Consider the following 486,691-nt stretch of genomic DNA (forward strand, 5'->3'; position numbering starts at 1 on the left):
TATCCAGCTCGCGTCACATTGTCTCTTGTATCTCGATATACTTCCATCGGTGTTTCGTCCCCCTTCTCCCTCTCCCTCCCCCGTTCTCCATCTCCTTCCTCCACCCCGGCGTCGTTCCGTGAACCCGCAGTGAAGACAGCGTAAAAGTGAAGAGAGGGTAGCGAGATACCGGTTATTGGCGGGGACTGGCATATTTCACCGGGTGTCCGGCAATCAGGCCTTTGTGTACGGCTCACTGCACACCGTTGCATACCCATGCGCGTGCTACGAGAAAGGTGGAGAACCGCGGAGGTGGGGGCGAAGGAAAGATGAGGACGTAGGGGGTCGAGGGAGGTGGGGACGGAGGGGAAGGCGGCAGGGAAGAAGTGAGAGCGACCGAGAAACGGAACGTTTATTCAACGGCGTGGAACTAGTCATAGGTGCATTCGGCCGGAGGGGGTGGGAGGGTGGAGAATATACCCGAAAGTGTCTAGATGACGCGTATCTAACCGCGCGTATCCGCGCAATCGATATTTTCCGGCCACCGCAAGCTGCTTAAAAAAAAAAAAAATAAAAAAAAACCATACCTATCAACTTTCGAGGGATCCTGGAGTCTCTCTTGTTAGAAATTTTTCCAGACGCTGTCCTTTGCGCTTTCTAGATTTTGGAAAAAAAAACATTCCTGGTAAAAATTACCAGGAATGATTCTGGCAGGATAAAGAATTTTAATATTACAAGTACATTTGTAATTAATAAAGTTGTACTCAAGTCCATTTGAATCTGAATGAAGAATAAGACGTGAAGTTGGTTGCGGATAGCGCGAGAATCTTGACGGGGATTATTAAAAGCTTCTTGATTCTAAATTCTGTAAATCTTGTAAGCTGGGATAGGCACTAAGTTCATCTCGGTTCGCGGATAAACGTTGGATGCTTTCAAGTAAATACGAAAAGTTTACGTTTCGAGAAAGTATCTGTGTCCGGCGTAACCGGATATTCTGTTTTGCGAGTAGTAGTCCATTTTCCATCCGAGTGCTCTAGTGCTGCATCTTTAATGACTCTTCGCCATGGCAGCGTGGGGCTGTCATTCGATTTATATTGCCTGCGGTTGCCTGTGGATAATGCTGGAATCATTAGATGGCCTAGGCTGACACGCGATTTACATGTATATGCGTATTCGCCATTAAGTGGCCTCTCCTCTCGCTCTCTCCTCCCGCTACACTCCCTCTTCTCCCCTTCTTATGCCATCATCCATGCTGTGAACACAGGAACGGATTCGAACATCCGTATACCCCCAGGATGAGACTTGACTTAACGTTTGCTTCATTCGATTTCTTAAAAAAAATCACTATATTTTATATTTATTTTTTCTATAAAAGTTCTACTCTATATTTTTTGAATGAAATCTCACTCTAAAGAGTGAAAATTGAACCGGTCTTGAAAAAAGTGGCTCAATTTTTAAGATTTCATTCTTTAGAATGAGATTCACTCTAAAAGGTTTAGAGAGTAATGATGCTATTCGATTGAAAAGAATCGGAATACAGAATGTCTTAGACAGTAACGTTTCGATGTTTAATAACAGATTTACTCTCCATTTTCATCCGTAAGCGTATTTGCGTCGCAAGATTTTTGTTGACTCTTAGAAGTATCTCGATTTAAGAGTTTAAAAACTTCGGAACTGACGGTGGGTCTAATAAATAGACTCAAGCTCATTTATAAATTATTTTATCAAAAAAATTTAATTTTCTTTATGTGCATCTGCAAATTTAGATTATTTTTAATAAAGTATATTTAGTATTCAACTCTTTTTATAAAAGATACGTCATTTTGATTCTTTCAAATTAATTAGCGTCTTTTAATTAATGAATGGATCTTACAGATCTGGTATCAGTAACGGTTTTAGAAATTTTAATTAAACTCCGGAGAATTAAGTGAGAATTAAGAATTAGTTACAGACAGATCTTATATCTATGATCGATTGGAGTTTGATCTTAGGTGTGATCTTAAGACTCCATCCAGCCAATATATGAAACGATCATACAGCGTCTCGCGATCGTACTCGAGACAACCTTAAATGTAAGATCGTATTACGAATGCCTTCCTAAGTGATTCGCGATGATGAGATAAGTTGGCTGTATCAAGTCCGGTCCTGCATCCGTGACGTTTGCGCGGCAGTCAAGCTCAGGCTGGCTAACACGGCGACGGAATGCGCGCCGCGGAGTCGCGCACGCGCGCGAGAGCAACATCGTTTTCCTGTAACGTCGACCGTCGGGAGAGCAGACCCCGAAGGGGTCAGCGGAAGCGTCATGCGCGATCCGTTCGTTGTAAACGGCAGCGGCTTGTAAACGACGGGCGAGCGAGTAATGCGAGCAATTGATAGCGCCGCGGGGATCTGTGAAGTTAGCACACGACATTGTATTGACAGAGAAAAATATTTTAAATAACGATAAATCCAGCAGTATTTTTCATAGCTCTATAGGTCCTTATAAAAATAAAAAAAGGTTCCATATTTTTTATGTTACAAAATTGAAAACATGGGATTGTTAATTTTGGTTTTTTGATATGAAAGATGCTATACTTTTTTATTTTTATAAGGAACTGTAGAACTATGAAAAATGTTATTGGAACTGTCATTATTTATTTATTTATTTATTTTTTTTTTATATATTAATAGAATGGCGTTCGTAACCTAAATTTATGTGGATCTGTAAACAGATTGGTACAACAGTCTATTAATATAAAGAAAAACGATGACAGTTCTAGTAGCACTTTTCATAGTTTCATAGTTTTTTTTTATGAAAATAAAAAATTTGTGCATTATTTAGAAAAAAAAAATCGAAATTGGAAATGTGACGTGCTAATTTTAATTTTTTAGTATAAAAACGTAAAATTTTTTTTATTTTGATAAGAAACTATAGAACTATGACAATTGCTGGAAACTATTACTGGAACTGTCATTATTTTTTTTTATATTAAAATAGAATGCGCTAACTTTACAGATTTCGCCTCGAGCACGTATAAGCACGTATAAATGCGATCCATTTAAGTTCTCAAGACGACCTCGACCGAACTCCGATTAACTTTAATCGGCGGAATTACTCGCAACGAAACTTTTACATGATTCGTCATTCTTATGTCTATTTCCAACAATGTACATCAACATGAATCTTGGTTCAATTAGTTCTGCATCTTTTTCTAATTTTAAGAATTAGAGAAAAAGACGAAGAATAAATTAAATCGAGATTATAAAGTTAATCTATATTGGTAGAAATATCCATCAATCACGAAGTGGCTATCTCGTAATTATCGATGAAAATCAAAATGCATTGCAACGATTATCACTATACGATTCTAGTTCATCATTTTCATATATTTGATGTAACATAATTGCGTTATGTCAACAAAATTTTAATCGATTGTCGATCTCTGTAATCCAGGAATTTTTTCACAGTTTCTTTTTCGATGAAATCGAGGTTTACAATCTTCTCATCACTTAATGAAAACATTAAAATTATTTTTTTTTTATTACGAGATCGAAAGGAGGATAGTTTTATGTCTCTTTAAGTGCACATCGGTGTAATACTTAAATCTACATGTATATTGTACAGTAACTCGGAAACAAAGAAGTTTTCCACGCGTGATCGTAAATAATTCATAGTAACGCTCGACACGATGAGGTCATTGTTTCCAACAGATAAATGCGTAATAGGCGCTCCTTCGCGCTGTCATTTGCCGCGCCTAAAGAAATTTACGTTGCAGAAATACAGTACTTACAGTGCCTCACTAAGATATCGACGCATTCGCAAAAGAGTTCAATTTTTCCTATCGATATTCACGAAGTTCGCATACAGAAAATGCGATTCTATTGTTAAGAACAGTAATTAATTTTCTTCATTTTAAAGTAATGGTATTTTTAACAAAGAATATTTTCTTGATAATATTCTTGAAACATATTTATTACAAATTTAAAAAAGACATTATTATGTATTCAAGAATTTATTTTTTTTTTAATTTTAGTTGAATCTTAATTGAAATATATATATTAAACTTATCAGATTCAAAATATTTGTAAATAAAGAATGACCCTAAAAAAGGAGTTTTTTTGGGCCCTCAATTTTTGGACTGAACTGTGTGCCAAATTTTATCTTATATTAAAACATTAATTACATAGAAGTTTGAAGTTGTTTGACAATTTTTATTAGAGCTGAATGTAAAAGAAAATGGATTTTCGTATAGACATGATATAATATGTACCCCCCCTTCCTCCAGCTATGATAACAATTGTCACACTTCAATCTGAAATTTCTTTGTAATTAATATCTTTGTTTAATATCTTGTAATATCTTTGTATCATTTGGCACAATAATCAATCAATTCCAAAATCAAAGACCTAAACAACGGACGATTTTTGAAGTCACTCTTTGATACTTGTAATGAATTTATGACAGATTTGTGAATATATGAAATACAATATATATTTTTCTGTGTGTGTAACGTCCATCAATGGTCAATCCGTTTTGATCTTTCGTATTCTGGAGATAACATTTCGCACAATTTGAATAGAAATTGCAGATTAGAAGACAATCTAATTTAATCTAAGATAAAATAGGGAATTGATTTTTCTTCGAAAATTCTTTAGCGAGAAGGAAGTCTATATTGTCAAGATGTTAATTTCCACCACAGTCTAATTTAAAAATACCTCCGTTTTCTATTTCGGAAACGCGCTCGAGGAGAGGCATCCACCGGCAGGGGTTGGTGGTTGAACAATAATCGGTCGGAAATAATTTTGGTTCGAATCGATGCGCGAGGGGGTCGAGGTACGCCAAGTAGGTCGCCGCGGATCCCATTGCTGCCAACAACGAGACGAGACGAGACGCCACCGTTGCCGCTGTGAAGTGCAGCGACGCGCTACACTTGGCTGCACTTCGCCACTCGTTAATTCCGCGCGCGCGACAACGCCGTTGAGTGGAGCACTTGAAGTTAACTACAAGGATCGATTCCTCCTTGCGTGGTGTCTTGAAAGATTAGCCACTAAAGTCTGAGGGCGCGATCGAAACTTTCGAAGCTCGATATTAATTCTCGCACTCTTAAAAGTGCAACAATGTTAAAAGTGTCATTATTGATGCAATTTTTTTTTTTAATAGCTTCAGTATTCAATTTTTAAAAGTTGATTATTTTATTATCGCTTCTTCTGTAAAATTATGTTAAAATTATTCTTCTGTTCAAATTATGTTCCATTACTATTAAATTACGTTACACAGCATTTCGTAAAAATTTAATGCGATTTTTAAAATAATTAGTTCTTTAAATGGAATACCGAAGTTAATATTAAGGAATTTTTGCAATACCGTATATCCAGAATACACGGTATTGCAAAAACTCTATTTTCGAAGGTTCATTACGAAATTTTGAAAAAAGATATAATTATCTGTAACTACTAGGTATAATTAATACATTTCATTTATATATTTATTGATGTTTTCTGCTATATTATATAAAGTAATTAATATTCCAAGGATACAGATATAGTAGATATTAAAGTCTACATTAAACTATTAGAGAGTAAGGAGGACTGTGAATTGAAGATTAGAATTTGACTAATCAAATTATTTTAATTTTAATCTATTTTGTTCTAGTTGATTCTAATCTCTAATTTACAATTTTCACAAAAAGAATTTCCCGATTTAATGCTATTAAGTGCTTATCGATTTATCGTAAAGTAGAATCGACATAGAAATAATCGTACTTACTCGTTAATAAAGAAATATTTTATTTTTTAAATGAAAATTCTTAAGTCTAGAATAAAATAATCTTGGACGTCGAGTTTGTGTAAAATATTATAGCGTGAGTTATAAACATCGGGTAAACATTATTAAATTCATAATATCAAATTATATCCAATTGTAGTTATTTAGTTAGTTTAGTTAATTTTAATCATTTCTGTAAGTCGCCACTGTTCTATTTAATATACCATTGAAGACAATGTACCATTGGAAACAATGTAATTCTAGAAAATATATTTAATTTATCTCAAATTTAGTTTATAATTTACAATATTTAGTTTTTATTTAAATGTGTACGAATATAAATGATGTACACATTGAAACTAATCTTATTTAATTCGAGAAAGGAGAATAGGAATTATCGATTTAATCTTAATGTTGTTTTTTTTATATTGCATAAGAATGCGATAAGATAGTATCAAGTAATTGTTTATCTTGTTATCTTGTTATTCTTTGTGAGGATAATCTCCAATGCTAGCTTTAATAGCTTTTTTATGCTAGTAATTTTTATCCGCACGTTGCTGTCCTTGCAAGAAATGCTCGCAGCCAGATACTTGGATCAATGTTTTATTTTAAATACAGTCCGATACTTTCCCTCGCTATCGCGAGCGCGCGATTTTGAGGCATTACGATTGTTGTTCGCCGCGGAACGGCGGCTCTCTCTTGCTCATGACGAGAACGAACAATACGTCCAAAGTCGGTCACGAGAAAGAGAAAAGGTTCGCCGTTCTCGCAAAATCGGGGCTCTTTAAGGTCCACCCAGATGCAATCTCTCACGCGTTCGCCCGCAAGATACGCTGAAAATCGCGAGACTTTCTAATTCCCTCCTCGCGTGTCTTCTTCGGAATATCGACGGCAGATTTATGCGAGTCTGCATTTACTGTTAGATATATCAAAGGAGCAATGGCAATTCAATCCTTTGAATAGCATTTTGTTATTTTTAACTTTCATAGATGTTAAAATGTAAATTAATCCATTTCTGTAATTAGTTTCAAAATAAACATTGCTTTATCCATATTAACGTATGCATTTAGTAAATAATAAATTAAATTTGAGTCAAATTCAATACCTTTTCTTAAATTAAATTGATCAACTCCATTGTTTTAATTAAATTAGCGATCGAGCAGTGGCGACCTGTAGATATGGTTAAAAATAATTCAAATTAATAACATTATGAATTTAACAGTATACTCGTTGCGAACTTCTCGATTCTATCGCAGTGATCTATGGCTATCGATCGTTGGCATCACTGTCGATAATAGCCGACGTTCACATTTCAATTTTTTAACCTTTCACGATGACTGACGAATCAACATTTTCTGCTTCGTGACTGAAACGTTAAAAGACTCGCCATCGAATTCATATAACAAGCGGAAACGTCGCGGTTTAATATCTAACGCATCGAGAACCAGAGATTGTCGACGAACACTACGATTGAGTTTTGGGAAGAAAAGGCGAGTCTCGTATGCGTCGCGAAACCAACAAGATTTGGAAGGACCACCGGCATGGCTCCGGAATATTCTACGTGCCATGAATATAACTGACAAGTACAAATGCTTAGGATTAACGCCGCGCAGTCCAGACATTATATTTAGTCGGATATTACTTATATTGCGCAGGCCGCTGTCTCCTTCCATGATGTAAGAATATCAACTGTAACTGGATGCAGCAGTCGTTCAAAGTAATGATGATGTTTGGCCAACCAGAAATCGGACCCCAAATTTTAAGCTAATATAAATTCGTTATTAAGAATTTACCATTAATTATAAATTGGACCCAAATTACACTGAGAGAAATGTTTCTTATGATATGTATAATAACAAAAATTTTCTTACTTTTTAATTTAAATTTTTTGTTGTTCCAATTAAAATTTGATTAGAATAACAAGAATTTTAAATTAAAAAGAAAAAAGTTTTTGTAATTCACATTGAGAAAAAAATTATATCCTAAATTTCAATAAATATTTATTAAATATAAAAATATCTTCATTTTTTTTTTTACAAAAAACATTAATTTGATTTAACAATCACTTCTTATTAAATATTTATTTATTGTAAGTAAATGTTTAGTTGGCAGTATTCAAATAAATATTTATTTAAATTTAGGCTATTTTTTTCTCAGTGCACATATACAAAACATTTCTCTCAGTTATTCTATATTCTAGTTGTCACGTACAATATTATACTGATACCTGATACTTTACATTAAAGGTGTCTTCCATTTGGCGCTCACAATGCTTGCGAGTATTATTCGTCCTTGTTTAACATTTGATAAACAACAAGGATAAAATGATTTCCTGAGCATCGCGAGCGTCAAGTGGAACGCATCCTATGTCTCTTCCCGTCGTCACGGGTCGCAGTTGCGGAATTGCGACGAGATGTCCGCGCGATTTCGCGGCCATTTGGAATAATACCGTGGTGATTCATTTCGCGGATGCCGTTTAAAATTAAACGCCGCCTCGCCGCATCGCACAACCTCGGTTAACTGACGCTCGCTTGGTCGCTTCGATTCCAGCAAGGAATTATTATCGTTGAAGGCCATGTAGATGCTTCGTAGGCTTTCGCCATCGGACTGCTTGAGAATTGTGTTTTGTACACCGCGAGTTTGTACATCCGAATGTGGAGAATCGTCAATGGGCGAATGTAGCGTTCGATTCTGAATATAAATGAATTTTTTCCAATAGTCTCATTCATGACTTCTCGTTTGACTCGCCTGATTCAATATTTGATGTTACACAGTCGTGGCAATGAAGAATAGATCGTGTCTCCCGCTGGAGGCGATCGCAAACGGCAGACGAGTGTCACATAGTCGTGTCAAACATAAACGTGCATGATAATTAACTGAGTAAATAGTACGCTCCGCTAAATTCGTTGTAATCCGTTATCTTTGGCGATAGCACGCACGTGTCGCTCGTCTTCATTCTTTTGCATAAGGCCGCGAATATACTCACGATGTTCTAACAATGTATTATCGCAGAAAATTCCGACAACTTCGATTTCGAATGGGATGTTAGCGATAATTATATTTGCAATATCTTCCTAAATTTACGATGAAACGATTGAACTCGGAAAAGAAGAGAGAGAGAGAAAGACATAATCTTGAACTTTTTGCAATTTTATGTCGGGCTGGATTTTATGTATTGAAAACAAAAAACTATCAATTTTATTAAATTAGTTTTTATTTCTCTTTTAGTTTAATTTGTTCTATTTCTTTGTATTATATTTGACTTAATGCGTTCTCCAACAAAAGAAATAAGACAAACTAATTTAGTCAGGTTAACAAGTTTTTTCCCCAATGTAATATTTTGCGATAACTTATCGCAAGATTAACTAAGCACTATTGTCGCCGGCAAACAATATTTTCGGAATTTTTATAAACTTCATCAAATAATAAAAATTTATTGTTAGAAATATTATTAAGCAGGATTGGTAAATTAATGTATTTTTTAAATTAAATTAAGTTAATAGCTTATAAAATTAATAAAATTTAATTAAAAGTTCAAATTTAGTTGAAGGAATAAAATATTAACTTAATAAAAGATTAAAATTGAATTATAGCTTAAGTTTAAAAAAAAGGTTAATTTTGAAAAAAATTATTTTTGAGAGAAGAATGTCCCAATTTTTCTTAAAATGATATTATTTTAAATGACACTTACAATATAGATTATTAGTTAATTTTAAGTTTAATTTTTTTATTCATGTGTAAGTTACTTATATACAATATAATAAGAGTCACACCATAAGACCATTTTTTATCAAAATTTTGCGAGAGAGAAAGGTATATATTATTTGCATTATCTCTCTTTTTTTAAATCTTTAACTTCCGAAACAACGCATGCTTACGACTACATCTAGATATTTATTACAAAAAATATACGTAAAAATTTAGAAAATGGGTGGATGTGCAGCACTGCTTTTACAACAATTCTTCATCTAAGGTTCATTTTATATTTATATATTGCTGAAATATAATATTTATGACACCTAAAATTAATGTGATTCAAATATAAGCGAAAATTGATAAAACCTAGCGAGTCAATAAAAACTGGCTACTGTATAGTGACTCTTATTATAAAGTCTCTAATCATAAAATCATTGTATTGCATTTTTTTTTAATTAATCCTCTAATGTTTAAGATTTTATAGAAAAAAAATATTAGCATTAAGAGATAGAAATATTTTTAATTTAAAAAAAGTTAATAAATAAAGTTTAGGACTAACTAAATTAAGTTAAAAATTAATGCATTTAAAATTAATTAAGTTGAGTTAAAAGTTATTAACTTTTTTTTTAACTTTTAACGTTTTAACTAATTAATACCCAATCCTATTATTAAGCATCAAGATTCAATCTCATTTTGGCGTCTTTACTTCTTTAAAAAATTCTCTGATTTATAAATGTGCAAATTAAATAAAATACTTGATCTTTGCTCATTTACGAGAAATAATGTGGATCGCAAAGATTCTCGTTCGTTGCCATTCCAGTAGTTCAGTGCTCATAAAAATTCTCACGTTTCTTTATCGAATTAAGTAAAACAGCCTTGCATTTCTATCGCGCGCGTGCTAATATGGATAGATAGGAGTAACGTAGATACGCGCGCGAATAGTGATCAATGACCGAACAGCCAACGTCGCGTACTTGTCGAGAAAGTTGTCCGGAATCTGCGCTCCGCAGAAATCTCTCGCAAGCGCACTTCCGTCTTTCTCGGTGCTCTCGTATCGACTTCGAGACAACTCCCACATTACCCGTCGAATGTTCTTGAAACTGGCTATTCCTTGTTTGACCATCGGTTTTCCAACTGAGAAACTTCCGGGGGAAAGGGGAGAGAAAGGACTTCGATGCCTTATCATGATCGCGTTAGATCTCGTTAAAGCTAAAGAATTCTTAGCAATACGTCACAAATTGTAATTTGCGTTTCAGTTTTCAATTAATCTTAAGTATGCACGAATCATTCGATAAATTAAAATCATTTGTTTAAATTGCCTTTTATTGACAAAGAAATGTTCCTTGTAAATGCATTTTGGATTATAGAAATTAGCGGATCGATAGGCTCCTTTACTTAAATGAAATATATCTGCGTTGTAATCTAATTTAACAGAGTTTAATTCCTCTGATATTAGTTTTGCAATGACACAAGCGAGATACAGAAAAATAAAATTACATTGTTATTTGATAAAACATCTCATGTCGACTTTTGTAATAATAATTTTGATTTTTTTCCTCTTGCAGCCTATGGTCCACAGTCCTCAAATAGCCAAATCGAGAACTAGACTTGGTGAAGCCGGGCGAGGACGATAGCCAACAGTCCTTGGACCGGTCGCTAAACTCGCTTGCGAGTTTCCACTTGACGTGCTCTCATAAGGCTACCAAAACGTCGACCCCATCGGTAATCAAGTTATCGGGGGGTGGAACAGCTGGCAGTGGGGAGCAATTATCCCCAGGGCCTGGCCCACCTCCCCCAGCATCTTCGTTGATCGGCGGTGACGGTCGCATCAATGAGAACACACCAGCCACAGATAACAATGATGACGAAGCGGAGCAAACTGTCGTTTCGACTGGAACGACGAAGTCTACGTCTGCGAAAATGGAGAAGGAATATGGTCAAGCTAATGAAACCACCATGAGTTTTGTTCTAAAACTAGATGTAGAGGCTGCAGCTGCGCCGGTGGTGGAGAACACGACAAAGGACAACGACAGGAGTGAAGAACAACCGCCACCGACGTTACTGTTCGCTCAGGAGATATGGCGATCCCAGGAGCCCGTTGCAGTCGCCACCGGCACAGCAACGACTATCACCACGACAGGGAACGCCATGGTGATCACGAGCGGCGATGACGCCATTGCGGCTGCTAATAGTGGCAAGTCGCAGCTGTTGCAGTCTTTGGAGGCGACAAGCAACCATGAGCAACAGATTGCGACGGCTACTACTGCGTCTACTCTCGCAAGTGTCAAGCCTGTGGTGACTTATCCAGTCGCTAAAGGCGCCAGGGAACAGGTGCAAAAAATTATTACCGGTTCACAAACCAACACCACGGAGATATTGACATCGCGCGTCATCTCGCAGAAATTATCGCCATCGTCCACTGATCAGGCGCAGCTTGTCCCGGTGACGGTCAACATTTCTTCTCAAACATCGACTAACTCGACGTCCTCGCCATCCCCCAATAGTGGCGGCGTTCTCTGTCCTTGGCAAACAACTATGATCACGGTACAAAGCAGTCAGCCAATATATCAATCGAAGAATCAAGTTACGACCGCTGACCTTATCCATTGTAAGCAACAAGTAACGGTGGCAAGTAATGTACAGACTACATTACATCACAAATGTCAACCAGTATACTCCACGGGTACTTCTACTACAGCGGTGAAGGATCTACAAAGATTTTACACGAAATCATTGCCAAGCAGTATCATCTCAGCTAGTCAATCGGCGCAAAAAATCAAGACCGTGACAAATGTGATCACTAACCCATCTACTATAGTTGCACAACGTAATAATTCCTTATCTAGATCACAAGGTGCGCAAAAAACACGAATGTTACCTGGTCAGTTTATAAACAATCAAGCAACAGCGAACAACGCAAATCCGCAGAAAATTCAGCTAGGCAATCCGACACAGAAGACGACGCAGCCTGTCGGCGCAACGAATATTCAAAAAACAACTCTCCAACCTGTCTGCAACAATCAAAAAGTTCCATTGTTGAGTGGCAATCATCTTCCAAATCTCAAAACGCAACAGCAAAAGTTGCAGATGCCTCATAAGATATCTCTAACCGTAGGCAGGCAGCAATTACAATCAAGCACACAACAAATAAATAATGTCTCGAAATCTAGTAACCTTGTAACCGGTATACAAAAATATCCACCACCTGGGCAACATTTTATGGCATGCCAACAAGCAGTCAGATCTCAATCAACGGTAACTGGGCTGCAAAAATCTCAGACAATGGCCACAGTACAAACCGCCAAACTACAAACTACGATGAGTAATGTCTGCAAGAGCAACAGTGTGCCAAACGTCTCCAAATCATCGCAAAATTCGAATGTGCTTAAACAGCAAATACAGTTGCAAACTACGTCGGCGCAATTGTTACAAGGTAGTTCGCAACAAGTAATCCAAAAGTCTCAACAGCAGCAATCGGCGAATAATCTACAGGTTCAACGAAGTATTACTAATGTGCATTCGAAGGTGATAGCACCTGTACCGAACAATCAAAGAACTCCGGTTATGATGAATTCGAAAGTTCAACAGCAGCAGCAACAGCAACAACAAACAATGATGAGGGTAGGAATATCAAAGGGTCAGACGCAAGCTGTTCAAACTGTAGCAAATCTGAAGACTATCTCGCAAAAATCCGTAGTGAATCCCGCTAAGACGACTGCAAATTCCCAAAATAATGTCATTCAACAGCCTATTATAGTGCAAAGAAATAACAATCCTCCTCAACCCGTGAAAATCATTCAACAACAGCAGCAACAGAATATAATTGGTCCACAAAATGCTCCGCAAAAACAATCTGGATGCATTAAGACTATTCCACCGCAGAAACCTGTACAAAGAAATCACGCTCAGAAAATTGGCAACAACCCTGGCGTTAAACCCTTGTTGAGTTCAAACGTAACGGGATTTACGAAAACCCAAGGTCCGACCGCGACGCAAGTGGCGCAAAAAACGTGTATTAAGACCTTGCTGCCGCAGCAAACGGTAGTTACATCATCCAATGTGATAACTCCGCACAAAAACTCGCCAATCAAAATTCAGCAACAAGCGATACAGCAGAAACAATTGGTCATGACGCCGCAATACACTCAGCAGATCCGACAGCAAGCCGGACAAATAAAAACCTTGCTTCCGATAACCTCGGCTACGATTGAACCTCGTAAAGACGTCACTGAGAATAAGTAAGTTTAAGCTTAAGTGACTTTGTAATAAATTAATTTACTTAATTTTATTCTTTTTTAAATGATCTGATATTATAAGAAAATAAAACAATAATATTTGTAGAATGGATAATGAGTCACGAATGTCTAAAGAAGAAGAGCAAAGTACCTCTAAATCGCCAGTAAGAAGAATGCCACTTCCTTACGAGGTACAAATCTATACGTTATAAAGTATATGTTTTAGCTTATAAGATGTGTATGTTTTATGTGTATCTCGAAATTATTAATTGATTTTCAATTTAAAACAAATTCTTTTTTAACCATAGTGTCTTCAATTCGTTCTCCAAGACCATAATTACGGAGCGCCACCGCCACGGACACCACCGCCTCCATCGCCACCTCCTCATCCGAAGCAGCAACCCATTAACGGAGCCGGTAGTTCCACAGCTACCTCCCAACATCCTTACATTTTTGGACCTGGTAATGTCAATATTATTGTCAATATTATTGTCAGTCATGAATTTATTATCTTTTATTATCTTTTTTTTTTTCAAGAATCTTTTTTTGAAACTTTTTACAAACTAAGAAACCATCGTGTATCTTCTAATATAGAATCTAATGAAAGTTAGGAGTAACAAATATTTTTTATAATTGAAGTTGCAACCAACACCAATGTGGAAGATGATGCTGCCAGTGTGATAAGTAGTGATGCGGGACGAGAGGCGGAACCGGAAGGTGAAGAAACTGAAACAGCACCCGAAGGCGAAGGTGATGACGAGGACAGTGTTACTAGATGTATCTGGTAAGTGAATAACAATTTTATAGGTAGAGGTATAATATTATATATCATGGCTAATGGTAATATATATAATATATTGTGTTTCATATATTATTTTTAGTGACTTTGAACATGATGACGGATATATGATATGTTGTGACCGTTGCTTGTAAGTATCACCAATATTTTCACATTACTAATATAGAATATAGATTGAGAAATATTTATACAGTCTTTTTAGTCTGTATTTATATTATAAAATAATTATACTAAAAAATTATGCATCCCATTTGATGAAAACAGTACTTATTGAGAACTGATTATGCGATCGTAGAGTATGGCAGCACGTCGATTGTATGGGCATTGATCGTTCGAACATTCCTGATGAATACCTCTGCGAGAGATGCCGACCACGACGAGTGGACAGACAGCGAGCACGCGCCTTACAAATGCGTAAACGCGAAGAGCTTCTTAATTCGGACATGTCTTCCGATGCGTCGTCCACCAGTTCAGCAGACACAGACGTCGGTTCGGTGAACAACGCCACGGCCCAAAAGAAACGTCCGCTTTCGCAACAACAATCGCAAATTCCGAGGCGCAACAAATCTGATACGTCTGCTCAATCGTCACAGGTGCGAAGGTTAAATAATAACAACAATAACAATAACAATAACGTTGGAAAGAGGCAAAGAAGAGATTCGCAAGCCCGACAATCAAGCACCGTTCGAAAGAAGGAAAACAATACTGCTCCGAAGCGAGGACCTGGGAAACGTAAGGCTAAGAGGAGAACGAGTCTGGAAGATAAAGAGGACGATGTGCAAGATGCCTGGGGTACCAATATGGCCCCCCTTAGACAATGGATCGAAAGATACGAAGAAGCCGTTACGAATCATTACAGTCCCGAATTGCGAGCCAGGATATCAAATATCAAAGTCAACGGCACGCATAGTGACCTAAGGCAAAGTAACATGAACGTCGTTGCCACCGGTAAATGCCGGCTTAACGTGCACAGCAATAATCTTAGAGTAAGTAAAACGCTATCTCAAATCTGTATGAAAAAAAATACATAAAGAAATGTTATTATGAAAACTGTTAAATTCTTCGTTTTCTTTTTAAATTACTTCATACTATTTAGAGTAGAGTGGAGCTTTTTTGTTCACTTCTCGTGATAATGTTTTGTCTCTGAAATCAGCCATATACTGAACATTTAAAGCTATACTTAAGCTCTCAAGCAATCATGATTATATAAGTTGTAAGCACGTCATTGCAAAGAGATAGATATATTACTGTCCTAATTTTATCTTACTTCAAGATTGAAATTGATGGAATAATTTCGCCCTACCCTATATTTGATTTATTGAAATAGATACTAATCTTTTGCCGATATTCTCAATATTATTCATTAATGTTCATCACTATCGCGATTACTTACTGAATTCTACACTAAAATAACTATTTAAATTTTTATTTCCTCTATAAAAAAATATATATTGAAGTTAATATGAAAAAAATCTTTTTGTTACAGTTTTTAGTGGCGACAATGTATCTCCCGCCAAACACTCCTATTGTGGAATTACGTGGCAAATATATGCTTAGCACACAACATCGACTGCAGTATACGCAAAGTGGTAGGCAACACGTCCAACGACCAGGACCGTTCGTGTTTTTCTATCGTCTGCCACGCGATGGCACCGAAGTGTGCGTAGACACGCGGACATACGGAAATGACGCGAGGTTTGTGCGGCGTAGTTGCAAGCCGAACGCCGAGGTGAAGCATTGCATCGAGAAAGGCACGCTACATCTCTATATTGTGACGACATGTGCAATCGAGAAAAACGCCGAGATAACAATCAAACATGAGCAGCATGATCTACTACTGTCACCCAATCCCAGTTCTCCAGCGATGCCTGTTGTGTGCGCATGTAATAATCCACGGGAATGTCAAATTACAAACGCGGCAAGCCAGCTGAACAGAAGAGGTAGCAATGGCGCTCTCGTCGAAAATGCTGAGTAAGTTCTCACATAAAGATACAAATAACAAAATATACATATAATAACAGGATATTTTATATATTTTTGTAACGTATTCGCATTATCTTTATCTGTGTGTTACTCAGTGGCAGAGAACGAAGGCGACGGGGTAGAAGAAATACAGTCTGCGAGGAAACCGATTCCATACCACCGGCAGTTCCTCCGGTGACGAGTGTCACGCAAGCCGCTACGACTACAACATCATCTGCATCATCGACGGTGACTCCTGCAACGCCAAGGAGAACCATCACAACTACGGTTACAACTACAACGACTCGTCAAGTTGCAAAGGAAGAGATCCCCGCTACGGTAACGAATACGCAGCCTCAAACGTCACCTAGTTTGAATCAATCGGTGACGATGACATCGGAATCGAAAAAGGATAAAAAGAAGATGACACGAGAAGAGAGGAAGATGGAGGCGATTATAAAGGCTTTCGAAAGATTAGAGAAGGCGGAGCAGAGAAAACAGGAGGTACAAGCAAGAAATGCGCAACGAAAAGAATCTGGTGGCACGCACAGCGATAACGAGGATAGTCATTCGATGACGGGACAATCCAAGAGTAGTAAACAAACAAATTCAGAGAGACCGCTACGACGTAGAAGGAGGAAAGGTCGAGCAAGGACGACAAGTTCATCTCAGTCGCAGGGCAGTAGTCGAAGGACAAGATTGAACTCCGCCGAGTCGGACGTATCCTCCGGAGACGAGAGCAATTCTATGCAGTCGCCGCCTCTGTTGAGTCAGAATCGTGCATCTAGCCAGGACGTTCCCTATTCATCGCACTTACACACTCCGTCTAAGAACACGACGGGTGATATTAGCAATACCGGCTCATCATCTAGTGGAATTCCCACTGCGGCTGGTTTATTGCTGGCTTTAGCGAACTCTAATGCTCCCGGTCCTCCAAGTTCTCCACCGTTACAACAACCCACTCCTGTCAAAAGTCCTACTTGTGATAGCGGAGCCAGTAGCAGTTCACAGAGTTCCACGCCACCGACACCGTTGTCCTCTGCCTGTTTGTTGGTGGCCGCCGCGGTCGGCCCCTTGGCTCCGGGTTTCAAGTTTCCGAAGACGAAGAAGGTATTGATGAACGAATGGCTAAAGGAATCGCCCGATCCGCCACAAGTTAATATACCTCAAGTGTCACCTTTACCAGTTTTACCACCTGCCGCTCCACCAGCCTTACAAAATTCCATGAATCCGCTGTGCAGCAGGCATTTCTCACCGGTACCGACAGATGCTTCAGTGGAATTCCTATCTCAGAGTTACGCAGCGAAAAGTCTAGCCACTCTCGTGCAAGCTGCCAATTCGGTTAGCGGCATATGCGATTCACCGCCGCAACGTAGACAGCAACAGCAAGTGATTTCCAGTAATAACAATAATGGCAATGGCAGTCCCGCTGTCTCTACAGGCTCGGCAAAGAAGCGATGGTTGCGCCAGGCGATTTCGGAAGAGTGTGATTCACCCAATAGCCGGCCTGAGAGTCCTCCTTCGCTTAGCGAAACGGTAGCACCCCCCAAGAAGCGGAGAATAGCTCGAGAAAGTTTATCGTCGGATAATTACACCCCGCCGACGACACCGACCATGCTACTTCCGACTGAAGCAGCGCCTAACAACAGATCACTGTGTTCTGCTGATGTAAGTTTCGCAGTTTAAATATTTTTGTTAAAACTAATTACTTAAAAAAATAATATCAAAACTCTTTCTCACAATAGAATTAAAAGTAATATAAATGAACCAAATCAGTTATAAGTGCTTAAAATATATTAAAATCTAATGTCATATGGTAAGATGTATAATAATATTTTAAAATCATATAATAAAATTCGTATAATAAATCGTATAATAAAATTGTCGCAAACATTTCAGTTTATAAATTAATAATTAGATTTTAATAAATTACTAAACTTATAATTGGCTTTATTAGGCTGTTTATATTTATCTTTGTATTATTTTAATATTTAATTTGTAATATGTATAACATTGCCAATATTTTCCAGGATGACTATACAGAACATGTGCAATCGCCTATCGTGGAACAGACCGATGACAGACATTACGATTCGGAATCTATAAAAGAAGATATTAAAGTGGATGATAGATCTATGGATTCTGATAAACCAATCATTCGAGAAAAACTCTCAATTGATATTTTTCCTCAATCAGAATTTTATGTAAAAAATGAAGGAAAAACAGAATGCTCTGATATTATTAAAACGGAAGAGTCTTCTGAAATGGATGTAGACAATGTTATGACAAAAAAAGAAAAAGTTTCTCCGAAGTGGGAGGGAGATGATATAAAGTCCGAATGTAGTTATGATCAATTAGATCAGAAAATAATTGAAAAGATTCGAGAGGCTGTCGAAAGTAGAGTATCATTCAGCAATTTTGATATCAAGAAAGAGTCTTTCGCTAAGGAGGAAATTGTCACTAAAGGCACAGTTGAGATAATTGATCAAAATGAACCCGATACCGAGATGGAAGGATTTAGTTCTCCCATCGCTACTATAGAACCTGACGCGATTTTAAAACAGCGAGTGGTGGAGATGCAGCTGGAATTTGGGGGTGGCATTGCCGAAATCGTAAACATTGCCAATAGCGAAAACGAAAAGTCGAACGACGAGAAGAAATCATCCGAAGTCATTGCAAAGTGTGAAGAGATTGCTGAGAAATCTGACGACAACGCATCTATCGACGAGTTTGACGTCGAAGCGCAGATGAAGAAGATCACGGGCGACGACGGTAACGACTATCAGGAAAAGATTGACACGAGTTCGGAGAAGGATAAGAGCATGGATGGAATAGAGGGACTAATGGATAGCTCGAAAGAAGATTCGGACTCCGAGGATAAGGACGTGGACGATGACAAGTACTGCGAATCTTCCTTTAAGTTATTTGATATCAGTCATGAAGAAACATCTTTCAAAGAATCGGATACTAAGCCCGATACTAAACCGGAACAGATTATCGTTACAGAAGATGACACGAAAGAGACGGATAAGGGTACGAATGACGAGCCCGCAAAGGAAGTCTCCACGGTGGAAGAGCCATCTGCCTTTGCCGCCCTGTCGGAGGAGTCTATCTTCGATTCGACTTCTGCGAACATGGATACGGAGTCCATCGCGGACTCTCCCAAGATCTTTCACTCGATTCCACCTTTGAGCGAGCGCATTCGCAAGAAGACCGATTCGTCTGCCACGCCGAAAACGCCTAAGATGGACTTTGAAGCGGCTATCATAGAATCTACGATAAGTATGGACGCTGTGGACGGATCTAAGAATGGGGAGCAAAAGTCGATGTTGTCAACCGCGCTACGTGAACTTTTGGAGGCAAAACTGGACGACGAGCCGACGGCCGAAGTAATGAAAAATGACGTTGATAATGAGATTAACACGCCATCACAAGTAATTCAACCAAAATTAGACTCCTCTGAACATAGTTTAGACACAATACAAGATTCGGCTTCGATTCAGGAAACGCCGAAGTTAGAAGAGACTCCCACCAAGGAGGAAGAGACCAAACCCAAAGAGATAAAACGGTTGAAAGATCCGAGGACCGTCGTACCGAATAGTATGCCAGCACCAGCTTTTAAACCGGACTCTCTTCCTCCTGTCAAGCGCAAGGTTAGAAGGGTAGGACTGTAGTAATGTTTTTTGTTGCTGAAAATGACATTTCGTTATTTTATCATTGTTCATTACCATTATCCTCATCAATATAATCCTACTATATATATATAGCACTATATAAATAGCACTATAGTACTATATAAAATCAAAATGATTCCTACATTTCCACTTCCCTTTTATTTTCATAAAACTTTCATTTTCATAAAATTATTTAGTTTTTATTTCTATAAAATTATTTCTATTCTGTTATACAGGGTGTTCCAATAACTATTATCACCTGAAATATCTTCTAATCTATAAGGTGTAGAGAAAAATTTATATAATCAAAATTACACGATGTAAAGGGAGCTATCATATGATGATAATAATTTTTGTCCAGATGGAGGCGCTTCGGAAATTTCAAGGTCAACTTCGTTTTTTTTAATGCAATTTTATGAATTTTTTTACACAATATGATTCCTCTAATTATTCTGCATAAAAAAATATCAAGCTCATGGTATCAAAAATCGATAGTACAAGTAGTTTACAAGATATCAAGTTTGAAATTACTTTATATCTGGATTTTGACATTTTTCATAAATGGTGATCAATTTGTTATTTTCTTATAACGGATACATTCTGCTTCAATGAAAACAAACATTCTTTGAACTACGTCTTAAGTTCACGAAATGAAATTTAACATGAAAAGTTTAATCGATACATCAGTTAATCGTGCAAGATATATTTATTTGAAAAACAAGTTGATATGATCCTCATTTATGAAGAATGTCAAAACAAGTGCGAGTGAAAAATTTATACGTTGAACGATATCCTAATCGCACTCAGCTTTCGAACATTTAAAAATATTTGCGATAAACTTAGACAAACTGGTAATTTAAATACTCGTAAAAGTGAATGTGATAAGCGAATAACTCATGAAGGGAATGAAATTCAGATTCCCGCAAAGGTCTCTCAAAATCCTCACATTAGTTTGTGACAAATTGAACGAGAAACTAATATTAAAAAAAATAGTGTAGTCCGTATTTTGCATTGTCACAAATACCATCCATACCATCTCAGTATTCACCAAGCATTGCATGGAACGGACTTTGTGAATCGTATTAGATTTTTTTCAATAGGCACAACATCAGATTCAAAATAATAATAATAATAATAATTTATTTTTTGATACCGTGCTATTTACTGATGAGGCAACATTTACTTATCACGGGAATGTTAATTTATATAACATGCATTTCTGATCGGTGGAAAATTCTTATTGCGGTAGGTCGAATATCAGAGACAGTAGTCTTTGAATGCATGATGTAGTATCACAAGTTACAAATTACGCGCTGTTCTTCTATTTACAATGTAGTGCAAAAAATTGCTTTTAGCCAATCTTTTCATTTATTATAGGTAACAAAATTATTGGTTCTTATTTTATCGACATCTAAATGGCAATAAGTACGCTAATTTTCTTGAGCATACATTGGGTACTTCGTTAGAAGACTTGCCTTTAATCACATAACGAATGTGATACCAGAACGAATGGATGCCCGGCTCATTTTTCATTGGTTGTGAGAAATAAACTCAATGAAAAATTTCCAAATCGCTGGATTGGACACAAGGGTTCTGTAACATGGCCAGTTCGTTCATCAGACTTGACATCACTGGATTATTTTTTATGGGGAACTTTAAAGGACATGGTGTACAAAGAACAACCTACTACATCTCACGACATGCAACAACGGATTATTTGCGTACGTTAATATCTTCCGACGTTATTAGAACAGCAAGCCAATCAATGATCAGAAGAATCCAATGTTGCATTGATAGTAATGGTTATCATTTCAAACATCTTTAAATTTACATAATTAAATAAAATGTTATTAATTAAAAGAATGTTTTCATTGGAACACGATGTTCCGTTTTATTTGACGTAAAAAGTTATATCAGAATGAGATTTAAAATAAACTATTGATTTTTCGGTACCATAATCTTAATACTTTTTTATGCAGAATAATTAGAAGAATCATATGTGTAAAAAAATTTATATAATTCCATTTAAAAAAACAAAGTTGATCTTGAAATTTCTGAAGCGCCTGCACCTGGACAAAATTTATCACCATATGATAGTCTCCTTTACATCGTGTAATTTTGGTTATATTTTGGTTGTATTTGGTTAAATTTTTCTCTTCTTTATAGAAGATATTTCAGATGGTAATAATTATTGGGACACCCTGTACATAAATTTTTTTTATAATAAAAGGCGGATCTTATATGGAAATATTAATACATTTTTTTAGTTATCCATATCGGAATATCGCAAACGCAAACAACAGTCATCCGGAGGAACTGGAACCGAACCGGAATCGTCGAATGACGCTTCTATTACGGACAAAAATGGAGCGCGAGGTAGATCGGATAGCGCCAGTAGTGGTACTTCTTCGCTCAGTTCCGATGAAGAAGGTTCAAAAACATCGCTTTCTCTCGAGTTGACAGGAATAAACTCGTTGACACTATTCCCTAACGCGGCTAATGAGAACGATGAAAAAAAAGGTAACAATTACTCTTCAAATATTTGTATTTGATATAAATTTTGCTAAATACATCGTAATTTTTTTAAGTACTTAAAGTCATTAGTTTTATGCAATGTGATAATTAATGATTTAATATTTAAATCAGGAGAAGAGGGTGCAATTGGTTGGTCTGCAGCGCCAACTTTGGTAGAACGTCAACGAGAAAATCTTACTGAACGATTGAAACGCGAATTTGGATTGTTCCTCAGCGATGACGAAGAAGAGAGAGCTCGCAAGCATGGTATATATATTTTAAATAAATCTATATGTATGTGGAAAAAAGAGAATACAGCAGTTTTAGAGAAGAAATCAATTATGGTTACAGAAAAGGAAGAATTCAAAGAAATAGTAGCATAAACTATAGAAATCAAAGCCTTAAACGGTTTAGTTGGATTTTCAATGTTTGTATGATTCTTCCCCAGAACCGCGCGAAATGATTTTTCAGTCTTGAGAAAACGCTATTAAATTACCGCAGTAATATCATGATAAAAATTTGTTAAATTGGTTAGCAATTTAACAAATTTTTTATGCTTATTCGCATCTTCGAAACAATATTAATAATGTTGAATAACATATTAAAATCTGTAAATAATTAATTCTTATTGCGAAAAATATGGGACTACACATGTAGTATATAAATTCACGCAAGAATCATACGAGCATTGAAAATCCAGCTAGACCGTTTAAAGCTTTGATTTCTATAATTTATGCTACTATAAGTAAATACTGCTTATACGTCATCCTTATTCTTCTGCTTACAGGTTTGACGACGGAGGCAATACTGAAGGCGCATAAATCTCCGCCTCAAAACTTAGTAATCAGCACCCCGCCGGCATACTCAGGATTGCCCCCGCAGTTACCCCCGCAGCCATATATACCGCCACCTGGCTCGGCGTCCATTCATTATCCCCAGTTCCAGAGCAAACCTGGCACGGTGCAATATCCGAACTTTGCGATACCACCGCCGACCACATCCCAACAACCAATGTACAGCACCGCCGCGTCATCGCAGGCGACTGCGGTCAATAAGCAGACGCAGCCAACGCCATTCTTGGTACCTCAAGCATCCCAAGCGCCACCGGGTTCCAACCCGTATCCGCCACAATTCGTTCCGCCACCACCGCTGCCGCCGCCAACCGCGGGAACGACGGTGCCGATCACTAAGTTCCCAGCGGCGACGCCGCCACCGCCACCGCCTCCGGGCACCCAGGTGTCGTATCCTCCGGCGTCGTCGGGACAACCTCAGAAGCCGTTTTTTAACCATCCGGCGCCGAGGTCGTAACCGGCAGAAAAGGGTAGGATTGTTAAAAGTTCTTAAGTTTTAAACTGATATCATTTTACATTCTCTACAACGAGCGACATTGAACCGCCTCGATTATCTTGCCCACTCTTCTGTCGACGAGATGAAGTTTTAGACTCGGTTCTTTGGAAAAAAAAGCAAAGAACGAATTCAAACTGAATATTCTTGACGGAAGCATTCTTATATTCTTTTATAGAATACTAAAATATTATTTCGTACGGAAGCTTGCGTGAGATACAAATGGCAAGAAGTCGCGTATAGAATTCCAATAATTTTCTAGATAATTAAAGAAATACAATTTTTAGTTCGCGCTGTCAATCGCTTGTAGGATTTTCACATAAATTTTTGAAATTTACCGTGCATATATTCGATGATTTTTCTCTCAAAGTATTTTGACGGAATTTGTGTGGCCTAAGGTGATAGCTGAATATTTTGAGGATATAGCGATGTGCATTTTTAGGTAGGATATATCGAGAGAGTTGTATCGGTACCTTTTTCGCGAGCAACGGCCAAAAGTGTATTTCAAATGGCGTACACTTTTTATACCGGTGAAATGGTGCCCTAAAATGTTTATATATAGCATTAGTCCAATTTTTTAATAAGGTGTTAATAAAGTTGGAAGCGCGCTCTCACTCAGCTGACGAAATCAGCTGATCTCGCGATATCCCCTTTAAAAGCAGTTATCATTATATATACAATATGCACTCTGCATAATACAACTTATCTGTACATACTATTTGCATATACGCATAATGTTAACAATATAGCTATATTTAATAATGCTATATATTTAGATTAGTTCGTAGATGGTAACCGTAACAAAACCTATGACACACGTAGACACGTAAACGAGTACTGTGTTGTGTTGTTTTTCTGACATATAAAAAGGCAGAAAGAGGCGCGGAATTCTCTATATTTTATATTTCATTGTAAAAGGGCAAATTATTTATAATAAAGGGTAAATGTTGAAATTTGAAGACTTGAGTTTTATTTTGGGGATTCGTGAAAATATATTACTACTCGATTTTTCTTATACGGCGACGCATTCGATATATGCGACAAATGTTTTAACGCCGATTTTATTTAAAAAAACATTTATTTATGAACAAGTTTATTTATGAATTTGTACAAGAATCGAGATACTCTAAGAAGGCAGGACAGACCAGTTACAATAAAAATGGTACAATGTGACCATACGTTTTATTCTCTTTGATGCTTTAAGCAGTAATGCAATACATTTTTAATTATACGGAAAAGCGCGAAAGATCACGGTGTGTGACAATACGTTTTAATTACGGATTTATCCTTTTTAGGTTGAGATCTCCAAAAATTTCATTCGCTCAGAACATTCATTCAAGTACAAAACCTACTATATTATAAAAAGTAATTAAAAGTAGAAGTAAATTATGGTAAATTAATACAGCGAAAGAATCGTAATCTATTTTGTAACTGAGAGCTGCTTCACGGTATCTTATCGTTTAGTACGCGAAAAACACGATTGTTCTATCGTTTCAAAGGATATGCGTTTCTTTTTCTCTACTCCGAGCGATAGATTTACAAATTTAAATTTACAAATGAGCTGCGCGTTAGTGACATCCTTCGTGCAGATATTAATAATTCGGTGTTTTAATCTCGTGATTAAAAATAATCGTAATGATTACGTTTTGTCTGTATAATTTAAAAGTCGTCTAGTTCCAGCATCAATAGGTACATGTGCGCGCATGTAAAATTATGTACATTGTATTTTATATGTAATTGAAATTTTATATATATATATATATATGTGTGTGTGTGTGTGTGTGTGCGTGCGTGTGGCGTGCGTGCGTGTGTGTGTGTGTGTGTGTGTGTGTGTGTGTGTGTGTGTGTGTGTGTGTGTGTGTGTGTGTGTGTGTGTGTGTGTGTGTGTGTGTGTATGTGTGTGTGTGTGTATATATATAAATTTTCAGATTTCAATGGTGCGATTATTAGGTGTACATAAGTATGTTATTTGTTATGAGAAGCCAAGTTCGAATTTTTTTGTAAGTTAATTGCCTTTTGTTTGTAATATAACGTATATTGTTTATCTATTTTCGGTCGTAGACTTTCCAAATCGCGAGGAGCGAATGATGGATACTAAGAAGAACAACGAAGTTACTTCGTTAATGCTGTTTATTTAAGACAGCACATAGAATCATAATTATTCACTTGCCGCGGTATGATAGAGTCCGACCGTGTCGCTCGAATTAATTATAGTACAATTAGATGATAACGTTCATTAGAAATTTGTAGCGTTTATATCTACGTTACATATTGAAGTGATGTTACAAGTGACAATTAAAATCATTTTCGAAGGGTAAAAATGTATTATAAACTCATTTAAATGAAGCCGTGACTAGAGATTGAATTGAAATTTAATCAATCAAAGCAAAGTTCACTAAGCTTGAGATTGGTTTTCTTTCTTCTGATTTGTTAAATTCCAACCCAATCTCAATCTCTAGTTTGACCATGCATGGCTTTATTTTAAGTTTTATTGGTGTAAAAGCAAATATATATCTTAATTTATTATACAAAATGCGAAAAGCGTTATTTTCATAATGGATTAAGACTCTCTTAGCTTGGACTTATATAGTTTTCTGATTACAAATTATGTAATTGGATGCGGTCCACCATAAGTAGGTACTCCGAATTGTTTATAACTATTGAACATTTATAACATCAATAATATTAAGCTCGTGGTAATAGCCGGCGATAAGCTATTCTATTTTATCTTGCGACATTATGTCATTAATTAACGCGCATTAACGCATTGTGGCATTAACGCGCTACAGATTTTCGCTCTGTGAAAACTGAATTTAGAAAGTAAAAAACCACTTAGAAGAATTTTGATTATAAATTTTACAGAAATATTATTGGCTGCTTGTGAAAATCTTTTTTCGTGAAAATCGAAAGAAAAGGACGAAAAAGTTAGACGATACCGCATCATTCTCAGCGGAATTAAAATCTATAGATAAAGGACAGGGCGAAAACATCTGGAGCACTCGGGAGTACGAAGTGTACCGCATCCGTTGATTATATAATAGGATTCTACCTGAACGAAGATGCAAAATATGCAGTGTGAGGTTCTTAACATGTGTGCGCATAGAATGAAGAAAAGCGAGCAATTTTGACAGTATACTGTCGGTTTTTAAGCAAATATCAAAGTTTAGAAATCTGTGATTAGGAAACCTGGTAAAAAAAAAACAAATTAAATTATAAAATTATGCATTCTCTACGGAAGCAGGGGAGGGGGTGTCCTAACAAAATTCCTGAGTACATATGTGTACGGATCTCCTATAAACAAAAGGGAAACGTTTTTTTTTTATATTGTGTTCGGCTGCGATTTCAAAGTATAAACAGACGTATTTTTGGCATTTGATATTTACTTTGTACTTTAGCTGATATTTTGTAATAAGAGAAGAGAGACATATGTGTACACAACACTAATGTAAGTTAACAAATTGTCGCGGGTGGCGTAACATCAGAGAGATAAAAAAGTGTACAGCTTGTGTTTCGCCACCTCCATACACACAATGAGAACATGTAAATATTTTTGTAAGATAAATTTAATTTAAGTGTATATATATATATATATATATATATATATATATATATGTATATGTATATACACACACACATATATATACATTAATCTCTCTCTATCCTTTGAATTTTCGTGAAATTCTATTGGAAATCCGAAGATCACAAGCTACGATTGCTTTGCAGCTAAATCCATATGTTTATTGTCCGTTGTACAATTCTCCGCTCTAGTTGGTATTGTATACATTTATATATATATATATATACATATATATACATATACATATATATATATATATATATATATATATATATATATATATATCTGTATGATATTCTGACATAAAGAAGCAGGAACAACACGCGATCTTGTTATTAAAGCATCTGATAGTATAAAATAACTCGTTAGGATAATCGTTTCAATGTTGTAAATAAAAGCAGAGCGCATAGTGGTTATTATATTATATTATATTATATTATATTAATATTATATTATATTCGCATATATATATTCAATCTTTATATAATAGGCTGAGAATACACGATAATTTTTTTATTTGCAATTCACTGTTACATGTATGTGCCTAGTTATAGCCATGTTACAATTATTACCTATTACATTGTATGATAATTTAATCCATATTATCGATTATAATAAATGTAACAAGTTCTTCGATATCAAACTCTACACACGATATATTATTATGGCGTAACGTGTAAAGAGTTCATATTTAGGCATACGTGAAAAAAATTTAATAAATCGGAATACATTTTACTAGTCGAGTTGACTGATGGCCCTTATCGCCTTCTTATCTTTATTGTACGGTAAAATGATAAATTCATGATGTTTTCCAAGATCGGGGCGACTATCGCTCCCACTCTAATACCCCTGAATAAATAAAATCGTTTATTATTAAAAGTGAAAATTAGCATAGTCACCGACACGATATTGATATCATTTGTTTACTGTCGCAGATAAAAGCTCTGTTTATTTCTTCAACAATAAACAGTAATCTACGTTATACATTACCATATGCTATCTCTGAGGATGATTGCTGCAATGTACGCAATTTCTAGCACTATCTTTTGTTGAAAATTACATGCTTTTTTTACATTATCATACATTTTATATTAAATTCGCTAATTGCAATGTTGCGTAAATATATTTTTCTTTCAAAAAACTTTTACAGAATGTTTAATAATTATGGTTACGAAACGATTATTTATTTATTCTCTTCGATAGACATGCAGAATTAATAGAGAATATAATTTGTAGTATTATCTCTTGCTCAAAATTATGGCCGTATAAAGTATTTTGATATTTTTATTATCATAATTTATAATTATGCAGCAGTGTACAAACATGCATTTTTCTTTTGAAGGACTCTTTTGGGAGTATTCAACAATCCCAATTGACTAACTAAAAGTGACATAATATCTATGTTATAATTTCGCAATATAATTGGTGTTATTTAACACCATGCGTTATATTACATTTATATTGTAGATTTAATGCTTTTAGTTAGTCGACTAAAATGATTTTAAGAACTGATCTAAGTTGATTCTTGCTAAAGCCAATTTCTATCAATGTAAATGAATTTTAATCTCGGATTAATTTATCTTTTTCCAATTCATATCCGTTTCCACAAATGTAGATTAAATTTAATCTCGATTTAACTTGCTCTTCATTTATTTTAATTCTTAGAACTAGAAAAAGATAAAAAATTATGATGAATTCGGGCAATCGCACTACTCTGGATAAAAGCACATTAAAGGCTCCTTTATAGTATCTAAATACAGTGACATAATCAACTTTGACAATAAATGTGTATATTCTGCTAAATAATGTGACAATTATTCTTAGGTATTTATTCATTTAAAATATATTTATATGTTTTTACATTTAATGTTGCTAATGTCATATATAGTAACTTTTAGTGTACACTAATGTAATGCAAGTGGCCAAATTCGTTAACAGTTAAGGCGCCTGAATAATCATCACAGCCATATTAAATCATGACATCAGAAGCGAGAAATGATATGTTAATTTTTATTACGTGCCATTTATAAATGAAGACAATTTAGAAACAAAATGATGAGATTGCTTTAAAGCATTTGTAAAAATGGACGAAAATTATACTTATCCCCCCCCCCCCTCTGTCAGGAATTAGAAGAAGATAAAAAAGTAATATTATCGCTAAATTCTTTGAAGTGGAATTTCGTTTTAAAAAGTGAAAATTGAGCTTGTGTTGAAAAAGAGTGACTCAATTTTTAGTCTTTAAGAGTGAGATTTTTTCCTTTAGAGTGAGAATCTCTCTTAAAAATTTTAGAAAGAAGATAAGAGTTATTTACATTCCTAAAAATAGATATATCGGAATGTTTTTGACATTATAGATGCAAGAAGGACAAATAGCAATATTCAACAATCATCATTAACTAGCGATAAAGTTTTTTCTAGAATTATTTCTTTACTATTGCTTAATATGAGTTAACAATAGCGAGAATCGTCAATAAGACTTTAGAGAAAAAGCTAATTTCTAGTAAATAAAAAAACATAAATCGGAAATATTGCGTCAGATATTATCGCAAATTTTTCGTAAATGCGTCCTTGTTCGCATGTTTTTGATTTTTTCAAAAAATTTTCAGAAATTGCATTTGAAATGGGGAAGAAAGAACGCAAAATTTATTGTCTCTGCGTTTCTACTTCGATGACGGCAGCGAGGAAAATAAAGGATGATATCTTTAATCTTTAATGCAATGTGCACAACATGGTAAAGTTACAAAATTAAATAATAAGAAGAGAAGATACCAGTGCATATAAGTGATGATATCAACGAAACTGCTGCTACAAAACCAGAAGATTACGTGAAGAAAAATGGTTGAGTAATTTTTACAAGATTAATAAAAATATTCTAGCTTTTTGCCGAACTTATGACAAACTTTACTTGCCTGAAAGTATATTATAATTGTAATAAATCCATTCAAATGATTATTACTTTACAGTAAAATAAATCTATTCTCGAAACTATGTAAGCACAAACAGCTCTCAAAACTTTATATATTTATATCTTTTATTAAAATAAAGTAAATTTTGTCAGTAATAAGATAAAAAATACTCATCGATGAAGTAAATTCTATTGAGATGCTTTTTAATTGAAATTTTTTAATTAAAGCAATTCTATATAAATATATGGGCATTTGTCTTTATTCTCTAAATTCTTTGGAATAGAATTTTACTCTAAAAAGTGAAATTGAGTCAGTCTTGAAAAAGAGTGGTTCAATTTTCAATCTTTAAAAATAAAGATTACACTCTTCAGAGTGAGATTCATTCTCTGAGGCTGTGATCGAAAACATTATTCGAGTACTTTCGAGTATTCTTGTTGTTCATTGAATGTTAAACAAGGATAAAATAATAATACTCAGGTAGTATTTTCGAACATAGTCTAACAATTTTAGAGAATATAATGGATGTCAATTCCATAAAATTTACACTCTAAATTTTTGGGAATAAAATTCACTCCAAGAAAAGTGATAGTTGCGTCAGTCCGGCAACGAGTGAACTTTACTTCTTCAGGAGAGAATTTCGTGACCTAAAAAGATTAATTTTAATGATTATTTAATATCTCGCTTCGCGATACAGAGCAGTGCTTTTTTCTACCATAATATTCATTCGTTTTATATAAAAACACGTTGCATGAGCCTAATCATTTTTAGATTAGATATAGAGAGGCTAAATTTAACATTTAGAATGAAATTTCAATCTCTCCTTTCGAAGAGTGAAATTATTCACATAAATTAAAAATTGATTCCCATTTGGAGTAATCTTCATTCCAAGAGTGAAAATTTCACTCCTGTAGAACCGGACGCAATTATTTCACTCCCAAAAATTTAGAGTGAAATTCTAGTGCGTACTTAACATTTTTCTCCAGAATCGGATGAAAGGGAAGTGGTAGAAGAAGCGAGCGGAGCGATATCATCTCGCCGCGCCACGTGGTGTCACGTGATGTCGCGTCTCCATGCGTCGTGATTTCAAATGCCGGACCGGCGCGGCGCGACGCTTCTCCGACGTGCTCCGACGTGGCGGACGCGATGTCGTGCCGAGCGCATGGGAGCCTGTTACTAACCGCGCTATTCGATTCGAGCGCGTCGCTGTGACGTCAACGCCGGTAACCGGCGGCAATTGGGCGAGCCGTGGTCGCGGTGTGGTCGCGCGCGACGGCGGCATTCCGGCGGCGACGCGACGGTACGCCGGAGACTTTGCTTCGAGCTTCGAACTTCGACGCCGCTGTCTGCTTGTGACAGTCGATCGCTGACGGGATAGGCATCTGGACGCTAGGTGCGTAGCTTATCGGCGTACGGACGGACGATCAGGCATTAAGAAGCGTATCACTGAATCGCAAGGGTAAGAACAAGAACCACAAGCGGTGATAAGGCAACAGGAACGGACCATCTCGAAACGATGTCGCAGACCGAACTGGACGAAACAGCTGTGGAGAATTTCCGCGAATACCTGCGGATACCGTCGGTGCAGCCGGACGTCAACTATGGTGAGTGATCGCGGGGGAGCATGTGTGATTTCAGATTCCATAAGATTTTCGAAAAATGGGTGAAATGCGGCGAACGAGAGCGAGGGGGAGGAGAGAGATCTGCGACGCGCGCGTCTAAAAGCGTCCAGCAGCGAAAGCGGATTAGTTCGCATCGCGTCCAGCGTCTAAGTTGGTCTAAGTCGAGATTGTAATTTCGGAAGAAAGCGTATAGATGAGAGAGAAAGCGCGAGACTTGTGCGTGTCCTGTGTAAAAAAAAAAGTAGGAAAAAGCGGGACCCACGCCGACCGGCCACGTTTGCGAACGAGATCGCGAAGCACGTCGCTCAACGACGCGTTTCCTCGTTAGGTAAATTGCGCGATTCACCGACGACGAGGGGGAGTTCCTCGTGATCGGCGTCGCTTGTCCACCCGTGGGAATCGGTCGACGCGCTCCCGCGACGCCGGCGACAGGCGAGGACGTTCGCGAGGTGACGAATTGGGGGGATAGCGTCGGTGACGCTATCCAGCCATTGCGTTGCCCCACCCTACGCGTGCGATGTTATTTCTATTTTTATTCCCCTACGTCCGGTCGCAGCGTCTTGCCGACCTCGCCGAGCTGTTCCGCGATGTTCCCGAAACCGGTCACGGGCGTCTGTCGATGACGACAGCGACGTCGTGGCGATTCAATGGGCGCCGCGACATGACCCAGATTGAGCACACGGCCCGGCACTTTGCGTTCCCGTCGTGATTCCCGAAACGATCTTGCCGGTTCGATGGAAGAAGTTGTTCCGAATCGCGAATTGACGACCGGTAAAAATGTGGAAGCTAGTTATGTAACCCGGTCGACGAGATTTCGCGTTCCTTGAATCTGTACGATATAACGGCCTGACTTACGGATGTGTCGCGACATCGCGACGACTCGTTATATTTCTTAATACGCACATAGTTGAGAAATAATAGATCCTGTGACCTCTTGATGGAATAGATAAGAGACTGCAATTGATAATAGAGCCAATTACCATCCCTCTGCAAGTGCCTCGTCTCTTATTACGATTATCACACGATTGTCTGATATTTCCAAAGGAATTAATTTCCGCGATCATTATTATTGTTATGTAACATTGTCATGTCGTTTTACTTTATTATTTAATAACAAGAAAAATTACTTTAGAAAATATTGAACTTGAACAAAAAAAAACATTTAAATTATGTTATGTTAGCTCAATATTTTAGATGTTCTCTTATCTATAAATAGACTGAATTAGAATCTAAATTAAGTAAACTTGATACATCGATTAGCTTTCAAATTTTAGACATAATATTTTATTTAATTTACAGTAAAAAAAAATAAAATTTAAATCCTGTTTTCTCAATACGTTTTAGATTTCTTATTTACAAATATACTGAATTAGAGCATAAATTATATGGAATTGCTACGTCAATTACTGCCGAAATTAATTTGCAAGTTTTGAACGTAGTAAAAAATTATTTAATTTAACTTAAAATTAATTTTTACAAAAGCTCTTTAAATCCTGATAACTAAATGAATTAGAGATAAAAGTATAGAATAAAATTTTATTACACTTCAGTATACACAGTCAAGAAGGGGACTTGGTTTACATATAGAGCTTTAATCCATTCACTTATCCATATCTCATGATACTCCCTTTTTTTGCTACTTCTTGCTACCCAAAGCTATCTATATCATAATTTTACTCTATATATCTTTTACATTCTTTCCTTCATAGCTTTTTAGTTTCTTATTCTATATTTAATTCTACTATACTATAAATTAAATTTAATATCTAGACCATAGCCCTAACCACAACCTATAATCATCACCTGCTTATTATACTCACACATTTTTATTTCCTTTGAACCCTACTCTACTATTATTATCTCTTTCCGCTTATCGTACCTCTCTTATGATTGATTTTTTCATTATTTTTACCTTTCCTTTCTAGATATTATCTCCCTTCTCTTCTTTCTTCATGAATTAGATAAAAGTTTCCATATAAAATCTCATGCTTAATACAATCTAATTTATTGTGTTTTTCATTTCAGATAAATGCGTGGAATTCATAACTAGACAAGCACAGTCTCTCGACTTACCAGTTAAAATTTATCACGTACATCCTAAAAAACCGATTGTGGTTTTAACATGGGTGGGAACGGATCCTACGAAGCAATCGATTCTCTTGAACAGTCATATGGATGTTGTTCCTGTTTTCGAAGTAAGTAATTTATAAGTATTTTGATTTACGGTAAAGATGTTGCAGATGTATATTATTGCATTAAGAAAAATATCTGCTTGAAAATGGATGAATTAGATAGAAGATTCTGAATTTGATAGAATGAGATTCAGAATTTAATGAATTAGATAGAAGATTCTGATTATATCAATCACAGTTCCAGTTATCTCAACTAGACTTCTAGTAGATTTAGATTTTAGATGAACCAGAAAATTCTGATTCGTCTATTCTCAATCAGAATTTCAGTTAATCTAATTAGACATTTTTCTCAAGGCTATGTTCAGATTCTCACCTGAGTACCAGGTATTACTCCATTCTTGTTGTTTACCGAAGATTTGTTTTTTATTGCTGCACTCTGAACCAATGCAATAAGTTGAAACAAATGTATTATGTATACCAGTTCAAAAAGTGCAGCAATAAAAAGCAGATCATATGTTAAACAAGGATGATATAACATCCGGCTTACACAGCACGCTTTATTCGAGGGACGTTTTGACATCCCAAAGAACATCCTTAGGATGTAGAGATATCCTTTGAATGTTCTTTGGGACGCCCCTTTAGAAATCTATATGGGGGGAGTACCTGGGAATCCGAACACGCCCTAGTATGTAATCATTGTTCACACAATAATTGATCAACTTTGTTGATTCTCAATACTAATTCTATAACTGATCTAGGACAAATGGACCTATCCGCCATTCAGCGCACACATGGACGAAAAAGGCGACATCTATGCTCGCGGCAGCCAGGACATGAAATGCGTGGCAATACAATATTTGGAGGCGATCCGTAGACTGAAACTGAACGGACAACGTTTCCAACGCACTATCCACATTTCTTTCGTCCCAGACGAGGAGATCGGCGGTGTTCTCGGAATGAAAGCCTTTGTACACACTGCAGACTTCAAAGCTCTGAACGTCGGTTTCGCGCTAGATGAAGGTGTGGCTGGCCCATGTGAGAACTTTTATATGTTTTACGGAGAAAGATCGATTTGGCATGTCGAAATAAAGTGTGCGGGCAATCCCGGTCACGGATCCATCATGTTGGACAACACGGCTGGAGAAAAATTAAGAGTTATAATAGATCGTTTCACAGACTTCAGAGCTTCCGAAAAAGCAAAATTAAATCCAGATCTTAGAAAAATAGCGGGTACTCTTGGCGAAGTGACATCTGTAAATCTTACGAAAATTTGGGTAAGTATCAAGCAAAAATACTATTTTCGTTAAAAAAAACCCATTTAAAAGATATATATAATTTATAAGAGCATTTATATTTAAAAATCATTGAGTTATTGTAATTATATAATTTTTAATATTTTTAAATTATGTAATAATATATAATTTTTCATTTAGATGAATTTATAAATAAGAATATAAAATATTAAATAAGTTTCTATGTTAAATTAAACAGTTTTTAAAAGCTCAATAAAATACAAATTTAAAAATAAAGTATCTATATAAGGGCAATGAGCACTATAACAGTGCAACAAACTGTTTTTTAATTTATAATATAGATTATATTTATTCCAAATGTTTTAATTCTCACAAATTATTCTCTATTCTCAGGACATAACTTACTAATACATATTGATAATCAATCTTGTCTTCATTCAGCAGTTAAAATGCTATTTAATTATTGTGACTGATTATATAACTCAAAGTGGTAATCCATAGATATGAATGCTAACAAATTTCTTTATATTATAGAAACATGAATTTGAAATTGTGTGTGACATTCTATTTGGAGATCGACAGAAACATTAAAACATTTCCAAATAGAATGTTTCTACATAAAAAAACTTGTTGACACTTATGATTAGTATTACAATGTCCATAGATTACCATTCTGAGTTACATAATCAGAATAGAAATCGCAATAATTGAGCAGCGTTTTAATTGACGAATGAAGATAAGATCGGTTATTAATATATATTAGTAAAATAAATTATATGTCCACTGAATGGTTCTGTAAGAACCGAAACGTTTGGAATGATACATGTAATTTAAATTGTAAATTAAAAAACAGTTTGTTGCATTATTAATGTGCTCATTGCCCTTGTATAAACACTATTCTATACTGAATTCAATGAATGCTAATAAATATTTAAAAGAAAATTTCAAAAGAAAATCTCAAAGAAAGCAAATGAATTAATTAGTTTTAATTTTCAAGTCGTTACATGATACTTGTTTATTTTATATGTCTGTTCATTGGGATTTTTATATTCCACAGTAAGTATTCTAATGTTCTAATAAGTCTTGCAATTAACATCAATCATAATATACAACTTTTTACTTTATGAACCCTTGCCTTATTATTGTGTTAAGATTTTATTTTACCATTTTAGGTTTTCAAACTCCTTATCTATCTATTTGATATTTTACGATTTTAGTCTATTAAATGTTTTTATTTACAGGGTGGCGTACAAACTAATGTTATACCTACCGAGTTCGGCGCTATGTTCGACATTCGTATAACGCCTTCTGTTAATCACGACGAATTCGAAGCTACTATCAAACAGTGGTGCGAAGAAGCTGGTCCAGATGTAACTTATTCCTTCGAAGAGAAAAATCCCAAAATTGAGAATACCAAACTAGATGAATCTAATCCATACTGGATCGCTTTCAAAAATACCTGCGATGAAATTGGTGTTAATTTGGAAACCGCTATCTTCGCGGGAGGTACAGACGGCCGTTTTGTGCGAGGGGTGAGCATCAGACTGGTCTTTATATGAAAATTTAACATTTAAGTACACAGAAGAAGAAATATGTATTATTGTTATTTATTTTATTATAATTATTTCAAAGTATGCGAAATTTCTTTGTAAAACATACAGCATCATGCTTTATTTTATACATTTGTTCTAGAAACTTTAGTTCATTTAGACTCAAAATTTACAAAATAAAAATTATAGATATTTTATTGAATTGAATATTTTTATAATTTATATATATAAATTTTGGCTAAAAATAGTATTTATTATCAGCAGTTTCACATTAGAATATAAGAAATGTGATTTTCATTAAAACTAAAAACATTGTGTTGATAAGTTAAGCATCGCATTTAAATAATAACCTTTATGTTAATTATAAAAAATCTAGATTGTTATACGTTATAATTTTTAATATACTATATTGTATATTATTATACATTTCATATATTAGGTGTTGGAATTAATTCGTAGCGTTTTACAAGTGATGGGAAGTACTTTCATTAATGTATTTTTTAATGCTCATGTGAAATAAATAACATTCTTTCATTAAAAACGCTACGAATTAATTCCAACACCTAATATAAAATATATAATAACTTTGGTATTTACTTTTCAGGTGGGCATTCCTGTTTTTTGCTTCTCACCGATGAACAACACAAAAGTACGTCTTCACGATCACGATGAATATCTAAACAAAGATATTTTCCTGAAAGGAATAGAGATATTTACTAAAATAATACCATCTGTTGCAAATGCTTAAACGAATATGGTATACATTATTATGCATCAGATTTTAAAAGTGCCATAGTCGAATGTTTAGAACTACTGATAGCTGAATTCGATCATCCTACCAGTGATAAGTGTATTAATCAGAATCTTTTGAGTTTAAGAAATCGCAATTAATGTGCAATGACATCCTAAGTCAATATATATTTCTATATTATATATTTCTATATATTATTCTATATATTGTATATATATATATATAGAATATTATTCTATATTATTCTATATATTGTTATACTTTTAAATTTTTATTATTGTTGGATGAAGTTGAAAGATATACATATTCAAATGAGAAACAGTGTAATACAAGAAAAGAAGAACAAAGTGAATATCTTTGAAGAAAGGATGAGTGACAACTCAATTTAAAAATGAATGGAATGTAACGTGGATTACTATATCAAGGAAACGATATAGAATTTAGTAAATTGTGAACACTAAGAAATCGAATGCAAGATTTGTATATCTGAAGAATACAAGGAAACAATGGTGTCAATGGCTATAAATGGGACCAAAGCAGTCTGCTCAAATTAGAGAAACTTCTAAATATTATTTCTACGTGAAGTATTTGCAGTAAATACAATATTCACATAAAGTATACATACAAATGTTTTATATCGAAGAAAAAATATTTTTGTAAGGCATCCAGAAGCGTGCATTTTGGTAATGGAGAGTCATCGAGACATCGAGGGAAACAAAATAATCAAAATATTTTGTAATGCATATATTTTAAAGAAGTAAGTCAGAGCGATGTATTAACGTGATCAATGTTACGAATAAAGTAAAGGAGAGAAATGTATGTACAGAGAAATAATTCGCATAAGAGACCATCTATTGATTTTGGAGGTAAAATACCTAGGACGTTATCGAAGGAATAGTGGCGAGAGAGAGAAAGAGAGAGAGAGAAAGAAAGAGAGAAAGAGAGAGTATGTGTGTGTGAGTGAAAGAGGAGAAAAAAAAAACGATGAGATTTTTCGCGCGAAATTCGGAGCGAAGAGGAGAGAACGAGACGAAAGGAAGAGCGGTGAGGAAAAGTGCGCGGTGTGCATTCGGCCGAGTCGATAAACATCCATGTGCCGCGTGCGCGCGTGTGTATACCTTCCCGCCATTATCGGCGCTGCGTAGTGTTTCATTCTTAACCGGGCAGCTGCCCGACTCCCCTCCGTAGTGGCCGCAATGGACTCGCCCGTCGTTTTCAATCTCGTTCACGGCACGGCGATTATTCGCCGCGCTCGCGAGACAGAACTCGCGAACGAGCACGGCGTTGGCGCGCGTTGCGTAGTGAACGGTGGAAAAATCGCGTGGTGTCGCACGGACGGCTGAGAAATACGTCGCGGGAACATCGTGCCATCATCGCGAGTCAGTGTCTTTCCGCGCGCGCGGTGTTGTTTTGGGTTCGGCCATTTTTCGAGTGAGGAAGGTTAGGGAGAGACCGGAGTGCGCGCTGAAGCCACGTTCACTTCATCGCCGCGTCATCGTGTGTGTTCCGATCAACGGAAATCCGTCGAGAATTCTTAATTCATCAGTGACAAAACGATAATCAGGGGCGCGATCGCGCGATCCTGTGTCTGCTCGACTCCCCCGCGGGAAGTCTCGTCTTTGTCAGCCATGTGCATTGCGGCGCATCGTTCAAAACGTCCTCGCACCCCCGTGGCAGTCGGCCAATAAGAGGCCGAGCGCCCGAGCCACGTGACCGTGGCTGGCCAATCGGCGCGGCGGGATTTGAAATCTTTTGGTCTTTGTTCACGGGCTAGCTCGTGTCAACCAACGTTGCCTCAGTTCCGTCAAGGGGGACCCGTGTCGGTGTACGGTTTATACATGGTCGCTGCGCCGAAAATTTTCGACTGCGACTCGCCGCCGTAAATATATGTGTGAAAGTGCTGCCGGACGCGGACAAGACAGTGTGATTCGGAAAACGTTGGACGCGCAGTATCGATATACGGTAGGTCTGGCGCCATTATATCGCGCGCCGCGTAAATATTGCTCCGTGAAAAAGTGTTGTTGCCTATGTGTCTCGCCTTGTCTCGTCCCGTTCCATCCATCCATCCATTCCGTCTCGTCCCGTCTCTCGCAGGCTCTCGATCGCGCGCGCGCGCTCCTCCTCTTCCTCCTCTTCGCTCTTCTGTTCTGTCAGAAGAAATGAGATATATCGGAATGAGTCGGACACGACGAGCGAGATCGACAATGTTGTTTTTTTCTCCTTTTCTCGCTCACCCGTTTGCGTCTCTCTCTCTCTCTCTCTCTCTCTCTCTCTCTCTCTCTCGATCTGTGCGCGACTCTGTTTTGGGTGAATGTTCTCCTCGCGCGCGAGATCGGAGGAAAAATAATCGCCTTCGCTTCTCTCGCGTTTGTCGCCGATACTCCAGCTTGGTCGATTCACGGTTATTTTCGCGACGACGCTGAATTTTCGCGGCCGTCGCGATCGTAATCGCGTCTCGCGTCGTCGCGACGGGCGATACGCCGGTACGACTGCCGTCGGCTAGAAACATAAACAAATCGGCATAAACACTCGTCCTTCTTGTGTCAAAATCCCTCACGGCGTGAATGAACGATTCATGGGCGCGGGAATACGGCGCCGTAAAGTTTCGGCGGGAAGAGCGAGTGCGTGATATGGGAGAGAAAGAGAGAGAGAGAGAGAGAGAATCGCTATTATGTGTTCCAGGATTGCATTCTCTAGAACTAAAAGCCAAGCATATTCCTATGTGAAACTGTTACCGGAATGATTTTAAGATAAAAGGAAAAAAGATATGAAACTAACAGAAAAATAAAATTAGATATTAAGAAAAATAAGAGAATAGAAAAAGAGAGAAAGAGAGGAGTTGCATTTGCTTTGGCGCTCGGCGCTTGTAAACATTATTTTCCTTGTTTTTTAATATTTGAGGAACATCAAGGATGAAATAATGATTAGAAGTTAAAATGCAAAAGCGAACGCATCCAGAAAGAAAGATAGAGAGAGAAGAGTAGGAAGGAGAGAGGGAGAGAGAAAGTTATTAAGGATCGTCTACAATAAATCTATTTTTTTTAGCTGAACTTTTTGCACGTTTCTTCTTTTCTATCCACTTTGAAGAAGAAAAAGATAAAAGATGAACGGTACAAAAAAGTTTAACTGAAAAGAACAGACCTTATGGGAGTAATAATGTACAGTAATTTGTAAGGCGTAAAAAATCAAACGATCAATCACTCTATGAGAAGAGTAAATCTATGATCAATTTCTTACAGCTTACATTGATATTACTCCGATTATAGGTGGCCCAGCCACCTTTATATTAGCCACGAGAATGCCCGAAAAACAACAGTATGTCACAAAAACAGAATACACGCGATTAGATCTGTTCGCGTTGCTTGCACTTTTTGTAGTTAGAATTTCCTCTTTTTTTTCCGCTTGAATATACATTTATATCGTTTAAAATGCAAAAATTTTGGGAGATATCAAGCAACGCGAACGAACCAATTTGACGGATGTACGGAGAATGCATACGCAACAAAAACGACATGAGATATGTACGTGATGCGTGAATGTGTGCGTCCGCATGTGTGTGAGAATGCATTGAAGGTGTGTGGTTAAAAGAGAGGGGCTGCGGAGGGAAGGGAGAAAGAAAGCGTTATGCACTCCGTGACATAGAGTCCCTTGGCGGCCAATGGAGATGGGTAAACGGATACACGCGTAGGTCCAGTAAGTTACAGACAATGAGAAGTAAGTGCGCGTAATCGTGAGAGAGAGAGGTAATATGCAAATATTCCAAGGGGAAAGGAAGAGTGATGCATGCGCGGATGAGAAAGGGAATCAACGATCGCCTTCCTTAAAATTACGAGCGACATCCTCCCGTCCGTTTTGTCGAAAGTTTCTCGAAATTTTCAGAACTTCCTGTCTCGTAAAGCGAATGCTCGAAATTTCCAAAATGTCGAGCATTCGCTTATGAGCAATGCATTTTTGTTGACAAAAATGTTTCAAATAAAAGTTGTAGAACTTGAAAAGGGTTATCAGATAAGCTATTTTTTTTTATAGATTATGAATCTGCATTAAAACAAGTTTTTCCATCCGAAAAAAATTAATCTGAATTTTATTGAGCTCAAAATGGACTCTCAAAATCTATGTAGTTTATCTGATAATCCTCTCCAAATTTTACAATTTTTATTTGAAACTTTTTTTGAAATTAATTTGATATCTAAGTTAAAATAGTCTAATATTCCGACTCAAGTCGGAATCTACAAGAATCCCAAGTGACTATCTATGGAGTATTTTAAATGTGATTCTTCGATTAGTAACATTAGTTTTTTAGTATCATTTTTTCAATATAGCTCGTTTCCTTGTGAAGATTGTGCATTTGAGATTGGAATTTGACCAATCAGATAATTTATTTTAATCTTGTGCTTTACTTGGGAGTTATCTCAGATTATATCTGCGCACAATTTCGGAAATTAATGCGCAGATCTCTAACGGTAACAAATTAGAAATAATTTTAATTTTGAAGATCCTAACATTTTCAGGTTTGTCTTTCATTTTTTTCTATAAAAATATACACTGAAAAAAATTTCTGGTTGAAAATGGACGAATCAAAAATTTCTAGTTAAATTTATTAGAATTCTAGTTGAGATAACCTGGAATTCTGGTTAATACAATATTTCTGGTAAAATCTACTAGAATTTTTATTTTTACTGGAATAATTATATTCCGGTCTGAAAATTCTGATTCGTCCATTTTCCATCAGAATTATTATTTAATTCAATCAGACCATTTTTTCTCAATGTTATATTAATATGACTGTAATTACATTAATCCCGAAACACAATCAATGTAATAATTTTAAAAAATTAGTTTTAAAAATGGATTAATCACGGTCGAATATGAGTAGAATAATCGATTATGAAATAAAAGTTAGAGTAAAAACTTATTACACGTATTGTGTTTCGGGACTAAAAAAATATTACAATTGCAAATATTTTTTGTCGCGTGCATTCTATTTCTTTTTCACTGCTCGATGTCAAATCGATTGGGAGGAGAAGAGGTTTTAGAAACAAAAGGTTTGTTTTTTATGTGTTCGATATCTGATAAAACTCTGCGGTTTCCGATTTTGCGGAAAAATTTTCTTCCGTGAGACTTTCAGGTTTGTTTTTTATTGCTGCACTAAAACTTTTTTTTATGTTATTTTCGTCAAAATGATGACGAATAACGTCAGCTTGTTTGCTGAGAAACGAGATGGGAAATTTTAGTGCAGTTCAGGAAAATTAAGAAACAAGCCCAAAGATTTCGTGGAAGAAATTTTGTTTCCACAAAATCGGAAACTGCGGATTCGTCGAGGAACATTCGTCGACTCAACACGCGTGAGTCGTCAACACACGGTTTCCAATTTCCGTTTACTTTACGGCTCTCTTTATAACTTCTTGCTATGAACGCAGTATCGTGACGTTTCCCGCGTAATTATTATCTGAAGCTGGCGACAGCGGCGTTGGTCAATCCTTGTCGCCGAAACCGCCAACGGCAGTATCGATTTCCATTGATAGCCACGAATAGTAATTTCGCGAGGATCGCGAACGTTAATTGGCTGCCGGAATAACGTCGCCGAATTTAAATTTGGCTCTTCCTCTTTCCCTCTTACCGTTCGTCTTTTGTTATTCATTTTTTCCAAAGATACTCATGGAGTCAAAGTCTCCATGGAGTAAGTTTTCCATTTACAGTATTTGTTTGAGAAAAGTTAGACAAATGGAAAATTATTTCGATTTCCGAAATGTCGGAGAACAAAAGGGAAGCAACAAAATACCAAATACAAATATAGCCTGCGGGCAAGGACGGAAAAGGACGAAGGGCTGTGGCGGGGAACGAGGGAGGGAAAGGCAGCCCCTCCGAGCGCTTTTCAGCCGCATGCCACCGGGAAAGCTATTGACCGTGAGAACCTTCCGGGAAACCCCCGTCACCCCCGAATCCCTTCTGGCCTCTTCTCTTCTCGCCATATGCCCACCGCAGGAAGCGACCACGGTTCTGCAGGTATAGCCGAAATTCTCATTCTTCCCTCTATACCTTTTCTCGTCATGTCCCATTCGTGTTCTCGAATGATTATTTCTGTGAGTCTCTTCGGAAGAAATAAAGAAACGAAGGCGAAAAAAGGAGTTCAGAACACGGACAAATATAACGGAATATCTCTCTCTCTCTCTCTCTTTCTCTGTCTCTGTCTCATTTTATTTTCTACTCTCAATTTTTATTTTTATCTTTTTAGTTTTTTATTGTATGCCACTCTTTTCTTTTTATAGTCAATTATTTTGTACTCACGATCAAAGCCTGCGTTCAGCGGACTCAACAGTTGAGTGAGCGCTCGCTGTTATTGGCGTATTCTTTTAGATTATTCAATCAGCATTTTAGATCTGGAAGAATACATCAATAGCAGCGAGCTCACTCAATTATTGAGTCTGCTGAACGCAGCCATTATTATTTTGTATCCCTATGTTCATTACTATCTTGTATTTTTTTTTTATATTCTTAGAGGGCCTGCCCTAGAACCATAAAATAAATGCTTTTATCTATCTATCTTATTTTATTTTTGATAAAATTCATTGTTTTTTTTTTCTAACTAATTTTGTTTAGTTTTTGTAAATTTTCTCTGTATCATCTTTGCTTTAATTTATTTTGTCTTAGAGGGCACAGCTTTAGAACGTAAAAACTATTTATCTTCTCTTTCTCTTTCTTTCTTTCCTCTGGATGAATTTTTTTTCTTCATTTACCGTTCGCAAGATGCGCTCGCGGTAAAAAAGATGGCCGGTGAAGAGGAAATTATTATCTGCGGGCACATGGGAGTAATACGCTTCCTCTGACTTCCTCCGATATCGGTTCAAGGGATTTGTAATGTGAGCCGTTACAAGTTTTTTTTAATACGCTCGCTAAGAAACTTGCCGAAGTCACAATAAATTTTGTCATAATACATTATCACACCCACAACGATTTATTAGGTTTCTTTTTTTTTCTTAATAACCTTCTGTATGGTGCTGTGACCTTTCTTTGCAGGTCGAAAATCCATTCAAAGAAATAAAGAGAACCTTTTGTAGTCTTCTGTCCAGTCCAAGTTTTTTATTGTTTTAGTAAAAAAAACTTTGACAAAAAATTACAAACTTGCTTACTTTAAAAAAAAAATTCATGATTCTTTTCATCTCTATTATATTATTAAATAGATTTTTTTAACTCACACCTAAACCTTTAAAACCTTTAATAATAAAAACTGACATTTGAGCAGAAATGAGGATTCGAAATGAGGAAGTGAAATTTTTCTTGTACCTAGAAAGATTACAGATTGTAACGGATAAAAGTAAACATTCTTGTATTTAAAGTAAACTAAGTATATGATACTTGTTAAAAACAAGGAGGCAAATTCTAATGCACAGTCCAGCATAGCCATAAAAAGCAAACCTATTATATAATTAAACAGCCTAGTAATACAATGAAGTGCAGCAGTAGTGTTTAAGATAACACGGTAATTTTGGACATTTTTACGAAAATTACATGCCGATCAGTCACGCAGTTCCCGGTCTGTATAATCGAAAAAAGAACAGCACTTCGTCGCGGAGTATATAATTTTAGTGATTTTACTGCGTAAAATCGCATAGCTTTCCATTTGCTTCTGCGTCACCGAAAGATCAATCCTGACGAATCGCAGTTGCTTGCATCGTTATAATTACAATTTACCGAGAATTGTTTTCAGAAAAGTGCCGCTCTCCAAGAAGCAAATTCTCCTTTTTCATAATATTAGCATACTTGAAAGATTCTTGAAAGTTGCATGTGACGAATTCGAAAATTTGATGAGATTCTAACTTGAATCCCGACTGGTCTCATCCACCTTTTAAGTTTAAGTAGTCTCTAAATAAATAGCTACATGTAAATACGCCGATGTAATTATTGGTTTTGCTACACAAATATCTATTCGCGGTGAGCGTTATAAATGATTTATGGAATAGAAAGTCATCGCGCGCGGCGAGAGAGAAGGCGATCGTTGATAAAGCGCAGCGGAAGAAGCGCATTTCGATTCGGAGGCATCCTCGGCCGACAGAGGTAGAGCCCCTCGGCTCCCTTTCATTCGCGAAACGTATTTGCGAAACAATCGGCAATTCTCGCGTCGTTAGCCGTAGCCTCGCTCGCGTAACGGCACAGCGCAGCTCGGGGTTAACGCGCCATTGTGCTTTCGTGCTTTCGCTGTTGTATTACGAACCTTTTATTTTAGCGATGACGCGAGCGAGAACGCGGAATGGAAACGCTCGCCGCGGCCACTTTCGCAGTGCGAGCCTCAGAAAATCTAACGCCCAATTCTCTATTTACAGCCGTGTTTCCCGAGATAGAAATATACGGAAGTCGTGATGACATAAGATAATCATTATAATTTTATTTGTCACTTATTATTTAAAACAATTTAATTGGCTGCATTCAGCATGATTCGGATTCTATGATTGACTTATACATTTAGATCCGGTGAGAAACTGAGACGAATCGTATTAAAGAATTTTACAATAAACCTGCTTTCTCTACTGAATTCAGAATTGATATCATAGACGTCATCGTGATTACATTTGTTATTTGTAACAATTATAATGCTGCATTCAACAGAAAAAACAACTGTCAACAATAACTGTCGCAAGGTACTTTAATATGATTGGTTTATATTTAGATCTAATGAGTAATTGAAAGTAAGACCAAATTAATTTATCACTTACAAATAAAGTTTGATCGAAATTTTTACCGAAACTGAAAACGCATTACTGAAACTCATTACGTGTCAGTTTCAACTGAAATCATACAGCTCTTCATAAATATTTATTTCGATATGTGTAATTATTGTTTCAATAAATTATGATATTTATGAAGAAAAAATATATTATATTTGGGCATGTCTATACATATGATCTTTATAGGATTTCTATTTTTTAATTTTGGTTTCATTCTCGGTAGAAATTGACGATGTAGCCGAGTGTTTGGTTCACTTTCGGTAAAAGTTTCAATCGGATTCTATTTATAAATGATAAATGAAGTCATGATGACATTCTACGATATCATAACTCTGTTCCTTGGCTTCTTGCATCGAATACGTGCCTGCAATTTGCGGTACAATTAGCAGCACGTTTTTATTTGTGTGAAAACATTAAGCAACCTATTCTCGTGGGAAAGAATGCTAATCTTAGAATAATGCAACGTTTTCCATGAAACTCATTGCACACTCTTAAAATTTCACAATTTTATCGATAGAAATTATTCATGATACAATCGACTGATCTTATTCCGTCGAGCTGCTCATTTTAAGACGCGCCAGAAATATATTGTAATTTCTGTGGGGCACATTGAGGGTACATTGAGAAACGTGTTTCATTGTAAAAGGCGTGTATATGTTTGGTTTCATGGCTACGTGCGAAATTTTGCAAGATCTCGAAAGGAACCCCGGCGATTGGCTCATCCTCCAGTGAAAGCAAAAAGTTCTCTAAGCCTAGTATCTATCGAATTAGTAGAAGACGGGATTAGTAAACACACCGTGGAGATCGACGTTAAACCGAAGAGAGAGACATCCGTTTCAGGTGCGCGATTACACGGACTTTCATAATCGAGTTGGGAAAGTATCATTAATGCATAAATCTCCCTTTAATCTCAATACTCCCGTTTACGTTTAAGAGGCCGAGAGACCGCCAATGTCTGCCGGCTTATATCTCACGGATATGCTTAGTGCATAGGAAAATGAAATCGAAGTAATCGCGTGTACAGTTCGAGGCGCGCTGCGATAATCTCGTTTAGCTGCGGTAAGTATGTTGTTGGAGTCGATGCTGATCTAGAAAGGGATAGCTCGTCGCTCCTTTCTAAATCGTACAACTCGAGCTTATGAGCGCGAACAGCCGAAAAGTATCTCGTGGACACGATAAGCTGTGTCAGTATTTGAACACGGCTTTAATGAAACGTCCCAATGTTGTTTGTCACTCCTGATAATATACGTGATGAGCAAATTGCAGGAAGAATGATTTTGCTTGTATCTAAAAATTTAGCTAGATACAGATCTGAATAGTCTTGTTGGACCATCAAAATGAAATTATGTAAGAATTTCAAGTGTAATAAGTAAAGCTAATATTTCATTTCATCCTACGATAAATTTTTTAAGTATTAATTAGCTACAAAATAGAGAAATTCTCTACCTTGTAGCTCTAATTAACATTACTTGAAAAATTGTTATATAAAAAATAAAATATTACTCTCTAAATTTTTTGGAGCGGAATTTTCACTTTAAGGAGTGAAAATTGAACCAGTCTTGAAAAAGAGTGGCTCATTTTCTATCTTAAAAGTCCGTATTCATATTCGTAGATTGATTCACAATTGATCCTCATTTCAGGCGAGCTAGGTTTGAATCTAAGTTTGAACCAACTCAGTTTATTAAATCGTGGCTTGAGAAGAGTTTTTCAAATGAAAGACTGATTCACAAACCTAGCTTAAATCGGATCTCAGGTTGTCACGACTATGAATACGACCCTAAGAGTGAGATTTTATTCTTCAGAGTAATAATTTACTCTAAGCTAATCTGATGTTTCATTCGATGAGCTTCATCCATGACATCATCATGAATGCCTGTAGATAAAGCATCAAGTTAAGTCCAACCATAAATTAATCAGAAAATGAAAACTCGAATTTAAAGATTTTAGAGAATAGTCTAATGTTACAAAAAATTTTAAACAATCAACTTGTGAGCATTCTACATAATTATTTTTAATTGCTTGACAATTTATAATATTTATACATAATATTTAGCTTCAATTTACTATGTTGCAAATAATCGCACAGTTTGCTTAAATTGGAAATTGTAAAATTCATACAAAAATATTAAGATTCACTTTGACCAAATATAGTCTCCTTCGCTTATTTGTATCAAACATTTCTTGATCGATTTTTACTCAATGCAATTATTTTAAAAGTCCAATAGAATTATTTTTAAATCTGTATCTACCCAGATAACATTTATGTTGCATAAAATACGTCTAAAAGATATCTTTTAAATATCCTACGTTTAAAAGATGACTAAAAAGATGACGTTTTAGATATCTCATACAACATGCATGTTATCTGAGTAGTTAAATTTTTAGACATTTCAGCGAAACCATTCTTTTCTTATGAGAGAATGAAAGAAAAGAGAGAGCAAGGAAAGAAGCGGGGCATGCGGAGCAAGTTTTTGCAGCGTGCACGTTTTTCGTTAAAAACGTGCGAATAGCACGTCTCGAAAAATACTGCGCGTCTAAAGAACGTTTTTTTTTTTTTGAACATTACCGATGCCGTGAGTCACCGTACGTGAGACTCTCCGTGAACTATGTGCGTTCGTCGCCTCGACGCGACGTCAACAACAAGAGTTTTTCGCGCCAATTCCGCGCGGCCACGTGCGTACGATGCCACGCGTTGTACGTCGATGCGACGTGCGCACAGACACGTCATTGTGCATGCCAGTCGCTCTGTCCCATTTCAATGATACATATATCAGTATTAATCCATCGAGAACGGTGTCGTGACCGATGGAAATAAATGATTTCAGTAGCGTGCCGCCTTCGAATTAGCTATGAAATTAAAAGCTTCATCGTGCATATCAAAACGTTTTCAAATTAACACTTTTAGCAGAACAAAAAACTTCCGTTACAGATTAAAAAAAGATGAAATTATTTATTAAATCGCAAACATATTCTTCATTGGATAAAATTTTCAGTTATGATTTCTATGAGTTTTTCTTATTAATTAAAACTATTTATATTTGTATTTAACGTTTCCCACTGAATTATCGATAATGAGAGTAATTATTAAAAGATTCTTTCGTGGAAGCACAGGAGTCGTATACAAATTTGCTAAAAATGACGGGTAATACAAAATCCAATATCTGCTTTCCTATTTACAAAGATAGAAGCATTAATTCGCCCCTAGCGAGCGGTATTAAGGGGTAACGAGCAGCCTGCGCCGGGGAAACTAAGGGATGAAGGAATGGAGGGAGATCGGGAGCAAGACAGAAAGAGAGAGGGGTAAATTTTCAAACGGGGTAACGGGGATAGGGGAGTGTTTAGGGTGCCACCCTGACGAACCTGGGCGCGGCATTGGTGCATGGTATGTGCGGGGTGCGCACTCTTGCAGCTCGCAAATACTGGGCCGGCGGTCCGGGGAGAGGAAGAAGGACGACGAGGGTGGATGTCAGGGGGACAGGGTGAAGATACCGGGGAATGGAAGGGGACAGGAGGGATGGACGTATCAGATCGATACTCGGCGAAAAGCGCGGGCCGAACGGAGACGGCGCGGTTGTGTGTATCTACGGTTGGTCCATCGTGAAATCCGGATGTTGCGACTACGCACAATCTACGCGGTGGAATATTCGAATCAATGTCGACTGGATACTCGTCTCTATTCGTACGTGAATGAGAAAAAGAATCTGTTCGTTCCAGATGTGTTGTATTGCGCTCGAAATGAGATATAAATACATAGGCGTGTGACTTGGAGGACTTTACGTGACAAATCTTATTATAATTTACGCACAAAGTTTCTCTGAACGAACGATTTTGTGCGTAAATTTTAATAAGATTTGTCACGTGATTTCTCTTCTAATTGGAATCCCTTTTGTATTCGCTCATTTCAGCGGCGTTCCCACTGTCAGAGCTCGTCGATTGTTCGTTATTAGTTTTTAATGTGAGATAATCATGGAAAGGCACATGGAGGATGGAAGGAAAAAAAAAAGAATTGCGGGGACGAGCGTAGAGGAAGGTGGCTCTACTACGAAGCATATAGTAAGCCGTGCATATAGTAAGCCAACTGTAGTACTATGGACTTAGTCACACCCACAAGCCGGTTGTGGGTTCAAGATCCTCGTACGCTCTTTCTCTCTCCTCTACCTACGTATATATGTATATATATATATACACACACTTATGCAGCAGCCTGCGTGTAATTGTAATTGTACGCGAGGCATACGCGAGGTTCTCGTACATAGGGAATCTATCGTCTTTACCTAGCGTAGTGAGACACTAAGCCACCGATTCTAGGTACTCGCTATATTTGCAACTTACGACGTTGATAAAGACGTGAGATAACGTGGGAATTTTTTAAGCGTACAGTCAGACGTAATTGTTGAGATTCTTGTACAATCAGAGATGAATATTTTACACAGCCAGCTTCTTATAAATTGATAATACATTCTATTTATAATACATTCTTGTATTTTTTTTTATTAAAACACAAAGAGGCCGTCGAGAATGATTTATGAATTGAGAGATACAAAGGTTGATCCTTGAATCACCTCGATCGACGGATAAGCACGGTATTTCGAAGAACAGACCTGCTTTCGTTCGACAAACTCTCTCAGGAACTCTCACGTGCTCGCGTGAGCTATTATTCCTCAACAGAGCGATTCGTAGTGCCGTAGACATTGATCTTAGATGCCTTTAATGGAGAAGCATTCTGTGAAAAAATGATCGATCTATATGAGAAGAATGTTGTTCCGAAATATGTCGCGGTATCGCTAAAAAAATCACGCACGTTCATTGAGATATATATATATATAGAAGTTCCATGATGGCCGGAAGAAAATGATGGAAAATTTTCAGATATGCAATCGCTGTAGCATAAAATTGCGTAGATGACTGCCTACAAACACATAATATATATAGTCTCCGACATAGTCTCGGAGAGATGATGTAACAAAATATAATCAGATATAAATGGATACAATAAAATTCAACGTATATATAAAAATTCTGTGAGACAATATCGTTTTACAACTCTCTCTATACATATATATAATATAGCTAGACTCTTTATGGAGCTATAAAAGTACAATTTCGCTTTCACGATAGACAAACTTCATATTTCGGGGTTTCATTATATCGCTTTTACGAAAATAAAACTCTGGGCGAATAATTCGCGACGAGTTGCAATTTAGTTATACATTATTTGGCAAGTTTCTAAGGACAGTCTTCTAAAAATGTTATTATTCGTCTTCTTGCAGTCGAGTGAATGGAATTGGATACCGTAAATGCGTACAGCACCGTCGGGATGGAGCAGGGATTGTCTGGGGATCCATGGGACTGTCTGTTTAGTGACAGCATCTCGGACGCCTTCCAGGGTCGTCCAGAGATGTTACATATGGGTATTCGGCGTTGCGATAATACGAGCCAAATCGGCTGGTTTGGTCCAGGCCTTGGCTTCGATTTCGACGACGTCTTGACGGAACCCGATGAAGATCCGCTTGCCATGAATGACAAAAGCCGCAGTTCGAACAGGTAAAACGAATCCTTCGAATTTTCTATTTATAATAACCATGAAATAGAAATATTATTAGTACCAGTAAACGTTGCTTAAAGGTAAAAAAGAGGAAAGAATGTGTTAATTCAGGATTTCGAAATATTTTTGACTGAGACTTGGAAATTTAAATTGAATCGAAAGTTAAATTGAATTAAGAAAATCTTATTTAATTTTAATTAATTTTATAAAAAGTTTAAAGAGCACATGACAAACAAAATGTCGATATAATATGATTATTGTATTATTTATGGAAAGCAATAACAATTGTATCGTGCGCGATTACATACATTTGCCAACTTTCCGAATAAACGACATAGTAATCGACCAATACATTGGGTGGCTTCTGTAATGTCGTTTTATCTTGGTACTCATTGAATGTCAAGAAAGATAGACTGATGTTTGTGTCATTGAATGAACGGAAAGTACCCTTTGTCTATCGTGTGCTCTTACTCTAACATTATGTCTGTGTTTGATAGCAACCTGGAAGAATTGAATCTGGACAGTGACAGCGAACTGGCTTTGACGTTGGATCCAAATTTGATACTACCGTGTAACATGCCTATCCGCAGCCCCGCGACAAATAGCGACGCAGCGATGCTGGAAACAGCGAGCGTGGAGGAGAACGCTGTTGAAAACGAGGGAGATGAGACGGAGAACGAAAGTGAGGTCGAACGAACTGAAAACGATGAAGAGAATGAAAGCGAGGAGGAAGAAGAGATCGAAGTTGAGGATAACGAGCATAATGAGACGGAGTACGAGACGGAAGAAGAAGAAACGGAAGAGGAAGAGGTAGAGGAAGACGAGGAGACGGATGATGAGGAACAGGACATGACTCAAAAGTCGCTTACACCCTTGAATGTGGAGGTGCCGATATCATCATCATCGGGCAACGTCGGCGCCAGGACGTTAACCGGTGCCAATATGGCCATCTCGTCGCCGACGATACAACTGACGAGGTTGCATCCTAAAATAAGCACCATATCAAACACAGCCAAGGACATCAAGATGCTGCAAACTAATCCAGGTGCCCAGGCGTTGCAGATTCGCAAACATATGTCCTACAACAATAATGTGCACGACGTCAGTACAGGTGCGACGACGACGGTCATGATACAGGCGGCAAAGCGTGAGAAGGAGTTAATGTCAGGGAACCGTGACAACTCTTATCCGAAACCTGCGTACTCGTACTCATGTCTCATCGCGATGGCACTGAAGAACAGCCAAACAGGATCGTTGCCAGTTTCAGAAATCTACAATTTCATGTGGTGAGTGCTCTTAAATTTATTAATACAGAAAAATACATTAGATATTTAATCAACTCTTGTATAAATTGCTAGATAATTAAATATTTAATTAATATTTAAATAATTTTTAGACAAAAATTTCAAGAGACAAAAATTTTGTTTAAATTTAATCATTTTTCAAATGTGCGCCCCAAGTTAATATTTTGCCTATTGCTTGAAAATTTGTATTGCTGCAAATAACTACTTTTATGATTTTATAAGATCTAATTATGTGACTTTCTTAAAAATATCGGAAAGGAATTCATTTAGTTTAGCTTTGAATAAAATAATTTCGATCGAATACCTTCTTTAATAAATTTTTTTTCGAATTTTTTTTCTCGCGCTTTTGAAAATTGAAACTGAAACATTTACTCTGAATTTGTTTGTTAATATATTATTCATTATAATTGACAATGAACGTGAGTCGTAAGAAATAATGTTTTCGAGATGAACGACAAGGAACTTTTTATGAATAACGTGTCGTCCGTTTGGCTTATTTTCGGCCATTTGGCCGGAAGGATAAAGGGACTGGCGAGGTCCCCTACTCTACGCTTAGGTATACGAGGGGCAAAAGTATTGTCTTTTCCCTCTTTATTCTCGGGTCAGAAAGGGAGCTAAGCGAGAAGCTGCCATTTTGTACGGGGCCCTTGGAACAACCAGGGGCACGCCGGGGTACAGTCCCCCCTAGAAATCGACGGCAGGCTTCGCTCTCTTCGTTTACCACCTGCCTTCATTTCTTGTCGTTGCAACTCCATGCTTGTAAAATCGACCATGCTTATAAAATAACTGTCGTTCCTTGCAGTCATGTTTCGTTTGAATTTTTTCATTTCAAACAAATGTTAAAATACAGCTAATTTACAGATTGTCTCGTTTTTCAAAATAACGAAAAAAAGCCATATTTCTTGAGAAAATGAAATTTGTTAGAATTTTATCCGAATATTATTAATCAATTTTATATAAATTTAATTGTCAATAATTTAAGTGTCAATTACCAAATAATTCTCTGATACCTAATATATGATTTTTTTTTGTTAATGAAAATTTCGATTCGCGCAAATTTCATTTCCCATTTTCCCGTTTCGTTTATGCAGCCGGCACTTCCCCTACTTCACGACTGCGCCAACTGGTTGGAAGAACTCCGTGAGGCACAATCTGTCGCTGAATAAGTGTTTCGAGAAGATTGAGAAGCCACCCGGCAATGGTAGTCAACGAAAGGGTTGTCTCTGGGCCATCCATCCGTCGAAAGTGACTAAGATGGACGAGGAGGTGCGGAAATGGTCGAGAAAGGATCCGAGCGCGATCAAGCGAGCCATGGTGAATCCGGAACAGCTGGAGTTCCTCGAACGGGGTGAGATGAAGTACGAAGGAGACAAACACGATGAGGCATACGATGACGCAGAGAGCTACGCGGATTCCGAGACTGGTGGGTCCGTGGTAGACGAGACAATTAACGACGATGAGAACGTTACGTATGATGAAACCAAGCAGATCGATATCGTCGACGACGATATCGTTGTGGAGCAGCTCTACGAGGATCTTGATCTCATGAATGCCACCAAGTTACTCGACACGCGACTAAACAATTTTTCTAGGCAAGAACAGCCATTGGTGTATGAATTTGTCTCGTGCTCGAAGCGCCAGAAAATGTTGACGGGCAACGATTTTATTTGTCAACCTGTCCAACGACAGGACGCGGCGTCGCCCCGGAAAAAAGCACACCTCGTGGCGTTACGGCCCGGAGGCACCGCTCCTCCGGATGCCGAATCGCTTCTCGAAGCGGATTAAATTCCTGGGACATTTATATGATCTCCTATTTAAATAATATACACGCGGCCAAGTACACACCTCCTTTTTTTATTGCTAGACCATTGTAAATAATTGCGTCCTGTAACTTTTTTTACAGTCTGAGATTTTGTAAATACTTGTGTTTTATACGATGATGTACCTTTTTTATACAATGCGCTTGTACATAACTGTAATTTTTAAGTGTACAAATATCTGTACATATACAATGTACAAAGGCTATTTTTTTTTAGAACCATAATGTGGGACCATCCTATAGGCATGCGCATAGAAAAGTTTTTCAAATACAAATGGTTATTTAATATTACTCTACGCATGTCCGCATATTTACAAGAAAATAGCCATAACAAGCAAGAAAAATTCCGATTAAATCCGACGATAGAAGGTGCTTATCCGGGGACGACTATTGTGTATTACTAAATTAGCGCTCGCCTAACATGTCTAACGGCGCCACAACAATTTTATAATAAACATTTTTTAATGATCCATTAATCTCTCGATCTTTTTATTTGCAACTCTCGAAAAATACAGAACACAAATAATATGCGCCAGCTTCCACGTACCGTCCGCGATAGGAACTAAATTAACACGAAGCTCACGAATCGTCACTGCCAAGAATGGTCAAAGATAAAATAAGAACGTAGCGGATTAACATGTAGATTACGTAAGGATAAGACACGCGATCTCATAGCGATCTTTCGAGGACTGTAACTCATTCAGTGCTACTCCTTTATGCGTAATTATTATGTAAAGTTTTTTGAGAATCTTTTTTTTTATGAAATCGTATTTAGCTCGTGTAATTTTTTGTGTATTATATAATATATATATCGACTGATATTGCTAATTAACAATAGGAAATCCCTAATTTATTCTAATTTTAATTGGTATCAATTTTTTACGTTGACAATTTTAGGATTCCAAATTTACATAAGAGAATGTTCGAATGTTTATAGAATATGGATGAAGTTTCGATGATGATATTTTGTTTTCCATTATATATTTTTGGATTTCAATAAATTGTTAATAGGCAAATCTATCGTAGATTCCGAAAATTTTATCTCCTATTACAACATGAAGTTTCAACGATGATCTTCTTTTTGATATCAAAATTTCATTATTGAGTTTTATGTTTATAAAAATATGAATAAGTCAATAATAAATACTTTTTTTTTAATATTAAAAATTCTTGATAACTTCAAATAAATTTGTCGTAATTCATCAATTTAAAAAATTTCATTGTGAGTTTCATCTTTATTAAAATTTGGACGAAATTTTATCAATAAATTTTTTTCTTCTGATGTTAAAAAGTTTCGATAAAATTAAATAGACGTATTTGTCGTAAGACGTAACTTTCGAAAATTTAATTATGAAGTTTCATCTTTATGAAAACATGAACGAAGTTTCAACGATAAATTTTTTTTCTTTCCGATGTTAAAAGTTTTCAATAAGTTCTACGTCAAATAGATGAATTTGATGTAGATTTAAAAAATTTTATCTTCATGTGAACATGGATGTGGTTTCAATAATAAATTCTTTTTCTTTTATAATATTTTTTATATAAAAAATGTTTGATAAATTTGAATTAGATTTGTCGTACACCACACATTTTAAGAATTTCATCGTCGAGGTTTCATCCGATTACGATATGGTGTAATTGTACATTATATGTATATGTATATCGTTCGCTGCGTTCGAACGTAATTTCATTCCACGCGAGCAAGACCAAGCTCTAACGCTTACATGGCATTTAGATAAACAAATAGGTGGTTGTGATTGAAAGAGAAAGAGAAAACGAGCGAGAGTGGTAGTATAAGATAGCAGTTAAATTAAAGTAGCGTAGTTTTTGTACCTGTTTGTAATATTTCTATATATAGTGTTAATGAGTGTGTAACTTTCGTGTAAAAAAATACACGAAATTAATGCGTAAAAATTGTATAATGTGCAATGACTGCAACTTTATAATAAAAACATTGATAAGCGTACTTCGCATCTCGAGTTCGTTGTCGCGTTCGTTATATTGATTCCAATTAATCGTGGTAATCATCGATAAGATCCTCTTTCAATTTTTTATGTGTATATATACAGGTAATTAATTTATGCGATTTAATTGCATTAAATATTCCAAGTATATTTTTCTTGCTAAATATTGTATTTAGCTTCACGAGTGCGCACGGGTCCCCGGAACATTCATCCCGCTTACGTAATCTGGCGTGAAGAGAAAAAAAAGAGGAAAAGGACGGAGAGAAACAGAGAGAGAGAGAGAGAGAGAGAGAGAGAGAGAGAGAGAGAGAGAGAGAGAGAGAGACGAGGGTTGACACACCGTTCTTGCATCTGCGTGCATGCGTTTATCGATACGCAACCGCCGCGGACGCGTGTCGTCCGCATGTCGATTACATACGATCAGCGATAACCAGTTTACGCGCGTACACGCCGCGTCGACGGGGCCCTCGTCTATTGAAACGGGCCGATTCATATTCGGTTCGCCTGGCGGAACGAGAGAAACGAAGAGAGAGGGGGGGGGGGGGCCTTCCGCCAATGGAACCGGTTTCTCAGTCGAGCTCTGATCACAAAGAACTCGGCCGCATTCACGTGAGTTCGCCACCGCATCGGGGCCCTCGGTTGCAGCTCCGACTTCGGGTCTCGTCGCCTCGACAATTTTCACTGATGCTCAACATTTCTATCATTGTAAATTAGTTTTAATTTTGGTTCAAGTTACTTTTTACCTTTCTAAGAATTTCAATTAAAAAATTATATTTTTCTAATTCTAATAAAAGAAAATTGTATACTTTTTAATCTTAAAAATTAGAAATTTGTGAATTAAAGAATTGTTATATAAATTTGAAATTTTGCAATTTTTCTAGTTCTGAGAATTAGAAAAAGAATTAGGGCAAATCAAACCGAGATTAAAGTTAATTTTTTAGTAAATTAATTTTAACAAATCGATGTTCATTTTTATCAATGTAGATTTTTATTTACTCTCTAAATTTTTTGAAGAGGAATCTTACTTTAAAAAATACAAATTGAGCGAGTCTTGAAAAAGAGCGGCTCAATTTTTAATCTTTATGAGTGAGATTTCACTCTATAGAGTAAGATACAATTAAAACTTACAGTTTTAAAGAATACTTTTTACGCTTTTCTAATTATTAGACATAGAAAAAGTAAGTAGGTAAAATCAAGAAAGTTAATCTACATTGGTAGAAACAGGCATAATTCTGTTTGTAAAAATGAACACGAGACAATTTTCCTTCAACGTTCCCGATCGTCTCGTACTGGTGAACTCTCGATGACGGAGACTCGCCCGCATTTCCCGTGCTAAATCGTAGATTGGAAAACGAATAAAGAGGAAGGATTAAGATGCACCTTCCACAGAACTAGCTGACCCGTTCCGTTCGGTCGTCCGCACAAAGGCGATCTTTCGTACGTTCGCGCGGGAATTCGCGTATACATTCTGATATTATACATTCCGAGTGTACGTCCTGCCCCTCCCATCACTTCTGTATTTATCAGTTGCATCGTGCATCGCAGTGCATCGCCGCGGACGTTTCGTCAGGTGTTTCGAGCACTCAACCGAGACGCGCGATCAGGATCGGTTTATGGTCGCGAGGAACCCTGGGATAAAAGGAATCCCTTAAATAAAAAATTGAAACATCGTATTCGTTTCGATAACTTTTGTCATATTTTTTAGGATTTATTTAAGATAGAAGGAGATACATAGATATCATTTTATTTCAAGCAAGTCCTGAAAAATATGACGAGCCAAAATTATGGTATCCAATCTCTTGAGGAAGAGAGAAACGAAATTTCTGATGATTTATTTCCTAAGATTTATAAGAATGACGAGTGTTTCGATTAATAAAGAGACATTCGACGACAGTCGCAATTTCATCGAGTTCCAAAACTCCCATTGAAAAGAAAAGACAAAAAAAAAAAAAGAAAATCCACAGTGCAGAAAGCAAGTTCGCTAACTTTGTTAGCTCCCATCGCTATCGATGCTACGGTCCTGATCGATACGGCCGATTCCCGCCGATTATCCGGGCGCGACGCTTCGAAAACTCCCACGCTCATACTCTGGTTCTTATCGCTGCTGCGTTACAAGCGCAATGAGTGCGGGATTAGAGCGCTGTAAGACAAGGCCGGATAGATACGATACGATACGCGTGACCTCGTGCCGATGCGTGGCGCAGTCGCATGCGTGCGTGCGTGCGTGCGTGCGTGCGTACGAGAAGAGATGCGAGAGAGAGAGAGAAAAAATCTTGAACCCACAACCGGCTCGTGGGTGTGACTGACTCATAGTACTATTACTATACTACAGTCGATACTCGCGTCGTAGTATTCTCCCTCCTCCCCTCTCCTCCTTCCTTTCTACTTTCCTTTGGAGCTTCTTTCCCCCTCCCCTTCTTCTCTTCTCTCTCACTCATCCTTTCTCGTTTTCTCTTCCCCTCTTTTTCTCTTGTTTTCTCTATCCTTCTCTCTCATTCTTCATCCTTTCTCTCTCTCTCTCTCTCTCTCTCTCTCTCTCTTTTCTCATTTTCTTTCTCTTTCTTTCTGCTTTTTCTCCGTTTAATCCTTTCTCTTTATCGCGCAATTTCCAGTCGGGAAACGAGACGGCCGTACAGTTAAAAGGTTACACGAATATGCGCACGTCTTTCCACGCCGTAAATTTTGTAAAATCTAATTTTCTATCACTACTGGAACGTGAAATGGATTTCCGCGAATTCATAAAAAATAAATAATCTAATACGGCTTCCCATAACGTTCAATTCTCGTCCCGTCTCTTGATTCTCCCGTCCAGCTGCGTGTCGCTTTTACGACACGCCATGTGTACGTCCCGACACGATGCCTATATTACGTACGTATGATGACTTATCAGCTGTATCATAAGGGAAGGAAGAGCGAGTAACTTGAACCTGCACTCTTTCACGATGCAATCATGCAAGCCAAGTTGCGCTGCTATATTAATGATTTTCCCAGCAACGTTAAAAGTAAGAATAATCAAGCATAAAGCGAATCGCGAAAATAATTGTTTATATATATAATCTAGCTAATGTTTTTTTTCCCATTTTTTAATATTTTTTTTCCCACTATCGTACGACTCGTATATCATGTAATATTTATTTCTATCTCGTATATAGGTTTATATCATATATCTAACATTTATTTAAGAAATGAAACTTCACTTTCGATTCAAACGGTGATACGAATGGAAAACGCGCATCCTCGTGTTTGTTTTTCTTCCTAGTTTTATTATCTATCAATTATTTATAGAACTCCGCTCCACACGTGGAATCTATGTTGAGCGCGATTCTCTCAAAGGCGGCCACCCCAGTGCAATCGGGAGATAAGTTAATCTCACTGAATAGGAATTCTTGCGGAGTGAAGAGAAAAGGAAGGAGAAGTAGAAGCGGCCTGGAGAAGTCGGGTCGTCTCTAACCGGCAAGGCGGAAAAGAGAGGAAACGCATACTGGCGCATTATGCTCGGCAGACATCGTAGGCGCGATTCCTTTCTCCCCAACTCCCTCAGTCTTGTCTTCAAGTTTCCATCGCGCGAATACGAGAGAGAGAGAGAGAGAGAGAGAGAGAGAGAGAGAGAGAGAGAGAGAGAGAGAGAGAGAGAGAGAGAGGGACAATCGAGAATGCATCTTAGACGCAGAGCCCGACTTGAAAACTGACGAAAATAAAGCGGGATCCCCCTCAAAGTTTTATTCGTCGAACTTTACCGGGTGAAAGACCAGAGCTTCAGTGCCTGAGGAAAAATACAAAAGTCAACAAAATATCAGAATAATTTTATTTTTCCTCTTAACGTCAATAAACAGTTAAATTTTGTAATAAAAAATATCATCATTTTGACTTTCGTGAAGTTAAAATAAAATCATTTTGATTTTCTCTTGACTTAGTGTGTTTCTTGAATGGGATCAGACGATCACACACATTTATGCGTCTTTTTAATACCGCTCTTAATTATTCGCCCTATCATCCCGTCCGTTTCTTTCTACAGGGTGTCGCAAATGAAGTACGCGAAGGTTTTTATCCTTTGTCAAATTTCGGAGGGAATTTTTCAAGTGAAAGTAGCTCACAATAGTAATGAAATCGGAATTCTTCATTTCGATGTTGATCTTCGTCAGATACCTCGTAAGGTTTTTCTTTCTTTTGAGGTCACTGTGGTAAGAGCACAGCCCTGGCCGATTCGACGGATAGTCTACACGGCGAAAACTTGACCGAGGAGCATGACAAAGGAACAGCCTTGAAGAAGAATGACCGCTTACTTCTATTAAATCGCACGTATCGGATGGTCGTTGTACTTGAGCGGCATTTCCCACACAAAATTTGTAATTTTCAATAAACACGCATCGCTTAAAGTTATTCCAGGAAAATTGGTTTTATAAATATATAACGACTTAAATTGTTAAAAATATTAAACATAAAGTTACACTAGACACAGAGTTGTGAGCGTACTGTGTGTACGTATTATATAATAAATAATTGTTAAAAATTTATGCCTTATTGTGTATTGCGTTTGCATATTGAATATGTGAGTGTGTGTGTTTTGTTGGAATATATTATTATAGTTGCAATTTTGCTTCTACTAATGTAAATTATAGCGACAAAAAAAATATAATATAAAACTTGAAATTGCAATATTTGGAATTTTAACTTTTGAAATTCTTCTAAAATTTTTCATCTAATTATCTTTTAATTGATTATATTTTCTCTATATTTTACTGATTTTTTAAACAATTTAAATTAATTAATTTTGTTGATAATTGACATGATAATATAAAAAATAATTAATCAATGATTGGTACAGCCGCCATGAATTTTATTGACTGTTGATAAAGTCATCGCGAACCTTATTAATGATCGATTAATTATTCAAATCGTTCCTTCCTTTCATCATTTAGGGGTTTATAACTTTTCGCATATAGCAAGAAGCAGAGCAAGCTTTCGTTTTGAATAAAAATGCATTGATTGATATAATCTAATATCGGAGGTGAAATAACGATTCTAAATAAATACAGACAAAAATACGTATATATAGCGCTGCATTAAGTCGGTGTAATAGATTTCCCAACCATAATGTCGTCAACTTTAAAGCTTATAAGCCATGACATTTTACTGTCAGATTCTTCATGCAAAAATGCAACAAATGAGCATAATTTTATTAAAATTGAAAGTGAGGGGCGTCTTCTAAATAATTATCCGAGAATTTATGAGTAATAAAAATATAATGATAAATACAATATATATACATATATACATATACACACACACACACACACACATATATATATATATATATACATTCTATTATTATCGAAAATGGTTGCTGTGTTGAAAATTGCAAAAACCGTAGCGAAAGAGACTGAAGTTTTGAATAATCGCGCGTCATGGAGGCAAAATGGCAGCAGTTCGCCATACACTTAATCTAATGACTTTACTTCGCAGGTAAAATAAACGAACGACATCTGCGGCAGTAACTGCATAAACGAACGCATCCCATATACAATATAATTCGGTTCTATAGTAGTTGCAAGCCGATCGCAAGTTGCCAATCTGAAACTTGGATTTTGAAATCAACGCTTCATATTGGCTGTCGCAACAAAATTGCGATCGGCTTGCAATTAAGAATCGGCTTTATAAGATAAGCATAAAGGCAGTTACACAATCGCGCCCCAGACTTTTCTCTGGTCTAGGGATTAGGGAAAGATTGATTTTATACGGCTTACAGCCCTGACATATTTTCTAGTGATTTCTAAAAATACATTTGCGACTTGTATTTCGTGGTTCGGTCTTTTTGCCGCGTGATTTTATAAGATAAAATCCGTTTTCAACATTTCGCCGGCTGCAATAACCTAAATTTGCAAAACTGTTAGGTTAGGAGTATGGGCGATATCGGTCACGCGGATATGTTGCCCGCCGATACCACCCGACTGGCCGCTGATTCCGGCTTCAGCGAATTGTTGAGATCGGCAGAGCAATTGTCCGCAACCGTTGAGGGAAATGAGGATCTGCCGCAGGTCGAAAGAAATTTACGACAAATATTAGAGGCGTCCAATGAGCTATGGTCTCGGGTTACGCAAACAAGCACACAGGATAACGAGGCACAAGCGTAAGTTTATCCCAGCGGTTTATTCTTGGATACATATGATAAGTTTTTTGTAGACTTCATGTTAAACATACTTTTGAACAAGAGACATACAGTGTAACACAATGAATCACTACATTCTCGTTATTTATCAATTTTAAACAAAGATGAAATGATTGAGCAAGGTAGGTACTCAGATGACAGGACGTTTTTAGCAAGAGACACAAATGGCATTGTAACATAGTGGATCACTTCGTTCTTATATTGGCAAACAACAAGAATGTAATGGTTTACTGAGTGATTCACTATTACATTATGTCTCTTGTTAGAAAGCATCAATAATGTGAATCATTATATTTTATTATTTGTCAGTGCAAGAGGTTGTGATCAAAGTCTTACTATGAATGCTTTGAAATATTTGATCAGTCAATTAAAAGAAAAAATTTTATAAATTGATCAAAAAATGCTTTACAGCATTTGTATTGGTAGCGTTCAACAGAAAAAACTAATCGGTTAGAGTACTTAGTGATTCTTTAATATAATTGATTCTTGCCTTTAGCTCTTTGCTAGATTCATAGTTGATTCTTATATTTGAGAGTACAGTTTTAAGTACAGTCTTAAGATATCATAAGATCAATCAGAGAACTGCGTTAGCATTAGATATTATTTAAGATGGTCTTAAAATAAGAATGGACTATGAATCTCACTCTAAGTATAAGAATCATATTAAAGAATCACTAAGTGCTGATTAATTTTCTTTCTTGCCAAACATAGCCATTGTGTTAATATATTCAGAATGAAGTGATGTATTGTACTTCCAGCAAGAGATACAGGCTGTGTTCCAAAATTTACTGCCAATATTGAAAATCTATAGTATACGTGACATAAACTATAGATTAGTCTTAGCAGTAAATTTTGATGAATACAGCCATAGTTGATACTGCATAATAGTGAATCATTATATCTTTGTTGTTTGCTAATATTAAACACTTTAGTATTACACTATTAGTATTACACTGTGTCATGTATATCCTTCTAAAACATTCATAGTGCTTTCACGCAGCAAGAAACACAATTGATGCAGTGTAAGACAGTCAATTATTATATCTTTGTTTGCTAATGTAAGAATGAAATGATTCATTGTGTTATGCAGCATCATTTGTAGCTCTTGTAAAATGCTTTATATTATCCGATTACCTTAACTGAAAAACAACATTTATATAAAGATAAATGTTTCAGTCATGTTTTATTAGGCTCCCGAGGAGTAGATTTATCTCAGATTTCGCAGAAATTAAATTCTCTCAGTGCGAGACGCACATTTGAGCCATTAGATCCTATTGCAGATACCGACATTGTTAGTTATCTCAGGAATGAAAAAGAAAATGCGATTCTTTCCATCATTGAACAGGTCCATAAGGACGTATGTAAAATAATAATTAAATATCTATATGTCTAGATTAAATATCTATATATCTGTATATCATGGAGAGATTAATATTGGTTATATTCTTTTAGACATTTGAACTTACAAGAGCTCAGCAAATGGAACATATGCTGGGTGAATGGAAGCAAATGCGTTTTGAGATAATAAACGCCATGACTGCGCCATCCGGTGAACTGGTGGATTTGCGTGGTGCTCCGCAGCGTACAAAATTAGCCGGTTCGATGATTAGTGGTCTCTCCAGCATAGAAGTTGCTTATGTAAAGGAATTGCAGATTTATAACGATCATGTGCTCAAAGGTGTTACGCGGCCCAGTTTGTTTAACACGTTCCACAAAGCTTCCGAGTCTTTTAACGACAAGAAAATTGTGGATCTGTGGCAAATGGTAAAGTGTATGGTCGATATCCCGCCAACACCTAGAGGAGATCAAATTAAATCCAGAAGCAGCTCCGCAATCGAACAGAGAATTGTCTCACAAGCCAGAAAGTATTTGGAAAATCGATATAGAGATTTCATGAACTCCATAATTAACGAAAATTTGGTGCAGGCGAAACGAGGGGGTCTTCCGGGCACTATACCTTTGGTTAAGAGCTTCGTGGGTGTCAAAGTACAAAATCTGAGAGATTTGGAGGATACTAAGATGGAAGACAAACCATTGTGGTCGTTAGTATATTACTGTATGCGATCTGGAGATTACAAAGCCGCGCTGCAATGCCTAAATCAATGCGGCACGGAATTCCCGGAATTTAAAGCGGCTCTCGAGGAAGCTTGCGATGATCAGCAACATCGTCCAAGTAGTCGGGCCGAGTCCATCCTAAAATTGCACTATAGGAAACAAGTACGATCCGTCACTGATCCTTACAAGAGAGCAGCGTATTGCGCGTTGGTTCCTTGCGAGTTGGATGATTTCCACTCCGAAGTGATATCCACAGCTGACGATTACTTGTGGTTAAAGTTATGCCAAGTGAGAGATCAGGCAGACGTTGAGAATAAACTTACGTTGGATTATCTGCAGACTACAATTTCAGAAATATATGGTAATACTAATTTTTTTTTAGATAACCGATAATGTTTTTTAGATTTTTAGAAGTCTTAATCAATGCCATTTTTAGGAGAAACTTATTATCACGCACACGAACAGCCGTTTTTGTACTTCTCAATGCTGTTTTTGACCGGACAGTTTGAAGCAGCGATAGAATTCTTAGCGACGGGTGCTGGAGCAAGGCATTTACCGCATGCTGTCCATCTGGCAGCTGCTATGCACGAACATAATTTGTTGGCTGTCAGTCAAAGCGTTTTAGCACCTTTGATAAGCGTAGATCCTGCCGATAAGCCGCCAGCGAAAAGACTAAATTTCGCTAGATTGATATTATTATATGTTAAAAGATTTGAATCATCAGACCCAAAAGAGAGCCTTCATTATCTATTTTTATTGAGGTATGATTCTTAATTTCTTATTTGTATAAATCAATCGTTAAATTATAAATATGATAATCACATTGACGTCTTGCTTTTAGATGTATGAAGGATCCATACGACCGTAATATGTTCGCCGCGTCTGCCGCAGAAATGGTAGTAGATGCTTCTCCTGCAAACCGTGTTTTGTTAGTCGGAAAACTTGACAAAGATCGCAGACTTCCAGGGATCTTGGATCAATTCCAAATCAATACGGATGACGTGATAAACATATGTGCCGAAACATTGTATAGGAAAGGTCTGCTGGAAGATGCAGTTATGATGTACGATTTAGCTAGGAATCATGAGAAGGTCCTCAGTTTGATGTGTACACTTTTGACACAAGTTGTTAGTCAAAGAGGACCGCCTGGATCTCTCAGAGGACGATTACAAACCACAGCGATGGATATCAGTACAAGGTATAATTTATACGATTAAAGAAATTTGCATCGATCATGCAAATTTTTTAAAATTTATAAAAAGCTTGATATTTATGATTATCACAAATCTTTTCAGATACAAGGACATTGCAATTCAAGCGCCTTCAGAAGTAGTATCTTCATTTTATACTTTGAGGGACCTTATGATTTTCTTCGATCAATTCCACAATGAGCAGTATCAGAGCGCGCTCAGAGTAAGTACATTTTTAATTAACTAAATAGATAAGAATATGTTTAGAAAAGATCACTAGTCAGCTTAAGAGAGAAGGTTTAAATAATACTATACTTCCTTCAGACAATTGCGGATTCGAAGATGTTACCTCTTCAAGTAAAGGAAGTTGATGAAAGAGTGAATGCCTTACGTAGAGTATCACCCGAAGTGGCTGGCACATTAGCTGATGTTCTTCTGGCCACTATGACGATATTGTATCGTCAATATCAGAAATTACGATCGGTAGAACCAGGTGATAAAATCGCGAGGGAGCAGCAATTGCACGATCTCCGAGAGCAAGCCCGAGCGTTAACGAGTTTCGCGGGAACATTACCATATCGCATGCCAAACGAGACGAACAGTAAACTCGTACAAATGGAAATTCTCATGCATTAAAATCGAAAATTTATATACAGCAAACATGTAATAATTATATAATGTCATGGTTAAAGTTATGTAACAATTATATGATTATAAATTTAAATATTATATTGTATTTGCTGGGTATTTTAGACTATTTAAGTATAGTCTATATATTTGCTAGTTAATTTTATTTAAAAAGTTTGTTCTTTTTATTATAGATAAGTATTCACAAATTTTATTTCTAATTTAAAGTATAACGAGTTTGCACTTATTCCATCAGAGCAGCAATTGATAAAAAACAAAAACTTTCAAAGATTCAACATTTCGGTTTAAATCTAAATATTGTATTATATAGATCATATAGAATGTTGCAAGAGACTCTGTAAATTGCAAGAAAGACTCCGTATGATACTCGAATTATTTTTGTATTTCTATTTATAAATGTACGTGATATACTGAATATAGATTTTTGCAAATACATTATCCATTAATTTAATAAGTAGTGAACACAATGATTAATATTTCCAATTTATATCACATTTTATGCCATCTTTACTCATATTCAATCTAGCTTTCATCTTTATGCTAAAATTATTTGTATTATCTTGGATCTTTGCAGTCTTCGGTATTATAGGATTTCAAAGATGTTATAGATATCCCACAACTGAGATCTGCAACCTTACCTTCTTTCATCTGTAAAGAATTTTTTGTAATATACACATAGACTATATGAAAAAAAATTAGAATGATCTTACATACCGCTCTGTAATCCAAGAACATTTCCTTAAAAGCCAAGAAATCTGTTATCGTTGACAGTACCTCAAAAACTTCACCTTCCAGCTCCGTTTGCTTCTGCTTCTCACTGAGTTTTATCATATTGTGCAAGCATGCGAGAATGGGAAAATTATTAGATAAAAGTCCGAAATTGTTCCTATTATTGACTATATTTTAATTATAATCACTTTAATTGATGTAAAAGAGTGTTTACTGTGAACTGCGGCATGACTTTCTTTAAATAATCCACGATGTATGCCTCCACATCTTTATTCTGAAATATGTAAAGCGCGTCTCAGAAAATCGGTAGCAAGAACTTAAAGAACTTCGAGGTTTTTAATGAAAATAAAAAATCTCACATATTCGTTGAATATATCGGTGTAAATTAATTTGTTATCTTCTACTGGTTCGAAAACATTCCAATACTTTTCTAAAAATTTATTCTGAAGGGCTTGAAAATCTTCCTCTGAAAGATCGATTTATTAAATCGTAAAGCTATCAATTAAGAGCTTAGATTAATTGATCCTACACTATCAGTGTTTTTTTTTAATATAATTAAGTGAGATGTTTCTAATATTCTAACATTATATATTGTAATTTTCATTCTTCTTAATGATTTACAATTAAATAAACCTTGATAATGTTCTATACATTCTTTACAAATAAAGGCTAAAAAACTTTTTTAAGTTACAAAATAATTTTGTTAAATATAATGTGTATAAATAGTATCTATACTTGTACATTTAGCGAATTTATGAAACGGAGGTGTCCTGGAAATCTCATGTGAGTAATAAAGAATTAAGAATTCTAGTAATAAAGAATTAAGAATTTTAATCCTGTCGATTGTATTATCTTGATGGATCTTTCAAATTAATTATATAATCATATAGTTTGAGTCAAAGATTGATCAGAAAACTAAAAAATAAAAAAAACAGAAAAAAGATCTTACATTAAAATAAAATTATAAAATAAGAAAATTTTTTTAATAAAATAGTAAGAAAATATAAATTACATTTTTTAAGTCAAATATATCCAAAAAAGTAATAAAATTCTATCGATTAAAAATTGATTTCTTCGGAATAATTAAGTTATACCCAACAATAAATCCTCAATATGTCCAATCACTTCGTCGAACGAACGGTCTTCTTCGCTCCTCGAAATTCGCTTTGTATCTTCCGGATTCGACAAACTCGGTTCATCTATTTGAAACATTTATTTTGATAAAAAAAAAATTATTGTATAAATATTTTTTGCGTTATTGAATAACGAGTGAATGTGAACATCACCCTCACGAAATCAAGTAAATATAATTTTTAGTTCACACGAACCCATGTTTTTTTTCTTTTTGCAGTTAGACGCGTAAAAATAAGGCACTTGCTTAAACTACAAGATAAAACTGCTTTGATCGTCAGCTAACAGTTTCCCGTCGATTACAGACCAAATTAATTGTTGCTGTGTGCAACGGCAGAGGCGATCGTTTTATTGATCAGAATTTTTGCGAGGTTAGATTCAGTTAATATAAAAAATAAAACAACATTGATGCATTTGGGGAAGAATATAAGTTTTATTTTACATATATCGCGATATATTAATTGTGAAATAAATTTTAATTGTATGTATTGGATATTTATAAATAAATATATGTCCTATATCTGTGCAACTGAAAAAGTTTCATGACATAGTACCAGAGGAAATCAATAGATGGCAACAATCTTCCGTTTCCAGCTGCAATAGAATATTCGTGCAATAGATAGCGATACCGTTTAGTTTTTCTATTTGCAAAGAGAGCGATATAATTTACCAAATGGGTATTTTAATGCATCTTACGAGAACTAGGTGCCTTGATTTCAATTCGCAAATTTTGCTACTTTTTAAATTTCAAATCTTATGGTTTTCTCTAGTAAATTAAATTTTTGTTAATTATTTTTCTAGTCTTAAACAAAATAACAGATCATGATATAATGTCAAAATGACGTTAAAATAAATCGAAAAATGATTTTTAATAACATTTTAAAGACTGTTTGTTGTGTTTGAACTTACTTTAATTCTTACTTTCATTCGCGTACTTTAGTCCATTTTTCAAATTGAGTTTATCACGTCGATTATATTACCTTGCGATTGATATAGTTTATAAATTTTAGAAAGAAATTATATAGTTAAATTGCGAACAATAAAAAATTCATAAATTCAAATAATTTCAAAATACAATGTAATATTTCAACAACAAAAAAATAAAAAAAAAACCCAGGGCGAATGAGAGTCAGCATGGATAATTAGTACGCAATCTTAAATCTTTATTCCAAAAAATAGTACATTTCACCTTGAAATCATTCTCAGCATACAATTTCAAAATATCCCTTCATGTCCAAAAAAAGTCACTATCAGATTAATAGATTTGATGTAATCTATTCGAAACATTAACACAATTTATAAATATTTCGAAACCATTCTATCCAACAAGTTACAAATTAACATTAAAAAACTGGTGATTGAGAAAATGTCTTCTCAAGACATAGAAGGAATTTATCTCAACATTAGATCAAAAACAATTAAAATTTATTATCACTAAAGAGTATCAAGTTAAAAACGCATGTTGATTGGAGCTCGAACGAAAAATGACTAATATATTTAATATAATAAGTAAGACATAAGTCAGATCAACAAGAAAAATAAAAAAAAAGAAAGAACAAAATCAATACATAAACCATAATTTGTATAAACCAACAAAATGTAACTATTTAATGTCTTTTAATAATTGTATATCAGTTTGATGTACATCCTCTGTATCTGAACGTAAATTGAGACTATTTTGTTGCATGAGTATATGAAGGCACTCAGATATTAAACGCAATATTTCATTTTAGCAAACCTGCCAAAATTTGTATCGCAATATGTATGCATCCAGGTTGAAATTTTGCGAATAATAATTAATGAAATAGCAACATATATACATGTATTATATTGCACATTTCTGTTCTGTACGTATTAATAAAATAAAATTTATTATATATATATAAAAATTATCATCCTGATATATATTTTTTGTATCACGATCGCTTCTGAACAATTAATCATAATATCTCTCTGATCAAATCTTTACTACTCGATAAGAAAAGAGCCGTTACTGCAATGCTATTGCAACGGGGAGAGAAAATTCTTCTGCCCACTTACTACATAACTTATATAATGCGAGCAACAATTTCATACCCCATGGAGCAACTTCATAAATTGGAATCTTTATCGTCGTCCGTGCTTGGCGCCAATATTTATGGAATTCGTACAAACTCGAGAGAGGCCGCTTACGTGCGTCACGGCGAAATGCTGTGACGCAAATAGAATCATAGAGCACGTCGAATTAAATTTCGATGTGAATGTCGTTGTTGACGTATCGGGTCGGGGCGAAACGATTTCCAATTACTCGTGATATACGTGAAAAATCGTCACGATGTCGGAAAATAATATCGTTTTGTTTTTTAATTCGATAACTTTAATTATTAAAAGTGGTATACATATTTTATAATTCGTCCCTTCCTCGAAGCTAATTATTTTTAAATAAGCGGCGATAATGCGAAGAATATTCTTTTTTTTTGAAACGATAACATACGCCTGTCTTTAAATAAATAATGAAATGTGTGTGTGTGTGTGTGTGTGTATGTGTGTGTGTGTGTGTGTGTGTGAAAAGCTCTGAAAATAAATCAATAAAAAGAAGCAAGATAGTCAATAAGAGTCCATGTGCAATATAAACAGTTATTGATATCCGAAGAACATCAAGTAAAAAGAAAGTCAAAATAATTTTATTTGAAGGTAAAAAATGATGATTTTTGATTACAAAATTTAACTATTTATTAATGTTAAAAATCGAAATAAAATTATTTTGATTTTTTGTTGACTTTTGTCCCTTGGGTAAAATGGATATTTATTGGTAAGATTGTTATATATACAACCTATAATTATATTTAAAAACGTCAACATTTCACAGTAAGGTTTTGGCCTTTCTTATCTCTTTGATCTGATGAGAACAGGTTTGCGTTATCTGAATCCACGTATTTTACATGGAATATGTGAACAAAATTTTGTTGACATGATATCTACATGAATTTAATATCGTAATTTTATTGCTAAATCAAAATAAATTTTCTTCAAAATTTTAACATGCATTTTATGCACACTTTCATATAGATTTTAATACACATAGAATTACTAATAAAATTAAAGGGGGATAAAACAAGAAAATAGTAATATAGAATTTACGTGAATAAATTCACATCGATTTTTACTCTGTGCAATCCACGTGGAAATTTTGATGACGCGTCATTCATAACACGTTACATTCACGTAGATATCAATGAATTTGTCTGCGTAAAATGCGTGGATTCAACGTAGACACCGCAAACCTGTTCTTATCGACCAATGCAAACAAAACCGCAAAATATTGATAACTGATCGGGAAAACGATACTAAGCAACGCATTTAATAAAATGTTTGCGGAAAGATATAAATTAATCTAGCCACTGAAGTAAAATATTCAATACACATAAATTACGATCATTGAGATAATTCAGTACGTACGAATTCAGTCAAAGTAGTGATTATCGCTACTCAATGTAAGTTCAAATAATAAATAAAATAATAAATGATGGACACGGTAAAAGAAACTGTTGTAAATGGCCGATAGTTACAGTGATATAATAAATTGATAATATTAAAAAGTCTATAAAGAGTCGACACAGATATTAGTATGTAAATAGAAAAAATTATTAAAATGTTAACATAAAAGAAATAGTAAGAATGTTAACAAAAAAAATTAGTAATATTTTGACCTTAAATTTTTTTATCCTCCGTACGTTTTAATGATGGTTTTAACTTTTAATGACAAATTAAATAAAGTAAGATAAAAGTCACAAATCGAATGCTTTAAATGCATTTAACAATTTGTATATAAATGTAATAAATACATTGACTAGAGTATATCGGTGGTAATTCGAAATTGATTCTTCAAAATGATCTCAAAACTTGATACAGATATATGGCAATTACAAAGTTCTTGAAATATATATATATATATACACAATATATATATATATATATATATATATATATATATATATATATATAGAGTGTGATAGAGACTCTGAATCTGAATAGTTACATGTAGAACAAAAGTTTGGTCTGTGAGTTTGAGCGAGTATATTGAAACCCAATAACATATATCAACCAAAAATCAAAATGACTTTATTTTGATCTTAACGTCAATAAATAGTGAAATTTTTGTAACAAAAATCCGGGGAAAAAAATGCTTTATATATAATTATAAATAATTATATAAAATTAAATATAATTATATAAAATATGTCCATGTATACATAAAACATTTTTTTCCCGAGAAATAATTATTTTTTTTACTTTCATAACATCAAAATAAAGTTTGACTTTTTCTTCACTTGGTGTGTTTCTGGAGAAGCAGAAATGAGTGTGATGTCAATCCTATGTAAGTCTAACGTTAGTAATGAGTAATATATGGTAATGAACGAGAAATTAAAGTAGGCAATAAATGATTAACGATAAGAGATAGCAATGAGAATGCGATCAGAATCGGTCAACCGACAAGACAACATGAAATATGAGATATGAAATATGAAATATGAAATATCATTATTCATTTAAGTTGATGATAATATATCTGTCTTTAATAATTAATGTTAAATTAATATTTACTTGCATTAATCTTTTTGTATTATATTCAGCGGACAGATAATAAGCCTCGTCACTGTCCTGTAACTACGTTAAAGCGCGTCTTCGTTAACGCTTGGTAATTTCTTGGAATGGAAGTAGGATGGGTAACCCTCTGGCAATTCCCCGAATTCTTCAACTTCGGGGGGACACTGGACGTACTGAATCCCGCTCGTTTGGAGACTTTGGACGAGCTCCGATCAACTTAATCGGCAATTAGTCCGAGCGGTAGAATTGCTCGCGGCAAAGTTTTCGACCGTATAATTCTGTCCTATCCTGATCCTTGAATTTTTTTTCTTTTGTAACAAACAGCAAAGGAATTAATTATTAATCCTACCAATTAATTAATATCTATGTCAACAAAATAATATAGGTATTTGCATTTAACATGTTAATTGAGTTAATCGGAATAATTTAATCAGAGTTCGGTCGAATGCATTCTTGGCTTATTTAGCTAGTCTTTTTTAAATCTAAATAATAATAGCGTTTGTACATTGAGAAAATAATTATTGCAATTATCATAATTTAATTCTAATTTATAATTATTTTCGATACTGACTATATATTTTTACGGTACCAATTATAAATATTATAACTATTATAACTATATACTAACATTACAGCAGTAATATTATAAAACTGGAGCTCCTAATCATATTTATTTTACCTTGCTTTATAATTATAGTCATAAATACTAATTATAGTCACAAATAATACCAAACATTCAGTGTACATATATATGCCAACATACGTTGCATGATACATAAATTATTTCAATGTATCCGGACGAAAGATATATTAACGGTTATTTAATAAAATATATAGAGACGTATTAAAATCATAATTTTCCTCTGCAGAGGAAAGATAGTCGTTTCGTAGTTCAAATAATTTTAATTGAGAAATAAATCTTAATTATCTGTATTCTTTCATTTTTACTTTTATTGTTGACGTCTTAATGTTATCTTTCTTACTCTGCTTATTTATATACGTATCATTTATTAAACTTGTATTTTAATTTTTAACTTTGTACTATCAATGTTGGGTTTAGATTTTTAGGTAGTATTTTGCTGATGCCTCGTCTACTGATTGCGTGTTTTGTTTTATATTAAATTTTTCTGCTGTATGTTCTATATATATATATATATATATATATATATATATATATATATAAAGTTATTATTATTATTATGATTCTCAAGTCGTTAATGTGACAAAAACATTCTTGCGTATTGTAAATATCAAGAAATGACGTAATGATATTGTATCAAATTTCGATACGAATTTATGTCTCTAATTAGTTATAATATATAAGATACGATAAAATTGATGACCGAGAGGTATATTTTGATATACGGATATGTTAAATTAGGTTATATTTACTGACACGTTACGGGCGCAATATATTACGTAAACAATGTAGTGATAAACAATGGCATGGTGAAAGAAACATTCTTACAATGGTCTTCTACTGTACCAACAATAGTTGATCGATACTTTAATCATCTAAAATAGTGCTGAGGTAACAGGACTTGACGTTATGACATGTTCAGTATTCATGCATGTTGCCTTCCTTTTTCTTAACATTTAGAGGGTGAGGATCTATTTTTAAAATTTTACAATTTTTTGAGTAAGCAATCTATCGTTGCAATTTATTATTTTTCATTATATTGTTTCAATTATTGCGTCTTTCCCGTCTAAGGATCGATTGTGTATTCATTGACCAGTGAAATTATAAATACTCTAGTAAATTCTTACTTTGTAATTTTTACCTCATTTCAAATACAACTGTTTTCAATTATTTATAAACTATAAAAAATTAAAATAAATTAACAGAGGTGGAAAAAGGAAGACAATAGATAATAAATGCTGATATTACACATTAAAAGTCAGTGTCCAGAATTATACAAATCTTCGACAGCACAGATCTAAAATATCATCTTTGGTATCATCTGACGCGATTGATATATGCCAATTATCAGAATTGTATATTAAATCCATCGATTCGCGCCGTTGGCATAATCACGCGAGCGGTTAATTGCGTTCGATAATTCAAGACACCGACAAATCTTGTTAACGGAATTCCGCGGCAGTTGCGGTATCTTGTGCATCGTGTCAGCCTGACACTTGTTGGTACGCTAATTAACTAAAAGCATCGTATCGTGATAACGGCGGCGATACTAGTCGAGCATCTCCGATTTCGCCCTTTATGGGAAATTCTACGAAACTATATAAAATCCGTCAATTCGTCGATGACGTTATCGTAGACTTGACGCTATTCGATAATTCAGGATAGAAATCTCGTTAACGTACACTACGGAATAACCGTAGCGGAAATCGTCATTCCCAACACGCGCTATATTCCCTTGGTCTTGTGCTTCTTGGATTGGATATAACGATCCTGAGACGGACAGAGGTAAAAATATAGAATATTGGAAAATATAAATTAAAAATATCAATAATTATTTGTACGTCAATTAGAATTCTAATGTCGTCATCTTTCTCATTGTAACAAACCCTTCTTGGATTTTTGTTAAGGAGATTTAGCGATAAATATATAATGATAGTTGAGAGATTGAGACAGGCAAATGCGTTGAAAATAGAAATTAAAAGTATGCTTGCGTTATAAATCGATTTTTTCACTACTCTTTAAATTTTTTGAAGTGGAATCTCAGTCTAAAGAATGAAAATTGAGCCTTGAAAAAGAGTGGCTCAATTTTCAATCTTTAAAGGTGAGATTTCACTCTTCAGAGAGTGACAATATATTCTAAAAGTTTTAGAGAGTATGCATACAGGATGAAATAATAATTTATCTATCGTGTCTCCATTACGATTTTAATATATACAGAGTAAAGAAACATTTATTTTATACGGGGATAATATTCTGCGAAACTATATCGATATTTATGTTTATATTTATAACTTTTATATAAGCGGAGTTAAGAAGTTCTGTTTCTAGCTTTTTCTCGTGAATATTTGCAGCGAGAGGCGACTTTTTTTTAGCTTTCCAGGCCTTATTATTAGCTTCACTCTTTCGATGAACTCGAACCGATATTTTCTTTGAAGTATGTATCTTATCGAAAGTGATCGAATAACCGATTTGAATCGACATTCAGATTACACGGAAATAAATTTATAAATATATGTTACACGCTTGTAAAGTCGCAATTTGCACGAATACGCAAATTCATATTTGATAGTAACAATTTAAATAGTGTTGCTTTGACAAATTAAAACAGGCTGAAATAATATATATATAATATATATATATATATATATATATATATATATATATATATATATAAATTATAATTTTATTTTCAAGAACCCTTATTTTCTCATTTTTTTCTATTATTTTTATGATATTTATAAGGAATAAAATCGCACGTTTGTACGCCTTTATCTTAATGCAAGTTTGAAAGTTAAAATATTGTTTCAAGTAAAATTTTCAATTCCCTCTTTTAAAATTATTATCTCAATTAATAATTCCAATTATAGCATTTAAAAGAAATATTTCTTTTGCGAAAGGAGTACATTTTCATTGAATTTCTTTCTTTTTCTCTTTTATTTCTTTGTTATATGTAATTTATAATTTCTTTTTTTTAAATATTTTTATTTATATCATTTTCGTTATTTGTGTATATTTGTTCTCCTACTTTTCTTTTTATTATCTTACTTTCATATTCTTAAAGAGCTTGTCCTAAAATAGTGGTGTTTATTACATTGTTATTTCTCTCTTTTTCTTTCTCTCTTCTTCCTTTGCTTTACATAATTTACAATTTTTTAAATTTGCATATATATCATTCGTATTATTTATGCATTACTTTCGTTATTTATATATTTTTCTTCTTTTACATTTCTTTTTACTTACTTTTATATTTTAAAAACATAAAAGTAAGTAAAAAGAAATGTAAAAGAAGGGAAGTGTTCTATGATCTGCCTTAGAATAATAATAAACATCTTTCTCTCTTATTCTTACAGAGGGGGGGGGGAAGGAGAGGTGCATTTTTGAGTGTCGTTTTATTTAAAGGCAACTATTAAAGTGTCTATTTACAATAGTTTGCATTAAAAAAATGTGTGTCGACCGTGCTGGTCTCGGCGGCAGTCGGCGGTTACCGGCGCGGCGCGGTGCGTCGCTCGGCCGTCCTCGGCTCTCGTCGGCCGTTTCCGTCGATCTCTGCGGGGGCAGAGGCCTCCTACCCTCGCGCGCAGTCTCGCGCAGTCTCGCGCAGTCTTCACACTTTCGCGTAGGTGAACGGCGGCGCACGCAACGCGACGTCTCTCGGTCCGTCGTCCCTTCGTCCCGCGAGTGGTTGGTTCTCTTCTCTACTCCTTTATCGGTGTGTCGATAATAAACCCCGGTCGCGTAATCTTTCTCGCGTGCTCGCGATCGCCGTCGTGGAACCATCGCCGTTGTCTCGTGCCGTTGTCGAATCCGCGATAATCGGATACGCGCCACCTGCTGTGCGCGATCCGCTCGCTACCCTCGCACCACCCAACCCCGGTTGTCGTCGTTGTCGCCACCCTCTCCTCCGCCACCCCGCTTCGCTAGCCCCTCGATTGGAACGAATGTCCGTGGGCTCGCGTCGCGACGGATATCCCGCGAGGAGCGGAGGATCGTCCTCGCGAGGGAAACCGGCGAGGGAGTCGACCGTCGTCGATCCGTGATTCTGCAGTTCTGCAATCGCGATCCCACCGAGCGGCTTCGAATTTTGGCGCGAGTGTACCACTGCCGGCAACTTCACGTCGATCGTATTTGATAGATCGAACCGGAGTGCGACACGTGACTATATTCGCGCCGTGAATTGTCAACGGTCATCGGCGGATCTCTCCGCTCGCGCTGTGTACAACGTCCGAAATTCGCGGCTACGTTTCGTAACCGCCGGTACTTCGATCGTCGGCACCGCCGCGGCCGCCGTCGCGACGCTTTTCCGGACCCCCGGAAGAACGCGGCTGGGATTCCGTCCCGGGATATCGTGTTCTCGCGTGTGGAGTTTTCGAACGAGTCTAACGTGCTCCCGATGTGACGTCACGGGGGTGGCGCCATTAGATATTAGCCGAATAAGCGATTACTAGCATCCTTGGACCCAGTTCTCGCTCTATTTAAGGAGTTCGAGGAAAAGAATAAGCGGGCGTAGAGAGAAGAAGCTTTGCTCGAAGCTTTTGAAGTAAAAACAACGGAGCGGAACCAAAGGATCATCGGACTTTTGTCGACCGGAGTGTGTTTTCGGAAGGTGGAAAGCGCGCGATCGGAAGATTCGCATGCAAGTTCACGCGGTACTTCCTTCGTAAGACTTGACTCCGCAATTTTCGCCGAACGTCCGACGAGACCGCTGGATGATTAGAAGAAGACATCTCTCGATTGTTGTTGCCTGTGGATTTAAAAAGTACTCGGCATCTTTAGAAGCCAGAGAAGAAGAAGAAGATCCTATTGGGTGATTAGAAAAAGACCCGGAGTACCTGACTGTTGTCTCTGGATTCAAAAAATCTCGTTCTTGAAGTCTTCAGGATCAAAGAAGAAGATACTGAGTGATTGGAAGAAGATTCGAGAAATCGTGTTACTTGAAGCCTTCAGGGTCAGAGATATCCAATCGGAAGAGAAGAAGAGAAGAAGAAGAAGAAGAGAAGAAGAAGAAGAAGATACTGCCAGGAGTTCTTACTTATCACACAGCGGCGAAAAGAATCGCGAATGTTGGCGTTCACGTGAAACCGAGCGAAGCGCGTTATCGAGGTTCTAACAACCGACGACTTCGACGTTGTCCAAAGTTATGTTTCTCTCAGGACGCCCGTCGACGATCGAGAGAGGAGAAGAAGCGGAGCGAAGCGGAGCCGAGACGATCTGTTGACAGCGAAGAGCGAGATTGTGACCGCGTAACCGGTGCGTTGATTTTTTTTTTCTTAAAAGGAATTATTACGTTTTCGATCGAGATCACCGTCACGCGTGTGTGTGTCGCGAGTCATCGTTCACGTACGATATGTGAGAGAAAAGTGTAACAAGGATAAGTCGTGGTAAAAAAAAAAAAGAAAGATTTTCCTTCTCCAGCGGAGTGGACAGCGCGAGTTCGTCAACTCTTTCACGCCACTTAATCCGGTCCGAGACTCTGCGGTTGTGTTAAGTGTGTCTGTGTGCTTTTGTGCCGTCGTAAGCGAACCTCCACAAGCCATGGAAGCATCCGGAGTGATTGCGGAGAGGCTCCTGGGGATGAGGCTCGTCGGGATGAGATTCCTGGTGCTCGTCGCCGCCTGCTTGATTCCGACCGTAAAAGGTATTGTTAATTAATTAATTTTTACCCCGCCGAAACGAAGCTCGTTCAGCGACGTGCTTCTCCGAAGGAAAAAAAATGTATCTTTGCGTTTCGGGGATGTTCTTTGCCGAGGATCGAATTGCCGCCGTAATTTCGACGATCCTTAATTCAAGATAAGCGAGGATCTTTAAGTTAAGTGGTTACGTGCGATAGAGGAGACGATCTGATTTATAATTAAAGGATTTTTCGCGATTGTACGGCTTTATCGGATAGTTGTACGTGAAATGTTTGCCACGTAGCGGCGATTTTCTGGTAAATTGTGAGGAAATAGGTTTTGTTTGCGTATTGAGAGAACTATTTAGTATTCGTGACGATTTGGGTGATAAAATAATTATATAATGATTACTTAATGCTAATCGATATTCGCTTCGAAATTTTCTTGATTAGTATTCTCAAGTCCAATGTGCTTTAAATTAATATTTTTGCTTAAAGTTAACATAATTGAATAATTTTTTTTATTTTGAAGATCAAAATTCGAGGACTAAAATTATGCAACTTAAAATTATGTAAGATTGTAAAAGACATTTGTTGGAAATAATTTGGATCTGCAATTAGAATTAATTATTCACATGAATTATAGTCATTTTAGGTGTCAGTTATATTTTTTTAGTACCGAATATTATAAATATAATCATTATTACTAATTTAGCAATAATAACAACAAAAATCGAGCTCCTAATGATAATTAGTTTATCATGTAATCATTACAGTTACAAAACTATAATTACATTGATAAATAATCATATAAATGATTATTTGATATTCATATAAATTTTAGTCATTTTCGATGCAATTATATATTATATTTTTTTAGGCATATAGGAGCACAAATATTATATAATAATTATTATTATTAATATTAGCAATAACAATAATAAAAGTGGAATTTCTAATTATAATTATTTTATCATGCAATAATAGTCACAAATTCAAAATTATCCTACATTGATAAAATAATCGTATAAATGATTATTTAATATTTATATAAATTATTGTTGAATGATTACATATTTAATATTCGAATTATAGACATTTTCACCAACTATATATTTTGTGAGATATATATGTAGAACTGTAAATATAATTGTTATTACTAACGTTATGGGCGTAATAACAATAAAAATGGAGGTTCTAATCATAATTCTTTTACCAATTATAGTAATAAAAAATACCAAGACTTTTCTCTCAGTGCGTAATAGAAAAAGGAGGGAATGTAAACAAAAAATTGAGCCACAAGGCGCATTTTTCATGTCGCTTCGTTTCACGCGCCTCGCTTGAAGCTCGGTTCAAAAAAAATTACCTATTTCCTGGAAGTCAGCTTTGGCAATTCCAGTGAAATCGTCGGTTCCGAAACGATACGAGGCAGAGTTGTTTACTGGGGCTCCAAATTCAAGGAACCGTGCACAAGTTTTTTTCCATATTTTTTCCACATTTTCGGAATCGGAAGGTCCTTACAGTCTCATTTCGATCGAAGCTTAAATATACCTGCATAGAGAAATATGGAATATATTTTTAGCTTCTTCTCCTATTTCGTACATTAATATCCAATTTTTAACGTTAACAATGAACTATTTTCCCACTGTTCCTACGCGCTAACTAATCAAACTAACGAACTGTTAACAACGAACTACCGTATTCTACTTTAATATCATGGAATAATGTTGTACGACGTGGAATAATTCTCCCTGCAATTTTCTACGCTTTCGTAAATTTTTATTCGTAATTTGAAAAATCGTGAGTCTCGCGAAATGTGACGTGTGCTTTTGCAGAAGAATTTAACGCGATATGCAATACTAAATTATTAAAAAGGCAGTACCTTACGATTCTCTGTAAAGCTGAACTTTTTCCAGCGTAACATTTCGTATGCAATGACCCGGGAGATAAACTGAAGGAGAAAAAAAAAGATACAGGGTTCCTCTATACCTGCCGTCTCTATCATAAAAAAAATAGAAAACAAGATAAAAAGTACATACGGCGCTACATTATGCAGCTGCATCCAATCTGGAGTCGATGTTCCTTCAATGCAAAGGCGGGCAAACGTTACTTCTGTCCTCGTTGTCTTTTCTTTTTTTTTTTTTACGAGTCTTCAATACTCGATATTAGATATTCCGATAATTAAGCGCTAGATTAAAATCCGATTTAAGTTAAAAGGCGGTCGGAATTAATTAAAGGAATATTGTTATGAGATTTTGTTATTTATTACAGAGTAATTTAGCGCCCGCGAAGGAGCCCGACGTTTTTAATCGTGTACAACTTTAGCAAGCTATTAACACTTCGACGTTCTAGTTGCGGAAAACTCGGCTCCAAGTTTAACTTAAAAAAAAAAAAAAAAAAAAAATTTTCCTGTTAAGAGCAAGGCTAAGAATTTCTTGCTTCCGTCAAACTGTACGCGCAAGTTCTGCTTGGAGATGAGTAACCATAATGTACATTAAGTGCACTTACGCTACGTTATTTCTCACAAGTAATTTTAGAATGGATTAAATGCTAGACCTGCGACAGTGCGGAAAATGACGAGAATTTCTAGGAAGGGTTGAATTTTTAGGACAATGCGTATTTATAATTCTTTCTAAAAGAAAACTAAATAAATTAGTAATGTACGTGAATTTAATAATTAATTTAATATTTAACTTTTATTAAATAATTAAAGAATTTACTTAAAGAATTTACTTAAAATATATTTAATTAAATTTATTTGCAATATTAAATAATTTATTAATAAATCAGATAGAAACAAATAGTAAAGTATATAAATTCAGTGATGAATCCAACAATTTGTTGAATTTTTAATTTTTTTTGTGGTTTATTTGTGACACAAGGATAAATGTAGTAGCGTATTACCTTTTCATAAACTTAAGAATTATTATAAAATTATTGCAAGCGATAGCCATCTTTTTAAAAATAGATATAGAAAACAATTGAAAAGTGAAATGGTTTTCAGATAAACTTTCAGATAAATCTTTGAATACGTTATTGTATTTATCCAAATGTTTCACGATTTATCTCAACCGATTCTGCGTACGATGTGTCGCATTTTGAATTTACGATACAGTATCATACCAACTTTTCGATCTTTAATTTATCGTCAACGCACATTTTCATGTTGCTGCCTCAGCTTTATTTCCGGGAGCAGCTCTTTAGCAGCTGATGAATATACGTGTTCATTTATCGATTTATTTTTTCATTTATGAATCTCTTTATTTATTAACGCCGTCTATATTATTGGAAACGAAAAAGGATGCTACTGGAAAACGTGTTTCCCTACGGCAATAACAGTTCTGCTTGCATAATGTAGCCGCGTTAAAAATATGGTAGCATCATTCGGCAGGCATGAAACGCGGGTACGTAAATGGAGAAAAAAAAAAGAGGGGGAGGAAGACGCGCGCGAGATATTTCATTATAAAATATGATTTAATTTTAAAGTGCCGTTACGAGACGGCCCAGTTTTCGCGTGGCAATCCGGTCTCGCGGTTGTTCCCCGCCGAAAAGGAATAAACGCGAAAATAACAACGAGGCTACGCGCGCGCGCGCGCGCACGTGGGATCGATATTGTAATGTGTTTGTCTATTAAACTACGCGAACTGAAACTTTGCAAAAAAGAACCGTCTACGGAACGTTGCGCGCCGGCGATATTCTATTATCCTATTCCGCGCACTGATTTAATTGTGAATGGAAACCAATTTCGTGATGCTGGACGTATTGCGAAAAAATTCTCAATATTACGCCCCGTTTTTTGCACTGCTCCCTAGCGCACTGTGTACTATTTGTGTCATTATACTTTTATCGGTTCGTAAAAAGCTCAGCGATATTCCATCTTCTCGTTCGTGCGCCGATTTACGTAGGTATACGTTCCATTTAATTATTTCTATATCCCTCGTTTATTGCATAATGATATAATTTTTCAGTAATTGACTGCCGCTACAACGGTACCAGCTTGAATTGGGTCGAAGAAAATTTTATCGCGGCATGCAATTCGTATCTTCCTAATTGGTTCGATTGCTTTTTAATGGACATTACGCGATTAACGCATTCGTTCGAAACTTTGTCAAATTCTCATTAACGAATGTTGTATAATGTTTGTAACATCCTTCAATTTATTAATGTACATTTCTCATTAACAAGGAACCACCATTAATGTACGTTTCTCATTAACAAGGAATCGCCATTAATTAACTTACCAGTTCAGATTCTACTACATTTAATATACCAATATTGCTCGAGGAAGATTCCCGGCAAATTCAATTTTACCGATGCAGAATCAAAAATACAAACATGTAAAAAAAAAAAAAAGAAAAATAAATAAATAACAGGTGCACTTTATTTTCGTTTTTCCTTTAATACATCGTCGTATTTACTCAGTTCTTTTTCGTTAATGGAACTTGTTAAAAATAATTATGCGTTTTTCTTGCTAAAAATGTGATATATTCTGGAGGGAAAAAAATGGCCTTTGAAAGCTGGAGTCGAATTCGACCCAGTTTCGGTAGCCTATTCATGTTAACGCACACGCATACATGGATACATCGTTCGTACACGTAAGCTTCTGCGTTTTTAATTTGTGAAAAAAACGTTTCAATTCCGAAAATCAAACAGTTCGATAATTGAATAGTAGATTAAAATATCGTTGGTGCAGAACGAATGTGTTACTTAAAGAGAAGGAGCGGTTTTATTATTGATATATTCGGTCTTTCCCGCGCGTGTTTACGCGTCACGATAACGCGATACGTCGTGCAGAACTCGTGGCACCGTAATATATCGTTCCATTTGCATCCTATATATCCTCGTAATCTTGTATTACTTTTCTTCGAGCACTTAGGTGCCGTTGTTGCCTCGCCATTTGTTTTATTAAACTAGTGCAACGACCGCGGGTGGATATAAGCCAGCAGAACTATATTATACTCGTGTGATTCGTGTCTTTTCCTCGGCACGAAGGTATGAGCTTTATGGATTAAAGCCTCGGATTGTACATGTTGAAAATTATGTGTCATTCGTAACGCAAATCACGACTTGGGAATCGCTTTATCAAAATATCTGTACATCAATTAATAATTGCGCGGTCACGTAAATGGAAGCCCGACGTTAAGCGGTGTGTTTGCCATAAACAAGATGAAGCTAAAAATATCGATGAACACGCGATTCATTGTGGACACGTATATTCTTGAATAAACCCAAAATCGGTTCTTTGATCAACGAACGCTTAATCACAAGTCTATATTCGCTTATTTAACCTCGCCTTCCTCTGACGTTCAATATTCCGGCGATTAACCCTCAGTATTTCAGAGCGCAGAGGACGTAATCGGGCCTCTGTAATAAGGTTTCCACGTGCGATGTTATCAGCATATAGGTATTCGACACAAATACTTGCGCTCACGTAGAAATTGTCGACAAGAGTTAGCGAATCCTCAAAACATCGGACTCGGAGAACTCTCTTGAATCGTGGCCTGAATCGATTGTAATGCAGCCGCGATGCGAGATTATACGCAAAGGATACACGAAGTTTTGTCGAGGTATCTACAAGATTTAACGGTTTTGCTGAAGTATTTAAAAATGCTGTTAGATATAGATCTGAAAATAATTCTATTGGCCCATCAAAATAATTAAAAGATCTTAAATTTGAATTTCAATAAAGAATTTAATTTTACATGATTATCTAGTGTTGGTTCTGATGAATGATATTTTTATTTGTATGATAAAATAATTAGAATGAATGCTCAAATGGATCGCTACACTGTTGAATTCATAACGTCAAATTATACGTAATTTGAGTTATTTTTCGTTTCTACAGATCGCCACTTTTAGTCAATATGTCGTTAATTTAACTAAAACAGTAGAGTTAAACAATTTAACCAAAGAAACTGTATTATGTTTGTCTTAAACTTAGTTTATTATTTACTAAGAGCACACGTTGCATCTCGCACTTAGTACGAACGTTGTTTACTTTGAAACTAACTACAGAAATGGATTGATTTACGTTTTGATACATGTAAGATTAAATATAACAATATTGTTTAACTCAGAGGATTGAGGTTATCATTGTTGCTTTGATATTTAATAGTGTAGAAACCTTTTGCAGTATTATTATATCACGCTTGAACGTCCCCATGTAATTATTTTGATGGTCCAACATAATTCTTTTTAGATCTATATCTAGCTAAATTGTTAGATACTTCAGCAAAATCTTCTCTTTCCATGTAGAGATAAAGGATAGGACAGATGTAATTATGGACAGTAATGAGAAGATTGACACGTCAAAAAAAAATGAAGCAAAAAAGAGGAAAGTGGAGGAAGTTTCGAATCTTGTCATATACTGATCGTGAGTATCCTTCTGGGAATTCTCTTTCTCTTTCTTTCTTTCTCTAGAATAATTGAACTATGAACTTATCCGTGATCTTCGACGGAACGTGTTTCCCCTTCATCCTCTGATCTGGGATATCGCGTAATTACGAACTTGAACTTTCGAGTAGCTGACGAGGGGCCGATCGATGAGCTTTTCTTATTCGGCCCTTCCTTTCGGCTGAAGAAACTTCGATCGGTAGCTGCAAAACTCCGACCTGTAATTGCGGTCGTTTAGCTGTATTTCTTAATAAACTGATAATGCATGGGGAGAATATTAGTGGTGTGCCGGCGATTTAGAAGCTGATCACATCAGTTGCACTGACAGCAAATTAACGTTGACCGCGCGTTGCTCGTTAAGCTCTGCTGGCAAAGCTTGCAGAAATATAACATCGAGATTGGTGGCAAAGATCGATCGCGAGGTATAGTATCTACAATACTATTTTGTAACTACTATATTTTCTGCGAAAGAATGATTTTTCTCAAGTATCTAAAAATTTAGCTATTCTGTAAAACTTTTAGAGTGAATCTCAGTTTGAAAAGTGAAGTATCTCACTCTTAAAGATTCAAAATTCAGCCATTCTTTTTCAAGACTGACTCAATTTTTGCTCTTTAGAATCAGAATCACTCCAAAGAATTTAAAGAATACATACAGATTTGAAATTAATTTTGTTAAATCATTAAAATAATTATATGGGACACTTAATCATAGAATGCTATCTCTGTTGAGTGATACAGTATTAATTGCTATACGTAAATTTCAAGTGCAAGCAATTAAATTATTTTTATTCAGTGTGTAGCATAAGTTTTTCATATTCTCTAAAACTTTTGGAGTGAATTTCACTTTGAAGAGTGAAATCTCACTCTTGAAGATTAAAAATTGAACCAGCCATTCTTTTTCAAGACTACAATTTTTATTCTTTAAAATGTGAGATTTCACTCAAAAGAATTTACACTTTTAATGACAAGCGTTTAACCAAATGAAACCAAAGGAAAATCAAGGAATATCTGAAATGTTAATGTTGATTTGCTAAACGATAAACTTGAGTCTTTCATAATTGAAAAATTGCATGCAGCTATCTCGTCTTCGTTAAGGAAGGATCGACTTTAAATCGCTCGTGGAATAACTCAAATTAATATCAGGCTTTTTAAAATACTTGCCAACGAGCGACTGTCAAACGCTGCCATTCTTTTTCCTTACTTTTCCACTGAACTAAGCGATATATAATAACTTTGACTTTATTTCTTGTCGTGTACTCTTCGCAAGACTACTATGTATGTATCGGAACGTTCCAAGTACGTATATTTGCCCCTTCGTGGTGGATATCGTCCTCGACTATATCCATTTCGCTCGTTCGCGCTCGTTTTTCATGGACTCGTCGCCGGTTGCTGGCGGCGCCGGCGAGCGTCGTCCTCGTCCTCGTCCTCGTCCTCATCCTCGTCGGCGCCTTTGCGAGTTTCCTCGCTTTCTTCACGGTTTCCATCCTCATTCCTCTCTCACTTCACGCGGCAGACTGTGCTACACGGTCTTCTTATTCCGTTCCTCGGGCTTCTCGAGATCATGCGGATATAGCTAGGCCAAATGGAACCGCAGCATCGCCGTGTGCTATCGCACGCCAAATGTCTTTGTTCCTTCATAATACGCAGGAAACTGAGGAGAGAGAGAGAGAGAGAGAGAAGGGGGGGAGGGACAAGTGGACAGATTGCAGGCGATACCACGTAAACCGCTATGCTTCCATTCTGCTCGCTCGGCTCGGTTACGACGAACGTAGACACGCGTGTCACTGCGTGCGTGTGTATGTGTGTGTATATTGGTGTGCGAAAAGGATTCACACGCCAGCTGCTCGAGCTTGGATTGCGATTAAGGGATCGCAACCGGTGTCATTTCATCGAGTTGAGATTTCAACGCGTTTTAGACACGGAAGAATGATACACGTTACGATATGTTTGTGACAGCGGGAAGTTTCGATGTGCCGGTGACGTAAAATTTTTCTTCGTATTTATTTAAACTGAAAATGGAACGTTCGTTAATCTAATAATGTACTCTCATTTAAAATATATTACAATCTTGCATTTTATATATATAATTCGATATTATATTAAAATATTAAATTCTCGGCTTCAACGTTAGCTGTTTATTACTGCGCCGTTATATGTATAAAAGCTTAAAGCTCTTACATTAAAAAAATAAATATTATTGATCGACTTTTCCATATAATACGATACAATGTATTTAAATCGAGAATATTTAATATATAAACACATTGAAATTGGACAAAATTTCCTTATTTTTGTTCTATTAGGTTTTTAAAAATTATTAAAATTTAGGTAAACTCATACGTAATAAAATAAATATAGCTTTTTTTCGTAAGTTGGCAAGTCAATTTACCGAAAAGTCTGTATGCGCGGTATGATTTAAAACAAAAATTAAACAGTTTATGTTGTACGTAGAGTGCGGTATGAAAAATAAATAAAAAAAAAAAAGACAAAAGAACAACAATCTGCGGATGAAACGATGGCGGCTTTTGAATGTTCCCTGTTGTTTTCCAAAAGAGTTAAAATTGTATCGTCAAATTTGGACAGCTCGTGAACGAAAAATCGTTGAAGCCGACGATGCGGAGCGCCTTCTGTGTATTCCTGTTAAGTGCAACAAACTTTTCATGAAGTTACAATAAACTCGTTAATGCGTACACGCGTATTGTGAATCTCCCGTGAACGCAAATCGCGGGATATTTTAGGGAATTACTACTCGTACTGTCGGAAACGTTGCCCAGCGAGCGGACTGACAGGCCGGAAATTTTTCAATATATATGTATGTATACGTATATATGTTTCTTTTATTATACATGTGCAGTGGGTAGTTTGGAGTTTACCGTTCACCACTTCTAAATTCTGAATGCGTAACGAATAAACGATTTCTGTTTCCTCGGGCTATCACATCGAAAAACCCATCGCCAATTCCGTTTTACATTGTTATTATTAATATTTTGTCGCAATCAGTTATTTATATTCAAACATTGTAAGAATAATAAATTGGAATACTCTGTACGCGTCATTGAAATAACATAGCTTTTCTCTATGGCTCATAGTGGACGTTTACAAATTACAAGTGTGGTAAACCACTTGGCCTATATTCATTCGAATATACATTTAATCAGTAATTAAATTAAATTGTTAATTGATCGCTATACTTGACATATCATCTCGTAGATTTGTCTCGATTTTTCTCGAATTTAGTATCAGGATGTTTACTATCTGGAAAAACTTGGGAAAACTTGGAATTTTTAGAGGATTTCTTGTTTACCTTTGATAAAATTTTCAAAGACTTTTTTTATGGAATTTAATTGAGGAAATTTTTAGAATTTTTCTTATTCTAAACTCTTTCTGAAAATATTTATTCTTTGATCTTTTTTTTTGATAATACAAATTGTTGATAGTTGATTAACAGTAAGTATATACTCATATTCGCGTATAAGTATATTAGTATATTTTCGCGTGTCTTATCAATTTTTATAAAGTAAAATCAGGATGACAGTGGAAGATAATACTCAGCAGAAGAGAACAATTCACTGATGCTATATTGTAGTGAATTTTTCCTATACTATCCTACATGGTTTTGCGGCTCCAATTAGAATCATGTAGAAAATGATATAGATATAGTTTCGGAAATTTCTACCTTTCACAATATATTTTTTAGTTTGCGTTATTTGCACTCCAATTTATTTCAAAGTAGCATTAAAAAAATATAACTAATCTTTTCTAATCTTATTATCGTCTAATCTTATCTGGAATTTTGAACAAAAATACCCGAAGACTCTCGGAATTGTCAGAAAGTTTTTTTACAAGATTTCATTAAACTCCCTTTCAAAGAAAAATTTTGTTATCCAAAGTTCGCACTTGAAACATCATGCTGGGATTAATTTAATAACCATTTTAGAATTGAAACTACGCACTCTCGTAAAATCAACGGCATTTTGTCAAATCGCGCGTGTTTAAAAGCGTGTACCGGGTGTCGGGGAATATCGCGGATTGCTTCCCCGGGATATAGTGGCGATGAAATACAGTAAATGTTCCTATATCGCCAGTCGCGGTTACCGTCTTTGCATATTTATGGAAATGGAACGATGCGTATAGAAAGTACGTTTTATCGTATCTCTATACTATGCACCGTGGCGAACAGCGCCGATCGTTCGGTTCTCATCGATTCTGTTCTGCTCTTTTCTCCGGCCCTCTAAAATCACTCTCTTCCCTACCTTTTGCGAAAAATCCACGTAGCCCGTAGTGAGCGAGCACCCACAATTGTCGTCTCACAAAGAAAGAGACTTGGAAAGAGGAATAATTCCAAGTTTTCTTTTACATAAATTCTATTAAAATGGAAACAATTAAATTATACATTTATTGTCAATAAAAAAAATCTGCAATAATTACTAATAACAACATACACAGTTGGAAAATGTTAAATTTGTGTCAAATTTAATATGTTTCACATGTCCTGAATAATCTCGACTCAAATTTTTGTGTTAAATTAATAAAAAATGAATATGTTAGAAAGTAATATAATAACATGTAAAAAATTCATATAAAAATCGTAATACACAATTTGTAAGCAATTATATTTCTTTATTATAATAAAACATTTATAATACGTTGAATTAACACATTTTGTTTATTTATCTTATAATTTTCGTTTTAAAAAATATTATTTTTACGTTATTTATTTACTTATTCATACATTATGTTATTTTAGTTATTATTTAATAACGATTTAATACAAAAAATATTCAAATAACACAATCATATTATAAATTTTAACTAGGACTTGAGTGGATCATTTAGGATCGTTTCTATCGCAAATACAAAATATTTTTTACTGCGTAGAATTCAACAATGTAAGGCGAAGTACACTTGTGTAATATGCTTTAACCGCGTTCTTATTTGTGTTTGTATGTCGAGCTTGAATAGCGAACTACTTTTTAACTAGGTTTCATGAAACTTGTGACATACTTTTGCTTGTTACAAGTTACCGTATACGTTTTCAACACACACTTTTATAACATTAAATATCTTAATAATTACAGTAATAAGTCTTGAATTAAATCTTTATCGAGGTAAAGCCCAGTTTAAAGTAACCACTATGGTAGAAGAATTAATTCGGCACAAATCCTTTGATCTCCTAACGGTTGAATAAATTTTATCACCACACACATCCCTCTCTTAAAACGACTACCAATTTTTTTCAGTGTATTCTGTAGTACCCTTACTGTAGTAATGATTTTGAGACACCGTATACGTATCGATTTAAAACGTTCTTCCAGCCGTGACGCAGTCATGCGACAAAAAAATCTTCGAGAATTACGAGCTTTAATGGGTTAGCGGTGCTTGCGTATCTCTCGCTGGGGAAGAAGGGAAGACACTCGGGAACGGCGAAAAAAGATGTGATTAGTAGAATGATTAAACGTTTCGACAAGGATCCTGGGAGAGAATGAGGAACCGAGCAGGATCGTGGGAGCCAGTACGATCTATATGCTAGTGAGAGGTGGAAGGGTGAAGGGATGAGACGTCGGGAGATTCGATTAAAAACGCGGTTACTGTCCGGGGCGGTTTTGAAATTAGCGAGATGGTTGGCGGTGGCTGCGGGATTGAAGTCGGCAGCCGATGGAACGGGGAATTTTCCAAGCAAAGCTTTCGGACGCTCTTCCTTTCCACATCCGCTGGAATATTGCCAGGGGCAATCCCGCAGGACGTTAGACAACACCGTCGTCGGAGGCTGCTAATTAACGCTGGCTCGTCGATGCGTAACAATCGCTAATTGATATTTGCGCGACTGCGTTCGCTTTTCGGACGGTATTAGAGAGACTTGCAAGTTACAGCGTCTTCCGCTTCGATCGGGTGCCGTGTTCCTTCCTTCCTTCGTGCATGTTGAAGTGCCGCGAAGTGTTCGAGGTTCGTGGTAAATGTTCGGTTGCTCAATGTACAAAATTGTCATAAATCAGGGAAATTGAAAATGATCAGAAGAAAAATTGGAAAGAAATTAGAGAATTTTGCAAAATTTTCTGAAAAATTAAAATACTTGGTTTTAAAGAAGTTCAATATGTGTACACACGGCCTATGCAGTTTTGGAATACCAACTTAACAATTAAATGCAAGCAATGTCAGCAATGTTAGTCATTTTTTTGCTATGTTAAATCCCTCAATAAAGTATTTGATAGTTTCCAAGTCAGGATAAAAATGCAAAAAGTTTCAAAATATTGAAAGCATGAGGGATGAAATTTTGTCTAGAAATCGTAAAATTTTATGATGAAGAATTTTATGACAATCCTGAATATAAGCCATAGTAGAATTAATGTACACAAATCTTTTGAAGCGATGATTATTTAATGTTATAATAAGTTGACCGTTTATTTAACTGAGGTGTTAGTAACTATATACGACGATAATTTGATTATCGTTAATAAAACGTTATCTTTTTTAAATCACTGAAACGTGCGATTTCAATAGAAATTTAATTGAAGCTTTAATCGGTGAAGTATTTAATGCGGAAATTAAATTTTAGCGAGAAAAAAATTGACTTTTAGAGAGAAAATTTTAATGAGGAAAAGATTGACGAATCGACACGTAAAAAGTACGTTATTATCAGATTTATTTAATTTATTAAAAGAGAAACATCACATTTAAGTCAATGCGATTTGAATATAAGAATCAATTTTTCCCGAGATTTTTCCGCTCTCTTAAATAATATTATAAAAAGGAGCTTTTTTTGATATATTATATTTTTTGTTTTTTAATAAATAGATGTGTAAATCTTCGCGAATCAAATATTAAATAGTTTATATTAGAATATGAAGTGAAAATCGATTGAGAAATGTTCAAACAATTAAGCGAAGAAAACTATATTCACTGAAAAGAGCAATATTCTTGATAATACTTTTTCTTTAATAATACTTTTTGTATGAACTTTGCCTGAACTGGAAATTGTATAAAATTCACATAGAAATATTATTAGCCAAGACTCGTTTTGATTAAATGTAGCCATCTTTACTTAACTGAGTTTCATAGTTGGATTTGTGTTAAATTTATATATTTCACATCCCCGATCCCAAACGGTTCACTCAAATTTTTAATTTAATATGAGATGAACATATTAGAAAATATTATATAAAAATATTATATAAAACACAAATATTATATAAAACATTAATACAAAAAATATAACACTGACACAATTTGTAAGCAATCATATATCAAGCAATCTTTATTAAGATCAACATTTATAATACATTAAATTAATGTTTCAATAAATTTAATATTTATAATATTCATAAATTAACACATTTTATTCATTTGTTTTAGAATTTGCATTTTAAAATATTATTTCTATATTATTTGTTTATTTACTCACATAAACATGTTAATTTAATACAAATGTTAATATTACAAATGTTAATTTTATGAAGATATATGATTGCTTATAAATCATGTTAGTTGAACTCAAGAAATATTGAATATCAATTTAACACAGTAACACAGTAAAATATTCAAATAACAATTACATTATGTTAAATTAACAGATATACTAAACAGATATATTAAAAATTTGACTAAATATTAAAAAGGATTTGAGTGAGCTGTTTCTAACACAAATACACAATTTTTTTCACCGTGATTTGATCTTCGATTTTTTAAATTTACTCTGCCATTCTTTACGTTTATAATTTAAAAGAGTCGAAATCGGCACGAAAATTGATGAAATGTCGTTCGACACTCGGTATTATATGAATTTCACAATTGTAGATGGATACAGTGTCGCGTGCCGTTAAAGAGCCAACTAAAACTAATTTGTTATCATTGCGTCGGCGCATGTCGCTTGTCATTGAAGATATCTCCGAAACTAATTAGCTCCGCGGGTGAAACGGACATTGCAAACACATCCCCCCCTCAAGTCCCTTTCTCCGCTCTCGTAATAATGCATATCTGCCAATTGCTGTAATTTCACCATGAATCGATCGCGCCAACCCCTATTTTCTTATCTTCAACGCGCGACTCGCTCGCCGTCCTCGGCGATCGCGTCGTCGCCCTATATTATAGTCCCTCTCATACTTCCTTCCCCTTTCAACAACCATTTCGATTCTCTTCCGGCAGTTTATCAATTTTCCCTCGGTCTTTCATTGACTCACGTATACGATATTCCTTTCTCTATCCACTACAAATTAGATAAGCGCGTAAATTTTTTATGTTGTGAATTTTATTTTTTTAAATATTCTCTAAATTTTGTTCAACTAAATATCCGTTCGAATTAAAGCGAGAAATTCGATTTTTTATCGCATTATTCGATCACCACGCCCAGTCCGTAAAAAGCTCTTTATTTTCGATCGCTCGCAATGTAACTCTCCGTCTGCAATCTCCGGGTCTTTTTTTCGGCACATAACCGAAATTTTACTCTCAAATATCTCCGAAATAAAAAAAGGCTAAGTTCGATTCCCTATTCTAATAATTTGGTAATGTAACAGAGGTATTGAAAAATGTAATAGAGATGTTTAACCTTGAATGTTTCCACATTTTTTGAATTTTTCCACACTCTAAAATATCGGTGTGGATTTAACTCCATGCGACGACCATATAATTCTCATAATGTTGGTATTAATATTAACACCAACACGGTGAGAATTATGTAGACACCGCACGCACTGAAAAAAATACTAAATTTCCATAAATATTTCTTTGAACAGTTCAAACAATAAGTAAATATATGATAAGTAAATATATATTTCATTTATTTATTTGATACAAAAACCATTAATTCGATTTTATTATAATTTTTTTTATCGAGGTAATATTTATTTACTGTAATAAACGTTTACTTAGTATATTATTGAAAAAAATGTATTAATTTTAGAGAGTAAATTTTTTTTCCGTGTGGCGTTGAATTAACACCAACATTTTTTAGAGTGCCCATTTTCTAGAACAGTAAAAAAATTGGGTTAGATAAAAAAGACCCGGATTGTAGACGAAGTATTAAAGATTATTGACGCTTTTTTTTTTTCATATTTTTATTGAGATAAAAATATCAAAGCGTCTAGTCGATCGAAGGATCTCGTTGGAACGCGTGAGCGCGAATTGATGGTACCACCCTGTAACACAGCAATCTATCAGCCCTTGTTTCGCGTCTGTCTTCCCGTCTCATCTAGCAGCTCGTAGTAGCTCGTGCGCGACTACGACTTTTTAATTTCATCTCGCTTCGCGCGCTGCCTCGTATTTAATTATCTTCGTCATTTGCAGCGACATTTAATTCTCTGAATTAATGACGCGTCCCACCATCCGCGTGTTTCACTGGTGTGCGTGTACACGCGCGTGTACGTGAGCGCATACACGTTCGCCTCGTTACCCTTCCGGAAGTAACAAATCACCACCGATCTCTGATGACCGATGTTACAGGGCGCATACGGTGGGCAGGTGGAATGAATTACGCGTTCGTGCGTAGCGTGTGTGTGTGCGTGTGCGTGTGCGCGCGTTGGAAGTTCATTTACTTATCGGAAGATCCGAAACGCAAGGTTATTTCTCGCTGTTCTCTCCCTGCAGTTTCGTCTCGCGGGACGCGGCGGGAAGCCGAGAGCAGGAAATATCGGACCAGGGATAATGATATTTGCCAAGGGAGATACGAAGTCGAAAATGTATGCAGATATTTCTGATGGTTATTCCTATCGGATATTAGGCACGGCCGCGTGAAATAAAACTCTATTTTTTGCGAGATGTGTAACGAGGAGAACTGCTCGGAAAATGTTCGTGATACTGTATCGCGATTTCAGATTTCGCAACGAGCACGAATTTCACTTGCAATTAGACACGATTATTTGGTTAACAGTGAATATACGGAGAAGACGTTTTATTATTTCAATAATATTAAAATAATCAATAAAACGTGTCACGCTTTGTCGCGTATAATTATTACAAATTTCAACACGCGTGAATTACAAACGAATTAATATTCTTCAGCAAATTAATAATTACGACACAATGTATTACAGTCATTCGATTATATTCCATGGAATTTAAAGGCGAAAAAAACTAGAGGGAACGATCGTCCAAGTTCGCGTCTATTGTTCCTCGCACATTTTTCACGAGACTTGGCGAAATGCCATTTTAATACACAGGTAACGCAGGGCAGAGGTGAAGTAAGTGGGCAAACTCGGTTGACACTTCGAAACTCGGTAGAAAACGTGTGCGGTTCGTTCAGATACATCGGACACGTAATGTTGCGCGCAAGTTGCGGTCACGAGTCCGTTGAGCACGGTCAGTGGGACGTGAACCGAATTAACATTCCGTTCTACCGGTGCACAAAATTATTTCCGGTACCACCCTCATTGGTAAGAGCGAAAGAGAGAGAAGGGAATCCATGCGACATTACAAGTTCATGCAATTTTGCCGCAGAGACTCTGGCACTACTCGCAATAGAATGAATGACTCTTTATTTTACTCTGGAACCATAAAAATTTTTTAAATTCAATTCATGCGCACTTTTTAATGAATAATTCATACTAAACAATTAATTTTTTTAATATTTTTCCAATATTATATTCCAATATTGTTACGTAAATCAGATCTCAGATGATGTCGGCAGAATTAAATAATTTCATTGTCTTCAAATTTGATTTTATTTGTATGTTACAATATACGTAGGGTTTGAAAGACTTAGAGAGAGAGAAGGGGGAGAGAGAAAGACAGAAAAATATTATTCTATTGCTAAAAAAAAAAAATGATTATTTAATTTACTTTCTTCCTTTTAAGTAACGGTTATCTGTAACAAATAATATGTTCTTGATAATAATCTTAAAATATATTTATTCCAAATTTTATAAACACTCGTTATTATATATTGAAAATAAGAATTTATTTTCTTTCGAAGAATATTATAAAATAATCGAATAAACGACTTTATGTAATAAGAATAAATTTGATGCTTGTAGACCGAACTGATAGATTTGCGGATATATGAACTTTTAAAATATTTGTAAGAAACTAATTATTACTTGCGCACAGTATATTTTTCTGTGTGGAGAGAGGGGGAGAAAGAGAAGGGAGAGGGAGAGAGGAGTTTAGAGGATGACTCTACAGTGGTTACGTGCGGCATTGTTCACGACACTTATCACGATAAGACGGGAAAGTTAGCGATCTCCCGGGGAAACTTCTTGCGGACGGGAATTGCCGCGACAGAGTAATGAGAACGAACGAGGTTTCGCGTGTCACGCCTAATCTCACGCGGCGCAAATCAAGATCGTGAGTCGGCTGGAAAAGCGAGACAACCTCGTCTCCTCGCACCTGAAGTCTGAATAAGTGTCGAATATTACACTGATTGCTTTCAGCGTCGTATCCCGGAGGATAAATTTCATGTATTAGTATCTCTTTTTCTCTCTTCTGTCTGTCTCTCTCTTTCTTGCAATCTTTTTCCTTTTTTTTTGTTGTTAAACTGAGACGACTCTCTGTCGTCTCTTATGTGCGGAATTTACGTTAACGTACCGTTTCCGCAGTGTCATATCCGACTTTAAAAAGATAGAATGATACAAATTTTCTACTTTTCCGCGAGTTTACTACGACTTGAAAAATGATGAATATTTTGCAAAAACCGAAGCATACTTTCGTAAAGGAATTATATCATTTTAACTTTATACTGAATATTAGAAGAGATATTATTAAGAGCGTTCTCCATGAAACAGCTTCTTGTAATGCTGTTTTATGAAACGGTTCGATATCTCGAAGGATACTCGATTGTCACTCGTGAGAACGGGGCTCTCTCTCGTTCTTCCGAGTTCGCGAGTGGAGTGCTCGTAGTGGAGTGACGTCTATCGCGGTTTAAAACTATGAGTGCTGCGGCGCAGCGCGGCGGGGAAGACAAGAGGGATAAAAGAGCGTCGGAGAATAATCCGTCAGAAAAAAGATTTATTCTCGTGAAAACTGTATTACCGGCCGTCACTCCGGGGAGCTTGGCAGGCGGTTGCATGTGCCTTTTTTCGCGAATTTATCCGCGCGAGGAGAGCAGTTTCGGTTGCAGTGGAGGACGTGGAAAATTGGATGTTCAGCGCCACCGGGATGCATCCCGAAATCTCCCTCGTACGTTCCGTTCCACGTGAAGCGCACGAAAACGTTCAGCACGGAATATATCCGCTGCAGACTCGAGTGACTGCATTTTCAAAACGCATAACCGTCGGCCAGACGAACACGTTCTGACGTCTTACTCCATCGAAGGATAAGCACTCCTCCTCTTCGAAGTGAATCGTATATTTTCGGTGTTATTAATAATAGTCCTAGTTTTTCGTGAGAAACATTCGGAGATATAGTAGTGTAACTCTTCTGTGGGAACTTTGGTTCGCTAAGAGATTTACTTTATGGTTCGCAGCATAAAACGCGTGTAACGTTGACGTTTTTTTTAAAAAAACTTATTTATGGAGCTTGTCTTACACTTTTTCATGTTAGTTCTGTTAATGGGCCATAAAATATACGTTTATATAACACTCGGAGAGACTCTTTACATCTTCATTTTTGGTTTTATTTCTTTGACTTTTTATTTATTTAATCTATAATGATGAAGTGCGCGTATCATCTTTGAGTTAATTCTCTCAAAGTTTTGAGAGAAGATGACTATTAAATTCTTACGAAAATGTCAGAAATTGGAAATAAGTTGTCTCGAATTACTTTTTACGAAATCTAAATTATTTAAATTGATTATGGACGTAATAACGCAAAGACAACTGATATTTAGGATTGTATTTTCGATGATAAAATTATGACGGGTTTCGATATAATTATCTCTAGTCCCCTCGGTTCTTCTCCTCGAATCAACTTGAGATATATGTACTAGACTTCGGTGTCTCGAGCTCTTGAGATTCCTTCAAGATAACTCTATTCCCGAGACTTTCATCTCGACGTTCACGGCGCGTAAAAGAGGGTCAGCTCGAGGGGAATACTGACGCCAGCTGTCAGAATTGGTGACATCCCGGTCCGAGGTGGATACGATAGGTATAGATGTACCCAGTAACCAGTTATAGAAAATTCTTAGAGACTTCAATGTCTTCGCTAAGTGAAGGTACATCGTCTTCGTATACTGAAAGATGACATTTGCTCTTCACATTTCCGTTCCAGAAAAAATTAGCAGAAAAAATAAGAATTATATATCACTTATGTATACTATATTGTATTATAACGATATAATTATAAAATTATCGTTTGAAGTTGTTTATAGAAAAATAACAGGATATTAAAAAAAAAGGAAAAAAAACATACTTTTTTATTCCTCTACAAAATTACATTTCAAAATTAACATCAACGAAATCTTAATTATTTAGAACATTTAAACTAATTACTTTCTGAAAAACTTAATTTTTTAATCGTGTCATTATTGTAACAAATGAGCGACATATAAGAAGTATTCGTATACCGATTTTGATATAAATAATAAATCGTCTAATAAATCGTCAATCAATTATTGTGAAAATTGCTATATTACCAGCTTGGTTAAATTATTTATTTTTTAACCACATAATGGTATATGTATATAACCATGTAATATGGGTACAATTAATAACCTCCAGGTCGCGTATTCACATCTCTTTACCGGCACATAATTACATTAGTTCGTATAGTCGCAGTATGAAGACTCAGTGGTCATTCACTGGTGAGTGGTCGTTCGCTGGTGCTACCCTACCTATCAGTTCTACGTGCTACCTGACTCTTCCGCGCCCATCAGGGGATGTGGTACAGCGTGGCGCTTGGGTCGGTGTCACGAGAGTGGGTCGGCCATGACGTCACGCGCGACTATGGGGAGAGATCGATCCCAGGATCCGCGGTCTGTGCCCCAGGGCGTAGCGGTGCTCTCTCTCTCTCTCCCTCCCTTTCTCTCTCTCTCTCTCTCCCTCTCTCTCTCTCTCTCTCTCTCTCTCTCTCTCTCTTTCTCGCATACACATTCGAGATTTCTCTGAGGTCCTTCTCCTTCTCGCCTGAATTTTGTCCCGGGCTTTACGAAGGGGTTCGGCCTTTGAAGGGATAAGTAAAGGTAATTTTCCAACGTCATTGGCCCCAATACGCAAGTTGCTTAAGAATGAAGGAGCGATTCCAACAAAGAAATTTTAATAAGCAATTCGAAAATTTGTATTCGTATGATCTTGCGAAATTATTACTCGACGAAGAATTGTTAACTTTATTGACGACTTCTCTCGATAGAGAAATCGAATTTCCCTATCAATAATAGGGAGGGAAGGAATTTGAGATAGCTATTGTGTTTTTGACCCCAACAGGCTGCAAAATAGGTATAATTCGCGATGCTAATGGCCTATAAATGAGATTTATTGACTGTGTTCTTAATAGTATCCATTAATACGTTTGCTGTTCATTTATCACTAACGTACATGTATATATAAGAGGATATAACAAAAGAATTACGGATATTGAATAAAATAATTAAAAGTTTTTACGGATGTACTATTGTACACAATTGTATACAAATGAATATTTTTATAATATTGATAAATATTTGATAAATGTTTGGTAAATTAAAAAATTGCTCAATTATTTCGATTTGCGTAGTTTAAAGTGTAAACTATTGTTTTAAATATGATTTTATTTATGAACTTTGTTTACAAATGAAATTATATTTACTTATAATCTCATTTATTTTTGAATAATGTAATGTTATTACAAAACTATTGAAATAATTATTCTGTAAAATTAAATTATAAATATTGTTGCAACATCTCTATTACGTTACAACTAATATAATAGCACATAAAATGTATTATCGTTATAAACGAATTATTATAAATTAAGTACTGTACTTGTAAAAAAAAAAAAATACGTAATCATTATGTAATCATTATGTATAACTTAAAACATAGACGATATAAAGATATAAAATAAAATTGTCAAATAATTAATTGATTGCCGCTTTTTAAAGAAATGAGATTTATTCAAAGCATATTTTCTTTCTATTCAATTGATTACTTCATTGTAACATACAATTTGTTTAGCTCGTAACGCCAAATCAAGAACTTGGCACGTCTAGTTAGTTCGCAAACATATTCGAACTTCTGAATACATCGAGTTTCATCGCGTAGATCTATAGAAGACTTTAAGACGTTTATCAAAATAATTGATCTTAATACATTATAATACATACAGTAATACGTTGAGCATTCGGTGAATAACGGACGGAAATGATTGCTATGATTTAATACACACAGTACATTAGAACTTCTGTTGCGTGTTGATCGCTTTAATTTAATATCATAAATTACTGCGAAACGTTGTAGATTTAAACGAAGTAGAGAAAGGTATTCTGCGTCGCATTACTGGCGGGTTAATGTGGGGTGGAAACGAGATGGTCGATTTTGCGAATAAATATTATGCAGACGCGGATGCCAGTCGCAGTCGCCACCGCACGTCTCGTCTCGCCTCGGTACCGTCTCGTCTCGTCTCGTCTCGTCTCGTCTCGTCTCTCGTCGCTTCTCGAGAAGCAACTTGCCCGACACCGCACCGTAGCGAAAGCTGGACGAGGACAGTTGTAAACGCAATTAAGTCCGGGCGCGGTGCACGTGCGCCGGTTACCGCAAAGTACCGGCGACGGCGGACTTGCCGCTATACCCCGTCAAGTGAAACATAATTAAATAGGGCGAGTGCAAAGGGCGTACGCGACGTTTCCGTCGTAAGCTGCAATCTAACCTGCTGCCGCCGCCCTCGAACACCTACTTTTCATATGCGCACCTTAACGCGATTTTACCTCTCGGATTTGTCGTTTATTTCTTCCTCCGTTTATTTATGCCTGAAAATTATTTAACTATAAAGCTATGTGTACATCGTCAACACGATATACATATACGTTACTTACTGGCAATGTGATACGATCATTTTGTTAGCTTCTCTTGCGATAAGCTTGCGATATTTTAATTAGATTCTAAGTAAAACAAAATCCAATTATTCTTTGAAGAAGAGGAATAAGTAAATTATTTTCGAAATGTTACAATTTTCTACTCTTTAATATATATCGAGAATTATGTATACATTAAATATACATGTATTATGAATGTGAAGTTGCAGTTTGTAAAAATAATAGTACTTATTTTTTATTTACATCGAATCATATGTTAATTATTATATTATACGTTTCATTGTTTTTTTTTTATTATACTTACACATGTACTTTTTTATATAACTCATGAAACGGGTGTTCTTCTTTTCCACTTTACACGAAGAGAATAATTTTGCTGAAGTATCTATTATAAAAATTTAACTTAATTTAAATATATAATAGATCTGAAAATAATTTTGTTAATTTTGTTGAACTCAAAATTATTATATAGGGGCATAATAAGCTCAAGCATAATGAGCAATATTGTAAAGAATTCTGACATATTTTAGCAACCAGCTTAAGCGTCCTACACAATTTTGATGATCTAACGAAATTATTTTCAAATCTGTATCTAAATTTTTAGATACATATACTTTAGCAAAACCTCTTCTTTCCGTGTAATTAGTTTTTGCAGTTTTAATAGAGCAACCGAGAAAAGATGATGTTTAAAAAAATAACATCTGTATCATTTGCACTTTATGTTTTTACGGAAAAAATGTGATAGCTTTGTATCAGCGATGCTGATACTCTAAATCCGATACTTAAATCGTTATTTACGAATCGTGAACAAACGTGTACATTCGCAGTTCTACGGTCAATAAGTCTTGATTTCGCGACGATTGATAACACGATGCGCTACGCGGGCATTTATTTCGTGATTTTACGAGAAAGAATCCGTGCCGTTTGGGTGATTTAAGTCTCACGGATATCGCGCGATCGACACTCTACGCGGGATTTAGCGATGTCGATCGACACGTAGCTACAACCACGTATGAAATGGTGTCCGTCTCTCTCTCTCTCTCTCTCTCTCTCTCTCTCTCTCTCTCTCTCGCTTTCTCGTTCTCTGCAGAAGCATAAAAAGCGGTTACAAAGGTTAAAGCGCGGTCACCGTCGCGATAGCAGCAGGTGGACCTAATAAATATGCATCAGTCGTTACGCTCGGCCTCGCGTAGTTTTTCCGCGAGCTACGCGAATCGAGCTCTCGGCTGGGTGTTGTGTATAGAAACGAGGTCCAATATGCACTCACGAATACGAGTCAATTTTTGATATCGAAGTATCATTTCGCCGGAATATCTTTGAAAATTGCTATTTTATTTGACCTGAGAGATTCAATGGAATAATCGGGGCAAGTAAAATAAGAATAAGTGCACTGAGAAAAATTTCTGGTTGAAAATGAACGAACCAGTAGATTCTGATCATATTAATCAGAATTCCAATCATCATAATTGGGTATCTGGCTACCTCGAGTAGAATTATAATATAATAGATTTAATCATAAAATTTTGATTTGTTCATTTTCCACTAGAATTTCGATTAATGTAACCAGACTTTTTTTTCACTGGTGGTAAAATAATTTTATAAAATGCTGTCTATAATTAGAAAAGTTATATGAATAAATACTATAATTTGCTTGTTATATTTTGGCCTTATTCATTACTGTATCGATACAATTAACTTTATTGATTCTGTCAGGTACATTTGCAATAGATAAGCTAAATATTGTATATCTAACATTTCGAATTATATTTTTAAATACATGCTCCCGTTTCTCAATTTATTTCATTTAGCTCGGCATTAATTGCAATTATATCAGTAAATTTTTAATTAAATAATTCATTAAGCTTTCAATCTACTTATAAAAAAGGAATCATTGATTTAAAAAAAGGACGTTTTAATTAAAAATTTATATTTTATTGAATTAATACAATTTTTTTTTGTGTTACGTATTCTATTAATTATTTTATTATTATCGCTGTGAGATGACTAGCACACATATAGTCACAATAAATCTTTGGACAAAAGATTTCATTAAAAATATTTTATTCTGAAGTAATTAATTCAAATAATAGTATTTTTGGAATATATCACACAAAAGATCAAAATATATTCAATCGGCTTTTCGCTTATATATGTGATACTATCCGTAGTGCATCGAGGCAATGCGTAACAAGCCGTTACGTCGTTCGTCAACGTTTACGTTGTATGAATATTTTTCGTGTGTATACGTATCGATCGCATGCGGATTTCATCCTTTGACACGAAATTGTTGTGTGACTATATATGTTTAATACACGATTTAACCCTTTAAGTGGAGGCAGCGGGTGTGGCTGCTTTTACCAATTTGCGCGTTAAACGATAACGATAAGAGGAGCTAGGGCAAACAGCTATGGAACCGACAAAATGCCGACAATAATGCGTTTACATCGTGTAACAATTGTGATAAAACCAACGAGGCGGATGCGTGTATTGTTCATTAATGTTATATACACAATATACACGTTGTATTTTTACAAGTTTAACTTTTAAAATATTTGAAATACTTTCAGAGCTATATTTTTTCATAATAACGAAAATATTTCGTATCTACGTGTATATAGAAGTTATATTAACAAAAATATAGCTACGTATCTTTTTTTAATAATTTCTGATTTTCTAAATTGGAGTTAAAATTAATGTAACGTTGTTTCGTTCATGTTTCAAAAACGGATTTTTATAGGAGAAAACGTTTTCGAAGAAATAGCGCGAATATTGTTTCTTCGTTTCATGCATTCTTTACACGATACTGTCTAAAGTAGCTTCATTTATTATTTTCCACGATCTTTGCGTTTGTTATTTCTGTGTCGCTAAACTTTTTGTCTTCTTATCGATTTTATGATGCGACTGTTTTGTATCTACTCCTCTTCTATTTTTATAACCTTGTAAAAATAAGCTTCGTATATTTATTCACGTATTCTTACGTATTTATATTTAATGGTAAAAAATACAATTAATTATAACAGTATACTTTCTTATATTTTTCTAAATTTAAATTGAAATCTCGTGTTTTAATCTCGCGTTATATCTCACTTATATAATTATCATCTATCATTACGACTATTTTATTAAAAAAGAACTAATTTAATTATACAATTAAACAATTTGTTTCAGACATTAATAATTTAAGAATGCATTACATCTTAATGTAATAATATTTGTATGACAATCTCATCAATTTTAATACACTATAATTTCTGGCAAATCGATCTTTTTCTAAAAAATATGAGACAAATAGAAAAGAACAGAATTTGTTTTTGCACGCATATTTATATGAACATTTCTCTCTTTAACCTTCTGTCATAATTATCATATTACTTTATATTTTAACTCTTCTATTATAGTTTCAACCCCTCTATGTATAATTTAAAAAAAGGAAAAGTGAAAGCAAGGTCTTTTTTTTTGTCACTGAAAGGATGAGGATTTTGAGATATTATAACGAAATTTATTTAAAAATACAAAAATGTTTACTGTTAAAAATTCGATATGAGTATCCAAGTACATATGCATTAACGAAAGAGTTGATACAGTAGGTACAGTTGATTATATAAAAAAAAAAAGATGAGTTTGCCAAATATCCTGTAGAAACAATGAATCATTGTACAATCTCTTTGTTCAGTGATGGACGGATTATGCGGTATTTACCGCTGATTCTGCCACGCTGCGAGCTTGATTAGTGCACGGTTTATTCGGGACGGAATAATACCGCGCGACAACCATTAACTCATAACTTTCCGGTGTCATCCCGGTGGCGGCGAGTATAGGGTCGGTTAGGGTGAAAGCAAGAGTAGTTATCGGGTTGCCGGAAGGGTTATGTGAACAGACGCGTGTACGACAGACGACGAATCCCGTAATAGCGTCACGAGCCACGAGCCACGGCCGGCAAACTTCGTCCGTGTTTACTAACGAGGCCGGTGTCTTGCAACCCGCGGAGAGATTGGAAGACGCGTCTTCTACCTCCCCCCCCCCCTTGTCGTATTATCTATAGAAGCGAACTGCCGTTCCCACGATGTGCCTAAAGTCTCCCCGGGATGTTGAGTTACGTTTTACGTGTTCGGTAATCGATAGCACGATGCGAAAATAAGTGCTTACCTCGGAGAGGCAAAGAGACGAGAACAACTGTTCCCTGTAAATTTCATTTTAAAAAACTTGCGCCCGATATTTTATGTAACGATACACCATTTATATGAAATACTTACTTTACTTTTATATCCATTTCGTTTAGCAATAAATAATTCTCCCGCGAGAAAACAAGATAAACGTAATTGAGAAAAATTTAGCAATTTGTTTTTTTTTTATTTTTCTAGAAGTGAGAAGCTATTTTCGTGCAGCTTATTTTAATCACATGTTGTAAGTTTAGAGATGGAAACGGTGCAAAATAAGAAAATATATGTTTGCAGTTCTCGAGTATTATATTCCACGAATTAATATGTATAATGTCAGATTTTTTGCTTCGATTTTTCTAACAATAAAGAGGAATATTAGACAAATTTTCGAATTTTCTGTAAATTTACATTTAATTAGAAAAATCGCAAGATTTCTTTTGACTCATATATTTCTTGCGACTAAATGTTTTCCAGTTTTAATAGAAGTATACATTTTTAATGAATATTTCGTCTTTTTTTTTTCTAATTTGTGAGTTGCTCGAAAAAGCTCGGGAAAACGTAAGTAAATCGAGATATGACTGGTCCGGAGTATATTACATTTATATTTGCTTCGCGTAACCAGATATTTGCCATCGTATGTTAAACTTTCGTATTCACTCTCAAACAAACCCGAATTTCAATCTGAAAAGTAATTTCAGAGAAGAAGCTTTTTTTGCGTCATATACAAGCTTACAATCAATTGGATTTTCCTGTACTCGTCGTTCTCGGCGTGCGGAATTTGTATCTTCATTTAACCGGTCGAAAAAAACACACCGTGCATTTCTACATAAGCAATACGTACTTGCTGTATATACATTTGCTGGGTGTACACATAACAAACGGCCCTTGGCTCAATTGCCTCTACTGCTAATTAGGCGCTTTGAGGCGGCCCGATGATTTACGGTTACCAGAATAGAGTGAGATCGATGGTGGTGCAGCATTCGAATGGTATTAGATACATAAATTCTGACTTTTTGCAAGGAATATTTTAATAGTAACTGGTATATATTCTCTCTATGAAAATTAACACGTTTCGCGAATATTGCCTGATCTAATTATTTATACGTACTCTCGCGTATTTGATTGTTTCGTTTATAATGGATATTCTAGAAATAAATTTTTTCTCAATTTCTGAAAAACTTCACAAAGCGGTATTTCCAATTTTTTCAGCTAGACAAATAGCAAGATTTCCTTTGACTCATATTTTCTTTCGAATATATATCTTTTAACATTAATAAGAGTATAAATTTTTAATGAGCGTTTTATAATTTTTTTTTAATTTGTGAGTACCGTTGCTCAAAAAAGATTGAGGAAACGTAAATAAATTGAGATATGATAAAGTAGTAGGATATTTTAATTAAATAGAAAGGTGATCGCAGCACTTCATGTATAGATGTCTTAAAAATCTTGATGATGTCCCTGGTAGAAATGTATGCAGTTTTCCTAGACATCCATTCAGTTATTGTTTAGTATTACTGTATTCTCATAGTTGTAATAATATTAACAATTAGTAGGAAATGGAGAAGAACTTGATAGAGTTTTATTCAATGGCTGAAAAACAGTTTTCCTGATAAAAATATGTGCAATTTATATAGACACTTGCCCAGTTACCGTCTATATTATTATTGATTAAAATACTGTATTCATTTATTATCCCGTTTTTATTTAGTAAGTCGATTCAGATTTACTAAATAATTTTGCGCATCTCTTGTGCGTATTCAAATGCATGAAATTTCTATAAAGATATATTTTGGAAAATAAAAAATATTACCCAGAACAGGGTAGATTCTAAAATTTTCACTTCATTTTATATCTTAAGGACATACATAATTAACGTAAATTGAACTCTGTATGTACTGTTAAAAATATAACTATAAAAATAAAAGTTTTGTGGAATGTTCTGAATGTCTGACTTATCTTAAAGATTAAAGTTTAACGACTCGTAGCATAAAAGTTGGACATTTATCAATTCTCCGTAATTTACGAAATCGTTCATTACAGAAAATGTACAGAAAGCGACTTTAGGTAGCCTCATTCGCGTAGTGAAGCTAACGAGGGCGATTATGTCGGACTCTTAACGCAATCCGACATTAACGGATGGTGACTTTGGCCGGCAGGTTGGTCATTCGAGTTAACCGTATTCCGTATTCCGTTCTCCAGAACGCAGCTCGGGCTACGTAAGTTAACGGGGCACGGCATCGGGCTAAGTTCATTACCCGGTTAGTACGTTAATACCTGGGCTAAAGGCCCGGCTTCCGACCGCACAACCACCGGGGCCAAGTTTCCGGGCTCCTCTCCCCTTTCAGGCATACAAGCAAGCAGCAACCGTCGTCACCGTAGCCGAGAGACCGGGCTCAAATGTCGCTATTCGCGCGCTAACCATGTATTCTCACAATTTGACGTTCCGTCCCGGTCCGAGCTCGAACCCGTCCGTTACCGGTATCGTCCGTTTCCGTCCGGCGCATGTACACGCACAGGCTATTCTATTCTATTCTATTCCGGCAAGCGGGGCTTGCGGTAAATCCGCGAAGGGTCGTGCGGCGGTTAAGGCGGTTTCGGATTAAGGCCGTCGGCATCCCTTTGGCAGGTATCGAATTCCGAGGGCGCGGGCGCGCGCACCACGACGCCCGATATAACGCCCAACTATCCTCCCAAGAAGGAACTATGGCAAGTAGTTATCTCGCTCTTGTCGATATATCTGACGTGGTCCTCCGAAACTCGGGTCGCGTTAGCAATCGATTAACGCGGATTTGCTCGACTGGAGATTTGGAACGAGATGGAATATACGAGAGGTGAGGCGGGAGTGGGATTATTTAAATTACCTTTTATTGTAATATCGTGTTTAATTTGTTAGCAGTATTAGTCAATAATAATTCCCAAAGGTTTCGAATCACATTATAATTTAATTATTACTAAATGACTTCTATATTAATTAACATTATGACCTTTATTCGTTCGATTTGTCGATGCATTGATATTATTTTACAAATGAAAAAAGAACTTGATTGATTGATTGAATTATTTACTGTTGCGTCATCCTGCAAAGAATACGATACGATCGTACAAAGCGATACGTGGGTAAGGAATCTCTAATTAAGACTGCACTTACGTTGCCTCGTGTGCGTGTAAAATTTGAGGTGGTGGCTCGGTTGATGACGTGCCATACACGCTTGAAGCGATGGCAGAGCAACGTGACACGTTATCCTTCGTCAGGATGCTAACCACACTCGGTGGCGTGTTATCGACCGTTCGACGATGTGACCAGATCATCCTCTCGTTGATCAAAGCAGATGAAACTTTTCGAAATTAATTGGTTCAAGATAGAGGAATTTCAGTAATTTGGAACAAATAATCTACTTAGACGACTAATTGAAAGAAGAATTTCAAATAAGATCACGGAAAAATTTGAAGTTATAGAATTAAAAAGTTTAAAAATTGATAAAAATGTCGCTTGTAATTTTCTTTGCTCCTCATTGCTATTCTTGATTTCGTCGATATTAAAATTTAATATTTTTATTTAATTTTTAATACATTCTTTTATCTTGCTGGAACATAAATTTTTATTTGAGACATAATTATGATGACGTGTGGCATTTTAAATTCGGAAGTTGTGACATGTATGTAATTTCGTAAAATTGCAAGATTTAAGAGAGAGAGAGAGAGAGAGAGAGAACCGACACCTGTCCAGGATAATCATTTGTTCTAAGAACAAATGACGCGAATTAGTTTTTGCCAGATTTACTTTCGCGCCAAGCGATTTGAGGCAAACAATAAATCAAGTAGCTCGCGTAGGAGGACGTTAAATACTTTTTCGTATCGACGTGTCATAGAAAGACGAATAAATCACGGTAGCGCTGCAGGCGCGTGAAGGCTTTAGCAAAACGTCCTTTTAACAGGGCAGCTTCTTATTGGTGAACCGCGACGTCGCAATTAAAAGCGACATTGAATAATGGTTAGCGGCGTGGCGGCGGCGTAACCCGCAGCTGTAACTTGCGTCTTCGTGTTCAATAAACGGCTTGATTGTTTTACGATCGTCGCGCATGCATTTTCGCGCTGCTAAGCGAACGTACACGGGAGAACAAGAACATCGGGGACGCGGGAGGAGAAGTTTCGCCTCCGGAACGCGGATAACGTCAGTTTACAAATAGACTACCAGGACGATCTAAAAGGAGAAAAGAGTTTTGCGGGGAGGAAAGGATAGCGAATCTGGGCGTAGTCGGACGAACGATATAAATTACGGCCAATCCCTCGGATTAAAGTATCCAAAGAGTAGTCGCATTTGTTCGCGGAAAACGGAGCGACGTACGTCCCAGGACCTCGGACGTACAAAGTGCCTTTGTTTAAACAAGGGATTTCCTCTCCACCTCATTCTCTCTCGGTCCTGCTGTAGAACCGGCAAAACTTTGCCGCTGCAGTTACCTCTATGTCTCTTCCCGTCGCGCAAATTTTATCTATTGTACGCCATCATAGTGATGAATATCTCAGGCGATTATCGTATTCGAACGAGGACTTTAAGAGCATCTTAGATGTCCGTACATTTTTCGTCAATCTTACCGTTAGATCGTTGATAAAAGATAACGTAGAAGCTAATAAAAGTAGAAAAGGCAATGAAGGCGGGCTATTTGTGTGTGTTGTGATAGTAGTTTTATTATTGTATTTATATCTCGATTTGACTGATTTATAGTTGACGTTTTTACACGAAAGATCAATTTTGCTGAAAGATTTAAAATTTTATTGGATACAAATCTGAAAATAATTTTGTTGGATCGTCACAATAATTTTGTTGAAAGTTCAAACTGATTATTAAAACATCCAAAGCATTTTCATCAGTTTTTAGTTTCCAGCATATACTCTAAAAAATGCCAATGTAGATTTAATGTCCCTGTGGATTTAATGTCCCCTGGTGTGGATTTAACATCCGTGTGATGTTTATATAATACTTACTGTGTTGTTAATTAACATTAACATGTAGATTTTAAATCCTTGATGTTTATATCAACCCCATCATGGTGTGGATTTAAAACCCATGGTGTTAAATTCATATTGATGTTAATATTAACACATTTAATATTTAACTATGTGTTAATATTTAACGCATAGTGAGAATTATATAAGCATGTTATTAAATTCACTATTTTTTAGAATGTAGTTATTTTAATGATCCAACAAATTATTTTTAGATCCTTTAGCAAAATCTTTTTTTTTTCGTGTGTGTGTATGCAACATAAAGCGATGAAAATGGTGACAATTATTTATTGAAAGTGAAACTCCCAGTGAAAGGATAATCTCATAATTTCCGTCGATGCGATGGAAGTATTGACATGTGTCTTTCTATCATTAAATTTTTGACGGAAAGAGAAACCTGTTTAAAATTTTCCGCTTTGGACTTGAAAATATGTAGATCCGATACCATTCTTAAAGAGCGCACGCTCTGTAAAGTGACGAGAAGTGAAAACGGAAGGATAACCTATTCTCTTCTGATTTCCAGTTTTTAATCCCGAGCGTGCTCGCTGCGCTGGATCGAATGAGCCGAAGAAGATTTGCATCGGGTTAAAAGTGGAATACGGAATAATGTGAATTTCTCTCGCAGTCGCGACGAGTATTGTCATGTATATTTCGCATTGAAGCGGACGGTTTTCGTTAACATATTTTCAATATTTGCATTCGTTCCGATCGTGCAACGTGATGCTATCGACGCGGTAACTTCTCCGCGAAGGTTAAATCCATTGATCACTACTTTTTGGCAGGTTCGAGTAACGCTCGGTTATGGGAATTCTACAGGATAGCTATATTGATTCAAGGAACAAACTTCTGTTTTATATACTTGAAGTAACGTGTATGATAAGAGAGGGAGAGAGAGAGAGAGAGAGAGAGAGTTTCCGATACATCATGCGATAGTAAAGAGAGACAATGGTCTCTCATGATTTTTTTAAATTACCGTACATGAATTCATTATCATTTTGATGATTCAGTGCGAGCAGCGGAAACTTAAAATTTTAAGACAAAATCTAGTAAATAAACGAGGACTAAAAAGGCAAAAAATTATTTTTAGAATTTTATGTTGAAAAAATGATCGTGAGACACATATTGATCATCTGATAAAATTAACGTAATAAAATCTTGCACTGATCATATGGAAAATTGGGTCTCGTTGAAATAAATTATACACTGTTAAAAATGAAATGTTAATTAAATGTAATTTGAACATTTTTGCATATCTCAGGAAGTTCACTGTACGTCTTTAAGTTAATAAGTTTAATATTACAACATTTTATTTTTACAACAGTGCAATTTCCTCATATACAGGACGTTCAAACTAATTGCTAAAATATCAAAACTTTTTGCAGCATTGCTCATCGTGCTCGAAATTTCTACATAATTATTTTAGTGATACACCAAAATTATTTTCAAGTCTGTATATAGCTAAATTTTCATTTCAGCAAAATCGTTCTTTCCATGAAGTTTTTCATCCTGGTGGGTTTTTCATACCTAATCCAAAAACGATCCATTATTGAGTAAAAACTATCTATTATCTCTGCGACATTTTTTGTTCACCACATTATAAGTTATATCATGTGAAAACTCATTTTACCGAGATTCAATTTTTCATATAATTAGCCCTTTTGACGGTTGGACAGCGATAAATGATTACGTAATGGAAAAACTGCAATATTCCGTATAGTACATTCCACCCACGTATCTGAACCCTCCATATTCAGATTATCTCACGATTTCTAGTGCACCCGGTATTACTCGGAGCATCAGCTTTATGAATGGCCGGTCTCTTTCTTCGGACGTATTAATACATTTTTAAAGGGCGAGCAAGAAGCGAGCATGATCTTGCACTTTGGCTTTCGCACCTGACAATTTAATCGCCAACGGGCGATTTAATAATGTGCAATTTATACGTCCGTAGCGAGTGAAGAAAATGTCAGGTAGCGGAAACCACTCATACCTCTCGCAATTCCCTTTCTCTTCTCCCTTTTTTTCTCCCCCCTTCTTTTTACGCTCCTCCGTGATTGCGATTTATACGAGGTGTATGCGAGGTGCTTACGACTTTTATGTCCGTAGCTCATTCGCAATCAACACCTACAGATAATTAAGTACTTTGCGGTTGCAATCGCGCGACTCGCGCCGTTCCACGAATCGCGCTCGGCGTTTCCACGCTGATTTTGCGTCGAAATTGCACCGCGCGTGAGAATGGTCTTCTCTCTAGCGAAGGCACCCCGAAGGATGTACCGGATGTGTGTTACGAAGGGAGGAAGGTGTCATTGTCCGCTTTCTTTCATCGCGGGTCCCACAAGTCTTTTCCCGTCATTTACTTGAAGGAAAAAGGCTGTTAGCTTCTCGCTAGGCTTGCTACACTTCTTTTGTCAATTTTGCTTTTTCGTTTTCCAACTTTGTTTCCAATTCTTTGATTTTAACTTTAGTGTGTAACGTATATTTTTGTTTCCCCCTTCGTATAGAAATTGTTAATAAAGCCCTGTACAGGAAATTCGTATAATAAGACTTGCAAATTCATCATATTTTATATATTGTAATTCTTGTAATAATATATTTTTTTTACGAATACATAATATACGTATACGTTTGTAATAATGAGTGACTTTTTACGATTTTATATAATTTTAAACGTAATTGTAATTTCTGTTGAGCAAATATTTTCATTTTGCGTATTATTGTACATAATATCGAAGAGAATTGACTCCGGATAATGCTCGCTTTTATAATAGTATCGATAATACATCTCTTAATCATTATTTGTCGTATCGCTGCCCTGCGTTATATTTTATGCATTGAGTATCTTCCACTTATATTTGATTGCACAAAAACGTTTATTAAAGCGCATAATGAATATTTTCTTTCTTCCTTTTTCCACTCTTCTCTCACTTAATTGTCTTTCAGTGAAATTGTTTACAACATTTCTTCTCATCTTCCGATAAAAACATTGCATCGTTTTTGTTGTTCTATATCTACTTAATTACTCCTGCAATATCTGCTTTTTCATCGTTAATTTTGTTATAACTCAGTTTATCTTATTTAATTAATCTATTCAATTAATATGTTCAGTACATATTCTCCTTCCCTTTACCCGAAGAGTTTCTTTATACCTTAAAATTTTGTGCAATTGAAGAATTCAACCTAAAGTCTATTCCCCCCCAATCTATTCTTTAAAAAAATTATGGTAATGCGTTTAACTGTTTTAACTTTATAAGAATAATTTCTCCTCCGAGTTCTTAAAAAAGTAGGTCAGACCGTCGAGTTGCCCCTCCATTCTACCGGCTTAACTCCGATATATAATAAATATTTCCTTTCTCCCCTTCGTCGTGCCCTTCCACCTGATGTGGTTGTTCCTAAACAGGGAAGTGTCGAAAAGGAGGGACGCGTATAATCGTCTCTACGAGCTTTCGAGTTATCGATTTTCTTCGGCGTCACGTAGCGAACGTGCCTCTTCGACGAAGTGTATCGCACAGCACGTTAGGTTCGGTTATGGAAATTTCGGCGTCGTTGTACTCCACGGACTCTGATTACTGTGATTACACGCGCGGCGGTGGTGATCGCGTATCGTGGCGCGGTTGCGTCCCACGGTTGCGACGCCGTGAGAAAGAAGCGTTTCCGCAAACCCAACGCGCGCTTCCACTCTCTATGCACGCGCGCGTCTCTCCGATAATTAGAACTATGGCTGGAGCACAGCGACCGTAACCGCATGGTATAGTCTATAGAAGAAGAGAGTCGCTGGCTGCCATCATTGAGCTTCGCGCTCCCTAAGGTGACGGCATATCGCAAGCCTAGTGTATGCATTGTTGTCGATGCGCCGCTGAGCTGCCGTTTAGACGCATTATCTGCATTCATCGACACGTCGCCGCCATCGTCGTCCTCGTCATCTCGACGCGCAAGCACGAACTCCCCCGCGGGAAACCGAGTATTATCGTACCCCGTCGAATCCCGCCGATTTCCCCACAGAAGACGCCCGTTGAATCGATTCGACCGATAAACCCAGATCCGTGACAGCTCGCGATGCATTACTCGCGCGTCGATGCATCGCGATAATGCGCCGCGATGGATTGTTAGACTAGAATCTGAATTTTAGACCAAATCTTGGGAATTTAGAAAGGTGGAAACTGGGCAAATCTTCTTAAGGAGGTACGATCGATATTTCAGAATAATGAAAAAAATTTTGAAAAAGATTAGTTTTATTTAAAGTAATATACAAAATTTAGCGACGATTTATCATCTGGATCAAAAATTGTTTCAACTAGAAGAGTAATATTTTTTTTTATCTGTGTTCTCATAGAAATATGTACGGAAATGTATTATAAAATAATGACAAAAATAATAATTTTTTGCATAAATACTTTAAGCACTCAAGATTATTTATTGCGATGCAGAAATTAAGTTGTTCTGTAAATAAACAAATTTATTTGTTCTAAATTGAACTTTTGTAACTAATCGGTGAATCGCAATGAAATCATTTTGAATACTTAAAGTAAATTTTTATAAAAACATTTACAGATTTTTGTTATTATTTTTCAAATTTTAGTTCATAACAATAATAACGAATAAATAAAAATGTTTTTTAATAAAAATAGAATGTCATAGACACATTTTTTATACAGTTTGTTTAAAGTATTAATATATGTTACAGATATTATATACATTTATCGTGTTCTTAAGCAACTGTCAATTTTATATAACAACTTTACGTAATTGAATCGACAAATAGCGGATAAAAAAAATTGATACTTAATTTAATTAAATTATGAGATGTAGCGAATCAAAGATGCTTAGCGATTTTCTTTTATGTTTAGGTACATCTAACTGCATTTCCAATTAAAATGGAAGTCTATGAAATGCGAGTTTAATTGGGTTTAATCACTCCCGCAGCCAATTACCCTAGTCAAACCTAGTCGCTATCAGCGATTTCTCAGTGTGATCGCTTTTCGGTTACCATTATGTACTGACGCTATGTTATGCGAAAATGAGATTGAACTCGACAAACTTGTGAACGCAATTAACGGCATTGGAGGGATGACGAAGAGGCGGTTACATTGCACGCATCCGTTATAATCGCTGTATCGTTTTAATGGTGCATTCGTCGGTCTTGTGTTCCCATGTCCTACGATTGACCGAGTTCGTCTTAAAAGACTGTCGATCCGTTGAAACTTGTTTTCCTCGACCGGATGAGCCGGCTAATCCAGGAAGGACGGACTGTTGGAGTAATTTGTGCGCCAACTGGGAATTTCTCCTTCTCACTGTCATCGGCTCGTCTGTACGCTTCGCGATCGCTAAATTGCAGTGTAGACACGTTTTTACGCTACATGTGACACGGTTTTTCTCCATTTCCCGTTCACATTCCACACACTGTTGCACTCTTCGCTCTCGTAGAACTGCTTTTCCCGTCGAGGATACTCGCTCTCCCGTTACACACGACTTCGCCATCATATTGTCACTTTGCGAAATACATGCAAAGTGACTTTTACCTGTACACGGGAACCAACCTTCTTCCAACTAAAAGTTGTGTGCGAGCCGTTGAATCAGGTTGCACGTGTGAAAATAGTATCTACATTTCATTTATCTTTTATCTGTCTATTCTCGCAAAAAAATCTTAACAAAAGCATAACTTATATCTAAATTCTAAGCAAAATCATAACGCTCGTAACATATTCTCGTAAGACTTGTGAGAACTTACAAGTGCTTATAACTTTATTCAATATCTTTATAGATAGCTTCTTGCTAGCCGTAAGATTTACGAGAAATCGTTAGATATTTACGAATGATCGTACATCTTATGGTATATCTACCCATAAAATTAGAATATGCGGTCATAAGTTCTTATAGTCGTAAGTCTTACGAGAACAAATTACGATCCATTAGATTAAGTTTCTTATTTTTTGTATTGACATTTAAAATAAAATATAACGTTGATCAAAATTTAACGAAAGACAATAAAATATGAATATAAATCGGGGTCTAATTTTAAAGCATAATAAATACTTTAATTTTTTAATGACTTCAGAAGAAGATGACAACGTTAGTTAATTCTTTAAGTAATTAAATTAATTTTCTAAGTAATAAATTCAAATTCCGATGATTCTGCTGCGATTATTCAATATGCTGATCGTAAGGAGCGTAAGGAATGAAATAGAAAATTTCGTTGTATTAATCTATTTAGCGTGCGTGATGAAGTTCATACGACTATCGTGCGCCGGAAGGTATAATTTCATCTGGTCAGTTCGTGCGCACTAATCACAAGACAGAAATTTCGTCGTCCTTTCTCGTCTACGCAACGCAGATATTAATTCAGCTTGGACACCGCCTCTCGTAATCAATGACACTCATGTCTATAGTTATCTTCTGTGGATCTGGAAAAAGGACTTACTGTTTGTCATAATTTGCGTAAATTATACGTTCACAACATCGATAAATTCCTTTTTAAAACGATACCTGCCTGTTGAATCTTTACTAATAGTTATGCAGATTTTTATCCTGCAGGAAATAAAAACATTCGATAATATTCCTCTTGTAAAAACCGCCGAATTTTTTTATTATCAATAAATGATGGTTATCCGAAAATAAACTGTTAACTGTGAATTTACATAAAAAAATAATATACATATATTTAATATTTTTTATACAATAAAAATATTATTGTTGTACACACAGAATATTCCATGGGAAGTTGCTGAAATTAATCAGCTGTCACTTTTAAACATATGTAGGGAACACACAGGAAGAATAAAATATTTTATAGATGACATTTGGCAATTATTTTTACAATAAAAAGTAAGTAAAACGATTGGAAATATGTTTTAATAAATGCTAAAAGTAATATTAAATAAAGTTTATTTTAAATTTTCGAAATATATATATATTAATAATTCAATATTTCCAAAATATATATTACTAAGATTTTTTGCGATCTTTGGTATTTTTATAAACATTTATTAAATGATATAAGTATTTCTGATATATTTGCTTTATATATAAATAAAATGCCAAAAATGTCCCTTATTAAAATATATTTTATTTTTTCTATTCTCCATGTGCGTTTAAAAATGTTATGTAAAAGCGGATTAGTTTCAACTTCCCATGGGACAACATGTAAGAAATATCTTTTTATATATAAAAAAATATTTTATTAAAGTTATACACAGATTGAAATTTACTAAAATCAATGTCTGGGAGTAGTTTCTTCTTTACACGTTATTATTAATCGATATATACGTGTTAGTTAGTATCGTATTTAATGCATATAAGTATTTTTATCGAAAATTTAGTCTCACATTATTTGCCAATGCAGAGATCGTAATAAGTTCGTCAAGATTTCACCAGACTGTTGATATATCATAAAAAGGTCTTTGATTAGCCATACCGAAGTTTGCGAGGAGCCAATGCAACATTGAATAAGTTATATGCGGCTCTTTACATTTAAGAAGCTATCGGCTTTGATATTGGAACTAAAGTAAAAGCGCACTCAAACCGTCGCGCGCAGAAGCCACGTTCAGAGTTTCGTCGACTTCTGACTTCTGTATCCTTAATAGTCCGAGCCGCCGTTTACCACTACTATTGCTTCGTGTCGGAAGTGGAATAACTACGTTGTAGTATCCGGCATCTAAAGAGCTCGGGTAGGTAACGGGGGCTTCGCGTATCGAGGGAAGAAGATCCGATTATGGCTTAACCGCATTACACGCGGAAAGTTTACTTTCGGTAATTCCGAGCCAGAGCCGAGATGGGGACTGAAGGAAAGAGAGAGAGACAGACAGAGGGAAACGAGGGTGCCGTCGATGCGATGGTTACACCTGTAACAGCAGCACCTGCATGTCCATTTCCGTTCCATTCCGTTTCGGTGGAACTCCTTTGAAATACCCCGATGTCTGTTCGCAGATAGAAGAGTTTTATTATGTCGCAATTGCTTTTGCATAGACTATAGTACGATTTGCAAAAGCCCAATTACTAATAAACTATTATATTATTAAACAATTTAATAGCGTGACAAACGTTAAACAGATTTTTCACAAAAATCGTCTATTTTATTTTGAATACTAAATCCTGCATAATTTTAAATTTTAATGATAATATTATAAATAAATTTTTGCCGAAAATATTAATTATTTTATTTTGAAAGTGGTCAATTCTGTGTAATAATTTTCAATTTTAAGGTTATTAGTAAAGAAAAAAATTGAAAATATAAAATATCTTTTAGCATTCCTTTTAGTGGCGAGATAAAAAAAAAGTTCACAACAGAGTAAAACTTTAGAAAGAGAATTTAATTTGATTTTTTGGCTATAAAAATTAACGATATTCTACAATTTTTTGATATCTCATCATATTTGTAGGGGATTTATTATTATTTATTTTGGAATATATCATTATTATTAAAAATGAGATGTTAAAATAATTACTTAAAAATAATTTTGAACGATGCTAGCGATATATATATATATATATATGTATATACAGCTAGATTAGAGGTGGATCACATTGCGATAAAGTTTTAGTCGCCATTACGTTTTCCCGCTTTGAGACTTGCTGGTGCATCGAGGTGTGCATAATACACTCTCGCAGGTCGGCAAGGCGGGCTTACGCGTCGAAGCAAGAAGAGTGCGATTCACACGTGGAAACGCACACACGTACGAGCGCGTCCGTACGTGTATCAGGTCGCGCTGTTTGCTGTCGCACATGTAAACCAGGATAACGTATAATACCCATAATGACAGCCGTCGCGCGTATTACGTTGTTCATGAACCGTGCCTGGCGTATCCCCTCTGTGGACTCCGCGGATACGGAGGGAGGTCATCGGACGCTCGTTAACCCCTTCGAGCATCGAGTTCTTATCGATTGCGTGCGGTCGCGGTAATAATTTATCGCGTTCGATGGATTCATTAGGCGAACAAACCGCATGCTACCACCTCACTATCGTCCGAGACTCAACCTCGCGCGGAAACAATGGGCGATCATTGATAAATCCAAGAGAGAGAATGTGTATAAAAATATGTGTATGAAAAGCTTGGAAATCTTTTTTTGAATACCTGCGAAGATAGAAAATTCTGGACTTTCGAAGAAAGTAGTAACATGGATAACAATTTGGTAAGATTATATATATTGTAGGTATTGAAGACAATATTAAATTTTAATAAATTATTTGAATAGTCCTAAGTAAATATTTACTCTCTCTAAATGTAAACATAAATTTATTTGAGGTGAAAACTATTAATTTGGTTTAATTATCATTTTTTTTATTGAGTGAATATTTATTTACTGTAAATAAATGTTCACATACAATAGTACTATTTTCAAGAAATATATTTAAAATTTTAGCAAATTTTTTCAGTGTGGAATATTAATTCATAACGATATTAATTAACAATATAACAGCATAATTATACAGACTTTTCACGTAGAACACTTACAAATAAAGTTATTGGCGATTCCTATGAATTTGATGTTACATTGTAACGAGAAGATAAAACGAGAGCACTTAAATGTATTTCGATCGTCGGTGGGGAAAATGAGTCGAAGATCTCAATGATTTAATCTCTAATATTTTAGATTCGAAAAACCGCCAATAATTATTTCATTATTACAGAGAATTCCGATTTCGTTATAATTGCTCCTACAAATTCGCTCGCATTCATTAAAGAGATTATCTTCTACATTAAATTCGCGATAGAATCGCATTCAACTATTGGACGCGTAACTCTTCGTCTCGTTAGACGATCACGATTCGTTCGTAACGGTAATATATATGAAATTTAATATAATATACAATTGATTTGATTCGCGAACTGGCGCAATTGAATTACAAGTATGATCTGAATTATCTGTCTGTATTGTGCCAGATGCATCAACGAACCGAGCTATGTTCTCGCCTTCCTCAGGACAAGAGACGGCAAACATCCTCATCTTCCATAGATAGCGATCCTTCTTTGCTAGTAAATATGCCTCGTCAGTCAGCGACTGTCTCCTCTGCTCAGGATCTTCTCCTCTCTCCTCTGTATAATCAGAAGACTATTTCTCTCGACTTCTCTCGAATCTTTCTGAATTCTGATATACTTTCTCCATATCTGACGTTCCCGTTCGTATTTGGCATTAATTTGGTCTTAACTCTCTTTTTTTACTGTGTCATTGGTTGTTATAATATCTACAATATACATGTTACTCTACGACATTGACATTACTCGCTGATTATTTTTTCCGTCGCAGCCGCTCGCGTGTCTGACGATTTGATTTAATTATGTACAAAACTAAGAAAAAGGTAACGACGGCTGAGCCGGCTCCATCGATTCTCTTTCGAAGAAGATTCGCGCACGCGTCAAATGAGGGGAGAAATCTTAGTAGCAGCTTGTAAGCAGGTGGATCCGCCACCTGGCAAACACCTGGCACCGCTTGTATCTTCCCAAACAGAGTCCCTTAAGGATCACTCACTGGCACGTGCGAAGCTACGTAACCTTAGAGACTGGATTACCATTCGGTGCAGGTTGTCCACTTTAAAAGCATTTGGTGAATATAGAGGTTCCATTGTTGAAAATTAAAATGTAAATATGTGATGCCTTTTGCTTCTGTAAATGCTTTTAAAGAACTTCTCAGAGGAAGCATATATCTCATTTTGCAGAATATATCTCATTATTTACGATTATATAATGCAAAGCCTGACACGTTGAAAATTTTTCCCGAAAAATAGCAAGCTTCTGAAATTTATTTCTCGTGAAAAATAAATCAAATAATATTTTAATGTTTTCCTCTGAGTTTCTAAAATTCGCCAAAATATTAAAAAGTATCATAATATACGTTTTCTTTGTAATTAAAATAAGCTATAGCTTATCTTTTTCTTTTGCTAGTCTGAAGTAGTCACGAAAAAATTTCTCTGTCTTCAATTATCTGTTCGCGTTTTATCTCCGCTCGCGTAATCTAATTCAACCGGGTAATTACGTGAATATTAGCCAGCTAGTGCTGAGTTTAAATTAGTCAGGTAATGTTAGTCAGGATATTACGATTCCTCGGGTATTAGCTTCTTTTAGTGATTTCGATTACCATTTGTATACCTCACAGTTGTCTTAAAGATCAGGTAAATAGTCTCTACAAAAAGTGACTGAAATTGAAAATTTATATCTTACTTTTCATAGACAAAACGAATATTTTATACATACAAAAATTTAACAAGGACAATATTTATATTTAACAATACAATTTTAATAATACAATGAAAATTTTTTCATTTTATCTTAATTATTTTTTAGAACATATCCATTTCTTATTGAAATAACTTTTTATCCAAGTTCTTTTTATTTTGTAAAAAATTGGGTCTATTAATACATCTTTAAGTTTCCATTGATAATTGAATATATTCAAATATTCAAATTAAATATACTCAATATATACGTTTTTTGGCTTGAAATTTTCTGGCTGGTTACAATTGTATCTAATTGTAAGTATCTCGAAGCGTCCAATTTTTTTGTAGCAAATCCCCGAGTGTTGGCAATGCTAATGTTATTGCAGAAACAATAAGACATGAGATTTAAAGTAAAATATGTTCTTTGGATTAAAACAATTTAGTTCTTTTAAACTTTTGAAGAGAATTCAAAACATTTGATACACTTTTTTTTTGTTTCCTGCATTTTTGCCGTTTCTTTTAACTATTATAACGATAATATCAAGTCTTATTAGTTTTTTATTTTATTCTTGCGAGTCTGCATGAAAAAGCTCTCTTTCTTTATTAAAACAACAAATGCTAAAAAGCACCGTGTAGCGTAGGAACGCGTGCGAAATGCGAAGGCTTGTTATCCATATAAGGACCAGGATTTGCGGACAAAACATAATTAACTCGTTGCGTGTATTCTTGTTTTGCAGGTGAGTGCAGTAAAGTCGGAGAATAACTGGTCATCTAATTTTTGCGAGCCTATGGTTATGCGCGTGCCACAAATGGCGCAGAGAGAACCGAGCGAGCGTGACAAGGAGAGAGAAAGAGACAGAGAGAGAGGAAAAGCTGCCGAGACGGTAAGCTGCGTACAAACGCGTGTCACGCGTAAGTTGGACAACTTTGCTTGCAAATAGTTCTCACTTTTTGACCGTAATTACTATTGTCGGCACGGAAGTTTTTGTGATAACCAGTTTTTCCGGCTGTTGAAAGCAAAAGTAGTTATTTCTTTTATTTCAATCGTACAATTTCATTGTAAAATAATGTTTTTTTTTCTAAGAAACGATTTTACATTGTATATTGTCATAACATATTTCGTAACATATTTCTTGTGCCGAAAATATCAAATTGTAGTATTTTGTACAAGTTCTACGATTAGTATGAGATTGAAAATTAATTCAATATACACTTTTAATTTCGTCAAAATGATAAACATTTATGTTACAGATTATATAAATATAAGATCTGATTCGTTAATTTTATTTATTAGTATTCGCTTTTTCGTTTAAAAGAGAATTATATATAATTTATATACACTATTAAAAATGTCATGAAATTTAATGTACTTTTCAAAATTTTATGAAGTTTAGTACATTTTTCATAAACTTAAATTTGATGTAGATTTGCATGTAAGCGTTAAATTTAAGTTACTTATTACTTCATTTTCATTGACAACATTAAATATTTTTGATGTACATGTTACATGTAACGAAAGCAAATTTTTATTTTTTTAACAACGTACATAATACTTATAATACTTATTTTCTACACGTAAAGAACGATTTTGTTAAAGTTCTAAAACTTTATAGCTAGCTACAGATCTGAAAATAATTTTGTTAGATCATCAAAATAATTACGTAACAATCTGAAGCATGATAAGCAATGCTGTCACTAATTTTGACGTTCTCGCAATCAATTTGAGCGTCCTATATAATTATTTTAATGGTTCAACAAAATTATTTTCAGATTTGTATCTGTCCACATTTTTCGACATTTTAGAAAATCTTTTTTTCGCGATTATAAATAAAGATTTATAAATATTTTTCTAGATATGCTGATATAATAGAAACTGTATTACAGGCAAAGAAAGGCGTGTATATCGATATTCCCGTTATTATTATTTTAACGGATACCTATCTTAATTAAATTGTACCGTTACAAGCTGTCTATAATTTTCTCTGTTAATGAGTTGCATGATTTGCATCGAAATATGCGAGCGCAGTTCTGAGGAAAGCCGGTGACAATACCGTTAGGACGTGTAAACAGTAAACGGAAACGGGTCATCTTTGCGCGAAATGGCTTTAATCGACGCGCCGCATATCGGCACGCTTAATGAAAGGCGGGAGTGCGCCGTTCCATGATGCGATGCTCCCACATTAGATGCTTGATATCGATCGTTAGTCGAGGATATACCGTCGAGATTAATTGAGTCTAATTAAAGGCGGGCCGAATGTAGCAATTAGTACGAAATCAATTAACGAGCCGGTCGTCAACGATGGCGATGTTGTGCATTCCGCGCGCTGCGTCCTGCGTGATCGAATCATCAGGACCGATCGATTGATATGCCCTCATGGTACGACAGATCGATACCGATGACAACTATCATCTTGACCTTAAAGGCAAACGGGATCAAAGGGTCCTCTGGCAATCGGTGATCGATCTTTGCTGATGCCTTCGTGTGCGGTGTAGCTTTACTTTGACGAGAAGTTATATTCGTGATTTCTCTCTCTCTCTCTCTCTCTCTCTCTCTCTCTCTCTCTCTCAGTCTTTCTCTTTTGCAATAAACGCCAATTTACGACTGGTACGACAAATATTCAAGGCAGAATAACTGAAAAATTTGGAAAATTGTTATATTTAGAACAATCGAGTGCCAAATTAAAAAATTATAAATGTCATTCTTTTAATTTTTCAAGAGAAAAGAGGTAAATTAATTTTCTTAAAAATTTATTTAAAAATTTTAGAAAACATTATCGCGTAATAACTAAAGATATGAACAATCGAAATTTTCTCCAAGAATTTTTAATTCTAGTTTAAAAAATTTTAAATTAAATTATTTAAAATTTTAAAATGTTACAAATTCCAAGTAAAAATGCAAATCAAAACGTAAATTCAAGTAAAAGTATCAATTCAGACCAATTGCATACAATGGACTTACAAGATTTTGAGTTACATTACTTATTTTTCTTTGCTTGCCGCAACAATTTTTATGCCAAATATTAGTAATATAATAAAAGGATAGAATACAGTACTTACAACAAAATGTATTTTTACAATTTAGGTACTTCCAACATTTTGCACACGTCTATTGATATTTAACATTTTGATTGGTAAAATATTTATTTCGCCAATCATATTAATATCGCTTCTTTTTCCTTTTAATTAAATAAAGCACGATTAAAAAATATATGACTATAAACTCGCGGTTTTCCAATGTTAGAAGAATCGTATTTGATTTTTAAATAATTTTTAAATAGATTATAACGTAAGCTTTTCTATCAAATAAATAAAATTGTCAACTTATAAATTCGCGATTTCGCCCAGTCACGTTTTGCGAAATTGAAACGTGAACATTTTCGAAAACTCTTGATCCTAATCCTTGCTCTTTTCGCGTTTATCCAAGAATAAAGTTTTGCCGATGGAATTCCGCTTGACGCGAGCACGATAGATTTAGGTCGTCCGCGTCGAATATCGCGATTCACCTTCGCTTCCTTCCCGTCTGCTTTGGCGGGAATCCGGCGTGGCGTATTGAAATATTCGGCGCGCTCGCGGCGATAGGAAGCGGAATCGCGGTTGAGGGTTCGCAGCATTTTCGAGTTGGAATCAAATTTCTACCTCTTCCTCCCTCTCTCTTGCCGATCCCCGTCTCCTTCAACCCTTAACTTCACGTAAGTACGAACTTGCGCCTTGAATCACCGAAGTTTCGCCGATGGAGGTGAGCTCTCTCTCTCTCTCTCTCTCTCTCTCTCTCTCTCTCTCTCTCTCTCTCTGTTCTCGCGGACTTGGGCTTGACAGCAGTCGCGTTTTGCCGTATATCGGCATGAGAGAGTCCGCGAGTCTTCCCGCAGGACACAACTCCGCGGGGCTGCTATAAAATTGAAAAAGTTCATCCTCAAGCGCGTATCCCCCGTTGCGTTGCCGTGCGCACCGCATATCGTTGCAGTTACGAGAAACTATGACCAGACAGCCGTAAGTAAAGAGTAAAAAATGGAGTAAAAAAGAACGTAAGCGATTAAACTTCAGTAGTAAAGAAATCGTCCGATCGCAATCCAGGATTGTCAAACAAATTTCTAAAATTTCGTAACTTCTTGATTTTCATACAAAATTTCATGACTTTCAGTATTTTGAAATTTTTTTGTCCTGAAAACCGTCAAATATTTTGTTGAGGGAGTAATTTAATTTAGCAATGTAAATTACTATTAATCGCATTTAATTGTTAAGATGATAATATTCCAAAATTGCGTAGATACGATGTACGTATATTAAACTTCTTTAAAGAATTTTAATTTTTCAGAAAGTATTGTAAAATTCTCAGACTTTTCCCTGATTTTTCTTTCCGCTTTCAATTTCCCTGACATTTTTCTGATTTCTCTAATTTCCAGTTTTGTGGAAACCCTGCAGTGTCGAGCATTCTCGAGAATTACATTAGGTATGGGGAAGATGAAGTGAACGAAAATATCGAGAGCGAAATGAAATATCGACACGTATGGGGATAAGGAATCGAGAACTCTCTTTTTCGTGCTGTTCATAAATGCGTCATCGCGTCATACGATATGCTTGTCTGGAATATAACACTGATACGATTATCAGTAATGGGATGTGCGATCGGTATTCGAGTAACTTGCTATCCACAAGTCCACCGTTTCCCAAAAGGGATAACTATATCGTACGGATTGTCCCGAGAAAAATCTGCCAGACTTTGAGAATGTATTATTCAAGTGATTTTCTAAACTGAGAATCGTATCGATATGGGTTGAATCTGAAATTTTTATTAAGTTCCGACCGTTTGCTGAATTATTTTAAGTCGCGACAGAGAAATATCAATAACACTTGATGTGAGACTGCGTCCACTCAATTTCTCGGATTTTGTAAATAATCTTACTTGTAAGATAAATGGAAAAAAGATAGGGTCGATAAATAACCTTTGTTTAAAATGTCTGGCTCCGATCGATCCTACTTTTGTTTGTATCGCTGCGTGTTAATTGCATTCCGGATAGAAAGATTAATTGGCACCGCCGGAATTCGAAAATTACTTTACGAGAGAGATAAAGAAAGAATGGCAGGCCGAATAAAATATTTCTCTTATAACAGCACTATAAATTTAGAAATTACGTGTATTGAACATTTAAGAAAGAGAGATCCCGCCAAGAGGGAAAACCGTCTGTCTAATCCGTAGACGTAATAAGTATAGACTGCGTTTTCTGATCTCAACATCTGTACTTCGAAAGAAAGAATTGAACGTATCAGCATCTCTCTTCAACTTTATAAGCTCCTTTCTTTAACTCGACACTTTAGAGAGACAGAATGATATATTTCGGGCTGCTTTACTTTTTCTAAACCGATGACAACTTCATAGGAATATGTAATCTATTCTTGTTATATTATTCTTCTTACATAATAGAGTGTGTTCCACTTGTAATGTAATGTTTAATGTTACGTTACATATGACCGTTCTTGTGTGTTGTGTATTGTGTGTGTTATATATTGTTACTTTACAGGTTTCAGTTTATACGATCATGGTTTTCAGTTATCGATCACGTAACTCAGGCTTGTCCAATTTGAGCCCCGCAAAACGCAAAGCCATCCAATGTGAATAAGATTTCATGGACTGTAAACGCGTCTGAGGGACGCTTATCAACACTTTACAGTCTCCGAAATTTTACCTCTTATTGATTTTTTTGTGTCAATGGCTTTGGAGTTCAAATTGGGCAGGTCTGAAGTAATTTTTTTCTCTAGAATGGAAACGTGAAAAGTTTTAGGTATGTATGTACACATATATTCACACATACAAAAAATTTTTACTTTTCACGTTTTCGTCTTAAGGAAAAAATTATCCAGTATTTAACATAATATATTTAGATGTTCTTGTGCGAAGAGCCTAATAAGTTATGTAAGTTGTGAATTTGTTAATACATGCATTGCATCTTATTTTATTACCGTTCTTAAAATTTAACGTAAAGTGACGTCTGAGATGAGATTTTAAGGCGTAAAATTTGAGCCTTTAGCCTCAAAGCTATAAGAAATTGATCGATCATAGTCGAACATTCGATTGTGATCGGTGAATTTTTTGCAACTGAAGGCTTAAAGGCTTAAGTTATGCTGCCTTAAAATCTCTTTGTAGACGCTGCTTCGGGCAGAATTTTTTCCATCCATTTGCAATAGATTTAAAGTAGTCATAGTGGTCAGTTTCGGTATTCGAGGGAGATTAAAAATAGAACCGAGTAATTTTAGAGAGATGCCTGGCTCGGATATCCGGATATCAGAGGAACCGCCTCTCTTTCGCTTACGCCCCTTTCGCGTTCGTCCACGTTCTGACTCTGCCACTCGCGAGTGGCAATATCTCGTGAGTATACGCGATATAGACACAACACACCCGCATACATTGGATTCCCATGCACATTCTCGTAACCTCGATATTACCGAGTCTCTCTTCTAGCTTTTTTCCGGCACGGGAAGCGACCACAATGGTTTCTAACTCACCGATGCTTCGTACCATATTTTCGTCGATAGCAAATCTTGCGGTCGCCAACAATCTTCCATCGGCGGGAATTCCGCCGCGCAATTGTTGTGCGAGTATTATATGCCATTCGTTCATATGCCATTCGTTACGATAACCGCGTTCCTTCAATCGACGAATCGACGAATCGAGAATTGCCGAGTCGTAGTCGTGCGCCGTATCTCTCCGAAGACCGATACAATACAGATCATATTTCTCTGGTACGTTCGCTTTAATTTGCGATCGTAAACGTATTGACAAGATTGAGAACGATGTGAATCAGAATCATAGCGCGCAGAGAAACTGCCGACTTGAGAGATACGACAAAATTTATTTTGTACAAATGTAGCATTTGATTTTAGATAATTCGAATCCGCAATCAATTTTTCTTGTAAAATGATAATTGATGAGAATTTGAAACGAGGGATTAGTCCACCCTGAAACTTTGAAAAAAATTGAAAATTTTTTTTGCTTAAATCGATAGTTTAGGGTCTTAAGAATATACAATTTTTTATCCGAAAGTGAAATTCCCAATATTAACGAAGATACAGTTGATTATGTCGAGCGATGACAATAATCGGTGCTTCTACGCCGTTAAATTGTTCCGTTCATGAATAGTTCCGTCCATTATTTGATGTTATAATTGCATATTTGTACTATAGATAACGTTGACACACACAATTTTAATATAGATTATACCGGTTTTGATTAGAAATCAGTGTGTCCATGTGTTTAAAATACGAAAAGGGATTGTTATTGAAACTTTAATCGCATTTTTCTCAGAATGGTGTTTTCAAAAACGGTGGACACCAGAACTATCACAAAATTAATCCAAATGCTTTGAAATGGTTTGATATGGCTCAGTTATTATCAATTGAATAAAGAAATACCAGTGATTTTTGCGATAACTTATATATTTTTTTTGTTATCTATATTTTTATGTCGAATTTTTACGCGAAAATTGAACTTTTTTTTTTATGTATACACCATTTTCACCATTTTTCAATATTTTTTAAATTCTGCCGGGTATTTCTGTAGCAATTTTAATGCAGATTAAAAATAATTTTTTAATTTTTGACTGCAGCATACCTTGGACCCGTTCTGTTGTCCACCGCGGAGGCCTTCATCACATGCAGGCCTCTAAAAAACATGCTGTCGCCATTTTGTTTTTTAGAATTATAATTTTTATACAGTTTGTATATCAAAATACAAGTAACAAATAGGTATAAAAAGATTTTTTTGTATCATATATAGTTTTTTAATAATCACATCTCAAAGTAAGATATGATTTTGAAGCCTCTAGGATAGGCTAACCTTTTGAAATTGTCTGCATTTTTTAATATCTAATATTGAAGAAAAATAAAAAAATTATTAATTGTTAGGATTCGCCAAGATAGCTTCGAGCTTATATTATATGTATATATTTGTAGAATAAATTTTTTTAATTAAAAAGATATTTTTTCAAAATTATTATTACTTCTAGGAAATAATATAATTACTGAGAATTATTTCTTATAATGATTTTATTTTCAATAATATTGAAACGAATGTTGAACGAGGAAACAGAATGAATCGAAACGTATTTTGTCAATAGAATTTATTGCCAACGGAAAAATGGACGAGTGGCTAGTTTAATTAGAGAAATACGATTCTTTTCGGTGTTTCGCGAAAAAGCAGTTTTATATGACACTCTACTATTTCATATCGCCATCGATTCGAACAAAAATTGAAAAGCAAGGGTTTGTAACGATACAATGTTTCGAATGTATTTGCTTGTATCCGATTGGCATTTATTCAATCTAGCTCAACGAAGCGTCAGTTTGCAACACAAATGATCTGGTTAATAATCTCGTCGTTTCGTGTAGAGCACCGTCTTTGATATCAATCATCCTATCAAATCATTGATCAATAAATACCGTTCGTGTCGAATCGACAGCAAGCGTTTCTGATTGATGCAAAACCAACTGGTGACTTGTGCATGTATGCGAGTTAACAAATTGACTGATATTGTCGGTAAAACAATGTCGTAGATTATGAATTTAATAACGATGGAAACTCATATTATACCTACTATAATAAGATCCTTTCTCGCTATTGCTGCAGCGTAGCATAGAGATTGAGGGAAACTATGTGGAGAGATATGGAGAAAGAGAGAGGGAGAGAGAGAGAGAGAGAGACAGAGAAATTCGTGCTATCGATCGTGTTGGATAATCGGTGCTGCGTGAGCTTACAGAATATCGGAGAGAGCTCGATAATACCGGTTGAAATTGATATTTTCGCCCGCGCACGCTATCCAACAACGTTATTGGAGCTTCGAATCCCGATTACCATAATATTCACAACAGCAACAAATGGCGAAAATGGCGTTGTCGGGGATTTGCGGATTATCCTGCGGCTGTATTAAGCCGCATACACGCCACGCGGGGGCTCGCCAGAATTGTCGGCCAACTCCCATTCCTGGTTTGCATCGGGAAAAAGCAAAGGCGTCATTTCGTAACGTAATGGCAGCCAAATTGAGAATGCAACGTGAAAGATATTGCGCGCTACGCAACATACGTTAACATACGTTGGGTTTGCTAGTTTACGCGAGCGATTTAGAATCGATTTGGTTCACTAATATCCGCCGCGGAGTAAACGTTTGTGGATTTATGCGCATGAGTCGGGGGAGAAAAGTTTTTCTTGCTTTGCTACGAGAAGAAAAGTCTTTCCGAGTCTTTTCCGAACAATAGGAGTCTCTTAAAGTCTTTGCTAAACGCCACGGAAGTTTTCCATAGTCTTGGCTAACTGTGGCCGCGTTCTTAATTCTTTAATACGCTCGAGAGCTTTTCTGGAACATCTTGCCCCAACGGAGTATTAATAAGTATTACTGTTTGTACTGTTAATAATACGTTCTAGTATAATTTGTAAAATTTTACTAGATTTTAATATTTAAACATATATTTTTTGTCGATATATTTTATATTACGGAGTTCGATGGAGTAAAAACGATCGTATTTAAATACGTACACATATCATCATTGCAACGTATAGTTATACTTTTGTATATTTATTTCATTTATTAATTCGATTTTATTCATTAACACATTGTCTTTTTCCAACTAAATATGCTCGGATTATCGCTCTTATATAATTTGTTTTATAATAGATATTGATTACATTTACTGTATTAATCATCGTTTTATGGATCTCTCATTAAACATTTTCTCTTTAGAAAATAACCACATAATGCGCCATTCGAATATAGTTACGGAAAAATCAGATTTTCTCTACAAAGTTAGTACCTCGTTTTCAGAATTTCGATACAATTAATACAGTTCCGGTTCTTCCCTAAGGATAGCGAGTTCTACAAGTTTCTGATAAGTTTCAGAAAGAGTTTTCGCGATTAACACTCGAAACGATAAAAGTAAAAATGGAAAAGTTTTGATGATTTTGTAGCCTCGGGTGAAAATTTTATAAGTTTCCATGTGGATGAAAAATTTTTCGCTGAAATCCGACGATTTCTTCTGAAGTTTCACACAAAGCCTCTCGAGACGCTTCTAACAATTATTTTTGACAATCAAAGTGATAACACCGAAAATGGAAGCGTTCCGATCTGCTTTTTGTATGAAAATTTTCTAAATTTCCATAAATATTTTTTTTTGGAGGGAGGGAAGGGAGGAAATATGATTTTCTAAAATTTTCTTAAGATTGCGCAAATATCTCTTAAAAGTTTTATAAAACTGTTAGAACAAATTGATCTTTACTGAAATGAAAAAGTCAAAATCAATTTATTATATGATGAAAAAAAAAGTACGTAGAATCAACCTCTTCTATTCAGAGCTACGTTTTTTTTTTCCATCGCTAGCGTTTATTCTGGAAGCGTATCTGGCGGGTTTCAGAGTTCTATCAATCATATCGAAATTCTGAAGATGAGGCGCTAACTCCGCGGAAGTTGATTTCCGGCGATTTCTGATTTACTCGATCGTCGATCGCGAGAATTTAACGAGAAACGCGTTGTAATGATAGCGATGTGTGTGCAGAGATCGCGGAGAGGGAACAAGTTCGCCAAGTGCGATGAACCACTCTCTCGGGCCGGGTGCGCAGAATAAAAAGGCGCACATACACGGCACACTTGCCCTCCTACCTACGAGTAGGTAGGTTCTCTCTCATCCTTCCTCCCTTCTTCCTTGCCACGCTCGCCGGAACAACCTGTTCCGCAGGATCTGCTCGTAAAATTTACCCCACGTGAACGCCTGCACCGGGCACACGCAAGGCGCGCGCGCACACGCACTCCCACGTGCGTGCATCGGCCGTGTTTTTTCCCCAGCGGAATAAGGACATGCGATAGTGTGCAAATTACGTTACTTAGTTGCGATAGTTAGCCGGCGAGGGTGGGAAGGGGGAGCGCAGCAGTGGTTTATTCTGTGAATATTCCGCGGGTTCTCGGCCACTGCCTGTGGTCGGTTCTCGGTCTGATATGTTTCAATTTTCTGTAAATCTGCTCTTAAAATCTTGATTGCGTTGCATTTTGCACTTTTCCATCGTTGGCATAATACGCTGATTTATATCAGATAATGAGAGCTACGCGGTTATATATATATATGTATATACTTAATAATGAAAACAAAAATGATAAAATTATATGCGATAAAATGATAAAATGATAATATTTAAAAATATATAATTTGAAGAATATTTAATTTTTGATGATTTTTTTTTTAAATTATAATGGTGACGCCTGCGTGTTGGATTGGACACGTTGCGTGCCAATATTTGGATACGATCGTTTTATCGAACTCTGTAATATAAAATATCTGCAAAATATTCATATTAAAATTCCTGAAATTTCTGTTTATTACTCATTATCGTAATATTACAATTTATCTACAGCAGCAGTGGAGTTACGTCGTTTGATTATTTTTATCATTACTTTGATATTGTTGTAAGTACGCATATTATTTTAATTATATGTTAATTTTAATTAATTATCTGACCATCAATCTTTTTTTTGTTGGAATATTTAAAATGTTATCAATACCACTCATGTATCGAAATATTTGACATACAATGAGAAACTTTTGACATGCAATTATTTTATACTGTAATAAAAAATGGTAAAAATAATTTGGATATGTCAGGTTGAAGGGACAGTGAATAGGAAAGTTGTAAATATGTCGTTAGAAAATTTATGCTATGATTATTTTGCTAGATATATTTTATTATATATTGGCTAAAAACGGCAATCGAATTAGTTAGCTTTATGTTTACAGCTTTATGTTTATGTTTATGTGAATTAGTAAGCGCCATGTTTACATGTTGAAATTTTGACGCAAATTATACGTAATTACGCTTTAAAATGCTTATAACTATTTCGTTTAATGATCGAAATTCATAGCTTGATTGATATTATGAAGAACATATTGAATATACCTACATAATTTAGTTTTTTGGTCAATTTTTATGTGAGATAAACACCAATAAATCTAGAAATTCATGTATCTTTACTATTTGTAATTAGACTTGTCATGATGAACTAATATTAATAAAACAAGAAAGTTTTCAATAAATCTTCAATTTGTAAATTCATACGTATTTTTAAGAAATTTTGAAATGAAGTAAATAGGACTTTTTCTTCAATTTTTCTTCTCAATTAATCGTATAAGCAATAATATAGTATTTATAATATATTAGGTGTTGGAATTAATTCGTAGCGTTTTACAAGTGATGGGAAGTACTTTCATTAATGTATTTTTTAATGCTCATGTGAAATAAATAACATTCTTTCATTAAAAAACGCTACGAATTAATTCCAACACCTAATAGTATTTGCTCAATTATCATTAATCAATTTATTTTTATTTAACCTTAATTTTAAAGTTTTATTTTTTATTATTTTCTACCTTAATGTAAATTCTGTTTTTTAACTGTAACGCTTATGTTGTTAGATATTTAAAAAAATTAACTATTCTTTAGCGTCTAATTAAATAGAAAGAAAAATATCAGCATGAAATATAGGACAGTGAAGGCACTTTGCACAAAATTTCTTTGGTGGTATCCTCGTCATAATCGAATAACGCATACATGCCTAGAAGAGCCTAATGAAATTTATCACATTCTTACACGTGCGCGTCATATCAAATAGATACGAAGCACAAGGCGCGTTAATCGATTCCCATTATCAGAGCTAGGACGACCGACAGGCAGTCAATTATAGTAATAGGCAATTACAGGATCGTTTATGTGCCTGGTTTTGAAGTCATAAAAAATTGTGAGAGAGAGAGAAAGAGAGAGAGAGAGAGAGAGAGAGAGAGAGAGAGAGAGAGAGAAGCATAGAGGGTAACATACCTATTAATCACAGCTCTCTGCTTCCGTTCAACGTGTTTCCGAATAAATATACAATTCAACTTCCGACTTCGTTCGTTCGACGCGCCGCTCGCGACACATCAAGTGGAAGTTTATAGATTCTTGCCTCGTTTCTGCCTCGAATCTAAGAACCATCGGAGCATAACGAGAAACGTAGTAAAGTCCGTCTTACGTCATGCGAGAATTACATCTCCCATAACAAGTTGCATAACGAGCAGCTTTTCCGAGAAAAGCGCACGCGCAACTTTTACGCGAAGCTTTACTGCGCGCGACAAACGAATGCAATGTATGTCGTAACTTTTAATATTTCCGTCGACCGCATTGGCAATGTAAATATGTTAAACTCGTAATATAATTTAATTTGATGTCGAATTTAATATTTCGGTCAGCAGAATTTACCTCAAATTTAGTAATTAGCCTCTTCGTAGTCGTTATCGCGTTTCGATAAATGCCTGGGCACGTAACATACAAAATACGGCATTCTATTTGGATGGTAATATTTCGGCCAACCTTGAGAATCATCAAGCAGCCGAACGTTACCTGTATAATTCGTTACGCAAATTAGAGCAAATTCCATTTCGCGCGCGATCGATTGCTGCGCGAACTCGTCGTGCAACCGCAGACTCGTGGCAATTTCTGGACAGTCATTGGTGGGGATCCAGAAATTTGTCAAGGGAAAACAATTGGTTTTGTGCGTGCCGCAAGTGAAATTTCTTTTTAAGGTCAAATGTAAAAAAATAGAATATTAAATTACTGTTTAAATTATTACATTGAAAAAGCATTATTTAAATGTATAAAATATTTCATTTTATCGTAAAATTATATTAACACAAAAGAAGAATAATATCTATATTTTTTTATATCTAAAAATCTCTGAAATGAAAAAAATATTTTTGCAGTATCGAAACATTCTAATTGTAAAGCATTTTCAAAATATTAAAAATATATATATAACATTTTGTTACAAATATTTAAAAAATGGGAGTCATAGCCTCCATAGCCCTTCAATGGACGGAATCACCTGCGCGTGCAAGAATGGAGCGGTGGAAACGAGTTTAACTAGGACTGACGGGGAAACGAGTACGTTCTTGAGAAAAGGAAAGAAACCGAAAATGAATGTCGCATCTTAGGGATCTTTTTTCTCGACGTCGTCAGACACGGGAAATAGCCGAAGGGAGAACGTCTGATGGAGAAAGCGCTTAATCGGAAATACTTACTGCGAACGTTGGGGCCACGAAGGAAGGAGGAAAGGCGCGAAAGAAAAGGTAGAACGGGAGAATTCGAGGTTCGATGCGGAGACGCGTAATTAAGTATTGATCAGGGCGGTGGCTTTGCCGGACGCTCTCCACCTGTTGCCCATTTCTACACGCTCGAAGGCGCCGCAATTCGATAGAATTGACCTTTATCTCGTGGCATCGAGATACTCAGAGTATTATGCTTCACCGGATAGTTGGTCTACGCGGTTATCCTGATCAATTGGAAGCGAACTAACATTGTGAAACGTCTTAAGATGAATTACGCCTCGGTCCTCCAGTCTCGATAAAAATGACGGGACACAATTAATTTAATTTTAATTTAAACAGAGAAACACTTGCACAATTCTAAAAATATATAGTATAAAATGTACATGGGTTAATTTAAATATTTTGTATGTATAATATTTAATTTAAATTTTGATTTTTAATTTAAATAAATTATTGAATATAATTTAATTTAAATTATGATTTTTAATTTAAATAAATAATGTAATTTAATTTATAATATATAATGTATAATATTTAAATATTATATTTAAAATATTATATATACGCATATTTTGCTTAGAAATAATATGATTTTTGCTTAGAAAATATGATTGATTCACTCCCTCTCTCTCTCTCTCTCTCTCTCTCTCTCTCTCTCTCTATCTTTCTCTTTTGCTCTATATGATTTGTGTTATTTTGTATGTTACTAATATGTTCAAAATTGCGGTTTCTGATGTATGATTGAGAATATATTGGATTATATTACAGTATCAAAAGCGGAATAGAGTAAATATTTTCTACCGTAACATAGAACAGAACAAACAACTCTTGCGTTTGTCATCACACGTGTTTGTGATAAAGTAGCTTTGAATTATTGATAAAATAAATAGTTGTAAATTTTAATTTCCTTTGCAAAGAGGTCACATCCGCTAGATAGTAATTAAATTAAATTTATTAATAAACCGAATTTTGTGTTGAAATATAATTTCCATTTCATTTTGAATGTGAATTAATATCCTATTACAACATGAATAAATATTGTTATTAATATTAGAATAAAAATATCATAATCTATATTTTATTATATGAACATATTGAGTTGAAACAAGCTACTTCATGTATAGATACATGTTTTTTAAAAAAATTTAACAATTATACTATTTGATAGAGTTTTAGCTTTAAAAATCTGTTTTTTTTTATTTATAAATTGTGATATGATTTTAAACAGAATTATTTACAATCAAAATACTCCTTTTATTTAATCTGCTACAACTCAGCAACAAAAAATCTTAAGAACATTTTTTAAAAATAATTTTATAGGGAAAACTTTTAAGTTTTAACATTAGAAAGTCGATTATTTTTGTAAGTTTTTTTTTAGCACACGACGTTCACTCAAATGAGAAAAAATTTCCCATTTTATCCAGTTCATCGTTTCCTACAAAAAAATTATTAAACTTGCAGAAATTCAAAAGACATAGTCATCATTCGGAAATAGAGATTTTAAGTTTTAAAATCTTTTTTTTTTTAATTTAAATTTTATTTATTTTAATGAAGTTACAGCTGCTTGAATTTTGAAGTTCGTAATAGCGCTACGATCTTTTGTTCCGATCCAATATAAACACACTTCAACACAAATAATAATTAACACATCCATGTTAATAGCTATATAAGAAACACAAAATTATTTAATTTCCTATATACATACGTATGTATTGCGTAAAATTAAAAAAATAGAGAAAGATACGATCTAATCGAATCTTTGCTTACATATTTCCTGATCGACTACGATTCACGACGTTAATTCACGCCTCGTAAATGACGAAGTATCCGTTTGACTTAAAAGTTGATCTTTTCGCATCTTATTGCACAAATGAATTCCCACGCACGCCGTACCGCAATTTATTATTATTTTATCAATATTATCTATGTGTCGATGATGCAATTCACTAGACCGCGTAAATTTATTCATGTGCAGTTAAATTACGAGAGAGAGAGAATGACATTTATTTGTTTAATTTGTGCAATTTATACAATTATATAAATATTTTCTGCTACTACAAAAGTTCACATATACAGAATGTTTGATAAGTAATGATAAAATTCTCACAAGGAGTAGAGCGGACTAAATTGATTGTGAGTCGAAAAGTTCACTACCATTTTGCAATTTTCGCAATAATTAACAAAATATCAATTATTAAATATCACCAAATATTGATTTTCAATAATTTTTTATTCAAGTACTATCAACTTTACAGAAAAACAGCAAGAGATAAAAATTGTTTATTTTCTTCTTATGGAGCTCTAAGAATTTTTTTAGAATTTTTTCTCGATTTTTATTGCATTTTCTTTTTTATTGGCAATTTTTACAACACGAGAAAATGCGGTACTAAAAAGTTTTGAAAAAATTCTCAGAACTCTATGAGAAGAAAATAAACAATTTTTGTCACTTACTGTTTTTCTGTAAAGTTGATTGAGTAAAAAATTATTGAAAACCGATATTCGACGATTTTTAGTAATTAATATCTTGTTAGCTATTGAAAATTGTAAAATGGTAAAGGACTTTTCTCAATTCAGTTTAGTCTATTCTATTTCTATGCGAGAGTTTTATCGTTATTTATCAAATATCCTATATAATATTAGTTTCAAATAATTGTTAAGAAATTGACTAATTAAATATTTTTGTAGGATGATTTCTCTGCACTCTTGCCTAATTTCTTGAAAATGGAATGACTTGTTCGTCTCAACAAATGCTTTTAGAAGCGTCAAAGGAACAAGCCAATTAATTATGTCACTTCCGTATTAAAATATACTTGTCTCTTATCTTAAGTTGTTCTATAATTATGTAATTGTCTCCGCAGTTTGACAATTCGAAACGTTTCCTCGTTAGCACGTTGTTCTCGTCAATCTCTATCTCACCATTCGTAAATGATGCGATTATTGTGTAAATAACGTTCATTTCATCGCGATAACGACGTCGAAATTTAATAGAGACGGTCCGTTAGAGAGTCAGCACGATCAATGTTACGATTGCATTATCGATCTGATTCTAACCTGAACTGTAAACATTTCTGGTGTACGAAGGCTAAATCGTGCGTTATATACAAATAAAGGTAACAGGCGTACACAGATTTTTTGTCGTGGAAAAGCGCATTCGCTAAACTGTAGAGGTATTAGAGGATCCAAACCTATTAACGTTTTCGATAGGTTGAATAGTGAAAATTTTTGGTCGTCATTCTATTTGTTCGAAATATTTTGCCATGTTGCATGATTAGAATTCATGACTGCCAATAAATAGTGATGTAAATAATTCGAAAATTATTTTTTTTAGAGAGAATGTGTAATTAAATGGAAGTTTGTAATATATGCGAATTTTATATCTTGATTTTGACTAACCTGAGGAGATGTAAAGGAAAATAAGTAACTCAGAGAATTAAATTTTTTTTGAAACTATCAAATTATTAAATAGCTATTTAAAGCAAAATGAACTCATTACATGAAGCGAAACTGCGGGAAAGCAGTAATTGATTACGACACTTATATCTCGTATAGCTATCGTAACCATCTCAAGAACTAAACTGATGTCTTCGATGAAGGCAGTGTGCCTCATCTCGGCGTCTTTCAAGCCGAGTCCAGACTAAGCAAAGATCACTAACGAGCACTTTGCAGTGAACTTGGTTGTTAGAGATAAGTGTGGTATCGCGAGTATCGGCAAGTCTAAATGTACAATTACATTTTGTCTCTTATCGGCACATCAAAGGAAAGAAGCGCTCGTTCGTGTCCAGGGCAAATGTTCGTTTGCGATAGTTTGTTCTTGCTAGTTTTGATCTGGACTCAGCTTGAAACGGCATCCGGAGTACCTCCAGGACGTGACGTCAAGCGACATTACAAATCGAAACTGGACTGTTGTCCAGCGCGCAAGCTTAGCAAAGCACTCCCAGCAATTACCGTGGTCGGTCGCGCGATTCGCGATGGGGAGACGAGAGGTAGAGAGAGCAGCAGCTCACTCCCGAGATGCCCTGGGACACCGGTAGCTTCGGAGAGGTCCCGGCCGACCGGTTTGACCAGTCCTCGTCCCGGCTGTGAAAGAGCAGCGAAAGGAGAGATGCTAACGTCCGTGTGACGAGGAGATGGTGCGGGGTGGCAGAAGTAAGGGTGTGGCGGCGGCGGCGGCGGCGGCGGCGGCGGCGGCGGCGGTGATGGCAGTTAGGATGAAGAGAATGAAGAGGGCATCAGGATGAAGGATGGTGGTAAAGGAGGAGGAGGAGAAAGAGAAAGAAGATGAGGCAAGGCCAGTGGCGGATTGCTCGCTGGGCGCAACAGGCGTGTTTGTAGCCTAGCGTGAAAGAGAACTTTTACACTTGAGCTGTATAATTAGTACGCTAATATTTTGGATAATTAACTTTCCAACGAGATAAAAATGCGACTACGCAGCGAAAATGCGGTTTCACACACACACACACACACACACACACCATGGTCGAGTCATTTTCTACTCCTAATTCAGAAATTATTTACTTTGTAAATGTATAAAGTTTGTTTACATATATACAATGTTAATATATAAGAAAAGTATTACAGGGATAGAACGGGAGATCTTCCCTTTTGTTCGATTTACTCCGTTTTAGATCTGTTCTTTTTCGAAAAATGTTCTGAATTGGTATACACAGATGCAGTAAGTGGAGTGAAACAAATATAATTTGTTTGCATCAGCAAACAGTTCAGAATATTCTTCGAAAAGATCCAGACCCTTTGTTACCTTTGATGTTCCATCTCATAAATAGCGTCTGTAATTATAACTCATAACTCTAATTCTCAAGATATTTGCTTTTTTTTTATTAGCTTTATATATATTTATGTAATAATATAATAATATTCTTTTCAAGAGTATTATGTGAAATATATTATATACGTTTACGAGGCTTCGACGTTACGCCGCGCTCAAGGTCTCGGATCGTCTTAATCCGCCGTTGGGCAACGGGGGGCTTGGGAAAGCCGGTTATTCGTGATGCCGTGAAGAAGGTGGCGAGGAGAGACGCAGAGCGGCAGAAGGGAGCACGCCGAGGCCCCGGCCTGGCCCGACGCACGTTTCCGGTGAATGGCGAGCGCCGGCCACGAGCCAGCATCCAATCAGGACGGGAAACGACGCTGGGACCACGCGTCGTGCACTACTCGCTCCGTTGCCCTTCGTTCTTCCCTCTTCTCTCTTCTCTCTTCTCTCTTCCCTCTTCTCTCTTCTCTCTACTGAGTCCGCCCGAGTTCGCCATTCTCTCTTGACCGCACTAAGCTGATGCTCTCATCCTTCTTCATCATACTCCGATCCTCCCTTTTATGATCTTTTATTTTGTCATTGTTATTGCCTTCATTATTATTATATGTTGGTTATTACAGGCTTCAGAATTTGATGATGTATCGTCTCTCTTTCAGGTTATAGATAATACTCTACTCCCCATATAAATCTTCTTCCAATCTTCCATTGATAAAAATACTGAAAAATCTGATATAGTGTTTTATATTATTTTTTGATTTTTAAATTTGTATTATATAGCGTCTCTCTTGTGTCTCAGATTATGAGATAATTTTGGACAGATAGAAATTATTGAACTTTATATATTTTTATTAACTTTTTTTTTTAATTTAATGTTGCATGTTTTTAGACTTTTTAATTTTATACATTTATGATAATTCTTAGGTCATTCAATTTTAGATTCTTACTATTATATATATATATATAATATAATTTTGAAACTCCGCATATGTATAATGAGGAAAAAACTTGGTAAAATATAGCAAAGTGGAAATATAAGGCAAGCATAAAACTTCGAGTAAGAGCACATTAAAATAATACCAGAATCTATCACCTGTCCGATGTGATTTGCCGTTCATTAATCCGGCGAAATATCTTTATATGAATTATCCACTTTTTCATTTATCCGACACGACGCAAATCTCCCATTTTTAATATAAATTTCTGCACTTTGAAGTGCTGGCTTCGAAGTGCGGAAATTTATTATTTATAGCAGACGTACTCCAGGATGAATTATGATGACGTGTACGATGTCGAGGCTCGCAAAAAGGTTCAAACAAGTTTGCGTTTCCGTGTTAGGAAAGAGAGAGAGAGAGAAAGACGTTTCCTTTTTACTTTATTTCTTCTTGATCGAAGAGATTGGGATGATTATCTTCCGCAGTATCTTCGTTCTATCATAGTCAGACGCTTTTTCTCTTCCTCATAATCCTTATAATCTTCGATCGGATCACTTTTTCATCCCTCAATATCGCGACGAGTTTTACCATGGTTATTTCGAAATCTTGATGTGCATTCGAGAAGCGTTCAAACCGGTTTTATTTCGGCGAGTTCGATTTTTTATGCTGTGCGTAACATAAGGAACGATTTTACTAAAGTACCTAAAAATTTGGGTAAATACAGGTCTGGTAAATAATTTTGGGACAGTAAAAATAATTATGTAGAAAATTCAATCATGATGAACAATTCTGCAAAAAATTTTGGCATTCTAGCAATTAGTTTAAGTATACTAAATTATTTTAAGTGTACATAATTATTTTAACAGTGCAACAAAAATTTATTTTCAAATCTGTATTTATATACAGCTAAAATTTTTAATACTTTAGCAAAGTTGTTCTCTCCGTGCAATCCTAATTCTAAAGGCAGTAAATGATAAAGGTTATACTGTTGTGAATAATATTATATAACAGTAGAGAACATGACCAAAATATATTCTATATGTTAATAGGATGCCACGTAAAAAAAAGAGTTAAATTACAATTTCCAATCTTCAAAATATAGAAAAATTTGAAAGTAATGTTTTGGTTTTATGTTACTATGGTATATTGCTATGTGTGTGTATGTGTTGAGTGTGTTTTTTAATTACAGGCAGGTCTGTTAACAGGATTATTGGCTTTGGAAGCTAAACCCCTTGGGGATATTTTATTGGGGCCGTCCTTTAAATTCGCAGTTTCTATTGCCGTAAATAAATACGGTTATTATTTGTGCATCGAAATTTGAACTCACGAGATTATACGGGTTCCGATTTTTGATCTCAAATCACATCAGTTTCTGCTAATTTTAATGTTAAATTAAAAAGGAAGCGGAAAAGAAGGGAATACAAAGGTCATATGTCGAAATCATCGTTGTTGTCTTCTTTTTAAAAATTGTTCACTGACTGAATATCACTGATTGCCATATCGATATATATATATATATAATTTATTTGTATTAACAATGTAATTGATATTTGTATATTATTGATACCCGATTGTTTAAGATTTTAGCGATTACAAATTAACTATTCTAAAAGGTAATGATTATAATTATAATGTATGTAGAAAGTAGAATTTATTTTATGGGGAGAACAATTTTGATAAAATATCTAAAGTTTAAGTAGATACAGATGTGAAAATCATTTTGTTGGACCATCAAAATAATTATGTAGGAAACTCAAGCATGATGAGCAAAATACTGCAAAAAGTTTTAACATTTCAGTAATCAGTTTGAGTATCCTACGTAACTATTTTATTTCATCAAAATTATTTCAGATCTGAATCTAGTTAAATTTTTAGATACTTGAAGCGTTTTTTCCATATAGATTGTACTTTTACCTTAATTAATATACTTACCTTAAAGTAATTATACTAACCTTAAACAACATTTTTAAAAAGAGAAAAAATAAATGCCAAGTGCATAAAAAAAGGTATAGAATATTACATCCTTCCTAATAAAAAAACAGATATGAAATAAATGCAATTAGCCAAGTATTTAATTATTCAGAAAAGAGCTATACTATAAACTAGAAACGCTGAAGATGCTTTTAGGAAGCTGCGGAAATTATCGATTAACAAATACGATAATAATTCTCCAATTTCATCTACCTCTCAATTTTAATGAGAAACTCGTTTCGTGTACATCCGCGTCTCGATATATCCTTGGGGGATCATTTTATCAATAGTCGTGTGGGAAGAACAATACGGCGAGATATAAGTACGTCCTGCGAAAATATTTACTCCGTTATCGTTCAAGACTTGAGGTCGATTTTTTTTTCCTCTTGATCAGCGCTTCGTCGCCGCCGACGGCTATTTCAACGTCGTTGTCGTCGGCGAACTTTAACGATGCGATAGGATGAACTAAACGAACACACGCACACAATTTCGCGCTCCCTTATCCGTCGCGCAATTTCTCTCTCCGCTTGGACTGTCCGTGACTGCTCCGACGGTTTTTCTCCTGACGTGAAAATGTCACGCTGCCCATGACACGGCGCTCGTAAGAAGATGGATGACCCGACTGGGCTTCAAGACCTCTCACCACGATTGGCGTGTCGCATTTAGGCTCGTTATTTAGCGAACGCATTATATTTGGCCGGCTTGTTTTTCGATATTCTGCTCGAGACACTGCCTTTAATCTCCGCACCGATAAAGCGGGCTTAAGGTAAGATTGATCTCGGTCATTATACCTAGTTGACTTCCGCCGCTTATACTGGGAGTGGATCGCTTATATTGAGGGTGACTATATAGATGATCTCTGATCTCAGATTATCCGAGAGAGAAAATGAAGAAAAATAACGGTTTTTAAAGAACGAGGCAGTTGTTTAATATTATAAGAACATCTGATAAATAAAAGTAAACCAAAATTTGTTCTCAATTTTGGATATTTTGTTAAAAAATTTATGACTCGATGAGAATGTTTGGATGATAATGAAATGTTTGCGACAATATTAATAATCTATTTCCTTGAAGAAATTGAACAAAAAAATTTTATGTATGTCATACATATTATTATAACTATTTTGCGTTTTGAATAAGTAGCGAATATTGGAAGAACAATTTAATGGGTGTATAAATTAATATATTAATGAAGTTTTGAAAGGTAATTTATACCAATCTCAAAATAATTGGATAATATAATATATTTCTTGTGTGAATGTAACGCCATATGATGCCGTATTGGAAGTAGTCCAATTTAATGCGTAATTAGTTAACCGTAGCAATATTCTTGCGTTGACATTACACGCGAATTACGGGATATTATAATTTTGGACTACAATAATTATTTAGACGCGGTTCATCATGTATAGCATAGATAATTTATTTTGTTGAAAGTTTAATTCTTTTATAATATATTATTGATAGACTCTGTGCTATTTTTCCTTAAATGGGAATTTAATTAAATTTACATTAAAATACAGTACAATTGAATTGATTCGTTCTTATTAGTTGGTATTAAAAATTAACTTACAGTTTCTTTTTTTCAGAAAAATATTTGTTTAATTATAAAAACATTGTACCTTCATCGTCGTTATAAAGCGGTGAAAGGCGTCCCTTTAAAATATATGTGTCAATTAAGCGTGCAAACGCCACCACGACAAAAAATAAAAGTGTCGCCGAGTAGAACGTAAAAAAGGCGTCTTTGAGTCGCGCTGATCGTTAAAGGCATGATACCTGCGCGCGATGATGAAACGATTGTACTTGTCGCTTGATCCACACTATCCACCCTATGAGTCTCTTTATAGTCGCTTTGGTTAAGTGTAGTAACATGAGTCCACCGCTCTCCTTTAACTCGATGCTTCTTTAGCTGGCCGCTTGCATGCTGCCTGCCATTCGCATGACAGCCGTAGGTACTTTTAAAAGCCATCTTTTCCCTCAGCCATCGTCCCTTTTTCGCTCGACGGTCGTGGCAGTTTCTTTTACACGCCCTTCGGTATTACGTACTCATTCTTTTGTCCTCTTGCAGCGAGAAGAGCGGTCGACGCGAACTGCACGAATAAGTAGACAAACGTGTTGTTACATATATTTTCTCAGGAGAAAAGCGCCCGCTCAATCTGTCACGAGGAGCGTGCTTGCCCGCTTTTTCGCGACAATTGTGTGACTACATGACACACGAGATGACTAGGGAAAGTCTATAGTCGCGTGTAATTCTGTAATCAATTTTGCCCTGATTTCTTCTTCTCAGCGATTTCGTAATTCGCCATATATTTTATATATTTGCAATGTTAGAAATAGGACCGTTACTTTACGAATAAATCAACTAAATACGAAGAAGCAAGTTACGATCAAAGTTGGATGTTAAACTAATACATATATATATATATGTATCTTAAATAAATTTATCTGAGAAATAACTGCGAGATTACTTTCAGTCCTTCAACACAATCAATTTGAAATATTAATCACCCGAAATTTAATTATTTTCAATTATTTGATGCTACTAGTATCTTAAAACCTATAAGAAGTTATTGCGAAAAATATATATTTGCATATATTTATAGTCGTCATATATTTCATCTTACAATTAGACGTCTAACATTTCGACAACTTAACTTTTCTTCTCTCTCTCTCTCTCCCTCTCTCAGTTGACGAGATTTCTGTCATATCTGTACCTTTGAAGGTTTAATTCTCCGAGAGAGGTTCGCAAATTTTTGGCGACTTAGAAGTTAGAGCGCTTGTCGAAAGTGTCAAAATTCAGTACACTTCACTGAACTTTATCCGTCACAGCTCCGTACTACAGTTGTAAGTACTTAGAGCTTGAATAAGTAACAGTACAACAGTCGTCGTCGCAGCATGAGTCGTTACAAGCGCGCTCGTGTCAGCTTTATCGTCGGAGGCGTTGCTGGGAAACGAAGGGCCCCACGAAGCTGCGATTATTCTGAAACCGGCCACACGCTGCGCGTAGAGCCGTTCTACTGGGTCAGCTCTAAGAAACTTCTCCCGGTTTTCTACATGATTACCTCGGTGATCATGTACTGCGGCGCCACCCATTACGTTGATCGATGCATACGTCTATGATTTATTACAAATTGACCATCTATTTGCGACTTAGTTCTAACGGAATACTTGAGTCAATGATTTTTTTTTTCTTCTACGCACATTCGCACGTGTCGCACATTCAATCACGCATCTTTATGCTTTTCTCTGAAACGAGGCAATTGTAGCTTATCACGGAGATAATAATCTACATGTCGCGTACGTCAGAAATCTAGAATCTACAATCGATCTAGGAAATTGTTATTATGGGCATCTTATTTTCTGTACTTTTTTTGAGATAATATTATTAAATATTGAATTAGAGAAATTTTATTTAAGATATGAAGATGTTAATAAATATGAAGCTGTATTGACATCTAAAATTTAAGAAATTTTTATAAAGATTAAACATAATAACGATGTATTTGATATTGAAAAATTGCGAAGAAATTTGAAAAATTATATGCAATAATTTAATATTGAAAAGATTAAGAAGTTGTGATAGATATTAGAGAAAAATAGATTTAGAGAAGACTTATGTTAAAATTGAAGAAACCGTTTCGTTTGTTGATTTTTTAAGTTGAAGTGAAAATACCTTTGAAGGAAATACAAATTTACTTGATTTTAAGAAATGACGTTCAAATCAAAGAAACTTTTCTTTAATCGTATAGCAATGCACAAATGTTCCTTTTGATTCACACATAAATAAATTTGTTTTTAACCGAAGAAACTTTTCTCGGACTGTATTCTATCTTCCGTCTTTAATTTCAATTGTGTAGAAGAAATATTTTGTGGGCACGTAATTTTAGAGAATATACGTAGACTATTGTATCTACATATTGTTGGAATTATTTTATGATTCAATAAAGGCTTGCAGAATACTCTACATAATCAAATATAGGATACCGTGTATGTAGATTGCCGTGTATTCTTCATTCTATATATCTTCGTAAGGGACAGCGTCGTAAGCGAGCGTAAAATACAGGATTCGCGCAAACACACGACTACGGATGATCGCAATACACGTACCGGTATTCTGCTTCTGTGCACGTTAATAGATATTTGTTCGCATCAAAGATATTAAAGGGCGGAACATGCCTTAATAAATACTGCCAGCTAACAGCAGAAGGCGGAAACAAACGCGTTGAATAATTACGGCGTAAATTTGCCGAGGAGGTAAGAAGGCCCCCAGACATTGCATGGGCGTAGGTACATGTACACGCACGTGCTACATTATATGTAGGTATACATGTAACCTGCGACACCTTCTTGGTTCTGAACTTCTTGGTTCCTCCACTCGAGTCGGCGGCCGTCGAGGAGGAGTTAAACGGTGATTGACACGTGGCAATTGGGGTTAATTCCACGTGTCAATTGGTACTCGGATTTGATGTGAATAAAATTCGTCCGGCGACATGCGTCTTCGTTTGTATGCGAAGTCGATGGCCTGCCGACGGATCGGTCTGTCATAATTCATTTCTCATTTTTCTAACCGATAGCGCATTGGTGACAACGTCAGGCGCGGAATCCCAAAGTATCATTTTAGTATAGCTCTTCATACAGTTTTGATAACGTACAGTTCGATAAATTCTGCCCTTTAATTTTCCATCGTTAATACATCTTCCGCTGTAAGCTTTTTTTATGTATATGTTGTCAAAAAGTGAATGTACTATTACCAAAAAATAGTAAATATTTACTCATGATTACATTAGTTATAAATGTAGCACTGAAGTTATTGATTCACTTTTAGAGAGTGTGAATAAATAATACTTATCTTTGGGATATATTTAAAGTCATATTTCACACATACGCGAGAAAATAATATTTATATGTAAAATTATTCAAGTGATAAATGCCTTATCAGTTAGTCGCCAGTCAATTATATTAGTAACTATACGTTGTTTTGACATTTAAATTTTTGTAACATTATATGAAGAAAATTATAAGCTTACTAGTTAAGAGTAGGTAACTAAAAAAATATTTTATTGTTAAATAGATTGGTATGTCCGACGTTAGTAAAAATGAAAGAAGCCACCGTCGAGAAAAAGACTTAGCAATTCTAATCACATTATTGACATGGACGATATTTCCTTACGAGTTTCGGTGGAATGTATGAAAGATACCAGGGCAGCGGAGGGAATAACCGTTCCGAGAATGGGAACATACAAGAATCGTAGGGCCGATAGATAATTGGATCGTGCCAATTCGATTCTGCTGGTTCAATTAAACGCAATTGACCCGCTGACGTGCGAGGCGCGTCTTTGTTCGTAGGCATGTCTGATAACTCTTCGTCGTGATTGACAGGTCGTGCGGGATCATTGGTATTCATCGGGGATACGTCTATCATGCGCGAATTCTATTTTTTTCATCTCTCTTTTTCCCCTTTTCCGATTTCTCTTCCCTTTCTCTCGTTTCCTCGATCGTTCAATTCTTCCTTTCCAACACCGGTTTTCTCGTTAAATGAGTTTTCAAGAATTTGTTGTCATGCCCCAAACTCGGCATTTCCTGTTCCTTCCAGAACAGCCTTGTACATCCTCATGTTCGATCACGCTGCCATGTTTGAAACTTCGTTAAACTTTCCCCCGAACTATTTTATAATTCCTGATACGACGATAATTGTTCATTTTCGTTGTCGTCGCGCGTAGCGTTCGATGTTTTTATTAAATTTCATCGAACCTGTAGTCCCAGCTCGATACGATGGTCCCAGCTAAGACACCTTCTGAGAGATTGAATGCCACGTCAATCGAACGTGAAGGAAAACATCGATCGTTCTCTGTTTTGCAATATTCGTCAACATTGACAGTATCCAATGAGTGAGGACGTGATATATCCACGAAGTAACATGGATTTGATAGCAAATGAGAAAATGGATGCGTCAATATTAATATAATATTCCATAAAGTATGTATTAGTACACTTTGATATACACGTGTTCCTAACTGAGTAGTTCATTTTTTGATATCATTTCTTGTACGACAACAAGAATAAAATGATATTTGAGTGGGATTTTCAATATAGACTTAGATTTGCAGTCATTCGTTTTCACAAAAGGAAGGAAATGTCAGGGAAATTTTGCAAAATGGAAAATTAAAATTCTTTAAGGAAGTTTAATATGCATATATTACATCTAAGTTTTGAAATATTATTAATTTAACAATTAAATGCAAGCAGTGTCAGCGAACATCAATTTACATTGCTATAGTAAATTGCTCTCCTAACAAAATATTTGTTGGTTTCCAAATCAAGACGAAAATAAAAAAAATTTCAAAATGTTGTTGAAAGCATTAAGAAAAATCAAATTTTGTCTGAGAAAAGATAAGGAATTTAGAGATAAAGAATTTGCAACAATCCCGACAATTTTGACAGTTGAGGAATGATTAAAATATGTTGGCACATCACAATAAGAAATATATTGATATGTGCATTTATGTCTATTGTCAAATAGATTTATTACGTTATTTCTCGAGGGATATTTCGAGGCTGTTGGTTTATGCATCTTCTCAATTTTATAATTTCCAACAGTCAATCTCTCTCTGAATGGTAACCGAGTTTCGAATTTAGATTTCCCGTGCAGGTAAATCTCCCTTGGGATTAGCTGAAGGATAGATTTAACGGCCGGCGTCGGGCAACGCGACGCGACGGTGCGTCCGGGAGAAAATATGTGGTTATTTTTCATGAGATTTCGAAGTGTTAAAAAACGGACCCTCGACGCCTCGGAAAGCCGCAGCAGAATGGCAAAAGAATACACAAGAGAATGCCGCAAAGAAAGCGAGAGAGATGTAACCATCTGGTTTTCGAAGTGTCCAACTTGTCCCGATATAAGCGCCGGATAATCTATGATCTTTGCTGTATAAGCGATTCGTCGCGGCGGTTTTATAACGATCCGACTTCTTATGCAGCCGGATTTTCCAACTGTGGATACCGTCGCGGTCGCACGGGTGCACTTTATGCTCGAGGGAAAAAGGCTCGCGAAAGCCGCATAGTTTATCGATCGATTTCCATCGATGCTTTAAAGAAGGGTCGCGCCCGTTTATGGAACTTTCGTCCTCGGTCATGAAAGAGGAACTGTTTGTTCCTATCGTGCGATTTTCCCTTGCAATAACTTGAGTTTCCAACCAGTGCGGATAACGGTGGACCAGCGATAAAATTCTTACTAGAATAGATTTTTTTTGAAAAATTTTCATCGGCGAATTTTCTACACATATTTGGTTTTAAGAGCATAAGCCGGGTAATGCCCGTTTATATAAAAAAGTAATTGTTTTCTTATCGAAGCGGTAAAGTGGTTTTAGTAAAAAGTAAATTTCCAATTTTATGTAGAATATTATGATGATTTTATGATAAAATTTTTTATTATGTAATTTTACGATAAAATATTGTATGTTTCGATTTGACGAGTCAAAACCGACGGTAAAAATGAGGGGAAGCATTAAGTCTCCAATTTCTAGGAATAAATGTTCGCGCAAAATTTTCGATATTTTCTCTTCCGATCCGATCCTCCAATTTTCAAATATAGGAATAGCGAGGGGGGGGGGGGGAAAAGAGGCAATGAATCGATTTGCAGTTAAAAGAGATTGGAAATCAGCTCTCCCTTGTTGAAAAGAAATGAAATCCGTTTCTTCTTCCGAAACAAGGGGGAGGAATTTATTTTCGATGTTGGAATAAAATTCCCGATATTTTCTCGAAAAATATCGTCCGTCCCGACGGGAACCCTTCGTTCCTTCGTTCGTCATACAACGGACGCTCGATAGATTCGTTCTGTAGGAACGTAGGACGGAATGTCACCGTGCGATGCACAGATGTTGCATCTTTGCGGGAGAATAGTCTCCTCGACTACGACATGCAGAGAAAATGAGCGAGAAGTGGAGGGTAGAGCGGGAAAGGGGGAGGAAGTACGGGAGGCTGCATACACGAAGACACGAAGACACGAAGGCTGATACAAACCTCCGAGGGCGCGGACACACACTGCGACCACATGTTCTTTATGAAGAAGAAGAAGAAGAATATCGCGAGAGATGCACCATGTGCATCCCCATTCGCATCTTCCGAGAGAGACATCGGTCCGTTATGTCGCACCCGAGGATTGGCCTGGCGAGATCTTACGCGCACTTTTTTTTCTTACGGATGCACGCTGCATTTGCATTAAGCCGCTCTCGCCTCGCGTCTGCAAGCTTCTTAAAAACTCGTCGCGAGAAATCGAATGATCGAATTTGTTTTCTCTGCAGCTCGATTTTTCTTCATCTAATTGAAGTTTCTTTTTGAATCGACCTCAATTTTCTGCATCCCGCCGTTAAATATTGCTGGCGGCTAAGTCTCGGATTGAATTTTTACTTAACAAGTATTAGAACGATGACTCAAAGAATATGGTTCCGTTTTTCCTTCACGGATATGTGCTGTTCGCATTAAGTTGCTCGCATTGCGGAGTTCTCAAAAACTCGTCGTGAGAAATTGAATGATCAAGCTTTTTCTCGCGCAGGTCGACTTTTCTTCGCTCTTAATTGAAGTTTTTTTTTGTTTTTTAACCGATCTCAATTTTCTGCATCCCATCGTTAAATATTGTGGCAGCTAAGTCTCGAATTGAATTTTTACTCAAGTACTAAAACGGTGATCTAAAAGTTTCGTTTTATCAAGGGATTTAATTTGTCAAACCATTTTAACTTTAAATAACGGACGTTAAACGAAGTTGTCTTATTTATTTTAGCTTTTATCGAAACTATATATATATATATATATATATATATATGGAGAGAGAGAGAGAGAGAGAGAGAGAGAGAGAGAGAGAGAGAGAGAGAGAGAAAGATCAAAACTTTTTTTCTGTTAAATTATTCCTAAAAAATCAAATCCGTTACCCCCGGCTCTCGATACCTATATTTTGTAATATCGTTAGAACTGTCAACGCGCTAACCTTGCAAAATTTACAACATCAACAAACACCGGGTACACCAAAAAGCACTTAAAAGTAAGTAGCAACAAATCACTCGCGGCGCACCGCATACATTTTTAAAACGACCGTTCGTGGCAGTCGCCACGTGGAAGTGTAAGCAATTTATATAAGGGGTGTCCAGAGTAGCCAAAAGGCAACTTCCACCGTCGGCACACATGTGTGCACAACCGGAGAGAAAGACAGACGACGAGATAGAGTGCCGGAGAGAGACTTGGTCCAGGATCGCAGGATGACGGTGGCGTATGCTTGCTTTTTCACGACACTCGGTCTTTGATCGGCTTTATGAAAATCCGATAATAACACCGCCTGGGTTATGAGCGGCGCTTATTTTGTCATTGACTCTCGTGTGTCCGGGTCTTACCGGATTGCCAATAGTTTCGCCGTAGAGATCTGCCATGAGTGCACGACTCAAAAGTTGTACCGAGGGAAGAGAGAGAGAGAGAGAGCGAGAGACAGAACGATCGAACGTAGGTGATTGCCGCGCGTTAGGCGACCCCGCATATTCTCTATGTATATGTGTGTGTACGTGTGTATGTATGTGCAAACAAACGAGCAATTTCTAAGTGCCTGCGCGCGATAATATTTCCGTCACGTTCGAACGCCAGCGCGGAATCACGAGAGCGTATTCCGACCTCATAAAATCGGCGAGATAACACACGCGAAGGGCGGCGTTCAGTTCACCGTTCCTGAACGACTTTACGTCGGCTAATTTTATCGCCGTCTTTCTTACCCCGCTATCGGCGAAAAAGGCCGTAGCCGATGGGATTTGACAGGAAGCGGGGGAATACGGAACGTTCAAGGCTTTGAGGGCGATACTTTAACGACCTGGAGTGAGATCTGATGTAATGAAAGTTGCTAAACTAGATTAGGGACCGTGTACATAATATTATATAATTGTTATTAACTAAATTGATATTACTTTCCGTCGCGTCACGCTTTTTAACATCAGTTCTTCTTACAAACAGATCCAGAGAAGGGATTAAAAAAAAAAACAATATGTACGCTTATTACTTAACTTTCTCTTTATTTTTATCAATCGATTAATTATAATTAATGGATGTTTCTTGTCTGCATGCAATAATTCAGGGTTAATCATTGAACCTCAACCTTTTAGTAGACCTTGACTAGTTTTGCTGCGTTGTCATTTCCTTCTAACGATGTTCCCACGAAGAAGTTCTGGAACTAACCGTCCACTTCCTTTCCTTCCTTCACGCCTTCGGATTCCGGGCTATCTCTTTTTCTAAGCAAAGCAGGCGCGGGCAAAAACTCGATTTCCAACCTTTCGCGTCATGTCGCGACAGATTCTATGATGAACCGTGATTGAGACCGACATTACAATGCGGTACGAATCCGGGAAAACATATCGTCGTCTCTGGATGTCAGGACGTCTGGCGGCGAACCTAAGTATTGTATCCTAGGGGGAACTATGTGTAACCGACCAAGTTTTGGTGATAACGCCTAACCGAGAACTGATGCTTCACGATGGAATGCGACGCGATGCGACTCGAATGTGTTTCCGCATGGGTGCTGTTTATAAATTAATCACGTTGCTTAGTTTATCAACGACAAAGTTAAACAAGCTGTGTAAACGCGCACGCAGACGTGCATCCAGCGTTCGTAATTCTCGCGCCAATGCCAGTCCATTAAGTTCCCTTCGAACTTGACCCAGTCCCGATCCGAATCTCGCGAGTATTGCAAACTGAACCGAACCAATCCGGCAACTGCATTCTTATCGAAGCATTTGCATTCAAAGACGGTAAATCTACTTTTTATTCTCGCGTTTCTCTCGTTGCATTCGGTACTACAACCTGTTACTTCTAGATGCGAATGGCTTTCTCTTAGGATTCTAACATTCTCTTTATTCATATCGACGCGTTTTTGTAATTCGATTAGAGTAAGAACGGTAGGATTATACACGTAGCTTTATTCGTATCAACGCTTTTATGGTAAACGGTTAAGGCAGTGCACACAATTGATTCTTCAAAAATATCTCAATTAGATGGAAAAAGAGAGATATCGGATGACTTCTATTTTAAGGTTTCTTCAGTTTAAGGTTAATTCTTTTGAATCAAAATTGAAACAAAAGATTTATATTTAGGTATGAACCGTGTACTTTCTAATTTGAAGGTATAAAAAGGGAAAGACAATTCTAATTTAAAAATAAGAATTATTTATGACTGAAAAACGATATAATTCTTTATGACCGACTGTTATAGTCCGTTTTTATTTCAAGATCGTCTTAAGTAATGTCTTAAGATGCTAATCGGCCCTCTGATTGGCTTATGACATCTTAAGACTGTACTTAAGACAATCTGAAATATACTTGTAAGAATCGACTATGAACCGATCTAAGTTTGGTTTATTCTCTTGAATATCACATATATACTTTTTAATTGAAAGGGAACGTTTTAACTTAAAAATAAAAAGTATCTATAATTGAAAGATAAAATTACATTATCCATCATTTTACTGAATGGAGGCATTGTCGTCGCATTCGAGACTCGTGTTTATTAATTATTAATCTCATTGATTATGGAAGAAGGGAAACGGTCTTTGGTATAAAGCGCCAAGATATTCATCCATATACATCATTCACATATAGCTGGTGCTCGTTGCTCTATTTGCCTATTGCATAATTTCCTACCTCGAGATTGTTAATCCGTAGATTACGCTATGAAGCGGATATAAAATAAGCACGAATCGCGAGGCATTAGACCGTGGTGTTCGATCAGAATCGGACGAACGCAGAGTATCGAGGCAAATCGGGTATCGGTATCGTCGTCAATTAAAAGGGTTCCGGGAGCGCAAACGCACTTTGATGCGAAATACATACGTTGTACGCGATTGTGAGCAATCCGATTGACTCCCATTCTCTTTCTGTACATCTCCATTTATCTTTGTTCTCTATCTCTCTCTCTATCTATCTATCTGTCTATCTATTTATCTATTTGTCTATCTAGATATCTATCTATCTATTTATCTATTTGTCTATCTAGATATCTATCTATCTATCTATCTATCTGTCTGCCTGTCTGTCTGTCTATCTATTTGTCTATCCATCTATCTATATCTATCTATATATCTATCTATCTATCTATTTATTTATTTATTTATTTATCCATCTGTCTATCTCTATCTCTATTTTTCACTGACATATAAGCGTCGCTTATATATCACCTGACCTCACTCTCGGATTGCTGTACTGTGAGAAAGGAAATCCGGAGCTCTGAAAACTCGATCCGTCTCTGTACGCGTCACTCGATCGACGGCAGTCGATAGTTATAGGAGTAGAAAATATGCGCGTCCGTCTCTCAGTGTCCTCCTGTTCCTCCTCCCGATCGTCCTTTCCATTTCTCTGCATTTTCGATTGTCCGCCCGGTCCATCTCGTGCGCTGGATTTATTATGCCAGTCGAATTACCTCTTTGCAAAATTTTCGAATGCATTGCTCGCGCGGGCGCATAGCGGAAATGATTTTTGCTCAATGGATTAAATAATTCTCGCGATTAACCTATCATTAATTTATTACGTTTTCTCTCCTTAATTTTCAAGTACTTTTTGTCAAAAGTAATAGAAAAAAATTTTATATTGAATGTGTATTTAAAATTTTTAAGAGTATATTTTTTTTTCGGTGTTTCAAGACTTTACGCGTTCTTTTTATCCCTTATATTTCCTTTTGAAAATCTTCGACGGTTCGTCGTTTTTAAAAGATCATATAAAAAAATTTACAATTCTACGATAGTTTTGGCTTTACGGACGTCCGTTAACTCTAATTGCTCGAAATTTCTCGTGAAACAATATTGTCTTGATCTTACACCACCAGAAACGATATATCTTTCTACGGAATGTTCGTGGCGACATTTCCGACGAGTTTCAGGACGTTGGAATCAAGCGCGATTGCAACGATTGCTTTCTGCGCGCCGTGACGAACGAGAAACCCCAATTGGCAATTGCAGTTTAAAATGAACTTTAAAAATATTTGGTTCTTCAAACGTGTCTTGTGTACACAAATCAAAATGCAATCGTAACTCGGAGAGTTTTACTTTTAATTTTTTTTTATGACGAATTACGTATTAACAACAATATAATCCAAAAATTAATAGTATTATTCATCTAATAAAATTAAGTTTTACTTATTATGTTTAAAGGATTTATAATTTTTTTTTATTTATTCAAAAATTATTGAGGTATATTTTGTACTTACAAAATTGATTTTTAAATATGCCTGATTTAAAAATAAAAATATAAATCACTTTAACTATCTTTATATTTTAAGTAGAGAAGGATACTCGACTCGGCTTAAAGAGGAAAAACTAACTATTGTAAATCTGCTCATCGATCTGTGCATTAAAGTGATTGCGCATTAAGGATTAATCTTACATAAAGACTTCCGGCAGCTTAAAAATTACCGTTACGGTATATCTCAGCACCGGTTTCATTTGTCCGTCCGCAGTTTCTTTATTCGGGCTCGTGCTCGTTTTTATATAACGGATGGATAATTTCTATATAACGGACGATAATATATAATATCATTTGACTTTAAGTTCTCACGAGTGCGAGCGGATTTTTGCGACGGGAAAGGCGTATCTCGCAACTCGCGCCTCGTTTTTCCAAGACCGAGTTAATGCCGGTTTCTTCGCATACTTTCGCTGCAGTTTCTTTTCTGCGCGGCCATTACCCTCTTTACGAAGGCGAGCGCTTCGTTTAAATGATAAACCTTAGTCCGAGCGCGAATCAACGAACTACTTGCTCTTTAATTCTCTCCCGTCAAGCAATTTAGTTACTGTTCTACGCTTTTCTGCTAATTCTATTTGTACATAAAGGATGTCTTACCGTTGCCTTTATTTTCATTCAATGAATTACACTGAAGGTTAAACTAAGAAAAACAATGTCTCATTGTTGCGAATTTAATTGTTCGTAACTGAAAATTGGAAGAATTTTCCGACAGGTTTAATAAATTAAGATTTATCATAAATGACTAATAAAAAGTTTCATTTATATTATTTACTGGAAAAAATATTGGATCGGAACAAAAGTTCGTAGCACTTCATTTGTAACATGGCCACATATTTGTGGCAATTCTGCAGATCAAAGTTTTAGTTTAAAGAATGTGCTTTTTGAATGGCGGTATTAATGGAATTTTAATGGAGTTATGAACAATTAAAGATAAATGCTGTATTTATTTAATCCGTAATTACTTAGTAACAAAATGTCTTAAGAGCATTTTTAAAAAAGACGATTTTATATTTTAAACTTTTACATTAGAAAGTCGAAAATTTTTGTAAGCTTTTTTTACACCCACAAAATATTGAGAAGAAAATTTTGTTTTTTATATGTAAAAAAAAAGTGTCATATTTGCAAAAATTCAAAAGATACAGTAACCTTTCGAAAGAAAAGATTTTAAGATTTTTTTCAATTAAAATTTTATTCATTTTTAACGAAGTTACTTGAATTTTGAAGTTTATTGTGCTACAGACGAACTTTTATTTCAACCCAATATTATTTCAGAATTAAAATAAAAGTACATTACAATTAATACAATCGTAGTAATAACATAAATAATAATAATAATAGCAACAGTGTAAAGCATAAGAAAATGTTCATATTCTATGATAATCTTGACTTGCTGTAATATGCAGAGTAACGTAAAAAGTCTTAATGAGACATCCTCTCGCAAAGTCATTTAGAATTTACGTGTCATTGAACTAAAAATCGTAATTAAAAATCGAAGTAGAAAATGCGATGAGCGTAGCGATGTTCGATACGATGAAGATAACGGAGTGAAGAAACTACCATCTCGATGGAACTAGTGAGGTCGGGTTGAACGGTAGAAAAGCCGCTGCCGCCGACGTGGTTTTGCTAACGTTTGGCTAACCGGCGCGTGAAGAAGAGAGAAAAGACATGACGAGACGAGACGAGACGAGACGAGATGAGAGGAGGGAAGCGGGGACGACCGGACGTAGTCCCGGCGGAGAGGAGAGTGTAATGGCGAAAAGGAGACACAAAACGAGGGACGATGACGAAGACCCAGGGCAGAGGAATCAATGGAGTAGCGTGCAGAAGAAAGAGAGATAGAGAGAGGGAGAGGGAGAGGGAGGGGAGAGAAAGAGAGAATTGGAGGGACCAAGATGGCCTGTAACGAAGAAGCTGCCGGTCGGTCTGGAACCGGTTCTTCCCATTATCGCCGCTCCTCGTCGGCCACGCGACTCTCCATCCTCGTCGCTCGCCACGCGAACGTCGAGCGACCGGCCCGATGCACCTGCAGCTGCACTGCACACCGTTCATCAGTTACGGCCGCTCCGCACACGCGCGCGCTCTCCATCTTTTTCTACATCTCTTCCTTTTCTCTTCGAACCAGCCAGCAGGCTATTTCGTTCCTTCTGCTCCATTCGCTCCCCCTCTTCGAGCTCCTCTCCCTTAAACTTGATTTGCTCTTTTCTTTTGGAGCAGGCAAGCGTGTTCCGCGTCTTTTCTTCTTCTTCTTCTACTACTTCTTCTTCTTCTTCTTCTTCTTCTGCTGTCGCTGCTGCTGCTGCTGCTGCTGCTGCTGCTGCTGCTGCTGCTGCTGCTGCTGCTGCTGCTGCTGCTGCTGATGCTGATGCTGATGCTGATGCTGATGCCGCTGGAGCGAATGAGCAAGTTGGTCCCGTCTTTCTTTCTCCTTCGCCCTGTTCTCTCACGATCGTTTCACCACGCGAACTGTTTCTTCCATCCTTATCCCAGCTACTCGTGTGCGCCGTTCCTTCTCTTGCAATCCTGCCGATCGTACACACACCGGTGTAGCCCATTATCCGATATAACTTGTCCATAGGAAAGAGAGGGGGGCCTGGGGCTATCATCCGCAGAAGCCAATCTCACAGCGTACAAAACGCCGCTCTCCTTTGTCCCGTCGGAGAACCGCAGTGAAGAACTTAAAGGACGAATATCTCGCCTGTGTGCGTGCCCTTCGCTTCGCGGGAGGAATGGACCTCCCGTTGCCCTTCTCCCTTCGCCACCGGTAGCGGCATCGCGATCATCGCTGATAATATCGAGATGGCGTACTCGGTATCGGATTCCTGTCTGAGACAACGCGCAAAGCAAATGTATAATACACATACTGAAATACAATTTTACAGCTGCGAAGCTTTATATATTATACATTGAACGTCAAGAGGAAGTTTTTGTATATGCGAAGCGGCGTCGATGAGTGTCTAATGTAACTTCTTTGTCGTACATTCTAGACAGGTGTCTAGGCACACCTGTTATGACTACTTTTAGGAACGTGTTTTAGGGCACTCTTTGTAAAATGGACTACTAAATGGACTTTGAAACTTTGTATATTTCTTCTAACGAGAAGAAAGCAATTCTCTTCATTTAAGTTTGGAAATTTCAGAATTTTTATCTGCCTGTGAGAAGTTACTATATTTTAATATCTTGAATTAATAATATACTATTAATTAACTTTAATATACTCATTAATGTATTATTAATTAACTTTAATATAATCATTTTATCTCATTTTGTAATAATATAGATGTGACATATATACATATATATGTAGATTATAGCGTATTACTGATTTAAAATTACATGTCCGATTTTACGGATCAAAATTTAATAAGAGGTATCTCGTATATGTCTGTTTCTCATTTATATACTGAGAAAAAATTCTAGCTAAAAATGAACGATCACGTCAATCAAAATTTTGGTTATTTTAAAATTATAATAGATTCAATCACAGAATATTCTGATTTGTCCGTTTTCAATCAGAATTCCAATTAATGCAAACTTTCTTTTCAGTGTATTCATATAAATCTTTTGAATATTTGAGTATATTTATTAGCAAGTATCATTAATATAATTGGAAATTGTCATTATTGATGTTAAAAGAAAAGTTTTTAATACTTATGATTATAATTACATGATAATACCATAATTATTACTACTATATTGTTAGTATAATAATTATATTTCCAGTTCTAAAAAATACATATAGTTGCATCGAAATTGATTGTAAATATAATTATTACTAAAAAATGATTGCAATATCATAATCTAGCTACAGTGAGAACAAAAAGTATTCGTACAAGGAAATTTGTTACAAAAAAATCTTATTTGAAAATAAATTTAATTAATTAGCAATTTTATACAACGAATACATTTTGTTCTAACATAAACAAACGAGCTTCGCATGTATGCCTGATTTTAGAAGCTAAATTTCTCGTTTGTACGAATATTTTTTGAGCATTCAAACAATACAATTATTAATTTTCGCTTATTTTTCAGATGATATATTTTGTATAATTAATACACATCTTTTTGATATATATATTATAATTTTAAGAAATATACAGTCTCTCTCTATTTTATTCTTTATAAATAAATTATTAATTATCCAATAAGAAATGATCGTCAATTAAACATCGAATCGACATCAAATTGATGTTGAAATCATCATATTTATATCAATTTGACATCAATTCGATGACTCATTTCTCGCTGAATAATATTTACTTTTTAAAAATAAAGTTCTTTTAAAAAATATTTTCTCTGTATGAATACTTTTTGCATTCACTATATATATAATTTATAATCATTTTATGAGGCTTATTTTATATGGCAACCATTTTTGTAATAATAATAATTATATTTATAGCCATTTTCGGTGACAGCTATACAATAAGATATTTTAAACATGGTACAATTCTGAACCAAATAAGATTTGACTCCAATTTTCAGAGTTCAAGTTTGACTTTTTCCTTTTTGGTATCCTTCATTATTATTATTATTATCCTTTATTGCAATACAAATACATACAGCAAATGGCAGAACACTAACAAGACTGCTGTATTGCGAAGTCAACCAGTAGATAACAATATTCGCAACAAGCGAATAAAACAGATAGAAAAATCTTGAGCGTCACATATCACATAATACATAAGACAAGTGCATCACTGACATTATAGCAACAATAACAATAATTATGGTACAATTATAGTCACACAAATAGGTACCAAAAAACTTCGCTCAATACACGCTGTGTCGATCACTTGCCTTACTTGCAATCTATTCGCCAAGACGTAATACTTGGCGCATTTTCTTCGATCTACGGTAAGTTTGCAGAAGCTACGCGGCGGCTTTTGTTCGTGATCGAGAGATAACAGCTTCGAGCTATCAGTATTGCCTATCTGCTCCGAATTCTCCGGCGTACGATGAATATCCGTGTGTAATAATCGGATTATAGAATCGGGGAACAGTCGGCATGTGCTCAGTAATTGTATTTTTGCCTCGCTTTTGGTGGAGACGATATTCTATCGTTTCGCGTTGCTACAAAGCGCGGCTAAACCACAATACCATGCGGTCAGTAACTCAATATACCGACGAATATCAGCGCATTATACCGCCGAATTTTGGAATGTCGAATTCTGTCGACAGCGCTCGGTTTCTCTCATAATTGGATAGTTACAAGGAACCGCTTGAAACCGTCCAACTTGTCAATAACTATAAATAATTTCAATATGTAATTTGACGTAAAAGATGATTGTCGTTTAAAGTGACTAAATAGACCGCTTTGAAAGAGCTTCAACATAATTTTCGCACAATTTTTAACACAGAATAAGAATAACCTTCTTACCTTCCTAGCCTTTTCAACAGACCGCCACGATAATCAACGGTATCCCGTTTTTGGTGTTTTCCTTCCGTAATCGCGTCCATCTCCGCGAGATGCTAATCTGATTTCTAACGTAAAAAAGACGAGAGGGGGAGAAACGCGCGCGACCAATCGCACGCTATTGTTCCACCCGAGCGGGGTATATTCCCCCTTTTTTTTTTAACGTCAACCGTGATTATAATAACCGTGCGTTTAATAATGGGAACGTTACGCCGTGTTCCCACGTGTCTTCCTGCCGTTTGCCCCTCTTGCCTTCGTTATTGTTGCGCCAAAGTTCGTCCGTTGCCTTCTAAGGTTACTTACACGCCGTACGTAACCGCGGAAATCTTAATTCCGTGGCCGCGCCGTCGGACTAATCACTTCCCACGTGTACCTACCCGGTGGTGTACGTGTCATACATACGAATACGCCTCCTCGAGGTCCTCCCGCGTCACGGGAAATGCATATCCGTGGAATATCGCCGTGTATACAGTTACACTTGGCCGCCACACGTTGATCACGCGAACGCTTAACCCCCCGTGGCTCTTCAGACCCTAATGACGCCAACTGTGCACCGTGGATGCTACGTCTCAACGCGAAGCAGATACATATATTCCCCTACGAGGGTTTTCGAAGACAATGGATCTGACACGGCACGTATAAATTAAGAGTAATTGCAATTATACCTTTTCTCCTTTTTCATGCGAAGACGTACAATTTCATTAAAGCCCAGTCTTGTTTTGAAAGCAAACTTTGATACTCGTTGGCTCTTCGTCCAGCAAGAAGAATTAGAATTACGGTTTCACGTGTTATCGTTCACTGCTTTGTGAATTATTAAAGAGTTAACGAATATTATAAATGATTGAATTTTAATGTGATTTATTGTGCACTTAGTAGTAAGTAAATATTATATAAATATTATATAAATAGCGAGACATCAGCAATGCTGCTGCTGCTGCTGCTGCTGCTATAAAAGACCGGATAAATAAAATATAAGTTAGAAGAGATAATTTAATACGTTCAATTAAACTTAATACAATAAAAGGAAAAAGTTTGTATGAAATGAAGAGAGAGGAGAGAACAGTATAGGAGATAGAATGGCGATTCGCAATTTGATTTACAAATTAATTTATAAGATACAAGTGATTTATAACCAGAATCAAAATTATTAAGAGATATATTAAGAGATCGAGATTACTGAAATTATACTGAAATTGTTTTATTTGCACTATGAGAATTTTATTTGCAGCATCCACTTGCCTTGTATTGCTCTTCGATTCCTTTATTTATACGTTTTCATGAACATTGATAAAAGCATAAACACATAATGCAAACGTCAATATTTAACTGTATGTTTTTTTTCGATTATTCTATGTCTTGTTTTTCTTCTCTATCAGGCAAACCTGTTTTTATCGGGGCATGTATTTTGCATGTTTATACGGAATGTTTAATAACTCGTGGTATTTGCAAGCTCTTTGGACATCCTGTATTTATCATTCTTATGATGTGCCGCACAAAATCCATTTAATGCAGTCACATAATACATATATTAGCTGTGAGAGCTCTCAAGAATTACCCTCGGCTAAAATGCGACAGTGCTAGACGTAGAAAGTTTTCACGGAGGTTAGCAGTACATTAAGCTTAAACTCTGAAGAACGGCTGACGTAGCACACGTATACACGTTTAAGCGAGATATGCATTTCTCGTGTATTTCGCTTACGATACTTCTGACGCTAGATGGATAACAATAAAAAAGATACACAATGTCATTCAAGACGGTCTCGGCGTCCGATATTTCAAGCGCACGATATGAAGCCAAATATGTTCTCATAAGCGAAATTTTATTTGCACAATATATTTCAAAAGTTCAAAATTTGTCGAATTAAAATACAATTGTATAATTATGATCAAATGTGTGATACAATTAAATCTCGTCAAATTCTTTACAGTGTTTTAAAAATGCTCATTATAGCGTCATTTATTGTTAAATTGCTTGTCAGTTTAATTTATTATATTACGTACTCCAACTTTAGCTTAGAGTTACGTTTCGAGATCGACAAATAATCAGTGCGCAGTTTGCTTGAACTTTCAGTTCAACTTTCAGTTCAAGCAAACTGCGCACTGATTATTTGTTTAAGTCCGATCTTGAACACAACTTCAAGTTAACTGCGTTGCTTGTAAAAAATGACGATATTATTAAGCATCAAGTGTACTAAGTATTTGTTTCAGCCAAATATCGCCTTCTTCGCTTATTTAAATCTTTTTGATTTAAATCTTCTCAACAATGTAATTAACTAAACAAGTTTAAATAGATTAATTTTGAATAATGGGGCAATCACTTTGGATAAATTAAACGGAGCCATATATTGTTCGTAAAGAATGAGCAGCTGTTCTTTCTTTTTCAATGACATTATAAAGGATGCTATTTTATGTTCGTCGTTAAAAATTTATTGCTGTTTCTTCTGGTTGCTTGTGGAACAAAGTAAAAATTTAAAACAGTCATCTTTCCACCCCTAACTCTCGCGCGAGCGATAAAATTGTGATAAAATCGCGTGGAGGGTAGAATTACCGGTGGTGTTTCGACCCTCGAGCTGCATCAATTAAGCGCGCTTGAAATATCGCTACGGTGGATTTCTCAGGTCGGAAGTTACATCGTTACTCGCTAACTCCTTTCCCTACTACGGTACGGTATCCTCTTTTTGTATCTCGAGTCTCAAACGACTCCGAGGCGACTCAGGCGACTCGACGTTATCGCTGATTTACCGACGTTGATTTCGCTCCTTCCTCCCACGAAATGTTTCATCGAAGGAGGACATTTGCCTCTTCGATCGAACGTCGTCGTGTCGTCGATTCCGTTTTCGCTCCCGTATCTCCGCGGGTTATCCGCTGACGCGTCGGCTTTTATCCGGCTGTAATCTATAACCGCGGCCGGCAGAGCATCGTTCTGTTGGATTCGACAGGTGGTTTTTCGACCGGGAGAGAGGTGGATCGTTAGTATCAACCTAAAACCTACGCCACGGTAGCCCGAGGGCAACCGACGACGCGAGAATTCGCCTTTTTATCTGCTCGAGTTTTCTTCCGTGTTCGATCGTGCTGGGAAAGACGGCATCGGGAAAGGCGGGGGAGCCGACAATTTGTAGACTTCTTACTAGACTATGGGCACGAATTTATCCAGGCCTTGATCGTCGGATAGCGTTGAAAAGATACGTTTCCGTTCGTCTCATTAATGCGTCTCTCCCATCAGACAAGTCGATGACTCGTGCGTCTCATCTGAACACGATTATCATTAATTTAAATACCGTGGGAAACTTTTTTTGGATTGACATAAACGATGTTATATGTACCACGTCGTCCTTGACGATGATTGGGAATATTTTGGTAACTGCCGAATTATGATAATTTTTTGGGCATCAGAAATTGCGTAAAAGGTAATACTTTCGACGCCTTCTCTTGCTGATCGAGTATGATATGATAATCAGATGACAGTATTGATTGACTTGATAATTTGTAATACCTGTAGACATTGGGCATTTTTGAAAAAAATCAAACTTAGCAGTGGATCGCGTCCTATTTATTCTAGAAGTTCGTCGTCATTTTATCTACTTGGGAATTTGTTTCTTTGATTTTAAACTTCTCGAATTAAAAAGAGAAAGTTGAATTTCGAGGCAAAATATAATTTTAACGGATCCACGAGAACTCGCTCGCAGGCAACTAGAATAACATAAGCTTTTTCAAACGATCCAAGTTTTACCGAGACTCTTTATGTTTCTCAGTCAACTATCTTTTTCTGACCGAGCGTGAAACAATGAAGCGCATTCGTTCTGACACGATATATACGTATATATACGGTTCAATGAAGTTTCCTAAATGAGTTAAAGAAAGCAGGGAACTGGATCGGGATAACACGAAGCCGAGATGTGGGTGCCCCGAGTAAATGCGGTCGGAGCATTGGAAGGAAGCAGGTGAACCTAAAGCGAGGAATATAAACGGATAAGAACACGCAACGACCATGGAGGAAAGTATTTACCCGAGTACTCGGAACGGAAGCGGCCGAGGAAGTGGAGTTACAGGAACGGTCGTTTCCGAGGCGAAATGGGAACGAAGGGCGATAGAGGAGCCCACTTCGTTAACCGACGATAAAATCCACTCGACTTAATCGATCCTTTTTGTCTCTGCTCGTCTAGCTGCGCTCGCTGTCTTACTACTTCGCCTTTGTTCTCCGAAACTGGTGGATAAGCGCCTCGTTCTCTCGAGATTGAGCGAGAAAAATGGTCGGCCGCTCGGCTCGTTTCGCATAGTTATACGGCATAGTATCGCGCCTTGATGATGAAGTCGTTGGTGATTTGATAAAAAGATGAGGCTTCATACATAACCGCGATTCATCGTCGCGATTGTCGTCATCGTCGCCATCTCCGCCGCCGTCCAAACTTAGAGTCGCGGGAAGTTAAGTATCATCCATATTTATGGTCGCGTACGCGTCTCTTTGCATTTCGCGAGACTGTAACGTTTCGCGCGAATTGTCCGGTCCACTTTTCTAACTTGCAGATTCACGGATTCTTCCCATCTTGTTAAACGCGCGAATCTGTTTGCGCGACGAGAAAGCACGGATTACTCTCAATACGCGGTCATTTTGCGCCGCATTCATGTCCTCGACGCTGAAATCCGGCGCATGAAACTTTCATAGAACGGCGATTTTCCTCAATTTTATCACGTCGAGTATTCGCGAAATGTGCTTTATGTACCATACAGATTATATGAAATAAAATAAAATAATGAATGTTGAAGATAAAGTAACAAGCAATAGCTAAATAATATTTTTTTAATGAAAAGAAGAAACAAGAAATTGCATAACGATTGAAAAGCGATATAAGACCAAAAAGTTATTACGTTTTCCCAAAGATTCATAAAGCAAATAATTTTGTTACTAAATAAAAAATCTGTGTTCTCCTTTACACACATAGAAAATATTTAAGGATGTTTTATACATATTTTCAAAATTATGAAAAAGTTACAGGTTATTCTAAATCACGTTTAAAAGTAATACGACAAATTTGGTGACGGTTTACTAACTGGATCATAAGTTATTTTAATAAATAGTAGTACTCTTTTCATTTGTGCTCTAATAAAAATATATGGAAATGTGTTACAAAATAAATGATAAAAATCTTTTTTAGTAAAAGTACATTATGTATTCAAGATTATTTACGTCGCGATGTACCTTGCGATGCATGAACTAGTTGGTCCAGTAAACAAATAAATTATTTTGTTATATGCAATTAATCAGTGAATCGCAATGAAATTTTGCATAAATTATTTTGAATGTTTAAAGTACTTATAAAAGAACAAGAAATGTAAATTTATCATTTAAAAAATTTAATTTTTAACAATAAAAATAATAACAAATAAAATAAATAAAGTGTGTTATTAAAACTATAATCTTATTCACATAACTTTTATACGTATATAGTTTATTTGAAATGTAAATATTAAACATATCTACTTTCAAATTTAATTTTCTTTGCAGGGACTCGACGTCTAATACATTCATAATACTTTTTGCAGATCAAATTTAATATTGAAAAATCACTTCACAAATGCTGTTTTATTTTTTAATTGAAACTGATATTTGTCAAGTTAATATTTGTATTATTATCATGTGCAGTAAACACTAGTACTACCAAAGTCAAAATAATTAATTTATAATTTTTTTTAATTATTCAAATTTATAACGATGTATTTTTTTATATTTTCCTTCAATTTTGTTGCAATATATGCAAATATATGTAAATATAATTAAATCGATCAATTTATTTTTCTCTTTTCCCTTTTTTCGAAAGTATACATATAGTATTAAAAAAAAAAAAAAGAATATATCATATTTATACTAAAAAAGTACATATTATTTATTTAAAAAATAATGGCATTTAGTCGACAATAATTTTCGCGTTAAACCAACTGATAAATTTCTTTTGTTATTTTTTTTCACTTCACGTGCGAAGGAACAGACTAATTCGCTATGCTGGTTGCACCTGCACATTACCCACATACACATATGCATTATAAATGTCACAGAGTCAAAGCAAGTGTATTATGGCAGAAGGAATTCCTGCATTATTGCTATCGCGTATAATATACGTAAAGAAGAGATCGTCGGTCGTCATATTATCAGCGATCTCAGAAGAATCAATCGTCCGCGTCCGATCTGGTGGTTGCTCTTCAGCAGATCGAAGCAATACTTCGAAGTTCGGATGCGCTATCGAGCGCGACGATAGCAAATGACAAGCAAATCGTCCTATCCCGCGATCGCGGCTAAACCGCGCGTAGCGCGACACAAACCGAAGTACGTGCTTGCGGAGCTGACGACTCGGTACGGATGGCGTCATTTCGCGGGATGAACGACATATCGAACGTCGCGCTGTGGAACTTTCGCGTCAGTCTTCAGCGCGCGTCGATTTTATGTTAAAAAGCCAATTGTGCAGAACGAACGGCAATTCCGCGGGCTCGTTTCCGTGTTAAATCTTACGATATTTACGAGCGAGTGACGTGTGCATTAGTTCTTGTGCACGCAGTTGAAGAAGTGGCGAGGGTTCGTTGGGTATCGAAAGACTAATGGATGCGCTAATAGATTGTATGTGTGCGTGTATGTGTGTGTGTGTAAAAAGCTAATTCTAGAATCGTTATGCCACATTGGGCTACTTGAAATTACTTGAGCTTAAAAAAGTTGCTCAGGCTTGGAAGAGTCAAAATCGCGAGTGAGAAAAAAATAAAGGAAAGTCTAATGGATGTTCTACAACAAGTCATTACCTAAGCTTTAAGTCTTAAGTCGTAAGAAATTGACCAGTCATAGTCAATTATTCTTCTCACATTCGACTGTGAATGGTCAATTTCTCTACGGCTTAAGTCTTAAAGCTTAGGTAATGACTTATGGTAGAAAGTTCATAAAAGTACAAAATAAATTTTTAATTTAACTGCATGTTTGAGTATGAACTGTATATATTTATTCTCAGAGAAGATATTACGTCAAATAAATAATTTAATAAATAGTTCAATAAATTAACGCACAGTATTTAATTATACGCTCGATGAATATTATAAAATTATTAAGAAATGCAGTTAATGTATTGGAAAACATTTTATTGGAATTGTTTTATGAAATATTGGATGAAATTTGCCGTTTATTATTTTCATATATTAATCAAAAGTATTACGAACGATAAGAGTTCTAAGAATAATCATATTTCGTCAATGAAGAATCAATTCTGAATTTATTAAGATACATATAGACACGGTTATTATCGAGCATCAAAATGACATGTCTGAATCACTTTAAATGTACGCGAATCTTTAAATGCACATTAAAGAACGAATTTACACCGAGTAGCTGTATCATCGACATGTAAATAACACGTCTTTTTGCAATAACGTTCAACAGAGATAAAATTTGGTTTATTACTAGCATTAACGACTTTGATCGGAGGTGAGGCTTATGGAAGATTACATAGTAAAAAAAACTCGCGGCTAAAGCGAGCGAGTTCGGACTGATTGAGGGACAGAACGAAACGACGAAAGACGGAGAGGACGAGCCGTTTTCCAATTAGAGTCGCGAGAGTATGGGGACGATCGATGATCGTCATACCTGGGTGAAACCAGTCTCCAGACCGAGCGGAAAGTGCGCGCGGAGGAGGAGAGGGATGAACGATCCACATTCAGATCCTTTCCCACAGTGTCCGGTAGGCCAAAACGAGTACCGACTCGTTTGCCATCTCCACCTTCAATTTCACCTGTCCGTCCTGGTTCTCCTTCGGCCGGTCTTCGTTTGTCTCTTTTCTTCATTCAGAAAACTGTACATTGCCTTGTGTGACCGTATCACTCCACTACACCTTCGAACCTTGCTATTAATATCAGGATTACGGCCAACAACACTGTCTCTAGTAATGTCAGTGCTCGGGTAAGTATTTGCGAGCGAAATACGAGCCGTGATGTAGATGACTTTGACTTTTCTACTGTAAGAATTGACAGTTCTGAAATGATTGATGAACCCTATTCGTCGAAGTAGAAAAATTTGTGTATGCATTATTTTGCAGTGGTGAACATTTTTATTTTCGCAAACTCGTTTACGATTAAGTAAATTTTATTATTTTTCATTACGTATAGGGAGAAAAATTCTGAGCAAGAAACTGGAATTACAAGTCGTACTTTGATTATAAAATCAGAGTAAAACGCCTTGTTAATGATTCCAGTTTAAATTTAAACTGGATCGTGCAGATGGCCTTGATTCATTCACTCTTGCACCGAATCTTTATCTTAAACGTGAATTGCTATTTCATTCATACGAGATTAACGGCATCGTTTAACGGCAATTGAAGGAGATTAAAATGAAGATAACGTAATAAATACACCTAACTTTGTTAAATGGAGCTATTATATATATTCACTCGTGATCTATATCTCTTATCACTTACGACTTGCCATTTATGCTACAAGATTTAACTCCACCGTTTCTTGCTCCTATCCTCATATTGTTCTTCTTTACTTTTTTGTTTTTTAAACGGCACGAAGCAGGTCGTAAACGTGGATGCTGGTTACCTGACCGTTTGCTCCAACAGTGAGCCACGTGTGACCGTATCTGGAATGCGTAGGTAGTTTCATGCCGTAGTAGGAATTTTACCGATCACGGTAACGTAAATGGTATAGCGAGCACAGTTATGGATACAAAGATATTGTAGAAACGGAAGGATGAAAGGCGTTTCAAAGAAAATGAGAGGTCGTTGTTTTATATTCAACGCTATTCTTAACATATCTAATTTCAACAGAAAGAGAAATGTAAGTTGAAGTTTAACTTGTATCAAAGAACCTCTCTCGCATTTTCATAATGTAATCATAGTTTTATTTTAATTTATTTTAATCACAGTTTATTCAAATTTACTTTATAATCACACTTACAAATCCTTCCTCACTTTTTCATGATTATTTTGATCACAGTTAAAACAAAATCCTTTTATATATTTCAAAATATTCTAGATACTGGAATGTATATCACTATTGCGAGAGATTTTATTTCTACAAGTAGTTTGTCAATACCAAGTTTTTTTTTTTATAATTGACTTGTTTTCCATCGTTGGCTCGATAAATGTCGTCATCGATTGTGTCTTGTGTCACTAAGTAACTGCCATTTGCCATTTATACGCGTTCCAAAGTTCTGTCCTGGACGGGGAAGCGTATTGACTGCCGCGACTTTGAAACAATTGTCATTTTTCTCAGCTACCAGTATATGCAAGCAAGGAGGAAGTGGGCACGGACTCTGGGACACCCTATATAATACTGGGATATCCGGACGCTGGCTGCATTCACCGGCTGGCTGTATTCACAGCGGCAACTTTTTTCTTCTTGATAGTTTGTCTCCTCTATCACACTTCCTAAGTTCCCAGATCGTAACAACTTCGGCAAGAGATATCGTACCGATTGTACCAACGATCGAATCGCGAAGAAGCCGACCCCGGCTTTTAGCGAAACTTATGCGGGAAACGTGACTGCGTTCCGTGTCGAAACTCGGTCGAATTCATGTTTTCCGCATCGAAGATTCCTCCGAAAATTGATAACGTTTTCGAGTGATGTGATTCTCGACAGAAGTTAGACTCAATTTGCTCGAGTTTCGTGTTTGTATATTTCGTGAGTCTCAACAGAAATTAACACTAAAATCGTGAAACGGCTGTTTGATTTTTGACCCATCTGATGATTCTTTCTTTTCACTTCACTTAATTTGGATTTGCATATGGAGCTTTAGATTTTTTTGTTGACGTTTCATAAATAATCGTAATTCATTACAATTAATTTTACTTTTATGGTGGCAACTTTTCTTCGTAAAAATCCAGATTTACCTTGAACCACGATTGGGTTAACTTAGATCCGCAGTTTTAATATTTAACGTATAATGCGAGATTTGATACGTTAATCGGCTATTTTTCCGAATACGTATGTAAAATTTACTTTAAATTAAATAGATGAAAGAAAGGAAGAGGAGAATCCTAAGGGAGAATCTTAGGATAAGGATAGCATCGCGATAATCCTTTGTCATTTTGGGGAGGAAAGGTATCGTTTCCACATAAACTTGAAAAGTTCCGTGCAACAACGATTTCCGTGAATCACGATTGGCGGCCGTGTATGTCTGGCCGTTTAGCTTGTGTGCGTCTTCGTGTGCTTCACTTCGGAAATGGCAGACGATTACAAACGTCATCTCATGAGCCAATCCAATATACCCCCGTACGATTGGTTCGTATTAGTTTCGAAAGTTAATCGAAGGGATCTTCGGCAGGTGTCACGATGGCGCAATCACGTACCTCTCACGTACTCGCGTGAGTTTGGAAAGCCGAACCGATTTCTTTACGACAGTTTCAGAAATTACACGCGGATATACACTCGTTCCCGAGATTGCAAATTTCATTCCGTTAAACGAATTTCCGTTAAGCGCAAAATTTGTTATATTAATGCAATCAGTTTTCTCAATGAAGTATTCCAATCAAGTTAACACATCATTAGCATAATGATTGTTTTACATAAAAAAAGTCATAATTTTTTCCTCATCTAAAAAGTCAGACAAAATGTATCCAGAATAAATCTACAAAAGATACAGCGATTAAGTAGTGTTGCAGGACACTAAATACACCTAACGATTGAAATTGATGTATTATACTCTGAGCTCATGAATATTAACCGTAATGTGAAGCGGCAAACGTTTCCATCGAGTTAACTCCTTCTCCTATGTTTGAGTAACATCGCACTCCCGATAAAACTTGCTCAAGCCGGAAATCAATTAAGAAATTAACGTGGCTATAGGGTTAGGTAGAAGAGGATGCTGACGTTTTAGAGATTCTCCTATAAAACTCGTTTGCCAGTAAACTGCCGTTAGACGCGGCGGCTTCTGACGCTGCTTCACTTCCGCCATCACCCAATCTCGAAGAGAAAATCCTTTGTCGATAAAATGTCGAGAGGTTGAATGTGGCTGCGGATGAGAAACGGGGTTCATGTATAAAATGTACATATATATATATATATATATATATATATATATATATATGCGTGTGTAGGAGGCCCCAAAATTCGTAACTCAAAATATTATACCAAGAAAGTTTTCTTAGTAAAATTATGTAAGAAGTTAGTTAATTGTAATTTTTATTTTAAGCAATAGTTTTCGAGATACTAGAATTTAAATGTGGCCAATTACAGACTACGTTTAGATAATCATTTGTATTAGAGTGAAGGCATTGAATCATGGATCATATTTAAACCCTTATTATCTTAAAAATTACTGCTTAAAACAAAAATTTACAAAATAATTTTTACACTTAATTTTTTGAGAACTTACGTTACTGCAAAAAAAGTCTACTTTGCGTGCCTGATTGTATTCTGTAATGCGGATGAATGATAACACTGAAAAAGAAATATTTGTTTCCCCTGCATTATATAATGTATATTAATTGCAGTCTGTTTAAACGCGACAGGAAGATACAGAATATTTATTTGCATCGAGTGCAAGTTGGTAAATATATAGTTTAGTTGCGACAAAATCACAATCGAGATAAACGGAAAAATGTAGAAGCTCAAGAATAGTTTTTTTTATTTATATTAAGATTAAAAAAATTTTTTAGATAGACATTAAGATAGTTTTATATCGAGTAAAATAAAATAAAAAAATATTAAAATTTTGATAATTTTTCTGAAAATGTTAAGATTTTTTTTTATTGTTAAAAATACGTCTAAATATTTTAGTTTCTAAGAGAGACATATTATTATTAGAATTGAAACAAACTTAGCAGTAAATCGAGATAAACCAATTTGTGCGTAAGAAAAATTCTATTTTATTTAAATGTGGTCAACAAAAAATTCAAATGGAAAATATGCGACCACGCAGCACAATTACATTTTTCTTTCGTCGATAAGTTTTTCGCTGTTTTAATCTTCCCACGCTCGCAAAAACTTACGGACGTTATTGCAAGTTTCACTTCTTGAGATACATCACGTCTATACTGAAGAGGGTAACAAAGTGGTGAGATAAAGTGCAGAAGAATAGCCGCGAAAGGAGAGATGGCGGGAATTAAGTCACGCGCTCGACACGCTAGGTTAAAAAAAAAAACAGGAAATGTGCCTCGTAGAAGCTCGTTTATATATGTTCGACACGGTCGACTTTGCGGTACGCCGTACTCGCTGTCTCTGGCTATAGTTTTCAACGCCAACCATACTGCGCCTCGTATATCCTTCTACTACGAGTTCCACTTACAAAGGAGCGGCCTCAATTTCAAGCGACGACGAAATTCGCGGGCGACGAACTTCGCCAAAGTACCGGAATGAGGAACGAGCGCATCGTTATTTGTCAAGTATTATTAAATAGCGGCCATGGCAAAATTTCACAAATAAGAAGAACGTAACGCGACAGCGAGATTGGAGCGATGCGACGCGCGATGGTGGGTTTCTGAAATTCGCGTAATAGCAGCAAATACAGCGAGTGCATTGTAGAACTGCATATTGAACGCGTAGAATGCGCGCAAGTAAATTAAATTATCTCCGCTGGTTTTATGATTCGACATTGGTGACGACTTTTGAACTGTAATTAAAATGAACGATTCTTTTTTTTTTTTTTTTTTTTTTTTGACGAAGCGACTGCGATATTTCAGAGATTTTTGTGAGTTATGAACCGCTATTGCATTCGTTACAACATTTTTGAACGACTGTTGGCGACCTGTTTTTGCGAATGATACTTTTTGTGCATGACAACTTCTGGTCATGTATTAGCTTCAGCAATTAAAATGGAAACACAATGGTACATCCGTAATACTTTCCGACGGTTAACTGGATATTTGCTAGGAAAGTTGTGCGTAGATTTGATCGTCGTGCCGTGATTTTTATAATTATATTTTATATAATTATGCCAAAGAGAAGGGGTTAATTATTAAAGTTGTCTCGCGTTTAAATTATGCAAGACAAAAACTTCATTCTGTTCGGCGACAAACTTGCGACAGGAGATTGATCTGAATTACAGTAGAATATAATGTTTTAAATATTTTAAATAAATTAAGAAGAATAATTTTTTATTTCATTTCTAAATTATATGACTGTGCCTGATGACTGTGCCTGTAAAAGTTTAAAAATAAAAGTGCTCGCATATTTTTCTCGTTTTTCTTTTACAACAGAAAAACGTCACGCATGTTATGCTCGCTATTATTTGAAATATATATATATATATATATCGGATTTTATATTTTGTATAATATAAAATCTCCAATTCGCGTGAACCATCTATCTTTGCGGCGCATAACTCTTTTCTTTAATTTCACTGGTATTACATCCGCCGGAAAATTTGCGTCACGTTGAATACGTGCCCAATCGCTCTTCAGCCTCCGCTTCGGTGAGAAGAATCGCGACGATGCGGATTTCATAGGCGACCAATAAATAATACCGAACGAGCCAAGTAACAAAATATCGCGTATTCGACTCGCCGAATACGTTCCGAGTGTTCGCTGAGATAGGAAGAGAAAGAGAAAGAGGGAGAGAGAAGAAACCGCAATGGCCATTTGGCAGAAACGAAGTCGAGAAACTGAACTGGCGACAAGGACCGAGATGTCGTAGGTAACCGCCTTCGAGAGTGGTTCTTCTCTACTGGTGGTGACACAGCATCGTGCACTGGGCTGTACCTCTATACTGCTATATATGTAGGATAGGAAGAAGATAGAACGTGGATAACTCCGACCATGAAGAGAGCTGGGAACGAAAAGCAAGAGAGAGAAGCGACAGGGTCTCACATATACGAGAGATTCACTACTAAAGCGCGCCACGTTGCGCACCACACTTGCACTGGTAGAATTGTGTTTGCCCTTCGAACTTGCGCGGCCGTGCGCCAAGAGACGCGGCAGCAATTTACATTTTAAGCGCGCTTCACACACGGTTCGGCATCTTTCGACTTGCTGTTGTTTTTGCAGACGAGCAAACAGGCAGGCAGGGCAGACTGATAGATTGGTTGGTCGGTTGACACTTTATAGCGCCATTTTCGGCGATATTAGAAGATCCTAAAGTCGTCTTATCGATTATTTTTCAAATAAGTATTTTTCTAATATATATTTGTCTCTATGTACAGATTAAAAAGTCCTTTTTCCACAATTAAAGTATAACGTAGTCCAAACTCGAAAAAATTTATGCCAAAAAAAGTTGGAAAATTAGTTTGTTATCAGCTTTTGGTGTTGACTCGTAACAATATTTGCTTATGTACAAGTTTTATACTTTATACATGTAAAACGAATTTGATTTAGACTAGGGATTATAATGTTAAGTTTCTGGAATTAGGCTTAAATACCTGATATAAAAGAATTAATTTGTTAGAAAATTTATATGTGCGATATTGATGCAGAAGAGTGTAGTGTGTAGAGTGATGTGTCAATGACATGTAAATCCTACTGAGGTCTAGTTTCACAATTCACGATTAATTCTTAACCGAAGTTCAACTTATTCCTCATCCCATTTCAATTTTAGAATGAGAAAGACATGAGAAATAAGTTGAACTTCAGTTAAGAGTTACCCCGCAAAACAATAAAGTAGTAAGCCTGCCTAAGGAACTGATCAATCATAGTTGAGTATTCTTCTCATTCGATTGTGATTGATCGATTTCTTAAAGCTTAAGGCTTCCTACACTCTATTGTGTTTGCGGACTTAACCGTGAGTTGTGGAATTGGGTCTGAATCGGAAAAACATATGTGGGGTCTTCTTAAAGCCTCGAATTGTTCGTAGTAAAGGAAATTGAACGTCTAACGCATCTATGTGCGATTATCAGTGTATGTGCGTGTGATGGAACGTACGTTTTGCAAGCCACACGTGTCAATTTTCGACGAAAACGAGTGGGTGGTTCCTTTCGATGGCTTCGACAACTTCGACGTTTTTTTCGGCTGTCTCGCGGCAGATAATCTCGTCTAAATGGTATCGGATGTTGCGAATCATTAAAGAGCGGTGCGTCCACGTGTTTGCGATTCTTTTTGGCTCATCCATGCTGAGTCACGGACCAATGTTTGCGGAGCATAATGGATTTGATGTAAAAAGGATTGCGAGAGCGTTGCACTCTCCGGAAATGATTTTTTTCTTTTCGTGAAAAAGTGTAATACGCGCCGAAATTACTGCGCCAGCACCGCGTTAGCTTTGCATATGCCATTTGCAACAGCACACATATTGATTTATTTATCTATTACGTCACGTTCATTTATTTATGTGTTATGTGTGGTGTATGTGTATACGTTTGCGAAGATTGCTTATAAAAAATTTGCTTGCGACATTTTCATTTTCCAACGTGGAATCCTCTCGCGTCAGATAGTTTTTTGCAGAACGCAAGGTTATATATTTATCAAATTATTTTATTTTTTTTAATATACATGCGCTTTATAATATGTTTTACACGTCAAAGGACGTAATACAAATTTTATGAAGTCTGTTTTATATATATATATATATAATATATATCTAGTTTTGTGGCACATGAATGAAATTTTTATAATGCATCCTAAATAATAATATACAAAAATAATACGGGGGGAAAAGAAACAGGAAAACGTATTACTTTTGAAGAATTCCTTTATCTTTGCTTATTTATCATTATAGAGTATCATCATCTATCTCCTATTTGTTCTATTTGCAATTGTATAAATTAAACTTTCACTTTTGTTTACATTTTTCTTCCTCCGCTTCAAAAGCGCAACAAACGACGCGATAGTACTGTGAACATTGTGAGTAAGCTATAAACACACAGTGATAGTCACGGCTTGATAACGGAGTTACATCGCCCCCGGGTGGGTTAGAGAGATGCACGATACGAGCATCGGTGCGAGCTTTCGCGTATTTTGCACTTTGGAAAACATCCCACGGACCGGCGGACCACGAAAGGACATACATCCCCATGTGTGTACATCCACAATCGCTTTTCGCTCTCCTTCTCTCGCTCCCCGCAACTGTCTAGATCCTAAAGATCCCGCGGCGGCGGATGTCTTTGTTTACTGGAACAGGTGTATCGGAAGCGTAGCTCATCGGATACAAAGCGCAACGTAGCAACGTAAACAATTGTTAGTATACACAGTTCAGTGTCCTGAGCACCTGTGAACTTCGTATTAGTAGCCCCGACGGAGGCTGATTACAGAAGGGTCAAACAGAATTTCGAAACCTATATAACCGTGAGTAATGATAATTAAAAATGCATTAAATTATATTAATATGCAAAGCGTTTCAATAATTTGTAGGGGGAAGAGTGGGAGACAATCCAGGCGTCCGCTTTTCGCAATTGTTAATTATTTATTATAAAAGTATAATTATTTCACGATTCATAATATTTGTTGTGCCATTTAAATCGATAATTAATCATTCAATTTGTGCAAAAATTTACGATGCTATGTTATCGGAAAAGACGCATTTTTTTTCATAAATGCAATGTGTTATGTAATTCAATATCATTCAATAAGAGAACAATACTATATAAAGTGCAGCATGCTGTCATTGGAAAAAGAGTTGGATTACATTAATTAGAATTCTGGTTAAAAATGGATAAATCAGAATTTTTTGGTTGACTCCATTATAATTCTAGTTGAGATAACCAGAATTCTGATTAATATGATTAGGATTTTCTGGCTCCATTTTCACTAGAAATTTATCTCAGTGATATATTCTATTAAAAATGTGTGCGTAAAACGAGAATAGAGAATTGAAATGCATACTTTTCTTTAAAGAGTGAATTTTCGAAAGTTTTTCTCTTCGAAAGCAACCTTTATATTACGGATTGATATGCTCCAAATTAGTTACCTGCATTGTATGCAATTGATAGAATTAAATTATGTTAGCTATCTTTCCAAGACGTTTTTACGTCAAATGCATTCAGGTAAATTACGCGAAATTACTAACTCAAAAAATTTCGAGTAGAATAATATTGTTAAAGCGATGCACTTCGTCGCGTTCAAAATTAATGAGCGCGAACATTTTCCTTCTCGCGTAAGACTCAACTTTTAATGAGGGAAATTGCAAACGCGCGTGGGTCGCGGCATTGTGCTTCTTATCTTATCGAGAAGGAATAAGGTAGAACGATAATGTCAGGATGAGCGTGCAGAACGTGTTAAAAATTGCAACAGAGAGCTCCCTTGAGGCCCTCGCTCGAGGAGAAGTCGATCTCTCGCGCTGAAGCTTGAAAACTGACGGGGAAAGGGTTAACTCTCGCATGATGTATACATTTCGAAGGAGAGATGCTGTGTATTCGAAGCCAAAGTGAGATGAGTTACTCCGAGACTACATCGCTGCTATTCACCAACGTAGAAGCGAACTAGAAATTGCATAGTGCACAAATGCATTGTTGCCTGCATCGAGAGGATCGAGCAATGACCGATCTCGACGTTAAATGCCGGCTGCGGTGAGGTCGGTTAGCTTTAATCGTGTGCCAATGCCGTGAAATTCCTGTTTCTAGAGGACAGAATTGCTGATTTTTACAAGTTTTACGTTTATGGAATTCCATGGCGAATCGAATTGGCATTTTATGGATGAAGAAATCACATTACTGTTATTGTCAGATGCACGATTTAGGAAAAGGAATTAAATCGTTATCGACAGAATGACTATATGGCAATAAAGAATTTCTCATTTTTCCTCTGATTTTTTTTTACAGTTTTTAAATTTTTTGTATTCCATTAAAAACTTCTTACCATCTCTTCCTTTAGGAAGAAAATACCTTGAGCTTGCAAGCAACATTGTTTATTTAGTAGCAACTTCTTTAATTTTTCAAAGTTCATTAATGAAAAGAACCTTTATTTTTACGAAACTCATATTTTCTCGCGAATTTTTTTTATACCGCTATGATCGCTGATTTTTTTTTTAAAAAGTGTACCATAGGTGTAATAACTGCAGTAATAAGAATATATTGCGCATTCGTACTATTACTTTATCGATTTAGTGAGATAGTTTGATCATATTACTCTCTCGCTTTTTTTTCTTTCTTTCTTTCTTTCTCTCTCATATCGTATTGAATAAAGATGCCGATATGTTCGATTCTTTCTAACAGAAAACAGATGCCAAAATGAGGGAATACGCAATCCATACACGGGAAGAACGGTTTTGTTAAAATATTTACAAATTCAGCTCTGATTACAGACCTGAAAATAAATTGAATTACCAAAATAATTATGTATGGACGCTCAAACTGGTTACTGGAATATTAAAATTTTTTGCAGCATTATTCGTCATGTTTAAGTTTTCCGTATAATTTTTTGATAATCCAACAAAATTATTTTCAGATCTGCATCTATCGAAATTTTTAATAACTTCAATAATATTGTTCTTTTTTGGTATACCTATTACAACGGTACTATTTAATGGATGAACGTCATATAATTTTCATGACAATTATCTTTCATAAATGTCACACGGAAAAATTCTGTAACGCAAAGAATCAATCTTCTTCGCGGAGATCACGGACGAGAGTAGCGGATGGCATTGTTGCAAGAATCGGTCGTAGGAAGAATTTGAAACGCGTGTGCGAGATTTTACGGTTAGGAAGGCATTGAGAAAGGTCGATCGGTAGGAAGACCGGCGGGCAAGTAATACGTGATTTCTGCCGCAATATCGTCATCGTGGTTCCTTCCGTGTCGTTGTCTGGCCCACCGAGCAACGTAGTACAGCTGACCGACCGGCCGGCGGGTCGAGTTGGATGCAACTATCGCCGGACGCGAAAGATCAAACGGTGAAATTCCCCCGGGAGGGATGCGGTGTTTCCCCTTCGTGCCGCCGGAGGGTTACTGGAAAAGGAGATACAAAGAGCTGGGTAACCCCTTACGGCGCTACGCCCGGATCCGGCACCACAGTTGCATCCTGCACAACCTGGCTTGACCTGGCTTGGCTCGGCCTGCAATATTGGCTTCACCTGCAACGAGGCGTGTACACGCGCGAGCGCACAACTGTTCTCATCTCGTAACGTCGTTCACGTTTCTCCTTTCCCTTTGCGTGATCTATAAAAAGTATCTCCTTGGGAGTTATTTCCGAGTTTGTAACGGATCGAAACGAGACCCTTTTTACTGCTGTTAAAAATACTTCGGTGGAATCAATTACGTTCATTCATGTTTAGACGTCGCTGCCCTTTAACACTGTAACGCCGAGAACAAAGACTTTCCCTTATCCCTTACTTCATTATTCTCATTCCTAATCGACCGTTTATCGACAAGTAATCGTTTTATTATGAGCTATATATTATTTAATTTTTTCTCATTTTTTATATCTTTTTCTCTCTTAGTTCTTTTCTCAAAAACTGTTCAGTTTTTTCTCACATTATTAGATATCGTCAAATAAACAATGTTTTCTTATTAATGAAAATACAAATAAGTTTCTCTTAATAAACCATCGAGAAAATCGCGAGGAAGCGTGATGATATACGTTGACGTGTCTCCGTTCCTCCGCGAGATAAACGCGATTCCAGGCGAATCTACCTAGATTCCATCATTGAATTATCTATTCGGAAGATAACGTTGAATTACGTAAAGTGCGTCAGTAAATAGTCAACCGCCCATATTATTTCACGCGGTAGACTTGCAAGTCTTATGGTTGGATGCGCACATTGTACGACATTGCACTAACGAGCTATCCTAATATTTGCTGCGGCTTATTGGCATAACCCGCGATACATCGCGATTTTACTTGCAGCCTTTAAGACGTGCTCTTCACCAAAGTTCAGAGCTAAGCAGTTCCCTACTGTAATATAACGCGGCGGTGCAACGGGTTGATATTTATCGAGTTGGGAAATTACCTCCCCCCGGGGTGCGTTTAATAATCGAAACGATCGTTGTAAACGCATCTCCCGGGCGTGTTATGCCGCCCGTTATTTCCGCGTCGACACACGCCCTAGACTAATTCCATACATAATCAATTGGCGAAACATGTATTGCGAATTCAACGTGAGTGAGAGGCAGGGAGAGAGAAAGGGGGAGAGAGAGAGAGAGATGGAGAGAAAGACAGAGAGTGAGAAACAAAGAGAGAAAGGAAAAGAGAGAGAGAGAGAGAGAGACTCTTCACGGTGCATCTTCCTGGTGTTATCGATTCTCACTGGTCTAGGTCGAGCTATTCGTTGGTCGGAGTAGGTCTAACCACTCTCAATCTTTCTCAAATCCGCGCTTAACCCACCATTGTAGCGGCGAGAAGAATCTGAGAGCTAGAAAGAACTGCACTGGCTGCTTATCATGGACTTACAAACTATATGAAACATTCCTGAATGGATGATGAGCTTGGCGGGCGATTATTTGTTGACGAAAATTTGCGGAACGTGGATCTTTTTATTATGTTGTTTAGCTTAAAGATCGAAGTGAATATTTTAAATTACATTTCAATTAATTAATTTCTATTTCAGAAATAAAGAATAAAACGAAGATCAATGAAAAGAAATATGAAACGATTAAAAATTGTAAGATCCTCGATTGTTGTTTGATTTAAATTAAAAAAAAAAACGAATGGATCCACACATTGTCTAAGTACAATATGAAACGATGATATAAATTTTTAACAGTTGATAGACAGAATAAACTTATGCAAAGGATTTTCGGATTTTTTAAATTTTGCACTTGCCGAACTTTCTTTGTAAGCTTTTACAGCTTCAATAGTTACAGTTTTGTCTTGTAATTACAACATGATTGACATCCTTCGTCCCAAACGTTATTTACGCGGAAACCTAATTGCTCGTCGATAATCGCTCATGAAGGTGTGAAGAAAATGCGTGGATGCTCTATGTGCGCATTGACGACGGATTAACTCTGCAAAGATTAAAAGAGACACGGAAGTTTTCCACGAGTTTTATTCTCTCGCCGCATCCAGAGTGTCGCGGTAAACGTAATGAGCGCTACGGTTCTCTCTCTCTCTCTCTCTCTCTCTCTCTCTCTCTTCCTCCTTCTATTTCGCTCGCCTTCTCTTCGAAAGGCGTTCACACACCCCACGCTCGATTACCAAAGAGCCTCTTTGCAACAAAAGCTTCTCGTAGCAGTTAGCCATATCAAGTTGAGATCGATCGATCGGTGAAGAGGTAGTGGCTGAAACATTGTGTACTGCGAACGGCAGGCGATACCGATAATATCGACTACGGTCAATGGCCAACGCAGATTAGGTACCCCTAATCGGCAGTTACGTGATGGAAACGTCGCTACGTGACGTCGATTAATGATCGATCCGCGAGCTGTGGCGTTTTATGCATTGGACACATAGCGAGTACAAAAGTCTCTCCCCCTTTTTTTTTTTTCCTCACACGCTTACGCGCAATCTCGCCCCGCGATCTCTCCTCTCCGGACGCTGTGCATCATGCGTGTCATTTTTCATTTCGCGGAGGTTAGACGCGCGGAACATAGAGGGATAATCCAATAAATATGTACACATCGTACGACGACATCTCATAATCCGACTCTTGAGCCAAATTCAGGGTGGCGCTCGGCTCGGCTCGGCTCGGCTCGGCTCGGGCGAGACCAACCAACGGCGTGATCATTCGTGACGCGCAACCAGCCGCGAGTTAAACAACGTTTCCGCTACCTAGTTATGAAAGCCGTGGGCGTGCAGGTGGATACGGTGAAAAAGGGATACGGGGAAAGGGGTTTGGATTTATCGCGCCCGGGCAATCTGCCGTAATCTAGCCGAGCGCGGCGAAGACACGGATCGTGGATCTACGGTTAACTACGTTTTCAACGCTTGATTATCGCGTTTCACGAATAAGCACCCCCGAGTGCGTGCTTGGAGGTGGCTGGCTGGTTGGCAGACAGGCAAAGCTGGCTGGCTGGCTGGCTGGCTGGTTGGAAAGTTAACCCAGACGTAGTGGCAAGGGAGGGCGAGAGAACAGTCTAGGCGTGGCTGCAGCGACGAGAGACGTACGGATGAGGGAATAGAGGGATGGGAGGGTGCAAGAGCGCGTTGCATTAGCCGCAGATTGCGTTTATACGCCATCGCGACGCGCGGAATTATGTACCGTCGAGCCGCCCGCAACGTCGCACGCCGTTATTTCGCAGTGCAAATAATTAGTATTCCGGTGAACGAGTGCGCGAGGGTGAGGATGGGAGGAGATAGGGAAAGTGCACGCGAACGCGCGGGTGAATAGGCACGCGCGCGCGTTCACGCTCATCTCCTTCCCTCCTCATTCGTGTCACAATGTTGCCTTTGCCAGCACGGCGTACGTTACCGTCGCGAAATCGAGACTACTGTCGCACTCGTGCACCCTGTATGTAGATTCCCTCCCTCTCTCTCTCTCTCTCTCTCTTCCTCTTTTAACGCGACGCGACGCGACACTTCCGCTACTGCATCCTAGGCGTGTATGCATTGACGTGCATTCAGTGATGTCGATGGTAACAAGCATGTACGACGAATGTACTCGTGTGTTTCGAACGAAAGGTTCGCTTTGAAGCAGTCGTGAACGATCGCTGTTGAACGCGGTGGACGATTCTTTGAAGTTAGAAAATGTTGGTTAATTTTTAACTAGAGAGACGGGGAGAGGGAAGACTCGTTTCGTTCGCTTTAAAGGGAAAGCTTGTAATTTAGGGTTTCTCGCGTTGAAACAAAGCGCCGTCTAAGGACTAGCATTCGACTAACAAAATAAAAAATACATCAGCTCTCGCTCGTAAATCGCTTTTTTAAAGATTTATCTTGAGGATATTGAGAATTTATATATTGCGGGATTACGAGCGTTTTATCATATATAACGAATCTATGGGAAAGGTTTGTTAATCCTGCTGATTTGTTCGGGTCTATTTGACCCAAAATGTAATTATTATTTTCTTTCTATTATTATTTATTTTCTTACTAATATAATATTTTATTTAACCGTTTTCTTTAGTATTCGATGCCTTCCTCCGTAAGATCATTTTTTAAAACTTTTATCTTTTATCACACATTGACCCAAATGATATAATTGTAATAAACAGTTCAACAGAATAAACTCGGGACGTACTGATACTTGTTTCTGCCAACGTAGTTTAATTTTAATCTCGATTCAACTAATTCTTTATTTTTTCTCGTTTCCAGAATTAGAAAAGAATGAAAAATAAGTTAAACCGAGATTAAGTTAATCTATATTGATAGAAACGGGGGGGGGAAGGGGGGGGGAGGAGGCTTGAAACTGAAAACTGATACGAATTGTTCGTCCAATGAACTGTTTCACCGAGTAATATTTCAAGTCTCGATTAACAGAGCGCGCTGTCGCTCGTTCCCCGAGTCAATTCATATTTGCGCAACAATAATACTTGAACGACATCAGCGTGTACGGTTAATGCACACTACAGACTGCCACTTCCGTGCACATTAAAGCTCTCTCGGCTCCGTTTCTGTGATGCACATTCTCTCGCACGGCCGCCGCCGAACTTTACCGCATAGAGCCGCCCGTGCACTGTTTTGTCCTGGTGATTTGCAGCATCTGCGGCTAGCACCTCCGAGCCAGCAACCACCCAGCCAGCTACCAGACAAACGGAATGAGTAGGTCGTCGTCGGATTTATCCACCAGAAACGACTCGGCGGCGCTCTGTGATGATCGAGGAGGAACCGTGAAAATTATTTGGAATTAGGCGATGCCACGATTTACGTGTGCTTTTCCGGACCGTCTGGCGGATGGATGGCGAATATATACCTAGGGGATAAACCAGGCGTCGGAGGCTGGAATACCGTCGTCGTCGTTTCGGCTGACGAGTTGTAGCGAGGACGACACTAACGCAAGGAAATTGCATTTCCGCCGAAATTACTGGGGCCAGGGGGACCGGGGCGCAGGGGGGTTATTAAAATGGAATTATTATTAAAACTGCTAATAATCCGCGCGAGAGAGCATCGCCGTCGTCGAGTTACGTCGCGGCTACGTGAGAGTTGCGGATGTTAATTCTTTTACGATTACGTAAAGTGCGGATGTGCGATGGTGGTTGCGCGATGGTTATCAAATTTTGTCCCCCCCCCTTCCCCCCCTCCTTCCTTCTCTCAATTCTGACGCAACAATTTATCGCAGTCAAATAGCGATACTGCGTAAAACAGCGTTTCACATAGTAATATATGAGCGTAATACATCGGATGTAGTGATCCGATTAATTGAAATTAACGGAAAGCAAATTTATACCGTCGCTTTTTGGGTTTTTGACATCATACAGCTTCCTTTATTCAATCAATAAATATACTATTTCATGATTAATTAATCTCGAATAATTAATCGTTCTATGATCATATAAATTCCTGAATACTGTCAATTCACTATACAGTAATACCATTATTTTTATATTGCTAGAGTGTTTATACGGAAAAAACGATTTCGCTGAAGTATCTAAAAATTTAATTATACACTGTTAAGTATCAAAGGAACGATTGTGACCCACAATTTCGTGAGTTAAATAATATTTTGTTATTTTTAACTTAAAATATGCATCAAAACACGTAAATCAATTTCTATGATTAGTTTTGAAGTAAATATTAATAATGTATATACATATATAATATATAGTTAATGTACATTATAAACTAAATTTGATAATTTAGATAATTAAATAAATTAAATTAGTAAATTAAATTAAATTAAGATAAGTAAATTAGTTAAATAAGTTAGATAAATAATAAACTAAATTTAATAATATGGTATTTATATTTTTTTTCATTTAACTCCATTGTTTTAGTTAAAATTAACGACAAACTAAGCAGTGGCGACCTACAGAAATAAATAAAAGTTCAAGTTGGATACAATTTAACATTCTGAACTAACAGTGTATAGATACATTGTTAGATTCGTAATGTCAAATTATACTCAATTTTATTTTAGATTTGCATACAAATTTATTTTAGATTCGTATACAAATTTAAAATGATTTGGTTGGACCATCAAAATAATTATATAAGACGTTCAAATTGATTGATAGGGTAAAAATTTTTTGCAGTAATTACTCATCATGTTTGAAATTCCTATATAATTATTTTGATGGTTCAACAAAATTATTTTCAGATCCATATTTGTAGCTAAATTTTTAAATACTTGAAGAAAATTTCATTCTTTCCATAGCATTATAATTAACACGTACGCAAGTATATATTTTATTTATAGTGTACTATAATATACTATCTCTCGTATCGCACGAAGCTTTTACCAAAACTCGATTAATGTCTCCGCTGTCTTGATTTGACGTCTGATGCGGCGAGACGTTGTCCTTTTTTGGTTTGTCAGCCATGCTTTTCCGCAACATTTTCTACGATCGCAGTTTTTCGCAGATGAAGAAACCGCATTTTCCACCGACAATTCGCGCGTTCATCTCTCACAGTAATCTCGCCGTGGTCTTCTGAAAAACTCACAGTTTTCGTGTCTCGCGCGTTTCTCCTACGTCAGTATGTCGGGACGCGGAGTATGGCGTCCCCTTATCGCTTTTGCGCTCGCTGCAACGCTTTTCGCGGCCGCCATAAATATTTCCGCAATTGAATTTGAGGAGAACAATGGTTCCGTACTCCAGCGCAATAAATCAGAATCTATCTAGCGTACGCGGAGGAAGAAGAATACAAGCTACGTCGATATCGTACTTAATAATCGCAGAGCTTACTAATTGTAAGAAGGAAGTACTTATCCCGTTCAATAAACGAGATAATAATAAAAGAAGAGAAAATAAAATACAGAATAATTTTCAAAAGTTACTTGCAATATAAAAGTAACAAAATTAATCAAACAGTAGTTATAATCGTTAAAAAAGAAAAAGAGAGAAATTCGGCATTAAAAGAAAAATGATATTTTCTTAGAAGAAAAACAAAAGAATGTCTACGTTATTATGGCTTTATGATTTTATTATTAATATAAAATATTTGCGTTAATATAAAAAACAATTCTTTTATAAAACCGTTAATATATATATCTGTAATTACTATATAAAAATAATTCTCTCCATTATTACATTACTATATTATTACATTATTATTAATACATATTATTAATACATGTATATTGACACATATAATGTAGTCGATATAAAATGTTAGTAATATTATTAATTTATATCTAATATCAAGGCTACAATGTAGTACAATTATGCAGATAATTGCGAGCAAGGACAAAAATTATTTACAATTTGTTTCATCGAGTTTAGTAATAAGTGATATAAGTCAACGATAAGTCTTACATTTGACGAGATATCGCAGTGTTTTGGTGACACGTGAAATTGTAACTTGTTTCTTTGTAACCAAGAAAAAGCATTGCATTGAGTTAAGTGACTTTTACATAAAACATTTTCCTGAACTCTTTTGTTTCTCGAAAATGAAAGAAAATAAAACAATTTGTACCATTGTTATCTTGTCCAACGATTCGTATTTTTATGCAGAAATGCATTACGTACAAAGTAGTTTACGATAATGATCTTATCACTTTTATATCATCGTAAATCATATCGGCTTTGTGAAAGTTAATCATCGAGTTAAATGAGATCAAACGAGATCTTTATTAATTAACTCTTTCATTGCGGAAAGAAACTAGGCACCTTTTGTGCTAGCCTGCTCTTTTGTAACAGCAGTTGAACGATCTGAAAAGTATTTTTCTACAGAACATTGTAGTGTCTAACGATATACAATACAGAACAAAAACGACATACTCGTTCTACAGATTCTTTGACCAATTTGGCTGTTTATTGTCGCAATAATACGAATGTCTCGAACGAGCACTTTTTCGCGATAAATCCAACGGAACGCAAACAAGTAGTAAAACATTATTGTTCATTTCAATTGAGCTTTGTAATAAGATTCTCAATTTGAAATTTATTTGTTAAATGTTACACTTTTATTAAATGTTAAAAATTAAAAGTCATGGAAGACGTATAGTTTAATTAAATTTTTATTAAGAAAAAAATAATGGAACTAAATTGGTGAAATAAATTAGAAAATAATGTTTCAATATTTTCATGACGTAGACATATCACGGAATATCTAAAATAATGCATATTTTTATTTATCAAATGCTAGGGTAAAATTTAAGTTTTTTTTTTTATAAAAATTCTATCACAGCTGTTTTTAATAAAAAAAAAAGTAAATATACAATCCTTCATCACTCGCAGTGGACCAGTGGCGGAGAGAGGGATACTCAATACGATAGATCGACGAGATTATTTGTTATCGTCTTCTCTTTGATGTCCCGTCATGCGGGAAGCAATACCCCGGTGACTACTCACCTGTAGGAAAGTCCATGTAAATTGAAAACTCCCGGTCGATACGTCATAACGTAACGACGCCAGCCGCGCTACGAGTTTCAGTCAGCCGGCGAGCCATTAGCGACGATTAATTAGGAGGCTTTTACAAGCTCGGCTGCGCTTTTATCGACTTCGCCCGATTGCTTTCCCACTTGACCGTTTAAACTCGCCATCTATCTTTCTCTCTCTTTCGTTTTCCGCTGTACTTTACCCTCCCTTTCGCACTATCTCGCACACCACCCCATTCGTTGCACTCTGCCTATCGCTCTTCCTGCCTCCGTTCTCTCTCCTCTCGCTCTTGCCATCTCCTTCATTTCTACCCTTCTTTTACTCTTCTTTACTTTTTCCAACTTCTTTGTTCCTACCATCGTTGCACCTACCAACGTTTCTTTCCTTGCCGCTTTCGCGAGCGCAAATTCTCTGCTCGCCGCTGCTCGCGACCGACAGTACTACGAGTCTACGGGGAATCGAGAAATACTGCGGGAATTCTGGATTAAAGTGAAACTTTAGTTGCCACCTGGGCCGATAGCGATGGTGGTCGACAGGCGGCCTTCTCGCGAAGAACAAACTCGCGGACCGGCAATAGCGAACGTTAAAATCTACCATCGGCGTGGTTTAATTTCTCACAATTGTCGTGTTAGAAAATACTGCGAGAGATGAAGGAAGTTCATTAAAGACTCTATTAATAAATAACAAATTCTATTATCGTTCGATGCCTCACTGCGAAATTCTCTCGACTTTCAGTTGGAAAATGTTTCAGAAGAAACACATAGGACAATTATAAGGATGACAGCTGAAGATTATGTGTATAAGCGAATGAAATGCAGGAAGTGAATAGTCGCAATTTGTCAACAATGTCTATAAATTCCACGAAATTTAATAGCGAAGTGCATAATGGAATAACTTTATCGGCTGTAACTACATCGTAACTACATCAATCACTTTGCACTATTACAGGTAAGAGCGGATAACTATTGTCATGCACGCGAGTATTGGAGGGTTAAAGTCTGGTTCAAGGGCCGGGTACGGTCGATCGCTCTGGCTTTGATATTAATATCACAGTCGAGTTTGCCCCTGCGACGAGAATAAATTCTTCCGATAAGTAAAGTCGAATCGAATCTTCAAATTCGCGAGCTAGACTCACGAGTTGTTATATTTGCAGTCTCAGTGGAGTCAGAGCAGAAATAATAATCATTTATAGAAGATTCTCTCTCTCTCTCTCTCTCTCTCTCTCATGTTTGCATTAAGTGATGTATTAGGTAAGTCGTTGCATGTGAAATATCGGATTTCAAAGTATAGTTTTATGGAACGCATTTACAGAGTAAACGTTTCTTCTGATAATCGACTATTAGGAATAACGTTAAAATGATATTTTTTCGTAGAAAATTATGTTGCAATTTGTGTGAAAGATTTACGATTTTTCTTCTTTAAACTTACTACATTTTAAATGTAGTCACAAAACTATGGCTATACTACTTGTTATCTCGAAAAATGTTACTAAATTTTTTCAATTATATATATTTCTTTAAGAAAAGTTACTTGAAATTTGTTGACATAAAATTAATATAATATTTTGTAAATCTCGAGATTTTAGCATAAAGTATGAAAACAATGCGAAATTAAATATCTTTTGGTGTATTTAACGTTTTTAAATTGATGAAATTCGCGGCGCGGATTTGAAGTTTCCTTATGTGATATCTTTTATGTGTTTTTAAGGAAAGAATAATGCCCGTCTCGGGTTACCCCCGGGGAGAATAAACATAGCTGACAGCGAAATTGTATCGACTGGGATAGGCGAATAATTTTCTAAAGAAAATCGCAAGTACACACATCGAGATAGCAATTTATATGAAAATGGTCACGTCGATATGTAGAAAGATATTTTTACAAGATGTCCTATTTTCGCAGTATTTTACTTCAAATGACGTAAATGTTAAGTATCCTTATTTAATTCCGATCGACCTCTGACTAAAACTTTAATTAACTACAATAAGTATTAAAGCACGAAATTAAGATGCATGCAATCCATTTGACTAAAGTCAAAGACTGTGAAGACTGTCTTTATGAGATAAAACTTAATACGGAAGGAAAAGGGAAATGTTTTATCAACGTCACGTTTCATCAACGAGAAAAGGGAACTTTGCGATAACTTCACGATAACTGAGGAAACTCGTGATAAAAGAGCTAAGGCGGATCGCGCTGCGATCGAGCGTTTCAGCCTTATCACTGTACGATGCCGTCCTAGTTATCGAAACGATAGTTATCGCACGAAAGAGATTTCAGTACCCTTCGGGGCTTAACGAGAGCAATTTGTACAGATTTCTCTTTGATGAGAACTATAGAATTCTTGGCTTAAGCTTAAACCAATTATACTGGGATAAACATGTTATTGAAAATTCTTGTATGCGCTGTTAAATATTCATAATGTCAAATTAACCCAATTTGAGTTGTTTTTAATTATGTTTATAGGTCGCCACTGCTTTTGTCGAATATATCATCAATTTGACTAAAACAATGGCGTTAAACAATATAACTCAAGAAAATGTATTAAATGTGATTCAAATGTATTTTATTATTTATTAAATGTATATATATGTGTGTGTGTGTGTGTGTGTGTGTGTGTGTGTGTGTGTGTGTGTGTGTGTGTGTGTGTGTGCGCGCGCGCACACGTTAATATGGACGATGTTTACTAAAAACTAACTATGAAAATGAATTGATTTACAAACATGAAGTTAAAAATATAATAAATAGTAATGTTATTTAATTCAGGAATTGCGTTACCATTGCTCCTTTAATATCTAAAAGTGTATTATGTAGATATAATAGGGATAATTGTTAATTAATAGTTAGCCCTATAATTATCGATTATTATTACCAATAATTATTAATTATTGCTAATAATAACAACTACATTATATCGTTAAGAAACGTTATACGGCATTACATTGCTACAAGTATTGCAATTACATTCTTTACTCGGCCATCTTTTTCCAAATTACAAAGTAAGGTGCGAAAAATTGCTCGCAGAAATGCTTCAACACTTCTCAACACTCCAATTATACTGGGATTTTTGTTCTTTCAAAGAACGCGCGTTTTGAATTTTGGCACGTTCGCCGTGCTTTTCGAAAGTTCGTCGAACTGCACTCGAAGGAGAATAATACGAAAATAGTTTCGCGATGAATTATTGAGGGCAGTCGAACGGTCGACTCATTATCCATGATTTTGATCGTTTACCCCCGCGACATGGACTCTTTAATTTCCTTGAGAACCGCGCGACGTTGAGCCGTCAATTATATATGAAAAATAAATAATCCGTCTCTCGGAGAGCGGATTTGTTCCGTGAAACGAAACGGACGAGCGTGACGTTGTTATCCGAATGTCACGCGCGGGAAAAAGGTAAAGCCATCACTGCTGGCTTGGGGATCCGTCGCACGCTATTGCACCGAAATTTAGCGTTGCCGGGCAAGAGCGCGAGGACCGTTGAAAAAAAAAAAAAAGCGGGATAAATAAAAAGAGCGGGGAACAAAGGAAAATAAAATATAGTCGGCTTCGCGCGCATTTTGCGAAAGACACCAAAAGCGCGGGCTGATTCGTGCGTAAACACGCACGCTCGGGTCGCGCGGCCTCCGCGAACCTCCGCAGCGCGGAAAATATTTTTCGACGAAAGGCGATATTTTTTTAAGCAATAAACATCTCGTTCGTAATTTGCGCAGCGGAACGTATGCTGTCTGCCGTCCCGCTGTGCGCGGTGCGAGTAATAAATGTAAAACTTGAGCGTGGGCTCTTAAAAACGGCGGCATTTTGTCATTTTTATTGCCGCGCGTACACCCGTCACCGCACCGTCGAGCCATTGCACAAGTTATTCGGAAATTATTACCATCGTATATATCATTACTTGACGCACGCATATAAGCACCCCACGCTGCAAATCCTGTGAATTTTTCAAACCCGCCCGTCCCTCGGCGACGGAAAATACATGGGGCAACGTGCCGAAATGCTGTAATAAATATGGATCAATTGGGGCTAGGCGAAACTGCAAATATAGCGGCAGCGGTTCGCATATTTAATGTACGCGAAATGTTAACAAACGTAAATCGCGAATTTTGTTGTCCTCATTTAAAATTTCTCCCGTTGACATTCGTTATTTTTTTGCGCGGACTTAATATTCTTCAACGCTGCGATATCAACGGTGGTGTGCTTTATGAATTTGTCAATAGCATTTTTGAGATGGATTCTTAACATTCGTTGCACTGTAATGTTACATCATTCGCTAGCGTTATACCTAGCGTCCGTTGTCCGCAGTTATTTCTGTTATTTCTGTAGCGACTATAACAAAATGATACCAGAAACCAATTGAGCTTGCCAATTTGCAAATTGTTTGCATATCGTTGCGGTTTGCTCCGCTTCTCTGAATAACGCTCCGTTGTTTTCGTACCGGTATACTCTGATTGAGTATACGTTAATTCGACAAAATTATGTAAACCATATTGCGCGACATACCCTTGGTTTAGTTACTGTCATTTATGTTAAGCGTAGGACTTAATTACGTTAATTTTGCGATATATGCGGTTAGAAAATAAGCCGGCGATGCTCGTGATAATTAGCTGCGGATCATAGTTTACCCTGCTGTTTTAATATCGCGAAGATGTTTAGCATTTTCAAGTTATAATCGATGCCGTTAACTTTACGGCTTTGCTACTTCGTTGAACTTGAAGCTGCGGTAAGGCGATTTAAAGGATATTGCCTTCTATTTGAAAGTCCGAACCGAGTTTAACATCTAAAATACATGATGAGATATGAAGAGTAAGTCCTGATTTGCTTAACCTTTAAGTAAGTAGGTGGTCTAAAGATACGCAAAAATTGGTGTGCTCAAAAATATCCCCCAAAAAATTTTTAATTTTATATTTTTTATTAATATATTATAGTTAAAATTAAACTTACATTAGTTAGTTATACATTTATCCTGATGAAAAATATCTTGTTAATGCTTAGACAAGAGTTTGCCAAAATTTGTTCAGATGTTTACATAATCCGGAATGATAAAACAAAATTTGCTTTGTTTTTCGAAGTCTTCAATTACTGATGAAAAAGTTAAAATTCATGTTGCTGGCACGGTGGAGGGTTAAGATTTCTGAGCATCTGGGCAATACTTTTCATTTTCCTTTTTTCAGAACAAAGTTTTAAAGGAAACTATGGAGTGCTGTGGCGATCTTACTTAAAGGTTAATTAATAACAAGTTTTTTAATAATATTCATATTGTTAATAAATGAATATGTGAAGAATATCCTGCTACTATCAGTAGAAAAGTTAGCGTTTAATCAATGTTTAGTGTAAAAATTTTTAAGTATGACGCAATCCATATTAGATCCAAAACTGGCAGACACGTTAATGTATTATAAATGAGTTTTGTGTTCATTAACACATGCCGTTTAAGCGATTTGGTATTGTTCTTCGTTATCTACAATAGCTACAATAGAGTCGCTGATAAGCGCAAATATTTGCGTTCGTTGAAAGTTAATAAGCCACAGGGATGCGTACAACGGCACGTGGAGGGTTAAATCAGCGTGAAGCATCAAATATACTCATTTCCATTGTCGCTGATGACAGCGCCGATAGAAGCAGCGACATTCTTGGAATTTCGAGGAATGCTTTCCCGCGGCTGAGGATTATCGGAAACTCGATGTTGTTCGCCGCTGCTGTTATTACGATTATTCTCGCATTAAGATGCAAACGTTTCACTCTCTCGATAATGTCTATCCCAGAAAAAGCTGCTCCAAAGTGTGTTTGGTTGTATCACAAAGGGGGCTGTCATTTTCATTAAGAAATGAGAATGTTAGTGTCATCAGGTTTATAAAAATCAGCTCTCCGACTTTGGAATAATCCTTCAGGTCCATTTATGTATTATTTATAGGGATTTCATAAAATCCATTATTTGCATAAACTTCGCGAGATTTATGTTAATTATGAAATATTAATTTCCCTCAAAATTGAACATGAAGGTTGTCATTATACACCCACGCCCTAACGAGCCTCATATCCATATGTACGGTCACTGCTGACGTCTTAGATGACCATGGCGGCTAATGTTACGATCAATAATCATTGTTGCATCCTGGATGATTTAGGTGCCACATTGGGTGTTACCTAAGGTATTTGGCGAATACCTACGTAAATGGTTATACATTTATCCACGATATCGTGTTAGTCGCTGTGATATATTCCGTAGAAATACACACAGAAAAATATCGTTCTATTGCTAATTGTTTAAAAAAATGATTACTCAATTTACTTTCTTTCTTTTAAGTAACGATTATCTTTAACAGAGAATATTGTCTTGACGATATAATCTTAAAATGTATTTATATTACAAATTCGAAAAAGTTCATTATTATGTACTCAAAATAAGAATTTATTTTCTTTTAAAGAATATTATAAAATTGATCGAACAAGCGACTTTATATAATAAACAAATCGGATTTGTTTTCATTTAATAATCTTCAAGTACAAAATCCGCTAATATTCAGAATATATTTTGAATAAATTTAATGTTTCGCGAATTATCTTTATATCCAAATTCATTATTAGAATGCCATGAACATTGCAGTTCACTTCGTCAGAGCGAAGGACAGCTTGATATAGTATCGTTTACGATAGCATAACTTCTGTATAGAAAGTGGAAAGCGTCAAAAGTATTATCAAATTTGATGTTTAAAATGAACTTGATAGATTTACGAACTTTTGAAATACTTCAAACAAATAATTATTACTTAATTATTACTTGCGTATACAGTATGTGTTCTTTCTCTGTGTACTTCGATAATACATTAAAACAGTAAAGGGTTTATTAGTTTCGTAACTCGCTATCGTTTCCAGTATTTTTAACATTAATCACAGTCTATCGGATACCGATTTATGACTGATCACTCGAAGATCCTGACGTGAATCGTCGGCATGAAACATTCATATTGATGGCATATAAGATTGACAGTTACGCTGGCAGCGGGAATACTGATCGCACGCGAGGATTTCGCGGGATGATAAGAACCGCGAAACGATACATCGGCATAAATATTTTCTCTCGGCTCGGTGCGTGGCATCACGAGGGTGAGAGCCGACAACTAGGGATGGTAGTCAACGTGAACGGCGACGAGCGTCGCGACGAGAGCGAATGCATCTCCATCGTGAGGACGAGGGCAATGTAAAGGATGGAAGGGAGAGAGAGAGAGAGAGAGAGAGGGGGGGGAGAGGGACAGAGACACACGGTAGCGAGAAGATGCGGAAAGTGTGTTTCAGAAGAGAAGAAGATAGACCGAAGGAGAGAGGAGGGCGAGGAGGTGGAGGATGAGCGGAGGTGGAAAACGAGACGACGGGGAGGCGCGCAGGAGGGTGAGAAAGAGACTGAGAGGGAGACTGAGAGGGAAGCTGTGAGGGAAAACCGGTCCGCTTGCCCGCTCTACCATCCGCCGATCAATACACTTCCACTGCTGCGAACGGAGCCGTGAGGATGGGCGGGGACGTGAACGCGAGAAGAGAGTAGATCGGCACGACATCGGCATGGCATGGCGTGGCCGCGGCTTGGCACGGCGCGGCGCGGCGCGACGCGACGCGACGCGACGCGACGCGACGCGACGCGACGCGACGCGACGCGGCATGGCACGAGAGATGCTTGGCTGAACTGTGAGAAAAAGGTCTGTCCGGCCCGCACAAATGGACAGCCGTTCCACGCCAAACAAACTTTGAGCGAAATTAACAATGCGTTTCAGTTTGCTTTATTGAGATACACACATACGTACGCATATATTTAATTTTTGTTAAAATAACATTACGCAAGTTGAATTATAATGTAATATGTGATATATAGTAATAATAATAATATGTACGGCGCGCAAAAAAATATACGGCGCGTATTTTGTTGACGTTACTTAATATTTGTATTCATACTGACAGATGATTTGTTGTATTTCTTCTCGGTGTGAGAGAAAAATTCTGTGAGACACGTATGTATAAATGTTTAAAGCGGCGTGGTATAACGCGATGCATTGCGTGGACGAGAGAGAAAAATCTCGGTATCGTCCTCCTCGCTCGATGCGGTTATCGCATTCGCGGGATTTTTCTTCCTTGCGCTTGTGTTAAGCATTTTGCGTTAAATATTTTGCAACGAAGCGGGGAATGAATAAATAATGAGAGATTACGGATGTTTCAGCAATGTGGCGGAGTTCACAGCATCATTGCATACCGATATTGGTATTTAATACTTCATCGGGCAATCTTTCAGATTTACACACATGGAAATTAAAATAAATAGGTTTTAACGCGAAAAACGTTACTTAGGAATTACACGGTTTCGAAATATCGCGGCTAAAATTCATTATTGAGCCGGAGTTACATTTTATACTTTACCGCACGTAGCCCCGACAAATTAAATGAATATATATTACAAATTTATTTCATTACCATACAAAATATGTGTTACAAATAAGGCACGTAAAATTGTCTACTTTTTCGCGATACATGACACAGCAGAATTTATTTCGTGGTGTGTCGCTTGAAATTGAAATTCACTGCAAAAGAAGTTGACAGTGCTCGGTAATGTTAAAAACGATATCGATGTGGTAATAGTCCCTGACGACAATCAAAATTGCGAACGAATTGCTTTTGTTCGTTGCTCGTGTCGTACAATAATGCTTTGTTCGTAGCACTTTGTCACGCTTACGCGCGTTATCTCACCGGTGTATAATAAAGCTATATATTCATCGCACGCGTACGTTATTACTAATTTATAGACGGACGTGGATTCTACTAACAAATGAATTATTATCACGAATCCTTCCGTTTCTTCACTTGCAATTTTTCTTTTCGCTTCGGTAGATTCACTTGCACGCGGAAACGGAACCAACGATCATTATTTTCGGATCAGTCGACTCAAAATTGGTTCACTACGCAACTCTCAGCAGGATCAAGCTTTCCAAATACGGCTAAATCTCTTATAGAGTAATGATTCTGAAAAACATTTTAGATTTTCTGCAACGAAAAACAAACGAAATAAATTCGTATTTTTATTTTAAAATCGTTACGCACTTGTTTCGAAACACTTTACTTTTATCGACTTGTCTTAAAGTTGCTGTGGCATGCAAAAAATGTAAAGTAGTAAACGGATCGGTCAATTACAGTAGAGAAAACGAATTTAAAGCTCATTTTATAATTGAGCGTAATTGTATAATAAGTGATTGCAGTTGTAAGAATTGACCAATCACAATTGAGGAGAATATTCGACTGCGATTGGTCAATTCTCACAACTTATAAATATGATTACGTAATTATAAAATAGAATTGTCCCTACGTGTGCTTTTTGTATTTAAATAAAGAAAACTAACACGAATAAATAAGAAAAAGTATTCTTTTATCAAGTTAAATTATTAATACGAAAGATAATATTCATTCAAAAAAATATTCTGCCATTTAGCGGTTCCATGTTAATTGTCAGAGAATTTTTCATATACGACCAAAAGAAGATATTTTATAAAGTAAAGGAATTTCATACAACTATAAAGTGCTGGGTTTAGGATTGCAATCTTCTCAATACTAGAAGGATGTCTTGCATGAACTGACATTCGTATTACTGTAGCACGTAAATGACAAATTTCTTCTAACAAATAAGCGTATCGCTAGTATCTTGTACATCCTCTTATTTCAAAAGGCTATTCGAGTTATTATAATAGAATTTTCTATAGAGGAATTTATTTTTGATCATAATTAATGTGCCTTTATTTTTATAGATAAATATATGTTATAAATACACGCGCCTGAATTTCCCGCTTATCGGCAGAATATTTTTTTTTAACTATTAAAGTACACTAAACATTTTTCGAAACATATAAGGAATTTATTGTGAGTCCAGTAATACCGTAAGATTTTAAGCTTGCACCTATTTTATTAATACGCTCTGTAGAGTTGAGAGCGTTGTGTTATGAGTGTACATTGAAATTTTAAGTAAAATTGAAATAATGATTTATGCGATATTAACTTAAATAGGTTAGCTTACATCTATTATCTGTTTTAATAATTATATGTTAAAATGAGTCAAATGTAGATAGACACATAAATAGGAACACATTGATAGGACCATCGTCCTTTGGAAGATCTATTAAGGGACAAAAACATTTTGTATTTTTATCAAAAATGTTTTTGTCCCTATACATACAAAGTATTGACATTTTTCAAATTAAAGAATATTACAAAAAAAAAAAAATTGAAAAACCGATATTAATTTCAAGCAGATAGAATTAAAGCTATAATATTTAATAATTAATTCAGTTATGAGCAAATTGGCTTAAAAGCACACTAATAGGGACATTAAAGACAATTACCCTCGTGTCCCTAGTCATAAATTGATTTGCTTACATCTGACTTTTTCATATGCCGTAGTCTTTATTATTAGTATGAATATTTTTGAACAATATCCCAATATCACCGAAATACGCTATGATTCACACGCAAGTCATTCTGCCGTTTGAATGCCAACGCAAAAGCATGGTGAAACCGCATTTCTGTAGAATCAAGGTGATTCGGCGGATATATGTAGTTTTTTAGCCGGATACTATCAGCGTAACTGATTTCAATCGGCGTTTCGATATTTTCGAACAAATGATAACAAAGGATACGCAAGTCATTTTTCCGTGCGAGAATTTGTGTGATTTTACGATATAACACGCGATATACCATAAGAAGGGATTGGATCAAAGTAAAGACTACCAGTACTCTGGCAAGATAATAGCCGCGCCATTAATTTTCCTCTTTGGGTAACGTTACATGTTTTTTATCATTTTACCGCCGTCTAACGAAACTGCATGCGAGACATATCCGAGACGTAATAATGTATCATTTCGACGGAGCATGCATATGAAGCCACGAACGGGGCGCGCGTCATAACTAGTAAGCCGAGTAGGTTCCTGGTGTGAGCTGAAATTTTAATAAGGCTCGTATAACATCCCCCTACTGTATGATGTACGTCACTCGAGAAATAGCGGCAAGACGTCCTCGCGTATTTTGCAAACAACCGCCTACTAACTTCTTATGGCAAACTAATTTTCTCACTCCAAGTCCTAGCTTACGTTAATTACGTGACGCATCGTATCGGATTAAATCCGTTTGTTCAATAATCTTGCGTACAATATTACCGGTGTGCCTTGCAGTAATTTTCACTTCAAGTACCAGGAAATAAAGCACAGATTAATACGAATATAAATAGGAGGCCGTATACATCTCTCTTCGTTCTTTCTTTACAATTCTTTCTTTACAATTTTCTGTATAGTAATTTCTTCACTCTCTTCAGACAGTAAATTAAATTCGTCTTTACTGAAAAAGTGTATTAATTTAAGGATCTTAATTTAAGAGTCTTAATTTAATGAATTTCATGAAAGAAGTTTCAAAACGATACTGAAAAGTACACTTTGATAAAATGTGCAAAAGCGAATGTCATGCAAGATCTTTTTGTATTCGTAATGTGCCTATTATCACTATCATGATTCTCTCCCTCGCGCCTCAAACACGCTCCAGACGAAAGATAGGAGAGAATTGAGTGTATTTATCGGCCTCTCGGAAAACATTACGTAATATTTCACTGCTGGCCGAGCCGCACCCTGGCGCACGCAATATATACATATTTTCCGTTTACCTGGTGCTATCGGCTTTAAGCATCTCGTACAGTGTAACCTTTCTTTATTATTATTAACCTCGTCGTCGCCGTCGTTATCATTACTGTTATCGAGTCTCATTGGCGTTACACTCCAATCTCATGCGTCTCGCGAAAAGCTGCGCCTTTAGAGCAATAGTCGTTTAGCAGCGTGTCGCGGCGTTAATTCCGAGTAGCGATGATAGTTAGCCGATTTCGTGATACCATCGCCATTTAATCCACCTCGCTGCATCTAATTTCATTTGCGCTGCTTCCTTCCTTTCTCGTAAACACATAGATCGCTGATTCTCTGCAAAAATTCCGTAAGCTTCAATGGAGTCCCGTTGGATCGTGTTCCCTCATTTGGTACGATAGATAGAAATTGAATTTTGCATAGATGTTTTGTATCATGAACGATTTTTTCATGTAATTTTTGAGGAAGATATTAGCTGACTGAGAAAAAAAAACGTTTTTTTGCGTTTCTCAGGCAAAAAATTAATTTTATAATATCACTTTGTGATTAAATGTGGAAGATGTAAAGGTGGAGAGAATTAAAAATATGAAACGGCTTTTTCAGGTTCCGTTTTTCTCACTTTTTTTTTCCACATTAATACATCTCCTTCAAGAGTGGAATTTATTCTGTGGGCTGTTTCTGTAACGTCACATCTGATTTAGAAATCATAGCATAATCTTCAAATTTTCTAGATATATTGAAAAAATCTCCTGTGTAGTAAATTTACTGTAACTTTCGAAAAATCGTCGATATTTCGCTGAAATACGTATCTTTGTTAAAATAAATTACGTTACTTTGATGTGCGATACGTGATATTTGACACGTTCAAGAAGACATTTCTTTTACGGTGACACTCCGCAAAATCGAAACTTTCGACGTTCGACGTTCGACGTTTCACATGTAACAACCCAATAGTTACGAACGGAATCGATTTGGACATATGTTGCTACATTTTTTATGCAGCGTCTTGTTTCGCGTCTCTCTGCTGTCCGTTTGTAACTGTCGATGCATTCATACAAGATTTAACAGTATATCTCACCATTTCCTGCTCGCACTATGTAGTAGCAATTACGTATTGTAATAAATGGCGGTACAAATATTTCTTTTACCATCAAGAGAAAAATATTTTAATAGAGAGACTAATTACTTTATAGCTCTTGCTTTATCAGCAGAACAAGTACGATTTTTATAGGTTTTTCATGAAATTACATAAAATCGGCAAACATTTTATTGAGGATATGTTTAAATTTTGAATTTCAAGATTACATATTATATTGTCAGAAACCAAATAGTCTAATATTTGCAGTAGTTATCGCGAAATGTATACATATAAAGGATGTGTACTAAAATAAAAAATTGTATGAAATTATTAAAAAGGATTATGCAGAAAATGAGATTATCGTAACAATGAATTATCTTTATTCGCTATTTAATTGTGCGGGGTTTATTCGTAATAAATAATAATTTGTTACGTGAGTATTTATCGCGAGCTCGAGAAATGCGATTTTACGTTAATTAAAATTCGCCACAGAGGAAAAATTTCTTTATATTAACGGAGAAAAAAAATGTTCACACAAAGGATTTATTCGCGATGGGCGAGCATTGCATTTCGACATATGTATATGTATATGACATTTCTCTCCCTTTATACATTCTCTTCCTCTCGTTTCTTTTTTTTTCTTCTATTGCCCGCTATTCCATATCGGGGATTGTCTTCGCGTAACGTCGCGTTCACTTCTTGCTGTCGCAAGATTCAAATTCTCTCTCGTGTATGTAAAAATATACCTAGATCGCGTCGCTTTCGCATCAGTCGGCCTTTTGTGGATTCTCTCCCTCACTCACTCACTTTCTCGCTTTTCCACTTTCTCTCGCTTGCTCGTTCGTTCGCTCTCGTTCTCGCTCTATCTCTCTATCTTCCTGCTTTTCTGCAATATTGGGACGCGCACTCGGCAGGATTTCGTCAGGCGAGGATGCCACTTTCCGCATTAACCGTCCCGTTGGGCTCAAGCCCGTTCCCGAATCCCGGAATGGAGGATCCTTGGCATACGTTTCCGTCCGCGGCGCAACGGGATCAATCCGTAATGCAGGTGGTGACGAAAAAGAAGATTGGCTGGAAACGGAATCCGTATTCGCGCCGGAAAGACAGAGGTATGCCGACGTTGGAAAGAGCCGTCTAATGATAAGAGGAAACTCCGCTTCGTCTTTCTGTCCTCCGACGTCTTTGCCTCCGCCTCCCGTCCGCCGAATTTTCAATGGGAAAATTATGCGTGGAATTTACAGCCGGGAATTTCCACCGCGGAGCGCACCGTAACGATACCGAGACGGCACGAGAACGGCGAAGGCGTCGGCTTGAAACAGACGTATCAATTTAGGTTCGGCGCGCGGCTCTAATTCCTCATGTTAATATCACGAGGAGAGGGGTGGGGGTGGGGGAGGAAAGGGAGTGGGCCTGATGATGTCAGGCCCTCCTCCTACTTGGCAGCTGACGAGCAGCGCGGTGAGCTGACCTTCGTAATTGGAGAGATGTCGCGCCTATTAAGGCTTCTTAACTCGGAACGTGCCATTTTTCAACTTGATCCTTCTCTCATTCTTATCTCGTTTCGTTATTAAAATCAATTGGGTTTCTTTATTAATCGGTATTATGCGCGCGTACATGCGTGCGGGCCTCCGAAACTGATTCTAAGCGACAATAAAGAAAATGATAGTTGGAAGATTTGATGTAGAAAAAAACTTGACAAAACTTTTATCTTGAGGTTTATACAAATGTGAAGCAATTTCCTAAAAAATGGTAAATATATTTATGGATAATTTTTAGATTTTTAAAATTGACTAATAATTTTGTTTTCAAAATATTGTAATATACGCAAAATTTTCGTAAAGTCAAATACAGTAGGTGCAAAAGTATTCATACATTTTAAATTTTTTGCAGTGAAATCTCATTCTTAAGAGAGTGAAAATGCAACCACTCTTAAAAAAGAGAAAAGATTTCACTTCTTGAAAAAGAGTAACGATCTTTACTCTTTTTAAAGTGAAATCTTATCTTTTTGAAGTGAAATTTCACTCCTTTGAAGTAAAAATTCACTCTAAAAAGAGTGAAAATTGTCACTTTTTCAAAAATATTTTCGCCTTTTTTCAAGGGTGGTTATATTTTCATCTTCTTGGAGTGAGATTCACAGTGTATAGGAGAAATTTTTAAAAAAGTCTTATTTATAGACTTTTTTATAAAAATTTCTCCTAAAAATAAACTAAGTAACAATTTTATACAATGAATACGTTTCGTCTTAATGTAAACAAAAGAAACTTAGCCTGATCTCAGAAGCTAAATTTCTCGATTGCGCAAACACTTTAAACATTACATATAACATTACATACTTTTTTTTACATACATTACAAACTAATTTTGAAGAATATACAATCTACTTTATTTTTTGTTAATAAATTACTAAATAATGTGTTATTTTTGAAAAATAAGATTAAAAAAAAATATTTTCTTCATGCGAATTCCTTTGCATTCACTGTATTATATATCATCGATTTAATAACGATATCACATTTAATAACTACCAAGGAAGTTGAGAAAATTCTTGGAAACTAGAAAAATTCTTGGAACTTTGAAAAATCCTTGGAATTTTAGATAATACAATCTAAAAGACATGTCTTTGAAATATCTTCTAGACATACATATTGTCTAGGATATTTACTTCCTATTTATATATATATATATATATATGCACACCCAAGATACGTTTCAAGCATTTGATTTTGGATGTGTTTGAAAGCAAATTGAAAAGTTTGACGAAATCTCGCTTGAATATATATCAACACTATAACATGGCTTTTACGCGGTGCTTCGATATGAATCCCGTTACATCACACGGAAACTATTTTTTTCACTCGCGTTTACGCGCCATCGGTCATCGGCTAGATTGTTTTTTTTTTTTGTGCAGCTAGAGCTAGTCAAAGAGATAGGCGATAGTGGGCATCGGCCAATCTTTTCTCGCCGCATGACCTCCCGTCGCGATTTCGATATTTTCAGATTGGAGGCCACTGCACACAGCTTTTCTGCGTAGTCAGCTCGTTCGTCTTTCTTCCTCGATTCACCTCAGCTCTCAGTTCTCACGGCAACTCGGAGACCAGTAATCAACGCCCAGAACTTGACGACCTGACGGAGCAGGTTGCCAACCTGGGCGGGTCCGTCTCGATTTACTAAAGGGGGAGTTCGGATTTCGGAAGGTGGACGTGCGCGCGAACGATGCTGGAAATATCACACTGGGATATCGATATGCGCGGAATAATAAATCCGATCCGCCACGCCACGCCACGCCACACCACGCCTGTCGGGGAGCGAACCCGGGAATAAATCCGGCGAGAACGAGTGGTACGATTGATGGTTAAACGCGCCCTTCTAATGCATCGGCACTCTCCTCGCGCGCGCGCGCGCGCGCGTGGCAAAGAATCATCCGTGTTATTATTACACATTGCCGCAAAAATGAAATTCTCACTATTATACATGAACTACATCTGCGGTAGATGCAAATTATTTTTCCATACAAGAAGAAAACGCTCCCCGAGTAAATATTTCGGAACGATTAATATTTGTTATTCGTTATTCGTTATAGCGCTTAATGTGCATGTTATGGAAAGAAAAAGGGATCAAATACTTCATTCTAAAATAATGAATTGTTACAAAAAAGAGAATAAAATAATTTCGTGATAGGTATAGGCTTTGAAATTATCTCATCATTAATATTTAATAATTGATTAGTTAATTTATATATTAGAGTATATTAGAGTGTTGGTTAATTTATAATTATAGCTCTCATTTATTTTGATAATTATATTCTATTATATAATTATAGTATCTTGAAACTTGGAAAAAAAACTAACCTTTTCAACTTCTTTTTTAACACAAGAGTAGACATTTCAGAAAGAGAGCTGCTTTTTTAAGAAAATATTTTATTTATTGCAAAAATACTCTTCACATTTCCAGTCCTAAACTTTCTAAATGAGACTTATAATTATTACCGTAAAAATGGAATTCCGATTATTAAGCGAATTCCATCTGCGGAAGATGCAAGTTACTTTTACATGCAATAAAACATTCTTTAAGTAAATGTTTCAAGATAGTTAATATTAGCTATCCATTAGTGCTTAATATACTTGTATAATATGCATGCACTGAAAAAAGGAAGACATTAAATATTTAATTCTAATTATAAAATAGTCACAGGAGAATGTAACAATTATATGATATATGCTTTTAAATTAATTGATGGTTAATATTTAACAATTGATTTTTAATTCATTATATTAGAGTTAGCTAATTTATAATTTATAACATCTCTCACTTACATCTTTCACTTATTTTTATAATTATATCGTATTATGTGACTATATAGTATCTCTTGCGATGTACCGAGAAAGTTGTAAGAGAAATCAACCTTTTCAACTCCCCTTTTAAAACAAGAGTAAAAATTTTAAAAGGAGAGCTACTTTTCAAGAAAATACTTTGTTTATTGGAAAAATAGAAAAGTACTCTTCACATTTGTTCTGGACTTTGTAAACGGGTCTTATTTTATAGCGCTACTGTTTGCGACGTATCTAGATACTGGTCCACAACGAGAAATTGTTTTCTGCGAATATGACACTTATGGTCTTATGTGTGCGTGAATCGATTTTCTTCTATAGCGATACACCATTCCTAGTGTATTATAGTATAATATATATATATATATATATATAGAGAGCGTATATCTCTACTTTATAAATTTCCTGCAGTATCCTTTCAAGAAAGAAAAATCTGTGAATTCTACAGAGAAAGAAAGCCTTAATATCACGCAGTTCATTTGAAAGACACTTCCAATTTGGGTAGGAAGGAGTTATTTCGAGCAGTATCGTCGCAAGAGTACAAGGACGAGGAAGGAGAGAAGGACAAGAGGAAGGGCAAACTCGTTTTAATTAAACGCGTGTAATTTTTAATAAAAGCTCAGCTTGGGAAAAAGTGTCGTTGTCCAACCGCCTCGGAACCGATATAACGATATATCGGCTGTCGAGGTGAGCGTTGAAAAAAAAGGGAGGGAGAGAGAGAGAAAAGAAATTCGACGTTGATAATTAATAACTTATCGCCGGTGCACGCCAGTTCCCAAATCCGGGCCGGGTAGCGTTAAAAACGATCAGATCGAACGATCGAGCGTCGCGTTGACGTGGAAGAATGTGGATTAACGGATGACCCGGAGAACATCGCGGAAGATCAGGAGGGAAATCTGATTGACGACGAGAACAAATGGGAAAGGAGAGAGAGAGAGGGGGGGGGGAGGGGGAGAGAGAGTTCTTTTAAAACGGAGTCCGGCCAAAAAAGTTTTCGCTCTCCTCTCGGCGCGGGCGCGCCTCTCCTTTTTTCTCCCGTTATTCTTCTCTCGTGCTCTCCTTGGAGGTGTCCTCGTCCGCGACGTTGATTGGACATTGACAAACGATGTCCGCGTACGCCGGCGCTTCTGACAAAACGAGCGTTATATCGAATGAGCGACCCGCGGTGTTTGCAAGAGAAAAAAACTGTACCTTTCCTTTTTACGGCGCGCGATGTGCATCCCGGTGTGCATGTGTCACCTATTAAAAAGCGCGGCTTCTCGCCGAGATATCGATGGGACTTCATCGAGGGCTATTATCCATCCTGAAATTGAGTTAAGACGCGGGGACGCACACGCGTGTACACGCGCGAGGGAAGATGGATTAAGTCATTTGCATTCACGAACATGCGCTTCTGGTTAGTATCGCTGTAGTCGTCTTGTACACGAGAAATAGGATGTGTTATGTTACGTTATATATCACCCTGCCCGGCTCTAACGAATCTAGAATCAACGTTCTTATAATTTTAATAGCAATCTTAATAAACATGCTATTCGATTTTATTCCATGTTTGGTTTTTTTCTTAAGTAGAATACTGAGTACAGTTGAATATCGCGTAGCTATTGAATTGAATAATTTAAAAAAGAACAGAAAAAGAATGAAATACAATTTTTTTATCAATTTAATCGTGCAGGGTATAATTGAGATGCACGCGACGTTCTAATTTAAATTCAATTGCCAATACGAGTATACGAATCGATGCTTAAGAAATCACAATGTTATCTTTACAATTTTTGCGCAACGTACAGCAAACGTACGTTCGCTGGTGAAATTAAAGTTCGGCGCTTCGGAAAAATTTGTCATCCAACGCGATGCGCCGCAGGATGCGTTTGTACATGTCATTTGCTTCAATCGCTGGTAACTTAAAAAAGAGGAATTCCCTCCGGCAATTTTAGTCAGGAAGGATCGATCCCGCGAGTTGGACAAAAAGAGCGCGCGATCGAATCGAAAGAGAACGCGACGTTTTCGGGACACTATAATAGGAGGTTGCCGGTTGAAACTTTTTTTTCTCGTTTGACGCGTTCAGTCACGGCCATCCAATCTGGTCTCCCATTCGACATACACGAATACGGGCTACCGTAATTAATCGGAAAGCTCCTCCCGAGCCTCGCTGTCGCGCGTCAGCAACGTGACGCACGACTTCGCCAGCTTCGGTCACGGCCTCGCCGGATGATGGAAATTAATTCATTGCGTTCCTTGCCATTACAGCGGCAACGACATATCTTGTTTCCCTCGCTGCTCGCCCTATGGCGAAACCATTTCATTAGCCGCGCGCCGCCGGAAACGTTGAAACACATATATAGTACAAACCGTGTACCGCGTAGCATGGAACGATGCGTATTTCTTATTACGCCAAACGTATCTCGCAGGACAGTCGGTCGTACCTTCTGAACGTGTGCATTTCATTTCGTTATCGCTCGTCCGACAGATTCTACTGGATTTCGTCGTGCATATGTCGCGCGCGAATTAACGCGGTCGTATGAGGATGTAGATGTAATTTGTGCGTCGCAAATTGAAAGCTCACGAATTAATAAACAAAACGAGCAGCACAATATGAAAATGAGAGAATTTCTATATTGTTTTCTGAAATTATTCTGTCATATTACTAACGTTAGCCGTACTAATTGTATTATTATTTTATTGTTATTAATTATAGCAATGGCGAAATTGAAGTAATGTTTGAAGTTAAACTTAGTTTGTGCTACACATACAATTTGAGCGTAACATTTACGGACCTACATCTTTGCGAATACACTTTTCGTAATTTAAAAATATAATTTACAAATAATGACTAAAGCAAATATATATTTTGATTGTTTTCTATGTGTTTAAAGACAAAGCCCCAAATAAAATAAATTATCGCAATGAAAAAGCCCATGAAAGCCAATACTGGGTGTAAATTGTAAAACAATATATATTAATTGAGATTAAATACGTTTTATTCCGTTGGTGGAATCATATTTAGTGCAACAAGCTCAGAACAATTTGTGTATTGTACACTTTTATACTCTGCATTTAATTTAGCCACGTCACTGTCATCTTATTATCAATTTTTCGACTCACGATTAAATATTCAGCCAAATAAAGATGTGCGTTGATAACTTTTATCTTTGGATATTATATTCAGAAAGTTTCATGACGTATGTAACATCAATTAAAGAAATTATTTATCAGTTTGATGTCTCCGCTGTGTTTAATATGTGCACAGTAATTAATAGATATGAATTTGTTAATTTTTTATACTGAAAATGATCCCAGCAAATGATTGAAACATTTATATTTAATCTCAATACAACATTTTTTTCCCCACAATTTCCAATCAGAGTTGGATTTTATGGGACTTTATTATTAGGATGATTTTTTTATGTATATTTGAAATCTAATATTTGTGCATTTATTATATAGATAAGCATTTATTGATATGCTGAAAAAATTTCTGATTGAAAATGGACGAATCAGAATTTTCTGGTTAAATTTATTAGAATTCTAGTTGAAATAATCGGAATTCTGATTAATACAATATTTCTGATAAAATCTACTAGAATTCTTATTTTTACTAGAATAATTATATCAATCAGAATTCTATAATAATTATCTCGACTAGAATTCTAGTAGATTTAACCAGAAAATTCTGATTCGCCCATTTTCCACAAGAATTACTATTTAATTCAATCAGACCATTTTTCCCAATGTAGATAAGGACACATGAGAAAAGTTATTGAGTTTCACAATCCCAATACGACAAAGCAACAAAAGAAAGTATCGCAATAAAAGGTTCAATCAAGTCAGATCAAAAAACTTCCATGTATTATTAACGTACAGCATCTTGATGTGTTTCGCTATCCAACGGGAGAAAATTTTTCAAACTAATAAATATATGATATATTTCTCGCGATATATATGTACTGCCTGTATACGTATAATATAATATGTATATACGAGAAGCTGCATCCTGTGTAGAGTTTAACGATTCCCATTTCTTTATGTTTCAGGTGAGTTCGTAAAATTGGAGAATCGATCCAGCTGACTATTAAAGCGGAGAGCGCAGGTTTGTTTATGATCCCTTGATACCGCTGGCACCGTTTTTACCTTTAAATCATTTACCTCGAGGAGAGGAGAGTCGTTTACTTAACATTCATTATCCGTCGCCTGCTCGGATCAGCCGGACGTAATTTTGCGCTTTGCGCATTTTGTCGCCTCCTTTCTTATTCTTCGCGTTTCATTCTCTCGCGAGGTATCCGGCAAATAATAATAAAGGGTTTAATCTCTTAATGGATGTCTCGAGTACCACGGATGGCGGACGTAGCGGAATATCTTTAATCGATCGGGCCACGCGTCCCTTATTGTCGTCGTGTTGCAACAATAGAACGTAACCTCTCATGAAAATGTGACATCCAACGTTCCGCAGATATACAGATTAAGGGCGATTCACGAGTTCTCATTCATCCCCAGTACGAGAATATCCAAGGTATATACTCCAAAGAGAGAAACGAAATTCAAAGAGATTCACCTATCACCGTGCGGTCTACTTTACGTCATTGCACCAACATTGAAATTCTGCTTTACTCTTTAATATTTTAATCCATAATAATTACATAATCTCTCTGAAACGTCCTGTATACGTGAAGGAAGCGGTAGGTCATGCTTCTCGCCCTTAAAACGGTAACAGCGTTCCTCATCACGAAATATACAACGGGGTAGCAAATATCTTTGTCGTAATGTCGCGTTTAACGCTTTTCCCGGATGCGGCTTATTCCATCAAGCGAAATACTAGCGTAGGATATAATGTTCTCGGCGATTCTAAAATCTGGAAAATCGCATATCCACGAGTGGTGGACAGGCGACATCGGGACGCATATAAAAGGGTAAAGGCCGAACATATAGCGAGCGCAGCGGGAGAGTGTCCGGTATTATGAGGGTCTCTACAAATTCCGCAAATTCCATTCTCAAAAGCAGATGAGAATTTTTCGAATCCTATTCAAGGTGTCGTCGTGATACCCCCAGGCACGTATATTGTATACGTATTTTATTACGTCTATTTTATATGTTCCATAAAAAAAGCAACTTCACCTTTTCGAATATTTCACGTATGAAGAAAAATTATTTTCAATTCGCTTAAAATCCTTTCAATTTTGTGAGAAGCGAGTACAGCCACAGATACGAATATATAGAATAAGCTTTGTTGAAACATTTGTATTTTTCCAAGTTCATTAATCCAAGTGAAAATATCTCGGAGAAACGGTGAAAGAGCGGCGTTTATTTCCACATCATGTGCCAAAAGATCAAATTGCACACGTTTACGTGCGTCTGGCAAATTGCCCGGGCCGGAGCGGTGCGGCGTAGCACGTAGTACGTATTGCATCAATTGCATGCGATATCCTTAGCTTTTCGCGGTGAGGAGAAAATAGTCCACAAATCCGATCGCGGCTGTGCCTGTGCACGAAGGTTAAACAACGATCAGCGGCAGCGAACGCCGGCCGGGTGGAACGCGATAAATTTACGGGCTCGCGACAGAGCCCGCAAAGCCATATTCGTTCCTATATAAGGCCGTATGTACATAGAATAAGCGAGGCATTTAAGAGAGGGCTGCGAACGTCTTGGGCATGTTTGAACGGTTCGGGGGTAGGTCTCTCTCGCCAGCAAAATTGCTTCTGTCGCCCTGAGGGAATATTATAAAGCGAATATAATCTTCGGATCTGTAATTTTTTTTTTTGCGACACTTTGAACGGTATGGCGCGTTTGTTTGAACAAATTCCTGCGTTTTACAGCGCGGGAGCGGTTCTTATAAAAGGAATTCGAGATAAATTAAAGGAGGGTAATAACGGGGATAACTAATTACTCTCGCCGTCCGAAATACACGTTAGAGGAAAATTCCTCTCGCATTAATGCATTCTTCCGCGTTGTATATTGTATCGTCGCATTCGCTTCATATTTTACTACAAAGGAGATAATAACGAGATATTTTCCGGCTGATTACGCTAGCCAAAAATATAGTTTACATTAAAATTCCTCTCACATTAATGGATCTTTCGTGCGTTAAATTTTACGTGCAGTATAATGAATATAACGTTTGAACTACCTCTCCTCCTCGATATTTTGCGTATATTTTGTACAAGTAAAATTCTTTCACTCATCTTTACATACCTACTCTATCGCGAGATAAATTAAAAGGCAGGTAATACGTTTGATTGCGCATTTTTTAGCACAAATATTTGCCGTCCAAAGAGCGCTCATTGAAATTCTTTTCTTATTAACGAATTCCTCGCTAATACACCGCTCATGTGTCATCGTTTGCTGTCGCAATTTCACTATTGTATCACGCAAAATGGATATAAAACGTCGCTCTGACGCGAAAAGAAATATTGATCTCAGTGTGCGCGCACGCCGGGTAAACTATGACCGCATTTCTTTCTCCCTTCAAGTAAGCTCCGCTTAAAACGATAAAAGAGTTACGCAAACTTTGGTGAATGAGATAAACCTATTTGCCGCGTCTTCGAAAATACCGGGGACATGCTCCGCGGTAGAGCGCTCCCCTTTAAATCCTCACCTCATCCCCGTTACGAGACCCGACACGGTGCGGTGCATTTAAACGGACGGGCCAGGCACAGTCGGCGGGATGTAAATGTTCCCTCTTAAAATTAGGTCACGCGGCCCACGAAAAAGAGGGGTAAGCAGCAAGGGAATAGATGTGAATTCGAAATCCGTGGAAAAAACGCGGCCCCGCATCCCGCATCCCGGTTTATCCGGACGTGTATACGCGTATACACGGGGGGGGAGAGAGACGAGCTATTTTATTCTTCTGACATTCGTCACTTTTTACTTAGAAATGCACTAATTATACAGACGCCGTGTCTACTTTCTAATATCAACGTAATGCGGCGTCATGCCAGCGTGAGCGTGCATTGTTATGGAGTTGTGTACAACAACAGCGAGAATACATATAATTAACTCTACGTGTAAGTATAGTGATAAAGGGAGTTGTTTGTTGCGAGTTTTTCCTTTATTCTCGCAGTTCAGACATTTCTGAATTCTCTCGTAACAGAAGTTTGTTGCTTCAATGAATCCCGCGTTTTCCAATTTAAAGGAAAATTGTTGACGGAGACTCAATCAAACGTCGGGAGACATTTTTGTTATTTTCTTTATTTTTAGGAGAGAGAGAGAGAGGGGTGAGGGGGAATAAAGTTCTTTACTTGATCAATGATGAACACTTTGAGGATTATTTTTAATATTCGTTATTAAACAAATAACACGTTTACAAATTTTGAACAACTTTTGTAAGAAAAGAAGAATAACTTTTAGAATGTATTTTAAGGAATCTGCCGTCAAAAAAATTCCATTAGGTTGAATTTTTTAAATGTAGTATTTCTTTCCGAATTTAGATTTGTTATGAGCAAAATAAACGTTTCTTTTTTTTTTATTAGAATTTTATTATAATCAAATAAGAGAAACATTATCATGTATATTGGGACGAGAATATGTTAGGTGATTACATGAAAAGAACGATTTTGCTAAAATATCTAAAAATTTAGCTACACAAAAATCTGAAAATAATTTTGTTTAGACCAGCAGAATAATTACGTAGAAATCTCAAGCATAATGAACAACACTGCAAAAAGTTTTGACATTCTGTCAACTAGTTTGATCGTTCTACATAATTATTTTCATGAACCAGCGAAATTATTTTCAAATCTGTATCTCGCTAAATTTTTAAATACATCAGCAAAACTGTCTTTTTCATGTATTGCTGGATTCTAACACGTGAAACCGACTCAAAGCCATTTAAAAAAAAAACAAAAATTAAACGTTCAATTGTTTTTCATTTATTTTTCTAATTTCAACGAAACTTTACTATGGGCGATATTCATAGTCGGATCTTATATTTAAGATCTTCTTAAATACAGTCTTAAGATCTCGTGAAGCAATCAGAGAGCATTATGAATATCGTCCTACACGTATAATGGAAATGATGATGTCTTTTCTTATATCTCAAAAGCCGGACTTGATAAAAATATTTCGATAGCAGATTTGAGCTCGGGATTGAAAATTACCTTGGAAACTTCATATGCTTTTGCACGAGACCTTGTAATCTAGTGTAATCATTTAAAGATATCAAAACTTTCGTGAAATTCTCTGAATTCAGAAATATGCGTTACGTGAATTGATTAAAATGGGGAATACCGACAAATTCAATATTCGCTTTTACTATTATATGTAATATATTCTCACGAAGGTATTCGATTTCATGGCTACCCATCCATCCTTTTATCGTCCCGCAGCAAACATTAAACTACAATGCACACTTAATCCATAGAAGCCTTGACGAACATAGTCGTAATTTCCGCCGTTATCTCATCTGCCCCACAGTTGCTCCACGGTTAATCTCTACTGGGATAGAGCTTCGGCAGAAATCCCTTAAGTTAGAGATCGACGTTTTATCGAGGGAAGATGTCCGAATAATTTTATTACCTCGACTAGGGAACGTCGGTCGCTCGGTCGGTTGGTCGGTCGGTTCTTCAGCCTCGGCTTTCGCTTGCTATACGTGACCGCGGATTAAATTCAAAATTAGTTTGAAGATTAGCAAAGTTGGTTTAACTGCCATCCGCGCCGGGCCGCGCGCCCATCTCTATCCATCACCCTTTAAACCGCCTAAACCACCGCGTGAATACTGATAGAAAGATCGGGCAGTTAGCCTCGAATATAGGGTGCCTTGGAATATAGACCGACCTCGATTTTAATATTCTTCTTTGGCCAATCTGGCGGAGTCGACTTTTAGTCAACGAATTTTGTTATCAAAATTCAGATCGAAGTTTCGCCGAGAGTTTCGTAGCTTATATATTTTTAGAACGATTCAATTGAAGACTGCGAAAGTTCCTTTGGATAACAATGAGACTTCAAGAATGTAGAATTGATTGGCTCTAGTTGTTTAATATTTGTTATTAATGTGTATTTCCATTAATTACGCTTTTTCTTTTCTTTAATTCTGTTCTTTAATTTCGAAGGATTTTCTTGGATTTCAAAGATCCAGAGAACTAAATTAATTTTAATAGTTAGTTATACAATGTGTCGATATTGTAAAGGTCAATTAAACTACTCGACCGAACAATCCATTATCGAAATTATAGTAGTCGGAGAAGTACTAGGCACGTCGTGTATCGCGCTCGTAAGAAAAAAAGCAGAATAAATTCGTCCCGGGGTATCATACTCATGGCCAAAGTTTCTCGATGCGGAATAAGGAAATGTTTCTTGTCCCACGGTAATGCACGTACTTCGTGGCACTTAAACTTTTCACGGGTCGAGGACCCGGTGGAAAAATGTTTTCTCAACGATACGGAATGCGAGTAGGTATCCGCCGTACGGCTGGGAAATTTCGTTGGCCGTGTTGAATCTTTTTATCTGAGAAATTCATTTATTCGAGATTATGTCGTTGTGTAAATTTCTCGCGCTATGCAACATTGACAAACGGTCAATACAATCGACAGGAATACGAGAAAGCGGTTATAATAATACGGGAACGCGCGGTGTATTATTGTCCATGTTGAACATGGTAAAAGCAAACTTCCGCGAGTGGCAGCGGAATTGTTTCCGGAGGGATGGGAGTTCTCACCTCCGGGCGATGCTTTTATCAAAAGCGGCGTGCTTTCCCAGAGCGACGACAGGAGATACGGGAAAAATCGAGAGTTCGCGGTTAAAGTATCCCGATACTTGTTCGCGCTAACTTCGACCGAGCCTCGTGGTTACGATGTATCTACATATACGTGAGACAGCGAAGTGGAGCCGGCTTCTCATCGGAGCGAGATCGAGCTTCGTAATTTGAACCAACTTGAGGTCCTCCGATCGACTAGTTTTTATGCCGTACGTCGTGAGAAGGTACGCGACCGGTTACCCTTCGTGGGAGAGCAAGCTCGATGCACCGCGTCGTCGTCCAAGTTAACCCTTCGCACTCGAACGGTCATCTAGGTTGAACCACTCGATCATTGAGACAGGTCCGAGCGTCTGCTAAAGAGCTGCACTTCTAGACGGAAAACAACTTTTTCTTGACATCTTCTCCTCTCGGAGGGTTCTATTTATTGATCGCTCCGATTTATCGACTTTTACACTTTCATCCTATGATGGGATCGTTAATGAAACTTGTCGATATTATTGAAACTGAAGGAGGATCTACTATTTAAGTTTATGAATCTTAAGGTATTGCATCTTGTCTACGATAACTTAACTCTTTGTTGTATTCATTCTTAACCCTCCTTAATGATAAAGTCGATTATGACTTTATCCACAGTTTTGTCAAAGTTTGTTTTGTTTTGCTGCAATTATTTAAAGTTAATTAGTAAACTTTATTGTTTATTTTTTTCGTTTGAAATGAAAACCGTAAGTTCATTTAAAATTATTAAAGACATCAACATTCGCTTTGAAATGGATCTTTTTCGCTTAAATGACTTTTTTTTTATTTAAAATAAATAGAAGAAATTTCACGTTATTATTTACTTCTTTACATTGATTAGATGAAAAACGAATAAAACAGGATACCATATTAGACCTCACCTTCTTACGTTCTGAAAAAGACAAAACTGTGCGATTAATTAGAAAAATAATTTGACTAAAAATTGCCTAAAAATATGACGTTTGATATTTTCACTTTCAATTCTCTTCTATTCTTCATTTTTTTCAACTTAATAAATTTCTCTTACTTCTGAGAGAAGGAAGGAATCTAAAATCAATATCAAGTGTGTAAGTGATAATTGGAAGGAAGCTTACACCTCCTGGGAAATTTACTCCGCGACTCAGACGCTCCTATCAATGGCAATTTTCTCAATTCTCCAAGACGCCACCGTCGCCACTTACGTAATATGTTCCCGTCTCGTTATACAGAGTCGCCTATAAACTGCTAGAACCGCCGCATCGGGGACGTGATCGGCGATGCACACGTTAGTGGCGCCTTCCATTCTCAAGCTCTTCTGGGAGGAAACTCTCTCGAATTTCGGTGTGCGATACGGCTGGCTCTTTGAGAGCGAAGTGGTCGCCAAGAGAGCCGTGCGGTGACAAAGGGATCGGTTCGTACGTGGTCGATTCGGGGCAGGCTAAAGCGAGCGAGGAAGAGATGGACGAGAGGTAGCAGAGAATCGCGCACGCTCCAAGTTCAATACTGTTGGTATAGCAGTCGACTCGTCGTGTCGTTTCGTTTTATGAACGACGGCAAAAGCGACGGTGCGCTTGAAAGGGCGAATGCCGTGTGCCAACGTGTGAATCTCGATCTGGCAACGCGAAACGGAGTCCAAGTCGCGACATAACGAGCACGAATGGGTTGCTGCCTTGCCGTGATAAGTGCAGATCTAACTGACGCTATACTACAGTCGGCGCCGATATTCGATTACGGAACTCGTGTACTAGAAGGGATCGCAATGATGGCGACGAGGTAAATCGGAATCGAAATGCTATCGACGCGTTTATACATTTCTATGGCTCCACGTTTTCAAATGGTCGATTTGTGTAATCGATATGGAAAAAAGGAAATGTAACATCGAGAGAAAACAATATACGAAAGTAGCGAAAAAAATAAGAGAATAATATTATATAACTAGTAAAATATATATAGTAACAATAAAAGAATAACGTAAAATAAGGAATAAAATAATTGTTACAATTTTTATAATATCTTTTATAAACAGAATTTACACGTGTCATAATGAGACCTCAATTACTTTTTCGTTATTCACAACAGTTCTTCAAGGAAATTAAAAAAAAATTTTGCAACTTTTACTCTTCTTGTGCGTTTTGTAAAAATTTTTCGAGTGATGTTACTATATTTCGCAACGTACATTTTCTAGAGAAAAAAAAGGATATATCCCATTAACTGAATATTAACGAATATGCGGCGATTAAGCGAGCCGGATGGAATTTTGACTCGTTATATGCTATTATTAGCGAAACATCATCGAGCTCGTCAATAATTAACTGCGCTCGGCGGAATTTCATTTGTCATAGATGAGAATCCGTGGCCAGGCCCCGGCAGACTCTGAAATTCCCGTCGATTATTTGATAAAGCCGGATACATGTTTTATGACGTTCGCGTTCCTCGCTCACGCGAGTTGGAAGAGCTTCTGGAGAGAGAATTCTTCTTTGATACTGAATACTCGTTTACGCCGCCTCGCACACGCGAGCAGGCGCGGTTCCGCAAGATGTATTATGTTAATGCCTCCTAGCGGTAATGTAGACATTACCAGTGCCGTGTGTAATGGCTGATTACACGCACCGTAGCTCTGTGTCGATATATCGACTGGAATTCAACGAAATTATCGTGCCGTCGCGTGGTGCAAGTGCGCTTCGCGAATTTTCGTCCGTGCTGAAACATTCTGATTTAAAATCGCGCGTGTGGTGAATTTAACGGCGCGATAACGTGCGAGGGCACGCCGGCGAAAATCGTAAGCCACGTCAGCAGCCGCATCAACGGCATAATGCAATCGCATTTTCGCCAATTCGGAATTCCGTTACTAGCCCGACATTTCGTCGAGGATCGACGGTAATACCCGTTTCGTTACACGCGGCTGCTGACGTTTATTATCTTTTTATGACAAGCCGCGCGAATATTTCAATCAAAAATCATCATCGCTGAGCTGCGAATGTAATATTGAAGTAAATAAACTCACTTGAAAATAAATAAATGAAAACAGATTGGACATTCATGGAATAATTCGGATTCGCGAGTGCGCGATATCGCGAGCGTTACAATACGACGACCACAACACATTCATTCGCTAATAATCGTCGACCACATCATTACGATTACAGTATCGCTGCATCATTCACACGTTTGAACGAGCTATTTGCGAACTCAAATAATTTAATCGACACGATACTTGGAACGCTGAAAACAAGAACTGTGATATTATCTTCTTTTATTTTATTGTTTTTTTCAAATATTCAGAAGATAAAATGATTTGTTAATGCTTGTTTATATTGGAAAAAGGTTTTAGAGCAATAATTTGGAGTAACTGCTTCGTAATTTTTATAATTTACATTTTTTTACAAATAAATACACAAAGAGAAAAATTTGGTATTCATAATAATATGTTACTCTATGATTATTATTGCTATAATGTATATTACTGCTTAATGTTAGAAATAATAACTATATACTAAGTTCTATTAATAAATATATATAATTATAGTTATCATATCATAAAAATAGTTGAAATAATTTATGGTCATTTTTTGGGACAACTTTTTGTGGTAATAAAATTATTATAACTATGGTCGTAATAATAATAATAATAATAATAATAATAATAATTTCGGTTACCAATTATATATATTTGTTGATAGGACTATACATTTAATTATTATTACTGAAATTATAACAGTATTACAATCATAATTATAGCAACATGTAATTATAGTTACAAATACTAAAATGTTTTATTTTAATATAATGTAAAACATATTTCTTTCAATATAATGTAATATAAATTTTACATTTTACTGTCATAACTTTTTTTTACTACTTTTTTACTGCTTTTATACTGTACCTCGAGATGCTGTACTCTCAACATTGTTTCTTCATGCGGATCGAGCAAACGAAGAGAGAGAATGATATCGAGAACGGATGGGAAAAAAACTATAGTGAGATTATGGCAAGTCTTATCTTTGTCAACGGATGATTCTTTCCGACAGATTGACTTTTATTCTCTTCGGGATGTCACCATAAGAAGGGTAACTCCTGACGGGGTCTCTCGCATTTCACACGTAACACCTTCAGACAACCACATTCGCGTAATCCAAAGTACAAATATCGGGGATGATAACGCTCACAACTATAGCCGCGTCGTCGTATTTCCTAGTTTTAAATCGCACACGCGCTATATTTTTTCCTTTTCCGGACGAAGTAAAAGTACACGGTCTGGAATAACAAAAGTTTTCTTTGTTTGTTGGTCGAAATTGATACATGTCTTGTCTAACACACGTATGAGTTCTTTTAAATCTTAAAATAAAAAAAATGTATGACATGAAATAAATGTTTTTTTTTTTCGTAAAATAAACTATTAACTTTTTCTCATTAAATTTATTATTATTTATCACTATTAAAGTAATATATTGTCATTTTTGAAAATGTACTAAAGCAAATTACTGTAGCTTCCATTATATTAGAAGAGGCCAAGACAAATATATCATTTAAATAATTTTGATCTCATTTCTATTCATCGCGGCGAGGAAGCTTTCTCCAATTTTCCTGACTTTACTCAGCTTTTCAGACGTGCAGCAAACCTGCAAAAGTATCTCGTGTTACGATAAGAGCTTGCTTTCCGAACGAGTGCATATTCATACATTTAATACCGTGCCTTTATTGAATATTATAGCAATACAGCGGATGAATAGAATTGCACAATTCATCGAATTTTTAATTAAAAAATCTTTCGCTCATCTGTTTCAACTTGCTTCACTAACTTTGTTTCGATCCGTCACTAGAAAGCGGTCACTTTTTGTGTTCAATCGATTTACTTTCTCTGACGAGTTTTAATTTTATATAGGCCAATCCTTCTTCAAAGTAAATTTTATTTACTTTGTTTTCGATATTTATCGATTGTGCGTTTCGGAATTCAGTTAGGAAAAATTAGTGAATGTCCGAATTAGAGATTTTAAGATAATGAAATTGAATAATTTTGATGAATCTCGCAATTAGGCGTTAACAAACAGGTAACTTTAGAGAGTATTCTACAGTTTAATTATATAGTTTGATTTAATTATATCAGTATTTAATTAACTTTGATTCGGTTTTCCTCCAAGCAAAAGTTTAATTGGATCTTCATTCGTAACTTTTTAATTTTTAATATTTTCAATATATATATCTTGATGGTCAACAACTTGGAAATTATAATTTCATGAAGTAAACATGGAATTTTTTAGTTTTCTTCGCAATTATTGAAGAGCTCGATATTTTACATCGGCGAAAAATTTAACTCGTAAAAAAGTTCAACTGAAAAAGAAATTCAACTCGAAGTGGCCGGGGAATCTGCCATCAAAGATTAAAGATGCACTTTCCGGGGTATCCTTTATACGTCGGTCGAATCGCATCGGGTGGAGGCTACATCGATTTACGGAAAATATCGTTGGTCGTGCTCGCGAGGTGGTTGCATCGTGTGCAAATCGCGTTTATGAGTATGGTAAAAGGGGGGTGCTGCTTGCTACAACGCAGTGCCTGGTTGTCGCGCAAGGGAGGGATGACAGAGGGTTACAGTTAATACACGTCTTTTCGTAATGCTCCGTGAGAAACCGTGCCCGCCATCGGTACACGACACCTGCAATTTTGTTCGCGAAGCGGGTCACGAGGTCTTCGCAAGTTCCACAACGTTCGCTCGCTCGCGGAATTATAAAGGAACTGCCAGCTGAAATGCCAACGCGAGGACTTCGTCCAGGTGTTCGTAGCGTGGATTTATATATCGCGGCTGACATCGAAGCTTCCCGCTTCCCGCTTCTCGACATCAAGAGAACTGGCTGCAAGATAACGTGAAAAGCGAATTAAGTGGAAAAAGCAATTATCGCAATAACGTTATCCCTTTTGCGGCTATTAAGTTTAAGTATAATATTCGATACAAATATCTGTAGAATGTTAAAAAGTCGTTATCAGCAACCTTTTGCGAGAGAGTGCAAAACTTTTGTACGCAATTATCATTTTTATTTGTCAAAATATAAGTAGATTTTTTTAAATTTTATATCTCCTTATACAAAAGATATTTTATTTTATTGTTACAGCAAAAGTTGATTAAATTTGTAATTGTTTTGCATTTTAATTTAAATTTAAATAAACCTTTCCTTTATTCGTGAGAAGTGCTATATTTTAAATATAAATACGAGTAAATAAAACATTCACTTTGGATGAGAATAAGAATGTGTCGTAAGATCGTGCTAGAGACTCTCTAACAAGAGTCTGGACATGAAAAAGCCACACCCAGAGAAAAGTCATGTTTAAATTGCAGAAATCGTTTCTTTTGTTAATTTTTTTAAGTTGAAGTATACCTTTGAAGAAAATAAAAATTTACTTGATTTTAAAAAATAACGTTATAATCAAAGAATTTTTTTTTCACTATACAATGCACAAATTCCTTTGATTCAAACAATTTTTTTTAATCGAAAAAGTTTTTCTCTGAGTGCACTTTTGATTGTCTGCCATGTTTTAACAATTCTTGAGAGAAAGAGAGAAAGAAATAGATAAAAAGAGATAAGAACAGAATAAGGAAGAGAAAGAAATAGTAAATGTATGTCCTTCTCTCTCATAAATTTTGTTAAAACTATTACTCTGCATACAAAACTGTCGCTCATGTCCAGACTCTTATTGAAAGATCTCTAGATCGTACCAACAAATCTCGATTATGGATTCAATGGCGGCGACTAGTACAGAATTTGCTCAAACGAATTTATCTTTGTTCTCTAGAAGGATTTCTCGTTTGTCATACCTAGATAGGTCTATGACAGGACGTGATGGTAGCTGCGAGACTAGCCAATTCGTTCTCTCTTCTCTTTGTTTCCTTTCGTTGTCCCATTATTCGGACGAAAGAAACATACTCTCGATAGTCCCTCATTTTGTGGATTGAGAACGGATTTCCGTTACTTATTATCTTGTAGGTTACTTCGTTTACTTCTTTTTTCTCGACCAAGTTCACTCGCGATCCACGATTTACTATCTCACTGGCGGAGTGGTTGCATTAATGTTGCATCGCGTGAAATTCGGAAACGCGGATAAAATTAAAATTAGACCGGTAATTGAAGTGTGGAAACAATCTGTTTCGGAAAAGGCTTTCACGTAATTTCCGTGAGTTAATTTTTAAATTTTTTTCGTACAATAATTATCACAAATGAATTTTGTTCTTAGCTTGTTTTAATCTCTATATATCTGTGAGCTTGCTGATGATATTTTCCAAGAAAAATTGATTCTTTTTATCCATTCGTAAAAAAAGTTAGCTTTTGTAAGAATGATGATGAAAAAATCGGAAACAGTCGGAAAAATTGAAAATAAGAGATTCCGTTTTTACTTTACTTTATGAAATCATATCTTGATAACCTTTTACAGAACGATCATATTTGTAGTTACTATAGGGATAATGGCTAGTGGATGGTATATACATTTTCGTGTATCCATTAGCGAAATTCATATTTAAACATCGACGTGCATTTGGTAAGTAATGCGTCGGTACTCGCGCATTCGATATTTTTTAAATATTTAAACAACCATATTGCAAAATATTTTCAGAAAAAAGGATAATATGTTCTAACATTTTCGTGATTTCATTTCTACTTTGAAAGGGTTAAATGCGGCGCGCGCGGTACGTTAATAATTCTTTTTTGTTATTTTTTTTTATTATTTATTTTTTTTTTTAATGGAATGCGTACATTCCGCGCGTTTCGCAATGCGAGTTGAATACTCTCGAAGCGGGGAGAACGTGCGCGATAGGGGGAGGATGCGACCGATTGTCGTACACACGTGTTATTGGCATTGTCCGAATTTCGCGCGTATGGGCACCATAGAGGAAGGAGAGCACGTATATAGGAACCCTTTATACCGCGGAACATTTTTACGAGTCCCGCGCGACGGTGTACACGGCCGCTCCGGCATCATTGAAATTCAACGATGGAGCGGAAAATATACACTCCCGCCGCGAGCTCGAGGAAACAAATGGCTTACATTAGCGACGTCGGGAAGGTGGAGGATGAGGAGGAGGAGGAGGAGAAAAAAAAAGAACGGGAGTTTAAACATATAAGAGAACGGTGGTGTTTGAAGAATAATCACGGGACGAGAAAGAGAGATGAGGGAAAGCGGAAAGAGAAGAAGAAAAGCGCGGGAAAGAGAGAGAAAGAGGACAGAGAGAGAGAGAGAGAGAGAGAGAGAAAGACCAGAGAGACCAGAGAGGTTGGTCGGGGTCGACGACTGGGGCAATAAATTCCTCCCGCCCTCGCGATGGTGGTCTGTATCGGTTTAGCTGTAACTACTTTGGTATTACAACAGTAGCAGCAGCCGCGACGATGCTGCGATATCGAGCCGTGGATTAATTATCCACACGCGAAAACGTATTACCGGGCCATCGATAAAACCGATGCTCCGCAACTTGGACTCGCGCGCTCCCGGGTGTTACGAGTGGGATCGGCATGAAGAATTGACTATACGTGAAATTCTATTTCGCTGTCGCTATTTCGGTGTGCGAACTGTGAGGTCGATGGCAATTGGATCGTCGCTGGGCGGTGGCCGATTGCGAGATTTAATTAGAAAACGTATCTATATTGTGAGACAGAGAAATAGGGGCGGTGGCGTCGCTACGTAATTATACGCGGAATCTTACGTTCCTCCTGAGAGCACGTAAAATAGCGTGTAAGAGTGTGTGAAAGATTTAGTGATAGCGAAACTTATAAATATTAGCAAATATTACTTTACGAAGAGAGTATATTAATAGTAGATATTATATAGTTTAAAATGTCATTAATTTAGAACCTATAGAGGTTAGAAAAATGATTGTGTAGTGTTAAGAGAGAAGATTCTTACGTTCCTCTCGAGAGAGAGTAAAAAAGTTTATAATGAGAGATGTAATGGAAACTTGTAAAAATTAGTAGACATTAATTTAGGAAGAGTATTAATAGTAGATATTAGTTTAAAGTATAGCATTGATTTTTAGAATCTGTAGAGGTTGGAGAACGATTGTAGAATGTTGTTGAGAGAGAAGAGAAATGCCTGCCTGAAAAGTATTATTATTTGAAGCGTGAAAGCTCGCTGGAGTTTGTTTTAAATAGCGTGTGGTATATTTCGTGGACGTGATGTGGCTATGACAAATTACTGTTTGCCTTAACGTGGCATGCAGATGGGACTCTCTGTATACAAAGTGTTGAAACTATCATCTAAATCATATTAAAATATTTTGGTTGCCGTTTTAATTTTTAAGTAAACGTTGCGACGAGTATTTCTGTTAAATACTGGAGAAATAAAATCAATATTGAGTTGAATATCGAATTGCATTGACAATTATCAATTTTATTTACATTCAAATTTATCTTAATTTCATTGTATCGCTATTGAAGTAATTTGAAATAATCTTTAACCGTTCGAAACTCTCTTGTAATCTAAATTTTTGCTATTGCATTCATAGCTGTTTTGTAATGTAATTAATAACATAAGATGAAAAGAATATATATTGGAAGTAGATAAGCTCATCGTATTCACTGTCTTGTGAAAAGATTTTCTATATTAATTCTGAATAAACACCCAACAATCTACGAGTTAAATCAAACGACGGAATAATCCAATGTCTTCAAAAGAAGACATCCATTGCGTAGCGTATCGATTTCTTTACGACGGGGGTCGCAATTACCATGCAGTCAGAATAGAGAAGACCCAGTCGGCAACTTAACAAAGTAGACTACTATCTCCACCTTTCCCTCCCCGCATTCCTCGAATCGTCGCGACGTTTCGTCGCTGTCGTGTCGTGTCGTTAAATGATTCCGATTGAAATCGCGTTCGCGCTTTACGGTCTTCACAGTTGCGTGCCAGCCAATATGTGTTAGAATCTTCCTGTACCCGACCGACGACGTCGCTGACGACGTCGACAGTTGGCGATGGCAGTGATTATGATGGTGGGAAGAAACCGTTTACGTTGGAGACTCGGCAAGATCGCCGACATCTTCATCGTACTTCCTGTCTACGTAGTTAACCAGCTGGAAGGAAAGTAAAGAAGAAGGCGAACGAACGAGGAGTCGAAAAAGGAGCCACGCTTGCCCTGAGGGCAAGCAGGCGCGCCGGGAACCAAGCTCCTGGAATTCCTCTTCCTCCGCTCGCTTGTTCTCTGGCTCGTCGTTGTCGTCGTTGTCGTCATCATCGTCTGCTCACGTTCAGAGAAGGCTTCTCGTAACTTCGTCGTCGCCAGGTGTTACGTATATAGTAGGACGCCGTGGCGCACATGCATAACTCGCTCGAAAGAGCAGCCCCGGGACATACAGGATTCAGGCCCGTTGAATTTCTCGGCCATCACTTCCTTCAGCACTGTATCCTTCCACACGTCTCTTCTTAGTTTCGTTCTGCGAACGGGGAAGACGATGGAACTGTGACTGCCGTACACTGGGAATGAACGGAGCACAGGGACCGATGAATACAGACGAGATATATCCAGTCTCTTTTTCTCCCTTTCCCGGTACACTAGAAAGTCAGATGTGTGTGAGAATGGGAGTTTTTATTGTAGAACTTGGGTGCGATATCGATTTTTAATATTAGTTTTCACATTAATCTCTTTTTCATCGTTTGAATGATAAATTATCGATTTCTTTGTCCTAAAGGATATTAAATAAGATTTCAATTTATTTTTATTGAAAAAAGATACTATCTCGGGGCAGATAAAATCGTCGTTAAAAAAATGTAATACACTGATACGTTAATACACTTAGAGATTCTGAACAGTGACGTCGGCATTTCAGTTAAGGAAAAACGAGAAGGGGAGGAGAAAGGGAGGAAAAGTGAGAAATTCTCTCGGTAAGCTTTGCATAAGGGTTCAGGAATTCTAGCTGCGCCAATGTAAGAAAGACAATAATACGACGACGAAGAGTAGAGAAGTAGAACGGTCGAGAAAATACACGCGACGTGTAAAGACGTCGTGGCTTACTGCGACGTATTTATTTTACGGGTGCGCGATCGTCGTCGCGCGGGATCTTGGGGGTTGAAATGAGCGAAGCGGCGGCAGTGCGCGGAGGTGAACGTTCGAAACAATTCCAATTACGTAGTTTAATGAAATTATTTCTCCACGATTCGCCGCAACATCTCGCGTAAAGCGCCGTCGAGCGTTCCCTCTTTTCCATTGTTTCTCTCTTTCGCGCGAGCGCCACCAGATTTATTAACTCGTCTCAGATAAAACTTTTTGAATGCGAAATATCGCAAAATGTAATATTGCGTTGGTTCGCATTCGCGTTCGGTATGCAATCGGTAAAATGATATTGCCTCGATGAAGGCAACGCTGATTTATAGATACGCGGTATCGCCGCCCTATTCATTTTTTTTTTCCCCGTTTGAATCTTGTGCCGTCATATTGCATGAACCTCGTGACATGTTTATTAATTTCTCTTATTGAATTGGACATTTTTCTTTGTATTTTGTTCTTTTTTGCCAATCGGTATTTCCAAAAGAATCGTCACGAATATGAGTTATAGATTTATACGGATGGATAGTCGTCAGCGTAACAAACATGAAAGAATCCATTACTCGAAGGCAAAAAAATATTTTAAAACACTTGTGTTTGTATTTTAAAATATGTAACATATTTTTTGATGTATAAAATATATGACTAAAACAAACCGATGATAAATCATCGGTTTGCGTGTTCAGAGATGCCGATTAATAAAATAAAGAAATAAGAAAAATCCTTTTTAAATTAAGAAAAATTCTTTTTAAAATAAGAAAGATTTCAAGAAAGTACACGCGAATCTTCAAACGGCGAAGTTTATTTATAATTCACGTAAAAACTTTTAAATTAATTTTGCTTTTCTCGTCTTGCGTCTGATAATAAATTGAGATATTAAATTGCATACAATTCGCATATAGAATGAACACACAATTTTGTGTATACAGTGCATAAAGAAACCATAAAAAATTTCGAAATTCAGAGGATTTAATGGTATTCACAGTAAATTGTATTTACTATAAAAAATCGTTTGTGACACCTATTTTTATTATTTTAATGGTGCTTCTGGGACGCAACGAAAGAGCTCGAAAGCAAAAAACGAGAAAGTTTATTTATAATTCGATCATAAATTCCTGAATTAATTTTGCACTTCTCGTGTAATAACAGAGAGATTAAATTGCATATAAAATAAATACACAATTCGCATATAAAATAAATACACAATTATTACATGTACGATGTATAAAGAAACTACTAAAATTTTTTTAATTTAAAATACTTTAATGGCGTTCATAGCAAATTGTATCTACTATAAAAAATCATTTCTAACATTCACTTTCGTTATTCCGATGGTACTTCTGAAATACGATGAGAGCCTGAAAAACAAATGGGGTACCAAATTGCGCTCCCAACATTGCGGAACGTCGCTCTTGATCGCTTACTAGGATGTATGTGAATGCAACAGTGTACAAATAACATTTAACCTCACGCTATAACGACATTTAGGCTACACAACGAGAATAGTCAAACATATCGTACGATATTCAAGCGTTTCCTGTTCGTTACATCGCTAGTTAGCAAAGGGTGCGATTGTGTATGGATAAGTCCCCCTGAGCGCGAGTCTATAAAGTTCCATAGTCGACCTAATGTCGACGCACGCTCTGATTTCGCACAAAGAGCTGGGGAGCCCATTGGAAATTTTGCAATCGTGATCGCCATCTGCTTCGCTGGAATAAAATCCGGTCTGAGAGTCCCAGGTCAGGGACTCGGGGCCGCCGTTAATATAACATAAGTAGCCTCCTCCTCACAACTGGCCACGTCAGCTTGATGCTGGCGACGAATTGCCTTGGTTACACGAGACGAGACAAAGAACGTACGGCCAGTGCGGCTTGGTTTTCGGGTGTGATTCGGTCATTAGGAGTCATAGCGTTTGTACGATCAATTATCCGCTATTATACCATTTATCGCGCCGCTCGTTGCTTACGACTTTCTGGATCTTTATTTCGTTTATATAGTATTTGCAGTTTTACATAAAAATGATTCTACGAACCAAAAAAAGGCCTGCGAAAAACTTTTTATGCCGAAAGTATTTGCTGAAGTATGAAAAATTTTAGCTGGATATACAGATCTAAAAATAATTTTGTTAAATTGCCAAAATTATTGTGTAGGACGTTCAAGCTGATTGCTGAAATAAATTAAAAATTTTTTGTAGCATTACTCATTATGCTTATTTCCTACACAATTATTTTAATAGTTTAACAAAATTATTTTTATTCACAGATCCGTATCTAACTAAATTTTTTTAGCTAGATATTTCAGTGAAATTGTTTTTTCCACGTGTATACTCGATAGAGCTAAAAATGTCGAATAAATATTCTCAAGGAAAAAAACTTTTTCTTGAACGGAAATTAATTCGCGGAAAAGAGCAGTAGCATTTTATCTATCGCCTATTCTTTATATTTAAACCTTTACATTGCGTGTCTCTTTCATACAGCGCTTACAGCGACAATTTCCCAGCCTACTATGATTAGAGCTCCAAGCGTTCCCTCGCTGACGATGCTTTCAATAATTCGTGAATATTGTAGACCCGACGCGGCTGTCGGCGCTCTGATGATGACGTCGACGACGACGACCAGGGCGATTTAATAATTCCTGCCCGTGGGCTCGACGCATTTCCACGCAATAACGAGCGGTCGTGAAGGTGTACCGAGTTAATAAAACCGGCACGTGTACTTGCACCCAAGTCTACCTTTTGTATAAACAAATATGATGGCGGATCTGGTGCGACGGCATCGCGCCACAACAGCAGTCGTCAACCTGGCGGAAAGCTTTGCTGGCTACAAAAGGAGAAAGGGAAATATACGAGAACGCATGAGTCCTGGGTGACGTTATACATCCTCGTCTCCGGCATCAGGCGGGACCTGCACGCGTGCATTTTGCATAAGCGGAGAGACGAGCGCGGAATTGGTTTCACCGACGACGATACGATAGACGGAAGATGCGATAACGAGACGCATTAGCATTTAAAGCAGATTATTGAGAGATTCGTGAATCTTGTATCACGAATGTTGCACTTTCGACAGAAGCTCGAATTTCAACTGACTTTATCACAGTTTAGTGGGATACACGTGTATATTATAATACATAATATATGTATCCATCAAACTTCTTCCCTCGAGAAGAGTGTCACAAGGATTACAAGTTTAGAATATTACGTAAAGTTGAAGATTTTTGTTTGAAGAAACCCCGACCTAAATGAGTTACAAATTAGGATCGCGATACTTTTACTTATTCGAACGTTGTTGAAGTAACGACCGGACTTTCTATGCGAGGGAGTGGCAAAAAAAACTTTGGAACCCGCCCGATTTTCTGAGCTTTCAGTTAACATAAATTAAAGAACTGCAAGTAAGAGAGTTTTTGCTGCCACGCCGTGGGTATCTGTGCTCTAAGTAAAAGAGAATCGATAGTCGCCCACCGAAGTAGAAATACGCGCGCAGCGTGATTCTATACTTTCCTCGAAAAGGGAGCAGTTCCAAAGCCCCTTTTTTGACGCTCGCTTTTCCTTTAATCAAAAACGTGCGATCATTTACTTTGACTTCGAAAATTTCTGATCATAAACTCCATTGGTGCAAAAATATTGTTTTTCGATCGTAACTGCCTGTGAGTTGAAATATCAAACTCTACAAAAATTTTATTAATCTTACACTCGCGCGGCGTACATTGAATTTTACGTTCTATTAGTTTATTGTTCAATTGAGATTTGTAATATTTTAGCATTATAAAGATCTATTAATCGTATTATTTTTTGTTTAAATTTTACAAAAAATAATATCGAATATAAACATACATATTTATTCGATTTAGCTCGAATAATTTTTTGTCCGATAATTTATGGTCTTAATATGTATCGTAATTTTTTATTCAATCATTACATTATGATAAAAATTCGGATTGTATATTAAAAAATCATATTCTAAAACTGTTGAAGTTCTCAGGGATATAATGCATTTTTTTTTAAGCTTGTACGGTTTGTTAATATATTTTTTTGTGATTTATATAATATATATATATGTATATACATGTATATATAATATATTATTTATTATAATAACATAATATGACATATTATAATAATAATAAATATATATATAAGTTATAAATCATTGCAAAAAAAATTTATTAACAAACCATACTTATTTTAAAAGTCTAGAATATTATCTTTTAATAAAACACACACACACACACACACAAAATCTAGATACAATTTTTTATTAACAATATTACAATGTAATATTACATTATATTATTGATAAAAAATTGAGAACTGATTAAGTCTATTTATTACGAGGAGAAAAAAAAATGAAAGGCGCTTATTTCTCGAGAAAACGAAGCCAATCAATTACTTTTAGATATTATCTGCCTTTATGAACATTTTGTCTCTGTCGTTATATCCATTTCACATATTCACTCTCACGCTCACTCACTCGTTTCTGCTTCGTTGGAGCAAATCGCGAGAAAATTCGACGGACTCGACAAATATGCTGACACACGAACTTCGTTTATTATTACTGTAATGGGGCCGGTTGTTCCGAGAAGACTGGTGGCAATATTCGCGGTTGGAAATAATCCGAAATCTATGGCAGTCGTTGGTGACGCTCGGAGAACTGTACGTAATAAAAGCCGCGAGATTATGGAAGACACGTAAGAATTACGGAAAAGTCTATATAAATTTTCTCTTTCTTTCCCTTCTCCTCTCGTCGCACGTACATTTCGTTATTATACATGCCGAGGCGACATGCATTTACAACATCGCAGCGCTCGTCGAATATCTTTACCGTTTTGTTCTTTCTCTTTCGTAAAAGAATTTAAATCCTCTTCTTTCGCAGAGTGATAATTTTGAGTCGTGACTTTTCGCGAGCCTTTAATTCTGCTACGTCAGATTATCTTCGCGATGAAATCTCAAGAGAAGATTCTCCGTGAGGAGATAAAGTTCTCTTAATTAAGAAACTTTTAATTTCCTACATGTTCAATACATAATTCCGCGATTATCGACGTAATTATCAGAGGAGTCTTCTGGATATCTCAGTCTTCTGGATACGCTCGGTCAAAAGGATGTTTCTGTGATGTGGATTCTCAACTACGCTCGGCAGTCCTCGGGGAAACTATCCTATATATTCACGGGAGGATCGTAACTTATACGGCGCGCCTACAAAGTTTGTTTTTGCACCCGCTTGCCATAATATGCGATGTTGCTTCCCGCGAAGCGTACCGGCGGTAATATATGCGGCTACGATTCCGGAATCTGAAAAACTCGGCGTCGAGTAACGAACGATCGTTCGAGAGTATCGTCCACTCCTGTTTTTATTTACCGCCTGTAGTACCGCGCGAAATTGTTCCGCAAAATTGTTCCCGGGTTCTCGCTTACAAGGCGTAAAGGTGTTACTTCGGTGCAAGGCGATGCAATAGAGCGAGCGGAAATGCATTAAGAGGCTGAAATCTGTTTGTTCTCGACGCCGTCTCGTTGTGCAATAATAATCGCAGTGCTAGATACGTCGGGTAATGGATGTAAATACGAGAGAAAGGAAGAGGAGGAGGGGAGAGGGGGGGGGGAGAGGAGAGAGTACTCCTAAAGCCCTTTGAAAATTGAGACCTAAGGCAATTTAAGGGAGAAAGATGAAAAAAAAACGAATAATCAAAGCGAGCAGTAAAGATGAAGCGAAAAGCGAAGTCGCGTTCAACGCAAACAGCAGCATCGATCGCGAGCCACACTTTCTTCCCTCTTTTTTTTATTTCTTTCTCCCCCTCCCCCCCTCTCTCTCTCTCGTCTCGTCAATTTCCCGGGCTCCTTTCTTTCGCAAGACGAACATCGGTATCGTCTTTTGATGCCGGAAGGGAGCGTGGATTGCCTTAACGATTCGCTTGTTATTCGTCTCTCGTAGTCATTGAAAAACGCAATGTACATTCGAGCAATTACGTTCGCTACTTTACGTTACGGATTCGTCGAGATTGCTTTGTTAAAAATGCATTGCGGTCTGTAACGATATTTTGATTTTATGCATACGTATAAAATTTATTTGTTTTTTTTTTCATCCGTCTTATCACAGGAAAATTCAGGATGCACCAAGAATCATATTTTCTCCTTGACGATTGATTTTTTTTTATTGAATTTTTTTCATTCGAAAATCGCAGACTTCCCCTTTTACATTTTAATTTAAAAGTTCTTATTTCGCTGTTTCGTTTACGATAAATTTTATCAAGTCAAGTGACTGAATTTTAATCAATATATGAATTCCGCGTTCTAAAGAGGAATAATTGTGTTTACATATCTCGCGAAGCTAAATACTCTTTGGCGAAAAATGAGAATATATTGCACAATAAAACGAAGTATACATAAATATACAATACGTTCAATCTAGTAACTTAAAAAAAAAAAGGAAACTTTTGAAAGTTGCATTATTTGAGTCTTTCCTAACAGATTGATGCATTCTGATTTTATTTGATGATTTTCCAGGAAATTTCTTTGCACGCGTAAAGAGTACTCGTGGAAGCTTTCGATTTCCCAGGAAGCACATCCTTAAAGAACTTTTCCATCTATCCCTACACTAGACTCGAGATACTTGAAGTAGATTGAACAATTCTGGCGAACGTAGTGTCGCGAGTGTTAAGCGTGATTCACGAGAGGATCAGGTGATATGATCAACGATCTCCCCCTCTCTTTTCCCTCAACGCGAAGTTCGTCTAATTCGCGATTCGATCCATCCAAGATTTTCGAGAATCTATTTGTCGTAATTTCGTTGCCGAGAATTTTCTAATCCCATTTTTTCCCGGAAGTTTCCAGGTGATTTCGGTTCATCTATTACGTAAATGAAAATTAATGGATTTATTAATCGAAAATTGATGGAATTATAACGCGAGAAATTAACAACGAATTGGAATTACGTATGTATTATGTAATAATTGGAATTACATAGTTGATATTACATAATAGAACAAATAGATGAGGTATTTTTAATCAAGGTTACGAACGATTAAAAGAAGAGCTGCGATAATTAAATCTCCGAAATTTCACGAAACAAAATAATTTCACAATCAATTTTAAGTAGACTTTTTTTTAATAAAGTTTTTGCTTAAATATCGACATGTTTAATGTTAAAAATACAACTAATATGAACGGTGTCTTGAACTTTTCTATAGAAAATGATGTTTTAATATCGCGATTTTGATGTATTCACAGTTATATTTGATACAACTTTAACTGGGAAATATGTTATGCATTTCTGGAATTCATGTTTCGTATACTGCATAATTTAATAATACGCATTATTATTATGATTATAATACATTCCTCATTCTCTTCGAAAATACTCGTTGCTAAGTTATTCGATGCTTATGAGAACGGTCGAATCGCTTTGAATACACCGCGACCTTTCGACATATCGTGAATGGGATAATAGATTTCGCGAATCGATTAATCTAATAGCGAGTGAGATACGGGTCGTCTGTAATCGAAATATGACAGGTCGATTGATCTATATCGTGATTACGATTTGACGAACGTTGTAACACGCTACGGCGAAGCAGAACAATTGCTTGAGAGGCGGGTAGTGGCCGCTAAGGCTGTGTAATACTGTGTTCGGAGAGACGCTATTAGCGCTATCTGTGTCATTCTATCTTCATCGTCCATTAAACGTGAAACAAGGATGACACGAATAGCGTTAATAGCGCGCTCCCCGAACGCAGCCTAAATCCTTCGCGGATCGCGGGACATTCGATCGAACTATGTAACGTTAGATTTCGTTTTTACCGGTGCGTATGCCGCTCCGAGGAAAGAAAAAAATCCGGCCGGGCGCAGTCGATGAGAGACAGATGGAAACGGAAATTGCAACCAAATAGAGCGTTCGTAGGCAAGATCGGGACGAAACGCGCGGCGATCGGGAGCTGCGCTTCACAGCGCACATATCGGAAATAGAAGAGAACCGAATCGTTTAACGCTGCAGTTGCTGCGGCGGCAACCATTTCGCGAAGAGCTTGAGCTCGAAATTTTAGCATGCGAAACTTTTTCAATAACGTCTCTATTCGTAATCTCTCTTTCTCTCTCCAGCTTGCCGTTTTTCTCTTTCTTTCGCTCCCGATGGAATAACTACTGGTCGCTTTACTTGCTTTACTTCAAGCACAGATGTAACCCGTCTGGCTAACGAAGATGCCGACATGATCGTCATGACGATTGCTGTCGGCGAAAGCTCTCAAGATAAGCTACAAGAATATACAATAAAAAAGGGAGTTTCTATTTTAAAAAAATCGACGTGACTTTGACCTGATCTTGGTCAGGTCAATTTCAGGTCGATTTGACGCCATCCAAGATCAAACTGATAAGATCAGTAAATAGTTCTTTTTAAATCCTACAACTTTTGTCTCTGAACACTTTTTTTAATTAAACTTTATCTTGCGAAGATAAAAAGGTAGTTCGAAACACCCGGTATATATATATATATATATCACGTGTTTCCCCGTGGAATTACTTACAGTATTATTTGCCTCTATTTTCTTCCGCCTTCTTCCAAGAATAATCAAGATTTCGATTTGGAAAATCCTTGAGCTTAATATATAAGACTCTCGACCTACGACGCCTCTGGCTGATTGCGAAAGTCTTTGGATTTCATGTTGGGAACCAGGAAACAAGACACGTTTTTGCGAACGTTCACGAGAAGTAATTCGTATCGACACAGTGATGTATTACGTGGACGTACATGCTGTATCGGACGTGACCCAACGCACTTTCTACGCTGCTAGAAATCAAAGTAAAAAGATGCGCTTGTTGCGGTAGGATGAAACATATAGAAAATTGGATAGAGAAAACGGTAGGAAAAATGCGCTTCTTGTACGTGTTCTGAGGTTCTTTATAACCAATGTCGTTGAAATAAAAGGCAAATAGGCAAGAAGATGACGCAAAGGTAGAAGATGACATAAGACAGAACAGAAATTTGAGACATCGAAATGTGCTTTCGACATTTTCGCATGAAGGTTCAGAATTGGTGATCCATATATATAGTATATATATATATATATATATATATATATATATATATATATTATATGTACATATATATATGTATGTATCTCAATGAAAGTGTAATACCTATCAGAGTCACCACAAGTTGTTCACGTATACATTAATTACTTTTTATTAAAATAACATTCATAAACGTTTCGATCCTCATTTTCAATGCAAATATAAGTATACAAATTACATCAACACTAATAAATTAAACGTTTACAGTTTTATAAAACTAGTCTTATAAAATTTTAAAAACATGCTTGATCCAATGATCAATCTATTGTTTATGTGAATAAATGCCCTCAAGTTAATTCGTCATACGTTAAACTAGATGTATAAACTGGTAAAGAAGTAACTATTACTAAAGACTTATCAGTATCGTATTCATCAAACTATCCGCTTTAATGAAACAAGGAGAGTCACAATAAAATAGTTCTGATGGTTTGTTAGAAATCTAAATTTCATATGTATATAAATATATGTATATGTGATACATTCATATTTATATAGGTCTGTATCACTGATATATACAATCCGAGATATCAGCGTTTAATTCTGTAGAACAAGAATGTATTTACTTTTACCCCTTCTCTTTCATAATCCTAATTAATTTCTTAAAGTTATAATCAGCGAGAATCTCCTTTTACTGTTTATTTGTAGAGAGGACTTTGTTTCTCTCGCTAGAAGTTCAATTTTAAAGTTTAATTTAAGTTTTAATATTAGAATATCCAATTCTTACCATACACATAGATACCGGAAGCAACTCCAATTCTGTAAAGGAACCCGCAACCGAGAAAGGCAACGCACGACTACTGCGACACCTCATACATTTGCCGTAGCGTGAAAAATGTCGGACTATCGACGGCGACTATGACGGAAATGGGTACATATATCGTGCGGAGAGAGGATTAGCTCTACAGGATTTTATTCGGCGTCTGTAAAACGTGCTTTACGACGCAGTTGGGTGAGGATTTCTGTTCGTTTTCGGCATTTCCGGTGACGAAATGGACCTTGAACTCGCCTAACCGACGACGACGACGACGACGACGACGACGACAGAGTGACGACGATGACGACGCTCAATTCGTTCATTAAATTACTTATAAATTGTCAGAGTCGCGGTTCACCGCCGCTGCCGTGTATAACCTGTCGAGGAAGTCAGTTAAGTCGTACAGCAAAGAGAGGGAAAAAGAAAGACAGAGAGGTGAGACGAAATAAAAAGAGAGAAATAAGAAAAAAAGAGAAGAAGAAGAAGAAGAGTAAAGAAGTAGACGCCTTGTGAATAGCAGGATGTGAACGAAACGAACGAGCTCTTGGGAGAGCCGCGCGAATGAGTGTGTAAGGAGCGTGGGACTGTGATTGTTCAGCCGAGTTCTCCGTCTCGCCTCGCCCACCTCGCTTTTTGCGGAAATGACGACGACGTGCGTCGTGCTAATAACATTGCCTTTCAGCGTAGCGACGGGCTTCGGGGATCCTTTTTCAGAAACTCCAGGAAGACCTCTCGCCATGTCTTTGGCCGCATTGCGCGCGGCGGCATTTCGCGATGTAAAGAGACGATGTGTCTGGCGGTATTACGTTGCGCAGGAGCTATGAAAATTAGTACAGCGAGTTTACCGAGAGACAAGGAGAAAATTAATATAACCTTCTCTTAAGAAGGGAAGAAAGCAGAAAGAGAGAAAGAGAGAATTAATACGATGAATCGAGATGCATTGCGGGTATAAATAACGAGAGATGGAAAAGATAGAAGGAAAAGTTGTTTAAAAGAGGGCTAAAATATTAGATCGTCCTTTGCACTGCTTTAAGAGTAAAATTTTCCAATACTTTCAGTGCTCTTTTGTAAAAAGATTATTTAATAATTGATACGAAATGTAAGGTCTCGCATTGAAGAAATGTTAGGAACAGAAGTAAATTAAATATTGAAGAATAAAGAAATTAGAAATAGAGATTAAACGTAATGTGTGTATAATACAATACGTAAGATGACAAATAATACATATACTATAAGACATATTATATAGACACATCTCTATTTTTAACTGTTTTATTTTTTAATATTTAATATTTATTTGGGTTCCTGGAATCTTTTCCATTATGCGCAGGATCTTACTCTTTTTCACATCAATTATTAAATATTCTTTTTACAAAAAAGCATTGAAAATATTACATTGAAAATTTTTAATACAAATATTTAAAAATATATATTTAAAAATACCTATAATAAAATTTTCATAGGGATTAGATATCATATGTTATTTCTTATTTGTATCCATTATGTATTGCGTTTAATCTTTATATTTCTAATTTTTTATATTCCTCTAATATTTAATATTTATTACTGTTTTTCTTAATATTTTTCCCTTGTGCGCAGAGCCCAAGTTAAACGCTGCTGATGACGACTATATCTCGAAAATGACGAGTATTATAGGAATATGCATGTTACTTCAAGAGTAGCTTATGCATTATTTAACTTTGATTCGAAATCGATACGTAACAATGATTAATAACCGCAACGTTACGTAGCAATAAATGTCTTATTGAAATTATAGCAGTTACAACTTTTCACGCCTTGTGTTTTATGTATATCTCTCATAAAACGTGATATGTATCCTAAGTTCACAAATGGAAAATCGATCGATGCGATGTATTATATTGTATTATACTCGATATACCCATTGCTATAATACAATCTAGTAGTTCGGCAGATCGTGACGAAAGGGAACTGAAAATGAAAGAAACAGGATCTACATAATTCTATAAAGAGCTGTACGTTCATAAATTTTATTTAACGGAGAAGAACGCGATAAAATTAGCAGCGCGAATCTCTATTAGCGCGATGATTCCGTATAATTTCCTACTCCGTGCTCTATTGAAGGATGTAAAAATCCTCGCGCATCGCAGAGGTTGTATTGTGTAAGATGCTGAAATATGGAAATACGTCCGACAATAAGGAACGTCGCCGTCGTCGATTGGAAATTCGCGTTCCACTCCTCGAATTTTCCGCGGCGCTCAGATCGATTCGCGGATGCAGCTGCCAACGCGATGTCGAGATAAAGGCGGTAAGGGAGACGTAAAGTGAAAATATTCTCGCATATTGATCACGCGCTTTATACGTCAGGCGGAATATCAAGCGCGATTTTGCATACCGATGAATATATCGAGTGGTATAAGTGTATCGGAATATATACTGCGAACTGCTCGTTAGTGTAACATCAACCTTACGGATACATAAAAGTGCGACGTAGATTAACGTGGACGTTAAGGTGTTCCTCGTTATTCAAGATCTAAACGATAAATCATCTTTGTTTTTTTTTTCCTTTGGTAATATTAACCGTAAACTCACATGATGATAGAGCCACTTGGGTAGTCGATTAATCAGAATCCTGACATTTCGTACGTATAGTTGCTTAACTTTTAAGTGGATAGTTGGGATGGATGCGACACTCCAGGGATAGTTTTCTTTAAAATCTTATTGTGAGAAAGGAAAATAAATAGTACTCAGGTATCCAGAAGTCTTAAAGTTCATTATTTCCCCTCTATCTTATAAGAATGTAACTATACTGAAAAAAATGCTAAATTTTAATAAATATTTGTTTGAACAAATATTAACCAAACGTTTACTTACAGTAAATAAAATGATATTTAAATTAATGACTTTTGTATCAAATATGTTTATATAGTAGTAAATATTCAATTGGTATTATTTAAGCAAATATTTATTAAAATTTAGTAAATTTTGTCAGTGCAATATTTATAACGTAAAATATTAATAAAAAAATATAATTATATTGTATCATAAAATTAAAATTATTTTGGGTATTCTGAGCATCTCATCTTCCAACTTGTGTATTTTTAAACCACCTATCTACTAAAGATTAATGAAAATGTTTCTCATTCACTACTGGAATTTTATTTTTGCCATCCCTCACGCTGCGTAATCACAATAATTCACGTACTCGCTCACGTTTCACGTATTCCGATACGTTATCTGTTACATGTGACGTCAAATCGTCAAGATAATCGGGTCGCCCCCGTTACGTGCCGGATATTTCCCTCCATACCGTTTCTTATTGCGGAATCAAAAGAACGAGATCCGTTCGGGTGACTTATCGGGCGTGGCACTACCTGCGATCTCGTTCAGCGTTTGACGTCAATGGCCGGCGGATACATTTTTAAGGAACGCCGGCCGTTCGATCTAGACAGCGCGGGAATGGCTTGATAATACATTCATGTCGAATCTATCGGACCGTGTTACGCGGGACGGTATTGGCGATTCAAGCGCACGAAATATTAAAATCCAACGTTTTCTTCCCGTCTTCCCTCCCATTACGTTGAAGATGTATAGGACGTTTCATTGGAGTATATATACCTTTTACATAATAAAACCCGCCATGTAAATCGAAAATATATATCTGATACATTTATTGATGGAATAACCGTTAAAATATAAAGGAGGGAGAACGTACGTTTTTTTCTTTAAGCATATGCGAGATTTTTTAAATTTCCTTATTACATAGAAAGCGCATTAACTGGGCTGACATCAAAATCTGTACATACTAACGCTGGGTCTGCTAGACTCATTTAATTTACGTTAATTAAAAAGCACTAATTAATTTCAGGCAACCAAAATGATATAATCCCTATAAAAAAAAAATAAATACTCAATACATTTTAATAAGAGTAATTCAAATTTGCAGATATTAAAAAAATTGAATTATTTTTTGACAAAAGAATTTATATAATTGAATGAGTTCACACAAATAAATACAATGTCAATTTCGGAAGATTAATCTTTACACTGAAAAAAATAATTATTATAAATATATAATATGTAAATATTTATTTGAATACTTGTTTAAGTATTATATATATTTACTAAATGTAAACATTTACTTGATACAAAAACTATTAATTTTCATCATTTTTTTCGAGTAAATATTTACTTAGTATTATTCAAAGAAATATTAAGATTCATTAAATTTTTTTCAGTATACAATGAAATAATGATTATTAAATAATTATGACACAACAAATCTTACTCAAGGAAAAGTTGTAAGATTAAAAAAAATAGACCTCCATCCTATAAAGGTTTCTGAAACCTCGCATATATCCTAATCTGTAATAATAGATGCTCCGAAATATATCTTATTATAAATTTTAATAATAATATTTTATCGTAATACAAACCTAAAATTTGCGTCGATACAGTCGAACGGCAATTTTAGCCGGTATCAGTGCCAGCCCAGCCGCTAACTTTAAACGATCGATCATCGGAATATCGAATCGCGAAATTTCCGGACAACTATGTCAATCGCGCCCGAACATAAACTTATCATCGAGAATTTATCAGCTGCTGATTTTCTGCCCGAACTATGAAATCACTTCCGCTCTCATTTTATCATCAGCCAGTACGGTCGGCGCGTCCGAAGCGCGAAAAGAAAGGTACAGCATCCTATGTACTTTAGAGGCGCGTGTATCACACTGTCTAAGCGCCAGTTTTTTTCCATCTTTCTCTCTTTCTTTTCATCGTGAATAGCGGCGTCGGGTGAAATGGCCAGTCAGGACGAAAAGAAAAAGAGGAAGAGAGAAACGAGGACACCGACGATGACGCGTCGTAAGCTGAGCATGAAATCATTTATCTCTGGGATAAGCGTCGACGACACTCTTTCTTCCTTCTTACATGGATTTAAAGTTTTTTCATTTTCTTTCTCTCTCTCTTTCTCTCGTTTCCAACTAGCCATACCGCCGCGCGACCGCGCGCGCATTTCGCCGTCATTTCGCTTGGATGCCGCGGAGACGTTGCTCCTCGTAACTTATCTCAGTTATGGCGCTTCACTTGAAAATTTTCACGTCACTCCCATATCGCCGAACAATCGCTGGACGGATGAGAAATCGACTGTGACAGTTACACGTTAATTCTAAATAATGACACGCCCGCGACGCGGAGCGTCGAAGTCTCATCGTCCTCGACGGAGAAACGCTGGATGATGCACTTCGATATCTTACATGTGCGACGTCCTTTCCTAGGGTAGTCGATGCAAGTACACTCTTGAGATATGAAAAGTTCTCAAGTGGTCTTCCCGGTAAAAGTCATCCTTACAGCCGCGCATTCACATTGGCGAGTACCCTATCCCTCTCGCTACAAAACTGTCACAAAGTATAATATTTTTCAAACGCGCACCTTTTTATTATATTGCCGGGCATATTTTTCGAAATCCAGATTTTTGGTGAAAAGATTTTCCCCCGGGCTGTGGAAAAGGCGGATCGTGGAAGAGAATGCTCTGTTAATAAAGTTCGCATGTGAAGGGTATATATTTGATGCACCGAATTTTAAGTAAATAATTCGTTCACGTAAGTTTGTTTGACTTTATAACTTTTGATCTCTAAGAAGCAATCTTCTTTACTATGCTTTCTCTTTAATATGCAAGTTTTCAATTTTAATAAGGTTTATCTTCCAATCAGATTTGAAACGTGTAAACGTAATATAAAATGACTGTATAAGATTTTCTCATTAGATTATCACAATGAAAGAGGAGAACGTTAGAGGTAATTACGGCTTTTGTCTTTATATTAATTTATTCATTATATTTTTTAGAATCACTTAGAAATTTCAGAAATTAAAATTATGAAAAATTATGCTTGATTAATTTTACATAAATGATATTAATTTCAATGTAAACTGATAATGAATTTTTTGCAATGTCATACTTACGCCGCATCTTTATTGTATCTAATAAATGTTTATTGCAAATTGCTTGTCATCGCAATTTTTTTCTTCAGATATATGTAAATTGTCTAGATATCTAATGGCGAGTCGTAAAGTAGTTTTGTGCAGTTACTACATTTAATTTCTGACATAGAGCGTTCTGGCCAAGAACGCATTAGTCAAAAGGGAAAGAAGATAAAAACATTCTAGAGAATTTTATTTGCAACTATATGCCAGCGGAAATTTCCCTTTAGAAGACAGTTCTTCGTCTTTCTCGTACAGGAATTTTGGAAATGCAACGTTGAGAAGAATGTTCAAGAGAAAAGTTAAATTACCCACAACCATATCTGACTTTATATAAAAGACTACTGAGATTATGTTTAAAAGAGATTCTCTATGCAAATAATCCGCCCTTTTTTGTATGTGAAACAAATAACTGCTGGCACCTTCTCTCGAAGAGAGAGAGAGAGAGAGAGAGAGAGAGAGAGAGAGAGAGAGAGAGAGAGAGAGAGAGAACTAGTCGAAAAATCAGCCTCTAGCTCACAACGGGTTTCTTCCTTGAAAAATACGTGCGAGACACGTATTATTCAAATTTCCGCGTCGAGAACACATAACGTTGCCTTACAAAGCCCGCCATATACAGGCGGGACGTTTTTATTTGATTTGAAACGTTGAATATCAAAGGCTTTGCGAGGCGAACGAGTACACGTACGGAACAACATGCACATAAGTGCGAATAATAATTTGAAAGAAACAACAAGAGAGACATTTGCCAAAGGTATGCTAGAAATGGAGCGTTTTTTATCAGTGATAAATACTAGCGTAAACATTAAAAAGAATAACAGAAATGGTTTGAATTTCAAAGCATTGCAATGATAAGAGATAATTTGTCTTTCGATGTATATTTTTAAAAGGAGAAATCGAGAAGGGAAAACGATATTTCTCGTTTGATTTACTTCGCTTGTGAACTTTTTCTTGTTTAAGTATAAATTTACCATTAAAGATTTAATATAAAAATATGTAGCAGAAAATATTTTTCTGATCTCTTCTTCCCACTTTCCTTTTCTCTTTCTTTTTTCCTCTTTTCTGTTTTTATTTTGATCTTTTTTAAAAACTTTCGGATCTCTGTTGAAATTAGTAGTACCTTATATATGAAAGTTATGTGCCTCATATGAAATGTACGAATGAAAGGGTCTTTCTAGAAACGCGATGATATTTCTTGCACATAACCGCAAATTTTTTTCGCGGAATTCCAGACAGGAATGAAAAAAAAGGAAAAATCAGAATGTGAACCATAAAAAGCTCTTGACATTACGGAGTTTCTCTTGATGGAGATGGAAACAATGAGGGCGCTCCTACACAGCACATTAGTTGCCGCCCTTCGCTATTTATATGATAATGCATTTTTACGACACGGTGCTTACTTTCGCAAATATCTTCTTCGACCGAGCGGGTGATCTTTATGGCTTTTTGATCTAAAGAAACGCAGATCAGTAGTATCTATTAATAACAGAAAAAATGGACAGCATCCACAAGTGTAATAAAATCGCGCATCGTAATGATATTTATTCGCAAAAAATATCGAAAAGTGCGCTTTGACATCTCGATGATTTGATCATCATTGTCAACGATATGGAAAATTCAACATATACGCAACATATACGCAAACGTTAAAGCCGATTGCAAAAATAATATATTCATGGATATCGTTATTTTATTAAATTAAACGAGCAGATACGACTCGATGAATCCGGAGTAAATTATGATATTCATAAATTTATGATATCCGTTTCACGCGAAAATATTTCTATGCAAGCAGCGCATCGGATTCATCGAGCTGATGCTATAATCGAGCCTCTAATCGCCAGTATAATATCATAGTTGGTTGGTTAGGCTAAGCCAGGATGAATCAGGTCACAGCATAGATATGGTTGACTTTAACGGTTTAACTCGTTGTAGTCGATTATAGGCGATCTAAACGTAATTATAAATGTGGTCTATTCTACCAATCATCCGAAACGCAATTGCATGACTATAATTCGGTCTCTCGAATTTTTTCCAATTTTTTTTATCACTATATGCGATCTAAAGTTATAATTATTTTAACATATTCGTTTCAGGCGAATAACTGTACACGAAAAGAACAGTTTTGCTGAGCTAGGATGAAGCTAGTTAAGCCAAAAGGCAAGTTGAGAAATGCAAATATCTAAGTAACTAAAATACATATGGATACGTTCATGCATATCATTTTTGCATATATAAGATAGCATAAAGACAGAGATTACTGCACTGAATACAATTATCTGTGTCCGGCTGTCAATAGCTAAACAATTGTTTATTTCTAAAAATGTAGCGTATCTGAAAGTGATATTGTTGGATTATTAAAGTAATTACGTAGGAATCTTAAATATCACATAAGCAAAAAGTTTTTATATTCTAATAACCTTTTTGCGTTCTACAATCATTTTGATAATCTAATAAAATTATTTTCAAATTTGTTGTATCTAGCTAAATTTTTAGATACTTTATCAAAATTGTATTTGAAAATAATTTTACTAAACTAGACGAAATAATTATATATATAAGAAATTCAAGCACGACGAGCAATGCTGCAAAAAGTTTTGACATTTTATAAGCAATTTACGAATCTATCTATCCTACATAATTATTTTGATGGATCAACAAAATTATCTTCAAATCTGTATTTAGCTAAATTTTTAGATACTTTGGTAAAATTTTTTCTATATAATTCAATATTTTATTTAGATTTGTATCGATCAATTAGACATATGCATTGAGAAGATATCGATGAAATTCTATTGACAAACTACTTTAAATACTTGCGATAACGCGATATGGATTTAACTTATCGATTATTGAATTTTTAAAAAGACGAAAATATTTCGTAGCACGGAAAGTAGTACGTAAAAATCTACATATTGACATATGTAATGTATTTTTCTCATGACATTTCGTGTATAATTCTGGCTGCACGTATCCGAGCGGAAATTGAAATCCATCAAACTCGCTGAATACTTCACCTATTTCGCTTTAGTGCCCGAACACTCGCGTATGAGCAAGTCAATCTTTCGTTTTGACGTACTTTCAATATTTGTACACGATATATCTTCGATATAATCCCCGCTAATTGAGAGCTCTCGCTAATCAAATAAAAAAGCGTTACATCTTTAATAAAAATGTCGATGTGTCGATACTACTGTATAATAATAAAATGAATAAAAGGATAGAATATCTCGCGGGATCGAGATTTGGGGAATCAAACGCATAGAAAAATCTTTTTCATCAAACTTCAAGTGAGTTTTATTTATTTATTTTTTTTTGGAGTAATAAAAGAGATTTATAAATTTTAACTATTTTTTAAATTCACGTACAAAAAAAAATAACGTCAAATTTATCGTATCAGTTACATTTTTTTATCTTTAGAACGATAAATAATAAAAATAATTATTTTAAAAAATAATTATTTCAGGGACTCCTTTAATTATAAATTAAGACATAGATTCACGAGGTATTAGAAGTCAGCGCTAGTACTTATTTGCGCAAATATAACCAATGACAGAAAAAATATACATATATAAATAAAATATAAATTTAATAATTTCTGGACGTTTCGGCTACACATTTTTGAGCCATTCTCAACAAATACATATATAAATAATTACCGACATTGAACAGTTATATCGTTGTTTAGTGAATCGCAAAATACATCTCATGTTTTTTCCAAATGCACATTGCATGGGCCAAATAGCATAATATAAATGAGACGCGACTATTCTGAACATTAATCAATGTTGACGCTGCAGTTTCACAGCTGAGTGGTGGTGACTTGACCATCTGAATGCTAAATCAAAAGAAGAAATCATATTTTCCTTATATTTTTATCTTTTAAAACAATAATTCCAATTAATGGAATAATGATAAAAGCTCTATTATATATCTTGACATTGTATTGGCATCTGTGAGCATGCCATCGATGAAGCTTGCGAAACATACGTACGTAGAGGCTCGCGCTCGCAAACCCCCTTCAAATAATCCGCAATTCGACCAGGGCTCACGTAGCGCCCGAGCGTTAATTAGCCCTGGCGTGTTTTCGTCGACCGGATCTCGCCTTTGGATCTCCACCATCCGTCTCGTCCAGCGCTGCCGGGCCGTCGGGAATTCCGGTTTCTGAGGAAACCGCTGCAAGCATCCGCGCCCCGGCTTCGAAATTCGCTACCGCACGCTGCGCGAATACAAACCCGGGGGTGTAGGAGTGTGGCGACGGTGCTACCACTCCATCGGCACTCCACACGTTCTCTCTGGATCCCCTTCACCGACAACCTCCACAACCTTCCAACCCCACACGTCCGTCCTCGGTAGCCATTCATCAGCGGCGCGAGTACGGTGTTTGAGGCGCTATTACGTCCGCCCAACTTACGGCAACGGCAGTTTCGGTTGCTGTTGATCTCCCGTCTCCTCAACGATATACATATACTACATACATATACATCTACGTAGGCTGTAGACACGCATATGCGTACGTACATTCCGCGTGCCTGTCAATATACGCACGTATATACTAACCATGTCGAGATCATCTATACAACTGTCGCTTAAGGTTACGTATACATGAATACCGACACGGAAACGTTAGATGATGGGCTAATCAAGGCAATTTCGTGTTCCCTTCAATGTCTCATTTCTTGAATATTATCTGAATAATTTCAATCAATGAGGGTTTCGTTAAGAGTCCGGAAGTTCTCTCTAAGAATCTTCATGAATTTTCGCAAGCGAGAAATTAAAGGAGAAAAGAATATTCCAATGATTGGCCTACTTTCGACACTTCCAAGTCGATGAATATCCTGATTGAATATAAATACCTAAGTCGAAAAATGGTAATGTTAGTAATCTGACTTTCTTGATAGAATTGTCGATCGAAGAATTTCTGAAACTTCTATAACTATTTATGCATCTTCGCATCGTGCTAATTATGATTGTCTAGGGGGAGAAGAGTAACTTATTTATACTGGAGTCTGAATTCATTTTCTGAATTCTTTTAAGCATCTTGCATTTACTCGTGAAGGATCTTCGATAGCGAGGAGGAGGGCGAGGAGGGCGGGGTGTGCTGGCCTCATTTTCTCATTGTCCCCGATGCAGGATAACGCGACGCAAGGGGGATAATAAAGGAGTCGGGAGGAAGAGGGCCCTGGGTATTACGAACGCGTCCAACAAAGCGCATCATATACAAGACACTGGAGTCAAAGGTCATGGCTCCTTTACCATTATTGTCTCCAGATTCTCCCTCTCCGACTCTTCTCCCTTTCCCGTCTTCTTTTCTTAGATGCCTTCGGTGCCGGGCCTTCTCAGTTCAACCGGGTTCATGCCACGTACATGCGCGGGAACAACAAAAGGAACGGCATGAAGACTGGGAGAGAAGGAGACAAATGACGAGAGGGAGTTGTTCTCTCAACAGAAGCCACGTCACTTCCTCTGAAACCTCGTGGACGCGGTTTATCCTGTCCTCGCTGAGTGAGTCACTCTCGGATATTCCTCCTCTTTGCCCTCTGCCCTCTGTCCGTCCTCTCCGAATCTCGCGGATTCTCTCTCTCTCTCTCTCTCTCTCTCTTTGAACCTGTCCCGCGACGGGTGCGTCCCGCGCACTTTACTCCTCGTCTTTCAACCTGTTCTCCCGCGTCGCGTGCTCTGATCCTCCTCTTCCTCCTCCCTCCCCCCTCTCTCTTTCTCTCTCTCTCTCTCTCTCTCTCTCGCGCCGGTGTTACGTCGAATACGCGAATAAATCATGCACAAACGTTCCCGAGGTCTGGACACGCTTGCCGATAAATTATTCCGTCGGTGCGGTGGAACCCTCCGTCTCTTTTTCGCGTAGTTCCTCTTTCTCTTTTTTTCCATTGCTTTTGGTTCGTCTTCCTCGCACTTTCATCTAGCCGCACGGCCAGCCGGCGTGGTTCCGGCGTGAAATTTATATTGCAAATTTATTCATTCATTTATTGCGAGCGTTTGTTTACTCCTGTCCCGACGGGCCGAATAACGGCCGTGGAATGAGAAATGCATCATGCACGGCCAACCGGTAGTTACGACGCTTGATATGATTGACCCCTTTATCGTCGATTTCTAATTGCTGCGAAAGATATTACAATTTTTCTTCCGTTTACTATTCCGATATTGAATATTGAATAACTGAATCTATGTTAGCATGTATTCTGATTTCATATAGTAATAAGCGGCAACGATCATTTAATGCTTTTAATATCTTTGAATCTTCTCTGCGAACTTATTTCTAAATTATTATGTACGAGAGAGAAGTAAAGAGGATTGCACTGACTTATAAGAAATTCTTTTTGTATCAAACAATGTTTATACATTCGTATAGTTCGTCTAGCAGTTTATTACTCTCTCATTATAATGGACTTTCTTTATTCTAAATTAGTATAATGTATTATACGCGTGTTTTTAAAAATTTATACGCAATTAATTCTAGATCTCCATGATATATTAAAACATTTTTTCCCTTATTTTTTTATCAATAAAAAAGTAGACCTTTAAAAATATTCATTTAGTTAACTATTCATTTAATATTTTTAACGTGTATGTATTACGAGACTTTTAATAGAATAAAATTATCATATCATGCATATATCACACTCATCAAGAGTTTATTTGCTGAGAGAACTGAAACAATTTCGTGTGCTCTATGTGTGTGAAACCTGAATGACGCCAGAAATGATCGTTCACACAAAAATAATGACGCCGTTCCGAAATTGTCTAATTAAATTATGCAGATGATTCGTGAGATATACCGGCGCTACTTCCAGTAATTTCTTGTAACGCATTTCACATATTACATCCTCGCGTTCTCCATTTCGTCTTAATTTACTCGTGTTTCACAAGCTGTCTTTCCGCGTCGCTCACGATAAATTGCATCGATGCGAGCGTGCATGACGCATCGTATAATTGCAAAATGTATAATTCTACAAAAACGTTGCTTCTCGCGCGTACACTATCAAGTGTGCCGTAGAAAAAAAACTCCGTATCGTATATCGAATTTTCCGGGTGCTCATAATTGCTGACTAATTAATAAATCTCTGCCTTTCGTGTGTAAAGTCCGCCATAAGTAAGTCCCCCCCCCCCCCCCTCGGATAAGAATCGAGCAAGTCACCGTGTTTGCGAGCAATGGGATGACGAGCAATTTTTATGGGGTCACAAATAAATTGCGAAAATTTTCTTTATCGTGTTACGTATATAATATATCCTCAAGAGATATTTTTCACCCGCACGATGGTTACGTGAGTCATTTTCTAAACAGAATTTCCTTAAGACACAATTTTATCGCGTTAAATTCGCTTGTGAAAAATTAATGAAACATGAAGCTCACCTAGATATACATTCTCGCGGGTGTCTTAACGTGGCTGGATCAGCCACGTTCGTCATCGCTGATTGTAAGAGCAGCACTCGTTAGTGTCTTCCGCCGAGCGAGACCCGCGTGCGACACAGTTCGACACACGGCGGAGTTAGCGGAGCACGAATTCCTAATTATCACCGGTCCCGCATAGATATTCGCGGTACGATAAGAAGACGAGCGATGTCTTATAAGTGACGGCGAGAAAATATAAAGCAAGTTCAGGGGCTCCACGGGCCCGTGGGAGAGTCCCACACGAAGCATGCACCGGAACACGCATCTTTTACCGTGGCGCACCATCGCCACCTTTCCGAGTTTCCACCTTCTTCGTCAGCTTGGTCACCCCACCCTGCAACCTCCTATCCTTGTCTCTGAATACTTAAGGGGATCGTCGAGCCGAGGAGCGGAAGTGGTCGCGCCTTCAAAAGGAATCGCCAAATGAGCTTCGTCGTCGTCGTCGTCGTCGTCGTCGTCGTCGTCGTCATCGTCGTCGTCGTCGCACCTGTTAAAAGCCCACGAGGCGAGTACGAGTAATCCAATGCCAGCCGGTCAAATCCGACTGCCGGTAGTAGCGTGACATTAAAACATGGCAGCGCCGACGAAAATTAATCGTCGAGTCACGATTTTTCGGAGAATAGCCCGTATATTATGTCAGTAGAAAACTGGATAAGAATGGAACAGAAAAAGAATTTCGTCGATAGAAATTCTACGCGTGAGGAATAATGGTACTGTAAAAAATTGTAAATATCATTTATGAAAAATATACTTTTGATATTTAAAATCGAGGTGGAGAGAGAATTTAGATTATTTTTTTTTGTTCTCTTTGTTTTAACATTTAAGATAAGTGGAGTGCTCGGAATATTTCAAAAATTTTACTTTTATAGTGATATTTTTTAATACAATACTATATATAAAATTAAATTTACAGTAGTTATATACCTTTATATGAGATAAAGCAATATAAAAATAATGAACTTTAAGACTCCTGAATACTTTTTATTTTCCTTTTCCAGAACAAAGTTTATAAGATAACTGCGTGGAATACTGAGAGAGCCACTATCTACTAAAAAGGTTAAATAAATAAGTATTGTATAAAAGATAGCAAATTTTTTCGTATTTGCGACTTAATGTATCTTTTTTACTTTTATTATTTTACGGGGATAAAGTACGCGATCTCTGATGTTTAGATCCAGATATCCTCGAGCATTCTCGGTACTCGCGATTACACGGTCAGGCCTCGAAGAAAGAATTGCGGTTTTGAGAAAATGCGGCTCTCTCAAGAACCACACTGTGATTATTATTATTGTTTAACAAGGTCGCTTACAATGATCTGGCGTTTCCGCTCGCGTTTTTCCCGAGCTTTTATTGAGCGCTCGGCGCTGTGTGTTGGGTCGCACAACATTATATACGTGTGCGAGTTAATGTTGAAACGAGGCAGGTCACGAGGCACACCGCCGTATAATCTTCGCGACGAGGACGCGGTAATGATCCTCGTCAATTTTCGACGTGCCATTTGCCGTTTGCAGTTGAGACGCCGTTGTTTCGCCAGCGTACCACCGGCTTTTCCGGCGCGTCCGCATCTAAATTGCAGCGCGAATTTCGCCGAGCCCTTTTCTCTCATTCATCGTCCCCGGGGGAGGCCAAGGTCCAAGACCCCCGAGAAGCAAAGTCGTCTGTTTCTCGTTCAGTTCTCGGTGTTCCTACCCTCGATGTATCGCACGCTTCTTTCACTTCTTTCTGCTCTCTACCAACGTTCCCTCAGCTATTCCCCTTTTCCACCCGCACATTCTTACACATGCACACATACACACGTACACACCGCCGCTTCAGAATTTTCTCACGCTCCGCCGGTATAAATATTTACAGCCCCGTAGACGGAGCTCTACCACACCGGGGTATCTTGAGGGCGAAGGACGGGGGCGATAGACGTGGACCTGTATGCCGGAGTGCGAGTGCCAGTGTGCTGCACTTGAGCACACACACGCACACACACGCACACACACACACACACACACACACCATGTTATCTTGCAGACGATGCACTGCACTTGTTTCACGCCCGGTGGTTCACCATGCCATCGGCCGGTGCATGCCCTCGAATCCCGATCGTCGTAGACTACGATCGACCCTTATCCGTAAAGGGCCAAAATACTCTTTCGAATGGGAAAGAGAAAAGGTTTCAATACTCCTTTTGCACTGAGTACACCGGTCGACTGACCTCCGGATGTCTTTTGTGAGAATAGAAATTGCGAGGCTATGTCCTTTTGCGTTCTTTTAAATAACCACGGTTACGTGCTTTTTCATGTAAAGTAATTGAATTGAGTTTAACATACAACAAGATAGGAGTTGAATAGAAAATAAAAATCAACATAAAAATAAAGCGAATTTATAAATAATACTTTTCAGAATGATTTTCTGTATATTTTTATCAAAATATTTAAAAATAATTTCAACGAATCAAACTTTCCGAGTTTTTTAGTATCAAATTTTTCATTGTTTTTTTATTATGAAAAATATATACAATTATTGAATATTTCAAATATAATCATGAATGATTTACTCGTCGAAACTAATATAGAAAAATATTATATGAAAAATTTTACTTGTACATAAAATTTAAATTTAAATTTATTGCGCATTAAATTTAACTGTCAACTTAACGAACAATAAACAATATTCAGTGAAAATGAATCGAGAAATGTTCAACATAAATGAGTGAATGTAACTATATTTAGACAAGGCGGGTCTTGGTGTCTAATAATATATGTGAATTTCTTCACAATTTCCAAGTCAAACAATGAAACATATTATTTGGAAATTGTAGAAATACACACACAATATATTATTAGGCAAATTGCAAAAGCAAATTATTAAGCACCAGGATCCACCTTGGTCTTTTTATTACTTTACTCATTGGTGTTAATGTACAATAATACGCAAGCGAGATAAAGATACATTTTAATCTTTTACTAACTAAACATTTACTTACAGTAAATAAATATTTACTCAATAAAAGTTATACTTAAATTAAATTATTAATAATGATTCTTGTACAAAAAAAAATATATGTTTACACTTAGTAAATATTTAGTTAGTATTATTTATAAACAAATATTTATTAAAATTTAGTACATTTTTTTCAGTGTAAAGAAGTAAGATATTATGTTACGTAAACGATACGTTAATTAGTTAATATGATCGTTACAATTAAATTATTATTAACGCAGACTATCACAATTTGATACCTATGTATTATAATTTCAACAAGGTTTCTATGATGATATGTTGTGAAGCTGCTATGCATATAATATTTCAAATCAAATTATTAACGTAAAATTAGTGTATAGTATGATTCATATTGTCTTTATGTTCAGCCATATGTAAATATTTAATTGATCGAACGATTTTTTAAATGGAATGTGTGACATCTGATTGTATTGGACGTCAGTTTCAGAATGACGACGAAAACAGATATCTCTACATTTCCATCTATGAATTAATTGTATCAAATCGAAAAAGATCTGAGTAAATATATTAATTTAACACCCGTAGCAATTTTTACAATAACAAAATTATATATCTAATACAATTAATTTTTCTTTTATTTAATTTCTCTTTTTGCATAATTCAGGTCAATCCTAAAATTCCTTCTGTCAGACAAATTGGTCTGATTTGATGCAATTTTGCCCTGCACTAGTCTCTTCTTCCCCCCCCCCCCTCTCTCTCTCTCTCTCCCTTTCTTCATTTCAGTCCTCTGTATAATTCTTAGCGATGGGCACGGTCACAGAGTTTGCGCTGATCACGCTGTGGCAGGTTCGTTAGATAGACGCGAATCAGGTCGACACGTAGGCACGCCCGTAAACCTGCGATGTCGAGCCACCGTTGATTTACTGGGCCGACGGATTAAGCCAAATTGTAACGCGCGTCACCGAACGTGGAAACCGTACCTGCCGGTTCTGATACTTGATGCAGACACGACAAATGAACGGCTCCGACTGTTCTAACTGCACTCGGGAGTTTATGTGCGTCAGGATAGCACAGTCCATCATTCTCGGAAGTTATTTACCTATTCGTTGAAATGTTGTATGTTTAATCCTTTTTCATCAAATTCACGCATGAAACATAGAAATCCCGTAATTCTCCTTTGATTCTCGATGTACTGAGTGTATTGGACGTTTTAAAATGTGGGCATGATGATAAATTAGACATAATTGAACTTTTGCTATTGGATGGTTTTATTGTTTAATTTATTTTAATATCGTTTCCCGAAACGAGACTAAAATTGATATAAAAAAACTTTTGATTCAGTTGGATATAACGAAAAGACGATTAAATCGTAATGTAATTCGAACGTATTTTATACTTTGAAAAGCGCGAATATGCTTTTATTCAGAACTATTCATTTTTCGAAACATTTGGAAACTACGATGTCGTAATAAGGTGATTGTACGCTTTCCGTGAGTAAGTTTAAAATAAAAAGATTGATTAAATGTTCACTATTTATAAAAAAAAAATGATACAAGCAAGAAAATAATTTTGCAATTGGTCAAATGGCGTTTAATATAGAACTTTTCGTTTTTCATTCACATTACAGGAAAAATTAAGCCCGAACACTCCGCCATTGTGAAAAAGAAAAAAGCATGCTGCTAACAAGTTAACTGTTACGCAATGTGCCAGCTTCTGCGCGAATTGTTTATTTATATTTGTTATGTTTAATTCACTTGTCATCGCCCATATTTGTCGTTTTCGAGCTTCTGCTAACGATGTAAATACATATGTATGAATTATACAATTGGAGTGACGGTTATCGACAAATGTTTTCCGTGCCCATTTGTAACGACATAACTTTACAAATGTGATTTAGCAATATCCTTTTTTTTTTCGCATACTGAATATCTCCATTTGCGTTGATAAAGTTAACTTTTCGGTTCCGCGCCACGAGTACGATCGCACCGAAAATATATATCCGCAACAAAATGGCATTTAAACGAAAATGCATATTCACCTGTGCGTTTTCCCCTTATGCGTTTCTCCCCAATTTCATTTTACGTGTTTATACATGGACACGCGCGTTACGGTCCGGCCCTTTGCAATATCGTTCGCAAAACGAATAAAACAACATTTTTGCAGTAATTACTACTTGGGTTTTCGCCGAATAATATTAAGCGCCGCACAAACGTTAAATCGTGAAAACGCATAGAGGGATATTCGGTGACTTTCAAAGAGTGATGGAGTAGCCTCGCAAAATCCTCTAAAACTGTATTATTATTACCGTCGGTATTGCGAGATACAAATCAATTTTATGTAATGCGAATGCTATTAGGTAATACGAGAATCATTCCGTCGTTTCGATGCGAGACATTAATTACGCAAGCGGCGAATTCATTAATTAATGATATCTGTAATATGTGTAAAATTACTTATTCACATTTGCCCTTTACTGTACAAACTAATAATTATATAGAAGTTAAATTGTTTAATAACAAATCGGAAATTAATATAAAGTTTTCTTCTGTATTCTATATGCGTACCTATGTGTGCGTTAATGCATCGCGTGCTACTAAACCATAAGCGTTCAAATTTTATGAAGTATATCGAGAGAGAAGAATGAAATATTGGACGTCGTAAATGAAATATCGTTTTTTACAGTAATGATTTTTATTATTGATTTTTATTAATTTTGGAATAAATAAAATATGTGTAATGAAAAAAAATCTAATAATATTTTTTACGTGTCTCAGAAAGCATTTTATAACTCTATTTTGATTACAAATGTAGGAAACTTAAAAAACGTATTACCTATATAATAGCACATTTAAAAATCAGAACTATATTTTCAGATACATTTCCCGGATAGTAAATTTTACTTGTTAATATCCATTTTTTCCTTTAATTTAATGCAATTATTCTTAATTGTGAAACTTATAATATCATGTGTCAATGTGTGTGTTCCTGTAACGTACGAAGCACTTTAATGTTACGTTAATTTTTCAATGTTCTAGAAATTTGTTATAAACTTGAAAAAGTGTCACACTAATTTTCTACGAATTTGTTATACATTGAAAGAGAATTGTAAATATTTCGCGAAACAGATCAGTGAATATAAAAATGTTTTTTTAAAATTGAAACTTTTATGACGCGACATTTTGTACGTAGCGATCCGACATAATTCTTATCGATATTAATCGAGAATTCTTGCCACGGGGGAAATGTCGAGCAGAAATGCTTGTTGATACCGTCCCTCGATGGAAATGGATATCATCGTTGGATATCCATAAGATGTCGCTTTGTGCGAGCTTCGACGGACTCTACTCTGGTGGAGCGCTCTACTTTTCGCCGCGAGATTAATATTTCAAGTGAGAGGTAGTTCTGTCACGGACGATAATTTCTTATGCCGTTTATTTTTATGGAATATAGAGTCTAATGACCCGTTGTGTCTCTTAGACACAACGGATATCATTATCGAGCGATCATTTCTTCAAAATGCACCTCTCAATGCGACCCGTTTCGCCGCTCGATGAATATTCTCTAGCCGCCTGGCAATCCCTCATTCCCTAAGACGTTTGACGAGTTTAACCTATGATCTATACACATGTCCACATAGACCACTGCAGGAATACCTGGGATGCATCGCGGGGTGACGTCAGGAATTCCATGCGCTCGCAATGTGGTGACCTCCATTCGCGGAAGGTATTGTTTACGCAATACGCGGTGATGGAAGAGCGAATTGTTTCGATGCACTTGCAATTTTAACGTTACTGTTAAAAACTCATTATTTACAATTTTAAAGTTACGGTTAAAAAAATTCGTGAGACAGACAGATAAATCATAAATTAGAAACGCAAACCAATGTAAGCTGTCATAATACCGTATAAAATGTTGTATGTATTAAGATTAACAATAATAAGTAAATATTTCGATCACAGTTTAAATCATTTTCAGTGTAAAATTATAAAATTGACAAAATTAAGTATTAAGCATACATTGCAATTTGGTACAATAAGAGAATGTAATTGAGACTCTTTGTAGAACAAATAGATACGCTTCTGTTTATCCGGACATTATCGGAACGTTCTAATTATTTCAGACTGCATTTTTTTCTGGTAATCGAGACACATAGTTTTATACGATTAAGCCATTGAACTCCGAGATTTCCGCGAATTTAATTTGAGTATAAACAGACAACATAAGATACTCTTAATCTGATTGGATTTTAGAGTAATTTTCAAAATAATTTGAAGTTTAATTACAAAGATATTTATAGAATTAAACACGGTAAAAAATAGCGGTGTGAACTTAATACAAAGCGGTGTCTGTATAATTTTCACCGTGTTGGTGTTAAATTGACACCAACATTGTATGGATTAAACACCATTTTAAATCATGATGATGTTAATATAAATACTAGAAGTTTTAAATCCACCACACCATGTTGGTGTTAATTTAACAAGAATTATATAGACACTGTTAAATCAATACCGACATTTTTTAGAATGAATTTCCAAATTTTAAGAGTACGAGATAAAACGATTATTTGAAGGACTCGCAATTTACATACAATGTAAAATAGTGAAATTAATTTTTACAATTTCTTTTACAATCTTATTTAAGATTATTCAAAATTGAACTCAATTTCAAAAATCACCGCGTCTCCTCCTAATGTAGTATGACGTACTATTCTTCTCTAGATTTTTCGCAGCCAGCGACCAAGCTTAATCATACGCGATTACCCACAATCTTCTCTTGCACGACCTTATTTGCATCGCTAATCGCGAGTTTTTAAGTACACTTTTCCTGGCGGAAACGCAGACGTCCACGAATCTGTAATAAATCCCCACTTTGCTCCGTTAAAATCGCCCAGCTCTTCTCTACTAAAATAATGCACCCCAGTCCCTCCCCCTGCACGCTCTGGTGCATCATCCGCGGAAAGTTCAGGGCGCCGCGCTCCGCCGCAGCGGCGACGATTTCGATGCGGAGTCACGATTTGATATCACAAACGCGTTACGTACGTGACGTTCGTCGGCTTGGTTATCGGTGGCTCGATCAAAGGGATTCGCTAATGTAACCGGGACGAACGACGATCGGTCGTGCGCTTTCCAGGGCGCGCGACTTTACGCTCGCGAATCGATATCCGTTAAACGGCGTAACTCGATAACGTCATCCCCGCGTCGTTCCGCTTCCGTCCTCTTGCGCGGTGTGTCGGTCCACCCCTCTGCGTCCCTTTGGCGGAGAAAAAAAAATTGTTCGTGTTTCCGCAATCGGTCCCGGCTCGGTCAGGTTGGTCGAGCGATACGACTGGAGCACAAAAAGCACCCCGGTTGCGAAAGTAGCATTGTCGTGTTACAATCGAAATCGAATATTTGAAAAATATGGACGACGAGCGCGTTTGTAATTGCATACGAGTACATGCTCGTCGTCGTGCCTTGCTGCCTCGATCGCGAATGACCCAAAAAGTACGGCATGCGTGACAAACTAACGGGATACACATAGACAGATGATATAATTTTAGGATTGTTAATTGTCGCGAGTCTTTTTCAACACAGCGGCGTAGACAGAAAAGGCGTTAAGGAGGAGAGGCAAATAACGGAGGGCTTTAATTAAGCAAGAAGATGTCTAGATTATTTGCTACCGTTTGAAAGGGCACAATCTAATTAGTATAACGTCTACCAGCGTTCGCAAGTGGTTTGTATACTGAATATAGGTCTTGCAATATTTATTTCTGTCTATACATATGCGCGCGCGCGCGTGCACAGATCCATATTCCCGATATTTATAATAGAAAAAACGAATTAATCGTAAATGGCTCTCGTTATTGTAATATACTACTATTTGTCTCAGGAATGATGACTTCTGTCGTAACCATTGTTATCTCGTTTTTTGGAAAAGAACTATGAGATATGCTTTTTTTTCAGGAGCTTTCTCGCTTTGTACACAACGCATGTAAATCCAACACAGGGGAGGAAGGAAATCGAGTTATTTTTCGACGATTCGGAAAGAATTACGACGCTGTGCTTCTGTGCCAAACGTAAAAAAATCGCGGTTTTTTTCTAAAGAGCGGCTAAAATAATTTTTTAATAATCGGCGTACATTGTTCAATTTTTTACTTACTTATGTATATTACGATTATCATATCGTTTAATTGTTGTCTCACTCTCACTTGTTATCTAAAATATTTTTTATTTTGGGTTAAAAAAAAGCTTCATTTCTTTACGTGTAAGAATTGATGAAGACCAAGTAAAAATCGAAAACGTTATTTTTTTCAATTAATGAAAAATTTTTATACACACACACACACACACACATTATATCTAGTATTGCTTCTTTGAACGTTTCCATTTTAAATTTTGCTTTGTAAAAGAGAAATAATATATATATATTTTTTTTATTTAGATAATTTTTTCTTTTCAAAAGTTTAGAGATATTATATTGCTGTATAAGGTGTACAATAAATAAATTTATTAATTTTACATAGAAAGATTTTGATAAGAGCTAAGTAACTTTAATATAACTTCTCTAAAAGGAAATAACATTGGCGTTTGCTATAAAAATATTAGATTGCCCAGATAAAAGTTTAAAAAAAAAATCCTTTCGCCATTAATCGAAGAATTCGTCGCGACTGACAGGAAAACTACCATTTCCATTGCGGAGAGATTTCCTACGAGCGAACCAAGTCACGGAGAAACCGAAGGAGAGGAGACGTATCTCTTCCTCCTTCACCTTCTCCTTACGAAGAAAATGGATGATCGCGACTCGAATAGATATCGAGGCGATCAAATCCGGAACGCCGCCGACGCGCACGTTCATCAATAAGATCAAAATCGCATATTCTACGATCATTCTGTATGCCCGATTCACGCGCGTATTTCGCTGCGGCATTTTGCCGCCATAGTCATTTGTCCGTCATATCGGCCGACCGGACGGACGGACGGCGGCCGTCGACATAAAACCGGAAGCGAATTATGTACTCCGATATAAATCAGCCGGACACACCCCATTCGCGTCGCGGACAGGTTATTATCGGTGGTGCCATTTTAACTCTCCCCGTTCATCCTCCTCTCGTCGTGTGCATGACCGACCCACTTTTTCCGCATATGATGTAGTTTATGGATGCCTGCGAAATCGGACAAAAATCCCAGGGCATAAGGGCATACAGGGATTAAAAGGACACACATACATATTATACAAGCGTATATATACGTATCTTTTTTTTTACACATACGAGAAAGCTATGAACGAGCTGATATTAACGCATATTCGCGACAATATTTGTTCATCGGCTATTACCGAGTTTTCCTGAATTTTATCTTATATGGATCAATATTAAAATGACAATTATAAAACTTTTTGCTTCGACATCTGCCTCCGTAGTTGTAAAATTCTAGGACACCCTTGTATATTAATATTACATATTTATATATTTATACCAAGTATGGACACGAATAATTTTCCCATTAGAGTTGTGTGAAAGCAATTAAGAGTAAGTGAGAATAATTAAAGCATTTTTTGTATTTTTAATCTTTTCAAAATTAATTTTTACATTCGGCGAAATTGATTTATTACAGAAGAAAAATTGCACAAAATTTCGGTTTAAATTTTCATATTATCTTCCGTAAACTCTTGCTTCCGGTAAATGCTAATACCATTTCCGCAAGTCATTATCATGCAAATGCCGGTATTCACAAATGCCTCGGGAACATACTTTACTCTTCGCGTATTATATTCCATATTGGCTATACGTGAAGTCCTAAATCAATAAAAAGCAAAGTGTAATACGAATATAATAAGCCTTAAGTATTATTGAAGCATTACTATAACTAACGATACATTTATTTAATATATTATAACGTATGAAAAAATTATGAATTGTATTTGCACAAAAATTACGCAATTTATATTCTTACTGTTGCTGCAGAAAGTATGATTTTGCTAAAGAATCTAAAAATGTAGTTCTACTGAAAGAGTCTCGTTGCATTAATTGGAATTCTAATTGAAAATGGACAAATCGGAATCTTCTGGTTAAATTTAATATAATTTTAGTTAAGACCAGATCTGATTAATATAATTAAAATCTTCTGGTTCGTTCATTTTTAATAAGAAATTTTTTTTAGTGTATAGCTACAGATCTGTGAAAATGATCTTGTTAGACTATCAAAATAATTATGTAAGATATTCAAAATGGTTGCTGGAACATCAAAACTTTTTACAGTATTATGTTTGAGTCCTACATAATTATTTTGATAATTCAATAAAATTATTGTTAGATCTGTATTTGTTTTTTTTTTTTTTAATTTTTACATACTTTGGCATAATCGTTTTTTCTGTATACGAGTACTTGCAATTATTTAATATATAATAAATTATTGCATCATTGATCTCTAAATGTAGCCCACTGCCACAATTGATTTCATCAATTCCGTCTAGATTCTTTTTGATCCGGAGATAGTGCTCGCGTAAAATTTCCTAAAATAATCTCGGCGCTTTCTCTTTAATCCTAGAACTATCGTCCACGCAGGATAGAGGGAAAATAAAATGCGAGAGCGATTTATTATCCGGAAGCTTGCCTATTCAACATCGATGGACCTTCCTGCAGCCCTGATCCTAACACCAATATTGATTCGATTAACCTTCCTTGGCCTCGGGGGTACGAACCGAGAGGTTTGTCTGTTACCGACAGCTAGTGGGTGTATCTCGAAGTGCGCTGACACTCGATAAGTCCCAGATGAGAGATCATAAGGGACAAAATGTTACCACGTTATTTACTATCATCATGATATCGAACGACCACTACGACTACATCAGTTCTTTTGCTAATAATATCTTTATTTTTATCATTTTTATGTTTATCATCGTATTACATATTTTTGTATTTCTTATAATTTTTAAATATTACACGTATCTTCATTAACTAAATTAATAATCCTTTAAACGTATTTGTTTATCCGAGGTTAAATAACGTGAAACCGACATTACACTTCTGTTTCACGTTATTTAGTCTGTCAGACAATCAAATATGTTTAAGGAATTGTCAGATAAACAAATATGTTCAAAGGATTGTTAATTTAGTTGATGAGAACACGTGTAACATTTACTTTGCGAAAGCAATTTTAATATTTTGAAAGAATATCCACAAATATCTGTTAACTTAGTGGGTAAACACGGTATATGTATAACTGTCTATTTGTTCTTTCCAATAAAAAGATTTTATAAACATAGAAAAATTCTCGGCAAATTTATCATAACCATTATATTCACAGTGACATATGAAATTTACAAAACACCGCATCGCAGCGCTATTTTTTTTCAGACTAAATTCAGCGTGAAACGCTGATCTTTCGCGCGATATTAATTTAATAATAGAACTCAAAGATATTTAACTTTTAAATGCCGCGCTTGGAAATTTGCATATTTCCAGGTTTACATGGGAAATAACACTTTAAGTATAATGGATACAACAAACATGCCGAGTGAACGTAGTTGTTCGCAAAGTCGCAGCGCTATAATCTTTAATAAACGCTACACCTGTTCCATCCTAATTCGCCATTAAAAAATTTTACGTATAGAATACATAATGTATCTATTTATTAATTTGATTCCTCGATGTCACATCGATCCATCACATCGACCGGCTTGGCGCTATCCGGTATATACGTATCATGATCGGTTGCGGTGGCTAATAGTAATCGCTGGTGCGGTTATACCGGTTACGCGAGATTAGGATTTTTCAGTTTTGCATCACGCAGAACGTTGTACGAGTTACGCCGTTATTAGCACGCACTTCACTTAACGGTCTATAGATTGATGCTACGATCGATGTATGATTGATAGCGTTGATGCATTTAATATTTTTACCTTTACTTCCCCCAGGGCACTAAACCGAGCGATAAATAACTGCAGCGATACGGAATTATGGAAAGCAGTAATGTAAAGTTTCTCTCTTTCTCTCTCTATCTACGTGTATACGGAAGAAAGATTTAGAAATGTCTGGAATTTAAATATGCGTGCGAAATTGAAGTAATCCGAGTAATTTGTGATTCGTGCAGTCGAGATACATCGTAATCACATCTAACAAGATTTTTATAAAATTTCCCTTATTATATTTTTTACAAAGAAAACATGTTTTACTTGCGTCGTATACTTATATGAGATGAAGAATAAAGTGTAAGAATTAGTTTTTCGCAATTAATTTAAATTCAAGAAAACTGACGCACAGTGGAACTGGCAAAAAGAAAAAAAAGAAATAGATATTGATGGAGCCAATAAGTTAATAAAAATATAACAAGTGCAATTGAAATACCGCAGTTATTAAGAAGATGTTAATAATTACCGAGAATTCCGTGTAGCACGAGGCTTTCATAAATCTCGGCGAGAGTCACTCAAGTTCCTCGGAACATTACTTAACTCAATCGTGCGATTTCTAACTGCGAAAACAAAAAGAAGGATATCCGAGAGAACGACGTGGTTGGGTGCGAGTATGCCAATTATAGTTCACCTCTCCGTCTCGATTTTTATCGGAAGTGCAGTAAGTCCGCGGAAACGGGTTCCTCTCACCCAACTCCTGCTCCTCGAGCATTCGAACAAGCTGGAACTTTTAATTTCACGCGTTAATGACAGCCCGCCCGGTTAAAGGATATTCTTTATTACTCCGCAGTCGACTCCCCTCTCTGTCTCCGTTCGTCCTTTTCTCCCTATTCGACGTGGGGGAGGGAGGAAGGGGGATGCTTCAGAAAGTCTCGGACACGGTCTGCGGGTTTGCTGCAGGAGTGCGGAGGATCGGGAAAGACGACCGATAGAGAAACGGGTGAGGTCGGACGATAAAGCTCGCGCGGCTCGCGAGAAACGAGGAGTTAATCACGACTTTCGAGGAATACTTGCGCGCGACGGTATGCGTTTCTACCCTCGTCGTTCCTTCCTTCGTCCCTTCGTTCCTTCGTTCGTTCGTGTTGCAACGTTAGTTTCTTTTCTATTTCCTGTCTTCTTCCCTCTCCCGCCTTCGTCCCTTCCGCGTTCCTCGTCTCGTCCACCCTCTTTACTCTCTTACATTTACGACTAACCCCAATCTTTTAGTACATTTTTTGCACTTCGTATTTTCACGTTGCAATTTTCAATATATCGTACGCGCCGTCACAACTTTCGCCTTGGACTTTTTCGCGAACATCCCCCTTTCTCTCTCTTTTATCCCCTTCACAGATCTTTTCTCGCTCGCGAACTTTTCATTCTTTCGGCGCGGAAATTAGTTCAGAAATTTACGGACATTGTCTGCGCGCGTTTGCGTTGATAGTTTGAGATTCTATCGCTCATATTGATCTCGTGAATTGCGCTTATTTAAAAAGTTCAATAAATGTCTATAATGTCTCAAAATCACGGTTTAAGGAAAATTGAATCTCATTTCAAACGAAAAGAGATCTTTGCGCTTCTATTTTTTTTTGGTAGAAATGATAAAATTAGTAAAAATAACGTAATTAGATATTAATCTAAGTTATCTTTACTAATTTAATCTTAGATTATACATTAATGTCTTAAAATCGCGATTTAAAGAAAATTAAATCTGATTTAATGAAAAAAATCTCTCCGCTTCTATCTTTTCTTGATAGAAATGGTAGAATTGGTATAAAGATAACATAGTCAAACATTAATCTAATTAAATTATCTTTACTAACCTAATCTTAGTTTATACAGTTTAAACTATTGGATGTATATTTAATATGGTGAGAATGACTTTAAGTTTCTCGATTATAAATTTCTCAACGCCAAGAGCTTCCCTTCTTGGATCATCCAGTATTATCAATATCTGAAACTAGAGGCGTTCGTCTCATTATGCGGTCGGATGCGAAAGCCACAAGTGTCCTATAATACCTCAATATGTAAGCGGATTGAGGCAATGATATGTTAAACCACACAGGAGAAAACCACACTAGGCATTTAACTTATTACATCTATTTACGTAGCAGAAATCTAATTAGGATAAATAACAAAAGTCCTTCTTTTGCGATACATAACAAAATTCGAAAGACAAGAAAGATAAGAATTAGAAATTATTTACGATCTTACTTAATTAATCTGGAATTCAATCAAGCAGTTTATAGTATGCACTCTGAATTTTTTAGGGCATTTTTTAACAGAATTGATCCTATTTTTAAAATATCGATATACATAACATCTGGATAAATAATATTAAAAATATTATGGCATGACTCATTTCAAATAGTTAAATTCTTATAAATAGTCTTTTGTGTATTTTTCATTTTTATTAAAACATTAAATTGATATAGAGCTTCGTTCTTCCATTCATACAGTATATCGAAAATACATTCAGTGTCATTGAACGAGATTTAATTATATCCGAACCTTTCTCTATTTTGTTGTCGTTCGACCTAATTTGTCAAAGTATTTATGCTTACAATAAGTTTGTTCCACAATCCGTCATCTACGAGCGTGAAACTCCTCTTCGCAACGACGATATCTGGCTTCGACCTGCTTTCCTACAACAATCCATGACGTAATGAAGCGCATCCGTTCGGCTTCCGAATCTTTTCTTCTCTTCGCGGCGTCCTCGCTCGACTCCCACCTTCTTGTTCCTTCTCTTGTACTTATCTGACTCTTTGGCCAATCACTCCCAGTATCTTCTTACCTCTACTATTTATTCCACCCTCCTTTTTCTCCTATCGACTTCCCAGACTTCTCTCGGACGAAACGAACTGATCTGAACTTCGCGATTCCGCGGGGTTTCATTTACAGTTCTCCAAGTTCCGCGTCTTTCGAGTACGATTCGTTGGCGTTTTACCATTCTCGTCCCGGCTACGTCCGTACGAGTCGTTTGGCAAGTAGTTACCTGTAATTCTTGCAGTTGTCGTTTTCTACTACTTTCTATGCAAGATATACTAGAAAGTTTATGCTCTAAATGACTTTCATTAAGTTGAAGAATTTCTTAACGAAGATCATAATTGTTTATCATATTTTAACTTCGACACGATAATTGATATAACATACATTTATAAAATTTATACTTTGTTAATTTTACTTTATAATTTTATTCGTACTTCGCAATTTTATCATTCTCTAGAATTAGTATTTCTTTCTTTTCATATCTTTCATTTTTCCTTACAATTTTTATTTATCTCAATATTTTGCTTAAATTATTGTAATAATTAAAATTCAATTAGATTATAAATGGTCACTTTTTTAAATCTCAATGTGATATATAATTCTGATATATAATACATATATATTTTTTAAAACTTTTAAAGTGGATCTCATCCTTAAAAGTTGAAAATTGAGCCACTCTTTTTCAAGACTATTTTTCAAAACTATTTTTCTTTAGAGTGAGATTTCATTTCAAAAAATTTAGAGAATAGGATATTTCTAAAAATCATTTTATGTTTTTATAGAGTACGCAGATATACGTAAGATATCAATTTAAGCGATTAATACATGATTAATATTGTCAATTTTATCTTCTTTTATTGTCAATCAAGCAATTTCTCGATTTCCATCGACATCTCAAGAATAATCATGGAAACGAAAAAAACCGCGAGCATGCTCGTTCTTCATCTATCCAGATTTCAAGGCTCATGGCATATATCGTTAAGTGTTTATTGAACTGATACCTTGAACATTATAGCTTATCTGCCAATTTATCTTCGTCATCATTTGCGGCGTGTAGCGAAGAACACGAAACACGATGATGAGACTGTAGTCGACGCGATTGGTTTTCATGACCAGACAAACGGTGATACCTGGGCTTTTACATCGACATCGTGCGAGGTGCAGCAAAATCGATCTCCTTTTTTTCCTTCTCCTCCTCCTCCTCCTCCTCCTCCTCCTTCTCCTCTTCGGAAATCACCCACGCCCGAATAAACCCGCCGCGCGTGTTGCACTGCTACGTCGCAAATTTGTTTCACGCTCGCTCGAGTCTCCCCAAAATTAATCCACTAGCCATTACCAGCCGCGCAGAGGCGAAACGGTACAAACCGCTTTGTGCGCGAACATGGGCACGCGCGTTACGAGCCATTTTGCCGGCAAAACAGATGGTATAGCCTCGACCGCTTGGCTTTTTAAGCGTATTGTGTCGCCGGATATCGCGTCAAACATTTTTTAAACGCGCTTTTAACTAACCCCTGAACGATCGATACCGTAGACTATATCACTGTTTACTGCTTTTTAATTATCGTTCCGATTCGGTTAGAGCTTTGGTATCATTTAAATCAATTTTCAATATATTGCATACGTAATGGAAAAAAAATAACAATAATCTATGTCAATTCGAGGCTTGAAAATATATATGAAAAGGATTCAGATTATTCAAAGGCTCTTCAAGTTGCTCAAAGAACATATACAGGCAATAATATAATGTTATATATATAATTTGTGATAGCAATTCTGCAGTAAATATGGAAAAGATATTCTCTGACAATTTTCGATATAGGTAAATATTATTTAAAAGAAATAAATTTTTTTATCATATGTTTTATTAGTCTTTGATGTTGCTAATAAAAATGGCTGTCATTTTCATTTGTGTTTTGTATGCTTTGTATTATATAAAATTCTATTAACTAACTGAGATCAGGACTGTCATCTAACGCATAGAAAAATACATACTGTACGCAAGTAATAATTACTTGTGTTTTAAATATTTCAAAAATTTATATATCTCCAAATCTGTCATAAGTTTATTAAATTTATTTAAAATATATTCTGAATCTTAATGAGTTTAATACTTTATTCAAGATTATATTAAAATTATAAAACAAATTTGATTTGCTTGTTATATGAAGTCGCTTCTTCATTTCTACAATATTCTTTAAAAGAAAATAAATTCTTGTTTCAAGTACACAATAATGAGTTTCTTTAAAATTTTTAATAAGTATATTAAGTATATTTAGAAATAAGTATATTTAAAAATATATTATTATTACAAAAAAGATAATCTTTGTTAAAGATAACCGTTGTTACTTAAAAGGAAGAAAGTAAATTGAGTAATCACTTTTCTGACCAATAAAATGATATTTTTCTGTGTATGATATATGAGTCGTATTTCTTGTCTCCGTAAACTTATGCGAGTGAAGATTATCGAAACGCGAGGGAAAGAAGGATTACGAGGCAATTGGATATCCGCCAATGAAATTTACGAACATGCTCGTTCGATATTTCGACAGATGAGTATTCATGTGTTATACGTGTCGCATTTCGAGCGATAAATCATTGGCAGATGGGACCTTCGGTGGGACTAGAAATTGTATGTGTAACATACGCAAACTGCAGGCGCCATTCACTACAGAATCGAAAAAAGCGAAGCCGCACGAAGAGAGAGCCAAGGATAACCTGTCGCGATTACGTGCAGCTCCTTGCAGCCGCGATCGTAGTAAGTAATAATCGTCAGCATCCGCTGCTCCGTCGAGTTCACTTAGCTAATGCCCTTGACGTTTGATGCCGCCATGATCCTTGGAACATGAAGGATGAAGAACACGTCTCACCGCAACCGCATATGTCACTTTTTCGTTTCCATATTCATAACCATTCTTGAAGTATCAGGCAACCGAAAAATTATTGGCTTGACAATATCAAAGATAAAGAGATCAGATACTGATAAAATGAAGAATTTTGAGCGTTTACTCGCTTAAAATAGGTACATCTTTTTATACACTTGCATACACTTGCGCACTCTCTATACAAGAATATATAACGATGACATAAAACGATAAGAATTGATATAAGAGAATTTTTTATAATTGTTTGTGTTTTTAATTTAATTATATATATATATATATATATATATATATATATACATTTGTACTTTTTTCTTTTTTTTAGGCCCAATTTCCATTTGTATATTTTTTATTTATTTTATTCGCTGTATTGTCATTCATAAAAGCATGTGTAAATTGATAAATGTGTATGTACGTGTGATATGTAAATCTATATCAGCAATGTGATGAGTTCAGGTCCGTGGGTCTGCTAAGTCCAAATGACTGCGTCAATTAATCATCCCTACAGGAAATGTGAAGAAATTCTCGAGTTTAACCTAAAGAATATTAATTTTTCGATGTTTGTCAATACGAGAGAATATTACTATTAAGATGTACAACGCTATGAGGTTTAAGAAAAATTAAGTATAATGATTTATTGACATGAGAGACAAGAGTAAATGAGTCTGCATAGTATTCAAGTACGTACATAAGTCGTATATATAATTTGTACAAGTTAGATAAATATTTTTTCATTGAAAATTTTAACCCTGAAAAATTATTTATTTATAGAAAGTCATGTTTTCAGAAAACTACAATTAAACTAAGTATGAAATACATGCAATGTCTTCCTTTCTTTCTGAATGATTCTTAGATGTTGATAACTACGTTTACAATATCCTTAATCGAGCTTAATTAATAATATCCGTGCTCATAAAACTGCCCAATCATATCTATTCTTTAGACTGTGATTGGCTAATTCAACTATGGACATTATTAAATCCGATTAAGGATATCGAATAAACGTAGACAATAAACGTCAGTGGTCATTTGCCCCGATAGGAACCAAACACTCTCGCACAAGTGATTATTGTTTAAGATACCTTTATGTTCCTGATAAATTCCTAGTTTTTTTAAAACCACTTTATATATGCAAAAGCCGCGTTTAAATTTAAACGACGACGACGTTGAGATCTAAATAAATTAATAAGAGCCTGCTGGGAGCACGCATGAAGACGTAAATCCGGCATCACTACCGCACCAACTCGGTTCTTGACAGCTCAGTGTCTAGGTTTCGCATAAGGGAGAATGTAAGAGAGAGACACCTCTCATTTTCCACTTTTACACGGACTGTGGCGGCATGATCACTGTAATACGGCTGTTTCGCACGAGAGAATTATGTACCCGTGTAAGAATATGTCTCGACGTACATACGACGTACGTTGCGTCGTCGTCGCGCGTTACGCACACTGATTGCAGATCGAGAGACGAGATTTCACGCGATATGACTCCTCAGCTCGCCGCTGGCGTGAGCACCTAAGTACCATGAAACGCGCGCGCGGAGCAGAGCGAAGCGGAGCGGAGCGCATCGCACGCCGGTCGCGCGCACCGACGCCTTGGCCGACGCGTCTGGCGAAGCGTGTGCTCCAAGCGTGGACCAAACGAGGCGTATCGCGGAAAAAATTGCTGCCACAATAAAGGCAGAGTCAGGGCTGCTTGCTCTCCTCCTCTCTTTCTGACGTTATGTTTAGTAATTTCACGGTGAGACAGATCTCTTCGACGACGCTCTTCCGCGAACTGTAAACCAGGCGACAAATAAATAAGCGCTACACTATTACTGATTCATTGGATCGGCCGTTATTGAACAAACCTGAGGAGTATAAAAATGGAAACCCAAATATCACGCCTCGTTGATTCAAAGACTTGTAGCATGTTACCGATGTTGTATGATACTGATTCATAAGATAGATAAGTCAATAAGTAATTTTTTTCCTTCAAAAATCAAGATATATTAAGGTTACTTATATTGATCATCCACATATCACTCACTAGATTGATACATGTGATGTTTTCTAATTAGATGGACGGTGTACAAGGATGATATCTCATGTCCCACATGGGAAGTTGTTAATCAGTTGTTATTTTTAAACGCAGATAAGAAAAATAAGAAAAATAAAATATTTTTTGATAAAAGATTTATTTGACAGATTTATATACATATATATATATATATATATATATATATATATATATATACACACACTTTAGGTATATGTAAATAAAACTGCCAAACATCCATTAAAAAATATTTTTTACTTTTCTTATTTCTCATATACATATGTTTACAAATGACAGCTGATTAGTAACTTCTCATGGGATACTTCACTAGATTGATACATGTGATGTTTTCTAATTAGATGGACGATGTACAAGGATGATATCTCATGTCCCACATGGGAAGTTGTTAATCAGTTGTTATTTTTAAACGCAGATAAGAAAAATAAGAAAAATAAAATATTTTTTGATAAAAGAAGACGTAATATAAATCATTAATTAATTGTTTAATTTAGACAACAAATCATCTTTTTCGTTACTAAATAAAATAAGAAGCTATGAAGTTACTAGATAATAATTAGATAAAGAAAAATAAAATCTTAACGATTAGAAGTTACAAATAATGGCTACAATACAAACAAGTAAAAGTAAATAATTTATATTAGGAAAATTGATTTCAGTAACAGATAGGAGCTTTTAATTTGAGGTGAAAAAAAGTCTTTCCATATTGTTCCTCCGACTGATTATATGCTGCGACAAGAATTTTCTATGAGAACGGGTGATACAATAAATGGCGTTCCGTCTGTCGACAGTTATCTGCTGGTCTTTTTTCACCTCAGCTTAAGAACACCTTTATTTCGTTTTTCCACCCTCCCTTCGTTTGTCTCGCGAAGACTATTAACGAGACAACTGAGAATGGCACGGGGTGAGGCTTCGTAAAATCGTGCACTACCCTTATCTCTTTGGGCGAGATTGCCGCTCCGAGACGAAGTTTCCTTATCGTTTCGTTCATCGTTCTCATCGACGGAAGAAGTTTGCTTTTCGGATAACGAGAAGCTTCTAAACGCGCACGTTTGCCTGGCCGCCTCCAGCCAACTAAGGAAAATGACCAACCGATCGCCTCACCTCAACAGAGATGAGGTTCAGGGTTCCGATTCCTCGATTTTCCCAAATACTCGCGATCGAAATATTTTGAAGAATCGGGAAAACGTGTTATTCGATTTAACAAGGACACTTTTTATTCTCGCAAATTTCGTGCAGATTTAGCGTTCGCGAGAAAATTAAAATTATAAGCACATTTTCTTCGAAGATAAATCTATAACAATTTCGCGGAAACATTTTTGTATTCTTTAGAACATACTCCACGCATTTCTCCAAATACGATTCAGTTGGATTTAATGAGTAGAAACGTGAATATACTTAATGAATATCTGCGATATCATCTTTTTACCAATAACTACGTATCCTCGCTTCAACTCGACGCCATGAATGTACCTAAAACGGTCGACATTACCAATATATCGAGCAGCAAGTACCAAGTATCGATACGACCGTCATTAACGAGAGATCGGCGGTACCGATAATCGTTCGTATAATTGCTCGTAGGGAATCAAGCTCGTAGGGTATCCGCGTTCATAAATACGTCGTTGCAATCGGCGAACTTTTCCAAGCAGTTTAGCGAGCCATGAAAGATAACGTTAAAACAGCTGCTAACAAAAGGAATTGATTTTATGAGATTATCATTATCTCCATTGAGAAGGTTCACTTTCTCAAGGGAGACTTTCCATCAATCTCGTTTTCGAATTCGACAGATTAAACGGCGCGAGCGACTTTCGCTATACCTACCTATCGTTCTTCTTCACGTGCCTGTGAATTATTCGTTGTACGCGACCCGAAGGCACTAAACTGCTTTACGGCGGTCGCCAACTGCAGCGCTTCACGGCTAAGTTGATTCGGTGATGCAATTTAACAGGGGTTGGGAGAGTAAACATTTCTACAGCGATCCCACCACGCACCGGCGCGAAAAAGTCGATCCTATACGATCGCATCGGATTTGCGAGACGTCGTCGCTAAACGATTGACGACAACGAAGGCACGAGTACTTGCGAAGTTAAAAATATCACTGTTGTTTCTCGTCGATTGGATAATTGGAAGAAAAAAAGAAAAGAAAAAAAAAGAAATTAAATAATGTAATTTTATACATAATTTTAATATTGTTTTAAAGAGTAATAATTAAAAAAAAAATTTTTTTCAGTGTAATTAATTGGTGACGCTGTTTTTAAAAATTAACGAATATTATTGCAGGTAATTTCAATATTTGATTGTGTAATGTAATTCAGTGGAATTGTAATTATTGCGTTATTACGGAAAAAGATTATTTCGGCAAAACAAATTGTATACACACATCGATAACATAAATTTTAAAGATTTCAATATAACTTTTAAAAAATGACACTTCATAAAATAGCTATGTAATCTTCCACTATGAAACAAAATGAAGCACGAAGCTGTTGATATCCAACATAAAAAAAAAACAGATTTTCTCGCTATATGAGTTTTTTAATATTAGACAGAAATAAAGCCGTAGTAAAAACATGACTTGGCATCAACAACAATGTATTACTTCCAGTATCAGAAACAGAATTTATAAAGCTTATTACGTCATGTAGATTTCACGAATCGCATCACGACCTGGATTTACGTAATCCTTATTTCTTTTTCAGATTTACGGAATTGTAATAATGCTTATCAACGCTTTTAGAACGCTTCTGCTATCTCTCGTGCGGAACGTATAACAAAAACAAGAGACGTTTTCGCACCGAGTCGAGATCGCGATTAAGAGATGACCCATTTAATCACAGGTTGCAAGAGAGAGATTCCGTTCAATTAACTCGTGCGCTTTTATAACGACGTGTAACGCTCTAACGCGAAATATAATACATCTGGAATAGAGATATAGAGCTCATAGGTTGGATCTATATTGTAAATACGCTCGCGTGCCAGGCTAATTCGATAGATACATCCGCAAAACTTATACAGTTAGGAGAAAATGGAACGCGAAAATAAAAATAAAAGCTGAAATATTACATTTGCAGCTGTGTAAATTCAGTTTCGAAACATTATGAATTTCAATGCGGCGCAAATGAAACGAAAGATATTTTCTACGTGAAAAAAAGTGATGAATAGAGGAAAAGTAAGAATATCCGTTAAAGTTACGAATAATATTTTGTTTATCTGCAAGACCGATGGAGGAAATATTTCTGTATTCATTATGTTTAAGAAAAAAGCCAAGTAATGTATACACGGATTTCGCCTAACTTTAAATATATTTTAGTACTTACTTCTCTATTAATTCATGAGTAAGTGGTAGAACGCAATATTCAAGTATTTGCGAGAAATTTACATCGAGAGTTTCTCATGTGCTTTTTTTATGTAAATTTTTACAGAATGCATTCCAGTGAATAATTAAGCAACGCATGTAGTAGAAAAAGTGTTATTTTGTAATTATAACATTAACGCCTGCAATTATAATAATTGGTTCTTAATTTAATTAAAAATTCTGAAACTTTGGATACAAATTTCTCGCGAATGCTTGAATTGCATCGTGCTATATATTTACTCATAAATTAGTAAATATTGAAACATATTTAAAGTTAAGCAAATTCTATGTACATTACTTGACCTTCTCATCTATTTAATAGCTTTATAGATCCAATTTTATTACTCCTCGATAAAATAAGATTAATGTAGGAATAACATTTATTATATATATATATATATATATATATTTATATTAACGGAGGAATATTTTCTTTTAAATGGAAAATCTTTAACTCTAGAATAAAATGATCTTCGACGTCGATTTCGTACCAAATATTATGGGTTAGCCAGTATTATATCAGTTAGATTTATTCTAAACATATAAACATATAAAAACTTGAATTTATAATAATACGTATTACCTTTGCCTCAAAAGTCAATCTTATTTAATTCGAAGAGAATTGGAATTATTGATCTAATCTTGATATTATTTTATTTTTATATTGCAAAAACTTGCGATAAGATTAAGTCAAGAATATTTTTTGTCCCGTTATCGGAGATCCTTTTAGAGAGGGCTTGTAAGATAGATCGGCATATAAGTTGACGTACGAAGTATGTAAAACCTATCGTTTTACCTCATTCTCCCCGAAATCTCCACGTTATATTCTTCACTTTTTTCAATTTGCTTTTTTTCCCTCTATTTTATCGTGTTTTCTTACGTGTACACGCATGCCGACGCGCCGCGCAGCATATTCCACTTTAAATCGCGCGTGCTCACGTCTACGTTTTACACGCGCGTTTAAAACGGATTATTGCAAACACCTCGCGCGTTTAACGTATGCAAACTCAGTGGCGACAAACTCGCTTAACGAGCAAGTGCGCGCTCCACGCGCGATGAATATTCGGCTACTTTAAGCTGTCCGGCTGGCCGAGCTAATGTCAAGCCGGCCAACTTGGTCGCAACGTTTTTGCTTATCACGCTCGTCCTGTCAACGAAGTTGAAAAGGGAAAAAGAAAACAAAGTACAGGAACTTTGTACTTCCTATGATCCATAGGGAAGCTGCGAAAAGCGCAATTTTGAACCGTTCTGTCATCCGGACGTTCCATAATTTGTGACTCTAATTTTAATAACAGATTCTCTGGACCAATCTGGAGTTGATTTTTCCTAGACGAAAATGTTTGAAGAAGGACATATTTTTTGCAACTCTTTCAATATTAGATATCCTTGCGAGATTGTAAAAAATTAAAATACCTTTAAACTCTATTTGTGAAATTAACTGAGAGTATGATTTTATCGTCTATCAATTCTTTTGAAACTTAATTTACCTAATGATTCGAAAATTATCGATTCGTTTTTTTAAAGAAGACTTGATTAAAATTATTAGCAAATTTGTCGTTTAAATTAATGTTGCAATTGTAAGATGGATAAATAATGCATGGTCTACGATGCAATAGTGATGTAATCTCTTTTTTTTTTTTAAGAAAAAAAAAAGAAACTATAAATATTTTACTTTTGAATCGAGTTTTTTCTAACATCGATATTGTATCTTCGGTATCGCCAAATCACCTGGGAATTAGTATCAAATAAAAAACATTGACGCACGATCGATATGCTGAAGAAAAAAATATTGAACCTCACTCGTGGATAACTCTGGATACATCTGTACGGCGCGTTCCCAATTCTCAATTTTCACAGTATTTTTCTATACTATTTTATTTTTACGCGTTCGCGAAAATCTCATAGGAAAATATTCAGACTAGAATAGGTTGAATATAGTTTCCACATTTTTCTTTTTTGTTTTGTTAAACTATACTATTTTTTATGTAATTCGCACCAACGCGCGGGTAACCCGAATCCGTGCGAAAAAAATAGTTTGCGTAAATCGGGATGACTGTAGAATCGAAATAATTGCGACAGCGACACCGCAACATTTTCCCAATATTAGGAAAAAAAGATAGCAGCCCGGAAAAAACTACGATCGAAAATATTCCTCGGATATATTTTTACATTCGCAGGGATTGAAGTCCAAAGACTTGTATGCCAATACTAGTAGTAGTTTCACTGCGTGAAACCCAAGATACTGGAGCTTTCTATGGTCCAAACGCCAGTTGCAGGAAAACGTAGTGCATGCTCGAGCGGTGCTCCTAATATCTCGCACATTCGGGAGAACAGCGACGAGAGAGTAGAAAGAGAGAGAAAGAGAGAGAGAGAGAGAGATGACACAACCAACACACGGCGACCGGCACAATGCTTACGTTCCGGAAGCGTGTACGAAGCGCTTCCACGGTAATTAGTGTATTCTCTGAGTGGCCGGAGTCATTAGGCCCGCCAGCGTTGCTTCGCCGAAAGCTCTACCTTGACTGCGGGTATAGAAGACAAGAGAAAGAGAGAGATGGATGAAGAGAAAGACATTCCCTTTCTCGGTCTCTATCTCCATCCACCTGTTTATTGCTCTCTCCATTCACTTGTCCTCGCGCCGCGACGCTCTTACCCCCTGACGGAGTTTGAATAGTTTCGCCGAGGCTTCTTCCGACATTCGAAGACTTGCGCGCACGCGAATCAAAGCCAGATTATTCATTGTACCTCAGCATGGGGTCGTTAAGCGAGTTTGTCCTCGTGGTCCGTTCTTGCAGATTTAGTGCGCGATCAGCGAGACTTGCAAGAGATTGCAAGAGATTGCGAGAGATTGCAAGCGTAACGGAAATAGTGCGTTACTTTCCTCGATACTTCTCGATGTCTTCCTTAAAAGATAAGAACGTTTCGCGATATCGATGTAATAATCAAAGTGAAACAAATTTAACGATGATAAATTAATACTAGAATTATCAAAGCAATCTAGTTTTGATTGTCTAATTTTTCTTATCAAATTTATATATTTTTTCTGGGATTTTTCATAACTTTTGTTGTAATATGCAAATGATTAAATTGATTAATTTATTTCCCCCTTCCACTTCTTTTTTTTTAAATGTATACATAGGGTGTGTTCCAAAATTCACTGTCAGTGCTGAAAATGTATAGTCACGTAACGTAGACTGTAGATTTTCAGCGCCGGCAGTGAATTTTGGAACACAACTATAGTATATATATATATATATATATATATATATATATATATATATATATAACAATAGAAAGTTTTAGTAAATATACATTAGTTAGTTATAGTTCTAGTATTAATAAATATTCATGCTAACAATTAAGGGTATATCAAGTGCATAGTCTCCGCAAAAAAACTGGAATTGAAAATTTTTACTCTCCGTATAAAAATGAATGTTACACGTGAAACAGTTCAATAAGGTCAATATTTATATTTACAATACAATTCTATGATCCAAATAAAAATTTTTTGATTTTATTTTAATTATATTTAAAAATCTCTACTTTTAAGATGTTTCTATAGTTTTTATTAAAATAATTTTCGATACCGATTCTAGATCGTCAAATTTTTTGCATTATTTTCACAAATATAATACAAAGAAAAATCTGTAATTAAAAAAATTTGTTTTCATTTTGTTAAAAAATACGTTTAATACATTTTTAAAGTTGCAGGATTGAAATAAACGCATAAAATGTCTTCAAAGACTTCAAATATCAAACGTACGAAAATCCATGAAAGAGATGCGGTTATATATCATTTTTTCATTTTGTCTCGGTAAGTCATAATGGAGCATACGCCTTGAAACGTGAATCATCTCTAGCTCTAATTTATTCTCTCTCTCCGTGTCTCCCTTTTCTCCCAAATGTGCGAGATATTAGGAGCACGACTCGAGTCGAGCCACGTTCTCGTGCAACCGGCGTGTAAGCTATAAACTCACTATCCGTGCCTGTTCCCAGTTACGAGCAGACGTGTAGGCGCTGTGCCGCCGAAAAACGGAGTCGCGCAGACTGAATTTATTAGGGCACATAGCGCAAAACTTTTGGGACGGTCCCATATCCATACATTTTTCACACCGTGATAAATTCTTATTGTCTGTCCGCGTAATGTTCTGCGTTATGTCTGTTGCTACGTCCGAGTAGTGACGTTATTTCTGCATAATGCCTGATCGTGACATAATGCTAGTCACGTGGTGGAAAAGTGATTAAATAGCGACGCGTTTCCTGATAATAATTTAACAGCTATCGGCAATTAGCTTTTGTTGTACATTTTACATTGCCCGCAAGGGAACGAAGAATTTAAAATAATTGTTAAGTAAAAAAACGTCATTGAATATATATGATATTATGAATATTATAAAATATTAGATTTGTAAGTAAGTTGCTTAGAAATGTTGTAACTAAAAGAAGTATGTGATTTCTCATACAATCTTCGCATATTAAAAGGTCAGTTTTACATGATTTATTCTTATTACATAGTTCACCATTAATTTCGATTATATGCTATTATCGATATTACATTATTGTAATAAGTGAACGTATTAGCGTATAATGGAAATATAATGGATGCATTATGCACAGAAAGAACGGTTTTGCTGAAGTATTTGAAAATTGAGCTAGATCAAAATCTGAAAATCTGAAAATAATTTTTTGTTGGATCATCAAAATAACTATATATAGGACACACAAATTAGATTAATAAAATTATTTTGACAGTTCAACGAAATTATTTTTAGATCTAACTACATTTTTAAATACTTCAGCAAAATTGTTCTTTCCGTATGGAGATATTATAAAAATATTACGTATCAGTACAAAAAATAACCAAGATATTTTTAATTTGTGGAAGGAAACGTCCAACATCCGCAAAAAGTGCAGAGCACTAAAAAGGAGTATCGCCTTTGTTTCCTACTTGGAGTTGAATACATCGCGTACTAACTTGTCATACGAACTCATGTTTTATTCTGTTACGTCAGAGAGTCACACAGAGAGAGTATCCTATATAGTTTCAGTTTAGATTTCCCGAGCTCCACGCGAAACGTATTATTGTCACGTTACATGAGGCTACGCGAGGTCACTGACCTGATAACATAATACGTTTCTCCATTCGCTAATAAGCTTCTTTACATCATTGTTTAACTTTGGAACTCGTGAGAGATGTGCGTTGTGGTCGATACGGCGTAAACTTCGCCGTAATGCAGTTCACGAACTTTCTGTTCCCCCGCAAGTATACTTTCCCACAAGAGCTTCTCTTAAAGTATCATATTTACGACTTATAGACCTCGTCGTAGGTAGTCACATTCCCAGTTTGCAGCTACATCTTCATTTAATGTTTATACGGCAAATAAAAGAAATAACAATAATCCTCAACTGAAGGAAAGATGATCGAAGTTATAATATCTAGTTTTCTTTCCGTACAAATTATACCAATTATCCTTAAATAATTGTGTATATATATATATATATATATATATATATATATAAAACAATTTTTAATCTTCTTTTGTAATTGAATTTCAATGCCTCATCGAATACCGTAAAAATAATTACTAATAGCGTTTTCGATTACAGTAGGCTTTAAATCCACGATCGATCTGGGCTCGATTAACACAAGTACTACGAATTTGTCCAATCAGAAACGAAAGTAAGTAGAGCATGTGACGTCATTAATTGACTTCAGATCGATTCAAACTCGTTGCAATCGAAAATGCCATAGATACATTTAATTGTAGAAAACATTGCGTAATCGTTAATAATTTTAAAAAATTAGTTATACTCAAATTATATTTTTTAATATTAGATTAAAGATTAAGAAGATTATAATTATAATAAAGATGTATAATGATTATATTAGATTGTCTATCTATAAAATATATCACGTGTTAAGAATAGAATGGCAATAATAGTGAGACAACTGCTATGTTCTCCAATGTTCCTTCTTGTGGTTTCATTACGTAACAATTCTTCCCGCGTGACAAAAGAATGCCATTCATTTAATTGCGAGAGAAAATAGATTAGGAAAGGGAGACAGTAGCCATCAGGTGCAGGTACGGTGGCTGGTTTTTCGAATTTTTATCAGCAGCTTGAGATAACGCGAGTAGCAATTTCTTACTTGGCCGAGCAATCTCGGGGGGAATTTTTCATTACGCGGGGCAAGAAGCTTGAATCAATTTTGCGAAATAGGCGCTTTTACGCTTTGTAGCTCATTTTTCGGTGATTCAGTATACTCGAGTATCTCGCCGACATCTCGATAACATAACTCATTTAATTGGGTTAACCGGTTAGCAGCTAATTACTACATGTATAAATTTGATGTTTTATTCATGAAAAAGATTCCGAAATGTCACTCTAACAAATTGAAAAATGAAATTAAAGATCTTGCATATGATATGAAAAGATAAACTTGTGAAAATAAAATAGAAATGTATACTTTAAAAAATATCGACATGGATTTAAAGCTCGTGATGTTTATATCAACACCATCATGGTGTGGATTTAAAACTCACAGTGTAGATTTAACACTGAATGCACTGAAACAGCAATTTTGCTGAAGAATCTAAAAATTTAGCTACAGATCTGGAAAACAATTTTGTTGAATCAAAACAATTAGGTAGGACGACAAAATTTATTGTTACATTCCTGTAAAATTGTTTTGATGGTCCAACAAAATTATATCTAACCAAATTTTTAAATTCTTCTGCAAAATCGCTCTTTCAATATGATGGTATTAATGTTAACATTAGGGATTTTAAATCTACACCATATTGATGTTAATATTAACATCATATTAGTATTAACAACAACGGAGAATTATTGTATATAGACATTGCATAGTGTTAAATCCATACTGATATTTTTCAGATATAAGGTACATTAGCTTTTTAAACTGTATATTGAGAAAAATAGTTGGATGGATTAACAGGAATTTTGGTTGAAAATAGGATTTTCTGATTAAATCTACTAAATTCTAATTGTGATAATCAAAATTTGGATTGATATAATCAGAATTTTCTGGTTCATCCATTTTCATATACATATCTTTTTCGATGCACGATACATATCACAATGTGTAAAATCAAATGGAAGAAACACTTAATTTTTACGATGCATGTACGAGAGAAATGAAAAATATGTATCAGAATCACACCGATCGAAGTATGATAGACGATGAATGCCATTTTTTACTCATAAAACTGCCATTCCACGCCTCTTTGTTGCAGACACGTAAAACGCTTTAACTGCGAGCGTGCAGTCGAGCGCACTGTAATATCTTTATTCACGTTTTCCCATTTTTAGATTTTATTTTATTTCATGAATAAAAAGCAGAAGCATTGCGCCCCCGCTGTATTTCATGCACAAAGTAAGCCTGTTGAACGCAAGAGAGAACTACGGGGAAGGCATCGAAACTTGATGAATGCAGCAAATAACGAAATTCGCGTGCAAACTACGCTGCGGCAGTGAAAACAGAGAAGGCGATCCGTCCATAATTACACTTCGCCCGACAGCGTCGTGGATCCGTGCAGAAACAAGGACGCGTTTTTGTGGCGCGGCGCAGCCTCGCCCTTCGGATAAGAGAAACGAAGGAAGGTATACGAATCAACCACGCTTGGATTTTCACTTGGCCAACACGCCAACCGGCCATTACCTATCCCACAACTCGCAGCGAAGCAAGCCTGTATCGCGAGCCGGCCAGCCGGCCAGCCACGATCCAGTAAATACTCGATACGCCGCGATGAATGAATAGAAACCAGTCTTGCGTTGCAATGAGTCCGCAGCCCGCTCCCGGGCAAAGATGGGATAAAACCGGACACCACATAGTATTACTGGGCTGGCGGTCGCAAACTCGAGTGAACTCGAGATAGCGGACTTGTTAGTCGGAGCTCGTACCCGCAGGATGTCATCTCCCGGCATGAGGATGGTCGAGGAATCATGGCGAACACATCTGTTTATTGCGTATCGCCCGGAATCGTCGGTTAATCACTTGGCACTCGTATATCATATTATGTAGTATCTTGATAACAATCGGAATGGAAAATGATATTAGAAAATAAACTTAGTCAGGAATGTATCTCGTATGTGTTTAAATAAATTGTTACGCAATTAATAATTGAAATGCATGTAATGCAAATAAAAAAATAACTTCAATATATGTGTATGATTTAGTTTTCCGTGTAAATCCATTTTTGTACTCAGAGAGAGAGAGAGAGAGAGAGAGAGAGAGAGAGAGAGAGAGAGAGAGAGAGAAAGAGAGAAGTACAACATATTATTTTTGTCATGAAAATTAATCACACACAATATATTGAAATCACTTGACTTTGCAGTATATTTAGAAATTTTCTGTATTATTGAATAATAATTCTGGTATTCATTAATGACCGAATTATCGCTTTATTTTAATACCAACGTAATTTCATTAACATCAGAACTACCGAGAATTAACCGAGTACACTTGTTTCTACTATTTGAATATATACTTGTAGATATCTCTTTGAAAAAAGGAGGAAACTAAATTGAGCTCATTTCATTTACATTGGAACAAGAATTACCGAGAATTTCAGAAATTGTACCTTAGATGCTGGTTGACGTATCATTATACATTTGAAAAGAAAATTGTAAACCAGTTACTTTGATTAAGTTCTAGTATTTTAATTCTAGTGTTCAGTTCTAAGTGCAAGTTCTGGTTTCGCAGGTTATGTAGCGTTACATTTCAGAATGATAGAAAAAAATGTATATAAATCCCGTAGTATCTGAATACAAAGTGGTCAAAGTAACGGACATCTAAGGTGCGCTCGATATCGGATGACCACTTCCCAACTCAATATCGGATATTCGAGTTCGTATCGAATACTGGATTTCAATTGCTTTCGCTGGAGCAGGAAGTGAATCTTAACAGTGCGAATCGGCAGCAGAAATTGATATTTTCTTTCAATCCCGAACATGTGCGCGAACCCCATCGTATGTGTAAAGTGTCTCTCTGATCAACGCTACTTCTCCCGATCGAAATGTAGATGTAACGATTTTTATCTTCCTTTTCTTTTATACTATGTTCAATTGCGATCCTTTGTTACTATGGTATGTAACTATGAAAAAGAAGAAATAACTAGTTCAATTAAGATACGTCAGATAATCGAAACGCAGTAATAGTACAATATAGTATAATATAATATAGATATTTATGCGCCAAATTCTGGTTTTCTAGAGATTTTCTAGGAATAACCTAGATAACGCTCCTCAATCAATGGACGTAGAACGACGTGCTACAATATTCCAAGCTCGTTTATTCTGGACCGAACGCGCAACCCTGATTCTGATGGTGATGACGATGGTTGTTCATTATATATCTACTTTATATGTCGCGACAAGTCGGGCGTAAAACCTGTTCAGCCGGTTGCCAATCCAGTTGAGCAAATAGAACTAGCAAAAAAGATAGGGGTAGCGTACTCTTAACAGATTTTACCGCGCGGCCTAGAGTCGTGTTTGTGACTGAAGAGGCCATTGTAGCATCCAATTACTCACGCGTGTTATTATCCGTTTAGAGAACTAATAAATTTTCGTATTCTTTCTGTTTCCCAACATTGTGAATGGCTCGCGTGTTAAGAAGTAGGAGATTCAGTCAATTCCTGGATCACCCCATACATGTTTCTTCAGTACTTGACATCGTCCATCATTCTCCTTTTTATGTATAAGAAACCATTGCAAAGGTTTCTAAAAGCCACCGGGTTAGATAACAGACCCGAGAAATTCAAAAGCAGCCACTCTCACCTGTCATGTCTTCTATCACGACCTAAAATTATCGCTGAAACGAAAGGATAAATGAAGGAAACTGCCGCTCCTTGTGTTGTAAAACCTTACTCTAAATCGTTTTATTGAATAGCCTACTTCTTTAAAATTCCTTTTCTTGTTTCAAGTTCTGTGATATTTCTGAAGGCTTCAGATATATCTGCCACGTTGAATTTACTCGAGTAAGATTCTAGAGTTGTTATTTTTATTCTTATCTTGAATAAATATATTAATTCTGAATATTTTTGTTATGTTAATTTACATATCTTCCAATTTGTTATTTTATCGTGCGATCCATTGAAAGCTTCTTTATTTCATTTATTACTCAATTTCTTCCTTATCTTATATTTACTTGTCATTTCTATTTGATTGTATTTACTTTTTATATCATAAATCACTTATTTTTCAATTTCTTGTTTATTTTGTTTATCTTTTAAATGTTTGTATTATATCTATTTTATATATATATATATCATTATGTGTTATATTAAGGTCGAGCTCACAAGCAGCAATATTCCTCATGTCTTTTGAGGTTTCATCTGACATTATACTTTTAAAAAAGATCCTAAAGCCATCTGTATTGACTAAATTAATAATTTTTGTATAACAATTACTTTTTTTCTCTTTTACAGATTCGAAAATCTTTTTCCAGGATTAAAGTATACATTAATAGATGTATCTGTGAGATGAAATTTATGCCGAGAATGGCAAAATTTTTCTTAAGATTTTAATTTCGAAATTTTTTGTCGTTCTCGGCATAAACTCCACCTCACAGACACGTATTAATGCGTATACTTTAATCCTGTAAAAGGATTTTCAAATCTGTAAAAGAAGAAAAAAATAATTGTTGTATAATATAAAAATTACGATTTAGTCGGTAATATAGACAGCTTTAAGATCCCCTTAATCCGTTAATCTGTCTTCTAATTTCTTTATTCTTTAATAAAGTTATTATTATTATTAATATTATTATTTTTTAATGTGTTAGGAAGATCCAAGGAAGTAAAATTCCGTGCGCTTCTATGAGCAACTACCGAAGGATTACGTTTCATAAGAAACTCGTTTCCGATGAACTTTACAACATACACGTTATGTACTTGAGACATAAGGCAACGCGGACGGAGATGATTACGCGGGTAAATTACGCGCTATGATTCCTCACTCATTCGCCCGACGTGTAACGAGTAACGGAAGAACCGGCGATGCCGCAATTACTTTGCGGAAATGAGATACTAATCGCACCGCGAATAGCTGAAACCTGCTTGAGATGCAAAAATCGTATCGGCGAACAGTGACAAATGTGACAGGATTTTCTTCGATTTTATGGAAATGAAGAACTCGTGAATACAGAGTATCAGAGATTAAAGTCCTTTACCTTTATTAAATGTATGTATGGACATACAGCTATTATAAATCCCATAAGAAAGTACATTTTATAAGCGTATCGGAAATGGCACTTTAAGTAGACACTTTGAAATTACACTCATCAATCTTTTATTCATTCAGATTCTCCTTAATTATAGTCATCTATATACGTGATTATAACTTGTCGCATAATATATGCGATATTAAATTATTGTGTTTGTACCTATGATATTAATTAGGATAAACTCGGGTAAGATAGTCATAGTTTCTTAAAATGCAAAAAACATATTTTTATTTTTGTTATTTTTTAATAGTGTTTGGTATCACTTTGCTGAAACTCAAAGTAATAATGACATTAATAAATATCGAAATTAAAAAGAAAATACTTAATAGAATATTATTAAGACTTAGGGAAAACATGGCATGTATGACGTTATATATATTTTATATTAAAGATGCATGTAACATTTTGTAAAACTTGTAACTGCATATAATATTTAATAGAAATATATACATAATTATGTATAACTTAATTATAATTATAAATATATAATTAATTATAAATTATAAATCTATATTTAATAAATATTTATTGTAATAGTAACATAAAAATTATAATATATTTATATTTATGTAAGAATTATATTCTTTCAAACTAAGGAACAAAGATTTTTATTATAAATAATAAAAAAAAATAATGTGTTATTTGGCTGTGAGCCGTCTTTCCCGACAGAAAGATGAATAGTATTTATAAATAAACAATGAAAATGAAAATACACATAATTTAGGTCACATAATTTACCTTTATGTATGTAACATTGATTACAGCAGTTTAATTTATTCGACATTGAAGTAGCTTTTAATAAATACATATGTAAAACTTTGCGAACAATCGAAAGTAAACTATTACAAATATTAATTATCTTTAAGAATGACTACAAAAATGCACTATTTAGAGAAATTAAAGTCTATGGCCATCATAATACCCGAACTTATCCTATTGATATTTTTTTTTAAAGTCGTGACATAATTAGCCGAATTCGAAAAGCCAAAAGGACTAATCTAGCGCGCCAGAATTTTCGGAATTTTACGCGCTACTTGAAACATCACTTTAGTCATTAATAATAGGAGCGTGTGGGAAATTTTTACCGGCTTCGAAAGTTGACTTTTGAAAAATGTTGGAGCTCTCGCGGCGGCGGTGGCGGCGACGGTAGCGACTGACAGTGCAGCCGAGTGCGAGACTTTTACAAATTGCAGTTAAACCGACGAAAGCGCGCAGAATTCAATTTCGTCCGAAGTTACAAAGTCGGGCGCATCCTCGGAGGATAGTAGAGACCGCATCGCGGAAAAGGGGGGCACCCGGCACTCCCGTTCCCGCGTCCCGTAATAGTAATAAAGTCTGCCTAGAATTTCATTATTTCTGGTGATGCAAATCCCATTTGTGTCAGCGCGGAAAATGCGGCCGCATGCGGCGGTTACGGCCTCCGAGCGAAAGACAATCCGTCCGCGTCCGCGTCACGAGGAAGATAATACGAATTAGCGAAATGTCCGAGCGGGCGTTAGCCAAAGAAATGTCTGTCGACGACGACCGAATTACCATAACTCGAGTGGTCTTAAGCGGCAGTGGATGGATCGCGATATTTTTAGATATCTGAAAATGATTTCTCAGTCAAGCACGTCAAGCAAAGGCGTTTTAAAAACGTAGGTATTCTCTTTCATTTTCAGGATTGCCATAAATTCCTCGTCCTAAAATTCCACGACTTTCCCGAACTTTCAATAATATTTTAATATGAAATTTCATATTTTTGTTCTGATTTGGAAAGATAGATATTTCATTGAATAAATGTTGAATAAATATCTGTTAATGTTGCCGACATTGCTTATATTTAATTATTAAGTTGATAGTTGAGTATTTCAAAACTGCGTGTGATGTATCAGACTTCTTAAACCAAGAATTTTAATTTAATCCAGAAAACTTTGTGAAGTTCCTTGAATTTTTTCCGATTTCTCTGATTGTTTTCAATGTCTCTGACACTTTTTTTATTTCCCCGATTTCCAGTTTTGTGGCAACCCTGATTACATTATATACACTCTCAATTCGTTGAAGTGGAATCTCACTCTAAAGAGTATTGAAAAAGAATGGTTTAATTTTCAATCTTTAAGAGAGAGATTTCATTCTTGAGGATGAAATTCACTCTAAAAGTTTTCAAAAGTATTTTTATTTATTCCATTTAAAAAGACGTGATTACTTCACCGATTATTTTTCAATTATCTTTAGCTATTTAAAAAAATATATAATAATTTAATTATTGACAAATAAAATCCGCTGAGAACGACAGAACGGTATGTTTCCTGAGAATTAAATTTCACTTCACGTTTTCCTGCAAATTCTCTGGTCTCTGGTGGTGAGTCACAAGTGGATTATTGACATTGGCAGGTGTGGAAAGCCGATCGAAACCCTGGAGTTGCTGTTATCCAGCAATTTAGCATCGCAAACTTTGCAATCGGTGCCCGTGGAAAATTAGTAAACTGCACTTACTGCATCTGTGCGCTCGCTGCGCAAAACTGTCGCGGCGGTGTTTCCGAGAACGCGGGGATATGGGACATAACAATTTTAACATGTAACGTTTCGACGTAGCCGTCCACCGTCGCGCCGGGCACACTCGATTGTCCGATACGCTCTAAATGACAAAGCGACGAGAGTACGTCATTTCCCGAGTGGGTATGTCAGTCTGCCAATAAAACGCAATCGGACACGGCAGCGTCGAGAATTCGCGAGTTTGTATTTGCGAGTTTTTGTTGTTATGGCGTTATCTAGTTGACCGGATTAATTTGAGCCGATAAACCGAAACGGGAAATTTGACGTGAACGTTTCGAGTATTTCTTCTCATACATTAAATAACTAACATATTTAATATAGAGATTAAATTATACTACACTGTTAAAATATTATTAATATTACAAATATAAAAAAGAGGGATAATTTTTCAAAAATGTTGAAATTGCAATGGCGAATTACGATTAATTACGAATTGTTTTAAAAAAAAAAACATTAGCATGCCGTTGACGTATTATCTATAAAAAGCAATATAACTATATATTCTTTCAAGTATCTAAAGAAAATAAGGAAGATTATGCGTGCTTATCTCTTGAACGCGCGTATATTGCACCTAGTTTATTTCAGGAACGCAACCTGCGTAAGAGGGTTTATAAATGCTTCAATAAACTCGGCAAAGAAGCTGCGCAACGGAATTAATGTTGTTGGCACGAGAGCATACGTAGTACCTACTTCCATAAGACTTACTTATCATCCTCACACAAATATCTCTCGTAACCAATTCCCCGTATAGTAGCCCGCAAGCTTGTTGTGCAGTATCATTTCCGAAGGAGAGCTCAGCAAGGTTGTAAACGGCGTGACACGTTTTCTACGTTACACCACGTAGCAACCAATTACTTCGCGACTTCCACTCGTGTACTCGTACGGCGTACGTAACTGAACGAACTCGTTAATCCCGGAGGAAACGTAAAAACTTGTTCGCGCGCGCGCGCGCGGAAGATGCTGTGGAGTGCCGATCTACCGCTGCCAAACGATCGCCATCGGAGTTTCTGATCCGAGACGAAGCGTTCTCCATTGGCTGGTTCGCTACCTACAATCTCCGCCACCCGGGAACGTTCTTCATCCCTCGAAAGGATCCGACGACGGTCTCGCCCGCCATGAAACTTTCCCCATTTCCGAACTCGTCCGCCCGGTGAATCGATGCACCCCCGTAATTCGGACCCCCGACACACGCATCCGCCATCGTCTTGCCACGGCCTATAATCTCTGTTACTGCCTCGCTATTCTTCCTTCTCTATCCGCTCCTCTCTCGTCGACTTCCCATTCCCGCCCATTCTTACGTCCTTTCTCCTACGTTCGCTCAATGTCTTCCTCTTCGAGTCTCCTTCCGTGATGACGATCTAACTTGGAGCCAGCATAAAGCGCTCGTATGATGGAGCAAACGCTTGAAACTCCCGAAATTACAAGCCGCGAGAGAAGTACAGAGTACGCTAAATAACTTAAAACGGTGATAGTAGTAAGACGATGTCTTCTTGAATTTTGAGCAATTTCAATCCTCTATCAAAAATTGAAAATAGAAACTTCTTAGAAAATTGTTTAAGAGTGAAAATTCTAAGGGATTCTAATAAGAATGAAAGATTATGAGGCGAGAGAAAATGGATAAAATCTGTAATCAATCTCAAATCTATTATATATTTATATATAATAATAGAATTTTCCAAAACTTTTAATTTGATAGTTCGATATTACTGTGATTAGGTTTCGTAATATGATAATTTTAATTTTTTGCGTTCATTAATTTACAGAAATATTTAGTAAAGTTTGATGTTACTTTATTATCATTGTTCAAATTTCTTGGGGTGCATTATACGTTTTACGATGAAAAACTGTTCACGCACGGCTTAATATCTACATCAGTAATATCGACGTATTCGAAACGTAAAATCGTGCATAAGCCTCGTAATTTTCGAACTGAGCGTTCGCTTTCCGCTGTTGTTTACTCTACAGAAAATGTGTGTATATGTGAGGGAATTATTCAGGTACTGATTACGGAATAACGCCAACTTCGCGTTTTAATTATCGTATTCCGTCTGGCGCATGGAAATATTAATACGGCGCGAAAATATCGGGAGCTTTCATTCTCTAGATTTAGATTAAACTTACATATGTGCATATCTATTTTATCGCGCAATTTTCAAACTTTTTAAAAAAGTTTTTAAATCGAGAGGAAAACAACAAATTGATGTTTTTGTTTGACTTATATTAATTATTGATTCATAACTGATTTGCAATATAACAAATTGTTTGCAAGTTTTATTTTGCTGTGAGAAAAAGTGATCCATAACGATTTATAATTTTTTCGGTACAAATTATTTAAATTTTTTCTATATTTTTTCTATCTTTTTTCTTTTATCAACCATTTTGGAGAAAAAAATCAATTAAGAGAAATAAACCTATTTTCGGTCAAATCTTGTAGTATTTCAATATTTCAGTGAATTTATATACATAGATATCCGATTCTGCAAACTACATACCGAAATTTTTCTCGGTCTTGAAACACAATCGTGAACAGAACTAGAGTAGTAATTCTCGAAAAAATTATGAACGATCATTTAGAACCACCTTGTATATATTTTTGTTTAATAAAATCGACTTACGTATATAATATCAAAGAAATACGGATTAATCCAGTCAGATTTCGTGGCAAATCTGTTATGTGCAGATCAAGAATTTCAAAAACACCGAGAACATAACGTTATAATAGAATTATTAATACATCCTAATTATGTAACATACATTGGCAATGAAAGTATCAATTAGTCATGTTACACGCGGCAGTACTATATTTTCCGAAAGTCGCAAGGGATCTTTCGGACACATGCCTTGCGCGTATGTTCCATATTCCTCTTCCCGCATATTAATATTTTAACGTCACTATCGTACACGACGTCGCGACGTTTCGAAACCGAGTTCAAACTGTAACATTCGTGCAGGTGCAGCGTGATGCAATTAATTATCCAATTCTACGATCCTTATCTTGCAAAGTGCAGAGGTTCTCATAGAGATAAATTTAAAAGACGATCGTCGTATATTCTGTGATCACAGCGATTACGTTTTAGATATCTATGGTTGAGAAATCTAACGTTCGATCGATTCAGTGGCGTACCATTAACGAGGTACTTTTTCCCTTTCTCCCCCCCCCCCCCTGCACTTTCTCTCTCTCTCTCTCTCTCTCTCTCTTTCTTTTTCTCTCTGTCAATCTCTCCATCTTTCTCTCGACCTATCGACTACGAAACGAGCCAGAAATTAGACGAGATATTCAAGAAACGTATAACTTTTTACCTGCACTTACTGAAAAACACGTCGAAAAATCCTTCCTCGAACGATATTACTTTCAGAATATACGATGCACCTGCCGAACGATGCATAAGTGATAAGTGCATAGCTCGACAACCGCTAGGCGACATCACGACGATGTAACACATTTTTCCATATCGAAAATATCAACGAGATGGGAATCACTAAACGCGAAGACATAGTTATGCAAACAAGCGCGATCGATCTCTTCAAATTGTTTGAGAAAATTGATTATTATGTTTTAATCAGTATTATCCTGAAACATTTTGTCTTAGCTTAGATTTATTACTTCAGTCTCGTAAAATAAACAATTTTCGTACGAGTGAAAAGAATGATGAAACGAATCATTATCTATATAAGAAAACCTAAACGAAAATTAGTGAATAAATATAATACATTTTTTGTAAGTTAGAAATATATAAATGTTAACAATGTAAACGTTACATAGAATGATGAGTTTTGAGCAAATTGATACAAGTTTAATGTATTGAAAGATATACTTGTATTAGAATTTTAAATGCAGAAAAGTAAAGAGAGGACAAATAATGATACTTGAGGCAAGTGCAGTAAAATCTATTTGCATACTACAGAGTAGGTATGATAGCACGAAACGTGAAGAGTATAAAAATATGAAAAATATTTTTGGCACTTGCATAGTTTTGCATTTAACAACCTCAATTTCGAGTAACGTGTGATGTTACTTTTCTAAAGAATCTGGTCACACAACGTCACAGAATTAAAACGTCTGAGGTTGTGACTGCTATTATAATGTCGACAATCCGAAAACATTTTAATAAGAATATTTTTTTTATTTATAATTGTAATGATACGTATATGATTTACTATTATAGCGAGGTGCTTGAATCACTATTACAAAGGCCACACACATGATTATTTAATCTATTTTTAATTTATAAATTAATGTTATGGGCGATCGATTATAGGCTTATAATATAATACACATATAATAATATATATAATACAATAATATATATAATATAATATATAATAATGCATATTTATGTTTATTAAATTATTAATAAACATTATTTGCAAGAGCAATATCACTCGAAAATGATTTTAGTATTTTTGTACGACATTATGCTAAAGAAATGCATTGAAAAAATCAATTTTGTAGCTAAAATTACGAAATCGATTAAATTTACAGTTTGACGCTGACACTTCAATAAAAAATGCAATTCAAGAATGTACGATGGAATAATTAACTTATTTGTCTTAATCAGTCGTAAGATTAATGATTAGTGCCAATTTCTATTAATGTAGATTAATTCGGTTCAACTTACTCTTCATCTTTTTTTAATTCTTAGAATTAGAAAAAAATGAAGAGAGTAAGTTAAACTAAGATTAAGATTAATTTATATACTGATCGAAATGAACACGAGATACGAATATAAATTTTTGTTTTAATCATCTCCGTAATAACAAAGTAATGTAATAACAAAGTAAAGAGATTGCTACGTTTTAATTAATTTCTGATATGTATTTCATTATCATCATTAAATTAAATCAATAATGAATCAGTAAGATCAAAAAAGTATCGAAAAATTATTTAATATTCTAGTCATTATCTATTTTATAATTTAAACTCAAAAACTTTAGACTACCAGTCTTTTCTTATCATCTAATATTAGCAAAGTACTTTATCGTTACGAGGTTTTAATTACACTTTCCGCGGTTTATTTCTCCTCTCCTTCTTTCCCCAGAATATGTATCTATCAGTCTAAGTGCAGCTGAAATAAGCAGACCTATATTCTCGCGAAATCTTGCTCACTTTTCATTCATAAAGGAGGAATCTTAACCAGAGTTAAGATTCCTCCTTCCCTTTGATATTTTGATAAAAAACACAAAACAGTCCCACGATCCGTGCTGCGTAACGCGCGCGCTCATGCGTGCCGACCTGTGAGAAGAATCGCAATTAAGATCGTTGAAATAACCTACCTGCCTGCCGGACAGAATGGAGATCACCAGGCGCGAAAGGAAGCGAGCTGCGGTAAGCGACGACGGCGAAGAAGCTCTGCATCCGGTCGTGCCAGCAGCCATACAAATATGGTAGTCCTGGAACAACATTGTATTTAGAAGAATTTTATATAAATTTTTCTCATTCATTAATAAAACTACAATAGAATATAAAATAAGTTTGATTAATTTTACTGAAGTGCATGGTAAAAATCATTAAAATATTATATTATACAACTACTATATTTCTAGGATAAATTATAAAAAAAACTCTCTCCGTGTTTTTATTTCTTGCTTGGCGCACAGAAATTCGTATATTCTGAGACACTAATTAATTGAAATAGATTTACTCACTGCGTCCCGGTAAAGACAGAGATAGTCAGCTTACTGACTGAGTACTTAATGAAATATAGAGAAAGAATATTTATTTCGCACACATACACACACACACACACAGAGAGGGGGAATATATATTTCAAAAGTGGCGGAAGAACTTTTACGACTTACGATGTACTTTTCCTTGGGGAAAATTCGGTTAAGATGCCGTCTCTTCCGCAACTTTTACATTCGCGACATTAAATTTCTCGACAAGCGGGCCTTAAATTACGTTACACTAAACTCTCTGAAGCCGACCGAGGAATGAAATTGTCATCTGCCTGCATTCCCGCGAAGTTAAATCCCGATATATCTAACGTCAAGGTGCGAAGGAGTTATTATATAGAGCTGTAGGGTATTCTCGTTATTCGATGACGAGATTACATTTTGGCGTTTCCGTTGGCTTACTGATAGACGCTTTATATCGCACGCAGGCGTCTATCATAAATCATAATTTCTCATCCGATCAGACTGCACTGGTGCTTTATAACCGCATAGAGCGAAAGCCTTCGACCATGAAGAGTCGCACGATCTCAGTCGACTGTGACTTATAGGTTCTCCGTGTATATGTATAAGCTTCAAAGCAAACATCTATTCAAAGAAAATCTAATATCTAATTTATACGCGTAGTAACACGTTTCACTCGTAAAGGTGTCGTATATCTCCTGTTAAATTGATCGAAGAATATGTCTCAATAAATTTCTTCGCCAAACTCTACAATTTTAACAGGCTTTCCTCGATGTACATTTTTCTTCGTAAAGATGTGCTTTCTTACATCAATACATTTTGATACACATTGCTAAAAATGAAGAACCAGTTCTTTAAATTTCTTGGAATGAAATTTCACTCTAAGAGAATGAAAATACAGTCATTTTTGGAGAACAGTGAAAATATTTGAAAATATTTCACTTCTTGGAAAAAAGCGACAATTTTCACTCTTTTTCGAAAAGTGAAATGTTTTCATTGTTTTCCAAAAATGGCCGTATTTTCATTCTCTTAGAGTCAGATTTCATTCCAAGAAATTTAGAGAGAGCGAAATAATTATTCCTTCTCGTCTAATTGACTTGATGTAGTCTACTCGTTACCGTATTCGCAGTTGATTTGCGCGTATTCGCGAAACCTTCAATTACCGTAACGTGATTGTATAGCGGTGCGACTAATTACGCAAATCGATGGTCTAGAGGCAGGAAGGGGACTTCACGAGGAGCTCTGTTTCGCTCGATACGAAATAAGACACGTTTCTTTGATAATATCGAACGACGTCGAACGGAGACTGCTCATTGAAATTCCACAGAGATACAGCTCGATGTACACTATCTTCTCTTCGGTTCGCTGCATGTTCCGATGATAAATGGATCAAACGAGCTTGCTATTACATTTTGACGGACGTTGATCTCGGCAGAGACATTTCTAACCGTAAGAATTTCTTTTATCTTTTAACAGAATTTGCATTACGTAAAGCTGACTCTGTTATTAATATTTTCATAATTTTATATTTTTAATAATTACATATTCTTTAAATCTATTGGAATAAAATTTCACTCCGAAAGACTGAAAATTGAACCAATCTTGAAAAAAAAGGAGATTTTCACTCTTTAAGAATGAGATTTCACTCTTTTAGAATAGTCACTCCAATGAGTGAAGTCTCACTCCAAAAAGATTCCATTCCTTTGGAGTGAATCTCACTAAAAAAGAAATCTTATTCTAAAAGAGAATGAAAATCTGCCACTTTTGTTCGAGAGTGAACAATTTTCACTCTTTTTTCAAAGCTAGCTCAATTTTCACTTCAAAAGATTTATTTTAGATTTATTTAAGAGAGTAGATGTACAATAAATTACTAATTATGCAGAACTTCTGAACGGAAGTTTATCAAATGCGAAATATCAATGCTAAATGTCGCAAATAGAAATAGTATCTGATTCTCTTTGTGTCTCTATTATTTATAAAGTTAAAAATGATATTACAATGACGAATAGACCACAGAGAATAGACTACAAAAGGATGTCACTTTAACTCCCGCCTTTAATCAAGGCTTCGTTATATTTCGTGCATGCTACAGTAGCGACAGTGTGAGGTGATTATAAGTTAACGCGAGGGAAACACTCTCGAGGATTGTTCTAAAAACAATTATAACCGATACGCCGATTTTGATGTATCTACAGACCGCGAACGAAGGCGTGGTGGTGGCCAATTACCGTATACCGGCCAATCATTGTGTCGGTTACCCTATCTATATCTGCATTGTCAGTGCTCTGCGCACACATACGTACTCTAATACATACATATATATATACTCTAATTTGAAGTAACGAGATAACATGTTGCGTATCCGCTTGTCTTTCGTTTTGCATACTTATGATTTGTTAGACTTTAACAAGATATTTTCTGATCCCCAGAAAGAAGAAGAAGAATAAAGAAAAGCAAATCGAAAGTATAATATTATCGAGTTTGTATATCCAGAATATAAATTGTGCGTTAATATAAATTATTTAATTATACATCTCATATTATTTCATAATTATTATATTAATCTTCCGTCTGCTTAATCATTTTAATTAATCATTTTGACTCCCTTCATTCAGCTCGAGATTTTTACTATTCTAATCTTTCAAAAAGTATGGAAAAATTCAAGTTTACTTTTCAACGTATCTATTATACTACTAAATTTAGCTTTGTAACAAGATCTTTTTAGAGGAGAAATCAGATTGCCTTTATTTCGGAAATTTGAGAGAGAAATTTCGCTTGTGTCAAAAAAGACTCAGACAGAGAGTCAATAATTACTACAAGCTTGATTTATGACTTTATGTGTCATATTTATGTCTATAATTATTAGAACAAAATTACCAATGAAAATAATTCTGAGGAAATATAAGATAAAGCTCGTACTAATTAGACAAATTTGTAAAAATATTAATATCAAGAAATTCGTAGTCGGGGCACGCACAAGCCATATTCTAGAAAAGACAATTAAGATATCCTTCGAGATACCAACGTCGGCTAAAAAGTATCAAGTCTGGTGTTAAAAAAACTGAAAGATATCTGGAAGAGGTTCGCCCTTTTTACCCTTTATATCGGCACAATCTGGCTGGAAACTCCGGCGCGAATACTTAGTATAATATATGTGTCCGATGTTATACTCTTTTTCACTGCGAATTACCGTGGCTTATTCTCAGGTCCGTTCTTTAATTCGAGGTCAGAGCCTTGACGCTCCCGATAATTTCCCACGAGTTCGCCTCGCGTCTTTCGATCCAGCAAGACTCAGTCCGAAAAAGAGGAGGAATCCACATATTATGCGACGAGGTGGATGACAGTGAGCCAGAAGAGCGTACGTCGTCTTTTAGAAAACTTATACGCTTTTACTCTCTCACTCGAGCGTAAGAGTAGTCGACTCTCCGATTCCTTTTGTGTCGCGTAAACGAATGTTCTCACTTCGTGCGATGCACCGCGACCAAGTTGAATGAAATCGCCGACGAGGGGGAAATCGGCATGGCATGAAACGGCAAAAAGGACGAGGCTTGGCACGACTCTTTCATTCTTCTCTCCTCGCAAGACTTCTTTCCTGCCTGACTAAAGACGGGTTTGCACGCTTGAACATGAATGATCACGTTGAACCAAAATTATCCAAAGTGAATGCATCAACCAAACGACACTTTTATTTGTAAAATTCTGCCGAAATTGAATGGTCCAAGTTATCTTGTCCGCAATTTTGATGTATTCTTATGATTTAATTTAGGACTTTCGGGACGAGACGTTTTCTGTACTCATAAACGATTATATAAAATTATGGAATTGAAATTAACAACGTAGATATGTTAAGTAATTTAACATTCTGATTATGATGTAAAATATTTACGATAATATATGTAATATTCAGATGTACTGATCATTATTAGATAATCTAACATTCTAATTACGATATAAAATATTCAGGTTATATTCATTGTCGTATCGTGTTTCGTATGAATTAACGTAGACATGATTTATGCGTATATATAAAATTAAAATGAATGTCAAGATCACGATACGACCGGATACGATGAAATCGAATCTCTTATTCGAAACGAACGGCTTGAAGAAACAATCTCCCATTTCCTTCGTCAGGAACTGCTAGCTTTTTGTTGAACCATTACGCATTACGGCTCATCTTTTTCGATTTAGATGATTCATGATAAATCGTCGAAAGCGTAAATTTGCGTTAAGACTGAAACTTAAGGCAGACACAAAAGCTGGGAAGAAATGGGCGCGGATTGAATTAGATGTCGTCGCAATGCTGGAAATTGCATTTTCGAGCGCAAGAAGGAAAAGGAGGAGACGGTGGAAGAAGCGAAGGATCGTCGTTTTCCTATAGAATACGAGAGGCAGAAAGAAGGGGAGAGGGATTCTGCATTTCCCTCCCCTCTTCCTAGTCATTATGCTACCTTTTCATTGCGGGTGACAGAATCCATCCGATCGGGACAAGAAAGCACGAAATGCGGAATTTGTTATGCCTGCAAATTCAACGACGTTAATATTTAGCCGGTAATGGCGGGAGATAAACGGAACAACACGGAGGATATTTCGAGCTAACGACAGTCTCGAGAATGAATTCTACTAGGGAGTACGATTGTCATGAGCAAATTCGTGTTGATACAATCAAGCATAAAAGTTCCTCTTTTTGCAACATCAGAACTTTTTGAATTAATTCCTCTTTTCAATCGGGTCTTTGATAATCAGAAAATTGAAAACAAAATTGTAGTTAAAATATGTTCGTATGTAGTTAAAAGTAATTTAATTTCTGCTTAGATACTCGAGTATAAATTATTTCGAATTTAAATTTTATTTTTTTTAATTAACGGATTGCCGAGTCTTTTCCATCGCCACTAAAATTTAAGCGGATAAAACGAACTGATCGAACAATGAATAGGGTTTAAGAAAGTACGCCAGGTCCATCTCTCGTCTAAGAACCGGTAAGAAGGACAGCGAAGTGATTTTATCGAAAATTCCGTGAGTCGGATCCACGCTTGAAATTCTAATGGCGAGAGCGCGCGAAGGAAGTGAGATCTACATAGAATTGCCCGATAATACGGTGGAAAGGTAAATATGTACGAAAGCCAACGGCAACGATGTTTCAATGCGGATAAAAAGCGCGTTCGATAATTGATCGGCAGCGTGGTGATTAATCGCGGAATTTACGCGGACGCCTAGTGACATGCATCTATTATGCGACACTTTTCGCGTAGCTGAAATAAGAATGGAAACGTGATTTTTTTTTTAATCCAAGTCCATGCTGAAATAAACAAAGGGGGAAATAAACCAGGAGGAGTCTAAGCCGTATATACAATACATATACCGGATGCATATATATATATATACCGGATTCCGCTATGCACTTCCTTCTCTCGTCCTTCCGCCAATTTGCAGTCGACCTTCCCCTTCGTAAAAATCTCTTCGACTCCGTATTTTCTGGTAAATTTTCTATCATTTTGCCTGTCGAGTATTTTCGCGACTAAAAAATAGTCGAATAAAAAAAAAATCACATCGACGCACATAATCGCTATTTAAATTAAATCAAACATGAGATCGTGTTTTATGATCAATTTTTATTCGTTCTGAAAATTAATTCCTGAAAATCTGTCACATGCATGCAGGATGACGCCAACAATAATTTATAATTCAAAAACAGCTGATGGCTCGACATTTTTTGTCCAGGACGAATTTACGCGAAAATACTCGCGGAAAGCTGTTTCAGCTTCGATGTAAAATGCACTCTTATTAGAATGCACCAGGCTATACATAAAACTGTGTTGCGTGTAGCACAATGCAGATTGAACAGAAAAAGGTTGCGAAGCCGATAATCACGTAATTCATACGGCAGATTTGCTGCTGCTTTTTATTCTTTCTCTCTTTCTTCCTCTCTTTCTTTCTCCAACTCTGAGATGTTTATTTCGTTCTAGGCCGATTACGCGCATTTTCCGCTCTGCGTCAATTAAGAGCTCGCGCTGAAAGCTTTGGCGCATTAAGATAAATTTTACTTAAGCAATCGGTCGAAACGTTGTTACATATACGCCGCGACGTTACGCTTGCTCTTCGTGTCTATGGAGCTTGTGTTTACTGCCGTGACAATTATTTATCGTCTTTCCGGTTGTTAAATCCGGCTTTGTATGCATTCGCGGCAGTATAAAATAGTTATAACGCTACGATATTTTTAACGATTTATGTTCTATCAGCACGTTCAGAAAGATTTACCGGTATTTACTTTTTTTTTGTTAGAAGAGAAAGGAAAAATCGAGCATTGTAAAAGATTTAAGATTTTTGATAACAACAAAGCTTCGTGAAAATGTAAAAATATTACTTTTAAAATATCAAGTAAATAAATTCAATTAAATAAAATTAATATATATTGCTTGCTTAGAGTATAATCTAAAAATTTAATTTCGTCCTCTTTTTCGTTTAATTTTGCTGCTGTTTCTACCTGTGTTCAATGAAAAATTATTCACAGATTTGAATAACAATTTTTTAAATCATCAAATAAAATATGAAAAATTATTTGTAATAATAATAATAATAATAATAATAATAATCCGTTATGTGATCAAAAGTATATTTTATAATCCCATAAAGAGTATCACAGATAGATTTTAACTTCAAATAAATTCCCATTCGAATGAAACATTTATCCCGTAGGTGGAAATAAAAGTTAATTTTTTTTTCACTTATCCAAACCCTTTGCCTAAATGAAATTTTTATTCGGATAATGCCAGAACCTGCGATGTGGACTCAATTATAAACTTTATTTTCGTATCTCTCGTCGCTCGTTTGTTTTCGAACTCTCGTTCGCCGACCGCGGGTGGCGTCGTTTTAATCCGTTCTCCACAATCGCGCCCAATCATTGAATCCCTTTGGACGAATCCGAGTGTCGACGGGTCGGTCTGTGCTACAAAATTAAACGACGCCAGTCGAATCGCGTTTAGACCTTGGTTGGTCGACTCACCTATATTTTATTGACGTTGCATTTGGACGGCGGGATTGCGTAAATTCGGACCAGGCTAGGCGACCGCTTGAAACCCAATTTACACGGTTCACTCTGGACGATCATCCTGGATGAATCATCCCAAGTGCGTATGCGTATTGCACGAATGAATTTTCGCTTAAGCGCGTCATCGCAAATCCACTCAGCAAATGCAATCCATTTCATGAAAATTAATTGTGTTTTGAAAAATACAGGTATGAGGAACGCAAGGGACTCGTTCCTGTTTGACCGACACTACTGATTACGATACATTAGGTTTTACAACAGCATTAAATTAGTTATTTAGGCCACGAAAGCAATTTAATCCATTTTATAGCAAGTGTGAAACCCGTAATCGAGAAAATTAGCTCTAACAGCTGTAACAGTCAGAAAACAAGCTATATAATTATCATGAAAGATATCACGCGCGCGTAAGACTCGTACACGTTAAAATAACTAACAATCTTTTTTTGTTACACGCAGAAATTTGCTATATGTGTGTTAATTTATTTAATGTTAAAAATGTTTTATTTTTAAAATAAAATATTTACTATGTATTGTTATTATTGAGATATTGTAAAGTTGATATTAAAATACGTTCAATAGAATGAAAACCTATAGAATCGCAGGAACGTGCTTTATTCATTTTTTATTTCGCAATAAAAACTAATTGATAAAAAAAACTCAACATTTTCACACTGAAATGAAATTAAGCGATACAGCGATAATTTATGATGTGTACCATTTTCAAAACTAACACAAGATTCACGAGAACATGTATCACTGCAATGATGAATGATAAACGCATGTCCCTTTCAGACAAATACGAGTAGAGAATTGAGGCATTGAAAAGCATTGTTGATCCAATTTAATAAAAAAAAAAAACGTGAACTATGCCGTTTTCAATACAAATTCAATTGTAAATCACTTTCATAGCCTGTACCAATCCTTCCATTTGTTGCAATATATGTATCAATTTTTCATGATAAGCCGACATATGGAAAAATTGTTGAAAGATACATATTTAATACTTTTATATGTGTTTTATATGTAAAAATAAATATACGAATATATATTTTTAAGCTGATAAAAGAAGGAGAGAGAGAGAGAGAGAGAGAAAGAGAAAGAGAAGATGTAATTAGCGATGCACGTAGCGATCAGGAAGCAAAGTTAGTATTCATATCTTGGATTTTATATATATAAGTCTATATTATCATAATCCCAATTATAATTTCTCAAATTATTATTTACACCATTGGCGCAATTATATAATTTTTTCAAGTCGTCTATCAACACGATACGAAACGTGTGAATTTACTTTTAACGCGGCGGTACGGAACAAAGGGACAAATACTCGCGTGTGATGCGTAACGCAGTTCGATCTTGTACGTGTGGTGATGCGGTACAGACGTGGAATACCATGCGGCACAGGGATTATCGATCGTATTGAAACCAAACCCGTCTGATTCTTCCAGCAGCAGTAACGCTGCGAAAAACGAGAGGCTTAGCGGCGGTTTGCGTAATCGCCGACATTATCGCCGGAATAATTATTGTGCTCTCTCGTTGCTTCGCTAGCGCACCTAATCGATCTGTATTGGCATAGAGCTGCATCTACGATGCTCAATAAGAAGCAATTAGGATCCCACTATCGTTTGCTAAAAATGAGAAATTATACCGGGCTGGTAGATGGTTCAGTTCTCGGCAAACTTAGCACACAAGCACTTGAACGGTTACACCATCGTGGGGCATCGCAGTCGATACATGAAACTCTCACCCAACACGGGTGATAATCAGCGCTACGGAGCAAAAAAGACCGTAATATACAATTACAGTTAATTAACCAAGACGATCGATGCAACTGAACGTAAAGTCTTGTATTACAAGCGAATGACGGAATCGGAAGTGGATTTGCCGTCACGCGCGATAAATGCTAGATACCGCACAATTATTAGCCATCACGCAATTATTCGATTCTGAAGTTACGGATTTGTAACTGGATTCGTTTTTATGCTTATACCTTTTGCCATTAATTGGCCGCTCGTTAATTTTTCTTCTAAAAAATAATAACGAGTATACATAAGGAAATTGTTAGTTTTTAGTATCCCTATCTAATTATAAGATAAAAGATCCATAAAATATTTAACGAAATATTCATCACAAATCAGTCGTCGACTCACAATGTTTTTTCATGTGCATAGATAAAGATAAATCTCACGTAGACAATTTCTTCGGGGAGAGAAACGTAGTGTAAAAACGTAATTTTATAGTCTATGGCACATCACCCTACTTTGCTTTATCCTGTCGAGCGAGCAAAACTGTTCGCAAAACGATGGCATGCAGAAACGCGCAAGTTTATCGTCCTTCCGAAGAAGCGCAGCTTCCGAATCGAAATCATTTTTATCTTTCTGTTACAGGCGAGGGACAATACTTTCGGGTCAGGCCGAGCAATAGTTCCGTGCTGGAAGGCGGCGAGGTGACAATTTCTTGCGAGGTGGGGAACCGAGTCGGTACCGTCCAGTGGGTCAAAGACGGATTTGCTTATGTCATACAGCAGAGTGAGTATAATAAATTGAAATATAAAGATCTATTATCGTGTGACTGTTCCTTTTTCAAATGTCATTTTCTAGAAAACCACAAATTCACTGCTTCACGAGGAAGTATTTTTTTTCTACGAAAATATCGATGTATATCAACAGTAAATGTTTAATTATAAGATATTCAGAATGGATAAAAGAATTTTTGAATTATTACTAGCCAGAAAAATTATTTTTATGTTTGATTATTTATTATTTTTCAAAAACTACAGATTTCGAAATTCAGTAGAATCTAATTTAAGATTTATCGAATAGCATTGTGTATGTATTAGAGAAGGATCGTTACTTTCTGCTTTCCTTTTTAATCGCCTTAATTGAACGCCAATTATCCAGACAAAACTGATTAGACCATTTTTTGTCTAGCATTAACACTTTGAATCTTGAAAAGCATGAAATACGAAAGTATTGGAAAATTATAATAAAGACGACTAATTACATTTTCTTCAGAAAAAATATGAGTTTGAGATCAGATTTTTAATATGTAATACATAGATTATAAACGTAAATTTTGTAATATTATATGTGGTACACAATTTAAGAAAAATTTAAAGTTATATTTCTTTGTAGAAAATTTATCTGAAATTTATCTGTCTGTACCATTCGCATTGGTCTCTGATAAATCCACTTAAAAAGAGAATGATCCGAAAGGTCGTTTGATATAATATAAATGTTTCGATAATAACAAAGATAAAATGCATACAGAATAAACTGTGTTTGTTAAATTCGGCAAAGACAGATAATCCTGTGTTTGTACAATTAACGTCGCGGGAAAACACGCTTCTGTCTAAATCTACCAATTAAAACCACGCACAAAAGCTGCTTATATTTTCAATAGGAAATTGAGTTTTCGCTTTACACGGGATTGTTTTACACAGAAATTTTTGGAAACACATTAACGCACTAATCAAGAACCAATGTTATCCACATTGTTTCCTACTTTTACGAATTTACAACGTTGTATACGTTACGATTACGCGTAGTCCACAAATATGTACACGAAGTGATTGTAAAGTTTATTTTTTACATATTAAATTTTAAGCTTGATATATTAACTAAAATTTTGTTAAGAAAGCATTTCAATTTATTAATATCAATTTTTTATAGAATTTTCTAGATAAGAGAAAAAATATCAGACACATACAAATGTAGAATTTTTTATCTCATTAAACTTTAAAAATATGTGAAATTTTTAATTTAATTTTCTGACACATTAATTATTATTTTATAAAAATTACCTATGAGTAAAATATTTTAATATTCTCGATAGTGTCCTTTTCAATTTATCGATTAGTCTAAATATTATATTAAACTATTAAATATTTGTTCATAATTTTCAGAATGTTCGAAATTAAATCCTGCAAGATAGAAAAACGTAACACGGATGAAATATAGAATTAAGATGACAAGAAAATTTTGAAATTTATCCCTCTTCTTTCAATACATAGGTATCTTTACATAGGTATCTACAACTTTTACGACCTTACTTAAGAACATAGTAAAGTTGTGGATTTATTATTTAAGCGTGACTGTAAAGAACCTTGTCCGAGAGCGAGACTATCAACGGCGAGTGGTTAATTACTCAGCGGTCTCATCGACTTCCGCCTACCCGTAATCGCATCGTTTTGCCGAGAGTGCTCGCATACCGATCGAATAAACGCTAATAAACAGAGCTAAAATTAAAGCCGATGTATTAGCCGCGTATCTGCGCGATCATGAATTACAACACTTAGCCAAGAGGTAGAAAATGTTAACCAATTATCTAATTTCCATCAATCGATTGTTGCTTGCGAACAAGTGATATAACTCAATGCATGACGATCCTGAATTGATGTTACAGACGGCGAAATCGTGGGCCATCCTAGATTGAAATTGATCGGCGATCAAAACGCCGGTATTTTCAACCTGAAAATCACCGACGCGTCTCTGACCGACGATGGCGAGTACGAGTGTCAAGTCGGACGATATCTGCGGGTCAAACCAATTCGCGCCAGCGCTCACCTAATCGTCACCTGTAAGTCGAAATATGATGAAGTACGATCGAAAAGTTTTATCCAAGTCTGTCCAAATTGAAAAATGAAAGATAGAGACGCTTCTTTTAGCTTCAGATATTAATAAGAGTAGCACACATTCCTTTTATCTGAGAATGTCGTTTCTTTATTGACTATCTTCTCTTTTTTTATTGACTGTCATTTTTTACCTAATTAGTGCGGGTGCTTTCCATTGCATTTGATGACACAAGTCGACATAAATCTTTCTCTTTTTGTTACTCTTTGAATATCAAGAAAAATAGAATGTTTATGTCGATTTGTGTCATTAAATGGAACGCACTCTCTGTCATTCAATAAATAATTCATCAATAATTCTTTAATATAATAGGTTATTTAGTCAAACATGGCACTTGTTTGCGCTACTTTTTTAAATCTGAAATTCTAGCTTCTTACTTCCATTTATTCGCAGCACTCACGTCGCAATAATTTCTCTTAATAACAAAATTAACCGACTACGAGACACGGATATAACGAATACCTGTTTTTTTAAATGATGATTTATAGTTTTAGCGCGCTTATTCTTTTTCATTTCTTTTCTCCATCTCATTTAGCGGAACGACGAAGAGGAGAAGTCGTATCGCGATAATTTGGACAAGTTTGATTTAATCCTTTTGCCGCCGAGAATTTGATAATTCTAACATGTTTTAATGCATTTCTAATTGATTTATGTTAATTATCCAATTAAATGTTTTTTTTTATAAAAATAAAAAAATGTTTGAAAATTGTTGTTTTTTCTCAAATGACAAGATACGAAAATTATCTTAAAATAAAATTTTGGTCGGCAAAAGAAAAGGAAGAGTTAAACTATTTCCCTCTAATTTTAATCTTTCAATCTTTATTAATGCAATGTATACAAAAAGTATAATTTCGCATTTGATTTTACACAATTTAAGATAAGATCTCGTATCGCTCACATATTTATTCGTATATTCGTAACAATGAATTCTATTTATTTTTTTAAACATGAGACGAAAATGACAAAACATCCATCTATTGACAGATCTCAACGGAATCGCGAAGTTCGATAAGATAAACAAAAATCGCGTGAATACTGTATGTTAATTAAAATTTTCTAAACGTGACCCATGATATTCCTCGGCAATCTGGGAAAATTCCAACAGCAGTGGATACGAAAAATACTTACCCCTGCTTGGGAATAATCGTGACCGAGTCGTTTCGACGATAGCCCCGTACGGGCGTGGTACTTAAAATGCAAAGCGTGCCGTAACTCGAATTACAAACTCAGGATCTCGAAACCGTGCTTAAAGTTAATTTACGCGGTCGTGTGGGCGTTACGTTGTGTAACGCCCTGTCACCATCGCGAAAGGTCGACTTTCGGGATTCTCGACGAGGGCGGTTGATCACACCGACGATGACATCCGTTGACCCAAGCGGTACCAGCGTTTCCACGCCATCGACGATGTCTCTTCTCTCTCTTTCTTTCTTCCTCCCTCCTTCTCTCTCTCTCTCCCCCTCTTTGGTAAATTATGCAGAAGTTATTAAGCGCGACAATATGCACTCGTCTGACAGACTTCCACGTAAACTAGTTTGGCGAAGTCCGGAACGAAGCTAGTTTTCATACGCGCGACCTTTCCGGTGCGACTACGAAGACAGGGATGACGTGCTCGGTTTTGAGAGACGATGGTTTTAGTATCTGCAGAATTGCGACCTTTTGACAGAACCATCGACCGCGCTATTCTTCCTACCCTTCCAATGCATACGTCGCATTCGTAGTAGTGCACGCCTCGCCTGCTATGACCGGAATGCAATAGTGCGTTCGTGAGTGCATCACAAAGCTAATTCCGCAACTGCTCCCAGCGCATCAACGGTTCCGATGACAAACGTTCCGAAAATGAATTTTTCTTTCGCGCTTTGCGAAACGAGAACGCTCGCGAGTTCGATTGGAATTGATCCATTTATCCGGGGTTCTTCTCGCGATGTAATAAAATTACGTTTATCCCTTTGCTTGTTTAGAGAAACGCAGGCGTAATCGGCTACTAAAAATGTTGACGAAATTTGTCTATCATTTCCAAACTCTTAATTTTTTTTCTATTGTAATTTGGCTGAAGAAGACTTATTAGTATAATCGAAACGATACATTATATACGTTAATGAATAGCTAGTTTTAATCTTTGACCTAATTAATTGCTCATTTGTTTGACCTTTCTACAAATTTTATTATATTTGCATTGTAATTTTTAATTAGAAAATTGATATTATTGTTTTTCTATCATTGTAATTATCTTAAAAATAAAACATGCGCGCGGTCTCGGCGGCGTTATTCAGAAAATTACCATATATAAACTGTAACTAGTTCGAATTCTCTGGATCTCAGATCTATGTATAAATTATAGATTAGGGAATTACCATAATAAGGAATTCTCCGAGCTAATGACTTATCTACTGAATTCTTAATGATTTGATGAAAAGGTAGAACTTCTCGATCTATATTTTTCCATAGACAGCGTATTAAAAGAAAGAAAAAAAATACATTTTACTAATCCTACTGTACTTCGCTCTATAAATGTCTCAAAAGTCTCCTATACGATTTTCTATTTATACGTACTAATTATTTCGCATATTATAATAAAAAATGCAATAAAGAGTATTTTTCTCACACTCATAATTTTTGTTAAACGCAAATAACATTATATAACATATTTTTATAGCATTATTTAATCGATATTATATAGTCGTTAATATCAGTAATATTTATTTTGATAAAAATAATATTATATAGGACTCTAATAAGTGCTAATAATATTATATTATTTCTAATTATTATTTCTGTCGAAATAATTATTATTACTATTATTAACGATGTGTTATGTAATATTAATACGTGTCATATAATAGTAATAATTATTTATACTAAAATAATAATAATTATTATTATTAGTGACTAATATCAATCAAGCAACGCTATCAAAAAATTGAAAATTTCACGTGACAATCTACAACATAGAATATCATTTTTATACGAGTTCAGCGTAAGAAACGAGCAGCGTTAAAATGATATTAGCCTTGATGTGCAAATTCTTCTCATGGTAGATAAGTCTAGTTTTACACCTGCGCCGGGCTTTTAATAAAACGGCCATCGTGGGCACGGGCGTATTACTAAGTCGTCATATCCGTCAAATCAATCTTCCTCGTTGCACACGTCCACGTTCATTACGCTCGTATATACCGGTGACGATGAAAATACGTGGCAGAGACACCGTCGACGATAATCCACGCCGCGGGTCAAATGGATCATCGGTGAAAATCGCGCGTACAAATCTCGAGCGATCGTTAACGAGCGACATCAAGCCGGTAAATTCTCACGCCCGGATGCGCCTATTTTGTAAACGTATATGCATGTGTGTTTTTCACGGAGATGATTGTGTGTTTCTCCCGCATATTCACGTAAAAGCGCGTATAAACGCAGAATCAATCTGCGTCGTTAATTACGCGCTTAACGGTATTTTCCCGATCCCATACCGGTAAACGGACATAATTGTATTTCGCTTTACTCTATCGATACCCATGTCGTCGTCATATTTCCTCTACCTTAATAATTCAAATCGATTTCTCGTTTGTTCCCCGGTCGGCCGCTATTATCACCAAATAGCGAAGTTATCCTGTCATGGACAGACTTACGGGCATCGAGCGTAACAGGTTCGTGAAAATAATTGTCAGAGAAAAGGTCTTTAACCTTCCAGCGTTTGTACAGAGAGAATGAAATGCATTTATCGGATAAAATTAGAGTCGACAGCGCGTCGATATCATGGCAGATATGTCTGATCGATTTTCAACGCTTGCAAAAATTCGAACGAATTCCGTCAATTAACGAAGTTGAGAGAAAAATAAGATATTTTGAATGTTAAGGAAATTAATTAAAATGTATGATTGGCTTGGTACCATAGATTATTCATCAGGAAAAAAATAATAAACAATGATGATCAAATATTTTCTTGATCAAAGTATTCAATATATTAGGTGTTGGAATTAATTCGTAGCGTTTTACAAGTGATGGGAAGTACTTTCATTAATGTATTTTTTAATGCTCATGTGAAATAAATAACATTCTTTCATTAAAAAACGCTACGAATTAATTCCAACACCTAATATATATATGTATATAATAAGTCACAAACTTGAACTTTCAGCTCAAGGATATAAAATAAGATAATAAAACGGAAAATTATTTTTTTATTTTTTAATATAATCGTTATTTCAATACATTTTTGTATAATGATAACTAAATTTTTATTTTTCTATATACCTAAAAAATATTCTGAATTTTTGTCATAGTTTAACACTATGGAAATCATTTCTTTATTACTAGTAAATTGTTTTCACACAAATCGGATATCAATTTTGAAAATAAAAAATAATCGCTAGAGGAACAAAAAATCGGAAATGTAGAGCGAATGATGAAGTGATCTCGGAGTTAAAATATTTTAAGAACAAAAATTAAAAATATTTTTTAGTGACTTTTTATAGAAAAATTAATTTATTGTTCTAAAAAAATATACAGAAATATAAAAAAGATATATTATATTGAAAGACAAAAATAATTGTTTCATTTTGTTACTTAAATTTTTTTTATCTTACTAGATATGCAAACGTGCTGAAAAGATATGTGAAAGAGAAAATTAAGCTCAAGCATTTGCGATATTCAGGTTTAGCTCATTTAAGATGATATTATCAATCCGAAGTTACGTTTTATTAATCGTTGTAACATGTTTTTCTACTTTGAAATAATAATATGCAAACGACTGGAAAATAAATGCTGTTCGCATGCATACGATAACCATTTGAAACTCGTCCTTCTCAACTATGCACGTGGAAGTATTTCCGTGTACATGATTATTTCACGAAAGAGACTATTGGGATACACGTAATGCAATTGCTGGTATTGCACCTGTTTTTAAATAAAACGACACTAAAAACACATCCGCATGTCCTTTTAAGGTGGGCACGAATTCTTTGTTTACATTTTAATAATGTGCTATGGTGATTCTCTCCTATGAAATGATAACGATATTTCTCAGTATCTGTAAATATTCAAGGATGTCATTTGCATAATAAAAACAACAAATTTTACAAAAACAAACAACACTGGCTAAATTAATGTATAGCTAGCTTTATATATTATGTATGGTTGGAAGAAACTCAAAATTATTATCAATTATTGTTATTATTGATAATAATAAAGTAGGAGGACTATGAGCCAAACAATAACTTTTAATATTTGATCATAAATAGTATTACGTTCCGATGCCGATCGGGTCTTTATCATTGTTTTAAAAAATCAAATTAAAATTTGAATTATAACATAAATTAATAGTTATGTGTACAATATTACAATAAGTAACATATAAAAATATTGAAGAAAATTTACTGTATCTCTTAGTCAATAATCCACATGTCCTATAGATCCGTGCAGACAAAAGAACATTGTTAAGTTGAATGGAAATATTAGTCGTTTGCAGTAGTTAATTACAAATCTTGACTGCTAGATATTAATCGTAATACGAATAAGTTCTTAATAACTGTGAATCAAAATTAAAACTTTATTCAGATCCAATTGAATTAAATAGTAAAATAAACGCAGTCAAAAATTTTACGACAATCAACGAAATAAAATTCAAAAATAAGCAATAATACGATAGAATTTCAAAGCACAAACTGTATTTAACAAATATTCAGAAACGTTATTCTTATTATTATTGTTTTTACTGTTATTATTTATTATTAAACAAATACAGAAAATTTTTTATTATTTTGTAAATAATCTTTTATTCTAACAACATAAAAAGATATAATTTCTTATCTATTAGATTTATTATTATTAGATTTAATGTGAAATACAATATTGCAAATATTTGCAAATAATATTTAACATATCTCAAAAAAATGTCTATGTAAGTAAGTATTTGTGCATGACTTTTTCTAAAAAGATAAGGAATAATTAAATTACTACAAATGCCTACAGATCGCTATGAGATATAACCGAAACTTTTATATTTCATGACATGAATGCGGTTGTCATTCATATTTACGTCTACCGTTAGGGCAGTTTTGAATAGCTGATGACGCGGGAAGGATCGGGCCATTCTTGGGTTCGTCTTAGAAAAAAGCATCTTTCCAAGAATCGTATGAATTCACGGCATGATACGCAAAGAATGAGGAAGAAAAGACAAAGCAGGATAAATAAAAATATCTGAGGGAATATTTCTTACGATCCAATGAGCAAATGAAAGAGTTGCGAGGAAACTTGAATGGGCGAAAGTAGTATATATGTATATACTGAAATAAGAAACGTTGCTTTATTAAAAATAGCGGATCAAAGACCTCTCCGATGAAACGTTTAATTTTCCAGCCGACATTAAAAAAAGCAATGTAAACACCGGCAACGGTTAACTTCCAATGGCAGTCATTTAATACGGCGAAAAGTTTCTTTCATCTTAGCTTTCGACGTATTTTTTAGTGAAATAATTTCACTGCATTCCCATTTGATCGCGCAGTGCACTTTCTGCAAATTAAGAATTTACAAAATTGCCATCTGAAAGCATTCTTGTTTTCTCTCTTCACATATTTTCACTTTATTTACTTTGTACCTTTCGCATTTATAATTACGCGTATATTCTTTTTTAACTGCTAATTGCACGTTTTAAACTATATCATGTTATTGATCTCTTCTTTAATTGTATTCTTTAATTATTTTAATCTGCCGTTGTTTATTTTCTATCATGATTGCATTGTTTTTACATTATTCTATTACACGAAGTCTGCTTTATATTTAAAAAAATTTAACCGTTAAGCTACATCATTTATGTTAAACGAGACGAAACTTTAGCAAGATAACAAAATGTATTTTCAATTATACAGATTTCAGATTATATATACATTCAATTCATTACAGACATTACAGACCCTGGCTGACATTTCTACAATACAATTTACGTATTGGTTAGTTAATTCGTTGCCGGGTAACAATTATATAAACGTCATTCAATGTACACTACAATCGCTCGTAACAATATCGTTGTAAACATCGTCGGATAATTTCAGGTAATCCAAGCTATGTTTACCGGTATTTACACATTCTGTCTTGTAAAACGAATTCCAAAACATGGCAAAACACCTGTTTCAAATCGGATTTTCACTGCACTAAAGTAACTATGTTACGGAGATTGCAGACACTTTTGACGTGAACGTCAGTATCAGGTGGATATCGACGCATCATCAGTATGAAAATAAATGTTACAAAAGTATATTTTCTCTTTTTGATTAGAAAAAAAAACGCTGGAGCATTATTTATACGAGATGATCGATATCCACCTGCCTATGAATTATTTATTCGAGAAGTTTAGGGGTGCCGACGCGTCGCCTACGCGATTTTTTTTCGTATTCTCGTACATTCTTCGTATTCTCGTGTTTTTTTTAGTGTATCGCGTGCGTCACGACCACAGCGGTGAGAAAGACAGATAAGAAATCGAATTTTGTGAATTATTCGTCTGCAGACACGCGAAGTCGTTCTCAGTCTATCGCTTTTTCCCTAGTACAATTTTGCGCGCACTGGACCGTCCTGTCGCCTCCCTTTTCTCATTCGAAACACGTATAAGTCGAGGAAAGATATCTGAACTGGCCTCCTGAATCGTTCACGGCCAAAAGGCCACGTATATACGCTCTTTGCTACAACGTACGAGTACTATACATATGCATGCATTGGCGAGTAGCGTGGCACGCGTTCTGTATGTATGTGACATTACCAGAGCTGAAAAAGCTCTGGGAAAGCTCGCCATATTCGTGCAAGATGTATAAAATTTTGAAGGGAGGAAAGGTTTGTTTGCTAGAAAGGCCACGCGTGATTGTCGTTTACTTCTACCGGTTATTCTTTCTAGTTTATATATACACTCGCACGCGTACACACATATAGTTTTAAAGTATCTTTAAAAATCTTTAGTACAGAAAAGTATTAAAAAAAAAATTTTTTTTTAATACTTTTCTACTTTGACAATTTTTAGAAGATATGACTATAAAATGAAAAATATATTTCTTTATGATATATGTATATAATTATTTTAGAAAAAATATATAATTATTTTATCTAAATTTTAAGTAACTCTCCTTTTATCTAAATTATGTAAAAGGAGAATTACTTAAAAATTACTTCTGCAACAAATAAATTAAAATCCAAATTAAAACTGAGTAAAAAAATAATTCATAATAATTAATTTAAAAAATAATTGCTATATGAACGCATGCAGTGTGCAAAATAATCATACAATTCATGAAAAATAATTCATGAAAAATAATCATACAATTACGAAAATATAATTTTTGTAAGCATTGAATTTTGAACCTATTATTTAATTAGATATAAAATAATCATATATTATCTAAAATAAAAATTTTTAAATATTATTTAAATTTTATACAAATCTATTTTTGCTAAGATCTTTAGAGAATATATATATAATTATTTTAGAATTATATATTTCATAAAAAAATGTATAATTATTTTAGATAATACATAATTATCTTATATCTATAATTAAATAATGGGTTCAAAATTCAATGCTTACAAAAATTATATTTTCATAATTGTATGATTATTTTTCAGCAAACTGCATGCGTTCATATAGCAACTATTTTCTCAGTCAAAATAAATTTGTATAAAATTTTAAAGTATTATTTAAATTTTATACAAATTTATTTTCGCTAAGACCTTCTTTAAAAAATATATATAATTATTTTAGAAGAAATATATAATTATTTTATTTCTAAATTTTAAATAACTCTCCTTTTATCTAAATTATGTAAAAGAAGAATTACTTAAAAATTACATCTATAACAAATAAATTAAAATCCAAATTAAAACTAAGTAAAAAAATAACTAATAATAATTACTTTAAAAAATAATTGCTATATGAACGCATGCAGTTTGCTGAAAAACAATCATACAATTTTGAAAATATAATTTTTGTAAGGATTGAATTTTGAACCCATTATTTAATTAGATATAAAACAATTATATATTATCTAAAATAATTATACATTTTTTTATAAAATATATAATTCTAAAATAATTCTAAAATATATAATTCTAAAATAATTATATATATTCTTTAAAGATCTTAGTAAAAATAAATTTGTTTAAAATTTTAAAATATTTAAATTTTATACAAATTTATTTTTCCTAAAATTTTCTTTAGAGAATATATATAATTATTTTAGAAAAAATATAGTACTTTATCTCTAAATTTTTAATAACTCTCCTTTTACCTAAAATCTAAATTATGTAAAAAGAGAGTTATTTAAAAATTACTTAAAAATTTTATACAAATTTATTTTCGCTAAGATCTTCTTTAAAAAATATATATACAATAATTATTTTAGAGAATATATAATTACCTTAGAGAGAATGTATAATTATTTTATATATATAGAATTACTTTATATAATTATTTTATAGAATATAGAATTATTTAAATCATTTTATTTAACAATGATTTAAAAATAATCATTTTTAAATTATTGTCAAATAAATTGATTTAAAAACTAGCGAAAAAAGGTTAATATTACATAAATAAAAAATAATATTTACCGCCAGGTTGCTCCATCAGTGCCCGATGTCTCTCCCAGACCTCCACCTCCTCTCGGAATATGCACAGGACACTCGCGTAAAACACTCGCGAATACACTGTAATCGCGCGCGGACTATAACTTGAGTCCAATAACTAGAACGGCACTCGCGAAACGCGCGACGCGACGAACCGGCTGCGGTTCGTTCATTTTCAAGTAAATCGGCGACGTTAGCTTCCCCGTTGGATTTTTACGCGAAGAGAATGATTTTACTCAATATCTAAAAATTTATCTAGATATATACATTCAGACATATCCGAAAATTTTTAGATATTTGAGAAAAATCATTCTTTTCGTGTAAAATATCCTCTGGATATTGAGCCCCCTCACCATGTCAAGGTGTATCCGTGAGAGGGAAGATAATCTGAAAAATGTAATAAATAGCTATATTACTATGCTATTATTGCAATCGGTTAACTTTTAGAAACGAATATCACGTCTGCAATGCATTATCCGTTATATTGCGAAAAAGTCAAAACAGATAAAAAAACTGAATCTTTTATTTATTCATAATATCTGTAAGATATGATTAGAATCTATAAAATAGGCTAGAAATTAATAAAAGGAAGAAATGTTTCTTTTATTAATTGTTTCAAAGTTACGGTTAATTTTTTAACGGATCGTAACGAAAGATGCACAAAAATAAAAATTAATTAAATTATTAAACTGTATTAATTGTATTGAAAGCAGGAATTGCGATTTTTTTGCATGAGAGTATTCATATCAATGTTGCTTTTTTATGACTTGTGTGATATCGTTCGTAACAAGTAGCCGTGTCGCATACTGCTCCTTTTCACATTTCTTTTTGAAACATATAATAATCGCAAAAAGTGCTAGGTATAATACGAAATGTTGTATTTTATGAATATTCACATAATACGATTACTAGTATGAATAATTATTCATAAAGTATAATACAAAGTTTCGTATTGTATTAGACATTCTTCGCGAAAAAGATTTCAAAAAGTAATGTGAAAAAAAGTCGCGACACGGCTACGTTGTTTGTACGAGCTTCGGTAAGGGAATAATAACTGCGCGATAACTAGGCGTAAACATGACGCGCCGTTCCGTGCCACCTCGTACCATCCCCAATCGAAGGTCACGCGCCAACCGTCTAACTGTCGAAATACTAACGTTAACGCCTATTACAAAATCAGTAAAATAATCTATTCATTACGTTTTAATATTCATCGATGAATATTACACGATGCTTTATTGTACGATTTACGTTTTATTTCGTTACGCACACAACTCATCTATATTTTAGGCCGGTATTCATAGTTATCTTATATTCAAGTATATCATAGAGCTTATATTCAAGATCGTCTTAAGTATAATTTTAAGAAGTCACGAATCAGAGATCCGTATTAACATCGTAAGACATTACTTAAGACAGTCTTGAAATAAGAACTATGAATATCGCCCTTAAATATCTAATTAATATATCTGTAAATGTGTAATACATGATATTTCTATTTATATCCATTATTATATTTAGTCCAAATTGTTTCATAATTTAAAAAATTTGCGTTTATCTTTACTTAAAAGAATATATTATTAATCTTATTATTAATCTTTATTTGAACGTAAATCGTCAAAGAGAGTAATAAAGATTGAGATATAACTCTGAGTACACACCTTAGTTTTGAGCAATATTACTATTTGAGCATCCTTATGTAATTAATTATCAGTTCGCGTTGGTGAATCTCTAATTTTCGTAGATTAATCGCGCGAGCGACTCACGCCACACGTCCGTCTTGCTGCGAAGTCGTCGAACAAATGCCAAAGTGATGACGTAGTCGACCACCGCACCGCGTCCCCCTACGCCTTCGCCTCGCGACCCACCGCTTTTCGTCGCGCGCGACCCCCTTCCCCCCCCCCCTCCCCGAGCTTTTCGCCAGATGTTGTTTAGATTACACCCAACTATCGCGTATGAAAAATATTCAACGATTTATTCAATTATATTTTTCATATTTTACATGATTTTGACGAACGGATATCGCCGTACATTTCGCGTTTTGCTTTGTAGCATCTCGGGCACAATCTTATATTACTTGCATAGTTCTTTTAAACGAATTACTAATTATTCGCGTATTAGATATTTTTGATATTCCAATATTATGTCTCAATTTTCATAATTCTTTTTAATGATTCATAGTTCAATAAAGATTGATAAAATATAATATATGTTTTTTATATGCAAATTTTCTTAATATCGTGAAACAATTTGTGCTGAATACAGCTTTAGCTAAAAGTACTAAACATCTTGTTAATCATTATTTAATTTTTCAGTTATTCATACTAGTAATAAATTAATTTAAGACACTACTACTGCAAATTATCCGTGTTTCGGAAATTCTTTCTTAAACTTACGTATAACGCCGATCATGGCTCGATAAAATAATACGAATTACTTAAAATAAAAAATATAAAATAAGTTTCAGAAACTTATTTAAAATATAAAATCGTAGGAATCTGTAAAAAGAACAAGTACGAAAAACTTGTTTAAAATAAAAGATATAAAAATAGGTTCCGGAAACTTATATAAAATATTAAATAAGAAATAAGTCAGAAGTGTATAGTTATTTAAAATAATGAATTAATACTAAATAACGCTTTTAATTTTTTTATTTAAATTACATACATTAATTTTCGTCGCTTTTGCAAGTAAATGAAAATTATTAAACATTTCTTACGTACATTTTGACATTTTTAGAAAATATTTGTGAAGTTGGATATTTATAACAAATTGTATATAAATTGTTATAATTAAATATAATTAACAAAATAAGAAAACTGTATTTTTTTATACAAAAATGTAAAACTCTGAAGCAAAAATATTTAAAGGATAAATATGTTTCAATATCTTAAAATTGATATTCAAAACATTTTATAATTGGAATAATGTACATGTTTAAAAACATATATTATTATATATATTATATTATATATGAAACGTTTAAAGATAGCCGAATACGCGCGTTCGCTCGACTTACTATTGTCAAAGGTACGGCCCACCGAGGGCAGGGCGGGAATGCCCTAGCAGGCGCGCCGCGCCCTTTGAGCCCTAGATGCTCGCGACGGTAAGCTTTCGGCAATAATAGATCGGGAAGACGTGCACATTCGGCTATTTTTAAACGTTAATATTTCGTTAATTATTGCGAGCATTACAAAATGGTAGAGGACTTTTCTACTCAGTCCACTCTATCTGCTCGGAACGAGTGGGGCCGTATATTCATGACACTCTGTATAATAAAGAAAAATAAAAAAATATAAAAAAAATATATACTATAATAAAGAAATATGTATACAGTTATATAACAATAAAAAAATATTTGTTACTTTACTGTCATAGCTTTCTGCAAAACTTGATAATTGTTTTTAACACGATTACTGTCCATGTTCAACAATCGCGAAACGAATGAATTCGAAAAGTGCGAGTCAAACATTTTTCGCAAACAAAAATGTACGCTCGAACGCATTGCTTCACGCACCACTTCCGTTCACATTTTTGTTAGGTGAAAAAGTCTGATATAAAAAAATGTTTTCTATACCTTCAAAGATTATATCATCATGGCGTCTCACGAAACGCGGTTCCTGAAACGTACGCTCCCGTTACCGTCATTGCTTACGTGCCATTTCGCCCGACTCGCTCGTTTTCGACATATCACACATCCTGATCGATACCGTGTCACGGTTTCTATCTGCTGTTTACAAAAGGCCAGGAGGGCATCGATCGAAATCGCTCGAATGTGCGCCTGTATGTCTGGCATCAGCAGCAACATCCGCATTCTCTTCCTCTCACTCTCTCTCTCCTTCCCTCTCTCTCTCTCTCTCTCTCTCTCTCTCTCTATCACTACATTTTTTGTCCCCCTACGACCTCCCTCTCTATTTCTCGCCGCCATCTTATCCACCTTATCCTTCTCGAACATGCAGTTAAGCGACTGATGCTGTTCGGGCGCTCAGTTTTCCACCAACGGTGAAACGGTGTTGCACAGCTCTACGAGTGACATTTATTTTGCTTTGCGCAAAGGAAAAGCTCCGCACACCACCTCTCACCCTACATCCCTACACCCTGTATCCAGGGCCATCCGCTTCTCTCCATTACCCTTCCTCCTCAGGTGTATATACATTATTCTCACCACCGGTCGCTTCCTATCGTCGTCCTTTTCCGTCTTGCATGCGCCATGGACGGCTTAACGGTAAAAATGAGACTTATAAGACGACCTGGCAAAGAAAAATACTTTCTTACCAGACCGAGGCACCGCGAATAAATTCTCAGTCATAAATGCGAAGATAAGAATGACACGTAAACGAAATGTAGCAATGAAACATAAGCAGTGAGCTACATAAAATGGATAGATATATAAGAATCCGATCCAGTATGGATGTCAGTTTATATCATTTATATTGCCACTTTTTGACGAGAAAGCAAGTGTCTTTCAGAACCGTCAGGCATGCATACAGAGACAGTAAAGGAGAAAATATCCGTAGGAAATAAGAAATAAAGATATCTATAGATCTTTACAAAATAATGATTTAACAGTCATCATAAATAGCTGTAAATAATAAGTTAATAAATTTTAAATGTATATGTTTCATAAAAAAATTAACTGTATTATCATTAATGCATAATAATTAACTCGTATAATTGTCCTATAATTGCCAATATTCGAATGTAATTTCCAGAAGAATATATCAACAAGGGAACATAATCAAGTGTTCCTCTTCCGATTTTAATAAGCTTTGGATAAACGTTAGAATAAAGATAAAAATAAGAAATATATATTTTTTTATAAGTATCCGATTATACGTTAAGGGATAAAACTCTTTCGAGAAAAATCGGTTTCTTTCTTTCTACGTGAATATCGTTTAACCGTCAAAAATGAAAAAATGTTAAATAAAAATTGAATGGCTTCCAATACATTATAATAATTAAAAAATTTTTTATTTAAAAAATTATATTTGCATGGTTGAGTATTTATAAAAAAAAAATATGCATTTCTTATTATTAGTCTTACTATTTATACGACTCTCCAGAATAAAACACTTTATAACACTTCTTCTCAAGGTGTTATTTTTATCGGGCGTTTTATTCGATATTTTCAAATATCGATTCACAGTTAATCGCGAAAAATTCGAGTACCCGAGCTGAACGTAGCATTTATGAAGTACGAACGAAGTTTCTCTCTGAAGAGAGAAAGGTAGGAATGATTGAGAGACATACAGGCAAGAAAGTCCTTCATTCGTTGATAATTAACTTTGCAAAACGTCAGTGTTACGCACGAAGGGCACAGCTGTTAATGCCAATGATGCCTGACAGGAGATGCGGCTTGACATAACGCGATTGTGTGTACACACACAGCGTGTCGTGTTCTCCGCGTGTGTCGCGGCTCCGTCGTGCGCGTAAATGCAATTCCGTGCTTATCACCGCCAGAGGATATAATTGAAGCAGCGCGAAAGAGATAATTTGACAAACGAGCGAGTACGCGAGCGCGATAAAATTAAGCGCGGTTGCGATGCCACGGCGTGTGATGCAACGGTTACAGATGAAGAAGGCTAATGTCGCGCGACGCGCGATGAATAATTTACCGTGTGTGTCGTCGGAACTCTCGCGATTAATTGGTTATAAGACCGATACACGCGCGCATACGTATGGTCTTTATCAGAGAAAACCCCGCTACGAGTTATACGCGTGAAAAGCGCAAAGCTGCGCGTCAGCTCTGTGCGCGCTTATACACGTAATAATCTTTACGATTTTTACGGTTAGATTTTGTACATCCTGATGAAATAATTTTTTTTTTTTTTCTTAGCAAGAATTTGATAGTTGATCATTTGCGCGTTGCAACCTGTTGAATTTTGAAATGAATTTTTGAAATTAATTAAAAGCAAAACTTTAATTATCTATTTACATCTGCAACGTTGAATTTATTGCTATATTTAATTTAATCTAACACTGTAAATTTCAACCGTTGAGCGTGTGAAAAAAATAAATTCGTTATTCAGAGTAAAAGGAAGAAAATCAACAGTGAACTCGTCTGCATATTGTAGTCGTTTATATTTACTGCATATGATACCGCGATCGTTATCGTCGTTATCAACATTACGTGCCATTTTTCCTCGTTTGTGACTCGTGACGTACTGATCCTATTTCTCGCGATGAAATATATGGGTGATGTATACATATTTGCAAATTTAAATGGGTTTTAAGAAACAGCACGAGAGAGCACCTTCTTCGCAGCGCGCAAGGTAACTAGAACCTGAACTTTAAATAACGATATCTTATAAGCACAACGGGGTACTCGTCTTACTGCAAGAATTATTATTGGCAATATTACCTAACGCTAATGATGCAACTCGGTTTCTTATATACTATAAAGGGAATGTAATTCGCAATATCGGCGAATGATAAATGAATAGTGGCGTAAGTTCTCAGAATTTTTCTTTTCGAAGATAATTATGATGATATTAATTAATTAATTTTTCCTTATTTATTTTTTATTTTGTTATTATAAATCTCTAAGCAACTACTAAACTATCTTGGTTTTCCTTTTACCAAGAGATAATGCAAAATATTACTTTGACCTTAAAGATAATTACCTTAAAGTATAATTACCTTAAAGAGTAAGAATTACATATTTGTTTAAAATTATCATGAATATACATATTTAAAATATAAGGAATGAAGTATAAAAGAATTGGACGTATTAATTAAAAATAAAGTGAGATGAGAAGATTCCGTATTTTAAAGAATATTAATTACATATTTGTTTAAAATTATCATAAAAATATTATATATAATTATCGTAAATATTTAGAATACAAAAATTTAGAATATAAGAATGAAAGTATAAGAGAACATGTACTAATTAGTAAAAATAAAGAGAAAACACGTATTAATGAGAAGATTCAGAATGAAACACTGACAATTTTTTGCTACGCTGCTGACAAAAAAAAATACTCTGACTCGTGAGTTGCCTGTGGCATCAATGAATCCCGACGACTGCACCGGCGGCAGTTTGTAACACGAGTTGCGTACATTCCGTTTACAACAACTTACATTTTCGCAAGCGATGGTACTCGCACGCAATGCGCGATCGTTGCCGTTAGTGAAGATAATTGAAAAAATATCAAATGATTGAAATTCAAGGGAACGATAATCACCGCAGAAGGCAAGCATTAAATGGACGGCATGAATAAACGCGAGTCAAAATTAGCCAAAGATAGAAGCAGGATTAACTTGAAAATTTTAAATATAAATCCTACAAATTCAGAGGAAATCAATACAGACTAATAATCAACAATTTAATAATCGATGCGTCGGTGCTGAATGATCCAATTTGCTTTGCAATAAAATATGCATGATTTTTTCATGTTCGCATTTTAATTTTTAATAAGAGTAGCTTTATTTGAATACCTTATATAAAATTGATATCCAAATTTATCTGATAAATTCTATTCAAATTTAAATGAAGATATTCCGATACTTTCTCTGAGAAGAAATTCATGCGTTTATGTACATCAACAAATATGTTACAAATAATTACATAACTTGATAAGAATATAATCATATCTAATTTTCTGTCGAACTAATTTCTATCTAATCCTATCCTTTCTAATCATAAAATTAGTATCGAATATATTTATGCGTTATTCAATCGTTAAGATTACTGATTTCAGAATTCGGTCATTAAAAAAAATAATATATCCTACATATTTAGAAAATGTGTTAGGCATTCTTATTGATTGCCAAAAGTTTCCAAGATACCCAACAAATGGTGAAAGTACAGATCACCAGAAATTTGCCAAACGACGCAACTTGTTGCCACTGACAATTCAATTGTTGTTTACAAGAGAAGCAAGCTCGAGCTTAAACTTAAGACGCGCCAGACGGATTCGATATAAAGCGCCGTAATTAATTCCGAAGTTCTCTAGATTTAATGCGTCTAAAACGCGACGGGACGTATCGGGTGATCCACTATGGTGGATACGACGGTAGTTACAGGAATGATCTTCTCTCTCTCTCTCTCTCTCTCTCTCTCTCTCTCTCTCTCCTTCCTTCGGATGTAATGAAACCGGCACAGCGGTGTGGTTCCAAGGCGAATTCCCTGGTGGCGTCTAGCAACGCCTGCTGCATGCAATGCACCGGTGCATCGGGCTTGTCTGGATCACCGATCACGCGCGAGCTGATGTTGCGAAGAGATGGAGCATTGTATTATCATATTACAAATCGACTTTAAATATTATAAAATATTTCGAAAAATGCGTGTACTATTTTCTTGCGATATATTTTCTGCGATTTTTGCATTAGTAAAATTTTAATCAAGATTTAATTATATACAAAGTTTTATTTAATATAAAATATCAAGAAACGAAATAAATAATATAAATAATATGCATTGATATGCTTCTTAACTTTAAATAAACTTTAACTAACAGAGAGTAATTGAATAGTAATTAATGTATAAAGTAATTAATGTTGGTGATTTGAAAATCATGAATTTTTACTGAGAAACCGTCATTAAATTTGATAGAAAATGCTTTTATTATCACGTAAGTTTTTTCAGACACATATAAATATGTATATATGTGTTCGATCTACGCATTTTCTCTCCCCGTTTCATGGTGTAACAAAAGAGCACGGCGTGTGAAAGAAAACTTTGCTGCCGTATTAAAGCCACATTTATGAATTCATGAGTTACGCTGCGTTACTCTAATGCTCGATGCTGTCATTGTTACTTCGCGAGACGTCATTTCTCGTCAACATTTATTACCAAAGTACACACTCGTAACCTTCATCGAAAACATTGGCTTCCGATTAATGAATCCTATTGATCTCAGCGAACGTTGTTTCTAAATCTCGTTAAATATTTTCTACTATAGTAAAATAATCCAAGCATATTATCTATTATAAAAGAAAATAGTATTCGTATTTTATTAATGATCGATGATTGTATGTATGCATGTATGATATTTTAAAAAATTTTTTAAATTTTTAAAGAAATAAAGTTTCAATTGCAATGGAACTAGCAAATAAAAAATTTTTCGATCATTTGTATTATTAAATTTTAATATTGTAATATATTATAATTTAACTTTTAATATTTAATACAATCAATGTGACTTTTTTTATAAAATATTACTGAGGCTTACACTCTATTTTATCCTTTTTTTATAAAGAATATCGGACTATTATGTACCTGTGATTACGAAAGTGACAATTTCAAATGGCTAAGCTAAAGGATTTTCTTTTGAAACAGGCAAGTTCGCTTTATCAAAGTAACCTGTGTAGTACAAAGCCAACCGTATTAATTGCACTTAGATAATTAAGTCTTTGATTAATTTCTCGGTGAACAAAGGTCGAATGCGCATTAGGTATACATCTGCAGAATAAAGCTCTATCATTGATATCTTTCTATGAAATTTTTCATGCACTCTCCAAGTCCTTTCAGCCATCAGCTTCTACGGCCAAACAATTTTTCCTTAGCGAAAATGTCGGGAGAGAGAGATCATTATTTATCGCGCACACAAACACTTTCCTGATTTTCCAGATTATACATCTTTTTAAGTTAAAGTTCTATCCCAAAGTTAAGTTCCTTTGAAATTAACTGAAGAATATGATTTTGATCATTTATTTTCTCTTTTAAAGCTTAATTTTTTAGTTTTTTTATTTTCTATCGTTAATTACTTAAAAACTGTCTCAATATATTTTTGTCTCGAGTAAAAATATATTTATCAGGAAAAGAATTTATACTGAAAAAAAGTATCTTGATTTTGAAATTATATATATTGCAATGCATATATTTATTTACAGAAACATGCAATATTTATATTTACAGAAACAAAGTTGAAAGTTAAAGCTTTCCTTTTCTATATTTTTCTTATATCTCGTAACGATTTTACTAATTTGTGTGCAGTTTAAAGAAATTTACGCGGTTTTCAATCAGTGTTATATGAATCTCGCTACATTTCTTCATAAATTTAGTATAAAATTGTAAATCGTAAATATTTCGTTAGAAATTAAAATATTTTGTAAATTAATGTTGCCAATTTAACATAATATATCATACAATACTCGATCAGGAAAGATATTTACGTAATTCAAACAAATCTTTCCAAGCTTTTAAATTTTATACATAATATTTAAAATAATATTTAAAATAAATACAAGATGAGTACATATTATTCGCATTATCTTTCATGGTTTTAATATTTCACTAAATGTTTGCTCGTATCTTAACCCAGTAGTACCGGCATCAAAGCAGGCTCAAAATGCTTACGAGCATAACGCAGGGTAGTCTGGTCTAATTGAAAGAACCTGGCAACGCGAATCAGAGCTGAGATTTAAGCGGACTATGTGGTGGCCATATAAACCAGCAGACAACACAGTAGGGAACGATAATAAGTGGAGCCGGTGAGAATTATGGTCCAACAAAGACGGGGGAGCAAAAAGCGGGATGGGAAAGCTGCGATATTCGCCGATGTCTCTCGCGAACCTTACCTCCTTTCATTCGCGCTCGATGTGTCTTTTGTTGCTTTCTTCGCCTACCCGTCGTCCAGCGAGTAAAATTCCTCGTAAAAACTCTCATCGCATATCGCAGAGCTTTCTGGCATCGGCCAAGAGAAGAATAGAACAATGCAGGATGTGTGCAAACGAATGTTAAAAATACAGGGATACAAGCTGGCTCTTCACACAGTGAATTGCCCGCTGCTATCGTGTCAAACTTTCAAGTATATCGTTACTGCGAATCATAGAGGGTTTTTAATTAATAACCCTTCAAGTAATGAATTAAATTAGCGAAGTGCATTCAATCTAATTTGCCAAAGTTTTTTCAGACGTCAAAGTTTTTTGAAGTGTTAATTTTAGATACGACGAATTGTTTTACAAACTTGACGACTTAAATCGGCCTTTCTTTTTCTCATATATTTTTTGATAAATTTGAAAATTTTTCTTAGCTATCAATATTTTAATTTTAAAAACTATTTTAAATTTTCACGTTAATCTTTCATTTTTCATACAATTAATGTCTACTTTTAAACTGTACAGATTATATTATTCTGTTGTAATAATAATAATAAACAAATTTTATTTTTATTCATAGCAAAATGAAAAACGCATTTTCCTTTCTTTACGTCGAAGTTTTAATTTTACGCAGAATTTTCTAACATTCACTTGATTAACTGAAATTTAATGCAAAATGCTAGTTCTTATCCAAAATGCTTAATTAATGCTGAGTTAAATATTAGGAGTGTGATTTAGTTTTAGGTTTTTTTTCTCAAAAACTGATTTATTTAAACAACATATCACGTAAACGTTTAATAACTGTTGTACGATCAATATTTAATTCTCTAGCAAGTTCTGATATTTGGATTGTGCTGGATTTTCGTCCAATAATGCTTACAAATCTGAATTTCCAGCTTTTGTTGTTAACATTGAAATCACGACTTTTGAATAACAACAAAAACAATACATGTTGAAAATATTCTTTAGGAAGCTCCATTTTTTAAATGATATTAACACGATATCTATTGTTAGTAAACAATTAAATATCATGGAGTAATATTAAAGCATTAAGAAATAATAGCTGTGATTGAAATGTGGTCTTCGACAACACTGACATTAATGTCTTGCATTAATGACATTAACCTCTTGCAAAACTAAATCACACTCCTAATATTCAAGTATTACTAACTGCAATTAAGCCAACCTAATCCAGTCGGCGTAATCGGTCCTTAAAGCTAATGTTGCACACGCATCTTCGTGTTACCCGCATCGATTTCGAGGAGTTGTTTTTACCGGTTAATAGCTCGTTCTCTGTAATTGAGAAGTCTACTATTACAAGTGGTCTATCTATCTATCTACCGTTCGACTTTGGGTCGATGGATCGCCTCCAATTCTCAGACTTCGCAAATTTCAATCAAACATAGTGTCTGCTACAACTATAGTGCCACTTGAATTACTTTACCTCGCTCATTAAACTACATCATTGTATTAATCCTTCGATTTTGTTGAACTTTGAAGGCATAGTCGAATTTTTGTTTGTGAATTCTGGTAAATCAATTTAAATCCGTAAAAAATAAAATACAATCTTCCAATTTTTGTGATAATAGATACTCATTGTTAAAACTCACTTAAAGTATATAAGAATTTTCAGATTTTTATATAATTGATATAAAAATCTATACTGAAGTACAAAGACCCAGGTTGCAGATGAAGCATGAAAATTTCACATGGCCGATGAAGAGTTAACGAGTTAACGATAATTTACAATGTCCAACTACATGAAAAATAAACAAAGATTTCTTTTGAAAACAAAGAAGTTTGAAAGTAACAAACGAAAATAATTTAGGAAATGATTCAGGAAATGATACAGTGAGATCGACTGTATGAGCGTTCTACCTATCATGTAATACATCATTATATGAGCTACATGTAATATAGAGATATAAGCTATATCCATGTTTGTTATCGTTGTAACTACTGGGGTGGGAATAAATCAAAGATAAACGTAAAGTCACGATTGAATTTCGCTGGAGTTCGTATGTTAGGTCTTCGATCCGACACGGTGAACAAATTTGCAACACGACGGCGGATAAGCGATTGTCGGCATGATACTGTCTTTCCTCTCCACCCATAAACAGAGTCGTGCGATCGTTCACATGGGCAGGTGAGAAGAGTAACGGTCGCTGAGCGAAACAATAGCCCAGTATTCCCATCATACACATACACATACACATATACAGACGTATCATGTATTACACGTATTTCTCTATTATATTTCTATTATAATTTCATGTGGTTTAATAGACTCTCGTATGGATTACGATCTTATGTTTTGGATTATAATTTTCTGGATTATTCCGTATTCAGAATATGTTTATAACGATTAACGCACATTTAGCGTATATTTACGTTACATATAACATAGAATTTCAGAAATAAAAGCACTTTTATAATATATAAAAGCGCATCCTGAATACAAGCCTAAACTTTTTTTTTATCGCGAAGGATTGATTTCTATTCTTTTTTATACGACATTATTTTGCCGGGCCAATAAAAGTTCAGACTTTATTTATAGACGGTATAATATTCAGAAAAATATCTTTGTCTGTTTATGAAAAGGTTGGAGAAATCGGCTTAAGTTCTTTGAGAAACGAGCTCTTGAGTTCCGCTTCATTTTCTCGCTACTGAGTTGATGGAAATTTTTGTTGGTTACTTTTTCTTCGCTGGATAGGTAATAGCATGGTTATAGCGAAGAAGTCATCGTATTATTTATCCAGTAATGTTGACTTAACTGCAAGCACTTAACCTCGTTGCATTCTTAAATTTCGACTGCGCGCACAACTGGCATGTGATGTCCTGAAAGTCCGAGTTAATTTGCGGAGAATGTAGGTCGCACAAGTGCGCGCCATATTTGAAGCTCCTGGCGGCTTCCGATCTACTAAGAACGTTTCCTTTTTTTCTAATTCAAATTGGAAGGCCAGCAGAGGGTTAGTAATTCGGTTAAACGTCGACGAGACAGAATCTAAATTAAGGACGCAATTCTAAATTAATGGCGTAATTGAAGAGCAGAGTGGCAGAACAAATTCAACTTCTTTTTTTTTTAATTATAATATTATATAAATATTTCAAATCTCATCCGCATAATTATTATTAATTAATATTTTAATTTCTTCTAATTTAAATTTTTCAGACAATGTTAACAAACAACGCTTCTGCAAACGTAAGTTTCAAACGTTTCTTTGTTGCAGCTGGGAATATCATTTTTGATGTTTGGCTGATATTGAGCTTCTACTTTTGAATTAATAAACACAATCAAAGGAAGTGCAGCGTATCTGCTATGCATCATGCGCAGCGAATGTACGCTGGATCGTTTCAACTAGGTTGGTTCGGCTGTTACACTCTGTGGTCTAGTAAAGCAGCATCACATTGAAATATCAAATTTAATACGCTCGCGTCGTGTTGCATCAAATTACAAGCGTTAATGAATATTTTAATAGAAGCTGCGTAATTTTTTGATGCAGAAGTTGGAATATTTAAAAGCGGATAAATAAACATTACGCTAGAACGCTTGACCACTTTAATTATAATAATTGATGGATTTGGCGTAACGGCACGTTAAGCTACATAGGATAAATCATATATGCAAGCATGTAAAAACTTTCATAAATCGTTAATGAGATTCAGTATCCTTTTCCTATAATTTTTTTTTATCAAATTACATTTTTAGTTAAATCCCGTACTAACAGAAAAACATTACGTGTTCCGAATATAAAAGAAAATTCAAACTATCTTTAAAAAAATATCTTTCTTTCAAATATTGAAAGTTCATAATGTATTAAAGTTATCAATAGAGAATTTCAGAGAAATGACAGCGTTTTGGCATCAATTTAAATATCGGTAAAAAAAATACAGAAGAAAAAAGAATTAAAACTAATAGAAATTTCATGCATTTTTTTAAATAGTTACTGAACAGTTTATTTAGTTCCGTCTAGTAATTAAAAAATAAAACTGCTTGGAATTCCAATCAAGATGCAACGCTTTGCCTGTAATTACTGCTTGCGCAAAAAAATGTGTAAAATCTGAACTTATTTACTGAATAAAAATAGAATAATAAATGGAATTTCAGTTAATAATAATCTACTAATATTAGACAATAACTAGGCAAATGTCTACGCAAATAGTACATATTGTATCAGGAAAATTGCTTCAGCATTGCATAAAACTCTATTAAGTTCATTATCCATTTTCTACGTAGTATTGTTACAACTAATAGGAATTCAGAATATTAGGAATACTAGACAGTAACCGGATGGGTGTCTAGGGAACTACATTTCTACTAGGACAATTAAAAGTTAAAAATCATTGCTAAACGTTCGATTAAGTATATACGATAAGACACTTATATACAGTTTTGGCTCGCGTGCAGTTTGCGATGCCATCGCTTTAAGCCGTCCAATTACGTCGACTCCATTTCGCGAAAGTGTCAATGTATGACATAATGTTATATCAACCTTCCCTCCTTGTAATCCCCTTGTTTGCAATTCATAATAATTGCTCGAAGCGTATGCAGATTACACTTTAATGTACTTGGTTGCACATTCATGTAGATGACCGAAAGCGGTCAGGATTAAGAATGTACTCGTGTTTCCATAATTACGCGGTTTCAACGTTAAATGTAGATGTAGCAGGTCTGTCCAAATTCCAGTTTTGCGAGCAAAACGCGAGCGGAACGGAGTAAAAACAATGAATGGACACTGAAGTTCTATCTACACATCATTATGTAAGCACGTGTTGTATCCATGTGTTGTGGTCGATTAGTTGTATCATTACGGCAGCGTGAATGATTGCGGAAGGAAATAAGGAGGGGACCCCTTCGCTCAATGAACTTGGACAGATTTACTGTAGAATATAATTCGATCTTTATACTTAATTGATATGATAAAGTTAATTTAGAATAAGCATGCACTAGTCGACATTAATTAATTTTCAAAGATACAGAAAGAAACAGAGCAGGGAGAAAAAGCATTTAAAAAGTTGCATAAAAAAATATAAATTTTCAACGACGTAATAAAAATTGAATTTATAATCTGGATAAATTACAGATACTTGAATTGTCAATTTAAAGATCAATCATTAATTTTTCGCTTCACGAAAATTTATAAATTGTCATAATGACTCGTGAAAAAATTGCTCACATAGAGAGGCAGAATTCTAAATGGTCGCTTATATCACTTATCAACGCATCGCTAATACGATCGTATAATTTTCCTAGATGCATATCAGCGAACAATCGCGAGTTAATGAACCGTGCGCGGAACGAAGGCGAAGGTGCGAGTGCCTTCCGCCAATATTTTTTCTCTCTACTCTTCTTCCTTTTTTGACGCATCGGCGTCATTCCCCCCAGAAAGGGGAAAACGGGATGGGTGGTGATCCGGTTGGTCGGTACCACACTCGGGTCGGCCGCCGGCGGGGGTGACGCTCGACGATACGTGACGCGCGTTTTAAAAACGCGCGACGAACGCTTTGTCAGTGCTGCCTACGGGTCGTGCCGCAGCAGTGGCACGGATGACAAACCGACACGAGGGGATATCCGGCCGCTGGCAAGCGTTTATTTATGATGCGTCGCCGGGCCGGGCCGGGCCGGGCCAGGCCGGACCGGGCCGGGTCGCCACTATGCCGCAACGGGTTCGCGCGCTGCGCGCGAAATGCCGGGTTCAATCGACATCGCGTGCGCGGAATCGACGATCGCTGAGGAATCCTCCCGGATGCATGACGCAGCGCGCGGTGGAGAGACACGGGTTACCGGTGCGTGTGCACCGATGCACTGTGCGCACCTCTCGTTCTCGTCCCTGCATGTGACGCGTACGCACGTGACCCAGTTTACATAAGCAACGCGACAATTTTCGGAAATTCGTGGCGCGACGAGGCGCGCTCTTCGACCGGATCAACATACCCCTACCGATGAATCGTTCCGCGTATCCGGGGGCGGACGGATCATTGAGAGCACCACCGTCACCTGTAATAAAGCTCTCGTCACTGAATTCGTAACGTCACGTCCAGTAGATGACCGAGATAATTGAAGTACGGGAATAGAATAGAGTGACTAAGTGAGAAGGATAGTAATTCAAGGGTAGTGATTCAACAAAAGAAGTGAATTTATTTTTCTAAAATATCTAAGGATCTATTAACGCATAATATTTTTGAAATTTTAGAAATACACTGTTCATTTAGTATTTCAAGAAAATGAAATTTCTAAATGTAATGTACCTCTACAAGCTTCCTAAGCGAATCGTTAAAATAAATTATTGTTTTTTATCAAATGTTATCAAATTGTAAAAAAATATCTTAAGATGATGATGGCGTGTTGAATTATCGACATTATAGAAGAAATTTCTTCGAACTGGCTTTATAAAATTGAAAAGCCTTTTACGTATTTAAGATACACGCACGAATAAATTCGGAGGTACTCAATTTAAACTTAAAAGCAAAAAAAATTACAAAATTTGATGTGTATATATATATATATTTTTTAAATATTTTTAATTTTAAATTTAAGACGAGTATTTTGGGTTTATTCGTGTGTATATTTTAAACATGTAAAATAAATTTTAATTCCATAGTAAAACCAATTCAAAGAAATTTATAATTTGTAATGTCGAAAAGTCACATCAGCATCATCTTGAGAAATTGACTAAACGGTTGTTAGAGAGAGAGAGAGAGAGAGAGAGAGAGAGAGAGAGAGAGAGAGAGAAATGAATCAGTTTTAAAAATATTTTATATATACTCTCTAAATTTCTTGAAGTGAGACTTCACTTTTGAAGTAAGATTCATTCCAAAAAGGGAGTAAAACTTTTCCTTTGGAGTGAATCTCACTCCAAAAAAATCTGTCATTTTTATTCAAGAGTGCAAATTTTTCAATCTTTTTCAGTAGTAGCAGTATTTTAATTCTTTTGGAAAAAGATTTCACTCCAAGAAATTTAAAAAGTACAAATAAACATATTACAATAAAGAAGAACAGTTTTTCTCTGGCAAATATCCAACGAATTATTAACCAATTAGCGTTAATTGCGATTCCTTAACGAGAAAGCACGTTTCAGCTTTGCACTTCGCGGTTTAACAAGAATCAAACCAAGATACGAAAATGACAATATCCTTTGAGAGTCTCATTCGACAGAATGACAGATTAAACCGAATTGGTCCGGTTCGATTCGATTCGCGCGTATCACAGTCAGCAGAATCCAGCGTTTCTAATTACACGCACTAATTCCGCGGAATGAAAAGGACCGGAGCAAGAGCCGTCAATGTGGAGAAGAACCTCGATGACCTTTCCTCGCTTCTCGTCGAGAGAGGCGAGATGGGAGGAGAACAAGAATAAATCGAACTCTGCGACACGAACTCCAATTACGCGGCCTTGATTCAGCTGAGCTGGTCGACAGCCGTAAGCTTCACGCGGGACCGAGTCACGAATCGTAAAATCCACAACGGACAGTGCAGTGCAGAGCAGTGCGAATCGGCTGTAGACTGTACCGTCAATGTGGACGTCAATATTTACTACGAATCTCTCTGGCCACTCGATCGCGATGAACGGGAAACCAATACGCGAACAGAGGAGGAGATGCATTCGGAAGAGAATCCGAGAGAAAGCCGCAGCGTAAGCGAGAACGAAATAACTACATACGGATAGAATATATCTATATACTTATCGCTCGATAAATCTCTTCATTATGTACCAGGAAGGAACTTTGAATGAGATATGTGAGCAAACAATAAAAAGCCTATATAAAATACAGAGTATCTATAATAACGTAAAAAAAAGCCTAAACGCAAAAAAGGGGATAGATTATCCAATATATTTTTAATTAAAAAATATTCGTTTTTAGACTTTTTAGTTGGATAAATAAATATTAAAAAGTATTTTTGTCTTATATCAATGCATAGCGCGTCATACAAATGGTAATCTTATATACATATACAATAAATACAAATTCGCGACAGTAGGAATATTTTAGCTTGTAAGTTTTTGTAATATTATTATATATATATCTGATTTATTATAAATTAATAAATCATAAATACGACTAGATATTAATTTATCAGACATTAATAATAATCATAAATGCGTCTTTAGATATTAATAGTGAACATTCAAGATAAATAAGAACCAATTAATTAGTCATAAGAAAGTTATTGCCAAGTTATAAAGTAATTTTAGCGTAGTGGTACAAGTAAGAAATATAACAAGCCAATAAGGAAATACGGATCATGGCAATAAAAATATAAGAAAATCTCGTTCCGCATACCGCGTAGTCTTTACAAAATCCAGTTATCCATATCTGTAGTCACAACGTATCCATGTTTAGAAGAACCTTATATCCGGAGATCGCGATGCGTAAGAAGTACTTTTCTCTTCTTTTCATCCTGGTTCTTTTTTTTTTTTACGGGTGTGTTCTGCACGTACGCGGGATATCGTGCGCGAAGATCCGCTGCAGCGGTGAGCCACAGCGGCGAATAGCAGTCTACGGCTACGCCGAATCTTTCCAATTCCGAGTCTGAAATTTGTTTCGCGTCTCTACGGCGTAACGCAACGTACTCGTCGCAGCTGTCGAATAAGTTGCATCTATCCGACGTGCACGCGACTCTCGCACACGTGGAGCCGCGCACCTGCAACCCGTACACGCACACGATGTGCACCGGCGTTACGAAATGACAGTACGTGCCGCATAGTGCCAGACGCCCCGCCATATATACGATTTTCTATCCAGCCAGGCTTCGCCTTAATGGAGGCGTCGCGTCGCGTCGCGTCGCGTATCTCGGTTTCGCCTTATGTCGACCGCGCTATGAATCTCATTTCGCGCTCAGTTCCGAACTCGAGTTTCCGCGCACGCGAGCTCGAATTAAACCATGGACAGAATGACGTGAATCGCTACTCTCGAGAATCGCCGTTCTCGAGAAAGACGGGTGACTTTCTTGCGCGAAAATTCCATTGCTGAATCGAACGACGGTGAGATTCATCGCCGTCGCGAAATCCATCCCGCGAAACAAAATTGCCTGTTACCATTCGATATTTTCCCCGTGATTTTCCCAGCTCGTTTTCTTAAATCGAAAAATAAAATACGTCGCGATGACTTTACGAATTTTTCTATGTGTGTTCCACAGAAGATGGGAACGCGTTATCTAAATGTACGTTAATTTTTTTAACGCATAAAAAAATCCATATATATAGATATTTTATATACAGAAAGTTTTTGCTGAAGTGTCTAAAAATTTAATTAGATACAGATATGAAAATAATTTTTTGTTGGACCATGAAAAATTATCTGGGACACTCAAATTGGTGGTTACACTGAGAGAAATCTTTGTGTCTCACAAAAATCTTACTTTTGCATTTAAAATTTGTATTCTAATCAAAATTTGATTGGGAACACATTTTTGGTTATTCTAATCAAATTTAGATTAGAACAACGTAATTTTTAAATGAAAAAATAAATAATTATATGTACCAAAATATTTCTCTCGGTGTAGAATGTCAAGCTATTTTGCAACATTGTTTAGTATGCTTGAGATTTCTACGTAATTATTTTAATGTCCAGCAACATTATTTTCAGATTTCTATTTATTTTAGTTAAATTTTTAGACACTTCAGCAAAATCGTTCTTTCTATGGAGCCTGTCCCCGCCAGCCTCGGTAATCTCTCATTTAATTATGTAACCGTTATGTAACTATAATGATTCTCTAAACAACGGGGCGAGAGAATGGGACTACACTCTTTGAGTTAATTAATTAACACTACACGGTGTTACAGTATTACAACGCGTACGCGTACACGGTGACATGCTGAATATATGTTCTGGTATCATTCTCGCACAGTAAGTTCGTTAAGCATAATGTAGGCCAGGCATCGACGACGACCTAAAACCCATATGCAACGTGTACTCTCTCTCTCTCTTTCTCTCCTCTCTCTCGCTCTCTCTCTCTCTCTCTCTCTTTTGGTGCACACGTATCAAGTACATTATTCAGCGCGTGCATAAACCTCGATGAGTTCGCGATTCCACACGTTGACGTTGCATCAGCACGCGCGTATACTCGGAGAATTGATCTCGCCTGTGTAATAACACGCGAGGCTCGTTGCGTTACCGCACCGGAAATCGCATTCCGTGTGTCTGTCAAATAGCATCCCTTTATAATTGAAAAAGCCGCCACACGATTCCTCCCGTCGCTTTTGCACAAATTATTTCGAAACTCGCGAAACTCAACTGTCTCATAATTGTCGATCGATATTCACGCTGTGCATTCGGTAATTTAACCCTAAATCTAGTTATCCGATTCGAAAATAGATTTTAAGAGCGAGAAGGAATATGAATTTGTGTAATATTCTTTAAAAATTAATAAATTTATATTGAAATCAATATAAATACGATGATATATTTTTATATTAAAACATAAATACAATTGTATGTTTTTATGTTATAAAAATAAATTTAATTAGTAAAATTAACTTAACATCGAAACATTCAATATTACACAAATTTTGAATCCATATCGTCGATTCTGCAAGCCCTTTATTTGTCTGATATTATAAAGTTGCGTGGAAAATGAAAACAATGGTAATGAGAATACGGGAAATTATTTGCAAAAAAGAAGAAAAAGATAAATAAATGCGCGACAGGTTGCGTGCTGTGCCAAGTTTATATGCCGGGAAGTAAAGCTTGATTATCGCCGGCAAACTTCTGGAAGCGGAAAAAAATTTTAAGTTTGAGCGACGAGAGCAGTTTCGCGGTTCGCCGACCGCAAAATTGCATGCCACCCGATCGATACCGTTTCATTTTCACTCGTTAAAGAGCAACCGCGCATCCATTTTTTCTAATTACTTTGTTTGTACAACATGTTTATGAGCGTCAATGTAATTATCTTCCTTGCTAATACATAACGATGTTTACCGTTACGCTGTTTTTCATCATCACGGTACGTTGAAACCAAAATAGCAATTGCCTGTTTATTTGGATGCCACTCCCTTTTCCGCAATTTTCTAATTGTAATAATTAAATATGTCATTAAGGGAACGTCAAGTTGAAATTCTGTTGATACGAAGTCGGTTCCAAATTAAATGAAGATGAAGCGCTTATTGTATACATTTGCATACTTTTGAAGCATTGTCGAGACTTTAATTGCCAACCATTTAAATAAGGCTATTGATATTACACGAATAAATAGAAATATATATATATATATATATATATATATATATATTGCAATCTTTATTATTATCTCTATAATAAAGAAAAGAATTCTCTTAATATCTGATATATCCAGTGTATGCTTTCCTCAGAACTCGCCGCGAGGAAGATTAAGAAGTTATATAAAGGAAAAGTTATGTGTATTTGTCCCCCAAGCGTGATAGACATTATTAGAGACATGGACAATGAAAATTTGTTGTCGTCCGGGAATAAATGAGATTTTTCTCGGCTACCTGCCGTCGCTGTAAAAGTCATTACATTGTAACGACATGTTTGTTGTGAAAATAAAGAATGTCTCTGGTATCCTCGCGAAACGATGAACAGAAAGAAAAAGAAGATTACGGAATACTTTTATCTAGCTTAATATCACAGAATACGTTACGATTCGCGTCAGATACCTTTCCACTCCGCTAATAGCATTATATTTCAATTGCATTTGATTGACAATTATCAATATCAGCCGCATAATTCAACTGTAGGTAATTTTGACAAACACGGAATTGATTTCGTGGCATATAGAGTTTAAAATGAAATTATTAATTACGAATTTGACATAAAACATGCTTGAAATAGGTACGTTAATTTAGTATTTTTAACTTCACTTGGAAGAAAATGTTATTAAATAAATAACGTTAAATAAACGTTATGAACGTCATTTCTCTTTGATGAAAAGATAATTATATAAATGTTCTGTAACTTTTTTGACAAGGTTCCTAACAAACTCGCTTTTTTTTTTTTTTTACAAATATAAATACAAGCGTCGCGTTGTATGCTTTAGCAACGCATAGAACGACGCATCATTCTGCTTCTAATGGAATCTACGTGTTGTGTTTGAAAATGAGACATTTAATTAATAATCGCGCAACACAATCATTATGTCATTTCGCGCAATCGCCGCATACCGCAACGATCTTTTAAAGTCATCCGGAAAATCGTCATGCGATCGATCGCTGTTACATGTAATTCTGTACCGGTAGAAAAGCGCACCGAAACGCACGTCCGATTAATATCGATATGTCGGACGCTCGTATAATATGTTCGCATTTGTGGAATGATCGACGAGGAACACATATAACGTTGGATCGGTTGGTGGTAATTCGTTCGCTCGTTCTTGATACAGGAAGCCGAATTTACATTGACGTCGAAATAGAACCAATGAGTACGCCGTCGGCGCGCGCGATAAACGCAATAAATTTTGCGTCCGGCGAGCGGAACACGAGCGCGTAGCTCGACGTTAATACTGTAATTCTCGTCCAAGAGTCCAGCGTCTCGGCGACTTCCGCGTAAGGCCCGGATAGTCGACAATGTCGCATGTCAACGTCGTCCTCGAGAGCTCGCTCTCGGAGTTCGCGACACGTGAGGAAATGGAAATGGAAAATAAAACGAACGATATATCGAACTTTGCAATTTCCGATCTCCGTTAGCGCAAAATGTACGATAAAATATTTCATTTTTTTTTACAAATCTTGTCCTGTGGCGTCGAGTTAAGAATTGTATAGTAAGATAAATTTACTAATTAGTGGACATGACCTAATTATTGAACAAAATGACAACAATTTTAAATATTAAGCTTTTAATGATACGTATGACTCTAAATAAATACGTTGTTTACAACAACACTGATTTCTAACCGAAACCGGTTATAATCTATATTAAAATTCTGTATCAACGTCATCTACTGTTCAGATATGTAACGTCAAATAATGACGGAACTATTCATAAACGGAACAGTTTAACGATGGCTTGGAGGCACCGATTGCTGTGCATCGCTCGACATAATCAACTGTATCTTCGTATAATATTGGGAATTTTACTTAAAAAAATTTTATATTCTTAAGATTCTAAACTATCGATTTAAGTAAAAAAAAATTTTTTTCGATTTTTTGAAAGTTTCAGGATAGACTAACTGTTTAATATTAAAAATTTTTGTCAATAATTGGATGTTCACTAACTGCAGGTATATTTATCTTACAGCTGCAGAAGATTTACAATTCCTCGCGAGAATATCTTAAATCTTAAAATATCTTAAAAAAAAATGTAACTTTAAACTTTCAGAAACATCAAAAAAACTTTATAACTTGACACAAAAATGTCAAAATAGTTTCTATTTTCTTAACACTTATGTGTACATACAATGAAAAAACGTTTTGCTGAGGTATTTAAAAATTTAGCTAGGTATAGATCTGAAAATAAATTTATTTAGAACATCAAAATAATTATGTAGGACATTCTAATTGATCATTATGAAATATTATAATTTGTTGCAGAATTATCATCAATACTTAAATTTTTACCTAATTATTTTGATGCAAGAGGATTATTTTCAAACCTGTATTTAGCTACATTTTTAGATACTTCAGTAAAACTATTTTTTCTATATCGATTACGTAATCTTTGCATTTATTTGTTTTAAAATGTTTTAAAAGTAGTCCGATTTTGAAGATGTTTGTGTCTTCACGTTTATATGAATTCTTTCTTCAAAACGAAAAAGTAAAGAAAAAAGTTACTTTTCTTTACGAATATATCGTATAACAATGATGCTTCATTAAATAAGTAGAAAATGCGAGAGAAGAAGAAGGGGACTAGCATGTCAATGGCGAACCATAAAGAAATCGTCCGCACCATCAAGGCGATCGCGAGTGTCTACACATTCTCTTTCTTTTCTCAACTTTTCTGTCTCCTTACATGGTATTTAATTTGAGCGCTGACGAGTCGACGATGGCAAACACAGAGACTGAAGAAGCACTTGGGAGCTTAAGCCAACGTAGTCATTGACAACTACACGAGTCGTGCGATAGCGGAGAGATCGACCCTTCCTCTCCCTTTCCTTTCTCTCTTTCATTTCTCTATCCCGACTGCCATGATGCTCCGCATTCAGAAGTCATGATTGCACTCGTCAAAGAGCAAACAGTACCGACGGATCCTCGATTCTAGCAAACGCCTTCACACAAAGCTCAAATTCTAAAATTCTAAAATTTTACGGCTATGACCTCACTTGTGCCAGGAGCATTCAAGGGTTCCTCTTGTCAAACTATCTAATTTTCAAAAAATGAGAATCATTTTTATAACGAGATCGCGAAACTGTATCACTGATTTAATTAATCATTTCAGCGTTTCTTGTAAAGCTCTTTCTTTTCAATTTCTCATAACTTTTATATTACAATGAATGGAGATGTAACATATAATAGTTTTTTTTTTATTCAATTTATATTACATTTTTTATTGAAAATTTTTTACTGAAAATAACTGCGAAGTATGTAACATTTATCATTATTTAGTATTGTATTATTCGATTAATATTCTTTAATTTTTATTTTGTTCATTATTTCTTAAATTAAACTCAAATGTGAAAGAAAATACGTAAATGATTTTTTCCGCAAAAAGCAAAGCTTTTAAATTTATAAAAATATTGATACGTTTTGTTAAAAATTGATAGCTTTGTAGAATTTTTGTTAGGATGTTGATTTAACAGTCAAACCAAAATTAAAACATGATCTCGAAATTCTGCAGGCTATATCAATGCTATATCAATTATGTCTATTTTCATTAAGAGATTCCATTGTGTACAAAATGCGTCCTATACTTTCTAAAATAATATCGACGGAATTATATTATGACTGAGATTGCGACCATTGTTATAGACGGATAAACAATCGTACTCGATTGCAAACGCTGATCTTCCATTTTCCACAATCAATCGCAATCTCAGCGTTTTATTATCAGCGTTTATTATCATAATATTCATGGCGCAGATAACTAATTAGTCGGGCAAAGACAAAGTCAAAGAGAGTTCCAGAATAAAACTTTCTCTCTCTTTCTCCATCACGGGAATAAATTACGCGGGGAGGATGCTCTTAAAGCAATGCAAAGAAATTCTGAAGAAGTGTGCGGATGCAAAATTAGCTTCGCTTCTGCTGCATACGGAAAAACGAGGACATAATTAATTTATGAAACGTGAATTAAACAAGAAAAATATGCAATTGCTTAATGCTACTTCTTCGAATTAGCGGGATGGAAATAAAAATTTCTAATGAATGAAAGGATAGAATACGAAGTCAAAGACCTAACATTAATTTCACACATTCCTTGCAAATTATTACATATTTTTATAGATTTTATTATTAATTAATCAATTGTATATGTTTCTAAAAGTTTCTAAGCAAGAAGAAATGATAAATAATTATAAAAATGGATTAAATTTATCTTTTCCGTTGTGCGATAGTGATTAAAGAAAAAAATATAAATTTTTGAATACATAAGTAAGTACATGACTATCACGAGGAACCTGCAAGTACGCCGGGATCAATTTCACGACCTAATTTCTATGAAACCGGAAGGATCGATTACAGAATTAAGGCCGTGGCATTTCTACATCGCGCAATTTCCTCTCCGACGCCAATTTCTGCGAATTTCTACACTCCGCCGTCTAGAAGCTGAAAGGATCTCTAATTTTCTGCTGCATGAATAGCCTTTATTTCTGGTTACCTTCCGAGAAACGGTAGATCTCGCGAGGTGTTAAGAGATTATGCAAGAGTAAACGAAAGACACACCGAGTATAAACAATGCGAATATTCCTTGTTTTAATTGTCCTTTTCATAAATCATGATTTATGGCCGTAAAGCACGGAATGCATCTCGAAAAAGCAGAAACGTTTCCACGTTTTATGTCTTGCGTCATATCAACGATATTTATTTTCTACAGCGGACAAAATCCACGTATCATCTCTGGACATTATAGTACGAGAACGATAAATCATCGGCGTTTTAATTATTTCATTTCACGATGGACGCGGATAAATCACTTCGGGCGTGAGCTCGCGCGCACGTTGTTGTTTAATTTTCCGCAGTCTTATAATTACTCGCTCACTACCTTTCCGGCCGAACTTTTTTTTTTCTTTCTCTCTCTCTCTCTCTCTCTCTCTCTCTCTCTCTCACCATCTGCCTTATTGTCTTCCGTAACCAACAACGAAGCCGCACGCTGGGAAAATGTCCCTTTAAATAATGTAAAGTGTTTCTGAATAATGCATGCCGAGTAGACTCGCGGAATCGCGCGCACTTTGCGCTAAGAAAGGATGGAAGAAGGTAGATACGACGAACGGTGTAAGTACCGCATTAACAAGCAACATTATACGCCGCCGTAAGTATGTCCTAGTCAGATGTTACACCCGCGGAACGGAAAGCCCATGTCGAAGCTCTCTCGTAGTTTTAATCAGGATTAGAGGGGCGGGCAAACGATTATTCGATTCATCGACTCGGCGGATTCTACACTACCGCGCTCGTTAATCAGTGCCGCTGTTCACTGTTCGGATTTTAGAATAGTGTACCTATTACTCTGCAATCTACCAGGTTAAAGATATTACGTATTATCAATATAGCTGTAGTCTGCTGTCTCAAAATTGCATGAAATAATATATACGTTATTATTAATCAATTAAAAGATAAAATTAATTGATGTCTGTAATAACGTAGCGCGTGATTATATGTATAAATCAACGGCCTGAATAAAATTAAAACGCCACTCTCTTGTTTTTAAAAAAATCGTTTATAGCGATGCGTTTTATTTCGCTGAGTTTGAATTTTCTCTTGAAACATTTACAATTCATTTTTAAATGATAATAATTAATCGATTATTAATAAAAGTAGTTATTTATATTAACAAAGAAAACAATCTCTTCACCGTTAATGGATTTTATAATATAATATAAGGTGGAAAGAGAGGATGATTTTTTGCTAAAGTATCTAAAAATTTAGCTAGATATATAAATATGTGAAATTAATTTATTGGACCATCAAAATAATTATTGAGTAGTAATGGTTGAACGTCAAACTTTTTTGCAGCATTACTCATGATTCATGATTCAGATTCATACGAATTATTTTTGTGATCCAGCAAAATTATTTTCAGATCTGTATTTAATTAAATTTTTAGATTAATAGTTTAGCAAAATCGTCCTTTCCGTCAAAAGATGCTGCTAAATACCCAATTCTTTATATTAGGAAGACGTTATTCTTTATAGTTTGTTCACTTTTCGAACTTTGCTTGCAAACGTTTTTTTACACGCATTAATAAAATAAAACAGAGTCTTAAGTCTATTACGATTTATGTAATAACAGTCGTTGGAAGCTGGATCGATTGCTGACAGACGAAGTCAAGGAGCTTGCGTTGCAAGAGACTTGCCTATGTAGTGTTACAGTATTTTAAGGATTCATAGAACTTCTCTACATAGAATTTGACTGCACCAATTTTACGTTTCTCCTTTTGCACAATACAGAAATTTTTGCAAGATATTTGAAAGGAGCACAGTACGGAATACAAAGACAAAGTACTTTTATATAAGAATAATATAATTTTATAAGAATGAAAGTAAAATAATAAGTGTAAGTTAATTTAACTTTATTTAATTAATCATTTAATTTCATGAAACTACAAATTGAGAAAAGTAAAACGCCTTTGTTCCCAATGCCTTAAGGTCGTAATAATATTTTTAACGATAGTTCGACTTCGTAATGTATTGTCAACCAATAGACTAATATAATGTATTTTGTAATACGTATTTCTCAGTTATTATATATGCATTTCTCTACGCGGTTGTATAGTTATATATTCTATTTTTTTAACGGTTATCTCGTTTGTATTCGTGTTCTCGTGGATGAAGGAAAGAGAATCAGCTTAAATACTACGACAACAATCATTGAAACAAGCTGGTTACGTTTAGCAAATGAGAGCAAGTTAGGAGACGCCTGTTAGAGAAAACTATGGTTTCATTTAAATATTTATAGAAGCACGGTGGAGGTTTCCTGTGCGGGAAGCTCTTGTCTCTTCGCGGTTCCGACTTACCTTCGGGTTTCGTTTTCACCGCGAACGAAGAGTAAACGCTAAAAGTGGCCGTAGGAAAAATTCACTAGAAAATTCAGTCCGCTCTCTACGTTGCGTGTTTGCGGCACGTTTTCGTTGTGTCAAACCGCGAGAGAAACGTTGACTTCGTGAGCGCGGATAATGCAAATGCATATGTTTTCACATTCTTTCTCTAAATTCTCGAGAAACATAATTCGCGTTTTACATATGCACGCGCGCAACGTTACGATAAAAAAAGAAATCCTTTTTTTTTTTTGTTTAAAACGTCCTACTTTTTCAACTTCTCTTTAAAAGCTGCGAATGGCCCTAGGTTTTTCTATCTTCCCCATTGTACGCGCACGAAAAATACGGTCACCCAATTTCCGGGGCAGTCGTGCGGTTTGCCCACCCTGAAAGACACCGCTGGATGGTGGGGTACCGGACCAAACTCTTCGTAATTCAGTCGGACCTTCGAACAAAGAATGGCCATACGTACATACACGACAAGTCCCGGTGCTACCGCTGGAGCCTGCCTCGCTATGAACATTGTACGAACATTGTACACTATTCCCAACGACGATACGAGCCAGCTGGCGCGTCGCGCTCGTATTTCATCGAAGCAGGGCGGCCGCCGCCTTCTATCGACCGTTTAGTAAAGTGCCCTCGTGCGACCGTCCCGCGCCATCGCGATACGGTACGTGCCCCCTTTCGCCAAGAAACGTGGTTCGTAGGCGAAAAGCGAGTAAATGGGGGCTTCTTCGACCAGAAGGAACGGGAGAGCTCCTATCCTATCCACCCCCGGTCCCCAAAGCTGCGTTTATCATCCGACTGTTCGCTCGCTGCCGATGCGGCTGTTCACAACCAACGATATCGCCTGGACGAAATGGAGGTATATTGAACGATAAATAGAACAATCGTTAGCAAAGAAATACGAGTACACTTCGTGAAATACTTGGGCCCGATGGGATCGAATTAAGCGAGAGCTTTTAGACGCAATCTAATTCGAAAATTTTGCTGCATATATGCAAAATGTAATTGTATTTTTTTGTACAAATATAGTTTCGATAAATTATGATAAAGTAAGAATAAATGTTATACAGTTTATGTTGAATTTGTACTTATTCAGACTGAAATTTATGGAATTAACACTAATTGTTATATATTATTTTTGCAGTATTAATTAATTCGCGATCAATGAACTCGATAGTATTTTAAATCATGATAGATGAATGGGCTATGATTATAGAATAAAATTGATACAAATAAAAAATAGATAATAAATATTAACGCGTTTCTTATCAGAAAAAATACTTGGAATAATATGAAAGAAACATACTTCATTTTTTTAAATTTGCGTTATCTGTTTATACATTCAAAAATTTTTATCATTAAATTTTTCTTTTTGTATCAAATTTAACTCTGGAAAAATATAGCAAATCTAAACACAGATTTCAAATTTTATTTTTAAAATATTTAAGAAAAAGTAAATGTACTGTTTTTTTTATTTCTATCTATATCCTTTCCATAAATATTGATTTTTACCTTAATTTTTTTAATAAATAATAAATACATACAATAAATATTTCCCTCGATTTTTCTTTTAAGCTTTGTGCCAGATAAAAATATCGTGAAGAATAAAAAATTTAAGAATTCGAAATGTATGATTTTTAAAAAACTGACAAAACAATATTATTAATAATATTAAATATATATATATATATATATATATATATATATATATATCATGATATTTTCAATTGTTGAAAACTTTTTCGTGTAGAAAGCTTAGCAAGAAATGCAAAAAATAATAATGTATTTATTATTTATATCTTTTATAAAAAGCGATTTATTATTTATATCTTTTATAAAAAAACTTTTATTTTTTTACTCTTAACCAAGCTTATTCTACTCTTGTAAAATATTTCTGTCACTTGTTTTATTTATACAAGATTTTTTGCTCTAAAAAATTTCAACCGAATGATGTATTTCACTTAATATTTTATCATGTAAGATACATGGTCGATATAATGAATTCTATTTTTGAGTTTTATGTGCGCATAAGTGCAGTCTTGTGTGCATAATAAATTGCTTGCACACATTCCAGAGTTATATATTGAATAATCTAGCCCATTCATTTTAAAGATACATGGATCTATGAGATTTTATATCATATTTATCAACAATATTTTCATATTATTTCTAATTGCAATTTTCATATTTCTAATACTGTGTATCCATTATATATACTATTTTCAAAGATCCATTACTTTATAAAAATAATTCGACTCACCAACACGATGAGCAACAGCGGAGCGGATGAACATTACGTTGCAAACTGCGTTGAACTATAACATAAAAAATGTATTCAAATTATTGCAATGTAAATCAAAGTGATTAATATTTAATATAAATAATTACGCGATTTGAATCTTTTAACTTTTTAAGCAATTCTTTTTTAAATGTTCGTAAATAAAAGATTTTTTCTAGTTTCTACTTTTAAATTGTTCGAATAAAAATCAAAATGAATGAGTAATAAATAAATAATAAATGATTAATATCGCAAGTATATAACAAATAATATGTAAATTATAAGTAACTTAATATACGAAAAATAGCCCGGAGTTCATACTTGCTTTTTATCTTTTTTTGCTTCCGTATTGAATTTTTTCTTTGTTTTATGAAAGAAAAAACCTTTTTTTAAGTACAAATTTTTTAAAAAATGGATGAACAAAATTATTTTCATAACATTTTCATAAATAATGTAAATAATTACAAATCTTAAATTTGAAATATTTTACATATATTTATTATATGTGTGTATGTGTGTGTGTGTGTGTGTGTGTGTGTGTGTGTGTGTGTGTGTGTGTGTATATAATTAAATTTTATTATGTATATCTTGAAAGAAAATTGAAGATACTTTATGAGCATTAGAAAATAATATCTACACTATAAATAAGCTATTAATCTCACAAATAATTTAACTTACAAATTATTCCTTTGCAATCCTTAAGTTATAATCTCTATCACATATCGATCCATAATATATCTATCTTGTTAAATAGCCGTCTCGATATGTTTGAACTATTAATCGCAAGAGTTATTTAATCGCGCAAACCGGAAATTGCTAATGCTTCGTAGGGAAACAGTAATTAGCATCTTTGATATCCGGTTGAATTACATTTCCAGAGATAGCGAAGACACGCACGCACAATTATCTCGATGGAGTATCAACGAATAAATGACAGCATGCCGACCTTGTATAAGTATACATATAGCGCATCATACCGATCGAACGCACAACATATCAAGATTGCCCGCTAATTGACTTTTGTTGCTACGAAATATTTAAATAAATATAGAGAATATTCTTACATTTTAAACGATACTCATTTTAATTTCGATAAATGAGCTGTTGTTATCAGTTTTTATGTAATATTTATTCGAAGAGTAAGATTAGAGTCTTCTCTCTTCTCTTATCTGATCCAAAAAGGGTTTATTTAGAAAAATTGATTTATTACTAAAATCCTTTTTTTGGCGTTTTTAACGGAATAAAATTGTGTGGTTTAATAAGTTAAAAAGATGAAATTAAATCACCGTAGTAAAAGTCGCGATTCGTTTTCTTGATTTATTAAAATCGCGTAATTTCATTCTTCTCAAGATGTAAAAATTTATTATGATAAAGTAATCTCCATTTTTTATCACAAAACGAAGGTTTATTTTCATATATATTTAAATATATTATCTGTTAAATTAATTTAACAATTCTTTTTGAATTAATCAATTATTCCATGTTAAATTTTTATTTCAGAAAGAACTGAATAATTTGCTAATTGCATAGTTAAAATTTACTGTTAATTATGGTATCAGTTGAATATTTTAATTCTGAAATATCTACACATACACACACACACACACACACACAATTTTACGTATCTCGAAATTACCAGACCTAAATAAGTAATGTATATATAGTATATTCTTATCTATACTTTGTCACTCTTATATGTGGCAAAACCATAAAAGATAATATATATTAAACAAAAATAGATATATTAGGTGTTGGAATTAATTCGTAGCGTTTTACAAGTGATGGGAAGTACTTTCATTAATGTATTTTTTAATGCTCATGTGAAATAAATAACATTCTTTCATTAAAAAACGCTACGAATTAATTCCAACACCTAATATATATATATATATATATGTATATGTATTTAAATATATACGATAATAATTGATAAAAAATATTAATATTGAATTGGTAAAATTAAAAAAAAATTAGTACAAATTTCTAGAGAATTAAATTCAATTTTCCAATCATTACGTTTGCATTGATAAGCTAATATTTTAAAATAATAAATCATTTTCTTTTTTTTTCCTGTAACCTTATGAGAAAAAATTGTACTAAAATTGATATTATAAAATTTGTATGTTCTTTACAAGATTAATCGTTACAAGATACACATGTTTCATGACACGAACATTCACGGGTCGACATTTTGCTTCGTCGTCTGATTGGTAGCCGATCGATGCAATGGTTTTCCGCCGTGGAACTTTTTCGGACACGAGGTACCGTTTTCAGTTACAAAACCAATTTTGATAACTCGGTCTTATAAGTCGCGAAAACCGTTTCGTACCAAGTTTAGCCAACGTTATTAGCTATCTATTCTCAACGGCCGTACTCGCTGACTGTTGCGCTGTAAAAGAATCGGGAACGTATATCGATGTAAGATTCTTCTTACATCTTCTAAGATCGTGGCATCGACAGCGACTTGTGCACATAAATTTTCCAAACAACGATCTGAAAACGCTGCCCGTGTCCGTAATCTGTTCTGTCATTTCTCTTTCATCTCGCTCTTCTTTCGATATATTGGCATGCACGTGCGTTGTAATCTAACATTGCATCGTGAACTTAATAGCAGAAAAGATGATTAATTATGTACAGGACATTTAATTAAAGATTTTGTCAATTTGCGAAAATCTGAAATTTAAAAAATTTAGCGGTAAAAATTCAAAAAATTAACTTTGTATTTTTAATATTAACGTAAAACGTCGTTTTTATAATTAAATGCGTAAAGGTGCTTTTAAAACAAGTTTTATGTAAATTTAATTTGGAACAATATTTTATTATCGGCTCGCATTTGAGACACGATTAAAAAATTTTATTATTTTTTAAATCGCGTATGGCATAAATGTTTTAATATTATTTCTTTTTTTTTTTATTTTTGCATGCTGCAGAATCTGCAATATTTCGTAAATAATTAACGATATCCTATGATTCGATTCTGGTCGTGATAGTTTAAAACTCGTTGCATATATCAGGATATAAGATCATTTGTGTTAAAAAAAAAAACAGAAATTTTGAGCTTGCAGAGTTCGTTGTTTTCTTGTTAAAACATGAATGAAAATGGGATGAATTTAATAATAGACGAAGTATTATTAAAATTTACTCGCGAGTTGTACATGTTTCGTGAAAGTTTTCCTACTCGTCCTCTTTTGGCCGTCTCTACAGGGATAGGTAGATCCGAGGGATCTCATGGTAGCAGTGCATCCTCGCCGAGGAACGTTCAACTTTCCCGATTTTTCATGAAACTCGCAGTACTTGCGTGACTCGCCGGGATACTACTCGCCGAGCAAGACGTAAGGTACATCCGGGGAAAAAGTAAAGACTCGTCGCGGAAAAACGGGCGGTGTACTTCGGGTGACACAATGTCGGTTGTTATGCACCAGAGAACGTTTCAAAGCTTTCTTTTCCTGTCTTTTACGGGTAACCCATGTAACTAGAATGTCTATTTACTGAGGTTTTCGTCTTGCTTATCAAAGTATTCTCTACCATAGCGATTAAAATGCACACTCGGCCCGCTGAGACTTCTGATTTTCAAGCGTTTTATTCCGAAGGGACGTTCCTATCATGAAAATGGAACAGCGAAGAATTCAGACTTAAGACGATATCGTGACGAACTAAAACGCTGAACGATATTCTTGTAACTTTCGAAAAGGAAAATGCAAGCTCGTAAGTAGGTTAAAGATGTCGTCCCTCCCTGAATTCGTCAAAGCAATATCCAGAAAAGTTTCAACGTTGCATAATCGTGTCTTAAAAATGAAACTTTTTGAAAATATAAGTTGTCACGTTATTTCCCACAGCAGAATTTTTAACTTTTGAAAATGTAAGAAACGAAACGTTGTCGATATTACAGCGTGTATCATGAAAATGTCATTTTAATGTGGATCGTAGAAGCGGTTATTGCAACTCCCGTGATGCCATAATTCGAAACGATCTTTCCCTTAGAACCAATAAAGTACGATCCATTGCAGCACGGATGACGATAAATCAGACGTAGCGAATAAGATAAGTCGAGCACGAGACAAAAACAAAGTTTACAACGAAACATAAATCATGATTATTATAATGTTATACATGTAAGATAACCCCATATAATCTTTTCATCTAATATTTTTTTGTTTTTTGTTTTTAACGTTTCTTATTTTGTTACAATATTATATTATCTTATTATATTATTCTTTAATTTTATATTGTTTTTTTTATATGTACAGTGAGTGCAAAAACTATTCGTGAAAGGAAATTTTATTAAAAAAGTCTTATTTGTAGAAAATAAACATTAATTAGCAATTTTACAATAAATACATTCTATTCTAACATAAACAAACGAGCTTCGCATATATTCCTGATTTTAGAAGTTAAATTTCTCGACTGTACGAATACTTTTTGTATTTAAACAATATAATTTTTAATTTTCGCTTATTTTTCAGATGATATATTTTCTATAATTAATACACATTTTTTTGGTATATATAATTTTGAGAAATATACAATCTACTTTATTTTTTATGAATAAATTTTTAAATTACCTAACAAGAAATGATTATCAATTAAATGCCGAATCGATGTCAAACGTTGGTATTGAAATCATCGTATCGATATCGATTCGACATCAATTCGATGTTTCGTTTCTCACTGGATAATATTTATTTTTTATAAATAAAGTTTTTTAAAAAATATTTCCTCTGTGTACGAATGCTTTTTGCACTCACTCTATATCATTTTTTCCTGCCTTTGTCTTATTACTTCTTATTTATCTCTCTTCTGTTTTTTGATATATTATTTTTTCTTATTTTCCTTGTATTGCTTCTTTTTATTTTTTTTTTTTATGTTTTTAGAGTGCTTATCCTACAATTATATAATAAATGCTTAATCTATTCACTCTCTCTTGGAGTAAAATCTCATTCCAAAAGAGTTAAAATACTGCCGCTATTGAAAAACTATAAAAAAATTACACCCTTGAATAAGAACGGTAAATTTTCACTCTTCTTTTTTAAGTGAGATTTCACACTTTTGGAGTGAAATTAAAAAAAAGGGGGTGAGATTTCTTTCCTTTGGAATAATTCTTCAAAAAAAGAATGAAAATCTGTCACTCTTATGCAAGAGTGCAAATTTTTCACTCTTTTTCAATAGTATTTTAGCTCTTTTAGAGTGAAATTTCACTCTAAGAAATTTCAAGAATACAATAATAATAAATACGTATAAATCATATATTTATTTTGAAATACATCTTTTTATCATATCTTCTGAACTTTACTCTAGATATTAATATTAAACGATGCTAATACAGGAAACAGATTTAACAAGTTTCATTTCGTCGCGGGCGAAATGTTTTCCACAAAACGGATTATTCGCTCCTCTCGCAAATCGCTCTTTCGCGACACCGACTTGATTTTCTTTTTCAATAAACGTTTCGCACATTGTTCGGGAAATAAAGTGGACCAGTCAGACAATCCGTGCGCATAACGGGAGGGTTAAGCACGGCGTGAATCAACTTGATGCCGGCTCAAAGCTCCCGCATTTTTGCGGGACTCGGCTCCATGGCAGCATCACGCGCGCGCACTTTTGCGAATGATAGTGCACAGTGAAGCAAAGTAGGGCATAACAGGGTCGATGCCGCATGAAATCTCGCAGTGATACAACACTGGTTTATTCAATTATCACTAAACCCCAAGACTCATCTCTGCTATCTACTCTTCTATTTCTTTCTCTCCCTTTACGCACTATTGGTCCTTGTGATGCGTATACGTGAGAAAGGAATTAACGCCATGACGAACCAACATACGAATTTACAATCGACCCTCAACCTCGGATTCGACCGATCCTTCTCTCCCCCCCCCCTCTCTCTCTCTCTCTCTCTTTCTCTCTCTATTTGTCCGCTTCTCGTTCTCTTTCTCTCTGTTATATCCATTCCTTCTCTCTTCGTCCTTGTTCACCAGCGTGACTGCGATTCATCCATCGACCCAGTTCCGAACATATTGGCGGTGTCCTTCCAACCCAACGCTCTGGAAAATGTAAAATGGATGTTTTGAGATCGCGCTGATCGGACTCCACACTAGCAGTCCAAAAATCGGATTCAATTCCAGCGCGTCCGGCGAGAGGATAGCGGATGTCGTATAATGTGACAGCATCTTCAAAGGAAGATAAGTCCATTTCCAGACTGCGGCGAATCTTCTTCTATGTAACTACTCAGCCTTTCGCAAACTCGAAATGGTTTAAGTTTAAAACGATCACGGAAACGTGAGAATTGTTATCAACATTTTACAGATACGACTTGAATAAAGATGCAGTACGACTAAAGTAAATAAAGTGCAACGCTGAAGTAACTATCAACACGATAAAGCCAATTTTTTAAACATAATTATTTAATAATCATTTAAATTCGACAGTCATATTGATAATCAAATAAAAGTAAAAAATTTTAATAATTCGAAAATGTAATAAAATTTAATATGTAAATCTATAATAGAAGTTCTAATTTTGTTCGCCCACATGTTATACACAATGACATTTTTCATGCTATTATAATTAACAATAATGAAATATTCATAGCGTATTTTTAATTTTTTCTTTAATTTTGTTAGAAGCTTTGTACGAGATGGAAACCAAATTTTATTACATGTGTAAAATCCGGCTTGCTACCTTGTAAAAAAGGATACAAGAGGAAACAATGGATTAAATTCCTTTGACTCGCTTTTCTCGATATCATAGAAATCTTATGCGTAAACCGATCTCCTGGTTCTATTAATATTCCAAGTAATCACACTTTTTCAAACAAAACTTGCAGTAGGTTTTATGATTGAAATGCATTATTTAAAATATTGCTTTTGTTCATCAAAAATAGATATTCATTTAAAATTATTAATATAATATTAATTAAATTAAGTATACATTTCTTTGTGTCTCTAAAAAATCTTTAATTAGAAACCTTATAACATAAACTATTGATTATTCTTTACTGAAATGATCAAATTTTTTTAAATTTTATCTTTTAACATATATTATTCATACAAAATTCGCAATTTTTAGGTATTTTATATACATATGACAAGTATATTATATATATGTATATATATATCGTGTTAAATAAAAGTTTTACAAAAGACTATAAAAGTACCTAAATCGAAATCTACGTATTTTTATAATGACGTAAAATTTTTACATTATCTATTTATGTATAGTCTAGAAAGAGAAAACTAATATTGTAAACATTATACAGCTGAAAAATAAGTCACGTTGTGATTCACGCTTCTTTAATTACGCTTATTAAAAGATTGGTGGCTGGTCGTTTACTATCATTTGTTCACGTCAAACACCACTTTCTCCACCTTTCCTGTTTTCCCAACTTACGGAGACCCAACTAAAGAAAGAGCGAGCCGCCGTACCATTAAATTAAATAGCAGTATCCCACGGGAATTTCATGACGAGTCAAACCGGTACTCACGTTTTTCTTTAGAAATAAAGATAAAAAAAAGAGAGAGAAAGCGAGAGAATGTCGAAAGGACCCTCCGTTCTTCAACGTGGCCACTGGGGGCCGATAAACCCGCCGCCACCCGTTCGATTTCGCGTAAAAGGGATGGAGAGCTTTATCGGTCTATCAGGTTACCCGCATCCACGCGACTTAGAATCCAATTGCCGTTAAGTGCGGGTGCGATTTATCGCGAAACAAACGGGCGGTGCTTCTTTAGGCGCACGCTAACACCGTGCGGATATCGCGGTAAGTAAAGGCATGTCGTTACAAGAAAGTCTGTTGAAAGTTCTTCAAATTGACTTTGCGTAATGAAAACATCGTTTATCTTTCCTCGACGAAATATATAGTATAAAATATAAAAAAGGATAAAGAGGAGAAGACGGGAGAAAAGATAAAGGAATATGAAAATAAAAAAATATGTATAAAGTACGAATATAAAATATAAAAAAGTTTTATATCAAAATCTCTTGGAGGAAACTTTGTTAAATTACGAGGAAAGTTTATAGGAGTAAATTTCAATTTTTATTCTTCAGTTAAAGAAACGCATTTTCTTTTTGGTTTAATTTAAGAATACAGGATATGTTACGTCGTATTTGACTTTACAGACAGCTATATATTTTGATAAAGGTAGGAAAAAAGAACGGCGTACTCTGACGGCGCGTCGAGTTCATGTATCTCGTGCGATATAAAAATGTATGATGCGCATATTGTACCGCGGCATATTGTACCAGTCTCCATTTCCACGACTTGTATGAAAACAAGCGAAGTAGATAATGGTCGTAGCATAAGATTTTCTTTCACGAAACTTTAGACTCTTTCAGGTTTCGCCTTTTGAACTATACTTGCTTGCGATATGTACGCAATCCGCGAATATAGCCAGCGTTCGCATTGTTACATTATTCTTTTCCGTTTGAATTCCTCGAGAATTTTATAAACGAGTTCAGGTATAGGTAAATTAAATTCTATGTAATATATACGTACATGTGTTTGTGTTCATATGTTACAAAAATTCGCATAAATCACACCAGGACGAACAACGCGAGCAAGACTGCCACTACAGTTGCTTGGTTAATTTAATTAAATTAATGAAAAGCTTATATTATTATTATTATATAACGTATTATTATCTTATACGATCATTAGCAGTAATGGAATTAAAAATTTCCATTTTCTAATTAAAAGCTAAATCTATTGTAGCACTGTTTACTTTATTAAAGACGCATTGAATAACAAGGTAACAACCGAAAGACTGATTCCATCTGTATTGGACAGACCTGATGTACACAACGCGTCATCGACTATCGATTAGTCACGAGAAATAAGCGTACATACATTGTAGTGACGTGAGTACAGATCCTATTAATTCGAACTAATGGCTGTAAAACGAAGCACGACGTATAAATCGTAACGCGACAGTTGTGCGTAAGCTCGAAGTGAATTTAAACGAGCGTTTGCGATATGTGCAATTCCTTTCGGAAGAGAAATTCGCAATCAGATATCTATTCTATTAATTAAATATTTCTCAATAGAAATCGTATTTTATTCTTTAAAATTTTTATACATCATTATATTGAAGAAAATTGGCTCAAATTTTTATGCTGTAGAACAAGAGAGAGAGAAAAAAAATATAATCCATACAAAAGTTAAATTTCGTATCATTCTTTCTCAAGATGGAATAATTTTATTCAAAGCTATTTATTTAGTCATCGATGTTTAAATCATATACTACATTTTATTGGTTAAAATTTTTACATATTAATATTAAATTTTCCATGTTGTAAAGAGAGAGAGAGAGAGAGAGAATAAGATAAATAAAAAAATGAATGAAAAAAGTTAAATTTTATATTATTACTATTCTATAAAAACAAAATAATTTTATTTGAAATTATCTACTTATATACAGGATGTCTCGCAATTTTTTGCCAAGCGCTTTTGTGCAGATTTATTAATTACTAAAAATTGCCGAATATTGATTTTTAATAATTTTTTACTTAAACACTATCAACTTTATAGAAAAATAGTAAGAGATAAAAATTGTTTATTTTCTTCTCATAGAGCTCTAAGAATTTTTTCAGAATGTTTTATCAACTTTTTAATACTGCATTTTCTTATATTGGCAATTATTTTTATCAACATGAGAAAATACGGTATTAAAAAGTTTTGGAAAAATTTTTAGAATTTTTTGAGAAGAAAATAAGCAATTTTTGTCAGATATAATATTTAAAAAATTATCACAATTATTTGGAATAGGAGCAGTTTCAGGGAATTGTGAGCAAATTTCGAAATTCCAGACTTTTTTATATTTTCCCCTGATTTTTCCCGGTTTTCCAGGTCTGTGAATGGTAAAGGACTTTTTGATTCAGTTTAATCTACACAAAACGTTTGACAAAAAATTGTGGAACACCCTGTATATATTACTATTTAATTGATTTCAAAATCATGCATTACGAGAATTGTAAATACGCGTATTTCCCTTTACCTCCCGGTTCAATTATAATTTACTTCGTAAAAGTCCATTAAAAATTATATTAGCTTCAAGAAGATGCTATATTTGTGCTCGCATATATCCATGGCTGCAGAAATATACGCGATTCGCCTATCTACGATTCGAAATGTATACTGCAAAAGGCGGACATTGGCCTGTCGAGATTAGGAAGTTTCGGAGTAATCTCTGGACGAGCGCACAGTTCGAAGGATCGACCGACCGGTTGGGTAGGGCGATTACGGACGCAAATGCGCGCAATCGGAAGCTGTAACGATCATTAGCCTATAAATCCCGGTCGAATCCACTTACGAGGAAGGGCGCGTTCGTGCATAAAGGCGAGGATAAATTCCTCGACTCGACTCGAGATACTCACTCGAGGGATTTCGTGAAATATTCGCGACTATATAAGCTATCCCCGCGTTTTCTCTCTCCTATCGCTCCGTCCCCGTAATTTCTGTCCCGTGTAATTATAACAATCCTTCGACTTTCGTGCCTCTTCACGTTAAAGCTGCGTCATTCCCGAGGAAGATAAGAACCGAGACGGATGCGGCTACGGAGTAACCGGATAAGAAAAACACCAATGAAAGACGGGACAGGAAACACAGACGGCAATTAAGCAGCTAAATAAGCATTTAACGCATAATTGACACCATCTTTCTGTACCATTTCGTAACAACGATGTTATCGGAGAACGGTGTCTCCATTTGTCTCTTTTTTGCATCACGTTTGACGTCTTTATTTAACGCCGCGCATTGTTATCTTCTATATCATATTTTAAACGAATCAAACGAGTCGAAATGGATGTCGAAAAGTGCACAGTTCTCTTTGAATGATTTTATTAAGGACTTTAATATTCTTTTTAGTGACATTCAATTGCACACACGACATTAAAAGCACTCGCACACGATATAGATGAGAGGATTTATGTTCGTTTTAACGTTAATATTAACGCGCTTTGAATGAAATGTCGTTTCGAAAATCTATACGTGATATTTTTATAAAAATTGTTCAAATGTTTTATTAAGCTCCGCTTACGTTATCCGATTTTGTAGCGTTGTAATTTTATAACCTCGGTTTTATAACAGAAATATCCAAAATCAACGCGAAATAAAAAGAAAGTTGACAATGCGATTTTTCCAATTGCGGGCATAGTTCAATATTATATCGTTACATGGTGCAAATTCAATATAGTGCATATTGTTGGCAATATTGTCGATGAAATATATTGCGAACGCGCAGCTGGTTATAATATATATCGTATTGAGACGGTTTTATGCAAGAGTTCAAGTTCTGTGTGCGTGTACTTTACGTGTTAAAGTTTTACAACTCGATTTATGTTCCTGTGCTATATATTTCAATCGTAATTCGTAAACGAGGTGTAATTACATTAACATGCAGTGCCTATCTGTTTGAAGCACTTGAATGTCAAAACCGGATCTATAAGAGATCATTTATAACATCGACCGAGAATCTTTGGAATTCTGCGCCAATCTCCTTGACGGTGATCTTTTCAAGAATGTCTCATGATTTGCACCGAAGGTGAGATAAATGGTTGCAAATTATCAGTGTCAATAATAGTCATCCGGCATTTATCAATAAACGCTTATTTCTTTTAACGTTGCAATATTAACGCAAGTAGATATTTACAAGATTTTTTTATTAAAAATTACGGTTCCCTCACAAAATATTAGCATTTACACTGCAATTTTCCAAGACCGGTTTATGTCGAAGATAATGGGATAAGAAATTTAAATATCGCGTTGACGCCAACATTTTAATTTGAATTTAATTCGATTCTTCTTATTAAAATAATACTACTTAATTGTTATTCCAATCTTAAAAATCCCATGCTTAATCACGCAAAGTGCACGGTATAAAAAATAAAAAACTTGGGATAATAATTTATGCAAAATTCATAAACAAAAATATAAAAAGACATCTCATAATAATTTTTTAAGAAAAAAATCTACATAATAAAAACATTTTCGGATTTTTCTCAAAAAAAAAAAATACAAAAAGACAGTTTGATAGAAACAGTAAAGATACGGAACGAACGGTTTTAATAAAGTATTTAAAAATTTAGTTAGATACATTTGAAAATAATTTTGCTCTGAATCATCAAAATAATTATACGCTTAACATTGATGGAAATATTAAAAATTTTAACATTCTAGCAATCAATTTGTGCGTCCTACATAATTATTTTGATGGTGCAAATCAAATTATTTTCAGATACGTATCTACTTAAATTTGTAGATAATTCAAACCATTCTTTCCATGTATAAGAAAGTAATGAAATGTAAAAATATTTCACAAAAAGATTAGAATAATTTTTTAATTGTTTAAGTTATTTCTCAACTGACTATTAAAATTTGGACTAATTTTTATACTAATTTTTGAACCAATTTTTATGAAAACTTAAAACAGAATATCATATGTTTATAAAATTAAGTTAAGCTTAATCTTTTACTGAGAATCGTTCAATAGTTCATCAGTCCTTATAATTAATAGTAAAATTATTGGCTTTCAAAAGCAGCTTAAGAAAGCGTCGAGATTCACGCATCGAAAACGTACAGAATCGTACATCGAGACACAATACCCGCCGCGTTTAAATGTTGAAAGCGGTATCGAGAGCAATATTTCTCCCAGAGAACAATACGATACAGAGAAGGATAGAGGCAACTGCCGCGACAATGTTCGCAGTTACCGCCGTCAGGAAACGCACGCGTAACGACCATTACCTACTACGTTTACTCTGCGGATGCATCCACCACAGCACTTTATATCGGCGCCGATGCGATGCACCATAGCACAACACTCACCGTCCAAAGACGAACGCGACCCTTTCGAATGCGCCCAAGGGGATATCGAAGTGGGAAAATTTATCTCGGATCGGTAATGGGTCCCGATCGGAACGCGTAACGCCGACCGATTCGCTATGTCGAGTTTCGCGGTGACGAAGTAGCTTCCGGGATAGCGCAGTAGTTGCTCCTCCTCGTCGCGTGCATCCCCCGGAGGATGCATCCCCCTTCCGAGCGGCTGCCAATATAAACTCGAGGAGACAGACGGAGTAGCACACAGCCGGATAACCAGCATCAGCGCCCTTTTCTCTCTCCTCGTTGTCGACGTCGTCGTTGTCGTTCGGCCGCGTAAAGTGTCTCTTACGCGAATCTTGCCATAAAAATGGAACCGTTCGCGCGTAAATGTATTTGGTCTTCGATCGAGAGTCTCTTCCTTTATACAAACGACCGCGTTGTTCGAACGAATTCTTCAGAAGCAGAGCAAGCAACGTTTCTGTCATCTCATAAGAACGTAAAATTTTTCATACCGAAGAGACTGGTCCGACTGGTAGAATAATACATAGAATAACGATTTCTATTTTATTGATTTCTTTACCAACTGAACTTTCGTTGCTAACTCGATTAAATTTTCAGTAAATTTTCCAGTATTAAATTTTTATGTATTTTTAACGATTCAACTACTACAATTGACATTCGTATAACTTTTATAATCAAAATGTGCTACACATAATACATTTTTATTAAAACATTTACGCTGTCGGTAATTTTGAAAATATTAACCGCTTTGTGTTTGGATTTTTCAAAAATATGATAAAGTGCACGGCACTAAATCAAATTAACGGAAAAAATAAAGTTCTATTGGAACGGCAATTTCATAATACAGATTTTATTTATCAGGAGTATTTTATGGAAGTACACGTTGAATTCAGCTGTGTCAATAGCGAATTGATACATTGTCGACCGATTGAATGCGAATGCCTGAATGGATACACAAGTAGCCCTCGATAACATACTCCAATGACGGCTTTTCATTTTGTAATAGGATCATAATAAAAGAAAAAAATTATATTGTCAACGACGAAAATAGGGGTCAATAGAGTAATCATTAAATTCAAATCAGTGTAGCATTCGCTGTCAACTATCTTCTCACTCTTCATTTTTCATCGTATCGAGTCTCACTCTCATCAAATCTCTCATCGTAAAGTACTGTATAATTATAATTTTGACTTAGATCACTGTGCAACCACAATTTAAACAAACTTGCTACATCTTTACTTTCTTTCTTTTCAGTTTTTTGGAGGATAAGTATTAAGCAATATATTAAGCAATTTGTTTCATTTGTTAATTGAATAAATGTCCATTGAAATAATTTTTGTGCCGATCTTTAATTATAGATAATATGAAGAGCCATCTCGGTTATCCGAAGAATGTCTATCCTTTTTTATAGCATTATTATCATCTATAATTTCCTCGTTTCGCAGAATCTACGTGCTCTTTCTATGATAGTCACGTTCTGCGTACAAGTTATTACTCCTAAGTGGAAGGAATTCGATCAGGCTAAATGCGATTTTACTCATTTATGTACAGAACCACATCCCGTACATAATTATTGCGTCGACGAGCACGGTTTTCTGTATGTGCTTAATAGAATTCGGCAATAAATCGCGCACGTACGCCATTCTGACATTAAATTAACTCGTGTATGTGGAGATTGGCGCGCGAAAACCGAGTGCTATAAAACAAGAGCGAACGCGGATCGTCCGAAATCAGCAGATTGCATCGTTTATCACCCACTGTCCGAAAATCTATGTATACGTTATGCGCAATTTATTCGAAACGATCATTTAACGGTATGCAGCGTGTGCAGGTTTGATTTTAAATACCATCTATGGCATACTTAACCGAATGTAATCGCGCATGATGATGTAATTACTGCGATTCCGCCAGGATATAAAAAGGTGAATGCAAAAAAATTTCCAATAGGAAAAAATGAAGTTAAATAATTTAAAATGTTTCTTTGGGATATAAGTATATATGTATAAATATTATATAATCATATTGTGTAATACCTTAACTTTTTGTATTTAGGAGATTAACGACTTAAAAGTCGGGAATATTGTACGGAATATATTCGTAACAGTTTGAGATTGACTAATGATATATTTTTAATATAAATTATTGAAATTTTTAATGATTTATTAAGAATGAATATGGAATGTGAATACACAACAAGTAAGAATATAAAGTCGAAGTTGGATCTTTAATACTTTAAATAATTCAATGTGAATTATATATATATATATATATATATACTATGTGTACTTGCATATATATCATATTTGTAGCCTTTCGAACTGCGCGCTGAATTGGTTTTCCGGATATATTTTAACGCAATTAAACTACTATAATAATGTCGCAAATTAAATTAAATTGATAAGCAAATTTTAATAATTTAATACTCAGTCGTCATATTAGAAAGATGTTAATGTGTTGAAAAACTGTAAATAAATTTATTGCCAAAAATATTACCTCGGGAGTTAAATCTGGATCTCTTGTATTCCATACGAGCATCCTAAGCCTTTAGACTTTAGACTATTCGAGGCGTCGAGTGGCTTGTCGCTCGATGCGATTGACTCGCGATCTGTAGATCCGGATTCAATCTCTGATTCTTCGTAGCTCACATACGCGATTTTTCGCATTTAAAGAGCCAAAAATAACTCCATTTGGTAATTAAAAGATCTTTGATCATCAGTGCCGTTCGGATCCAGCATTAAATCGTATAGGTCACATATATCAGTGGATATATAAATTCTCACATTGTCTATATATATATATATAATACACATACAAGACATTTTGTATTTTCTTATAGATATTTATATCATTTACATATCGATTAACATGTATTATATTTCTTCTTTATAAATTATGTCAGATTTTTTTTTTATCGAGGCCACTCGACGCCTTGGTAGTCTAAAAGCTTAGGACGTTCGTACGGAATATTAATATAAGAGATCCGGATTCGATTCCCAGCCGAGGTAATATTTTTTGCAATAAATTTATTTAGAGTTTTTTCAAAGCATTAACATCTTTCTAATATGATACCAGATTGAACATCAAATTATTAAAATTTGTTTGTCAATTTAATTTAATTTGTGGTATTATTATAGTAGTTTAATTACGTTTATAAGTCTGGAAAATCAATTCGGTGTGCAGTTTGAAAGACTACAAATGTGGTATATATTGTACAATAATATATATATATATAATTCACATTGAATTATTTTCGACTGTTGTAGGCTTTAATATTCTTACTTATTGAAATTTTTAAATTATTATACAAAATAATATCAATTTTTTTATTTAAATGAATTATTCCAATATTAATCAATATTAATGAGAAGATTGTGAAAGATCGTCACGTTATTTTTGTGATACATGTATATGTGATACATGAAAATCTCGAAACTTATTGCTTTAATTAAATTTATAATATTTTTATATTCTTAATTTCAATGTTTTTAATATGACTAGGTTTATAGAGATGAGTAATAAATTCAAATATCAAACATTTTAAAAGAATAAATATTACATAATATTTATATATGCATATCATATTTTACTGCTGCATTTATTACAATTGCAAACTCAAATTTTATATTCTAATAGGAGTTATCAAGAGAAAAAGCTTTTAATTTTTTTATTTTCTGTGATTTTTTTTTTAATATATGTTTATATTTGACATCATTTATACAAATTGCATTTCAGCAAAGATAAAAAATAATTTAGCACTCACCGAAACGACGTGTGAACGGGAGCACAGTTACAGCACGAGAAACCAACCATTGCTTAGTAGAACGTCTCGATCTGTAAAATACAAATATATATATTATATATTTACAAATATTATATATTTACAAAGATATATATTATATTATAAAAAGATATGTTCGTGAAAATCGCATTGAATCAATATCTCAGAAAGGACGTCCAAAATTACTTGACTCGGGATAAACGTAAAATTATTAGGAAAATAAAAGTAAATCCTAGATTAATACAAAATTGACCTCAGAATTATACGAAGAGACTAGCAAGAAGGTACATTCTGATATAGTTCGTCGAGCATTAAAAGAAAGTGGTTACAACAGTAGAGTTGCTCGTAAAAAGCCATTCATAAATGAAGCGAATTGGAAGAAAAGATTAATTTTCGCCAAGGAATTTATTTCTAAAGAACAAATATAGTGGAATGATGTAATATTCGCTGATGAGAGCAAATTTAACATTTTTGGATCTGATGGACGGAAAATGATATGATGAAAAGCAAACGAAGAATTCAAACTGAAAAACTTGAAACCAACTATGACACACGGTGGTAGAAATTTAATGGTTTTGGGATTGTATTTCAAGTAAAGGAGTGAGTGAATTAGTTTTCATTGACCGAATTTCGGATAAAAATAAATATTTAAGTATTCTAAAAGACAATTTAATAAAAAGTGCTAATAATATAAATATACGAGATAGTTTCAAATTTTATCAAGACAATGATCCAAAACATAAATCGCGAATAGTGCAAGAATATTTATTATACAACTGTCCAAAAGTATTATATCCTCCACCATAGTCACCAGATTTAAATCCCATAGAAAATTTATGGGATTTATTAGAGCGTAACATTCGGATTACGCCTATAAGATCAAGAAGAATTAAAATTACGATTAAAAGAAGAATGGACGCTCATTACATCAGATTATTTAACAACAATTATTTTTAACATGCCTAAACGTTTACAGCATGTTATTAAATAAAAAGATTATCCAACAAAGTATTAAAATTATTATTATTTTGTTTATATATATATTTATATTATTATATCTTGTTAGGTGTCTGAATATTTTTGCGATACCAGAATTAAGCAAAATTCTATAATTTAATATATTCAAAACTGTATCATATAAATGTAATTATAAAAATAAAATATATATTTCTAATAACTATAATGAATTTTTCAATTTAAAACAAAAGCGTAAATTTCTTACTTCAACAGAAATTATATTTAGAAGGTAATAATTTCTAAAGTATCATGATGTCCGAATATTAAGTCACTGTATCTATATTATAGCACTGACAATAATTAGTATTTCAAAACGTGATTATTACTCAGATTGATTTTTTTGTTTTTTAAAGATACTTAATAAGAGAATTACATAAATATAATACTTTTTTATACGTATATATTTATAAAATTTGATAAAATATACATGTGTATATATATATATAATAAAATGTTTTATTTATGCATAAATAAATAATAATACCTCTTTGATAAACTGACACTTGGAAAATATTCACAGTCGCAAGAAGATATTCACACAGTTAATTATCACGCGTACACTAATCACAGGATACACGACGACGACGCTTTACATGGCACTCTCTCGTCGTTAATCGCACGTAATGTTAATGCACTTTATCATACATTGAGAACAACGCGAAAGGATGCAAAATCATACGAAAATACAACGCACTTAATTCTTATGACGTTTTGTGGATTTAATGGAACTCGGAGTGAAAAAGAACTTTGGTCAATCATTAAATTTACGTTGTTAGATAAAAGTAAGAGCACACGATAGACAAAATGTCAGCCAACTGTTATGTCATTTATCGAAAGTTGTAATCGATGCAATTCTAATCCTCCTTTAGCAATTGGGATTTTTAAAGGCATCATCGATATTTTGATGGTGAACTTTGATAGATAAACTTATCTGTAAAAAATAAATAAAATACAATCTAACTTCTACGATGATAAAAACTCGTTGTTAAAGCTCCGACAAATACACCAGAGTTTTTTCGATAAGTATATCAGATTTTTATATAATCTGGAACAACAAAAAATTGCTCTGTATCTTGAAGACTCTTAATGGAAGAATTAAAATGCATGTTACTGTCGCAAAGTTAATCGCAAATGACAGAACAGTCCGCCGATTATCATTTATACATTTGATTATCGTGTGCACTTGCTTTAACATAATTGCTAAACAATTATATCAGAGTAGAAAAAGATCGCGTGTAACGCCTTTCGGTGCCTCTTGTGTTATGAAGGATAATGCGACGTCGCAAGCAACGGTCGCCTACCAGCCTTGAGTATTGTCGCGCGAAGGTCATCATGTTTACAAAACAGTTCATACTCGTATATACGCCGTGCGTCAATCGTTTACTTCCTTTCATAAAATATTTAATGTATCTTAGGATAAACGTACTACCAAATATATTTCGTTTCCCGTTCCGTATTTTTTTACTTTGAATCAAGCTTTGAATTGATAAACGATCCACGCGGGCACCGCGCGGCTTTTCTTTGCTTGAATTGCCCGATTCAAGATTATTCGTGCACCTTGCGTACGTTGAACATTTAAATACCCGAGAATTTAAAGTACAACGCGAAATATACGATGTTAAGTCGATGCCAAGTGCTTTCCGTAAGTAATGTGAGCAAGCAATAACTGTTGTCGGTAAATTTTCTGTAAAAAGGTATTTTGTGATTCTCGTTTTCGATTGATTCAAATTGTACTTCAACGAATAAATCGAGCAAGATATATCCAGCCCAACGACACACTCACGAGAATTGCAGGAGTTTTACATCAGAGTTGATTATTTTTTTCTATAATCAAGAATGAATTGCATTTCAAGAAATAGATACACGAATAGACGTACGGAGTGACACGTTCGTTTATTTACTGAAAGAAGAATTTGATAATATTTTTCAAATATTGAGTGAATAATTCCCATCAAATGTTTGATTAATATAAACCAAATGTAATTTTTTTTTAATATTTAATATATAAATTACTAAAACGGTTGATTATATTATTATGTTTAGTAATACTTACTAATAAATATTTATAGCGAATTTGATTGGGAGTACTAGTTTTTTCAATCGAATTCGTCATTAGAAAAGTAAAGTCATTTTTGGTTATATTAATCGAACATTTGATTGGAATTATTTCACTCAAACACGATAGATATTACCAGATTCTTTTTTCGGCGAATAAACGAACCATTATTACGTATTATAATACATGTAAATTCATGTTCGAAAAGCGATTTATATTACTTTGAATGAAAAGATATTTTTATAGAAATAACTTGAGCTGTAAAAAATTAAAATAGATAAGTATCAAATCGATATGAGCATTTACGGATCAAATTTTATGCAAAGTTCATGCGTAGCATTGGCCAACTTCGATCGCTTGTAACTTGAGAACAAATTGCATCTTCATGTTTGTATTAGAATAATTTCAATTCTAACTCATCTTCAGAGTTTGTTATTAAATTATTGTACAGTGGGACATCGTGTATATAAAATACCGATATACAGTTTCCAAAAGAGTGAAAATAAATTCTTCCACGCAAGATTCGAGACTAATAGATAAGAGGATCTTATTCCTTAATTAACAAGCTTTCAGCTTGAGCTTAAGTAGAGTCTTAATTTAAAATTTAATTACCTTAATATTGAAAGATTATAAGAAATGATGGCATTCGGTTTTCATTAAATCGATTGTAAATTAGGTAATGTAGGTATTCCACATTAATATGTAGAATACTTACATCGCTAGCTGGGGAAAGCTGCTTTATTTTTTAAATTAATAAAGTAATAAATCAATAAAGCAATAAAAGCGTAATATAGAATGAGACGAGTAAAACTTATTAAAATAAAGAAAATTGCTTCTTTATGAATGAAAATGATTTCTGAATTAAGAATTTTGTATGTTATATGTAAATAATAAAAAAGAATTTCGATATAATTCTATCAATGAAAATGTACCATTCATGAAAATACGTATCACATTTCTTATCACGCTCTTATATGATGATGTAGATTTTACGCTTTAAATATAATATATATTTTCTCCTTGTTCTTTTCCAAAAATCATGTAAGGTAATTTCAATTGGATTAAAAAATTCGCTTTTTCTATTTCCAGCACCTCCACAGAAAGTGGCAATCAGTAATCATCCGAAGAAGCAGATAATCGAGGTGAAGGTGGGCGAATCGCGGCGCTTAGAGTGCATCGTTAGTGCAGCGAAACCAGCTGCCTCCATCATTTGGTACCGCGGAAACACGCAGATCAAGGGCGGCGACACCACTATCGCCGCAATCTCCATCCAGGGTGGTAAGTAGTTACGCTATCCTGTTACGCACGTTGATATTCGATTACGATAATCCCGCGCGCGAATGAATATATCATGGTTATTACGCGACGAGGATTAAATGACCGCCGTATTATATGTATGCACAGATAAGCGCGTTTCTGATCTAATAACGCGGTACCATCTAATTAAATTTCGCAACCGAATATAAATAGTTTTCTCATTTGCGCGTAAAAGCGAGTTTTTGAATTAACATTATTCTACCATACTGATATTTGTTGCTTATTGTATTCAACATAATTGTCAATGATCGTGCTGTGTATACCGAAAATTGAAGAAAATTAATTTTTTTATAAATATTTGCTTAAATATTTCTAAGTAAATACTTACTATAATATAAACATATATTTATTTGATGCAAGAATTATTAGTTAGATTATTTAATTTTTTTTGAGTAAAATTTAAGATGAATAAATTTTTATTTTTGTTAGGACTATAAAGAAATATATATTGAGATTTAGTAAATTTTTTTTCAGTTCATTAATTTCTTTTTACATTAAATTCTGAATTGCGGAAATATCAGAAAGATTGATTAAATTCTTTCATTATAAATAACTGACAACTGTTATTGATACTGTAAAGTGAGTGATAACAGAAATTGTCGACAAGTTTAACGTATACTTTACGTACTTTTACGTACTTTCTAAAAGTTTGAAAACACTTTTTAAGAATTGACGTGGAATTGATGTTTGGGATTATTTATTTCAAATATCTATATCAATGTGTTTTTTTAATAATAATTCTTCAAAATCAATAACAATTATTGAATCTATCCAAGCAGAACAACTAGTCATGATATCAAAATGTCGAAATGACTCTAAGATGATCATTAAAAGTCATTTTTTAATCATTTCTGATTCATTTTAATGTCATTTTGATATTATCGTGATTTATTGTTCTGCTTGAATAAAAAATTATTAGTTAAAATACTTTTTTTGTTGAGGATATTTCAATAAGCAATCCGAATGTTATGTCGATGACAATAAGAATACACGAATCTTTTTACGTCTTTTAAAGAATAGAATTTGCTTCATTGACCCAAAGTGATTTTATTCTAACATACGTATTTCTTTATCTGTATTTTTGTATTTTCGTAATTAGAGAAAAAATGTCGTAACTAGAGAAAAAAATTAAAAAAGAAGACAGCTTTCTATTTATCTTTCAACACATAGAAGCGAATTAAATGCCTGAATTGTATAAAAGATTCTTGCAGTAATTCAAATACTCAGAAAAAAACGTAAAAGGTATTTAACGGATTCCCAAATCTTTCAGACGTCTAAAAATTCTTTTTGCTACGTTCTTTACGATCTTTTATATTCTCTGAGTTAGTCAAATTCTTCGTAATTGCAAACTAGACGAAATACGCGTGAATATACAGCATTAAGATAGGATCCAAACTAAGCATGCGAGCACGAACAAGCATGAATGAATAATCTTAGCGAATAGCTGTGTAGACTGTACCGATCACTCTCATTGAAGTAAGCTGTTCATTCGTGTTCGTTCGCGCACGTTTCGCAGTCTAGATTCGGCTTAGTGCACGATATTCGGAAGCGAATAAGTAATCTCGCGTTTCGTAGGAAGCTGTTCGGGCGACGCTCATCGCGACGCGCATAGAAGTGGGAAAAAGATTGGGACGGCATCGAGACGCCTCTCCCTCTTAGCGCCGCTTCCAGTTGCCAAGTGCATCTTCGATCGATCCCGTGACACACAACTCTGGCCGCGCTCCAACTACCGAAATTGACATTTCTGTCTCCCGCTCGCGCTACCGCTTGCGTTTTTACATTCGGCCGGAGACAACCCGACGAGACATCAAACGATTGCATCGGCCGGAGCGCGCGCCGTTTTACCACCATCCGGCGTGCAGGGTTAAAAATATATATATCCTGATAAGAACATCGATAAATAGTGTGGACGAGATGAAAAGGGACGCGAAGCGACGCGATGCGATGTGATACGATTATACGATGCACGGGATGTTCGTGAAATGAATACTGACTAAATTTTTGCAAATACAAGTTCGTAGTCGTCGAAAGTAGATAAGAAAAGTTTCTGCGAAACGTGATGCATAAAGACGCTTCATTAACTATTTCGATGAACAGGAATGAACGAATGAATATCCAATGAATGCAGAAATTGCTATTTCTTGTCGGTGATGAAATATTAATCTAGTAGAAAAAGGAAGGATAAAAGAAAGAGTAATAGAGATGACTTAATTTTACAAAATGTAGACTCGTGTCATATAAGACTAAATAATTTTGATTAAAGAAATTAAACTTTAACATAAAAGTGTCGTATAAAAATATTAGAATATTACTGCGGGCTTTTTGCATAATAACTCTAGTTGCCGTTTTATTGTTTAATTAACTGTGTGATTGGTTCAATATATTATAGAAATTTAGCTGCATATGTTTCGTGAATTCTACGTATATTCGACTCGAATGAAATGCGTGGAGAAGGAAAATCCGCACTTCTACGAACATCGCGATTATTATCGCGTAACGCGAATTTATTATCGGAAAATACACGTAAGCAGACTGTGATGAATTTGTAGGTATTTAAAACAAATTTACTCTTTACATTTAGCGGATTATTCGATTGAAGTTAAAATGAATATTTTGATATTATTTTACATTACGTACATATTTTAATATTATCCCTTTCGGTGTAACATGAACATCAATTCCATTGCCATTTATAATACGTTTTAAAAACAGGAAATAATGTTTAAATTCTGTAATTCACTGTAATGAAAATTGCACCATCCATGAACTCGTCTTTGTAGACATGAATAGATTGCTTTTACGAAAAATACATTTTTTTTTCACTTGCACAATAAAAATTGCTTCTTTTTTTGCATCGATAGATAATATTTAACATTTTTAATATTTTATCCAATGTCAACGTATATTATTTAATGCAACTTTATAAGGAAAAGGAGTGAAAAATAACTATATTGCAAATCCTTGTGTGTAATAAGTGTGTAACAAGTGTTTTCATATACATATATATATATATATATATATGTTGGTTTAGTTTTTTTTTTCATAAAAATAATCCTATATACACATTTAAAGTGTAAATCCATTTCCATGTACAGTATAGTGTGTTATTTTAATGAAAAACTAAATCACAGTCATATATGAAAGCACTTATTTCACTGCAAACCCAAGTGTGGAAAAAGTGACTTCGATATATGTGTGTGATTAGTTTTCCCTGTAAAAATAACACACTGTACCGCATACAGAAATGGATTTACGCATTTAAACGTGTAGTATAGTGTCATTTTTACACAAAAAAGTAAATCACACACATATGTTGAAGTCGCTTTTTACACATTTGGATTTGTAGTGTACACACTTGGATTTGCAGTATATAAAGCTATTAGATGCGCTCTATCTAACAACAGCGAGAGGCTGTGAACAGCGTGAAACGCAAGTCTACGTGCAGAAATAAATCGCAATCGTCATTGTTTCCTTTGTTACGATGCTTTACTCACATCTCGCTCGTCATTCTAGCAGCAATCTTTCCTCGACCATTACGCATCCAGTCAAACCCCGTTGAGAGCGTTTGTATCTCCGGCGTTTGTGTCTCCAAAAACCGTGTGGATTGCAGCGCGCGGAATAAAGAGTCATGCATCGTGCTTTCGCTGTAAAAGCTTGTCCGAAGCTTTTAACGGAGATTTAAAAAGAGATTCACATTGCGAATACGCGTATCTTTCTCGCGTAACGTTACGTATACTCGTGACTATAATGTAAATTATCTTTGTGCGCGTCATTTATGAATAATTCAACTTTCTTCATGAATCTTGAATTAATTTGACAATTCGCACAAATAATCGAGCGATTAAAGGCACGATCGAGAGTCAAGAATCGATATCGTTCGATATTGAAATTAATTTTGATATAAATTCAAACACACATTCAGATATTTATCAATAAATATGCGATACGTATCGATTATATTCTAATTTAAAAAAAAATATTTAAAATTGATATTATAAATTTTAAAAACACGTAATATGTGTAATTTAAATATTGAAAGTAATTTTTTGGGATAGCTCTCGGAAAATTTTAGAAAATATAATTAATAAAATTGATGTGTCATCATCTGCATTTTCTCGAAATTGTTAAACAATTGTAAAAAAGCAAACAATAATAAAACATTAAAGAAAAGTGATTAGTTGCTGCTATTATATAGATAACAGTAAATGACAACTGGAATTTACGGTTACTTGAAATCCTCATCAAGTAATGTGTAAAACAAAAAAATAATATCTAGTCAATGGAAAGTAGTTTTAATTTCGCTATAAGGTAGAAGCAAGTGACAGGTAGTATTTATTTCACGATTTGCGTGGACAATGTTTCAGACAAGGAGAAGCCTGGGGATACGAAGGAATTGCTCAAATACGACACTCACGGTTCTATTACCATCATGCCTACGGCGGATGATAATGGGATGGATTACACCTGCGAGGCCAGCCACCCGGCAATTCCCATAGATAGGCCTATGCGGGCTACCATTACACTTTCCGTTTTCTGTAAGTAACGCATTATATTTGCTACAAAAACATGCACCCGCGTCATCACTTATGTCATGACGCGTTACCTTAATATATTGTCATGAAAAACGTATAGCGAGCGTTATATGAAATTAGAGTTCGTATAAGCATTATCGGGTCGACTTCAATTTAAAATTTTGCTGTTTTTAAGGATGTATCAGATGTATAATCTGTCTGCAAAAAATAGGATTGATAATTTATACTTTCCGTATAAAAATGAATGTTATATACGCACAAAACAATTCAATAAGGTCACAATATTTATACTTAACAATGTAATTTTATAGTTTAAATGAAAATTTTCCCATTTTATTATAATTATTTTTTGAAGACATGTCTAGTTCTTATTAATGTAATCTTTAAATTAAACAGGTTCTAAATCATCGCCAAATTTTTTTACATTACTTTTATATAAATACAATATAAAAAGTCTGTAATTTTTTCATTTCGTTAAAAAATTCGTAATACACCTTAATTTTACAATGCTTTATTTGTGCAGGAAAATGACGAATTCAACTTGTATGCGAATAAATGCTTTCTATTATAAAATAGAATAATAAGAGGTTAACTTTGACAATTTAGATAATATGCTATAATATGTACCGCGGTAATAGTAAAATTATTTAGCGTTCACCAAATTGCTGAAATTCATGTAACAAGTTAGGTTGAATTTATTACGCAATGTAATCCTCGGAATGAATCGCAATTCGCTAAATATATATACAAAATTTAAATGCGCGATACGGACGGAAGTATATATAGAGCTCTTCTCAAATCTTGCATACACGTCGTCACTTTGAGTCATTTGAGCTGAGAATGACTTTCGATCCCAATTATCCAGATTATGTTTTCAAATGAATTTCGTTAGCACGACACCTCTATATAACGGCGCAACGACGGTGTCTGTTTTACAGATCCACCTGGTCCACCATATATAGAAGGCTACACCGAAGGTGAGACTGTGCAACGCGGTCAAAATGTGGAGCTCGCCTGTCGATCACGCGGCGGAAATCCGCAGGCGGAAATTGTCTGGTACAGGAACGACGAGAAGGTCACGGCGGCCCATCGCAGAGGCCCAGGCGTCAGCGAGAATGTGTATTCGTTCATCGCCCGAGCGGAGGACGACAAGGCTCGCTACAGATGCGAGGTCTCTAACATCATGAGTGTGCAACCTATGAAAGTACACGTCGATCTCACCGTACTGTGTAAGTGTGCGAGCCTACGATAATTGCGCGCGGTTAGGTAGCGGTAAAACGTTGCAAATTGCATTTCGAGAAACGCTCTGAGAAACCCTCCGTCCCTACATTCATTCCCTGTACGTTACACCCATCCTTCATATAATTGCATGTTATTATCATCTCTTATATTAATCGGACTAATGGACTTTTAATTTTTAATACATTTAATACATTTAATAATGCATATATACTAATCCCTATGTAATTGTATGTTGTGATCCTTTTTGTATTAATATGATGAATAACGCAAAATATCTTCATTTAATTTATCCACATTTATGTTCGATAATTTTATTTATATAGCTTAATGAATTAATAATTTTCGAGAATGATTTAATTGATATAAAATTAACCTCAGATGTTAATTTCAAAAAGTGCTATAAAAAGAATGGAAAAATATGGATTTTTTATTGCTCTTTCCTGTTCTTGAATTTCTTGTAGAATGCGTATTTCTCGCGAGTACTTGAGACGTATTTAAGGTGTTAGAATATTAACGTTGCCTGGTACCTGTCTGTGGCACTCACCATTACTTTGCCGCAAAGCATAGTATTGCACAACTAAGGTATGCACAGCGTATGGACGATCTCTTGCCGACGGAACAGCTACATAAATAATTCTGCTTCTCTATTTTCGCTGAGGCTACGTTCGCGTTACCCAAATTGAAATTTTGCTAACTTTATGTTCGCGTGATATATGCGATAAAGCTAGAAAATACCACGGCTTATCGTACATTTACGATTAAGGGTAAACGGTTGTCGACAGTACTGTTACAGATATTGACAGCCTGTTGGTAAACTTTATATTTCATTTTTTTTACGGCCAACATGAAAAATGAAAATTGACGACAGCAAGCGATATTAATTTTTCAAATGTAGCTTGATGGCTTTTGGTTCCCGGAAATTTGCTTAGCAGGACATCAAGATTACAAAAATTCAAATCTAAATCTTTGATGCTATTCTAGGTGACATACCCGGCTTTCTTTTTTCAATGCTTTTCTAATTCTTTTTCTGTTGAATAGACATTATAACTTTTTTATTAATAAAGATACATACATTTGCTTTATCTAGCATTCTGGTTGAAAAAAACAATTCTTTACAATGTATATGCATCTTAAAAATCTGTAAAAAAAATCTTATCTCAGCCACAGAATCTTTACAAAGTGTTCATCTTATAAAAGTTTTTATGAAAATCGAATTAAGTTGGGTATACTATACTCAAGTGTATCGTTTCCACAGTGTAACTTCGAAGAGTTAATAATTTAAGTTATCTTTCTTTTGGTATTTCCGTTTTTGTCTTTTACATACTATCTAAATTCTTTAGTGAAATTCATTTCAAAGAATTTAGAGAGGATATATTCACTAAACATTTATTCTGGATCTGCTTTTATTTCAAATTAATTAAGTATTTATATCTACATTGAGAAAAATATCTGTTGAAAAATAGAGGAACCAAAAGACTCTGATTATATCAATTCCAGTTGTCTCAACTAGAATAGTATTAGATTTAACCAGAAAGTTCTGATTCGTTTATTTTCAACCAGACATTTTTCTAATGTATCTGTCCTTTTTTTTTATCATTCCCACCGTGAGTTTTTATTAACCGCCCATTCAGATCAACCAATTGGAGTTTTTTCACGCGCTTACTGTTATGATTCTACAGTCGCGCCTGCCGGAGTAACCATCACCGGTCCGACCGAGGCGAAGGCGGACGACCAGGTGCTCATTACTTGCACGACGGAGAACTCGAATCCGCCCGCGGATATAAAGTGGACGGTGGACGGGCATAATTTCGAGAGCAATGCCTCGAAGACGGAGCTGGCACCGAACGGTGGCTGGATCACCAGCTCGAACGTGACGTTCAGCATTAATCGCAAGAGCCGCAGCATCGTCGTCATCTGCCACGCTTCCAACGCCAAGCTCACGGAGAATGTGGTCGGCACGCACACCATCAACGTGATATGTGAGCATTCCTCTTCTCTATCATACAATTTCGCCAGGCATTCGGTACAAGCGCATCACGCGGACACATTGCAGTTGTAACGAGACACTGCTCTTCTCGCCCGCGGCGAAAATCTAATTTCCGTCCCGCGTCAAAGACTCGTACTGGATACACCGAAACTACTGTATGAGATATTTTACGGAAGGACCTTCCAATTGCCAATTGCCGATATTAAATATTTTTAACGGCCGCGCCTCAGATAAATCCTTGTTAAGATAAAAATGAGGTAGGATTAACATAATTAAAACGAAAAATGAAATTTAGTTCATTATTTACGCTCTTCGCTTCATTTACGAATGCAATTAATCCTCTTCATGGATATATTCTCATTAAAGAGGAGAACCGACATTTAATATATTTTTAATTAAAACGTAAACAACATATTAATATAATATAAAATAACATTATATGAAGATTTATTTCTTCTTTTAACTTCTGATTAAAAATGCTCTTTATCACAGATAATATACGATTCAAATGCATATAATGAAATGAACAAAGCTGTGTCCAAGATAAGTTAAAATGATCATTCCTAAAACATTATAACGCGTGCAAGTACTCTTCTCAAGCTGGCGAAAAAATCTTTTTAATGATCAATTTGTAACACACGTTTAGAAAATTGGGTAACGATTATTGTTGTTGTTCCCGTTGACATCTTCACGGCACGCGATGACAAATTAATCGGCCACGCCATTGTTATCCGGAGTCCCGAAACACGCATACGTACACTATTTCGTGAATCGGATGGTCAGAATTCATTTAACATATTCGACATTACGTCATGTTGCGCATGATACACTCTTGCAATAATACAACCGTAATCGACCGACATTAATTTCCGCCATAAATAAATAATCCTTGTATAATCAACTGCGTTTTCAGTTTGTAATTACATGCATTAAAATTATTCGCTGTCTGAATATACTAAACAATTAGTGGCCTCCAATCAATACCGCGCTCGGCAATCCGAGACTATAACGAATGCCACTCGTGTCCATAGCGTAACTGAATTCAATAAATAATCCTTACAAATTATTATAAGCCTTTTACCGAATGTTCAGTGAACAGTGAGATGAAGTCGACAAACAAGGCAAGATAAAGGCAAAGACGAACGATAAATGTGAGTGACAAAAAATGAAGGAAAAACGTTTGAGTGCTTTTTTATTACACATTTGTTACTGGTGTAAAAAATTTTTATATTGTATAAATTCTTTTTTCACTCACATTCACATTTTGACTTTCGATAAAAGTATTTTTAAATCGTGCATGAATATATATGTATATAATATCACTGAGAAAAATGTCTGATTGGATTAATTGGAATTCTGGTTGAAAATGAATGAATCAGAATTTTCTGATTAAATCTACTAGAATTCTGGTTGAGATAAGGAATTCTGAATGGTACAATCAAAATCTTTTGATTCGTCCATTTTTAACCAGAGGCGTTTTTCTCAGCGTAGCAAATGTCAGAGATGCATAATGTGTGAATATTCAAACAGTAATTAACCGGTTATGATTGAACTTATTTGATTTTGTAGATCCACCTTCTAAATTAATCGTCACCGGATACGAAGAGGGCACGACGATAGTTGCTGGAACAGTGTTAAAGCTCATGTGCACCGCTACGGCGGGTAATCCATTGCCCACGTTAACATGGTACAAAAACGACCGCAAGGTACGTGAACTTGTACAAAGGATCGTCGTAAATCTAGTAGTGGCGGATTATCACATAAACTCAAAAACATGAAACTGTAAATGCAAAACTGTTTCCTCATTTCTTCCAGTTTCAAAAATTTTACCAATTATTGAAGACATGATAATGACGGAAGTAATCAATTTATTAATTTAATGGATTATCCAATTCCAAATGTGTTTGTTTTTCTTAGGACTGGCGCTTAATTAAATTTGGAAACAATCTTGCATCTGGAGATTAAAATTCCTCGCAGTGTATTGAACAGAAATCTTAAAACTCATTTTCTAAAGTTTTAATATATATAATTACACAAAATAATGACATTAATTCTTTTTGCGATTTTCTCAAATAGAAATGAAAGAATTTCGGGAAAGAACAATGAAAGTCAATAATTTATATATAAGAATTATTAAATTTTAAATTTGATCTAAAAAATCTTATAATTTATACAGATTTTTTTTCTGTACCTTTGAAGTTTTCTAATTTTTGCAAGCATTTTTCTTGATCTCTAAATCAACTTTGAGATCCGCCACTGCGGATACAGATAGTTACGTTAACATTCTCTTATAATGCAGGTACTCGGCACAGTGAGACAGCGAAATCATGCTGTCTCGAGCGAGCTGGCGATACTCGTCAACGCGTCCGACAACAATGCCCACGTGCGATGCGAAGCGACGAATTCCGCCACCGAAATCCCCCTGCTCAAAGTTCTCGTGCTAAAAGTCTATTGTAAGATATGACTCATCCCGTATATTCATTATCAGAACCCTTTTGTGTGTTTTTATCGTGGGGTCACTTAGATCGAGTGAGAGACATTAAGTTTCTCCAGTAAGAAAAGCTTGCACATAGAAATGATTGAACGACGTTATAATTACTCTCTTTTTCTTCACGTCGTGAATCGCGAATCTCGGCGCAATAATATTTTAAACCGTTGACTTTTTCACCCTCTCCAGTTCCGCCCGAGAGGGTGAAGATTAACCGCGAGCCCCAGGATTTTCACGCCGGCCAGGAGGGACGCCTAATCTGCGAATCGAGCAGCAGCAATCCCGCCGCCGAAATGTCGTGGTGGAAGAATGGGATACCGGTACCCGGCACCAGAAACAGCACCAAGCCCGGATTACACGGCGGCTACCTCTCGTCCGTCGAGCTCACACTAGATTTAACCGAGGACATGAACGGCGAAGTGTACACCTGCGAGGCCAAGAACGCCGAATTGGGGAGATCTAGCCACGACGCTACGACACTGGATGTGCTATGTGAGTGTAGACCCTAAGTAGATCTCTCTTAACGACATAATCTGTACACCTGCGAAGATCAGCATTCATGCACGATCGTGTATGACTATACGAGTAGTGCGAGTGCATTCAACCCGGAAATCTCCGCAAAGCGCGAATGCACGGTAGTATCCCTTTCTATCTCCCTGAATATATTGGATTCCGCTCTGGTATAAATTTATTTGCATTTCATTCACAATACCTCGTCTATACAATAACAACGGCGTAAAATAACAATCAATCGAAGTACAAACGAGTCGAAAAGAATGTGTAGATGAGATTGTGGAGGGAGAACAATTAATCTGCTATTTATTTTTATAAGCTTGTTATAAAAATATATTAAAAATACACTGATATGTACGTCATATAAAAAATATTAAATATATAGTATATAGGTAATAAATAGATACATAAATTTAACAGCTTTTCCATCCTTTTTAAAATTGTAATCTCGCTGCTCGAATAACAATATATGGATTGTTTAAATTTTTTAATTGCATGATTATATCCAGAAAATCGAAAAAATAAAATTATATAATTAACAATCAAAGCTTTGTATAAATAAAAAAAAATGAAGCTATACAGTTTTATTAAATACTAATTTTGAATAGATTTTAAGAAGATTTATTTACATTTCTTTTCACGATATTATATGTGCTTATTTAAAAATGATATCAAATGTATATATTCGTTCTTTTAATATCTTGCTTAATTATAAAAATAAAATACTATAACGAACTTATTTTTTTTGTTCCTTCCTTCAGACAAGCCGATATTCTCACCGTTGGACCCTTACGAATTAACCGGCCTGGAAGGAGAGCCTTTTGTAATTTCCGTATCGGCAAGAGGCAATCCGAACACGACGGAATACACGTGGACAAGGGATGGTCTACCGTTGGGTAGTAACGGTAAGAGAATAACAGCACATGGTTCTACGCTAAATATCACGAGATTGGATCGTCATGACGCCGGTACATACATATGCGAAGCGCTGAATAAGGAAGGAACTACCTTTTACCAGCTAAATTTGACCGTGCAGTGTAAGTGAACAATATCATGCGTCATTTGCAAATAAATTTTATTACAATCACGATTAATTTTATGCTAAAAGAAATTAGCAGTATTTGATATCTTAAAAAATTGTATTGACTTTAATATCTATTTGTATATAACTGAAGAGTCTGTCTCTCACGCGATTTTCTATCTCTAAGTTTTTGCTGAATTTTATATAATTATTTTAATCTTCTATAATATCTTTTTTCCTTTCTTTCTCTTATAATTATTTTTTCAGATATCAAGTGATTCTAAAAAATCTTTTTAATATATTATTCTCGCTAATATGTATAATATCAGATCCTATTTTATTTATTATGAATTATATATATATATATAATTTTATTTTAATTATTTATACAATTTCCTATCTCTAATTTTTTGTCGAATTTCTTATAATTACCTTAATCTTCTTTAATATTTTTTTTCTCTTTCTCTTCCTTCTACAGTAATTTTTTTCGACATCAAGTGATTTTAAAAAGTCTTTTAATGTATGTCTAAAATTGTTCTGGCTAATATGCAAATTATAATTCATCATTTTATTCACTATATTCTACAGATCCAGCTAAAATCAAACGTACTTCCTCGTCGGGGATAGTTTATCCACCGGGTATCGAAGCAAAGCTGTTTTGTGAGGTCGACGGCAGTCCGATTGGTGACGAGTATGTCACATGGCAGAAAATAGGATCAAATCCTGAGCTGCCGGGACGATACTCGACATCATTCATTAATCGGACGTCGTATCTTCACATAGAAAATCCCAGCCAAGAAGACGTTGGCGAGTATCGATGCAAGGTCAACAACGGCATTGGCAACATAACATCGGATCCTATTCTATTTATTACTAATTGTACGTGAAGAATTCTATTTTAATTGTTTACAATGATAATACTGCCAAATTTTAAGTGAGAAATTCTAAGCGTGAATGGACGATAAAAATTGGATGGATTCAGTTTAATAATTATTTTAGTAATTTAAATATTGTATCATACGGTAATTTAATTGCTGTGTATCGTGTGAATTTAATTATAATACATCATTTAGTAATGATTTTAGCTGTTACTATATTTTTAGAAAAAAAGTAAACACGAGCAATGAATTTAGCAAGTGAAACAAAAATTGAAAAATTTCTGTATGAAATACTAATAATAATGACTACTAATATTTATTTAAGTTTAATATTTATACAATAAACAATTATATTAATAGTTTAGTGAAAAGTATCCTAATTATAGATATTAATAATTAAATTTACAATGTTATTATTACAATAATTGTGCTTCAGCCAATATAATATCAATAATAGTTAATAATAATAAGTCGCTGGCTCTATAATTATTGTAAAAATATCGTTTAACCATAACCTAATAATAAAAAAAGCAGTAGATGTACGTGGAATATATGCGAAACTTCTCGAAATATATTCGTGCGCGCGATTCATGTATCGGAAAGCGCGTAATAAAGAATTTACTGGTACTTTTATGCGCAGTTAAACCAGAAATGACGAACACCCCGCTGACGCGAAAGGCAGCGGCGAACAAAGGAATAAACGTCCAATTGTTCTGCAAAGCGCGAGGATCTCCATTGCCGCATTTCACTTGGATCTTCAATGGGAAAACTTTATTGCCGAATGCAACCGAGGATAAATACAGTATCACTCACAGCGATGTAAGTCGCTTTATAAGATGTACTTATCTCTTAAATAACGACTTCCTTTACCAGTATATCTCCTTTAGAGCACCTAGACTCCGTAGTATTGTATCGCGTACTGTAAATCTTGTTCTTCGTTTAACTTCGAACGAATTTCGCTTTGATAGAATTTCCATGTCGGACATAGTTAAGAAGATATTTACTGTTGCAAGTTCGAAAGTTGTAAAGAGGTCACAACACCCAATTAAAATTTTGCCGAGAGAAACGATAACTGTATTATTACAAGAACTATATACTCGAAAGACAGTTACGCATTCGAAATATCTTTTTGATTTTGATGTCTTAATAATATTTGCATCCTTAATGATAAAATAATAATTCTCTACGTTTCCTAGCTGTCGGAACTCTATTCGGAAACAACGTTGACCATCTACAAAGTGAGATCGCAGGATTACGGAAAGTACGAATGTCTTGCCCAAAATAAAATGGGACACTCCACAGAAAATATACTTTTGGACGTCACTTCACCGCCGGACAAGCCAAGCGACTTGGAAATCTACAACTATACGCACGACTCAGTCACATTGATTTGGAAACGCGGTTTCGACGGCGGTTTGCCAACGTCTCATCAAATACGATGGCGACAAGCGTTGGACTATGAAGATCGCTATCACTACCTGGACGTCGTGCCCGGCGAATACAAAGCTACTATATCCGGCCTGTCGCTAGGGACTTATTACGTATTTAGCGTAAAGGCCATCAACGAAAAGGGAGACAGCGGTTTCTTACCAGATCTTGTCAAAGTCCAGACGCTTCGTAAGTTGTAGATAAACACCGTAGATCGCTTTCACTACTCGAAAATAGCAAAAACAGCTTTCTACTATAGTATGACGTAATTAACAGAAATCATAATCATAAAGATCATTCTCATGAAGATTATAGGTTTTTTTCTCATAAACGAAATATCTGTACTAAGTTATTCACACTACATGATAGAAAATAACAGCTTGCTAAATCATTATGCAGATCATCGAGACATAATTAAACGCGATTGCCTCGCATCCACATAATTAATTGTACTCAGTAATTGGGTTGATCGTATATTATGTTACGTATATTTAGTGCGTCTCGTGAATGTTCGCATGGCATTATATCGTGGGTTAGTTGTAATAAAGTACATTGAATATTACGTAGCATAGCGTATACAATATCATACGTATAACGCAGTGATTTTCAGCATGATTCATATCAATGGTATCAGTACGGTGACGCTTAGCCTTGAAATTTTTTCGAAATTGTATTTTTCCAAACGCTTCTAATTCCAAATTAGATAAATTGTAGGCTTGATAAAGAAATTACAATTGAAATTTGGAAATTGAACTGTATGTAACCGCGCATTATTATGGTTATTTTATAATGTAGAAAGATAAGTTACTTGCTTGCTTTTTTATGGGGATATAAGTTAAGCAAGTATTTAGTTGCTATTCGACTTATCTAGTTGTAAATTCCAATGGCTGTAAAATCCAATAAGTGGCGTTACAGCATTCGCAATAGCCGAGGATTTCGAAGTTGAACGTGTAACTAACAGTAGATACATTGCATGAATAACATAAACCGGTGATGGGGCATTGGCTTGGGTTACAGGCGAGGCGCCACCAACCGAGTTGACATCAAGCGAGAATAGTTCCTCCTACATCATCGTCATTATCATCACTGTTTCCGCCTCTGCTTGCCTACTCATTGCCGCAACCATAGTCTTTGCTACAATAAAATCGAAAAAGAAGGTCCAACGTACCGGTAAATATAATATCTATCATGTGTTCTTTTTCTCCTTTATTTCTCTAGGCCCGAATAACGAGGAAAACCTGCCGGATGTTCTCTCGGAAAAGGGTGACTTTCCGATGAATTATATCTATACATTAGCAGCGACTTCCGTCATCATTTTTATCGTTAATGTCTTCATCATGTCGTGGTACATAATACGAAAACGAAATAAAACTCGTAAGTTTGTGACCAACAATACTTAGCGCGTATGCGCTTCAAATTATAAGATTTAGCCCAACGTTCAGCTACAGCCACGGCAGAAGATGAGTTACTTTACTTTCCTAGCCAATTTTGCAAGAGATTTTAAAGTAAAATGAAAATTACATACAATACTATACATTTAATCTAATTAAAATGTTTAAGGAATTGTCTAACTTCAATTATGTCAATTAAATAAAGATAATTAATCATACTAATAAATATATAGCTATGATATATGTAGACTGATAAAGTTACAAAAATAATGAATTTATGATTATACTTTGTTAACATTACCGTTATGTGTTTTTTCTTGTTCACATTTTGTTGTTGTCAAAAATATTCTCGATTTACTTGTAGTTAAAAAAATAAAATTATATTGTTTCTCTCAAAATCTCGTGAAGTAAAATATCATTTAAAAAGACTGAAAATTTAGTGTCCTGAAAATTTCCTGTCCTGAAAAAAGAGTGAAAATATCTTGTTCAAGAGTAGCAGATTTTCACTCTTTTTAAAGTGAGATTTACTCTTTTGAAATGAGATTCACTCCGAAGCTAAGAAGTGAAATCTTAATCCCTTTTTTGGAGTGAGTTCCACCTATCCTGGTATTACATTCCAAAAAAGGGATTAAGATTTCACTCCTTTAGAATGAATCTCATTTCAAAAGAGTAAATCTCACTCTAAAAAGAGTGAAAATCTGCCTCTTTTGAACAAGAGTGGCCATATTTTCTTTTCTTTTAAGACAGACTAAATTTTCAGTCTTTTCGAGTAAGATTTCACTTCACGAGATTTAGAGAGTTCAATTAAATTAATCTTCTGTACGCGGCTGTGTAGCCTTACCATTCGCATCTCGCTTTGCTAATCACACATGTTTAACATATGTTATTTTTGAATAGGCATTAATAAGTCGCAGACCGCCGATATGTATGCACCATCCACCGTCAATGGCGACACCATGACTGGCGAATTAAGTTCGATGTCAGACGAGAAGAGCGATGTCAACTTCGACGCTAATGATTACGTGGTCAGTGCCATCAGTCAGTATGTTCTTAGTAACAAGTAATTCCGGAGGGTAGGTTTGAGTTCTAGCAACACTTTTTCTGTTCCGCTACCCCTATTAGTTTCGCTACTCTCGCTCTCGCTCCTTTTTATCATTTGGTTTCTGTTTTTTTCACAGTTCCGTTTTATCTTCTAACGTAAGATGTTGTGATAAGCATTAGAATGAGCAGAATAACGATACTGTTATTTCCCCTTGCTACCAATTTTAATTTTATTTTTCAACCGTTTATCCAATATGTATAGCACTACTTAAGCATGATGTTATTTCAGTTATCGATTATTTGAAAGCTACGCGAGACCTTGCCCAGTAATCTAGGAACTAGTAGGAACCTGAATACGAAGCTAACTTAAATAATTTGAAGTTAAACTACTGTTTTTTTTTTCAAATTGCAGTTATTTTTGCAACTTGCATAACGTAGCACGTACTTTCATTTTCGTATAAAATCCTGATATTGTTTTATAATATGTCATCACCTATATTTGTCATATAATGACCTCATATCATTCGATCGCAGAGTTTGGCTAAAGGTAACTACCCTCAGGTAAATCTAACGTATCTCTTAAACTCAAAACATAGCATTATGATTATAACAGTCTTATTATTAAATGCTCGCAACATCTTAATCCAATAAGATTTTACGGTTTTATAAATTCTTCATAAAATCACTCTAACTTGGCTTTTTAAATCATTAAACACTTGCTTTCTTTCTCGCAGTAGTGTTAGACCTCATGTATAATGGAAGTAAGAGTAGTAAGAGAGTGAGAGAGTAATAAAATATAATGAACCGCGCACAATGTTAAAATTCAATTGTGACCGATGTTCAAATTCAATGAAGAAAAAAAATACTAGTTTTAACTTTATTTTCACGTTATATTATGACATTAAAAAATTTAATTTGTATGACTCACCGGAATGATGTGGAATTGAATGTCATGATGTTGATCTGTAAATGAAAATGAAAAGACTATGTTTCTTTATTGATACATATAAAATTTACCTATCGATATATAAAAATTATTTTTTTGAAAGTAAATAATCCGAAGATACTTTACAATTTTTAAACCAATAAATTTAGAGAAAGATTATATTTCACGCAAAAATAATTCAGTAAAAAATAATTTTTTAAAAATCTGATAAAATTTACATTTTTGGTTTCTATTCGATTATTGTTTGGTTTTCATTATTTTATTATTTATTATTTATTTAGTTAAAATTTTTTTTATTATTTTTTATTATTTTATATTCTGTTAAAGATAGGATTAACGAATTTTTCACGCACGAAATATCAAATTTATTACTATCGATCGAACAAGAATGTAATATGAGAATATAACGCGTATAACTTATTTTTTCCGATTTGCGATAAATTCGCTTTTCCAGGATCATGTCGGGTTAATTAATCGACGATCGAACAAATTTACTTACCAGTCGTTACACTGTTGCCGCTATTTCTCCATCGGTGTTCCCACCGCCCGAAATAGTCACTGAGGTGGATAATAGTCAATTCGAAGCACTAAATAGCTAATTATCATCGCGACTACTAATTAACGAAACATGATGATCTCTCGCCACTTTGTATAGCACATCCGGTGTTTATTGCACTCGTGACGAAAAAAATAATGCAATACGCGACGATCGATCGTCCGATCGCGACTTTCGACGTTCATTATGCGCGACGTAATGACGAGCGTTGAGCGAGAAATTCGAAATGCGCGTGAACATGCTGATTCACATAACACAATTGTCGAGCTAGCTAGTAGACAGTTTAATCAATATTTCGCTCTAGGGTTCATAATCGAATACTTTAATTGACCTGATCGTATCTGATGCGCGATTTAGAAGGATAGACATAACATGACGCTTCTCCATGAATGCTGAAAATAGAAATGGTTGAGGTTGTAGAACGATACAATTAATTGCAATCGTACTTATAATTAATATATAATACAGTCCGGTGCTCACCCGTCGTTTGTTTCGGCGTTTCCGATGTTTGTTGTATACACTTGCGACACGTTCGAGACGAACACGAGAACGTAATGGAGTCGACGTTTTAGCGCCATATGCATGCTGTGAAGTTAGGAAGAAGTCGAAGCTCTCGTCGGCAACTTCACGCGGACCTCATCACTGTGAACTGCGCGCGCAAATTCTTCGATTTGAAAAAGATAAAGAGTATAGAACCGAGATTAAAATTAATCTAAAGGCCGGAGCACTAATCTTTATGCCTTATGCATAACGTATAATGCATAAAGCAGAAGAAATTCAATCAATTAGTCTTTTATTTCGAAAAAAATAAAAAGAAATGAAAGACTTTGATCGATTTATTTTCATTTGCATATTATACATTATGCGTTATACAAGTCTCTGTGCTCCCTTTACATTGGTGGAATCGGGCCTTAAGACGACATTGAATGACGTAATTAATCTCGCACGACCGTGTACGTTGACATAATACAACACAATGTTTATCCGTTATTGGTTTCAGCATTTCCAAGGTTTATTGCATTTGCGATGTGTTCAAGAGCAAATAGCGCGGACGCCATTACGTGATATAAGGAAGGACTCTAAACTCACGGCAATTTTATGCGAATCCGCGGCATTCCGCGGTCGAAATATTATCGAAACAATTGAGAGTTACTGAACGCCACAATTGATGCAAATATCTATATTCAATTACTAACGCGATGAGTTTCGAATGAATAACTACCACCGAAATCCCGCGTTTTTTAACAAATAGACTATGCCCATGTATGACGCGGGACGAGAACTCGACCGAAAAGAATAAGCGCGCGAATAACGCGACATCGAATGACGTGATTAATCTCGCGTGATCATATACGTTGATATAATATAACACGATGCTCACCCATGGTTTGTATCGGCATTTCCGACGTTTATTGCACTTGCGACGCAATCGGGATGAGCGAATAGCGCGAGACGCAGCGAGTCGACATGGACGCTTCGGTGCCATTTATGTGTATCGTGACGTTGGCAACGTTTCGAAACGCGCGCCAGCAACTTCACGCGGATCGCGTCACCACAAACCGCGCGCGAGAATTTAAAGAATACAAAGTTACTAAATGCACACTATCAGATATTAAAGAAGCAATGGCAATTTTAATAAAATGATGGATATAATCTCTTGGAATACCTTTCTTTTACTAATTTACAATATTTAATCTATTTGCATTACTTGCATTCCAATTTATTTCAAAGTTGCATTTAAAAAATTGTCTAATCTTGTTTGGAATTTTAAATAAAAATATCTGGAAAAAATCCGGGAATTCTTAGAGAATTTTTTACAAGATTTCAATAAAGCTATTTCTTGTAAATGCCACAATTGATGCAAATATCTGTTTAATTATTGGCGCAATAAGTTTCGAATGAATAACTAACTAACGCCGAAAATTTTGCATTTTTTATCAAATAGATAAAATAGACCGTAAATGAATAACGCGGAGCGAGAACTCGACCGAAGAGAAATACGCCACTAACGCGACGTTGAACAACGCGATTAATCTCGCGCGAGTGTACACGTTAATACAACACGATGATTACTCGTCGTTTCAGCATTTCCGTTTATTGCATTTGCGACACACGCATTCGGGATGAGTAAACATCGCGACATGCAATAAACTGAATAAACCGCCGTTTTGGCACGTTCTTTATATGTTGCGCGACATTAGGAAAGAATCGGAGCGCGAGCAGGCAACTTCACGTCGTTCCGCAAATCGTGAAATATTATTTTAAAAAATTAATAAAAAAAATAGTGTAATATTCAATTAATACTCGATATTACAATTAATTACAGGAATCCATTCAGTGCGCGATGAATTTTGAAGGGGTAAACGATGTGGAAACGATGCGTCCTTTAATAAATAGATTATCTTATCCCGCTGAACACAAACTATTAGTAACATCAAATTAATATTATAATATTATAATTTCCTACTCAATAATGTAACTGTTATATACAATATGTATGTTATGTACAATATGTATTATACTACATTTATATTGTTGGCTGGGAATTTGTAATATTGGACTGCGTTCAGAAACTTCAATTGCATTTACACTGAAAAAAAAGTCTGATTGCATTAATTGAAATTCTGGTTAAAAGTGAACAAATCAAACTTTTTTTGGTTTAAAAAAAAAATTTTAATTTACATGATTAGAATGTTTTAATTTGTTCATTTTCAACCAGAAATTTTTCTTAGTGCATATATCATTTTATCCTTTTAATCCATTTAATAATCGGTAAACAACAAAGATAAAATGATAACATCCTATATTTCTGAATGCATTTTTGATATAATGTTATTGTTATTAGTTTGTGTTGAGCGAGTACATATCCGTAGATGTTTGAGACGAAGGAAAGCGTAATATCGGAGAACGTGGTTAATCTCGATCGCGTCGATTTGACACGCTATGGTGATTGTATGATGCTGTTCGATATTGTAGACATTCTCAAGATACGCTATCCTTCGTCGAGAAAAATACATAAAATGTGCGAGCAAAATTCTTAACGTGAATCTACGTTGTACGACTACAAGCAAAATGACGTTTAAAATAGCAAGCTAAACAAAACGAAATGAGCGGATATCGGAGCTTCGTAATAAAATTCCTCATTGTTAATTATGCATTCAGACTTAACATACAACGATTAAAACTAATTTTCGATTAGGTGTCACTAATTATAGGAGATTATAGATTTTATGATTATGTTATTAATTTATTATTAATAATACAACATTAAATGTTATTAATAAATCGCTAATTATAAGCTTACTATAAGTCAATTATATTATTAATTAGATTAGTAAAATTAATTAAATTATTAGACTACTTGATACTTTAAATATTGTTAATATTATCTTCGTAAAATTAGCACGAAGATTTGAAATGGAAATGAAGTTAATTGTAAATGTTAATAAATGCAAATTGAATTATATTTTAGCGATTGAACTATTATCGCGTTAATTATCGATATTCTAATTCTAATACTACCAAGATATAAATAACTCACTCTCTCTCGCTCTTCTCTACTCATACTTCCACTGAAAAGGATCTTAAGTACAAAAAGACACTTGTTGAAACTTGTATTAATATATTAATTATAAAGAAATGCAAGGAATTAAATTATTTATGTATAGAAATTACTTATATTATTTTCAGATTTATATTTAAAGTCTAATGATAGAAACAGTATGTAACAAAATAATTCTTTTAGATATTTTATTATATCAGAAACAATATGTATTAATGCATATTGATTGCATTAATATAAGAGAAATTTTATGATTTATTGAAGCAAATTTCTGAAACAAATAGATTTATCTTCCGAAGCCCGTTTTATGTCCGTCTATGTTATTTGCGAAATGTAACCGGATATCGGACCACAAATCACAAATCAATTTGTCGTTCAATTTGTTGTATAACAGGACGAGGGGCGCAAAACCGCAGCTAGCACGTATTTAATAGATCAAACTATGCAGGATTTCGGGAAAGGCGGTTTAGAGATGCAGGTTCATCAGGGCACCCTCGGTCGTCGCAGCAATCACATGCAAACGTCCATGAACATGGACTCGCCGCCACAGCGGACTACCGCCAGCGGGACTCTCTCAGGTACGTGTAAGTATCAATAAATACAAATTATATAAATACAGTACGATCCGCTATATTTTTTTATACGTTACATGTAAATTTTAATATTTTTCCTTGTTACTACAATTTTAAATATATTACTCTTCGGTGCCACTCTTAGCATGACATATCCAGTTTCTTCAACTTTTCCAATTTTTCCCATTGCTTATCATTTTCCTATTAATAAAAATATATACATATTTGTTTATGTTATATTCTTTAATGTATAATGTTTTGATTGAAAAAAATGTTTACTTTTAAAATATGTTTATTTTTATGAAAGTTATAGAGAGAAAGAAATTTGTTGGATATGCTATGACGGCCTTATTATTTCTGTAGTATAGCATCGAAAGGTTGAAAAAATTCATATTATTTTTAATTCTCGACGATAAGAAATGTAGGCTGTATTCCGTAAATTGTATGATTGTATGACATATCCTTTTATCCGTGTTCATTGAATATGGATAAAGTGATACATCATGTGTCCTAAAGCACTAAGGGATAATATGAAGAAAAATATTGGAATCCTAGATACGAAATTTGACGGATTGCAGTGTCATAAATCATAACGGCATATATGGAATCCACTGAATTTTCATTATTGTCTCTCCGACAGTACCTAACGTCTATGTAGCTTTTCATGTCACCTCTTAAAAACAATTGTCTTCATCTAATGTTACAGTATCGAAGTCGAGTTACATCGGCAATCCGAGCCCGGCGCCGCCCAACGACGTGAGCTTCTACAGCGTGGAGATGGACAATGGCGGTCGAGGCTACATGAGCTACGACGGGAATCCAAGTCCGGCGCCACCCGCCATCGATCCAACCGGCGGACCTTACTATCCCTCGTCCATGGGTTCGACAGGTCACATAATGGGTGGGCACATGACGGGAGCCAGCACCGGCACCCTGACGCGCACCAGAACGCTGCCACGTCCCGTGCCACCGCCCGACGTCACCGTGATGACCGCGGGCACCAAGTCGCCGATACCGCCATCGGTGCCGCCGCCACCCGCCACGTTCGCCCGTGCCGGTACCAACAACGGAGGTCCTCATTCGCATCCGCATTTGCATCCACCGCCGCCGTCCTGCCAGAGTCATCCGCTGTCGACGTTTGCGGCGACGCCTAGTTACTCCGACATCGACGGTCATCTTGTCTGAGGCTCACCAATCTTCGGGCCCAGCTCGACGCGCGGCAAATATCGTGCCATCGCTCAGAACGACGACGAGGACCGTCAACCAACCACGGTCACGGAGAGGAGTACGCGTCTCTGAACGACGCAGAGCGTCGTGATGATGGATCCTCCTCTGAATCGTCCACCTCATTCGCATCGTCATTGTTCATCTCCCTAAACGACAGCGAAGAGGACGAGCGCAGCGACGGCTCACGAACGACGGTGTCGCGGCTGAAGGTCCTGGCACTCATCATCATGCGCCTGAACAATCTCCGAGGACTCTGTTTGGTGCACAAGAACGAAAGTACGACGAAGTGTGTAAATAGAGAAAGACAAAAACAAAGAAAAAATAAGAACGTTGATGCGGGACGAGAGAGTGGTGCACCAGGTTCACGCTGTAAACAGCCTTTCCCTTCCACGCGGTTACTTCCTAGAAAGGAGACACGCGCGGGGCTCTCCTACGCGATTGAATTCTAATCTTAGGGATACATGTATATATAATTGAAGGCTCGATAAGGAGCGATCTTGGAGAAGGAGAGAAAGAGAGAATGACCGCGCGATCCAACACACGCGAGCGTTCTCCAAAAAGCTCGAGGAGTTTTTGGTTCTACCGTTCCTCCTCCGCTATTCTGCCTTTCCCTCCCCTCATTTTTATCGTTTTCCCTGCTCTAATTCTTCGTCTTTGTCCGCTCGCCTTAGCGTTATTTAGTGTACTCGCTAAACAGCGATGTAATCACGACGCATCGAACGATCGAGCTCCAAATCGACGCACCGATCGTCGAGGAAAGTATATTTTTTCTGTAAATACACGCATGATCCAAAAGATAGACGAGAGAACAACCCCATGATAATTTTGTTCTTCGATTACTTTGTGCACGTCAGCACGTACGCTTCTCGTCATAGCGATTATGTTTAGATATCACTATGCTGATATCAACAACTGTCGGGAAATCCGTGAGAGATCCTTGAAATATCAATATGGGGAATGACTTTCCTCGCTCTGACTGTGACTGACGCCGAAATACATAGATATTATCAAATTTCTAAGTATGCAATCAAACTTCACGATCAACAGTGACGTTATTGTTACTATAAATATCATGGAATATATTGTCTTTTGGCGCTGGAATAACCAATATTATACCATGGTTTAAAGCTTGGAAGAAAAAAATAATACATATTCAGATTACATGTTTTTAATATTTTATTTCTATTATTTTATTTCTATTATTTTAGTTAGGTTGTAACTGTTATAAAATAAATCTCTATTTCAAAAATTAACTCATAGAAAACAAGCTAATTCTTGCAAGCTTTTTTAATGCACAAAATTGTCCACCCTGTCTTCCAATTTGACGTTGGTTATTCTAGTTCCAAGATAATGATCTCATCGAGGATATTGAGGGTTTTCATAATTACGACTGTTGCGCAAAATCAGAAATATTGATTTCTAAAATATTGATAGCAATTAATTAATAATCGCACAATACTGCCCCTTTTAAAACTCGCAAGAGTGGGCATATCCGTCATGACCGTCCATTATTTACTTTCATGTCAAGTCGGTTCATCCCGACAATTCGAGACTGAGGGAGGCGAGACAATCGTTATTACAAAAGAGGTGTGCATTGAAAATCGTAGAAAATCTGATAGCAGCGACGTTAAGCTTTCTTTCCTTTCCCATTCTCTATTCGCGTCGTTTATGATCCTCTATTTAAGTTAACGATACCTCCTTCTACACGATATTTACGAGTGGTAGCCGAGTTTAGTGCTAAATGTGGCAATTTGATCTCTAATCTCGACATTCCCACTTGGTGAAACACTTAAAGTTATAAAATATACCCACCTTTAGCGCTAAATGACAAGAATTCTCAGTGAGTCCATCATTTCGTATTTTACAAGAGCATTCAAGATTTTACGAGCCTTGCGAGAATGAATAGAAGAGTCTGAAGTCAATTGTAATTTTAAGAAGGATTATGATCTTAATACTTATTATTGTATATTCGGAGAGGAAGTTGATTTTAAATCAACTCACTTAAAATCTCACTTAAAATTGTACATAATAAAGGGGGATTGCATATTGTCATATTTATGTTCATATATTGTAAAAAAAATATTGAAATTTCTTACATATATTACATTATTACACAAGAAATTCAAAACGGATAGAATTTTATAAAAAGTATATCTTTTTTTTCAATATAAAAATACTTAAAAGAAATGTCTATTGTTCTACGATCAATTCTTCAAAACTATTAATACAAGAAAATGTTTTAAATAAAAGAAAACGGAGGGGGAGGAGGCATATTTTGATCACATTATTTTTTTCTAAGGGAAGATATCAAAAGAATATAAAGATTATTTTCCTTTTTTTTTTAATGAAATTGTCCATTTTTTATGTGCTTATAATATGAATAATTTAACAAATGTTTATTATAAATTTAATATGTTTAAAAATGGCATATTAAGTTTGCCACTCAATTGATAGTTACATTTTTCAAACATGAAAACTTTTTCACACTAGACTTTTTTTTCTTTTATTTATTTATGTATTTATCAAGAATGGAATTATCATTAGTAATTACTTTTGTAATTACTTGTGTTTACCATTATATCTTCCACTCTTCAATTGGCTTCAGACTATTCTACTCATCGCAAGAAAGAGATTACGTGACGATGTGTGAAAATTACGCAGGAAGACTTTACCAGTACATTATATCTGTAATATGAATGACCTGTTTAAGTACGTTAGCATAATTTGCATATCATAAGTCATATTCGCGCTTTAATTACTTGCATTAAAGTTACTTACGTCTTTTAAGTTACTTGTATCACTATTTACGCAACTGCGCTGCGATTGTCGTCTCTTGAGTAATTCTAACGAAACGAAAAACGAATCTGCACTGTCGTACGTAGAAAACGGAGGTTTCACTGCCGATCCTGAAGTCAATACTGTAGATAGTTCGTATCGACCGTTTAATATATTTTTACCTTCTACATGCACGCGATAAATTATACACATATACAATGTATGTTAAACGACCATTCGCGTTTTCACGATTGTCAATCGCAAGCAATAGGTCGTTAAAAAAAAAAGAACCCATGTACGTTTGCGTTTTACTGGTAATTCTAAACTTTTCTTTCGCCACGAATACACAAGCGAATGCATGCACAATGCATCTTCACGCGGGCACGCGGTTTGTTTTTAAAAAACAAAAACCGAATAATGACAAATGTTGAATTCACTCGGCTGAAAATCGAGTTGAGCTGAGATCGTGATTCGATCATCGCGGACCCAGTCAGGATTTTATCACGAACGTCTCCGCTACGCGAGATGAAGACACGCGAAGAGTAACATAATCAGCGAGAGATTTTTTTTTCCCAGAGGAGGACGAAAGAACGGGGACATAGTAAATGTCTGGGCGTAGTGATATCTTGAACAAAGACAATAGTACATAAGTTGAATTGCTACGTAATGATTTTTAGTTAAGGGTAAATATACTCTGCCGATTGTTTCGAGAAGAGCGCACGAAGAAGGTTGTCACGCGATTCGCGCGAACGATCGGGAGGAAAAATTTGCGGATATACTCGTATTAGCTCGACTAAATGTTCATACATATATATATATTTTTGCATTTATTTCCAATTACTAATTATGATTAAACCGTGTAAATAGTGATAACGTCTCAGTGTTTCACGCGGTCGGAAGAGAAAAAATTACAAAAAAAGTAACCGAGAAAAAAGTAATTCAAATGGATCATATGAGGGTCTCATTATTACCTAGGCTATAAACGAAGTATTGCTAGAGGGTAATAACACTGTATATCCGAAAAAAAAAAAAAGAAAAATTAATCCTGTTGATTGTGAACGAGACAACGTCTTTCCGTTCTTCGTCGAAAGCCTAAGTAGTCAGCGTATATATATTTTTGAAAGTGACCACGACAATGACGCTAACATTGATGACGACGACGATGACCATGACGGTGACGATAAAACTCAATGCATTTGGCCTATTGTAAATGGGATATATTGCGAAGAAAGCTATGTAACGCACGCTGTGTCCGCATTTCGGCGGTAAAGGGCTGTGACAATGAAGTGCAAGGATCCCAACGACGTCGCGTTCCCTCGAATCGACATTTGCATGCTATAACGATTTCCGCGCTGTACGATTATAATGATCGTTGTAATTTTTATTTATAAAATTGCTCGTTTTCGCATGGGACTACGTTCCGTTCGTTGGCATTAAGATTCCCGTAAGTTGAGGATTTCGTAAAAGAGGAACCGATTCGCGACGATGGGAAGAGGGATCTTCTGGGATCCACGCTTCATTCCGCGACGAGTGGAATTGTTTGTAGGAGACAATTATACTTTACCTGGCCGGTGGCCACGTGCGTCACATCGCTCGTTAAAGAGATTGTTTGAAAGTTTTATGGATAACGTTTTTCCGTAGCGTATGCATATATATTGTTGTTTCTTATTACAGCGATATTATTTGTTAACATGGTAGATAACTATGAAGCTTAAGGCAAAAAGAGATAGAAGGAGAAATAAAAAAATGAGAGAGAGAGAGAGAGAGAAAGAGACGTGTATTGTTAAACCGCCGTTGTGTATGGAGCCGCACAGTTCGGCTTAGACTGATGATAAGAAATTCACGTATGCTCAATTAGAGATGAACATGTTCGCGCATAATTAAGAGTTCTATTTACATATACATGTTTTATATTTGTAATTAAAAAAAAACAAATCATCTATACTTAATATTACCTGAAGATTATTATTAGATTTATGTAATCTCCAAAGTATTTGCTCATCAAAGTGCTAGGCATGTTAGACGGACCGCTATTCGTCCAAAATGGTACCTTGGAGATGGACATACCATCTAACACGTACGACATTTGATATTTTACATAATAATAACGACAGCTCGTAATTTCGTTGATTACTCTAAGACATAGTCAATCCTAATTATACAATCATTAAGGATATGGAAGAAAGAATCAATTAATCGTTTTACATGTATATAAAACATATAATGTACATAGCACTTAGATAGACACAAAAAAAGGGAGAAAGGAAATACTTAAATTACGAATTATATCAAACTATGAAATGGGAAAATGGAAAAAAACGAAGAATCGAGAGCTTTTGTATACTAGGTGTATATTGGTATACATATATTCACTTTGTATCGTTCTTTTTACCGCGACGAGATAATTATCGATAAATAGAGATTAGCGGCAGCGTCATTGTTTCTAAAAAAAGGTGCGACAAAAAATACTCAACGACGCGCGAGCATTTCAGATCAGAAATCGACGTCGGGATAATAATGTGGAGGGCAAGTGGAGAACGAGCATCATGACGCCGCACAATTGTATCCGTTCCAAAATTGTTATCGCCAGTGTTCCATTCGCCTTCACGTAACGCCACATTTTTTCACAATACGGGAGTACTTTTATGAGAATCTTTCTTATTGCTCGGGCTCTACTTCTACTTTTTCACACGCGTAGAGAGATAATTTTTATCCCTTTATACCGAGCGTCACGCCAATAAAATATACGAAAGTACGTCGTACTTCTCCCTGCGTTCTCATGTTTGTATATAACTATTATCGCGCCGCGATTGGTCTAAATGTTGCTTCCGTTTTATGTGCCAACCGATCGACGTTGTTCTTCGACGTGTGTAACATATGTTACGGAATATTAATGCGAAACGAAAGGAGGAAAAAAAATAGATAGGGAATCAGCACTGGTCGACGGCCGTTTCGACGGAAATTTTTCAACGTGCGGCCGGCGCTGCTTCTTCGAGTACAACAGAGATATGTCGAGAAGGAAGAAAAAAAGAAGTAATGAAAATAAGCAAAAAAGATAAAAGAATAGAACGAAGCGAAAATGAAAAGCTCTCTGATCGACGTAATGGTGTAACATAATTGCCCACGATTAACTGATTAATGTACATATACATAGTATTTTTACATTCTAATTCTAAATTACATTTCCAATTCTAAATGGTATACACAACACTACACTCACTGAGTGAGCTTCGCTCCATCATCTGCGTATCGTATCGAGATGATGACGGCTGTCCGCTTCGTCGTCGTTCACCATCCCTGTCAGGGGTGAGACGTATCCCGTACAAAAGTGCATTTACAGTGATTATTGCTCAGCAGCATCCTCTTCTCCGTTGACTCTTTCACGTGCATTACATTCTCGCGCTGTCACACGACATTCAATAAACGCATGCCTTGTGCCTTTTCGCCGCATCACGTTGCTTAAACCGTAACACGTAGGGCAGAATGAAGAGAGAGGAAAGATACCTTATGCGCGATCCATTTTTATTATTATTTGCGAAATATATTTGCGCGATTTGTCCAGGAGTTATGCTCATTATTAAGAATTGTGACGATATGTTGATTTTTGAACTTTTAAGAAATATGAAATTTATCTCGTTCCATACTCTATTAATTATTAGCACAATTTGCTAATTGCAAAATTTGCGTTCGAATGACTGCCAATATTCTAGTATTCGATATTAAGGAAGGAGAGGTATAAATGCTGATTTATAAATGTATACGCAGAGGCAGAGCGGAGCTCAACACGCTAGTCCTTAATTTAAAACCAAAGTAAAAGCAACATTGTGTAGCATTTAAGAATCTCTATTACGTATACACACCTGTGTGTCTATACAGACATAATTATAATTAACAATTCCAATCATTGTAATTAGGTAAATGAACTAACCGATAAGCAGATAGGTAAAAAATAAGCCACTCATTATGTGTATATCATCTTGTTTTTCATTCATAATTTTTCACTACACAATTAACAACATTTTACCTAGGAGAGCCTTTCGTCAGCTAGGATTATTCTGTATCTGTATTCTGTATATTGTTTTCTATTGCAACTATTAAAACTGATTGTCAACTTATAAACCGGTTCATTATACCTTTCTTTGCTGATAGTTTCCATTTCTAATAAAATTAATTATGCACATTTGTGCAGACTGAACTTTTTCTTCTTTAAGAAATATTTTAATTTAAGTCTTTACGCGCAGTAAGTATTTACGCGCATTTTTTTCTGTTGAAAAACTTAGCTGGAATCAGTTTTGAAAAATAATGAAAATTCATTGTGTATATAATTAATAATATAATAATCATAATCCGAATAATTCAAAGAAAATCAGTCCTGAGTTCAGGCAAAGCCAAATATGTCAATTGATTTCGAAATTTAAATTTTTCGGAACTTAAATCGCTCTCTTATCTCTGCGAGATATAATATTATAATATATTTTTCAATTACAGGATGTAGGATTTTCTAATCTTTGTCGCAGTATTGTCAATAACTTCTCTTTTTATTTTTAATCAAACGTTGATATTTAATTAAGATTTTTCAGTATTCTTATTTTAATCAGAAATATAGTGATTAGTGCTGTTTGATAAAGGAACATTTTCAGGAGAAAGAAGAGCCTTGTGATCATATGTCAATGTATATTTTTCCTTTTGTATAGCACAGAAGATAACAATTACTATTGTATTACATTACATTTGTTGTCATTCTGGACATAGAGATAATGACGATGATCATGACAGTCTATAAAAGACAGATAATGATGATGATAACGTTGAACAATCATGATAGAAACGAAGTACTTAGATAAATTTTAATAGAAATATGTTTCTTAAACATCTAGTTGCGCCGTTCGAATTCAGTTTTCCTTTTTTATAATTTGACAAACGAGTCTAAATCGAAATCTATTAAAAATAGATTATTACTAGACTGCTTATAATCTTGATATACATTAATTACTCGATTTGCGTGTATATTAGTTGTCCATAAATAATTTTAATTCTTCGTAAAAGATCTTGTTACGTAATTGGTGTCACTTAATAACGATACAAAATTTTTAATTTATTAAATACGTTCATCGTCTAAAAACATTCGTAACGATAAATTGAAATTATATTAAAAAATCCAATGTTATAAATTTAATTCTGTTATAAGTCTTTCAAATTAATAAAACAAGAATTATATAGAAAATATCTTATTATATCAAAATTTTATGAATTCAAATGAGTTCGCACGTCACAACAAGATTACATACACAATTCACATTATCTACAAAGGAAACAGATCGGTAATAGTGATTATGACATGATTCCTTGATTGCGCTTTCGAAAAAAAAATGCTAGCGCATTTTTCCAGATATATATATATATATATATATATATATATATATATCTTAAATTATTAAAACGCTAGTTTTACAGCCCGAAACGCTCTTTCGTCCGCGACAAACGCATTTGAAAAACTCACTAGAATTCTGTACATTAATGAAATCGCCCGCTACTTCGTGATCATCAATGCAAAACTCAATCAATATCGACAGGTACCATGCTGATATATCTCAGTATACAGGATATAGCTTAAAATAAATACGATCTATGTCCTAACGCTCAGTGATCGCGGCAGAATATATCAATTAAGAATATGATAAATTTTTTGCAAACTATTTGCAAAATCTGTCCAAATATTTTCACGCGAGATAGCTCGTGATGAGTATGCAATTTACAAATTGTACACGAATTGCATATAAGTACGATCGTCAAAGAGAGCACGATTTATTGAATTGTTCACCTTTATATTGTTTGACGCAATTCTGCGGGATTTATGAATGCTAATGGAAGATCTTAAACAGAACTTCGATACTAATATCCTTTAGAAAAGCGCAGAAGAAAGAGTTATCTAATAGATATTTACACTGTGAGATTTAAAGCTAGCGCTAAAACTTGGCGCACAAACAAAAAAGTACACAAGGATATAAAAAATATATATTGTCGGTCAGTAACTTTGAACTCTTTTCCATGTTAATCCTTTATATATTAAAGTCATTAAAAGTTCTAATTACATTATTGCATAGCAATAATTATATAATAATTATTATATTAAGACATCAAATTTCGTTTCGAAAAATTAATAAATTTTCATTAATATTGTTGGCTGTTTCTTATTTTATTTTATCTTCTTTTTCTGATGAAAAAGCTCATATAATAATTTAAATACATTATCTTAAATCAAACTTGATTTTTAAGGAGTAACATTTAAGCTGCTCACCGACAATGTATATATATATAACACAAATAAACATTTAATAAGCTTGTGAAAGCCTTAATTATATCAGCGATAGACTGCTCGGTAAACTCAGAAAAGATAGAAAATAAATCGGCAATCGGATATATAACGCCTAATAACGTAAAAAAAATCACAGTTTCATTTAAGTCTAGATTCGTATGTATACATAAGCGATATTAAATAATTATATTATTTACATTTTTTCGAGGAAAGCCTCGACGCGACCTATCAAGCCACACGAGACACGCTCTAATAATTAATCAATTAATAATATAATATATCCTCTCGATCAGCCCCATTCGAGAATGACAGTATATTCATTACGAGAGAGATCTAGAAGGAGAGAGAGAGAGAGAGAGAGAGAGAGAGAGAGAGAGAGAGAGAGAGAGAGAGAAAGAAAGAGAGAATATAGTTAATAATGTAACATTTATAAAATAATATTCGTCTCGTGTTCGCACTTGTGAGTACAATTATTTTGATCCGGTACTTTGACATGGGTGAAGTTTTTCGCGCTTTGTCGTATTAAAATAAAAGACAAACAATGATAAGGCGTTTCTCAATAAAAAGTACGTTTTCCAACGTAATTTCAATAGTAATTCTAGAAATTCTAGAAAATTCTAGAAACAATAGTTTCAATACGAACCAATAATTGTTGCTTTTCTTATTCGCTTAACACGATACTCTAATTTGAGACCTGCTGCTAAGGAATTTAATCGCAAGTATTTCATAAAATCAAAGTCTTGTAATTATCGCAAATCGAAAAGAATGTTTAAAAAAAGATTCAATAGAATTCCAACAACATTTTTAATAGAAAAATTATTGCTAAATTAATTATTTACGAGAAAATAATTTCTACTTGCAATCTCTATACCTTTGCCAATTAATTACTGATTTATACGACACTTAATTACGATACGATTTTCGATTCTATTCCGCTCATAGCCGCTATCGCGGCTAATGTCTTTTACTTTACTACTGTATTAGCACAATTACCACTAACAAACACACGCAATCTCGTGGGACGCAAAGGGAAAGGGTTGCTTTGATTGAATATACACGTAATATGCATATAATGGCATTCGCGAGAACATCTCGCATGTATAAAAGTTTATCTCTCTCTTCTAATATCTCACTATCTCTTAAATGGTAAAGTCTTTTCTACGAGGACAGTCACCTGATGATGATACTCTACGCACATAACACCACGAGAAGTCGAGATCTACAGTATAAGAAACTTAAATTTCAGATTTTAATTCGGCATTTACTACACATATCATTCTTTCAAATACTAAAACGCTTATATAGTTTCGTTGGGATATTTAGAAATTAATATCCGGCTCTAATAAAAGCGAATAGACGGAGAAAATTATCTTTAATATTGGTAAAGTTTGAAACATACGTGAAATCAATTGCATTATTCATCTCGTTCATGTATGCAGTTATTAAACACATTCATATCATTAACGTATACACTTGGAAATGAGTACAATTAATGCGAGATGCCAATAAAGATCATGGACTAACGGCTATAATTTATAGATATGAGTTGATTTTATAGAATATCTTGACAGCCTCAAAATGCGAGCATTGTCCGACGCTCTAAATGCTTAATACATATTCGCTTTCACATTTTTCAGCGTTAACAAAACGACTGTATCCCTTAAAACTTTAACTTGTCCGTCACTAACATGCGTGCCTCTGGCACACTATGTCTTATATACGTATATACATCATGTATTCGATAAAATTAACAAGACATGAATACGATTTCGTATGACCCATTGTCTTTTATCAACGTCTCTATTTTTTTACGGCTAATTTTCCACGCCTTTACATATCGATGATCTATGTACACCGATTATCTATCAAGTATACAAAGTATTATTCGTCTTTTGTGGAACTACGTTTGCGTATTTATACGAGTGTATATATGTATATGCGCGTTCATGTCAAATTAACATCAAAAGGACCCATTCTTTTAAATAAAAGATATTTTATACAGCAATTTTTATTCAAAATCGTAAATCGAAATTCAAGAGAAAATTGTAATTTTCGATAATCCATTTGAGATCACTGTTCAAATCCTTTTCGTATTAATTACTAGTTAAACTATTCATCAGTCATACGACACGTAAAACAAAAACTTTGTGCGATAGATGATACACGAGAACAGCAGCCTTCGAAAGCAAATGTTCATTGAGAGTTTTACTGAACATTTCTTTATATCGTTTTCTATATATATATATATATATGTATAAATTTTCATATCTATAGCATATATATATATATATATATATATATATATATATATATATATATCAAGAGTTACTTTCTTGTAGTTCCTTCTAATAATATTCCTTTTAATAGTTTCGAGTAGATCTTAACCATTAAAAGCCATTCTTGGTTCTAATTATGAACAGTGTTTGCTATCGAGAGCCACTATCGAAAAATAAAACTCTAATGTACATCCAGTCTACTTCGGACGAATCTCTCTGTTAGATCATTTTGACTTAGAGATAGTGAGTATGCACAACGCGCGATGAGATCTCCATCTTTTTATTAATAATTTTTTTTGTTGATGATTTCTCTTCTTTATTTCGAGAAGCACATCTATTATTATTATTATTGTAGTCGTTAAAGCTACTATCTACTATTAATTAATATACTACTATTGTTACTATCGCTGCTGCTGCTGCTGCTGCTGCTAAATACTACTAAATTACACATTTATTAGCATCTCATTATTATTCTTCCTCTTTCTATTAATATATTATCAGTTATTAATATTAATATCATCAATAATCAACGTAATCATTAGCGATACATTGTTAATCTTATTATTGTTATCGTTATTTAAAGTTTACTATTTATTGTTGCGGTTACTTTTGTTTTTGCTGTTGCTATTATTGCGAGCATGCTCTTCTCAGTGTGTTACAAGCTGCACATTAATTCCCTTGGTCCTGGTCCCAGTTCCTGCTACTTGTCCGCTTGTGTTCGCAATGACGATCGAAAGGATGACTCAGTCCTTACATATATAGCGAAGATACACTCAATCAATTAACATATTATTATCGGACCATCATTAGACGTGGCTAAAAACCTCAACTTAAATTCTACAAATGTACGTAACATAAAACATTGGAAGACTTTACAATGCCAAGAGTATTATTCATAATTTTAGAGATCACACCGTATCTCATAATTAGGGATACGCCACCTACAAATCCTAAAATCAGGGCTATATACATTCTATGTTCTTCGCAAATGGACATTGATTTTACATTAATAATAGTTAATAACATAATTTGAAAGATGAGAGCTATTTAAGACGTTGCAAAGATCGTGTTTAATGGTATACGATAAATTGCGTGATTTATTAAATCGTGATCATTGTTCATTCAGTTCGCTCAATAAATGCAAATTTCCAATATTCGTGATTTAAGTTAAATAGATCTCAATTATCGTGCCTAAATTAACGACAGTAAAAAACTACGAAGAGGAAATTAATATTTCTACGATCCATCTATTCATCGTACATTTTAGCGCAACACAGCGTTTTTACCTGAGATACGAATAAATCGTTATATGAAAAAAGAAGACGTTAGAATGTACAAATGTATAACCATCCTTTTTTTATATCAAGGGTTTTAAAGGATTGAGTAGAAAACATTGATCTCCTTCATCTATTTCCATTTCTTCGGACATTTTCATAAGTTCCGATGAAAAAATTAATTGTGCCTTGAAAAAACAGTGACGCCTATTCTTTGGCAATGTGTACAATAGTTTCTTCCAGATAGCTCTAAGTTTATAGTTTGTATACGCGATTATGTGAGACAAGGCAGTGATTATAGCACGTGATAGAATTTCTATTTTTCATTATCATTTATGATGCACCCGACAATTTGGTTTAGTTAACTGAATTCATTTTAATGCTTTAGTACTAACTATCCTCTTTTAAAGATTGTAGTTCTATCCGTAATATATACATAAATGCAGAACGATCATACGAAACGGATTGAATCCAATCTTCTGTTAAATTCGTGATAAATTCGCAAAACGCTATACATTGAAATCTGTCTTAAAGAGATTCTTGTAGATTCTTGATATTACTTTATGTATTATCTAGTACATGTTATACTGGCGAAAGGTAGAAGAAAAATATCTAGAGATTGCGAAATATATATATATATATATATATATATATATATATACATATAAATTTATAAATATATAAAAATATGTATACCAAAAAAATTTTTTACAAAGCCAAGAAGATTTGCAAGAGATTTGGATTCAACTCGTTTGGTATTATCGTTTCTCAAGTAGGAAACGAAAATCTAATTAACCAGAGCTGATATATCATACAACATCGAGCCCTTAAGTTTTTGCAGACGTTGACAATCTTCGCGTCATATTAACGTTGCGTACTTGTCTAAAGCGACTCGTGTTTATCAATAATAATCAATGTCCGTACAGAATGAGCTAGGAACCTACAGCGGCTATCTTACATGTATCAGAGAAATAGTTTTACATGTATCAGATCTCTAGTTTCCGCGGCTGTTTCAATTACAATTACGAATGCCATTCCGTTACGAATAGAATCTTGAATTTTTTCATCGGATGCCGCCGATCGTGATAAGATCTAATCACAATATACAACACGCACCGCCTTACAGAACGATCTATCGAAAGACCGAAAGTCTATCTGAAATGTACAAAGCGCTTTCTTTTCGTTTCTCTCTCCTTGGCAATCTTAGAAATGGTCTCCTGCAAATACGGAATCTCTTGCACCGTGCAGATCCAGCATAGATTCCAAGCTTCGCGACGTAGCGTCTCTCTTTCTCTTTTCTATTATGTATCGCAGTATATGTACGCTTTTATTCTCTCTCTCTTTCAGCGCTAAATCAACGCGGCTTTGTCTGAAATCACATTCACACGATGCTCTGTATATTGAACACATATTGCGTATTACATGTGTGAGTATGTGTATATATATGTGTGTGTATACGTATTTACATTTATCTATTATGCATTTGTTGGAGAGTGCATCTTTTAGCAAGTGCATTTTCATCCTATTAGAAGAATCTAACGTTCATTCCGTTAATAATATATTGTATAATCTATCTCGACTCCGCTGTCTTATTACTGACCTCTTCGTCGGCAGCAGCTTGGGTGGTGCTCGCCGGAAGCGGTTGTTGCTGCGCTTGCAGAGGAGCGGTTCCGCTCGCCGCTGTGCTCGCCGCACCGTGCGACGGGGCCGTCTGTTTACCGTACTTAACGGTATCCTGCTGCGGTGCGCTTTGCGACTGCAGTTCCGGTCTTCGAAGGTAAGCGGCTGCCTCCTTTTTTGGCGGTACCACTGGCTTATTCGGTGGTACCGGGGGCGGCACGCCGCGCGAGATCGGTGGCTTTTTCGCGGGCAGGATACCACCGCCACCGCTACCACCACTGGCGGCGGCGGTGGCAGAGGATGCTTGAACAGTGGGGCTTGCGGCAGGACTTGAAGACTGGCCAACGTGAAAACCGAGCTTCCCCGCAGCGGCGACGGCGGCTTGCGACGATGTGATAAGTTTAGCCGCGGCGGCAGCCGCAGTACTAACGGGCGCAGGTACAACCGGCTGTCGCTTCTCTACGGCCTGAGGAATGAACATACAACCATGACCGATTTTAGAGAGCCGAACAGCTGCAGAGACGGTCACTTTCGTACACGCTCCGCCGCCAGACAAGAACGAGCACACCGTTAAAAAAACGTTATTCTCGGGCTGCAAGGGATGGTGGAAGAAAAAGAACCATACCAAAGAACTAATCCAAAGCAGAGAGAGAGAAACAGAGACAGACTCGGTGGAAAGTAGGGACGATAGCTACGAAAAAATGGTCAAAGACCGCAGAGGAGGAGAGAGAAACACCGTTATTTAAGCAAACGATCACAACTTAGGCCGAGATTTTCGAGATGCTGAAATCAAATTGTGCGTATATCAACTTGTGCTGTTAATAGATCATTGCGAAGAAGCATCTTTTGTGACATACTCGCAAATCATCAGAGTAAGACGTATTTTGAGACGCAGTTTGAGTTACACAACCAAGGAATATATTAGTAAAACTTAATAGATGTTCAGAGAATACTCGAGATACAGGAAAGACTAATTTTTAAGAAATAAATATTTCACTCTGCAAACTATATTGGGATGTTATTATATAACAATTCCAATTTTTTGGCCAAGTTCGTCTATTTGTTAAGATGTGCTGCAAACCAACTAAATAATAGAGTACGTCAAAGTTCATGAGACCGTATAATTTAGTAATTGCGATTACGCTATTGCGATTAGGAAGTCAAGCTGGGGCAATTTGTAAATAAAGCTCAGAAATGAGTTGCATACAATCTTTTTTTTAATTGTAGGAATCGGTCGATGTACACATGTAAAATAATAATAATCTTATGTACACAAAATAAAAGTATCGTAATAAAATATAACTCTAGATATCAATAATGTGCTAACTTATAAGATTGGTATACATATAGTGGAAGTATGTAATATTGCGAGTGTATAATAATTGTTACATCAAAATTTTTAAATAAGTCGTGTACGTGAACGTGTATATAAAAGTATATACATGTATAATATAAAACAAATTTTGTTGAAAATAATCTTGTGGATATTTATAGTGATTTATTTGTGAAGAAACAAACTCTTAAACTTTAGTGCATCATTTGATATGAGTAATAGAAGTAGTGAGAATATAATTTGAAATAATGCGACAGAAATATCTTGTGCATCAAATATAAAATTATGTAGAAGCCAAGAGAATTATTCAGAGCAAGCGAAACTCACTTTTCTAATTTAATTTTTTAATTCATTTCGTTTCATAAGTATTATAATATTTAATATTATTCCATACATATTTCTGTATTGTTATATAATTTAACAGTGCAGAAATATTTCGTATCATTGTTTTTTAGCCAAATGCAATATGCATAAAAAAACAAGACAAATTGATGATTAAACGTAATCAAAATGTATACGTGTTTATCAGAAAAATTAATACGTATAATAAATACATATAGCATCTGCTTTTTTAAATTAAACAAAAAAAATTAATTGTAATAACTACATAATTGCAATAAATACACGACTAAAATGCGATTTATGATCTATAAAAATATGGAAATAAGATAAATATAAGACTAGAGAGAAGCTTATAAAATGCTCGGGTAAAATCAATGATAACAAATACATTATTTCTACTAAAGTAAAACTATGAGGTGATGTAATATATTATTCTTTAAATAGTTTAAATAATTCTTTTTATACATGATTCTCTCTGTTTCAATTGCAATACCAAGATTATAAAATAGAGAACTCTCTCGAGTTGAAAAAAGAAATGATTGAAAAATAAATATTTCAACTATTTTTACATTTTAAAGAGGTATAAATATTTTGTTTTCTCAATCATTAATCAAGAACAAAATTTAATCTGTATCAATGATACGTTATGCGCAAAAAATTATTTTCATAAAAAAATTAAATTTCATGTATTTCTTAAATTATAAAGAGCCTACTTACGTTATTAATCTTTCTAGTTTTAAAAATTTTATGTCATTTTAGAAGACAAGATCTTATCTTATCTGATACAATTTACGACGTATAATTTTTTTTCTTTTCAGAATCTATTTTTGAATAATACCTGACGCAAATGTATATATATTATGTCGAATTAAAGTTAATCCCTATCTTTTGAACGAAACACAATACTAATTAAATTAGCAGATTTCTACTTTCAACTAAATTTTTCTATCGATATAATAATTATTCTTCGATATAATAATAAGTTATTCATCAGTTATCTTCTTCTTCTTTCGTCCTTTCTTTTTCAAGAAAATACTAGCAAAGTGCAAGTATTTCTTAACATCGGATATAAAAATATCTATTGTGTGTAACACTTTGCGCATGTATAAATAGGCTCTGTATAATCTTTAGATTAACGTCGAGTGTGTAGGGAAATGTGGATAGGTTACCTGCGTATCTGAAGAAGCTGTAGATTCTCCACCCACAGATGTTAAATTAGGCGTATATGCAACTCCACGAAGTGCTTGTCCAGGTGTTACAGATCTAGCAATTCCAGTCGCTAAAAAAAAAGAAAAGAATAATCATATATTCATCATTTAAAATGGCTCTGTGCAATTCATTTTGAAACTGAATGTTCATATATAAGATGTGTAATTTATACTTTATCAAAAAGCTCATTTATAAATCAATTACAAGTAAAATGCCTATGAGCCTAATTAATGAGCATAATTGTTGATATGTAAATATATATATATATATATATATATATATATATATATATATGAGACGATATAATTCGCAAATAATTGAGATATATTTACCAACAAAGTTAACTGCAAACATTACAATTATTTGAGTCCTTCTCAAAATGCAGGAATCAAGTACAAATTACTTTAATATATAGATATATTCAAGGATATAATTTATTAGAGTATATACATATATAATGTACTGATATTTAAAAATATCTTACTTGGACCACTGACAGGAACACTGGACACTGTCGCAGTAGGCTGGACAACTTTACTGCTAACCATAGGTGTTCCTGTACCTAAGACTGCCCCTTTCACTGTAAAAGATATAAAAAATTACAAAAGATTCAACTTTTTTATAATGTCTTACGCAAATTTTAAAGGTGATCTTGTAACCAAGTCCTTTTATTATTCACATTATTTAACAAGATCTTCTTTGACGCGTAATTTCTATTTTTATAACTATGCGTACTTGTTTGTGGAGCACTAGCCGGCCTTAGCGTCGGCATGGCGACTAAGTTCGCTGGTTTTGCAGGCGGTGGTGGTGGAGTTGCGCCAACTCCCCTGGCAGAACCGCGAGCCTGCGACTCTTTCCACGTGTCCATTTCACCTCGTAACTTTTCTAATTCCGTTTCAAAATCCTTGGCTCTCTTTTCCTCTTTTACGAGGGCTTGCCGATATTGCTGCCTCTCCATATCGAATTGCGCTAATTGCTTTTCCAATTCCGCTTCCATCTGCAGTGACTTTTTACTCTCTTCTTCGAGACCCTCAGCCATTGAATCTATCCTAACCTTCTCTTCACTGAGTATTTGAGCCAAATCCTCAGATCGTTTCCTCTCCTCAATGTACTTCATAATAATCTTTTTACGTTCTGTTAAGAGGAGCAAGACTATCTGTTTCTGTCGACTCTTCTCTTCCTCGAGATGATCGTTAATTTTCTTTAACTCCATCTCTAATCTCTTCTTTTCTTGTTTCTCTAATTCTAACTCTTTCTTCAATCTTGTTCGCTCTTTCTCAAGACCATAAGTGATATCGTCACCTTGAGCAGTATCATGTTCATGTTTTCGTTTCTCTTCTTCCAATTCTTTAATTACCTAAAGATATTTATTCATAATGTAAAACAACAATTATAAAACAAAAATAATTATAGTAACACTATTTTGTAATATTATCTTACAATATTTATGTTATATATCACATTATTACTATAAAACATGACAACAAATACGACAAAATAAGCATACCGCTCTGTGCCTAATTTCTGCATCTCTAAGAACTTTAGTCATTCTACATTGCGCTTTTCTTTGTTGTGTCACTAGTGCTTCAAGACTAGCGACTTGTTGATCAATTTGATTTCCTTCAACACCAATAACACCACCTACTATTGCAACGTCGCGAGCTAATGCCGCATGTGGATCTGCAGTACTGCTAAGATACCGGGAACTTAGAAGGTGTTTCATTTTTTCTGACTGAAAGAAAAAATGATAGTAGTTATACAATGAGTTAAACGACATTGTGTAATATACTCTGGAAGTTAAGAAACACAATTAAAGAGCTTGTAAGATTAACACATTTTTTTAAATAAATTCTTTATCTTTTATATCATTTAAAAATGATACGGTGAGATAATAGTGATAAAGTGACATCAAATGACATTTTTAACGTCAAAAAGACGTTATAAAAATGTCATCTTGTTACTTGAGTAGTACTGAAACAAAAAAAAATCTTACTGTATGTGTATGTTTTTTTACAGTTATGATGCAATAATTTTATAACATGTTAAACTGTCCAAGGTGAAAAATTTGTTAGTCATAGTTAAACAGGAACATCACTACAAGGTGTTTTTAAAAATGATTCTTTAACAGTAACAGCTATATGGTTTTGATTACTTTTAATGCCGCTATCACTATGTCTCTTGCTTGGAGCTCGCCTTCCAGATATCCCAGTAACTTCAGCAAATCAGTTTTGCTCAGCTCCATCTTTGGATTACGCTACAAATATGTACAAAGCAATCATTAAACATTCTGTAAATTTATATTAAATATAACTATCACAAATTAAAAGCTATAGACTCAAAGATTAAGAAATCAAAACTAGATACTAAAAAGCCAATTCTTTAACCTTTTTTGTTAACTCTTTGAATTCTTTGGAGTAGACTCTCACTTTAAAGAGTAAAAATTGAGTTAATCTTAAAAAAGAGTGGCTTAATTTTTAATCTTTAAGAGTGAGATTTTATTCAGAGTGAAATTCATTCTAAAAGTTTTAAAAAGATCTCTAGTTTTATAACTATCACATATCACAGTTTAACAGAGATGCAAAGTCTTTTTTGATTAACTCCAAGAGGATTTATACCAAAAATATACCTTGAGAGTATTGGAGGAACTCTTATCCAACGGTTCAATGTTGTTGGCCTGTTGTTGCTGCTGCGATTGTTGCTGGGATTGCGATTGTGACGGCTGAGTGCCAGAGGTGAGTGCCTTCGCAACCGAGATAGTGGCTGCGCTGGTCAGGACGGTGGTACCCGGCGACGGCGATGGCACCGACGTCGACGGCGGCCCGTTTGCCGTCATAGTCGTCATTGTCGTCGTCGTTGTTATTGCCGACGTTATACCGGATGAGGAGACATTGACGGCGCCCTGATTCTGCGATGCCATCGTTGCGCTCTAACGTAGAGGGTACTCTATTTATCTACTATCGACCTACGAGGACGAGTGGTTGTCTTTGCCTCCTGGCTACGGCGCGGCTCGGTAAGGGCGATCTTGTGAAACTCGCTTGCGCTTGTTCGCTCGCTCGTTCGCACTTCACCTGAGCGCGCCCCAAGCTGTTCCTACGTCGACTTCCTCACCCCTCGATCCGGAGATTCGCCACGGCCGTCACGGGACGCGCGAGCACCCCCGCCGGACACCCAGCGGTCCAGGACGCTCGCCACATCGCCGACACGGGACCGATGGCCACGCGTTCCTCTTCTTCCCGTCGTCGTCGTCGTTGTCGTTCTTCTCTCCGTCTTCCTTGTCCTTCTTCTTGTCGCCGTCGTCGACGTCGTCGTCGTTCTCTCGTCGCCGGTATCTTGGTCGTTACTCCGGTCGTCGGATCGACGCTTCACGTCGACGAAAACGTATTAACGTGGCGGCATCCGGCACGACGGACTGCTTAGGCTGCTCTGCCTCTCGATTACGCTACGCTCGTTCCCTTGACAAATCAAGCGCACAAAGCGCAGCCAGCTCTACGGCTACGGCACGGTCAAGCGAAATTCGATGAATCGTCTCCTCGTGAAAGGCGCCCGATCTATCATCGATTCCGCGCCGGAGTCGAATATCGAATGGTCGATGATCGATCCAGTCACGGTCGCCGCGGCGAAATATGAAGTGCCGAGGACGCAACTTCACAGTTTACTATTTTTCTCTGAGAGAAAAAGATGCTGACGCACGATATTCATTTTCAGCATCAAAATAGGGACCGAAATTCACTAGACAGTAAAAACGCATAATGATAAGAATCATGTATAAAGCGTCCATGAATGTAAGTAATTTAACTGACGCTGGAAGAGTTTAATAGAATAGTATTCCTATAACAGGAACTGTTATATATAATGTTCACTGCTATATATAGTATTATATATATTAATACTACTACTACTATATATATATATATATATATAACTTTCCATACGGCATTGATTGTTGCAGAAAATTTTCAGAAATGTTTCAACCTTTCATCTCATGTGCAACAATTCTGAAAGGATTCTACAATATGTCATATGAAATATCTTAATAAAAATGTTTCTAAAATCTATCATGTAATAAATTGAATCATGCAGATTTTTTTCTGTAATATTTCATCAATCTTTCAACAAAGTTTCATGTGCAAGAATTACGGAAATTTTGCTATTCCAGAGCTGTCTTAGAAGTGTTGCAGACATATTTGTAATTTTTATGAAATGTTTCACTTTTCAATTAAAAAATTTTTGAGATATTTCTGAAAACTTTCAATGCTGTACTATCATATAATAATTCTATAACAGTAATATTCTACTATACAGTATATTTACCAAGCTATTATTTACAACGTTTTTATAATTATAGGATACTCTAGATTTACAAGATGTTCCCGAATTAAATCATCAAACTCAAAATATGAATTTAAAACTTCAATTGAAGCAAAATTTTCCTAGGTTTGCTTGCAAATGCTAATTCGTTCAAGAAATATTGACTTCTTAAATTATTGAACTTATATAGGTAAAAGGTAATTCTTTATAAAAACTTATACATAGCTAAGATGATTTTGACCTTGATATATATGTCAAAATGAATAATTTATGACAATAATTTTGAAAATATAAATTTTGAAAAAATATTATTGGCTATAAATGGAGATAAATGGAAATAATTCTATCATAAAACTTTTTTATTAGACAAATTATTCAATTGCATTTTACATACGTCTTTATATTAGAAATGCAACTAAATAATTTTTTTTATACATATTTGTTTTATGCAGCTTTGCATAAAAGTTTTTTATCTTTCAACATTTACAATTGTACAATTATATAACCCAAAACAGTTTTTACTTTTCTTTATACACGCCCGATTTTTAGACAGAATCAGCAAAGTAATTTAAAGCTGAAAAATCATCTAAATCTTCAAATCCCAATTACATAGTCTGTGGAAGATTAATTTGATCGATTTTGAATTTGTCGCGATAAATGGAGCAATTTCCTACAGTGCCCTCTCCCACGGATAAAAAAGGCTGTTTACCGCAACGACATCTCTCGTTTTTAGAACAATTTGATAGAAATGAGTTACGAGGAGACCTAGGAAGTGGGGAGAACTGTCTGCCGTCTGGTCGGAATCGTCGTATGCATATGGTGCCATTTGTATTTGTTATCGTTGGTGTTATGCGGATGGTGCTGTGGGTGCTGGTCTCGGTATAGTCTCCCCCGCGGTGCGAAGCGCAGGATGGGCAATCAAGTGGCACGCGTCGGAAACGCATCGCATAGGAAGGTGGAATCCACACCCGCAGCAAGCACCGGTAACGGGAATCACGGTGCGAACGTCACTGCCTCCTCCACCGCTGCCGCCGTCGTCTCCAAGAGCGAGCCGGACCATCACAACTCTCACACGCAGTTCTTCCCGATCGAGAACCTCTCCAAGGTACAACGGCCCGCTTGGTCGATTTAAAATCGTTCTCGAACCTCAAGCAGGCCGTACTCTTGGTGCCTTGGAAAATCATTCGGGAAAAATGTGGAGCGATATGACCTCTGTTGCCAAACATTTCTACAGCTGTTTGGGAGAACGACAAAAACAACCTCTTTCCATTCAGTTTTTTAAATTATTTTTCTGATATGGATGTATTTTTTTTGTCTACACTGCAACTCGCGGAAGTCATTTCATGTTCCTCATGCAATCATGAATATTTGAATATTTTTATCATAATTCTCTGGATATTCTGAAATCATGAATCACACTTTTTTTCCTGTTTTCCTCAATTATATAAGTTAACTTTTGAAATATGTAACTATAAATGGATGATTATATAGAGATTGAGTCTCAGTCACATAACTTATTTTGATAATATTAAAGATGCTTGATAATATTAAAAACTAAGTGACAAATTATTCAGAGACTGTTTATGGAAAAATGTAGTTGAGATAGGGAATTGTGAAATTAATTTGGGAGAACAATTGCATTTCCATTTTTTTTCATTTTGAAATCCCAAGACTTTCCTTGTGTTTCATTATATCATTTCTTTGCATACAGGTTAGTAACCATATCTTATACGTAACTAGCTGTTATCAAAAGCTAACATTACCTAATTAGTTTTATTTATATAATGAAGACATGCAATATCTTCTTTGTTTGCAAACAGAAGTATAGAAATTATTTTACTTATATGTCTCTCTGATATATTTAATGATTCTTATTTTACAAACACGAGTATAAAAAGCGATTGAAGTGTTCCTTGGATTAAATTTTAATATTTATAATTAGTAATATTCCTAATACTGATATTGTATATTTTGCAGATATTGTCGCATCTCGCTCATCAAGAGGCACACGTTAATGGCATTACCAAATCTATATTTGAAAAATATTTATTTCCTACTCATCCTGAGTTAAGCGAGAGGCTCTTCACTTATCTACACCACAATGCTCATGCCACGACTGCATATATAAGTACAACAGCTTTCAAGCAGCAATCTGAGAAATTTTTGTCAGTAATGAACGATCAAGCTATACTGGAGAATTATGTAAAAATATATTCTGACCTAAAAAATGGTGGCAATGTTACTCCTGAAACGCTGCGAGCATTATTGACATCTTGCTATCAGCTGGCGATGGAAAGCAACAACACCAGTTCGTGCCTTCATTCGCAACAGATAATAAATGCAGTTGTCATTTCATGTGTTAGTAAATTTATTCTTTTAATGCAGATAGTATAAATGCAATAGTATAAATATATACTGCAATTTAATTATTGTATTGGGTCATCTAAAAAGTATCCGCGGTTTTTTGTCACTAGATGGTGTTGATGGTCAACACATCTAGTGACAAAAAACCGCGGATACTTTTTAGATGACCCAATATAATATATTATAACTATTCACAAGTATTTAAGCATAGAATCTGAATTGGCATTTTGAATGAATAATTCATACTATTATGTGACCTGTAATTATTAGATCTAGAAATATTTTACAGTTTCATGGCAAGACTAGCTTGTCTACGAGTTACGTGAGCAATTGGATCGGGCAGCACTGCCCACGCCTTGTGTACGGCCTACAGCGATACGTAGTACATGTGTTAACAACTGCTTATCGCAATGGTAAAGCGCTCCTGTCAAAAGAGCAGCCACAGCCTTCTGTAGATATACTTACTCCTGTATTGGAAAAGTCCGATCAAGAGTTCCCTCAAGTGGACTTGTTGCCAATAAGCTATGTCTGGCTATTGTCGTGTACACTATCGCAGTGTTACCTCCAGGTACGTTGTCGCAGATTACGCAATACTAATCGATACTATTATGTCCTGCCAGTAAAGTATTTTGCATAAAGAGATTAATTATTATAGCCAATTAGTATTGTATACATAACTGGATCTACGTATCTATGTGTGCGATATGTATGTGTAGACCAACGATTCACCGAAGGACATAACTCACGCTTTGATAGCCAGAAGAACAGGCAGTATTTGTCCAAAGCATTGGACGTTACTATACAATAGCGGAGAGCATGGGACTGGAGCTAATCGCTTCCTTCACCATGTATTAGGTTACAGAGGTCCCACTCTGCTAATTATAAGAGCCGCTAACGTAGAGAGGAATGAGGAATGTCCGACGTATTGCGTATGCTCGGCCGTCGAGTGGCGAGAAAGTCATCTCTATTGGGGCGACGAAGACTCGATAGGCATTCAACTGATTCCGTCCTATAAAATCATGGAGAAAGGTCCGAAAGTATTATACTTGAACACGAATATCAGGGGTTACCCACATGGTTTACGATTCGGTAGCGATCCTCGTTCACCACTTATCAGTATCGACGAATCATTCCACTCGGTGACTATCGCCGGCGCGCCTTATCGCATTGCCAGTTTAGAAGTCTGGGGTTGTGGCGATACGAACCTAAGGTAATATCTTGCAAACTGAAAACTGTGAAATGAAGACATTTATTGACGCAAGGAATGATAACAAGAGATACTATTACATTTGCAGAGAGAAACAATTGGAAATTAAGAAGTGGCAGGTGAAAGAAGCAGAGAAACAGAGGGTTGTCAAGTTAAGTGCGAGCGATTGGCTGGATCATCCTGATCGTTACTTATTAGAGTTGGCCGGCAGAGCTTCTTACAACGAATCTAACAATTAGAGCCGCAAAAAAATAATGTGCGTGCTCAAATAACTGCTCATATTATTACTTTATTATTTTACTTTGTACATATGTATATAGCGTCAAAGATATTATCATCAGAATTTCTGTACTTATGTGGTGTACGAAGAACGTACATATGAAATGTGATTATGTGACTTACGTGAAATACAGGGACTTATGCTTGACGTACTTAAGCACAAGTGCCAGTTTGTAATTGTCTAGTTTTCTTTTTTTCAGTATTTCCTTATAAAATGATATTATTTTTTATATTTTATAAATGCCTTTCATTTAATGGATTTATTTATTATTTTTTAAAATATTTTTCTAAAATTTTTTAAATTTATTATTTTAAAAATTATATTTTTATCTGATTTTCACAAAATAACTTGGTAAATTTTATTTTAATAATCAATTTGCATTGTCTTGATATTTATATATAAAAAAAATACGCATATAAAGTTGAAAATAAATATATTTTTGTACAAAATTTCGTACATACTTATCTCGCATATTTGTATATTTCGCAAGGTTTTCATTGATTGTGCGTGATGCTATTTTATGAAACATTAACAAAATGCAAATATTAGTTTATCAATCTGTTTTTCATTGTTATAAAAAATCATTCAATTAGTCCTTGAATTCTTTATCACAATTGTTAATTCTATGAATGAGACTTTTCCAGCTAAAGTCTTCCTCACCATCTTGCAAATTTATCACATTCTTTTCCTCGATAACGTCAAACAGATTTTTAAATGGCACATATCTAAGTAACGTGACTTTATCAGCGATTATAATCAGCTTGTGCCTTGCGCGAGTAATGGCTACCGTCAAACGTCGCTGATCATCTAATATCTCAAATTCTTTCTTCGTGTCGCTTTCGACACTCTTCGTACATGAGTACAGTATAACATCCTTATCACGTCCTTGATACTGATCTACGGTGTTTACTTCCACTTCTTTATCTATGACCTTTTTTAATAAATTTATATGAGCATTGTAAGGCGCAATAATTCCTATATTTCTAGCGCACACGCCCGCCTCAATGAGTACCTGGACGAGACGCAAAGTAATAGCGACTTCCGAAATGTTGGAGTACGTCTGATCCAATATAACGTCTCTACTGCCAGATTCTACATTCAAATTGTAAGTTCTACCAGTATTGAGCACCACCACTGAGTCATCCAAGTTCCTGGAGAGTGCACTTCTCACCCACCTCTCACAAAACGAGAGAACTTGCTCCATATTTGTGCCAGTCAAAGTCGCGTTCTCTACCTGCTTGTTGCCGAAAGCTAACTTACCGCAATACGTCGTTTCATTGGCTAATCTCATGATATTTCTATTCATTCTGTACTGCTTCCACAAATTGATGGTGTTGTTGTCGCTATCTAGCCTAACAAACAGAGATTCGCCTGCGCCAAGTTTCGCGGCAGTCTTGTTTTTGATGATGGGCGGCAGCTGATCTGGGTCTCCGACAAGAATAAACTTGCGTGCGCTGTATAACGGTCGCAATACCGTAGGCAGCATGATTTGCGCGCTTTCATCAACTACACACACGTCGAAACTACGTCTCCTAAGGAGTGCGTGATACGCGCCGTAGCAAGTCACGCCGACAATACGTTTACTATTATAGAGTGTCTCCAGGTCCTCTGGCGAATCGCAACTCGCGAGCGCGTATTCTTCGTTCTTGCACGTTAACAGAGGATGGATGTGCTTTGTCGAACCGAGACGTAGAAAGTCGATGTTTCGTTCGAGCAGCTTGAGAAGAATGTTGTCCACCGCGCTGTGCGTGTGCGCGGTAATTAGCACGCTGGAACCCAACTCCTGCAGCAGCTCTATTAGAGCTACCAGTGTCTGCGTTTTCCCTGTTCCCGGCATACCTTTTATCAGAACATATTCTTGGGCAGCTACTGCCTTCAGCACGGCTCTCTGTTGATTCTCATTTAGATTGCTTATTATCCTGGCGCTAACTGACACCACCGAACGTGGCAATTTTTTCATAAATGTAGCTGGTTTCTTATCGATGACAATGCGTCGAAGCTTAACGTATATTTCATCGTTGTTCAACAGACCGGCTATGTTCGCGTAATTGAACGTAGACAGACCTGTAGAGGGGTATTTATCAATATGAAACGTAGAGTTTGCATACAACTGAGTAATATCTTTGTCCAATAGAACCTTAACAATATCATACGAAACATGCATTATATATCCAGCAGCTATATTAACTCGTGCATCCGTGCTAACCATAATATAATTGTCTTCGGTGAATGTACCGCCAAATACATTGTTCTCAATAGTCTCCTTCTTAATATTTACGCGTGCAAACTTATGCTGATATCTATGCTCTTGCTTTATCACTTTTCCGACAATCTTCAAATTGCAGATACATGTTCCTTTCGCCTCCCTCTTTTCGGGACTTGTCGTCCATACGCTGCTTAAATTGTTATTATTGTTCTCGTAACTTTCTTCTAATTGCAGTAATGCGATCCACTTCATAATGTAATCCAAATGTCTAGTCTCAATGTTATCCTGCACTTCTTTAAGTAGCGCTGTTAACGGATGCGACAATGACAAATTCGCGTTTGGGTCCCTTGCTAGATACGCACAGCACAGAGTTTGATAAGAACATCTGCTGCACGCACTGTGATGATTGATCGGTTCAGGCAATTCCATCGCCTTTAGGTCCGACTCTGAGTTTATGCTCCGTAGATCTTCGGGTTGTTTAGTGAAATAATGCGCCAAGATATTTCGTAGCAATATCAAGTCCCTCTTCTCGTGATGTCCGCTCTTAATTTCTTGCATCGCGTTTTCCTTTAGATATAACAGAAGTCCGGTATCGATATCTTGATCTCTGAAACCCATCATCATAAGATAGAGAATAACTTGGCCCTTGTGCTCAAGAGAATAGGAGGCTCTTCCAGTTTTTAACTCTAGAGGCATGATCTTCCTTCTTGAATTAATATTCACCTCTGCTGTTACATCTATTCTTCCCTTTATGCCCAGCTGCGGTATATAAACGGTCTCCTCGATGTCCTGTATGTTATTAATATTCCCTTGAAAGTTATCCTTTAGATTGCTTATGTGATGCTGTTTGTTACCTATGATATAATGCTGAATAAACTCGAAAATTTTTGGAGCATACTCCATCATACGTTTCCGACAATCCGCAAGCGACATTTCTGATGCGTAGAGATAATCTATCGTATCCTTCGATCGTAATATATCGTCCAACAGCTTGATCACGTCGGATAGGGTGCAGACATTCTCTCGCAATGCCTTTTGCAGCCACTGATGAACTAAAGATCCCACGGTCATCACGGAATAATCTGCGTTCAAATCTGGTAGCGACTCTATTTTTCTGAACTTCTCAGTCAAAATCGCTCGCCTGTTGCAAAATAAACCACCCATTATTGTCGTGCCAGATATTAACAAATCAGGCTGTGTGACAAGAAAACCATTATTATTATCTACAATCCATTGTCGCGAACCTTTTGTAGCCTGTATCGTTACAATATCGTTAATCTTTACTTGCGCATCTTTCCAAAATCCTGAACATGCAACAAAGTCAATATCTTCAGATTTCAAGTGCCGTACCGTTAAAATAGTGACTTTTGATTCGTGCTTCACGTCAATTATTTTACACCTTTCAAAAGTGGTAAAATTAATCTGCGCATGCCACTTTTGAGCAAAGAAATCATCAAGCTCATCTCCATTTATCATCACAGAAAAGTCTTCGAAAGATTCTGTTTTCTTTAAATCATGTAATTTAGCTTTTCCATGCTCAGATGTTTCCACAGCAGACTCCAAAGTAACAATATTTAAATCTTGTTCTTTAAGAACATGACTATTATTATGAGTAACATCTGAAACATTTACACTTTTAAGAATAACAGGATTTTGTAAAATATTTACACTTTGCTCGCTTTTTACTGTAATATCACCTTCCTTTTCAACTTTCTGAAGTACTGTATCTTTGCATGTAGTTTCATTTTCCTTAAAATTACTATACGGTTCTTCGAAGTCTTTCAATATAGATAATAATACTGAATCATCATGTGATTCGAAATATTCTGTCTTTAGAGTACAACGTTCTTTTAGTGACTCTTCACTTAAATTACATTTCTTTTTGCTCACATGGGATTCTTCTTCAAACGCGTTATCTCTTTCCTTTCTTTTTCTTTCAATCGTCGTTTGAAATGAGCAATTATTATCTGATATAACTTTATTGTCATCTATCATAACTTTTGGAATTTTTGTAAAAAACGATGATATTTTTGTTTGAGATTTATCGACATTATTAGTAATCTGCAAAAAAAAACAGAGAAAATTTTGGAATATTTTATCACACAAATTCATTTTAGTCTATCCTTCAGATAAGTACAAATTGCTATGTATTGGTACCTTCTGTTTTAACTATGCTAAATGTCTTCCTAACAAACGCCAACTAACAATAAGATAACTATTAATTATAATTTCCTACTGAACAATAATTAATTACAGTATATTCAGTAAAGTATAATATAAAGTTTTAAGTTATATAATACATAACAGTTAAACAAAAGACTCTTAAACAAGCCGAAGAAAAATCAAAAGAAATAACAGAGAAAGAAAAGAATCTCCTGATTTACTTTTTCCCTTTTTGCCTAACATCTATAATAAATTTAAGAACATCACTAAAGATCTCAAAATTAAATTATTTTTTTTTTAGCTTAAAAAAACTCAATTTAATAATAAAAGGACAAAAAGTTGTTCTCTTGCAACAATTTAAGAAAAACGTTGTTTATAAAATTTTCTACAGATTGCAATGTATCTTATGTAGGGCAGACTGGGAGGAAATTAAAAACTAGAATTACTGAACATAATGATATTAATAAAAAATCAAACAATTTATGTTATATCTGAACATAGAGTCCATTTAGACTATGAATTTGATTGGGATAATGTCAAAATCTTGGATGACGAAAGATATTTGGGAAGAAGACCGATATCAGGAATGCTCAACATTCATACAAGAGAACGGATTAAATGCAAAATGAAACAATGAATTCTTACATTATGCATACCTCAACATTCTAAATAATTTCAATAGTTTATGACAACATATATATGAGTTTACTATTTATTTATATTATTTTATTTTTATGATTCTTTTATAATCACATGTTTTCATACTTTAACTGTCATGTATAAGGTTTCTGTCAAAGGGTACAGCAGGTAGGTCACATAATTTTCAATTAAATCACTTATAATAAATAAAATATAGCAATTACATTCACTCTAACACTCAATGATAGATGTTCTTCTATCTATGATTTGAAAATTTCATAGGAATCCTTGTTGCACCCTTTGACTTTTCATGCTGATTTATGTTCTGAAGTTAATTATTGACAACGCTGAAGATGGCTCGAATGGAGTCGAAACATCTGATCAATTAATGTATTTGATAAGATCTCAGAATACAGAATTTTATCATCACATATAAAGTACCACGTTAGTGAGTGCTCCCAATCAACTTTCACTCTCCTTATTGGCATAACAGTTATATTATCAAGTAGGAAATTATAACAATTCTTCTGTTACCCAGAATGATTTTTCGATAACATATAGATAACTAATAATTGTTAAATTATGTTACATTGTTAGTTAATGTTTGCTGGGTTGTATCTCTTCTAAAATTCAGAACCGGAAGAAACATTTTAAAATATTATTTTATAATAATTTTCAATATTATTTTATAAAAACAGTAGTAGGAAGTATATAAAAAAACAAACAAATAGTAATCAACATGTAAATGTAAATCGTAAATAAATAAAATACATTTTGTTTACCTTCCTCTGTGACAACTGACGTTTCTTCATATTTGCACGTAATGAAATGACTCTACATGTATTTTATGAATGTCAGATTAAAATGCCGTCACTTGTAGCTTAATACTAACGTTATAGTAGAGTTTAAATCCTATAAATATCTTATTCTAAGTTCTATCAAATCCTACACAGAATTTTCGTTCCCGCGCAAACATTTTTCATGAACGTCACCGTCAATTGCCATTTTAACCATTAAAGTACCTTTTCATGACGGCGATTAGTCGCAACTTTTGTAGCGATCTGAGAGTCACGTGACTCCATCAGTCGCTTGAAAGTCGTCGCTGTCAGTCGCTTCTATAATTCGATTTGATTAAAGTTGTAGCGACAATAGGCGATAATCGCTACAATTTGAATTTATTTTATCAAAATGAATTTATTAAACCATGCAATTCCCGTTCTGCACAAATAGGATCCAAAATCTTTTTTTTTGTATGTTTTTCTATCTGCAGACATAATTGCAATAAATGCTGCATTAAACAGTCGTTTCTTTCTAAGCTCTTCTTGCTTTTTCATAATTTCTAAACATTTCTTTTACCACTCATGATATTCTTGTATATATTTAACAGTGCGACTATACTTGGCAGTAAAGGACATTATGATTGGAGCAAAAAGAATTGTAACGAAAGTCAATCATGATGTTTGTAATCACTACTTTTCATCGCGCATTTCAAATCATTCTTTTCGAAGAAAATTTTACTCAAAGTATATAGTACATGTAACGTATATTAGTATATCGAATAAAATTTTTTACTCGGTGATATTTTGGAATGTAGTCTTAATATTTTCTCCATTGTGCACAGAGCTTAATGGCTTCCGCATACAGAACTCGGCAATGCTTGGCATAGACGGACACACAACGCATGCGCAAATATGCGCGGATATGGATCTCACGTAGTGTATGTATCTTCTTATGCCCCCTTCATGCTAGTAACCGTGCTGCAAGCAGTCTGGAATTTGCATCACTGATGGATATACTTACTTTGTGATGTTATATTCTTGTCATTTAAAACAATACGAAAAATGTATGAAAAGGAACAACAGATTATTGCATAGAGATTGTTGCATACGTAAATTAAATTGTTCTTGTTAATTATAAATTGTATTAACCTGTAACTTCCTAAATTTGGTGAGTACAAATGTCACGCAGGATGCACTATAATATTTCTAATTATCTTCGATATGTGTAGGTTATGAATGTTGGAAAATGCGAAAATAAATATTTCATAATATTTTTTATGAAAAATATTTAATAAAAAGTACATCTTATAATAGAACGAAGTATTTTTATACAAGATATTAAATATAGACGGAAGATTATAGTTAGGCAAATGACGCAACGAATGATTGTGAATCTTCTGCCGAAAACTCAGCCTTTTTTGAAACCGACTCTGCCACTGTACATGAACAGTTATTCGCCCTTTGTTAAGGCCATTTTGCAGAATAGAATGATGTGCAAGCATGTAGAAATAGTGGATCATACCTGTAAGATATCAAGTTACAATGATTACCTCACAAATTACAAGCCAATTCACCGGATCTTGAGGAATACTCTTCAAGAATTACTGGGTATAACAAAAATAGATGTCACAAAAGTTATCGAGGAACATCCACAGCTGAAGAAGAGATCTAGGGCAAATATTCTGAACAATTATTATAATCTAATAAAGGCTGATATACAAAAAAACACTATCATAAACAACATCTGGTTACTGACACACGAAAACGATAAATTGACAGATAAGCTTAACTGTATCAAAGTTCTAAATATAGATAACAACCAGCTTGTACCATGGCTATGCTTAACTCAAGATGAACTAGCAAACTATGTACTTTATACTCAAGAGGATATGGAGTCTTATACATATAACAGACTAGAATATCTTTCTCATAAATTTGAGGTATAAGTAAAACTAATCTAAGAAGTTCCAAATTATCAAATGTAATTATATATAATATTCTTGATAAACTAATACTGCAAATTATTTTTGAGACATTCTATAAAAAAAAATTTTTCTTAAAAAAATTATATATACTACTTTAGAACATGAAAGATGAACTTTGATTGTTTATAGAAAAAAAATTTGAATAGAATTAAGATAGAAATTGTTGGTTAGTGATATATTATGTAGCATATTATATAGCATATTTTATGAATACAAAATTATATATTTTTGTCCAGTGTAGCATACAACGATTATGTGAAATAACAGTACCAAATTCATTCTTATTAAAAATACCAATTTCGTCTATAGATAAAAAAGCAAACATATTGTATGGTAAGTTAACAAGCAGAATTAAATAGTAAGGTTTAATAATATTACTGATACTACAGGCAGCTGTGAAATTTTAATTATTTGTGGCATTAGATATTTCCTCACAAATATACTATATACAAGATTATGGCTTGTCTCCATTCTATTTTTTTACATTCTACATAATGGTCACAAATATTTATTTGTCTTCCAATAAATATTGCATGTAGCAAAACATTCATAGCAACTTGTATACATATTTGTAAATTGATAAGTAAATAAATAGTAAAATATAAAATTATATATTTCTAAAAAGATTAATTTTAAATAACTTTACATTCTGTAGAATATAATATAAAAAATAAAGATATATTAAAAGATATATGGGTTCTTCGCTACAGTGAAAATCATATACGTCATAGATGTGAATTATATAAAGATACAGGAAGGTTAAAGATGAAAACATGGGCTATACGATGTTCGCTTCATGTTATATCAAGGTAAGTTAATAAAATATTAGGTGTTGGAATTAATTCGTAGCGTTTTTAAATGAAAGAATGTTATTTATTTCACATGAGCATTAAAAAATACATTAATGAAAGTACTTCCCATCACTTGTAAAACGCTACGAATTAATTCCAACACCTAATAGAATATGAGAAATATCTTATTTCTAATATTTTTTATTATATTTTTTATGAAATTCTATATTATTGTATCAAATTACTTTTATTTTTAAAAAATTACATTTCAAATATTGTCATTTTATTAACTTCTTAATAACTTAGTTTCCATTAACTTTTTGCATTTATTTATATATACATATTTATTTATTCTTTAATTCATACAAAATGAAAACAAATATTTAAACAAATATATTGCATATATATTGGAATATCTAAAAATAGAGAAATATCATAAAATATCATTTGTTTATATGTAGGGCCATTCAAAAAAATAAGGTGGAACGTAGCTTACTGCAACATTATGGAAATATTAGCGACTATTTGCAAAATAAGTTGAAAGTCGACGATGAAATGCTCAATTCAGTGATCCAGAAAGTACCAAATATTTTACGGGTGAATATAGCGAAATTGAATCAGTTAATCAATATACTACATCAGAATGGCATTACTAGCGACGAAATATTACGACATGAACGAATCTTTTATTTCAATATAAATACTATACAGAATCGAATTGCGATTTTAAAGAAGGCAAATCTTGCTCCAAAACTTACTATACTAACACAAGCTGAGCGAATCTTTGATCAGTATGTAAAATTTATAAAAATAATGTATAGAGAAATTTATATATTAGGTGTTGGAATTAATTCGTAGCGTTTTTAATGAAAGAATGTTATTTATTTCACATGAGCATTAAAAAATACATTAATGAAAGTACTTCCCATCACTTGTAAAACGCTACGAATTAATTCCAACACCTAATAGCATAATATACAAAACAAATCTCTAATTGATTATTTTTCATAGGTATATAGAAGCGAATAATGAACGGCAGAAATTGTTGCAAGAACATGGAAGCGTTAAGAATTACTTAATCAACACATTAAATGTGGAGAAAAAGCTTCTTGAAGAAACAATTACAAAATATCCATCTATTTTACGAGTGAAATTTAAAAAATTGATTGAATTGCTCGATTTATTGCAACAAAATGATATAACAGGTAACGATATAGTAAGTCATCCAAAAATTTTTTATTTTAATATTGAAACGTTACGTAAGCGAATTGAAATACTGAAAGAAAACGGTATATCACCAAGAATCAATTTATTAATATGTGAGCAAAAAATTATAGATCGGTATGTAAAACTCAGATCACATAATTCGAAAAATATTAATACAGATTAATATTTATTAAATTTATTTCTTTAATTTAACTATTTTTATAACGCGCAAATTGTAAAATATAAGAATGTATCTATATAAATTTCAAATATAAAGTAAATATGAAATAAAAGAAATAAGCAAATAAATCTTTTAACTATATTATTAATACAACTCGGAATATATCAAGTAAAACACGATTAATTATCGTTCATATCAAATACTGATACAGCATTATATGTTCTGGAATTTCTTATAGATAATTCATTTATTTCTTACATTCATGATTTGTGAACAGAGATAGTTTTGCTAAATTGATATTTTATTAGGTTTCCATTTTTTGTTAAATTAAAATACTTCATTTTTTTATATTACTTTATTTCATTTATTAATACATATACATATATGATTAATCAATACATATATTTTAATTCAATTAATACATATATTTAATATAGTTTCAAAAAAATTTACCCTCGACTATATGGATATAAAATTTTTGGCCTTTTTCCTCTTATTTTGAGTAATTTTCTTTTAGAGAAATAAAATTTGATTTTATGCACACAATAACATCTCGACACAATTACCCATCTATTCATATTTATTTTTTTACGTTCATTTTTTTACATTTATTTATTAATACATATACATATATTTATTAATACATATACTTTAACAGAGTTGCCACAGAAAATGAATTTTTAAATTCCCTGACTTTTACCGATTTTTCAGATAAAAATGGAAAATTTCTATGACCAATATAAAATATGTGAAAATTTCAATATTCAAAAATATGTAAAAAAAATTGTAACACTTAAAATCAAAAATTGTAAGAAATAATACAAGGTAGCTTTCTTGAAAACTTAAAAGAAGCTTAATAGCATAATAAAATTTTGGGAGCAAATTCAAGCTAACAAAAAATAAATTAGTATTGGAAAAAAGAATGTAGCTATATGACAAAAAAGAGCGATCAAATGAAATTAATGAATAAAATATAAATTTTAATTATTTTTAAAAAATTATTTAAAGTACATGAGTTTTTTACTAAAACCTCAGATATATTATTTAAAGAATTATAAAAATTATTTAAAATAGGAACAGTTTAAGCGAATTGTGAACAAAGTTTAAAATTTTAGTCTCTTTTTGTACTTTCCCCTAACTTTTCTCGATTTTCCATGACCAATTTTTTCAATTTCCCTGACTTCTCGGTTTTCTAGATCTGTGGCAATTCTGATTTATTAATACATATATTTTAATTAATATAATTTCAAAAAATTTATCCTCGACTATGTGAATGTAAAGTCTTTGGGCCTTTTTCCACTTATTTTGAGTAATTTTCTTTTAGAGAAATAAAATTTGATTTTACGCACATAACATCCTCAACATAATTATCCATCTATTCGTATTTATTGTTAAAGGAACATACCAACAATGAAAAAGATTTTCGTATTCGACAAATAAAAAGAAGTTTTGTAGAGAAGATTATCCCGCAAAAAAAGAATAAAAGATGTTTTTTATTGCTATATTAAACTGCATTAGAACTGCTCTCTCACTTTTGCCAAATATTAAATATATATCTATCTTTAAGTTTCAAAAAGTTCAGCTATAGAAAAAAAACCTATAATTTGAGTATGTTTGATTTAGAATTAAAGTTCCTGTTTGCTCACAAGTACTATCTCCGATTGTGAGAAGCAAGGCAAAATAGAAATTTTTGCAAAATATATTAATATAAAAATATGTTTCAATAACACTTACAATCGATAAAAGCCACTTATGAAATATATCGAACGCTCTTTTTGTTTCATTAATAAATAATCATATATCTGGAAATAAATTATACATATATATTGTATAATCAAAAATGAGAAAGAAGCTATGTTCATAGCTATGACAAATAATATAATAAATTAATAGAAATAAATATGATTTAATGATATATGACAAATATGATTTCTTCCTGAAATAAGAAGTTAATTTTTCTTTATATTTTATTGGAGACATTACAGTGTCTTTTAATAAATCTATTCTAGCGATAATAAAAATATTAAAAAATATTTCTATTAAAATATAATTTATTTTCAGATTGGTCACAATTTTTATTATTTTCTCGCTTCTGAGGTTATAATTGCAGTGATGACAAACAAAATGAAGAATAATTATTTTTACTTCTCTTCATTTTTAATACCTAAAATATGTAGAAGTCCCTAAAACTTTGCATCCACTAGTGTATAACATTCACAGTTAAACACTACAAGATAGACGAATGATATTGTACCAATCTTTTCTAATAAATGCACATTAAAAAAATTAACTTTCTAAAATCATCCAATCTTTTAAAAATACAAATGATAATAAAAGATTTCTTCATTTATTTGTCTGCAGCATGTAGGTTATGACCATTGATTTCTGTCATTCCGCTGTTTCTGCAAAGTTTAAATAAATTCGATAAGTGATTGTTGTTTACAATTGAATAATTCCCATGGCATAATTCCTTTTTTAAAGAGGATCCTATTAAATCGTGATGACCAATTAACTTTGTTCCTATTTTTAAATCATCTAACCATATTGTATTTCCAAGATGAAGATGAACCTGTAAATAATTCATTCATATATTTTCTTACTCTCATATATTTTTCCTTCATAATCATGAAAGACTCTTACTTCTCCGATAATATAAGACCTTTCATCGAAATTTTCTGAGAACCACTTGTGCACCTGTTCATTAGTATAATGATTCCACATATATTCCTCATCCCAAGGAATTAAATTAGTTAAAAATATTTCAACAATATGTGTTGGAAGATCTAATAATTCCTTTGGGATGTGCATTAGTTTACGTACCTAAAATATAAAACCGAATAAATTTATAAGAAGATAAGTTATAAATAACACTTTCATAAATTCACATAATCATATCTCATATTTAATCTAAAAAATGATCATTTGTATTATTTTTTTGAAGAATATGCATATTGTTAAAAGAAAATGTTTAATATAAAATTTGAACATAATGTAAACTAAATAATATAAAATAATCTTACATTAATGTATTCATGTACAATACCGCTGTCAATACATCTCACATCTACGAATATTTCATCTTCAGAATAATCTCTGTCATATTTGATGCGTGTAATTTGCACTCGTTTAAATGTATCGATAGTTTCCTCCAAAACGCAGATATCACCTACATTTGTCGAAGTAGACATTTTCCTATAATTGATTATTAAGAAAATATACGATTTTTCTATAATTAATTATACAAAGAAAATATATAGAAATTCAGGGAGTATACGGACAAATATTTTTTTTTTAATTGTGAAATTGCTCAGTACATACCTGTTTTCGATATTTCCATAATAACTTTGTATTTTACCCGTATTTTGCATATACTCTATATTGGAAAATGTTATTTTTTCCGATTCATTAGAATGTGGAATATGTTCAAGAATTCTTGCAGAAAAATGCGTCGTATCATGAATATATGTCACTATCAACTTCACTTTATCACCTCTGTATGAACAAAAGTATTGAATAATGAAAAATATTGAATAATTAATATAATAACTTAAAAATATTGAAAAATGAATATACGATGGACTAATAGAAAATTACTTACATCTGTATATTTGTCATTGGTGCATCAATTTCAGAAAGAACACAATGTCTAAATACACAGACATTTCGTGTTCGACAGAAGCCAAATGATTTTACATTATCACATAGAGCATATACTTTCTTATTCCTCTCTAACTCAAGAGCTTTTCGCTGAAATCATATTTAATTATAACTAAAAATCATAATAAAAATATTTTGAAAAATAACATCAGCTTACCTGAATGTAGTCAAGTATTTTCGGTTGTATTGCAATGTTCATTCGTTGCATTATTTTTACTATACTTAATAACTGTATAGTATCGTTCTCGTCAACAATAATACTAATTTTACAGTTAGATGAATCCTTAAATTTATAGTTATTAATTATAGAATATTTAATATAAGCGTAATAATTTATTTACAGTGTAAAATAAAAGAGCAATCTTAAGTTCTCATTTAATAATTACCTCCGTTAAATTATCTAAAAGTAAAGAAAACCTATAATTGAATTGATTTTTTAATTTTGATAATACAGAAAAATGTATTAGCCACTGAATATTAGTAAAATTCAGATCAGATAGGACTGGATCAGTACATATCAGTACTGGATAGGAGCCACAAACACATGCTATCCAATTTTCTCGTAAAGCTGCAAAAAATAAAGGAATTAATATATAACTGTCAAAAAGGCAAAAAAAGAAACATTAATTAAATCAACAATAAAATAAAACATCAAGTATACGATAGAGCATTTCTTAATGTGATTAAAATTTGTCATTGTACCTCGTATAGCAGATGATTTCATTTTGTCATGAATTAGCAGAGTTTTCTTTGTCAAAATTAAAAAAGTATTTAAATCTTCAGCTTCTTCGGCGTTCGTACATATTATCGCTGTTCTCATCGTAAGGTACTCATTTTTTGACATTAGATCTAACATTGAAATAGTTTCGAAATATTAGAAATATAATATTTTGTGTGTAATTTTTTAATAAACGCTGATACAGCCAAATATTCATGTTTATAAGTTTTCTTACCGAATAATTTTTGACTCTTGTATCCAGTGTTTACTTGGTACAGTTTTAGATTTACAGATTTAAAAACCACAGCTTCTATAAATGACGCGATGCATATATATGGATTATACATCACTAGATGTACAAATTTCTTAATCTCGGGCGTCCAGGTTGTTGCCGATACAATTATCTGCAATATTGGTCTATCATTTTGTTGTGGTTCACGATTCTCGATTATCTTGTGCTTTTTGAAGAGTTCTCCTACCTATTAAAAAAATTTAGAAAACTTTAGAAATTTTATCTCTATGCTAAGTAATAATACTAAATATATTACAAGTGTTCACTGACCGAATTGTAATATTTATCCAAAATTACATCGACATTGTCAAGTATTAAACAAGAAAGTCGATCAAATGACAATATACCTTTATTTTTATTTAAGAATCTGACTAGATATCGCGGTGTAGTCACTAAAATTTGACAACCATTATATATCATTGCCTGAAACAAAAATTGAAGAATGAGAATAGTTTCTTATATTTTCTTCACCTTTTCAGTATAATATTCGCCGCTTAGTGTTACCAAATCATTGATAAGGCGTAATAGCATTTGATTATGAAGAAATTTTCATACATCATCTTTTTTTAGTGTTTTCTAGATAATTTATTTGCACAACAATTTTCTTCTATTGATAATAGTAGAAAAAACACTTAAAATATGTTTAAATAAAAAATTAAAATATAAATTATTTTATTAGTAGAAAAACAAATAAGTAAAATTCAATTTAGAAAAATTGGTATAATAAATGTTTCAAAGTGTGAAATTACAGCTAAACCGACATTATATTTTCTGCGATATTGTGTATTACACTTTGTCATTTTTATTACATACAATGTATCTTTTTTTTTTAAAGAAACTAATAAAAATATATCTTTTAATAGATAAAATGAAAATCAATAATAATGATAACATGTGTTTTATTTCAAATCAAATGATTGACGCGCAATCATATATGAACGCCTAGTATGGCTGTCGATTAAATCGACGATCATACCAAAAAAGGTTAAAAAGATATTGAACATTATTGTAAAAATATTGATAAATTTACCGCTACTGATCTATCCGACTTGCCATTAAATGCAGCAACACATTTTATATTAGTAAAAGTTCGCAGAAACGATTCGCACAAAGATTGAACGGAAATTACTTCACAAGACGAGGCACATAAAATCAATGCTAACGGCTGAGTTCCATTACGTATTTCCTAAAACAGATATCAATTATTTTAATCAATTAAAATAAAGATTTTTTTATACATATGCATGTATGTATGTGCAAATTTTATTTATATAAATTTTTAAGAAAAATATTGTGCTTATGCTATGCTTGAAAAGATGATTAAGTTCTTTGTGGTACTCATATAAAATACAAAAAATATTTTACATGTAGACGCAAAGCTATTTGACCGCAAACAGCCATTACGCATCCGCTCGTTTTACCACACTGTGTTGATCCAATAGCAACAACGTTTAATCCATTGTTTATAGCAGGCCATATGTAAGACTGAAGTTTTCTTGGTCTGGAAGATTTGATGTTCTCATCCCAACCCTAGAGAACAGAAAAAACAGAAAAATATTAAACATAATTATATTTTTACTATATTCTTAATCAATCAAAATATATTTATACTCATATACCTGATGTATTCCTTTAGGATATCTGAGGTCTGTAATATCACATAAGATGTCACAGTCTATTGAGCTCTGTACTAAAATCTTTTCACTGATAACAAATATAAAAATCATGAATAATTCTATATATAATTACATATATATTTATATGAACATGTACCTGAGAAAGAATTTTGTGTGAGTATTATTAGTTCCTTTGATGCGTGTTCCATTGTATCTTTTTTCTTTATTTCTTGAAAACTTTACATATAAAATGTACCATCGTTTTTCTTTAAGTTGTGAGTGTGTTTCAACTAGTTTCAATAATTCTGGATATAAAATTATGAAATTGCATGTTATTTGAATGTTATTTAATCTATTTTAATAGATTTATTATAGAAAAATCTTATGAAATTCATATACCTCCTTCTATGTAAACTGCATGATAATTAAGAAATAAAGCTTCACTCAATGACATGACAACTTTATCAATGACAAAATAGAATTCTCCGTATTCTATTCCATTACTTTTGTTTGTGATTAAATGATCAAAGTATACCATTTTACATGCACTGAGAAGACGTTTTGTAAATTGAACTGCTTTCTCGGTCCATTTTTCTGCAACACTTTGGGTAATTGCAATCTTTTGAATGTTTTTATTTTATTACACATCAGATATGCGCTATTTAGTTTTTTGTTTTTTTACTTTTTATTATATTAGGTGTTGGAATTAATTCGTAGCGTTTTTTAATGAAAGAATGTTATTTATTTCACATGAGCATTAAAAAATACATTAATGAAAGTACTTCCCATCACTTGTAAAACGCTACGAATTAATTCCAACACCTAATATTTGCTTAAATTGTTTACTTGCTTATAAATGACAATATAATGCATAAATATGTATGTATAAATATTACACTATAACTCCTTGATAGACGTATATAACGTTGATAGACATAGCTACCAAAACATGCAATGATAGCTGTTCACGATGTACTGTAAGATACTCAATTAGCATCACGGAAGCGGCAACAAGAAACTTATATCGATTTTTAACCTTGATATTTAATATGCCTATTTAAGTAGATTAAAAAAACGATTATAACAGAGAAAACTCACACTGCTATAGTGTTGCAACCATTTAAAATAGTGCTTTTTCTCATGCAGATCGGTATAATATTATATACACCAACAGTTTTCGTTAAATACTTATCAGGGATAAGATTTTTTGGAAGTATATGAAATTTATCCCTAGTTAATCCAATACTAATTCCATGATCCACTAAAAGAATTATATAATACATCCCATACTCTTTTTTAATACCAGTTATCAAACCTCGACAAACATATGATGGTAATTTTATCTCAGCTTTAAAACTATCTTGTACAAGAACCATCTGCGAGATAAATATAAAGATTAACCATATCTTACAAAAAACTTAATATTTGTATAAGATATTAATTAGATTATTAACTATTAACATTTAATACACTATTAACATTCAACTGCAATATAATAACTTACGTCACCAATTTGAGCATCTTCTGTATTAGATTTTCTCTTCAAAAATTCATTTGTTTTCATAAAATTTAATAACCTTTCTTCAATCTTGCAGAGCGTTTCTGTATGTTTTTCAACTTCATAAGCTCTCATGCAATATGGATTTTTTACATTTCTTATTTTTATTGCCTTAGCTGTAGCAGGAATGATATCTAAAACTAAACGAAATAGATATAATAATTAAATGATTCAATTTATTTAACACACCAATAAATATTCAGTTTGTGAACATTACCTTGATGCTTATGAAACTTCATCTTTTGAGATTCATAGTTCTGAAAAATAAAGACTTCGCAATAGTTTATATAATTCTATTAAAAATTTTTTTATTACTTAATTTGGCTCATTAACATATGATACATATAAGTTGCTTTCCTATTTTTTTATATGCAGTTCATATTTCTATTTTTCGTGTGCCTTTTACACTTTATCTTACCTTTGGATTGTTATATGTAGTTGTTGAAGTTTTAATAGGAATCCTTTTTCTAACAGGAACCGGCATTGTTTGATAAATTTATAAAAAAAGACTACAATTGTAAGTTATTTCCTTCAGTCTCTTTTCAAATCTTTGATTACAAGAACTTTGCAATCAATCTTCACCAACTTTTTTGAATCATTAAATATTCAAATATACACAAATATACCCTGCAAAAATTCATTACATGTGAAAAGTTTTTTCTTGAAAAATATATTTAATAAATAAAATTATAAAAAGCAGGTAATTTTCTTCAATGATAATGTGCTGACTCGAAAAAACTTTAGTTCAAGATTTGCAACGATTCAAAACAGCATAATACGATAATCGTTGTAAATAAAGAATAACCTCAAATTAGATCCCTGCTAACAATAAGAGTAATCAATAAGAAATTGCTGCGAACAGCATGATCTTTGATTACTGCCATGGATGAAGGATACTTCTGTTTTCGTATATAAGAAAACCTCGGAATTTTCAAATAGGTCTCTTTCTTTTTCTCTAGCCTTTACGCTGCTCCAAAACCGTACCTTTGGCGTGAACTTTGGTCGAGCCCAGTCAAGATCAATCGTTATATTTAATTAAATCTCACGATACTGATTACCGACACGTCCCAGGATCAAAATTTCAATAGAAGACAGAGGAAGAAACACGAAGGAGGCGATTATAAATATCACGCCTGACAATATAGTTGCTTTCCATTTACACACAAGTGAAACTGAGTCTAAAGTAAGCTGAGTATTTCATATTCAGATTTTGGATGCTTTCCATTTGACTATAAGTTACAATTGTTTGATACAATTGTTCTATCTTTATCACTCTCTGAATGTCAACAAAGATAGAACGACACTTGTGTCGACTTGTGTCAATTTGTGTCATCAAATGGAAAGCACTCATTAATGATGACATCATTATTTTCTTACTATAAAAAGTTATTACATGACAACACGGATTCATAACCTCACTAAAGTGAGTTTACGAGATTCACTAAAGCACGATCTCGATCTTGTGCAGATTATAAACAAAAACTCAATTAAATCTCACTTATTAGAATGCAAAAGAGACAAGCATTCAACTGAGTTATTATGAAATCACAAGTAAAAATTATCTGAAAATCGGTATAAATGAAAAGCAACTAATATATTCGACAATTTCACAGCAAAACAACACATGTACATATAGACCTTATAAAATATGGACTATGGACTAGCAGTACACATTGCACGCAGGATCGTGTCTGAAGACTGTTGATCTATTTGCTGTTCCTACACTAGACTGCACTAGCACTCTCTTTCTCACTTTCAACAAATGTCAACTATCTATACCTATCTCACTTCAAGTTCTAAAAGTGTACATTAGTTCAGCCACAGAAAACAGACTTTGTACTTCTTTTTCTAAGGATGAAATTACATCATGCGGAAAACGATTGCGGAATAGAGAATGCGAAATTCATAGAAGCAACCAATTAGCATTCTTCTGCGTTATTCCGAATAATGCTAATTGGTTGTTTGAATGACGCATTCTTTATTTCGCAGTCCTTTTCAGCACCGTGCGATTTCACCCTAAGGGTGCAAACCCATGCAGCGGAATAGTGGAATGCGGAACGAGAACAGAACCAATCACGAGCGTTCTGCAATTTTCGTTATACGGTTTCGAATCCCTTTATCTCATCTGAAGCGCAATGAGCGTAAGCGGAATCAACAAGTCCATAAATGACGTTTAAATATTGTATTTGTCATTTATTTTTCATTATTATGTATCTAAGTACAGAATTAAATGTATTTCTCATTGAAAATAACGATTAAAGATGTTAAAATTTATAAAATTAGTCTTAATGTGATTGCAACCTTTATGAAATAACGATTTATGATTAGCTGCGCAAAGTCTGTGATGCGCTCATTACGCTGCATGGGTATTGAGGGTTCACGTTTCAATGTAACGAAACTGGCGAAATAACAACGTGGTGAGTACAGAGATAAGTTATTAGGTAATTATCTAGAAGACACTCCTTACTTTCAATTTCAATAAAATTACGCTTATTCGCGTTTTTGCATGAAATGAAATCTGGTAGTTAAATGTTGTGCTTAGTGAAATTTAATCGTTAAAGTTAACGACTATTTAGTTTACTGGTAACTACTATCAGTTACCAATAAAGTTACCAAAAAAGTGACTTGCAACTTTAACTTCGTTATAAATAATGAGTTACTTCCATTCCCTGATAATATTATATATTGTATATTAGTAGACCCGTAGCTCCTATTGTATTGATTCGAAACAGACAGAAAACATTTTTTAAGTTTATAAGATGTATACGCTGCGTGATGGTGCAATCTGACGGTGTTGGTGTGATACTTCTAGGGTGGTTAGAACATTTTTATATTTTTATAGTATCACTTAGGTTTTACTTTTTAATTCGATAGAATTTAACTTGATCGGTTAATATTGTAGCATCTGGATTTTAATTTTTTTATTTAGTTTTCTTCGAGGAGTAATAATTTTTGACAGCATTAGAGCTACCATTGTTTGAATTAGAACAAGAAGACCTTCAATAAGAATATCCTTGAAGAAAAATTAAAACTACTATTAAATGGGTTGGACACTTAGGTTTCGAGAAGCACATATATTCTTAGCACCTTTTTTATCTTTTTTTGGTAAAAAAAAAAAAGGTAAATTTGTATTTATTATGCGCTAAAAATCCTCTAACTCGAATATTAGGTATACAAAACGTGAAGAAAAGGAATATAGGTCTAAAAAAATAACAAGATCTTAAATATACAAATGAGAAAATGCATTTATTCACGTACGAAAGGGATGCAAAAGGAAATTACAAGAAATTTACGCGTATATAACACTAAAAATGCATTTACCGCCTACTTCGAGCTACCAATCAATTTTTTTATGGTGAATTGCGTAGCACTACAATCGCGGCTCGTTAAAGAGAGATAGTATCGGTTAGTGTAAATTATAAATAATAAACGTACGACGAAGAGGGAAAATACGCGATACGCGTGAAATATCGTCGTGTTCAAAATTATCGTACTTTGATGTACGATGTGATGGTCCGCTCGCCCGAGTCCGTTCATCGGATCCTTTTATAGACGGATTCCTGGATTTCGGGATGCGACAAAGTTGAGAAGCTCATCGCTGTCCTCGCATACGAAGGGCTTCACGTGATGGCAGGCCACATCGTGCCACTTGATGCCATCATTGTAGAAGTTGTTCAAGATGGACAGGCAGGATTCGTCGTTACCCTACAAATGAACAAAATTAAATAAGACCTGAAATTTAAAGTTTCTTCGAAAAGAAGACACTGAAGTTGAAATAATGTGTTTCTATTAAGCCTTTGTTTCAAAATTTTTTTTGGAAAAATCAATTTTGCTAAAGCACTTCAAAATTTAGTTAGATACAAATCTGCATGAACGTATCATGGAATTTTTTTCGAGAGAAAGGGATTTCTATCATCAATTCATTACATCTTTGTTCTTTGCTTACGTTAAAGAAGGATGAAATAATTCACTGTGTTACACACTGTCTATGTCCTTGCTGGGAAACGCCCAATTTTTTTAGATCATCAAAATAATTATGTAGAACGCTCAAACTTGTTACTAGAATGTCGAAAGTTGTGTTTATAGTATTGCTGTTACTTGAGATTCCTAATTATTTTCAGATTTGTATTTGTATTGCTAAATTATAGATACTTTAGTAAAATCGTTCTTTCCGTGTATTTTTAGAACTTGATGCATTCCACATATTATTTCAATAATATTGCATCATTCCAACAATATTGCAAACATTGCTGCAATATGTGCTATAGAATATTAATTAAAAAATATCATTACATTAAAAAATACTTTATTTGATTGTTAAAAATTAATGATGATTTACACAATTTTGAAACAAAAATATAATTTCCTATGATTACGAATAATTTTTTGCATTTATAAATGAAATATATATATTTAAGTAAAATTTTTACTTTAAAATATATACTTTTCTTTATGTAACATTAAAAAATAAAAGCTTTTAAGAAATTGTGTAAAATTCTAAGCGTATACCAAGCGTATCTCAATTTTTCTCAAGATGTTTTTATAAAATTTTTAAAGATCGAATTGCATGATCTTAAGTAACTTTTATATCTAATTGATAGTGGGAAGTCACGAGAACGAGACGCTAATAAAAATTATTAAAGGTCACATATGACAGCGCCAATAAATCTGGAGATGCCGAAAGCACTTTCACTCTAATACCTTATGAGAATATAAATCAGAGTTTCACGGGATATGTCGGCGCCGACAGAAAACGCGTTGCAATCAGATACCATGCTCAGTGAAATTACAACGAGACTTTTTTTATATTTTCGAATTTATTTAAAATCTCTTTTAAAATGATTTAAAAATTAAATCGTATTAAAAATTAAAAATTATATTTAACATAATTGCTAAACACGTGTCAGAGTTTGCACGAATTACGCTCATTGTATTAAAGTCATTACTATCTAAATACTTTGAAGTAAAGTTTTCTTGACAAAAATAAACTCTACCTGTGCAGCTTCACGGTTGTCTGGTTGCGGTTGACCATATCCTCCTGTGTTGCTCCAGTCTCCGGAATTACGTTGTGTCGTTGGACCAATCTTGGCACCAGATCCAGACCAGAACCACCCATTAATGTTCTGGGGTTGAAGATCAGGTCGATCGCAACCATTGAAGTTGCACTTACGGCCGGATGTCCAAATATATCTTACATTTCCTGATTAAACAATAAAACTTCATTAACGTAATTTATTGGCATAATTTTTTATGTTAAACAACTCAAAATGAAGAAATTGAGGCTATTAGGAAATGACGCTCTAATGAGTTCGCTATATATAAGTATTAATACAAAAACTATGTTTAATCAATGTTTAAAAACTCATATTTGATATTTATTTTCGTTATCTTCATAGTCAGGTCTTATATTTAAGGCTTTCTTAAATTTATTTTCAGGTAAGAGACCGGAGCTGCCAAATCGATTCAACTCACAATAATTTCATTAATATGAAAGAGTTTAGGTACATCATGATACATAACCCGTATCGTATCAATACGACGTACTATTAAGAGACAGGAGAGAGGCTGTGGAGATCTCTAGTCAAAGACGATATATGTGCATAATAACTGGTACTGTGAAAGTACAGTGTATGATTTATTAATCTGAAAATAGTCGTTATAAATTAAAATTAAATATTAATAAAATTTATTAAAATTAAATATTAGGTGTAGTAAAAAGAAATCCATTATTTTTCCAATGATTTCTTTTTACTATACCTAATATTAGACAGTAACTGATTGGATGTTCAGTTGAACTGCACAAATTTGATTTATCAGAACCATATTGAACAGATGTATCATAACTATACATCCATGCTTATATAGGTGTTCGTGGATCATCGAAGTGCAGCGATTTCAGAAGTCAAGGATAATAGATGGTAGTATGATTCAACCAGACGGATGAATCATTTCGAAACACTATGAAATTAGTTCCCGAATTCAGAGAAAAACATTTTCTTTTTCATCATAATTTTATGATATGCATTCTGGAATAAGATATTAATCAATAATAATGCTCATATAAGAATCATTTTGTGATTGTGGTCTAAAATTTGTTTAATATATTAATTTAGTCCAGTTTTAGTCCATTGCGACCTAAGATGGACGTTTTTAAAAAGTTCAAAATGATAATACTCGATGTTTTTAAAACATTTTAAAAATATCCATGGATTTAATCTGGATATTTCTAATATGTCCAAAATGTCCAATATGTACGTTTTAATATATTTTTAAAACGTTACTGTGCTCTCTGTATATATCATTTAGAGATTGACTCGTGGAAGAAATAATTAAATTTCTCATTGTGAATAATGAGGGTGTAAGCTAAATCATAAGGTTGACCTTACAATCTCTAAATGATAACTCACGGATACATTAATTATCTTCATCCGGACGTCCGCATCACTCTGACCGCAATAAGAACTCCATTCTTTAATTATAAAATTATTCGAAATGTGACAGTAAAATTTATTTAAAATGAGAATCGAGAAAACGCGGATAAATAGCTATCATTTTCTTAATAAGACCGGATGTCTTAATCAAATAATGTCTTATTATCCGAATAATAATTTTAACAACCTCGTATAAAATGTCACGTCCAACTTGGTATTATCATTAAGAAAAAATACGTATTCGTATACCTGTAATTCATTTAATAATACGTGATATAATTGATCTGTAATACAGATTGAACTTTATAGTTTACATACAATTTTATACGTGAAACTTTTTTGAAGTAATTCTGCCCATCAAATTTTATAAATTTGTATCTTGTGTACACGCATAAATATCTTTTGAATATGAATTATTATTTATAACAAATTCAAAGTTTGCGCATATCTGAGTTTCGCGTGAAACTTTAGTTGAGATAAAACGCAGCGATAGAGATATTAAACTTTTCGAAAGTATCAAACCTGTGTTTTATCATTACTCTGTTAGACATCACGAATTACACTTCGTTCAACATTTCCTTATTGTATCTTGATAAACAATCTGCGGTTTTCTAGCACGCAGAATCAACTTTTGATCTATCAGATAATTAAACAAGTGCATCCGCATTTGGATATATTTAGGTATAATCCGTTCATGTTACTAATTATTGTTGTTGATTGATAATCTAAATTAATTTAATGGTTAATTTATTAACAGTTATTATTTTACCATTCCTTTCTTTACATCACTTTTATGTTACATATATTACTACCAAAGAAAAACCTATATAAATTTATATGAATAACTAATAGATGATATTTATATGATATACTTATTTAAAAGGAGAATTTAAGGAATGTATAAAGTATATAAGAAGAATGTAGAAGATATAAGAATTACTAATTAAATAAAAAATTAATTAGAATTCATTTCTTAACATACAGCTACAAAGAAAAGGAAGCGAGACGATCATGAAAAATGCATATAGAATTTTAGTTAAGAATTATGAAAGCTATATTATCAAAACAAAAATATTTAAACAAAAAATATATAATGTTTTGAACAAAACATTACAACAATTACAATTACAAAAACTAGTAATTTTTAATATTTAGTGTAATATTCATTAAAGTTGATATATGATATCGATAGAAAGAATCAGAGCTTTCCATATTATATATTTCAACATTGCTTGCTTTAAACTAACATTGAGAATACAACCGCTTTAATATAGTAACAAACATATCGTTGACGATTCGCGAGAATTCTCGGAAGACAAATCGTTAAATTGCAGATGCCTACATAAAGTCCCTTTCACGTTAGTTCGTTCTTCTGAACGGGGCATCAACGGTCAAGTGAAAGTGACCCGCTTCGCCGAGTATAGGGGTACATGTGAGCATCATGTAGTCACCCGCGAATCTAAGTTGCAACTTGAATTCCTCGCCGAGCAGCCGACAGGATCAGAGGTCGGAGAGAAATGACGAAGAGAAATGACGAGTAGTCACTATCATTGCATCACCAAATTCGCAGACGCGCCTAATCGGACTATCCCGTGAGACTTAACCGCGCGGCAATGTTGTGTAATCAGATCTTAAATTGACCGAAGAGGATCCGCTTTTACTTCTCACGCGCACGGTTTTGTTAGAATCGCATCAGGACTGCCTAAAGATTGCGGCGCGGAAAATTTCTCTCGCGGGTAAGATGCAAAATTAGCAACGCTAATGAGAGATTCCATGTCACTAGCATCTCTCGAATTTCTGACGCGGTTCTTGAAAAGAATGACGAGATTATAACTAACGAGTTTTACTACACAAAGCGAACTTGAAATTCGCTTGAATACATTCTTCGAAAAATTGCGAAATACGAAAGATATTGATTATTATATCGTGTTTGTAAATGGGAAAGATTTCTATCTCACACTTTATAAATTATACGGTAACGGTACATGTAATTTGAATTTTTACAGAGTAAATTACCACAAAAGTAATTGAATTTGCATGAAATATACCGATAATTTCCTGATAGTCTTCATATTTATGCGAATAACAGATTGAAACATTCAAAAATGACATAGTGATGGTGTGCTTTGTATTTTTACAAGGTAGAAATCACGAGAAAAATGTATAAACATTTTATTAATACAACAGTGACATACTTCAGGTTATAAAATCTTCAATCGAATCGAGAGTGTAATTAATTTTTCTTTAATCTTTACGAGTTATCGGCTGTCTGATTGTTCTTGAAGATCGTCATCACGGATGTAGGAGGATAGATCAGAATAATTATCAAACAGTTATCTTTTATAACAGTATTAATAACCGAGCAATATTAATCGCATATTAATTTCCCTCTTTAAGTAAAATAACTTAACAGATCGTCAACGAATTAAATTTAATTTTCAACTTGATTTTATCATAAAATAGTCATTTCTTATTTTTAAATTAAATTCTGTACACTCTAAACGTGGTTATGATCGACGATTAACATAATAAAAAATTTGTCAGTAGTTTTAGTAAATTAAATTATAAGACATCCATTAATTCTTTTCACATGAGTTAAAATTAATTCACAAGATTTTTAATATATTTTTAATTGCTTTATAGAAATCAGTCGCATTTTCCTTATTTATTTAATTTTAGTAAAAAAAACCATCAAAAGTCATCAGAGGGATTTATTATTAAAGCTTAACGCGACAATAATTGGCTACATTGCTCGAATATAACCAACGATTAAATTTACCATTTATCAAACCTTCGATTATTGAAACCAGCAGTTCGCAAATCGGTCTTTTCTCAAACAGAAATTTTATTCGAGGAAGAGAGAATTACGTAAGACTGCAAATCTTTTTAAGGAATCAAAGTGCGGATTACAATGAAAAGTCAATAGATTTTGAACCTATCATCGCTCACCTCTTGCTAGTCTTTGCTTGACAAATTCATTCTCCTGAGGAGTCTCCAGGGACACGGCGTCCATACAATGACGACGACAGATGTTGCGAGCATCCAACCAGTCCACCTCGAGACTCCTAGTTGGTAGATGTTCCCAGCTGAAGAAGTACGAGTGTACAACTCCCCTACCATCCCTGTACGACGAGTGACGGACGCCTGGAAAACGAACACATTAATGAACACATTAATGAATAATTAATAATATCATTAATCACGATTGTTATCTATAATAATTGATTTTGCTGAGAGACATCTTTGTCAATTCATAGAAATCTATGCATTATAATATAAAATAAAAAGATATAAAATATTTATAATATAAAAAGATATAAAAATCTTTTGTTTAATGTGAAAGTGAAGTTACAGTAAAAAAACATTTCGCATTGGAAACGATCTACTCAAGTCGTTGTTAAAATTTTGTGTTGAATTTTTAACATGTTCGAGTGTTAATTTAAGTATAACATAATGCGATTATATTATTTAAATAATTTTTGTTAATTGATATTTAACATTTCTTATTATTAAAATAATATAATTTATGAGGAAATGGACAAATAATATAAAAGTAATGTGTTAAAATGAAAATTTTAAAATGAATGAATAAAATGTATCTTATAATTTAACATATTATAAATGTTAATTCTGCTAGAAAAATTATATGTTTTCACGGTTTGTTTACAAACTGTATCAGTATTACCTTACTTATGTTTATTTTTTTAAATACTATTTATGTTATCTTCTCATATATTCATCTTATGTTAAATAAACACACAAATTTGAGTGGACCGTTTAATCAGATTCATGAAATGTGTTAAATTTAATATAAACTTGCCACAGCAGGATATATATTTCATCTTTTTTTTTTAAAGACGTACTACACGTGTTCGTAGAAACATTTCAACGAGCAATTTCAGAATCACAAAATCGCATTTAATTATAGAAGAATAAATGGTGAGAATTTGATGACTAACGTGAGCCAGTTCACGTAAAGCGAGTTATGACACACAACAAACGTATTCATGAATGAAGAGCATCTTGCAATCGTTCTCTTTTTCTTTCTCTATTTTCTTTATTTATTTATTTATTTATTTTTTTTGACTATACGGTTTTCAGTAATTTTCCACCTAGTTAACTGTGCAGCCGCTAAGTTAAAGTATGATTATGAAATGTCACTGGAAATACTTACGGTTCGCGCAACTTCGCGGGTCAGGTAAGGCTAAACGACGCTGGGCATTTATGGCAACAACGCCGAGGAGGAGCAAGTAAATGGCCCTCATATTCCCGAACCTTGAACAGAAGAAGAGAACGTTCATTTGTATGGAAATTACGCAAGATACGTCAACGTCGAATCTTTGGGCGATTTATTGATGGATTTAATGACATAACAGTTTAGGATTCTCCGTACGCCGGGTGTTAAAAAGTTCCCAAGTTATTCTGTAAACTATTTATCTCGTAAAATTTGTGATTATCAGGCTTCACGAATTAAAATTTCATAAAGTGTTTTCATCTATATATTATATTTTTTTTTTTACATTACCGTCAAAGTAAAGAATGTTTGATTTTTATTATTGCAATGTAAGCGAGAAGATTATTTCAGTTACGTAGGACTATTACATTGCCTTACATAGAATTTCTAAATATATTTCAAATTCTAAATCTGTCACCTGTAAATAAATGCGATCATTAATCAACGCGATGCCGCAATTTCATATAACACGCATTGAAACGTGCCTGAGAGTGCAATCGTGTGTATATACACATACACCGTGAGTGAGAATTATCACGATTATTATTCCAAAGATTTCCATACGATCCAAAAACCTATGAAAAGCTCGAAAAATGTGCATTCTAAATATACCCCAATATATTGAAATACTTAAAAAAATCCCAGCTTCCTCAATTTAAAGAAAAAAGTACATTATAATGAGGAAAAAGCTGTAGCTATGTAATCAAATTGTATAACTTTTATTACGTTTAATAATTGATTAAAGAATTAATATTTATGAAAATCTATTTCGCGTAATCTGTCGCTAGAAAGAAGAACGCTTGGTGTTCTAAATTCAGGGAAACAAAAGAGCTCCCACACTTAGATAATAGTGTAAGACTTTGTACTACTTTTTATACTTTACACGGCGTAATTAAAGTAATTGCGAGTGTTAAAACTTCTTCAACTTTACGAAGTTTCGCTTACTTCTAATCACGAGAAAATCAGCTTCTTGCTCATTGCGTTTAGTTTCGCTTGTTGGAAAATATACCGAAGATATAATTAGAAATTTAAGCCTACTGGAAAGCCTTGACAGTAGGAGTTCCAACATGCATGATTTTATGCAGATGCTGATTACGTACAATTCAGGGTACTCGACAGAAATACCAAGCCACGTGTCGTACACCAAGGTAATATTATGGAATCCTTAAGAAAGTCGACAATTCTTTGAAACGGGAACACTGAACATTTGCCAACGCCATTGAGCGTGTTCAGCAGTTCGAGGTTACGGGGTTACAAGGCTTTTATGATGCTCGCATGTACTGAATTTGCAACGGACACAAATCTTAATTATTAAAATTTTTTATGCAGATTCTCGAGTCTTTTACGTAATTTTTAAAAACATGCTTTCGTACCTTCCTCAAATTAAATTATATTCAATTATTCTCATGAATTATACGAGAAAAAATTTAGTAATAAATAAATAACCAATTAAATAATAAGGGACTTGACATCAAGTTATACATGTATTTTTTATAAGATATTTTTAAGAAAACAATATAAATTATATATTTTTGATGAAGTTTGTTTTAATTCATCTTTCTAATTTTTTTTATAGTTTTATTTAATATATATTTAAAAAGTGTATAAAATTTTGTAGAGATAATAATTATTTTATATAAAATAATAAATCCATCTTTCAAAAAGTGATATTTATATAGAATTATTCTTTTAAATTATTATTAACATAGCATACTTTCAATTAATCAGTTTTCTAATTCGATTTAATTTTAGAACAAAGCAAAGTGACTAGCGCATCGAATTATAACTTCCGGATTGATCTCGTGCGACACGTAAATGTCGACGCTTCGTGATGGTTTTACTAATGATTGTCATCCGTCGAGGCGGACAAATGCGAAGCGAACCACTTTCTAGAAAAGTAAACGACACGAAGCCGTTAGCAAAACGCGTTCAGAGCAAACGAATAAAAACCGTTCTAGAGTTTCCCTAATCATTGTGCTGACCACATTGTCAATCTTTAGTTCGAAAAGTAACATTTTACTCAGTTTTAGAAGCTGTCGAAGAAAAATGAGTTGTATTTTCTCACGATCTCTTAATTTATCTGTAAGCTAAATTTACAAATGAAGTCGATAAATGAATATATATACTTGCAAAGAATCCTTCAAAAAAACAAAATTTTCACATCAGATACGTTTGAATAAAATGAAATTAGAAAGAGTAATATTTCTCAACTGCGTTATCAAACTAAACTAACTTTTAATAGTTTAATAAAACCCAAATAAAATTATTAATAAATTACAAGAATTTTTGTAATTTGTAAAGATAATCACAAGAGTGGTTGATTTATTTTTCTATAATGAAAAAGCAACGAGATAAATTTTCATGCAATTACCAACAAAAAGTAAAGATTGTGGGGTCACAAGAAAGTTATGTAAGAGGTGCTAGCAAAAGACAAATACTGAATTATTTATTATTAATTATCTAGTTTAACAAACTCTCATCTCTATGTACAATAATAATGTATGATGACTTGAACTTGCTAAATGTATAATTTAACAGTATTCATATATATTCACCGTCCCATCATCATACATCATAAAACTCACGACTCTTTCTTTTACTTCTGCCAATATATTACGAAGACAATGAGCAGTTTTTCGCCTGCTGAAATATACGACTCTATATAAAAGTAATTGGTATTTTCATATTAGAATAAATATCAATATTCATGAGATGTTGATGACGAAAAACGCGAGCATAATAATATCTCGTTTTAGATTAACACAATAGAATCTTAGCCCAAATAACACAATCAAATCTCTTGAAATGAATTAAAGAATGTAAAATTGAAAGAAACATTCAGAAATTATAATATAAACAGTTAAATTTTTCGGTATGTGTTAAAACAATGTATAATCAGGAGAAACAGCCATATGTCTCTCCCTTTTGTATTTATCTTTCACATAGATGATAGAGCGACCTCCCGCACTATTTTCTTCGCGCATTAAGTCGCTAATTAAGAATGGAAGCGTAAAAATTATCGTGCAGCAGTAATTAACGTAGTGTGACACGACGGCATACATACTATTAAATATATAGCACGTGAAATGGAGTGGATATCCAGATTGAAAGTTAATAGCTCACTAGAATAGAGGTTGATGGGTTATGGGCCGCTGATAATATATTATAACAATATAAAATATTGCGTTGAATATAATGATAGATTCTGAGATGAGACCGGAGAAAGGATATAAAGTGGAGTAACACGAATGCATCAAATAAATTGAAGATAAAACTGTTAACATCTCTTTCAGCCTTCTTAATTTTATATTTGCTATTACGTTACTTTCGCTTCATTTCACTTTGAAAGACTTAAGTTAATTGGTCTTTCTCTTTTATACAGAATTAATACTCCAAAAAAGTATATTCTATTTATATATTTCTGCATTTTATAATTATTAATATATAACTTTCGTATATTTTTATAATTATTTTTTTTTATAATTATTAATACATAACTTTCATTTTTTCTAAATAAGCCAAGATATATTTTGTGAAAAAATTGAAACATTTAAAGATTGACGCTTTAATTGTGCTGTATAATTGGCAATAATTGAAAATGTTTATTAAGATTGCAGGAGAGAAAAATATGAGCATATTAAATACATTACATGAATTACATCACAATTTGAAGAACAAGAGAAATATTCACTCCTACTAGTTAATTCTTTCACGCCACGCTGCTTTAACAAGCTAATTGATTACATTTATTTTTTTTAAACTTTTACAAATATACTTAGCGACAAAACTATTAAATACTCATTAGTATACTTTTATCATGAGATCTATGTAATGCATCAGAAGGGATTAACGATGTCTTAATAAAATATTATTAGATCTTCTCTCCAGATGTCAATTCAATCTTCCAAATGTCATAGCATTGGCATAATCAACAATTGTCAAATGATCTCGACAAATAATCTCTTTTTTGTTGGTATTACAAAATCACTTTCGTTATCTAGTGATCTTACATCAATGGTTCATGTTCTCGGCTATCCTGATACTCTATTGAGACGATGTATACATAGGATATACATAATTTTCCGATGAAGATACAAAAGAGAGAGAGAGAGAGAGAGAGAGAGAGAGAGAGAGAGAAGAGAGAGAAAGAGAGAATATATATTCTTGATGTTGCAAACAGATGCTATAGATTTGGTTGGTATCCAGTCTGGTTGTGCAAAATCCATTGCGAAAGAGTTTTTCTATGTACGAGCACCTCATTAATGTGTCCTCGCTCACCTACGCAATTTTCCTCTCTAAAATGCGTCTCCTTTCAAAAGCAGCTGTTTTTCCTTTTTATCTCTACACAATGCAGCTTTGACGCAACTAATGTTTTCTAATCAAAGAATAAATATATTTACAAAGAATATATTTACATTTTACTTTATCGCGTAATTTTATTTAGAACAAAAAATTTCAAAATTAAAGACTAAAAATTAATTGATTGATTTAAAAAATAATATATGCATACAAGCAATAAAAAGTACTGTTGAAAAATTTACGTAAATTTAATACATTTTGCGTGTCTCAAGTGGTTCACTTAAAATAATGTAGATATTAATTTGACACACAAGATGAATATGTTAGAAAAATATAACACAAATATTATTTAAAAAATAAGCACAAAAATAAACTGACAACATTTGTAAACAAACTGTGGAAATATATTTTTTCAGTAAAATTAACATTTGTAATATATTCAATTGATATATAGTATATTTTATTCATTCATTTTAAAATTTACATTTTAAAATACACTATTTCTACGTTTATTTATTCATTTATTCATAAATCATTTCGATACTAAGAAATATTAAATATTAATTAACTCAAACTATTTAAATAATCTTATTAAATTAATACTGGAATAAATGTTAAAAATTTAACAAGAACTTGAATGGATCATTTCCAATACAAATACGAAATATTTTTTTATTGTGTAAATTTCCCGATTTTAAATTTTATAGCCTATACATTCTGCTTGTTCTTTCTTTCAATATTTACTTGTTTACAAGATATATAAATTATGTACCAACATGAAAAATTAAAATGAAGCTGAATCAAAACTCGTGCTATAAAATATATGGAAATTTAGTGAGGTGCTAATTCTTCGTGCACGTGTGAATCAAAATACGCGGCATGCATAATTTACATATGATGATCATGTTAAATAACTTACGGATAACGCACGCACAGTTAAAAAAAAAAAGAATATATCTATCGACTTCGATCGAAGTCCAGTAACCCCATGACCACGTAAGTTGCAGCATTCTTTACGCGTCGATCAGTTTACTCGTTACGAAAATTATAGTGTTGCTTTTCCGTAGTTAGGAACAGTTTCTGATCGAATTTATGCCTTCCTAAAAGTTACACGTAATACAATCTAGAATAGGAATTATAGTTCCTTGGTGTTTTATGGATCCAATCATTAACTATAGCAGTTTCTAACCGAAACTCTTCTCACATTATCGTCTTTCATTACATCCAAACGCGGAAGCACACCGATATTACAACGTATCTCTTATTATATAAAACGGCAACTAATTAATGTAATTCTAAGGTAAACCGCTAATTCATTGTGGCACATCATTATATTGTTTCTTGCAAATCGCGAGACATGATATTTCGTCAGTTTTTTGAAAATAGATGGGGATGTTACGTAATGACAATTATATTAGCATTGCTTTTATGTAGGCAGGGCGGAACTAAATTTAATGATCACTGAAAGTTACTCAATATCGTTTTGTTATGTCATTTTAGGAAGGTATAACTTTGTAGAACAAAATTACATCTTTCGTCAGGCACCTTTTCGCTTTTTACCGAGAAGTAGACAGAAGTATATTCAAAGTTTCAAATGAAGTTTATGTCAAATTACAAAGCTACATTGAAAAAACATTACGATTGCCACAATCAGAAATAATGATAATTTTCGCCCATCAGTACATTTGGTTGTGATAACCATAAGAGTATACCTTAACCATTAAGATATGCCAATCTAATTGTTATTACAATACTATAATTTTTATAATAAAAAAATGTATTGATGGGCGACTTTTGGTCGTGACAATTGTAGCCATTTTTTCCATGTGTCAGTCTGACTTTTGTTTCAAGAATTAGACAAAGTCAAAAAGTCTATTTTCTGTAGTTAAATTAATGTATACTTTTGAAACTTAAAGATTTGTGCTCTTTTTGTACTTATTGCTTATTTTCAACTTTAGGCCCTTAGAAATCTGAAATAGTGTCCTATTTGCACTGGAAATGTAACTATTTCGAAATCAATGAGAAGGAAAAATTAATTTCGAAAAATTGGATTTGTTCTCATTTTACACTCACCAATTCAAATGTAGGGCATCATAATTTTAAAAAACATAAAAATGTAATAAAATTATTAAAATGTATTAATAAATTGTATAAATGTAATAAATATCCTATGATCATAAATGGATACAAATATGATGGAAAGACAGTATCGCCAGTGCACGCCATTCAGGACCAACTGATGGACTTACAGACGATGATTGGTCGCGATGACTTTAGAAACGAGTCTGAATCGTCCACGGCCAGTGAAACTTGATGTGATTTTGCAACGCATCCTTTTTTTATCTAATTTTTATCGGACAACTGACTTTCCTCGTATCACGATTGCCAGTCTCTGTGAGGGGGGGGGGGGGCTGCGACTTTCTAAACCGTTCGTGACACTCGCATCACGAAGTGGTGGATGAACATCGCCATCGAGAATATACAACGTTAGACCTCTTTCGAATCTCTACAGTGTATCGCAGATTACAACCAAACCAAGCATTTTCAACATAATACAATAATAATCTTGATACAAATGTTAATAATCACGGAAAAAAACAGAGTGAGTGATTCAGCAAAGCTATAACTTGCTACGTGAATTCAATTATAATTTAAAAAATTTGATGGTTTAACAAAGCAATTACATCTGTAAATAATCATTAATACTAATTCAGTTAATTCTTTATTACACTGAAAATTGCTAATGAGTTTTCTTCATTACAGTAGGAAAAGCATGTCACTTTACCTAGCATATTTTGTTAAAAATTTTTCACTGTATCTATATGTATTATGTATATTGGATTGATTTTCATAGAAAATTATCTTTGCTGTATTAATAAATTTATTGTGCTATTTTACAACAAATATAATCATCTATAATCGTTTATATTATTCAACTGTATAACTTTGTTAATTTAACATAGAAAAATGGCTGTCCGTATATTACGACTATAAGCTTGCTAAATCAGTTTTAAGAAATTTTTAATTGTTTTAATAAATCTTCTTCATCTCGCTCAGATTTATAGGTGTTATTATAATAAGTCCAGATTCTGAATCTAATGGAAATTTTTTCTAACAGAATGCAAATGAGCGATGTTTTATAGTCCATGTATGGAAGAATTCCGGAATTTCGGAATTTTACGTACTGGCTCCTTCACGTGATGTATATCAATGATAAATTTAACTCGCATGGAAATGATTTTTAATGTAATTAAGACATTATATAATCAATTATGTATGAATGAGTAATACAGTGTAAAATTTTGTACAATATACTCGTGATATAACTTCGGGAGGCTCTCCGAAGTTATGTTACGAATATATTATAGATATGAGAAACCATTAAATTTGCATACACATTACACATTAATAAAAATGCAAAACTATCAATATTACAAGCGCAGAATTACATTTTTTTTATTTTAAAGAAACTAGACTAAGAGATATTGGCGATGAAAGTATAATGGACTTTTGATGAATAAGACTCCAGGAGCAAAAGTTATAGCTTTGTTCTCAGCAACCAATTGATATGGTACATTAATCGAGAGGAAAGTTGTTCCAGAATCGACTCATTAGTCCGACTATTCTTACTAGGAGATTGGCAAGACACGTGTATTGCCTAAGGACTGCCATACGCGAAAAAGAGTCCTGCTTCAAAGGTATACGATCTTGAAGTTTGAAATAACGCTTTTAGAAATTGAATATTGGAAGATAGTTATTAGTTACTTATTTTGAGTGTTCTGTTGTTCATTACCTTTAATACTCAAAGTAAGTAATTAATTATTATCTTTCAGTATTAAATTAGATTTTTGTAAGGCATATTTTTATTTATCGCAAAGAAATATCACAAAATCGCCATTTTGCGCCTAATTATCTTTTATTTTTTTTTAACTACTAATTATTCATCATCTTTTTGTAATTTTTCTATTTCTGAATCGCTCTAAAAAAATATTTAATTTAATATTGATATCATCTTTTTAACATTTTTACATAAAAAGTGCATATAAGAATTTAGCTGAAATATCGATCTTAAATTATTTAAAGAATTCCTAGGTAAAAACTTTCGATCTCTTCTACGATTTAAATACATTCCGCATTATATGTACTTGCTTGCACAAACTTAATTAAAAGTTTTGAATTATCTATTCTTGTCTATTATAAATACCAACTGCTCTTTGCATCATGAATGTTAATTATATAGCCTTCAGGTATCATAACATCTTGCGTGTGTGCATAAACATTAAACGTTTTACATTTGTAATACGAAGACTAATTCACGACGTCGGGAATGTACTGATTAAGGCTATATGTCTCGCGGCATAACCACAAGTAATATTACGAATATCGATATGATTTATATAATCATAAATCTATTATTACGCATAATGGAACAGTGATAGTATTAGATTTTATATTTCTTCTTTCTGGAGAACTTATACAACTAATAATTCCATTTTTTATAAATTGGTTATCGATTTCAATTACTCTCTTTATCTTTTATCTTGATCAATTTAGAAGACTCAATTAAAGAAATCGTGAGTTTCTCTCCAAAGATTAATTTAATTTAATTTAATTTAATTTTGTTATAAATTGTCACATTTATCTAGAAACTCGCTTCGTTTTGCAACATCATCACTTTTATTTTATTACATTTTTTTTATCATGTGATAATTATTTACAGCTAATTTACAGCAAAGAGCTTCGTATGACAAGGAAAAATTAAATGAAGACGTACTATTAGCACACTGTTTTCTTTTCTTTATTTTTTTTTAAATAATCGTCAAGAAGACAATGTGTATTTGATATGTTTAGCTAACACTTGCGGTTTGTGGTGATCTGTGAAGATATATCACATTGTATCTTCTGACGAAGATTAATACATTCGCGGTTGGAAGCAGATGTTCTCCAGCCATTTACCTTGCCATTTTCGCAAAGAAATCGATATCTTAACGGACCTATAATTCAAGCGCAGTACTACAGCAATTTGTTTCGTATTTACTAGTTATGTTGTAACAAGCTGCGACGTAATAATTTGTCCAATATATACTACTTGTGCGACAGTCGTTAAAGTAATCATAATGATCGTTCAGTTATGGAGAAACGTTTGTGTCCTAAACAGCATACAATATTTATGATATGACATAAAATCTTTCGCTTACAAAATATAATTGCAAAAGACAAAAATTTCTCACTTTCCTTTTACAAATTAAGGAAGATAATATATTGAATATTGAATCTCATAAAAAAGAATATATATATTAAAATAAGTAGAAATAAAATAAGTATAAAATAAGTAGAATGTAAAAACAGTAAGAAAAGTTTGAATTGTTAATAATTAAAGAAAATGTGTAGAAAGTGTAAAAAAAATATTTGTACAAAAATCCGTTTGTTAGTTTTCTTCTCTTTTATATGAACATTTTAAACATGGAAGAGACATCTGCACATAAAATGTAGTAAAAATAAAAACTGATTCTCGGTTTTTATTTTTCGGCGAATTACACTTTCCGCTTGGAAAAGAATAAAAATATCACTGAAAATGTCACTAAAAGGTCTAAAAATAAAGGTCTAACTAAATTTTGTTTAGCGTATTGCTGCAATATTAATTGTAAGTAAATATTACTAACAACAATAATAATATTAATAGTAACCGACTGTTTGGTAAACATTAGAAAAGTAATATAATAATATTTTAAAAATTAGCGTTATTTAGCATAATTTAGCAAATTTTAACTCTATTAACTAAACATTTGATTAAAATTATCTTATTAAAATTTTAGTAATTATTACCTAGACTTGATTATTATTACTTCTTTTCAATGATGGACTCGGCTCATAGTTGATTTTTATTTTAAGACTGAAATAATATCAATACTAATATGGCTCTGTAATCAGCTTAAATTTTAAGATATTTAATTGTACTTAAGACAGTCTTAAATATAAGACCCGACTACAAATACCAGAGTGTCGAATTTCCATTTCAATTCAAGGATCCTCAAGAAATCCGTGTGTTAATTTGCCGAAATGTCCATCGCACAGTTTCAATCATACAACAATCTCTTCCACTTGGGCGAGTAATCGCAGACAACTCAAAACTGTCGACCGTGCACCTGTTTGACCTGGCGTCAAGCTTTCCCGGTATTTGCCGCCGTTGCCATTCACGCGAACAGAAACGAGAATGAGAATGAGTATGAGAATGAGAACTGTAGGTATAGGATAACGACATCACGGAGGTGTGAGAGTGTACGTAAACGAGCGTATACGAGCGTGTGTGCGCGTGGACCACATCACCGTCGTCGTGACCGTTAGCTGGCCGGCTTTACGTTCCAGCCGGACTCTCTTCCAGAAGTCTTATATAGTTTGTCCGAGGTGGACTTTTGTTAACGGCAAACGCCGTCGACGTATCCCGCATACTGCGGGCCGCGTCTGGATTCTGGGGAATCCAATCGCAAAAACAAGACGGGCGCGAATCAAGTCCGCAATAGAAAAGAGTTGCAGGGCTTTGAACGCATCACTCCAGGTCAAGTCAATAATTACGGTGACTTATTCCTAAATCTAATTAAATAAGTAAAATCCTATATTCGGCCAAAGCGAATCTCAGTGCTTAAATATTTTTCTATGAATTTGTATGCATGTTTGATTCTGCGAACTGCTCGTAGAAGTCCTTTTGTTGAAAAATGCAATCATGAGAATCAGATATGTGTATAAATTCACACAGAAATATTTAAGCACTAAGATTTACTTTGATCGAATATATTATAGAATTCTCTTATTTAATCAGATTTATTCTTACATCTCCAAATTCTTATCATATTGTTTATTCCTAAATATTTCCAAGTTTATAACTGTTAGAAGTCTATGCATTAATTTTTGAAATTTTCTTGCGCAATATACCCAAGATAACTTCCACATACAAACACAAGTCATCGTAACATCAAATTTACGTTAAAAATAGTTGCAAATTTGATTATTAAAAGTTAGTTTTCAATTAATCATGTATCATTTTGACGTCATTTTAATATTACTGTGATTATAATACTGTGATTATTGTTCTGTTTGAACAAATATATTGTTCTTACATAAAACTAAATTTGTCGCAAATAGTTTCTACAAAAATTCGTTCAATACATTAAACATTGAAATCTTAATTAAAAAGGAATTTTCCGTAATATTATTAAGATAAAGAACAAAATTGAGTTTTAAAAAAATTAATAAATCTAAAAAATAATTATCTAAAATAAAAAAATTTCTTTTACAATAAAGGATGTATGATCATCGTATCGATTATCCTTTTGTGTCGAATATCGACGAGATTCGGTCAATTTGGTGGGATAATCGCAATTTTGTTCCCCTTTGCTAATAATTCTCATCGCCGAGAGAGAGAGAGAGAGAGAGAGAGAGAGAGAGAGAGAGAGAGAGAACTCACTCGATACTCAAATAAGAAATGAGCTCATGACTCATATCGAGGATCTAAAAAGCGGAGATAGCAATCTCGAGTTTCGGCTTTTAATTACGCGTTTCAGTTGGGTGAGTTTCTTCGTAATGACAGATGTCACGCAAAATTACTTCCATTAAAATCACGCTCGTATCTGTATTTGACACAGTTCTTTATTTTACTTATTTTTTACTCTCATTGAACTATTACCGTTAGCCTTATAATGTACTGTATTTTACTTTCGTGCATGGAAAGAACGATTCTGCCAACATATTTAAAAATTGAACTAAATACACACAGATTTAAAAATAATTTTGTTAAATTCTATCAAAATAATTATGTAAAAATTTCAAGCACGGTGAGCAATGCAACAAAAACATTAACATTGTAGTAACTAAGTTTGAGAGTCATATATATAATTATTTTATTTTAGTCTTACATTATTATTTTGATGATTCGATAAAATTTCAAATCTGTTTTTAACTAATTTCTAAATATTTCAGCAAAATCATCCTTTTACGTATCAAATAATTTTATATATTAAGTGTTGGAATTAATTCGTAGCGTTTTTTAATGAAAGAATGTTATTTATTTCACATGAGCATTAAAAAATACATTAATGAAAGTACTTCCCATCACTTCCCATCTCTTGTAAAACGCTACGAATTAATTCCAACACCTAATATATATATATTCAATATATATATTCAATATGTATATGCAAGTACAGTTGTAAAGAACAGAGTACCGTTCTTTAGCATGTGCCATATGTGGAACGCTATGCGCATTGGTATCAAAACTCTTAACTTTCTATATTTACACTCTCATATACTTTGATAATCTACACTTGTGCTTTTAAATTATTTTAAAGCCGGCAGCACAATTCAGCAGGTTTCACAAAACTTTATTTAATCATCTTTCTCTATTATTTAAATATCAAACAGTAAGTACAAATATTTAATGCGAAATTAATTAAAGAATTTAAAACAAAATGAATAACGTTATCAATTTTTTAAGAGAGTCTCGGTTAAAAAATGTTTCGGTAAAAAATCGAAAGTTATACGTTATTTAAAAAAGTCTTCGTAAGCTTATGAGTCTTCGACTTTAATTTCATTCTCGTGTTAACCGATGACAATACGATAATAATGACTTCACAATAACAACGTTGATCTCTTTCCTTCTGTTTTGCTTCGCACAATGAACTCTTATTGACGTGTCAACCTTAACTCGTTACCCACATAAAATGTCGAAATCCTATGATAGCACGAAGTGTACAATCATGTACGCTTTCCATGCATCTCTCTTTGTGTGCAAGATCATTGCAATTATCTTAAAAGCGCAAAGTTTATCTCACAAGGAAACGTGACGATTTTGCGAGGAAAAGGTCGATTTCCATTGACTGTAGAATTTGATGATAAAAAAAATATTTCTTATCAATAGATAAAATATAAAACATTTTAAAACATACAAAAAATTGTGACAAAATTCAATTTTAATAAATATTTGTTTAAATAATTATAAATAAATATTTATTTACTGTAAGTAAATGTTTATTAGTACTATTCACAAAGAAATATGTATTAAGATTTGGTAATTTTTTTCAATGCATATATTAACATGTTAAAATTGAAGAGAACCTTCTCTAAATCTATCGTTAGAAAATCACGGAGAAGCACGTATAAGTGAAAGGAGAATTCAAAGGTAATGTGGACCATTAGGAGAGAAAAGAATTTACTCAAAAAAGAATTTACTTCGCGTAAATAATGTGTTTGATATTAGGAGTATATGTGTGTGTGTAACAAAATATATTAATAAAGATATTTAAAAAATGCAAACGCATATCCGCGCGATCGTTTATGTAATTGTACTTTACTTCAACATACCGCAGTTAAGAAATGTTAAAATGTCAGGAAACTTTCTCGGTACGAAATGAAGCATATTTCGAAACATCTATACATCGAAATCATTTATGAACCTCAAATCCTCCCGGTGAGAGGTAATGTAAAGTACTTTTTTTCATAGTGATGTGAGAAACATAAATAACAGATGTAAATATTCCAACATTAGTTTCACGTGTTTCAAATAAAATAATATTTCATCAATTCAAGAAATTAAATTACTCGAGCTATTAGCTCGTAAAAAAAATAAAATCAATTAATGATCGAGATCAGTTAATTATCAATTAATTTGAAACTCATACGTGATGAAAATAATTTCTCGTAGTTATTTAATTACATGTAAAAAAATTTCATTAACTCTACGATATAATTTATTATTAATATTTTACTGATAATTAAAATAGATTGGCATTTTCGAAAATGGCTTTTCCATTTATTTTTCATCCCTTAAATATAGAATTTTGTTTTTATTATAGAATTATAAATGTAGAAGCGTATTTTACTAGCAAAATCTTCTTAATATTTTCTTAAATATTATTTCTCTTTATTAAAATTATTTTTATCAAATAGTAAAGTTTGATCTTAAATTAATCTGCATTACTAATATTATCCATATTTATTTAGTGCCTTCTAATTCTTGTTATAATACATCTGAAAGTATTCCATCTTCACTTGTAAAAGATTGATAAGCATCATTCTATTCGAGTGATTCTCGTTCTTCTCACCATTCAAGATTATGAGGAAACTTGCGGAACAGGACGAAAGCAATCGAAATAGGGACACGTAACTATAAACATGATGAGCAGTTTTGAAGATACTTGCAAAACGCGGTCATATCGTGATGATGAAGAAAAAGATCATTCAACGATGCGATATAATTCAATCCGATTTTGTTTCGATTAACTAGTTTCCATAAATTCGACGAATTGCTTGCCACTCATAAATCGAACGTATATCTAGATATTTTTATAAAAAAAGATAACAAAATTTGACAAAAATCTGTCGTTAAGATTTACTCTTTACTAAAATTTAAGTCAGAAATTTTCAAACGCCATGAGAAAAATTTTGTATTAAATAATTTATATTGTGTATATGTAACAAATCCATCGAATCTTATATGTAAGCTTACATGTTTTTTTGCGAGATTGTAAGCATCGTGAAAATTGTTTTCGGATACAAAATCGAGCGGATCCGTTAGCTACAACTCTCAAGATATGGCACTTTACACCTTTAAACTTTCACGAACGACCCTTTATTTATCCTGATAAATCGTGCGACAGAAACATCGTATGAGATGTAGGATAACGAGGATATATCTATCTCATATCTTAATAAATTATTATTTATTTATTTATGTCTCTAACACGGATATTAAATTATAAATTAACAGTGGTGAAATGGAGAAATTAAGAAAGTGTCGCAAGCAATTAAGAAGAAAATGCTAAGCAAAGAGAGAGAATAGGCATATCGCCAAATAATTTACATCTTAAAACTATATTTAAAAATTTTCGTTAATTATATTGAATAATAACTGGCTAATAACAAACTTGTCTAATTCACATTCTTTATAGGAATATCGTTTCTAATTACACACTTTCTTCATTAACTTCATCATATGTTGGTATAAAAGTAATAATATTGTGTTCACCTTTCTAGCTATTATTAACGTAATTATATGACACATCAGAGACGTTTTCACTATCTAAAAATTAACAAGGAATGGTATGTAACTTTCGATCTTGAGAATATAGCACTGCACTTTTCGAATCTTTCAGCTTGAAACTTAAATATATAAGTAATAATGGATATTAAAAACTTGCAACATTTTACTTGAAACAAATTGCTTGAAATTTTGCTGAACATTGACATGCAATTCTTTAGAAAATTTGTTATTAAGACTACCATCAAGTGTAGAAGTCTGCATTAAATTCACTTAGAATTATATATAATTAGATAATTATGCGTTTAATTTTTTTATAGTGCACTAAGAATTAAATCGATTTTAATTCCTTTCAAAATACTTTCAAAATTAGAATAAAATACCTAATATTATCTCTATAAATTACAAATTGAATAATATACGTTAGAGTTAAAATAACTTTCAATCGCATTAAGTAACAAAAGCTCGTAAATTGTTGGCGTAACACCTATTTTTCTCTCGACGTATTCTCGCGTCCAAAACGGAGAATGTTCTAACAAAGACAGGAATTTCCCGAGCTCATGTTAATGATTATGTCATATCTTCGGCGAGTTAGCACTGTTAATTCGAATCAAAAACTCAGATTTTCCCATCTTTGATATCATAGATTGTAAGGTCTTAATTCCGCGAATGTGTACACATGCATTGATAAAATCAGGATTTAAAACCGGTATAATAGTGGAGAGTTCAATGCTCGATGTCGCACAGAAAGGTGCACTTTACGTCTTACATTTCCATCAATTTAAAGATTCGGATACATATAATGCTGATCATTAATTTATGAATATTTATAGAAAATTTTTTTAATTTTACACAGAAAGATAATATAAAAATTCAATGCAAAAATTTCTTTCTGTTACAAATAAAATGTTGAAAACATAAAAGAAGTAAACAGAATTAAAGAATGATTTTATTGAAGTATCTAAAAATTTAGTTAGATACAAATTTAAAAATAATTTTGTTGGACCATCAGAGTAATTATGTAGGACACTCAAACTAATTGCTAGATTGTTAAAACTTTTTATAATATTGTCGCCAACGATTTAGTGTTTTATATAATTATTTTGATAGTCCAACAAATTTATTATATTCATATTTGTATCTTGCTGAAGTATTTAAATTTTTGATACTTCAGCAAAACTACTTTTTCATGTACTTTATAAATTATGAACTTCAATTCCATTCTCGCATTGAAATTATCAAATAAAAATTCTTTATTTTTAATAGACAAAAAATATCCAATTGTTCCTTTGCTGAAGTTAGTATGCTGAAGTCGAAATGTGAACTCGTATAGTCCTTGAATAAATAAATGTCGTACTTACGAAGAAGCAACGGTCCTCGAAGATGCGATGAAGTTTTAAAGCTGACAGTCTTCCTCTTCCTGCTTTATTGCCTCTTCCGCTGGCTCAGGACTTACCTAGGAACGAGATGCGAGAAGAGTCCTCGAGTGCCAGACGACGATGACGACAAGAGAAAGAATCCCTGGCAGTGATGCTGGCCGACGAATTGCAAATACGAGGAAGGAATGACTGACGGTTTCGCGATGAGCCGGTATATAGTCGGCCCACATTCCCTAGTGGTACGAGTAACCTAAATTTCTCCCACCAGAACGAGACATCATCCTCATCAGGTAGACGTTGAGTCCTCCGCAGGTGGGATATACAGCCCCACCTGTGCATGCCCTGTCGTCGACATGCACGGTGTACACGGTTAGACTCGTACACACCGATTCGTAAGGTGATGGTATTATCGTCCCCTTCGTCATGCCTCCGCTTCAAGTTGAGACCGATCGACCAACTGATATTTGTCATTTCGAAAACTTCTTTTCTTCGTCTCGGCGATACGATCCTCGAGAGCGCAATCCCGTAGCTAGAAAAGAAAAATGTTGAATGACGATCGCTTTGGTTTGCGTTGTAAATGTCAGTTATGCAATTACAATACGATTTTATCGATACCGTCGTTGTTGGCAATCGGCCAAATATTTATTAGACAATAATTGACGTTCTTCTTCTTCTTCTATTTGCTTCCCGGTTTTTCGATTCACAGCTACAGATCGCAATAGTATTATACAATTTTTTCATCAAACCAAAAGGCCCAGTGGAATTGCTTCTTTGGAGAGAAGGGAAGCACCGCTTCTTATTATAAGAATAATATATCTTTAACTTCCGTTAGTAATTGTCGTTAAAAAATGTGCTGAAGGAATTGGCATGATATATGTTTAAACAAAATCAGTAGTCTTGTCTATTAGAATGTCTTAGAATAAGTTTGGACATCCGGCAAATTTTGACCGAGTATCTGTTATGCAATCATTTGAGATTGAGACCGGAAAGTTGAAGGGAACGTGACATGAAGCGCAAAGAAGCGCAGCGGATTTCCGGATAATTGGGAAAGAACAAGTTTCCAGAGCAATTTAATTGAATGAAAGACTTTCTAAGAACATCCCGAAGGAACTTTGATTCTCCCCTCCCTCTCTCTCTCTCCCTCTCCCCTTCCCCTCTTTTTTTCCCTCTCTCTCCCTCTCTCCTTAACAGCTTTATATAGGGACAAATTCTATAACTACTTGTTTAATTCTATCGCTAATTCTATCGTCATGTATTTTATAAATTTTTAGCTTTTCTTAACTCATATCTCACTATATTAAGGGGATCCTAAAGCGAAGCCCGAATTCTAATGAAGTTATCAGAGGTGACTGTTTTTCCAGCATATCCATATGTTTTTATATACTATCACATCAATATCTCATGCAACCTATGATACAATGTACGATCGCAATTTTCATATAACAAATTTATCATGATAAAGTGTTTAAGTCTAATTTTAAGAACTCAACGTTATTTATTCGTGCAAACTACTATAGATTACTATTTCGTAAGTATCCACAAGTTGCAAACTTTCGTAACAAGCAAATATTGTCACGAATTGATAGCTTGAGACGCCAAGTTATATTAAAAAAAAAAATAGTAAAAAATATATCAATTTCAAAATTTTCGGTCTTTCTCGGCATAAACTTCACCTCACAAACATATATTAAGCGTATACTTTAATCTGAAAAAGGATATCGAATCTGTGAAAGAGAAAAAAGTATTTGATATACAAAAATTATATGATTTAGTTGGTAATACAGACGGCTTTAGAATCCTCTTAACACGAAGTCTCGACACTTTACGTTTCTGTAGAAGATATATTGGGCTTACACACACATGAGCACGTACTTATTAACTCTTACATGGTACACATCTTATATGTTTATAGCTTGAATTAATTTAAAATTTTTGGCTTTTCAAATATACCTAATCCATTTTATGAATCTTTTTATATTGTTGTATCATTGTTGGGCACTTGAGGAGAATATATAGAATGTATAATATAAACAGACCTCTCTGATATAAATATCGATTTTCTCTGATAAATCTTCAACTTCTACTTTACGCATTCGGCAGTCGCCTTTCGATTTATCACAAGGATTTCTACATGGTTGTCTGAAGGAATGACTGTTATCTCGCTGTCGAGTAATTCGAAAGGCCGTGCCTCGTGACACCAAAACTACTTACACAACTGGGACTATAAAGCAGTATAGTGACTACGCAAGTATTCAACAGTCAATGATAATTCCCTGAGAATCACTTCAATCGCATGTCCTATCGATCGATGCTCAAGCGACTACAACATCCTCATGTTTCTTCAAGACCTCTTCGCGATGACGGGGTGGCGTCAGCTTTTAAATCATACTTATCGTATCCCTGACAAAATAAAAAGGAGTCGAATGTAAGGGGAAAGTGACAGAAACGTAAACAAAGTTATAAAACTTCTAGTAGATAAAAATTGAGACAATAAAACTCTTCGACATTTCCTTAGGTAGCAAGCTGTCGTCATTTTGACAGTGAATCATTTTAAATTATTGACAGCAGTGAATTATTTTAAATTATTGATTATGTGATCTATTTAAGTAATAATGACGTCATCTTTTTGACCAATTAATGACGTCATTTATTTATGACGTCTTTACAATATCATACTTAATGACGTCGAATAAATGGCTCGACGTTACATTCTCAATGATCAATTAATAATGTTATACATTTATTCCGTTAGTAACACGAAAATAATGATGTATTTTTGATGACGCAGTTTGTGACATTGTGTGAGTGATAAGAAATATAAGAATTCACGTCATTTCTACGACGTCAAAGAGTTTATAGTTCAAGAGCTAGCATCACTTTTTTCTGTCAAATCTGATTAAAGTTAATTCATTTGTTTTCTACTATATTTGTGCTGTATCCACAAAATGACCTCCCAGCGCACCAATGGAACAATGCTTGACAGTAGCGTCTCAATTATGTAAAAAAAAATAATGTGAATGTTATAGATGATTAAAATTGAAACTTTTTGTGCTAATTATGGATACTATAAAAAGAAAAATTATCTCTTGTCATCTTACTTGTAGAATGGCATACTCCTGCCATTTATATAAACATATTGAGTCGATTGACAGAGATGATTACGGCTAAACATTTTTTTTCTAGTAGTTTATATCGTGAACTTGAAAAAAAACTTTTGCTGCCAATCATCTGACGGAACAGAGCCCCGGCAGCAGCAAGCAAAGATGCTGCGCGAAGAATTGCATGAAAGGGATTAGTGCAATTGTATGCTGATATCTTAAGCTGCAAAAAAATTTCTTTTCAGTTTAAATAATAAATAAATTTTGTATGTAAAATATGACTTTTTTTGAATTAATTAAACATTTTAAGGCTTCTGAGTACTCACTCCAGCTATACTGAATCGTGATGTTATAAGCGAGAAAAATAAATGACACGTTGATTTTTCTTGCGTGCTATTTGTAAATAAAGAGAATTTGGATAAAATGAAATGATGAAATCGCTTTAAAACATTTGTAAAAATGGACGAAGACTCTCTCCAGTAAATACATGTCTTACAGACATTCCGAAAGATGACTGTAAGACTTTTTTGAAAAGACGACTTTAAACTGACTTTCAGTCAAGTTTTAAAAACAATCTTTTTAAAGGTGTCTTTCAGACAACTTAAAAGAGACGTCTGTAAGTTTTTTCAAAAAACGTCTTTAGAACGACTTTTAATCAAGTTTTAAACCTTTTTTAAGATGTTCAGACATCCATTTAAATCATCTTTCAGATCATCGTTTCAAAACATATTTGAGAACAAAAGATAAGACATTTTTATAAAATAATTCGTAAAGTCGAACTGGCAATACGACGCATTTATAACATATCGCATGTAAAATACGTGGTGCTTTCAGTATTGTTGGTGTCGTGCTTTAGTTGCTTATTGGATTCTTTCAATTACTTTCTGGCAATTCCGGCAGAACGCCGAACCATCTAAATCGTATATGTGTACATTGCAATATCTTATAAATGTTGAATGACAACAATGGCCATGTTCTGGTTATGTCCAAAAATAGTCCGAAGAATAGCATTATAGGATCTCAAAGACGTCTTATAGACATTACAGGGACTGAAAGGCAGCCATCAAAATGTCCAAGATATGTCTTATATAACGTCTGACAGACGTGCATTAAGGCTAAAACACAGATATAAGATGCCTTAAAAACATCTTTTAGTAAAAAATATCGGATGTCCGAGGGAATTTTAAGTTGTCTTAAAGGCGTTCTTTAAGACTTATTGTTTACTGGGTCCTTATTTCCCTTGACAGTTAGTAAGTAATCATAAAAGACACGTAAAGTGTCTTTACAGATTTTTACTCAATGCGCTTAAGCGAGAAAAGTGTCATAAGTGACACGTTAATTTTTCTTGCGTACTATTTGTAAATAAAGAGAATTTAGATGAAATAAAATGATAAAATCGTTTTAAAACATTTATAAAAATGTATTACTTGCCAAGCGAATGTTTGGTTCTTGCTCATGGATTCAATCAATCATTAATGGCAAGCAGATCTCGATTGCGATTCTCGATGCGAGTCTCGATGTGAGTATGTACTGAAGTTACATTTTTATGTTCTATGGCCACATGCGTTTTTTGGTAGTTCTCGTTACAGTAAAATGCAGAAAATTTTAAATCAACTTTTTGAAATAAGTAAAACGAAATTACCGTATTTTTATGTACGATTCCATCCTTTAAATCGTACATCGTACAAAGACTTAAATTATCGTATTCGTACGATAAAAATCGTATGGTTGGCAACGCTGTGTCACGCAACTAGAAATCGTTGATGGCATTGTGTAGATATTGTAGAAATTTACGAGCCTCACAGTCGGTACTGTAGAAATTTACAAACGTCATAGTCGATAATAAAGTCTGCGGTACATAATGCAAATTTTCCTACCGGATTGCTTGCATTTTAATAAATTATTAGAAATTCTTCGTTCTGTATAGAGTGCAATTTTAGTAATTTACTAAAACAATCCAACAGAAAAAATACATCGTGCACCACTGACTTAATATTTTCCAAATCGCATCCACGTACAATAAATTAGCCATCAACAATATTAATTTTTTGCATTTTCTTTACACTAATAACAATAAATTAAAAAAAAAAAGAATTCAAGTTAATGTCTCGCAAAACACATTTCATAAAATCTGGCACAAAATTACTGCTTCGTTCTTTATCATTAATAATTAATTCAATGTTGTAATTCAGATAACGAGAAAAATTTAATTGTTCATCATTTTGTCGGCGAGCCGGTCACTGCCGGGTGGCTTTCTCGTACACAGCCGGGAAAGCGGCATGTCGCATTCGTCAGAAAATCGATGGCGCGCGGTCTGCCCGCCATTGTGCGCGGCGCCCGGCGTGTTCGATGGTATTCCTACGCGTCGACCGCGTCGCAGCGCTCATCCGCGGCAACCATCTAGATCTCATACCGCATACTTGACGATTTCATCGCGCGTGACAGATAAGTCATTAGGAATTCTTTATCTTTCGAGCGCGATTATTAGAAAATACAACGTCTCGTGCGTTTTTCGCTGGAAATTCGAGTTATCGTATCGGACTCGCCAAAGTGGAATTTTCCAGACGTTGTGGCGCGGCCGTGATTAACTTCCGGTGGCGCCAGCAGCGACCGCTGTGTCGTCAAAGAGAACCGAGAAGAACGGAGAGAAAGAGGTGCGGTGTTGCGTGACTGGGTGCGAGCGATCGTGGCGCGTGTGTGTTTGTTGTGTTGTTAAGCATAAACGAGTTTTACAAGATTCTCCGCGTCCTCCGCCTTTTTGAGTAATACGCGAACATAAGCGGACAAAACTAGGAAAAACGAACCGGGTGCGGAGTAATCGAGAGAAGCGAGGAAGAAAGAGTGAGAGAGAAAGAAAGAGAGAGTGAGTGAGTGAGTGAGAAAGAGAGCGAGGGTGACCAGCGGGGAAAACAGCAGTATCGCCGTTCGATTGATAAAGGGATCAGCTTTGTGACGAACAGAAGCCATACGATGTCGTCCTACATCCAGGTCGCCGAGGACGAGGGTGAGGAGCCGATCGAGCTGCCAACCGAGGACGATACCACGCTCCTGCTTACCACCCTATCCGCCCAGTTTCCCGGCACTTGCGGCCTCAAATACCGCAATCCGGAGTCCCGTACGATGCGCGGCGTCCGACTGGTCGATGGCCGTCTACATCCGCCTGAGAATGGCTGGGGCAAGGCGATCTACTTCTGCGTATTCCCTAAAGGTACAAAAATTACGCGTACATACACGCGCGTACCTCCCTCCCCTCCCTTTCCCCATCCCCGCGGTATTTATAACGCGGCGGCGCTGTGCTCGTGGCGTCGATGTCGAGGCGATTCGAAGCCAACCGTCGTAGAACTCGTAGGATCAGTGGATCACGGCGATGATGCTTTTGCAGCCACGGATGGAAGAGAATCAGAATATTGTACACGAATCTCTTGAGACTCTTCCTGGATCGTATCCGCCGTGGCGACCTGCGACTTTAACTCCTGGAGCAGTTGGTCGATAGGAACAAATTTTGATCATATTCCTTTATTTAAATGATTATAACACTTATGTCCGTTTCTGTAAATGTAAATAACTTTAATCTCGGTCCAACTAATTCTTCGTCTTTTATTAATAATTTTAAGAATTGGAAAAAGATGAAGAGTAAGTTGAAGCAAGATTAAAATTAATCTATATAGATAAAAGAAACGAATATTCTAAATTTTAATAAGTATTTATTTGAATAGTGTCAACTAAACGTTTACTTACAATAAATAAATTAATCAAATATGGTTTTTGTATCAAATAAATGTCTTTATATTAATAATAATATTTGACACTTTTCAAACAAATGATTTATTAAAATGTATTTTTTTTCCAGTAAAATAGGAATTGGCATCAAAGCAGATCTTGCTTATACATAGAAAAATGTATACTGTACACAAATAATAATTACTTGTTTTAAATATTTTAAAAGTTTGCAAATCTATCATAAAGTCGTCACAAGCATCAAATTTAAATAAAATATATTCTAAGTCCTAATAAGTTTCAACTTTAAGATTATTATAATAAATTAAAGTAAATTCGATGTACTTATACTTGTTATTATATAAAGTCACTTCTTTGATAAACTATATTTTTTTTAAATAATTCTTATTTCGATTTTTAAAATTTATAATAATGTTTTAAGAATATATATGTATATATATTTTATATATATGTATGTATATATCAAGAAAATATTCTTTGTTTAATAATATTATTATAATATATCTTTGTTTAACAAAAATAAATTGAGTAATTATAAATTAAATTTTTTTAGCAAAATATTTTTTTGAATAATATATGCAATAGAATATTTTTCTGTGTATAATATGTGCAAATTTCTTTCATTTAACTTATAGTTTTGAGACTTTTACAGATACTTTCTATAAACTATGCGTATTATCTCCGTGTCTATATAGATCCATTGTTAAGCTGCGTATATATCTAGCAAACGAACACTGAGCGCGAATATTCGGACATGTTTGTATCTGTGAGCAGTTTATTCTTTTTCTTGATTGCACCGAATACTAGCATTCAATCAGATTCGATATTTGTTGCACATAGCAATTAAAAAACTTTTGCGACTTTTATATAACACATAACAACACAAAGGGCTGAATCCATAGACGTTGTTCAAGATTCGAGATTGTCTTAAGCTAATGCTTGAGATGTCATGAACCAATCAGAGAACTGTATTAATATCTTAAGACATTACTTGAGATTAAGAACGGACTATGGATTCTGGCCAAACTTTTGCGTTCGTTATTCGATATTCATTCGCTAGGTAAAGCTGTATCCATAGCTTTAGATTGCCAACGTTTCGTGAACATTGCAGTTTACTTAACCAGGGTGAGTAACAGCAGGGTGATACAGAATCAGCCTGATATTTTATGTGTCATAATTAGTGTTATAATAAACTTTTTTTGTCTTGATGATTGGCTGTATTCAGATCAGAAAGATGAGAATCTGCAACTAATTAATAGGCTTGAAAGGCTTTGTCATGCGTCACATGGATATTAATTTCGGGCTATTCCTCTCCCTGATGAAGTGAACTGTGTGTGTTCATAAAACGTTGACATTCTGCCGATGGTTGTGCTCAGCAGAAATTAATTTATTAGTAAGCTCTCAGTCCTTAATATTAATTCTTGTCTTTAGTTCTTCGCTAGATCTAAGTGCAAAAACCAATCATATTAAAAAATCACTGAGGAGTTGTATTTGCTAAACGCAGCCAATTAATCTATTAACATGAAAATAACCTGCGAAACATATAGCTTCTTTATTCAACTTATCACTTAATACAGATACAATCTTGTAGTTTTAGACTTGTTCTTTTTAACTGGATTTCTATATGGTTCATCTTTTTTTTCTCTAATGTGGAGAGAAAAGGAAGAAAGATGAGAAAAAATTCAAAAAATGACTCATTGTGTTCACGGATAGAATTATTCAGAGTCTTTTCTAATGTATGGAAGAAAAGATCAGAGATTATTAAGGAGAATGAATTGCAATTAGAAATTAAATTAAAGACGCCAATAAAGTTAATCAGAGTTTGGCCCAAGTTCTTCTGAAATATCTTATTTAAAGTAATTATTTCTTTAATTATATCCATCATGTTTGACGCTGAATCATTTTAGAGATACTTCTATATGTATGTCTTCTTTAATAAACCCACTTTAATTTGTCTACTTTATAATGAATGTCAAATGGAATAATGTTCTCATGGTTCATAAGAGTACTGCAATCAACTGCTGAAATTAGCTTCGTTGTTGACGAATATTAGAATTAATGTGTAACTTGAAGAGCTTTAAGTTACTTTTCTTCTTTTTTCTTCTTTCTTTCTTCATCTTTTGCTTTTTTCTCTATAAATCACGAATCGGTTAGACGTAAATCTATTATGTCTTTTCAGAGAACAAACGTAAATCTGATGACAATTTGGAAAATTCCACAGCTAAGACTAAAAGAATGGAAACGAAGTTGCGTTGTACTGACTTGATTGTACTTGGTTTACCATGGAAAACAACCGAACAGAATTTGCGTGAATATTTCGAAACGTTTGGTGAAGTTTTAATGGCACAGGTAAGTTTCCGCGTTTAATTTGCGCTTGGAAACATGAAGGATTGCATTTCGTTACACTAATAATGTATTTAAGTCTCCATTAGATAAATAAGAGAGTCATATTATAACTCTTTAAGTACAATAGAAATATATTTTTAAAACAATGATAATTAACTAACTTGAAATAAATTAATAAATAATAATAATAGTAATGAACAGTAATAAATAAACTTAATTAGATAAATGTTTATAATGCATTATATACTAGTAATGTACTTCTGTATAAGTGCAAATAATAATATGCAGAATATTTTATTCACATAAGTAAAATGTCTGCTATGAAAAATCACTTTCACTGTAGGTAAAAAAAGATGCAAAATCCGGTCAAAGCAAAGGATTTGGCTTTATTCGATTTGGAAGTTATGAGTCGCAATTGAGATGCCTTGCTCAACGTCATATGATAGATGGCAGATGGTGCGATGTCAAGGTTCCTAACAGTAAGGTAAGAACATAACTCATATACTTGCAAATTCTATAATTCTTTCTGCTACTTTTTTATCGCTTTCTTGAATGTATAAGGAAATCTTAAAGGTGTTAAATCGATAATGCACATTTAAGACACTTAAGAGCGAATAAATCATTCCAAAAGCAATAGGAGATATCTAAAGAAAATTTCATATTTTTGCCAGAAATTGTAAAATATTGCAATTCTTTATACACTTTTCTAACATCTTCATTCAGTTATTAATGAAATTCATATATTAATGTTAATAATCAATTATTGATCGTATATTCAATATTCGTTCAATGTTTTAAAATAATTTAAAAATAACAGTATTTTATATATACAAATATTAAATGATACAAGAATTCAAATATTTATTTATTTTATATATGTTGTGTTATTAAATAGACACTTTGTATTGCTTCTGAAATGATATATTCTCTCTCTTTTAAGTACACTTGCCTTCAATCTGTACATATTTTCGAAAAAAAAGTTATAGCAAAATTTATAATTAAGTTACATAATATCACATTTTATAGTTTTAGCAAGATTATCTCTTCTTTATATCTTATAAATTAAATTTGATCTAATTAAATGTATGATTATTATATCGATTTTATTTATTATGTTATTTTATTAATTTTATTATTCTTTTTATTATTAATTGATTTTGCCGTTGCCTATATTATGTAATTGGACATATAAACATGCAAACTGCATTAATTTTATCTTTATTTTATTGATTGATAAATGCTAACTTGTTTTTAAAATTGTTTTTTTCATGTTAAGGCTCCTGAGTAATCAGCATGCGACTTTGCAGTCGGCGGCCTGGCGAAATGTAGCGAAATCGGTACCTACACACACAAGCACGAGCCCATGTACATGTGCTCTTGGCGTACCGAAAACGAGCACATTTACATGGACTCGTGCTTCTGTGTGTGTTGTAGCACTTCGTCACGATAAATGATTGAAGTTATAGGCGTGGAAAAATGACGTTTTGACGATGCTGCAAACTATTTCATTATTATTTGCTTAATTGTGAAAATATGACATATCTCATACTTATGAAAGGTCTAAAAATTGACAGAAACTATAGTTATCCTGGAACTTTATACAGTAAAAGCATATATTTCTTCATTCATTTCAACAGTTGTTCAAACCGTGTGTTTCTTCCTAAAATTAGGTTCATTTTATCTGCCTTTTACTACCATTTACTGACTATTAAAGGAGAAAAGGACACTTTCTGCCTTTTTTACAGGCAGAAACTCCTTTTTTAAAGCAATCTCGTTATTTAGATTTATCCAAATTGTCTTTATTTACAAATGGCTTGCAGCATAAATTTACGTGTCATTCCTCGCTTCTCGTCACGATTCCAATATGGCCGCCGTAACTCAAGAGCCTTAATCTTACAAGAGAACCACACGAAATGTTACATTCTAATATTAATGAAACTTTGTATACATATAGATTATACATGATAGATATACATGAAAAGATAAATTTAGAAAGTGTTTGTTGTGGAAAAATATTTTGAAGGGTGAAATCACTTCTTATAAGTAATGCGGATTTTACCATTTTTTGTTGTTCTTAAAAGCTATTCGACATATCAAAAAATTTTATAAAACTTTTATGATAAAATTGCCTCTGTTTTAGCCATCAATATTTTTAAAAAATAAAAAAATTTTTTTTATTAAAAAAATGATTTATTAAAAATATTATTGACATAAAGAATAGAAGTAATGTTATTGTAAAGCTTTTATATAAAACATTTTTTGATATTTTGAATAGTTTTCGAGATATAATAGAAAAAACTGAAAATCGCTCATTATCACATAAGAGGTGATTTTATCTCTTCAAACCAGTCTTTCGCCGCAACAGACATTTTCTAAATTCATCTTTTTATAATCTATATGTATACAAAGTTTTCATAAAAATCAGAATTTATCATTTCGTGTGATTGCCTTGTTAAAGAGGAAAATTTAAAAAATTAAAATACACTTGAGATAGAATAGAAAGTAATATTCTATTAATCTATATCTGTATCTAACTTTCTAATATACCGAGTGTCTGACACCCATACACTCCTTTTATCTCGGAAACAGTATTTTAGAAAAAATGTTTTAGACAAAAGTATGGTTTCGAAGTATATATAAGATGATGTCATTGGTTTGACTTTGAATAGTCATTTGAAAGTCATGAAAGTGCGATTGATTTTTTCGAATGATACACCCTATTTTTCATTGCACTTGTAGCTTATCTCGAGAGCTTTCCAAAACACTATAATCAATTATTTTTTTATTAAAAACTTTCTGAGTTATAAGACTTGAAAATTTCAACGTTTTGACAAAATACACAAAATATCTTGTAAAACAATAATCTCCAATGGACTTGATCTTGATAAATCTTATCCAAGACAATCTGATCCTGAATAACATTCAAGAGATTTTAACCATCGGTCAGACACATTGCTAATGCCGGCGGTAGTATAATGTTTAAGTCTCATAACTTAAAAAGTTCTTAATAAAAAATATTTGATTATAGTGTTTTGGAAAGCTTTCAAGATAAGCTACAAGAATAAGCAATGAAAAATAGAGTGTATCGTTCGAAAAAATCAATCGTACCTTCATGACTTTCAAACGACTATTCAAAGTCAAACCAATGACATCATCTTATGTATACCTCGAAACCATAAAACTTTTGTCTGGAACGTTTTTTTCTAAAATGCTCTTAAGGTTGCCACAGATATGAAAAACCGAGAAAAGTCAGGGAAATTAAAATTGGTTGTGAAAAACTAGGAAAAGTCAAGGGAAAATATGAAAGAGACTGGAATTTTGAACTTTACTTACAATTCCGTTAACTGCTCCTATTCTAAATAATTTTCATAATTTTTTAAATATTATATCTAACGTTTATAGTCAAATACGTTCAAAACTCGTGTACTTTAAACGATTTTTAAAATATAATTAAAATTTATATTTTATTTAGTTATTTTATTTAATCGCTCTTTTTCGTCGTAACTGCATTCTTTTTTTCCAATACTAATTTTTTATTTTTTATTGGCTTGAATTTGCCCCTAAAATTTTATTATACTATTAAGTTTCTTTTGCGGTTTTAATAATATAAACTAGCTAGTTTTCTTACAATACTTATTCTAAATGTTAAAATTTTTTACATACATATTTTGTCATGTTAAAATTTGTACATATTTTATATTGATCATGAAAATTTCCCATTTTTATCTGGAAAATCTGGAAAAGTCAGGGAATTTTAAAATTTATTTTCTGTGGCAATCCTGGCTCTGTTTCCGTGATAGAAGGTGTACGGGTTGGCTACAGACACCCGATATAAGGCAAATCTTTTCTCATTTCGATTGCTGTAAAAATCTTTATGTATCTAAGATTATATATTCTAAGATATGTACAGATATGAATACACGTGTAATATTTCAAGTAAAAGATGAAATGTCGTGTGAGAGACAATCGGCTAAAATTGATAAGAGCTTACAACTGTGGATATGGATAATACCTTATCTTTCTGTCTATTTCCATTTTATTATATAATGCTTTAAGCGAATATTTTCTCATATTCCTTGAATATGTTATTTTTATGTATATGAGACGTATTTTGCTGTGTGGTATAAATAGGTGAATGTGCGAACGGCTATAAGTGGTGGAATTATACAGAAAGAATGCAAAATGTCTGTATGTACGAATGTATGTTTATACGAGTGTGGTGCGTGAACCGTGGAGAGAGCGACGTTAACGGTGTGCTTGCGTGAACATGTAAATAATATAGTATGTTTGTGTCTCTAAAACGGTATGAGATCTCTTTAAGAGAGTGATTAATCTCCTGTGTCAGAGGCATTGCAATGGAGAGAGAAATGATTCGATAAAAACGTATTCGACTTAACAAACCTTAACGCGTCGTGTGTTATCTTTCTCAAGATTTCTTAAAAGTGGCCGAAGCTTTCGTAAGCCTCGATCATCTCAAAAAAAAAAAAAATCCTCACACTACCTATCTCGAAATATCTTTACGCTGATAAAAATTAAAATAATCGCTAAATTGCGTTAACATCCCGAGTACGCGTGAATGAGAATAATTATGAGGAATGTGTCGCGCATTGAGAGAGAGTAATTGAAGGAAAAGATCGATATTTTCACGTTTTTGAGCGCGCGTATCTTCTTCCTGAATATATCAAATATTGTAACGGATATGATTTTGTGTGTTGAAGTATGTAAATGCAGGACCTCGCAATCGCGTATGTGTCTCATGTCAATTTCTACCAATATAATTTAATTTTAATCTCAGTTTAATTTATTTTTTCTGATTTTTAGAACTAGAAGATAAAAAGCAAGTTAAACCGAGATTAAAGTTAATCTACGTTGGTAGAAATGGACATCAGCCGTGAACCAATTTCTTAGACCCGAGAATCTCTTCGCGCGAGCTACCGTGATACGGGAACGATGCTTCTGACCAATTTTGCGAGATCCGCGATGCGTCGTTACGATACGAGTAACGCTCTAAAGTCTCTCCAGAACGTGTGAGGTCATGTGGAAAAAATCTTGGCGAGGCGATTCTAGGAAGAATGCATAATCATGAATGAAAAAACTCGCGAATGAATGGTGTAATAGCTCATGACGTGTTACGTTTCGCGGAATAGATTCTGCGCTGCGAAATCGTTTACGTTCGCGTGTTCCACTGGCGGGGTATCAACACGTATTCGAATACTGTAAAATGAAATAATTTTGATTCAAAATCGAGATAACTTTGATCCAAAAATTTTGATAATGCCCAGATAGCATATGTCTAAATCAAAACATAGACCGATAATTATGATTGGTCCTCCATTTCAAGACTATTTTAAGCTAATATATTAATATAATATAATACGTTAATATCTTAAGATGCTTATATGGCTGTCTTGTTTATGATAATATAATAATACAATATAATAAAACTGTACTTATATAATTGGTCTTAATAAATATAACGGTCTAACATTCTACAATGAACTGTTACTTAAACCCAAGTCTTAAATCATAAGAAATTGATCAATTACAGTCGAATGTAAGAAGAATCGATTATTGGCCGATATTCATAGTCCATTTTTATTTTAAGATCGAAGTAATATTTTAAAATGCGTCTTTTTGATTGGTTCATGACATCTTAAGATTGTACTTAAGACAGTCTTAAATATAAGAATCAACTGTGAATGATCAATTTCTAAATGGCTTTCTACAATAAGCCATTAGTTCATATCATACTAGAAGTAAGTCAGAATTATAAGTCATAAATCTTAGGAAACCTATATCCAAAATAAATCGTATTAGATCGTTATGTTACAATATTTTAACTAAAGAAATATAGTTCAGGGTAAATAATATATGATTGTCATAACGTAATCTAAATTTTTAATTGTAAGAAATGGAATTTGATCATCTCCACGCAGTCATTGATTTATTGTTGCCTTATGACACACTGCTGGCTCGCTTACAATTCGCTCTTGACTTCTAATCTATTAACAGCTTATTGTAGAAAGCCTATAAGAATCGACTATGAATATTGCCATATAATCTACTAGCATAAGACATCTTAAAGATGTTTTAATACCTCTTATATGTTGATTAGACATTGCTGTCTAGACATTTTTTTTTATTTGAGTCAAAATTATCCCGACTGGGCCAAATTACCTCATTTTACGGTAAATAATTTGAGATGTGTGCCACGTTGTTACGGAGCGTTGAGCGGAGCGAATGCGATGTATGCTTCAGCATTACGATCAAGTCTGTATGTGATTGTCGAGGGCTGGTGTAATCTGGTTGCAGAATATTGATGGATTAATGATGGCACGTCAGTATGATACGGGTAAGCACGGTAACGAGTGCTACCGACCTATACCGGTGCACACACCGAGTAGTCGCCGAGTGCCGGCGTCGAAGCCGTACGTAGCCAACGTAAACTCGTCATCCGAGGCCACTGCTCCACCCCCGAGCGCGCCACCCCCGAGATACGACTCGGAGTATGATTACAAAACCACTCACTACCCGTCGTATCCCCCGAATTATCCTTACGACGATAACAAGTACAAGTATGAAGGCGGTAGCGGCGGCGGTGGCGGCGGCGGTGGCGGTGGTGGTGGTCAGCAGCAGGCCGCCTACAACTCCTACAACGAGAAGCCAACCTATGCCAGCTACGAGGACCCCGCCGCCTATGATTCTCGTGGCTACATGCCGCCACCGCATGCAAACATCGCTGCGGCGCCCACTAATCCCCCGTATCCCTCCGATGCGGAATATGGATCGCGGTACTACAGCGAGGGACGTGCCGTCTATCCAGCCGACAATTGTCCGGAGCAGTACGACAAGGGCAGGTACAGCAATTACGGGTACGACCAAAGGTGCTACTATGACCAAACTGACGGCCGTTATGCCGTCGCTGCAGTTGACTGCAGGTACGAAGTGCGTTATTCAGATGGGAGACATCCAGACAGCCGGCATCTGCCGGTCGATCCTAGCCGGGAGGCAGATTGTCGATACGTAGACAGTCGTGAAATGGACAGAAGGTACGTCGACGGTAGGGAACCAGTGGATGGCAGGTACGCGATTGATAACCGCGAGGTCGACAGCCGCTATGCCGCCACGTCAGACGGCCGCGATCTAGTCGACGGTAGATACGCTGATCCATCGAGATACCCGGCGAAGGAGAACTATTATGATCGTTATTACAAGCACCGGCCATCGAGGGATCACCACGTTGCGGATACGTCAAGATACTGAAGAGGAAAATTATCGTAATTACAATCAATCATGTTTTAATGGGAATAGTAGACCGTACATGTGTCGACTCGCGACGACGGTGATCTTTTCTCCCAGGATTCAGTGCACATTCCACATATCTACAAGCGCATATTATATCACGCATCATTTACAAGCACTACGAATGTTGATATTGTTGTGTATTGTTCGCAACGTGTTATTTTGGCGGATTTCTTTGATATGGATACAAATTCGTACATAAAATGCGTTGAAAATTTGTGTGAATGAATGTTGGCAAGTATTCAGTATGTGGATGCGCGGTTTATTAAAATCAGAAATATTTACTTTATATAATTTTATATAAATGCACTTTAAATATTGAATGCTTATTAATGTTTAACATTTGACTTATCAAATACTTTTTTATCGCTGCGTTCATGTCGCATACAGAAGGCAGTTAATATTTTTTATATAGAGAGGCAAAAGATGAAATCTCTGATGATTATTTTATTTTGATTTTATTTTCTCGTATTATTTTGAATTTTATTAATTTATATTATTGTTATAAAATATATTAGATTGATCACGAATTATTTTAGAAATACCGAACATAATTAAAAAGATGCGTGGTATAATTTTTGAAAAATTATATAAATTTTAAATACATATATACTATATATTGCACATTGTTGTATTTGGTTCAAGCAATATGTCAAGCACATATGCATTTAATTTCATGATCTAAATTATCTGTATTGTGTATTTTAAAAATCGCAGTTCAAACGTTTATTTAAAACAAGGATATATATGTAATAGCATATTGTGCAGATTATATAAATTTTTTTAGAAAATAATTGTAATATAATTTTTTTTAGAAGACAGTATTGTTATCAATTAACTCATCTCATTATTCTATATATTAAATTAATAAAAATTAATAAAATGTTTTATATTTTATAACAAGATTTCAATAAAATACAAGATCAATATGAAATATGAAATGTTTTTATAATTACAAATAGCTTTTATAGAGACTGATTAAAGAAATGGTGTTATGAATAGAAAAAATAGAATTTATTTCTGAAGTGGTATTATGTAAGAAAAATTATACGGTACGTTTAAAAATATATCTTAAAACATTTAATAAAAAAAAATTGTTACATTATATTTCTCCTTCAAAATTATGAGACTTATTGAAAATATTTCTCGACAACTATATGCACAATAAAGAGATAATTTAGATCTTAAAAGTAAATAATCGATTGAATTAACATAAAAAAAAAGTATTTATATATATTCCCATTAATTCATGGTGTTTGTTAAATATAACAGATATGTTGTCTAATGGTAGAAATAATTAGTCTGAAATATAACTGTTCACATTTTATCAGATACGTACTTATTCAAATCAAGACAGTGTAATGTAGCATGAGATTCTCTACATTGTGAATATAAAGAAACAGACATTGTACAGATTGATGCATGGATTTCAAGTGGTCATAGTGTTTAAGTGTTCATTATATAACCTATGTGGATTTACATATAAATCGAGCCAGCCGGCGTCTTTTCTTGAACCGACAGATATAAATATTTAAGAATTTTCTATATAAAACTTGACGTTTAGTGCAGATTAATTGCAATCGACGGAATGTTAGAGTACTAAGCCGGAAGCGAGAAGTTTCACACTGCGTCTCTACGGAACATTGATTGTGTGTAATATATGCATGTGATACACTCGATGTAAATCATAATGTATCTATGTTACGTATTGCCATTCTCTTGACGAACGCTACACGCCTTGCAGAGCGATTTCTACCGCCGCCGGTATTGTGAGTAATGTGCACTGTACGCAAGTTTTACTTGGATACCCGTGTAAACCTCGTACATATTTGATATAACATTTTTTTAGGAAGGAATGATACAACAAGTTCCCTGCAAGGTTTTCGTCGGTCGCTGCACAGAAGATCTAACCGCGGACGATCTACGAGAATATTTCTCCAAATTTGGCGAAGTCACGGACGTTTTCATCCCGAAACCTTTCCGCGCATTCTCGTTTGTCACTTTTTTAGATCCTGAGGTCGCTCAGTCGCTCTGTGGCGAAGATCATATTATCAAGGGTGTCTCGGTACACGTCTCGAATGCCGCGCCCAAGTCCGAGGGAAACAATAAAAATTTTAATAATCAAGTTAACTCGAACATGAGGGGCGGCAGGGGCGCGCCGGGACCCGTCGATAATAACGTCCAGGGCAATTATCAGGGTAACCGTTATATGGGCCATTCGGGCAACAATATGGGCCCGAATGGCTGGAATAATCCGGGAAATCGCGGTAATCTCGACATGCCGAATCTACAAGCCCTTGGTATCACCGGTCAAAACAATGGTGGTGGTGGTGGAGGCGGTATGTCGAATCCGCTGGCGATGGGTGGTCTGAATCTATCTGCGTTGCCGGTCAATCCGGCATTGGTGGCCGCCGCTCTGAACCAGGCGTCCTGGGGTCTGATCGGTAATCTGCAGAACCAGGGAAACGACCAGGGTTATTCGAACCAGCCGGGCCCACCGGGCCAGCCGCCCTCCGGTAACAACAGTATTGGTAACAGTGGCAATTCTGGCTTTCTCAGCTGGATGAACCAAGGCGGCGGCGATGGTAATACTGGCAATCCCGGCACCGGCGGCCCCGGGCCGAATAACCCGAACGCGTCCCAGGGCGCCTGGCAGAATCACCCGGGTCAGCGCGACCAGAAGTCGAATACCTTTCTCAAGTACGAGTAAATTCAACCGGGGCCGTGGGTCTACTCGTAAAACCAAACGGATCCTCTATCCACGGGTCCCGATGCAACAACCATAACGAACGGTGGTAATTGATGAGATCGATGGTTTCTAGCTCGTCGACCTCAGAAAAAGAAAAAGACCTAGAGCCTATAGTACGTTGACGTTTTTTCTAATGTTTTGCACTAATCGCCACTGCGTGTATTATAATATTTCGAGACCTTACCCTGTCTTATTTGTTTGACAAATTAGCACAATTCCGTTCGTTTAGGTTTACGACAATTGTAGACGGATAGCTTCGATCATTCGAATATATGTGCGATTTTTGTGTCACTCTCTGGTGTGAGCGTCCGATGAATAGTAGCATGAATAAAATCAATACGTATGAAGTTGATGTGTGAGCAGCTTAGCTGTACAATGATAAGATTGCACGATCGAATACATTTATTGCTTAGCATAATAATTGGTAATCGTGTAATTTACATGTACAAAGATACCTGATGAGATCTGAGTCCCAAGAAGACTTCAGCTACTTCATTTAGCCTGGATCTATAATAGGTGTTTTAAGTCTTAAACCATAAGAAATGGATGAATCGTAGTCGATTGTTCTCCTCGCATTCAATTTATCAATCTTTTATGATTTTAGGCTTAGAACACCTATGTAGATCCGTACTTATTAAACCCAGTGAAATGTGTACCAAAATAGTTTTGCTAAAAAAAAATAACTGCCACACAGACACATGGAATCTTTCCGCACATTCTCATTTGTCATTTGCTTAGATTCCGAGATCGCCCAATCGCTCTGCAGCGAAGATAATGTGTGTCTCAGTACACTTTTTAAATCGCGACAAAGTCCAAGGAAACAATAACAATTTTTAATAATCAAGTGAACTTGGATAAGGGGCGAAATGATCACATAGGAAATAATTATAACTACATATAATAATATTATAATTACATCTACATCGTTTTTCCATTCTATTTAAGTATACATTTTCTCAACGAGCAATTATTAAATTATTGGAAAATCGGAAATAGCTAAAGTCTTTTTTTGTCACAAATCTCTTTAATAGAGGGGGCTTTAGTAAATACTTACTTAATAGTGTTTGTTGAGATATTCTGGCTTTCTCTATATAATCACATTTTTTAATTTAATTATAATTAAATTTTGTCTCCTTGTCTACGTCAAAAATTTTATTGTAGGAGGAGACTAGATTGATCACCTTAGTTATGAGAACTAAATTAGTTCTCGTAACTAACTAAGGCGATCGATCTAATGGGTGCAATATGGTAATAGATGGTACCCATGAGACCAAAGCCAATTATATAATTTGTTGTAATGAATCGAGAGCCGCGCCGAATTTCTAGACGTTTTTTTACAAAAAAGCGTAATGTAATACAATGTATAACTTGCCATCGCGTTTTCAAGCTGTTTAGAATATTCCATTTTCTTGCGCATTACTTTTTAACGACAGATCTCTTATTTATTTTAGAATCATAATTTTTCCTTGATATATTCGAGAGATCTAGATTTGCGAATTTTGCTGTTACGGGAATAGACAGTTTCATTCGAATCAGGATACTTAAAGCTCCGCAGTCATTTCTGATATTTTTATCTTCCTTATAACATTTCTTAGCAAAATGTTTGGGAAGCAACTTTATTTTGTAATTCTATATAGCATATTCACCAAGATATATTAAACGAGTGAAGTATCATTGCGTTATTTTGAAGAAATCTGTTTCCAAATATTAAATAACAAATAAAATGAATAAATGTAAAATATAATGAACTGAGATAGTAAGAATTATGAAGAAAAAGATATTCTCTACATTTTCATGTAGAGAAATAATTGGAATTAAAATCGAAAATTAGTATTTATCATTTTAGGCATTAAGTGGATCAAAATTTTTTTTGTGTGGTACCTTTGAAATAACATCTTATTCTATTTTGCAGTATTCTTTATCTGCGAAAAAATTTCCAAAATGTTAAGATTTTCAGAAGGAGCGTACAAATTGCGAATGATATGATTGCCTGAGAGAGAATGTATGTATGAGTCAGAATAGCTCGCAACACACCTAGAGAACACTTGATCGTAGCTATCCGTATTGTATATTATTATCGATTTGAACTTATGTTTCAAATATCTAAAATGTAACACATAAATATAGCTTATTATGTGAGAATTTTACATTAGTGTGCAGGTGTGTCAAAATTATTGATCGATTGTGTGTGAAAGAAAATCGTTTGAATCGTTTGATCAGATTTTTCCATTTTAATTGAGTGATTTGAAAAAAAGGGAAGAGAATCTGTTTAGATCTGTCTTATATGTCTGTGTATAATGTGTCATAAGTTTTGAATGAAATATCCTTGATGAAAAGACTTTCGAACTGTTTCCTGATTGAACGATAATGAAAAAGATAGCTTTACTGGTCGAGAGTATTTATTTTTCAAAGAAAGAAAGAAAGAAAAAGAAAGAGTCATAGCACGAGGAAGGATGCAATTCACATCTCACAATTATAGTCAATAACTTTAACATACGAAATAGTGTCGCAGTAAACTTAAAGACCGCATTTGACATCGCGATATCACTGTATACCACGTTAAAAGAATTATTTAGATCAACTATTTCAGAGAGTACACTAATTATCTCTTATGAGTATATTAATTGAAAGAATAAAAAAATATATAATCCTTCTATATAAGAGATGTATGTACTGTTGTGCTTTTTATTTTATCGTACAGTGATTTCTCATCAGTTTCCTTTTTTTGAACGCGAGATACTACTTAATATACAATTCTAATGATAATACTCTCTCACTCTTTCTCTCTCATTAGCGTGAATTCTCGTCGATATGCGTGTCGCGTGTATAGATGAGAAAAATCTCCTCTAACTTTGAGATTGTCAAACTGGATTGCTCGATAAGCACATGTGTGTATGACGGTTGAATGTATTTGTTAATGGTCGTCTAAGAACTACAGGCGTGAGTTTTTATTACTAGCAAAAGTGATAATGTCGTTTGTTTAGAGCACTGAGAACGCGTGTACTTGGCGGAGCGAGATGAAGAAATGAGATGACTGAGTAATATAATACATAAGACGAACGGGGGAATACTGCGGTATTAGATGAGAATGAGCAAAAGTCGTCCAGTATGTATCTGATATATATGTAGATCGAGAGGAGATTGTTTATATACGTAGTGTATGTAAAAAAACTAAATTACACACACACACACACACATACATACATACACACAACACACACATTTCAATGAGGAGAGATAGACAATGTGGAGTTGGTTGATTGCGCATTCTGCCACGCTATTAAGTCTATAAATTGTTAAATCGATCTACATAAAAGCTGTGGTTTAAGACAACTTTTAACAGACACTGGAACCGTACCAAGCTTGTCACTGAGGCACGAATGTTCGCGCTTTAATCTCCGTAATGTCTGAAGATATTTTCAGGGAAAACGTAGTTCCTTACAATACGAGAAGTAAAAAAAAAGTAGAATAAAATAAAATAACTGTATAAGAACCATAAGAAGTAAAATAAAATCGTTGATGAATGACTGTATAATGGATAATAGTTGATCAGCTCGAACATTCGTGCGTGAGTCGTCGCGATTATAGATCTACGTGGTCTGACAATTATGTTTGTAGATGCAAACATTTCTTTCTGTTACCGTCTAGACAATGTTGGAAACACATTAGATATGTATTCTTTTATCTTTTTATTATAACATAAGTTTCAGTTTGTCAACGAAACTTAATGAAGCTTGTGAACAATATATTGAATCATTGTTGAGCAATTACTTAGCAAAAACAGAATCAATGTCGTTTTCTTTAAAAAAGTAAGAAAAAAATTGCGTGTAAATGTTGTAAAATAAGACCATATTTAAAAAAATAAAATACATATAATTTAGAAAAAAACTTGAGTATTTTTATCATCTTGTTTATTAGACAAATAAATTTATTATTCATATGTTTGTATTGTGTTTGTATCCGTATATATATTGTATATATTTTCAAGTGAATTTTGTCTATGAATTTAATTGTCAGGCTACGTATTTCAAATCGTTTGAAATAGCAATGCCTACGACACTATTGGCATCTTCTCGTCCCTGAATCAGTGAATTTTTTTTCACGCGGGATGAGAGTGCTCACTGCTCAAAGGATGCCTTGCAAAACGATTTGGAAGTGATCTACGAAATATGTAAATACGGATTGATATAAAGCAATTTTAATATCGCTCACAAAATGTAAACGAATTTTATTGTAGAGTTAGCTGCGCTCTGTAAATCGCTCGATATTGTTGTGTCCTGAGAGAGGGAGAGAGAGGAAATGAGATGAGGCTGCGTGACGAATCCGAGACGTGTGTCGTGAAACGTTGTCGTGTGAGAATGTTGATTTTGATCCGTCGATTTCGCGGCTGTTAAAGGAAATTCGAGCCGCGTCGTGAAAGAGCGCGCGGTGAGGAGACCGTGATTCCGGCATTCTTTTACACTTTTGAAATACTTCGAGATATACAAACGAATGTGAATCGAGATTACCGTGGATTTTTTTACGTGTATGAGAATGATCTCATGATTTTTGCGCGTACCACAATCCTGTCGAGCAAAAGAGAAAAGCGTCCTCCTGTCCACAGCAATATGCTGCGCGAAAATCTTGTGAAATATTAGATGATCGTGGCATTACGTTTCCCAATTCGTGCCGACGGTTTTGCCGTGAAATTGTAAAGCGTTTCCCGAGTTCGCCGAGTTGGTGCGAGAATACTCAATGCTCTTCGTAACGTTCTCCGTTGATTGTAGTGTATGTTAAATTATGCCGAGAATAAAAGACCCAAGCATCGTGGGGTACCATAGATTCCTTTAAATGCGGATCAGCGATGCACAATTACACATATGCTGGCTTGTCCCAGAATTGACGGATATGCTTGCAAAATTTATACTGCTCAGTCGTTACGTGCTAATAATTTTAGATTTACTATAATAAAATCATGATTAGTTTCTATAAGCAAAAATAAAAATAAATTATATTTTGCAGTTTAATGATGCTTTCCAGAAAGAGACGGTGATTATAACAGTCGTTATTTTATCTTTGTTCAACATTGACTGACAACAAGGATACGATGATTTCTGTATTATATTGTGTCATCTTTGTTTCTTGCTGGAAAACATTCTTAAGTTTCAGAGATAAGAATGAATGAAATCGTCAATCGTTAGGTTTCAAGTAGATTTTTCTTTAACAGAATTAAATATTGAAACTGAGATCTTAACTCTTGTTTTTGCCTGGTTGTGAAGAACGATAAGATCGATAGTATTTTTTTTTTGCGCCAATTCTGGGACAGCCAGGGCCTGTATTCTGTACACACCTCCCGACAGTTGTTGGTGTCGTTATATGTCGTTGCCAAAATATTTTACAAGGCACAAAAACGATACATGACGACACCAGCAATTGTCAGTTGGCGTGTACAGAATACAGGTCTAGGATATCCGACTAGTAAAAAATTATTACAAAATTATTACAAAATCAATGTTTTAATTAAAGATGCACCAGATATCTGATAATTTTTCCCGGTGCATCTCTAATTTTAATACAATATATGTCCTCGAACATGAAAAAATATTTAATTTGTCCTGCACAATCTGATATAATTCGTAGCAAAGCTCTCGAGATTTGCGTGTATAAAGTTTCTAATTCTTTTACGACTTTGTTCACTTTATCGACTTTGTTAAGAAGCAGGTCGCGCATTTAATTAAAAGCGATGGATTTAGGGCGATACATTTATAATTGTAAAACTGTAAAATGCGAGTGGGAGAGTTTGAAAGGTAACATGACAGAGCCGCCGGTAGCCGGCCTTCCGGCGATGGCTGAATGAAGACGATGACTGAAGGTAAACGTAAGACTACGGAAACGTCCGCTGATCCTCGAAACAGGTGATTACGATCTGACATTATTTCTCTTTCATGATGCCTCACCATCATCAGCGATCAAATAGAATAATCATCTTCATCAACACTTTGGCTTTCTGCAATTTTCGAAGAATTAATTTTCGTCTACCGATTTTTTTATTTTTATTTTTTTCTAAGTCATTATCATCTGCGCGTTTGCCATATTCGCAATATTTTCTTCCTAAAACAGAAAAGAGATCCCGCTAGTTGCATACATCTTTTGGAACTTGGCCCTTCTTTCGAATGCTTGGCGTGTTCTCTTCTGTAAGAATTTTTATTGAAATGGGATTTCTTGTTAAAAAA

The 486,691-nt window shown here is 34.8% G+C and overlaps 14 protein-coding genes and 3 long non-coding RNA genes across 59 annotated transcripts in view; 9 read left to right on the forward strand and 8 right to left on the reverse strand.

The window, feature by feature from the left end:
* Window positions 1-3,486: 3,486 nt before the first annotated feature.
* On the reverse strand, window positions 3,487-10,977 carry LOC147909155 (uncharacterized). Of its 2 annotated transcripts, none has more exons than XR_015545729.1 (2): window positions 7,950-10,977; window positions 3,487-7,486 (listed from the first exon to the last, which is right to left on the reverse strand). It is a non-coding gene; the product is annotated as an uncharacterized LOC147909155 (long non-coding RNA). The 2 variants fall into 2 exon arrangements; XR_015545728.1 differs by having other exon boundaries at window positions 7,934-10,977.
* A 34-nt stretch (window positions 10,978-11,011) lies between these two features.
* On the forward strand, window positions 11,012-32,030 carry upSET (SET domain-containing protein upSET). 11 transcript variants are annotated; one of them, XR_847186.2, is made up of 14 exons: window positions 11,205-13,656; window positions 13,760-13,844; window positions 13,962-14,115; window positions 14,293-14,437; window positions 14,535-14,582; window positions 14,748-15,438; window positions 15,939-16,423; window positions 16,531-18,082; window positions 18,445-20,076; window positions 22,356-22,608; window positions 22,735-22,869; window positions 23,390-23,923; window positions 30,130-30,361; window positions 31,413-32,030. XR_847186.2 is itself a non-coding variant. In XM_087408002.1 (13 exons), exons 1-12 carry the CDS (start codon window positions 11,339-11,341, stop codon window positions 23,908-23,910), a joined length of 8,019 nt encoding a protein of 2,672 aa, XP_087264128.1. In that variant the 5' UTR covers window positions 11,205-11,338; the 3' UTR covers window positions 23,911-23,923; window positions 30,130-32,030. The 11 variants fall into 11 exon arrangements, 7 of the variants coding, with proteins under 7 accessions (XP_011068265.1, XP_011068269.1, XP_087264128.1 ...); XM_087408002.1 differs by having other exon boundaries at window positions 30,130-32,030; XM_011069965.2 differs by lacking the exons at window positions 30,130-30,361; window positions 31,413-32,030 and adding an exon at window positions 25,242-28,258.
* LOC105154436 (aminoacylase-1) lies at window positions 31,894-38,553 on the forward strand. Of its 2 annotated transcripts, none has more exons than XM_087408007.1 (5): window positions 31,894-32,030; window positions 34,074-34,243; window positions 34,939-35,454; window positions 36,675-36,965; window positions 37,588-38,553. In XM_087408007.1, exons 1-5 carry the CDS (start codon window positions 31,943-31,945, stop codon window positions 37,729-37,731), a joined length of 1,209 nt encoding a protein of 402 aa, XP_087264133.1. In that variant the 5' UTR covers window positions 31,894-31,942; the 3' UTR covers window positions 37,732-38,553. The 2 variants fall into 2 exon arrangements, with proteins under 2 accessions (XP_087264133.1, XP_087264134.1); XM_087408008.1 differs by lacking the exon at window positions 31,894-32,030 and adding an exon at window positions 32,609-32,819.
* Window positions 38,554-38,699: 146 nt separating this feature from the next.
* jumu (Forkhead box protein N4 jumeau) lies at window positions 38,700-57,088 on the forward strand. Of its 3 annotated transcripts, XM_011069971.2 has the most exons (5): window positions 46,683-50,133; window positions 50,360-50,507; window positions 51,725-51,998; window positions 52,497-53,285; window positions 54,395-57,088. In XM_011069971.2, exons 3-5 carry the CDS (start codon window positions 51,733-51,735, stop codon window positions 55,086-55,088), a joined length of 1,749 nt encoding a protein of 582 aa, XP_011068273.1. In that variant the 5' UTR covers window positions 46,683-50,133; window positions 50,360-50,507; window positions 51,725-51,732; the 3' UTR covers window positions 55,089-57,088. The 3 variants fall into 3 exon arrangements, with proteins under 3 accessions (XP_011068272.1, XP_011068273.1, XP_087264131.1); XM_011069970.2 differs by lacking the exons at window positions 46,683-50,133; window positions 50,360-50,507 and adding an exon at window positions 38,700-39,696; XM_087408005.1 differs by lacking the exon at window positions 50,360-50,507.
* A 5,739-nt stretch (window positions 57,089-62,827) lies between these two features.
* Window positions 62,828-67,578, forward strand: LOC105154440 (nuclear pore complex protein Nup93). The gene is made up of 7 exons (XM_011069973.2): window positions 62,828-63,213; window positions 64,429-64,609; window positions 64,705-65,668; window positions 65,744-66,068; window positions 66,149-66,505; window positions 66,603-66,720; window positions 66,822-67,578. The coding sequence occupies exons 1-7, from the start codon at window positions 62,987-62,989 to the stop codon at window positions 67,131-67,133; spliced, it is 2,484 nt and encodes an 827-aa protein (XP_011068275.1). The 5' UTR covers window positions 62,828-62,986; the 3' UTR covers window positions 67,134-67,578.
* LOC105154441 (ADP-ribosylation factor-like protein 2-binding protein) lies at window positions 67,507-69,848 on the reverse strand. Its single transcript, XM_011069975.2, has 6 exons — window positions 69,203-69,848; window positions 68,969-69,073; window positions 68,234-68,340; window positions 68,063-68,148; window positions 67,860-67,962; window positions 67,507-67,793 (listed from the first exon to the last, which is right to left on the reverse strand). Exons 1-6 carry the CDS (start codon window positions 69,204-69,206, stop codon window positions 67,701-67,703), a joined length of 498 nt encoding a protein of 165 aa, XP_011068277.1. The 5' UTR covers window positions 69,207-69,848; the 3' UTR covers window positions 67,507-67,700.
* On the reverse strand, window positions 68,686-68,970 carry LOC147909156 (uncharacterized). The gene is made up of 2 exons (XR_015545730.1): window positions 68,887-68,970; window positions 68,686-68,789 (listed from the first exon to the last, which is right to left on the reverse strand). It is a non-coding gene; the product is annotated as an uncharacterized LOC147909156 (long non-coding RNA).
* A 7,884-nt stretch (window positions 69,849-77,732) lies between the features above and the next one.
* Window positions 77,733-397,673, forward strand: sns (sticks and stones). 5 transcript variants are annotated; one of them, XM_087407788.1, is made up of 18 exons: window positions 77,733-79,867; window positions 303,658-303,798; window positions 305,675-305,848; window positions 367,168-367,356; window positions 371,760-371,930; window positions 372,866-373,156; window positions 374,849-375,148; window positions 376,726-376,862; window positions 377,456-377,609; window positions 377,834-378,136; window positions 378,919-379,194; window positions 379,767-380,057; window positions 380,697-380,875; window positions 381,253-381,673; window positions 382,502-382,858; window positions 383,773-383,900; window positions 389,375-389,564; window positions 390,259-397,673. In XM_087407788.1, the coding sequence occupies exons 1-18, from the start codon at window positions 79,765-79,767 to the stop codon at window positions 390,735-390,737; spliced, it is 4,284 nt and encodes a 1,427-aa protein (XP_087263914.1). In that variant the 5' UTR covers window positions 77,733-79,764; the 3' UTR covers window positions 390,738-397,673. The 5 variants fall into 5 exon arrangements, with proteins under 5 accessions (XP_087263914.1, XP_087263915.1, XP_011068278.1 ...); XM_087407789.1 differs by having other exon boundaries at window positions 77,735-79,867; window positions 382,502-382,654; XM_011069976.2 differs by having other exon boundaries at window positions 77,736-79,867; window positions 382,703-382,858.
* Window positions 292,948-389,368, reverse strand: LOC147909157 (uncharacterized). The gene is made up of 6 exons (XR_015545669.1): window positions 385,362-389,368; window positions 384,845-384,879; window positions 362,988-363,058; window positions 346,384-346,438; window positions 315,484-315,885; window positions 292,948-293,979 (listed from the first exon to the last, which is right to left on the reverse strand). It is a non-coding gene; the product is annotated as an uncharacterized LOC147909157 (long non-coding RNA).
* A 5,080-nt stretch (window positions 397,674-402,753) lies between the features above and the next one.
* Naus (cortactin binding protein N-terminal like nausicaa) lies at window positions 402,754-411,458 on the reverse strand. Of its 2 annotated transcripts, XM_011069980.2 has the most exons (8): window positions 410,551-411,458; window positions 410,077-410,178; window positions 409,432-409,656; window positions 408,660-409,281; window positions 408,409-408,504; window positions 407,885-407,994; window positions 405,021-405,506; window positions 402,754-404,789 (listed from the first exon to the last, which is right to left on the reverse strand). In XM_011069980.2, exons 1-8 carry the CDS (start codon window positions 410,839-410,841, stop codon window positions 404,775-404,777), a joined length of 1,947 nt encoding a protein of 648 aa, XP_011068282.1. In that variant the 5' UTR covers window positions 410,842-411,458; the 3' UTR covers window positions 402,754-404,774. The 2 variants fall into 2 exon arrangements, with proteins under 2 accessions (XP_011068282.1, XP_011068281.1); XM_011069979.2 differs by having other exon boundaries at window positions 402,754-405,506.
* A 1,565-nt stretch (window positions 411,459-413,023) lies between these two features.
* Window positions 413,024-416,259, forward strand: LOC105154445 (hypothetical protein). The gene is made up of 5 exons (XM_011069981.2): window positions 413,024-413,337; window positions 414,210-414,590; window positions 414,886-415,164; window positions 415,313-415,806; window positions 415,892-416,259. The coding sequence occupies exons 1-5, from the start codon at window positions 413,143-413,145 to the stop codon at window positions 416,040-416,042; spliced, it is 1,500 nt and encodes a 499-aa protein (XP_011068283.1). The 5' UTR covers window positions 413,024-413,142; the 3' UTR covers window positions 416,043-416,259.
* Window positions 416,260-416,499: 240 nt separating this feature from the next.
* Window positions 416,500-422,360, reverse strand: Dna2 (DNA replication helicase/nuclease 2). Its single transcript, XM_011070235.2, has 2 exons — window positions 421,874-422,360; window positions 416,500-420,350 (listed from the first exon to the last, which is right to left on the reverse strand). The coding sequence occupies exons 1-2, from the start codon at window positions 421,901-421,903 to the stop codon at window positions 416,673-416,675; spliced, it is 3,708 nt and encodes a 1,235-aa protein (XP_011068537.1). The 5' UTR covers window positions 421,904-422,360; the 3' UTR covers window positions 416,500-416,672.
* LOC105154446 (mitochondrial transcription termination factor) lies at window positions 417,071-426,161 on the forward strand. Of its 2 annotated transcripts, none has more exons than XM_011069982.2 (7): window positions 417,071-417,188; window positions 422,713-423,038; window positions 423,100-423,810; window positions 424,092-424,188; window positions 424,511-424,664; window positions 425,108-425,437; window positions 425,658-426,161. In XM_011069982.2, the coding sequence occupies exons 3-7, from the start codon at window positions 423,241-423,243 to the stop codon at window positions 426,034-426,036; spliced, it is 1,530 nt and encodes a 509-aa protein (XP_011068284.1). In that variant the 5' UTR covers window positions 417,071-417,188; window positions 422,713-423,038; window positions 423,100-423,240; the 3' UTR covers window positions 426,037-426,161. The 2 variants fall into 2 exon arrangements, with proteins under 2 accessions (XP_011068284.1, XP_011068286.1); XM_011069984.2 differs by having other exon boundaries at window positions 425,108-425,243; window positions 425,658-425,878.
* A 212-nt stretch (window positions 426,162-426,373) lies between these two features.
* LOC105154447 (Brother of Yb) lies at window positions 426,374-435,721 on the reverse strand. Of its 19 annotated transcripts, none has more exons than XM_087407993.1 (21): window positions 435,513-435,716; window positions 434,859-434,924; window positions 434,293-434,501; window positions 434,092-434,131; window positions 433,821-434,014; window positions 433,415-433,692; window positions 432,716-432,918; window positions 432,474-432,621; window positions 432,320-432,404; window positions 432,066-432,230; window positions 431,731-431,886; window positions 430,971-431,123; window positions 430,644-430,887; window positions 430,393-430,539; window positions 430,077-430,258; window positions 429,848-429,973; window positions 429,632-429,780; window positions 429,352-429,525; window positions 429,054-429,225; window positions 428,674-428,853; window positions 426,374-428,602 (listed from the first exon to the last, which is right to left on the reverse strand). In XM_087407993.1, the coding sequence occupies exons 3-21, from the start codon at window positions 434,356-434,358 to the stop codon at window positions 428,381-428,383; spliced, it is 3,084 nt and encodes a 1,027-aa protein (XP_087264119.1). In that variant the 5' UTR covers window positions 434,359-434,501; window positions 434,859-434,924; window positions 435,513-435,716; the 3' UTR covers window positions 426,374-428,380. The 19 variants fall into 19 exon arrangements, with proteins under 19 accessions (XP_087264119.1, XP_087264117.1, XP_087264111.1 ...); XM_087407991.1 differs by having other exon boundaries at window positions 434,680-434,924; XM_087407985.1 differs by having other exon boundaries at window positions 434,859-435,052.
* Window positions 435,722-437,101: 1,380 nt separating this feature from the next.
* On the reverse strand, window positions 437,102-463,654 carry CTL5 (C-type lectin 5). 2 transcript variants are annotated; one of them, XM_087407999.1, is made up of 6 exons: window positions 463,458-463,654; window positions 461,229-461,775; window positions 444,480-444,580; window positions 443,255-443,449; window positions 438,869-439,074; window positions 437,102-437,579 (listed from the first exon to the last, which is right to left on the reverse strand). In XM_087407999.1, the coding sequence occupies exons 3-6, from the start codon at window positions 444,568-444,570 to the stop codon at window positions 437,421-437,423; spliced, it is 651 nt and encodes a 216-aa protein (XP_087264125.1). In that variant the 5' UTR covers window positions 444,571-444,580; window positions 461,229-461,775; window positions 463,458-463,654; the 3' UTR covers window positions 437,102-437,420. The 2 variants fall into 2 exon arrangements, with proteins under 2 accessions (XP_087264125.1, XP_011068288.1); XM_011069986.2 differs by lacking the exon at window positions 463,458-463,654 and having other exon boundaries at window positions 461,229-461,785.
* Window positions 463,655-466,754: 3,100 nt separating this feature from the next.
* On the forward strand, window positions 466,755-485,300 carry TBPH (TAR DNA-binding protein-43 homolog). Of its 2 annotated transcripts, none has more exons than XM_011069989.2 (4): window positions 466,755-467,552; window positions 470,262-470,431; window positions 470,772-470,912; window positions 476,741-477,700. In XM_011069989.2, the coding sequence occupies exons 1-4, from the start codon at window positions 467,315-467,317 to the stop codon at window positions 477,689-477,691; spliced, it is 1,500 nt and encodes a 499-aa protein (XP_011068291.1). In that variant the 5' UTR covers window positions 466,755-467,314; the 3' UTR covers window positions 477,692-477,700. The 2 variants fall into 2 exon arrangements, with proteins under 2 accessions (XP_011068291.1, XP_011068293.1); XM_011069991.2 differs by lacking the exon at window positions 476,741-477,700 and adding an exon at window positions 479,580-485,300 and having other exon boundaries at window positions 466,792-467,552.
* Window positions 485,301-485,614: 314 nt separating this feature from the next.
* The window catches only part of LOC105154450 (uncharacterized), a 3,650-nt gene continuing 2,573 nt past the window's right edge, over window positions 485,615-486,691 (forward strand). For 2 of the 3 annotated variants that reach the window (XM_011069987.2, XM_087407998.1), the window contains exon 1: window positions 486,380-486,691. This exon is cut by the window's right edge. The gene's annotated coding sequence lies outside the window, so the exon portion shown is untranslated. The other variant, XM_087407997.1, reaches the window with a different exon arrangement.

The sequence above is a fragment of the Acromyrmex echinatior genome, chromosome 7, assembly GCF_024713525.1.
Source record: "Acromyrmex echinatior isolate Ae372 chromosome 7, ASM2471352v2, whole genome shotgun sequence".
Classification (NCBI taxonomy): domain Eukaryota; kingdom Metazoa; phylum Arthropoda; class Insecta; order Hymenoptera; family Formicidae; genus Acromyrmex; species Acromyrmex echinatior.

What these genes read in the sequence shown, in the direction of transcription:
- LOC105154445 (XM_011069981.2), top strand. Translation starts at nt 413,143, where the DNA reads ATGGGCAATCAAGTGGCACGCGTCGGAAACGCATCGCATAGGAAGGTG. An exon ending in CGATCGAGAACCTCTCCAAG is followed by an intron (nt 413,338 to 414,209) that starts GTACAACGGCCC and finishes TATATTTTGCAG; the next exon opens with ATATTGTCGCATCTCGCTCA. An exon ending in ATGCAGTTGTCATTTCATGT is followed by an intron (nt 414,591 to 414,885) that starts GTTAGTAAATTT and finishes AATATTTTACAG; the next exon opens with TTTCATGGCAAGACTAGCTT.
- LOC105154447 (XM_087407994.1), bottom strand. Translation starts at nt 434,358, where the DNA reads ATGCCGGTTCCTGTTAGAAAAAGGATTCCTATTAAAACTTCAACAACT. An exon ending in GGTTGCAACACTATAGCAGT is followed by an intron (nt 432,919 to 433,414) that starts GTGAGTTTTCTC and finishes AATTACCCAAAG; the next exon opens with TGTTGCAGAAAAATGGACCG. An exon ending in CAAGAGTCAAAAATTATTCG is followed by an intron (nt 430,540 to 430,643) that starts GTAAGAAAACTT and finishes TTTCAATGTTAG; the next exon opens with ATCTAATGTCAAAAAATGAG.
- CTL5 (XM_087407999.1), bottom strand. Translation starts at nt 444,570, where the DNA reads ATGAGGGCCATTTACTTGCTCCTCCTCGGCGTTGTTGCCATAAATGCC. An exon ending in CCCGCGAAGTTGCGCGAACC is followed by an intron (nt 443,450 to 444,479) that starts GTAAGTATTTCC and finishes TTCGTTTTCCAG; the next exon opens with GCGTCCGTCACTCGTCGTAC. An exon ending in CAAGCAAAGACTAGCAAGAG is followed by an intron (nt 439,075 to 443,254) that starts GTGAGCGATGAT and finishes TTGTTTAATCAG; the next exon opens with GAAATGTAAGATATATTTGG.
- Naus (XM_011069979.2), bottom strand. Translation starts at nt 410,841, where the DNA reads ATGGCATCGCAGAATCAGGGCGCCGTCAATGTCTCCTCATCCGGTATA. An exon ending in TGTTCCTGTCAGTGGTCCAA is followed by an intron (nt 407,995 to 408,408) that starts GTAAGATATTTT and finishes CTTTTTTTTTAG; the next exon opens with CGACTGGAATTGCTAGATCT. An exon ending in CAGCTTCTTCAGATACGCAG is followed by an intron (nt 405,507 to 407,884) that starts GTAACCTATCCA and finishes TTCATTCCTCAG; the next exon opens with GCCGTAGAGAAGCGACAGCC.
- TBPH (XM_011069989.2), top strand. Translation starts at nt 467,315, where the DNA reads ATGTCGTCCTACATCCAGGTCGCCGAGGACGAGGGTGAGGAGCCGATC. An exon ending in CTTCTGCGTATTCCCTAAAG is followed by an intron (nt 467,553 to 470,261) that starts GTACAAAAATTA and finishes ATGTCTTTTCAG; the next exon opens with AGAACAAACGTAAATCTGAT. An exon ending in TCAAGGTTCCTAACAGTAAG is followed by an intron (nt 470,913 to 476,740) that starts GTAAGAACATAA and finishes ATCTGGTTGCAG; the next exon opens with AATATTGATGGATTAATGAT.
- LOC105154436 (XM_087408007.1), top strand. Translation starts at nt 31,943, where the DNA reads ATGTCGCAGACCGAACTGGACGAAACAGCTGTGGAGAATTTCCGCGAA. An exon ending in GCAGCCGGACGTCAACTATG is followed by an intron (nt 32,031 to 34,073) that starts GTGAGTGATCGC and finishes TTTTCATTTCAG; the next exon opens with ATAAATGCGTGGAATTCATA. An exon ending in ATGTTGTTCCTGTTTTCGAA is followed by an intron (nt 34,244 to 34,938) that starts GTAAGTAATTTA and finishes TAACTGATCTAG; the next exon opens with GACAAATGGACCTATCCGCC.
- LOC105154440 (XM_011069973.2), top strand. Translation starts at nt 62,987, where the DNA reads ATGGGCGATATCGGTCACGCGGATATGTTGCCCGCCGATACCACCCGA. An exon ending in CATTATCTATTTTTATTGAG is followed by an intron (nt 66,069 to 66,148) that starts GTATGATTCTTA and finishes TCTTGCTTTTAG; the next exon opens with ATGTATGAAGGATCCATACG. An exon ending in AGTATCAGAGCGCGCTCAGA is followed by an intron (nt 66,721 to 66,821) that starts GTAAGTACATTT and finishes TACTTCCTTCAG; the next exon opens with ACAATTGCGGATTCGAAGAT.
- Dna2 (XM_011070235.2), bottom strand. Translation starts at nt 421,903, where the DNA reads ATGAAGAAACGTCAGTTGTCACAGAGGAAG. An exon ending in GTCAGTTGTCACAGAGGAAG is followed by an intron (nt 420,351 to 421,873) that starts GTAAACAAAATG and finishes TTTTTTTTGCAG; the next exon opens with ATTACTAATAATGTCGATAA.
- upSET (XM_011069963.2), top strand. Translation starts at nt 11,339, where the DNA reads ATGGAGAAGGAATATGGTCAAGCTAATGAAACCACCATGAGTTTTGTT. An exon ending in GAATGCCACTTCCTTACGAG is followed by an intron (nt 13,845 to 13,961) that starts GTACAAATCTAT and finishes TTTTAACCATAG; the next exon opens with TGTCTTCAATTCGTTCTCCA. An exon ending in ATATGTTGTGACCGTTGCTT is followed by an intron (nt 14,583 to 14,747) that starts GTAAGTATCACC and finishes ATGCGATCGTAG; the next exon opens with AGTATGGCAGCACGTCGATT.
- jumu (XM_011069970.2), top strand. Translation starts at nt 51,733, where the DNA reads ATGGAATTGGATACCGTAAATGCGTACAGCACCGTCGGGATGGAGCAG. An exon ending in AAAAGCCGCAGTTCGAACAG is followed by an intron (nt 51,999 to 52,496) that starts GTAAAACGAATC and finishes TGTGTTTGATAG; the next exon opens with CAACCTGGAAGAATTGAATC. An exon ending in GAAATCTACAATTTCATGTG is followed by an intron (nt 53,286 to 54,394) that starts GTGAGTGCTCTT and finishes TCGTTTATGCAG; the next exon opens with CCGGCACTTCCCCTACTTCA.
- LOC105154446 (XM_011069982.2), top strand. Translation starts at nt 423,241, where the DNA reads ATGACGCAACGAATGATTGTGAATCTTCTGCCGAAAACTCAGCCTTTT. An exon ending in ATCTTTCTCATAAATTTGAG is followed by an intron (nt 423,811 to 424,091) that starts GTATAAGTAAAA and finishes ATTTTTGTCCAG; the next exon opens with TGTAGCATACAACGATTATG. An exon ending in AAAAGCAAACATATTGTATG is followed by an intron (nt 424,189 to 424,510) that starts GTAAGTTAACAA and finishes TACATTCTGTAG; the next exon opens with AATATAATATAAAAAATAAA.
- LOC105154441 (XM_011069975.2), bottom strand. An exon ending in TATTGAGGATTTATTGTTGG is followed by an intron (nt 68,341 to 68,968) that starts GTATAACTTAAT and finishes TCGATCTTTCAG; the next exon opens with AGGAAGATTTTCAAGCCCTT. An exon ending in CCGATATATTCAACGAATAT is followed by an intron (nt 68,149 to 68,233) that starts GTGAGATTTTTT and finishes TACATATTTCAG; the next exon opens with AATAAAGATGTGGAGGCATA.
- sns (XM_087407788.1), top strand. Translation starts at nt 79,765, where the DNA reads ATGGAAGCATCCGGAGTGATTGCGGAGAGGCTCCTGGGGATGAGGCTC. An exon ending in GGTACAAAAACGACCGCAAG is followed by an intron (nt 376,863 to 377,455) that starts GTACGTGAACTT and finishes CTTATAATGCAG; the next exon opens with GTACTCGGCACAGTGAGACA. An exon ending in CGGGACTCTCTCAGGTACGT is followed by an intron (nt 389,565 to 390,258) that starts GTAAGTATCAAT and finishes CTAATGTTACAG; the next exon opens with TATCGAAGTCGAGTTACATC.